The sequence below is a fragment of the Lissotriton helveticus genome, chromosome 4_1, assembly GCF_964261635.1.
Source record: "Lissotriton helveticus chromosome 4_1, aLisHel1.1, whole genome shotgun sequence".
NCBI classification, from domain to species: domain Eukaryota; kingdom Metazoa; phylum Chordata; class Amphibia; order Caudata; family Salamandridae; genus Lissotriton; species Lissotriton helveticus.
Genome location: NC_136063.1, coordinates 114,757,843 through 115,334,558, shown reverse-complemented (window position 1 = coordinate 115,334,558; position 576,716 = coordinate 114,757,843). Strand labels below are relative to the sequence as shown.

The window sequence follows — 576,716 nt, the reverse complement described above, 5'->3', positions numbered from 1 at the left end:
CTCTTTTTTGCCAATTCTAATATGCCTGACTGTCTGAGGAAGAACTATCTATTGAAACTTATTCGTTGCTTCCTGATACTCTACTACCGGTCAGTCATAGTCGCATCTCCAGGACTATATTTATTTATTATCTTATGCATATTGCATTATTGTTTTTTTTGTAATCATTTTTTTTTCTGGAAGTAAATCACTTCTATAACATAATTTTGTGGAATAACCTTACAGAAGATGTCTAAAAAATTACGTTCAGGAAGGGAAGTGGGAGGTACACCTGGTGCAAAAATAGATATTATCCGCACAAGAAACAAATCTGTAAACAATCCCCCGTTGAAGGGTCAATGCCAACTCTTTGAGCTTTGGGACTTGTCTCCCCCTAAGAAAGCTAATTTTGCTGCTAAAGAAGCTCCCTGTGCCATGGTCCAGGAGGTCCATACTCAAGGTATCACTGACCCTCCGCCTCCTCCTGTGCAGCTCGCATTGCCACAATCTGTGGCAGTGGTGTCCTCTTCCCTTGTTCACTCTGAAGGGAAGGGAGAGAGTAATCCCAATCTTCCGGTACCTGAAAGTGAACTTGCGAATCAACCTTCTTTGCCTCAAACCCTTCTGAATGATAGGTTGGGTGGTGATTTGTCATCACTATCCATTGACCTCGAACTCTGTGGCCGATATGTAAATACAGCTAAATTGGAGTCTCAGGACCCTATTAAGCCTTCGGGGGTGCTACTCCATCTGGGCTAATGTTGTATAGTAGTACCCCTTCGTTAAACGGTCAGGACATGTCTGATTTATTAGATGTTTCCGAGAGTCCGGGTCTCAACCTATCTGGTATCTGCCGTCCAGTGGAAGCGTGTGAAAAACCAATCTCTGAATCCATGATTGCTCTGGAACAATTATTAGCCTCCATTCTATCTCTCCTGGGGAAATTTGTAGGCAGCTCGGATTGTATCTTGGATTCAGTTACCCAAATACTGAAGACATTGTTACAAAAGTCGCCAGATATGAGGAGTGTCCCCCCCCCCATGACCGAACACAGCTTGCCAAAGGGGAAAATAAATGTGCCTTTAGCGGATTCTGACATGAGGGCTGCAACAGCGGTTGTGGAAACACACACTGTAGTTATCCCCTTAACCGCAGTGCCTAATTGCATTAAGAACTCAGTTCTAGAGATCGAGGAAGAAAACAAATCCACTATTGGCCCTAAAGTGGTGCAAGACCTATTCCCTATCTTCATGTCTGAAAACAAAAAAGAACCTATGGACAATAAACATGAGGTAAAGGTAAAAAACGGTAAACACAGAAATAATAAAGGGAATAAAAGGAAACCAATTCGAAAATACAGGAAGATAAGGCAGCGTCGGATAATCTTTCAAAATTCTCTGGCTGCACTGGAGAACGAAGAAATAGACTTGGATCCTACCTCTACATCCTTAAAGGCGGAAATTGAATTGAACTCACCCATCTCTACATCTTTAAAGGTTGAAAGTGAACTGTGTCCGCCAACGTCTTTGGAAGTTATGCCACAAATGGGGGGTCCTCTCCCAAGTCTTTCTCCACCGACCGCGACTGGAGCTCCAATCCAATATCCATCTGGGGCCCTTAACCCCTTGGCCCCTCATTTCTCCGCAGCCTTAGAGATTGGAGATCGCTCCCTTCCTGATCGCCTTTTAACAACTCTAAAAGCTCCAGTGGACACTCTTGTGTTAGACTTTTTACCTCTATTCGATGTTGACTTACCCTTAAACAGAGCCTGGCTTCTTAAGTGCTTTAGTGAGATTGAAAGTCTTCACCATATTCAAACTAGGGACATTGAGTTAGTTTCCCTGTTGGGCGAAGTCAGGGTATCGAGTATAAGGGTTAAATTTTATTCTCCTATTATTGTAAATTTGATATTGCAGCAAGCTGAGAATTTTCAACGTACAGGTATCGACATTCTCCCGATTGTCAACCTTGGTAACACAAATCCTTCTCTTAGGAAGGTATCTAGAAGGGATGAGCAAAATGGGGTAGCCTCTCCCCTTAGAGACCTGAAGATTTGGGTCTCTAAGGGAAAACGCTCGGTTTCGCAAGTGAAGCCTCTTCCGCTAACTCAGAATTCCTCTTTTACAGAGGATAACAATCGGTGGAATTGGCTGCATAGTGCCTTATCTACAAAAACAAAAGACAATCCCAGATTGTTTCATCATCTTTAACACTTCATTAAAAATTATCTCTTGGAATGCGGCAGGGATTCACAGTAGCCCAGAGAAATTTGATCTCCTATTTTCTCTAGGAGCTAACGTGATTTGTATACAGGAAACTTGGTGTATTAATATGCTGGATGTTTCTAAGGATTTTTATGCCTTGGAAGTGCCTGCCGCCCCCTCCAAGAAAGGTCATGCTAAGGGGGGAATCGCTTGTTTACTATCAAATAAATTGCAATGGAGATTCTCCCATTATATCGACCCTAGTAAACTTTTCCATGCTATAACCATTGAAAATCTGTTTAATAACGGCATAAAGTCACCTATTGTAATCCTAAATGTGTATATCCCTCCAGAAGAGTGTTTCAACGTGATATTGAAGCAGGTATTCCGATATATTGATCAAATCAAAAATGTTCCATCCCCTCCGGAAATTATGCTTGTGGGAGACTTGAACTGCAAAATCTCCAATGTTAGTTTGAAACTCTTTAGGAATAAATCTAAAGAAGAGGCGCACTTTGTTCCTCAATCCCTCTTCCCTGATAAGTTAGTGACAAATAAAAGAGGGAAGATTCTGCTAAAAGAATTAGCGGCCGTCGACGGTCTTATATTAAACGGGAGATTCCCGTCTGACGTGCCTGCAAAATTTACACACAAATCTCATTTTGGGTCTTCTATCTTGGACTATGCAATCGCAGACTATGGTTTGTTTCCTTTTATTCAGGACCTTAAGATCATACCTACTCCTCTGAGTGACCATAGTATACTGTTTATAACTATTTCCTTAAATCCCATGACCACTGTGCCTTGGTCTCTCAACGGCAGTGATGCTGCCTTCCACGCTTCTTCGGGAAGGTGTTTCTGGAATCCTTCCGCCATCAATGGGGTACAGGATTTCTTATCTGATACCCTATTAGTATTAAATGAGTGGCATGGGAACGAAATAGTATATTTTGAAGAATTTATGCGAAACATCATTCTTTATGTTAAAAAACTTCTCGACCCAGAAAAGGGGTAGTGGTCCCCAGTATACTGCGTATCCTGAACAAGGAAATAAATAAGCTAGTCCGTGAACAATATCTAGATAGAGTCATGGAACGTGAAAAAGAAATTTCCAGGCTAAAAAGAAATAGATGTAGACTCAAGCTAAAAATAAAAAAGGTAAGAGAGGACAATGTTTGGATCAACTTGAGGGAATCTGTTGTTCATGGTAGGATCAGAGAATTTTGGGCAATAATCAGTAAGGGGTGCGGTTCTAGACTAAGTCCCTCTCCCATCCCTATAGCGGAAGAGGTATGGATTACTTATATTCGGGATCTTTATGCAGGGAACGGGACTACAGGTTATGTCACTGCCTTAGATGCTACTCCCGAAGGTCTCATTAATTACCCCACAGAAGAAGAAATTGAGATGGCTATAAAAAACATGCGTGTCTCTGGGGCATTGGGCCCTGACGAACTCCCCATGACGGTCCTGAAACAGGATCCTGCAAGGTGGAGTAAAATCCTGTATCCTCTGTATAAAGCCTGTTTTCTGTTTAACACGGTACCTGCCTCCTGGAGGGGAAGTATCTTGGTCCCTATATTTAAGAAGGGAACTAGGGATAGCCCCAGTAATTATCGTCTGATTGCTCTCCTCAACTCCATCGGAAAGGTTTTTGCGAAATGTCTTTTAAATTTCCTTTCCGTTTGGGTAGAAGAGAATAACATTTTGCCGTTTGAACAGACTGGCTTCCGTAGGGACCACGGTACGTTAGACAACCTCACCGCTCTTCATGTGGTTACAGATAAATATGTCCGGGTGAGAGGAGGGGTAGTGTATGCCGCTTTTATTGATTTCTCCACAGCGTTCGACAAAGTTGATCGTAGAACGCTGTGGAGAAAATTGGCAGCGCTTGGTCTTCCAACTTATTTGTTGGAGTTGGTGCGGTCTCTCCATACAGAGACTTGGTGTAGGGTCCTGTTGGGGGGCGAAAGGGGGCTATCTTATCTAATTCCATCTTTGAATGGCCTTAAACAAGGCTGTTTACTGGCTCCCCTTTTGTTCTCCTTATACACGGCAGACCTACCTGCCGCCTTGTCTGCCAGAGAGGGCATTGCCCCGGTGGTGGGGGGGACCCCTATATCCTGCCTGATGTACGCCGATGATGTCCTTATTCTTGACTTGACCCCTAAAGGACTTGCAAATCGGCTACATGCTCTTCATGCCTTTGCTGCAGCCCATTGCATGAAGATCAATATTACCAAAAGTAAAGTTATGTGTATAGCTGGTAAGAAGAAGTGCCGATCTGTAGATTTTGGTTGGTTTATCGGGGGGCCAAAAACTGGAGGTTGTAAATTCCTATACCTTCCTGGGAAAAATCATCACGGCTAACTTGAGTGAGAGGCTCCATATAGAGCATTGTTCACGCAAAGCTCTTGCCCATGGCAAAGGTTTAAATTCCCTATACCAGGCAACGGGGAAACGGCACTTCCCGAGTTTATTGGAAGTGTATAGATCTAAAATCCCAGCAACAATACTGTATGGTATCGAACTTATAGAGGTGAAAAATTGGGACTTTTGCCATAAGATTGAGGGGAAACTTCTAAGATCTCTTTCTTCCCTAAATACTGCGTGCTCTTTGGCCGCTTGCAGGCTTGACTTTGGTCTTAGGAGCAGGTGGGTACAGGGATTATGTGCCCTAGTAAGATGGGTGGCCTGCCTGGCTAGAGCGGAAGTAGGGACTATGAGAGCTCTCTTCAGAAGTGAATTATTGGGTAATTTTAACGAGTTTTCTCAACTTGTATGTAATTTTAGAAAAGCTGTAACCCTTCCAAAACTAGATGAAAACGCTTTGTTTTTGTACTCTCCCTTACAGTTAAAACTCGTTTTAAAAGCAGCCTCGTGGGACCTATGTTTTCACTCGGATAAAAAGTTAATTAGTGAAAAAGGAATGTAGACCTTCTCCTTAACTCCTATGTGTTGAAGTTACCTCAACCCTATGTTATATGGAACCTACCGCATGGTATTCGTAGATTTTGGTTTCTTTTACGTTATGATTTAATACCTTTAAATCTACTGTTATCCAAATGGTATGGCTCCTCTGCTCTGTGCAATTTATGTAAATTGAACATCCAGGACTGTATGCATGTTTTACTGATTTGTCCTGTGCTCCGTAAATTGCGCTCGAGATGGTTAAAAGTTATTTGTCTCCGCTTTGGCATCGTCACTTTGAACGGCTTTCTTCATGCACTTTACTGCCCTCCTAATGAAATGTTTTGCTTCCATATTTTTAACTTTTTTAAAGGTTTTTTAGCTATTTATTAATATGTTCCTGGAGATGTTTTGACCTTCTGACCTCCTGTAGATTTGTTTTGCATGTCAGTTTTGTATTTAACCTTGTTTCTTAAATGTCATATTTTTGTAATGTATCTGTTCTGTTTTTTTATCCTGTATATTTTTTGTGGCCCTCTTCCGAGAGCCAAAACATAATAAATAAATTGAATTGTAATTGTGACCAACATCTGTCTTCCTTGTCCTCAGGTTTAGGAGTTATGGTAGGCCAGGGATTGCAAGGGCCTTTGGGATCAAGAAATGATTGGTGTAAAAAATTAGTATTAGATCTGAAACCAGAAGCGGAAGTGAGCGAGTGTTTCAAGAATGACAATGGAGTGAAGCTGAACTCTCTGATCCCTTTCGCAGGGGGTGCCATGTAGATATGGAGCCATGTGGGGTTAAGACAAGAACCCTTTGGCACTCCTTTATTAAGCTCAAAAGTTCAGGATAGAAGGGTTTGTGATTAATGGCCTGTGATCATTGGAATAGAAAGATTGAGAACCATGACAGGGGTCATCCACAGATCACAACCTCATCCAGACTTTTGGAGTAGTATATAATGGGATACTGCATCCAAGGCTGCTGATAAATGTGCGCAATCGCCGTTAAATGGAGGAACATAAATGTCTCTGACATGTATGTACCCCTATTTAACTGTGATTGTGCTGATATGTATATTGTAATATCAACCATAAGTGTACACAGGACCCACTAGTTTTTTTGTTTAATTGTAAGCACCCTTGTTCCATGTGAGTAGGGTGTCCTTTGTGCTTTCTTACATGGCTGATAAATAAAGCAGCACCAGAAAGACCACCTGCAAGTTATCAAGAGAATATATTTTATTTTTTGGGAGGGGGGTTTGTATAGTGCTAACTTGACCCAGAGGTATCAGAGCGCTATATATGAGCACCAGTTACGTAACATACGGACACACATTCATTTTTTGTTAGGCACAGGGAGATTAAGTGATTTGGCCAGAATTACAGAATGCTGAGTGTCCCTGCCGAGACTCAAACTCAGTTTCCCATCTCGGAGGTCGACCGCCCTAGCCGTTTGACCACATTCTATCGCCAATATCTTATGACACCTGTTACTGACATCAGTGCAGACTCAGTACTGTACATTGGTGTGAAACCAGACTGTGAATAATCCAGATACCCAATAGACTCTGTATATTTTGTGAGTTGGTTACAGGGGCAGAAGGGAAATGGGACCATATTTTGATAGGTCTGCAGCTGGGGAGTTCCCCTTCTTGTGGATAGGAATTATCTCTGCAGCTTTCCACTCTGTTGGAAGTTGTCCTTTCTTCACTGAAAGATTTAATATGGAGCAAATGAAGGGAGCAAGTTGTTTAGCTAACACTGATAAAATACTTGATAGAATTTAGTCCAAATGTGACCCTGATTTGGTCACTTTCAGCGTTGCCTACACTGTATCCACCTGAAGAGGGGTGAAACTATCCAGGGAGCTGACATTATCGGAATTGGGAGGAGTGTGAGTGTGACTTAGTGCTTCTTTAGTGAATCACTAGCTCCTGTAAATTTATCATCAATCAGATTGATTTTATCATCAAAGTATTTTATTTGTAATGTTTTATATAGTGCAGACTAGACCTGATAAGGTTATCAGAACGCTTAACATCAGTTACATCATAAGAAAAGTTCAGCACTAGTCACATATAAATGAGTATCTAACATGAGATCTTGTAAATTGTAAATTGTAAGTTCTCGTTGAGGGTCAGGACTGTTTTAGCCATTCTCGTTTAGAGATCATCATGTATATTGGTGGATGAGCAGCTTATGGTTAGTATCAACTTGCCTCAGGGCTGGGATTGGGAGAGAGTTTTATTCATTAGAAGTAGTTTGACTCCTTTTTTGAAGGAGGTGGTGGAGGGGTTCACTCTTATTGCTTGGGGCAGGGTGCAATTTTTAGCTGTGCTCTTGCCTCATACAGGAGCCAATTCAGTTCAGTTAGATCCAGGGTGATGTGGTTGTTCTTTCTGTAGCCAGTGACAAGTCTTGCAGCCGCATTGAGTGAGGGTCTTAGAGGAGCCAGACTGGATCTCAGCATGCCACAAATGGTTGTATTCCCATAGTCTATTTTTGGTAGAACTAATGATTGAACAGCTGGTTTTAGGTCGTTGTCGTTGAGGAAGGGTTTTAGTTTTCTGAGAATGCTCATATGAAAGTAGGCTCCACTGGTGGGTGTGCCGATGTGTTCCCTCTTGTTGAGATTCTTATTCAGTATTATTCCCAGTGATCTTGTGGAATGTATAATGTGAGGTTTGCATTTGAGGGCTGTTAGGTGTTTTATCCAGTTTAAGATGCCACCTTGTCCTTGTGGTAGGGAGATTAGGAGAAAGTTAGTTTTGAGCCCTTTGAGTTTGAGGTGTTTTTTTGTTACAACATAACTCAAGTCTAAGAACTTGACCTCTGTGCACAGTAGCCTAAAGGCTGTTGCTATATTCACATTAAAAACAATTACTTATAATAATTCAAATATTCAACACATGATCTGATGCTGAAAACACCATTAAATTAAAACGCCATAGAACATAAGCACGTACTCATAATACACAGAAACATTTAATCTGTTACAATCACAGAAAAACATCTTTCTTTGTTCGGGTCAATCCACGAAGTTGTTCCTTTGAATGTCCACCCAATGCATTTCAGGCTCCATTGGCCCTTCTTCAGGGGATTATTTCCGTGAATAATACAAACTATATACTCTTTGCTTATGTTCTATGGCATTTTAATTTAATGGTGTTTTCAGCATCAAATCATGTGTTGAATATTCAAATTATTATAAGTAATTTTTTTTTTAATGCAAATATAGCAACAGCATTTAGGCTACTTTGTACAGAGGTCAAGTTATTAGACTTGAGTTATGTTGTGATGTTTTACAGGCATGATCAGACAGCATTTCCTCCCATGTAGCACGCCGAGTTTAAGTTTATCAAAGGAGTAGGTAACTAAAAGGAGTGCTTCTTTCTTCAATACTAGTGTTTTTTTGTTAGCCAGATGTGGGTTTTTTGTAAGGTTGTGTTGAGTAGGCAGATGTCATCCGGTGATGATATTTTTAGGTATCGTTGGGTATCATCGCGTACATGTGGTAGTGTATTTTGAAGAGTTTCAGAATTTCAGTGGTGCCATGAATAGATTGAAGGGAGTAGGTACCTTGCAGTACTCCTAGGGAGACCAGTGTGTTCGAGGATAGAGATTGGTTAATCTTGATTCTTTGAGTTTGGTTGTCTAAGAAGGAGGCAAACCACTTCAGGACAGCTCCTGATAAACCCATTCTGTGTTCAAGTAGGTCTAGGAGACTGATATGTTTGACCATATCGAAGCATGATGATATGTCTAGGACTTGTTTTGACCTAGTATTCTGAGAGCGTAATCGACAATGTGGGTCATGGCAGTTTCTGTGCTGTGATTTTGCCTGAAGCCTGATTGGAACTGGTCAATGAGGTGGAATTGGGCTATATGGTTGCATAGTTGGGAGTGGACGCACTTCTCCAGTAATTTTGCTAGTGTGAGAATAGTGGATATTGAACTGTAGTTATCTGGAATTGTGTGGCCATCCGTGGGTTTTTTAAGAGTATTGGTTACCTGTCCTTCTTTTAAGCAACTTGGAAGGGTTCCTTGCAATAGAGATGCATTCACTATCTTTGTCCAGTTGGGTATAATAGCAGTTTTGTGTGGGTATATGGGTCGGGCAAGGGCTATGCACATAACAGGCAACGGGCAGGCAAGCGCCTTTTGAGAGCTAAGTTAGGCACTTTGTTCTACAGCGCATAGCGGTGCTGAGGAACCTCCGAAGGCAAGCGGAGCTGGTGTTTCCCCTGTACGAAGCTAGCAAAATCAAAAACTAGCTTAAGCAAACAAAGTACAGCATGAAGAGGAGGGCGAAGTGGGGCACCATAACTGAAGAGCCTCCCAACAAAAACAAAAACAAAACCACTACAGGGACAGTGATAGCGATGGTTAATATGTCAAGTTAATGTGCCAGTTAATGTGTCAAGATGGCACCTGAGGAGTTATGAAACCGCACCCATTGGGCAACCGGTCAGAGCCTAGGAGTGCAGTTTGACTTAAAAATAACAATGATGCACGCGGCCACCCCCGCAGCACATAGCGTTTAGTGAGTAGTGTGGAGAGAGCCGCGAGCGCCCCAATGGCCAGCCCGGTGCTGCTGTGGAGACCGCCACAATGGGAGCGGGTAGCGATAGGGCTGAAGACACAATATTCTTACATGCTGAACTCTTGACTGATGTTGGGATAGCTGTAAATCGTGGCTCCAAATCGAGAGAGCAACTGCACTTACTACCGAGACACGGTCACGTAACCATGGATGCCTAACCCTAAAATGGCGGATCCTCGTGACATATTACCTCAAATTCAAAAGTGAGATGCCATTCATTTTCAGGAGAACTGCCTGTTGTTTTCAAAATCAGGCCACAACTCAAATGGGCTCGGGGAAACCTTGTCGGACCCCCTTTCACCCCTGTGGACGGCAATGGTGAGATCTAGTGTCCTTTCTAAGACCTACTGGGAGTCTGGCCCTTCCTTCCCTGTTAACCACTGTCTTTCTCTGCACACTCACGGTGTGTAAGAGGGTCCTAGGATGCCCGACCCCAACATGGCCGACAGTGGTAAACTTTTTCCCCCCTTGCTGATCTTTTACTTTTACTTACAAAACCCTGCCATGACTGTGCCATACCTCAAGAGGACGTCTGGAATTTTTTCGGACCAAGGATCCCCCCACCCGCACTATTCTGACATTCCCCTGACTACAATTGACCCCTGCCCTGGCCGTCACCTACCCACTCGGTCTTTGGGCTGACTTTCCCTTTATCTCTTTTCCATCTTCCCCCTGTCCTCTCTCTTCTCACTCCACCTCTCCCCTTTCCCTCTCTTTTTGTCTTTCTGGACATTGGACACAGTTCTTCCTTGTCTCCCTTTTATGGCTCCTTCCTCCCTTTCTTTCCGATAAATCTCTCAATCTTGTTGCTTGTTAACTGTACCTTACTACGCTATTGTAACTGATGTAACTTGTAACACAATGTTCCTCTGGTATAGCGCTCTGATACTTACGGGTTTAGCCAGCACTTTATAATCCTTTTGATGTACCTTATAATGCAACGTTCCCCTAGTTATGCGCTCTGATACCTCCGGGTCTAGATATCGCTATATATAACCTTCGCAAATCAAATAATCTAAAAACTGTTTTTTCCTGAACACTGAACACTGAGACCTGAGCAAAATGGCTGATGACCGTTGGAGATGCTTGACAGCTAATGTCTTATTACTTACCGGTAATCTTCATTACCCCGATTAGGGTCCTCCCCGTCCCAGTCCTTACAACGTGAGGCAGTCCTGCCTCCACCCAGCCAATCACAACGTCAGTATTCAAAGGTTACATAAGCCCCTCCCACCTACCGCCATGCCTGTTGTCAACAAGACTCCGACACAAACACAGCGGGAGGGCGGGAGGGTAAAGGACTGGGATGGGGAGGACCCTAATCGGGGTAATGAAGATTACCGGTAAGTAATAAGACATTACCCCCTCATGGGTCCTCCCCGTCCCAGTCCTTACAACGTGAGGAACCCACAAAAAATGCAGGACTCCAGGGATCCATGCAAAGCACAAATCTGTAAAGATCAATGAACAGCAACGTCCAAGACGTCAACAGAAAAACAGCCAGCAGAGGCATGTAAATCAACAAGCCAAGAAGGTAGCACAAATACGAGACGGCCAGGTGGCCGCCCAACAAACTCCTGGATAGAAACCCCTGCCACCCCTGCCCAGGAAGCAGGCACAGAACGTGTCTAACGACCCAGCACCAGAGACGGAGGAGGCTGACCCAAAGGAGCGAAAAGGCAGGCAGACCGCCAAACGCACCCACCGACCAACATTAGAACCGGAAACCCATATCCCCAAGTCCCACCTCCACAGGAGACAAACTGGTCAGGAGAAAATGAAAAACACCAGGGAAGGAAGGTGAGAAAAACCGGAGAGTCCAGCAAACCAACAAGGAAGCAGGAACAAGGGACCCCACAGCAGGCAAATCAGGAAGAATCACCTCCAGCCGCCAAAGGAAACGGGAAGAAACCACAGGCAGAAAGGCCGGAACAAACCACAAAACGACCCAATCCGGCAGGAACTCCCAACAGGGAAAAGAAACGAGCAAAGCACCCAAAGCATCCAACACACCCAACCGACGAGCGGAGGTGATGGCCAGCAAAAAAGCCACCGTAGCAGACAACCAGAACAAGCCAGCAACCAGCAAGGGCTCAAAATGGGGTAACATCAGACCCCCCCCGAACAGCAGGCAAAAACCCAAAAAGGCACGGGTACAGGAGAAACCGGCCGGCAAAGTGGAAGGGGCAAGGCCCTGTAAAAAAATAGTCCTGAGAAAATCAAACACAGGAGAGACCGGCCGGCAAAGTGGAAGGGGCAAGGCCCTGTAAAAAAATAGTCCTGAGAAAATTAAACACAGAGGTAGGATCCCCCAGCACAGGAACTACCAAATGGGAAGAACACCAAGAGAAAAAAGAACCCCAAAGATGACCACAGCACCCAAGGGTCGAAGGCCGACGTGACAACAGGATGCCACAAGCCACCACAGAGGAACAGCCCAAAGACACGAACCACAGCCGCACAAGAGCCAGAAGCAAGTGACAAAGATAGGGCAAAAGCCAGCTTTGGACCCCAAAGCAGAGCCGGAGTCAATGGAGTCCGGCCAAACCCGACCCCCGCCAACAGCAGCAGGAGCGGAAACCAAAGACACACACCCCCCCATATATCCCCCGACCATGCAGGATGAGAAAATAGGAGGGAAGGCACACAGAAAGCCGAAGGCCAAGGAAACGTGCAGGGGCCATGCAAATCCACACCAAAGTGAACGAAACATAGAAAATGCGCCGCCAAAGCGAGCACCAGAGGGCACAAAACAGAGGACAGGAGGAAACGGCCCAAGCAGCGTCTACAAATGAAAACGCAGACGGTCCCGAACACAAACTCAAAGCCAACAGAGGAGACACGGCCCAGAGAGAGCTGTGGGAGCCTGAGCCACCAGAAGCACAAGACACACCAATGAGCCATAGCGTTGTGGGAACAACACATGGAAGCCAGCAGGAGCAGAGACACGCAACTGGTTCCCCCAATAAGGCCCAAGCAGCAAAAAGCCACAGGAAAGCCAGCATGAATCAAAAAACTCGGTGGCCATCAAGGAACCCAATGTGGCACCCAACCTCAAGGACAGGCGTCCAAGGACAACAAGAGGAGAGAAGGGAGTTGAAAATGTACCCCAAACACCAGGTTGGGAGAGCAAAGACAGCAGGCCATAGTAGGAACCAGAACAGGGGAGAGAGGAACCAGAGCCAAATAACCTGCATGGAAAAGGACCCAAGGAGCCAACCAGAAGAAACACCAAGGACAGGAGGAACAAGCAAGCCCAAAGAACCACAGCAGTGGAGGCAGCCACCACCCCCTAGATCCCCAACCAACCGCAAAGGGCAGAAGGGTGACCCAGCAGGACCCACAAAAGAGTCAACAGGGAAGAGAACCGAGCTGGATGGTGAAAACAGCCCCCTGCAAAGTGATGAACAGGCCCGAGAAACCAAAGGCCTAGAACAGGAACCAGAAGAAAAATGGCCAGAACCAAAACTAACCCCAGAAACCGGAGCAAGGCCACAACGCCACCATCGCCAGAATAGCGACAAGGAGAGTGGAAGCAGAAACCGGACAAAAGCCACAAAGGGAAAAGCCAACAGCACCCCTCAGGCAGTCACCCACCCAAGTATGGACCAGTTCAGACCCTGAATAACATAGAAGAACAGGTGCAAGCAGGGCAGAACCGCCAACCAGCAAAAAACCTGCAAAGCAGGAGCCAGCACAGCGGAAAAAACCTGGGGAGCAGGAGAGAGGCCGAAAGGCAACACCCGAAACAGAGAAAGGAACCCATCCACAGCAAACCCCAGGCACCGCGGACCAGCTGGACGGATGGAACGTGAAAAACAGACAACACCCAAATCCAGGGAAGCCAAAAAAAAAAACACCAGGAAGAGGGGAAGGACAGACCGCAAGGGTAAATACAGACCAGTGGTACCAAATGGTATAAAGCCCCGGGACACAGAACCGTGTAGAAAGGAACCAAAGGGCGCCAGGGTCAGGAACAATGAGGAAGAGGAACCTTGGGCCCGCCCTGCCACCGGGACCAGCACAACAGCGCCCAGAGACAAAAACAGACCGACGCCCAAAGAAGAAGGAAAATGCAACACGGGTCAAAGGACAACGGAGCAACCGTGAAAACAGCCCAAAAAGAGGATCGGCCCGGAAAGGAATCCGGAAACCAAGAGCGAAGACCGACAGGACCCACCAGTCGGAAAGCAAACCGGACCAACAAGCCAGGAACAACGGATCAGTGCCCCAAAACCGTAACAAAAACAGCAACGGAGAAAGGGAACCCACTGCCATATGAACACCAGGAGTGGGACAAAGACCCGAAGAAGAAGAGGCACAACAGCAACCACCAGGTCACAGAGACCCCCCTCCCAGGGAACAACAATACCCAAAGCCCCGGACGACCAACACCCAGGGGCAGCCGCAGGCGCAACAGAGGCCGGGAACCAAATGGAACACAGCAAATCCCACCCCCCGACCATGAAAGGTCGGGAGGAAGACAGAGCACCACCACACAGACTGTCAGTAAAGGGAGCCAAAAAGCCAAGGAGCCACAGAAAAACAGACAGTGGACCAAGGTGGCAGTGCCACGTCAGCCGAGGAGAAGACTCAACCCATCAAGCCAAGACAGGAAGGAGGGCCCGTAAACAGCCAAACTCCACACAACCCATGAGAAGGAACAGTGAAGTACAGGCCGAACAAGAGCCAGCACGCACCCCAAAAGAAGAAGCAACACATGGAAATGCAGGAAACTGAGAGACAAAGTCCGCCAGATGAAACCGCCATCCCAGGAAACGCTGAAAACCCTGCGTATCTGCCGCAAGCCATGCATCAGACAGGATATCCAACAGGACAACATGGAAGGAAAAGGTCAACCACCACAGAGAAAACTAACTGTGCGGAAAAACCCCACAACAACCAGGGATCTAGGGCCACAACCCAGCATCATCCCAATAAAGACCTATCCTCAGGACAACACACCACAGGCCCTGGCAGCGCAGACTGGGCAGCCAAAACCAACAACTGGTTAAAAGCACAGATTGAAACTTTATCAACCCAGGTAATAGGACAGCATAGGCATGTCCCGTGAACACCAGTAGCCCTTCACAGTAGCCCTTCACAGTATCCAGCGCAGCCCCAAAATCTGCAAAAATGTCATCCACCAGCAGAACCAGGAAACTATGCCGAATGGAAACAGCCCAGGCAGGCACAGGTGAAGACGTCCCTGCACACATGGTGAGTGAACCTGAGCAATTGAACCAAACAGGAACTCACCACACAACAAAGGAAGTGCCCAGCAACTTCCAAGCAACACTGCCCCCAATCACCAAATCACACAACGTGAGACCGATGATATGACAGAAAAATACAAGGGCAGCCCTGTAGTCTCCACCCACAGCCCCAGGTCAAAAGACCATGGCCTTGGGGAGCGGACGCTGCACTAGAACGACAGCGCCGGAACGACCCGGGCCAGGACACCACGAAAACTCCCCACCCCAGCCCAGCACATGAACGGGGAGAGTCCCTCACCCCAGAACAGGAGCGCGGCTGACCGGGGGACCGGAGTGGCTGCACAGAGAGAAAAACACACAGGAAACAATGCAGAAGTAATAACAAACTGCAAATGAAATACTCCAGTGAAATTTACACAGTAAAATAATGCAGAAGCATAACACTGCAAATGAAACACTCAGAGCATCGTCCTGAAGAAAAACAGAATGCCATTGGAGCAGAAAAAAACAGGCATGGTGGTAGGTGGGAGGGGCTTATGTAACCTTTGAATACTGGCATTGTGATTGGCTGGGTGGAGGCAGGACTGCCTCACGTTGTAAGGACTGGGACGGGGAGGACCTATGAGGGGGTAATGAGGAGATTGGCCCTGGTTTTCCCCCTTGACCGCCACCTACCGAGCCAGACATTGGGCAATTTTCCTCCTCATTTCCCCGCTATTACTCCTTCCTCCCCTCCCTCCTACGAATTATTGAAACATTGTTTATGGGCACTGTACCTTACTATACTCTTGTATCTGATGTAACCTGTAACGCAACGATCCTTAATGTAAAGCGCTCTGATACCCTCTTGGGTCTAGTTTGCGCTATATAAAACTTTATAAATAAATGTTGTCTGGAAGCAGATCACAGAAGTGGTTTGACGGTTTGAATGTTGTTTTTAACTTGAGGATGTCATTTTCATCAAAGATTTTAAAAGTGTTCAAGGATGCATTGTTTTTGAGGGTAAGATCATGATCGGTATGTGTCATTTGTGGCCCGATGGGGTTAGATGGGGCGACAATGAGAGTTATTAATTTGCTGTAAGGAGCTATTTTTCTATCATTTTTGATTTTTCTAAGAAGTGGGCGGCAAAACTGTTGCAGTTGGGTAGCGGGTTGGGGCCTACAGAGGAGTTAGTATGATGTTGAGTGGATTACTGTTTAATGAGTTCAAATCATTTTCTTGCTCGATTTCTAGTATTGTTTATTTGATCTTTGAAGGTTAGTGAAAGACTTAAGAACTTTATATAATTCTCTGCCTGGCTAAGTGATGAGGCAATGTGGGCTTTTTAAGCCATTTTTATATTCTTGTGGTAATGTTTGAAAGTAGTTTTATACGTCTCTTTCTCATTCAGAATGTGTGAGTGACGCCAGCGTCTCTTCAGTTTTTTTGCAATGTGCCTTCTCCTTACGCAATTCAGTAGAGAACCAGACAGCATGAGGTCTCTGTGTGAAATTGTATTGTTGTTTCAAAGGGTCACTACTGTCTATTGTAATTTCTATCACATTATAATAGTCAACTAATCTTGCATTAATATTCCTTAGTTCCCGGTATGTGGGCACCATAAATTCTTTCATAAAATTGTCCAGAGTACTTTTGCGCCATTGTTTCCTAAGACTGTAAGAGGTAATTCAGGGAGGCATAACCGCCTTAGCCCCAATATTTGGAAATCAGTCAGGTATTGATCTGACCATTCCAAAGGGTGGGGTCTCTGTGTGAATGTGAGGCTAGTTGGTCAAAATGAGATCCAATGTGTGTCCCGCCAAATGGATAGGACCCTTATTATTCTTGTTCATATCTAGAGAGGCCAAGTCAGAAAGGAACTGAAATGCTTCCGTAGTAGAGGTAATTTAGCTGTGTATGTTAAAGTCTACAAATAAAACTAAATACTTAGAGGAGATAATGTGGGTAACAATCAGTTCCATTAATTGAAGGGGGAAATCACAGAAGAGTCCATTGGGGCAATAAACAAGTGCTTACATGCCATATTGCCCTTGATTAAGTCCATAGAGTGGAGACATTTGGAATTGCAGGCCCCTCTCAGGTCTAGCAAATGCGGCCTTACACAGACTTCATTCTGAGTGTGACAAGGGGCAGGAATCCTGACCCCTGGATCCATTCGGGTGCAGACAGACTTGCCTTTGGTATGACTACTGTTGCGCCCCTGCTAGTTGGCAGTTGACCTTTGTTTATTCCTCTGAGACAGCCACACAATAGAGGGACTGGGTGTTGGAAGGATAGGCCAACCTGGTAGGATTGGAGAAGAGCTGTGCACAGCCACATTTACACTTCAGAGCAGCTGGGTCAGCCCATACACAATGAACTTCACACTAGCCTTTTGTGCTCCCCGACATCATGCATGTTAACTTCTTGATCTCTGTTGGTCCCTTACCTTTTGAAATATGTTGTGCATATCTCTCAAGGGCACATATCCAGATAACTCTATGCAGTCTGTGCAGGAGGGTGGCACCATAAATACTGTCTCAGTGTGGGCCAATGATTCATTTTCTCTGTTTACCTGTCATCCATCATTTGCAACAACATTGCACTGTTTTACTTCCCGATGATTACTGTAGATTGGAACCTGACTAGTGGAGAAGTGTGGCTCAATGGTTAGAGTAAAAGGGACTGGGAAGGCTTGGGTCCTGTCACTATCCGGCCTGGACCTCTCTCAATAAAGTAAACAAACAAAGTGGCCGGACAGCTTGGGTTGAGATACTAATGCAGTACCTAGTACAATGAATTACCAGGTTGAACAGACATGTGTCTGAAATTACTTTTTTATTTTATAAAAAGATTAGAAAAAAGCTTTCTTTATAGCATCAAAAGACACAACAAAACATTTAACGAGTTTTACAAACGATACATTCCATAAATGAAAACAACAATACAAATCAATGGAGGTTTCAACCAATGAAATCCAAAACAGTATACATTTCATAGACAACTGTACTATGCCTCGAATTGAGTGATCTATGAGGCACCAATCCTGGATATGGAACAAACAAGTGGTCTAACAGAATGGAACACTGGCCTACTTGTTTATCATCTGCAAAAAGATACACAGTGCATTTATCACCAAGTGCTACAACGAATAGGAATTACACGGAGGCAATTCTGCAGTTTACACATGTATTAATTACATTCCTATCGAGCCTTAAAACATTGGTATCTTGCAGGAAAGAACGTCGACGCGTTTCAAACCCAAGTGTGTTTAACGGGTTCTCCTCAGGACATGGATTGGGGGGTCGTTGTCACTATAAAATAATTACAAAAACTATATCAGAGAAGGGCTAATCAATATAAGCTTCTCGCTAGGACTCACACACTTAAAAGTTCAAAGGGTACCTTATTGGCTGGGGGTTTGGATCACTCCCTGCAATCACAAAAAGGTTCAAAGATCCAAATTAGGGTCATGCCTCCACAATGCCTCTCATATTTAACGAGTGGACTACAACATCCAAGACATACCTCAATGGTGCGCCAATAACGATCACTAGGAGGGATGCCGACACACGTCGATTGTGCAACATGCAGATCAGGAAAGCTAAAAAAACGGGGGATTCTTGTTAATAAACCTCATTGAGTGTACTGGAATGGTGAATGGGGTTTATACATTGTAGGATCCTACCTTCGTTATACGGGCATGAGTCCCTTCATAGACGCTTGTTCAAGCGGCGGCCGCCGCCTGGACTTGTGCGCTGTTGAGACACAAGACGAGCGTTTTAGTAAAGCGTCACATTCCGCTTTTTTAGTATGAAACTGCATCAGCAGTACATATCACCTTACTTCTCTTTGACGATTCAGAAGAGTTAAATTCCGGCACCCAACTCCATGTGAACAGACCGCTAGTGACTGAAAGGGGCGTGTCTAATTGTCGTGTTTTGGCAGCTCCTGAGTTAGCGTTTAGCACAGCTACACGGTCTTTTCTGTTAACTTGACCAAAACGAACGGGGGCCATTTTGAATCCCTCTGACTTCCGTTTCCTATGAACACGCTGCCTCGTGGTCAGTGTGCCCTTTTGTCCTTTCTCGATACCCATGGTCACTAGTCTGCTCGGCAACAGGCTATTTTTAGTACTGGTCAAGCGCACATGCGCATTACGCACCAATTGGTCACTCTTTAGGAATGTTCACACTAACTGACCAGTGCTGTTGAAACTCCTCCCACATGTTGGCCGTGTTCCAAAAATGACCTTATATGTACCTAAAATGTGTAACTTGTAACCGCCTATCTTTTTATTGCTAATAAACTGTATAAAAGAGGTCGCGCACCGATGTTCGGTGTGCTACTTCTTACATTACCGAAGGGTGCTGTAGGAATGTATCACCACCCCATGGGGTCTTAATAAACTTGTCTTTTACCTTTTCCAGTGTCCGTGCCAACTTCTATACTAAGGGGTTCGAGAGTTTCACAGAGTATGTAGGCCTGATTTGAACCCAACACCACAATTGGCGACCACGAAGGGACTCATCGGCGACTCGGATGCCCGAAGGAGAGGTCGTGACGAAGGTCAGGAAACTCGCCATGGACGCGTACGCTGCCACTGAGTGACCCGAGTCTCGGCACCCACGGTGTGTTTTCCCGTCCTTCCGATCTGACCTTCCAGGTGGCGCCGGTCCTCGACTGAGATTCTGATCTTGGATTGTCGTGATGTGCCGTTTTGGCTGATTTGACCACAGAACTTGGCAGTTGGACTTTGGACGTTTGAAAAGAAAATTGGTAAGCTTTTGATTGGTGAGGTAGTCTACTGACACTTACTGTGGCCTTTTGAATTTTGAATTTGAATTTGAATTTGAATTTGTTAGCTAACGTTTTGAATCTTTTGAGGCATGTAGGGATATTTCTCTGATTTATTTGATTTGAACAGTGCACCGTGTTAGGTGGCATTTTTGTAGTATCGCGTTTTCGTGGTACGTTTTGAAACATGCCTGTTTTTAGCACACTCCGTAGGATGTGCTGTTCTGAAAATGGTACCAATTATCGATTAAGTGCAAAACAGCCGGCTCCCCCAGAGGGGACTCCAAATCGTGAAATGTATGTCAAATTCGGTATTCCACCAATAATGTATAGTACATTATGGCATAAGTATACTAAAACTGATCATGAATTACAGTGGCCGCTATATGGGTCGTTTGACCTTCGAAAGGTACAGTATGTAGAACAGTGTTTGTTTCAGCGAAGGTCTAGACAAGATATGTTTGATTGTGTGCGTATGTGGGAGAAAGAGGTGCGTGAACGAGCGAAGCGTGAGGAAGCCTTGGCGGAGAAAGTGCAGCGGAAGGCTGCACATGACAAAGCTTTACAGCTACAGGAGAAGGAATTACAGGAAAAGAAAGAGAGGGAGAGACGAGAACGCAATTTACAGGTTAATGGTCAATTCCCTATCAGGCGTCCTCTCTATCCAGTCCTTACTAATGAAACGGATGATTTTTCATTACTAGATCGTTGTCCGCCCCCGTACGTCGCACCAACGGCTCCGAGCGAGGGATCAGACGAGGATAGTGATCGAACACAGCGTACCAGGTTACATGCGGAACGAGCTGCGGAATTACGTTCATTTGCACGAAAACTAAATATTAATACTGTTACTGTTTCTGACGTTACTGAACAAATGGAACAGTGGCCTGATAAGGAACGACTGTATTTTTTAGATCAGTTTGGAGATGAAGTTGTTGAGCGGTATAGAAAATATTCTCTCGAGTTAGAACCAAAGGAGATATCCAAGGGTCGTGAGTATTTTCGTAAAGGTCTTTTTGTTCTTTCAGATGCGGACGACTTCTTCAAGCGTTTGATTGAACTACGTAATGAGGCGACACGACTACGGGAGGTGGCAAAGTCGAAGAATTCGTCTGCGTCCGGAGCGACGGGGATATCCAAAGAATGCCCTATCTTTGAACCAGATAAGATCGCTGCGATTAATGTTAGACCTATGCGAGAAGCTGCGCCTTTATATGTCCCTCATAAAGGGGATGGCACAGATGATGATAAAAGATCCAAAGACGCGAAAGGGTATTTTGTATATAATTGGGTTTATACGCCTTGGAATAGAGCAGATGTCATGGCGCTTAAGAATGCTTTACCTGATCCCCGTAAAAACCCTGCGGCTTTTTATGAAAATGTTGAAAGTGCAATTTCTTCATGTATCATGACGTTAGTTGATATTGATCTATTTTTCGGGTTGATATTGCCCCCTGATATGTGGAGAGTAATTCGTAGGTTTGATGACCTCACGACTCTCGGGGCCACTTGGAAAGATCTTGTTCAGGCTGATTTAGATAGAGAACCAGCATGTAAGCCGTGTCAATTAATATTAGACCTTCCAGGGGCCATACTAACAAAACTAAAGACTCTTGCTCCCGCTAAAAAGATTGATTGGACTATATTAGCCTCTTGTAAGCAGAAAGCGGAAGAATCAGTTTCCGATTTTTTCTCTCGCTTCGAGGAAGCGTTCCATGATTACAGTGGTCAATTATTGACAGAAGATACTGGCAGGCATCTATTCGTTGATAAGTATGTAGCTAATCTCCTACCGGAGATTGCGAAACGATTAAAAGCGAGTGAAAGTTCATGGACCACAGCAACCCCTGCTTCTTTATTGACTATGGCTCAATATTATGAAAGACAGGAATTGGAGGCGAAAGAAAGTAGTGAAAAGAAGGCGAAGGAATTGAAAACGAAGGTAATGTTAGCTCAGGTTCAGGCTACGAGAGGGAACAATAGAGGGGGGCGAGGATCGTACAGTAATGCTCCTCCCCCTCGTTCTGACATTTCTGTGAATCAATGTGCATACTGCAAACAGTTTGGGCATTGGATTGCAGACTGTCCGGTGTTTCGAGAGCAGCGTAATTTGAGGGGACGAGGAAGTGGGAGATCTAGGAATTATTATGGAGGGTCAAGAGGAGGTTATGGCACGAATGATCGTGGAGGACATGGAGCAAGGGGTCGTGGTCAGGCAGATTATAATATGTTTGATAATCGCAATCAATATCAGATCAATGAGGGTGGTCCTGCTGAACTACGGGATGAGCATTACGCATAGGATTGCGTAGGATGGGGTGTGGAATCGGTTGAGGTACCAGTTGATCAAAGGGGTCCATACATAGAAGCACATGTTCTGGGTTCTACTGATCAATTTCTGGTCGATACAGGAGCTACTCGTAGCGCTTTGTCCAAATACTTGGTTCCAAGGGCTCCCCTGTCTGGCGAGGTAATTACAGCAATAGGGTTCGATGGAACACCTACTTCTAGCCCACTGTCTCAACCAGTTACATTTCATGTTGATAAATTTGCTGCCCCTTGTCCCTTTTTGTTGTCTCCGAATACACCAGATAATATTATTGGACTCGATATGTTAAAACATTTTCGAGCTACTATTCGCTGTGCCCCAGAAGGAGTGCGAGTTGTGTTGAATGAGAATTACCCAGACTTTGAGCGAGTGTGTTTTCTCCATGAATCTGAAGTATTGGCCTCCTTACCAAACACGTTGTGGGCCACTTCTGACACGGATGTGGGGCAGATGTTAATCCCTCCAGTACGTATTACTGTAAAGGAGGGAGTCTCTCTACCACGTGTCCCACAATATAAGATTTCCAGAGAAGGTGAACTTGCTTTGATACACATTGTAGATGATTTAATTTCGGCAGGAGTAGTTGAGGAAGTCCCCTACAATGTTTGTAATAGCCCAATTTTACCGATCCTTAAAAGAGATACAGATGCTAAGGTTTACCGTTTCATTATTGATTTGAGGGAAATAAACAAGATAGTAGTGCCTCAGTACCCGGTGGTGTCTGACATCACCACATTGCTTACGTTGGTTCCACCGACGGCAACTACTTTTACAGTCATTGATTTGAAGAATGCCTTCTTTTCGATCCCTGTACATCCTGACAGTCGATATCTATTCGGCTTTACATTAAATAATAAATCGTACAGATTCTGTCGAGTTCCTCAAGGCTATACTGAAAGTCCTAGCATTTATAGTCAGGCATTAAAAAGACAGCTTGATTCCTTTGACTTACAAGAGGGAGTGGTTCTCATTCAATATGTAGACGATATCTTACTTGCTGCAGACACGCCAGAACAATGTGAGAAGAGTACCTTTTCCTTGCTTTCCTTCCTGGCCAAACATAATCATAAAGTTTCGAAGAAAAAGCTGCAATATTGTAGACCAAAGGTGACCTACCTCGGTCATCTTTTGTCTAAGGAGGGCCGTGCATTGACACCAGATCGAATTCAAGCAATTCTAGATACTCCAGTTCCTCGCACTCAGAAGGATGTTCGCGCCTTTATAGGTTTGACGTCTTTTTGTAGGCAATGGATATTGGGTTTTTCGCATATTGTTAAACCATTGTTAGCATTGTTGTCTAAAGATATACCGATTCCCATTGAATGGACGGATGAATGTCAGAATGCTTTTGAACAATTGAGACAAGCTCTTTGTTCTGCACCAGTGTTAGGTACACCTGACTACACGAAGGTTTTCACATTATATGTACACGAGAAGGATGGGTGCGCGTTGTCAGTCTTAGTGCAGACACACGGAGACAAACAGAGGCCTTGTGCATACTTCTCGGCGGTACTCGACCCTGTGGCTCGAGGATTGCCTGGATGTTTTCGAGCAGTTGCAGCAACAGCAGTTGCGATACGACAAAGTGAGGGAATAGTTTTGTCACACAAATTGTTGGTGCTAGTTCCCCATGCGGTAGATGCGTTACTGAATCAAACGAAAACGCAGCATCTAACCAGTGCCCGACTTACAGGATATGAGCTAACGTTGTTGGCGCCTCACATCACACTAAAACGATGTGCAACACTAAATCCTGCTACTTTATTGCCGGACCCTGTTGCTGAGACCCAGAAGGAAGAACAACATGATTGTGTTTTTCTGACTGAGGAACAGACAAAGGGTCGTATCGACTTACAGGATACGCCATTTCCAGATGTAGATGGGGAACTGTGGGTTGATGGATCGTGCGTGAGGTTACCAGATGGTACGACTTCCGCAGCTTATGCGATCACGACACTTAAGACTGTGGTAGAAGCAGCACGGATACCCCAAAAATCGGCTCAAGCGGCTGAGTTGATAGCCTTAACGAAGGCATGTGAGTTAAGTGCTGGATTATGTGTGAACATTTACACGGATAGTCGTTACGCTTTTGGAGTAGTGCATGATTTTGGCCTACTTTGGAAGGAACGAGGATTCCTGACTTCACACGGAGTACACATCATGCATGGAGAATTGGTACGCGATCTCCTTAATGCACTGTTATGCCCAGAGAAAGTTGCAATAGTCAAGTGCAGTGCACACAAAAAGGTGACGGACAAAATAGGACAAGGCAATGCTTTTGCAGACCGTATTGCAAGAGAGACCGCTATGCTGCAAAATAATTTCCCCATGTATGTGGTGAAGTCACAAGCTGAGCGGTGGCATGATGCTAAAGAAGAAATACTAGATATACAGAAGTCAGCATCAGAGGCAGAACTTGTGAAATGGGCCACTGAAGGAGTATTAGATGATGAGGGTTGCTGGCGTAGTAAAGATATGGAGAGATGGAAACTACCCATGGCCTATTTACAAACAATGGTGCAAATGACACACGGGCTGGCACACATTGGAGCTCTCGCAATTAATAAATTGCTTGCACGAGTTTGGGAAAATGCTGACATTGCTAGCACGGCTAAGAGAGTAGTGCAGACCTGTCTGATATGCTTGCAGCACAATCCTGGACAAGGGACTCATACTCCTAAAGGTGGGTTTGTTCCACCTACTGCACCATTTGAAGTACTACAAATGGATTACATCCAGCTGGAGCGCTGTAATAATCTCAAGTATGTCCTAGTAGTGGTGTGTGCCTTCAGCAAATGGATTGAGGCTTACCCTACGAAAGACAATACAGCATTGACAACAGCCAAGGTGTTACTTAAGGAGTACTTCCCGCGCTACGGTGTTTGTAAACTTATGTGGAGTGATAATGGCCCTCATTCATTGGAAAAGTAGTGGAATATGTCCTGAAAGGATTGGGAATCAAACAACGATTCCATGCTGTCTTTCATCCGCAATCAGCAGGTTTAGTAGAACGATACAATGCAACTCTGAAGCTGAAGCTAGCAAAGATAGTGGCATCTACATCTCTGAAATGGCCGGATGCTTTGCCTTTGGCATTGCTGTCCATTCGATCAGTGCCACATTCTCGATCTGGCCTCACACCCTACGAAGTGGTGTTTGGAAGGCCTATGAATATTTGGGGAGTTCCAAAACCTTGTTTGATACATGATATGCCTTGTATAATGATGAATGATTATCTGGCACGATTAACAAATGATTTGCTTTCTATTCATCAACAGGTTCGAGAGGCGCTCCCTGATAACTCCACTGGTGAGGCTCACGATCTCCGCCCTGGGGACCACGTGATGGTCAAAGTCTTTGAGCGATCCAGCAGTTTGGAACCGAGATGGCATGGCCCTGAGCAAGTGCTGCTGGCTACGCGAACTGCTGTGAGAGTCACCAACAAGAAGCGGTGGATACATTCAACGCACTGCCGACGTGTCTCTCCGGATCTGGTGAGCCCTGTGGTGCTATCCGACTACAGAAAGATTTTGGATACAGAAAAGAGCCCAGCTGTCACGTCTGATGAATTGGAGGGAGCCTTCCCGGACCACGTTGTTTCTGATAAAGTGAAGTATAATCTACGCCCCAGGAAATAAGATTCCTTTTGTGTTTTTGAAACTGGTTGGTAACCGCTCTGAGGTTTGTGAAACGGAAGCCGGGAATATCAAGGGGGGGGGATCAGTTCTGCCCAGTGTAGCGACACCCGTCTTGAATCCCGGAGAACAGATCAACGGCAGCCTCGGTTCAGAACCATCGTTTTTATTTTTCCCGCTTAGTGTTGTTTTTGAAGAGTATTGTTTTGTGAACTATGGCATCTCCTTCGACACGAAGAGGGAGAATTCTTGGTGCTGTTTTGTTTGTCTTGACCGTAGTGGTGATCGCAGTATTAGCCTGGACTATAGAACTGTTGTTTCCTGTACGAGAACATTTGCTGCCCACCACTCCAAGTCCATCTGAACATTTTCATTTCACTCTGCCTTTTCACGAAGAAAGACATAGGCAGACTTATTTGAACAACAGCTTTATTAAGATTCTGCATCATACTCATAATATGACCAACACGTCCAATTGTTGGGTATGTGGAATGTTGCCCGGACACCAGAAGAAGGGAGGAACACCACTCATTCCTCTCCCGTTTTCTCATAATGGTTCTTGTCATGCTTGGTACACTCTTCTTTTTACTCTGCGATGGCCAACGAAAGGTGGACTACTTTTTCGGTTGAATAAAATATGCTATAACGATAAAGATGGCTATCCACACGCTGAAGGAACTAAATTCGAATGGGAAGAGTACCGTCCGGACAATGTTTCTACACCTCGTGTATATACGAATCAAAGACTTATAAATGTGACGAGCATGCATATAATAACAGTCATTGATACAAAAGCAGATTTGTGTATTAGAAATAAAGGTACAATCCCTGTAGGCCGCAGTGAATGTAATATTACACTTACCTTTGATACACCAACCGGAATTGCATTTGTAGCTTCACGTAACACATATTTCATTTGTGGAAATAAGGGATACCACCGTCTACCATTGGGATGGTTAGGAACGTGTTATATAGCTTTTGTATTACCACCTGTATTTATTGCTCCTCCCATGTACCACAATGATTACGTTCTGTACCATGATTTCATATTGAATAGAGTGAAACGAACAATAGATCTTGATGAAATAGACCAGACTGATACCACATTACAACAATATGTAGATTTCAATTTGGGGTTATTTTCATTCGTAGGAGCTGCACTGAATAGCAGGAAGATAAGGCGGCTTACACGTGTGGTGGAAGCCGTCGCTAATGAAACTGCCTCTGCTTTAGGGAATATTACTGAGGAATTACAAATTACCAGAATTGTAGCGCTCCAGAATCGAATGGTTCTAGATGTGATACTAGCTGATAGAGGTGGAGCATGCCGCGTCATCGGAAGTAGTTGTTGCGTGTACGTACCAGATAACTCACCTTCTGTATATGATTCGATTACAAAATTACATAAAATAGCTGCTGAGATCCACCCAGAAAATGGAACATGGACCTTTTCTGGTTGGTTCTGGACCCTGCTTAGTACTTGGGGTTGGAAATTATTAACGATTCTCTGTGTTTTTATTGGAGTACTATTTTTTCTTTGTCTATGTATTCAATGTGGCCCTACATTATGTTCTGTATGTATCACAGCCTGTATTCCGTCCAAACGAGCTATTGTCAAGCAAGAGAAACTGATCAATGATGAAGTATTGAAAATAATGGCTATTAACATTGAGGATGAACATTCTGACTACGTCCACTATGAGGTAGCTTTTGCTAAACGCTAAAAGGGCCGTCTGTCGTGTTTTGGCAGCTCCTGAGTTAGCGTTTAGCACAGCTACACGGTCTTTTCTGTTAACTTGACCAAAACGAACGGGGGCCATTTTGAATCCCTCTGACTTCCGTTTCCTATGAACACGCTGCCTCGTGGTCAGTGTGCCCTTTTGTCCTTTCTCGATACCCATGGTCACTAGTCTGCTCGGCAACAGGCTATTTTTAGTACTGGTCAAGCGCACATGCGCATTACGCACCAATTGGTCACTCTTTAGGAATGTTCACACTAACTGACCAGTGCTGTTGAAACTCCTCCCACATGTTGGCCGTGTTCCAAAAATGACCTTATATGTACCTAAAATGTGTAACTTGTAACCGCCTATCTTTTTATTGCTAATAAACTGTATAAAAGAGGTCGCGCACCGATGTTCGGTGTGCTACTTCTTACATTACCGAAGGGTGCTGTAGGAATGTATCACCACCCCATGGGGTCTTAATAAACTTGTCTTTTACCTTTTCCAGTGTCCGTGCCAACTTCTATACTAAGGGGTTCGAGAGTTTCACAGAGTATGTAGGCCTGATTTGAACCCAACACCACATAATGATATTTAAGCCCGCGCCCAGCGCGGTGTATCGTGGGAGACGTAGTTCTCATATCTTCTCTCACAAGATACAAGGATTTTTTTACAATAAAGGGAGGCATTTGCTGGGGGCAAGGGTGGATCTGTTAGCGCATATATCTGGCGACAAAGAATTCTTTGACTAGACCACATGAAAATGTGGTGTCACATCGTCACACGAACAGCGACGTGCGGCAGCAGGTACACGTGGCGGGCATACAGACAGTTACAGGTTACTAAATTCATTCAGATCGTTCAATCCATCCATGGCAGTGTTGAACTTCAAAATGAGGTAAGCCTCTTTTTGTGCCAATCGTACATCAGGGTCTCCACCCGCTCCAGGAGTATTTTTTATACTTGCAAGAATTGTCCATTTGAGGTCATTGACCGAGTGTGCCTTCTTCATAAAATGGGACACCAGTGGTGCTGTCAGTACTTTGTTATTTATTCTGGATCTGTGTTGAATTATACGTTGGCGCACTTCCTGGGTGGTTTTGCCAATATAGACTTTACCGCAGGGGCATGTGATGGCATATATTGCATATTTGGTCTTACAGTTCGTAAAGTCTTCATGTCGCCAATGTTTTTTGCCGTCCGTGAAGTGAGTGCCTTCAATCGTGAGGCTGCATACCGAACATGTACCACACTTGTGATGTCCTTTCACTGGTCCCATATTGAAGAGTGTACTCTGTGTTTCCTTTTTTATAATGCTTCTAGTCGGAGCAATTTGTTGTCCAATGCTCCGGTTTTCTTTCAACGCAAACAGTGGTTTGCCGATCTCAGGGATGATTTCTTCCACGAGGTGCCAGTTGTTACGTATGATCTTCTGCACCGGATTGGTGTGTGGTCCAAACGTGGAGACACACACCATCCTGTCCAATTTTGGTTTGTCCCTCTTCTGCAGGAGATGTTCTCAAGGAGTCCATGTGGCTCTTTTCATCGAGTGTTTGAGCAGTTTAGCTGGGTATCCTCTCTCCTTCAGCTTGTTCGTCAGAGCTTCACCATGTATCACAAAGTCTTCTGTTGAAGAACAAACTTGAGAGAGCAGCCCATCTGTGGTAGAGCATTTAGTGACTTGGGAAGCCGGAGGGCTGCTTGGGCCAGTTGGTGTAGTGGCACAAGGAGGTGGAGTCATACTGACAAGAGATACAGTGTAGCTGGGAGATTGTGGAGGTGTTCCTTTCCTCTTCTTGGGGATTCTAAATGGCTTCCCGGACTTGGGATTAATTAAATGTGGTGTGGACACAAAAGGCACACTCACCACCAAAGCTGCATCAGGTGGAGATACTGGCAATCCCTCTGAGGATGTGCTGGATCCAGCGGTACACTTCGCCTGGTCTCACCTATACCCCTCAATTCCCTGTTTACCGGGTGTTACCCCTACAGTGCCCTCCTTCCCCTACTTCTCTGGGCTTGGAATGGGAGACGAGGTGGTGGGTGAATCTGCCTTGGACCCCTTCTTATGTGTACCCTTGGCATGCACCACCTTCTCAGCGGGCACAGAAACTGTCTGCTTCTCTTTGCGATACACGTTAGGGACAGGAAAGTTCTTGATTGAAGACAGACCAGCCAAGCTTGGAAAATAGTATTTGCTCCAAGAGCAGGAAATCCTTGGAGGTGTGTGTTCAAGAGGGGTTCCAAATTTAATTTTGCTGAATATTCAGTAAAAGCATCCAATGAGAGAGAAGGGGATTCTAGCAAGTTGTTTGGGTTAGTTCCTAGTTGAGACATGGACAGAGGTAAATATCTAATATTTTAGTATTAAAATAGGTTGCCAGGATATTACATTTATCATTTGAGGGTTCGGAGGGTGGTCCATTGGGATTAGCTTCCAGAAGTGTTTTAGTTATTTTAAACATCTCTCTAGGGGAGTTAGCGGCTTTTTGAATGACAGCTTCATAGTAAGCACCTTTTGTAGATCAAATTTCTAATGAGAGATCCTAACTGTCACCTCAATAATTTTTGTGTTTGCTATAATCTTTTAACCATTCCCTTTCAGCAACCTTGCACTATTTTTTAAGACTGTAAGCTGAGGGGAGTACCAGGGAGCCATTTTATTTGTATGTTTCTGTATGTGCCTCTTCTTGGGGACAGCTAGATCGAGAGAGCGGGTTAGCCAATCCAGAAATCTAAGTGCTGGGTGCTTGTGGATCTAGGCCCTGTGATGGAATGGTCTGACTTAGGATTCCTAAATAATGATCAAACTGTAATTGTGACCAACATCTGTCTTCCTTGTCCTCAGGTTTAGGAGTTATGGTAGGCCAGGGATTGCAAGGGCCTTTGGGATCAAGAAATGATTGGTGTAAAAAATGGGTATTAGATCTGAAACCAGAAGCGGAAGTGAGCGAGTGTTTCCAGAATGACAATGGAGTGAAGCTGAACTCTCTGATCCCTTTCGCAGGGGGTGCCATGTAGATATGGAGCCATGTGGGGTTAAGACAAGAACCCTTTGGCACTCCTTTATTAAGCTCAAAAGTTCAGGATAGAAGGGTTTGTGATTAATGGCCTGTGATCATTGGAATAGAAAGATTGAGAACCATGACAGGGGTCATCCACAGATCACAACCTCATCCAGACTTTTGGAGTAGTATATAATGGGATACTGCATCCAAGGCTGCTGATAAATGTGCACAATCGCCGTTAAATGGAGGAACATAAATGTCTCTGACATGTATGTACCCCTATTTAACTGTGATTGCGCTGATATGTATATTGTAATATCAACCATTAAGTGTACACAGGACCCACTAGTTTTTTTGTTTAATTGTAAGCACCCTGGTTCCATGTGAGTAGGGTGTCCTTTCTTACATGGCTGATAAATCAAGCAGCACCAGAAAGACCACCTGCAAGTTATCAAGAGAATATCTTTTATTTTTTGGGAGGGGGGTTTGTATAGTGCTAACTTGACCCAGAGGTATCAGAGCGCTATATATGAGCACCAGTTACGTAACATACGGACACACATTCATTTTTTGTTAGGCACAGGGAGATTAAGTGATTTGGCCAGAATTACAGAATGCTGAGTGTCCCTGCCGAGACTCAAACCCAGTTTCCCATCTCGGAGGTCGACCGCCCTAGCCGTTTGACCACATTCTATCGCCAATATCTGATGTCACCTGTTACTGACATAAGTGCAGACTCAGTACTGTACATTGGTGTGAAACCAGACTGTGAATAATCCAGATACCCAATAGACTCTGTATATTTTGTGAGTTGGTTACAGGGGCAGAAGGGAAATGGGACCATATTTTGATAGGTCTGCAGCTGGGGAGTTCCCCTTCTTGTGGATAGGAATTATCTCTGCAGCTTTCCACTCTGTTGGAAGTTGTCCTTTCTTCACTGAAAGATTTAATATGGAGCAAATGAAGGGAGCAAGTTGTTTAGCTAACACTGATAAAATACTTGATAGAATTTAGTCCAACTGTGACCCTGATTTGGTCACTTTCAGCGTTGCCTACACTGTATCCACCTGAAGAGGGGTGAAACTATCCAGGGAGCTGACATTATCGGAATTGGGAGGAGTGTGAGAGTGACTTAGTGCTTCTTTAGTGAATCACTAGCTCCAGTAAATTTATCATCAATCAGATTGATTTTATCATCAAAGTATTTTATTTGTAATGTTTTATATAGTGCAGACTAGACCTGATAAGGTTATCAGAACGCTTAACATCAGTTACATCATAAGAAAAGTTCAGCACTAGTCACATATAAATGAGTATCTAACATGAGATCTTGTAAATTGTAAATTGTAAGTTCTCGTTGAGGGTCAGGACTGTGTTAGCCATTCTCGTTTAGAGATCATCATGTATATTGGTGGATGAGCAGCTTCTGGTTAGTATCAACTTGCATCAGGGCTGGGATTGGGAGAGAGTTTTATTCATTAGAAGTAGTTTGACTCCTTTTTTGAAGGAGGTGGTGGAGGGGTTCACTCTTATTGCTTGGGGCAGGGTGCAATTTTTAGTTGTGCTCTTGCCTCATACAGGAGCCCATTCAGTTCCGTTAGATCCAGGGTGATGTGGTTGTTCTTTCTGTAGCCAGTGACAAGTCTTGCAGCCGCATTGAGTGAGGGTCTTAGAGGAGCCAGACTGGATCTCAGCATGCCACAAATGGTTGTATTCCCATAGTCTATTTTTGGTAGAACTAATGATTGAACAGCTGGTTTTAGGTCGTTGTCGTTGAGGAAGGGTTTTAGTTTTCTGAGAATGCTCATATGAAAGTAGGCTCCACTGGTGGGTGTGCCGATGTGTTCCCTCTTGTTGAGATTCTTATTCAGTATTATTCCCAGTGATCTTGTGGAATGTATAATGTGAGGTTTGCATTTGAGGGCTGTTAGGTGTTTTATCCAGTTTAAGATGCCACCTTGTCCTTGTGGTAGGGAGATTAGGAGAAAGTTAGTTTTGAGCCCTTTGAGTTTGAGGTGTTTTTTTGTTACAACATAACTCAAGTCTAAGAACTTGACCTCTGTGCACAGTAGCCTAAAGGCTGTTGCTATATTCACATTAAAAACAATTACTTATAATAATTCAAATATTCAACACATGATCTGATGCTGAAAACACCATTACATTAAAGCGCCGTAGAACATAAGCACGTACTCATAATACACAGAAACATTTAATCTGTTACAATCACAGAAAAACATCTTTCTTTGTTCGGGTCAATCCACGAAGTTGTTCCTTTGAATGTCCACCCAATGCATTTCAGGCTCCATTGGCCCTTCTTCAGGGGATTATTTCCGTGAATAATACAAACGATATACTCTTTGCTTATGTTCTATGGCATTTTAATTTAATGGTGTTTTCAGCATCAAATCATGTGTTGAATATTCAAATTATTATAAGTAATTTTTTTTAATGCAAATATAGCAACAGCATTTAGGCTACTTTGTACAGAGGTCAAGTTATTAGACTTGAGTTATGTTGTGATGTTTTACAGGCATGATCAGACAGCATTTCCTCCCATGTAGCACGCCGAGTTTAAGTTTATCAAAGGAGTAGGTAACTAAAAGGAGTGCTTCTTTCTTCAATACTGGAGTTTTTTTGTTAGCCAGATGTGGGTTTTTTGTAAGGTTGTGTTGAGTAGGCAGATGTCATCCGGTGATGATATTTTTAGGTATCGTTGGGTATCATCGCGTACATATGGTAGTGGATTTTGGAGAGTTTCAGAATTTCAGTGGTGCCATGAATAGATTGAAGGGAGTAGGTTCCTTGCAGTACTCCCAGGGAGACCAGTGTGTTCGAGGATAGAGATTGGTTAATCTTCATTCTTTGAGTTTGGTTGTCTAAGAAGGAGGCAAACCACTTCAGGACAGCTCTTGATAAACCCATTCTGTGTTCAAGTAGGTCTAGGAGACTGATATGATTGACCATATCGAAGCATGATGATATGTCTAGGACTTGTTTTGATCTAGTATTCTGAGAGCGTAATCGACAATGTGGGTCATGGCAGTTTCTGTGCTGTGATTTTGCCTGAAGCCTGATTGGAACTGGTCAATAAGGTGGAATTGGGCTATATGGTTGCATAGTTGGGAGTGGACGCACTTCTCCAGTAGTTTTGCTAGTGTGAGAATAGTGGATATTGAACTGTAGTTATCTGGAATTGTGTGGCCCTCCGTGGTGCTGAGGAACCTCCGAAGGCAAGCGGAGCTGGTGTTTCCCCTGTACGAAGCTAGCAAAATCAAAAACTAGCTTAAGCAAACAAAGTACAGCACGAAGAGGAGGGCGAAGTGGGGCACCATAACTGAAGAGCCTCCCAACAAAAACAAAAACAAAATCACTACAGGGAAAGTGATAACGCTGGTTAATGTGTCAAGTTAATGTGCCAGTTAATGTGTCAAGATGGCACCTGAGGAGTTATGAAACCGCACCCATTGGGCAACCGGTCAGAGCCTAGGAGTGCAGTTTGACTTAAAAATAACAATGATGCACGCGGCCACCCCCGCAGCACATAGCGTTTAGTGAGTAGTGTGGAGAGAGCCGCGAGCGCCCCAATGGCCAGCCCGGTGCTGCTGTGGAGACCGCCACAATGGGAGCGGGTAGAGATAGGGCTGAAGACACAATATTCTTACATGCTGAACTCTTGACTGATGTTGGGATAGCTGTAAATCGTGGCTCCAAATCGAGAGAGCAACTGCACTTACTACCGAGACACGGTCACGTAACCATGGATGCCTAACCCTAAAATGGCAGATCCTCGTGACATATTACCTCCAATTCAACAGTGAGATGCCATTCATTTTCCGGAGAACTGCCTGTTGTTTTCAAAATCAGGCCACAACTCAAATGGGTGCGGGGAAACCTTGTCGGACCCCCTTTCACCCCCGTGGAGGGCAATGGTGAGATCTAGTGTCCTTTCTAAGACCTATTGGGAGCCTGGCCCTTCCTTACCTGTTAACCTCTGTCTTTCTCTGCACACTCACGGTGTGTAAGAGGGTCCCAGGATGCCCGACCCCAACATGGCCGACAGTGGTAACCTTTTTCCCCCTTGCTGATCTTTTACTTTTACTTACAAAACCCTGCCATGACTGTGCCTGACCTCAAGAGGACGTCTGGAATTTTTTCGGACCAAGGTCCCCCTACCCGCACTATTCTGACATTCCCCTGACTACAATTGACCCCTGCCCTGGCCGTCACCTACCCACTCGGTCTATGGGCTGACTTTCCCTTTATCTCTTTTCCGTCTTCCCCCTGTCCTCTCTCTTCTCACTCCACCTCTCCCCTTTCCCTCTCTTTTTGTCTTTCCGGACATTGGACACAGTTCTTCCTTGTCTCCCTTTTATGGCTCCTTCCTCCCTTTCTTTCCGATAAATCTCTCAATCTTGTTGCTTGTTAACTGTACCTTACTATGCTATAGTAACTGATGTAACTTGTAACACAATGTTCCTCTGGTATAGCGCTCTGATACTTACGGGTTTAGCCAGCACTTTATAATCCTTTTGATGTACCTTATAATGCAACGTTCCCCTAGTTATGCGCTCTGATACCTCCGGGTCTAGATATCGCTATATATAACCTTCGCAAATCAAATAATCTAAAAACAGTTTTTTCCTGAACACTGAACACTGAGACCTGAGCAAAATGGCTGATGACCGTTGGAGATGCTTGACAGCTAATGTCTTATTACTTACCGGTAATCTTCATTACCCCGATTAGGGTCCTCCCCGTCCCAGTCCTTACAACGTGAGGCAGTCCTGCCTCCACCCAGCCAATCACAACGTCAGTATTCAAAGGTTACATAAGCCCCTCCCACCTACCGCCATGCCTATTATCAACAAGACTCCGACACAAACACAGCGGGAGGGCGGGAGGGTAAAGGACTGGGATGGGGAGGACCCTAATCGGGGTAATGAAGATTACCGGTAAGTAATAAGACATTACCCCCTCATGGGTCCTCCCCGTCCCAGTCCTTACAACGTGAGGAACCCACAAGCAGAGAACCAACAAAAAATGCAGGACACCAGGGATCCATGCAAAGCACAAATCTGTAAAGATCAATGAACAGCAACGTCCAAGACGCCAACAGAAAAACAGCCAGCAGAGGCATGTAAATCAACAAGCCAAGAAGGTAGCACAAATACGAGACGGCCAGGTGGCCGCCCAACAAACTCCTGGATAGAAAGCCCCTGCCACCCCTGCCCAGGAAGCAGACCCAAAGGAGCTAAAAGGCAGGCAGACCGCCAAACGCACCCACCGACCAACCTTAGAACCGGAAACCCATATCCCCCAAGTCACACCTCCACAGGAGACAAACTGGTCAGGAGAAAACGGAAAAACACCAGGGAAGGAAGGTGGGAAAAACCGGAAAGTCCAGCAAACCACCAAGGAAGCAGGAACAAGGGACCCCACAGCAGGCAAATCAGGAAGAATCACCTCCAGCCGCCAAAGGAAATGGGAAGAAACCACAGGCAGAAAGGCCGGAACAAGCCACAAAATGACCCAATCCGGCAGTACCTCCCAACAGGGAAAAGAAACGAGCAAAGCACCCAAAGCATCCAACACACCCAACCGACGAGCGGAGGTGATGGCCAGCAAAAAAGCCACCGTAGCAGACAACCAGAACAAGCCAGCAACCAGCAAGGGCTCAAAATGGGGTAACATCAGACCCCCCCCGAACAGCAGGCAAAAACCCAAAAAGGCACGGGTACAGGAGAGACCGGCCGACGAAGCCGAAATCTCAGAAGAAACAGACTCACCAAAGAGGCAAAAACCACCAAGGAGGCTCCAGCACCCCGACAAGCACGAATCGCCACCCACAGAGAAGGCAAAGTGGAAGGGGCAAGGCCCTGTAAAAAAATAGTCCTGAGAAAATCAAACACAGAGGTAGGATCCCCCAGCACAGGAACTACCAAATGGGAAGAACACCAAGAGAAAAAAGAACCCCAAAGATGACCACAGCACCCAAGGGTCGAAGGCCGACGTGACAACAGGATGCCACAAGCCACCACAGAGGAACAGCCCAAAGACACGAACCACAGCCGCACAAGAGCCAGGCCGTCAGAAGCAAGTGACAAAGACAGGGCAAAAGCCAGCTGTGGACCCCAAAGCAGAGCCGGAGTCAATGGAGTCCGGCCAAACCCGACCCCCGCCAACAGCAGCAGGAGCGGAAACCAAAGACACCCCCCCCCATATATCCCCCGACCATGCAGGATGAGAAAATAGGAGGGAAGGCACACAGAAAGCCGAAGGCCAAGGAAACGTGCAGGGGCCATGCAAATCCACACGAAAGCGAACGAAACATAGAAAATGCGCCGCCGAAGCGAGCACCAGAGGGCACAAAACAGAGGACAGGTGGAAACGGCCCAAGCAGCGTCTACAAACGAAAATGCAGACGGTCCCGAACACAAACTCAAAGCCAACAGAGGAGACACGGCCCAGAGAGAGCTGTGGGAGCCTGAGCCACCAGAAGCACAAGACACACCAATGAGCCATAGCGTCGTGGGAACAACACATGGAAGCCAGCAGGAGCAGAGACACGCAACTGGTTCCCCCAATAAGGGCCAAGCAGCAAACAGCCACAGGAAAGCCAGCATGAATCAAAAAACTCGGTGGCCACCAAGGACCCCAATGCGGCGCCCAACCCCAAGGACAGGCGTCCAAGGACAACAAGAGGAGAGAAGGGAGCTGAAAATTTACCCCAAACACCAGGTTGGGAGAGCAAAGACACCAGGCCATAGTAGGAACCAGAACAGGGGAGAGAGGAACCAGAGCCAAATAACCTGCATGGAAAAGGACCCAAGGAGCCAACCAGAAGAAACACCAAGGACAGGAGGAACAGGCAAGCCCAAAGAACCACAGCAGTGGAGGCAGTCACCACCCCCTGGATCCCCAACCAACCGCAAAGGGCAGAAGGGTGACCCAGCAGGACCCACCAAAGAATCAACAGGGAAGAGAACCGAGCTGGATGGTGAAAACAGCCCCCTGCAAAGTGATGAACAGGCCCCGAGAAACCAAAGGCCTAGAACAGGAACCAGAAGAAAAATGGCCAGAACCAAAACTAACCCCAGAAACCGGAGCAAGGCCACAACGCCACCATCGCCAGAATAGCGACAAGGAGGGTGGAAGCAGAAACCGGACAAAAGCCACAAAGGGAAAAGCCAACAGCACCCCTCAGGCAGTCACCCACCCAGGTATGGACCAGTTTAGACCCTGCATAACATAGAAGAACAGGTGCAAGCAGGGCAAAACCGCCAACCAGCAAAAAACCTGCAAAGCAGGAGCCAGCACAGCAGAAAAAACCTGGGGAGCAGGAGAGAGGCCGAAAGGCAACACCCGAAACAGAGAAAGGAACCCATCCACAGCAAACCCCAGGCACCGTGGACCAGCTGGACGGATGGAACGTGAAAAACAGACAACACCCAAATCCAGGGAAGCCAAAAAAAACACCCACCAGGAAGAGGGGAAGGACAGACCGCAAGGGGAAATACCGACCAGTGGCACCAAATGGTATAAAGCCCCGGGACACAGAACCGTGTAGAAAGGAACCAAAGGGCGCCAGGACCAGGAACAAAGAGGAAGAGGAACCTTGGCCCTGCTCTGCCACCGGAACCAGCACAACAGCGCCCAGAGACAAAAACAGACCGACGCCCAAAGATGAAGGAAAATGCAACACGGGTCAAAGGAAAACGGAGCAACCGTGAAAACAGCCCAAAAAGAGGATCGGCCCGGAAAGGAATCCGGAAACCAAGAGCGTGGACCGACAGGACCCACCAGTCGGAAAGCAAACCGGACCAACAAGCCAGGAACAACGGATCAGTGCCCCAAAACCGTAACAAAAACAGCAACGGAGAAAGGGAACCCACTGCCATATGAACACCAGGAGTGGGACAAAGACCCAAAGAAGAAGAGACACAACCGCAACCACCAGGTCACAGAGACCCCCCTCCCAGGGAACAACAATACCCAAAGCCCCGGACGACCAACACCCAGGGGCAGCCGCAGGCGCAACAGAGGCCGGGAACCAAATGGAACACAGCCCCTTCAACCCCACGACCATGAAAGGTCGGGAGGAAGACAGAGCACCACCACACAGACTGTCAGTAAAGGGAGCCAAAAAGCCAAGGAGCCACAGAAAAACAGACAGTGGACCAAGGTGGCAGTGCCAAGTCAGCCGAGGAGAAGACTCAACCCATCAAGCCAAGACAGGAAGGAGGGCCCGTAAACAGCCAAACTCCACACAACCCATGAGAAGGAACAGTGAAGTACAGGCCGAACAAGAGCCAGCACGCACCCCAAAAGAAGAAGCAACACATGGAAATGCAGGAAAATGAGAGACAAAGTCCGCCAGACGAAACCGCCATCCCAGGAAACGCTGAAAACCCTGCGTATCTGCCGCAAGCCATGCATCAGACAGGATATCCAACAGGACAACATGGAAGGAAAAGGTCAACCACCACAGAGGAAACTAACTGTGCGGAAAAACCCCACAACAACCAGGGATCTAGGGCCACAACCCAGCATCATCCCAATAAAGACCTATCCTCAGGACAATGCACCACAGGCCCTGGCAGCTCAGACTGGGCAGCCAAAACCAACAACTGGTTAAAAGCACAGATTGAAACTTTATCAACCCAGGTAATAGGACAGCATAAGCATGTCCCGTGAACACCAGTAGCCCTTCACAGTATCCAGCGCAGCCCCAGAATCTGCAAAAATGTCATCCACCAGCAGAACCAGGAAACTATGCCGAATGGAAACAGCCCAGGCAGGCACAGGTGAAGACGTCCCTGCACACATGTTAAGTGAACCAGAGCAATTTAACCAAACAGGAACTCACCACACAACAAAGGAAGTGCCCAGCAACCTCCAAGCAACACTGCCCCCAATCACCAAATCACACAACGTGAGACCGGTGATATGAAAGAAAAATACAAGGGCAGCCCTGTAGTCTCCACCCACAGCCCCAGGTCAAAAGACCATGGCCGTGGGGAGCAGACGCTGCACTAGAACGACAGCGCCGGAACGACCCGGGCCAGGACACCACGAAAACTCCCCGCCCCAGCCCAGCACATGAACGGGGAGAGTCCCTCACCCCAGAACAGGAGCGCGGCTGACCGGGGGACCGGAGTGGCTGCACAGAGAGAAAAACACACAGGAAACAATGCAGAAGTAATAACAAACTGCAAATGAAATACTCCAGTGAAATTTACACAGTAAAATAATGCAGAAGCATAACACTGCAAATGAAACACTCACAGCATCGTCCTGAAGAAAAACAGAATGCCATTGGAGCAGAAAAAACCAGGCATGGTGGTAGGTGGGAGGGGCTTATGTAACCTTTGAATACTGGCATTGTGATTGGCTGGGTGGAGGCAGGACTGCCTCACGTTGTAAGGACTGGGACGGGGAGGACCTATGAGGGGGTAATGAGGAGATTGGCCCTGGTTTTCCCCCTTGACCGCCACCTACCCAGCCAGACATTGGGCATTGTTCCTCCTCATTTCCCCGCTATTACTCCTTCCTCCCCTCCCTCCTACGAATTATTGAAACATTGTTTATGGGCACTGTACCTTACTATGCTCTTGTATCTGATGTAACCTGTAACGCAACGATCCTTAATGTAAAGCGCTCTGATACCCTCTTGGGTCTAGTTTGCGCTATATAAAACTTTATAAATAAATGTTGTCTGGAAGCAGATCACAGAAGTGGTTTGACGGTTTGAATGTTGTTTTTAACTTCAGGATGTCATTTTCATCAAAGATTTTAAAAGTGTTCAAGGATGCATTGTTTTTGAGGGTAAGATCATGATCGGTATGTGTCATTTGTGGCCCGATGGGGTTAGATGGGGCGACAATGAGAGTTATTCATTTGCTGTAAGGAGCTATTTTTCTATCATTTTTGATTTTTCTAAGAAGTGGGCGGCAAAACTGTTGCAGTTGGGTAGCGGTTTGGGACCTACAGAGGAGTTAGTATGATGTTGAGTGGATTACTGTTTAATGAGTTCAAATCATTTTCTTGGTCGATTTCTAGCATTGTTTATTTGATCTTTGAAGGTTAGTGAAAGACTTAAGAACTTTATATAATTCTCTGCCTGGCTAAGTGATGAGGCAATGTGGGCTTTTTAAGCCATTTTTATATTCTTGTGGTAATGTTTGAAAGTAGTTTTATACGTCTCTTTCTCATTCAGAATGTGTGAGTGACGCCAGCGTCTCTTCAGTTTTTTTGCAATGTGCCTTCTCCTTACGCAATTCAGTAGAGTACCAGACAGCATGAGGTCTCTGTGTGAAATTGTATTGTTGTTTCAAAGGGTCACTACTGTCTATTGTAATTTCTATCACATTATAATAGTCAACTAATCTTGCATTAATATCCCTTAGTTCCCGATATGTGGGCACCATAAATTCTTTCATAAAATTGTCCAGAGTAATTTTGCGCCATTGTCTCCTAAGACTGTAAGAGGTAATTCAGGGAGGCATAACCGCCTTAGCCCCAAAATTTGGAAATCAGTCAGGTATTGATCTGACCATTCAAAAGGGTGGGGTCTCTGTGTGAATGCGAGGCTAGTTGGTCAAAATGAGATCCAATGTGTGTCCCGCCAAATGGATAGGACCCTTATTATTCTTGTTCATGTCTAGAGAGGCCAAGTCAGAAAGGAACTGAAATGCTTCCATAGTAGAGGTAATTTAGCTGTGTATGTTAAAGTCTACAAATAAAACTAAATACTTAGAGGAGATAATGTGGGTAGCAATCAGTTCCATTAATTGAAGGGGGAAATCACAGAAGAGTCCATTGGGGCCATAAACAAGTGCTTACATGCCATATTGCCCTTGATTAAGTCCATAGAGTGGAGACATTTGGAATTGCAGGCCCCTCTCAGATCTAGCAAATGCGGCCTTACACAGACTTCATTCTGAGTGTGACAAGGGGCAGGAATCCTGACCCCTGGATCCATTTGGGTGCAGACAGACTTGCCTTTGGTATGACTACTGTTGCGCCCCTGCTAGTTGGCAGTTTGTTTATTCCTCTGAGACAGCCACACAATAGAGGGACTGGGTGTTGGAAGGATAGGCCAACCTGGTAGGATTGGAGAAGAGCTGTGCACAGCAACATTTACACTTCAGAGCAGCTGGGTCAGCCCATACACAATGAACTTCACACTAGCCTTTTGTGCTCCCCGACATCATGCATGTTAACTTCTTGATCTCTGTTGGTCCCTTACCTTTTGAAATATGTTGTGCATTTCTCTCAAGGGCACATATCCAGATAACTCTATGCAGTCGGTGCAGGAGGGTGGTACCATAAATACTGTCTCAGTGTGGGCCAATGATTCATTTTCTCTGTTTACCTGTCATCCATCATTTGCAACAACATTGCACTGTTTTACTTCCCGATGATTACTGTAGATTGGAACCTGACTAGTGGAGAAGTGTGGCTTGCCGGGACAGGGTTCAATTCCCGCCTCGGCGGGTCTTGGGCTTAATTTCCCCGGACCTGATTATTCTCGCCTCGGTGCCTATTCTAAGCATGGGTCCCACTCTGCAACTCTGGGCAATAGTTTGCTTAATCTCCACTACGGCCCCAACAGCGCAAGGATGCCTGGCTTCACCTTGGGGGTGCCCAGGAGTGGGCACTTCACAGGAAAAAGGCCAGGAAGGGTTCCACAGCAGTATGTGTACAGTGCCTTGAGACCCCTTTGGGGGTGATACGTGCTCTATATAAGCACTACATTTACATTTTTTTTTTACAATGAATGGTTTATGTACATTCTTGAAATGTATGTTTTATTTTTATATCTTTCATAAAATGTCTATTTAGTTATCTTCCCCACTCTCAAGAGTGGTGCAAATCTGTTCTAATATATGATTGCACTGTGGGTGCATCTGTTGTTCACGGGGGAGGAGAGGTGCGGACAGAAAATCTAAAAAGATGCATTAGCAAAGCCAATGGTTCTCTCCATGGTAGGCCTGTTTGGTATTTTTTGCTTTTTGAAAACATAGGCAGTAGGCATTTAGGGGTCTATTAGGATGGCCGGCGGAGGCACCATCACGGTGCTGGTGGTGCGGTAAAATGCAATTTTCCACCCACGATTAGCGGTCCTCACGTCTGCCGTATTAGTATGGCCATACATAGCCCTTTTCCCGTGCGCTGTGGTGCGACGCGAAACGCCATCAAAGTGCACCCACAACAATGGCGGTGTGTGCCAATGGAGACTCACCACCATGCTGAATGATGACTGTTCCGCTCCACAAATCAGGATGCCCCAAGCAACCAGTTGCACGGCAATGGAGAAACCATCTGTTAGAAACGGGTAGTGTGGTGCAGAGCGGGCGGGCCAAACTCCGGAGGAAATGTGTAAAGCATCAGCGCCGCACACACAGGCAACACACCAGGCACACTACAAAGAGACGCTCCACAAGGTTATGTTAGAATAACTTTTGTATTATGTAAAACACAGGATACTCGCAGTAATCTCTACACTGTGCCAACTGGCGCCAGGTCAACATTTACAGGGGATTATGTACTGGGCAGCGCCAATCAAACCGCTGCCAGAACCATCGCAAAGTACAAAGAATAAAGGTAAATTCCATCAGCAATGAAGGTATCTCTTTGGTATTAGGCCTGAAAGGAAATCATGCTGGCAGGTCATGAGGCCTCACCGTGGGCCTAAGGACGTATTCAGTCATTAGGGAAAAAGCATTAACATTGAACACAAACCCATCAGCAGCCAGCCTTAGGGTAAAAACATTATCATTAACATACAGCATGAGGCCGGAACATCAGCAATGGAAACATCATGAGTCAAATGAGAATAAATATACAGCCCATCATGCCTAGCCTTAGCAACATCGCCATAGACATAAAACATTATCTTTTGGCATGAGGTAGGAGCCTGAAGCGTCCTAACATGGCATCCGGCAGGAACATCTGTAGTAGGCATAAGAAAAACCTTATTAGCATCAATACCTTAGGGGAAATACATTAGGCATCCTCCTGAGCATAGCCCACATAAGGCATAACCATAGGCTTATTCCTTTTAGCGTAGGGCACAATCGCGCTTGCAGTAGGTATAACAAAATAGGTCCTGCACCTCTCCTGGGGGACAAACATAGTAGGCATACACCTATGTGCTAGGCATTAACATGGCATAACACACAATTTAGCAAATACATCAACATCGCCTATAAACGCATTAGGTTAGGGCATGAAAACCATCTCCTTAGTGTCCCCACACATTATGCACACATCATGGCATTCCGCCTAAACATGCCCATGAACATTGCAGCTGCCCACTATCCTGCAGGGCAGCTGTGTAAAGTAAATCAGGCCAGTACGGGGAACATGGCAGCCCCTCCTCTGGGACATGAAAGTTAGAAAGGCCCAACGTTGGAGCGGCCCACTCTTGCTGGGCAGCAGCGGTGACTGGGATCCCCTACTCTGGGACTCTGAAGAAAAAGCTTGTCCCCCCGTTGTACAGATTGGCGCCCCACTTTGGGGCTACTGACTCAATACTGCCCAAAACGTTGCAGCGGCCCGCAACTGCTGTGCCAATGAGGGAGAATAAAGCACTGGGCACAAGGGGGCCAGTCTTTGGGGCTCGGGAACACAGGGGCAAGGAACTGACAGTGTGCCATGACCAAACCCCCCTAGATGGATAATAGAGGCTAGTGGTATTAAGAACGGGGAAAACATGTAAAAGACAAGAGCAATTCAGTCCTGAGTCAGGCCACTTACTCCAGGAACGCAGTTCCAAAAGGGGCAGGCCACCGGAAGCTCACAGAGCACCAACTATTTCTAAAAAATAATAACGATCAAAAACCAATGAGGCACTTCAAAGAAACCCAGCTGTCCCAACTAGTTAACATATGTCGACAGGCTCAGTAGTACACCGTTCCACCCCCTTACATCAGAGTGTCCTACCTTATGTGCGTCAGTTCTGTGTGTGCTATTGTTCCCAACAAGCTCGAGATAGTAAATATCCCAGGGGCCACCGGAAAGCACAATGCAAACAAATTACTGTGGAGACCAAACAAGCCAACTCCACACCTAGCACTATATAAACGCACCTTCTTATCTAACTCTGAACGCACAGAACTACTCACCTAAATTCGGCGTGGGTCATTTGTTATCCAAACTCTATGCATCGCCAGCGTGGTCGAAACCTCACCAGCAAACCAACACAGATTTATCCGCTCTACGTCGTCGAGTGCGTCACCACCCACGTGACCGGGACGCACCGTCAGCGCGCTGTAGGCATAGAAAGCGGACTACGCTAGCGTTTGTACTGCCGTCCATGCCACAATTACTACGTGGGGAGGGGGTTGTCTACCTATCCTCCTGGTACAGCAGTCTTTACTCCAGCAGTAGGGCTCTCACTAGCACGGGGACAGCACAGGGGTTACAGTTGGGCACAGGGGCCAGCACACAAGCCCTTGCAGAGGTACCTCCTGGCAGAGTGTCCCCTCACATTCAAGTACACGCTCCACCTGAGCACATGGCATCCCAGATCTGCTATTTATATGCCCCTCACCCCCACCTACCAGACAGTGCCAGAAGCTTCTAGAATCATCTGGGGAAACTATTCCTAACTGGTCTTGGGGGAGGTGTTCAGCACTCTGTCTGCCAGGTATCCCTCCAAAAGCTGGTGTTGCTGGGAAACAAACAACTAGACCGGCAGCCCAGCTTCGGCAGACAGGCACAAGCACACAGCAATGGCATCCATTTTAAAAGTAACCCTCCTGCAAAAACACAAAATAATTCTGTGCACGCCATTGCGCAGCATGTATCACTGCATCTCGCACCACACATGGCCTATACATTCCTCTACCATGGGGGAGATATAGGTGCGTACACCATTGCACAGCATCACATTTGCATTTAAAATACATCCACATGCCATGTTGATTCCCACAAAAGCAAAAAAGTTCAGGAAAAAAGTCCAACACAGCCCAATCAGAGACGGCGGAAGCTCGACAGTGGAGCGTGAAACCAGAGTCACTGTCCCTTCTACCCAGTCACCAACACAATGGACCCACCTCTACACATCTTTCTGGTGTTGTACTTGATACATCACCAGCAAATCACGGACTGTCACGGACGCTGCCACAGGTACGCAATAACACAACCCCGACACAACCACAACACACAACTCATGGGCTGATACATGGTCCCTATCTACATCAGACATCCTGGTGGGGACAGGAACACATCCACAAGTTTACCCACACATGACCTACCTGCCACCCTTCCACATCCAGGTCACACATTTTCCGCGATCTTGCAGTAATCTTCCGGTCACGTCATTGCAGCGGTGAAGACAAGGGAATACATGCGCACAATACAGAAGGCAGGGCCAGGCATGGACAGGGCACAAAGACCACAGGGCCACACCTGCACCGTCCACACACTACCCCCCCCCCTTACAGGACATGGCATGTGCCCCTCATGTGCACCCCCATGTACAACAACAAGCCAAGTGAATCCACACCCTGCACAACACACCAACCAACTAGGGAGATATCCACAGCAGGAGTGGCTGCAGAGGAACACACAGCACAGAAGCTCAGGGCCAGGGCAACACACACACCACAACAACACCACACTCATGGCTGGAAAACTGAGTACAAGCTCTAAATGAACACACACACAGACATAAAACAAACATCCTACAGGACACATAGCCTGCCAAGTCACACAGATACACCACAAACTGACACACAGACACATACACAGTTCACATGCCACCAGCAATGGAGCAGAACAAATAGGAAAGCCAAAGTGAGGTGCAGACAAATGGAAGGCCAAGGAGACAACCACCAAGCATGTGTACATCACATGCAAGACAAGGATTATATACCAACACCCTCAGACCATCAAAGCACACATGGCTGGCACGGTGAGGGAAGACAAACTACAGTCAGCTCAGTGCAACAACCCGGGGGGACAGCAAGGCAAACCATGTATAGGCACAGGGATGAAAGGAAGGCCCTGAAGAAAAACTGTGAACAGCCTCACATATCTATACAACTACTTCACAGGAGTATGCCAGCAGCACCGCACACAGTACCCATTTACACACGCCATCACTGTCAAACACAAGTAGGAATCTACACCCATACCCGCCTCACACCTGCAGCACACAACATCAGTGTCAACCACACAGAAGCGTGTCAATAATTTCCAGTCAATAAACAAACAAACAATCACACTCACTGGGGGTAGCCACCAACATCACAAACACACAGGGATGCCAGAACAAATGTCTGCACAAAAACAACATATAACTCAACATAAACACACACAGAACCGGCATGCTCTGTCCAGCAAAACTGTGGAAAGGCAATGGGAGCACAGACACACTAGGAGTGCACTACCTCATCAGTCATAAACAATGCACAGACAACATACCACAACACAGACAAGAAGTGCACCATCACAGAACACAGCCACATCAAACACACAACAGATGCACATGTAAAACAATCACATAGCAGACACAGCAGGACATCAGGGGATGTACACCAGGCAATGACAAGGCAACATACACCCACATCACTCCATGCACAACAAGCTGTGAGTGTACATCAAGCATAACAGTCCCACAAAGACATGAGTGACACAACTTGAACCCACACAACACTAATCAGCACAGCGCAAAGACAACATCACACCCAGGAAGTGAAGCAGTACCACAACAGGTACACATCCACCCAACATAACACCCACAGATGCACAAGTCTAGAACAGAAATGTGGGAACAACTGACCGGAGGACTGGGCAGCACAAACAGTTGAAGTGCACATGAGCAACCATGACTGCTAAGCAGCACAAAAACATCATATATAACCAATTGGGGAAATGTCCTGAGTGACATATTGCTCCTGGGCAAAGAACTGCACCACAAACCACAGTGTCACAAATGAAGTGAAGGTGAGGCACACACACATGTAAACCAAGGGGACGTCTGACATCAAAGTGAAGCCTTTTTGCACATCAGTAGTGAACATGGCAGGATTGTACCATACACAAATAGAGGGAGTGCAGACTCCAATCGGTAGGTATCTTAAGCACAGATAGGGGATGGTATGACAGAACACACAACATACACAGGAAAGGGGCACACAGCACTGAACAAAAAGGCCAGTGGGAAGGACAAAGTGTGGAGTTAGTCCATGAGAATCTGCAGAGGGAATGTGTGCGACTGTACCCTTCCATGGTCAGCAACACAGTCAGTGGGGTAACAATGTGCAATACAGGCTCCACTGTGTGAGAGACAGGTGTGTGAGGGTGACTACAACTCAAACTTGGCTGTCAGGCGGACTGCGAGCTGGCTTTGTGTTGGGGACAGTTGGACCACTTGACCAGAGAGAGAGCAGCCCATCTGAGGTAGAGCATTCAGTGGCTTGGGAAGCCGGAGGGCTGCTTGGGCCAGGTGGTGTAGTGACACAAGGAGGTGGAGTCATGCTGACAAGAGATACAGTGTAGCTGGGAGATTGTGGAGGTGTTCCTTTCCTCTTCTTGGGGATTCTAAATGGCTTCCCGGACTTGGGATTAATTAAATGTGGTGTGGACACAAAAGGCACACTCACCACCAAAGCTGCATCAGGTGGAGATACTGGCAATCCCTCTGAGGATGTGCTGGATCCAGCGGTACACTTCGCCTGGTCTCACCTATACCCCTCCATTCCCTGTTTACCAGGTGTTACCCCTACAGTGCCCTCCTTCCCCTACTTCACTGAGCTTGGAATGGGAGACGAGGTGGTGGGTGAATCTGCCTTGGACCCCTTCTTATGTGTACCCTTGGCATGCACCACCTTCTCAGCGGGCACAGAAACTGTCTGCTTCTCTTTGCGATACACGTTAGGGACAGGAAAGTTCTTGATTGGGGATGCCTCTGAAGCATGTGAGCCAAATGTCTTCTTCTCTGCTTTTTGGCCCCTGGTGTCAACTGACAGGCTTTTGTCTTTGCCCTCTGGGGTGACTTTAGTCTTCTGTGGGGATGGTGTCTCTGCCCTGGACAACTTGGCCTGCTGCTATTGCTGTGTGCTTCCTGTGCTGTATCGTGACTTTGAGGTCTGTGGAGCGTGGTCACTATTATCAGACATGGCCACTGCCAGGGGTGGATAAAGGGACTAGAGCTGGACTCTGAGTTTGTGCCAGTTGAAGGGCTGCCATCACTGTGGAGGACAAACACTGGACAGTCCAGTGCAGCCCACCCACGTCTGAATGGATGCCCTCTATGAAAGCAACCTACTGTGCAAATTCTTTGTTGTGGTCTATGAATACATTGAGGAGAGCTGTCTGACCTACACACAGCTGGTGCAAAAGGTTCATAGACTCAGCTCTGATGGCAGCAGGGGGGCCAGAGGCAGGGGCAGTGGTTCCCCGGGTGAAGGACACTCTTCCCCTCTTACTGGGGTGAACACGGGCAGCACCAGCGGAAGTGGCTTAGAGGGTGGGCACTGTAGCTGTGTGGCGAAAGATGATGCAGAGTCCCCGTTCCCTGTGCCCGCCTACATGGATGCATCACCGCTGACATCAGATGACGATGAACTTTGCGTCTCTGGCTGTGATTCCTCCAGCAGATTCCTGTCCCCCTCTGAGGCACTGGTCACATCTGTGTCACTGGGCTCCTGTGCTGCTGTTTTGCTTGTTTTCCCACCACTGGTGTCCATCCCCTGTCCCTTCGTGACCACAGGGGATGCTGCATGAGAGAGAAAGAGATGTAGGGTCAGTTCAGTGGCAGCAACATTACAAACATATGCAAGCAAAGCATCACAGAAGATGACTAAATCTACATGTTGCACACCACCCTGTGCAATGTCATTGTGCTAACTCACTTAATTGACTCAAACAGTCCGTGTAAATAAGTAAAACAGGCATAAGTGAGCCATATGATGACTACACAGCGCAACACCCTGCTGGTGGCTCCGTGCAACCAGACACACAAATAGCTCTGAGCACACCTAGGGCCATGATGGGGGCACACACCATGTTGCCACTGACATATCTGGATGGAGCAGCAGGGGACAAAACAGACACAGACTACAACATGACATTCCACAATGGCCACAAGCCCATGCCACCCACCATGTTGTACTTTGGGGCAGAATTACTGTTGCAAATTGGAGTCAGATGTTTAAGCCTACCAAATTTGAGGTCAGGCAATGCACACATTGATGAAAGCGCACTCAGATTGGGCAAACTGCTGTTCCCTTCCATGGGATTTCCCAGACCACCCCAATGCAGACGCTACCTAAAGACCACGACTCAGAATGCCTTGGAAATGTAAAGTACTCAAATTACCTTAGTACGTACAGGTAGGGCAAATGCATGACAACTGCACCTAGCACAGTGGCCACTTACAAGCCACTGCATCACACTACCAACTTCACATAGGTCAGCGCTGGCACTGGCTCTGTACACATGCAGCCACTCACAGCCAAAGTCCCCTTCCCAGGATACTCACCCCTAGCTTGCTGCTGATGCTCCCTCAAATGTGCATCCAGCTCAGGCGGTGTCATGGCCAAGATGCGGCCCATTAATTGTGTCATGTTGCGCCGTGCCAACTGCCCAGTGTGAGGGAGCAGCCCCAAGGTCATCTCCGCCATGTTCTTTGCTAGCCGGCTGATGCCGTCCCACCTCTTGTGGAAGTGAGTGCGCCATCGGTTTGATATACCCAGAGTCCGCACCTTGGCCGCAATGGCCCTCCACACGGCCCTATGCTGGTGTATCTTGAGCTGCAGGCATGGGAGACAAGAGGGGGAAAACATCAGTGACACAGTGTTATGTACCTACATCTCTCAGTACAGTAGCATGATACTAACACATCTCAAATCCACAGATATGTCTAACTAGACAAGAATGCACCTCACATGGAACATCTGATGGGCAAAAGGGGCACACACAGCCATTCACCCAAGCATTCACTGTCCTGACTCCTGCATTAACAAGTTGCTGCCTCACTGCATGGCTGACAAGACAACACAGGTCACTCAAATATTGATGTGCAGACAAAGAAACGTGTGGGCTAGGGTTCACCGAACTTCTCCCTGGAGACAGCATGTTAGGCAGTGCATGACACAACCCCACACTCTCAGGCACATACTGCATCAGTCCAGCTACATGTGTGCCGCCACTGCACTCCCCTCCACTGTTGAAGACTTACCACGACATTTGGGGCACCATATAGCCTTGGGTACTGTGTGAGCACCTCGTCCACCAGGACTCCAGCTCCTCGTTTGTGAAGGGACTGGCACGGATTTCCTCAGTCCTTGCCATCACTGTGGCCATGAGAGAGCAGCGGCGGGAGTGGGTGGTGAGGGGTCCAAGGCAGCAGTCCCTGGAGGCAGTAGCTGATGAGGGGTCTCATGCAGCAGTCCCTGGAGGCAGCAGCAGATGCGGGGTCTCTGGGAACAGTCCCTGGAGGCATCAGCACATGAGGGGTTTCTGGCAGCAGTCCCTGGAGGCAGCAGCAGCAGCAGATGAGGGGTCTCAGGCAGCTGACTCTGGGAGCAGTGGAAATGTGACTGTGAAGACCCTGCTCTGTACTGAGTTTTGCTTAGTTTTAGACTTTTGTTAGAAGTGCCTACTTTTCGAATAGAATCTCTTTCTGAATAGGCTTTCCAGAGTGCGCATTTAAAGATACTATAGCGGCAGTATGCACATGTTCGATTTTCAGAATACATGTAGAACGAGTGCTTGGTACCGTCTAATAATGAATGCATGTACTTTGAAATAATAGTAAGAGTCTATACTCGAACAGGTATTACATCGTTATACCAATGTCTAGGATAATCGTGATGACACAGTAAAATTGATTAGCGCCTTTGACGTCATGGTAATGTAACAATGAAATTGCGCCTTAAAGTAAATAGCGCTTTTCATATCAGGGCACTATAAAGAAATGATTTCATGACGCCTAAATACGACTTTGGGATTTATACATCACAATATTCCGCATAGAATTTTGAGAATGAGTAAGTTGACGCTTAATATGAATGTGACTCTGAGTCTAGTATTGCACAACTCGCTTTTAATTATATATTTTTTTTAATAATATGCTTCATAATTCTCAACTGTGTCTCTATGTCATTGTACATTACTGAAGTGTCTTTTCCCACTTATTCGCTATAAATGTGGTTGCACTATCTCCCTTTTCTCTTATTACAGGTACAATGTGACCTACTATCACAAAACGAATCAGGTTACAAATGTACCTTTTTCTTTTTTTCACTTAATCACTTTAGGGTCCTAAGGAAAGCCGACTGACCAACAGGCAGATAAGGCTGAAACATGTCGACCACTTTTAACCTCACAAGTTTAGTGCGCTAGAATTCCTAAATAATTCCATAGCGACACGCCTTAACCTTCTACCCGAATCCAGAAATATTAAAGTTGAACCTCTGGCTGTCCGGGTATTTTAGAACACCTTTATAGCACTATTTCACCTATTCATCATCACTACTGTTTTAACCAATGGTACAACCTCCTGGCGGAGGGTGCAAACAAAAACTGACCCAAGGATTACGCACGGACAAGTGTTACAAGAAGCGGGGACATATCATATACCGCTACACGACTCTGAAAAAACACGTGTATGAGGGTCTTTTATTTGGGAGACACCTACCGATCCACCTGCAGACCTTGGTTATGCAGGACCAGTGATCCTTTCCACATTGATTTATAATTATTGAAAGGATCTCTACTCTCTCTCCCTCCACCAATTGATGATACGAATCATCAACAGTGCACAGTGGCCACATGGTTAATAGCACATCATTGTGCACACAATGCCAATGTTCCATTTACCCCACTGGTGACTACACATGCCATATTTGTGTATGTGATTTTGTAGATAGGCATGTACTCCCTCACATGTCACTTGTGATATTGATGGGCCTCTACACAGTGTTAAAGATTGCAGGAATCTGTTCACAAGAGTTGAAAGCCATTTTGTACTTGGCAGCCATTTTAGTTAGCCATGTGCTTGCCATGTGTTTTTTCCCTCTTCCAGAACATTGTACATTCTCAGAAAGGCCTAGCTAGTAAAATGCACCTGCTCCTAGAATACAACTGTCAGGCTATTCTTGCTGATGTTAGGAGAAATATCTCTCCTCCCACTTTGTTGAGCAAGCAAATTCTGTATAGCCATATTAGTCAGTAGGTATTCTTGTATGTGCCAGGACCTCCCCTTGGTTGTATGCTGACTAATGTAACCTATGGATATATAAGGCTCCTGTTCTCTGTATTCCTTAGAATGCCTCCTACAGTTGCCTGAGGGTACTGTGTGACATAGTCTCCCTCATGTGAGGTTAATAAATATGTCTTTTGATATTACAGCTTCTGTGCCAATCTCTTCTTTGTTGGTTTAAAAGGACCAGGTGTATCAGTGACACCCCTGAGAAGGTTTCTATTTCTTCAAAAGGACAGTGTTGTTATGAACTCTACAATGTGTACACATGTCAATGTGTTAAAGTGCAGTGACAATCACAGCAATGTTTGTCTCAATGAATGATGTTCTGTTTTGCCTGTCCTCTTATGTTTGATCATGCCCACACTTGTCATTTATGCTCAGCTTGAGGTCATTGTGTTGTTGATGTGTGCCAGGTTCAAATGACACCATAAGCTGTGTCAGGTACAGCAGCTATGTCTGAGACAGTGGGGATGCTTTGTTTGACATGTGCTGGATGCTATACTCCCAGGCATGCCCATGGTAAATGTGGCCATATCCCTTTGTGAATTCACATAGACCTAGGTGTTTTTTTTTAGGTACGTTCTGTGTGTACTTTGACAAGTGTGTGATTAGTGTAGCTGAAGGTGTCCCTACATTTAAGCTGGTCTGTATGTATATCAATTTTGATGACAGTCATTGTTGGCTTTGTGTCAGCCAAAACATGAGATGCTGTGCCCATCTCATGATGTATTGCATTGACATGTGTCCACATTCATCTCAATTATGAGGAGACCAAATCTGCATCGTCACTTCACAGTGCTGGCAGACATGGAGGATGAGGCGATCCTTCCATCTGGATAGAGGCACCCTACAAACCCTTTGTGCTATGTTAGAGCCCCACCTGCAGCCTCGCAGAACATATCCAACGTCTAAGGTGATGGCGGGCCTGTATTTTTTTGCCACTTGGTCATTCCAGCACACAGTGTCCAGCGCAGGTGGGATGTTACAACCAATGTTCAGCTTGGTGCTGTTTGATGTTCTGGGGACCTGAATTAGCAGCTGTGAAAGGAGATTTTTATCCCCTCTGACACATCCCCCATGTTGTTGTTGCCATTGATTGCATCCATGTTTGGCTTGTACCACCACAGTCATGGGAGCACATCTACAGGAATCATAAACATTACCACTCCATAAATATGCCAGTGGTGTGCCAGGTGATCATCTCTAACGTGTGTGCCAAATTCCCAGGCTCAGCCCATGACTCATACATCCTGCGTAATAGTATTATTCCACAGCTGATGTCTAATCTGCTTCCCGAGCGTGCATGGATTGTCGGTGAGTATGCCTAGTCATATAGCATGCTGTGTGTGTGACCTGCTGTCCTCTGCCACTGTGACATTGCAATGTTTATCAGTGTTTGTCACACCTAGGTGACTCTGCATATCCCAAACGTCCTTGGTTGCTGAGCCCACTGCGGGGTCCCAAGACACCAGCTGACGTCCTCTACAATGATTCCCATGGAAGGACACGTCATGTGGTGGAGCATACTTTCAGATGAAGTCACATTTCCGCTGCCTGGACAAGACTGCAGGTGCACTGATGAACTCGCCCAGGAAGGTGGGTCAGATTGTAGTGGCATGCTGCATGCTCCACAACCTCACCATTCACAAGGAGATTCTCCTGATCCAGGATGATGATGAGCAGGTAAGGCTTTCGCCTGCAAACCAACTGGTGTCCAGTGATAAGAAGAGTGGAGAGGAGGAAGGTGTTGACCTGCGTCAACAGCTCGTCACCCGCTACTTCACTTGAAGGTGTGTGACAATGTACAACGCACCCATTGTCTGATGATGTTGATGTTGTTGGGAAGGTATATGTGAGATTTGTGACAGCAGGAGGCTGTAGTGGTGGCTGATAATGTTTCAGTTCATTTAGGAACATCTACAGGATGTGTATGTTGGCACTTGTTGCCCATTGTGATGTGTGCATGTATGATTCTCTTGATGTAAAGTGTAGTGTGATCTCTGTGATGCCACACCCAGACTAGTTATGTTGTGTTTTCCTAGGTGCCTTCAACCTCTCCTTGCCTATAGACGCTCCAGACTCCTCGTACATTGTAATCCTGGTGAAGACCGTACATACTGAATTAAAGACGGAGCAGGCATGACAGCATGTATGTATGGAGTTGTTTATTTACAATGGTGACATGTTAGGGGGTGAACATTTACCTTGAGGTGAATTGTGAATCAGTGAGTTGACAGTTATGGTAAACGACATAATCGAGTAGATGTGGTGACCCAGTCCAACAGACAGATTCCATATACAAGGCAGTGCGGGGAAGGACAGTCCAAAAAGTCAAGGCAGTGGTGCAGAGGGATGCCATCATGGCTAGGTCCATGACGGGTGTTTGCAGGTGCTTTGCCAACAGATACTCCCAGGGTTTTTTTAGGATGGCCCCTTCGTCGCTTGGCAGGGGGGCCTCTGCTGTAGGGCCGTTGGAGTCTGAGGACTCCCCCCTCTCTGTGGCCGCAGGGGATGATGTGTCACTGTCATCCTGCGGCCCACCAGAGGGAGGTGGAAGTGTTGGTTGTGGTGCAGGCCTGTCCCTCAGTAATGCCACTAGCTGGCTCAAGAGGTCCACACGTTGGCCCATGCAGGTGTATATGGACCTCAGCAGCAGGAGTAGCTCACGGGAATCTTGTTCTGACCGGCCCGTTTGTCCCTGGGCCCATTCATATGCACCAAGGACTCTGTTTAGGTGGTCCAGGCATTCAGTCCCAGGCACTGGTCATCTGTGGGTGACCCTGTCCCTCCCACCTGCCTTGCTGCCACAAACCTGTTGCCTCACTGCTATAGGCACCCGCATCCTCTCCCTGCCCTACTCAGTCGGTGGGGTGGTCATCCTGTGGGATGGGGAGAGTGTTGCAGGCAGCTCTGGTGGTGGTGGTGGGGGTGGCAGATGCAGTGGCCAGAAGAGCAGGGGTCTGCAGAGATGTTGGTATTGCTGCAGATGTGGTGGGGGGGGACGTTGGGGTCCTAGGACCTGTAGCGCCCAGGCACACCAGATGGGCCGGCTTCGAGCTCCTCGTCCAAAGAATCCCGGGAGTCAACATCCCAGAGTCGATGTTCCGGGGAGGGGGGGACTGGCTCTGTAGGTTGCTGGTGTTGTCCTCTGCAATCACTGCAATCAGTGCTTGGTCACCTGTGGGTCGGATGGGAAATGGTCATTGTAGTGTACCCCGCAATCTTTGTGTTAGCCGCATATCATTCACTGTTTGTACACTACACAGTTGACTAATCATCACATTGTTTTCTATGTGCACTACTGTGCCTTCTGATATGATGCTGTGGTACATGCATTACTTGTCCATGGTGTGAGGTGTCAATACATACCATGCGCCCTGTGCATAATTTGTGATCACAGGGACATGTTGACATCTAGGGACTAGCGCAACAAAGATTGTCTGTGAGGACTCTTTGCTCATTTGTCTGCCCTGGCAGACATCATATCTGGGCATGGACTGGCCATTGTCATCTCCTGCATACATGTGTCTTGTATGTGCATATCTGGATTTGTACCACCAACCAGGCTTTCTTTGTTTTCATATAATACTTAATGGGCTGGTCTCTTGGCACTAAACATGTCATTCAGTGATGTGCATGATTGTGCACAGACTTTTTTCGACATGTGCATTGGTGTGTCACACTTTGATTGCTATGACAGTTTCTGTTGCTTAGCTGTGTGTACACTGTGCGTGGCAATAGGATCGGTGTGCATATGTGTGCACTGAGAGGGCTAGTGTGGTCATATGGCACCATGGTTTTTGTGATGAATGGCTAGGTGTACGTACTGCCTACTTACTTGTTATGTTGTCCCTTTGGGATTTGCTTTGTTACACATCTGTGTGTGTGTGTGTGGTGGAGGCTTACATCCTGCTCTGTGGTGGCACAAGACAGCATGACTACATACCTGTTAGTTTGTTTGTAGTGATCCATTAGCTGCCATATGCATCTTGGTGGGAGGGAGAGCTCTGTCTTGCTGAACTGGGGGACAGGGTTGCATGGTGTGAGTAGTAGTGCAGGCCTCCCACCCCCAAACACCCTCACTGTGAAAATGGCTACCTACCTGTGAGTTTGTTTGTGGTGATACACTGGCTTCCAACTGATTTTGGGTTGGGTGGTGCTCCATCCTACTCAGGTGTGGAACAGGGGGAATGGTGGGGGAAGTGGTGCAAGCATCACTCCCCCAGGCAACCCTCCCAGGAAAGATGGTTTCCTACCTGTGAGTTTGTTTGTGGTGATACAATGGCTTCCAACTGCTCCTGGGTGGGAAAGGGCTCCATCCTGAGCAGGTGTGGGAAAGGGGGTGTGGTGGGAGTACTGGTACAGGCCTCCTACCCCCAAACAGCCCTCCCAGGGAAGGTTGGTACCTACATGTAAGGTGAGGGTGAACCATAAATTGGCTGCAAACTGCTTCTGGGTTGTTGTGGAGTGCTCCATCCTGCTCAGGTGTGGGACAAGGTGCATGGTGGGAGTTGTAGTGCAGGCCTCCCACCCATAAACACCCTCCCTATGAAGATGGCTACCTACCTGTAAGTTTGTTAGGTGTACTGCAATGGCTTCCAACTGCTTCTGGGTGGGGGTGGTGCTCCATCCTGCTCAGTTGTGGGATGGGGGCATGGTGGGAGTGGTGGTGCAGGGCTCCCTCCCCAAAAAGAGCCCTTCCAGGCAAGATGGCTATCTACCTGTGAGTTTGTTTGCGGTAATACAATGAGTTCCAACTGCTCCTGGTTGGGGGTTGCTCCATCCTGCTCAGGTGTGGGACATGGGGCAAGGTTGGAGTAGTAGTGCAGGCCTCCCACCCCCAAACAGCCCTCCCAGGCAAGGTGGCTACCTACATGTTAGATGAGGGTGGACCATGCAATGGCTGCAAACTGCTTCTGGGTTGTTGTGGAGTGATCCATCCTACTCAGGTGTGGGACAGGGAGCATGGTGGGAATAGTAGTGCAGGTCTCCCACCCACAAGCACCCTCACTGTGAAGAGGGCTACCTACCTGTAAATTTGTTTGGTGTATGTCAATGGCTTCCAACTGCTTCTGGGTGGGGGTGGTGCTCCATCCTGGTCAGGTGTAGGACAGGGGGCATGGTGGGAGTAGTGATGCAGGCCTTCCTCCCCCAGACAGCCCGCTCAGAGAAGATGGCTACCTACCTATACGTTTGATTGTGGTGATACAATGGCTTCCACCACAGCACCTGGGTGGGGGAGTGCTCCATCCAGCTCAGATGTTAGACAGGGGGCATGGTGAAAGTAGTGGTGCAGGCCTCCCACCCCCCCAACAGCTCTCCCAGGGAAGGTGGCTACCTATATGTTAGGTGAGGGTGAACCATACAATGGCTGAAAACTGCTTCCGGGTTGTTGCAGAGTGTTCCATCTGCTCAGGTGTGGGACAGGGGGCATGGTGGGAGTAGGGGTGCAGGCCTCCCACCCCCAAACAGCCCTCCCAGGCAAGGTGGCAACCTACATGTTAGGTGAGGGTGAACCATACAATGGCTGCAAACTGCTTCTGGGTTGTTGTGGAGTGATCTATCCTGTTCAGGTGTGGGACAGGGAGCATGGTGGGAATACTAGTGCAGGCCTCCCTCCCCCAGACAGCCCTCCCAGGCAAGATGGCTACCTACCTGTAAGTTTGTTTGGTGTACTGCAATGGCTTCTGACTGCTTCTGGGTGGGGGTGGTGCTCCAACCTGCTCAGGTGTGGGACAGGGGCATAGCGGGAGCAGTGGTGCAGGCCTCCCTCCGCCACACAACCCTCCCAGGGAAGATTGCTACCTACCTGTGAGTTTGTTTGTGGTGATACAATGGGTTCCAACTGCTCCTGGGTGGGGGAGTGCGGCATCCTGCTCATTTGTGGGATAAGGGGCATGGTGGGTCTAGTGGTGCAGTATGCCCACCCCCAAACAGCCCACCCAGGGAAGGTTTCTACCTAGATGTTAGGTGAGGGTGAACCATACAATGTCTACAAACTGCTTCTGGGTTGTTGTGGAGTGCACCATCCTGCTCAGGTGTGAGACAGGGGGCATGGTGAGAGTCATTGTGTAGTCCTCCCTCCCCAATACAGCTCTCCCAGGGAAGATGGCTACCTACCTGTGAGTTTGTTTGTGTTGATACAATGGCTTCCAACTTCTCCTGGGTGGGGGAGTGCTCCATCCTGCTCAGGTGTGGGACAGGGGGCATGGTGGGAGTAGTGGTGCATGCCTCCTTCCCCCAAACAGCGCCCCAGCGAAGATGGTTACCTACTTGTGAGTTTGTGTGTGGTGATACAATGGCTTCTAAACTGGTCCTGGGTGGGGGAGTGCTCCATCCTGCTCAGGTGTGGGAGAGGGGGCATGATGGGAGTAGTAGTGCAGGCCTCCCTCCCCCAAATAGCCCTCCCAGGGAAGATGGGTACCTACCTGTGAGTTTGTTTGTGGTGATACAATGGCTTCCAAGTGCTCCTGGATGGGGGAGTGCTCCATCTACTCAGGTGTGGGACAGGGGGCATGGTGGGAATTGTGGTGCAGGCCTCCCACCCCCAAACAGCCCTCCCAGGGAAGGTGACTACCTACATGTTAGGTGCGGTTGAACAATACAATGGCTGCAAACTGTTTTTGCGTTGTTGTGGAGTGCTCCATCCTGCTCAGGTGTTGGACAGGGGTCATGGTGGGAGTAGTAGTGCAGGCATTCCACCCACAAACACCCTCAATGTGAAGATGGCTACCTACCTTTACGTTTGTTTGGTGTACTGCAAAGGCTTCCAACTGCTTCTGGGTGGGGGTGCTGTTCCATTCTGTTCAGTTGTGGGACAGGGGGCATGGTGGGAGTAGTGGTTCAGGCCTCCCACCACCAAATGGCCCTCCCAGGGAAGATGGCTACCTACCTGTGAGTTTGTTTGTGGCGATACAATGGCTTCCAACTTGTCCTGGGTGTGGGAGTGCTCCATCTGCTCAGGTATGGGACAGGGGGCATGGTGGGAATTGTGGTGCAGGCCTTCCACCCCCAAACAGCCCTCCCAGGGAAGGTGAATACATACATGTTAGGTGCGGTTGAACAATAGATCGGCTGCAAACAGTTTTTGCGTTGTTGTGGAGTGCTCCATCCTGCTCAGGTGTGGAACAGGGGTCATGGTGGGAGTAGTAGTGCAGGCCTCCCACCCATAAACACCCTCAATGTGAAGATGGCTACCTACCTTTAAGTTTGTTTGGTGTACTGCAAAGGCTTCCAACTGCTTCTGGGTGGGGGTGGTGTTCCATTCTGTTCAGTTGTGAGACAGGGGGCATGGTGGGAGTAGTGGTTCAGGCCTTCCTCCCCCAAATGGCCCTCCCAGGGAAGATGGCTACCTACCTGTGAGTTTGTTTGTGTTGATACAATGGCTTCCAACTTCTCCAGGGTGGGGGAGTGCTCCATCCTGCTCAGGTGTGGGACAGGGGGCATGGTGGGAGTAGTGGTGCAGGCCTCCTTCCCCCAAACAGCCCCCCAGGGAAGATGGTTAGCTACCTGTGAGTTTGTTTGTGGGGATACAATGGCTTCCAACTGCTCCTGGATGGGGGAGTGCTCCATCTGCTCAGGTGTGGGACAGGGATCATGGTGGGAATTGTAATGCAGGCCTCCCACCCCCAAACAGCCCTCCCAGGGAAGGTGAGTACCTAGATGTTAGGTGCGGTTGAACAATACAATGGCTGCAAACAGTTTTTGCATTGTTGTGGAGTGCTCCATCCTGCTCAGGTGTGGGACAGGGGTCATGGTGGGAGTAGTAGTGCAGGCCTCCCACCCACAAACCCCCTCAATGTGAAGATGGCTACCTACCTTTAAGTTTGTTTGGTGATCTGCAAAGGCTTCCAACTGCTTCTGGGTGGGGGTGGTGTTCCATTCTGTTCAGTTGAGGGACAGGGGGCATGGTGGGAGTAGTGGTTCAGGCCTCCCTCCCCCAAATGGCCCTCCCAGGGAAGATGGCTACCTACCTGTGAGTTTGTTTGTGGCGATACAATGGTTTCCAACTTGTCCTGGGTGTGGGAGTGTTCCATCCTGCTCAGGTGTCGGACAGGGGGCATGGTGATAGTAGTGGTGCAGACCTCCCACCCTCAATCAGCCCTCACAGGGAAGGTGGCTACTTACATGTTAGGAGAGGATGAACCATACAATGGCTTCTAACTGCTCCTGGGTGGGGGAGTGCTCCATCCTCCTCAGGTGTGAGGCAGGGGGCATCGTGGGAGTAGTAGTGCAGTCCTCCCACCCCCAAACAGCCCTCAATGGCAAGATGGCTACCTACCTGTGAGTCTGATGAGGGTAATGTAATGGCTGGCACATGCTTCTGGGTGAGGTGTGAGGAGGGCTCCATCTTGCTAAGCTGTTGGACAAAGGGGCCTGGTGAGAGCTGTAGTGTTGGCTGCCTGTACACATGCCCCCATGGTAATGTTGCTAGCTACGTTTGGGGTGAATGGGAGGGAGTAAATGTTGACTCTGGGAGACATTGGGAGTGTGTGGTACAGATGAATGGAATTTGTCTTAGGAGGTGTAGCTTTGTAGTTGTGCAAGACAGTATATAGCAGTGTGTTGGCAGTCGTTTGTTTGTACTTACCGGCCTCCATTCCCCCGGCTACTCATGTGAGACTCTCTGGATGCAGTATGGCAAGCACCTTCTCCTCCAATGCAGTGAATGGTTTTGGTGGAATGGGAGGGCCACCGCCAGTCCTGTCAGCCAGATCGTGGTTCTTGCTCCTCTTCTGTTTGACAATCCTCTTCAGGTCATACCACTACTTCATGATTTCATTTTTTGAACGCAGGGTGGTCGCTACTGCTTTGACATTCTTGACTATCCTTGCCCACATTTGTGCTTTTGAGGCTAATGGTATCTGTTGGACCTGGCTACCAAACAGTTGTGGTTCCACTCTGACTATCTCATCTACCATAACTTTCAACTCACTCACTGAGAATTTGGGCATTTTCTGTGTTGCCATGATGTGTGGTGTGCAAAGTGGTTATGGGTGCAGGGGTGTGAGTGGTGTATATGGTAGTGATGTGTATGGTGTGTGATGTGCAGGGTGGTTAGAGGTACAGGTGTGGAAGTGGTGGTGGTGCTGTGTGTGGTGTGAGTAGTGATGGTGTGTTGTTTGCTTCTCCTTTGTGCTCTTTTGTTAGGCCTTTCAGTTGTAGTGTATTTCAAAGGATTGTGGTCAAGGAAGGGGCTGGTTTTATACTCAGTTATGTGGGTGTGTACAAATGGGGGATTGCTGTCAGGTGTGTTGTGTGGGTTGTCCTGAGATTAGTATTTTTATATATTTGCCATGTGGTTGTGTTATTGGGGTGTGTTTTGTATTTTTGGGTGGCATGGCTAGTTTGCTGTGTGCACTTTGTGGCCTTATTGTGGGGTTTTTCTTTCATCCGCCAAATTTGTCGTGAAACGTCCGTAGCGGTGGCTATGCTGCAACTCTTCTGCCGGATCTCCTATTCATCACTGTTTGCGGTTGGAAACAGCGTAACGTACCTCGGGACCATCGGGGATATCCTAATTTCCCGTGCGGTGTCTCCACTATCTCCACCTGCTACGGGCAGTTTTTCTTTGCCCCGTGGGTTGGAGTTTTTCCGCTACAAATCCGACCTCTGCGGACAAGTTTTGGCTATCTCCACCTGCTACGGGCAGTTTTTCTTTGCCCCGTTCTGCCGCGGTTGGTGTTGTTTGGTGGTTGATCCTAATTTAGCCACTGGTTTTGCCCCGGTACTGGCAGGCCGTTGTTTTCCGCTTCCATGGCTGTCAGAGGGATTTTCCGACCGCCATCTTAATAGACCCCTAAGTGTTTAAAAGTAGTGAAAAGTAAAAATTACGAAACCTGAAGGTAGCATGCATACGGTTATGAAATATGTAAAAATTACTCCTCCCAAAAGTAAATGCAAAAACTTAAAATAAATGAAGAAATTATCTCACAGACCTTGGCACTGGGAAGGACTATTTAAGTGTGTGTGAATATATGCGCTAGGAAAATGCTATCAATCACATTGACAAGAATTAAAATGGCTGAAGTAAGCAGATGCATTGCCCCATGTTGAATGTTTTGGTGGGTGGAGGTAAATATAAATAGAACTTGAACAGATGTTTGAAGAGGTCTGGCAGAAAACCCTTTATTTGTATTACTACTTTTTTAGAAAATTTGAGAATGACCAGATAGTCTTTAGGCATATCCCAAAAATATGACAAGGAAAGTAGAAGCCCCCATATCCTGAAATTCCCTCTGATATTAAGCTTCAAAATGGAATGTTTAAATATCAGACTTCCTATTGCAATAATCTCCTTTCTTCATGTGTCTGTGAATATACCATCACCCTATTACTACTGCCTGCACCACTTTTATTTATAACGTTCATATATACTCAGGCATGTTGACTGCATTGTCTCCCTGTTAAAGAAATAATTCGGTTCAAAGACATGTGCATTGTCCATAAGTCCATCTCTGGTAATGGCCCCTCTTTGATTCAGCCCATGGTGCAAACTTATTGCGCCAGGCAACAATTAAGATCTAATGATAAGCGACTGCTTGTAGTCCAGAGATCAAACGGGTCCGGTCTGAAAGTCGGCTGTTTTCCTATAATGCAGCTACGTTTTCGAATCAGCTCCAGGATTCCATTCGTCTTGAACCTGATCATTTTAGATTTAGGAAGCAGTTGAAGATTTTCCTCTTTCCGTAATTAGTGGGGACAGCAGAATGGTGTCACATGAGGCCCTGGGATGCCCTTGGGTAGCCATGCGCTATATAAGTGCGTATTCAATTCTTCTATTATCCTACCATCAGAAAGAATGTGATTGATACCAGAAGCAACTATCTAAATAAAAATCCGTATATTTTATGACCATGAGTACAAAGCAAATTAGGTTTGGTTTTTTAATGAAGTGTATTGATTGAACGTTTTGTGTGGATTAGTGAGGGGTGAACTTTAGGATGAGTCAAATTGTAGATGAATGTATAGATGAATCTGAGGAAGTATATAACATACATTAGAACCGTGGAGCACTCTATACTTCATCAGTCAAAAAGACAATTAAATCCTAATTCTAATCACTAAGTGGATTTGGTAGTCCACCGTATTCCCATTCAAATACTAATATCTCAAGTTGGTATTTTCTTTTCTCATTAACAGAAATAATTTATAGAACTCCCAATGTTTGTTGTTTTCATTGATGATTGGTGAAGCTCAGCAAACATCAGCTGACACATGTTTTGTCTTAATTTCAAGACTCTTTCAAGGCTGGAATGATAATAATACACAATGTCTAAATATATGCATCCTAATATGCACAAGGAATCAATTACAATCATATCACATTTTATTTATTACATTTAACTTCTTAAAAGAAACAGCCAAGTTTCTCATATTGTTAAATTATAAAATGGTAAAAAGAGGAACAATAAAGAAAAGTATGAGTGAAAAAGACAAAAATGTGGGAAAATTCCATTCCGTGAAATAATTAGATGACATGATGCACCAAAAAGATTAGGAATACAAATACAATTTCACCCCTAGTCTAAGTGACTATAATAAAAAAATAGTGCATGGATCAAAAAAGAAGTGCAGCGAATTATAAGAAAGCTAAAAGAGAAGCCCCTCTCATATAATAAGTGTTGTGTGTGAAGAGTGAAAAAGAAAGAGAAAAATACCATAAGTCACCATCCATAATATGTACTCTATACAATAACTTCTATTGTAAGAGAATAAAGCCACCGATAAATAATCTTGGACTCTAGGGCATCCCTGGCCTTTGGATACAACTATCCTGATGCATTAATTTTCATATCAGTGAGTATTTACCAATAAAATACAAATACAAGTCTGTTGCAAGGAACAGAAGAAAATGTTAAAATCTGCATCCATTAAATATATAAAGCAAGGCACAAACTCCTGAATTAACAAGCTTAGATTAGATTAAAGTATTTATAGAGCTCATGGCTGCCTTGGCAAAAAGGCGTCCCAGCGCTAAGGCAGAGCAGAGCGGGGAACATATGAAGGGAGTTAGAGCTGAGAGAAGAGCCAGGTTTTTAGGTGCCGCCTGAAGATCTTATGGTCCGGTTCGGCGCAGATGTATAGAGGTAGGGAGTTCCAGAGTGTGGGATTCAATTGTCTAAAGAAGCGGCCAACGGATCTGGCCTTACGTATACAGGGAGTGCGTGCCAGACACTGGTTTGTTGAGCGTAGTGCTCGTGCTGGAGTATACAGGGTGCACAGCTCATTAAGAATGTCTGGGGCTATTCCTGTCAGTATCTTATGCGTGGTACTGAGTGTCTTAAAGCTGACCCGTTGATAAATGGGCAGCCAGTGAAGACGATGGAGGAGGTTGGAGGCATCGTTGAACTTCGGCAGAGCAAAGATCGCACATGCTGCCGCATTCTGGATCCGTTGCAATCTCTTCATCACAGAATCATTACAACCAAGGAGAAGAACATTGCAATAGTACAGCTTTAAGTATCTATCTTCGACTTTCTTCACAAAGAACGTCTCCAGCTCCTCGCAATGTGAATTAGAGGAGATGGTATTACCAGATTCTGCTGGTGGAGTAGTCAGGCCCTTTAGTAACAAGAATATTGTTTTACTATGATTCGTACTGGAAGAGATCAAACTGGAGTAGTGTGCTGCTCTCGTTTTATGTACTAGCTTATGGTATGAGTTAATAGCTATTCTATATAATATTTTAGCTGGGTATCATATGTTTTCCTACAGGAACTTTCCAGGGTTTTGTATTTTTTTTGTTGCCCAGTGTGAGTTCTTCATTGAACCACGCATTGGCTTGGGTGCTTTTGGAGTAAGTGAGTTTAATGGGGCTGCACGTGTCTAGTCCTTGAATGATCCATTTTTTAAAGAGAGCATTAGCCTCATTCACATTGTTAGATTGTAGCAGAGGTTTTGATCTAAGAGCTAAACATAAATCTACTTGATTGAGTTTGTGCCATGGCCGTTTAAGTGAGGGCAGCTGGTTAGGCCAAGATTTAGCGCCACTTAATCTTAGCCTCATTATGCCGAGGAAACCTGTGTGATTTCTCAAAATCTAAATAGTGGCCAAACCAATAAGATTTCTTCCTATTTCTAGCACAAGTAATCAATGTTATATACTCAATCCTGCAAGAGCCTAAACTTTACAAGTGTATGGAGTACCCAGAGCTAAAAATATAGTTTGCCATAGGACCTTAGTTCACTCAACTAGTAAATCATCTATTCATGGCCTCAATTTAAAAAGACATGTTTAAATCAAACAACAGTAATTGTGTATCTCGTTTAATAAAATGCCAAGCAGTCAAAAACTCCTAGTTACCGGTTTGTTCTGAAGAAATAGTAAGCATGAAGCATGCTATCCTGGCATATGAGAGATCCACTTAAGGAATTCTTGCATTTGGTACTGCTAAGAAAAACTTCTGTGTACCTATTCCTACATCAAAATCTGTACAGCAATTTCCAAGAATCCCTGATGAATTCCCTACCCAAGGCAATACTGAAACTGGAAAGTTGTGACCGGTAGTGTTATATGGCCATAGATTAACCATTTTGTGAATGCTACAGTAAAAGGTAATTTGTCCAATTTTTCAATGCGCAGCATTGTATATCTTGCTCTCCTTTATGCCACTTTAATCAGTTTTTCAGTTACATTGTATGCTGAGAATAGAGATGTACTGTTGATAATCGTCAAGGCACATAACCAGCACACAATGATTGCAGTGTCCAGCTTAATAACATAATAGAACGTACTTGAGATTGTCCGTGTTTTAGTATGGACAAGTCCTGTTCTAGTACATCTATAACAGAAGATACAATTTTGCCCAGTGAATAAATCCTGGATGTTAATGGACTCATGCCATTGTCAACTACAGCTAACGACTTTTCTAAGTTAATTCTATCTCTTTGCAGGTTCTTTTTTTATCCATATATTACATGAATTAGCATCTTAATATTCATATATCTAAATTCATCAATAACATCAGATTAGCAGCTTCTTGTTGAGAGATGTTCCATATTTCATTATAGACATTATAATAGAAACGCTTTTGAGGTGACTTTCAGGGACCTAGTAAAAAATACTTTAAATCCACTTCGTCTGAGAGTAAAGCTAATTGTTGTTTCTCCTGAGACAGTGTTGAGGTTTTAAGCCAATCAGGCACAACTTCCCAACACTGTATGATGCCACCACCCCAGGATGATCTCTTTATATATATTGTTGTTCTGGCCTATGGATACTAAATCCTTCGGTTGTACCCCTGAATATTGACTGACATCTATTTGTGTCTGTGGGCCAAACTAACCATCCCTTCCATTTGGAGTCTGAAGTATAGTACTACATGTTGTCATCTATTGTATCCCCTCCACTTGATGTAAAATTGATGTGCGAAGGTGTGGGAAACCGTGGTGTGTTCAAATCCCTGCTTTTGGCTAGTCCAAGACAGGACGTTTGTTGCACTGTGTCATTCAAAAAGATAATCTGCTTTAGGATGAAGCATGCTGTAAAAAGTGCTTCTGTTCCCTGAACTTGCCATTCTTTTCAACCCCAGACTGATTTTGTATCTATTGTGTGCTTCCATAAGTCAAAACTAAGATGTCGATTACCATGGCGTACGGAAACAGGTCCGACCGCCATGGTCGCAGCAAATAAATTCCCGACCGCACCGCGGATAAACCGCGGGTTCGATTAGGATATTTCTGACATCACACACCAACTGCGGCGGACGGATCACATCAAAGACTGCCGCACATGGACGGAACCATAGAAACGCCATCCGCCGTGGATGCAATGACCGCGGAAACAGGCCCAACCACCGCCAGACCTCTGGAGGGTCCGGGCGCACGATTAGGATAACCCCGCCATCCCAACGAAACTCACCACCGTCCTCGACCGCCACAGAAAAAAAGCATCGACAAACGGAGCATGACTGCGGAAGGACCAAACGAACATCACCCCTGCCATCAAACCGATACTAAAATGGTGGACGGAAGTAAATAGAAAACCCAAAAAACAGGACACACACCCACCTGGAACACCCACCCCCAACAACTACACTCCCCAATGACCCCCCCAGCACAAACAAGAGCACCGAAGTTACCACACCCACAGAACACCTGACTGCTAAAAACCATTGGGACACAAGCACCACACAGAGTATAAAAGGAATCCCTCCCATAACCACAATCCTTTGCAACACAGCACAGCTGGAAGAAAGAGGCAGAACATCACACACAACAGACACACAAAAACACACAAACAACCTGCACACCAACACACCCACCACACAAACCCCCACACCACCATCCCAACATACCACACAGCTGCACACCCCACACCACCAACACCTTTCACATCACACACCATGGCACCCAAGAAAAACCCCAAGTTCACAGAGAGTGAGTTGAAGGTCATGGTGGATGAAATCATCCATGTCGAACCACATTTGTTTGGTACCCTGGTGCAACAGACCACCTTGGCAACTAAAACCACTATGTGGGACATGATAGTGACCAGAGTCAATGCTTCAGGGACCGTGCCATGCACCAAAAACGACATCCAGAGGCGGTGGCAGGACCTCAAGGCAAGGGTGAAAGGCATCAGGTCCAAGAACCACCTGCGGGCAAACCACACTGGCGGTGGCGGTCCCACGGAGCAAATACCAAACGCCGAATGGGAGGAGAAGGTGCTAGGCATACTGCACCCTGAGAGTCTGGAAGGAATAGAAGAGGGAGTTGAGGCTGGTAAGTACAAACCAATGACCACTATCACACTGTCATGGCCGGTCACCCTCCGCCGGGTGCGGGCAGTGTGTGACCGCCCTGAGTAATGATGTCACCATGGCATGGATGGCCATGGCCGGTCACCCACCTCCAGGTGTGGGCGGTCACCCACCGCAGGGTGCAGGCGGTCACCCACCGCCTGGTGTGGGCGGAAAGGAAAAGACTTGCTGAAAAGACTTTGCTGATTTGTGCTTGAAACTTTCTCCAAGGGCTTGTCTGAGCTTGCCCCCTGACCTGAGCCACAGGACCATCTGGCTCAACCTGCTCTCTGCTCATCTGCCGGTAAATAGTGAAGATTCCTGCCCCCGCCGGAGCTGTGACCTGGGTGCCCCAGCCCTCCTCGAGGCCGTGACCCAACTGTGTCTCCCCGTTCCCACCGAGGGAGAGCCCCGCTCCGCTGAGCCGCTCTCCCCCCGCTGTGGGAGATCGCCATGTCACCTTGCCCCCTTTCTGGAGACTCGCTGCAGTATCCTTGGTGCCCCCAGCCCCTCCTCGAGGCCGTGATCGACTGAGTATCCCTGTCCTGCCAAGGGAGAGCCCCACTCCGCCGAGCCGCTCTCCCCCCGCTAGGGAAATCACTGCATCACCCCGTTGTTGGAGCCCCGCTGGTGTGCCCCCCTTTTTTGCACACTCCCGCCTGGAATCTCCGCCGGACCCCCAACAGACCCAGAGGACAGAACCGCCGAAGTTCGGACGCCTCGGGCGCCAGCCTCGCTCTAATCGAGAGCCGCTGGGCGCCTCGCATCTGCCTTCGCAGAGAAGCAACGCCGCAATCTCTTCATCGGGCTCGGGCCCACCACGTTCTTATTTCCCCGCATCTGCCTTCATACAGACTTCCTGAGGTATTGTAGCGTGTACCTCGAGCCGCGTCACGAGCCGCCCCACCAGCGAGGCTCGTACCGCTCCGTGTCCTCAGGGCCCCTGGCAAGCTCTGTTATCTGCGCTCCCTCCGGTACGGCTCGTACCCTGTTTTCCCGACCCGACCGTGCCGTACGCGCCCCACGCGGGAAGCGTGAGCTTTGGCAGGTCGGGCCCGTAACTCGAGCCGGAAGCGTTCAGGAGCGCTGGGAAGTCCCTAGACCGAGGGGAACTGCGTGAAGGGGCGCTGGAAGGCACATCTAAAGAACTGTGGCATTTGAAGAGAACTAGAACATTCTTGGTGAACTATAAGTAAGAAGAACATTTGCAAATTTACAACCTGTGGCCCAACCTATAAAAATGTATTGGTCTTGTAATAAGTCTGAACTGCTCATATATATATTTTTACATAACGGAACGTATTTTTATATATAATACTTGCCTGTTGTCCATTTGTGGGGGGGATTGGTACAGTTTACTGTGTGTGTGATTACAAATGCTTAACTCTATAACGCCTGAAGAATAGCCTTGGCTGCTCCCGCCACGCACCTAGAGGGTGAGCAAGGGTAATTCTAAGGGGTCATCCTTTGCCCTGACTTAGAGGAGAGGGTCCCTGCTTATCACAAGTGCATACTTGCGCCAACCAGAGACCCCCAATTCTAACATTGGATGCAGCGGTGAGGATTTGCGAATTTGCATTTGTAGTTGACATACAGTGAATTACTGATCACCACATAGTGAGAGCAGACCGATAATACAGACGCAGATTTCCATTTTTTAATTTTGTTGAGACATCTGCCATTACTAAAGCCATGCCTGGCTCACTCCCTGCTGGAAGAACACCCTCTGTCTACTCTGGAGAAGATGAAGTAGATTGGGGAGAAGATGCACTGAAGGACTTGACCAATGAGCAGCTGAGAGGGCTCTGCGGAAAGTTCAGAATTCCCCAAACAGGATGCAAAAACAAAACCCTGCTTGTTAAGGCGCTGAGAGCCTGGAAGGAGTCAAGGGAGCCACAGAATGCGGTGGATATCATACCACCAGATGGCGTTGTAGATCCTAGCAGAGGCCTGTCACCAGAGGAGCTGGCAGACAGGGCAGCAGACAGGGCACATGCAATGGAGATGGCAAAATTAGCTGGGCAACTAGAAATGGAAAAGCAAATATTGGAAATGGACAAGCAAAGGATGGCCATGGAGGCGCAGCAACGCCAGCTGGACCATGACCTAAGATTGAAGGAGTTGGAGATGAGAGGTTTGGGAACAACTCCTTCTGGTGGCAGCACAACACCGGTGCAGGTAGAGTCCAGGGTGTACATACCCAAAGATGTAGTTAAGGAGTTCTTTAGGGGGGATGACATAGGACAGTGGTTTAGGGCATATGAGGTAGCCATGTCCTCCCACCGGGTCCCTGACAAGGATTGGGGAGCGGGGTTGTGGGGGAGGTTCCTTAGCGAAGGGCGGGACACCCTCCTATGTTTGCCCCTTGAAGAACAAAGTTCCTACCCCCGCATGAAAGAGGCCTGAATGACCAGGTATGGGCTTACCCCTGAAATGTACAGACAGAAGTTCAGGGAGAGTGTAAAGTGTCCTGGCAATACGTATGTGGAGTATGTGACTGGTTTTAGCAGAGCACTGGATGGATGGGTAAAGGGTAGTAAGGTAAATGATTTTCAGGGGCTTTTTGATTTAATTGCATGGGAGCACTTGTCTGATCATTGTTTTCCTGAGCTACGCCAGCACCTGATTGATAGCAAGCTGTCCAACCCGAGGAAGCTTGCTGAGGAGGCGGACCGCTGGCTCAGCACCAGGGTCCACAAGGGTCCACTGGGAGACTCCGCCAAGGGTGGGCAGGGTCCCCAGCAGAAGAGTGGGGGGACAGGGGTAAACAAAGAGGGTTCCAGCGAGGCTCCCAAAGTAATCCCCAAGGGAACCAGCAGTGAGGTTCTCAGCCTCCCCCACCCCTGAAGCAGACGGGGGCCCGACAGGTAGGCCTGTTCCAAAGGGGCCCTTCAATTGTTACAAGTGTGGTGACCCGGGGCACATTGCCAGTGACCCCAAGTGTCGCCTGTTTGGTAAACCAGCACCCACTGGTGCTCCACCCCGGCAAGTAACTAGTGTTAATTTGGGGGAAGAAGTAGTAGTCCCCGGGGGTGGAGATCCTGTCCAGATGACCCTAGTCTCTTTAGGAGACAGTGAGATGGTCCCTGAGAACTACCTGCCCTCTAACACTAAGAAATATGGGCAGGTGGTGACCATCAATGGTAGGAAAGCTGAGGTTCTTAGAGATACAGGAGCCAGTGTGACTGCAGTGAGGCAGCACCTGGTGTCTCAAGAGCAGGTTGTACCCCGTGCCTACTGTAGGGTTATCAATGCTTATAATTCAGAGAGTCAGTGTCCGATGGCTCAAGTTCCCTTCGAGTGGGGGGGTCTCTGGTACTTTGCAGGTCTGTGTGAGGAAAGCCATGCCTGTAGACTGTTTGCTAGGGAATGACTTGGAGGACTCCCCTTGGGAAAAGGTGGAGAAGACGACTCACCTGAGGATGGTGGGTCTGCCTGACTGGGCGTGCGTGACCACCCGGTCAATGGCAGCCAGTAGGGGTGTTCAAGAGATCCTGGGGCCTGAAGGAGAGGCCCAGGAACCGGCCTTAGGGAGAAGGCGCAGGGGGCGCGGGAAACTGGCCCCTGAAGTTCCCACGGTCCAGGAGGAAGCAGACCTTGAGGGGGATGCCCTGGAGCCTACAGGGGAACAGATTGGTGAACTGGGGGACCTGCCTGAGCTGACCCATTGGCAGCAAGAAGGAGGCCCCTCCAGGGAGGAATTCTGCAGGGAGCAGAAAGAATGCCCTTCTCTCGTGGGTATGCGGCAGCAGGCTGCAGACCAGGCCAATGGTGTTCAGGCCAAGACACATTATGTGTACTGGGAGAATGACCTCTTGTATTCAGAGCCTAAGGCTGCTGAACCTGGGTCAGCCCGTGTGCTGGTGGTACCCCAGAAGTTCAGAGCCTTCCTACTGGGGCTGGCTCATGATGTGCCGTTAGCAGGACATTTGGGGATGGACAAGACCTATGACAGGCTTGTCACCCACTTTTACTGGCCCTAAATGCACAAGAGCTCAGATGCTCATTGTACATCCTGTCAGACTTGCCAGGCAAGTGATATGAGCGGAGGGAGGCACAAGGCTCCTCTGCAACCCTTCCCAGTGGTCGGTACGCCATTCCAGCGAGTGGGTATTGACATTGTTGGCCCTCTGGACACCAAGACAGCCATGGGCAACAGGTTCATCCTGGTCTTGGTGGACCATGCCACCCGGTACCCTGAAGCCATTCCTCTGAGGACAGTGACGGCCCCAGTGGTGGGACAGGCACTGATGGGATTTTCCTCACGAGTGGGATTCCCTCTAGAGGTGGTGAGTGACAGGGGGACCAATTTCATATCCAAGTATATGAAATCCCTTTGGCAAGAGTGTGGTATAACCTACAAGTTCACCACCCCTTACCATCCCCAAGGAAATGGGTTGGTTGAGAGATTCAACCGAACCCTAAAAGGCATGATCATGGGCCTAGAAGGTCCAATGAGGCATAAGTGGGACGTCCTCATGCCATGCCTTCTCTTTGCATACCGTGAGGTGCCGCAGAAGTCCCTAGGGTTCAGCCCCTTTGAACTGCTGTATGGTCACCCAGTAAGAGGACCTCTGAGTTTGGTAAAGGAAGGCTGGGAGCAATCTCCCAGGAAACCTCCCCAGAATGTATACAGTTACATGCTGGCCTTCAGAAACCAGACCAGGCGCTTCAGGCAACTTGCTGACGCAAATCTGGAAGCCAGCCAGGGAGAGATGAAGCGGTGGTACGACCAGAATGCCACTCTCGTGGAGCTTCAACCTGGGCAAAAGGTGTGGGTCTTGGCCCCAGTGGAGCCTTGTGCACTTCAGGATAAGTGGACAGGTCCATTTGAGGTTGTGGAGCACAAGAGTCCGGTAGCCTACTTGGTGGACATGCAGTCTCCCAGGAACCCTTTGAGGGTCCTACATGTTAACCGCCTTAAGCCCCACTTGGAGAGGTCCGAAGTGGGCATGTTGTTGGCAACTGATGATGGAATGGAGGAGGAGTCTGAGCCTCTTCCTGACCTCTTGGTACCCTCTGAGAAAGATGGGTCAGTGGATGGAGTTAACCTCTCACCCACCCTGACGCCTGAGCAACAGGAAGACTGCCACCAATTGCTGGGGCAGTTTCCAGATCTGTTCTCCCTGGTTCCTGGTGTCACAGATTGGTGCGTCCATGATGTGGACACAGGAGACAGCTTACCTGGGAGGCATAAGGCCTACAGAGTAACTGGCAGGGTCAGGGCCTGCATCAAGGAGGAAGTCTCCAAGATGCTTGCTCTTAGGGTGGTGAGTCCCCCAGCAGTCCTTGGTCCAGCCCCGTGGTCTTGGTCCCCAAGGCTGCTGCGCCGGGAGCCACACCTGAACTCCGGTTCTGTGTGGACTACAGAGGACTCAATTCAGTCACCAAGACTGACGCGCACCCTATCCCCAGAGCTGATGAGCTCATTGATCGGCTAGGGGCTGCCCGGTTCCTCAGCACATTTGATTTAACGTCTGGGTACTGGCAGATCACCTTGACCGATGGGGCAAAAGAGAGGTCAGCATTCTCTACACCAGATGGGCATTTCCAGTTCCGGGTTATGCCATTTGGAATGAAGAATGCTCCTGCCACCTTTCAGAGCTTGGTCAACCAGGTGTTGGTTGGGCTGGATGAGTTCAGTGCCGCCTACCTGGATGACATCGCAGTGTTCAGTGGCACCTGGCCAGAACACCTGCGACCCCTCTGGGAAGTGTTGATGGCGCTGCGCAGAGCAGGCCTTACAATCAAGGCTAGCAAGTGCCAGATTGGGCAGGGCTCAGTGGTGTGCTTGGGACACCGAGTGGGGAGTGGCAAGGTGGCACCCTTGCAACCCAAAATTTAGACCATCCTGGCTTGGGAACCCCCCAAGACCCAGACTGCAGTGAGAGCCTTCCTGGGGCTCACTGTGTACTACAGGAGGTTTGTCAAGGGCTATGGCACTATTGTGACCCCCTTGACAGAGCTGACTTTTAAGAAGCAACCCAGGAATGTGATTTGGACTGACACCTGTCAGAAGGCTTTTGACACCCTGAAAACTGCCATGTGCACGGCGCCCGTGCTCTTGGCTCCTGATTACTCCAAGGAATTTCTAGTGCAAACAGACGCTTCAGAGCATGGTGTAGGGGCTGTTCTCTCACAGATGACTGAGGAGGGCTGGGACCAACCTGTAGCCTTCATCAGTAGGAGGTTACTTCCCCGGGAACGTAGGTGGAGTGCAATAGAGCGAGAAGCATTTGATGTGGTCTGGGCACTGAAGATGCTAAGACCCTACTTGTTTGGGTCTCACTTCCGGGTTCAGACAGACAACAGGCCCCTCAGATAGTTGATGCAAATGAGGGGTGAGAACCCAAAGCTGTTGAGGTGGTCCATCTCCCTAAAGGGTATGGACTTCACGATGGAACATCGCCCTGGCACAGATCACGCCAATGCTGACGGTCTGTCCAGGTTTTTCCGCCTTAGTGATGAGGAACTCCATGGGGAAGTGTAGTTCTCCCCACATGCCAGCTGGAGGGGACACGTGTTAGACCTGGCACCTCGGCGTGAGTTTCCCTTCTACTTTTTGCTGATGTGCCTCAGATGTTTTTGCTGGTGTCCGCCGCTCAGGGCACTGCGCCACGGTCAATCCGTGCCGCAGTGCAAGTGCTCCCTATGTAAAGTGTAACTGTGATTGATATTCCTGATTGGTTCATTGGATTTACTGTCAGTCCCCAGTAAAGTGCACCAGGAGTGCCAGGGCTTTTAAATGCCAATACTGCTAGTGGGCCTGCAGCGCTGGTTGCGCCATCCACAGAAGCAGCCTTTTAAAATGTGTCTAGGGTCTGCCATTACAGAACCTGCGTGCAGTCTGGTACTGTCATGCTGGCTGGGCAAGTGCACATACTTGCCAGCCCCAAACCTTCCCTTAACTTCATATTAGTCACCCCTATGGTAGGCCCAAGGGCAGGGTGCATTGTAAGTGTAAGGTAGGACATGCTCTGATGAGTGTGGCATGTCCTAATAGTGAATTACTGCCAAATTCGTTTTTCACTATTGTAAGGCTACCTGTTCCCTTTAGGCCAGATGGGCTGCTGGAATTATTACACTCTATAATCCCAGCAGGCTCAGGGAACATGGTAGAAAATAAAGTTTAGTATTTACATTCAGGGAGCTCGGCCGGTGATACCGTCGGCCTCTAGACACCGCAGTTGACGATGGTCGAATTTTTCCCAAACTAAATTTAATTGGGCCCTCAAGGATAAAGGTCATCCAGGGGGAGTGGGAGTGGAAGCCATAAATACTAATTTTGATCAGCTCATCACGGAGGCTCTGGACCAGGTGGCTCCACTTGGCATAACAAGGGGAGGTGGCCGGGTGCAGAGCACGGCACCATGGTATGATAAGGAGGTGCGGGCAGCTAAAGTGGTGTGCAAACATGCGGAACGCCAATGGAGGAAAGTTCTTACGGCACATGCGAAAATAGAGTACACAGCTAAACGGCGTATCTACCATCGATTGATTAGGAAAGCCAAAACCTTATATTTTGGCGCCAGGATTTTGGAAGCCGAAAATTCTACCATGTTCCTAATCTATAAAACGCTATCGGTAGGGAAACCTGCAGCAGTGCCGGAGGAGCTTTGCACAGTAGAGGGCTGTGACCGTATAGCAGAGTTCTTTGCTAAAAAGGTAGCAACAATTTATGCCTCCTTTCCACAGCAGACTGTCCAGATTTCTAAGCCTCTGGAAACAACTCATGTATTAGGGAGACAACGGCTGTCTAGTTTCACCACCCCCCCCGATTGAGGAGCTCATACGTATTTGTGGATCTATACGATCTGGCTCACCTAGGGACCCCACTACACCCAGACGGCTAATGGGAAGCCTTGATGTCCTCGAACCTTACATACGTCATCTGTTAAACACCTCTTACGAGACACAGACTGTTCCCGCTGCGTGGAAGCAAGCGATTGTTCTCCCGCTGCAAAAGAAAGCGAATGTCAGTTTTGATAAACTTGAGAACCTGAGCCCTATCTCCCTCCTGCCATATATGGCGAAGGTTGCGGAAAAAATTGCGAATCTCCAGTTGATGGAACACGTGGACGATACCTCTCTGCTCCACGATTCTCAGTTTGGTTTCCGCCCCCGTCATTCGACGGAGTCAGCCCTTCTTATGGCGGTGGAGACCCTGCGTCAGGGTGTGGATGAAGGCCAGACTATGGCCTTGATCCTGCTGGACCTCAGCGCTGCATTCGACACTGTAGCACATTCCATCTTGCTACAGTGTCTGAATGAAGGTGGAGTTTCAGGAGCAGCGCTGGGGTGGATAGGATCATTTCTAACTGACAGACGCTTTCAGGTCCGGCTGGGTGACTGTTATTCGAGAGAGATTGGGTTGGGCCAGGGAGTGCCTCAGGGCTCATCCCTGAGCCCTACCCTGTTCAATCTCTATGTCTCCCCTTTGGCAAGAATTGTTGAGAAGTATGGTTTGCGCCTAGTGTCCTATGCCGACGACACGCAGCTGGCCATCTCCCTCTCACGTACCCCGGATCTTGCGGCGGACAATTTCAGGAATTGCATGAAAGATCTTGCAACCTGGATGTCCGCCAACTGTTTAAAGCTCAACGGTAGCAAGACCGAGGTACTGATTGTGGGTGGGACGCCGGCTGCTTGGTCGTCGGCTTGGTGGCCTTCCTGCTTGGGTGAGACGCCAGTCCCTTGTCGGGAGGCAAGAAATCTTGGGGTCTGGTTGGACACTGGCCTGACCTTTGACACACAGGCCGGTCGTGTGGCTGGGGCTTGCTTCGGCGTTCTGAAGACTTTGAAAAAGGTGTAAGATCTTCTCCCGCTTGCAGCTCGCAGAACGTTGGTGCATGCCCTGGTGACATCCCGCCTCGATTACGGCAATCTGTTATATTTGGGTGCCACGAGGAAAGTCACCAAACGCCTCCAGGTGCTGCAGAATGCGGCAGCCCGCTTAGTACTGAGGCTCCCCAGGAGGTCTCCCTCCAAACTAGTGCTCCACGCTCTCCACTGGCTCCCAGTTGCCAGTAGGGTGGAATTTAAATCTCTTTCCACATGCCACCGTATTCTGAATGGGAAGGCTCCTGCTCTGCTCAGAAATTTGGTGACTGGGTATGAGCCCACACGCAACCTGCGCTCCTCTTGCACGGGTCTTCTGACGGTGCCTAGAGTAAGGAAGGCGCGCATGGGAGGTAGATCCTTCAGATACCTGGCGGCCAAGCAGTGGAATGCTCTGCCCTTATGTCTACGTTTAGAACCGTCTGAATCCATTTTTAGAAAAAAACGTAAGACTTTTTTATTTAGCAGGTAGACGACTGGGAGGGTGGGCGGATTGTTAGCTCTCACTTATCACAGCGCGGGGACACGCCGGTGGGCGTACTTCCAAGCGCTTTACAATTGTCCAAAATGAAAATGAAATGAATGCCTGAACTCAGAATAATAAAATACTTCTTTTAGTAAAGTTTATTTTAATATCCTGTGTTTGCAAATGCTACTTTTAGAAAGTTAGCATTTGTTTGCCTAACCATTTCATCCCGCCTCTGCTAGTATGTGTATCTGACTGGCTGGGATGTGTGAGTGACAGGGCTGGGGGATGACAGGTGGTGAATGCAAGTATTACACCTTAGTGGGAGGTAGAAGTGCCCCTGGACTCTTAATAGGGCTGTGCTCTGCCACCACAATGCTGGCTCCGCCCCCTGGGGAGCGACTGATGACTCAGCCTGCACCTGGCCCAGGAAGGGCGAAGCACTGTCATCAAGGTACTCCTGGCAGCCCCTGTCTACACAATGCTGGCTCCACCTCCTGTGGAGCGTCTGATGTGCCTGCCCCTCACACTGAAAGCAGAAGCCAGAAGTACACCCAACAAGTGCTCAGAGACTGAAAGAAGTTATGCAAAGGCCCCCCTGGCCTGAAAGACAAAAGAAATGCTGTATAAAAGTAGGAGCCCTGCTCCTGGTAAATCAGAATCCTGTTTCCCACAAAGAAACTCTGCCCAACTAGGAGAAGAAGACGCTGGAAGGACTGGCCTGCTGCTTGCCTTGCTGAGGAAGGAGAGGAAAAGACTTGCCGAAAAGACTTTGCTGATTTGTGCTTGAAACGTTCTCCAAGGGCTTGTCTGAGCTTGCCCCCTGACCTGAGCCACAGGACCATCTGGCTCAACCTGCTCTCTGCTCATCTGCTGGTAAATAGTGAAGATTCCTGCCCCCGCCGGAGCTGTGACCTGGGTGCCCCAGCCCTCCTCGAGGCCGTGACCAACTGTGTCTCCCTGTCCCCGCCGAGGGAGAGCCCCGCTCCGCCGAGCCGCTCTACCCCCGCTGTGGGAGATCGCCGTGTCACCTCGTCCCCTTTCTGGAGACTCACTGCAGTATCCTTGGTGCCCCCAGCCCCTCCTTGAGGCCGTGATCAACTGAGTTTCCCTGTCCTGCCGTGGGAGAGCCCCCTCCGCCGAGCCGCTCTCCCCCGCTAGGGAAATCACTGCATCACCCCGCCGTTGGAGCCCCGCTGGTGTTGCGCATGCTTTGAGATGGGGCAGGAGGAAGGGTATACCGTGCCGCCGGCTCCCTCACCACCTTCACAGAGCAGCCAGCTAGTCACCCTGACCATAATTGCACTGTACACTAAATGTAATTTATAGGTTTGTATTTATTGTCCAAACCAGCAGGCAACACTTCATCACTGCGGTTCCGAATGTTGCTAGTAAATGGCTAAGCTGATGTCCTTCAATATCTTATGTAAAATTGACTTATATTTGTGTATCTCTCTTTCTTCTTGCCAAGTAGTGGCTGGCACTTGCTTTGGCCTCCTGAAAATATTGAGGCATTTTCTTCCACTACACCCAGTCCCTCATAGTAAAACAGTAGTTCAAGCATGGATCATATCCCGCTTGATTATGTAAATGTGTTGGACCTAGGTCTCCCTGACTATCTTCTTGGCCATTTACAGGTGGTACAAAACTTCGCAGCAAGAGGCATACTTAGGGCTCATATGACCCCCTATTTGAAGGTCCTGCATCGGCTCCCGATGCAGAAGAAGACACATTGTAAAGCTTTGGTATTGACCTACAAGGCTTTCCACAATATAGGTGCCCATATCTGATTAACAGAATCAAGCAGTATGCTCCACCTAGAAGTCTCAGGTCTTCTACCCAGCCGCTCTCCTTTATTCCTACGTTTTCTCACTCTCGCCTGGATGGTCATTCTTTTCAGGTGGTAGCATTTCAGCTTTGGAATAATCTGCTGCCCGTTCTATGTCATGCCCAGAATCTCCTCAGCTTAAAAACCTGGCTTTTCATGCAGTAAAGTTGCTATCAAGAGCCGGCTCTTTCTGTTCTGTAATAGGTTTTCCTTCTCAGCGTCTGGACACTCCTGGGAGTAGCAACGCGCTTTATAAGTGTCCAGTAACATAACACAACGTAACAAGTGTAGTCTGAAGTACGTGGAGTGTCTCTGGACTTTGTACACTCTTCTTATCTGTGTTCTGACTGCCCTTCCCTCTTGGGGTTTCTTGGTGAAGCCTGAAAGTAACAGAAGGAAGTTGTATAAGTATCCTGATACCTAGCAGGCTTTTTAATGTTATCTCTATATCTAAGGTTATATCTTCTTTCGGAGGGCTCCTGTTGAGGGACCCACTCCTAGATAGAGCTCTAATTTCCCAAATTTTCTGGGGTTTTGTTGTTATTATCCCATTATATATTGGAAGAATCAGGTGCTTGTTTTGAGTTATCCTTTCAGGACCACCCACCAGTTAAGGTTTTGTTGCTCTAGCTCCCAAACTATCTCTATCTAATTCAGCTTTGGTGTCTGTGATAATTTTAGGTAATGCACGTTCCTACTGTAAAGGAGTGAAATCCCTTAGGAGTTGGCATATTGTCACAGCTGCTGCCTCCCCTTTTATATTTGCTAAGATTATAGCTGATACCTGTACAAAACTACCTAATAATTGTATCTCCAAGTTCAGAGCAGGTTCTGCTCCAGTCCATACTCAGTTTGTTTTTGTCTTAATACATCTGGTATTACTGTTAATGACTGGATACCATGCGTTCTAGTATATATGGCAGCGAAAATGTCACCCCTTGTGGTACCATCTTCTATCTGGGGAGCTATCCCCATTGGCAAGCTGATTGTTAGCATTCTGTGTTTTTCTTGAGGGCTTGTGTACTGCCTCTTGCTGTGTTATTTTTTGAGCTATCTATCATGGCATTTGCTTACGATTAGTGGGCATTTTTGCATATAGCGTTTGTGGTGTAATTTTAGTTGTAAAACCCTGGATTGTTACTGCTTGTGTAGCGCTTGTTGGCTGAAGTGTGGGTGTTCTCATCACAAACTGTCCGGTTTCTGTAAAGTTGTATTATTTCTTTATGAAGTAGATATAGGTCTGCTACTGGCAATGTGTGAATCTCTGGATGCGGTGTGTGAGCCGCAAGGGCTGGCCATTTGGCTCCATCTCTTACGAGTAGACCTAGTCTTGCTTTGTCTTTGATATGGGGAAGGACGGCATTAAACCAGTGTATCTGGTCCCGGTAGATGAGCAGAATTTCAATGTCCTCTTATGGGCACTATTCGATTGGCATTTCATCTTCAGTGTAAGAATGAAATGTATTTGATTTTGCATCTGCTTGTGGGAATTTAACCCATGAATAGAATACCTCTGTTCTACATGATTTGTGAGGCTCAATCACAAAAGTTACTGTCCTACCCCTAGCTGTGACATCATTGTCTGATAGCTTTCAAGTAAGGGAATACCTAATATTTTCTGAAATGTTAATTTCCTCTTCTACTTCTTCTTCCCTGACTGCAGCAGGCTGTGCTTGCCCAGCGGCTTTTTTGTTAGTCAGTTGTGTGACAACAGTTGCCAGGAAGAATTCCAAGGAAACTGAGATAAGTTTTTTGTACAATAGGAACTGTTTGTTCTTCAAGATTGATAAACCTACAGCCAATACATTGGAATTATGCCTACTCAGCCATGGCAGATAGTGCCCTTCCCACTCCAGATGTCACTGAACAAATGTGAGTATGCGTCCCTGAGAAAAGCACAACTAAACTACTCATATTTGACTGTTAATTAAGTGCAAAACCAACGTTGGGGGTGCCATCTCGTGTAGTTCCTACAAACATATATAGTATCTCCACGTTTAGACAATATACACTGTAGGATTGGGGTCAAATATATTCTAAACACCCCTACCGAGTATGTCAGCCTGTATACGAGCTAGCTCACAGTGTCACTAGAAACCCCTCTTTCCAAGGAAAGAATAGTTTTTGGCAACTATTGAACATGACAACTCTGTTTTATAAGGGAATGTGGAAACACTGTACTACTTTTCGCTCAGTCACTCATGCTTAATTCGACTCAGAGAGATACACAGAATATACTGTGGGATGTTTTTCAAAAAGCATTGATCAAACCAGTGCTATTTCAATGTAAATAGGTGTTCTGAAACAACCATTAGACAGTAACAGGTATAATTGATTTTAAGCACTAACAGAGTAAAAGGATGGTAGATTTCTTCCACCGTGCTAAAACAATAAATACAGGCAAGTATATAAAATACAACCCAGTAGTAAATGCATAGTCCTACAACACAACCCTAACTAGATGTACCGAAGTGTACCTAACATGTATGTAGGTGTAAAGCCAAGAATCCCTCTAGGATAAAGTCAACCCCATTAACTGAAGTGAGAGACTATGGGATCCCGTCTTGGTCTCGAGATAGATACCCCACAAGGGATGTCGGACCACTGCGAGCTGGAGTGTCTGATGCAGGAACCGCAGTGTCTTCGTCAGTGTGTCAGCACGGAAATCCTTTTCTCCTTTGACTATCACAGCAAGACATGATGTATATATACCCAAAGTGGTACCCATTGGGGATATACCTTGCTGTGTCATGTCGGGCTAGGATGACGTAAGGAATGACCCTTGTACATAGTTGGTATGCAGGAGATGGTATGCCTGCTGTCCTGCTGTGATTCTAAGAACCCTCATGCATAATGAATGAGGAAACCCCATGTCATCTCTGGACATTACTGTAACTAGGAAAAAGGTCAGTACTTAGAACTGTTATGCAGTGTAATGGTTGGGTAGAATATAGGTGAACGGTTAAGTGACTACCAGAACCTATATTAGGGTACCTATATGGAACATAACAAAGCTGGATCTCCAACATGGTTGTACATGGCTCAGTGTGTCATGTAGAGCTATGCATAATCTCAGGTTTCAATTCCATTATGCTATCTGTTACATGTATTACTGAGCTGTGTCTGTAGGATATTGTAGTCCATAGGGTACTAATAATATCTGTAGACACAACACCAAAACTAACTTACATGGTATCTGTCCTTCCAAAACATATTTTAACATACTAAATAATATTAGCTCATTGCTGACATGCAGTACTTTTCTTGTAACGTTGCATGCACAAGAACATACTTACACCATGTAACGTATTGCCTAGCATTTTAGGTAATCTTACCAATGGAGATGGTCATTGCACACTGACCAGAGACCCTGTAATGCAAAGCACTGCATGAAATGCATAGATATATCTTGTGAAAATGAAGACATGAGTGCTGTAGCACAGAGTGTCATCAATGTTTCCCTCTGTGTCTCCAGCTATTCATACACTCAAATGTGAATATGAAGCCAAGTAATGACTTCCTGTTGGTCAAGTACGTTTGTGTAGCAAAACCATCATACTGGCACAAACATCACAGCAATGTGTGATGTTAGAGGCTCACGTGTAGTGCCATATACTATCAATGCCAACCCTAATGTGCGACACTCTGGCATGGATCTACATGTACACATTTCTTATCATGAACAGAAACTAATGTGAGTAAATAGTGCCTCTTTCATACATGTAGATTACAGATACAACACACAAACGTAGAACACACAGTTCACTTCACAAATACATATTTTGCTGTTAGTCCAGATAAACCTCATGAAATAGTACATATATTGATCATGCATCAATAAGCGATAAAAGAAATCACGAAAATCTACATTGCGGCAATATTTTCCATTTCCAGCACAAAAAACTACTTGCTAAATATAGGTGTGAGAAGTTTTGTCGCAAAAGAATAAAATAGGCCCCAAACTGACAGGAAATTATGTCAGTCTACATCCTGACACATGGAGGAGTATAGTACACTTTCAATTTTTCTTTCAACCACACTGTTGCTGTCTGTTGGGAGTTCTAGAGATTTTAGAAGGTGTTTGCTGGTATTGCTGTATTTGAGAGAGTTCTGTGTGTAGTGTACTGTCCATACTGCCCTTGTCAAGTTCTGTGTTTCTGTCCATAATTGTGACTGTTTGATTATTTTGTTGGGTGTACGTCTCTGGGGTATCTTTGTACAGTTAATAGGGGTTGACTGTGTTTTGTCTTTTGGTTTGACTGGGGGAAAGAATGGTATTTGGGGATGTTGAGTCAGGGTAGGGAGGGCAGGATGTCATAGCAGGCTTCCTCCAGTTTGTTCAATTTTACCTGCCCTGGCTAGTAGAGGCTGTGGGGAGCATCCTACACGTGTACAATGTAAACATCTGGAAAATGAGATGGGAGCACATCTGGGAGAAGATGCTCAACATGTTTGGTGTAGACAGGACTGTCCAGCAGTGGAATCACCTGTGGCAGGACTGTGTTGGCCATGAGGGGGACCTACTGGCTCACCTTGGAATCATTTATGGGATCCAAGGTGATAAGTACATGACCAACATAATATCACATCCGAGGATGAAAGCACAGGACAGCAATTATGTTGCGAACAAGATATATGCACAAATCATTGAAAATGTCATTTTGCAAAACAGCTTGCCTGTACTGTGCCACACCTACATCATTTTTGTTTGGTACACTTCACATGATCAACGGGCTGACAATCTCTGTGAGATACACAATGTGGATCACCAACATGTGAAACCTTGTGACATACCTGTGCATAGTTGAAAAACTGATTTGACCCTCAAACATCACATCTATTGAGTTGCGATAGCAGAAATACTGATTTGACCCTCAAACATCACATCTATTGAGTTGCGATAGCAGATTTTACATTCATGAAGTAGTGGGACAGGTCATAGTACGTTTTGATACTCAGACCGTGGCATGGTTGTCCATTAGGCTACCAATGTTAAATTGACATGTGGTGTGAGAAAGTCAGGTTGAGCAGAGTTCATAATATATATAACATGGCAACACACCTGACTATTCCAATGACTGAAATTGTATCATGAAAACATCAATGTTTTATGTGATTGTTGTAAAATGTGATGACTTTGTTTGTACAATTTCACAATTTTTCATCAACAGGAAGACCCTTGATCACACAAGGGGATGTGGATGCATTCCTAGACCCACACTCCACTGGTCAGTATATTCCCCCTAATTTTGGATTATATGTGTTGATATATGCAAGCTATGCCACAGGCCCTGTATATTCTAGTACACCGTGTGGATGTGCATCACATGAAACTCACGTCTGGTAAGATGATGCTGCATGAAGTCAAGGGTAATGCACATTTATCATCATGTGATGCTGGAGGACAGAATTGCCATTTGTGAGTTGATGTTGCAATGTCTCATATGATTCACAACACCCTATCTATGTGCAAGCACAGAGTCAATAATGTGGGTGATGTCATAGCCATTTCATAGAGCCAATCTCAAAGCATCACAAATATCTATGTGCCTTAACATGATTGTGCAAGTGTTCCAGATCTGCAGCAACTAATTTCAATTGGAGAATGTTGGCCTAATGGCTTGGACGGTCGACCTCATATATGGGGAACGGGGTTCGAGTCTTACTCTTGACAATCACTCTGAACATCCTGTGATTCTGGGCAAATCACTTAATCTCCCCGTGCCTATCAAAAATGAATGTGTGTCCTCATGTAACGTAACTGGTGCTATGTTATGCACTTTGATACCCGATTCAGGTCAAGTTTGCACTATATAAAACTCAGCAAAACCAAACATTTTGTATATGATGATGAGTTTGTTCCACTGTACATGTCACATCAGTTGTCAATTATCATTATGCAAAGTGATGTAGCATTCAGACATGAACCATTGACAAAAACCCACATACAATCTTATTGTAAACTAACTAGAATGTACTACCATCACCATATGATATTTGCCTCATGGCATCAACTGTGTCACAACAAAACAGTGGTGCATAAGTACAAGCCCCTATGGCCACCAAAATGTTACTTTTCATCGACTTTGTGGTACCAATAGGAGCTGCACTTTATTTACAAGGCAGTGTTAAACCAATTAACATGGAATAACAAATCCTTTTAAATAAGGCCCACTTTCACACTGTGGTTAGCTTGAAAGGGGTGGGCAGTGGGTGTTGTGGTTGGCGTTTCACAGCAACAACCATTGTATTTGACGCTGCCCCGTATATACAAGGGCGGCATACATAGGAGGCAGGGCAAAAATTAAGACCTGGTCTTAAATTGGCTAAACAAGGAGAAATGCATGTTTTCTCCTAGATGTTTCTTTTTCTATGTGTGCTGCCTTTTGCAGCACACATGGAAAAAGCAAAATGCCATGGATTGTTCATGTACAGGAAGGTACACCTTCCTGTACATGAGCAATCCTCCCCTTCACGCAGACACCCTTGCAATATTATACAGCCTTGCATTTCAGAAATGTTAGAGAGAGGTGTTAAGCCATTACGGCTGATGCCTCTCTCGGCCACTTCCTTCTACACATCCCCCAGTGTTTTTACATAAATAGGTGTGTCTGTGTGTACTCACCACACATTCAATTTAATCTGTTATTTAGTTACAATTCTAACTCATATGAACTCTTTGAGAAAGATGTCATAAAAACTCACAGTGATCCTGACTCCTTCACATGGTGTCATGTGCACACATCAGCTTGTGGACATGTTGCATGTCCACTGCTACAAAATATTTAATAATTTCCCTTTGCATGGAATCGTTTTACTGATGAATATGGTAGATAGTGTGCAACTGAATTAAGAGCCCATCAATATAAACTTTGTACATTAGTCCAGGCATTGTAGGTACATCGAGAGTGTATACACTCGAGAAGATACATTTGAGTAATGATGTAGATGTGTATGAACAGACCAGGTACACACTGACACACAGTACCAAAGAGCATGTTGGTAATTGTCCTGTCTAATAGCAGTTCCAGTTGACATTGACAGTTTATTGTTCAGAGAGCATGTCAAATTACCACAATGAAACCATGATTATGTATTTCAGAGGGCTGAATGACATGATGAAACATCAACAAGTTTATCAGGAACTCTCTTACAATGTGACATATATTGTTGGTACATAAATCTGTCACATCCAATACTTGAGTATTTGATGAGAATCATTTCCATGCTGATGCAAATAAGCAAGCCTCTGTACCCCCAGAAATCGTGTAGTAACAACATAGTCTTAAACAGACTATTGCAGACTCAGTGCCATAACATGCATGAGAAAATCAGCATAGGACAATCTCAAATCATGCATCAGACATCCTTTCACACTGCATTTAGTTGATGAGTGTTTGACATTGTTACGCTGCTAAGCGCACTCATCATCACACGGAACCATTCACACAGAGGCACCTTCAAAATCATGGAGTTTTTCATTTTCAAACTGTGTGTACATTATGTCTATAATATTCTCTTTACAGAGGCATGCTCATCCGTTCTGCCAATTCACATGTTACTAGTTGGTCATCTGAATGTTTCACACCTGAAATACACAATAGTTCACTGATGGATCAGGTACATGATGGCAATACTTGCGTAACATTGACTAGCATGTGCTCAAGTAAGACAACATAACACTTTTGGGTGAGGGTGCTTTCTTTTGCACTACCATAAATGTGTTCACACTGCCACTGTTTTAAAAACAATGCAGACAAATGTGTGGTTCACATGCAGAATTGTTGCTGTCCAATTGGGTCATGGCCCACAAATGTGCAGAGCTGGTTGATACTTGTACACAAAGCTTCATGCACCATATGCCCTCCTTCCTTGAATGCATGTCGACATTTAGGTATTGTTCCACAAATTGGCAAGGACATGTGTTCATGTCCAATCTGGTTGCGCAGCTGTGGTGACACCTTCAAGGGCTCACTAATGCACTGATTTTCCATTTCCTCAAATGTACTAAATGACAAACACTGTTGTGATTAGTCATCTGACTTGATTGCAGTCTGTGCAGCCTACTGTCTTTGTGTAGTTAGAATGGCAGGGTTTGCAATGTGCCTCTTATACTGCATAATTACTGTACATCCCCGGTTGGCCTCAATTGCTGTTCATTGGTATGGCCAAATTGCAATCAGATATCCAACATCTGTTATCACTGCACTTTGTGTGTGCCTTGTTCAAGCACAGCAATAACCATGTTGTCATGAGCATCCTATTTTAATTCTGGCTATGATGTGTTCATTATTTCTCAGGTTATGTGTCTAGTTGCATGTTGTTTTTGATGATGTTCTCATAACCTTTGGCTCATTATTTATAGGAGTGGGAAATATGCATTATGCCATCATGTTCTTGGACTCAGGAAACATGACATGTGTTTTATTTTTTGAGATAACATGTACCCTGAAGAGCAGCGTCAGTTCCTCTAGCGGAAGGAATGTTACCAGCACCTCAGGTGTGTTGCTAAGGGGTACTATGCAAGGGCTAAGAAATACCTTGAGGAAAGGGCTGCAGGCAGGTACAAGTCTATCACAGACAGTACAAAGAAAGCTGGGGAAAAAAAACACTTATCCCTGCCTGTATCAACAACACACCAGAGTCAGCCCCAGCAAATCCCTGGACCATCAGGAATTATTCCGCTAACAAAAAGGACAGCTGTCCCAGATGTATAAGGAGCTGCTTCACGTGCGGCACCCTCATCTTCAAACCTAAGTCTACCTCCCTCACAGACTGCATAACCGGAGACATCCTCCAGAGCTGCACACAGGGAAAGGAGGCTTATGTTCAATCGGAACATTTCTGTTGTTAGGTTTGAAATTCCTATCCCTGCAACACACTTATTTCATGCTATATTACGTTAGCAGTGTGTGGCTAAATGGATGCCATTTGTATTCATGTTATGCAACCCACTGAGTTATCCCCGTAATATGCAGGCTTCAGTTTGCATTTCATAATTCCTATTAGGCTGCTTAGACTGTGCATGAGTTAGGCCTCATTGCTCATATTGCTTGCCTCAGTAAAACACTGTACTTGGTTATTATTTTTGCTTGTGTTCAAGGCTGTTTCTCGATTTGCTAATGAATAGGCCATTCTGCCCTTGCGTATCTATCCGAATTTGAAGTTTCTGCTCCCATGAGAAGCTGAGAGACAGCACCGTGGCCTTGGATCTGGCAGGTGTTAGCTCATCCTACTGTTCCTCTTTGTTCATGTTTGGCCCAGGCCAGACGTTTTCCATTCTGGGCGTGTTTGGAGGCTTCTCGGGAGGAAATATTACTCACTGTAGCATGTTGGGGGCCCAGTCCCTCGGCAGACATCTTAGGGTGCAGGTCATGATGGACTCCTTTGCAGAGTATTGCTAATAAAGAGGTAAGTTTGTACTCTCTACTGTCTGACCGACTCGTCATTCTTGGGAAGGCATAGAAGGTGGTTGTAAGTAACCTTGGTGGCCCGGGCCATTTCCTTCACTCTGGGCCGACTTGAATGGGACAATGATGACATTAGGAGCCACCTTATGGTCATTAAGTATGGGTGAAATCTGCGAATTCGCGTCGCGCGAAATCGAATCCGCAAAATCTGCGAATTTGTGTGGATTTGCAGATTTTTGTTTTTTTTGCAAGTTTGCGAGGTTTTTTTTGTCTTTGTGGTTTTTTTTGCGTGTTCGCGGGGCTTTTTGCGTGGTCGCGGGCCGCTTGCATGGCGAAGTTACCCATGCGGTTGTGTATGGGCACAGCACCCTCTGGTTCACCACTGCCACCCTCTGGTTCATCACTGCCACCCTCTGGATCACCACTGCTACCCTCTGGTTCACCCCTGCCACCCTCTGGTTCACCCCTGCCACCCTCTGGTTCACCACTGCCACCCTCTGGTTCAGCACTGCCACTCTCTGGTTCACCCCTGCCACCCTCTGGTTCAGCACTGTCACCCTCTGGTTCACCACTGCCACCCTCTGGTTTCGACTGCCACCCTCTGGTTCATCACAGCACCTCTGGTTCACCACTGCCACCCTGTGGTTAACCACTGTCACCCTCTGGTTCAGCACTGCCACCCTCTGGTTCACCACTGCCACCCTCTGGTTCAGCCCTGCCACCCTCTGGTTCACCACTACCACCCTCTTGTTCATCACAACACCCTCTTTTTCACCCCTGCCACCCTCTGGTAAAGCACTGTCACCCTCTGGTTCACCACTGCCACCCTCTGGTTCACGACTGCCACCCTCTGGTTCATCACAGCACCTCTGGTTCACCCCTGCCACCCTCTGTTAGACTGCTTTTTGTGCCTTTCTAGCCTCTGCATCACCACATCATCACTCAGCGCTACCCCAGCATCACTCAGCACCACCACATTATCACTCAGCACCACCACATTATCACTCAGCTCCACCACAGCACCACTCAGCGCCACCACAGCATCACTCAGCGCCACCACAGCATCACTCAGCGCCACCACATTATCACTCAACACCATCACAGCACCCCTCAGCACCACCACAGCATCACTCAGCACCACCACAGCATCACTCAGCACCACCACAGCACCAATCAGCACCACCACAGCACCACTCAGCGCCACCACAGCATCACTCAGTACCACCACAGCATTACTCAGCAACAACACATTATCACTCAGCACCACCACAGCACCACTCAGCACCACCACAGCATCACTCAGCACCACCACAGCACCACTCAGCACCACCCCAGCATCACTCAGCACCATCCCAGTATCACTCAGCACCACAACAGCACCACTCAGCATCACCACAGCACCACGCAGCACCACCATTGCACCACTAAGCGCCACCCCAGCATCAATCTGCGCAACCATTCAACAACTGGTTCAAATATGTTCTCTCAATGTTTCAAACTTTATTACAAATGTCACAATTTTTTTTAATATTTCACTTCTGTTCTTGGATTTTCGTCAGAATAAAATACACTGAACATAATCTTCACAAAAGTTATTTACAGAAGTTTAAGCTATTGCCATTATAAATTAAAATCACTTTTTTATTTAAGTAATAATTATTTAAAAAAATTAAAAGCCATTGTAATTTGTAATATTAATACAGCTGAGTCACGTAAATACAAAACATGTTGCATTACAAATGCTATAGGTGTCACATTTGCGAAAGTTATAACTATTGGCATTGTAAATGACAAAGCTATTAATTTAGCTATTTTCAAAACCAACACATAAATAAAAAAAATTGTCATTTACAAGACCAATAGCTCAAACTTTCCTGATGCGAGACCTATTGCATTGCAAATTCTTCTTTTTATATCTGTCAGTGCTTCCTGTTGAGGTTTAATTTTCGTGACAGGCGCCTCATTGCCTACTTGTAACTATTCTCTGACCCTGCTTCAAGGGTCAGAGCAGGGTCAGAGAATAGTTGCAAGTAGGCAACGAGGCGCCAGGAAGTACTTACAGGCTTATAGCAGCAGGTGCCCAAGTTGAAGTTAATTTCTTTGTAACCCTTTTGTAAAAGGTTACAAAAAATTAGCTTCAACTTTTGCACCTGCTGCTGTAACCCTGTAAGTGCTTGGCTGAAAATTCGTCCCCGCTGATTCGCGGATTTTACCGCGATTTTGCCAGATTCGTAGATCGCGAAATCGTGGAAAATCTGCAAATTCCGCGAGGTTATAGTCATTTATGTATTTGGACTCTTCATTTCTTCTTAAGTTGTAAGTATTTTTCGGTGATTTTCTTGTCACAGTAAGTCGCAGAGAAGACATAAAATTGTTCACTCTTCCTTTAGATATTACTGGTCGTGGAAATGCAAAACGACATTTTGTGTAGAACTTGTCCTTTGATTTGTATTTTCGACTACAGTATTTTCCACAACGATGGCTTTGAAATCGTAAGACTTGATGTCTTAAATTGTTTTCTTCTGTACTTTTCGGAACAGCACATGTAGAATACTGTTCAATGAAACTCATCACTGAGTCATCCGAATCTGTTCCAAACTTAGATGCAGCTTTGATCCATAGCAGCATATGTATGTGAGGAGCACCTCTTGCTTGATACTCCTTTCTCCAAAAGAAATCCAAAACCTCTCCAAGCGAAGGATTTTTTTTGTTTGTGATAAAAGACATCATAGCTTCAAACCTATGATTGAAATATCTGCATACATTAACTGGATCCAAAGAGCACAGTTCTCCAGGTGTCTTGTATTCAATATTTTCAATGTTTGCATTTGCCTCTTGTAGAAATTGAAGTAAGTCTTCCCAAGCATACTCAGCACAGCTAAGAGTGAGGAACCATGGTGGAGTTCCTAAGTTTCTTAGCATACATTTTAATGCCCCATGACGACGGTACCAATACTCGTTAGTACCACGCCGACATGCCATGAGATTAATTAGGTGAGATTCCAAAACACTGTCTTGCAGTTTCACTTTATCCATAAAATCCCTTGCCGAAACATTTTGCAGATGTACTCCACTTTTCAGTATGTGGTTCAGTGCATATGAAAGTCCAGACAAGTCACGCTCAAACAGTAGATGGAACAAATATGGAATGCATTGACAAAACCTTGGATCTTCTGCATATAATCTTAAATTCCGGTATTCAGATGCAGGAATTTGAACAGGTCGGTCATCATATCGTCCACCTTGACCTGTTGGAAATAACTGAGGAAAACAACGAGCTTCCAAACTTTCTTCCCATACACTAATGGGACTTCCTTTTGCTTTTTTCATTTGTAACAAGTCAATAGCTTTCCCTATTAATTCTTTGGAATGCAAAGGATGAACACTATAATGTTCATAAATTTCTTCACTTCTAGAGACATCAACTTTTTCAAATTGCCCAGTTGAGAAATCACTGTCCTCTTCTACAGTTGTTTTCTCTTCTCCAACATATACATTTTGGTAGTAGTGATTGTTTTTTACCAAATACAATGTTGCCTTTTTGACTTTCCTAACATCCACTAATTCTTGCCAGATGTTTCTTACTCTTTGTTGGAACACCATTAACTAGAATAACCAGAGGTTCCTCTTCTACTTTTTTTACACCAATTGTATCAATATTTTCTTAAAATCTAGAGGCAAATAAACAACTCTTCCCTTTAATCCTCTCTGTAAATCTGAAGGAGGCAATTTCCCTGGCTTAGGCTCCATGCGAACAATAGCCTGAAAAGGATGCACACATTGAATCAGAATAGACTCAAAGGTATTTAAATCCATCAATTCAGAAGGAATGTCTTCCAACTCCAGATTATTATGAACAGCTCTAGCAAGCATTCTGTTTTCATTTAATTTATTATAACAATATTTACAAATACGTTGATTAGAACCCACATCGAAACAATTTTCTACCAACAAATGAGTTGCAAAATCCTTCCACTCATTATTATTTTCCATTTCACTTTTTACATATAAATCAACTAACCTAGTCTGATTCTTATAATGAGTTCTTCGACAACACACACAAGAAAAATTAGGCCTTTCACTTGAATTGACCTTAAACTTTGTAATTTCATGTTCAAAATTTTCTGTACTTGAAATCTGTACATTCCCTTCCACATTACCTTCTATCAATCAATCAATCAATCACAGACATTTATATAGCGCACTACTCACCCGGAGGGTCTCAAGGCGCTAGGGGGGGGGGGAGAGCTGCTACTGCTCGAACAGCCAGGTCTTGAGCTTCTTCCTGAAGGAGAGGTGGTCTTGGGTCAGGCGCAGGTCGGTCGGAAGGGAGTTCCAGGTCTTGGCGGCCAGGTGGGAGAAGGACCTTCCTCCCGCTGTCGTTCTCCGGATGCGGGGGATGGCGGCGAGGGCGTGGCTGGCTGATCGGAGATGTCGTTTGGGAACGTGGAAGTTGATGCGGTTGTTGAGGTAGCTGGGGCCTTGATCGTGTAGGGCTTTGTGTGCGTGGGTGAGGAGGCGGAAGGTGATTCTTTTGTTGACGGGGAGCCAGTGCAGGTCTCTCAGATGTCCGGAGATGTGGCTGTGTCGTGGGATGTCGAGGATGAGTCTGGCTGAGGCGTTCTGGATCCGCTGGAGTCTCTTCTGGAGCTTGGCGGTGGTTCCGGCATAGAGGGCGTTGCCGTAGTCCAGTCGGCTGGTGACGAGTGCCTGGGTGACCGTCTTCCTTGTCTCGGTGGGGATCCACCGGAAGATCTTCCGTAGCATGCGCAGGATGTTGAAGCATGACGAGGAGATGGCGTTGACTTGTCTGGTCATGGTGAGGGAGGAGTCCAGGATGAATCCCAGGTTGCGTGCGTGATCTGTCGGTTTGGGTGCGCTGCCCAGGGCGGGGGGCCACCAGGAGTCGTCCCAGGCGGAGGGCGAGGAGCCCAGGATGAGGACTTCCGTCTTGTCTGAGTTCAGTTTCAGGCGGCTGGTCGACATCCACTCGGCTACGTCTTTCATCCCTTCGTGAAGGTTGGCTCTGGCGGCGGCGGGGTCGTTGGTCAGGGAGAGGATCAGCTGGGTGTCGTCGGTGTAGGAGATGATGTTGAGGTTGTGTTGGCGTGCGATGGCTGCGAGGGGGCTCATGTAGACGTTGAAGAGGGTGGGGCTCAGCGATGATCCTTGAGGGACGCCGCAGATGACTTCGGTGGCCTCTGACTTGTACGGTGGTAGGCGGACTCTCTGTGTTCTTCCGTCGAGGAAGGAGATGATCCATTCCAGTGCTCTCTCCTGGATTCCGACGTTGCTGAGGCGCTGCACTAGGGTGCGGTGGCAGACAGTGTCGAAAGCCGCGGAGAGGTCTAGGAGGATGAGGGCCGCTGTTTCTCCGTTGTCCATCAGGGTTCGGATGTCATCGGTGGCAGCGATGAGGGCGGTCTCGGTGCTGTGGTTGGCTCGGAAGCCCGACTGTGAAGGGTCCAGGGATCCATTCGTCTCGAGGAAGGTGGCCAGCTGCTTGTTGACGGTCTTCTCGATGACTTTGGCTGGGAACGGGAGGAGCGAGATGGGGCGGTAATTCTTGAGTTCGGTGGGGTCCGCCGTAGGTTTCTTTAGTAGAGCGCTGAGTTCGGCGTGCTTCCAGCTCTCCGGGAAGGTGGCGGTGTCGAAGGAGGTGTTGATGATGTCCCGCAGGTGGGGTGTGATGACTGCGTCGGCCTTGTTGAAGATGTGATGAGGGCAGGGGTCGGTAGGAGATCCGGAGTGGATGGAGTTCATCATTTGGATGGTGTCTTCGGTGCTGATCGGAGTCCAGGTGCGGCGGTGGTGGTGGGGGGCGGTGGTTCGGTCGTGGCATGCGTCGGTTGAGTGCTGAAGCTGTTGTGTATGTCCGCGATCTTGTTGTGGAAGTAGGAGGCGAGGGAGTTGCAGAGATCTTGCGATGGGGTGATGTCGTTGTTTCCGGCGTTGGGGTTGGAGAGCTCTTTCACGATGTTGAAGAGTTCCTTGCTGTTGTATGCGTTGTTGTCCAGTCGATCCTTGAATGCACAGTTCTTGGTGGCGCGGATGAGTTGGTGGTGCATGCGGGTGGCAAGCTTGAGGGCGGTCATGTTGTCCGGTGTTGGTTCCCTTCTCCAGGCTTTCTCGAGGGCTCGGCAGTTCTTCTTGGAGCTCTTGAGTTCGTCGGTGAACCAAGGGGCCTTCTTGCTGCCGGGTCTGCTAGGCGGGGTCCTCAGTGGGGCGAGTTCGTCCGCGCAGTTGATGATCCACTTCGTGAGGTTGTCGGCGGCCTGGCTGGGGTTCGCTGAGCTGGCGGGGGGGTGCTGGCTCAGGGAAGCGGCGAGCTGGTCGGCTGTGATCTTGTTCCAGCTTCTTCGAGCAACCGGTTGCTGGTGGTGGTGGATCGTCGTTCTTCTGAAGGTGAAGTGGACGCAGCTGTGGTCTGTCCAGTGGAGTCCAGTGGCGTGGCTGAAGGCGATGTCTTCGCTGGATGAGAAGATGGCGTCGAGCGTGTGTCCGGCGAGGTGGGTGGGGGTGGACACCAGCTGCTTGAGTCCGAGGTTGGCGAGGTTGTTGAGCAGGGTGCTGGTGTTGCGGTCGTTGTTGTTCTCCAGGTGGAAGTTGATATCCCCCAGGAGGATGTAGTCGGCTGAGGGGAGGGCATGCGGGCTGATGAAGTCGGCGATGTCCTCGCTGAATTGTGTGCGTGGTCCCGGGGGTCGGTAGATCAGGGTGCCTCTGAGGGTGGTCCTCGGGTCGGTGTGGATTTGGAAGTGTAGGTGTTCGGCGGTTTTCAGGGTGTCGTCGGTGTTGGTCGTGATGTGGATGATGTCCCTGTGGATGATGGCGATGCCTCCTCCAGTCTGGTTGACGCGGTCTCTCCGGGTGATCTTGTAGCCCTCTGGGATTGCGATGGCGATGTCGGGCGCTGAGGAGTCGTTCATCCAGGTTTCCGTGAGGAAGGCAACGTCAGGAGCTGTGGTGTCGAGGAGGTTCCAGAGTTCGATGGCGTGCCTGTGTACGGAGCGGGTGTTGATCAGGATGCACTTGAGGTGGCTGTTGCTGGTGATTGGCTTGGAGGGTGCTGGTGTGAGGCAGGTCCGGGTGCAGGTGAACTTGCAGGCGTTGCAGCTGAAGGGTCCGTGGGTGTGCTTCGGGGTGGCTTGGTGGCATCCAGGGATTCCGTCGGTGTTGAGAGCGATGAGGTCGGTGGCGCTGTAGGACAGTCGGGTCGTCTTCCGTCGGTGGGGGCCAGGGGTCCTGGCGCTGGGCGCGGTCCGGTCGCGGACGGGCGCAGACGGGCTTGCCTTTGGCGCGCCTTCGGCGCAGAATCGGCGCGCCCGCTGCGCGTCAACGCTGCACGTTCGCCATATATGGCGAAGTGCGAGGGAGGGCGGAGCAGCTGGGAGGCGGGAGCGGGGAGGGTACAGAAGGAAAAAAGGGGCGGGGTTAGCGGCGGTGGCGGGAAGCGGGGAGCGGGGGAGGGATGAGACAGGGGCAACCACAACAGGCAAACAGGCAAAACAGGCAAACAGGCACTAGAGGGAGACAAAATAACAAAACAAAACAGTAATGCAGGGGTACAAGACAAGATAGCAGGTCAGGCGAGCACAGACCACGCCGCTCGATGGCAGGGGGGCGTGGTCACGCGGCGGCAGCCGGAGCAGCGAGACAGGCAGGCGGGGAGGCACATGCAGCGGCTGGTGCCCGTGCGGCGCGGGGGGTGTCCTAAACTAGGTCACACTTACCTGCGTCGCACGGTCGCCATATATGGCCAAGTGCGAGGGAGGGCGGAGCAGCTGGGAGGCGGGAGCGGGGAGGGTACAGAAGGAAAAAAGGGGCGGGGTTAGCGGCGGTGGCGGGAAGCGGGGAGCGGGGAGGGATGAGACAGGGCAACCACAACAGGCAAACAGGCAAAACAGGCAAACAGGCACTAGAGGGAGACAAAATAACAAAACAAAACAGTAATGCAGGGGTACAAGGCAAGATAGCAGGTCAGGCGAGCACAGACCACGCCGCTCGATGGCAGGGGGGCGTGGTCACGCGGCGGCAGCCGGAGCAGCGAGACAGGCAGGCGGGGAGGCACACGCAGCGGCTGGTGGCCGTGCGGCGCGGGGGGTGTCCTAAACTAGGTATTACTGTATCCGTTTCTGCACTGTCCTCTTTTTCACCAAAATAACAAAGAGGTACTAAGGGCCATCAATGATAGTGCATCAGGGAAGGCACCTGGACCTGATGGTGTTCCCATTGATATTTATAAAAGTGAGATACATTTGTGGTCACCCCTTTTAACTAATGTTTTAAATAGTATTAATGCTGTAGGTTTTATTTCTACATGGCTAGAGGCAATAGTGGTGCCAATTTTTAAAAAAGGAAATAGGAATGATGCTGCCTGCTACCGCCCAATATCACTTTTAGACGCCCTGATGAAGGTAGCAGGCAGGATCATATTAAATAGGATTCAGGACTGGGCAGAGGATAACACTGTTATAACCCCTCTTCAGTATGGTTTCCGTCCAGGGAAGGGCACAATAGAGCAGAGCCTTAACTTGTCACTCTTAATTGTCAAGTACACACAGGCAAAGAATGAAAGTCTACATGTAACATTCGTAGACCTGAGCTCTGCTTTCGATTGTGTTGATCACATCATGCTAAGGGATACACTGCAGAGTATAGGAATAGATAACCAGATTATACAGTTTATCAAGGAGCTCTACCGAAATGCGGGGGCGAGAGTCAGGTATGGAAGAGATGGGGTATGTTCAGATAGGTTCAGTATTAATAGGGGAGTTAGACAAGGGTGCATCCTTGCACCCTTTCTTTTCATAATATATATAAATAGTGTGGCGGAGCACCTGAGAAATTTTCAATATGATTACCCAGCTGTGGGGGGGTCTGCCACCCCAATCCTCCTGTTTGCAGATGATGCTGCAATATTATCTCGCACTTCTATCGGCATGCAGAGGGCCCTGGTGGAATTCTCTGAATACATGAATACACGTGGACTTACCATCAATGTCTCAAAGACATATTCCATGAGATGTGATGCCACCCGGAAATCCTGTAAGGCAATTTTTCTGAATCAGAAAAAGATAGAAAACACAAACAACTTCTGTTATCTGGGAGTAAACTTTGACAATAAGGGAAACTGGGTAAAGGCGGCTCATGCAAGAAATCTGGCATTCACCAGAGCCAGTGGAGCATTGAAAATATTTTCAAGGAAATTAGGGGGCCACCCCGTAAAGGAACTTATACAATTATATAAGGCAAAATGCGTCTCCACCGGCACCTACGGTGCAGGGATTTGGGGATTTATCAAAACTGAGCAACTACAATTGACTGAAAACAACTTCATACGCTATCTCCTCGCCACACCCAAATCCCTGTCTATCTTTTTCAGCCACAGAGAATGGGGGATCCCCTATATAGAGGACACGATTAAATCAAGCCACCTTCGTCTATGGCATAAGATTTGGACAACCCCGGAAACATTACTTAATAGGGAGGTGATTTTAGATTGCCTGAAGCTAGATGGGGCACAAAACATTAATTGGCTACGTCACGTTAGAAAGATGGCCATTGACATCGGTCACAAAGAATATTTTGAAAATCCCTCATGTCTGGAATCCATCTCAAAGCGCACTCTTAAGAAGACTATATTCGAATATTTGGACAATAAAAGGTGGATGGTCGAAAAAGAGAAATTCACTTATAGGACAAACGAGGCGCTTCTTTTGCATAGTGGAATAAAATCATACTTAATATTTGAGTGTAGTCCCTTTGCTAGACTGTTATTGACTCGATTTCGGGCTGATATATTTTTTCGTATGATAACGTTCCCTAACTGTAACAATTGGTCCAAACAGCTGGTAAAATGTCCCTATGACGGGTCTTCGGACCAATCAAATATCCATTCTATTCTTTTTTGCAGATTTTACTTGGCACCAAGGAAACAGTTTTTAAAGCCAATATTTATTAAATGGGGTATCAGGTAATGTACAGCCGCCTACTGCAAGTTGAAACTCCTGGAGACTGTTTTTGAGATTAAAGCAGTGGCATCATATTTGAAGACCCTGATAGCCTTGAGAAAGACCATGTAAATTGTAATATATCCTTTAACTTATTATCTTCTGTCCTGAAGTACCGTAATTCGTACAAAATTTTTAACCACTATGATAATGAAAGTCTTCTTTTAAAAAAAAAAATGTTAATCCTTTTTAATATGATATCAAATGTACTGTTATGTAACTTGTGCTTTTATGATTTTATCCAAAATCGAATAAAGCTATTTTTAAAGTAAAGTAACAAAACTAAATTTCTACACAAATGTTCTTCACATCTAATACAAATCCATGCAAAAGAGCACTGTTTAACTGTTTTAGCTTAAGTGCTGGACTTTTTGCATAATACAACCTTCTCACTAATTTCCTCACTTTATTATGATGCACTGCTAACATCCTAAAATGGTGAAAAACACTCTGACATACTTTTCTTGAAAGACAATCCAGTGAATGCCCATGCAAACCTGTTTTTTCTCTCACTCTGCAAGGATCTAACTCTTGCAACATTTTCATATTTTGTTTTAGACTTTTCTTAGTATGTGTCCGTAAGAAATTGAGAAACAAATCAATTGAAACCTGTCGCACACTACAAATAATACTACAATTCCAAGTATACACTGGAGCCTTAGGACATCTCCCTAAAACGTCATCAGCTAACACCTCTTCTGCATTTCTAGGCACAATTTTTTCTTTTTCAACCGGACAACTGTCCTTCACCTCATATACTCGACCACTGGTGTCAACTGCATGCACCAAATCATTATCCAGAAAGTAACTCTCTTCATTAAAAAATGGCTCACAACTTGAACTATGCTTCCATTCTCCAGAAAAAAACATCACAAAAATTAGTCCGATTAATTACTCTTTTCCACTTACATTTTGATTTCAAAATATTGATTACCTTATCTAGAGTACAAATTCTATTGATTACTAAACTGAATATTTTTTTTCACTTTAAAAGCATGATCCACAATCTTCACTATACTTTGCTTTTTCTTATAAAAATCTGTCTTCTTTTTATAAATCTTAACATTTTTAAATAAATTTAAAACAATTCTGTTATAAAACATTCGTCTACGAATGTCAATACATTGATTTCTCCTTCTATTACTATAGACAATATCATCTCCTTCTACAGGTCTAACATTTTTTGGGGCTCTCTGCTTTTTCTTTGTATTTACAAAGGTTTTTTTTTTCTTCTTTGAAACACTATCCAGATTTTTTTGACATTGCGTTAATTTCCGTAAAATAGTCCTTTGTTTGCTTACCACAAGCATTCTTTTTTTTCACTGAAGATTGTGTTTTAGATGAATCTTCTAATTGTGTTTTCTTGGCCAATAAAACATGTTTGTAACTTTTTATTCTTCTTTCCTTCGTCGGCATATTCTTTTATCTTTCTATAGATGATTACAATCTGTGGTAAAGAAAAAAGAACATATTATAGACCACTACTAACATACTAAATAGCAATTACAATAAGTGAACCATAAAAACACTAGTTTACAACATAAGTAAGATGATAGCACAGCAACTGTGTCACAGCATCAGTGCAGAACAGTTTCATTATTAATCTCATTCTCTGCCTACACCATCTCACTCTTTGTATGTGTCATATCTCTCTTTCCGTGTGTCTCATGTCACTCTGGTAAATGTTTTATGGTAAAATGTATGGCTTTAACGTTTTTCATAAGGATCACACAGAGTGTCTGTGTGAAATAAGGAATTATATTTTCACATTTTTCAATAACGTCACCTGTGACTGCTCACAGTTTGCATCTCTTAGCTTAAAGGGTACTGTTTCTTTTTGCATTGTGTCTCATGTTTCTAAGTAATGCTGGCAAAAAAATGAATGGTACATATTTCAAATTAAGTAAGAGGCCTAACAGACATGCTGCCTAAGATTCTCTACTAGTACATATCCTAAAGCCTAACTGACTTCAAGAATACATGTATTCCCATATTTTTAAACACATCAACTAAGCAAATTATTCACCCGGATTCATTTAAAATCAAGCTTGACTCACAGTGTGATCTTAGGCACATGACCAGGATGTTACATGTAATCTACCATGTCTGTCTCTGCATGCAATATGTGTGTCTCTGCTCATACTATTTCACTGTCTCTACTGGCAAAAAACAGACCACATATATATAAGCAAGATATAAAATTCCTTTTTCATTTTAACAGCACACCCTGCATCTTTATTGCACAGCTTAGAGCCTATTTGTGAACTAAGAGGCCTATCAGACATGCTGCCTAAGATTCTCTACTAGTACATATCCTCAAGCCTAACTGACTTCAAGAATACATGTATTCCCATATTTTTAAACACATCAACTAAGCAAATTATTCACCCGGATTCATTTAAAATCAAGCTTGACTCACAGTGTGATCTTAGGCACATGACCAGGATGTTACATGTAATCTACCATGTCTGTCTCTGCATGCAATATGTGTGTCTCTGCTCATACTATTTCACTGTCTCTACTGGCAAAAAACAGACCACATATATATATAAGCAAGACATAACATTCCTTTTTCATTTCAACAGCACACCCTGCATCTTTATTGCACAGCTTAGAGCCTATTTGTGAACTAAGACGCCTATCAGACATGCTGCCTAAGATTCTCTACTAGTACATATCCTAAAGCCTAACTGACTTCAAGAATACATGTATTCCCATATTTTTAAACACATCAACTAAGCAAATTATTCACCCGTATTCCTTTAAAATCAAGCTTGACTCACAGTGTGATCTTAGGCACATGACCAGGATGTTACATGTAATCTACCATGTCTGTCTCTGCATGTAATATGTGTGTCTCTGCTCATACTATTGCACTGTCTCTACTGGCAAAAAACAGACCACATATATATAAGCAAGACATAAAATTCCTTTTGCATTTCAACAGCACACCCTGCATCTTTATTGCACAGCCTAGAGCCTATTTGTGAACTAAGAGGCCTATCAGACTTGCTGCCTAAGATTCTCTACTAGTACATATCCTAAAGCCTAACTGACTTCAAGAATACATGTATTCCCATATTTTTCAACACATCAACTAAGCAAATTATTCACCCGGATTCATTTAAAATCAAGATTGACTCACAGTTTGATCTTTGGGACATGACCAGGATGTTACATGTAATCTACCATGTCTGTCTCTGCCTCCACTATGTGTGTTTGTGCTCATACTATTTCACTGTCTCTACTGGCAAGAAACAGACCACATATATATAAGCAAGATATAACATTCCTTTTTCATTTCAACAGCACACCCTGCATCTTTATTGCACAGCTTAGAGCCTATTTATGAACTAAGAGGCCAGACAGACATGCTGCCTAAGATTCTCTACTAGTACATATCCTAAAGCGTAACTGACTTCAAGAATACATGTATTCCCATATTTTTAAACACATCAACTAAGCAAATTATTCACCCGGATTCATTTAAAATCAAGCTTGACTCACAGTGTGATCTTAGGCACATGACCAGGATGTTACATGTAATCTACCATGTCTGTCTCTGCATGCAATATGTGTGTCTCTGCTCATACTATTTCACTGTCTCTACTGGCAAAAAACAGACCACATATATATAAGCAAGATATAACATTCCTTTTTCATTTTAACAGCACACCCTGCATCTTTATTGCACAGCTTAGAGCCTATTTGTGAACTAAGAGGCCTATCAGACATGCTGCCTAAGATTCTCTACTAGTACATATCCTCAAGCCTAACTGACTTCAAGAATACATGTATTCCCATATTTTTAAACACATCAACTAAGCAAATTATTCACCCGGATTCATTTAAAATCAAGCTTGACTCACAGTGTGATCTTAGGCACATGACCAGGATGTTACATGTAATCTACCATGTCTGTCTCTGCATGCAATATGTGTGTCTCTGCTCATACTATTGCACTGTCTCTCCTGGCAAAAAACAGACTACATATATATAAGTAAAACATAACATTCCTTTTGCATTTCAACAGCACACCCTGCATCTTTATTGCACAGCTTAGAGCCTATTTGTGAACTAAGAGGCCTTTCAGGCATGCTGCCTAAGATTCTCTACTAGTACATATCCTAAAGCCTAACTGACTTCAAGAATACATGTATTCCCATATTTTTAAACACATCAACTAAGCAAATTATTCACCCGGATTCATTTAAAATCAAGCTTGACTCACAGTGTGATTTTAGGCACATGACCATGATGTTACATGTAATCTACCATGTCTGTCTCTGCCTCCACTATGTGTGCTTGTGCTCATACTATTTCACTGTCTCTACTGGCAAAAAACAGACCAGATATATATAAGCAAGATATAACATTCCTTTTTCATTTTAACAGCACACCCTGCATCTTTATTGCACAGCTTAGAGCCTATTTGTGAACTAAGAGGCCTATCAGACATGCTGCCTAAGATTCTCTACTAGTACATATCCTCAAGCCTAACTGACTTCAAGAATACATGTATTCCCATATTTTTAAACACATCGACTAAGCAAATTATTCACCCGGATTCATTTAAAATCAAGCTTGACTCACAGTGTGATCTTAGGCACATGACCAGGATGTTACATGTAATCTACCATGTCTGTCTCTGCATGCAATATGTGTGTCTCTGCTCATACTATTGCACTGTCTCTCCTGGCAAAAAACAGACTACATATATATAAGTAAAACATAACATTCCTTTTGCATTTCAACAGCACACCCTGCATCTTTATTGCACAGCTTAGAGCCTATTTGTGAACTAAGAGGCCTTTCAGGCATGCTGCCTAAGATTCTCTACTAGTACATATCCTAAAGCCTAACTGACTTCAAGAATACATGTATTCCCATATTTTTAAACACATCAACTAAGCAAATTATTCACCCGGATTCATTTAAAATCAAGCTTGACTCACAGTGTGATTTTAGGCACATGACCATGATGTTACATGTAATCTACCATGTCTGTCTCTGCCTCCACTATGTGTGCTTGTGCTCAAACTATTTCACTGTCTCTACTGGCAAAAAACAGACCACATATATATAAGCAAGATATAACATTCCTTTTTCATTTCAACAGCACACCCTGCATCTTTATTGCACAGCTTAGAGCCTATTTATGAACTAAGAGGCCAGACAGACATGCTGTCTAAGATTCTCTACTAGTACATATCCTAAAGCGTAACTGACTTCAAGAATACATGTATTCCCATATTTTTAAACACATCAACTAAGCAAATTATTCACCCGGAATCATTTAAAATCAAGCTTGACTCACAGTGTGATCTTAGGCACATGACCAGGATGTTACATGTAATCTGCCATGTCTGTCTCTGCCTCCACTATGTGTGTCTGTGCTCATACCATCTCACCATCAATCACCATCTTACATTTTATCAAAAAACATGTAGAATTGTAAACCGTTTTACACACAGAGCACTGCCCATTTAAATGATGACTACACTACAAGGCAGAAACCTGACTCATTTCCTAAATACATTTCCAATATGCACCATTCATTTTTTTGCCAGCATTACATAGAAACATGAGACACATTGCAAGAATAAACAAGCCCGATATGCTTCTAAATCTTCCCCATAGTGCATATAGCAGTCTATCTATATTAAATGAATCATAACTCACCTTTAAAAATGCTTTAGAAGATTTAGAACAGTGTCAGTCACACACACCAGATTTTTTTAAGCAGGATCTCTGAAATGCACCTCAAACACTGGAACCACAAATGTCCCTGATTCCCTGTAATTCTTCACACATATCCCTGGAGTTAACCAATAAAAATTCTTCCCACACTATTTCAAAACCAAACTGACATTTTAATTGGTTCGACATTTCAACACTTTCAAACTCACATAATATTCACCCATCCCCCAGTGCTCATTCAGCCTGTTACCATGGTAACTCCCACCTAACTCAGCACACAGGTGAAAAGTTCATCATACTATGCTGCAAATGAATCCAGCAAGGGTGTTTGAGCTCACAATATACTAGCTAATCATGTGCAATGTTTCTTTCAATGACTTTTTCTCAACCATTAGAATTAGTCAAGTCAAGTCAAAAACCACTTTATTCGATTTTGTTAAAAATCATAAAAGCATACTATAAACAGTTAAAAACCATTCCAAAATTCATATAAAAATTTCATACAATACAATTTCAATAAAAATTATTAAAAATACGAGATTAAAAATCATCATGTACAAATAGGTAAGGCACAACAACAATCAACACGAACCCCAATATTACACTTGTATATTCCTCTTCCTGATTCTAACAGCAGCGACAAGATAATTTGCTACGCTGAACATCACCAAGGGGGATTCGAGCATTTGCAAATACAGGAGTGCTGGTCTTGCCTGTAAAAAAGCTTTCTCTTTCAGTAAGGGTACCAAATACTTCTGTCTTGGGACATTATAAAAAGGACAGAACAGCATTAAGTGCATGTTATTTTGCAGGGAAAAATCATCACATTTGCATACAGGTGCATCCTCGGGATTAAACCAGCCTTCACTGTCACAGAGTACCGTATAAATCTGGTTAAATCGAAATTTAACCAGAAGCCACCTGTGAAATGGGATATTAACTAGAGTGAGGTACGGTTGAATAGCTATACATGTTATTGTCATAAAATGAGCTCTAACAGTGGGTTTTATTAATTGATGTTCCTCTCTCTCCAGGGTCTTGAGTTTGAAGAAATTGAGCTTAACCCAATCTAGGTCTGCTTTTCTCAAGCCAAGTGGGGCGGAAAATATCTCGGGCGGCCTAGTTCCACTGAACACTTATGAATGTAAGACAGCCAAACAATATCTTTATACATGTCAAGTTTTAGACAGTCCATCAGTATTTTGTGATTAAGACCCAGGTTGTTATTGGTCCAAACCCTAATCCATAGTAGGATAGGTGCCATAGCGAGGATGTCAGTAATGTAATCAGCTCCAAGCTCCTGGTGGACTGAAAAAGTGGCTGTCGACGGAGGGAGCCCTAACATAGAACGAAAAAACGTGTTTACCTCCTTTTGTATAGTTTCAATTTTCACGTAACCCCACAGACCTGCTCCATACCGTGCAATAGCTAATGTTTTTGCCCTATACAAAGCTAGTAATGCACCACTTGGTTTCCCCACAAGTCTCCTTGAGAAGCTTAGGATAGCATTTACAGAACTCCTCACTGCTTTAGTTTTAGCTGTTATTTGCGGGGTCCAGTTGCCATTGGAATCAAACACTACACCTAGGTAAGTGAAAACTTTAACATTGGTAATCACTTCCCCTTTACAGTAAAAATATTTAATATTATTTTTAGCGGTCCCAAAAACCATTACGTGTGATTTAGCATTATTCACCACTAGGTCAAGAGAGGACATGAAATCACTAAATGTTTTTAAAAGTCTCTGTAAACCTAAATGTGTCCTAGCTATCAATGCGGCATCATCCGCGTACGGGAGCACCAGAATATGAGTGTCTCCTGCACGCGGTGTATCCGCAGAGACAGCCAGAAGGTTTTTTTCCAGAGCATTTATGTATAAGGTGAACAGCATGGGGGCAAGGATGCAGCCTTGCCGCACACCCCTGCCTGATTTAAACCATGCTGTACGATGTCCTACCTGATCCATTCTAATGGAAGCCTTTAAATCTTTATGGAGTTCAGCTAAAAAATGGACCAGAGGAGGGTCCAATCCCAAACTTAACAACAAGGCCCACAACTTTGCTCTATTGACTAGATCAAAGGCTGTTGATAAATCCATGTAAGCAACAAAGATTGCCCCCTTTTTAGCCTTTGTATATTTTGAGATGATCATATGGAGATTTAAACATTGGTCCTCTGTCCCTCTTCCTGAGCGAAAACCATATTGTGCGTTGGACAAAATATCATTTTTTAGTGTCCACTTGTTAATTTTGGCCAACAGAACTTTTCCCAGGATCTTCATAGAAGAGTCCAACAAGGATATAGGGCGATAACATTTAGGATCACTTCTTTGCCCTTTTTTAAAAATTGGGACTATGATTGAGCATGCCCATGTTTTTGGGAAACCCCCTATGAGTACATGGTTAAAAACATTCATTAATAACGTTGCCCACATCTCAGGGTTTGATTTATATAAATCCAGGGGAACCCCATCAGGTCCTGGGGCTTTATTCTTCGCAGAACCAATTATTGCGACCTTAACTTCAGTTTCACTAAAAATTAGATTTGGCTGGGTAGCAGAATAACAAGGAATATGAAATGTTTCATAGGAATCATTACTCCCATGGATTGCAGAAAAATGATTTAGCCACTCAACTTCTGGAATATTTGCCTCAAGATCTATATTACGGGTTTGGGCAAATAAGGGGTTATTTATTATTGACCAGAATTTGGAACTATGTTTGAGAGTGGCCGAATCCATCAAAGAGTCCCAAGCTTCTTCCTTAATTACTTTTTTACGTGACTTCATCGCCTCTGCATATTTCTTCCTCAACTGCGCTACCAAAGGCTTATTTCTGGGGGAATGTTTAAGCGCTGCCAACAATGCAGCATGCGCTTTGGAGCAAGCGTGGTCAAACCTGCCAAAAACTGGGGCAGGTCCCTTCTTTGGTCTGAGTGTAAGCTCTTCTTCCACCCTGGAACATATAGCCTCAAATGCAGCAACTACTTCTTTTCCCCCCATGTCTGGGTCCCTACAAGTCTCAAAATCTACTATCATATCTTCTTCGATACGACCTAAAAAATCCTCTGGGCAGACTTTGCACCATTTCAATCGCCTCCCCTGATCTGCACTCTTAATATTCTTCCCAGCGGTGGCCAACAAAGCCCCTTTGAGGAAACCAAGCGACCCATCCATGACCAAAGACACCGGGTTATGGTCACTAAAACTACTTACAATGGCGTTGTAAAACAAAACGTAGCGGAGGAGTCCCGAAGACAGGAAAATGTAATCAATAATTGATTCACTACCCCTTGCATTATAAGTGACCACACGGTCATTTGGATCTGAGAAACCTGGTTCATATAAGTCATTAGCTGATAACAGCTCTTCCATAGCTAAACCTTTCCAGCTATGCTCAAAATGAGGAGTGATCGCAAGATCGGGCCCATGAGAATCTTTGATCTGACAATATGACCCACACAAATGAACGTTAAAATCACCCATTAATATGAGTTGCACAAAAGTGGTTTGTTTTGACAAATAATCAGTTAAAAACAAAGATAAACTATCTAAAACAAAATTTGGGGGTCCCCCCTGCATAGAATTGTAACAGTTTATTAAGACTGTTTTAATTTTGTCTGGATGGAGAATTTCTAGTATCTGAAAGTAATGCGAGTGACTAGGAATTTCTCTAATGCTACCGGCTATGTTGACAGACACCAATAGCAACAAGCCCCCTTTATCTCTTCCTGCCGGTGTACACTGTGCTCTAACAAAAAAAGAAGAATAACCATCCAGCCAAAAAGAATTTTCCCTTGACCAAGTTTCCTGCATGGCAACTATGCCGTGTTCTTTTAACATTTGTAGCCAAATCGGGTCACCCTGTTTAACGCGTAAACCCGCAATATTCCAGGACAAGACCTTAACATTCCCCCTACCATATTCTATTGGAGCCTCCCCATCAGTCGCTGGTGTATGACAGGGTGGTAAAGTGTTAGTACTATTATCCACGCTATTTGGAGTCGTATTTATTTGATGTATCAGATTGGGCTCTAGTCAGTCCATGCCAGCCTGATTTGTGAGAACTGAAAATCTATTTGACAGGGTTAGGTCAGCTACGTACGCTTTTCTTGCAGGCCTATCTGACCCACCACCCCTAGATTTCGTTGTCACCCATTCATTCCCCTGTAGAGGCGAAGTATGTCTACCCTCTGCCCCAACATTCTTATTATACTGCGCCCTACCATACCCGCCGCCAGTTGTCAAATTTGCGGGTGGGTAGAAAAAACCCAAAGGCATGGCACGCACACCCTTACCCACAGTATCCAAGGGCGAGGAATCCCAAAAAAGGCGACTAGTAACATTGCGAGATTTGAAATTTACTATGACACAGTCCCCTGCCACACATTTCTTAGTTTTTCCCACCCAATTTACCCGTCTGCACATAAGTATGTTGTCTGCAATATCACCCTTACCCGTACAATTCGCATTGCACCATTTTTTAGTGTGGTTAAGAAGTGTTTCAAAATGTTCTTCTCCCCCATCCGTAAGTTTAGGCACATTTACCAATACCGCTACAAAAGGAGTTGCATCTGGGGGTAATTGTACCGGGGGCACTCCACGCGCCCGTAAGCCCTGCACACCTTGTTGCCCTTCCAAAAAAACTGGATTGGTCACTGGCTGAGAAGTTGGCGTATATCTACCATTTACAACTTTCCCTTTGTAGTTCACAGGATTTCCAGCGGGCAAATTTGTTGCTGTGTTAATCAGGGGGTCAATTACAACAGGTGTAGAAACCTGTAAAACTGGGGGGCATATGGGTGTAAAAGATGGCGGTGAAAGTACCTGATTATTCAAAAAATCATTAATGCGATCACATTTTTTCAGCAGGTCTTTAACACAGTCCTTCAGAGTCTCCGTTATATCTGTCGCAATCTGAATTAGGGCAGATTCGAGTCTCTCTGAGAAAAGTTTTTCCAGTAAGCATGACAGTCCCTCCTCAGTAATGTAGATGGCAGACTGACCCCCATGCTGGGGACTTGTCATGTTTTCTGTAATATCCAGACCCGCAGATGTAGGAGGTATGACTGTAACTGGCAGCTCTGGGAAGGGGAGAGCTGTAGGGGACTGAGCCATATTGGGTCTACATGATTCAATAATGACCCTCGGTTCCAGTGGTAAGCAACTAATAGGGGTGGTGTTCAGAGTAGTGTTAGTAACACTTGGACCCACATGAGTCTTTTCCAGTCCTAGTGCATGTTCTGAAACAGCAATCTGTGTCGATAGTTCGTCCACTTTAGTGGTCAAATAGGTAATTATGCTAGTGGTGTATTTAGGAACCTTGGCCTTATCCTCGCCAGGTACCGCTGTAGCAAGTTTGCGCTTACTCATGATGTTGGGGGTATAGCCCGCCCCGTCCCTGGTCGTCCTTGGACGGCCTTAGACGGCCCGCCCTCTGCCCGGGCTCCGCCCGGTGACGCCCGCGTGCGTCCGCGAGGCGGAGGTAGCCGTCTCCTTTTGTGCGCCTCCTGGCGCTGTCCACAGGAAGTGGGCGGTGCAGTGGCCCGGGCAAGCTGGGAGTTGTGGTCCGCTCCTCTCCGCGCCCACAACGTCAGGGACCCAGCGGCGCGGTGGAAATGCAGCTCGGCGTCTGGTCACTGGGGCAGCGTGACCCCTCCTGCAGCCGGTCAAAAAACCAGGTGAGACCCCCGCTCAGCTCCGGGAGCCGTCTCCTTTTGTGCGCCTCCTGGCGCTGTCCACAGGAAGTGGGCGGTGCAGTGGCCCGGGCAAGCTGGGAGTTGTGGTCCACTCCTCTCCGCGACCACAACGTCAGGGACCCAGCGGCGCGGTGGAAATGCAGCTCGGCGTCTGGTCACTGGGGCAGCGTGACCCCTCCTGCAGCCGGTCAAAAAACCAGGTGAGACCCCCGCTCAGCTCCGGGAGCCGTCTCCTTTTGTGCGCCTCCTGGCGCTGTCCACAGGAAGTGGGCGGTGCAGTGGCCCGGGCAAGCTGGGAGTTGTGGTCCGCTCCTCTCCGCGACCGCAACGTCAGGGACCCAGCGGCGCGGTGGAAATGCAGCTCGGCGTCTGGTCACTGGGGCAGCGTGACCCCTCCTGCAGCCGGTCAAAAAACCAGGTGAGACCCCTTAGAATTACTTCTTTCAAAAAACAAAAGCATGCACCCTAATTTTCAGTGGAGAATTTTAAAAATCACGAATCATTTCTTCTCTTTCAAGTGCACTGGATCTCAACCACTTTTTTTTCATAACTCCTACTTTCAAATTGCCATTTCATTTCCACATCTCATCTGAATACAACCACATCTACCTTGAAGATGCATAAAGTCTGGATTGTGGGTCATAGCTTTGTTCACTGGAGTGAAAAATATGCAGCTAACAGAGGTATTCACAACCTTAATTTACCAAATGTGGATATTATGTGGATTGGCCAGAGAGGATTGAGATGTCACCAATTGATACCATTGGTAAAATCCTTTATGCATCTACCACACCCTAACCTCATAATTGTGCACTGTGGTGGAAATGACCTGGGCACTTTGACTGGGGTAGGTCTGGAAATGCTTTTAAAGGACATCTTTAGGCAATTGATGTAACTTTTTCCAAAAGCTGCCTTGGTATATTCTAATATATGCCAAAGGCAAAAATGGAACTGGTCCAACCAATTTTGTCCACAAATTGAGAAAGCAAGGAAACATGTGAATAAATCTGTTTCTGCTTTCCTCAGAGACTATGGTATGGGTTCCATATACCACAACAACTTGCGTTACAACATAGAAGGCATCTATAGGAGAGATGGTGTACATTTTACAGATGAGGGGAATAGAGTCTTCCTCTTGAATTTTAGACTCTGCATCGGTACCTACTTGTAGGTACAAAAAACACCCACATCACACAACAGCTCTTTTCAGAGCTACCCTACCTCTAAGCACTCTAAATTATTTTTTTTACTCTAAATTTTTACACTGTTTTTCCCCGTGGTGCGCTCAGGGTACGCGTACTGGGAAGCCTACATGGGAACGCACCCAGCGCTTACCCCGCAAATTTAAAAAAAACAACAACATTTTTTTGCCCTTCAGGGTCCTTCTAGGCCCCCCTCAGAAAACCTAGGGGGTCAGGGGATGTCTACCCTGCCCCCTTTTAATCATTTCCCCCTTTTTTTTACACCTCTTGTGTCTCGATTCTACCGAGACACAAGATGGCGGACTCTCCGGACTGTTTGGAATGTTGACAAACATCCGAGAGCCAATAAACTTTCCGCTCGCGCACTTCCATGGCGCGCCGGGTGCGCTCCCTGGTACGCGTACCGGTAAGCGGTCGAAGCGCGCAAATTGATATATATGTGTTTTTGAAGTTGCTTTTCATAAAAACCACTGGAGCAATTTTAAACAAATATGGAAAAGCCCTACTACATACCAGGCCCTACCATTTTGCCAAGTTTAATGTCATTCCGTTCAGCCGTTCGGGCTGTAGCCGTGTCTAAATGTCCCATGGAAAATTGCATGGGGAAAACACATTTGAAAGTGTTGAAATTTAGAACCAATTAAAATGCTACTTTGGTTTTGAATTTGTGTGTGTTGAAGTTTGATTGGTTATGTATATATCTAAATTGAGAGGAAAACACGGCCATTTTGTGATACTACTGTCTGAGGTACATTTGTGAGGAATTTTTGGTGTTCAATTTCTGGTGTAAGATTTACACAGTACTAACTCTTCTCCTACTTTCAAAAAGGTGAGTTGTTAATTTGTATGGGGAACTATGTTGTACACTTTAAGATAATTTGAAAAATGTTTTCTGTTAGTTATTTACAGCCCTTCTGTTATAATTATGGATTAAGATAGGCTTCATCACATGCAGTGCTTTATATTTCTAGTTCATACCTGATACTATACACTGCCCAAAGAAAACTTCACTGTTAAAAACTCAGAAGAACCTTTGTCAACTTGACCCCTACAGTGCCCTAACTCTACTGATATAGTTATATTAATTTTTATTTAAAATTTGTGCATATTAATTTTAAAGAAGTAAATACTTGATAAAGCTAGTTTCATATTATGTATTACTAAAAACGAAAAATGAAAGTGAATATTTTTTCTGCAATTTAGAGCAAGAAATTTCAAAATAAAATGGATCACAATGAAGAGACCATTGAAATTTCTTTTGAATTTTCCACTACATTTATTGAGATTCTAAATGTCCCGGATATTGACAGCACCAATAATGAAATATTTTCTCTTGGAAGAGATGACATGAGTGATTTTTTGATCAGTCTCTTGATGGCGAATTTATCGAATGTTTGGAGACCATAGAGTTCCAAGAATCATCATTGCAGACTTTTCATGAGGAGATTCCTGATGATATGATTGAAGAGGAAATTCCTGATGAGGAAATGTTACAAGTCCTTTTAAATTATGAAAATTCAGAACAATAAATAAATATTTAGAAATTAAAAATTGTTTGACATATTATTCATTTGTATTTCTATTTTATGAGGTAGTAGCGAAGTGATTGTAGTATAAAGTGAGACTTATAGTATAGAGTGCAACATTTTTATGTTACATAGTAAGTTTACTCATATTTACTTCCCTTCTCCCACTATATTTTCTCCAATTTGTATTTGACATCTCTTCTTCATCTCCTGCCTCCTTTCTCTCACTGTCTGTCTCTGATGCACCCTATCGCCGCCATTTTGTGTAGTTACAGAAGAGAAAGGGGGCAGGGTAGAGTGCCCCTGACCCCCTAGGTCTTCTCAGGGGGTCCTAAAAGGATCTGTTTCTGCTTTCCTGAGAGACTATGGTATGGGTTCCATATACCACAATAACTTGCGTTACTACATACAAGATATCTACAGAGGAGACGGTGTACATTTCTCAGATGAGGGGATCAGAGTCTTTCTGTTGATTTTTAGACTCTGCATCGGTACCTACTTGTAGGTACTTAAATCACCCACATAACACAACAGCTCTTTTTAGAGCTACCCTACCTCTAAGCACTCCAAATTCTTATTTCACACTATTTTTATCACTGTTTTTCCCTGTGCTATGCTCAGGGTACACGTACCGGGAAGCGTACATGAGAAGGCACCCAGTGCTTACCCAGCGAATTTAAAAAAAAATAGTTTTTTTGCCCTAGGGGTTCAGGGGGTGTCTACCCTGCCCCCTTTTAATCATTTTCCCCTTTTTATTTTCACCTCTTGTGTCTTGATTCTACCGAGAGACAAGATGGCGGACTCTCCGGACTGTTTAGAATGTTGACAGACTCGAGAGCCAATAAGCTTTCCGCTCGCACACTCCCGTACGCGTACCCGTGAGCGCTCGAAGCGCGCCTATAGATATATATGTATTTTTGAAGTTAATTTTCGTAAAACCCACTGGAGCAATTTTCACCAAATATAGTAAAGGCACTTCTGCGTACCAGTCCCTACAATTTTGCAAAGTTTGGTGTAATTCCATTCAGCGGTTCGGGCTGTAGCCGTGTCTGAACATCCTATGGAAATTAACATGGGGGAAAACACGTTTTGGGACCCCCCTTTTTTCTCGGCCCCCGCATGACGAATCCCCCTGAAACTTCCAGGGAAGGAGCTGAGCGGAGCTGGCCTAAAGTTTGGGAAATTACACGCAAATTCCTCAACCGGTGCCAAAGTTATTCCCAATAGAATGTTGCGGATTTCCTATGGAAACTAGGTCCTAACTATAACTACCTACTGGCGACCGCCAGTAGGTAATATGTATATATATTCACTGAAAAAAACATAGGTTTCAGGCACGTTATAGTTAGAAATAAGCATTTAATAAACCTTAAAAATTCACTGAAAAAACCATAGGTTTCAGGGAGGTAATAGTTAGTTGGACATTTCACTCGTATAAATCCATAGAAATTCCCCCGTTATAGTTAGTTCAGCTAACAATAACTCACGCCCCCGCAATGCACTGCTGATGATGTTACAAAGTACATCATTCATGACGTGGTCAGTAGCATGAATGATGACATCACTGATGACATCTAAAATGACATCACTGATGACATCATCCAGTAAATGTATGTTTCTATAAAGTTTAAATATGTATTATATATATGCCAAGTTGTATTGTAGAATGAGTGGGTGTATATGTGTCTGGATGGAGGATTTAGTATGTGCGTCACTGACTGTGAGTTATTACATATATCTTATTTAATGCATGTGTTAGTGACAAAACTGTGTGAATGTCTATATCAGTCTGTCTGCTGTGTATTTGGATGGGTGCCTGAGTGTGTGGGTGGGTGGGTATGTGGGAGGTGTGTGACTCATGCATTCATTTTTGACTGATTGATTCACCGGCTGTATGGGTTCAATAGTGCATGTGGAAACAGCTCTATGGGTGGGTCAGTGGGTGTATGGGTATTTTAGTGAGTGAATGGATGCCTCAGTGGTATATGTCCAAATAACTACATATGTAAAGGGCAGTGTATGAGAGAGTTGGAGTATATAAATGACTATATGTGAGAGTCAGTGATTGTGAGAGTGGCTGTACAGATCAGTGTGTATTTATATCAGTGATTGTATACAAGACTAAGTATGTGTTTGTTTCTGTTTGAATAAGTGATATGTTGTGTGTATAACTCTTTAGGTCAGTAAATGGAAATGTGATTGATTCTTTGCATGACTAACTAGGTGTGTGAGTAACTCTGAATGAGTGCTGGTGTGTGAGTGTCTGTGTCGGTGTATGAGTGTACATGATAGTGTTGTATTGATGAGTGACTGCATGTATGAATAATTGTATGGATGAATGAGTAGACGTGTGTGTAGTCATAAGAACCAGTGAGTAGATATGTAGTAAGGAGTGTAGTAAGTGGCTGTGAGGACATGCATCTGATTATCACATGGATGATAACATCAGTGATGTCATTTGAGATGTCATCAGTGATGTCACTGATCATGTCATGAATGATGTAATATGTGACGTCATCAGCAATACTGTGTGTGGGCGCGAGTTATAGTTAGCTGAACTAACTGTAATGGTGGAATTTCTATGGTTTTGAAACGTCCAACTAACTATAACGTCCCTGAAACCTATGTTTTTTTCGGTGAATTTCTAAGGTTTTGTAAATGCTAATTTCTAACCATATTGTGCCTGAAACCTATGTTTTTTTCGGTGAATTTCTAAGGTTTTGTAAATGCTAATTTCTAACCATATTGTGCCTGAAACCTATGTTTTTTTCAACAAACCAATCTAAATGGGAAGAGGGCCGTGTGGCCCCCCCGTGGCTAATTCTGGCCTGGGGACCCCATCATCTGGGGCATGGCCACATTTTTCATTTTATTCAAGGAGGTGGGCTACAAGGTCTCTATTGGCGGCCCAAATGACCCCAACCCCCGGGCCAGCCTTTATTTTAATTTTTTGGGGAGGGGGCTGCTTGGCCCCCATCCCGGGCCACTTCTGGTCCCGGGGACCCCATCCCCCAGGGCAGGCCCTATCCTTTCGGTACCATGGGGGGAGCCACAATGTCCCCAAGGTCCCGCAGGCTCCTCGTTTCCTGCGGGAGCCGGCATTACTTTTCCACACAGGGAGCTCCTTATATGCAGCTCCCGAAGTGGAAAAGCAATCTGATTTGGATTTTGGAAGCGAGAGCAGGAAACTTGCTCTTGATTCCAAAATCCAAACCAGTGTTTGCTATGGCAGGACTGGAGCTGCACGGCTCCCATCCTGCTATAGCAAACAGCAGTGTCCCGCGGGTTGGCACCCCAGGACAATATAGGACCAGTCCTGGGGGATGGCTGTCCCCTGGACCATCACGGGCTCTAGGAGAGGGGCCGCGCGGCCCCCTCCCTATGTGATTAAAGCCCCGGGGAGGTGGTGGTTCCCAGGGCTGCGGGAGGGCCATGTGCTCTTCTGCATATCATTTTAATCAAGACCTAGGGGGTGGCTGCGGGGGACCCCGTGGGCTCCCGCATATATTTTTTGCAAATGCCCTGGGAACCTGGCCTTCCTGGGGGCCTCAATTAAATGAAGTGTGAGAGCCTGAGTTTCATTTTTTTTCTTTATTTTGGCAGGATTTGCAACCCAAGTGTGAATTTGGACAATTTCTATTTGAAAAATGCTATTTTTTGCCATATGGGTCCTTGGGCCATCAGTGATGTCATTTGAGATGTCATCAGTGATGTCATCAGTGATGTCACTGACCATGTCATGAGTGATGTAATATGTGACGTAATCGGCAGTGCATTGCGGGCACGCGAGTAATAGTTAGCTGAACTAACTAAAACGAGGGAATTTCAATGGTTTTGTATGCGTGAAATGTCCAGCTAACTATAACATGTATTAAACCTATGTGTTTTTTCAGTGAAATTCTAAGGTTTTTTAAATGCTAATTCCTAACTATAACGTGGCTGAAACCTATGGACATGTGACCTATTGATGAAATAAAAGGGAAAATACCAGTGTGCCTTGGCCTGTGGTTCATTCCTGATTGTCAGTCCATGATTAAGGGTGTCTGCCCGAAAAGCGTTGGGCTGCTGACACAGTGAGGAGGGAAGCGTGTCTCCGAGCAGCGCTCATTAAGGAAGCTTGCACTTACCTGCTGGCGTGCTCCCACGAGGGGAACTCTGTTTTTTGGATTTTAGTGGCTGGTCCGGCCATGGGAACATGCCACTGCACATTCCAGCGGGTCTGCTTGCACCGCATTGAAGCCGTGAGAGCGGCACAGGGAGAGCTCCATTCACTGGGAGCACTACGGTAATGGAATGCTGGTTGCCACAACAAACTGTTTTAATGGAAGTACCGGCGGCAAACCACTTGGGTAACATTTAGCACTACTAGTCCCAGAATGCTTTGGTCCTTTATTGACATGTGACCTATGGATGAAATAAAAGGGAAAATACCAGTGTGCCTTGGCCTGCGGTTCATTCCTGATTGTCAGTCCATGATTAAGGGCGTTGGCCCGAAACGCGTTGGGCTGCTGACACTGTGAGGAGGTAAGTGTGTCTGCAAGCAGCGCTCATTAAGGAAGCTTGCACTTACCTGCTGGCGTGCTCCCACGAGGGGCAACTCTGTTTTTTGGATTTTAGTGGCTGGTCCGGCCACGGGAGCATGCCACTGCACATCCCAGCAGGTCTGCTGCGGCACATTGAAGCCGCGAGAGCGGAGCAGGGAGAGCTCAATTTAATGGGAGCGCAATGGTAACGGACTGCTGTTTGCCACAAAAAACAGTTTTATTGGAAGTACCTGCGGCAACCCACTTGGGTAACATTTAGCTCTACTAGTCCTAGAATGCTTTGGTCCTTTATTGACATGTGACCTATGGATGAAATAAAAGGGAAAATACCAGTGTGCCTTGGCCTGCGGTTCATTCCTGATTGCCAGTCCATGATTAAGGGCGTTGGCCCAAAACGCGTTGGGCTGCTGACACAGTGAGGAGGGAAGCGTGTCTCCGAGCAGCGCTCATTAAGGACGTTTGCACATACCTGCTGGCGTGCTCCCACAAGGGGCAACTCTGTTTTTTCAATTTTAGTGGCTGGTCCGGCCACAAGAGCATGCCACTGCATATCCCAGCGGGTCTGCCAAGGCACATTGAAGCCGCAAGAGTGAAGCAGGGAGAGCTCAATTCACTGGGAGCGCTATGATAACGGACTGCAGTTTGCCACAAAAAACTGTTTTAATGGAGGTACCAGCTGCAACCTACTTGAATAACATTTAGCACTACTACTCCCAGAATGCCTTGGTCCTATATTGACATGTGACCTATGGATGAAATAAAAGGGAAAATACCAGTGTGCCTTGGCCTGCGGTTCTTTCCTGATTGTGAGTCTATGATTAAGGGCTTTGGCCCGTAACTCTTTGGGCTGCTGCCACTGTGAGGAGGGAAGCATGTCTGCAAGCAGCGCTCATTAAGGAAGCTTGCACTTACCTGCTGGCGTGTACCCACGAGGGGCAACTCTGTTTTTTGGATTTTAGTGGCTGGTCCGGGCACGGGAGCATGCCACTGCACATTCCAGCGGGCCTGCCGTGGCACATTGATGCTGCGAGAGCGGAGCAGGGAGAGCTCCATTCACTGGGAGCGCTATGGTAACGGACTGCTGTTTGCCACAAAAAATTGTTTTAATGGAAGTACCGGTGGCAACCCACTTGGGTAAAATTTAGGTCTACTGGTCCCAGAATGCCTTGGTCCTTTATTGACATGTGACCTATGCAAAAAATAAAAGGGAAAATACCAGTGTGCCTTGGCTTGCGTTCAATTCCTGATTGTCAGTCCATGATTAAGGGAGTTGGCCCGAAACGCGTTGGGCTGCTGACACAGTGAGGAGGGAAGCTTGTCTCCGAGCAGCGCTCATGAACCCCTTCGACGCTCATGACGAGCTGGGCTCGTCATGGCATAGCCTCCTCGCACGCTCATGACGAGCCCAGCTCGTCACGTAAAGTGCGGTTTCGCAAAACCCAGCGTACGGGCGGAATTCCGCCCGCACGCATGCGGTTAAGGAAGCTTGCACTTACCTGCTGGCGTGCTCCCACGAGAGGCAACTCTGTTTTGGGGATTTTAGTGGCTGGTCCAGCCATGAGAGCATGCCACTGCACATTCCAGCGGGTCTGCCGCTGCGCATTAAAGCCGTGAGAGTGGAGCAAGGACAGCTCCATTCACTGGGAATGCTCTGGTAATGGACTGCTGTTTGTCACAAAAAATTGTTTTAATGGAAGTACCGCCGGCAACCCACTTGGGTAACATTTAGCACTACTAGTTCCAGAATGCCTTGGTCATTTATTGACATGTGACCTATGGATGAAATTAAAGGGAAAATACCAGTGTGCCATGGCTGCGGTTCATTTCTGCTTGTCTGTCCATGATTAAGGGCGTTGGCCCAAAACGCATTGGGCTGCTGACACTGTGAAGACGTAAGCGTGTCTGCGAGCAGCGCTCATTAAGGAAGCTTGCACTTACCTGCAGGCATGCTCCCAAGAGGGGCAACTCTGTTTTTTGGATTTTAGTGACTGGTATGGCCATTGGAGAATGCCACTGCACATTCCAGCGGATCTGCAGTGGCGTATAGAATCCGCGAGAGCGGAGCAGGGAGAGCTCCATTCTCTGGGAGTGCTACAGTAACGGACGGCTGTTTACCACAAAAAACTGTTTTAATGGAAGTACCGGCGCCAACCCAATTGGTTAACTTTTAGCATTACTAGTCCCAGAATGCCTTGGTCCTTTATTGACATGTGACCTATGGATGAAATAAAAGGGAAAATACCAGTGTGCCTTGGCCTGCAGTTCATTCCTGATTGTCAGTCCATGATTAAGGGTGTCGGCCCGAAACGCATAGGGCTGCTGACACTGTGATGAGGGAAGCATGTCTGCGAGCAGCGATCATTAAGGAAGCTTGCACTTACCTGCTGGCATGCTCCCATGAGGGGCAACTCTGTTTTTTGGATTTTAGTGGCTGGTCCTCATTTTTCTCGGCCCCCACTTAACGAATCACCCCCAAACTTTCAGGGAAGGAGCGGAACGGAGCAGGCTATTTTCTTGGAGAAATTTGCGAAGATTCGTCCCCCCAGTGCCAAAGTTATTCCAAATAGAATGTTGCGGATTTCCTATGGAAAGTAGGTCCTAACTATATCTACCTACTGGTATATATGGCACATACTGGAGGTTTCTAGTGGGCTAGTTGGCCTCCAGGGACCCCAAGTTTTCAAGGGGAATTAGTTCCCCCTCTGCAAATGCGCCAATGGGGCTCGTTTGCAGAGAGGTGCGATCCGTCACCTCAAACCCTGCCCCCTCCCTCCACCTCTCTGCAAACGCACCCACTGGTTCGTTTGCAGAAGGGGAAGTTATTTCCCTTGAATACTGGGGGTCACTGGGGGCCAACTAGCTCACCAGGTACCTCCAGTAAGCGCCACGGAGCTGCTTTTCAGAGTGTTGTAAAAAGGGGCGTGGCCTCATTACACCTCTCTACAATGTTGCTCCCTGGTGCATACTGGAGGTTCCTGGTGGGCTAGTTGCCCCCAGGCACCCCCAATATGCAAGAGGAAATAGTTCCCCCTCTGTAAACGTGCCAGGGGCCTGCGTTGCAGAGAGTTGTAAAAAGGGGCGTGGCCTCAGGACACCTCTCTGCAACGCAGCCCCCTGGCGTGTACTGGAGGTTCCTGCTGGGCTAGTTGGCCCCAGGGACCACCAGTATGCAAGGGGAATTAGTTCTCCCACTGCAAACACTCCAGGGAGCTGCCTTGAAGAGAGGTGTAAAAAGGGGCGGGGCCTCATTACATCTTTCTTCAACACAGCCCCCTGGCGCATACTGGAGTTTCCTGGAGGGCTAGTTGGCCCCCAGGGAACCCCTGTATGCAAGGGGAATTAGTTCCCCCTCTGCAAATGCACCAGGGTGGTGCCTTGCAGAGAGGTGTAAAAAGGGGTGGGGCCTCATTACACCTCTGTGCAATGCAGCCCCTTGGTGCATAATGGAGGTTCCTGGTGGGCTAGTTGACCCCCAGGGGCCCCCAGTATGCAAGGGGATTTAGTTCCCCCTGCGCAAACATGCCAGGGACTGCGTTGCAGAGACGTGTAATGAGGCCTAGCCCTTTTTTACACCTCTCTGCAACGCAGCCTCCTGGCGCATACAGGTGGTTCCTGGTGGGCTAGTTGGCCTTCAGGGGCCCCCAGTATGCAAGGGGACTTAATCCCCCAACTTAGAACTACGGGGCGCGTTTGCACAGTGGTGAAGATAGGGGGCGGGCTTGAGGTGATATGCGTGCAAACATGCCCTGTGGCGCGTTTTAAGTTGGGGAATTAATTCCTCTTCAATTCAGAGGTCCCCTAGGGGCCAACTACTCCAACAGGTACCTCTATTAAGCGCCACGGAGCTGCATTGCAGAGTGTTGTAAAAGGGGTGTGCCCTCTGAACATTTCTCTGTAACACTGCTCCCTGGCGCATACTGGAGGTACCTGGTGGGCTAGTTGGCTCACAGGGGACCTCAGGCTTGAAGAGGAATTAATTCCCCAATCTAAAACACGCCATAGGTCGTGTTTGCACACATGTCACCTCAGGCCCGCCCCCTTCCTTCACTATTGAGCACAATATTCCTCTAAAATCAGCGGACCTACGAATTTACTCACCTGTTATCACGAGAGACGTCAGTGCTGCATCTTTCAGCCCAGTACAGACCCTGAAAAGTAAATCTAAGCGTACTTACCAGTAACTTGTACTTCCTTCCATAGGAATCTATTGTGTGGTTTTCACCAGAAAAGTTTCTAAGTGTCTATTTTTGAAACGTACAAATATTCTTCTAAAAGCAGCCGAACTACGAATTCCGATTTACTCACCTGCTATCAGGGGAGACCTCAGTGCTGCATCCTTCAGCCCACTACTGATCCTGAAAAGTAATTCTAACCATACTTACAGTAACTTGAATTACCTTCCATAGGCTAACATTGACTGGTTTCACTTGGAAATTCTTCTGAGGAGTTTTGGAACTTAAAAAAATTCCTCAAAAATCAGCCAAACTACTAATTCGGATTTACTCACCTGTTATCAGGAGAGACTTCAGTGCTGCATCTTTCAGCCCACTACTGATCCTGAAAAGTAATTCTAATCATAGTTACAGTAACTTACATTTCCTTCCATAGGCTAACATTGACTGGTTTGATTTGGAAATTGTTCGAAGTGTGGGGTTTTGGAACTTTAAAAAATTCCTCTAAAAGCAGCCGAACTACGAATTCCAATTTACTCACCTGTTATCAGGAGAGAGTAGAGACCTCAGTGCTGCATCTTTGTGCCCAGTACTGATCCTGAAAAGTAATTCTAACCATACTTACCAGTAACTTGAATTTCCTTCCATAGGAAGCCATTGTCTGGTTTTCAAAAGAATAGTTTCTGTCTATTTTCACAAACTAAAAATATTCCTAAGAAATCGCCTGTATGACTTAAACACATTCTTTCATCTGCTTACAGGAGATGCACCAGTGCTGGAACCAGGATCCACCACTGAGTAAGAAAAAGTAATGATAACACTACTTACCTGCTAAGTGTCAACTTTTAATATACAATAATATTCCTTAAAAATCACTACTGTAACTAAAACACTTTTACTCAACCGTTTTCAGGAGATGTCCAAGGACTGAATCTAGGATCCAGTCCTGTGGTTGGAAAAGTAATCCATAAAGTAACTAATTGCATTTAACTAGAAAAACACATTAAGGCCAATGTTGCTTTGTGTTTGAAATTGTGTTGCCCATTGAAACAACAGTAACTACTGTATTTAAAAGTCTATTGCCTATTTGCAAAGTATTTAAACTAAAGTAATTCATTCTGAGAAAGTATATTTTGTAATGTAATGTATAATGTAATTACAATGTAATTTAAAAAATAAAATATCTAGAAATACAAAGTTTCAAAAATGTAGTAAATCAGTATAAAAAAATATAACAATTAATACATTTAAAAACTGTCATTAACAAAACCTTCCAAATTCACTGAAAAAACAGAAAGGTTTCAGGCCTGATATAGTTAGGAATTAGCATTCAAAAAACATTTGAAATTCACTGAAAAAACCATAGCTTTCAGGCCTGATATTGTTAGGAATTAGCATTTAAAAAACCTTCAAAATTCACTGAAAAAACATAGGTTTCAGGCCTGATATAGTTAGGAATTAGCATTTAAAAAAACGTAGAAATTCACTGAAAAAACTGTAGGTTTTAGGGGTGTTATAGTTAGCTTGACATTTAGCTCGTACAAAACCATTGAAATTCCTCCGATATAGTTACTTTTACAAACTATATCTTGCGCGCCCGCAATCCACTGTAGATGATGTCATATATTACATCATTCATGACATGTTCAGTGACATCACTGATGACATCTCAAATTCGGCAATTTAACAACCAAGTTGTCCTGTGGCTGAGGTATATCGACGATATCTTTTTGATCTGGAACGGCACAGAGGAATCAGTAAGAAGATTCGTGTGCCAGCTGAACACCAATGAAATGAATCTTAAATTCACTGAACATGTACACAGATCAAAAATTGAATTTTTAGTCAAAAAAGTTGAAATCATAGGGACGGTGATGACGACTAGTCTCTATAGGAAAACAACAGCCGGCAACAGTTTATTGAATGCAAGGAGTGCACATCCCAGAAACCTCATTGACAGTATCCCCTATGGGGAACTGTTACGTGCCAAACGTAATTGCAGTACCAAGGAAGCGTTTGAGAATGAACAAGCAACAATGATCAAACGCTTCAAAGAACGAGGGTATAACAACAAAACCATACAGGGAGCCGTGAAGAGAGTAGAAACGAAAGAGAGGAAAGAACTTTTAGATACCAACAGAGTCAACAACACTGAATCTAACATTAGATTCATTACTACATTCTCAGGTCAAGCCATGGCATTTAAGAAGATTCTCAATAGACATTGGCACGTGTTGCTAACTGATCAACATCTGAAACCACATCTAAACGATAACCCACAGGTTACGTTTAGAAGGAGTAAATCTTTAAGAGACGAACTCAGCCCCAATTCCGTGACCAGCACTAACACACCCAATGATATACCAGGCTTTAGGTGCTGTAGATCGTGTAAAGCCTGCCGAAACAGTATTAACTGTAAAGAGGTGACGTTACCAGGTACGGGGAGAGTGTTCTCTATACAGAAAACTGTAACATGTAACACTATGTACTGTGTCTATTTACTCATTTGCCCGTGTGACAAATGGTACATAGGAAGTACCACCCTAAAAGCCAAAGAAAGAGTGCTACAACACCTTAGAGCTATTAGGAACCACAATATACAATATCCAGTGGCCAGACATTTTTTTAAATATCATTTTCAAGATGAAAACTTGTTAAGAGTGGTGGTACTGGACAAAGTGGACCTGGGAATACGTGGGGGTGATAGAACAACATGCCTTCGTAAAATGGAATCTAAGTATATTATTGATTTTGAAACTACATTCCCTCAGGGTTTGAATAATCATGAGGAGCTTTCTGTTCATTTGGAGAAATAAAAATGGAGAAAATGGAATCAGCTTGTATATTGGACACTGTTGAAAATCTGAAAAAGAAATAGCTGTTTAGCTTAGAGTCGTCTTTTTTAAAACCTTTGTATATATGTTTTTTAATTTCACAGAATTTATCTCGACAACTATGGACATTTGGAACAATTATACATTGAAATGCCAGTTCAAGAAAAATTATGTGTGGCGCGGAAGAGACTTTTGTGATTTAATTTAAAGCTAATATGACAATAAATCAACCGCATGAAGCAAGCAGCCGAGAACAAGTTATAGGTTACTACGTTTGAAATTCAAAAGGACACGATAAATATGTGGTCATCAAATCTAATTACAATGTGATATATATGTGTAATATGCCCACTTGGGCTTAATATAAATTCAATGTCATTATTTATCATGGCATGTATATTGAGTAAGGGATATTATGCTGCCCATCTAACATAGAGTTTTCACGCCCACTGGGGCGAAACTGCGGGCTCATATTTTCTTATTTAACCACATGATGAATTGAGATAACCACCTTATACCAATATGGACAGATATGGATTTAATAATGTTGTTGGTTGTGAGAAAATTTTGGTGAATTATAATCTATTTTAGTTGAACCTATCATAGCGGATTGTCAAGCAATAACATGTAAAATACTATGAATTATGGCTATAATATAGCTTTATAAATCTTAAGTCACGATCATAACTGCCATAAAATGATGGTATTTCCTGTTCCAAGATGTCCGCTATACTTTCACTTATAGGTGTGCACAATAAGTCCTATTTTTATGATTATTAATTGAGAATGTAAAAGGACTATGGTTTGGAGTTCACAACAAACGTGAACAAGCCGTGAGGTGAAACGCGTTGTTTGTTTTGCTGCCAAATAAATTTTCGAGCACAGCAACTCCTGGCGTGTCGTTTACGTGTTTTCCTGATGGGAGAATGGTTGGTTAGTTATATTGGGCTTCCGGGACCCTGAAAACGACCCACTCGCGAGCAGGTACTGGCTTTCACCGGGAATCCGTGTTGTGATATATATATATATATATTCACTGAAAAAACCATAGGTTATAGACCATATATAGTTAGGAATTAGCATTTAAAAAACCTTATTTTACTCACACAAAACCATTGAAATTCCATATATAGTTAGTTGCACTAACTATATATTGCGCACCCGCAATCCACTGCTGATGATGTCACATATTACATCATTCATGACATGGTCAGTGACATCACTGATGACAACATCCAGTGACTATGTTTCTGTAAAGTTAAAATATGTCTTACATATTGAAGAATGAGTGGATGTATAAGTGTCTGGACGAAGGATTTAGTAGGTGCATGACTGAATGTATGAGTGAGTGATTAAATGTGTCTCACTGAGTGCATGGGTTAGTGACTAAACTGTCTTAATTTGTGCATCATTATGTCTGTTGTTCTGTAAACTGCTGCATGTGTTGATCAGTAGCTATATGAGTAACTATATGGGTTATTGATTGATTGCCCAAGTATTTGCATGGGAGACTGAGTGTGTGTGTGGCTGGATGGGAGGTGTGTGACTCTGTACAGATCAATGTGTACTTGTATCAATGATTGTATAAGAGAGTAAGTATGTGTTAGTATATGGTTGAAAACGTAAGGTGCTCTATGTTTAACTGTATAGAGTAGAAAATGGAAGTGTGATTGATTCTTTACAGGACTGACTAGGTGTGTGAGTAACTCCATGGATGAGTGGCAGAGTGTGAGTGTCTGTATAGGTGTATGAGTGCATATGATTGTGTTGTAAACATGAGTGATTGTATGTATGAATGATTGTATGGGTGAATGAGTGAATGTGTGTGTAGACGTAGGAATCAGTGAGTACGTATGTAGTAACTAGTATTGGTGTGTCAATGGTTTCAAAAATTATACTCTGTTTTTAACACTGGGTGAAACAGAGGTTATATTAAAATGTGAGGAGATGCATTGTATTGTCACATGAATGATATCATCAGTGATGTGGTCATTGATGTCAAATGAGATGTCATCAGTGATGTCATTTGAGATGTCATCAGTGATGTCATCAGTGATGTCACTGACCATGTCATGAATGATGTAATATGTGACATCATCAGCAGTGGATTGCGGGTGCGCAATATATAGTTAGTGCAACTAACTATATATGGAATTTCAATGGTTTTGTGTGAGTAAAATAAGGTTTTTTAAATGCTAATTCCTAACTATATATGGTCTATAACCTATGGTTTTTTCAGTGAATTTTCAAGGTTTTGTAAATGCTAATTCCTAACTATATATGGTCTATAACCTATGGTTTTTTCAGTGAATTTCAATGGTTTTTTAATAGCAAATATCATAAGCTGTCGAATGTCAAGTACGTGGTAAGAATTTTTTTTTTCGTGTTTATGCACACTGATCTGCTTTGATTGCTGCCCCCCACCCCTCATTTCTATTAGGAGTACTCTCTCTTTGCAGATAGTGAAGGGTAGTTAACGCAGCCCTTTCCCCCTTTGTAATCCGTCGTGCCTGCTTCTCTCTCCATTTGATTGATTGTTCTCTTTGGTTCATTCTCTATTTACAAACAAGCACAGAGTCGCAATACTCTGTTTAGTCTTTGCAGATAGCGAAAAATCGTGTAAAAAAACAAAAGGAATCGAGCAAAATCAGTAGGCCACTAATGGGATCTCTTTTTGACCTCGCTAAAATAGAAACATTAGGAACAACCTGTTGAAAATAGCAATGCGTATGTACATAAGCGGCGTTCATTTGTGTTCACAGTACCCCTTGTTGATTGTTTCAATCGAGCATTGAATTGTTCGATGTTAATTCTCTTAAGGATCTTCTCTACCTGCAAACGAGGAAGAATAGGAATATTCTCTCTCCCTTTGCAGATAGTGAAGGGTAGGTAACGCAAGCCTTTAACACGTCGTACCTATTTCATTCCTCATTGATTGATTGATTGTCCGAACATTGACTGTTTGGGAATTAGTTCTTTTTGGAGGTATTCCCTGTTTGCAAATAAACGTAGGAAAATCTTTGCAAGTAGTGAAAGGGTACGTAATGCGGACCTTTCTCCCCCGTTGTAATCTATCATGCCTATCCCCACTGATTGATGCACCTGTTTCACCCGGACCATTTACTAGACATACGTCATCTGGCCCGACCAGAGAGCACCCCTAGTGAAAAGGACATATGCAATAATAACGAAGTGATCACTGTATCCTGTTAACAGAAACTTTAGCATGAAACAACCTGGAAAGAAAAGAATAGGAAAACGAAAATCAGTAGGCCACTGATGAACATGAACTTTTATTAAACAACGAACAAAGAAACGATAACATAACGTAATGATAAAACCTATTAATGTCCTAGAAACAAGAAAACGTTAAAATATGCCAGTGGTGAGAGACCAGAAAAACAGTAAGAGAAACCAAATCACCCCTCGCTGTCCCACCGCCTGCCACGCCAAAAAAATCGATAGACTAGGGAAAATGCAAGTCAGTAGAACATCCGCCCCCACTCTGGAAACTTCCAAGGTGGGGCAGGGTTCCGGCTACGCCCAGCCGGGAGCAGCCCATATAAGGCAGGTCCTGCTGCCACGCCTCGGCCAGGAGATCCTAACGTAGGGTGTAGCCGGAGGAGAGGCCGAGACCAACGGGACCCGGCCAGGGGATTGCCTTTACAACGCTGAACAGTTGCAGGGGGGGGGGAATGTCTCCTCGACCCTCCCCTCTCTCTCCCAGTCCGGCCGCGGTGGCCCTTGAGAGTTGCAGGTAGTCCCGCCACATGCTCTTCCGGTCCGGCCACCAACGGTCGGGGGGCCGAGGCCGACGGAATCCGGCTGCAGCCGATAAACCAAGAAACCCGTTCATGGGGCCAGAGCCAGGGGCGTCCGGCCGACATCCACCGGAAGCCCGGCCCGAAGACGGACGGGACACTTCTTTCTTTTATAATGGCTGCGACAACACTGGGGGGGGATGTCTTGCACATGCCTCCGACCCCCCCCTCGTCCTCATCGCCTGGTCCGGCCATAACAAATCTCAAGCGAGACGCCGTGGGGTGCACTGGGAGGGAGAGACGGTGCGAACAGGCCTCTCCCGCCTCCCCAGTGTAGGCTTCCCAGCTGCACCCTCAGCGGTCCAGGCGCCCGGAAAAGAGTTCTTCCACTGTGGCCATGCTGCAACGTCTCGCCCGGCAGGGTGGAGCCCGTCCGTTCATTTGACCCCGCGATCGCCAGTAGCTACCGAACTCTCAAAATGGCGGTCGACCTGGCAAGAGCGGGCCCAGCATAAAGAAATGGCCCGGTCACTGGTTGACTCCACCACCGTAGTCCTCCACGACCTTGAAGATTCTAGAGGAGCCGCGGGAGTCTCCCACCCCCGATGGGGAATGACTGCCATGATCACCCGTGGAGTGACGAAACTGTATCCGCGGGACGTCGGCGCCAGCCTCACTTTGAATTACTAGAATCCTGCAGACCTCACTTCCGGTGAAAGCACAGTGTGACCCGGTAGGAAAAATTGTTGCACCCCCTCCCCTTTTTGACTGATAGTTCAAACCACCGATCCTTTCCTTTGCCCTTTTAACGGAACTTTGGACTGCCTCCCCCTCTTTTACATTTTCTAGAGAAAACAAAACATTAACCACTACATTAGCATAGCAGTTGACACCAGAACTGTTTTCAAATTGAAAACCAACAACATCTTCAACAGAATCCTTTTTGTTTCTGCTGTGACCCTGCTCCAGCACAGGCATTGTCCCCAGCAGTAATTCTGCAATGCCGGTAAGAATAGCTGTGGTGCCTACTGGACTCACTCACCCCCGCGGCGCCCCACGCCGTTATTTGCTGGGCGGCAACTTGCTAGACATCACCTTCGTGACATCCAGATTTCAGCGCGTTCTGCTGCCTTGGAACTATTCGCACAACAGACCGCTACTGACAAGAATATTTCATTATTGGTGCTGTCAATTTCAATAAATCTATTGGATAATTCAAAATAAATTGCCACGGTCTCTTCGTTGTTTAAATGTTTTTACTGTTTTTGTTTTGTTGTATATATTTATATGTTATTAAAGTTTTATATTCCTACTACTTTGTTGGAGTGCTATATATTTTTTATGTGACACATAATTGTAAAAACTTTGATGTACAAAGAGTCATTCCTGGAATCTTCCGCTTCAGGCTCGGTCCCCTCCCCAATCACAATACAGGATAGTTTTCAGATAGTAGGAACACGTGTGGTGTGACGGATCTCATCGGGTGTGGGCCTTGATCTACTATAACTCCTTTGAAGAGGGGTGATTCTTTACAGCTGGGGCCATAAACTACATCTGCAGGGCTAGCTGATAGCCTGGACAATCGGACACAGAGGAAGAGGAGTGTCACAGGGTGCGGTAGTGAATAGGGCGAAAGGGAGGTGTCGGGCGGGCACAGTGTGATTCTCAGGGAAGAGCAGCGCAGATGGGGGGAGGTTTATTGCCCATGCATAAGACAGAGAGCGGGGGTGACCAGTGCCTGGGGAAGATGCTTGCGAGGGTGAGGAGCCATGCTACGAATCGACAGCGTGCAGAGAGTGGGTCTGGTCAAGACATCTAAAATGGCTGCCGTGCACGACAAAAGTGTGGCATTTCAAAAAAGGCAAGATGGCGCAGACAATGTTTTTCAACACTTCCTCATTTCCTTCGAATCGAACGTTAACAGACGTTGGGGCATATTACCAAAGTTAAGCGATATTTATCGCTAACGATGCTTACCAACCAATTTTTTACCACTAAGCATCGTCAGAAATTATCGAAGATAAACCTTACTATTATCAAGGTTTATCGCAAATGCGATAATAAACGGCCGCAATGCATGAATATCGCTAAAAACTCAGCGATATTCATGCATTACCGAGCTAATACTCTTAGCCATGTTATCCACCTCCCATTGGATAACATGGCTAAGAACTGCTCAGGGCAGGTGTTACTTTTTGGAGATATTCGCGCTTAGCGCGAATATCTCCAAAAGTTGGTAATAGGAGATAGATATCTTGCATGTTGTAATGCAAGTTATTGTGGTATATGGAACTCATACCATAATCTCTCAGGAAAGCAGAAACTGATCCTTTTGGGACCGCCTAAAAAGGCCTAGGGGGTGAGGAGTACTCTACTTTGCCCCCTTTTCACGTTCCGAACTATTTTATTTTACTCTCTTCTGTAATTACACAAAATACCAGCGATAAGATGCATCGGAGACACACAGTGAGAGAAAGGAGGCCGGAGATGAAGAAGACATGTCAAATACACATTGGAGATAATATAGTGGCAGAAGGGAAGTAAATATGAGTAAACTTACCATGTAACATAAAAATGTTGCACTCTATACTATAAGTCTCATTTTATACTACAATCACTTCGCTACAACCTCATAAATTAAAAATAAAAATAAATAATGTCTCAAACAATTTTTGATTTCTAAATATAAATTTATTCTTCAAAATTTTCTAAATTTGAAACAACTAGTAACATGTCCTCATCAGTAATTTCCTCTTCAATCATCTCATCTGGAATCTCCTCATTAAAAGTCTGCAATGATGATTCTTGTAACTCTATGGTCTCCAAACACTCAATAAATTCGCCATCAAGAGATTGATCAAAAAAATCATTCAAGTCATCTCCTCCTTCTGACAATATTTCATTATTGGTGCTGTCCATTTCAATCAATGTAGTGGAATCATTCAAGTCATCTCCTCGTGACAATATTTCATTATTGGTGCTCTCAATTTCAATCAATGTAGTGGAATCATTCAAGTCATCTCCTCCTTGTGACAATATTTCATTATTGGTCCTGTCCATTTCAATCAATCTAATGGAATCATACAAGCCATCTCCTCCTTGTGACAATATTTCATTATTGGTGCTCTCAATTTCAATCAATGTAGTGGAATCATTCAAGTCATCTCCTTGTGACAATATTTCATTCTTGGTGCTGTCCATTTCAATCAATCTAATGGAATCATACAAGTCATGTCCTCCTTGTGACAATATTTCATTATTGGTGCTCTCAATTTCAATCAATGTAGTGGACAATTCAAAAGAAATTGCCACGGTCTCTTCATTGTGAGCCATTTTATTTTGAAATTGCTTGCTGTAAATTGCAGAAAAAAATAATCACTTTCATTTATCGTTTTTAGTAATACATAATATAAAACTAACTTCATCAAGTATTTAGTATAACAGAAGGACTGCAAATAAATAACAGAAAACATTTTTCAAATTATCTTCAAGTGTACAACATAGTTCCCCTTACAAATTAACAACTCACCTTTTTAAAAGTAGCAGAAGTGTTAGTACTGTGTAAATCAAACACCAGAAATTCACCACCAAAAATTCCTCACAAATGTACCTCAGACAGTAGTATCACAAAATGGCTGTGGTTTCCTCTCATTTGACATATATACATAACCAATTAACTTTCATCACACACAAATACAAAACCAAAGTAACATTTTAATTGGTTCTAAATTTCAACACTTTCAAATGTGTTTTCCCCATGCAATTTTCCATAGGACATTTACATACGTCTACAGCCTGAATGGCTGAACGGAATTACACCAAACTTGGCAAAATGGTACATCAAACCTAAGAGGTCAGGAAGGATCTACTATGCCCCCTTATGGTCATTTCCCCCTTCGCTTTGGCCTCCTCTTGTCTCTCAATCCTACCGAGAGACAAGATGGCGGCCGCTACGGACTGTTTGGAATGTTGACAGACGCCGGAGAACCAATCAGCTTCGCAAAGCTCCGTAACGCGAAAAGTACGCGAAGCGGAGCGCTGTTACAGATATATATCTTTTTTTGAACGTTAATTTCTCAAAATCCACTGGAGCACATATATTGAGACCTAGCAAAGGCACATCGGGCTACCAGTCCCTAATATTTTGCCAAGTTTCGTGCAAATCCATTCAGGTGTTCGATTATTATTATTATTATTTTTTTTTGCCCCGCGGGGCCCTTTTAAAACCTCCACATCAAACCTAGGGGGTCAGCGAGGATCTACTATTCCCCCTTATGGTCATTTGCCCCTTCGCTTTGGCCTCCTCTTGTCTCTCGATCCTACCGAGAGACAAGATGGCGGCCGCTACGGACTGTTTGGAATGTTGACAGACGCCGGAGAACCAATCAGCTTCGCTTCACAAAGCTCCGTTGCGCGAAAAGTACGCGTCCTAGGACGCTGCCCGGTCCGCTGTTACAGATATATATCTTTTTTTAAACGTTAATTTCTCAAAATCCACTGGAGCACATATATTGAGACCTACAAAAGGCACATCGGGCTACCAGTCCCTACAATTTTGCCAAGTTTCGTGCAAATCCATTCAGCCGTTCGGGCTAAAAGTGAGGCCAACCGCCCTATGGAAAACTCAATGTTAAAAACACGTTTTGGGACCCCCCTTTTTTCTCGGCCCCCCCTTGACGAACCCCCCCCAAATTTTCAAGGGCTGCTCAGAAACAAAATGTGCCATTTTCCTGAAAATTTCAGCCAATTCCGTCCACAAACGCCAAAGTTATTAGACATAGAATTTTCAAAAAACCCATAGAGAAAAAATCCTAACTATATATACCTACTGGCGACCGCCAGTAGGTAATATATATATATATATATATATATATATATATATATATATTCACTGAAAAAAACATAGGTTTCACACAAGTTATAGTTAGGAATTAGCATTTAAAAAACCTATTAAATTCACTGAAAAAACCATAGGTTTGACACCAGTTATAGTTAGCTGGAAATTTTACAGACATAAAACCATTGAAATTCCCACGTTATAGTTAGTTGGACTCACTATAGCTTGCGCGCCTGCAATGCACTGCTGATGATGTCACATATTACATCACTCATGACATGGTCAGTGACATCACTCATGACATCTCTGATGACACCATCCAGTGAATGTGTGTCTTTCTGAAAAATAAATATGTTTTATATATGTATATGTAAAGGTCGATGGAAGAATAAATGTTGAAATAAGTGTCTTAATGGATGTTTTTTGTAAAAAAAAGTTGATTGGTTAACTGGCTTATTAAGTGTATCTTAGTGAAGACATATATTAGCGAGTATTGTTTAAATATTTAAATGTTTGTATCAGTGTTTCACTTTGTGTATAAGTGGCTGCATGGGTTGGTGAGTAGCTACATGTGTGTGTATATGGGTTATTAGATGTTTTTTTAGTATCAGTATGAGTGTCTGTATGGTTTGGTGGGGGTGTTACTTAGCACATAGATGCATCAATGACTGACTCACTGTTTGTATGTGTTTTGAAGACAGCATATGTGCAGGACTATATGGGTGGATGAGTGTGTATATGTGTGTGTTAGTGAGTGAATGACTGTCTCACTAGTGTCTTTATCAGTAACTACATATGTTTTAATCTAGTATATGTGAGTATTGATGTATATAAGTGAATATATGTGAGAGTGAGAGATTGAAAGAGTTCTTGTTTAAATAAGTATGTGTTTCTATAAGTGATAGTTTAAGAGAGTAAGTATGTGTAATTTTCCTTAGAAGTAAGGTGGTAGTGTGTGTATAGCTGTATATGCAAATAAATGGATGTTCAATAGTTTATTTGCATGTGTGATTATGTGTGTGAGTAACTTTTGGATGACTGTCGGTGTGTAACATGATGTATAGGTGTTTCACTACATATGATGAGTGAATATATGTATGAGTGGTGAACCTTTCCAGTCTTTGCCGAAAACTTTGCTGCCACCTGCCCTGACGCTGACCAGAATTCCTGAGACCTTCAGCCCTCGGTTGCTTCCCTCCCGCCTCCCGCTGCCCGACTCCTCTGATACCTTGGAGTCCGGTAGCCGAGTGGAGCGCGGTTCGAGGGGGGAAAAAGGAAACTACATTCCCCAGCATCCCGAGCGGCGCACGCCGCGTCATCTGCGCGCCAGGAGGCGCTGAAATAGCGCGTCACCCCGGTCGAGGGGGTGAACCTTTCCAGTCTTTGCCGAAAACTTTGCTGCCACCTGCCCTGACGCTGACCAGAATTCCTGAGACCTTCAGCCCTCGGTTGCTTCCCTCCCGCCTCCCGCTGCCCGACTCCTCTGATACCTTGGAGTCCGGTAGCCGAGTGGAGCGCGGTTCGAGGGGGGAAAAAGGAAACTACATTCCCCAGCATCCCGAGCGGCGCACGCCGCGTCATCTGCGCGCCAGGAGGCGCTGAAATAGCGCGGCACCCCCGTCTCGCGGGACGCCGGGCGAAGCCCGGGCCAAGGGCGGGCCCGTTTCAGTCCGTTCCAGTCTGTACTAGGCTGGGCTGGGCCTATTCCCTTGGTTTTTTCAGCCAGTCGATCCTTTCTCCTGCTTAAGGTTCTCTCCTTTTGACATTTGTGATCTGGAATCAGTCCCTGGAGCCTGCACTCCTGTTACAATGTCTGTAACAAGGGGATCTAGAAGTAAGACTGCTCTTAGAACTGCGCAGTTTACAGGACCTATCGATAAGTTTATAACTACTACTACCGAGGCTATTAATTTAAATATTTCTCTCCTGGAGCGCAGGGTTTCTCAGGACCTTGCGATCGCTAGGAGATCTTCTTTGGGCCCTATAGCTGCGGCCCTAACCCCGTTTCCAACAGCTGCACCTATTCCCATTTTAATACAGCCTGGAAATGTAGTAGCACAAGTTCATTCTATCCCTAATGCAGTTGACTTGTCGGCCACGAATCTGTCACTGGAATTGGACACCACAGGGAACCTTGAGATCACCCCTGATCTAGAGTTGATTGCAGCTGAAGATTCTGCTCAAGGTGCTCGGTCAATGGGGGAGAGAGAAGGTGCTGTACCCAAGCAGCCAGTACCTATAAACAAAGGGAAGAAGGTTATCCAACTTCCAAAAAACAAGAGAAATAAAGACTCAATAATAGCTACAAATACGAACGCTACCTCTAATACCAATTCTGTATCTTCTGTTTTGCCCAACTCACATTGTCCCACTTTGGCTAACGTCCAGGAGGGTGCCCCTTGTCAGTCAGATCGTGATCTCTCTCAGCTATTTGAAAGTTTTAGGGACTTACCTATACACCATCTCCAGCCGCTGGAACGGAGTGTTATGGCAATTGAAAAACAGCTCGCCATACTTCTTGTTAAAACACCTCACCAGCCCAGGGCAACAACTGACAAACCTGGGGGGGGATGTACAGCGGTCGGTCCGGGGGTTCCTCCAGTTAACATCGATAGACCGTCTGTTACGCTTAACACACAATCCAAAATAAATGGCTCTACAATTCCCACACCACCTGTGATAAATACTTGTGTTAATTGCACAAAACCAAAGCCCAAAGTTACACCTGTACCTCAGACACCGACATCTAGTCAGCAAACTCCTGCTGTTCCTACCCCTCAAGTTATGTTAACTGACACTAATCACATTACGACCAATGTGCCTTTACAGCAATCTAATAGTAAACCTCAGGCTCCCCCAAAAATTCATTCCCTTGTAGGTAAGAAGGGGCCCAAACCTAAACGTCCAGTTCATCTGGCTCCCGAGGTATCTCCATTCACCGTAATCTTAACAGGAGTACCAGAACTTACAGCAGGAACAGATGAACCCCATTGGTCCCTCCGGAACAAAATCCTCCAGTGGCTCAGTATCAACAGGCCCCTGAAGTCTTCCATCACCTGTAGAATTTCATCTGTATGTAGGGTACCATGGGTGGGGAAGAGCCCCAAGAGTATCCAGGGGGATTGCGTTATCGTTACATGCGACGATGCCTCTACTGTGAACCATATTTGTTCATGGCCAGATTTGGAGAAGAAAGGGGGAATCGATACTCATTGACTCTCCTTTTTCTACCCCCCACATTTAACTACCACTACCCAATTCCTCCGCCAAATTGGGCCTTGACCGAAGAACATCCTTGGAATTATGGTGACCCATGGCGAACCCAACAGAATACGGGCAGGGAATGGGTACCTCGCCCCCGGTATTCCAACAATAGCCATTATGTTGATGGCGGGTGGCAAGGTATTCAAACATCCAACAGATTTGACTGCCTGGAGATGGTGGACTGACATTATGTCCCACCACCATCTATTCAACCAGTCAACAGGCAGTCAGGATCTGGTTTAAGTGTGCAATCTGTCCACATCAGCATGCTAGCAGCCCCCCCTGCGGCACCTGCATCCCCAAGTGGACATGTGGTTTTACAGAGGGTCTCCGTTCCGGAAGGCACCACGATCCAATCCCTTCCTTTCAGTCACCATTCCCCCACCAATACCCAATCCCCCATTAGGAGGTCAGCAATTGGACAATCTAGGACTATAGTCCAGGCTACTAAGTCTGCCGATCTTACCCTGATCTCCTGGAACATTGCAGGTATTGCAGGGAAATTAAACACCCCTTTTTGGCTCAGGTTTATAGGAGAAGGGTTCAATATAGTCCTCCTCCAGGAGACCTGGAGCCAGGAGGATATAAACATAGAAGGCTATTCATCTTATTGTCTTAATGCCACTAAATCCAGCTCAGGCAGGGCAAAGGGGGGTCTTCTGATACTTTTATCTAACAGATTGAGTAACTATAAAATTAGAAGCAGCTCAACTGTGGGAGCTCATAGCCAGGTACTAAGGATTGACTGTGGCAAGGGAAATGATCTGGTCCTTGTTAATTTCTACACTAACATCTTCGATGCTACCAGAGGGAGTATTCTGTTCCCTTTGGAAAAAGAAATCGCCAAGGCCATGGGCATTTCTCACAAGACGACGGACATCCTTTGGGCTGGGGATTTCAACCTGCAGCCATGCCACTTATCAAAGGGGAATCCCTGTGGCTTTGGGATGGAGCTGGATATCCCTAGTGGCGGCACCGACAAGGGTGAGGATTTCCCTCATTTTCCACATTGCCACTATGGTTCTGTTTTAAACAAACTGTTACTTAAATTAGATCTACTCCTGTTAAATTGTAACAAAAACAACCAGAACGCCATCTGCCCTACTTTCACAGGGAGGGAAGCTGGGACTTTTATCGATCACATCCTGTTTTCCAGCAATGGCGATTACCTAAACTTGTATGTGAGAGAAGAAAGTCTTAGTGATCACAATAGTATCTGTGTAACCCTACCTGGTAGAGGCGCCACTTTAGAGACTGGAGAATCCTGTACCACCGAAATTGTTTCAAGCAGACCTAACGGCCCGAGGATTAAATGGACAGGGGCCAATTCTGCGGCCAAACAAAGGGAGGTCATAGTTAGCTGTAAAGCTGAGATCAGTTACTGCTTGAATGATGTTATTGATCCTGATCTCTTGTTATCACAATTTATCAGCATCAATGTTGGTATTGAGGGTATTTTTTGAAAGAAATTGTCAACTAACAAAACTGTAAAATTGGGTTGGTTTGATAATTCCTGTACAATAGCCTTACGGGATTTGAAGTTTGCCTTAGGGTTTAAACCCCGAGATAGCAACAGAATTAAACAAACTAGGGCTAACTACAAAATGGCTATTTCTAATAGGAAAAAGATCTTACAGAGAGAAGCATGGGACAAGTTGAACAAAGCAGTTGAGACTAAAAATAGTAAACTCTACTGGGAAATAGTCAACAGCCCATTTTTAAATACAGAAGGCATCCCGGAAATTACTTCTCATGTTGCATGTGAGGAGTGGATTATCCATTTTCCCAAAATTTTTAACCCTGAAGGGATATTATTAACTTTACCTCCTGTTGAATCATCCATATGGATACCTATTCCTTTGGGGATAACCCTGGAAGAGGGACTTGAAGGCCTCGCCAATAGTAAGGGGGGGAAGGCCCCGGGCCCCGATGGGGTCCCTATAGACCTATTAAAAGCTGTACCTGACCTGTGGGCCCCCATTCTGGTGAGGACCTTCAACTGCGCAGCAGAAGGTAACATTCCCCCTTCTTGGGGCCAATCGGTTATCATCCCCTTATTTAAAAAAGGTAGCAAATCCGAGGCCTCCAATTATCGACCCATTTCTTTATTGGACGCCTCAGTAAAGGTTATGAGCAGAATTCTGCTCATAAGGCTAGAAACTTGGGCTGAAGACATGAATATTTTAACTAAGGTGCAATATGGCTTTAGGAAAGGCATGGGCACTTTAGAGCAATGTGTAAACTTGGATCTTTTAATTAACAAATATACAGTAGCTAAAAAGGGCAATTTGTTTTTATGCTTTGCTGATTTGAGCAGCGCGTTCGACTTAGTCGATCACGGTATTCTTTGGCAGGTTTTATTGGAGTTAGGGGCACCGAAAGAAATAGTCCACTTCTTGGCAAGGCTCTACGAGAAACTTTCTTGTAAAGTCCGATACGGCACCCTAGGTGAATGCACACCATTTTTTAAAGTGTCAAGGGGCATCCGGCAAGGATGTGTGTTAGCCCCTCTTTTATTTTCCCTATTTATTAATTGTGTTGACCGCACTTTAGCCACTATACCGGCAGACGCCCCGATGATTGGTGGCAAACCTGTCACAATCTTATTATACGTGGATGACGCTGTCCTTTTATCCCGCACTCAGATAGGTTTACAGCGTCTCATTGACAGTTTCATGCTGTTCATCCAAAACAGGAGACTCTGTGTTAATAAATCTAAGACCTATGTCATGCTGTGTGGCAAGTCAGCTAATAAATTGAAGTCCAGTTTTTATCTAGATAATGACAAAATGCTTCAAGTCAAATCATTTTGTTACTTAGGAATCACCTATGCCAACGACGGGTCCTGGAAACCCGAGCTTGATAATATTAGGATGAAAATGCTGCGAACTACCTGCAGCGTATTTCGCTTTGCTTCCAAGCTCGGATCAAGAAGTATCCGAGATATGATCAATATATACAACATACGCTGTGTTCCCTCTGTATTGTACGGAGCGGGTGTGTGGGGCCACATAGATGGCACTCTCCTACAAAAAGATGAAAATAAGTTTTTAAAAAGAGTGTTATGTGTCCCCCATTCTGCTTCAGTTCAACTAATCCATGACGAGGTTGGGGTCGAGTTTATTTCTGACTTAGCAGCCGTCCGCCCACTTTTGTTGTGGCGCTCTATTTGGGCTAAGTCAGAGACTCGATTCACTCAAGAAATTATTCTTGATTGTATAGGTTTGGACTTCTCATCACGCATCCTTTGGTTGAAATATATCCACTTCTGGTACAAAACTCTGTTTGACATCGATGTTTTCCTTGACCCTGAATTGGCGGTTGAAATACCCAAAAAAGAAATTAAACAAACTTTTTTAAAGTATAAAAAGAAAGGGCGAGATGAGGTGTATGGCAAGTTGGCTACTGTGAAGTTTTATAAGGAACTTAGTTTACCATCGGGGTTCCAAGTCTATCTTTCAATAGTCAACCGTCCATCTCACCAATTTGTCTTAACTCGTGTTAGGTTGGGTATCGTACACCATCTTGTTGCGTTCCCAGTACAGAAACTTAAATCAGAAACTCCCTGCCCATGCGACAACACTTCACGGCAGAGCTGCTGCCATTTTTTACTTTTTTGTAAATGTTATCACTTTTTAAGAATAAGGTACCTAAAACCCATTTTTATCAAATACAATATACGGTCTTTTAAGAATGCCCTTGCATTACTATCAGCCCTAGATAGCGTGGATATTTGTTTTTCTGTTGCCACTTTTATTCTGAAATGTACAGCTGCCAGGAAATGCATTGTATTGCCATAATCTCATATGTTCCTGTCTGTACTCATTTGTTTTCATATTTAGTTTGTGGCTAATAATTATGCAAAATGCCATTTCACTCTGGGTTTGATTCAAAATGTACAGCTGCTAGGAAGAGTACTTTCTGCGATAATTACTTTTAGCCTTGTTTGCACAGGTATGCTCCCCTGCCTTCTAGCCTTTAATGTTTAATTATTATCTAACGTATATATTGCACCTGAAGCCAATTTTATTCGAAAAAGTACAGCTGCCAGGAAGTGTCTAGAGCTGCTATACATTTACACCGTCCTGTCTGTACTTATCTGTCTTTTAAGTTTACTTTGTAATTTATAAGGTTTACTACCATATCTCCAAATATGAACTGACGTTTAGTGTTGTTATTATTCGTTCTCTCCTCATATGAAATTTTCCTGAGCTCTCTTGTATATCTTTGCCTTCTTATAATAATTTTAATGTAACGATTTGTATCATAAGTTTTGCTTGTATGATTTGTACTTACAAATCGAATAAAAGCTTTGAAATTGTATGAGTGACTATATAGAACTGTTGGTGAATGAGTGGATGTGTATATAGATGGTGGTATTACTGAATTGGTTGTTGTAACTGGTATGGGTATCTCTATTTTTTTAAAATGTTAGTTTCTATTTTTGAATATGTGTTTCAAGGGTTACATTACACTGAAAGGAGGTCTGTCACTCTGTCACAAGGATGGTGTCATCAGTGATGTCATGAGTGATGTCACTGACCATGTCATGAGTGATGTAATATGTGACGTCATCAGCAGTGCATTGCAGGCGCGCAAGTTATAGTGAGTCCAACTAACTATAAATCGGGAATTTCAATGGTTTTATGTCAGTAAAATTTCCAGCTAACTATAACTGGTGTCAAACCTATGTTTTTTTCAGTGAATTTAATAGGTTTTTTAAATGCTAATTCCTAACTATAACTTGTGTGAAACCTATGGTTTTTTTCAGTGAATTTCATAGGTTTTTAAAATGCTAATTCCTAACTATATAAGGCATGAAACCTATTTTTTTTCCAGTGAATTTCAAAGTTTTTTTAATGCTAATTCCTAACTATATAAGACCTGAAAGCCCACCAGGAATCTCCAGTATGCGCCAGGGCCTGCATTGCAGAGAGGTGTAATGAATCCACGCCCCTTTTTACACCTCTCTGCAACGCAGCCCCCGTGCATGTTTGAAGAGGGGGAACTAATTTCCCTTGCATACTGGGGGCCCTTGGGGCCAACTAGCCCACCTGGAACCTCCAGTATGCGCCAAGGGGATGCATTGCAGAGGTGTAATGAGGCTATGCCCCTTGTTACACCTCTCTGCAACGCAGCCCCCTGCCGCTTTTCCAGAGGGGGAACTAATTCCCCTTGCATACTGGGGGTCCCTGGGGGCCAACTAGCCCACCAGGAGCCTCCAGTATGTGCCAGGGGGCTGCATTGCACAGAGGTGTAATGAGGCCACACCCTTTTTTACACCTCTCTGCAACGCAGCCCCCGTGCATGTTTGAAGAGGGGGAACTAATTCCCCTTGCATACTAGGGGTCCCTAGGGGCCAACTAGACCACCTGGAACCTCCAGTAAGCGCCAGGGGGCTGCATTGCACAGAGGTGTAATGAGGCTATGCCCCTTTTTACACCTCTCTGCAACGCAGGCCACTGGCGCGTTTGCAGAGGGGGGACTAATTCCCCTTGCATACTGTGGGTCCCTGGGTCATATCTGCGCAAACACCGATATTCCGAACGATTGAAAATGACTTTTCTTGAGAAACATTTGGATTTGGATTATCATGTCCTATACTTTGAAATTTTTGAAAGACTGACTTTGAGGATGCTATAAATTACTCAAGTCTGCCCGAATTGTGTGGGTAAAATTGATACCTAGTCACTTTGAATAAGAATGTACTTACGTCTCGTCTAACATTTGGAAGAAATATCTAGTTATATGACAACAGGATACCGACATAACTTGAAGGAAATAAGAACGCCCTGAAGAAGTTCTGTTGTACAGAACGAAACGTTTCGGCTGGCTGTGGTACATAAACTTAAGGAAAATAAAAGCATTTGAATATACTCCAAGATTCAGCGCTTCAATAAGGACTCTAAGTGATATGATTTGATTGGACGTATGGTGCAAGTGGTGATGTGCCAAACTTTAAATATATTCCACACCTCTCTACTACTTACTCTCTCCTACTCCACTACTCTCAAATACTCACTCTCTACTACTCATTCTCTACTACTCTAATACTCTCTACTACTCTCTCTCTTTTACTCACTCCCTACTACATACTATCTACTACTCTCTACTACTCACTCTCTACTACTCTCTCTCTACTACTCACTCTTTACTACTCACTCTCTACTACTCTCTACTACTCACTCTCTACTTCTCACTCTCTACTACTCTCTACTACTCACTCTCTACTACTCTCTCTCTACTACTCTCTCTCTACTACTCACTCTACTACTCACTCTCTACTACTCTCTACTACTCTCTCTCTACTAGTCTCTACTACTCACTCTACTACTCACTCTCTACTACTCTCTACTATTCTCTCTCTCACTCTCTACTACTCACTCTCTACTACTCTCTACTACTCACTCTTTACTACTCTCTACTACTCACTCTCTACTGCTCTCTACTACTCACTCTACTACTTACTCTCTACTACTCACTCTCTACTACTCTCTACTACTCACTCTACTATTCACTCTACTACTCTCTACTACTCACTCTCTGCTACTCTCTCTACTGCTCTCTACTACTCTCTACTACTCACTCTCTACTCTCTATTACTCACTCTCTACTCTCTACCTCTCTCTACTTCTCTCTCTACTAGTCTCTACCTCTCTACCGCTACCTCTCTACCTCTACCTCTCTACCTCTACACCTCTACCTCTCTACCTCTCTCTACACGCACACATATACACATATATATATACATATATATGCATATGCATTTATATATATGTATGTGTATGTATATATATACATATATAAACATATATAATCTGTATATCTATATAAATACAAATATAAATGCATGCATATATATATACATATACGCATACAGATGCATGTTATTTACATGAAACTTTAAAAAACACTAATAAAAGCAAAGCTAAAAAGCCACCTCATTACAAACAGAATGGCTTTAACTTAAACGAGGGCGAGATCTATTGCTTTTTCAATGCTTGTTTACTTTGGTTCCATCAAGAAGGCATTCAGATGTGTCACACATTTGCCATAAATTCTGAATGTTAGCACTCTAGTTGCTCATTAGATCACTGTAGTAAAGCTACTGCTCACCAGGGAAGTCTGCTGCTGGTATTCAAAGTGCATGTTTCAGTCTGCATGTCAGAATTTCTTTAATGAAATTGAAGAGCATTTGAGAAGTCACTCAAAATGTGCCCTAAGTTTTCTTTCTGCAGCACTAATCATACTTTCTATGGCAAAATATACCCCCTCATTTTGTTCCTTTTTAAATGAAATGTTTTAAGAGTTACCACTAAATTCCAATCAAGATGGCTTCAGGTGTGCAATGCCTTTGTAATAAGTAGGACTGTTAGCGCTCTAGTTGTTCTTTAGAACACTCTGGGACATTCTGTCATTGGGCTATACTTGGGCTACATCTGGGTGATATATGGGCTACATTTGGGCTCTTTTGTCTCTGGTAGCCATCTTGGGAGACTGCATGTGAGAATCTTTTAATGAAATAGAAGAGGATTTGAGAAGTCACTCAAAATGTGCCCTAATTTTTCTTTTTGCATCACTAATAATTCTTTCTATGGCATAATATACCCCCTCATTTTGATCCTTTTTAAATTAAATGTTTTAAGAGTTACCACTTTATTCCCATCACGATGGCTTCAGGTGTGCTATACCTTTGTAATAAGTAGGACTGTTAGCGCTCTAGTTGTTCTTTAGAACACTCTAGGAGGCTGCAGTAGAACACAAAGGAATCAACTGACAGTCTCTGTCCTTGCTGGATGTACATGTTTTACTGAGTATGTCAGACTTCATTCTCACATGACTGAGAAAGATAATGTGAATTTACAGAAAATATGCCTTCAGTTTAGCTTATAGATCCCCTTTCAAACCACTGTGGGAAAACCATGAGATATTAGTTTTCTTTCAAACATGATTCATGATATCACAGCAGAAGGCTTTTTCACATGGTAAAATCACCTTAGAACACACCCCAATTCCTAAAATGAGTATGGTACCATCAACAAATGATTTATAATGTAACTAAAGTCCTAAAACCCTCTATTAACTACAATGCTTTTTAATGAGGTGCTATCATGTATATTGGTCCCAAGATGGCTGCCAACACTTCTTGGATGAAGTGCTGACAGCCAATCAGATCAGATGTGTGGTTAGGCTCCGCCCAGATATATATATTTTTTTGAATCTAAATTACTCAAAATCCACTGGAGCACATATCTTGAGACATAGCAAAGGCACATCGGGCTACCAGTCCCTACAATTTTGCCAAGTTTTGTGGAAATCCATTCAGCCGTTCGGGCTAAAAGTGAGTCCAACCGCCCTATGGAAATTAACATGGGGAAAACACGTTTTGGGACCCCCCTTTTATCTCGGCCCCCGCTTGACCGGCGCCAAAGTTATTCCCAATAGAATGTTGCGGATTTCCTATGGAAATCAATCCTAACTATAACTACCTACTGGCGACCGCCAGTAGGTAATATATATATATATATATATATATATATATTACCTACTGGCGGTCGCCAGTAGGTATATATAGTTAGGATTTTTTCTCTATGGGATTTTTGAAAATTCTATGCCTAATAACTTTGGCGTTTGTGGACGGAATTGGCTGAAATTTTCAGGAAAATGGCACATTTTGTTTCTGACCAGCCCCTGAAAATTTTTGGGGGGTTCGTCAAGGGGGGGCCGAGAAAAAAGGGGGGTCCCAAAACGCGTTTTTCCCATGTTAATTTCCATAGGGCGGTTGGCCTCACTTTTAGCCCGAACGGCTGAATGGATTTGCACGAAACTTGGCAAAATTGTAGGGACTGGTAGCCCGATGTGCCTTTTGTAGGTCTCAATATATGTGCTCCAGTGGATTTTGAGAAATTAACGTTTAAAAAAAGATATATATCTGTAACAGCGGACCGGGCAGCGTCCTAGGACGCGTACTTTTCGCGCAACGGAGCTTTGTGAAGCGAAGCTGATTGGTTCTCCGGCGTCTGTCAACATTCCAAACAGTCCGTAGCGGCCGCCATCTTGTCTCTCGGTAGGATCGAGAGACAAGAGGAGGCCAAAGCGAAGGGGCAAATGACCATAAGGGGGAATAGTAGATCCTCGCTGACCCCCTAGGTTTGATGTGGAGGTTTTAAAAGGGCCCCGCGGGGCAAAAAAAAATAAAATAATAATAATCGAACGGCTGAATGGATTTGCACGAAACTTGGCAAAATTGTAGGGACTGGTAGCCCGATGTGCCTTTGCTAGGTCTCAATATATGTGCTCCAGTGGATTTTGGGAAATTAACGTTCAAAAAAAGATATATATCTGTAACAGCACTCCGCTTCGCGTACTTTTCGCGTTACGGAGGTTTGCGAAGCTGATTGGTTTTTCGGCGTCTGTAAACATTCTAAACAGTCCGTAGCGGCCGCCATCTTGTCTCTCGGTAGGATCGAGAGACAAGAGGAGGCCAAAGCGAAGGGGCAAATGACCATAAGGGGGCATAGTAGATCGTCCCTGACCCCCTAGGTTTGATGTGGAGGCTTTGAAGGGGTCTCGCAGGGCAAAAAAAAATATACCGTTTTTTTAGTTTTTTTGCGTGGAGTGCGCCCGGTTCGCAAACCGGGAAGCGTTCTGGGGAGCGTACTTTCTTGAAAATTAGTGGAAAAAGTTAGAGTAAAATAATAATTGTGAGTGATCAGATGTAGGGTAGCTCTGAGAAGAGCTTTTGGGTTTATGGTACATTTAGGTACTTATAAGTAGGTACCAATGCACATTCTTAAATTCAGAGTGAAAACTCTGTTGCCCTCATCTGAGAAGTGAACTCCATCTCCTCTGTAGATATCTTGCATGTAGTAACGCAAGTTATTGTTGTACAGGGAGCCCATTCCATGGTCTCTCATGTAAGCTGAAACAGATTTGTTTACATGCTTCCTCGACTTCTCAATTTGTGGACAAAATTGGTTCGACCACCTCCATTTCTGTCTTTGGCATATATTTGAATATACCAAGGCAGTCTGAGGAAAAAGTGCCATCAATTGCTCAAAGGTGTCCTTTAAAAGCATTTCCAGACCTACCCCAGTCAAAGTGCCCAAATCATTACCTCCACAGTGCACAATTAACAGGTCAGGTTTTGGCAAATGCATAAAGGTTTTCACCAATGGTATCAATTGGTGACATTTTAATCCTCTGTGGCCAAACCACTTAATTTCCACATCTTGTAAATTGAGGTTAGGTAAATTCCTGTTTTCAGCGTACCTTTGAGCCCAATATATGTAACTATGTCCAACAATCCAGACAGAAAACATGGTGAGAGAAGGTTCTGCTGCAGTCAGATGAAGTGTGGCAATGAAATGGCAGTTGAAAAAATGAGAGTGTAAAATGAAAAAAACTGAGGAGTTTCTGTGTTAATGAAGCAGTAAGAGTGATTGGTGGATTTTGATTGCTGAAAACAGAAAGTTAGTGTGCATGGATGAGTTCGTTGAAAGATGTATTTTGAGTGGCGAAGAAAAAATCATTAAATGAAAGAAAGCTCTGGATATGCAGGTGCACTGAGAGTTCAGAGTTCAATTGCAACATTGTTGTGTGAGAGGTCTTGCAAGAGGTGGTTGCTATGCAGAAAAAGCAGAGAGGGGGCAGAGGGGGGAAGGGTTTTGCTTTGAAAAAAAGTGAGGGAAGGGTTTTGATTGGGTGACATGAGAGATATGTGTGAGGAATTACAGCATTTCTGTGCTTTTGATAGCTGCAGACTCTGGAGTGCATACCTTTTGCTCTGCTGAAGACAAATTGGTGTGTTTCTGAGACTGTTTTGAAACTCAAAGTATTTGCTAAGGTGAGAAAAGATTTCTTTAATTTAGATAGAAAATAGTGTGCTTTAAGGAGAAAATTATGAAGAAAGTTGTGTTTTTCAAATGTTGCTTTGTCTCAAGTGTTTCACAAATAGATTTTGTTTCTTTGAGAAATTGTAATTGGAGAAAATGTGAAGTATTAGTACTGACAGGGCTTTTATGTGCATAGGAGCTGTGGAGTGTTTTCAAATTATGACTTGTAAATCGTTTTTGAGAAAAAGCAATGGTTTTAATATTGATGAGAAGGACATAATGGTGTCTGCTTCTTTATAAGGTAATTGAGAGTCTCTGATGTTATTTTTCCCATTTCAATGTAAGAAGTTTGTCTGTGGAGCAAATTGCTTGTAAATATGCTCCCACCTGTGCATGGCAAATTTAGATTTTGAATGTTTCCGTTACATAGGCATGTTAAAGGTGACTGAAACATGCTGCAAAGGCAATCAAAAAATGCTTTTATGTGTCTTAAGGACATTTTAAGTCATTTCCCCATGTGCAGTGTTTTCAAATTATGAGTTGAAAATCGTTTTTGAGGTAAAGGAATGTTTTCAAAATTTATGTGCGCCATATGACCCCAAATTTCTTTTTCAGGGGTGCAGCAGGGTGTTCTTGAGACACCCCTGCACCGTCGGAAAAATTCGTACTTTTGCGATGAGGTAATTGCTATTCGCAAATTGCACCTTCATTCCTATGGGCCTCCTGCTGCATGGAAATGAATGGGTAATTTGTAATTAGCAAATAGGTCATCGCAAACTAGGAATGGTAAAGAATCGCTATTTATTCCTTAAAGTTCGCTATTTAGGAAATGCAAAAAACTTTGATGATACACATGGCGGTTTATCTCTAACAAGATAAGAAGCATAGGGATAGATTTATGATGACTGGCGCATCACCAGGGATGTGTTAGTCATTCTGTGCCGCTGTTCCGTCACCTATGGTGTGCTGCATTTACAATGCGGCGCATCATGGGGCAAAAACAGCACAGATGCGTGACGTATTTGTGCCGTAAAGTTGGCGCATTGCTGGAGTTGTATCGCAAGTGTGATGAAGCTCCAGTAAGGTTGAGGGGTGCCCCTGTCGCAGGGTTTCTGTTCTGACACAGAACTGTGGACAGAGGATTGGAACCTCGGCGAATTAGGGTGTCCCAAAACTCACCTTAGTAATCAAAACCCCTTAGCAAGCTAGGTACAGTGTCACATTGGATATAACAAACTCTCAATGTTTAGACAATCCAGAATATGAACTTATAGTACCTCAGGATACGTGGAACTCATGAACAGTCGGTCGTTATATATTTCTTAGAAACGAGAACATGGAGTTAAGAAGAACACATGTGTATTTGAAATGTTTATTTACTAATGCCGTCTTCTCAGGCGTAGTATCTTAGATTATACAAGTACACATATTATCAGTAGCAAAATTACCAGCATAGTCAATAGTACATAAAAAGCGAATGGTGACAGTATGTTAACATGCTGTAAATGAATAAGAGTTAGCAACACTTATAAGCAGCCGCGGGCCGTGGAGGGAGTTACGGTGGGCAGGGAGGCGGGGAGGGGGAGGGGCAGGGTGGAGAGGGCTCCACCCTGCCCCTCCCCCTCCCCGCATCCCTGCCCCACCGTAACTCCCTCCACGGCCCGCGGCTGCTTATATCTCACCCTCCCTAATACACATAATATATTATTTGCTAAGAAGGTCTCTTTGTGTTGGTTTAGGGCGTGCCGATACTTTAGTGTCTTAGATTTGAAGGAATCACATCAGCATAGAAAAGATAATCCATATGCCGTGCTTAATATCGCCAACGGCATTGTGCCATAATATTCTAGCATGCGATTGCGGAACAGTGTCAGCAGCTGCAGGGCGGGAGCTTGCACAGGAGGGACATCCATATTTAAAAATGTAAAAAAGCACAAGAGCGTCCGCTGGTAATGGAAGTAAAAATGGGAATCCACGAAGCAGAGTGGAAAAAATAGAACGTAAGAAAGCAGGGATGACTCCAAAGATTTTCTCAAATGAAGTCACGAGACCACTGGTAACAATTTTAAAAAAGTGCGCCAGGCCCTTTGTGGAGGACGCGTTAGAGATAGTCCGAACCATCTTGCTGAAATGGAAAGGCGAATCTGTATTTAAAAGGGTCTGCACCTCTGTACGGGTGTTCGCTGTGTGAAGCACGAAAGTTTCACGGGCCGAACTCAAGGCCACCTCTCTCTGAGACAAAATAGCTCTTATTCTTGCCATGCCGTTGAAATGTGCTGCCAAGGTTGGTATTTGTGGCCAGATTGAAAACTCCCTATGTTCATGTGTGGGAGGAAATAGAACATTTCTGCAGCAAATAACCCGTTCATTTACTGTTACGATAAAATGAATACTTTTAATTAACCCAGAACAATCTTCATTATTGAGCATCAAATAACTACCATTTTCCAAGAACTTGAACGTGGGGATGATAGCAGGAACTGGTGTGCCTTGCAACACGCAAGCCATATTTGGTCGGTGTTTGTTGCATGAACCGTGTAACTGTATGTGCCTACACATTAGTGAATGATCTGGCGTCTCAGTGCATTCCTCTCCATTCAGATAAAGTTCTTGATCATCTTTGAAAATCTGTATGTGTATGGAAGCGACCAGACTTCATGAAGAAAACCACTACCTAAAGGTTAATAACGACCTATTGGTATATATTTCATACAATTTGAAAACTTATATAAAGCAAAAGGCAGCGTTATTAAACCGTGGATAAGGCACGTTGCCAAAGCAGTCAACCTTTTGGATTTATACTGGAAATGTTAAAGGAAGAATTACGGAGTAGGGCCTGTAAATCTTTAATAGACAACGAGTAAAATTACTCCAACCATCATATTCCTCTAACTCCGGGATAGTAGGGGTGTTTAATTTTTTAGAAGTAGCCAATCCAAAGCATTTGGTCTGGGAAATTGTTTCATTCACAAACCACATATGTTTTGGGATGAGACATGCACGGTGGAAAGCCTCAGTGCCTTGTACCTGCCAGGTTCGTGAACCCCAAACTGATGTAGATCCTGGATATTTTTACTCTGTATTACGTTAGCATGGTCTCATTACTGGTTTAAACGCCATTTTTCCTTTTTTGTAACTTCTGCACACGACACTTAGTTGTTGCTTTAGCTTTCAGCCTACCTGCGTCAAGATCTATGCCTGCTTCAAGCAGGCGCAGGGTTTTGATGTAGCTTTGTCCTATCTGATTGTAAATGCGGCACACCGTGGGTGGCAGAGCAGCGGTGCACGTTAACTGGTGCATCCCTGGGGATGTGCTAGTTAATATAAATCTGCCCCTTTACATTTAATTATGTGCAGGGTACACAGAGTAGGTGAGGTTTATCCAAGGTTAAGAAGAGATGAGTCCTGTTCAGTGAAAAATTGGAGATAGGCTTCAGTATATTATATACTTAAGTAGTGTGTTAAGTTTTTGATGACTGTTATTAATTTACTGTTGGGTAATAGTGGTTAATAACATTTTTTATTATATTTTACCACAGATTCAACTGCAGATTATTTCAAGATTTTAGGATGCCTAGCAAAGAAAGAGTAAGAAAGGCTGCAAAACGTCAAAGACAGCAGGACCATGGAATAATGCAGCAGTCCTCTAACAAAAAGATTTGTCAAGTCACCAAGAAAGCACCGGGTAAGAGTCGAAAAACAGTCATAAGAAATATGTGTAGTAAAAAAAATATTACTACAGAAAATGTTTCAGTCCAGAAAAGGAGAAAGAATTCAAATGGTAAGGAAAGGCCAATGAGAAATGTTACTGCTAGAGTAAGAGATAACTCTATGCATGAAAGTAGAAGGAAACAACAGTTTAGGGATATTCGTAAACGAATGTTCCGCAACAGGATAATTGGGAATTTGTTAAAAAATATTAAAAAAGGTCAGCAGAAAGTGGTTTTTTATAAGAGAAAAAAAAGAAGTTGAGAAAGTTATTGATCAGGCATTTGAAATTAAACGTAAGTTATTTATTTTGACAATCAATAGAATTAGGAAGCTAAACAAGGTAATTTATGATTTCAAAAGAAATAGTAGATGGAAGAGAATAGTTAATCGTAGTAATTTTTGTGAAGTTTTTTCTGGAGAATGGATGCATAGTTCAAGCTCTGAGGCATTTTTTAATGAGGAGAGTTATTTCCAGGATAATGATTTGGTGCATGCAGTTGACACCAGTGGTCGAGCTTATGAAGTGAAAGATGGTTGTCCAGTTGAAAAAGAAAAACTTGTGAGAACAGAGATAGAAGAGGTGTTAGGTAATGAGGTTTTAGGGAGACGTCCTAAGGGTCCTGTGTACACCTGGAAGTGTAGTAGTATTTGCAGTGTACGACAGGATTCCATCAATTTGCTTAGTGATTTTATACGGTCATTTAGTAAGAAAAGTTTGAAGCAGAAAATGAAGTTGTTGCAAGAATTAGATCCTTGCAGAGTGAGAGAAGTGATAGGTTTGCATGGTCATTCACTGGCTTGTCTTTCCAGGAGAGTATGCCAGAGTGTTTTTCATCATTTCAGGATGCTAGCAGTGCATCATAATAAAGTGAGGAAATTAGTTAGAATGTTGTATTATGCTAAGAGTCCAGCAATTATGCTTAAACAATTATGCGCTGCTCTTTTGCATGGTTCTGAAATAGATGTGAAGAATATATGTGAAGAAATTGAGTTTTGTTACTTTGGAAGTAAAGAGGAGAATGTTGAAATTGACCAAGAAGAAGAGAGTAATGTGGAAGATAGTGTACAGGTTTCCAGTACAGATAATTTCCAGAGGGAAATTGCGACGTTTGAGGTGAAATCAAGTGAGAGGCCAAATTTCACTTGTGTGTGTTGTCGACGCACTTATTATAAGAATCAGACTAAGTTAGTGGATTTATATGGAAAAAGTGAAAGGGAAAATAATAGTGAATGGAAGGATTTTACAACATACTTGACGGTAGAAAATTGTTTTGATTTGGGATTGGATCAACGTGTGTGTACTTATTGTTGTAACAAATTAAATCAAAACCAGATGCCTGCTAGAGCAGTTCATAATAATCTGGAATTGGTTGAGATTCCTTCTGAATTGAAGGATTTAAATACTTATGAATCTATTTTGATTCAAAGTATCCATCCCTTTCAGGCTATTGTAAGAATGGAGCCAAAGACAGGGAAAATGCCTCCATCAGATTTACAGAGAGGATTAAAGGGAAGAGTTGTTTATTTGCCTCTAGATTTGAAGAAAAACATTAACACAATTGGAGTAGAAAAAGTGGAAGAGGAACCTCTTGTTATCTTAGTTAATGGGGTTCCGACAAAGAATAAGAAAATATGGCAAGATTTAGTAGATGTTAGGAAAGTCAAAAGGGCAACATTGTATTTGAAAAAATATAATAAATACTATAAAAATGTATATGTTGCAGAAGAGGAAGTAAGTGAGGAAGAGGATAGCGATTTGTGTGCTGGTCAAATTGAGAAAGTAGAACCCTGTACTAGTGAAGAAATATATGAACATTATAGTGTTCATCCTTTGCATTCCAAGGAAGTCATGGGGAATGCTATTGAGTTGTTTCAAATGAAACAAGCGAAAGGGAGTCCCATTAGTGTTTGGGAGGAAAGTTTGGAAGCTCGGTGTTTCCCACAGCTTTTTCCAACAGGTCAGGGAGGAAGATATGATGAGCGACCTCATCAAATTCCTGCTTCTGAATACCGGACTTTGCGATTGTATGCAGGAGATCCTAGGTTTCGACAATGCATTCCTTATTTGTTTCATCTCCTGTTTGAAAGCGATCTGTCTGGACTGTCATATGCAGTGAACCACATCTTGAAAAGTGGTATACACATGCAAAACATCTCGGCAAGTGACTTTATGGATAAAGTCAATGTCCAAGACAGTATTTTGGATTCTCACCTGATTAATCTCATGGCGTGTCAGCGTGGTACTAATGAGTACTGGTACCGTCGTCATGGTGATTTAAAATGTATGCTGAGGAACTTAGGAACTCCCACATGGTTCCTCACTTTGAGCTGTGCTGAGTATGGCTGGGAAGACTTACTTGAATTTCTACGAGAGGCAAATGCTAACGTAGAAAACATCGAATTCAAGACACCCGGAGAACTGTGCTCTTTGGATCCAGTCAATGTATGTAGGTACTTCAATCATAGATTTGAAGGTATGATGTCTTTCATCATGAATAAGAAGAATCCACCTCTTGGAGAGGTGTTGGATTTCTTCTGGAGGAAGGAGTACCAAGCAAGAGGTGCTCCTCATATACATATGTTGCTGTGGATCAAGGATGCACCTAAATTTGGAACGGATGCAGACGACTCAGTGATGAGTTTCATAGAACAGTATTCTACGTGTGCTGTTCCAAACGCAAAGGAGAAAAAAAGCCTAAGAGAAAAAGTTCTACGTTTCCAAAGCCATCGATGTGGAAAGTACTGTCGTCGTAAATTCCGGAACAAAGACAAGTTCTACACCAAATGTCGTTTCGGCTTTCCACGATCGGTGATTTCTAAAGGAAGAGTGAACAGTTTGATGTCTTCGCTGCGACATAATGTGATGAAGAAATCACCTAAAAACACATACAATTTGAAGAGGAACGAAGAGTCTAAGTACATCAACGACTACAACCCGGTGATTTTGTCCATGTGGAATGCTAACATGGATATACAGTTTGTGGCTGATAACTGTATGGCTGTGGCTCGGTATGTGACATCTTACATCACCAAAAAAGAGAAGACAGAATTGAAGGATATGTGGGAGGACATTTCCCATGAAAAGAGCCTCAGCAAGAAGTTGTACAGTTTCAGTCTGAAGATGTTGTCGCATCGAGAAATCGGAGCTTACGAATGTTCTGACCGGTTGTCTTCAGCAAGTCTCTATGCCAAGTCCAGGAGTATCGTTTGGGCGAGTGTTGGTCTTGCTGCAACGCGTAATCGAGTTCTGAAACCTGTGCGGGAAATTGAGTATTTGGCGGAAAAGGAGCCAAACAGTACCGACATTTTGAAGAGCAACATGTTGGATACATATTATCCAAATCGAAGCAGTCACCTCGAGAATGTTTGTCTGTATGAGGTTCTGCAAAATTACATATTCAAGAGGAACATCAAAGAAGATACTGAGAAAGGAGTGTATGCTGTAATAGGAAGTGAGGGATGTCTGGTCAAGCAAAGAAAATGCCACTTGATAAACCATCGAAAATTGAGTGGCGAATCTCCTGAAAAAAAGGAGTTTTTCTATTTAGCACTTTTGCAACTTTTTAAGCCTTGGCGTGCAGAAGAGGAACTGCTTGGAGATTTCCTTTGTTACGAAGACTCATTCAATGCTGCCAAGGAGACCATAGAATGTCCTGCTTTTCCCAAATATGTAGAAATGTTGAATGTGGAAATTGAGCAGGAAGCAACGATTGCAGCTGAGATTGCCAGAGACAGTTCTCAGGACAGTCAGAGTTCTGCTTCATTGAGTCAGGATCCACTAGGAGGACCTCTTATCGAAAATGAAGCTGCCACTGCTATGAATGAAGTGGAAAGAGCCATGGCACATGCTCAGGAGGATGTAGTTAACTTAGAAGAGTTGGAAAGACAACTCAACGTTGAGCAGAGGAAAATATATGACGAACTTACCATGCAAATTGATCATGGATTAAGTCATGACAAGAAAGAGTGCTCATGTACGTCGTTGAAGCCTGTCCGACTGTACGTGAGTGGAGAAGCGGGAACTGGAAAAAGTTTCCTTAATAAAGCAATTTCATGTTATTTGCAGGAAAGGACAGAGTCATCGCTGTCTTGTGTTGTCACCGCTCCAACTGGACTGGCAGCACATAACATTAAAGGGATTACTTTACATCGTTTACTGATGCTGCCAGTGGAGCATGACAACAAATTAGAATATCACAAGCTATCTGGAGATGCTTGTTTTGAAGTTTCAAGAGTCTTGAGGAAAATGAAACTTCTTATCATTGACGAAGTAAGCATGGTTTCCAATGTCATGCTTGCCTTTGTGCATTTGAGAATGCAAGAAGTTCTCAAAACAGAGTATGATGTGTTATTTGGTGGCAAACACATCATTGTTTTCGGAGATCTTCTGCAGCTGACACCAGTGAAAGGGCAACCTGTGTTCAAAATGCTCACGCATGAAGATACCAGGAAGTGCTTAGGGAGTATTGGCAACGTCAATATATGGTTAAACTTCAATTATGCTGAACTGCATGAAAATATGCGTCAGGCAAAGGATGAAGTTTACAAGACTATTCTACAAGATGTTAGAATTGGAAAAGTGACCGAGCATGGGAAAGAAGCTTTACATGCACGATTACTGACAAATTTATATCCAGACGAAGATGTTGTGCCTGAGAATATTTTTCAGAAAGTTACTGAGAAAAAATCTGGAATATGTTTGATGCCAACTCTTGCAGAATGTGCCAAATTCAACAACAAAATGTTGCATTTAGAAAAGCAAGAGATTGTGAAATTGGAAGCTATTGACAGAGTAGAGCATATGGGATCAACAATTATTTTGTCTGAGAATCTGAAAACAAAATTGGATTCATTAGAGAAGAGTATATCTAAAACTGCGGGTTTTGAAAAGACTCTGAATGTGTGCTTGAACTGCCGTATAATTTTAAGAAGGAATTTACATGTTGAAAGAGGTCTGGTAAATGGATCAATGGGTAATGTTGTTGATTTTGTGAAATACAGAAATAGAGATGGAATTGAATTTTTAAAAATTAAATTTGATGGCATTGAGGAAGTACAGCTAATTGCTCGTTGTTCTGCTAGATTTTTGCTTGTAAAAGACTTATATGTTCGTCGTAAGCAGTTTCCTGTTTGCTTGGCATATGCGGTGACAATCCATAAATCGCAAGGTTTAAGTGTAGACTGTGCATTGGTGAATATTGGCAGTTCTGTGTTCAAGGAGGGTATGGCATATGTGGCATTGTCACGAGTTAGGACTTTATCGGGATTGTACTTGATTGAGTGTGATGTCACAAACATTTGTGCGGATCTAGATTGTGTTAAGGAATACAATAGGTTGAGAAGAGAGTATGCGCCACATTTGCCTCAGTATCCTTTGTTTGAGAAACGTGTGGTAGGCCGGAAACGAAGAAATGTGACCAATACTGGGGAGGTTGTAGCAAAAAGACGAAAAGTCGATGAACCTGAAATTATAAGCAGAAACAAAAAGGATTCTGTTGAAGATGTTGTTGGTTTTCAATTTGAAAACAGTTCTGGTGTCAACTGCTATGCTAATGTAGTGGTTAATGTTTTGTTTTCTCTACAAAATGTAAAAGAAGAGATTGTGGTCAATTCTGATCAAAGATTTTGCAGTTTGTTAAATTCTGTGTTAGAGAAATGTAGCACTGATAGAACAAACATAGAAAGTGTGTCTGAAATTCGAAATCTGTTAGACAGATGTTCAGGCCAAACACAATTCTCTCAAAATAGTCAGCAAGATTGTCAGGAGTTTTTAATGTATATGCTTGATGTATTGTATGCTGAAGGTGTAGATGTAGATCATCTGTTTGGGCTTTCTTATCAATGGCAGCATGACTGCGAGAACTGTAGGGTATCAAGTAGTACTAGTGTAGACTCAGAAAGATTTATATATTTAACTTTGCCAGACAGTAAATCAGTCTCTTTTAATAAGCTAGTAAAAGCAGCTGATCACAATATGGAGTGTAGGCAATGTAAATCTGAAATGATGTCCACATTATTTATACGAACATATGGCCAGTATGTCATTTTAATGTTCCAACGATGTAGGCCTGATGGAACAAAATTGACAACTTTAATTAAAAATTTTGTGGCTTCACAGTTGTCAATATCAGGAAGGACTTTTGTAACTGTAGCAATTATATATCATGATGGTTCTTCAATAACATCAGGACATTATACAGCTTATTTAAAGTGTAGAAATGGCTGGTCATTCTGCAATGATTCTGTTTTAATTTTCAAAAAAAAATTGCCATATGACCTTAAAAACTCTTACCTGGTGTTTTTAAAACCAAAATTTTAGGGAAAGAATCTCGGGATGTGCTCTGAGGAATTTCAAGAAGTTCTCATGGCTCCTACACTATTTGGCCTTGAAGATAAGTGTAGTACAGAGACATAACTTTTTACCATAACACTGGACGTTATTGAGAAATACGTGCACTTTGAATGAGTTCAGAAAAACTATTTCTTTTTATAAGCTAATTGAAGCAGCGAATCAAAACATGGAGTAGAGGGAATGTAAGTCTGCAATGCTGTCTACTGTTTTACATTGCTTTGTGATTAAAAGTGATGTAGAGAATTAAATAATTGTACTAGTCATAAAGGTAGTGTAAGTCTGCTTCATAGTAAGCAGTATCAGTGTGATAGGAAATGTAGAACATGATTGAGCAAGAAGGGGAAGATATTACTAGTCCAGGATTGTGTAAATGATCTTCAACATTTTAATTCTGAAAGTTGCGGAAATGCGAAAAGACGGGATTGGCTAACAAGAAATCCAAGAGTTATACATGGCTCTGACAAGATTTGGCCTTGTGGAATCTTGTGGTAGAGAGCAAGAAGTCATTTATTGTATGTAACATGTTTTTGAAAACGATGGAGGTTTTCTTTCAGAAAGTGGCGGGTTGAAAGTAATAACAGCACAACAGAGTGTAAGCTGTTCATAGGACATCCTTGGCCGTCATGGAAAGTAAGTTAACTTTAAGGAGTTCTGAATTCTGATTTGTAATGTTGTATGGGTTTTTTAAACACAATCATTTTGATTGTGTTTTTTTTTCCCCGCTGTTATATGATGAATACCTTCAAGTCACTGTTTTAGTGAAATTTGATACATTCTGAGAACAGCAAAAATAAACCATTTAACATGTATAATTAATTCTGTTCTGTTTGCATTTATGATGTATATGTAGAACTGTGTAGGAGGCATGGAGAAGGTGAGGCTTCTGTAAGTGTCAAAGTTGTTGCATACAGTGCTCATATTCTACGTAGTCTTTTATATTTCATTACTTTCACTGTTTCTGACTGATCTAAATTTTTTTTTTAAAAAGAACAGTAAGTATAAGGGAAGGAAACAGACAGTTATGTTAAAAGAAACACAGCTATAGGGAATAAACTAGGGATACTGTTACCCGCAATCCTCTGCTGATGATGTCACTGAGCATGTCATGAATGATGTAATATGTGACATCATCAGCAGTGGATTACGGGTAATAGTATCTCTAGTTTACTCCCCTATAGCTGTCTTTCTTTTAACATAACTGTCTGTTTCCTTCCCTTATACTTACTGTTCTTTTTTTAAAAAAAAAATGTTTGGTTCGCTTCCGGTTCGCGTACCGGGGAGCGAACTGGGAAGCGAACTAAGAGAAATAGAGGTTGGCACAGTTGCAAATATTGTACCAATTTTTTAATAACGGGGAGGTAGTTCTGAAAAGAACTTTTTTTTAAATTGTTTTTGTTGTTTTATATTTTTTTTATTATTTTTCGGAACATGTTTTTACTTTTTTTGAATTTTTCTGAACAGTTTTATATTTTTTTGGGTTTTTCTTGGAGGGGGCAATGAAAACGATTCATTGTAAAGGGCTCAACAGGAGCAAGAAAACAAAAAAAAAGAATTTATTGTTTGGGGAGTTTCGGACAAACATGAGCATGATTGTCAATAGCTCTGTTGATCAGAGTGATGCTACTTTCTCCGTAGCAAATGAATCCACTGCAATGTACGCAGACTTGTTTTACTTCACGAAATCTCGTTTGTATATTTGGCACCATCTCCCTGCCCTCTGGTCCCGTTACTTCCGGTACAACAGATCTTCTGGCCATAATAGGGAGATTATCTAGGTCGTCCTGTTCCTCTTCTTCCTCTTCTTGCTGAATTATAACTTTAGCAGGTGGTCCACTCTTCCTTGGATGTGGTGGAGGTGGTGGGGAAGCACCAGCTGAAGCTAGTAAAGAAGCCATTGCTCACTGGTAACAAAGGGTCTTTCTCTCACAATGATGAAAGTCAGAGTGAGGAAAGAAGGAGGGATTTTCACCATTTGGGAAAAAAAATAGTTCTCAACCAATGAAAAGTGTTCATTTTAGATCATATGACCTAGTCTTACATCATTAGGAAACCGAAAGTGAAATGAACCAATGAAAAGTGTTATTACCAAGTCACATGACCTGCTGTGTTTACGTTACGCGCTTTGCAGGGCCTCCCGGTTTGCTTCCAGAAATCTGTGCTTTGCGACTCGGTAAGCGTACGAGTTCGCTAACGTAGCACGTCATATGACGTATCACGCGACAACGCGAAACGTCATGCGGACGGGAGGCGTCACGATGTTGTTTTCTAACGCGGCAGTTGCGGTAAAGAAACGTTTACCGGCTCGCGGTCTATTTCGCGGCATCAAGGTCAGCTAACGGGAAGCTTCCCGAGTCGCGAAGCGGGAACGAAGAAAAAAATATATAAAAAAAAAAGTTATTAATAAACATATAAAATATATTTTTGGATTTAAAGAAGAATACATTTTACAGCTACAGATATTAGCTGTTAAAAAACCAATGAAATTCACTGAAAAAACCATAGGTTATAGACCATGTATAGTTAGGAATTAGCATTTACAAAACCTTGAAAATTCACTGAAAAAACCATAGGTTATAGACCATATATAGTTAGGAATTAGCATTTAAAAAACCTTATTTTACTCACACAAAACCATTGAAATTCCATATATAGTTAGTTGCACTAACTATATATCGCGCACCCGCAATCCACTACTGATGATGTCACATATTACATCATTCATGACATGGTCAGTGACATCACTGATGACATCACTGATGACAACATCCAGTGATTATGTGTTTCTGTAAAGTTTAAATATGTTTTACATATTGAAGAATGAGTGGATGTATAAGTGTCTGAATGAAGGTTTTAGTAGGTGCGTGATTGACTGTATGAGTGAGTGATTAAATGCGTCTTACTGAATGCACGGGTTAGTGACTAAACTGTCTAAAAGTGTGCATCAGTATGTCTGTTGTTGTGCAAGCTGCTGCATGTGTTGATCAGTAGCTATATAAGTAGCTATATGGGTTATTGATTGGTTGCACAAGTATTTGTATGGGAGACTGAGTGTGTGTATGGCTGGCTGGGAGGTGTGTGACTCTGTGCAGACCAATGTGTACTTGTATCAGTGATTCTATAAGAGAGTAACTATGTGTTAGTATATGTTTCAAAAATGTAAGGTGTTCTGTGTTTAACTCTATAGATGAGAAAATGGAAGTGTGATTGATTCTTTTCAGGACTGACTAGGTGTGTGAGTAACTCCATGGATGAGTGGCAGAGTGTGAGTGTCTGTATAGGTGTATGAGTGCATATGATAGTGTTGTAAAGATGAGTGATTGTATGTATGAATGATTGTATGAGTGAATGTGTGTGTAGACATAGGAATCAGTGAGTGCGTATGTAGTAACTAGTATTGGTGTGTCAATGGTTTCAAAAATGATACTCTCTATTTAACACTGGGTGTAACGGAGGTTATATTAGAGTGTGAGGAGATGCATTGTATTATCACATGAATGATATCATCAGTGATGTGATCATTGATGTCAAGTGAGATGTCATCAGTGATGTCATTTGAGATGTCATCAGTGATGTCATCAGTGATGTCACTGACCATGTCATGAATGATGTAATATGTGACATCATCAGCAGTGGATTGCGGGTGCGCGATATATAGTTAGTGCAACTAACTATATATGGAATTTCAATGGTTTTGTGTGAGTAAAATAAGGTTTTTTAAATGCTAATTCCTAACTATATATGGTCTATAACCTATGGTTTTTTCAGTGAATTTTCAAGGTTTTGTAAATGCTAATTCCTAACTATATATGGTCAATAACCTATGGTTTTTTCAGTGAATATATATATATATATATATATATTCATTGAAAAAACCATAGGTTATAGACCATATATAGTTAGGAATTTGCATTTACAAAACCTTGAAAATTCACTGAAAAAACCATAGGTTATACACCATATATAGTTAGGAATTAGCATTTAAAAAACCTTATTTTACTCACACAAAACCAATGAAATTCCATATATAGTTAGTTGTACTAACTATATATCACGCACCCGCAATCCACTGCTGATCATGTCACATATGACATCATTCATGACATGGTCAGTGACATCACTGATGACATCACTGATGACATCACTGAAGACATCACTGATGACAACATCCAGTGACTGTATTTTTCTGTAAAGTTAAAATATGTCTTACATATTTAAGAATGAGTGGATGTATAAGTATCTGGATGAAGGATTTAGTAGGTGCATGACTGACTGTATGAGTGAGTGGTTAAATGTGTCTCACTGAGTGCATGGGTTAGTGACTAAACTGTCTTAATTTGTGCATCATTATGTCTGTTGTTCTGTAAACTGCTGCATGTGTTGATCAGTAGCTATATGAGTAACTATATGGGTTATTGATTGGTTGCCCAAGCATTTGTATGGGAGACTGAGAGTGTGTGTGGGTGGCTGGGAGGTGTATGACTCTGTGCATAGATGTATGGGTTCAAAAGTGCATGTGGAAACACCTGTATGGGTGGTTGACTGTGTGCATGACTGTATTGGTGAGTGAATAGATATCTCAGTGCTACATGTCAAAGTAAGTACATATGTAAAATACAGTACATGTGAGAGTTGACATATATAAATAACTGTGCATAAGAGCCAGTGAATGTGTGAGTGGCTGTATGGATCATTGTGCTCTTGTATCCAGGATTGTATAAGTGAGTAAATATGTTTTAGTATATGTTTGAATAAGTAAGGTGTGTATAACTGTATAGTTGTGAAAATGGAGCTGTGATTGATTCTTTGCATGACTGACTAGGTGTCTAAGTAACTCCATGGATGAGTGACAGTCTGTGAGTGTATGTTTACACTGAGTGTATCTAAGGTTATATTAGAGTCTGAAGAGGTTCATCGTATTATCACATGAATGATGTCATCAGTGATGTGATCATTAATGTCAAATGAGATTTTATCAGTGATGTCATCAGTGATGTCATTTGAGATGTCATCAGTGATGTCATCAGTGATGTCATTTGAGATGTCATCAGTGATGTCACTGACCATGTCATGAATGATGTCATATGTGACATGATCAGCAGTGGATTGCGGGTGCGTGATATCTAGTTAGTACAACTAACTATATATGGAATTTCATTGGTTTTGTGTGAGTAAAATAAGGTTTTTTAAATGCTAATTCCTAACTATATATGGTGTATAACCTATGGTTTTTTCAGTGAATTTTCAAGGTTTTGTAAATGCAAATTCCTAACTATATATGGTCTATAACCTATGGTTTTTTCAATGAATTTCATTGGTTTTTTAAAAGCTAATATCTATAGCTGTAAAATGTATTCTTCTTTAAATACAAAAATATATTTTATATGTTTATTAATAATTTTTTTTTAAATATTTTTTTTGTTTCGCTCCCGGTCCGCGAACCGGGAAGCTTTCCGTTAGCTCAAATAGATGCCGCGACCCGGTCCGCGAACCGATAAGAAATCAACATAGTGACGGTATCGCGTTGCCGCGTAATGCGTCTTATGACGTACTGCGTTAGCGCACCCGGAAGTGTCCCGGGGCGCGGACCGAGGCGCGAAACGCAGCGACCCGTAAGCGATCCGCGGCGCGTCGCGAAAGCGTGACGTATCGCGTTGCCGCGTAATGCGGCTTGTGACGTATCGCGTTAGCGCACCCGGAAGTGTCCCGGGGCGCGGACCGAGGCGCGAAGCTGAGCGACCCGGAAGCTAACCGGGGAGCGTTCCGCAGCGCGTAACTTGAGCGTGAGAGGTCATGTGACTTGGTAATAAAACTTTTCATTGGTTCATTTCACTTTTGGTTTCATAATGATGGAAGGCTAGGTCAGGTGACCTAAAAATAACACTTTTCATTGGTTGAGAACTTTTGCTTTTCCCAAATGATGAAAACCCCTCCTTCTTTCCTCACTCTGACTTTCATCTTGGTGAGAGAAAGACCCTTTTACATTCTAGAGAAATGGCTTCCATTGTTGCTTCAGCTAGTGTTCCCCCACCTCCTCAAGGGAAGAAAGGACCACCTGCTCAACCAATCTTTGAAGAAGAGGAAGATCAAGAAGAGGAGGAAGAGGAGGAAGAGCCTGAGTTTTTGCCAGAGGAGCCCAGGAGGTACAATAGAAAAGAAAACTACATCTGGCAATTTTTTAAATTTCCAGCAGGGCAAAAAAAAGTCAATGCCAGATATGTGTTTTGCCGTATTTGCGACGATCGACTTTCAAGGGGCACAGACAAGAAATACAGCTTTGGAAATTATACGATGCACAGGCATATGAGTAGGTGGCACCCAAATAATTATAGTGCTGCCCAGCTTCGTGATGAACAGCAAAATCCCCTGGCAATGGTGAGAAGATCTGTTGTCAAAGAAGTATCGGGACCAGAGGCGAGGGAGGTGATCCCGAACATTCAAATGGACATGGGGGAAGTAAAGCAAGTGTGCGTGTGGTGCAGCCAAACACTTTGCTACCGAGAAAGTAGCATTACTCTTATAATGAGAGCTATCAAGAATCATGTTTGCCCGAAACGCCCCAAAAAATAAATTCTTCTTTTTTTCGTTGCTCCTGTTGAGCGCTTTTCAATGAATCATTTTTGTTTCCCCCCTCCCCCCCAAAAAACAAAAAAATTACAAAATGTTCAGAAAAAACAAAAAAAATATAAAAAATGTTCAGAAAAATAATAAAAAAATTTAAAACAACAAAAAACAAAAAAAAAAGTTCTTTTCAGAACTACCTCCCCATTATAAAAAAAATTGGTAGAATTTTTGAAACTCTGCCAACCTCTATTTCTTTTAGTTCGCTTCCAGTTCGCACTCCGGTACGCGAACCAGGAGCGAACCAAAAAACATTTTTTAAAAAAAGAACAGTAAGTATAAGGGAAGGAAACAGACAGTTATGTTACAAGAAAGACAGCTACAGTGAGTAAAGAAAACATACTGTTACCCGCAATCCACTTCTGATCATGTCACATATTATATCATTCTTGACATGGTCAGTGACATCATCAGCAGTGGATTGCGAGTAACAGTATCTTTTGTTTACTTCCTATAGCTGTCTTTCTTGTAACATAAATGTCTGTTTCCTATCCTTATACTTACTGTTCTTGTTTTAAAATTTTTTTGAGATCATTCAGAAACAGTAACATTAATAGAGACAGAATGAGTGAATAATAATAAAGAAGTATGAGAAGAGAGGGACTGAGAAAAATACTGGAAGGAGTAGAATAATTAAGTAATAGAGAAAGGAATGAGAGAAGTAGCAAACGCAGGAAAGTAAGGATTAAAGAAATGAAGCAGTAGAACTAATAGATGTTAAATGTGATAGATTAAATGATTGATTCAGGATGACGATAAGGTGTGTCCTCTCCAAAAGTTTGTTTAAGATGAGGCCTACTCAGGGTTGCATATCAAATGTATGCTTGTTGAAGAATACAGAGGAGATAATACATGTGAAGGCCTACCATTGAAGTAAAACATGTCCACTTCACTCTTGAACAACGGCCAGACCTCTTCTGTGTCCATAGACAGACCTAAAGTTCATCTGCACAATGTCATCCGTACACTTAGAAAACACAAGTAATGTAATTGAAAAACGTGGAGTTTCTTTTGCTCATTTCAAAATCACATCACCTGTGTTGCCTTTGCTTAGGTATCTCATAGTGCAGATGTAGTTCAGCATATGAAACAGTACGCAGAAGTGCAGCAGTGTATGCATTAATACATATGAAGGCCTACCAATGAAGTAAGTCATGTCCACTTATTACATCATTCATGACATAGTCAGTGACATCATCAGCAGTGGATTGCGGGTTAAAAGAGTAGAAAACATTTACCTTATAATTCTTGTTAACTTTTTCAAATATTTTTTCATACTTTCAATCTGTAAAAGAGAGAAGAAACATTTCAAAAATATTAAAACATGTATTTAAAAATTTGAAAAGACAAGGGAAAAGGTTCAAGAAGAAACAGTTTTTCAAAAACTTTGAGATTTACAGAAGCCTCTGCTGCTATACGTCCCCTACACAATCCTAAAGATATATATTTTAAACAAACAGTATCTTGATGCTGATGAAGTGAGGCCTATTTTGGAACATGGTGCATCTTTTGCACTGCTGATGTCTCACAATAGTGATGCAATAGCAGCGCAAAAAAGATGTAAAGCCATCATAAAATTGTGTCTAACATTTTAAATGATTCTTTCAGGATACAAATAAGATGTGTCCTTTCAAGAGGTTTCTTTAAGGTGAGGCCTATTCAGTTTTCAAAAAAAAAACAGTACCCAGAAGTGCAGCACTGTAAGCATTAACTTTGACACTTACAGAAGCCTCAGTTTCTCCATATCTACCTCACATTTCTAAATGTATATCATAAGTACAAAAAGTAGAACATTAATTATACATGTTAAATGGTTTATTTTTGCTGTTCTCAGAATGTATCAAATTTCACTAAAAACAGTGACTTGAAGGTATTCATCATGTAACAGCGGGGAAAAAAAAACACAATCAAAATGATTGTGTTTAAAAAACCCATACAACATAAGAAATCAAAATTCAGAACTCCTTAAAGTTAACTTACTTTCCATGACGTCCAAGGATGTCCTATGAACAGCTTACACTCTTTTGTGCTGTTATTACTTTCAGCCCGCCACTTTCTGAAAGAAAATCTCCATCGTTTTTAAAAACACGTTACATGCAATAAATGACTTCTTGCTCTCTACCACAAGTTTCCACAAGGCCAAATCTGGTCAGAGCCATTTATAACTCTTGGATTTCTTGTAAGCCAATCCCGTCATTTGGCATTTCCGCACGTATTTCTCCATGACGTCCAGTCTTATGGTTAGAAGTTATGTCTCTGAACTACACTTATCCTCAAGGCCAAATTGTGTAGGAGCCATTAGAACTTCTTGAAATTCCACAGAGCACATCCTGAGATTATTTCCCTAAAATTTTGGTTTTAAAAACACCAGGTAAGAGTTTTTAAGGTCATACGGCAATTTTTTTTTGAAAATTAAAACAGAATCATTGCAGAATGACCAGCCATTTCTAGACTTTAAATAAGCTGTGTAATGTCCTGATGTTATTGAAGGGCCGTCATGATATATAATTGCTGCAGTTACAAAAGTCCTTCCTGATATTGACAACTGCGAAGCTACAAAATTTTTAATTAAAGTTGTCAATTTTGTTCCATCAGGCCTACATCGTTGGAACATTAAAATTACATACTGGCCATATGTTCGTATAAATAATGTGGACATCATTTCAGATTTACATTGGCTACACTCCATGTTGTGATCAGCTGCTTTTACTAGCTTATTAAAAGAGACTGATTTACTGTCTGGCAAAGTTAAATATATAAATCTTTCTGAGTCTACACTAGTAGTACTTGATACCATACAGTTCTCGCAGTCATGCTGCCATAAGAAAGCCCAAACAGCTGATCTACATCTACACCTTCAGCATGTAATACATCAAGCATATACATTAAAAACTCCTGACAATCTTGCTGAATATTTTGAGAGAATTGTGTTTGCCCTGAACATCTGTCTAACAGATTTCGAATTTCAGACACACTTTCTATGTTTCTTCTATCAGTGCTACATTTCTCTAACACAGAATTTAACAAACTGCAAAATCTTTGATCAGAATTGACCACAATCTCTTCTTTTACATTTTCTAGAGAAAACAAAACATTAACCACTACATTAGCATAGCAGTTGACACCAGAACTGTTTTCAAACTGAAAACCAACAACATCTTCAACAGAATCCTTTTTGTTTCTGCTTGTAATTTTAGGTTCATTGACTTTTTGTCTTTTTGCCACAACCTCCCCAGTATTGGTCACATTTCTTCGTTTCCGGCCTACCACACGTTTCTCAAACAAAGGATACTGATGCAAATGTGGCGCATACTCTCTTCTTAACCTATTGTATTCCTTAACACAATCTAGATCCGCACAAATGTTTGTGACATCACACTCAATCAAGTACAATCCCGATAAAGTTCTAACTCGTGACAATGCCACATATGCCATACCCTCCTTGAACACAGAACTGCCAATATTCACCAATGCACTGTCTACACTTAAACCTTGCGATTTATGAATTGTCACCGCATATGCCAAGCAAACAGGAAACTGCTTACGGCGAACATATAAGTCTTTTACAAGCAAAAATCTAGCAGAACAACAACCAATTAGCTGTACTTCCTCAATGCCATCAAATTTAATTTTTAAAAATTCAATTCCATCTCTAATTCTGTATTTCACAAAATCAACAACATTAGCCATTGATCCATTTACCAGACCTCTTTCAACATGTAAATTCCTTCTTAAAATTATACGGCAGTTCAAGCACACATTCAGAGTCTTTTCAACACCTGCAGTTTTAGATATACTCTTCTCTAATGAATCCAATTTTGTTTTCAGATTCTCAGACAAAATAATTGTTGATCCCATATGCTCTACTCTATCAATAGCTTCCAGTTTCACAATCTCTTGCTTTTCTAAATGCAACATTTTGTTGTTAAATTTGGCACATTCTGCAAGAGTTGGCATCAAACATATTCCAGATTTCTTCTCAGTAATTTTCTGAAAAATATTCTCAGGCACAACATCTTGTTCTGGATATAAATTTGACAGTAATCGTGCATGTAAAGCTTCTTTCCCATGCTCGGTCACTTTTCCAATTCTAACATCTTGTAGAATAGTCTTGTAAACTTCATCCTTCGCCTGACGCATATTTTCATGCAGTTCAGCATAATTGAAGTTTAACCATATATTGACGTTGCCAATGCTGCCTAGGCACTTCCTGGTATCTTCATGCGTGAGCATTTTGAACACAGGTTGCCCTTTCACTGGTGTCAGCTGCAGAAGATCTCCGAAAACAATGATGTGTTTGCCACCAAATAACACATCATACTCTGTTTTGAGAACTTCTTGCATCCTCAAATGCACAAAGGCAAGCATGACATTGGAAACCATGCTTACTTCGTCAATGATAAGAAGTTTCATTTTCCTCAAGATTCTTGAAACTTCAAAACAAGCATCTCCAGATAGCTTGTGATATTGTAATTTGTTGTCATGCTCCACTGGCAGCATCAGTAAACGATGTAAAGTAATCCCTTTAATAATATGTGCTGCCAGTCCAGTTGGAGCAGTGACAACACAAGACAGCGATGACTCTGTCCTTTCCTGCAAATAGCATGAAATTGCTTTAATGAGGAAACTTTTTCCAGTTCCCGCTTCTCCACTCACGTACAGTCGGACAGGCTTCAACGACGTACATGAGCACTCTTTCTTATCATGACTTAATCCATGATCAATTTGCATGGTAACTTCGTCATATATTTTCCTCTGCTCAACGTTGAGTTGTCTTTCCAACTCTTCTAAGTTAACCGCATCCTCTTGAGCATGTGCCATGGCTCTTTCCACTTCATTCATAGCAGTGGCAGCTTCATTTTCAATAACAGGTCCTCCTAGTGGATCCTGACTCAATGAAGCAGAACTCTGACTGTCCTGAGAACTGTCTCTGGCAATCTCGGCTGCAATCGTTGCTTCCTGCTCAATTTCCGCATTCAACATTTCTACATATTTGGGAAAAGCAGGACATTCTATGGTCTCCTTGGCGGCATTGAAAGAGTCTTCGTAACAGAGGAAATCTGCAAGCAGTTCCTCTTCTGCACGCCAAGGCTTGAAAAGTTGCAAAAGTGCTAAATAGAAAAACTCCTTTTTTTCAGGAGATTCGCCACTCAATTTTCGATGGTTTACCAAGTGGCATTTTCTTTGCTTGACCAGACATCCCTCACTTCCTATTACAGCATACACTCCTTTCTCAGTATCTTCTTTGATGTTCCTCTTGAATATGTAATTTTGAAGAACCTCATACAGACAAACATTCTCGAGGTGAATGCTTCGATTTGGATAATATGTATCCAACATGTTGGTCTTCAAAATGTCGGTACTGTTTGGCTCCTTTTCCGCCAAATACTCAATTTCCCGCACAGGTTTGAGAACTCGATTACGCGTTGCAGCAAGACCAAGACTCGCTCAAACGATACTCCTGGACTTGGCATAAAGACTTGCTGAAGACAACCGGTCAGAACATTCGTACGCTCCGATTTCTCGATGCGACAACATCTTCAGACTGAAACTGTACAACTTCTTGCTGAGGCTCTTTTCATGGGAAATGTCCTCCCACATATCCTTCAATTCTGTCTTCTCTTTTTTGGTGATGTAAGACGTCACATACCGAGCCACAGCCATACAGTTATCAGCCACAAACTGTATATCCATGTTAGCATTCCACATGGACAAAATCACCGGGTTGTAGTCGTTGATGTACTTGGACTCTTCGTTCCTCTTCAAATTGTATGTGTTTTTAGGTGATTTCTTCATCACATTGTGTCGCAGCGAAGACATCAAACTGTTTACTCTTCCTTTAGAAATCACCGGTCGTGGAAAACCGAAACGACATTTGGTGTAGAACTTGTCCTTGTTTCGGAATTTACGACGGCAGTACTTTCCACATCGATGGCTTTGGAAACGCAGAACTTTTTCTCTTAGGCTTTTCTTCTCCTTTGCGTTTGGAACAGCACACGTAGAATACTGTTGGATGAAACTCATCACTGAGTCTTCTGGATCCGTTCCAAATTTAGGTGCATCCTTGATCCACAGCAACATATGTATATGAGGAGCACCTCTTGCTTGGTACTCCTTTCTCCAGAAGAAATCCAACACCTCTCCAAGAGGTGGATTCTTCTTATTCATGATGAAAGACATCATAGCTTCAAATCTATGATTGAAGTACCTACATACATTGACTGGATCCAAAGAGCACAGTTCTCCGGGTGTCTTGAATTCGATGTTATCTACGTTAGCATTTGCCTCTCGTAGAAATTCAAGTAAGTCTTCCCAGCCATACTCGGCACAGCTCAGAGTGAGGAACCATGTGGGAGTACCTAAGTTCCTCAGCATACATTTTAAATCACCATGACGACGGTACCAGTATTCATTAGTACCACGCTGACACGCCATGAGATTAATCAGGTGAGAATCCAAAATACTGTCTTGGACATTGACTTTATCCATAAAGTCACTTGCCGAGATGTTTTGCATGTGTATACCACTTTTCAAGATGTGGTTCACTGCATATGACAGTCCAGATAGATCGCTTTCAAACAGGAGATGAAACAAATAGGGAATGCATTGTCGAAACCTAGCATCTCCTGCATACAATCGCAAAGTCCGGTATTCAGAAGCAGGAATTTGATGAGGTCGCTCATCACATCTTCCTCCCTGACCTGTTGGAAAAAGCTGTGGGAAACACCGAGCTTCCAAACTTTCCTCCCAAACACTAATGGGACTCCCTTTGGCTTGTTTCATTTGAAACAACTCAATAGCATTCCCCATGACTTCCTTGGAATGCAAAGGATGAACACTATAATGTTCATATATTTCTTCACTAGTAGAGGGTTCTACTTTCTCAATTTGACCAGTACACAAATCGCAATACTCTTCCTCACTTACTTCCTCTTCTGCAACATATACATTCTTATAGTATTTATTATTTTTTTTCAAATACAATGTTGCCTTTTTAACTTTCCTAACATCTACTAAATCTTGCCATATTTTCTTATTCTTTGTCGGAACCCCATTAACTAAGATAACCAGAGGTTCCTCTTCCACTTTTTCTACTCCAATTGTGTTAATGTTTTTCTTCAAATCTAGAGGCAAATAAACAACTCTTCCCTTTAATCCTCTATGTAAATCTGATGGAGGCAATTCCCCTGTCTTTGGCTCCATTCTTACAATAGCCTGAAAGGGATGGATACTTTGAATCAAAATAGATTTATAAGTATTTAAATCCTTCAATTCAGAAGGAATCTCAACCAATTCCAGATTATTATGAACTGCTCTAGCAGGCATCTGGTTTTGATTTAATTTGCAACAACAATAACTACACACACGTTGATCCAATCCCAAATCAAAACAATTTTCTACCATCAAGTATGTTGCGAAATCCTTCCATTCACTATTATCTTCCCTTTCACTTTTTGCATATAAATCCACTAACTTAGTCTGATTCTTATAATAAGTGCGTCGACAACACACACAAGTGAAATTAGGCCTCTCACTTGATTTCACCTCAAACGTCGCAATTTCCCTCTGGAAATTATCTGTACTGGAAACCTGTACACTATCTTCCACATGACCCTCTTCTTCTTGCTCAATTTCAACATTCTCCTCTTTACTTCCAAAGTAACAAAACTCAATTTCTTCACATATATTCTTCACATCTATTTCAGAACCATGCAAAAGAGCAGCGCATAATTGTTTAAGCATAATTGCTGGACTCTTAGCATAATACAACATTCTAACTAATTTCCTCACTTTATTATGATGCACTGCTAGCATCCTGAAATGATGAAAAACACTCTGGCATACTCTCCTGCAAAGACAAGCCAGTGAATGACCATGCAAACCTGTCACTTCTCTTACTCTGCAAGGATCTAATTCTTGCAACAACCTTATTTTCTGCTTCAAACTTTTCTTATTAAATGACCGTACAAAATCACAAAGCAAATTGATGGAATCCTGTCGCACACTGCAAATACTACTACACTTCCAGGTGTACACAGGACCCTTAGCACGTCTTCCTAAAACCTCATTACCTAACACCTCTTCTGCCTCTGTTGTCACAAGTTTTTCTTTTTCAACTGGACAACCATCTTTCACTTCATAAGCACGACCACTGGTGTCAACTGCATGCACCAAATCATTATCCTGGAAATAACTCTCCTCATTAAAAAATGCCTCACAGCTTGAACTATGCATCCATTCTCCAGAAAAAAACTTCACAAAAATTACTACGATTAACTATTCTCTTCCATCTACTATTTCTTTTGAAATCATAAATTGCCTTGTTTAGCTTCCTAATTCTATTGATTATCAAAATAAATAACTTACGTTTAATTTCAAATGCCTGATCAATAACTTTCTCAACTTTTTTTTTTCTCTTATAAAAAACCAGTTTCTGTTGACCTTTCTTAATATTTTTTAACAAATTGCCAATTATCCTGTTGCGGAACATTCGTTTACGAATCTCCCTAAACTGTTGTTTCCTTCTACTATCATGCACAGAGTTATCTCTTGCTCTAGCACATTTTTGATTGGCCTTTCCTTTCCATTTGAATTCCTTCTCGTTTTATGGAATGAAACATTTTCTGTAGTAATATTTTTTTTACTACACATATTTCTTATGAAATATTTTGTGCTCTTACCCGGTGCTTTCTTCGTGACTTGACAAATCTTTTTGTTAGAGGACTGCTGCTTATTTTCTTTCACCTGCTGTCTTTGACGTTTTGCAGCCTTTCTCTGTCTTTCTATTGTTGGCATGGTGAAATCTTGAAATGATCTGCAGTTGAATCTGTGGTAAAATATAATAAAAAAATGTATTAACCATTATTACCAAACAGTAAAACAATAACAGTGATCAAAAACTTAACACACTACTTGACATTTTAAATAGAAGATTTTTTAGTCCTTGCAAATTTACAATACAGAAATAGCAGAAAAGAAATGACATTTATATTTATGTTACCTGTGCTATTTTATATGTGAATCTGATCTAATTTTATGAGCATATTTTAATATTTTATTGAAGACACTACACATAACCTGCTTTTGAAGGTGTCTTTATTTTTAAATTAAATGGTTTACCTTTTTACTTTTTATTAATTATACATTTTAAAAATAAATGTTTATATTTCCATAGGCTCAAGCAGGTCAGCTTCCCATCCTATGTCATATAATTCGGACAAATCTGCATCCTCATCACGCTCTTCTTCATCCTCAGGATTTAAATCATCCAAGGGATCAACATCCACTGATGTTTCAATTACAAGTTCAATGATGAGGTCAAAATCAACTGATTGCAGATTGTCGCTCATGTTGAGGTTGTCTTTATCTTTAAAGAAAGATAACAACAATGAGATGTTGCAGAGTAAGAGACAAATCTCAGAGATTATAATAGTAAAATTGTTTAACAAGAGTAATATTTTGCAGCTATTATTTAGCCATGTCCAGCAATGCTGAGCAGGTGAAGACTATGTCTAAATTTTCAGTGAACAGGACTCATCTCTTCTTAACCTTGAATAAGCCTCACCGACTCTGTGTGTCCTGCACATACTTAAATGTAAAGGGGCAGATTTATGTTAAATGGCACATCCCCAGGCATGCACCAGTTAACGTGCACCACTACTCTGCCACCCATGGTGTGCCGTATTTACAATCAGATAGGAGAAAGCTTCGTCAAAACCCTGCGCCTGCTTTAAGCAGGCATAGGTCTTGATGCAACATTGTGGAGATGGGGCACCCCTGAGCCTTGCTTGAGCTGCATCACACTTGCGATACAACTCCAGCAATCACTACCTTTACAGCACAGATACGTCACGCATCTGTGCCATTTTTGCCCCATGATGCCCCGCATTCTAAATGCAGCACACCATGGGTGGCGGAACAGCGGCGCAGGATGACTGACACATCCCTGGTGATGCACCAGTCATCATAAATCTATCCCTAAGCTTCTTATCTTGTTACAGATGAACCGCCATATGTACCATCAAACTATTTTGCATTTCCTAAATAGCGAATTTTAAGGAATAAATAGCAATTCTTTACCATTCCTAATTTGCAATGAGCAAATTGCTAATTGCAAGTTACCCATTCATTTCCATGGGCTAGGAGGCTCATAGGAATGAAGCTTTAATTTGCGATTAGCAATTTGCTCATCACAAATTAGGAATTTTTTCAAGGGTGCAGGGGTGTCTCAAGAACACCCTGCTGCACCCCTGAAAAAGAAATTTGGGGGCATATGGCACACATACATGCCCTAAGGGCATGTGTTGGCGTCATATGGCACCTTTTGTTTTTTTGAAAAAAAGCTTTTTGAAAAGAATTCACAAATTACCACCAATTTACCACAATAGTTTCCAAATCCTTAATGTCATTTTTTACATATTTTTTGTTTGATACATTGCATTTAAGTAGTCACAAAATTTGCAAATCCTTCAGTGCAATTGCAAAATAAGGAATAGCAAATTTTGCTACTCCTTATTTTGCATCAAACTTGTTTGATACATACCATTTGTCTAATTAACATTCGCAAAGGCCGAAATTCGTAGAATTTTGATCTTTGCGAATGCTAATTAGCTTGATACATATGGCCCCAAGTGAGGCCTGTCTTGCGACATGGTGCATCTTTTGCATCACTGCTGCATCGGTTTCATGTGGTACGTTTTTTTTACACCATGACATATCTGCCTAAATGCATCAATTTGTAATGTTGTCGCCTCATAGCAAATCTTTTGCACCGCCGCTGCATCATAAAAGTGACGCACAGTGGCACAAAAGAGGCATACACCTATCATAAATCTGTCCCTAGCATTTTAAAAGATTAATCCAGGATGACGATAAGGTGTGGCCTATCCAGAGGTTTGTTTAAGGTGAGGCCTACTCAGGATTGCAGATTAAAGTTACGCTTGATGAAGAATACAGAGGAGATAATACATGTAAAGGCCTACCAATGAAGTAAGTGATTTGCACTTTATTTCGCCAGTCATCATAAATGTATCCCTAAGCTTCTTATCTTGTTACAGATGAACCACCATATGTACCATCAAACTATTTTGCATTTCCTAAATAGCGAATTTTAAGGAATAAATAGCAATTCTTTACCATTCCTAATTTGCAATGAGCAAATTGCTAATTGCAAATTACCCATTCATTTCCATGGGCCAGGAGGCCCATAGGAATGAAGGTTGCAATTTGCGATTAGCAATTAGCTCATCACAAAATAGGAATTTTTTCAAGCGTGCAGGGGTATCTCAAGAACACCCTGCTACACCCCTGAAAAAGAAATTTGGGGGCATATGGCACACATACATGCCCTAAGGACATGTATAGGCGTCATATGGCACCTTTTGTTTTTTGGAAAAAAATGCTTTTTGAAAAGAATTCGCAAATTACCACAAACTAGAAGTTGGTGGTAGTTTCCAAATCCTTAATATCATTTTTTACATATTTTTTGTTTGATACATTGCATTTAAGGAATCGCAAAATTTGCAAATCCTTCAGTGCAATCGCAAAATAAGGAATAGCAAATTTTGAATTAAGGACATTTTAAGTAATTTCCACATGTGCAGTGTTTTCAAATTATGATTTGAAAATCGTTTTTGGGGAAAAGTAATGGTTTGCAAATTTATGACAAGGACATAATGGTGTATGCTTCTCTATAAGGCATTTCAGTGTCTCTGATGTCATTTTTCCCATATTACATTATAAGACCTTTCCCCATGGAGCACATTCCTTGTAAATATGCTCCCACCTGTGCATGGTGAATTTAGATTTTGACTGTTTGAGTCACATACCCATGTTAAAAGTCACCCCAAAAAATTGCAAACGCTTTAAAAAAACACATTCATGTGTCTTAAGGACATTTTAAGTCATTTCCCCGTGGACAGTGTTTTGTAAGTGGCGCAAAAGAGGCATACACCTATCATAAATCTGTCCCTAGCATTTTAAATGATTAATTCAGGATGACGATAAGGTGTGGCCTATCCAGAGGTTTGTTTAAGGTGAGGCCTACTCAGGATTGCAGATTAAAGTTACGCTTGATGAAGAATACAGAGGACATAATACATGTAAAGCTCTACCAATGAAGTAAGTGATGTCCACTTCATTGCGCCAGTCATCATAAATGTATCCCTAAGCTTCTTATCTTGTTAGACATCAACCGCCATATGTATCATATAACTATTTTGCATTTCCAAAATAGCGAATTTTAAGGAATAAATAGCGATTCTTTACCATTCCTAATTTGCGATGAGCAAATTGCTAATTGCAAATTACCCATTCATTTCCATGGAGCAGGAGGCCCATAGGAATGAAGGTGCAATTTGCGATTAGCAATTAGCTCATCGCAAATTAGGAATTTTTCCAAAGGTGCAGGGGTGTCTCAAGAACACCCTGCTGCACCCCTGAAAACGAAATTTGTGGACATATGGCGCACATAAATTTTAACAACATTCCTTTACCTCAAAAACGATTTTCAATTCATAATTTGAAAACACTGCCCACAGGGAAATTACTTAAAATGTCCTTAAGACACATGAAAGTGTTTTTTTATTGCCTTTCCAGCATGGTTGGGTCACTTTTAACATGGCTATGTAACACAAACATTTAAAATCTAAATTTCCCATGCACAGGTCGGAGCATATTTACAAGCAACTTGCGCCACAGAGAAAGGTCTTACATTAAAATGGGAAAAATAACATCAGGGACAGTCAATTGCCGTATAAAGAAGCATACACCATTATGTCCTTGTCATAAATTTAAAAACAATTCCTTTTCCCCAAAAACGATTTTCAAATCATAATTTCAAAACACTGCACATGGGAAAATTACTTAAAATGTCCTTAAGACACATAAAAGCGTTTTTTGATTGCCTTTGCAGCATGTTTGTATCACTTTTAACATGGCTATGTAACACAAACATTCAAAATCTAAATTTTCCATGCACATGTGGGAGCATATTTACAAGCAATTTGCGCCACATAATTCATAATTTTCTCCTAAAAGCACACTATTCTCTATCTAAATTAAAGAAATATTTTCTCACCTTAGCAAATACTTTGAGTTTGAAAACAGTCTCAGAAACACACCAATTTGTCTGCAGCAGAGCAAAAGGTATGCACTCCAGAGTCTGCAGCTAACAAAAGCACAGAAATGCTGTAATTCTTCACACATATCTCTCATGTCACCCAATCAAAACTCTTCCCTCACTTTTTTTCAAATGAAAACCCTTCCCCCCTCTGCCCTTTCTGCCTTTTCTGCATGGCAACCACCTCTTGGAAGACTTCTGGTGTTTGCAAGTTCACACAACTTTGTTGCAATTGAACTCTGAACTCTCAGTGCACCTGCATATCCAGTGCATTCTTTCATTTAATGATTTTTTATTGACCATTCAAAATACATCTTTCAAAGAACACATCCGTGCACCCTAACTTTCTGTTTTCAGCAATCAAAATCCACCAATCACTGTTACTGCTTCATGAACACAGAAACTCCACAGTTTTTTTCATTTTAAACTCTCATTTTTTCAACTGCCATTTCATTGCCACACTTCATCTGACTGCAGGAGAACCTTCTCTCACCATGTTTTCTGTCTGGATTGTTGGACATAGTTATATTCACTGGGCTCAAAGGTACGTTGAAAACAGGAAATTACCTAACCTCAATTTACAAGATGTGGAAATTAAGTGGTTTGGCCACAGAGGATTAAAATGTCACCAATTGATACCATTGGTGAAAACCTTTATGCATTTGCCCAAACCTGACCTGTTAATTGTGCACTGTGGAGGTAATGACTTGGGCACTTTGACTGGTGTAGGTCTGGAAATGCTTTTAAAGGACACCTTTGAGCAATTAATGGCACTTTTTCCTCAGACTGCCTTGGTATATTCAAATATATGCCAAAGACAGAAATGGAGGTGGTCAAACCAATTTTGTCCACAAATTGAGAAGTCGAGGAAGCATGTAAACAAATCTGTTTCAGCTTACATGAGAGACCATGGAATGGGCTCCCTGTACAACAATAACTTGCGTTACTACATGCAAGATATCTACAGAGGAGATGGAGTTCACTTCTTAGATGAGGGCAACAGAGTTTTCACTCTGAATTTAAGAATGTGCATTGGTACCTACTTATAAGTACCTAAATGTACCATAAACCCAAAAGCTCTTCTCAGAGCTACCCTACATCTGATCACTCACAATTATTATTTTACTCTAACATTTTTCACTAATTTCCAACAAAGTACGCTCCCTGGGGCGCTACCCGGTACGCGAACCGGGAGCTAACCTCGCGAAATTTTTTTTAAAAATGTTTTTTTTTCGCACATAATAGCCTCCTCAGCCACCCTCAGAAAACCTAGGGGGTCAAGATAACTCTACCGTGCCCCCTTCTACCCATTCTGAACATTATTTGCCCTCCATCTTGTATCTTAATTCGACCGAAACACAAAATGGTGGACTCCCGGAACGCTTAAGGTTCGCGAACCGGGGCGCTCAACGGTTCACGTACCGGGTCGCTCTCTGGGAAGCGTACCATCAAAAAAGGTGGGAAAGTAGTTCACAGAAAAGCCACTGGAGACAATTTCACCAAATATAGATTAGCTCATACTACATACCAATCCCTACCATTTTCACAAATTTGATTGGAATTCCATTTAGTCATTTAGCCTGTAGACCTCTCTAAATACCGTGAGGTAAATTACTTCACAAAACACATCTGAAGTGTTGGAATTGACAACCAATGAAAATGTTACTTTCATTTTCTACTTTTTTTACCTGACATTTCATTGGTTATATACCTGAATATATATAAAGGAAGAGAAGAAAACACCGCCATTTTGACTACTACTTCTTGCTGTACATTTCAATAGTATTTTCACTAATTCCTTCAACTTCTTTCTAAAGGTAAGTTTTTATTTTTAAAACTGAAGTATATTGTGCACTATAAGTTAATATGGTAAACTTTTTCTGATAGATATATACTATCCCTCTGTAGTAGTTATAGATTTAGAGAGACTTCTCTGATATAGTTATGGATGGAGTTAGGCTTCTCTTGTATAATTATGAATTTACTTACGTTAAATCACATACACTTTTTTATATTCCTACTTCCACTCTGATACTATACACTGCCCAAAGATAAATTCACTGATAAAAAATGCCTATCTAAAATTATTCCCAACATTGCCCTATCTCTACTAATATATATTTTTTTAATCCAAATTTCAGGCAAAATGGAAGGCGAAAACCAAGTTTCTTTTGAAATGGACCTGCAAGAGAGCAGCCAAGAATTGATTGATACAATTGATCAAATTGACATTGAATTTTTCGATGAAACTTGGGACAATGAACTACTGCAATGTGTACAAGCAGTAGATAACCTCCTTGCAAATGAGAACATTTTACACCCTCAGAGACTACAATGTATATTCCATGATAATTATGAAATTTCTGACAATGAAATGTTAGAAAGTTTAATAAATTATGAAACACAATCACAATAAAAAAAAATGCTTAAAAAATAAAGAAAATAAAAAATAATCAACAAAAACAACAATCAATTAACATACAGCATTTGAAAAGTCTATCATTCATTTTTCATTGCAGTACGCTGCCCAGAACGCTTCCCGGTTCGCGGACCGGGCGCTCCCCACGCAAAAAAAAACAAAACTTTTTTTTGTTTTTTTTGCCCCGCGGGGCCCTTTTAAAACCTCCACATTAAACCTAGGGGGTCAGGGAGGATCTAGTATGCCCCCTTATGGTCATTTTCGCCTTTGTTTTGGCCTCCTCTTGTCTCTCAATCCTACCGAGAGACAAGATGGCGGCCGCTCCGGACTGTTTAGAATGTTGACAGACACCGGAGAACCAATCAGCTTAGCTACGCGAAGTTCCGGTACGCTTAAGGTCCGCGGACCGGAGCGCTGCCCGGAGCGCGCTTACAGATATATATCTTTCTGTAAACGTTAATTTCTCAAAATCCACTGGAGCACATATATTGAGACCTAGAAAAGGCACATCGGGCTACCAGTCCCTACAATTTTGCCAAGTTTCATGCAAATCCATTCAGCCGTTCGGGCTAAAAGTGAGGCCAACCGCCCTATGGAAAACTCAATGTTAAAAACAAGTTTTGGGACCCCCCTTTTTTCTCGGCCCCCCCTTGACGAAACCCCCCCAAATTTCCAAGGGCTGCTCAGAAACAAAATGTTCCATTTTCCAGAAAATTTCAGCCAATTCCGTCCACAAACGCCCAAGTTATTAGACATAGAATTTTCAAAAATCCCATAGGGAAAAAATCCTAACTATATATACCTACTGGCGACCGCCAGTAGGTAATATATATATATATATATATATATATATATATATCCAAAATTCAAGTTTGCCAACTCGGGAAAGCCTTACACAGGTAGGTTCAATTTGCATTTATTTCAAAGGCTGCAGCATGCTTAACGGCAATCTTTACAAAGAAATGAACAGCCTGATGCGTTTCATGCTCTGCGAGCATTTCTTCAGAGGTATTTCATTAGCACACGCAGCGTGAAGGCAGCGCTCATCTTGACGGTCACCTGCCCCAGTGGGCGTTGGCTTGCACTCAGCCTGATGGTCCATGTAGTGCCTTGACTGAAACTCCAGAGAGCAACTTTGCATTGTGCCAATACTTAAATTAAACAAATAAATACGACAGTGCGTGTTTGTAAATCGTCCTTCCAAAGAGGTGCACCTTATAACCTTTGAAAACGACCTCCTGTCCAACAACTGGCTGCCTTGTAGCTCTAGCCTGGTCCATCACAGCATGCCAGGGCGTCTCCCTCAACCGGGCCGGCCGTTATAAATCCAAAATTCAAGTTTGCCAACTCGGGAAAGCCTCACACAGGTAGGTTCAACTTGCGTTTATTTCAAAGGCTGCAGCATGCTGAAGGGCAGTCTTTACAAAGAAATGAACAGTCTGATGCGTTTCATGCTCAGTGAGCATTTCTTCAGAGGCATTTCATTAGCACACACAGCATGAAGGGAGCACTTTTCTTGACGATCACCTGCCCCAGTGGGCATTGGCTCACACTAAGCCTGATGGTCCATGTAGTACCTTGGATGAAACTACAGTGAGCCGCTTTCCATTGTGCCAATAATTAAATTAAACAAATAAATACCACAGTGCGTGTTTGTAAAGCGTCCTTCCAAACAGGAGCACCTTATAACCTTTGAAAATGATCTCCTGTCCAACAACTGGCTGCCTTGTATCTCCTGCCTGGTCCATCACAGCATGGCGGGGTTTCTCCCACTACCGGGTCGGCTGTTATAAATCCAAAATTCAAGTTTGCCACAACTGGCTGCCTTGTAGCTCCTGCCTGGACCATCACAGCATGGCGGGGCTTCTCCCACTACCGGGTCGGCTGATATAAATCCAAAATTCAAGTTTGCTAACTACATGGACTCGGACCCTCTTATCTGGCAGATAAATTGGTCCCGTATGCTCCTGCCTGTACCCTTAGGTCAAGTTACCAGTTGCTTCTCCGTGCGCCCACGATCAGAAAGTTTAGGCAGGGTGGTAAGGCCCTGTCAGTGGTCGGCCCTGCACTATGGAATAAGTGCCCTCTTCTGCTAAGGCAGTGTTTAGATCATCTGACCTTTAGAAAGAGGTTGAAAACCTTCTTATTCCAGGTTTAGCCCTGTTTTGAATTCTTTTGATTAGGATCTCCTTATTGGATGGGCAGCTCTCCCCCATTGCTACTGGTGTTTTTCTGGGCGCAGAGATACTCCTTCGGGAGTGGATTCAAGCGTGTTATAAACCCGCAAATAAATAAATAATTAAGAAAGCCACACACAGGTAGGTTCAACTTGCGTTTATTTCAAAGGCTGCAACATGCTGAAGTGCAGTCTTCACAAAGAAATGAACAGCCTGACGCGTTTCATGCTCTACGAGCATTTCTTCAGAGGAATTTCATTAGCACACGCAGCGTGAAGGCAGCACTTATCTTGACGATCACCTGCTCTAGTGGGCGTTGGCTCGCACTAAGCCTGATGGTCCATGTAGTGCCTTGAATGAAACTCCAGTGACCCGCTTTGACCTTATATAGATATGGGCCAAGGTAAATGGAAGAATGAGTGGGTGTATAAGTGTCTGAATGGATGATTTAGTAGGTTTGTGACTGACTATATAAGTGAGTGATTAAATATGTCTTACTGAATGTGTTGGTTAGTGACTGATACACACATTCATACAGTTTAGTTTGTCAGTTGGTGTGTAAGCGGTTGCATGGGTTGCTGAATAACTAAATGAGGGTCTATATATGTTATTGATTGGTTTTCCGAGTATCTGTATGGGTGCCTGAGTACCTGTGTGGGTTGGTGGGGGTGTGACTCTGTGCATAGATGTATGAGTTGGTGATTCACTGGGTGTATGGGTTCAAGTGTGCATCTGTGAAGGGGTGTATAGGTGGGTGAGTATGTGAATGGGTGTGTTGGTGAGTGAATGGATGCCTCAGTGATACATGTGTGAGTAACTGCATATGTGAAAGGCAGTAAGAGTGAAATTACCAACTAACTATAACATCCCTGAAACCTGTGTTTTTTTCAGTGAATTCCTAAGGTTTTTTAAATGATAATTTCTAACTATAACGTCCCTGAAACCTATGTTTTTTTCAGTGACTTTCAAATGTTTTTTAAATGCTCATTTCTAACTATGCCTACAGAGATAGGACATCTGCAGAAAGAGGAAGAAAGGTGCAGAAAGAAACAAGAGAAATCCAGAAGAAAGAAACAGAAGACCAGAAAGACGAAGAAAGGTGCAGAAAGAAGCAAGAGATATATACAAAAAACCAACAGAGGAGCAGAAAGAGTCCTTGTTGCAAAGTCATCCTGTGTCTCCAACTTTTTGCTGACGGGTACTGGTGGTAACTGACTCTGACTAACCAGGTCTGGAGCCAGTGCTATGCTGAAAGACACTTAGAATACAATGAAAATACCTATGTATACTAGGGTACACTATGAGTTGGGGTACACTTGTGATTGGCATGACCTCCCCTGTATGGCCCTAGTACATAACAGGGCAAAGGGTTTAACACTACCTCTAAATAAAAGGTATAGAAGGAGGCACAAGAAGTGCAGAAAGAAGCAACACAGGTGCTGAAAGAGGCAAGAGAGGTGCAGAAAAAAAGCAAGTGAAGTGCAAAAAGTGGCAAGTGAGGTGCAGAAAGAAGCAAGCGTATTGCAGAAAGAAACAAGAGAGGTGTACTAAGAGGCAGAATGGGTGCAGAAAGGGATAGAGAGGGGCACAAAGAGGCACAAGAGCTACTAAAATAGGCAGGAGGGGTACAGAAAGAAGGAAAAGAAGTGTAGAAAAAGGCAAGAGAATTGCCGAAAGAAGCAACAGAGGAGTAGAAAGTAGCAGTAGATTAGCACAAAGAGGCAAGGAAGGTGCAGATAGAAGCAACAGCAGTGCAGAAAGGACCAACAGAGGTGCAGAAAGAGGGAAGAGGGGTGAGAAAGAGGAAAGAGGGTGCAGAAAAAGGTAGGATGGGTGCACAAACAGGCAAGAGGGGTGCAGAAAGAAACTATACAGGTGCAGTATGAGACAACAGGGTTGCAGAAAGAGGCAAGAGAAGTGCAGAAACAGGGGTGCATAAAGAAGCAAGACAGTTGCAGAAAGAAGCATGAAAAGTGCACAATGAAGCAACAGGGGTGCAGAAATAGGCAGGAGAAGTATAGAAAGAAGCAAGTGAGGGGCAGAAAGTGACAACAGTGGTGCAAAAAGAGGCAAAAGGGGTGCAGAAACAGGCAATAAAAGTGCAGAAATAGGCAAGAGAGATGCTGAAAGATGTATTAGAGGTGTAGAAAGAAGCAAGAAAAGTACAGAAAGAGGCAAGTGAGATATGAAAACAGGCAGGAAAGGAATAGAAAGAGGGAAGAAAAGTGAGGAAAGAGCCAACAGGGGTGCAGAAAGAAGCAAAGGAGGTGCAGAAAGAGGCAACAGAAGTGTAGAAAGATTGAAGAGAGGTACAGAAAAAGGCAAGAAAAGTACAGAAAGAGGCAAATGAGTTACATAAGGAGACAACAGGGTTGTAGAAAGTAGCAAGACAGGTGCAAAAAAAAGCATGGAAATTGCATAATGAAGCAACAGGGGTGCAGAAAGAGGCAAGAGAAGTGCAGAAACAGACAAAAGAAGTGCAAAAATAGGCTAGAAAATTGCTGAAAGAAGCAACGAGATGTAGAAAGAAGCAAGAAAAGTGCTGAAAGAGGCAAGTAAGGTGCAGATAGAAGAAAGAATAGTGCACAAAGAACCAGCAGAGAAAAGTGCAGAAAGAGGCAAATGAAGTTCATAAAGAGACAACAGGGGTACAGAAAGAAGCAAGACAGGTGCAGAAATAAGCATGGAATGTCCAGAATGAAGCAACAGGGGTGCAGAAAGAGGCAATATAGATGTAGAAAGGAGTAAGTGAGGTACAGAAAGAGGCAAGTGAGATGTTAAAACAGGCAGGAAAGGTACAGAAAGAGGGAAGAAGAGTGTAGAAAGAGACAACAGGGGTGCAGCAAGAAACAAATGAGGTGCAGAAAGAGGCAACAGAGTGCAGAAAAGGCAAAGGGAGGTGCAGAAAAAGGCAAGAAAAGGGCAGAAAGAGACAAAAGAGGTACATAAAGGGACAACAGGGGTGCAGAAAGATGCAAGACAGGTGCAGGAAGAAGCATGGAAAGTGCAGAATGAAGTAACAGAGGAGCAGAAAGAGACAAGAGAAGTGTAGAAAGAAGCAAGTGAGGTGCAGAAAGAGTCAACAGCGGTGCAAAAAGAGGCAAGGGTGATGCATAAACAGGCAAGAGAAGTGTAGTAAAGAACACGTGAGTTGCAGAAAGAGCCAACAGAGGTGCACAAAGAGGCAAGAGAGGTGCTGAAACAGGCATGAGAAGTGCACAAAGATGGAAGAGAGTTGCTGAAAGAAATAACAGAGGTGTAGAAAGAACCAAGAAAAGTGCAGAAAGAGGCAAGTGAGATGCAAAAACGGGCAGGAAATGTACAGAAAGAGGGAAGACGAGTGGAGAAAGAGACAACAGGGGTGCAAAAAGAAGCAAATTAGGTGCAAAAAGAGGCAACAGGCGTGCATAAAGAGGGAAGGGAGGTGCAGAAAATTGCAAGAAAGGTGCAGTAAGAGTCAAAAGAGGTACATAAAGAGACAACAGGGGTGCAGAAAGAAGCATGGACTGTGCATAATGAAGCAACAGGGGTGCAGAAAGATGCAAGAGAAGTGTAGAAAGGAGCAAGTGAGGTGCAGAAATAGCCAACAAAGGTGCAAAAAGAGGCAAGAGAGGTGCTGAAACAGGCAAAAGAAGTGCACAAAGAGGCAAGAGAATTGCTGAAAGAAGCAACAGAGGTGTAGAAAGAAGCAAGAAAAGTGCAGATAGAGACAAGTGAGTGACAGGCAGCAAAGGTACAGGAAGAGGGAAGATGAGTGTAGAGTCAACAGGGATGCAGAAAGAAACAAATGAGGTGTAGAAAGAGGCAGCATATAGCAGAAAGGGCGAAGAGAGGTGCAGAAAAAGGCAAGAAAAGTGCAGAAAGAGGCAAAAGAGGTACATAAGAGACAAACGGGATGCAGAAAGAAGCAAGACAGCTGCAGAAAGAAGCATGGAAAGTGCAAAATGAAGCAACAGAGGTGCAGAAAGAGCCAACAGAGGTGCAAAAAGAGGCAATAGGGATGCAGATAGAGGCAAGAAAAGTGCACAAAGAGGCAAAAGAAGTGCACAAAGAGGCAAGAAAATTGCTGAAAGAAGCAACAGAACAGTAGAAAGAAGCAAGAAAAGTGCAGGAAGAGGCAAGCGAGATGCAAAATCAGGCAGTAAAAGTACAGAAATAGGGAGGACGAATATAGAAAGAGACAACAGATATCCAGAAAGAAGCAAATGAGGTGCAGAAAGAGGCAACAGATGTACAGAAAGAGAGAAGAGAGGTGCAGAAAAATGATAGAAAAGTGCAGACAGATCCAAAAGAGGTACATAAAGAGACAACAGGGGTGCAGAAAAAAGCAAGACAGTTTCAGAAAGAAGCATGGAAAGTGCAGAATGAAGCAACAAGGGTGCGAAAGAGGCAAGAGAAGTGTAGAAAGGAGCAAGTGAGATATAGAAAGAGAAAAAAGAGGTGCAAAAAGAGTACGAGAGGTGCATAAGCAGGCAAGAGAAGTGCACAAAGAGGAAGGAGAATAGCTGATAGAAGCAATAGAGGTGCAGAAAGGTACAGAAAGAAGCAAGAAAAAGCAGAAAGAAGCAAGTGAGATGCAAAAACAGGCAGGAAAGGTACAGAAGGAGGGAAGACGAGTGTATAAAGAGACAACAGAGGAGGAGATTGAAGCAAATGAGGTACAGAAAGAGGCAACAGATGTGCAGAAAGAGGGAAGAGAGGTGCAGGAAAAGGCAAAAAAATTGTAGAAATAGGCAAAAGCGTTACATAAAGAGACAACAAGGGTGCAAAAAGAAGCAATACGGGCAGAAAGAAGCATGGAAAGTGCAGCAAGAAGCAACAGGGGTGCAGAAAGAGTCAGGAGAAGTGTAGAAAGGAGCAAGTGAGGTACAGAAAGAGCCAACAGAGGTGCAAAAAGAGGCAAGAGAGGTGCGGAAACAGGCAAGAGAAGTGCACAAAGAGGCAAGAAATTGCTGAAAGAAGCAACAGAGGTGCAGAAAAATGATAGAAAAGTGCAGACAGATCCAAAAGAGGTACATAAAGAGACAACAGGGGTGCAGAAAAAAGCAAGACAGGTTCAGAAAGAAGCATGGAAAGTGCAGAATGAAGCAACAAGGGTGGAAAAGAGGCAAGAGAAGTGTAGAAAGGAGCAAGTGAGATATAGAAAGAGAAAAAAGAGGTGCAAAAAGAGTACGAGAGGTGCATAAGCAGGCAAGAGAAGTGCACAAAGAGGAAGGAGAATAGCTGATACAAGCAATAGAGGTGCAGAAAGGTGCAGAAAGAAGCAAGAAAAAGCAGAAAGAAGCAAGTGAGATGCAAAAACAGGCAGGAAAGGTACAGAAGGAGGGAAGACGAGTGTATAAAGAGACAACAGAGGAGGAGATTGAAGCAAATGAGGTGCAGAAAGAGGCAACAGATGTGCGGAAAGAGGGAAGAGAGGTGCAGGAAAAGGCAAAAAAATTGTAGAAATAGGCAAAAGCGTTACATAAAGAGACAACAAGGGTGCAAAAAGAAGCAATAAGGGCAGGAAGAAGCATGGAAAGTACAGCAAGAAGCAACAGGGGTGCAGAAAGAGTCAGGAGAAGTGTAGAAAGGAGCAAGTGAGGTACAGAAAGAGCCAACAGAGGTGCAAAAAGACGCAAGAGAGGTGCGGAAACAGGCAAGAGAAGTGCACAAAGAGGCAAGAAATTGCTGAAAGAAGCAACAGAGGTGTAGAAAAAAGCAAGAAATGTGCAAAAAGAGGCAAGTGAGATGCAAAAACAAGCAGTAAAGGAAGAGGGAAGATGAGCGGTGAAAGAAACAACAGCGGTGCAGTGAGAAGCAAATGAGGTACAGAAAGAGGCAACAGATGTGTAGAAGGGGCGAATACAGGTGCAGAAAAAGGCAAGAAAAGTGCAGAAAGAGGGGAAAGAGGTACATAAAGAGACAACATTGGTGTAGAAAGAACCAAGACAGGTAAAGAAAGATGCACGGTAAATGCAGAATGAAGCAACAAGGGTGCAGAATGAGGCAAGAGAAGTGCAGAAAGGAGCAAGTGAGGTGCATAAAGAGCCATCAGAGATGCAAAAAGAGGCAGCATAGGTGTGGAAACAGGCAAGAGAAGAACATTTCAAGTGAGGTGCAAAAACAGGCAGGACAGGTAGAGAAAGAGGGAAGATGAGTCCAGAAAGAGACAACAGGGTTGCAGAAAGAGACACATGGGAAGCAGAAAGAGGCAACAGACATGCAGAAAGGGCAAAAAGAGGTGCACAAAAAGGCAAGAAAAGTGCATTCAAATGAGGTACATACAGAGGCAACAGGGGTTCAGAATGAAGCAAAACTGGTGCAGAAAGAAGCATGGAACATGTAGAATGAGGCAACAGGGGTGCAGAAAAGGGCAAGAGGAGTGCAGAAAGAAGCAACAGAGGGGCAAAAAGAGGCAACAGTGGTGCTCATTCCTCTAACTAGGTCCACAAGTGCTCCTCAGTGATTCCATCGTTTTTTGTCTCACTGAGTTCATAGTTGAGCTTTAATGGAAGCAAGGAAGACTAAACCTGAGGTCACCACTCCACAACAGAGACTACCATACCACATAATTACTCTCCATAACACATAAACCCACTCTACATAATTCCTATACACTAAATACCACATGCAAATTTAAATTCAAAATACTTTATTCGGCATATAAAAAAAATACCATAAAAGTACAGATACTATACATCACAATATAAAAAATATGTAGATGGATGGAAAAGATACTCGTACAATCCGTCCACAAGTGGAGCCACCTCTCATATAACACTCATCTTTGGGGTCATTAATGGATAGGCCTGGTTTGAATAGATCATAGTAAGTTTAAAAAAAGATAACATTTAAAATCAACAACATAAAATACATAAATGATCAATCCCGCCATACTTAAAAATGCCCTCCAATATCCAGTTCATTATTAGGGTCTTTAACAAGCAAATATTGCGAGGCATATGTATTCACCCCTCGGCTCTTGTATTTCTAAGTCTCACAGCGGCCCTTAAAAAGTTTACAATGCAGAACAGTGTTAATACATTTGTAGTCAATATCAGGAACAATAGGGCCACCTTCGCCTGTTTAAAGCTAGCATTCTTTCAAATACTTTTTAAATACTGACTCCTTGGGCGCGAATAAAAGGGACATAATAAGACAAAGTGAAGGGTATCCTGCGGAGACCGATGGTCGCAGCTGCACGGGCCCTCCAACTCTATAGATGTGGTGTAAACTGCCGGACCAGCTAAAATGTGGTACAATAAATTTAGCCTAAAACGTGTCCTTATAAATCTGTCTTGAGCATTGTGCAAATAAGACAAATAAGGCTCAATGCCCAGACAAGATTTAGTCAAAAGATGTGCTCTTACTGATGGCTTAACAAACCCCCTATCTTCCCTAAGGGATACAACGTGCTTCTGGATTTGATCCTTAACCTGAGCCTTATCCCGGGGTAACAATTTTGCTGGATGATTAAAAAAGTCTGCACATCCCATGCCAGCTAGGGTCTCCTTGACGTACTTTAGCCATGGGATATTCAGGCCCCGATCATGGTCAAGACAATCTGTTATAATCTTCTTGCTCTGTGAGGCCTCTGGATTTATCCAAATTTTAACCCAACATTTTAGGGGTTTGAGTTCCAACCTGTCTCTGACATAATTACGCCCAATTCTTCATGGATAATGTGGGATGGTGTACTCTGGGCACTTTTAACAATCGCCGAAGATATTTATTCTCTTCGGTTTGTAGATATTGTGAGTCAATAAAACCCATACCTCACTTCCATAGAGGATTTTGGCACAACACATAGAACTATACAGTTTTAACTGGCTTATGTGTGGCATTTCTCTTCTAACAGAGCTTTGAAAGTGAGGTGTGTGTCAAATAAAACCCCCAAGTATGAAAGCGAGTGCGCCTTTTCCAAACGATGGGAGGCAATCAGATTTTCATATTTCGTGTTTGGTTTTTTTCCCACTTCCATGATGTATGGCTTTGATAGATTGGAGACAGGTCTATGTTCTCCATAAAACGGACAAAACCGTCTGTCAAGCCCTGGAGCCCTTTCGGCATATACGTGAGGAGAACTGCGCCATCCGCTTAGAGCAGGACGGGATCCCTCTCAAGCCTATCCTTGGAGTATCAACCCTTAGGGCATTGAGTGCCTGATCCAGAGACAGGATAGAATAAATAAAAAAGGAGGTGGATTGGCGATAATTTCACGTAAAAAAATTTCTACCAGAAAAGCCCACGTCCCTTCTTCAACGTGTGAAGCTATTAACTTTTCTACCTTGCTAACCCCTTACTCTACAGACCCCCAGGAACCAGGACAGAATTCCTAGCTAATAAGATATAAGGAAGAACTGGCCAAATACAAATGAATGATTATGCAGGAAAAAAGAAAATTCTACACAGCCCAAATTGAACTAGCCAAAAATTCAAATAAACAACTCTTTCAAGTAGTTAATAAGTTAGCAGGTCGACCACCTGTGGCCGTTCCTGTTCCATCACAACCCTTGTGTAACTCACTAGCGGATTATTTCTACGAGAAAGGCAATTTATTCGGAATTCTCATTAAATAATAATCTTAAAATACAGCCCACATTTATGAATCCCCTAGATTATTGCTTTGTTCAATTTGACACAGTCACGGGGGAACACATCGCCGAGATAATGATCACTAGAAAAGCTGGATCAGCCAATGATCCTTGTCCACCCAAAGTGCTTGCTCCTGTCATGGACCTAATAGCCCCAGTTTCGGCACAAATTTGTAACCCCATGTTCATATCTGGAATTTACCCCAATTCATTGAAAAATACCATTCTTAAACCACTTCTAAAAATACCTCACTTGGATCCAGAGGACACCAAGAACTATAGGCCTATAGCTAGCCTACCTTTTCTGGCTAAAGTGGCTGAAAAGGTGATGAACCAACAACTCTCCAAATACATTGAGGACCACCATTTGTTGGACCACACTCAATTTGAGTTTCGAAAATTACATGGTACAGAAACAGCCCTAATTAAAGCCTCCGCAGATATAAGAACTATAATGGACCAGGGAGGCACAGCTGTACTCATACTGTTAGATCTTTCAGCTGCGTTTGACGCGGTCAATCATACCACCTTGATCGACCGTGTCTCTGCAATGGGTATCCAAGACAGGGCAAAATAACTGCTCTCTTCCTTTCTTTCTGACAGGACCCATGCTGTGACCCTGGGCTCCTTTCAATCTGCCCAACTGACGTTACCATGTGGAGTTCCCCAAGGCTCATCCTTAAGTCCGACACTTTTTAACATCTATGTGTCGGACCTACTTAGAGTCATAAAGGATCACTGGAGGGGCCTTACATCCTATTCGGATGATACACAGTTGGTGCTCGCGGTTAACAATAATGGAGAGAAGGTAGCAGCCAGCTTTCAAGAGGGCATGCTGGCCATCAGCAATTGGATGGCTAGCAACTGCCTAAAATTGAACTCCGAGAAAACGGAGGTCATCATCTTTGGCAAGCTATCCCCTTCATGGTCCAGTTCCTGGTGGCCACCTTCATTAGGTACCCCGCCCATCCCAGTACCTAAAGCTAGGAACCTAGGTATCATCTTTCGTGATACATTAAATTATGTATCTCACATCAACCTAGTGGTCTCGGCAGCATACCACAAGCTTCGATTGATTAGGAAAATTCTTCCATATCTCCCCGTGACTGCAGGAAAAACCGTGGTCAGCACACTGGTGATGTCATCCCTGGATTACAGCAACGGGCTGTTTGCTAACGCACAAAGCAGGGTTATCCACATACTGCAAACCCTTCAAAATGCAGCCGCCAGAATGTTGTCAGGGACCCCTAAATTTAAACCTATCTCCCACGCGATCAAAAGCTACTACTGGTTAGCAGTAAGGAATCGTGTAAAATTCAAGGATTATGCATTGCTTTTAAAGCCTCTCGTAATATAGGCCCCCAGTTCCTAATAAATCAGTTGTCTACATACCTTCCTAACAGACTGCTCCGCTCATTCACCGCATGTCAGCTAAATGTTCCACGCACAAAAACAGCGTCTTGGGGAGACAGGCGCTTTGTTGTAACAGCGGCAAGACTTTGGAATGCTCTACCGCTGAAGATTAGAACCTGTCAGTCATTGTTACACTTACATAGGATGATAAAAACAAGGTTGTTTGACCTCTGTTACTGCTTCTCCCTCTGTTTCTGCTTCGTCCGCAGCGCCGAGATGCCCAAGGGCATTTGTTGCGCTTTATAAGTTTCATGAATAAATAAATAAAATCCAGGCCATTTATATACAAAGTGAACAGGAAAGGGGCCAGGATGCCAACCTGTCTCACCCCCCTTGAGCACGGGAAAGGATTGGTGGTGCTTCCCTCCTGATTATATCTAACTGTAGCAGTAGTTTTTCAGTTTAGCACTCTTAAAATGTTAACCAATCCTGGGTCCAAGCCAAGAACCCCCATTATTGCCCACAACTTCCTACGATTCACTCGGTCAAAAGTCGCCATGAAAGCCAGGTGCACCATTTCTTGGCTGGCAATAGTGTACTTGGCTACCAGTAAATATAGATTGAGACATTGATCGGTGGTTGACCTTCCTGGCCTAAAGCCATACTGGGTGTCAGTGATTATGTAGTGGTCATCACCCAGTCCATTAACGGTAAGTAAGTAATACTTTATTGTACAGTTAATAAAAACCATTACAAAAACCAGCAACAATTAAAACAGTTATAAATATTTATAGCAGCATAGGAAGTGGTCCATGAGGTAAGATAAAAGAGAAAAAAAGAGAGCTTCAGATTGGGCAGTAATAAAAATTAGGGTTAAAAATGGTTAAAAAGGAAGTGTTAGTTCGCCACTGGGAGCTTCTGCATTTCCTCAGAGGAGTTTTCTTTTGTCGATCCTAGCCTCCTTTCCCATTCGGGGGCGTATTTTCAGTCTCTGTTCCTTATGGGTATAAGTCCATCCTTTTGTGTGGAGGGATCACTGTCTTTATCCATTTGTTCTTTCCTCGTGTTGATTCTGAATTCTACGGCTTTGAGGTATTTTACCAGTCGGCAGGCCATTTGAACTTCATCGCGCGAAAAGCAGGCCAGGGCTGCTTGTCTGCATGACCTGACTCCTTTTTTAATAAATAGGGGTCTCAACAGGTTCCTGCGGTCTTGCTGCAGCTCTTTGCAGGTAGTGATGAGGTGTACAATGTTTTCCTAGTGGTTCCCACACAGGCGGCATTTTGCTGGCTTTGGGGGACGTAGCCAAGGGGCCATGTGGTCTGCTGAGGGCAGTACTCCTAGCCGATGTTTTAGGAATGACTCTTTTGTTTTTTTGGTAAAACTAGTCAAAAGATATGTCTATGGTGTGAGTTTAATGTAAGTTTGTACAGTTAGCCAGCCATGTGCTCGCTCTGTTAGTGAAGCTTTGTCTTGTAGGAGAGATTCTTTCCTGACAGTATTGTTTACTGCTTTTTTAAAGCCTGCCAGGTTCCCTTGCAGATCCCACAATTGTTGCACCCCCAGTTGTTTTATTGCATCCTCCAGAAAGAGCCTTGCTGGGCTGTTGTCTTTTCTTTGTAGGTCTCTCCATAGAAGTGCGCTGAGGGTGTTAGCCTCTTCCCTACGGGGGAGGATTACCCTTCCTAATACTTTCACTGTCACGTCAATTAGGGAAATAGGCCGATAACAAAGTGGGCTGTCCTTATTTCCCTTCTTGAAAATGGGAACAATTGTGGCTGTGGACCAGGATGCTGGCATGCCTATATCTACTGCTGCATTAATAACTCTGGTCAGGATGGGTGCCCAAAGATCTACTTGGCTCAGGAAAAGGTTGGGAGGGATCCCATCAGGACCCGGGGCCTTATTCTGTGTTAGACCCTCAATGCCTGCCTACTCTCACCCAAAGTAAATATTATCTGGGCTATAGTCTCGCCCCCCCTAAACTTCAGGCTGGTCGTCAGTCATGCAGTAAATATAAAGGCCATGTAAGTGCTCATACCCTGACTCTGGCAGAATGTGGTTTGATACCCTCGGTTTGTTTGCATCTTGGAAGCAAGGATCGTTTATGACTTTCCAGAAGGCGGATGAGTTTTTTGATTCAACCGCTTCCCTCAAGTCCTCCTGCATACCATATCCTATCTATTCACTGGAAAACATACCACATAATTCCACTACACACAACGTACATCCACTCTACTCCATAAAACATTTATAAAACAATGTTTGCATTTACAGCGCCAATAGTTCTAATTATCACAAATAAGAAACCTATTACATTGCAAACACTTATTAGTCTCGTTCCCTGAGTGTTGGAGAATGGGTGCTGGGCCTCTGACCAGCTCTACGGAATTCCGATGCGTAGGGCTTACAGGAGGTACCAGTAAGGTTTCTTGGCCCCCAAAGTTCCTCAGGAGTAAATTGGACGTTATCCCCCATCCCGTAGTCTTCCAAAAGGAGCGTTTGTAGAATGGTAGAGAAGGGGGACATGGCCTCTGTGGACTTCTTAGCAATCCCACTGTGCGGGACTTACTGGAGGTACCAAAAGGGGTAGTCGGCCCACAAGGACATCCATGGGGGCCAACTACCCCTCCAATTACCTCCAGTAAGTCCCACACGGCAGTGTTGCTAAGTTCTAAGAGCAAGCCACGCCCCCTCTTCCCACCGCTCCCTGGTGTGCTCTTGGATGGGGATTGAAGTCCCCTTCGCTGCATGGAGTCCTTTAGGGGCAAACTAGCCTTCCTCTTACCTCTAGTAAGCCCAAGCACAGTGGGATTGCTGAGTGGAGGACAAAGGCCACAACCTCTTTCTCCACCACTCTGCAAACGCATCCCCTGGCGCATTCTAAGTTGGGGGATTAATTCTCCTTGAATACAGAGGGTCCCTGGGGGCCAACTAGCCCACCAGGTACCTCCAGGAGGCACCACAGAACTGGATTGCAGAGTGGTAGTCCGAGGCCACGTTCCCCTTTTACACCTCCCTGCAACACAGCTCTGTGGGGCTTACTGGAGGTACTGGTGGGCTAGTTGGCCCCGAGGGACCCTCAAGATGCAAGGGGACTTAATCCCCCAAGTTACAATGCACCAGGGGCCATGTTTGCACAGTGGTTCAGGGAGTGGGAGAGCCTGATATACCAAGTGTGCAAACTCCTCCCTGTGAGACCCCCTGAGCAAGCCTAAGTGTTTTTACCCTGCTCCCTTTTCTTGTTTTTTTTCTTTCTTTTACATTTTTATTTCTACATCCGTCTAAGGCACAAGATGGCTGCCAACTCTTCCTGGTTTGAAGTGTTGGCAGATAATCAGAGCCAAGCTCATGCACGGAGGAGATGTGTGGTTAGGCTTCGCCTTGATATCAAAACTTTTTCTTTTTCTAATTTCCCAGGAACTACTGAACTGATTTAGACAATTTATAAAAGTGCTCTTTCTGAATCAAGACCTACCTTTTGTCATAGCTGGTGTAATTCCGTTCAGCAGTTCGGGCTGTAGCGTTGTCTAAAGTTTCCTATGGAAATTAACATTTTCTTGGCTCCGCTTGTCAAATGACCCCAAAACTTTAAAGACAGGAGCTGACTGGAGCGTGCCACTAGTTTTAAACATTTTGTGAAGGTTCGTCAAGCGGCGCCAAAGATATTGGTAAATCAAAAACCCCTTTCCCTAAGGAAACTAGGTCCTAACTATAACTACCTACTGGTGACCAATAGTCCCAAGAGGAGTATGGGTGTACACTGTACCTTCTTAAGAGAACCCTGATCCGCAATTGCTAACAGACCGGGCTGAGCATACGGCGCAATATTGCAGAGGAACACTCAGCATACTGATCAAGTATGCTTGGAGTGATCGGGAGAAAGCTCTCCCGTAAATTAAAGAATTAGAAGGAGACCTGGCTAAGGAGGATGTGGATAAAAAATAGTTGGAAGATCTGATGGGCCAAATGAAGGCATGAGTAGTCAAGTATGAGCAAAAGATCAAACTTCGCAAGCAGGAGAAATTTACTTGCGATGAGAATGACTACCTACAGGGAAGGGTTCTTACCTTTGCCCGAAAGTTTGATGGCCCAAGAAAAGAATTGAATCAATGATCCAAACAGGTCACTCCAAGAGTGGAAACTTTGGAGTCAGAAGCAACTGAAAATGAATCCGATGATGAGGTGCCAGGTGCATCCGTGGAAGGGAGAAATGCTCTTACTCCTTTTCACGACAAATTCAAAATCATTCGGCAATCGTGGCTACGGGGAGGAAAAAACAAACCCCCGGAAGAAGGCGCAGGAAGACCCGTAAAGGCGGAGGCGGCAGAAAGAGGCAAGGCCCTAGGCTGGATGAATCGCAAGAGGAATATGAACAGGCAATAAAAGCGTCAAATTTAACGGTTGTCAACCTTACAGAGAGAACCCTTACAGATGTGGAACATAAAGTACTCACTTTAAGACTGACGTTCTGTCCACGTAATCAGTAGGAGTACCCACAAGCACACATAGATTTATTCAACTTTGTGCAAAAACTAAAACTCCACAAATATTTCAAAACTAGTTCAAACTTGAAAGAATCTAAGGGAAACACAGCAAGGCTAACGGCAACTGACGCTTTAACTGAAAGAGATTTGCGAGCGATTGAGCTTCTTGAGGAATTAAGGCTAGGGACTGCTAATAACATACAGGAGACCAACAGTGATATGGCAGCAAGAGCAGTCAATGTGGGTATTGAACAGGATTGAGAAGAAAGTCCATTCAAACCGAAGTCCTTGTTTAACCAGCAAATGCCATGGGGCGCCATAGATGTATTCTCGGAAGCCATGACTAATGACCTTCTCAAATTTAGAGTCAAATCGAAACAAAGATGATTCCCAGAGAATTTGTCAAATGTGGAAAATCAGGCCCTGCAGGAACATGTGCAGGATCAAACAATTGTCATAAAACCCTCAGACAAGGGGGGAAACGTTGTATTGCAAATAAGGGTGGTGTACTGCAAGGAAGCATTAAAACAATTGAACACTGATTGTTATCAGAAAGTCACAGCCAAAGTGTATGAGAACAGCATTAAGGCATATGACGATATAATTGCCAAATGGTTCAATAGGAAGATGCTGGGACCTGATGAACACCTATTCTTACGCAGTTCCAACCCTGTCATTCCAACCTTCTACCACATCCCAAAACTTCAAACGGATAATTTACACCCTTCGGGAAGGCCCATTGTTTGGTCTCTGAATAGACTGACCGAACATTTATCAATGTTTGTTGATCACTTTCTGTTTTCATGGGTGGTGCAATTGGATTCCGATATTAGAGACACTAAGGACTTTCTGAATCGAATCATGAGTATTAAGTGGGATTCTAGCTATCAACTCATGGTTCTTGATATTACCAGCCTCTATACCTGCATAAAGCATGAGGATGGAGTTAAAGCAGTAAAGTCCTTTTTAGATAAACGCCAATTGCGGTACTCTGAACACACTATTATGCTAACAGAATTTTTTGAGTTTTGTCTGACCCATAACATCTTTCTATTTGAAGACCAGCATTACAAACAGATCACTGGGACGGCGATGGGCACCTGCTTTGCCCCCAGCTATGCGAACTTGTTCGTTGGCTGGTGGGAGGAGCGGGTGCCCAGGGTTTACCGGTGTAAGGCTGTTACAGGTCAGGTCATAGAGTGGTATCTATATATCGATGACCTATTCATTGTCTGGCAGGGAAGCTCTGAGTCGGCACATCGATATATTGATCTCCTCAATAGAAATGAGCTCAATCTTAGATTCTCGGGTACAGTAGGTCCAGTGGCAGTGGACTAACTGGACCTGTCGATCTACATTGAGACAGATACCACACAAACCGCTCTATACCGCAAGTCTACAGCGGGTTTTTCAATACTTTTCGCAAGCAGCAGCCATCCGCCCAAACTTGTCCAAAGCATTCCCTATGGAGAATTGCTTAGGTTGAAGAGGAATTGCTCTAAAGATGGTGAGTTTGAAACAGTTGCAGCTGAGAGCATAGCTAGATTCAGAGTTAGGGGCTATGACTCCGTGGCCCTTGACACCACTTTACAGAAAGTGAGAGTCATACAGAGAAGTCAGTTGCTAGCTGGCAAGGAGAAGATCAAAACTGACAAGGGGAAGTTCCGGATGGTAACTCCCTATTCAGCCGAGGCTAATCACCATAAGAAAATGCTCAAAAAGATTTGGCCTATTCTCCTAACGGATACTATCATTAGTGAAGATATCCCTCCACAAACTTTGGTGACTTTAAAAAAAGCTAGATCCCTTAGGGATATTCTAGTGAAGAGTCACTAAGAGAAATTACCAGAAAGGGTGAGCACGCTCAAAACGATGATGGGTTTTTACCCTTGCAGCAAATGCAAGGCCTGCGTTAATAGCAGGAGGATTTTATCGTACAAGACACCAGACATAGAGATAACCAGAAAGATCAAGAAGTTTATCACTTGTAGTACACCTATTGTAGTGTATTGCCTGGTGTGCCCTTGCGGGCTCTGCTATATAGGGAGCACCGTTCATCCCTTGAAGATCAGGGTGTTAGAGTATATGCCGGCCATTGACAAGATTGACCAGGCATACCCAGTTGCGCGTCATTTTGCGGAGAAACACGGAGGTGACCGCAACCAGCTACAATTCTATGGTCTGGATCATGTACCTTTGATTTTGATTTGATTTGATTTGATGCGGATTTATATAGCGCGAATTGTTGCCCGGAGGCGTCCAAGCGCTGAGAATACCAGGTCCGACAGAGGGGGGGAGGCACGGGAAAAAGGGGGGAGTTTAGGTTGAATGAAACAGGAAGGTTTTCAATTGTTTACGAGATGTAGTGAGGTTAGAGTTGGATCTTAAATGCAGTGGGAGGGTGTTCCAGGCCCTCAACGCATTGTAGGAAAAAGATCTGCCTCCAGCTCTGGATCTCCTTACTCTCGGGGTGACTGCTAAAAAAGATTGATCTGACCTTAGGTTCCTGTTGGGCCTGTAGTGATGGATTAGGTCCTGTGTGATCTTGGGGCCAGAGTTCCAGAAAGACTGGTGGGCTGTGCATAAGGCCTTGAACAGCACCCTTTGACGCACAGGCAGCCAATGGAGGGAGGCCAACCCAGGCCTGACTGACTGTCTGCGAGGGATGTCAAGTAGCAGACGTGCGGCGCAATTTTGCGCTGTCTGCAGCCTCCTCAGAGTGGATTCTGGGGCTCCGAGGTAGAGAATGTTATTAAAGTCAAGGCGGGATTGGATCAGGCCTTGGATCGCTGATTGCTTGGCTTCCATGGGAAGGAGGGGGAAGATTTTCTTAAGCATCCTCATGATGCCAAAGCAGGTGGCCGAGAGTTTGGTGGATTGTACATCGAAGGAGAGTGATTTATCCATCCAAATTCCCAGACTTTTAATACTGTTTTTGGGGGTGGGTGGAGGGCCCAAGCTGGGAGGCCAAAGATTGGTCGGGAGGCTGGAGACCGAGTTGCCGAGGACCATAAGCTCGGATCTTGTCTCCGTTTAGTTTTAAGGATGAGAGGGACATCCAGGATTTTACCTCCTCTAGGCACTCCCTGAGTCCGTTCTGTACAGATGGATTGGTCTCCTGTGTAAGGGAGACCACTAGCTGCGTGTCGTCCGCGTAGGAAATGATCTTAATCCCATACGGACGGACGACATCAGCCAGTGGCCTCATGTACAGATTGAAAAGAGCCGGGCTCAGGGAGGATCCCTGGGGTACACCACAGTTCAGGGGGATGCTAGTGGAGACTGAGTCACCATCATACACCTGGAAAGACCTGTCCTCCAGGAAAGACCGGAACCAGGACCAAGCTCTGCCCCTAATCCCAACCTGGGCCATACGGTCCAGCAAGGTGACATGGCTGACCGTATCGAAGGCCGCACTGAGATCAAGGAGGATCACTGCCACTGTCATTGAGTATGCGGGGAGGTGATAGATTGAAAAAGTTGCGCAGACTTGAATCACGCTACATAATCGATCTGCTCACTAAACATCCGCGAGGTCTTAATTGTGGAGAGGAATTATCAGTACACATAGGTCAAAACTGATTAGGAGAATGATGAAAAAGTGGACGAATGTTCAGTTCTATATTTATTGTTTAACTATATCTATATGTTTGCATATCGGTATATTTATCCATTTGGTAAGATGAGTTTATTCTCTCAATAGGGCAATGTAATGGCATCCTGACAACTGAGAGCAGCAATATGAAAATTAATTTTGAAAAAGATGAAAAATGTATTTAAGAACTCTTTGACAGCCTTGTATATAAATGAATTCCTTGATGTGCTCACAAAGAATGTTTACACACTAAAACGATCAATAGAATGTTGACGACCGAGGACAGTGTTATTAGTAGAAAATCTTTATTTGGATAAAAGAAACGTATCCTTAAAAGCATTTCACAGTGAATTCTCAAATCTGTACATTAAGGTTAAAAAAGTTCAAGACATATTTTACCACAATTAATTGGAAAAATCGACCGACTCCTATTCTCGATTTATATTGCACCTTAAAAATTAAAACATTTATGTAATAGACAACCATAACACTTGATAAAGGAGCCACAGGGTTTGATATACTAATATTTAACAACTAAAACTCATAATACCCAACAATTTTAAGAAATTGGCCACTAGAGCCAAAGCGCAGTCCATGAAGATTAATCGCTGCTCGGTGACACTTGATATTTTAAAATGCGACTTTTTTTATCTTATATATGAAAATGCAACTTTTTTTATCTTAAAACTTGGGGCTGAAATGCAGCTTGAATTGGACCACTGGACAGGAGAGAGAGCGTTGACAACCGTTTAATTAGAATTTGTGATTGTGGTGTCTTAAGGAAGGATACTAGGCGATCCACGGCTTCATTGAATTTACATTTACGATGAATTACCGCTAAAGGGGTTATTCTGTCATATGTACGTGCTTTGATCTGTCGATAACGAATCATTAATTGAATGAATTGAAATTTCAGCAATATAGTAATTGATTTAAGCACAGTTGAGGAATGTATAATTGTGTTTATAAGCCTTGTAATGATGTGAATGAATAACATGTATCCGTTACAAAATGGCGCTCACACTAGTGATTGCGTGTCAGTCCTTCGTTTATTTTGATTGTGTGTAGTGTTGTTTTGCAAACATGGCGTTTCATTTTGTGCCGGTAACATTGACAAAGGCACTTCTGCTGAAACACGTCTGTTCTGTGAGGTCCTGTCAATAAATGAGTTGAACTTGCCCTGGGGGTGCGGTATTTATTTCCAGTACCTGGAGTACATTGAAGGAGTGGAGCGTATATATATATATACAGCAGCTGCAGTCTCCCAACACGCCAACAAGACGACAGAGAAACCACGCAAATCCAGCGTTACTTTTAGGCACAGGAAATTATTAGGATCGAGTTACCAAATCTGACGTGTTTCGGGCATCCGCCCTTGCTCACAGATAGTCAGTAAATGAAATGTTCACCATTTAAGTAATAGCTGTTCCATAGTTTTTTTCAACACACATTTTTTTCTTTAACCTCGTGATAATGAAAAGTGAGGACATACTACTCAGTATAAAACATATAAAGCATGTTTTCCAAACATTTCTAAAATTTCACAAGTTAATGTTAAATGTAAAATGGATAAAACCAAATAGTAGTTAAATCCATAATGACATTAATCCGAGCGATATATATACATCGAAAATAAATAAAACAATGTATATTTTGAATATGTACAAGCATAAATGCAATGACCAAAGAATTGTTGTTTAAAATACTATGTTAGTCCATACTAATTATTGTAAGTGCAAATGACGCATACAAAACGAATGTGCAAAAAACGCAATGAACTTGAATGTGCAAAGTAGTGCTACAAAGTCTTGTGCAAAATGCAAGAAGATTAAGGTGCAAAATTACAGTATGTAAACAATAATCTGATCTGAAGAACTCTGTTTCAGTAAAAGTAATGGAACAGGGTACAAATCCCATAGTGCAAAATACGCATTGTCGTATGGACAGAGGAATACATATATATAAATATATGCAAAACTAAAATGCTATTAATAAATTAAACTTTAACCAAGAATGGTTCAAAGTATCTGCATGAATGCAGTGATGGTCATGTGCAATGCTTATCGTTCAGAGTTAAAATAGCTGGTTAGCATAGATGAGCGAAAAGTATCAAATGTTGGGAATAAACCAAATGTACACACTGTTATGTCTATGTCCTCATATCAAAAGTATAAAAAGAAGTGCTTCCCACTAAATAAAGAATGGGATGCATAGAAAGAAAAAACCTACAACCATGAAACTAAATAGAATAACAGAGATTCAAGGATTGTACAAAACAGAAAAGCATAGCACTCCACTGAACCTATATACTCAGAAGGTGAATGTCATAATATTAAAGGAACACGTGTAAATCATCAGTAGTATTCAACCCATTAGGGAATTTGCTGTCCAGTTCTAAAATAAAATGTGATTCCAGCCTCCTAAGAATCTTGTCTCTGTCACCACCCCTACAGGGTTTGGGAACTGAGGCGATAACATAGTAGGACAAGCATTGTAGATTATTATTGTGTATGGCCTTGAAGTGTCTGGCCACTGGATATGTCATTATTGATGATGGCACGTAAATGCTGGAGAATCCTGACATGCACCTGTAGTCGAGTACTGCCAACATATCTAAGACCACAGGTGCATGTCAGGACATAGACAGCAAATTCTGTCTTACAATTAAATGAGCCTACTATATTAGTCATAATTGGACTAAAAGGTGTTGAATATTGGGTGGTATTTATTCCAAATTTACATGCTCTACAAGTGGAGCAGTGTTTGAATCCCGGCTGGGATTTCAACCAATCTTCCTTCTTGCCAAGTTCTGGAAATTCATTACAAATATGGGTCCTAAGTGAGGGTCCCTTGCGATATGTTATATATATATATATATGTGTGTATATTCATTGAAAAAAACATAGGTTTCAGGTCATATATAGTTAGGAATTAGCATTTAAAAAACCTTAAATGACCATGTCATGAATGATGTAATATGTGACATCATCAGCAGTGGATTGCGGGTGTGCAAAATATAGTTAGTACAACTAACTATATAGGAGCAATTTCAAAGTTTTTTAAAATGCTAATTCCTAACTATATATGACCTGAAACCTATGTTTTTTTCAATGAATTTGCAAGGTTTTTTAAATGCTAATTCCTAACTATATATAACCTGAAACCTATGTTTTTTTTAAGTGAATTTGCAAGGTTTTTTAAATGCTAATTCCTAACTATATATGACCTGAAACCTATCGTTTTTTCAGTGAATTTGCAAGGTTTTCTAAATGCTAATTTCTAACTATTTAAGGCTTGTAACCTATAGTTTTTTCAGTGAATTTCAAACGTTTTTTAAATGGTAATTCCAAACTATATCAAGCCTAAAACTTATATTCTTTTTTAGTAAGTTTCACATTTTTTGTTAAAGATAATTTTTAAATATAGTAATTAATACAATTCTTTCTTTTTTTAATAATTTTTGTTTTTTATAATAAATCAAATTTACATTTTTTTTCCTTTCTTTATATTTCACATTTTATACTACAATAATTATAAATCTAAGTACAAAAGTCATTTTTTTATATCTTTTTAAAATTTCTTTTTTTTTTATTATATGATTACAAGGTCCGCGCACCGTCAGAGCTCCGTCAGCACACCGTTAACTTTCTGTGCGCTTACGCCGATAATTTTCTTAAATTTCAAAAACATACTAACTACGTATTTAATGTAGATTTTGAAAGTAGACAATATCTGCATTAATGAAGAAAATGTTTTTTTAAAACTTTTAAAGACCGTCTATTATTTTTAAAAGTAATTACTAATCAAGCGAGGGTACGTCGCATGTGCACGCAACGTGAGAGCTCTGTCCGCGCTCCGTAAACTCTGCGAGCGCTTACCCCCCAAAGTATTTTGAATTCTAAAAACTTAATATCTAGGTATTTATTGTACATTTTAAAGGTAGACAATATCTGCTTTACTATAGAATTTTATAACTTTAAAAAACAGTATATTACTTTTTGAAGTACTAACAAATCTCACGAGGGTATGTCGCATGTGCACGCAACGTGAGTGCCCCGTCCACGCACTGTAAACTCTTCGAGCACTTACCCCCGAAACTTTTATAAGCTTAAAAACATTATATGTACGTATTTATTGTACAATGTAAAGATACCCATTATCTGGGCTAATAAAGAACATGTTTGTTTAAAACTTTTAAATCTTTGGAGAGTGCGTAATACGTGAGCTCAACGTAAATCAATCCTGAGCGCACGTAAACTTTCGTAAGCGCTCAGTAAATAAGACGTAAACGCACCCTAAGGTTACGTAAGCGCTCCGTAAACGCTCCGTAAGCTTACGTCCAACCATGTGACCTTAAAACAAAAGATTTCATTGGTTTATATTACTTCCTACTCCAATTGTTGATAGACCCCTCCCATGTTCATCATTCTTCTTTGGCTTTCAGAGAAGCAACACTTTTTTTCTACAGCTCCTAGCTACAGAAAAATATTTCAAAATGGCTGGACATCCAGAGTCTGACCATTTTTCTTCTGAAGACTTTGTTGAAGAGGACCCTCGCCCAAGTAAGAAGAAGGAGTCCATAGTCTGGAAGTTTTTTAGCTTTCCAGAACATCAGAAGAAAGTAAATGCACCACTTGTCACCTGCAAGATCTGTGACACAGTGTTATCTAGAGGAAATCCTAATAAAAAATATTGATGCGGAACCCACAGCATGGAACGCCATGTAAAAACTATACACCCCAACAATTGGACTAGAGCTGTGGTGCATAGATCTCAGGAGCAGGACTCTCCTCCTAGTACATCTACAGCAAGAAACGGAGTACCACCAATGCCATCTTCAATGGTGGCAAACAATTAGCCGGAACTGAAAAATGTAATGATGCAATGCATACATTGCAATAAATTAGTAGCTTTCGGACAACAGTCCATTGAAGTAATTTTGCAGAAGAACAGGAACCACAGATGCAAAGAATAATATTTTTCTTTCAATTTCATAGTTTGTTCCTGTTGAACAATTGTTTTGTTTAAAAAGTTCATTTTTTTAACGTTTTTCCTGCAACAAAAAAAGAAAAAAAAAGTTATTTTAAGAACTACCTCTACTGGTTAAAAAAATAACTAAATTTCTATGTTTGTATGTAAAAGTTTGTCGTAGTGAATGTCAAAGTGCAAAACTATAAGGATGTGGTGCAGCATAAATCTATAAAGTGTTTACCTATAGTATACTGTATTACTTCCAAAGCACTGAAATGTAACATATGTATATAAATATGTTACAACTCTATGGGCCAGATGTAGGTAATCTCGATTTACCTACTCTTAAATACCGAATCATACCAATTCAATATTTAAGAGTAGGTAAATGGGATGTAGGTAATTTCTCTTTTGAAATTACCGAATCAGTATGATTCAGTAATTTTACCGAATCGGTATTTACCGATTCGGTAATTGCAATTGATTCCTATGGGCTTTAAGGCCCATAGGAATCAATGTCAATTACCAAATCGGTAAATACCGATTCGGTAAAATTACCGAATTGTCAAGGGGGACAGGGTGTCACTTTGACACCCTGTTGCACCCCTGATTCTAGCTTGTGTGCCATGTGATACACATACATGCCCTTATGGCATGTATGTGTGCCACATGGCACAGATGTACATGCACAGATGTGCATGTACACAGGAATTCGTTATTTACCACCAAATAGTATTTGGTGGTAAATAACAAATTCTTAAGAGCCTGTGGCACTGTTTTCAGTGCCACCTACATCTAGATTTACCGATTCGGTAAATGTACCGATTCTGCATTTTACCGAATCGGCAAATTTACCGAATCGGCAAATTTACCGAATCGGTAAATTTACCGATTTTGTAAAATTTAGGGCCCCTACATATCAAACACCAAATATCGGTCGATAACGGATGAAAACAGCGGTTACCAACTGGTACTTGGTGTCCTACATCTGCCTCTATGCTTCAATTTGCACTATTAGTAAAACTGCATGAATTAATTTATATGTATTAAGGGTAATTTATAATAGGCTTGTGTGTCTTATACACAACTATTGCTTCACATGCGTGATGCAACAGTGGTACAAAGATATACCATAAAGTATGCTTTTTACAATCTGATGTACTTGCAAAGTGCATCATATTGTAAAACAATACACCAAAACAAGGTTTTCCTGCATACATAGGGAATGTACAAATGCAGGAATACCACCTACAAATGAATAAGTAAAATTTATAATGTTTCATTCATTCAGTCACTCTTGGATTTATACTACGTAAAAAACCTGCACTAGTTTGCAAAACAAAATAAAGAGGTGTAAACAAAAGTGAACACAAAAGGGAAGAGGTGTGAGAAACAGACAGAAGGAAGTGCACTGGGGGAAGTGGATTGCCAATAAATTAAGTCTTACTAACAGGTAAGAAATGGATAACAGAGTGAAGGAAGGAAAATAGATCAAACAAAAAAAAATAAAGAAAGAGGGAAACTGACTGAGGTAAAGAGGAGGAGTGGTAGAAAGAAGAAAACAAACAAGATTAAGTGTAAGGGAGAGAGATGTAGTGAGGCAGTTATTGTGTCACAATAACAGAGTGATAACAATCTTAATTTTGTTTCTCATACTTACCTTATAAATAATCAAAAGTTAGACACTGTTGCGAAAAAAGTTTTTTATTTGTTATACTTACCTTCTAAGATATAAAAAAGTTAAGGAAATTATTTAAAAAAAATATAATATCTGTAAAACACAAGAAAAAATAAATTGTAATGCATACAATGTATATTTCACAATACAAGAAAGAAGGAAGAAGATTAAGAGAGGGACAGATGCCACAGGTAGAGGGTAAGATGGTGCAGGCAGAGAGTGAGATAGAACAAGTATAGGGTGAGATGGTACAAGCAGAGGGTAAGATGACAACGGCACATGCATATATTGTGCAGACAGAGGGTAAGATGGCACACACAGAGAGAAACATGGAACAGCCAAAGGAAGACAGAGCACAGTCAAAAGAGAGTTGGAAATGAGCGTGACACAAGGAGAGCGATGACACAGAGGGAGTGAAGAAATAGTGAGAGAAGGGGACTGGGTGAGGGAGCAAAGAAAGATAAGTGATGGAGTGTGGGTGAGTTAAAGAGAGTGAGTGTGAGTGAAGGGCAGTGAGACAGTGAAGGGACAGAGGGAGTAAGGCTAACAGAGAGACAGTGAAGGAAGAGAAGTGAGGAGTTCAGAGGGAGTGACAGAAGGAGTAAGTAAAGTGGAGTAACATGAGTGAGGGAAAGTTAATGAGTAAGGGAGCAAAGGAAGGAAAGAGAGGTGAAGGGGAGTGAATCAGATGGACTGAGAAAAGGTAAGTGGGGGAGAGAAGAAAGGGGAAGGGGACTGAAAGATGTGGAATAAGGTGTACTAAGGGAAGTAGACTAACAAAACAAGGGTAAGGTGGGTGAGAGAATGACAGTGAGGTTGAAGAAAGACAAGTGATAGAGGGTGTATAAAGTCGAGTGAGCGTGAGATAACGGAAGTGAGTGATTGAGAACACACAGGGAGTGAAGGAAGCAGTGAGAGAAGGGGACTCAGTGAGGGATCAAAGAAAGGTAAATGAGGCAGTGTGGGTGAGAGAAGAGGAGTGACAAAGTGAGGTGATGGAGGGAGTAATGCCAAGAGAGAGGGAGTGAAGGAAGGATAGACAGAAAGAGAAATAAAAAAGTTGTTTTTGTCAGTTGTACCTACCTTATAAATGAAATATCTGTGGGGAAAAAAAAAAATCAGTTATAATATATTATTCACAATACAAGATACTAGGCAGGAGATTAAAAGTCACAAAAGGGTACTTACAGATAAAGGAAAAGATGAAAAAACAAAAAGGGAAACAAAGGAACGGTGAAGGACAAAAAGAGGGAAAAAGAAATAAAGAGAGAGCAAATAACTAACAGGATAATGAGGAAGATAGATTCAGAGACACAGAAGGAAAGACAAATGAACTGAAAATGAGTAAGGGACTAAAGGAATGGGAGTTAGCAAAACTAAATGAGGAAAGAGGAGTAAGGGAAGGGAAATGAGGGGGAGACAAGGGGGAGTGAGTGGGTGCGTTAACGACAGTGAGGGATAGAAGGTGAGTGAGGGTGACTGAGCGGAACTGACAGAGTGTGGGGACAGAGGAAGTCTGGGTAAGAGAGAGAGGAAGTGAGGGAAGAGGAGAGAGGAAGTAAGACGACAGAGGGATTTTTGAGAACATGTGTTTAAAGTGGAGTAAGGTGAGTGACAAAATGGAAATTAGTGAGGGAGTGAAGGAAGGAAAGAGAGGTGAAGGGGAGTGAAGCAGATGGACTGAGAGAACGTAAGTGGGGGAGAGAAGAAAGGGAAAAGGGAGTGAAGGATGGGGAATAAGGGATACTGAGGGAAGCGTACTAAGGAAACGGGGTTGAGGTGGGTGAGAGAAGGACAGTGAGGTTGAAGAAAGAAAAGTGATAGAGGGTAGATAAAGTCGAGTAAGCCTGACACAACAGGTGTAAGTGATTGAGAAGACACAGGGAGTGAAGGAAGGAGTGAAAGAAGGGGACTGAGTAAGGGATCAAAGAAAGTTAAATGAAGCAGTGTGGGTGAGTTAAAGAGAATAAGTGTGAGGGAAGAGGAGTGACAGAGTGAGGTGATGAAAGGAGTGAGGCTAAGAGAGAGGGAGTGATGGAAAAGGACAGAGAAAGTAAGAGGACAGAGGGAGTTTTGAGAAGGTGTGTTTGAAGTGGAGTAAGGTGAGTGACAGAAGGGGAATTAGTAAGGGAGCAATGGAAGGAAAGAGAGGTGAAGGGGAATGAAGCAGAGGGACTGGCATAAGAGTAAAGGGTGAGAAGACTAAGAAGAAGAGGAGTGAAGTATGGAGAATGAGGATAAGTGAGGGAAGCACAGTAAGGGGACAGGGGTGAGGTAGGGTAAAAGAATGACAGTAAGTTTGAGGAAACAGAGGTGATAGAGGATGAATAAAGGCGAGTGAGCATGAGACAAGGGGAGTAAAAGAGTGAGGAGATAGAGGGAGTGAAGGAAAGAGTGAGAGAAGGGGACTGAGTGAAGGAGCAAAGAAAGGTCAGTGACGAAATGTGGATAAGTTAAAAGGAGTGTGAATTAGAGAAAGAGAGTCAGAAAGTAAAGGGATGAAGGCAGTGAGGTTAAGAGACAGGGAGTGAGGGAAGGATAGAGAGAAACAGAAATAAAAAAGTAATGAAAATGTATTTTTTATTAGTCGTGCTTACCTTATAAATTTAATATCTGTGGAAGAGAGTAAACAAATCAGTTATAATATATATTTCACAATACAAAATACAAATTAACTTCTACAACATGTTATATGGTTTATTTTTGCTGTTCTCAGAATATATTGATTTTCACTAAAAACAGTGAGTTCAATACTACTCATCATATCACAGCGGGCACAAAAATACACAATCAAAATGATTGTGTTTAAAAAACCCATAAAACTTAGAAAAAACATATCTTAAATGTTTTCTTCCAAACAGCAATTTCTAACATACAGTATCTCATTATTATACTCTCAAACTAAAGTGATATAGAAACATATATTAACCACATTTACCCAAATACGTATTCTTCATTTACATACCTTTCCACATGGCCAAATAGTATACAAAAAGTCCTCTTTTTGGAAATTGCTTAATAGTAGTTTTAAACTTCCATTTACCCGACTTTATGAATGAAAAGCTTCAACATCTATTTCATCAACTAACACTAGTTATATTTGCACCTCTGACTCACTCTTGATTAACATTTCCTATAATACTGATATCACTCACTATGTGATACACTTACTCTACCTCTATGACAACTCCAAGTTTACTAATTATCTTGATCACTTTCACTCACAAACTAATTTTGAACACCACACTTACTTTTATTAACTGCTCCAATCTTCATTGTCCAATTACTTTCTCTAAAATTTCGGTTCTATAAACACTAGGTAAGAATTTCTTAAGTCAAAAGGCAAACATTGTTTGAAAATCAATTGACTATCATTACAAACTTATGTAAAAACATATATTATCAACATTTACCCGAGAAACTCATTTTTCATTGACATACTTTCCACATGGCCAAATAGTACGTAAAAATTGCTTGGTTTTGAAAATACTTAATACTACTCTTGACCTTCCATTTCCCGACCTTCTGCATGAAAAGCTCCAACGTCTTTTGTAACACCTAACAATATTTACATCTCCACCCGATGATGTGTATCATGTCCATAAAACATTAAACAACCAGAAAACTATCAGAATCTCTACATTATATACTATCCTGATGATGAACTTTTATTAACTGTTCCAATCTTTCTAGGCCAATTACTTTTCCTAAAACTTAGGTTGTAAAATCACGAGGTAAGAATTTTTTAAGTCAAAAGGCAAACACTTTTTGAAAGTCAAAAGAGTATCATTACAAAAAGTCCACCCTTTTTGACAATTTAAATAATCTGTATAATGTCCAGATGTTGTTGAAGGACCATCATGAAAAATAATTGCAACAGTTACAAAAGTTCTTCCTGAAATTGATAATTGAGAAGCCACAACATTTTTTATTAAAGTTGTCAATTTAGTTCCATCAGGTCTACATCATTGCAACATTAAAATTACATACTGTCCATAACTTTGTATAAATAATGTTGATAGCATTGCAGAGTTACATTGCGTACAAACCATGTTTTGATCTGCTGCTCCAACTAGATTATTAAAAGACACTGATTTGCAGTCTGGTAAAGTCAAATATAGAAATCGTTCAGTGTCTACTGTAGTACTACTTGAAAAGGAACAATTATCGCAGTCATGTTGCAATTTATAAGAAAGGCCAAAAAGATTTTCAACATCTATACCTTCCTCTTGCAATACAACAAGCATGTATATTAGAAATTCCTGACAATCTTGCTGAATATCCTGAGAAAATGGTTTATACCAGAACATATATCTAAATCATTTCGAATAACAGAAACACTTTCTATTTTTGTTCTATCACTGCTACATTTCTCATACACAGTATTCAACAAACAACAAAATCTTTGATCCTGATTTTCAACAATCTGTTCTTGCAAACTTTGGAAAAAAAAACAACATTAACCACTACATTTGCATAGCAGTTGATACCAGAACTGTTCTCAAATTGAAATCCAACAATATCTTCTACATAATCCTCTTTGTTTCCGCTTACAATTACGGGTTCATCTACTTTTCTTCTTTTTGCTACAGCCTCGCTACAATTTTTCTCATTTTCGGCCTACCACACGCATTTCAAATAGAGGATAATTTGGAGCATACTCTCTTCTTAACCTATTATATTCCTTTACACAATTTAGATCTGCACTAATCTTTGTCTCATCAAAATCAATCAAGTACAATCCAGATAAAATTCTGACTCGAGATAAAGCAGCATATGCCTTACCCTCCTTGAAGACAGAACTTCCAATATTCACCAAAGCACTATCTACACTTAAACCTTGAGATTTATGAATAGTTACTGCACATGCCAAAGAAACAGGAAACTGTTTTCGGCGCACATATAAATCTTTCACAAGCAAAAATCGAGCAGAACAACAACTAAACTAAACTGTTGTACTTCTTCAATTCCATCAAATTTAATTTTCAAAAATTCTATTCCATCTCTATTTTGGTAATTCACAAAATCAACAACATGACTCATTGCTCCATTTACTAAACCTTTTTCCACATGTAAATTCCGTCACAATTTAAACATGCATATAGAATCTTTTCAAAACCAGCAGTTTTAGATATTGTCTTCTCTATAGAATCCAACTTTGATTTCAACTTCTTTGACAAAACAATAGTAACTCCTTCATGCTCTATTTTATCAATAGCTTCCAGTTTCACAATCTCTTGATTTTCTAACTCTAACATTTTGTTGTTGAAGACTGAACATTCTCGTAGATTTGGCATCAAGCATATTACAGTTTAGTTTGCAGAAATATTCTTATAGATATTCTCTGGGAGAATATTTTCATTTGGAAACAAATTTGAAATTAATCGTGCCTGTAAAGCTTCTTTGCCATGTTCAGTTACTTTTCCAATTCTTACATCTTGTAAAATGTTTTTGTAATCTTCATCCTTTGCCTGTCGCATATTTTGACGCAGTTCTGCATATTTGAAATATAACCAGATATTGACATTTCCAATGCTTCCTAGGCACTTTCTGGTATCTTCATGCGTAAGCATTTGAAAGACTGGTTGTCCTTTCACTGGAGTTAGCTGCAGTAGATCTCCAAAAACAATGATGTGTTTGTCTCCAAATAACACATCATACTCTGTTTTAAGAATTTGTTGCATTCTTAAATGCACAAAAGCAAGCATGACATTTGATACCATGCTTACCTCATCAATGATAAGAAGTTTGATTTTCTTCAGGACTCTGGAAACTTCACAACAAGCTTCACCAGATAGCTTGTGGTATTGTAATTTATTATCATGCTCTACTGGCAGCATCAATAAACGATGTAAAGTAATTCCTTTAATGTTATGTGCTGCCAAGTCAGTTGGAGCGGTAACAACACAAGACTTTTCTGCAGATAAGTTGCAATTGCTTTAATCAGAACATTTTTCCCAGTTCCTGCTTCTCCACTCACGTACAGTCGGACAGGTTCAAATGACGTACATGAGCACTCTTTTTTATCATGACGTAAACCATGCTCAATCTGTTCTGTAACTTCATCATATATTTCTTTCTGCTCCACGTTTAGTTGTTTTTCCAAATCTTCTAAGTTAACTACATCCTCCTGAGCTTGTTCCATTGCTCTTTCCACCTCATCCATGGCAGTGGCAGCTTCATTTTGAATAATTGGTCCTCCTAGTGGATCCTGACTCAACGAAGCAGAACTCTGACTGTCTTGAGAACTGTCTCTAGCAATCTCTGCTGCAATGGTAGCTTCTTGCTGTATTTCATCGTTCAACATTTGCAGATAATTTGAAAAAACAGGACATTCTATGGTATCCTTGGTTGCATTGAAAGAATCTTCATAACTGAGAAAATCTCCAAGTAGTTCCTCTTCTGTACGCCATGGCTTAAAGAGCTGCAAAAGAGCTAAATAGTAAAATTCCCTTTTGTCAGGAGATTCACAACTCAATTTTCGATGATTAATCAAATGTCCTTTTCTTTGTTTCACCAGACATCCTTTGCATCCAATTACAGCATATACACCTTTATTGATATCTTCTGTCATATTCCTCTTAACAGTATAGCTTTGCAGTACTTCATAGAGACAAACGTTCTCAAGATGACTACTTCTATTTGGATAATATGTATCCACCATGTTTGTCTTCAAAATATTTGTACTGTTTGGTTCAAACTCCGCCAGATACTCAATTTCTTGTACAGACTTCAAAACTCGGTTTCGTGTTGCAGCAAGACCTAGACTCACCCAAATGATAGATCTAAATTTGGCATACAGACTTGCTGATGATAATCAATCTGAACATTCATATGCTCCAATTTCTCGATGCGACAACATCTTCAGACTGTAACTGTATAATTTCTTACTTAGGCTCTTTTCGTGAGAAATTTCCTCCCACATTTCCTTTAGTTCTGTCTTCTCTGATTTTGTTATGTGAGATGTTACATATCGAGCCACAGCAATAGAGTTGTCAGCAACATATTGAATATCCATGTTAGCATTCCACATGGACAAAATGACTGGGTTGTAGTCATTTATGTATCTCGATTCTTCATTTCTTCTTAGGTTGTATGTATTTTTCGGTGATTTTCTTGTCACAGTATGTCGCAGAGAAGACATAAAATTGTTCACTCTTCCTTTCGATGTTACTGGACATGGAAATGCAAAACGACATTTTGTGTAGAACTTGTCCTTGGATTTGAACTTTCGACTACAGTATTTTCCACAGCGATGGGTTTGAAAGCGTAAGACTTGATGTCGTAAATTGTCTTCTTCTGTACTTTTCGGAACAACACATGTGGAATACTGTTCAATGAGGATTTTTTTTGTTTGTGATGAAAGACATCATAGCTTCAAATCTATGATTAAAATACCTACAAACATTAACTGGATCCAAAGAGCACAGTTCTCCTGGTGTCTTGAATTGTATATTCTCTATGTTTGCATTTGCCTATCGAAGAAATTCAAGTAAGTCTTCCCAGGCATACTCAGCACAGCTAAGAGTGAGGTACCATGTAGGAGTTCCTAAGTTTCTTAGCATACATTTCAATTCCCCATGACGACGGTACCAATACTCATTAGTACCATGCTGACATGCCATGAGATTGATTAGATGAGATTCCAAAATACTGTCTTGCTCTTGGACTTTATCCATAAAGTCTGTTGCCGAAACATTTTGCAGATGTACTCCAGATTTCAGTATATGGTTCACAGCATAAAATAATCCAGACAAGTCACTCTCAAACAGAAGATGAAACAAATATGGAATGCATTGGCGAAATCTTGGATCTTCTGCATATAATCTTAAAGTCCGGTATTCCGACGCAGGAATTTGAACAGGTCGCTCATCATATCTTCTACCTTGACCTGTTGGAAACAATTGAGGAAAACAACGAGCTTCCAAGCTTTCTTCCCATACACTTATGGGACTTCCTTTGGCTTCTTTCATTTGGAACAACTCAATAGCATTCCCCATTACTTCTTTGGAATGCAGAGGATAAACACTATAATGCTCATAAATCTGTTCACTTTTAGACACATCTACTTTTTCAATCTGTCCAGCTGAGGAATCACTGTCCTCTTCTACAGTTGTTTCCTCTTCTCCTACATATACATTCTGTAGTACTGATTGTTTTTTACTAAATACAACGTTGCATTTTTGACTTTCCTAACATCCACTAATTCTTGCCAGATTTCCTTAGTCTTTGTAGGAACACCATTAACTAGAATAACCAGAGGTTCCTCTTCCACTTTTTCTACACCAATGGTGTCAATATTTTTCTTTAAATCTAAAGGCAAATAAACAACTCTTCCCTTTAATCCTCTCTGTAAATCTGAAGGAGGCAATTTCCCTGTCTTAGGCTCCATGCGAACAATAGCCTAAAAAGGATGCACAATTTGAATCAGAATAGACTCATACGTATTTAAATCCATCAATTCAGACGGAATACTTACTAACTCAAGATTATTATTTACAGCTCTAGCAGGCATTCTGTTTTCATTTAATTTATTATAACAATATTTACAAATACGTAGATCAGAACCCAAATCAAAACAATTCTCAACCAACAAATAAGTTGCAAAATCCTTCCACTCATTATTATTTTCTTTTTCACTTTTTACATATAAATCAACTAACCTAGTCTGATTCTTATAATGAGTTCGACAAAACACACAAGAAAAGTTTGGCCTTTCACCTGAAATTACCTTAAACTTTGTAATTTCATGATCAAAATGTTCAGTACTTACAATCTGAACATTCTCGTCCACATTACTTTCTATTACTGTATCGGTTTCAGCAGTGTCCTCTTTTTCACCAAAGTAACAAAACTCTATTTCTTCACAAATCATCTTCACATCTAATTCAGATCCATGCAAAAGAGCACTGTTTAACTGTTTTAGCTTAAGGGCTGGACTTTTTGCATAATACAACCTTCTCACTATTTTCCTCACTTTAGTTTGATGCACTGCTAACATCCTAAAATGGTGAAAAGTACTCTGACATACTTTTCTAGAAAGACAAGCCAGTGAATGACCATGCAAACCCATTTTTCCCCTCACTCTGCAAGGATCTAAGTCTTGCAACATCTTCATTTTTTGTTTAAGACTTTTTCTACTATATGTACGTAAGAAATTGCAAAACAAATTAATAGAATCCTGTCGCACACTACAAATACTACTACAATTCCAAGTATACACCGGAGCCTTAGGACGTCTCTCTAAAACGTCATCAGCTAACACCTCATCTGCATTTCTAGGCACAGTTTTTTCTTTTTCAACCGGACAACCATCCTTCACCTCATATGCTCGACCACTGGTGTCAACTGCATGCACCAAAACATTATCTTGAAAGTAATTCTCTTCATTAAAAAATGGCTCACAACTTGTACTATGCTTCCATTCTCCCAAAAAAAATCACAAAAATTAGTCCGATTAATTACTCTTTTCCACTTACATTTCGATTTCAAATCATTGATTGCCTTGTCTAGTGTACGAATTCTATTGATTACTAAAATATACAGCTTTCTCTTCACTTCAAAAGCCTGATCAACAAACTTTTCTATTCTTTTCTTTGTCTTGTAAAAAGCTGTTTTCCTTTTATAGTTCTTAAGATTTGTTAATAAATTCAAAACTGCTCATTTACGAAACATTCATCTACGAATGTCAATAAACTGATTTGTCCTATGATTACCATACACACTATCATCTCCTCGTACCGTTATACCATTTTTTGGGGAGCTCTGCTTTTTCTTTTTTTTTTGCATTTTTTTTTTTCGTAGGAAAACTTTCTTGCCATTTTGTGCATTTTGTCAATTTCCTTAAAAAATCCTTTCTTTGCTTACCAGCAGCATTTTTCTTTTTCTCTGAAGATTGTCTTTTGGACGATTCTTCTAATTGAGTCCTCTTGGTCAATACAACTTGCTTGTAAAGTTTTCTTTTCCGGTCCTTGGAAGGCATATTCTATTATGGCTCTGTAGATATTTACAATCTGTTGAAAAGAAAAATGTGACATATTATAGACCACTACTAAAATAGCACATAGCAATTACATGAACTAAACGATATAAACACTAGTTCACAACTTAAGTAAGTATATAGCGCAGCAAGTATCTCTCACCAGAGTAGGAAATCATGCTCTGACTGCTGTTTCTCAGTTTATGTCAGTGCAGTACAGTTTCAACATTATTCTCACTTTCTAACTACGCCATCTCTCTCTTCTTTGAGAACTCAAACCCCCTTGCTGAGTTCTTAACAGGAAGAGAAACCTTTAACATAGATGAAGGCAGTGATTGCATGTACAGGAATTAGGAATGGCACACAGAAAAGAATATAAAATGGATTTCACTAATGGCATAAATTGAGCAACAATATAAAAAAAGAGACACTTATTTACAAGCCCTTTGTGCAACTTTTAACATGGGCATTGATTGCTTGTACCCATGTTAAATGTTGCACAAGGGGCTTGTAAATATGCCCCTTTTTTATATTGTATCTCAATTGAGGCCATTACTGAAATCCATTTCATATTCTTTTCTGTGTGCTATTCCTATCACTCTCCATGCATTGACTGCCTGTACCCATGTTAATGGTTGCGCAAGGGGCTTGTAAATATGCCCCTCTTTTTCTTATATTCTATCTCAATTGATGCCATTAGTGAAATCCTTTACGCATCTCTCAGACCATTTCATATTCTTGTCTTTGTACCATTCCTATCCCTCTGCATGCATTTACTGCTTGCACCCATGTTAAAGATTGCATAAGGGGCTTGTAAAAATGCCTCTCTTTTTTATATTGTTTCTCAATTGATGCCATTAGTGAAATCCTTTATGCATATCCCACACCATTTCATATTTGTTTCTGTCTGCTTTTCCTATCCTTCTGCATGCATTCACTGCCTGCACCCATGTTAAATGTTGTGCAAAGGGCTTTTTACATTGTTTCTCAATTGATGTCATTAGTGAAATCCTCTTCTTATTTACAAGCCCCTTGAGTCACCTTTAACAAAAATTGGAGTATATTTACAAGCCCCTTGCGTCACCTTTAGCAAAAACAGGAGCATATTAACAAACCCCTTGCGTCACCTTAAACAATAAGAGGAGCATATTTACAAGCCCCTTGTGCCACCTTTATCAAAAAGAGGAGCATATTTACAAGCCCCTTGCGTCACCTTTAACAAAAACAGGAGCATATTTATAAGCCCCTTGCGTCACCTTAAATAAAAAGAGGAGCATATTTACAAGCCCCTTGCGTCACCTTTAACAAAAAGAGAAGCATATATACAAGCCCCTTGCGCCACCTTTAACAAAAAGAGGAGCATATTTACAAACCCCTTGCGTCACCTCTAACAAAAATAGGAGCATATTTACAAGCCCCTTACATCACCTTAAACAAAAACAGGAGCATATTTACAAGCCCCTTGCGTCACCTTTAACAAAAATAGGAGCATATTTACAAGACCCATGCGCCACCTTTAACAAAAAGAGGAGCATATTTACAAGCCCCTTGCGTCACCTTTAACAAAAAGAGGAGCATATTTACAAGCCGCTTGCGCCACATTAAACAAAAAGAGGAGCATATTTACAAGCCCCTTGCGCCACCATTAACAAAAAAAGGAGCATATTTACCAGCCCCTTGCGTCACATTTATCAAAAAAGGAGCATATTTACAAGCCCCTTGCGTCACCTTTAACAAAAATAGGAGCATATTTACAAGTCCAATGCGCCACCTTTAACAAAATGAGGACCATATTTACAAGCCCCTTGTGTCACCTTTAACAAAAAGAGGAGCATATTTACAAGCCCCATGCGTCACCTTAAACAAAAAGAGGAGCATATTTATAAGCCCCCTGCGTCACCTTTAACAAAAAGAGGAGCATATTTACAAGCCCCTTGTGCCACCTTTAACAAAAAGAGGAGCATATTTACAAGCCCCTTGCGTCACCTTTAACAAAAAGAGGAGCATATTTACAAGCACCAGGCGTCACCTTAAACAAAAAGAGGAGCATATTTACAAGCCCCTTGCGTCACCTTTAACAAAAAGAGGAGCATATTTACAAGCCCCTTGTGCCAACTTTAACAAAAAGAGGAGCATATTTGAAAGCCCCTTGCGCTAGCCTTTAACAAAAAGAGGAGCATATTTACAAGCCCCATGCGTCACCTTTAACAAAAACAGAAGCATATTTACAAGCCGCTTGCGTCACCTTTAACAAAAAAAGGAGCATATTTACAAGCCCCTTGCTTCACCTTTAACAAAAATAGGAGCATATTTGCAAGACCCATGCGCCACCTTTAACAAAAAGAGGAGCATATTTACAAGCCCCATGCTTCACCTTAAACAAAAAGAGGAGCATATTTACAAGGCCCTTGCGTCACCTTTAAGAAAAAGAGGAGCATATATACAAGCCCATTGTGCCACCTTTAACGAATAGAGGAGCATATTTACAAGCCCCTTGCATCACCTTTAACAAAAAGAGGAGCATATTTACAAGCCCCTTGCGCCACCTTTAACAAAAATAGGAGCATATTTACAAGCCCCTTGCGTCACCTTTAACAAAAACAGGAGCATATGAGAAGCCCCTTGCGTCACCTTTAACAAGAAAAGGAGCATATTTACAAGCCCCTTGCGACACCTTTAACAAAAATAGGAGCATATTTACAAGACACATGCGCCACCTTTAACAAAAAGAGGAGCATATTTACAAGCCCCTTGCGCCACCTTTAACAAAAAGAGGAGCATATTTACAAGCCCCTTGCATCACATTTAACAAAAACAGGAGCATATTTACAAGTCCCTTGTGTCTCCTTTAACAAAAAAAGGAGCATATTTACAAACCCCTTGTGCCACCTTTATCAAAAAGAGGAGCATATTTACAAGCCCCTTGCGTCACCTTTAACAAAAAGAGGAGCATATTTACAAGCACCAGGCGTCACCTTAAACAAAAAGAGGAGCATATTTACAAGCCCCTTGCGTCACCTTAAACAAAAAGAGGAGCATATTTACAAGCCCCTTGCGCCAACTTTAACAAAAAGAGGAGCATATTTGCAAGCCCCTTGCGCCACCTTTAACAAAAAGAGGAGCATATTTACAAGCCCCATGCGTCACCTTTAACAAAAACAGGAGCATATTTACAATCCCCTTGCGTCACCTTTAACAAAAACAGGAGCATATTTACAAGCCGCTTGTGTCACCTTTAACAAAAAAAGGAGCATATTTACAAGACCCATGCGCCACCTTTAACAAAAAGAGAAGCATATTTACAAGCCCCAGGCGTCACCTTAAACAAAAAGAGGAGCATATTTACAAGCCCCTTGCATCATCTTAAACAAAAAGAGGAGCATATTTACAAGCCCCTTGCGCCAACTTTAACAAAAAGAGGAGCAGATTTGCAAGCCCCTTGCGCCACCTTTAACAAAAATAGGAGCATATTTACAAGCCCCTTGCATCACCTTTAAGAAAAACAGGAGCATATTTACAAGCCCCTTGCGTCACCTTTAACAAAAACAGGAGCATATTTACAAGCCCCATGCTTCACCTTAAACAAAAAGAGGAGCATATTTACAAGCCCCTTGCGTCACCTTTAAGAAAAAGGGAATCATATATACAAGCCCATTGTGCCACCTTTAACGAAAAGAGGAGCATATTTACAAGCCCCTTGCATCACCTTTAACAAAACAGCAGCATTTTTACAAGCCTCTTGCATCACATTTAACAAAAAGAGGAGCATATTTACAAGCCCCTTGTGCCACCTTTAACAAAAAGAGGAGCATATTTACAAGCCCCTTGTGTCACCTTTAACAAAAGTAGGAGCATATTTACAAGCCCCTTGCGTCACCTTTAACAAAAACAGGAGCATATTAGAAGCCCCTTGCGTCACCTTTAACAAGAAAAGGAGCATATTTACAAGCCCCTTGCGACACCTTTAACAAAAATAGGAGCATATTTACAAGACACATGCGCCACCTTTAACAAAAAGAGGAGCATATTTACAAGCCCCTTGCGCCACCTTTAACAAAAAGAGGAGCATATTTACAAGCCCCTTGCATCACCTTTAACAAAAACAGGAGCATATTTACAAGCCCCTTGTGTCTCCTTTAACAAAAAAAGGAGCATATTTACAAACCCCTTGTGCCACCTTTATCAAAAAGAGGAGCATATTTACAAGCCCCTTGCGTCACCTTTAACAAAAAGAGGAGCATACTTACAAGCACCAGGCGTCACCTTAAACAAAAAGAGGAGCATATTTACAAGCCCCTTGCGTCACCTTAAACAAAAAGAGGAGCATATTTACAAGCCCCTTGCGCCAACTTTAACAAAAAGAGGAGCATATTTGCAAGCCCCTTGCGCCACCTTTAACAAAAAGAGGAGCATATTTACAAGCCCCATGCGTCACCTTTAACAAAAACAGGAGCATATTTACAAGCCCCTTGCGTCACCTTTAACAAAAACAGGAGCATATTTACAAGCCGCTTGCGTCACCTTTAACAAAAAAAGGAGCATATTTACAAGACCCATGCGCCACCTTTAACAAAAAGAGGAGCATATTTACAAGCCCCAGGCATCACCTTAAACAAAAAGAGGAGCATATTTACAAGCCCCTTGCGTCACCTTAAACAAAAAGAGGAGTATATTTACAAGCCCCTTGCGCCAACTTTAACAAAAAGAGGAGCAGATTTGCAAGCCCCTTGCGCCACCTTTAACAAAAAGAGGAGCATATTTACAAGCCCCTTGCGTCACCTTTAACAAAAACAGGAGCATATTTACAAGCCCCTTGCGTCACCTTTAACAAAAACAGGAGCATATTTACAAGCCCCTTGCGTCACCTTTAACAAAAATAGGAGCATATTTACAAGACCCATGCGCCACCTTTAACAAAAAGAGGAGCATATTTACAAGCCCCATGCCTCACCTTAAACAAAAAGAGGAGCCCTTCAAAAATCTTTAAGCCAGACATATTGCCCAAAAACATTTAGCATGTTAAATATGCTTGGAATGCTTCCCAATACTGCAAACAGCACTCTCTCTATATTAAAAGAACCATTACTCACCTTTAAAATCACTTTTGACAATTTAGAACAGTGTCAAACACATAGCAGATTTTCTTAAGCAGAATCTCTGAAATGCAGCTCAGACACTGGAACCAGAAATTAATTCCTCACACATATCTGTGGTCATAACCAATCAAATATCTTCCCACACTATTTCAAAAGTAAACTAACATTTTCATTGGTTCTACATTTGCACAGTTTCAAACTCACATAATATTCACCCATCCCCCTAGTGCTCATTCAGCCTGTTACCATGGTAACTCCCAACTAACTAAGGGCACAGGTAAAACGTTCATCATACAATGTTGCAAATTAACCCAGCAAGGGTGTTTGAGCTCTCAATATACCAGCTAATGATGTGCATTGTTCCTTTCAAAGACATTTTCTCAACCATTTCAATGGCTTCTTTCAAAAATCAAAACTATGCACCCTAATATGCTGTTTTGCATTTTCAGAAAGCACCAAGCATTTCTTAAGCTTCAAGTGCAGTGAATGTCATCCTCTTTTTTTTCTAAACTGCAAGCTTTCCAACTGCCATTTCATTTACAGCCCTCATCTGAGTACAACCAGACCTGCCTTGAAGATGCCTTCAGTATGGATTGTGGGACATAGCTTTATTTTCTGGTCTAAAAGGTACGCAGCAAACAGAGGAATTCACAACCTTGATTTACCAAATGTAGATATTTTGTGGATTGACCAGAGAGGATTGAGATGTCACCAATTGATACCATTGGTGAAATACTTTATGTATCTCCCACACCCTGACCTCATAATTGTGCACTGTGGTGGCAATGAACTGGGTACTTTGACTGGGGTAGGTCTGGAAATACGTTTAAAGGACATCTTTGGGCAATTGATGTCACTTTTTCCAAAAACTGCCTTGGTATTTTCTAATATATGCCAAAGGCAAAAATGGAACTGGTCCAACCAATTTTGTCCACAGATTGAGAAAGCAAGGAAACATGTGAATAAATATGTTTCTGCTTTCCTCAGAGACTATGGTATGGGTTCCATATACCACAACAACTTGCATTACAACATGCAAGGCATCTATAGGACAGACGGTGTACATTTCACTGATGATGGGAACAGAGTCTTTCTCTGTAACATCAGACTCTGCATTGGTACTTACTTGTAGGTACAAAAAACAACACAATGAACACAACGGCTCTTTTTAGAGCCAAATAACATCTAAACACTCAAATATGTTTTTAACCTTTATTTTTTTATTAATTTTTAAAAAGGTCCGTGCACGGAGCACTTTCCGAGCACTCCCCATAAGCGGACCTTCCGAAATATTTCATATTTCTTTTAAAAAAAATAAACATTATTTTTGACCTTTGGAGTCCTTCAGAGGCCCCCTGAGAAGGCCTAGGGGGTCATGGACACTCAACCCTGCCCCCTTTTCAAGTTTACATCTTTCATTGTTAACTTTCTTTTAAAACCTCAAAATGGCGGCAGTAGGGTTCGCTCCCCGAGCACTCACAGGGCACTCTCCAAGCACTTCCCATGCGCGGACCTATAGAATTTTTTTTTATAAAAAAAAATATTATTTTTGACCTTTGGAGTCCTTCAGGGAACCCCTTTCTACGTTTTCATCTTTTATTGTTCACTTTCTTTTGAAACCACAAAATGGCGTTGATATTGCACTCTATACTTCAAACCAAAATCACTTGGCAACTACCTCATAAATTACAAACAAACAATTCTTACTTTCTAAATATAAATGTATTCTTCAGAATTTTCAAAATTTAAAAGAACTTCCAACATTAACTGATCAGGTATTTCTTCTTCATTCACATCTTCTGGATTCTCCTCATGAAAAGTCTGCTAAGAAATTTCCTGGCACTCTATGGTGTCCAAACATTCTACAAATTCATCATCCACAGACTGATCAAAGAATTCCATCATGTCTTCGCCTCCAACATCAACTTCATTATTACTGATACTGTCAATTTCTGGTTCATTCACAATCTCAATACAGGTTGCAGAAAATTCATAAAAAATTACAACGGCCTCCTCATTGTGGTGATCCATTTTATATTTAAATTTTCTTACTGTAACTTGGAAAGAAAAATAAATCACTTTAATTTATCGTTTTTAGAAATGCTTAATATTAAACTGGCTTCATCAAGTCTTTAGTAATAAGGATAGTGCACTGCTGTTAGGGTAGTATAAAAAGACAAGGCAGCATTGGTATTTCAAAAATTACAGCAATGCAGTTACATTTACAAGGTTCCCATACTATCATGCAATCTCCATGTCTTTACATTTCAATAAGGCTTAAGGATATGAGTAAACTTCCTATATAACACAAAAATGTTGCACTCTATACTACAAATCTCACTTCATACAACAATTATTTGACCACTACCTCATAAATTACATTTAAAAAAGTTTAATTTCTCAAACAAATTTTATTTAATAAATATAAATTTATTGTTGGGAATTTTCGAAATTTAAATCATCGTCTAACATTGCATCATCAGCAATATCAACATTGAAATTCTCCCAAAAAGAATCCTCAAACTCAATGAACTACAAAGCTTCCATTACATCTGAATCCAATGATTCATCATAGAAATCCTCCATGCCATCTCCTCCATCATAAAGTTCTCCTTCAAAATTACTCTCATCAACAGGAACATCGAAGACTGAGAGAAAAACAACAATATAAAGAGAAAAGAAAAAGGAGTTAGTGAAACAAAAGAATTTTTAGAAAAAGATAAAAAGGAAAAAGAATATTGGTGGACAGAAAGGGACACAGTGAGAGAGAGAGAAAAACAGAGAGAGTAACAAAACATTTTTCCTATTAACTTAAACTAAACAACTTAGATCTCCTTACAAATTAACAACTCACCTTCTAGAAAACTGTTGAACAGTAAATACTGTGTCAATCTCACACCAGAAATTCAACTCAAAAAATCCCTCAGAAGTGTACCTCAGACACTACAATTACACAATGGCTGTGTTTCCCTCTCATTTCTCATACATATTCAGCTACCCAGCCAATCAAATTTCATCACACACAAAATCAAAACCAAAGTAACATTTTAATTGGTTCAAAATGTCAACACTTTCAAACTCACATAATCTTCAACCTACACCCACTGCTCTCTATATATTACCATACTAACTCTCCACAAAACACCTATCTAAACCCAAAGGATGAAAAAGTCACCACTCAATATTACACTTAACCAACATCTAAACACTCAAACTTGTTATTTAAATGTATTTTTTTTGTCTTTTTAGACCACCGTCTGCGCACGGTGCGCGGACCCTGCGATTTTTAAAAAATATATATATTTTTTTCGATCTCGACAAAACCTAGGGGGGTCAGGAATCTCTACCCTGCCCCCTTTTGAAGTACTAGCCTTCTATTTACAGCTACCTTCTGCCTCAAAAACAAGATGGTGGACAGCACTTCCTCATCTCGACTGACTGGAATGTTGAGAGACGTCCAAAAGCCAATCAGAATTCTGCTCACGCACGCTAGGGACCGCGCACAGTGCAAGGATCGTGCAAGGACCGTGCATGAACCGTGCGCGGACGGTGTCCCACCCATAGATATATAATTTGGGAAAATTAAATTTTCTCAACAACTACTGGAGCGATTTTCACAAAATATAAAAAAGGCACTACTGCATACCAGTCCCTACCATTTTGCCAAGTTTGGTGTAATTCCATTCAGCCGTTCGGGCTGTAGCCGTGTCTAAATGTCCTATGGAAAATTGCATTGGGCTACATTTCACATTAAATTTTTGCAAAAACTACTGGAGGGATTTTCACCAAACATAGCAAAGGCACATCTTCATACCAGTCCCTACCATTTTGCGATGTTTGGTGTAATTCCATTCAGCCGTTCGGGCTGTAGCCGTGTCTAAAGTTTCCTATGGAAATGAACAAGGGAAAAACACGTTTTGGGACCACTCTTTTTTCTCGGCCCCCGCTTGACGAATCCCCCCAAAACCTTTGGGGAAGGAGCGGAGCGGAGCGAGGCAATTTTAAGGAAAATTACACACAGTTTCCTCAATCGGCGCCAAAGTTATTCCCAATAGAATGTTGGGGATTTCCTATGGTAACTAGGTCCTAACTATATATACCTACTGGCTATCGCCAGTAGGTAATATATATATTTTTATATATATATATATATATATATATATATATTCACTGAAAAAACCATAGGTTATAGACCATATATAGTTAGGAATTAGCATTTACAAAACCTTATTTTACTCACACAAAACCATTGAAATTCCATATATAGTTAGTTGCACTAACTATATATCGCGCACCCGCAATCCACTGCTGATGATGTCACATATTACATCATTCATGACATGGTCAGTGACATCACTGATGACATCACTGATGACATCTCAAATGACATCACTGATGACATCACTGATGACATCACTGATGACAACATACAGTGACTGTATGTTTCTGTAAAGTTAAAATGTGTCTTACATATTGAAGAATGAGTGGAAGTATAAGTGTCTGGACAAAGGATTTAGTAGCTGCATGACTGAATGTATGAGTGAGTGATTAAATGTGTCTCACTGAGTGCATGGGTTAGTGACTAAACTGTCTTAATTTGTGCATCATTATGTCTGTTGTTCTGTAAACTGCTGCATGTGTTGTTCAGTAGCTATATGATTAACTATATGGGTTACTGATTGATTGTCCAAGTATTTGTATGGGAGACTGAGTGTGTGTGTGGCTGGCTGGGAGGTGTGTGACTCTGTGCAGATCAATGTGTACTTGTATCAATGATTGTATAAGAAGGTAAGTATGTGTTAGTATATGTTTGAAAATGTAAGGTGCTCTATGTTTAACTGTATAGACAAGAAAATGGAAGTGTCATTGATTCTTTACAGGACTGACTAGGTGTGTGAGTAACTCCATGGATGAGTGGCAGACTGTGAGTGTCTGTATAGGTGTATGAGTGCATATGATAGTGTTGTAAAGATGAGTGATTGTATGTATGAATGATTGTATGGGTGAATGAGTGAATGTGTGTGTAGACATAGGAATCAGTGAGTGCGTATGTAGTAACTAGTATTGGTGTGTCAATGGTTTCAAAAATTATACTCTGTATTTAACACTGGGTGAAACAGAGGTTATATTAAAATGTGAGGAGATGCATTGTATTGTCACATGAATGATATCATCAGTGATGTGGTCATTGATGTCAAATGAGATGTCATCAGTGATGTCATTTGAGATGTCATCAGTGATGTCATCAGTGATGTCACTGACCATGTCATGAATGATGTAATATGTGACATCATCAGCAGTGGATTGCGGGTGCGCGATATATAGTTAGTGCAACTAACTATATATGGAATTTCAATGGTTTTGTGTGAGTAAAATAAGGTTTTGTAAATGCTAATTCCTAACTATATATGGTCTATAACCTATGGTTTTTTCAGTGAATTTTCAAGGTTTTGTAAATGCTAATTCCTAACTATATATGGTCTATAACCTATGGTTTTTTCAGTGAATTTCATTGGTTTTTTAACAGCTAATATCTGTAGCTGTAAAATGTATTCTTCTTTAAATCCAAAAATATATTTTATATGTTTATGAATAATTTTTTTTTAAATATTTTTTTTTCTTCGTTCCCGCTTCGCGAATCGGGAAGCTTCCCGTTAGCTGACCTTGATGCCGCGAAATAGACCGCGAGCCGGTAAACGTTTCTTTACCGCAACTGCCGCGTTAGAAAACAACATCGTGACGCCTCCCGTCCGCATGATGTTTCACGTTGTCGCGTGATACGTCATATGACGTGCTACGTTAGCGAACTGGTACGCGAAGCGAGTCGCAAAGCGCAGGTTTCTGGAAGCAAACCGGGAGGCCCTGCAAAGCGCTTAACGTAAACACAGCAGGTCATGTGACTTGGTAATAACACTTTTCATTGGTTCATTTCACTTTTGGTTTCCTAATGATGTAAGACTAGGTCATATAATATAAAATGAACACTTTTCATTGGTTGAGAACTCTTGTTTTTCCCAAATGATGAAAATCCCTCCTTCTTTCCTCACTCTGACTTTCATCTTTGTGAGAGAAAGACCCTTTGTTACCAGTGAGCAATGGCTTCTTTAGTAGCTTCAGCTGGTGCTTCCCCACCACCTCCACCACATCCAAGGAAGAGTGGACCACCTGCTCAAGTTATAATTCAACAAGAAGAGGAAGAAGAGGAACAGGACGACGAGCACGAAGAGAGGCAGTTTTTGCCTGAGGAGCCCAGGACGTCTCACCGGAAAGAAAACTTCATTTGGCAATTTTTTAAAATTCCCAAAGGTCAGAAAAAAGTAAATGCAAGATACGTAACTTGCCTTATATGTCAAGATAGACTGTCCAGAGGGACCGAGAAAAAATACAGTTTCGGAAACTACACAATGCATCGCCATATGACTAGGTGGCATCCTAACAACTACAGTGCTGCACAGTTTCGGAACGACCTAGATAATCTCCCTATTATGGCCAGAAGATCTGTTGTACCGGAAGTAACGGGACCAGAGGGCAGGGAGATAGTGCCAAATATACAAATGAGATTTGGTGAAGTAAAACACGTCTGCGTACATTGCGATGGATTCATTTGCTACGGAGAAAGAAGCATCACTCTGATCAACAGAGCTATTGACTATCATATGCAAGTTTGTACGAAACGCCCAAAATAATAAATACTTTTTTTTTGTTTTGTTGCTCCTGTTGAGCCCTTTACAATGAATCGTTTTCATTGCCCCCTCCAAGAAAAACCCAAAAAAATATAAAACTGTTCAGAAAAATTCAAAAAAAGTAAAAAAATGTTCAGAAAAATAATAAAAAAAATATAAAACAACAAAAACAATAAAAAAAAAGTTCTTTTCAGAACTACCTCCCCGTTATTAAAAAATTGGTACAATATTTGGAACTGTGCCAACCTCTATTTCTCGTAGTTCGCTTCCCAGTTCGCTCGCCGGTACGCGAACCGGAAGTGAACCAAACATTTTTTTTTAAAAAAAGAACAGTAAGTATAAGGGAAGGAAACAGACACTTATGTTAAAAGAAAGACAGCTATAAGGGAGTAAACTAGAGATACTATTACTCGTAATCCACTGCTGATGATGTCACATATTACATCATTCATGACATGCTCAGTGACATCATCAGCAGAGGATTGCGGGTTTTTTGGCAACGTGCCTTATCCACGGTTTAATAACGCTGCCTTTTGCTTTATATAAGTTTTCAAATTGTATGAAATATATACCAATAGGTCGTTATGAACCTTTAGGTAGTGCTTTTCTTCATGAGGTCTGGTCGCTTCCATACACATACAGATGTTTCAAAGATGATCAAGAAGTTTATCTGAATGGAGAGGAATGCACTGAGACGCCACATCATTCACTAATGTGTAGGCACATACAGTTACACGGTTCATGCAACAAACACCGACCAAATATGGCTTGCGTGTTGCAAGGCACGCCAGTTCCTGCTATCATCCCCACGTTCAAGTTGTTGGAAAATGGTAGTTATTTGATGCTCAATAATGAAGATTGTTCTGGGTTAATTAAAAGTATTCCTTTTATCGTAACAGTAAGTGAACAGGTTATTTGCTGCAGAAATGTTCTATTTCCTCCCACACATGAACATAGGGAGTTTTCAATCTCGCCACAAATACCAACCTTGGGAGCAGATTTCAACGGCATGGCAAGAATAAGAGCTCTTTTGTCTCAGAGAGAGGTGGCCTTGAGTTCGGCCCGTGAAACTTTCGTGCTTCACATAGCGAACACCCGTACAGAGGTGCAGACCCTTTTCAATACAGATTTGCCTTTCCATTTCAGCAAGATGGTTCGGACTATCTTTAACGCGTCCTCCACAAAGGCCCTGGCGCACTTTTTTAAAGTTGTTACCAGTGGTCTCGTGACTTCATTTGAGAAAATCTTTGGAGTCATCCCTGCTTTCTTTCATTTTATTTTTTCCACTCTGCTTCGTGGATTCCCATTTTTACTTGCATTACCAGCGGACGCTCTTGTGCTTTTTTACATTTTTAAATATGGATGTCCCTCCTGTGCAAGCTCCCGCCCTGCAGCTGCTGACACTGTTCCGCAATCGCATGCTAGAATATTATGGCACAATGCCGTTGGCGATATTAAGCACGGCATATGGATTATCTTTTCGATTCTCCTACTTCACCTGTGTCCAGCCTGTATTTCACTGCCTGACCTGTGATTTCGATTGGGCCATTGATTTGTGTCTCTGCGGACCGGTTTCTCCTGACGTCGACTTTAATCAGCTGATGACTCCTATCATTACTCACGAGTTGGTTTGTCCTGGCGAAAGGATTATGGCTGTGGCATTGATGCATGGACTAATTGGTCCCTGGAATTTACTGGCGGCAACACAGTCTTTCTTGGAACAGAGCTTTCTTGAAAACCCACCGAGCTGTCCTCTGATGGTGATAGAGGATCCGGTGCTGGGAGAGCACGTATGTTCTTTTCCGCTCTTAAATTGGATGGCTGAACTCTTTTCGGATGAAGACGGTGACTTCCTATTGGAGGCTGTTGCAGCTTATTTTGCATACACAGTTATGTCATAGACCTTTTTCATGTTTGATATGCTGAGTACTAGCATTTCATTGACAATTCATTGACTTATTTGTCAAGTTTTTATTATTTAGCTTGCCTATTGGCTTAAGACTCGATAAAGTACTTGGCTGTTTTATTTTTCTTTAGCATTAAATTTTCCTAGTTTTTAATGCTTTACCTTGCGGACCGTCCACATATAAACTTGCAATCTGCTCTCATGAGATGGCACTTCTATTATCTTATTCAGTTCGTTTCCGGATCATGGGGAGGTGTCATCTAGGTCCTGGATATCTTTACACCGTGTTAAGTTAGTATGGGCTCATTACCGGTTTAAACGCCATTTTTCCTTTTTTGCAACTTCTGCACACAACACTTAGTTGTTGCTTTAGCTTTCAACCTAGTAGTTCATCGTGGTTTACATGAGAATAATATGTTCTTGCTCTACTATCTGCTTTGCTTGTTAAACTATATCTGTACAGCGAGTGCTGAAGTTTCAAGAACAACACGATACAGAATTGTTATGAGGTCTGATCTCCACGACTTCATACTCATAACATAAGTGCAACTTCTGCCAATTCTGGGCATGAGGCGGGTTTTATATTGCTTTGCCGAACACACATACACAACAGTTGATGCGGTTCACATGAAGAGAGAGCTGGTGTATGCTGATGTGATTCCTTCAAATCTAAGACACTAAAGTATGGGCACGCCCTAAACCAACACAAAGAGACCTTCTTAGCAAATAATATAATATGTGTATTAGGGAGGGTGAGATATAAGCAGCCGCGGGCCGTGGAGGGAGTTACGGTGGGGCAGGGAGGCGGGGAGGGGGAGGGGCAGGGTGGAGCCCTCTCCACCCTGCCCCTCCCCCTCCCCGCCTCCCTGCCCCACCGTAACTCCCTCCACGGCCCGCGGCTGCTTATAAGTGTTGCTAACTCTTATTCATTTACAGCATGTTAACATACTGTCACCATTCGCTTTTTATGTACTAGTAACTATGCTGGTAATTTTGCTACTGATAATATGTGTACTTGTATTATCTAGCATACTACGCCTGAGAAGACGGCATTAGTAAATAAACATTTCAAATACACATGTGTTCTTCTTAACTCCATGTTCTGGTTTCTAAGAAATATATAACGACCGACTGTTCATGAGTTCCACGTATCCTGAGGTACTATAAGTTCATATTCTGGATTGTCTAAACATTGAGAGTTTGTTATATCCAATGTGACACTGTACCTAGCTTGCTAAGGGGTTTTGATTACTAAGGTGAGTTCTGGGACACTTTAATTCGCCGAGGTTCCAATCCTCTGTCCACAGTTCTGTGTGAGAACAGAAACCCTGCGACAGGGGCACCCCTGAGCCTTGCTGGAGCTTCATCACACTTGCGATACAACTCCAGCAATGCGCCACCTTTACGGCACAGATACGTCACGCATCTGTGCTGTTTTTGCCCCATGATGCGCCGCATTGTAAATGCAGCACACCATAGGTGACGGAACAGCGGCACAGAATGACTAACACATCCCTGGTGATGCGCCAGTCATCATAAATCTATCCCTATGCTTCTTATCTTGTTAGAGATGAACCGCCATATGTATCATCAAAGTTTTTTGCATTTCCTAAATAGCGAACTTTAAGGAATAAATAGCGATTCTTTACCATTCCTAGTTTGCGATGACCTATTTGCTAATTACAAATTACCCATTCATTTCCATGCAGCAGGAGGCCCATAGGAATGAAGGTGCAATTTGCGATTAGCAATTACCTCATCGCAAATTACGAATTTTTCCGAGGGTGCAGGGGTGTCTCAAGAACTCCCTGCTGCACCCCCGAAAAAGAAATTTGGGGGCATATGGCGCACATACATTTTGAAAACATTCCTTTACCTCAAAAACGATTTTCTTTTTTTTTATATATTCATACTTTGAGTTTCAAAACAGTCTCAGAAACACACCAATTTGTCTTCAGCAGAGCAAAAGGTATGCACTCCAGAGTCTGCAGCTATCAAAAGCACAGAAATGCTGTAATTCCTCACACATATCTCTCATGTCACACCAATCAAAACTCTTCCCTCACTTTTTTTCAAAGCAAAACCCTGCCCCCTCTCTGCTTTTTCTGCATAGCAACCACCTCTTGCAAAACCTCTGGTGTTTCCAAGTTCACACAACAATGTTGCAATTGAACTCTGAACTCTCAGTGCACCTGCATATCCAGAGCATTCTTTTATTTAATGATTTTTTCTTCGCCACTCAAAATACATCTTTCAACGAACTAATCCATGCACACTAACTTTCTGTTTTCAGCAATCAAAATCCACCAATCACTCTTACTGCTTCATTAACACAGAAACTCCTCAGTTTTTTTCATTGCCACACTTCATCTGACTGCAGCAGAACCTTCTCTCGCCATGTTTTCTGTCTGGATTGTTGGACATAGTTATATCTATTGGGCTCAAAGGTACGCTGAAAACAGGAATTTACCTAACTTCAATTTACAAGATGTGAAAATTAAGTGGTTTGGCCACAGAGGATTAAAATGTCACCAATTGATACCATTGGTGAAAACCTTTATGCATTTGCCAAAACCTGTTAATTGTGCACTGTGGAGGTAATGATTTGGGCACTTTGACTGGGGTAGGTCTGGAAATGCTTTTAAAGGACACCTTTGAGCAATTGATGGCACTTTTTCCTCAGACTGCCTTGGTATATTCAAATATATGCCAAAGACAAAAATGGAGGTGGTCGAACCAATTTTGTCCACAAATTGAGAAATCGAGGAAGCATGTAAACAAATGTGTTTCAGCTTACATGAGAGACCATGGAATGGGCTCCGTGTACAACAATAACTTGCGTTACTACATGCAAGATATCTACAGAGGAGATGGAGTTCACTTCTCAGATGAGGGCAACAGAATTTTCACTCTGAATTTAAGACTGTGCATTGGTACCGACTTATAAGTACCTAAATGTACCATAAACCCAAAAGCTCTTCTCAGAGCTACCCTACATCTGATCACTCACAATTATTATTTTACTCTAACTTTTTTCACTAATTTTCAAGAAAGTACGCTCCCCAGAACGCTTCCCGGTTCGCGAACCGGGCGCACTCCACGCAAAAAAACTAAAAAAACTGTATATATTTTTTTTGCCCTGCGAGACCCTTTCAAAGCCTCCACATCAAACCTAGGGGGTCAGGGACGATCTACTATGCCCCCTTATGGTCATTTGCCCCTTCGCTTTGGCCTCCTCTTGTCTCTCGATCCTACCGAGAGACAAGATGGCGGCCGCTACGGACTGTTTGGAATGTTTACAGACGCCGAAGAACCAATCAGCTTCGCAAACCTCCGTAACGCGAAAAGTACACGAAGCGGAGCGCTATTACAGATATATATCTTTTTTTGAACGTTAATTTCTCAAAATCCACTGGAGCACATATATTGAGACCTAGCAAAGGCACATCGGGCTACCAGTCCCTAATATTTTACCAAGTTTCGTGCAAATCCATTCAGCCGTTCGATTATTATTATTATTATATTTTTTTGCCCCGCGGGGCCCTTTTAAAACCTCCACATCAAACCTAGGGGGTCAGCGAGGATCTACTATGCCCCCTTATGGTCATTTGCCCCTTCGCTTTGGCCTCCTCTTCTCTCTCGATCCTACCGAGAGACAAGATGGCGGCCGCTACGGACTGTTTGGAATGTTTACAGACGCCGGAGAACCAATCAGCTTCGCTTCACAAAGCTCCGTTGCGCAAAAAGTACGCGTCCTGGAGCGCTGCCCGGTCCGCTGTTACAGATATATATCTTTTTTTAAACATTAATTTCTCAAAATCCACTGTAGCACATATATTGAGACCTACAAAAGGCACATCGGGCTACCAGTCCCTACAATTTTGCCAAGTTTCGTGCAAATCCATTCAGCCGTTCAGGCTAAAAGTGAGGCCAACCGCCCTATGGAAAACTCAATGTTAAAAACACGTTTTGGGACCCCCCTTTTTTCTCGGCCCCCCCTTGACAAACCCCCCCCCCAAATTTTCAAGGGCTGCTCAGAAACAAAATGTGCCATTTTCCTGAAAATTTCAGCCAATTCCGTCCACAAACGCCAAAGTTATTAGACATAGAATTTTCAAAACTCCCATAGAGAAAAAATCCTAACTATATATACCTACTGGCGACCGCCAGTAGGTAATATATATATATATATGGTCTTATACCCACAGTGCGTCATTCCCATAGCTGCACTACTGGTGTAATAAGCCAAGGTTACAGCTTTCACATGTGAAGGTGCTCCTTTGTGTGCTCCCTGAGTCAAATGCATGGCTAGTTGTCTGAGAAAGGGGCGATCACACTCTGTGGCTCAGGGGCCAATGATCTCTTGCCAATAAATCACCTTCCTTCATAGTATTTGGTACCTGAAGGCCTTAAGAACTACATGTCTGCTATAGAAAGTCAGCCATGTAGATTACAAAAGACCATGTTGTTTGGATTTTCTCAGACAATCATAATCCTAGGAAGCGGTTATTGAAAAAATGTCAAATCAATGTTAGATTTGTAGTTGCGCTTCTTCACCTTTAAAAGAGGTAGGCTTTTATGTATATACTCCATATTTATACTTTAAATTACATAGTCGTTGGCAGGCCCACTGTATACATGCAGTCAGCTCCTGTTCAAAGGCAGGCCAGGAAAAGGAGATGGAAGGAATAGAAAACCTTCTTTTCTGTCCTAATTGGAAAGCTAACAAAATGAGTATTGAGATTCCATCCAAATGAATAAACATAATATAGCAAAGACATATATCTGCTGTATGTCACAGTTGGGCACTTTATATGTATGTTTAATGTGAAGAAATGCTTACTTGAGTGTTGCTGCACAACCCTCATTTGCAGTGCTCTATATACTCCTAATTTTTTATATAGCACAAACTCGGCCCAATGCCAGTGTAGCACTTTATGGGAGCACTAGTTTCTGAGAACGTGATCTGCCCAGAATCACACAATGTTCAGCTGATTCAGACTCCGGAGCTGGCACTCAAATCTGTCTCTAGAGCCTGGGTCCACAGTTCCAGTGCCAGCAGCCCTGATGGTAAGGTCATATCCACTCCCCTTTAATCATATTTCATCATGTGTTATTGACATGACTCATATAACTATGCAGAGCACAATTTTGGGTGTCACACTTGTTTACCTTAGAGTCTAAAAACGCATGCCCTTGATGGAGCGGGTTAATGAATAATATTTTGTTCAGCCTTGTGAAGTCAGACTCCCATAATGTTTAATAAAACTAATGTTTGCATGTATGTTATTAAACTAACCTAGAATAAAAGTTGCACTCACCAACATAGGGATTAACATTATGTGCTCTATGTTACAGCAAGTACGTTTTAAAAATAATTAACTAACCTTGTTTGTTTGTCTATTGTCTTATTAATTGCGGCTGTTCAATTAATTGCATGTGCCTATTTTATGTATGCTATTGTCTATGTGGTGTTTTTTTATTTTTTACAGGTGCATGGAGAATCCTGCTGGACTAAGTGAAGAATGGTAGATATAAATGCTGCTTTATTTCTTTGCTTCTGCTAGGTAATATAGACTAATGGGTTAATAAATTAGCAAAGGTGGGTGAGTAACAGAATGAATTTCATTTCTTACATTAATTTATGTTTTATGTTTGTTTATATAATAGTTTTACAAATGAAGCTTAGAGATGGCTGCAGAAAAATAGTACACTTTTAAAAAGTGACGCAAGAAAAAGGTGGCGCAGAAAAATGACACTTTCTAAAAAGAGGCCTGTTGATAAAAAGGCCACAAGAGAAAATTATTCTGAAAAAGATGAGAAGCCTATGAACTTTTAATTTGAAAGGTTTTGGAAAAAACTGCCAAAAGTGACTCTGTGGAGAGGTTTGCTAACGTGCCATGGAAGCTCAGAACGACAAGCTCAAGGCTGAAAGGAAGAGACGTGATGAATTTTGCATTGCTTGAACTTCTTTCGCTACAAAATGTAGCAGCCTGAGGAAGTGCTGCCAAGACTTTGTACATGAACAATGGTCTAGTGAATAAGCCCGGACATGAAGTAGAAGATGTCATATTTTACTGTGGCATGAGGTGGCTCAGCCAATGGAGAGCTAAAATTCAACTGTTGGAATGTGAAAAATAGTTAGCTCAGCATAGTTTTAGGGTATAAGAATCAGCTCAAACAGCAGACATTTGGCTTGCGCTCGAAATTCCTGAGGGACGTGTTATGCTGATGGACAACATACGTAAGGAAAGCAGTTTTATTAAATACTTTATTTCTAGGCGATGAGGGTAGAGACAGAGAGATAGTTAGGGTTTGGAAATGCTTATTTTTACTTATTTCTGCTAATGAATAATATTTCTTGATTTATGCTCTCTTTATTAAATGCTGAATAAATCTCTCTTTATGACATTTTCTAATGCTTGTTTAATAAAATTCCAAAACCTGAGTTTTTCTAGATATGTTTAAATAAACTTTCTAAATGACAAGCTGGTCTTGATTATTGTAGATAGTTTAAAACAACATATATATATCTTATCGCCTCATGATTCAGTTGCTCTATTGTTGATATGGGCCTGGTATTGTATGGTAAGTTTAGTGGTAGTAGGTAGAGTCATTTATACAAAATTTTGGTGACAGCGATGGATCAATTTCCTGGTAGCAATCGGACGGTTATATGTTGTTTTTGACATACATGTTACATGCATGACACATATATGTTGGTATATTCATAGGATTAATGTTTAACATATGTTGAGTTAGTGATGTTGTCAGATTGTTTAATGTAGTTGAGAGGGTTTTTTCCAGCAGTGTGAAAAATCCCAGGTTAGCCATGGCAAGATTAGTGTAACGCTGTGATCAGGACGCTGTTATGTTAGCAGGTTACACAGGTTAATTTGTTCTGCTTCAAAAGGTGATATCTCCGCATATCTTCGTGTTGTGGACGGACAACACAAGTTTAGGGTTCTAGGTGTGATAAGTAAAATTGTATGTATGATAGTGAGGATTATCTATGAAATCGAAGCTTTGAGTATAGGGACAATGAGCCCGTTCTAAAACTCTCTGTGGAAAGAGTAATAGAATATATCCAAACTTGAGTGAAGGGTAAGTGTTATTTTGTCTTCCAAGGTTAGAGTCCTAAGGAAGAAAAATTTCTCTTCCAAGGTGAGAGTCCTAAGGAAGAAAAATAAGCGTTGTTTTCTCTCCTAAGGTTAGAGTCCTAAAGAAGAAAATAAGCGTTGTTTTCTTACTGGCGATTCTGGATTACTACGGTTGGTTAGAGTCCATACCAAAGTTTTCATGTATGTATGTTTTAGGGTTTTCCTGTTTGAAAGTGCGTGAATGCTCTGTAATGTCAATTGAGTTAAATTTGAATTGCTAAATGTACCTGCATTCAACTGAAACACTTTTGATTATTACCTGTTAGAAGGGTAGGGTAAGATTTTCTCTATTGGCGATTGAGATTATTCTGTGAGAATAGCGTTGTCTATTCCAAGCTGAGAATACTTGAACGAATGTATAAAACTATTCTTTTTAGAGAAGCAGGCAAATGGTTTTGTTTTATGTAGTTACTAAATTGTATCAAAAGTAATTTTAAAGCACTTAGGAACATTCAAGGTAAAGTCTGTGCTATTTAAATACATTATAAAGTGTTGCGCACTATTTAAATACATTTAAAATTATTGCGCGTAAATAAAAAGCATTTCAGAAGTGTCCCGATTGATAATTGTGAAGGAGGGGCCGATTTTAGGAGCGAGAGCGCGAGGGGAGAGCCTCGAGCCGCAGCGGCTGTGTACGTCAGAGCCGCTGCGCTCCAATTGGTTGAAGTATTTGGGGGCGTCACAGAAAAACCACTCTGTGATTCGCTAATAGCGTTTCATTTAGTTATAAGTGGTAGTGCAGAAATTGACTGATGTACGCCACCACTATATGTCAATTTTAATTTGTCCCCGCTTTAAAAATACCGATAAATTGTTCTCAGGACTTTAAAACAGTATGGAAAGCCTTCCAATTGAATTCTGAAGGGAGGGGCTGTTTACCGAGTGAGGAGCGTAAGGTGAGAGCTGCCAGCTGCAGCGGCTGTCTATGTCACAGCCGCCGCGCTCTCATTGGTCAGGGTGCTGCAGCGTCATAGCAGGGCCGCGCCCTGATTGGTTAAAGTACCGCAGCGTCACAGCAGACCTGCGCTGTGATTCGTTGTGGTTCCTGTAGTGTCACAGCAAGATCGTGCTGTGAATGGCTTAGTGTGCGTGTTGCAACTGACTGCCGAGTTGTTTGAGTGTCTCGGCTTTGATTTAAACTATATTGCTGCAATCTCGTTATAGTTTTAAAACGAGTATTACATAACTGATGTGTGTTGGTATTGCAGTAGGCAGCCGGTGGGTGTTGTAACACCGGTGTAGTTAATTAAATAAATATTTATATTGATTGGCTAGAGTGTCACGGCAGCGTGTATGTTATTTGCCGAGTTGTTTCAAGTGTCTGTCACAGCTGATGTGTGAAAAGCGTTCCACGCATTTTGTAAAAGAGGGGCTGAGCGTGAGGGTAAAAGACTGTAGCAAAAGCCGCGTTGCGATTGGCCGAGCGTTGCAGAAGCGGCACTGTGGTTGGCTGAGCGTTGTGGCGGCTGCGCTGATTGGCCCAGGCATTTGTTGTGCTGCAATTGGCTAATGTCCATTGATTGTTTTGCCGAGTGTTTAGACATTGAATTCTTTGGCACCGTTAGTGTCTAAAGTTTCATTACAAACTGTTTTAGCCTTGGTTTCTCTAGCGCTAGTGCCCAGAGCTTCGTTTTGATGCGGAGTGCGTCGTGGGGGGTGTTTGAAGAGTGCTCGAGGGATTGAGGAACTGATATTATTGTCACTCTGGATTGGATGCACGTGCCTGTGTTTTGTTTTGAAGTTTTAATAGTGAATACCACAATAGCAATACTAATTAGGACAACAGCAGCAGAAGTAACTAGAGCAAGGACACCTAAAGTAGTGACTTTTACAATATTGGGTATAAAGTAGACAATTAGCAATTGCCATTAAAGATGCAAATATAGCTATAGTAGTAACAGTCATAGTATCAATAAGCACTATACACTAGGAAGGCCACCAAAGAAGAAACAATAGTAACAACATTAGTAGCATATTACTGGACCTTTTTACTGACTATTGTAATAATTACTGATGTAATTATAGTGTCCCATAAAGATGCATATAAATTATTAACAGTAGCATAGCAGCAAACTAGTACTGAGATAGAGAAAGTGCATTAGAGAAATTACGTTGTACTTAAAAGAGTAGCACACGCTGAAATATTATTTTAAAAATACCCAATTCTGTCCTTAATTTTGATTTATTAGTTAAATTATTTTCCTTGGTGCTTTCAGTTAGTTTATTTTTCTACTGCCCAAATTAAAAGTGAGAACTTAGGAAAAAGAGAAAGTAGAGTCTGAAAATCGCTTGGCTTTGTGGACAAATTAGTGAATTTTGTGTACTAATAAATAAATAAATAATGTATTTGTTGTAGACAATTTTAATAAGGTAAGTATTTAAAAACATGGATAACAATTATCTAAAAAAAAAGAAAATGATTTCTTGGTATCAGAAAATGAAAAAGGTTGTTGCTAAATGTGAGAGCAAATTAATGATTCCCAAATTAGCAAAAATAAATAATAAACGTGTCAGAATAGAAAACATTGATCAGTGTAAAAATGATTTTGTAAATACAGATCAGGACAATAATTTAAGCAGACCCCTAGAACAGATTATTGTAACGCCGAGAGTCCCAGTTCAGATTAATGAAGTCCCAGGCCAGACCTCTTCTCAACATATCACAACAGAAAGGTACGATGAGATGCCTAGAACTTCTGGAATTAATATTCCTGATTATGCAAATTCTACAAATGATTTAAAACAGTCAACAAAATATATGGAAGCAGTGACAGTCACTGTGCTTGAAAAAGATGAAATTAGTTCTACAGTTTTAACAGTCCCATTAAATTCTGAAATTCAAAATGTTGCTGAAAAACTTTATTATAATGTACCTGAAAATGAGCCAGTAATGATTCCAACTCAGCAAGAAAGAGTGATGACTCTAGTTCTAGATAGTGAGAAGTCTAATATTGATCCAATTGATTTGACACAGCCTGATAAGTCAAAATGGTCAAAGGAAAAGGAGATTGAGATAAATGAGCTGAACGAACAGTTACAAATACAGTGACAGGGGGTGATTCAGCAGAATGAGATAGTCTCACCGCCATTGCCAATTTATGTTAATGAGCAGATAGGCAAAACAGATACAGGATTAAATAAAGAACAGAAACACAGTTCACAAAGAATAAATGTACTCCCAGTATCTTGGAAAGAATCTGATGGTCTTTTAAGTGAAAACATCCAAGTAATAGATGAAATTGATCAACAGACTAAAACAAACTTGACAATTTGTCAGGAATGTCAGGACGTATTAGAATTTTACAAAAAGCCCAGACAGGACATTAAAGATGTTCGTCTGCCAGGGTCAGGTAATGTCTACTTCACCGATGACCTTTGTCTAAGAACGAAGGAAGACTTTATGAGAGTAGCATATTCTGTCTGCACAGTTGCTGATGTTGCTGACAGCGAATACAGTTATGGAGTTGTGCATAAATATGAACAGCTCTGGTCCCAAAGAGGTTATTTAACTTCTGCAGGTTCACCTATCAGAAATGCAAATTTAATTAAAGGAATGATTGATGGCATTCAGTTGCCAGAAAGGATTGCTGTCGTGAAACATGCAGCATACAAAAAGAATGATGAACATGCTTTGAGTTCACTAATACTAACATCTGTAGTTGAAACATGGCAGGGAGTCAAAGATTTACAAGATGAAGAAACTCATGAGGAGAAAAACACATGGTTGAGAGCAGAATATAGACAGCGAGATGAGGATGAAATTTGGACACACAAAGATGGCAGAGTAGTTTTATCAAATAGCATGATTGCTGACATGGTCAGAATGTACCATAGTTTGGAACATATTGGAAGAGATTCAATGGTCAAGCTTTTCAGAGAAATTTGGTTCAATACAAAATTCAAAATAATTGTAGAATTTCTTTGCCAAAGGTGTCTGACTTGCCAGCAAGTGAACACAATTAAGAAAACAGTTGTGGGAATGGGAACAGAAGGACAGGAGAGTGGTTCATTCACCAGATTACAAATGGATTTCATTGAGATGTCACTGCATAACAAATTGTGCTACGTTCTTGTGATTGTCTGCTTGTTTTCAAGATGGGTTGAAATATTTCTTATGCGACATAATGATGCAATATCTGTTGCAAAGTTACCAGATGGTAGACGACATATTGAAAACAGACTGTTACAAATGAATTGTGAAGTTTTAAACATTGAACAAAAGCTCCATTGTACATACAGACCAGAAATTTCAGGTGTTGTGGAGCAAGAGAATGGTACTACAAAGAACAGAGATGTAAAAATGTGCCTATCTACAGGTATAAAGTGGACAGATGCCCTTCTACTTGTTTTGATGTTTCTGAGAAATACTACTGATAAAAAGGCAAGTTTAAGCCCACATGATATTGTTATGGGCAGGGTCATGAGTCAGGCATTCATACCAGTGGAAAGAATGATGACTATTAATGATAGCATCATTTTGGAGTACTGCAGGAATTTATCAGATGTAGTGACTTCTGTGTCTAATGAAGATGGAACTGAAGTGCAAACAAGAGAAAAAGAGGAAGCACATGATCTGATACCAGGTGACTGGGTCAGGAAAAAAGTTCATCAAAGAAGAAATTGTCTAGTACCAAGGTGGCAGAAAGCGAGGCCAGTTATTCTTGTTATAACAAATGCAGTGAAGTGCAAAAGACTGAAGAGGTGGATTGACACAGGCCATACTTTTCGTGTACTTACACTTGAAAATTCTGATGAAGAAAGTGTCATCACTGCTGATTCAGATTCTGAAGAAGAGCCTGAAAGAAATCCAGATCTTGAAGATCGACAGGTTGGTCGACGTCTGGAGAATTTGAATGGAAAACAAGCCTTGAATGAAGAAGACTTGGAAGTTGTGACATTAAAGTCAGAAAATGATGGAGATCTGCAAGAAAAAGAAGCAGAAGAAGAATCTGATCAGATTGTGATTGAAGACCAGGAGAGTATTGAAAAGCAGAAAAGAAGCTCTGAAAGCAGGAACAAGAATTGTGAAACTGGGAAGTTGAAGGTAATTGAAGAAAATGAAGAAGATGAATTGCCAAGTACCAGCTACAAAGATGATGTTCCTAACGGAGTGAAGCTGCCGAGTAAAGAAGTACCTGAGTCCAGAATTGAAATTTCTTACACTGAAACTGATGAGAGGAATGAAGATTCTCAAGTAAGAAAATTCAGAAAAAGAGCTTGGAGAACAGAATATAATGTGACCAAGTAAAAGAAGAAATTATTAAGAAAAGATGGTAATTGGCCAGGAGAAAATGAAGGCCTAAAATTGAAATTAGTACACAGATTAAAAGAAAAGATTGATGAAATATCAAGTCAAAAGGATTCTGAAAAGGAAAGTGAAGCAGGAAAGAAAATAGAAGTGATACCTGTAGTGGAGGTAAATAGTAGCAGTCAGGAAGAGATTGAAGACAATAGTGACAATGATTGAAGTACTTACCTGTTAAAAGTTTCCTGTTTTTGGCATTAGGCTGAAGAAATTGTGTTAGGTGACACAAGGTCAAAGAAATTGTGTTAGCTGGAAAAATAACTTGTGACATAAGGTCGAAGAAAAGATGTTAGATGGTTAAAGTTGAATAAAAAAAAACTAAAACAAATTGAAAAAGGGGGGTGTTATAATTTGTGGGAAAATTTAGACAAATTTTTAGACAATTTTTAAAATTTTTGTTTTTTCTTTAAAAACAATTCAAGTTGCTTAATTTTAAAGAGATGTTGTAAGATGTCTCTAATATATGTACTCCTAATAATTCTGCTTTAGTTAGTTTAAGTTGTCATTTTTCCTTTTGGAATTGACAAGGAGAAGTTTAAGGTCATTATGACAAGCAAAGCTTTAGATAATCTAGACTAACATAGTGTAATTACTGGGCTACAATTGTTCCTTAGAAAAGGATGAACATTTCTTCTGAACGTCTGTCTAAAAGATTTCAGGCAATCAAAACCTGTTTTCAAGAAGATTGGTGGTTCAATTCTTAGCAAGATACTGATACCTATATTAGTTGTAGTTTTTGTGACAACACTTTTATTAGTTATAGTTTTTGCGACATTTTTTGTTGAAGATCAGTTGCATGTTACACAAGAGAAAGAAATACTTGAGGAAAAGAAGAGAATTTATAAAATCAGAAAGGCACAAGAGAGAGAGATAGAACTGGAAGAGTTTCTTAAAACTCAATATGAGAGTTGCAGACAAACTGATGAGACAAGTCTTTAGAAATACTAACACAGATGAAATCGAATTATGTTCATCTTAGATACAATTTTTGCTAAAATTTTTGGTGGTGTTTGGTGATTTTAAAATCACCAGATGAGGGAGTTGATGGAGCGGGTTAATGAATAATATTTTGTTCAGCCTTGTGAAGTCAGACTCCCATAATGTTTAATAAAACTAATGTTTGCATGTATGTTATTAAACTAACCTAGAATAAAAGTTGCACTCACCAACATAGGGATTAACATTATGTGCTCTATGTTGCAGCAAGTACGTTTTAAAAATAATTAACTAACCTTGTTTGTTTGTCTATTGTCTTATTAATTGCGGCTGTTCAATTAATTGCATGTGCCTATTTTATGTATGCTATTGTCTATGTGGTGTCTTTTTATTTTTTACAGGTGCATGGAGAATCCTGCTGGACTAAGTGAAGAATGGTAGATATAAATGCTGCTTTATTTGTTTGCTTCTGCTAGGTAATATAGATTAATGGGTTAATTAATTAGCAAAGGTGGGTGAGTAACAGAATGAATTTCATTTCTTACATTAATTTATGTTTTATGTTTGTTTATATGATAGTTTCACAAATGAAGCTGCAGATGGCTGCAGAAAAATAGTACATTTTTAAAAAGTGATGCAAGAAAAAAGTGGCGCAGAAAAACTTACGCTTTCTAAAAAGAGGCCTGTTGATGAAAAGGCCACAAGAGAAAATTATTCTGAAAAAGATGAGAAGCCTATGAACTTTTAATTTGAAAGGTTTTGGAAAGAACTGCCAAAAGTGACTCTGTGGAGAGGTTTGCTAACGTGCCATGGAAGCTCAGAACGACAAGCTCAAGGCTGAAAGGAAGAGACGTGATGAATTTTGCATTGCTTGAACTTCTTTCGCTACAAAATGTAGCAGCCTGAGGAAGTGCTGCCAAGACTTTGTGCATGAACAATGGTCTAGTGAATAAGCCCGGACATGAAGTAGAAGATGTCATATTTTACTGTGGTATGAGGTGGCTCAGCCAATGGAGAGCTAGAATTCAACTGTTGGAGCATAGTTTTAGGGTATAAGAATCAGCTCTAACAGCAGACATTTGGCTTGCGCTCGAGATTCCTGAGGGACGTGTTATGCTGATGGACAACATACGTAAGGAAAGCAGTTTTATTAAATACTTTATTTCTAGGCGATGAGGGTAGAGACAGAGAGATAGTTAGGGTTTGGAAATGCTTATTTTTACTTATTTCTGCTAATGAATAATATTTCTTGATTCATGCTCTCTTTATTAAATGCTGAATAAATCTCTCTTTATGACATTTTCGTATGCTTGTTCAATAAAATTCCAAAACCTGAGTTTTTCTAGATATGTTTAAATAAACTTTCTAAATGACAAGCTGGTCTTGATTATTGTAGATAGTTTAAAACAACATATATAGATCTTATCGCCTCATGATTCAGTTGCTCTATTGTTGATATGGGCCTGGTATTGTATGGTAAGTTTAGTGGTAGTAGGTAGAGTCATTTATACAAAATTTTGGTGAGAGCGCTGGATCACCCTCAAATGAGAGTGAGGTAAACAAAAGGTAGCAGATATATCCTGGTCACCAAGTTATTAGTCACTGCTTATGCTCTTTACTCTGCCACTGGGTGACCTTCTGTGTGTTTGAATAGTCGGAAAACAAAGTACTTCTTTCTAAATCCAAGGCCAACTTGCTCACTTGACTCCTTTTTTCTACCTCCACTGGTCCAAGACGGCGCTAGTGAGCAGAGCAGCGAGTTGAGTGAGAGCAGTGAGTTGGGTGAACGGCCACGGCAGCGAGCAGAGCTAGGCTGCAGCACCCGCGCCCGAGACCTAGACTGTGACCAACTGAAACCCGGCCGCAACCCGACCTCGGAGCTTCATCACTGGACTTCGAAATTAGAGTCATACCATCTGCTGCTGCTGAAAAGTCACTGTTAAGAAGCGGCACGGATTTTCGGATTTACGGCGTCGGAGCCAACGACCGCACACCGCAGCATAGCCCGGAGTGAAGCACTGAGAGTGGAGGGGCCGTGTGGCCTTGTAACCGCAGTCGGTTACTGAGCAGTGCAGAACAGCACAGACATTTCAACAGCACCCGTGAGCTTCAAGCGCTGAGAGTCGTGCTGTCCACTGTGAGGCAACTGGAACACCGGGAGCACCGGGGGTTTTGGAACACCTGGAACCTGATGCCTGGAGTTTGATGCCGGTAGCGTTTGGAGTTCCCAGAGCCTGTCTGCTCAGCCAACGCAGGAGGTAAGTGGTGGTGGCGAGCGCGGCCGCCATTAGAGGCGGTTGCGAAGTAAGAGCCGAGGGTGCGGACCAGGGGGCTGCTTGACTAGGTCTCCCAGCCTGCGGTCCCCCTGTGTGCACCGCTTGCTGCCTCCCTCTCCCCCTGCAGTCACACAGACCGTCAAAATTTGCGTGGTGAGTCAGACATACGAACTAGTCACATATAAGAAGCATAAGGCCCTTTCAGGAGAGATACTCCCACAAGCAGACACACAATCACACGTTCTTCCTCACGTAGACCCCCAGTTTACGGTGCCTAGAGGATGACTCTTAAAAAATGAAGTCCAGCTCGGAGGAGGTGTGGGTGGAGGCTAACCCCGAAAACACGGAACAAAGAAGAGTAACCAGAAGTACTAGCACCCAAAAATCCCTGGACCCAGCTTCTAGCAATTCCCTCCCACAAGGGCTTATTACGCAATTCTTTCAGGCCCCCAGTGGTCCGACAGCCCCGGACGTGAGACTACCAGGTCACGAGGGCAGTGCCAATTCGGGGTCACTAAATCCTAACCAAGATCAAACTGGCTCTCTCCGTAGCAAGCTCGCCAATACTGTAAAAAGCGGAACACCGGAAGCACGACCCCACCCAGTCGCCAGGGGGAAGAGCCCAATAAGGATTACAGCCGACGTGCACACGCGACCCACCGAGGGGGCACACGTGGAGACTGGTACTGCAAAGCAAAATGTGGCTATCGTTCCCTCACCCCCAAAGAGTATTGGAAAACGTCCAAACACAACGGTGTCACCCCGGATAATAACGAAGTCGACCTCTCCGGGTATGGTCGCGCTAACGGCAACGTTCCTAGAAAAACTAGAACACTCAATAGAACGCACACTTGAAGCCACACCTATAAAGTCAGGGAGAAACTCGGGTAGAATCAATGCCCCGAGATCCCCACAGACGGAGGAATGGAGTCCCTTGGGCCTGACACAACATCAAGACTCTATCGACGAACTCACTGTCAAAGATTTAAACCTGACCGTAATAAGAGAAGTTCAAGACACCATGGCCAGGGCCTTACTTTGGCAGTCCACGAAGATGGAAGTTCAAGTCGATCTCTTGCATTCAATTGCCCAGCACCTGGTGCGCCAAGATGATAAAATAGCAAAGCTAGAGGCTCTACTTGACGCCCAATATGCCCATGCGGTTAACATCAACTCTTGCACCTCTAATATAGAAAAATGGGCAAGTCTACCCGTAGTTCTAAAAGATATGCTTGCACTAGCCAAGGGTCTGGGAGAGCGGTCTTCTCAAGAACATGCGGCACAAATGCTACCAGCTCCGACGGAAGCGCAAGAGGAAATGACCTACCATTGCTCTGCGGTTACCGGCTTACTAAAAGATCCTCCGGTTGGGCCATGTTGTAATTTTACCTTGGTAGAACAAGGGAGTGGGGACCTTGAGGTTTCGGACCATGACCCCGAAAGTGACGACTCATCAGTCACCACATCTCCCGCGGGGAAGGCCAAAGGGGCAGCGGCTAGTGTAAATGCCCCGCTGTCAAGGAGAGCCAAAAAAAGACTAAATAAACAACTAAAGAAATCTAAAGTCAAAAGCAGGAACATACCACCCGCTATAATAACCTCTGGCACCACCGAATCTATAAGTAGCCTTAAACCACCTTTCCCCATTTTCATCCCCAAACAAGTACCCAGGTCCGAAAAGCCTAGTGACGAACTGCACGTCCCACGTGAGGCCCACAGTCATCAAACCCCTCACTTAGAGGAACAATCTAACGTGGAAGCCCAATTAAGGTCCTCACAGGTGGAAATTGGCGCACAACTCAGCGCCAACGGCCCAACTGGTTGGGCACCTCAACATAAGACAGAAACTAATTTTTCACTAAATCAGGGGGCGCAGTTGGGACGGCCCGGTCTGGTGGAACTACCAACTGAGGTACCTGGCAGTCAGCAGCCAGGTGTTACATGCAAAAACCTCCGTCCGTACAATGCATGTAACAACGAGTGGCAAGGACCGTCAAGAGAGGCAGGATTACCGATCGGGGTGTCAGACAGACAGTGGGCAGAAGTTACCCATAAAAACTTTGCACCTTCCTTTCAGCAGAGGCCCATGTCCTTAGGTGAAGGGGCAAAACGTCACTTCACCGAATTCAAAAATCCATCAGAAACTTATGAACTGTTGCTCACTCCTAGATATACAGCCATAGGTTCCTTTGACATTCTGAACAGGTCCAATATTGTTCGACTTTTTGGCCACATTGATTCTCTGGCACAAATTACCTCGGAGTCGATCGAATGGGTGATGTTTAAGAGCCTGGAATCAGATACCCACGGCGACTCCACCATAGTTGGATTCGCGAATCAGCAAGTCCAACAGGCAGTCCTTAACGAAGTAACACTTCTGGCCGAATGGGGCATAGAAGTCACAGCCCCCAAGGCGATAAAATACCCGCATGTCCTCAGACCTCAACACATCCGTCAAGAACCTATCTCTGTGCTTAAAGGCACAAAATCCATCAGCCCAGACGGGGGTATGAAATTAGGGAAGCCAAGATCCCCGCTAACAATAAAAATCCTGTTAAAAGAAAAACAACGCAGAGTGCAGCGGCCTCAGCCAGGACTGGTTCACACGGAGTACACATGGAGACAGGGCTCCTAACCCTGCCTACACCCATGTAAACAGAGCACGCATAAATCCTTCACGGGGCAAAGTCCGCAAGCTAACTATTATCTCATGGAACTCTGCGGGGCTAAACAACATAATCAGGGACCCATCCACTCTTGACTAACTTGCACAGGGGGATATTTTGTGCATTCAGGAGACCTGGGCGAGGTCAACGTCCCCTCTAGCTGGCTTTTACGAATATTTTAAATCAGCGACAAAAAGGACAATCTTCGGTCGCCCGTCAGGAGGTCTCTCCATCTACGTAAGCCACGCCTGCAAACTCAACGTGAAAGAACTAAATCTGGAATCATCTGATTTGCAAGCCATCATAATAAGAGGGTTGAGAGCCGAACAAACAGCCCGCCCACTTTTACTAATCAACTGCTATCTCAACCCAGCAAAACATCATTCCCTCCACGCCCTGGAATCACTTACCACCGCCCTGGAAGACCTACTAATAAGCTGCCCGCACCATGATACAATACTAGCGGGTGACTTTAACCTGAGAGGCCTGGACCTGATTCCTGTGGCACCACCAAGTAAGAAGTCAGCTCTACTAAGGACACACAAAAAGATCAACCCTGCATGGTCCGCCAATCCAACCTTCAGGAATGTATCCACTATAGATAACATCTTTACCAACGAAGGTCTGGCTCAGAAACTTTGCAACTTCACAGTGGACGACAGAACCGAAAGCGACCATAGGCCCCTTCGGGCCACATTCAATCTGACACGTGCACAGGTGGACTCCCACGAAGAAATTGGTACGACCACAGACGAAGAACATTACCTAGTCCTCAATAGAATAAAATGGTCGACCAATCTCAGCCATAGACTTTCGGCTTACGTAGCCAGCAGAGAGGCGGAACCAAGGCCACAAGACAGTGCGAACATCATACACCTATGGGAAACATCGATCAAGGATATTTTGCAGTGCCTGGGCAACATTTATCAACCAAGAAGCAGCCAAATAATCACCAGGCTAAGCTGCCCAAAAACCCAGAGCCTGAGTCAGCTTAAGAGTGTACTCAACAAGGCAATCAGGGCAAAAAAGAAAGGCACCCACCCGCCAGGGGGGCCTTCCACCGCCTTTTTGAGAGCCATTTACAAAAAGAAAATTTGGCAACTGAATAGAAAGCGGACCGAACAGAACTGGCTGACAGTATTTTCCTTAATCAAAGATAAAGACAACGGCAAGCTCTGGCGCTACATCAACAGCTTGTCATCTGGAGGCGCTTACAAGGAAAACAGTGTCGCAGGTAAAGTGTGGGAAAATTACGCAAAGGGGCTGTATACCTGTGAGTCAATTCGGCCATTTTCCTGTAAAACCGCATGGTCTAAGGTGGCAGCCGCTATCATCAAAACTGAAAGTGCCGAGTTAGAAGATCCAAGACCGTCCCGACCCGAAAAATATTCGGAGGCGGAGATAGTAAAGCACATCAAGGCCATCAGAACCGACGGCGCCCCTGGCCCAAATGGCATTCCTGCCCAGGTTTTTAAGACCGCCCCAGCCTTCTTTGCAACCAAACTTGCCCCTTTATACAACCACTCTTTCGCAACCGCAATCCTGCCAACTTCCTGGAAAGGCTCAATCTTATTTCCCATTCATAAAAAAGGCGATCACTCGAACCCGGCTAATTACAGACTTATAGCCCTTCTTGATATTGAAGCCAAGGTATATGCCCGCCTTCTGTTAAAGGACTTGGAGACCTGGGTGGTTAAGAACGGCATTCTTCCGCCCACACAAACTGGCTTCAGGGCTAACAGCTCCACCCTGGACAACATCATGGCGCTGACTTATCTGGCAAAGAAGGCTAACACGAGGAATAAGTTGCCTCTGTTTTGTTGCTTCATAGACTATTCTACGGCCTTCGACAGAGTGAACAGAAGCCGGCTTTGGACAAAACTAGAAACCTGGGGGCTCCCCAAAGACCTGCTAAAAGCCATAAAAGCACTTTACGAGGGGACCTGGGTCCAGGTGGAACCAAGCCCTACAATTACAACCACAAGGATTGCCACCAACTCAGGTCTAAAGCAGGGGTGTGTCCTGCCCCCCCCTGCTTTTCAATCTGTATACAGCGGACATGGGGCCAGCACTGAAAGATGCCAACCTAGCACCCCCCAGACTGGGGAAGCTGGTCTTGGGTACGCTCCAGTACGCAGATGACACAGTTATCATGGACCATACCAGGGTAGGGCTTCAAAGAGCCTTAAACAGCCTTGCCACCTACAATAAGGAGAACGAGTTACGCATCAACGTGAGCAAGACCAAGATAGTGATCTTTGGCAAATACCATCAAAAAACAAAAGCCTCATGGTCCTTGGGGGAGCATCGAATCACCACGGCCCCATCCTACAACTATCTGGGCATATGGGTTTCTGAGAGGGCCACTGCAGCTAAACACCTGAAGGAGCTCAAACCAAAAATTGTCAGAATAATAGTGTTGCTAAGACGTTTAAATCAAGACCTGGCCAGTCCCTCAGCAGATCCGATGCTGACAGTACTCAGGGCAAAACTGTTTCCCGCCATCACGTATGGCCACATAGCCTACCCGGGGGCATTCGAGAAAGTGGTCCATGCGGCCCAAGTGAAAGCTTATAAGATGGTGCTACGTGCCCCTAGACAGGCACGGAACAACAGGCTAAGACTAGAAATAGGTCTGAAACGACAAGAGCTGGTACTTCTGGGGGATCTGCTAAAATATTATATTAGAGTACTGAAATCACCCGAAAACACCCTAAAGCATTTCCTAAAAAACATCTTTGGTGAAGCAGGCTCCCCATGGCTTACCAAGGTGGAATTAGCCATCAAAGTTCTGAAAATTGAGGGAAGGAGCCTGCACCTTCACGAAATTTCCTACTCCGCTTGGGCTCAAGCCATCAAGCGCCAAGTTCAGTCCATTTCTTTTGAGCTCGACCTGTCCTCGCTCCGGCACAACGCATTAACTCTGGCCCTGGACAAGTCCTACATTCCCGGCAAACCCCAACCATATCTACAAGATTCATTAACAACTCATGCAAGACAGAAAATTCTATATATGCGCCTTTTGGCACTCAAGATCACAGACTTCAACCCAAATTGGGCACGAACGGACGGAGCCATTGCTTGCCGACTTTGTAACTATCGCAGAGAATCCTGGCTACATCTACTATGTTGCTGCACAAAGTTGGCTAGCGACCGACAGCGGTTGCTGTGCCCGGTTTTACGCAACCTGGGCTATAGAACATGCAGAGAAGCCTCGGACTGGTGTTTTTCTGTAACCACGACCTGCTTAGTAGCCAGGGTCAACAAGTTCATCCATCAAGTTAAAATGGCACTTGAGTCCCAAGTAAAGGCCTCTGACCCGAAGGGCCCTGACAGTGGGCTCAGCACTTTCCCTGTCGCCCTAAAGTTGTCAGCCCACATTTAATTCAGGAAGACATCACAAAGTATTAGAAACTTGCGTTCTGTGGCATTTAATCTGGGATGGCCAAGGATTGGACTCAGAATCTACCCACTGTCAACTGGTTCCGCAGCGTGTCTGATGACGTTGTACCTTCATAAGTCTCTCAGACTCTATAGGAGTGGACTCACGGAGAAATCATAACCCTTTCTCTCTTAATAGAACCTATATAACCTGAGTAGGGGGGGGGTTTATTGTCTTCTTTTTTTATTGCAGCTCATTGTATTTTATACTGTAATGATTTGAAGTAATCGCACAGTTTATCAATAAACTAAACACACTACTCTCAGGGCCGGCCCTAGGCATGTGCAAAGTGTGCACCTGCACAGGGCCGCCAAACCCCAGGGGCCGCCACAACGAGGATCGGATCGGAATGATCCGCCAGGAGGCACTGGCGGCCCCCTGGCAGGATTTGGCGGCCTCTGGCTCCGACCCCGGCTTCCAATACTTCTGGCAAATCGGACTGAAAATGCCAAGCCACCGTGCAAGATTTCTCAATACATCCTTTAACAAGCATCAGGCCCATGAATAAACACACCGCTAAATGTAATTGTCGTGAGCATGAACGCTGCCAACGCCGAGTTATTAAAAACGGACACAGGTTCAAGAGGTCAACCACATGTTGATTATGAGTCAGTTACAATAATCTAGCCGGCTTTGTCCTGTCAGGGGTGATTTAGCATGTGTTGAGAAAGTTTGCCCTGTCCAAAGAAAGTCACCAGTGCCTTGGTCTGCTATATTAAAACAAAAATGCTTTTTAAAGATGAAATATTTTCTTATAGTTCCAGTGAACTTTAACCTTCACACACATATGATTTGCTCAAAACAGGTGAATAAGTTATTTTATCCACAGCCAGGGAGAAAAAATGTCAAAAGAGATCATTAGGTTAGAGTCTAGACAGCGCTTACACTGCCTCTTGCAGGCATATTGTAGTTTATTATATTAAGAACATAGAGGGGCTTGGGGCCTGCCCAATGCTTAACATTGGTTGGCTTTCCTTGTCACTCTCATTTTTAACTGCTTCTTATTTCTCTCCCAGCTTGCCAATCTTGTGTATGTCCTTCCCACGGAACATTGCCTTATTAGTTTCTTTGTTTGACTGACATCGCTGCTTCCACTGCTTGCTTTCGAAACACTACTTTTTTTTTTCCTTTTCTGTGAAGCACTCTATTAACTGCTGTGTTTCGGAGCCATCTCTCGTATGTGTTTCTCCCTGCACTCTGTGTTGCTATCTGTTGCCCAACTGCTTCTCCTCGCAGTCTTCCCTTCTGCTCTCACAAAGTGCTTCTCCCCATTCCTTTCCCCACTCACATCCTGCGTGTTGCTTTCCCTCACCCCCTGTGTTGCTTTTGCTCCCGCCTACACTCTCAGGGCCGGCTTTAGGCATGTGCAAAGTGTGCACCTGCACAGGGCCGCCAAACCCCAGGGGCCGCCACGAGGAATCGGATACATACATATTCGTGGCGGCCCCTGGCAGGGATTTGGCGGCCTCCCCGGCTTCCACTATTACTAACTTTCAAAGCCCTGAGGTGTTCCAGAGCTTTTCCACCTACACTAAGAATGTTTTTATCTCGAAAGATGTTTTCTTGTTGGATGGCATGATTCCACAAGATGATAGTCTTGAGAGGAGTGTTCTACTATGTTTATCTGTGGAATTTAGCCAGCACATACAACGGATGTTTCACTTAGATGGCTTTGTGGGAGATACCAATGCTTTCAAGGCACAATATCTTGCTACAAGTAGCTAGTGCATAATAGATCATGTCCAATGCCTTCCAGTGTTCATAGCGGCCGGCGCAATAGTATAGGGTGGTGTGTCTTTCAAATATTATACATTAGCAGCTTAAAATGCGGGAGAGAAATCAATTATCGTATATGTGCAGTGTCTCTTCTAACAAAGTCGTCGAAGTTAAACTATGCCCAGAATGTTATAAAGGTACTAATTTTAAGATTGCTACATACTCCGCCCCGCCCGGACCCCTCTTCCGGGGCCCCCTACCTATGCTCCCTGCACAGGGCCACCATGAGCCTAGAGCCGGCCCTGCTACTCTGCCACTGAATATATTAGAAATGATTTACCATCTGGAAGGCGGACTTGGCTGGCTAAATAATTGACATTATCCACTTTTTGGTCGATGATAGGCAAATAGCAGAAAAGGTTCACTATTTACCTGGTCACTGGCTAAATAGTAGACACTGCATTGATCAGCTGGTGGTTGTGTAAATAGTAGAAATACTTCATTACTTGCCTAACAGCTGGCCAAATAGCAGAGGTTCTGAGCTGTCCGGCTGATGGTCGTGCAAATAGCAGAAAACATCAATATTTACCCAGCTGCTGACTAAACAGAAGAGATTCTGCATTGTGCAGTTAGCCACATTCCAAATAGCAGAACCACATCACTATTTAGCTTCCCGTAGGTTAAATAGCAGAGATTCTGCACTGTTCATCTGACAGCTCTGCAAACATCTGGAAAATATAAATAATTACGCAGCTGCTGGCTAAATAATAGAAATTCTGCACTGCACAGTTTGCAACCTTGCAGAAAAACGTCACTATTTACCCGGCCACAGGCCAAACAGTGGAGGTTCTGCACTGTTCAGCCGGGAACTGTGCAAATAGTATAAAAACTTCATTATTCACCCAGTCACTGGCTAAGTAATAGAAATTCTGCACTGGTTGGTGATCACCTATGCAGATAATAAGGACATTTTACTATTTAACTGCCTTTTGAGTTAATAGCAAAGGTTTTGTACTATTTACCAAGGAGTCATGCCGACAAAAAACTTCACTCATTAAGCAGTACTGCCAAAACAGCAGACATGTACAGTTAGGACAGCAGTTATGCAAACAGAAGATAAACGTAATTATTTTTGTATCCACAGGTTAAATAGAAGAAATTATAAATTATCTGACCAGTAGCCTCGCAAGTAGCAAATGAATTTAAATATTCAGCTGGCTGAAAGGTCTACTGTTTTGCTGATGATATTTTGAAAATAATGTCTTTACTCACCTTATGGCTAGATAAATAGTATATAGTATGCACAACATAGCCAGTAGCTGTGCAAATAACAGAGGAACACAACTGTTTACTTGGATGCTGTCTAATTTTGGTTTATTATGCCTTATGCAGAGTTCAAAGGATGTATATGCAGATAGAACTGCAAACAAGGAATGAACACAACTTACATCTGTCTCCTTATGAAAGTTAGGGTCCTGAAGCATTATTAGTTGTTGAAAATTGTGCACATATTTTCTGCAAATGTAATAGTATTTTGTAAACTAACCTATAGCTGGTCAGTTCACAAAACACTGAATTGCAAGGGGTGATATTCATTAGGCAATTGTTCATTTTCGACCCTCCGGGACTGGCTGTAATCACAGACTGCGTTCACAAATGGATTTTTTTTTTTTAAAGGAACCAGTGCTGGAAAAACAAATTGCTTTAGGAAAACTTTTCCACCACTCACGTTGCCACATCCTGTCCTATGTAGTCCTCTTCGCCTTTAAAAATGTATTACCAACCCAACTTATTTGCTCATCAATTTTTTGTAACACCATTTGCAATCAGAAACTATCAATAAATTGCTTTCCGAATAGGAAAGTGGAAGGAGAAAAGCTCATTAATGAACCCTTTTATTTGCAATACAGAAACAACAGCAACAATCCTTTTACTAATCTATAGACATGATCAATTCATTAAACGGGTTTAGTACACAATGATAAGCACTTTTGTGGTCACAAATCTTGGGAGATTATGACATGAGGTCCTTGGTGCTAAAACTGACTCAGATGCAGGCACTACTTTATGGAATTAAAGGTCCCAAATATTAGAATGTTTCCAAGTTATTTTGACACACATGAGATAGAATGCTACCCCATTACACTATGAGCCAAGACATAGCAGCTTGGGAGTCTCTTAATGGAGCAGTCTTCTGCTTTGCAATTACTCATATTCTTTTGCATTTACCAGCATTGGTGACTAATGATTACGATGATTAAAACCTTTGCCAAACCAGCTAAGCTATTTACTCTTATAAAGCTATGTACCTCGTCTTTTTCACAGAGCCATGGGTATGTACAAGGACCAGATAGAGGAGTATCAAAAGGTTCCATGGTATGAGTAGCGGTGGTAAAGAACTTAAGATGTTGTACTCTGCCGTATTCCGTGGAGTTAACTGGAAACTCTTCACTATACACATACACACATATTTACTGCAGTAACTAACTTGCATATTGTGAGATTCTGTGCTCTGCCTAAACCACTAGATGGCAATATATACTTGCTATAGAAATGGAGGCACTCTTCCAATGAAGCATGTAATAGATGATGACATGACGCAGGAGCAGTGAGCACGAAAGAGTTTGCAGTTGAGCAGTTTAGCCATAGTACATTGATTGAAATCTAACTCTGAAATTTCTACAAGTGAGACTATGATGGTGTCAAAATGTGAGCTACACGTGAACCCTTAATAATAATCACATAAGGAAAGCAGTTTTTCCAATGTAAAGTTTGAATGCAGCTATGTAATGTCAAAGTGGTAACTTTTGTTGCATTCCTTGTAGTACCAAAGCCTGCACACTCACTGACATGCTCTAGGGTTAACAACACAACTTCAGTGCCATATGTGAATATAGGCTCACAGGCAGTAGTGACACTGACACACTTTCCAACTCACACCAGTTGGATATCAGTGCCCATCTTTCACTCACCAGCAAGTCCCTTGCCAAAGTGCACTTACAGCCCGCAATGTGAGAGTCATCATGATCCTACCAGCCCAAATACACTTTCACTAAACCCATCTATAGCCACACTCACTGGCGGCAGAGCATTGCCATCCATACTCCCCAGCCAGACTGATCCTTTCCATCCCTGCAAGCACTGGATCACTTGCTTACTTTATTAGTGATCTTGGTAACCTGTTCACCTCCCCGGGGTCCCAGGACATGACTGCATTTGGGGATGCAATACTGGGGTAAGTTTATTGGGGTACAACCTAGGGCCCGATTCATAAATGTAAACTTATACCAAAAGCCAAAGTTTACCACTTTTGGTATTCATAAAGGTACACTTAGACCAAAAGTCTTAGGGCCTCATTTGTGAGGCCTTGCGTCAGTTATGCGCTTCCGATACGTCACTTTTTGTGATGCATCGGCGGCGTAAAACATGCCTCCTGCTGCGCACTATTTACAAAGTGACGCATCTAAGCAGATGCGTCACTTTGTAAACCCCTGCGTTATATTATACCTGCGTCAGGTATAATGTATGTAGAGGGGGCGTTCCCCCGCAAAAAGCCTCATAATGGTGACGTAGTAAAATCTTTGAAATTTCACTGCGTCACTTTTAGGACGCTGATGCGTCAAAATCTTGTGCCTGCCTCACAGCAGGCGTAAGACTGACGCAAGCCCTTTTACATGGGGCTTTCTCCATGTGAAAGGACACATTGCTGGAGTTGCGTCACTTTTGTGACACACTCCAGCAATGCGTGACTTTTGCGCTTACAGATACGTCAGAAATACAGACGTATCTGTAACTCCTTGCGCCATGATGCGTCATACTGTAAATATGACGCATCAATCATGTCGCAAGGAGTTCGCACTGAGAAGTGACGCATCGCTGCTTTCACGCAGCGATGCATAATTTCTCATAAATGAGGCCCTAAGTTTATGATTTTCGGTATTCACAATGGTAAGTTACGAGTACTATCTTCAAGTCTACACTTAGGTAAGTGGAATCTCCGTCCGAGTAAGGAGATTCTGCTCTGCACCTAGAGTAGAGTCTCCGTACCCAAAATGGAGTCTCTAAGTGCGGAAATTCTGCCACATGTGTGGAATCTCCCCTGCAAGTGTGGACATACAGATATTTCTTATAACTTACCTTGTGAAAGTCGTAAACTGTTGGCCTAAGTGTACCTTAGTGAATTGGGCCCTTAACCTGAAGCCCAATATTCAGGTGGCGTCACCTGTTGGGCCAGAATCAATCAGATTCTGCACATAAGCTCCTTGGTAATGGGGGCAGGACTCTGTATTATTCCCTGAGTGCAGTGGTAGAGGCAGCACTTGGTGTCACTTTCTTGGCCACACACATTCACTGCCTCTGCCCAACCCTGGCCCATCTGTGGCCTCTCGGCTCCGCATTGATCAGTGTTCGGACTCTTTGAATTGGAAGGAATTGTAAAAATATCAGGCTGTGAAGTAGTTATCACCAACACTAGTCATTGCAAATATGATATCCACACAGTATTGGCTTTGGTGCCGCTGACAAACTCCTGCACAGCGCTTTAACCCAAATTGTCACGTTTAGTAGATGTTTGAAAGCAATACCACACATTTTCAAATTAGGCCAAAAACACCCGGACAAGTGACTTATAACCATATCTAAAAGTAGGCATGAGATGCAGAATTCAAATGAACATGTCAGGAACAAGGCTTGAGTTGATAACAGAACAGTTTAAAGGAAATGGGGGGATGGGTGAAATACTCCGCAAAATGGACGTAACACATTTTTTGGGCTAAACTCTGAGTTCGAAACTGAGCACGGAGGAGAAAAACTCAACAGAGTCTGCCAGCAGAGCGAAGTTTGCCAACCACCCTTAGTTATTAAAACACCTCTATCTTACAGCTAATAAATCTGACTAAAACACCTTACAACAATGATTTATAAAAGCAAAAACCAGAAAAGGAAATGTTGCAACATTGAGCCATGTAATATTTTGGGTGATGTTTATCAAAATAGAAAAAAATGCACAATGCCACTTGTGAAGTGACTAGCACTGAATAATTGGGAAGCTTCATTCAGTCCAATCTCATGACAGACGTAAAAAAAATTGGGATGTAATTTAGAGTTTCAAAGATGGATTTAACTCTGTACGGATGGGGAAACCAATTCCTCTAAAATCCTGAGGGACCTTTGCTAACCAAATTTAGAGCTGTCCATTGTCCACTGGCCCTGTGGACTTCTCTCCACATTGGTGGTTCCTGTCAATTCAAAAAACATTTGAAGGACAGTACAGTCAAAGATGATGGCTGGCTAGAAGACTTTTACAAAAACATGTTTTATTTTTTTTTAAAAACAAAACAGCCAAAGCAGGAACTAGGCAGTATATAGTGGACCAGCACAGGGAGAGAGCCGAAGTGTGTCATATCTTAGTAGTACCTGTCATGCAATGGAGCACAGCAAGTACTCTTGCTGCCTTGCATTGTGTGACTTGTACGTAAATCGGTCCTGTGCGACATACCCACCTCACATAAACACCCATGGAATGTCACTGCAAAGATCTGATGGTAACACATAATCCCTCCCTGGTCCATCTATAGGGAGCCTCCATCAGAGCCTCTTCAGCTCATCTGAGCCTACTTATGATCTTGAGCTCTCCTTTGCTGATTGCCTTATCCCTTTGACCCCTTTGTTAGCTATTAAAGATTTTTCCTGAATTCAGCCGTCTGAATTTCTAAAAACCCTTTCTACCATCATTCACAGACCACACTCATTTCCCCCCATCCAGCTTTAAACTACTCTGTCAAGTTTTAGTCCCTGTGCCCTCAGATCCATCCTCAGACTATGGTGCCAGCATCAAACTGTGTCTTCTTCAATCAGAAGTCAAAGTGTAACTGGCTGGGCTTTTTATTCACTTAACATGCTCTGACGTTTTAGCAAATACTTACCAGTTCTATATGTCGGCTGAAGAGGTGTGGGTTGGAAGCATAATAAGCATGAATGGAAACCATTCACAAAAGGATACCATAATACATGTGACCTAGACCAGTGGTTCCCAAACTTTTTACTCCTGAGGACCCTCATTGAGTCACTATTGGCAGCCGGGGACCCCCAGGCAATTAGCATGATTTAAATGTCAAACATTAAAACTGTAATTCGAAGAAAACAAGCACACATCTGTGCACATTAAACAAAAACTAGACTTAAATTACTAAAGATTTTAGTATTTTTATATTAAAACATTTGCAAAAATAGAAAAATCCTAATGGGAAGGTTGGTGCTGCATCTCACGAATAACTTGTCATTGTTTGATTTTATTTCACACCCCGGGGCTCCTGCTTCTGTCAAGGCTGGACTGGACACGTAAAGCTGCTCTGGCAAATGTTGTCAGACTAGTCCCTATACTGTGCACACCAAGTGCAGCGAGTGAGTCTGACCACTACAAAGGGGGCCTTGGGGGCCTCTCCCCCAAGGAAATTTGGGGGAAAATGGTGCATTTTACAACACATTTGTCATTATATATTGAATTGAAATAATGGCCTTACTATACACCAGCATACAGCAATCTTTTGTCAATCTTCATTGATTCCCCCACTACTACCCTCCAACAGTGCCTCTCATCTCCCGATAGCCCCACTATCACACGTATTTAATTTGTTTTATAGCCCCTCTCATACCAATGTAGAGTGTCAGAGCACTTTTATGGAAGAAGGTTACCCCTATATATCTGGTGAACTAGCTATACATAGGGAAAGAAACACTTTAAGTAAAGGTCTATAGCTGGTTAGGTCAAAAAATTGACATGAACAGTTCTAGGTCTCTACAATATGTGCAACCACAATCTAATCTCAGTCAAATTATCACAAGTTAGTCAAAATTAAGATAAACACACATACGTCTAATAGAATATTTTTCATTTTATTATGGAATCTGATTTTTACTTATAGATTTTCATTTTATTCTTTTTTGTATAAAAATGATTTAGCTCACGAAGAGATTCAATTCAAACCACTTGTATAAATGATACATAACAAAATTCATAAAAATTCATGCTAATCAATATAACATTAGATGTTGAAAGTTTATATTCTAACATACCATGTGAAAGAGTGATAACAGCTGAAAATTGGTTTATCAACACGGACAACATCGAATGTGACAGCAATTTTATTATCGATTGGTTGAGAATTATCCTGGAAGAGAATGTGTTCGAATTTCATGGTGACCTGTATAGGCAGACCAAGGGAGTAAGTATGGGCGCATCTTGTGCCCCTTCCATAGCAAATATCTATGTGGCCCATTTCGAGCAGCAAATTATCTTTAATGATGTGGCTCCATTCTGTGAGTCTATCTTAAACTGGTCACGATATATAGACGATATTGTCTTTGTATGGGATGACAATGAAGATACCTTAGCCGAGTTAATTATGTGGTTGAACTTATGCGATTCCAATCTGAAGTTCACTTCGCATTTTAGCAATGTACCGATCAAATTTTTGGACATCTTAATCCAACATGATTGTGGTCAGTTATTTGTAGACTTGTTCATAAAACCTACAGCGCGTAATACTCTGTTACACTACAATAGCTTTCATCCCACTAAACAGAAAAATAGCATCCCTTTCGGACAGTTTCTTCGCCTTCGGCGAAACTGTACAAAACTGGATGACTACGATAAGAGGTCTATTGAGATGAAGAAAAAATGTCTTTGTAGAGGCTATCCCCATCGGTTAATCAGAGAAGCATATAAACGCGCTAGATTCTATGATCGTTAACACATACTGCAAGGAACAAATAAGAAACAAGATTCTATTCTTGTTTTTGTGACCCGCCATTCGATCCTAAATGAACAAATTTACCAAATAATCTGTTCAAATTGGTATCTGTTGAATGTCAATAGAGCTGAAATGAGGTGTTTCAGAAACCCATGTTTGCCTATCGTAAAAATAGAAATGTCAAGGATCTTATTGTAAGATCTTGCATGCCTGTCCAGAAAAAAGAGTCAACACAGCGAGATATTGTAGGCTTAGATCCCATTGAAGGTAACTATAGATGTGGCGCTTGCAAAGTATGTCCGATGGCAATAGAAACGAAGGAATTCCGTTTCAATGGACATACTATTGTAAGCAAAGGTAGGAGTAATTGTAAAACTAAAAACCTTGTATACCTGATTATTTGCCCCTGTAACAAGGGCTATGTAGGTGGGACGTCAAGACCCCTAATGTCAGACTAACTGAACATAGGTCTGCTATTAGAACAAAGAAATTGGCCTCACCAATGGTGTCACATTTTCTAGAACACAATCACTCTGCTGAGGATATAAGATGGTATATTCTGGAATTTTTTTTACCCAAACCAGGAATTTGTCCAGATAAAATCAGGAAGAATCGTGAGGTGTTTTATATTTTTTGGCTAGATACTGTAAACAATGGCCTTAACTTGGATATACCCTGGGATCAGGCTATAATCTGAGGTATATTCCATGATTACCATTGCAGTTTGTCAATGGTTGGAATTGAAAATTGCTGTCTGATGAATATAAATATGCTTTTTTGGTTGTTTTATTGTGGTTCATTTACGGTATGAATAAGAAGTAATTTATGTTTGGCCCATTTTAGACATACCCTGGAACCAGGTTGTTATCCGGATGGGAGCTTATGAAAACATGTAAATAGGAACTATAGCATAATATCTGTGTAAATTAAGTCTTTCAATGTGAAGGTTTGTCTGTTGAAAATAAATATGCTTTTTGGCCATTTTAATGTGGTTCATCTATGGTATGAATCTGAAGTATATTATGTTAGGCCTATTTTGGGCTTACCCTAGTATCAGGGTATTGTCTGAATAGGAACTAAATATGACCACAATGTTTGGAAGTTTATATTAACATGCAATCAGGAACTACAGTATAATATCTATTTAAATTAAGTCCCTAAATGTGAGGGTTTTATCGATTACTTCTACATTTGTGGTTTAATAATTAATGGATACTAACATTTGCACGTCTAAAACTTGAAATCATGTTCATTGTTGCCTAATTAAATATGATTGGTCACTGTCACCTTAATAGCTAGCTTGCATATCATCACGAAAGATCATGATTAATCATTGAAACTTCTCCATGAATAGAAAAAGTCGACATTATATGCCCCATGATATAGAGCTTAACGTGGAGCATGTGGCAACAACTAGCAAGTTCATGCTGCAATTTGTGTTAGGGTGTTCTCCCTTTTAATATGGCACCCCTCTATTTACGAACGAAAGCGCAGAGTACTAGTTCAAGTCCTTCGTTAATTTTGTTGTAGTGAGGCATATAGTTTACGAGTGGCATAACTATAGTCCGTTGTTTATCTCATGCTTTCATGATGCATATGATTAATTACTGAGCCCGTCATTTATTTTGGTAGTATCTTGACGTTTTGGCAGGCAATCAGTTTGTATTTAAACACCTCTCGGATGCAACGGTGTTTTCATTATGACAGCCCCAACATAAAATACGGACTTAGGTTACCGTGCGGGATTGTTCGTGGAGAAGCTACTTTAACATTTTCAAGGTATGGAATATAAGTCAGTCTCTATACAGTTTGATTAACGGTTGTCTAAGGGTACTTTGGCCAACAATCACTAATGTGGCCTCTATGGTTTTTTCTTCTATATCTGATATAGGACATTGTGTTCCTAGTTTTTAAAAAATAGTTGCAACTTTGGGAGTTTAATATCCGAGTTTGCGTTGATGGAGCTAAAAACTACAAGTAACTTTGTGTAAAATGAAGTAAGTCATCCTCACGATTCTGTATATAAAAGGGCTAAAATGTGTATTTAGTTACTAAGACCGAGTGATATATTGATATTTGAGGGTAATTTATTTATATGTTTCCTAGTTACCTACCATCCATGGTGGCATGGAAAAACCATCTCCCGTATGACTCGTGGTTAACAAGGACACCTATTTGGAATTCAATTTGGGTTAGTATTTCTTTTCTTTACCAGCTACTACAGATAGTAAACTGTATGTGTCTTATTCCTTAAAAAGGACTATCCAATAACCTAACATAGAGCCGTTAGTAGTTCCCTTAAAGGAGGACATATATTAAACTGCCTTTGCCCACCATGGAGATAAGGATCGCATATTATTTCTAAATAGAGCTGTGGTATGTTCTTTGGTTATGCTCATGTATTTTGGTATTGTTGACATTATATGCGACATTTCGCTATTCTGTTTTTATTATCTACGAGGTCAGTACGTTATCTATGGCATTATATTATCAAGTTACCCCCCTTTTTAGAACCTGTACCTTGATCAACTACGTTAACTCGTAAATTGTTTCGTGCTGGGTAGTGTGGCATGGCATTTCGTTGACAGTATCTAGTCCTTGAACCTATAAATAGAGTCATTTTAACATCATATATCTCTTCTAGCCTTTATAGTTTACGAACACATGGTGATACCTTTATCGTCTGCTGTCAGTATAAGCATCGGGCACTTATCTCTGAACCCATCTTACAGATACTGAAGTAAGTGGTACCCCTCATAATTTGAGCCTTTATTAGATACCGAAGTAAGTGATGTACTCATCATTTGAGTCTGTTTCTGATTTTTTTAGGCGATATGATATGCTTACATCCAATGGTACATGAGTAAATGGGCAAATGTTCGGATCTATATTACTATCACAAAATATAATGTCAGCAAAATAAAGAAAATGTTCTCACTGTTGAGTCATTAGAAAAACATGTCAAGGTGATCCATACTATATGGAGAAAAAAAAGCATAAGGTATCACGAGATATGTTCTGTATATTATGTTATTTATATGTGATTTCTGGCTTGGGCTCTAGCTGTACATTGGTGCTCACTCTATGGGAATAAAATCAATTATGTACACGTCATATTCTGAATATATATGGTCATAGCTGTCTATTATGTTATAGTGGTGTTTAGTTGTTCTAGGTCCTTATGTATATAATATATGTTTTTTTATGTAACCACATTATAACAGTATGTCATATGTCTTGTTTAGTTCTAGAGCAATAGACGGTTTCCTGATGAAGGCTGCAATGCCGAAACGTGCGTAGTCCACATCTACCGCATTGCCCCCATCAACTTCACGTCTATCGTTTAATTAAGATGACATTTTATATGAATTGTGTTATGTATCATTTATACAAGTGGTTTGAATAGAATCTCTTGTTTGTGTGTTTATCTTAATTTTGACTAACTTGTGATGATTTGACTGAGATTAGATTGTGGTTGCACATATTGTGGAGACCTAGAACTGTTCTTGTAAATTTTTTGACCTAACTAGCTGTAGACCTTTACTTAAAGGGTGTTAGAGCACTTTACATTACACTCATACAGAGACAATGAATCATTCATCTGTAAATCAGCGACTAGAAAATGCTACATATGGCAAAAGGGACTACAAGGTGTAGGATTCACAAGTCATCCATACTGGTAGGCATTTTTAAGAGTGCTTAGTCTGGAGAAGCACAAAGTCAAGATTCAGAACAGTACTCAGGGGGTAGCATTGACTTTAATATTAAGGATTTATTTCTACCCAAACAAACCTTTTTAGCAGCATCGGGATAATGAAAGACTGGCAAAAAGCATAACTTACTAACTTGCACCATGTAGTTTGCTTGCAGCTCTTTGATTTCAGTTCATAGCTCACTGTGCTAAATGTGATTGGAACTTGTAAACTGCATAATAACAATAGAGTCTCTGTGGCAAAAGAAGGAACTGACTGAGCTATGCACAAACAAGATACTATTTTTTTAAATGCATGGTAGACATTCTTTCCAGCAGGCATATTAACCATTTGGGATTCCTAAGATGACTCAAATCGGCCACTAGACAAAACCCCTACTCTCTCCAGCAGTTATATTAATCACCAGAGTTATCTTGACACTTGTATTGCTGCCCAAAAAGGCTGCTCATACAAGGAACTTTTCATTCCTTTTAAAACTGCTGCCTGCGGACCCCTTGGGAATGTAACACAGACCCATGGGGGTCCGCGGACCCCAGTTTGGGAACCACTGACCTGGACTAACATAAGTCTGCTCCTTTTGTTCTTCCTTCACTTCCATGTCCCTCTGGGTGTTTAGGCATTTCACATTCTCTTAGTCATGATTCAAGTCATCCTTTAATTTTAATTCACCTAGCCCTGTTGTTCTGTTCTCCTAGGGGGTGGCACTCTTAATCTTCCTGGTTTGGATCATTAAGATTCTCCATGCCCTAGTACTTTTTCTTATGGTCCACCTGTACTGCCTTCTCTGGTCCTGGTCCTCCTGATTATGTCCTATTAGTTTAGAAATGGTCATTTTCATCCTGGTACTATCCCATTGATCTTTATGGCTAGCCTGATCTTAATACCTCTGTTCGTAGCCCTCCTGCTCCACTTGGAGATTCAGGCCTGGTCCCTTGGTTCTGACCTTTCTAGACCTCACAAGCCATGTTCACAGACTTTCCTATTCTGAACCCTCTAGTACATCTAATATTCCCTATCTGGTCCCTTGTCTTAATGGACTAGGGCCATTAAGACAAGGGACCAGATAGGGAATATCCCCTGACCTGACTAGATTTCCGTGTGCACCTCCAACATGCTATGACACCCTTGGCCCTGGTCTTCCATTATGTTGTCTTCTTGGACTAATGCGTCTACTTTATCTTAATTCCCTGTGTGCAAGTCATCCTGTTCTTAGTCACCACGTTTGGTTATCATGGCTCCCTACATCCTGGCCTCCATTGTCCTGGTCCTCCTTTTCCTCCTTATCCTGGTCCTGCTTGTCCTGGTAAGCCTGGTCCTGATATGCCTCAGTCTGTGAATTGACTCTTGTTTTTGTCTTGATTGTTGTCCCACTGGTCCTCACTGCCTTGATCTTCTTTGTTATTGTCCTGTTCTCTCCAGTTATCTGGCCATCTCCTCTTTATTTTTCAGGTTGTGTTCTCCTATTCTTCCTCACTGTCAGTCTGGGGTTCCAATTCCTGGTCCTCACAGTCTGTGTTATCTTCTTTGTTGTACCCTCTTGCCTTGATCCTTTTGTTTCTGGTTCTCCTTGTTTGAGTCTTCATTTGCCTAATCCTCATGCTTCTTGTCATTTTGGCCATCATGGTCCTTTCAGAATCACTTCTTGCTCATTCTTTTATTTTCTGACCCTTTTGACCACCGTCCATGTAATCTCGTCCTACCTACAATGCTCATCTGATCCAAGTACATCAGTTACTGGAGCTGCTGGTTCTCTTGGTCTACCTGTCTTCTTGTGTCCTGGCCCTAGTAGGACTTGACATCTTAGCTCTTGTCTACCTGATTTGGATCATCCTTGTCCTTCTGTCCCTGTGCCTGTGCCTTGCCCTCATGGTTCTTCTGGCAATGCATTATTTATTTTTTCCTTGTTCTCCTTTGCTCCTTGTCTATTTGGTACTACTGGTTGGTGTGCAACTATTTGTCCTGGTGCTGTTTTACAGGATCTCCTTTTTCGAGTCTTCCTGAGCCTGGTCATTTTGGTCCAGTTCCTCCTGCCCAAATCTATCCATTAGGTGTGGTTGAGCTTCTTATCTCAGATCATCCTCACACCAGTACTTCTACTTTTAATTATTGTTCTTCCTTATTTGGTAATTTAAGCCTTGGTCCAGTAGGTCCTTATCTTCATGAACCTCTTTGTTTACCTAGTCCTCTTGCTCCGGTTTTCTGGGTACCTTTGGTAGTGCTCTCCTTAACCTTCCTAATCCCTGTTTCACTTATCCCAATATTCTAGATGTACTGGCCATTGCCCTTCTAGACTTAATCTTTGTAGGCCTCACCAATCTAGTCCCGATCCTCATGGCCCTTGGCCTCCTGCTCCTTGTCCACATTGCTCTGCAATAACTTGTACTGTTACAGACCATTATTGCCTTTTGTAGTTCTGAGCTACCTTGATCTCCAGTTCATGTTAGTCTAAGAGTTTTCTGGCCCTCTACGTTCTGGTACTGATTTGACTGGGTGTCATTCCGAGGTACTTCTGTGCAGAGTCATTTGGATCATGGGTCTCTTGCTTCAAAGGCTTCCGATCCCAGACATTTTCATTTTCATCCATCATTCCTCACGGTCCCGTCCCCCTGGTTTGTACAGTCCCCTTGTTTGCCTGTTCCTAATACTTCTGATACTGGTCACCTTGTAGTTATTGGCTTAGTTCTGGTACTCCTTTGTCCAGTCTTCATGTATTGGGTCTTCTGGTTATATTTTCTTTGGCTGGGTTTCCGTAGCCCCCTGTCCTCCTGCCCCATTCTACTAATTCTCCAGCTCCCCAGATTTGCATATTCTACCTTGTTCTTGTCCCTCTGACCATGGGCCCCTCAATCATGCTTCTCCTAATAATTATCCTATTGTCAGTGCTCTCCCTCATTTCTCTGGCATTGACCTACTTAGTTTCTATGTTGCTGGTCACCCAGTGTCATGTAGTTCTTGTTAATCGGGTTTAGGATCCTCCCGAGTCTGATACTCCTGAACCTTCTAATCCTGATCCCAGTGGTTCTAGACTTCCTTGTCCTTTATAACCCCTCTGGTCATTCTAATTTAGGCTCTCTCAGTCATGCTAGCCCTGGTGCTTTCTGGTTGTGGTCTTCCTGGTCCAGGCCATTTTAATTCTGGACCCTTGGGCTTCCTTGATCTGATGTCTGTCATCTTGGCTCCCCTGTATCCTGTCCTTCTTGTTATTGGTCTCATAGTACTGGTCATCTTTGGTCTGTGTGCTTGAATCTGCTACTCCTGTACCTGGTTGTCCTTGTCCCTCTCATTCTGGTTGTTGTGCACAGATTCTCATAGCCCTCCTTGTTTTTATGGTTCAGAGTCTCCTTCTAAACCTGGTACTTCTGTTCGTTCGGGCTCTTGTCCACTAGGCCCACAACCCTCTGGTCCAAAACCACCTGGCAATGCTTTTTCTTCTCACTCTGGTCCCAGTACCTCTAGTGCTTTTTTCATGTTCCTGTTATTTTTTTATTTTTTTTACATTACATTTGTAATGCGCACAGCTACCTAAAAAGGGTTTCCCGGCGCCTAGTAAATTGCTAGAGGGAGAGTGAACAGGGGAGCATTTACTGCGAACAGAGCCAAGTCTAAAGGTTTAGGTTTATCTATTTGTTCCTGGTTCTCTCTGGCATTTTGACCCCATCCTCATAGATTAGGTCTTTCTGGGTCTTGTTCTACGTGTCCTGGACCTTGTGTCTCTGGTCATCCCAGCCATCCTAATGGTCTTATACCTTTCATCCTCCATCTAGATTTCCTTTGCTGAGACTGTGCTGTCAAGTTTAGAAATGGAGTCCCAGTAGAGACAGGTACTGCCCACTTAAAACACTTCTGAACATGTTAAACATCAAAATTGCCATTCCCAAGATGCAATATGCAGGTGACTAAAATTACAGTATGGATAAAGGAGGGGCAGTTCATTACATGGGACCAAAAAGCATCAATGCATCAATGGACTCAACCTACTCTGCTGGGTGAGTAGTAGGAACATGTGTGTTTATTCAAGGCTGCAGAGTGGACTCCTCCTGTAAATTTCTCAGATGCATTACTTGTCTGTCTCCTGCTTTTACTTATCCATTCCAAAGAAGCTCTATTACAGTGTCTTGCTCAATCAACCCTCTGCAAGTGCCTCATAGTGCTGCGTCCCCAAACACCAATCACCTACTGTATGTGTCCCTCCCTATTGGGCCAGATACCACTTAAAAGTCTGCCTTCCCTGTTTGCTGCTGCTTGTTGACTTCTGCTGTGTTTCCAGATTAGAAATAATAAATAAGGGGGGCGTGGCTTGCGCCAGACTGGCATGGGGGCCCCTCCGTGACGCTCCGCGGTGGTGAGGGGACGAATGGGTCGACCGCTGTCTCTAACCTCGCCAACAGCCTCGTAATCGATAGACGAGCTGTGCGAATATATGGAGCCCCTGATGTTACCTTCGTGGTAACTTAATTTTGCTGCAATTTTGAGCCTCGGGCACGAATCTTCTATGACACGGCTCACTGAAATCGCGGCCGCCATTTTGTCCCTCTGGTATTGCTGACGGAGATGCTTCTCCTAGCGGTATTTTCGGCGACGCATTACATATTGAGGCCTGTTCCTTCCTCCAACAGCATCACAGCGGCCTGCATTTACCCTTTAAGAATATAAAGAAGAGGCGCTTTGAGAAGGCAGCACGCTGTTACCTCAGTGCCTGCAAGCAGTGGATTTGACAGGATCGAGCAGTGACGCTGACAGGATCTTGCTGCCTTTCGTCTTTGTCGAGACTTCCCATATGTTGAGCCAAGTAAGTCTAACCAAGGGGGACACCCTGTGGCCAAAGCGAATATTACACTTGAACTCACAAGAAGTAGAGAATAATAGTTACACTGTTGTGTGGGAAATTGTTCAGAAAGTATTTACCTCCTTATTATTCTCTGGTCAATAATTTTGCTATGCCTGCCATACAACGGAGTGACTTTCATGTTATGGGCGCCATTTTAGGACTTTTATCTCTACACATTTCCTATTTTTGGCGCTTTTGGATATCTATACTCTTCAATAGACTGACATGTTGTACACATACTGCATTATGCATAAGTCTCTTCACAATCATTACCACGTGTAATTATACCACTGCCATTTGTGCATTTTCAATGTTTAGTTTTCTTTGGACTTTCATCTCACTGGAAACACCTTTTTTTAAAAAAAAATATTCATATTTTTTCATGCTCTGTTGGTTGTTACATGAGATAGAATTTTTGTGAATTTGTGCTGTTTGATTATAAAAGTGTACATTTCCAGCATATGCTTATATTGTTATCTTATTAAGCCTTGTTTATGCCGCTGCTTGTATGTTCTTGTGCTTAGGTTCCTTCTCAATATATGCACATGATTTCTTTCTGATTTTTTTTTCTTTTATACAATTGTTTTAGTACATCTATTACATTGTATTGGTACATTGACTATTTTGTGCTTATGGTAAGATTGTCTAGACCTTCTTCATCATTTCAACCTTCACCTCGCAAGTTTCTGATACGTACCAGTTCTCGTTTTGACTGTTTATGCATGGAGACCTCAGATTCTTCTTCACCTAAGGGTGCCACAGCGCCTCACGCCACTTACAGTTCTGCTGTCACCAAAGGTTCTACGAAAAGATTGAAAAAGGCCCCTCCTTCTCCGCCTAAACAGTCAACCTCTGTCACTATGGACTTATTACTTGAGGAGATCAGGGCATTAAAACCTTTTATGGAGGAAACCAAATCTACACTTCAAATGCTCTCTGACAAATGGTCCACCATAGATCAACGTGTTACTGTGTTGGAGAGAAATGTTGAGTCTATCTCTTTTACTTCCAAAGTAGATTTTATTTCATCACAGGTTTCTGCACTCCACAAACAGATCAAAAGTTTGGAAAATAGAAACAGAAGAAACAATCTTCGTATTTATGGTCTTCCTGAAGGTACGGAGGGGTCAGACTTGCTTGCCTTCTTTAAAACATTACTTCCAACCCTTCTTCAGTTACCTGAGGGCACCGCCTTGAACATTCAAAGAGCACATCGACTGGGACCTCCATCACGCCTAACGCCTTCTTCATCAACACACAAACCAAGAGGAGTGATCTTGTCTTTTCTTGAGTATACTGATTTATTGATTGTCTTGTCAGCTGCTAAAGCGATGAATCGCATAGTGTGGTCAGGAAAATCTTTGTTTTTCTCTCAGCACTATGCTAAATCAACTGCGGTTTGAAGAAACGAGTTTCTATCCTTGAGACCGCAATTACATTCGATAAATGCACGATATGGCCTCTTTCACCCATGTTTATTCAAGGTGACCGTTAACAACAGAACCACCACTTATGAGGATCCACTTAAGTTAAAGAGTTTTCTTTATTCCTTTCACGCTGATTCAATGGAAACTGTACTATCGGTGAACTCTACTTAGGTAAAATAGATTGCGTGATGGTAGCTGTTTTTCTCTTGTTTTGTTGCTATATGGCAGTAGTTCTTACTTTACATGTTCTACGTTCTGAGGTCCATATGTAAGAATTAATTCCCCTTTATTATTAATATTATTTTTCATTACTGTATTTACTTATATTACATTTTTCTCTTTGCAGATTGTGTTTTCGTGCTCCCCACCTTCCCTTCATTTTTGAGGTCTGTTCGTTCGTCCCGTTCTCCCGCTTGCCTTCCCCGGTGGGTCCTGGACGTGTCATTGTTCAGTGTGGCATTCCATCCCTCCACCTCCCGTATGTTCTGGATTTCATGTAAGTTCTTTTTTCAATCTATTCATCCTCTTTCTCTTATTCTCGTTCTTCTCCTTTCTCTCTCTCTTTTTCTGTTTCTCATACCTGCCCATTTACTCATTTCCTTGTTATCCCTTTCTCATGGGCTATCTCTTCATATCTTCCTTTTCTTCTCTTGTTCCTGCTTTTTCACTTTCTTTTTTCATTTCATATTCAGTTGGTTGGTTGTTCATTTTATTCTAATCATTTTCAAATGTTTTGCTCATTGGAATTTGTTATGTTGTTGTACCCTTATCTTATGCCCTTAAAAATTATTTTGTGGAATGTCAGACGTTTACATTCACCCATAAAATGCCAAAGAGTTTTAACGCACTTAGCTAAATTAGACGCAGATATTGCATGTATACAAGAATCTCACTTGACAGGTGAGGAATCTGCAAAATTGAAAAGAGGTTGGGTGGGAGAGGTTCTCTTCTCATCAGGAGATAGCAAACATAATGGAGTTGCTATCCTTTTTCGTAAGTCTTTATCTCTTAAATTCATATCACATTGTCATGACCAACTAGGAAGATGGGTATTTGTTAATTTTTTGTTAGACAATGTCCCAGTTTCTTTATTAAATATATACGCTCCTACAATTGGTGACCCTTCCTTCTGGATTGCTCTTTCTCAACAAATCACACAATGTTATGATGACAATTTTATTCTAGTATGTGATTGTAATGATGTTTTTCATCCCTTTTCAGACCGTACTTCTTTGAGCCAGTTTACTCCTCACAGATCTCATAAATCATTTGTACAAACTATAAAACAACACAAACTCATTGACGCATGGAGACTGTGCAATCCCAAGTTACGAGAATAATAATTTTTTTTCACCAGTACACCACACTCAGTCTGGCATAGATTATATTTTTGTTTCTCATAATATTTCTAAATCCTTGGTTAAGTCGGATATTGGCTCCATTTTGATTTCGGACCACGCTCCGATTACTATAACCCTTGACGTTTTGCACAAACAAAATTCCCATCGTAAATGGCGTTTTAACAATGTTCTCCTTCTAGACTCTGTTTTTTCTTCCTCCTTCACTTCCTTTTTTACAGAGTATTTTACTCTTAATCAAACGTACGACTTATCTTATCATACAATTTGGGACACATTTAAGGCTTTATCCAGAGACTTTATTATTCGTTTTGTCTCCAAAAACGGAAAATAGCGCACCAAAAAACCAATGCTCTTCTTACTAAAATTAAACATTTGGAACACTCCTATTATTCTTCCAAATCGAAAGAATGTTTATCTGAACTCCTAAAAGTTAAATTTCAGTTCAATCTAATTATCTATTAAAATCGAGCACGAAATTCCATGGCGGTCAAAATAAAGCTTCGAAATTACTAGCTAACTATTTAAAGGCTAAACAGAATAAGCTAAATATAGCTAGTTATGATCCACATCCAACATTGGATGAACCAGAACCAACTGAAGCTAAACCCAGGGAAAACTGAGCTCCTCCTTCCTGGACTCAGTCAAGCTCATTGGGGCCCGCAGTTCTGGCCTTCGGAGCTCGCCCCCCCCCCAGTCCCGGCCAAATCAGTGAAGAGTCTGGGAATATCGACACAGAACTGTCCCTCAAAGCCCAAGTGGGTGCGGTAATCTCATCTTGTATGTACCAGCTCCGGAAGATTCGCAAAGTTCGCCATCTACTTCCGCTCACCGCACTTACCCAAGTTGTCATCTCACTTGTGCTTTCCCGTCTGGACTTCTCCAACTCCCTCTACAACGGTCTCCCACTTTCCCTGCTGCACCGCCTCAAAGTAGTTCAGAACCAAGCGGCCCGACTCATTCACAAAACCCCCAGATGGCAATCGGCCAAACCTTTACTTCACAGACTGCACTGGCTCCCAATAGGCCAAAGGGCAGCTTTCAAGGTGGCCTGCCTCACATTCAAAGCCCTCCACTGTTCGGGCCCCGCCTTCCTCAAATCTTTAATTACTCCTCATCGTCCAACGCGTAACCTCCGATCAGCTCACCATCATCTACTAGTCACCCCCAAAGCTAAAACCAAGAAATTCGGAGGTCGACGCTTCTCCCACCTGGCCCCCGGGCTCTGGAATCTCCTCCCTCTTTCCATCAAATCCACCCCTTCTCTTCTGAATTTCAGGAAATTGCTTAAATCCCACCTCTTCCCTCCCCTTGGTTAATACCACGCCACCCTCGCTTTTGTCCCTCACTCACTCTCAAAGCGCCAGGAAGCCTTTGGTGTCAGCGCGCTCTATAAATTGCACTTAAGATAAGAATCAATTTATGGCTCAGATAATTCCCTAAAATTTAAAGATGATGACATCTTGAATGAATTGTTACACTTCTATTAAACATTATATTCATCTGAAACTTTGTCATCTGATCACTCCATTTCTCAATTCCTTTCTAAAATCCATCTCACCCCTGAATCAGGCCCAGATATGTCTTCTTTAGAATTGGATATTACCCGGAAAGAACTTCACGCTGCTCTTACAATCTTGAAAAAAGATAAAGCTCCAGGTCCAGACGGTTTTACAGTAGAATTTTTTACTCATTTTGCCTCTTTATTGATACCCAAATTGCACACCATTATTCTTTCCTTTTTACACTTTGGAGGTTCCACTGGGTCTTTTTCAGATGCCCGTATTTGCCTCATTGTATTGTATTGTATTGTGTTCTTATATAGCGCTGCTATCACCCTACGGGTATCTTGTCACTCAGACAGGAATTAACGGTTATACCTACAGTTCCAGATTAGAAAAGATTAGAAAAGATGAACTAGGCCAGGGAATAGTAAGGTCTTCAACTCCTTCCTGAATTTCAGCAGGCAGCTAGCTACCCTAAGGCCCTGTGGCAGCCCATTCCTTAATTGTCCAGCTGCCACACTGAAAGCTCTGCCCCCCCATTCTGGACCGTTTGAATTTGGGGACCAGGACTAGGCCAGTGTTAGCAGACCGCAGTTGTCTAGGGGGCTCGTACCACTTGAATTTATCCTGCAATGGTAAAGTTCCCTGTCCATGAACCGCCCTAAAGACGAAGCATAGTGATTTAAAGCTAACGCGTTCTTTGATTGGTAACCAGTGGAGGTCTCTCAATGCCAGGGATGTTGAGGAGCTCCATGGTCTATTTAGAGCCACCTTAGCTGCCGCCGACTACACCCTTTGGAGCCCTTGAAAGATGTACTGAGGGGCACCCAGGTACAGGGCATTGCAGTAATCCAACCTGCTTAACACTAAGCTCCTCACTAACAAGGCTCGAGAGTCGGCTGGTAGTAACGGGAGGATCTTTCTCAGCAAACAAATTAGTTTAAAGCCAACTTGGATCGTTTTGTTGGCCTGTGACTCCATTTGAAGATTGGCGTCCATTTGCACTCCCAGATTACGCACGGTGTTGGTCAACTTCAGATAGTCTTCTTCTGGGGAAAGCCTAAAATCTGTCATGGGGTGTTTTAAGATTTTTGCAGCTGAGCAGACCATCACCTCCGTTTTCCCTCCATTCAATTGGAGCGAGTTAGCCCTGAGCCAGCCCGCCGTTTTCCGCATGCACTCCTGGAAGGCCTCTACTGATGTCTCCTGCAAGCCCTCCATGGAGAAAATCAATTGAGTATCATCCGCGTAATTTATAATGCTGATACCAAAGGATTTGATGATGGACAATAGGGGTTTCAGGTACACATTAAATAAAATGGGACTGACTGAAGACCCCTGTGGGACCCCATGCGGGACTGGAGAAACTACAGATGCAAACTGGCCTAGAGTCACCGTCTGTTGGCGGTCTTGGAGGTACGACTGTAGCCACTCAAGGGCTCTTCCTCTCACTCCATTGATCCACAATCTTTGAAGCAGAACGGTATGACTCACAGTGTCGAAGGCTGCCAACATATGTAAAAGGACAAGAATCGACCCGTCCCCTCTGTCGGCGCGCAGTCGAATGTTGTCCATCACTCTGGTCAATGCCGTTTCTGTCCCGTGTGCTACTCGGAACCCGAATTGGAATGCATCCAGCAGCCGATTGTCCTCTAGGTGCTTAGAGAGGGTTCTACTGACTGTCTTTTCCAAGATCTTTATTGGTAACGGGAGAAGGGAAATCGGCCTGAAGCTGACGGGTAGTGTAGGATCCAGCGACGGCTTCTTTAGCAGCGGAAAAACCATTGCTTGCTTCCATGCAGCTGGCACTATACCTTCTTCCAGTGACTGATTGCAGATACTAAGGAGCTGTGGGAACAGTATTTTGCCAAATTGTTTCCAATATCTATGGGGAATAGGATCAGCCAGGGATCCTGAAGTAACACTAAGAGCCGTATTAGCAAAGGAATCCTCTGTAAATAATTGGAACGAGGTTAATAAAGAGTTAACATTTAACTCGATACTTGACTCCTTCTGTTCAATGTCTAGAGTCTGAGTATTATGGGGGACTAAATTCCCGACAATATTATGAATTTTCTCCTGAAAGTAGCCTGAGATGTCATCGCAGAGTTGTTGTGAAGCAATTGTCTTATTGCATTGACTGGGGGGGCAAGGTAATGTCCTTATAAATCTTAAAGAGAGTTTTGGTACTAAGACAGACCCCCGACCTACTCAAGTTCAGGAAGGCTCTCAAAACCTGGCTTTTCTCTCGCTAATGCCCCTGCTCACCCTCACTAGCGATCAGCCAGCGCCAGGACTCCTCCGGGTAACAGTGCGCTCTAAAAATGTCAAAAATAAAATAAATAAATACATTCGTGGAATTCAGGATAGTGGTGGCATAAAAATTGGCTTTTGTTTTGGATATTGCTGTTTTATATTTGAGTTGTGCTAGCTTAAAAAGGTTTCTATCTGCATCTTCGTATTGTCTCCTCCAGCTCCTTTCTGCCTTTCGACGAAGACAACGGAGTTCTTTTAACTCTGCATTAAACCAGGGGGCTGAATTCTTATCCTTATTTTTAATTTTGCACCTAGGGAGTAGGCGATCTAGATTCCTAACCATGGTGCTGCAGTATTTTTGGTAGCTCTTCTCCACCGAATCAGTAGAGGTCAGATGACCATTTTCCTCAATCAGGACTTGTGCCGTGTCGCTATTCAGTTTATCCCACCTCCTATCCATTCTGTATGTATTTACGGCCCTTTCTCCTTCCTGTTGAGCCCCTACCCTAGTTGTAAAAAGGACCAGATGGTGATCAGTCCACGTTTGGGGTAGAATATCTCGTACCAATGTTTCATCCTCGCTGGGGAATACTAAATCTAAATTCTAAATTCCTAAAGATGGCATAGATTATTAACATTGCAAAAATTACAAAATCATTTCCCTGGTTAACGTCGACTATAAAATCTTCTCGAAGGCTTTGGCGTTGCGATTGGAATCTCAATTGCCAGAGTTGTTGGGTTCCGAACAATCTGGTTTCGTTAAGGGAATACTCATCACAGACAATACGCTATTTATTTATAATACGATATTTTTTTATATCCCCTCCAAAGCCTCACATATTTCTCATCCTTTGGCTGCTATTGCCTTAGATGTAAAAGAAGCTTTTGATAGAGTTGAATGGCCGTATCTCTTTAGCACACTTAAATGTTTTGGCTTTGGCACCAAAATTATTGCTTTAATATCTATCCTATACTCTAACCCAAGGGCCGCTGTCACTGCTAAAGGAAGCATTTCTTCTTATTTTAATCTTGCAAGGGAAGTTAGGCAAGGGTGCCCTCACTCCCCATTTCTTTTCAATATTGCTTTGGAACCCTTCTTACTTAGAATTCTTCAGAATGTGGACGCACATGGCTTTACCTTCCAAAACTCCACAATTAAAATGGCAGCCTATGCGGATGACGTTCTTTTGTTTTTTTCACATCCCCAAACCTCTTTACCTGCTTTTATGGCTGAAGTAGACTCTTTTGCGTTGGTATCCGGTTACAAATTAAATAAGGATAAATGTGAAATCCTAACTTTGACAAAATATACTTTTAGTGCTGACTTTATTGCATCAGGTTTCTCTCGGAGCCCCCAATCTATTAAATATTTGGGTTTACATTTTTCCCCTTCCATTCCAGGAACAGTAACGCGATGTATGGACAAATGTATTGATAGATTATCCTCCTTGTCGGCAAAATGGCATCCTCTGTATTGATCCTGGTGGAGGCGCCTGGATACCATCAAAATGATGCTTTCTCCCATTGTTCTGTACACACTTTCCAACATCCCGATACCAATTCCCCTTAAATATTTAAAAAAAATTACTTCTATCTTATCTGCCTTCCTATGGGGAACAGGAAATCACCAATTTCTACTTGCAAACTAACTCGCTCTAAATCAGAAGGGGGACAAACTTCCCAGACTTCCCTCTTTATCATAAATCTTTTATATTATCCCAATCTTCACGTTGGCTTTTAGACTCTTCTACAAGTTGCCCTCTCTGAACAAAGCTCGAACGATCCTATCTTTCCCCTTATTCCTTCTCCGAATACTTATCCTTTACGCGTAAGCCACAATTTGTTTCTACTCCTATCCTTATGTTTACATCGAGGCTTATTCATGCTCCCTCTCTCATCACCTTTTATGAACTTCCTATTTGGCATAACAAACACATTTTAATAAACAATAAACCATTCTTTTGGAAATCTTGGCACTCCCGAGGGATTATATGGGTTCATCAATTATACTGTCAGAATTTACCTATGCCTTTCACACAAGCGAGTGTGATTTTAGGTCTCCCTTCCTCCTTCCACACCAAACACTCCATTTTAATACGAGCCATTCAATCCGCACACGTACAGTATACCACATCCCAGCCAGACTCACTTGCTATCCCTACCGGCATAGATAATCTACGCACCTTATTATTGCCTGGTTCTAAAGCCTCTACTATTTATACATTTCTACACTCCCCAGCTACTCCAATAGACAAGACTAAAATAGAACTATCTTGGGAGGAAGACTTAGACACTTCCTGGACTGTGGATTTCTGGAGTAAAATATGGTTTAAACTTAGAAAATCATCTAGAGCTGCAAACACGACACAGACTCTCTTCTTCATTTATAATAGGCTTTTACTCACTCCATCCACCCTTCATACATATTGCTCCACCACCTCACACGCATGCTGGTCTTGCTCGCTACCACACGCTGACACTTGCTTCACATGTTGTTTACATGCAAATGTGTTCGTCATTTTTGGAACCAGGTTTGGTCGCAACTTAATTCCATTTTTCACTCCAAGCCTACCTTTTATATCCTACATAATTTTATGGGTAGCTTATCTCCTATTTAGGAACATACCCACATGAACGTAAAGATTATTGATCTATTACTACCAGTTGCTTTCCAACAAATCACCAAAAATTGCAAAGACTTTACCAAATTCTCGTATCAAGCATGGTGGTATGCTATTTACTATAATCATAGATTAGACACTTCCTTTGTATACCCACAGCATTTAGCACCCAATCTCTTAGATTTGTGGGAACCGTTCATGCTCTTCATTGACACTATTGCCCGACATCTTTCCTCAGTTAGCGCTCTGCAGCAAGAAGTACCTAAACCTCCATGACTTGCCTTTTTGGTTCAAAAATAACCTTCTTTATACTTTTTATGCATTGTATTATTGTACTTGCTATGTATTAATTTCTTCTTCATTTTTTGATATGATTTCTGATGAAATTTTTTTCATTATTCTAGACATTATTCGAATGGTTTTATATCTCTTGTTTTGTTTCCAATCTAACTGATGTATTATTTATATTCCCATTACCTTCATTGTCTTTATACTATTGTATATCATGTTGTTGTTACTTATTAATAAACTTACTTTTGAACTGAAAAAAAAAAGAAATAATAAGCAAGCCCAATCCACCTTAAATAGAAGCCAAAAGCTAACAAAAGGTCTTCGATAAGAAGCCCAAAAAGAGCTCAGCCCTCAAAAACATCAAAAGGAGCGTCATGAACATTTTAAATGCAATGTATTCTTATGACTGAATAAAACATTTCTGTAACATGCTTTAAAGCCATACTCAGTATTATTTGCAGGCAGCCAAATGCTCCATGACTGAAGCACAACATATTTGTGTGCCATATCCTCCAGAGGCGTCTGTTTAATTTCTACATGTATTATTTGAATATTAAAATAACATACATGTTTTTATTTAAAATTGATTTTACATTAAACACCCTAGCTGAATTCATGCCCTTGTCTTTCTACAAACCATTCTAGATTTGCATATGCGATGGCCACCATGCTACCTTCACCTGGAGTCCCTTTTTTCTTTGCGGCCGGATTGATACATACCTCCTTCACATATTTATCTGGCACTGGTCAAATTGTACCCATGTCTGGCTAAATAGCAGTGATTATACATTCTTATGCTGTCAACAGGGTAAATACCTGAGGAAAGGTTTTTGGCTCCCTGCCTGACTCCACAATGACTGTATACAAGTCTCTTCTCGTGAGACTGATGTTTACAATAGAACAAGTCTGTGAGCAGCAGCTAAAAAGTGAATATTAATTAGACGGCTCCACAAACTGTATGTGATCATCCCGAACTGTTGCTGACTTGCTGCTAGTTTGAGAGCTAACTCTCTGCATAGATGGACTATCCCCCTAGACATGTACTGCCTCGTACGCGAACACAGACAAGCAAGTGCAAAGAACAGTAATCCTGAGCGATGTGTTGCGGTTTCGCTCTTGAACCGAAATGTATCCCTGGCCACAGTAAAGTAGCTGCAGATGGCAATACTGATCTGGGAAAAAAGAGGAATTGAGAAACCAGTGTCTGTCAATAGGTCAGTCCTATAAATACAGGTGAAGATGAAGGGGCGAGGCACATTCCCCACTCCAACTGCATCTGATAGAAATTAAAATGTCAGAAGTAAAGGTTCGGGCCAGATGTACAAACACATTTTCCCATAGACACAGAATGGGTGAAACTGTTTGATACATCTGGCCCCGAAGTGCACTACATGGCAGGTAATTATCCACATGTGCAGATTTTGCTGTGAAGAAAGCCTGTGACCGGAGTGGGCTGTTCCATTGCCATGTGCTGAAGGTTGTGATAAGTGGCATTACATTGTGAATAATACTACAGCAGACCAATGGGTAAAAAGGTCTAATGAAAGCCCATAGATATGTATGTATTTTTATAAAAAATTATTTGGGAAAAACAAAAGGTCTTGGTTAGCACCACACCTAAATATATAATGCAACCAGACAAACCACACTCAGTGAACATGAATGGCTGGTATTTGTAGGATTTTCATCTCCACTATAACTTTGTCTGGCTTTGGGGCAAACAAGCGGGCTTTGGAGACCAACAAATGTGCAGGAAAGTAAATTATAGGGTGGCTACTGTACAACTGTGGTATTTTTCATTCCTGGTCAGGCAGCTCAGCCAGTGATTGCACCTTTTTGTTTGCACCTTTTTAAGGCATTCAGCTGAATTATGAATGCTGTTAGGGCTACATAATAGGCGTGGGCCAATTTTACATTCCCTTATTGAATGTATCACATAATAGTACCAGCATGCTTCACAAATTTTACGTCACTCCTTTGTTTGCCAGCATGTGTTTTGGTGAGGCCTCACCCAGTAACCCTTTGGTGTGTGTCTTTTTTGCTGTGTGCTGTTTGTGGCATTGAGCTATGTATGAGAAGATCATAATAACATGAAATGAGATCTAATGTGAACCTTTACAGAAAATATTTCGTAGATGGGATATGACCTAGCAGCTATAGCCGATGACTTTAGAACTAGGGAACTGGTTTTAAATCGCAACCTCCACCTAACATCCTGTGATTCTGAACAAATCACATCATTTCCTGTGTCTAAAAAAAGAAATGTGTAACGTAGTCTGATTCAGCTATAAGGTGCTTAAATGTTCTAGGACAAGTTTATGCTATGTAAAACTGTCTGAAACTGCAAATGTTTTCTTCCCGTTTAACTTTATGCTTATGTCTGTTTTAGGTCTGTTTTGACATCACAGCTTTCTGTCGCTTATTGCTACCAATTCTTTTAAATATACATGCATTCGGCTTATGCCCCACTGAGAGGAGTATTATACATTCTATTGGCTGTTTGGTTTTCATTCCACTCTATAGGAAGTTCTTGCGTCAACTGGAAATTCAGAGGTATTATTTTACAGCTGAAAGTATACTGAATTATCACACTGTTTCTTGCATTCAGTTCTCTATCTTCTGTATGCATCCTATACAGAAAGAAATCATACGTTACTGCTTATTTTCCCAACACTGGCCTAGTCAATAGGGCAGCCTCTAATGTGATTTACAGCATTTGTGGATGCAGCACAAGCAAACAGCAATTGCGCATCTTAGTATTTACATAGGATACTAGAAAAAACATTTGTCTTTGCCAATGTTTTTTCTCTTTCTCTTAGCCCCAGTCCAATACCCTCCAAAATGTTATGTCATTAAATGAAAAAGTGAATTTTACCAATGAATGTAATCATATTGCTTATTATATTACTGGCATTTTATTGGAATACTGTAAGATACATAGAAACCGTTAAAGGGATCAAAATGACTACTGAGCAGAAGAGACCAAGCACCGGATTTTTCACAACACAAATGCAAGAAAGAAGGTAATACAGAGGGAGAAGATCCTTTTTTAGACCATGGTTCGACCAGGCATATCAGAGCTCATTATACAGACTAGCCACTGGGTCCGCTTGTCTTCTTTTTCTTCTCCTCATAAACCTCTACTTCACACAGCGTAAGGAACTCGACTTCTGACGGGATATGGATATGGATGTATTGGCCCTCCATTCCATTGCAGCAGAATATGGCAGGTTTGTAAATGTTTGCCTCAGAGAATACACCACAGCTGTGACAAAAGAGATACAAGGAACACGTTTACGTAAGAGTAAATCATTAGAAGTAATATCTTGCCACTGTTTTAATTACATTTATAATTTCCTGCCACAAATCAATTTGGCTTTCGGTGTTTGGACCCTCTCCAATCCTAGCTTTCTTCATGGATTACTGCATACCATTTCTTTAAGTAGAGAATGTGACTGCTTTACCCATACTTCCATTGGCTTGATGGAAAAACATTATTGCTACCTTACTAACATCTTTTCAATATGTTACTGACCTTTGTGGATGTTCGCTAGCCTTGACTTTCTAATGAACATGGACATCTCACAACAATACCTATTCTATGTATACCAACATCCTGTGAGCTCCTTAGTTGGCCCATGCTTATCCTCATATTCTCTCACATTAAGTATGGCACAAATTGAGCAAAAAAACGATGGATTTAGGCCCAGATCTCTGTACTGGGGTGAATGTATGACAATGTTCTGCATTCTGTCCATCACCTGTTGTTTTTGCATTTGTCACCCCGAGTGGGCTGGGTATGCTCAGACGTGAGTCCTGTGCTCTCCATGCCACTGGAGTCAAGCTATCCAGGCTGATGAGGGCTGAAAGCCCGAAACCGGTCCTTGGATGCTTGTTTCCAGTCCAGGGAGGACCTGGCTTGGCAGTTCGGGCTGGACTGTTCCCATGGGGCACAGGGTCAAGACTGATTTGCATATGGCTGGGTTCAAACTGGAAAGGCATAGTGAGCAAAAAAATGATGGATTTAGGCCCAGATCTCTGTACTGGGGTGAATGTATGACATTGTTATGCATTCTGTCCATCACCTGTTCAGTATTCAGTATTCAATTATCTTTATTTAGATATAGCACATATATCTTTAAAAGAAAGTTACAAAATTCACATTGTGTATCCATAAATAAGATACAAATCTATTAAGAATAAAAGCATGGTCATTTAACAGTCATTATAAAAACAGGAATTGTCTTTTCTTAAGCCTCTTTAAATAAAATAGAATAGCTTGAAGCATCATGTACAGGGAAAAAAGTAATCTCTTCCACCCTTTTATGTGATACTCGGCATTGATGATATCCTGCTTTTAGGAAGTAACCGACATTCCTGAGGCTACAGCTCATATTATTTTAGCCTCCCTAAGAGTTGGCAAGTGGGAGGGACACTTTAACAGGGCCTCTTTTGATTGAAGTTACGGTATGCTTGCAGAATGAAGTTTATGAGTCTTATGTTTAACGAGGTGTTCTCCGGGTTCAAAGCTACCATGATAGCTTGCCTGCAGGTCCTGACACCCAGCCTATTCCATTCTGGTTTAAGTCTCCACCTGCGTTCTGAATTAAAAGCTGGACACAGGCAGATCACATGCGACATAGTTTCAGCTGTTTTGCCACACCCTCTACAAGTTAAATCTTCAGCAGTGCGTCGCCAGGGGGGTAGATCTTTAGGGAATCGCCAGTCGCCCATTCTAATGGCGATAAGGCTGTGTTTTAGACTGAGTGAATATGTGCAGGCCAGATAGGAGGCAGGGGCTAGCCGTCTATAAGAGTTTACAAGGGCCCAGGCATGACTGCGTTTCAAAAAGAGGGATTTGTCGGTGATACAGGATGTCATTCTCACACCCTTTTTGATCCCTATTTTGAATGCTGTCTGACTAGGATTCAGGGCCCACAAATCACTTGCTGACATTTGCTCGATGGCGTCTTTAAAGAGACGGCCATATGTTCCACCTGGGTTATTCTGGGTTATTTCCTGCCAGACTAAGGATTCTAGTCTTAGTTTGTGACAGAAATTAAAATATGCCCCGATGTTGGAGGCATCGTAGTTTATCAACCCCATCTCCAGTCTTATCTGTGCAGCAGATGCGGATTTTGGCAGCTGGAGAACCTTTTTGTAAATTTTGGCCGTGTGCTGGTTCAAGGCTGTATTCATTTTCCCCCCAAATAACTCTATACCATACGATTGAGTAGGGCCAATTTTTGCTCTCATCACCTCCAAAAGGGGCGATAGAGTTGGGCCTGAGAGATTTTTTGCAAGCTTGCCTAGTGATACCGCAAGGGTTATTGCTTTGACTCCAATCTCATTACGCTGCTTTCTAAAATTATATTTAGAATCCAGATGGACGCCTAGATATTTATACGACAGGCCTGTTTCAAGGCTTATGTTGTTGACAGACCAACCACCACCTGTGTGTCATTTCTTACCAAAAGGGAAGACTTGCGTTTTTTTTAGGTTGACCTCTAATTGGTTAATAGTCGTATAGCCATGCGGTTTATCAAGGAGCCTTTGTAGGCCAACCCTAGTGAGGCTAAAAAGGACAAGGTCATCGGCGTGCAAAAGGTTGCTTAGTCCCACGCCACCGACTTTTGGAGAATGGCTGTTGGTGTCATCCAGAGTCGCCAACAGATCTGCTATAAACAGGTTGAAGAGAAGGGGGGCCAGCACACATCCCTGCTTCACACCTCTAGTTGTCATTATTTTCCGCGAGAGATGTGTGCCGGACCCTAGCTTCACCCGAACCTATGTTTGCGAATGGAGTTGGATAATTGCCTGTAATAGATTCTCTGGAATCCCCCACTTCCTTAATTTTACCCATAGAGCCTCCCTGGGGACTCTATCAAATGCTGCTTTGAAGTCGACAAAGCAGCAAAACACTAACCTAGATGTTAATAGGGCCTTGTCGACTATAGTTGAAATTGCTAGCAAGTTAGTGCTGGTCCCTGAGTTTGCAACAAACCCTGTTTGATTCATTGGCAACAGTTATGGTCCTTTGCCCATAACCTTAGATCCTCCAGTAGGAGGCCCGCATAATACTTGGCTTCAATGTCCAGGAGGGCAATAAGTCTGTAGTTGTTCGGTTGGGCACGTGATCCTGATTTATACATTGGATGGATTATAGCGCCCCGCCATGAGTCCGGAATTGTTGCTGTTGTCAGTGCATAGTTGAAGAGATTAGTTAGTGCTCCAGACCAGAAGGCAATGTCAGATTTAAACAGGCTCTGTGGGAGGCCATTTGGGCCCGGAGCCCCATCAGATCTTGCTTTTGTCATTGCAGTAGCTACTCTTTCTTGTGTCACTTCAAGGTCCATGTTGGCAGGGTGTGAGCAGTCAGCTGGTAGACTCCGTGTGGTGGCAGGCCAATGGTTAATCTCATTTAAAGAGCTGCTTCCTTTGGGATCTGGGTATTCTGGAGACTTGAAGTGGTCAGATAGGTATCTTACCCAGTCTGATTCCTGGATGTTTGCAGATCCAAAGCTCGATGTACTAGGATTGGAGTGGTTATTAAGAGCCCAAACTTTTCTAGAGTTTTTTTGCTTACTCTCCCACACCAGTTTTCACCAAAATTGGTTTTCATAAGACCTTTTGTCTTTTTTGATCGCCAGCTTGAAGGATCTTTGAGTGGTTTGATAGTGACTGGTACGTTCACTATTCCCCGGGGATTTAGCCAATACCCGCAGGGCTGCGTTTCTGGCTTTCTTGAGTGACTTGGTCTGCTGTGAGATTGTAAACTGATGCATCTGTGTAAACCTTTCAACCTGATGCTTTGCTGGAAAAAGGTGAGTCAGGTGGGAACAGAGCATTATCCAGGTTACAGTCGGGATTGCCTCTTGCTCAGTTCCTATTCTTATGATATCCTCACTTGCTTGGAGGATATTCGAGCTAATTTCTTCAGACCACTTAAGGCGCTTTAGGTTTTCCGTGTGTATTCCCCGGCATGCCAATGGAGCAGTTTTGTGTTTCACCGGGTTTGTGTTAAAGGAAATAACCTGAGGCCTGTGGTCACTTTCGGTTCTTGGATTAATTCGGAAGTTGGTTAAACAGTGGAGCAGGGCGGCGTTACAGATAGTATAATCCAAGTAGGATTGCTTTGTACCGTTTGTCCAGGACCAGTTTGGCGGAGTGTCACCTGCTGTTCTGCCATTAATGAGAAGGTAACCTGCACTATAAAATTTCATCACACAAAGCTCACCCAGTCCACTTTGAGTTTGGGTGGGTGGTTTGGTTTGTGTTTTAGCCTCGATGATTGGAAGTAGGAAGGGCCCATCAGTGTCTGTTGCGTTCCCTTGGAATAGGTAGGTGTTAAAGTCCCCCGTAACTATACAGTCTGAGTTCCGATGTTCCACGGCTATATCATTCATGATTTCCATTAGGCGTGTCAGATGCTCTTTTTTTGTACGAGTACTAGGGTTGATATATAAGTTTAAAAGGAGCAGTGGGCGATGTTTCCGCCAAGCATTGATTTTAACCCCAAGTAGCCAATCTTCGTCAAGGGGCAGTAGTGAGATTGGGCCTTTTAGGGTATTTGATATATATATTGACAGGCCACCTTTGGGGTGACCGAAGCGGCTGTCCCTAAGTGCTGGTTTCCATAACTCGATAAACCCGATGACTGGGCACCCTTGTGTAGCCCAGGTTTCCTGCAGGGCTATTACTGAATGTTCACACAGGAAGGAAAAGGTGTCGGGGTTCTTAATTTTTTGCTGAAGGCCGCTTATATTCCAGGAACATAGTGTGACGGTGGAGTCCGCTTGTGTATTTAATACTGCTTCTGGGGGAGGTGGCAATGTATGACATTGTCCTGCATTATGTCCATCACCTGTTGTTTTTGCACAAATCGGTACACCCCTCTTTCATCGATACACATTTGTCTAGAATCATCATTATCTGAATTAGAAGTAGAGATGATTTCCTCATACTTTATATGATTAGCTAAATTCCTAGCCCGGGCTGAGGGTAATAACATTAGCAGTGATGAACATTAAAATGCCAGTACAGCAATCTGAATTTAGCAGCAAATACACATGATAAGCTCTACACATTCCGGCCAAAGAAGTGAATGTGCTATGAAGTGCATTGGCCAAAGATCACCATGTCTCAAATTCCCATCCCATGTCATGCATGAGGAAGTCTATTTCCAGGGTACACCTAGACCACAGATTACTGATAATGTACTTTTTTCTAACATGGCTAATGTTCTCTGCATATCAAAATACCACCAGTTATTTATCCTGGGTTGGTCCTGGGCTCTGTGTATGGTGATTTCAGACATTGAGGTATTTATTGATGAGGGTATACACCCTTTCAATCAACAACCACAAACGTCAATAAATTAGCTGTCTGGTAAGTTGGTACAAAAGCAATCAGGCTTAATTTAGAGTCAATTTGTAATATATTTAGGTCTCCCCAACAAGGGATACCTGGCTTATGAAAATTTTTCTGTTCACTCCCCGAGCTTGTATTAAGCAAAGTACAGCAAGAATGGGCTGAAGAGTTGGGTACATAGGTCACAGAAAACCAATGGACATACTGCTATGCATGCACCAAGACCATACCATAAAACAGCAGGCATAGACCTATTCACTATAAACACTTGCACAGAACGTACTATACCGCTGTAATGATACACAGATATGACATGATAGAAGACAGTGACTGTCCGCGATGTGGAGCAGTAAATGCAGGTTTCATGCACTTAGCGTGGTACTGCCCAGGAGTGCGGGCATACTGAATGAAGATATTTGATGCACTGAGTCATATGTAAGGAGAGCGGCTGATGTAATCTCTGATGATAGTGCTGTTGGGTTACGATAAAGACATTCCTAAATCCAGCAGGAAGCTAGCAGCAATTGGCATCTTTCTGGCAAAGCTAAGAATAGCCATGCACTGGATGCAGGGCCCTATACCTACTCTACCAGACTGGCATACAGACTTAGCATACTGTTCTACACACTCAGAGAATTATAACCCTCTGATGCCAGTAATATGTAGACCCAAGAATATATGGGGTCCTTAACAACAGTTTTTAACATGGAATGCTCAGATAAAGAGGAAAGGACAACTTTGGATGCTACTGGCATAGGATAATCGCATATTAGATAGACACAATAAAATGCGAGAGGGATGCTGTAGAGGAGGTCTCTTTGGGCGTGCTCTAACTAAAAGAAGAATGTCAGAGTAAAGAAATAAAGGGGAGGTGAAATGACGGTTCTCGTCCGGGTCCAGATCAGAAGGTTCAATATCTGATCATCATGATTGGGTAATGCATTGAGAGCTATATTGTCACTGTGTGTAGATACAGCCTACTTGTATGCATAGTATACCATACGAATGATCACTGTGAAGATCAATAAGTAATTCATGTCATATTGTAATGAAATATAACGTTTAATAAAAATTGTAATGTATTTATGTAGCAGACATAGAGTATTAAAATGAAACACAACACAAGACATATCCTAAACCAATTACAAAAATAAATTTAATGAAATGAGTCTAAAATGAAAAAAATCCAACCAGAAGAAATAGAGATATGCAATAGTGAAGTGTTACATGGATTCTGTGCTTAAAGGCAAAAGGAGCAAATCACAGTCCTCTGGTCGCGTACTAGGAGAAAGTCACATGTTCAGGCTAACTGCAATGAACTATGGGCAGTATACAGAGACCATATTAGTCCAGTGCGCAGAATCCAGAACCTCAGGAGTTTCAATTTTCATGTAGAGGAGTGCATGCTTCTGCCATCCAAGGCTCCAGGGACTAGTGTTTAGAGATTCTAGCCAGCAAGGCTAAGGCAGGTCCATCTGCACAAGGTCAGCTAGTCAGTTGCAGGGAGACCTCTGGAGTGTATTGTGTCAATGTAGATCAGAGCAAGAGGTCAGTCAATTGACCTTTGGAGTCACTTAGTTAGCCTGGGATGAATAAAGCAGGTCCAGTGTTTTTTCACAGAATGCAGGTTAGGCCCCAAGCAGCGTGGCAGTCCTCTGAAGAAAAAGGCAGCCCTTAAGCGGCAGGGCAGTCCTCTGGAGATCACAGCAAGCCTCAAACAGTATGGCAATCCTATGGTTGCATCAGGGCAAGTTCTACAAACAATGCAGGCCTCAAGCAGTAGGCTAGTCTGCTGGGGAACACGTTAAGTCTCATGCAGCCGATCAGTCCTCTAAAAAGAAAGCGGGTTTCAAGCAGCAGGGCAGTCCTTTGATGAACAAGGTAGCTCTTCTTGTCCTCAGCTATTGGAATATATTGACTAGTTGTTCCAGAGGTCGCATGTTTACAACTGGTGTTATCTGTTGAAGTGGGTGAATTTTCTAGTCTATCACCACATCTTGTTTGGGAAAGTTCTTCCCATCCCCTGCCAAGGATTCAATAAGTCTAGGGTCACAAAGACTAGTGTTAGGTTTCTTTGTGTGTGCTGGAGGCAAGCCCTTTGAAATGTAAATGGGGCAGGAAACAGCTCAACCCACAACCCTCGGGCTTAGCCCATCCTGCCCACATCTAGTCACCTATTATTCATTCTTTATGTCCACAATGCCCTTTTAATAGATGACCCATTAACAGGCCTGGGCATCTGGACATTCCCAGAAGGCCTAAGAAGCTGATGGGCAGGAAAAGGCCAACATTCTAAAAATGGCTTTTTTTAAATTGTGATCAATAATCCGACTTTACCATTAAAGAGGATTTTAAATTACAATTCATGTCTACCTGCTCCAAATCAAAGGTTAGGACTTATTATATAAGCAGAGCGCAGAGACAAGCAGGAGACTACGCTATCTCGAGCGCTGGTAAAAAATTGCATTTGCACACGATTTTAAAAGGGAAATAATGTGTTTTTAATACTTGTAAGCACTCACTTGAATATTTGTATAGCGCACTTGTTCCCCGGTCCACCGCCAAAAGTTTGGTTTGAGTGGAGGGACGGCGCCACGCCCACCACGGAGGAAGTGATTGCTACTTCCTCTGCCCAACCAATCAGCGATCTGCAGCTGACTCCCCACAGGCTCTTAAGCCGTTCCCACCATTCGCTCTGTTGATTCTGAGCGCAGAGACAAGCAGGAGACTACGCTATCTCGAGCGCTGGTAACAAATTGCATTTGCACACGATTTTAAAAGGGAAATAATGTGTTTTTAATACTTGTAAGCACTCACTTGAATATTTGTATAGCGCACTTGTTCCCCGGTCCACCGCCAAAAGTTTGGTTTGAGTGGAGGGACGGCGCCACGCCCACCACGGAGGGAGTGATTGCTACTTCCTCTGCCCAACCAATCAGCGATCTGCAGCTGACTCCCCACAGGTTCTTAAGCCGTTCCCACCATTCGCTCTGTTGATTCTGAGCGCAGAGACAAGCAGGAGACTACGCTATCTCGAGCGCTGGTAACAAATTGCCTTTGCACACGATTTTAAAAGGGAAATAATGTGTTTTTAAAACTTGTAAGCACTCACTTGAATATTTGTATAGCGCACTTGTTCCCCGGTCCACCGCCAAAAGTTTGGTTTGAGTGGAGGGACGGCGCCACACCCACCACGGAGGAAGTGATTGCTACTTCCTCTGCCCAACCAATCAGCGATCTGCAGCTGACTCGCCACCGGCTCTTAAGCCGTTCCCACCATTCGCTCTGTTGATTCTGAGCACAGAGACAAGCAGGAGACTACGCTATCTCGAGCGCTGGTAACAAATTGCACTTGCACACGATTTTAAAAGGGAAATAATGTGTTTTTAAAACTTGTAAGCACTCACTTGAATATTTGTATAGCGCACTTGTTCCCCGGTCCACCGCCAAAAGTTTGGTTTGAGTGGAGGGACGGTGCCACGCCCACCACGGAGGAAGTGATTGCTACTTCCTCTGCCCAACCAATCAGCGATCTGCAGCTGACTCCGCCCCTGTCCATTTAACCCATGTGTCCTCGGCCACGCAGGGGACGCGCGCAGCGGGCGCTCCGATGTCGCGCCGAAGTCAAGCCAAAGTCCTGCCCGTCTGCGCCCGTCCGCGACCAGACGCGGCCAGGGGCCACTAACCTTGGTTCACCCAATCACACCCCCATTTCCTACTCCAAAGAGGATCTTCTGGCACTTATCCCTCCTATATGCTCTAATGGCAAGTTCATTAATTGCTTATATACCCCTTTCACTTGCTCTGACTGCAACCTTTGTCTTTACTCCCTACCCTCTGAAATTGATCTGGACACTGCCGACTTCCCACCGGCACGACATATCATAACTCCTACTTCATCCTTAATTGATTTTACTTTTATCAGTCGGAAATGCAGGTCACTTCCTAAGCATAAAAGGGATATTTTTGATCTACTCACGTCGACACAACCAGCTGCACTTTTCCTCACAGAGACCTGACAAATAGCTCGGGCCCAGACATAGCAGCTGCGTTGCCCGCTAATTACAGCTACATTAGCAAAAACAGAATCCATAAAGAGGGAGGTGGAATCGCTATCATTTTTCGAAACATATATACATGTCAATGGATAGATCTTGACATCCCAAACTGTGAAGCCGGATCCTTTAAGCTCCTGCTATCCCCTAACTTCACGGTATCTGGTGCTTTAATATATCGAGCCCCTGGCACAGCCAGCACCTGGGCAGCCTCTTTCCCGGAGCTCATTGCACCGTTTCTGTTAGATGCAACTAACTTTCTGATAGTCGGTGACTTAAATATCCATCTAAATGACACCTCTAGTCACACCAGTACCAATTTTTTAGCGGATCTATGTGCCCTAAACCTCACCCTTCATAACGCGGGTCCGACCCATAAGGCGGGCAACCTTCTTGATCCAATTTTCTTCAATCAAGACAACATTGTCTGTAAACCACTGATACCGATCCCTTGGTCTGACCACTACCTAGTGGAATTTACAATAGAAGTGCCGCGACCAGCCATCTCTCATAAGGCTCCATCTGGGCCTAGGATATTAAGGAACTGGAAAAAGCTGGATACTACCAAACTGAATACTCATCTTAACGACACCAGGCCCCTTACAAATATTACAAACATAGAGGAGGCTCCAACCATTCACAACTGGCTTAGCTCTGCCATCAATATATGCCTTCCACAGAAAAATAGAAAACAAATTCCACTTCATCCCCCGGCCCCATGGTATACAGATGCACTTAGACTTGAAAAAACGGCCTGTAAAAATCTAGAGCGTAGATGGCGTGTCCACTATGACCCTGCACAAATCGCATTATATAAAGCAACCCTTTTGAAATATCATGCTAACTGTGCCTCAGCTAGAGCTGAATTTGCCAAAACAACCATTGAGAATGCTCAAAATCAGCCCAAAGCACTTTTTAAAATAGTCCAGGAACTCTCTGGCTCATCTTGCCAACCGAAAGACCCCTCCCTGGACTCTGAACAGTGCAATGCTCTGGCTTAATTCTTCATAAATAAAATTGACAAAATATATGAAGAGTTCAAAGATTCAACATCTTCCCCATTAGTCCCAAATTCCCCGGTAAGCATGTCCAACTGTGAAAATGCTAGTACGCACCTTTCTTCAGGACGGTCTGTCCCCCTCAGCATCTAGCAAACTGGGATCCCCTCAACATGCTTTCATTGCATGAAATCATAAAAACTATTAAATCTGGCTCTCCCCTTGACCCCTTTCCCCCCCAAACTCTCCTTTCACTCAACACCCCCTCCCTTACGCTCATTTTAGACCTCCTGAACTCTTCTTTAAGAGAGGCCAAAGTCCCTAAGAAATGGAAACATGCCATGGTTTCACCTCTTCTGAAGAAAGCCACTACAGATCCAAATGACCCCTCTAATTTCCGTCCAATTTCGCTGCTACCTCTATTCTCCAAAATCTTGGAGAAACATATTGTCACCCAACTCACTCACTTCACAGAAACTAATCACCTCCTTCACACATCCCAGTCGGGATTTAGGGCAGGTTTCTTAACGGAATCTACCCTACTTGGGGTTTTCGAAACTATACGCCGGCAAGTTGATGATGGGGAGACCGTGGCACTCATTTTACTCGATCTAAGTGCCGCATTTGACACGGTCTCCCATACCATCCTTTTAAACACCTTGCAAACCTGTGGCATTGTTGGATCGGCCCTGGCATGGCTAAAAAGGGTTTTTTTCCGATAGAACTTTTCAAGTCTTCTCCCCCACATCCTCTTCCAAACCTCACAATTCACTATTTGGGGTTCCCCAGGGCTCCATACTCAGCCCCATACTATTTAACTTATACGTCAGTCCCCTTGCCACCTTAGCCGAAAAATCTGGGTTGACGATCTACTCATACGCTGACGATGCCCAGATTGTCTATTCACTTTCGGCAAATGCATACTCCAACCCGTCCTCCCTCCATTCTGGCCTTAATAATATTGCCAATTGGATGTTTGAGAACAAACTAAAACTCAATGGAGGAAAGACTGAACTACTTCTGTTTGGAAAACATCCTACCCTATGGGGCCCACAACATTGGCCTCCTCAGATGGGACCTACACCCACCCCTTCCAAAACCGCTCGCAACTTGGGCATCATCTTTGATGAACACCTGTCCATGAAACAACAAGCGGTCAGAGTGGCAGCCACTTGTTGTACCATACTCAAGTGGCTCAAGAAAATCAGGTGGATGCTCCCCCAGAATACATTAAAATCCGTAGTCCAAGCTCTAATTACATCTAGACTGGACTAAGGCAACATCTTATATCTGGGGGCATGTAAAGAGGTCACTAAGAAACTGCAAACAGTGCAAAACGAAGCAGTGAGGCTGATATGCATGCTACCAAAAAAATCCCCAACTTCATCGGGTCTTCGGAGTGTCCATTGGCTCCGTATCGAACAACGAGCACAATTTAAAGCTCTATGTTTCATGCATAGAATCAAGGTTGGCAAGGCCCCTACCTATCTGAGCTCTCTTATTCATCAATATGCTCCTCCAAGAATCCTACGTTCCTCGACCCAACACAAGTTCCAGATACCTAGGATCAATCGAGTCAGACAGGGTGGTCGCTCTTTTTTCTACCTGGCCCCCTCCCTATGGAACTCCCTCCCAATTCAGCTTCGCACGAACGACTGTTACGTTCAATTTCGTAAAAACTAGAAAACATGGTTGTTCAACCAATAACTTTGTTCTCAATAGCTCCCTAATCCCCTCTTTGTCATCTCGCTCATTTTCGTCCTCAGCGCCGGGAAACCTTAGGGTAGCTGTGCGCTCTACAAAAATAAATATAATAATAATAATAATATAAAATAAAGTGTGAAAATGTTATACATTGGTAGTGAAAAACACAACGTAGGATTTCTTCACTACCAGGACATGTAAAACCCACAAAGACATCTCCTATTTTTAAAATCTAATGCACCCTGCTCTATGGGACTTTAAGGCCCACCTTAGAGGTGACTTAAATGTATTAAAAAAAGGTTTAGGCTTCAAAAAAGATTTATTTTTTTAGGCCAAAAAAGCTGTTTAAAACTGCAATTCAGGCTGCTGTTGCAGAGCTGAGGCATTTTGTAATGGGCTACTTTAGTGGACGGCACAATAAGTGCTACAGGCTCACTAAGTAGCATTTAATTTTCAGGCCCTGAAAACATAAGGTTAAAGCCAATTGCACCATGCTTGTGGGAGAGAGCACAAGCATGTTGCAGTATTAAAGTGCACTGAGTCATAAAAGGCAACAAAAACTGTTTCAGCACAGGAAGGGTGGAAGGCAAACATTTTGGGTGACCCTGCAGAGATGGCTAAGTCTAATAGGGGACTACTATAAAATGAATTAAAAATCATCCTCCAGGAGAAGAAATCTTAACTTAAGCCTTCGGAAATATGCGGGCAAACTATCTTTGCAGATACATGCAATTATACGTGCCACAATTTCTTTAAGAGGTAAAAATGTACTCTAATTTTACATAGGGCCCTATTACAATGTCGACCAGAGTTTCTGCTGCCCGACATCATCTCGGTCAAGAGACCAAGCAACACCCAGTCGGGGGCCCTTACCGACAACCAGTCGGTGGTCCCGACAAACAAATTATGGTGTGACCATACACTGCTCAGTAGCATTCCCATACTTTACAGTGAGAGCATGTATTCAAGTCAAAATGCTTGCTCCCATTGTAAAAAAGGAGGTGCAGTTCATCCCTGCACCCCGTGGTAGGCACCACAAGGATCAACCAGATGCCATGCTCCCAAAAGGGACCTGCTGGGGCCCCTGATGTAAAGTTCCGACACCATTTCTGTGTCAGAAAGACCGGCACTGAAAGACTGCGGAAACCCAACATCGTAATCCCTATTGTAGAAAGAGCTGCACTTGGGATTACTTGCCACATTCCAGTCGGAATGACCATCCAGATTCTTTTCCAACTGATTAAAAGAAAGTCTTGTGCACACGTTGGGATGGGTAATAAATAGTGGTTATTCAAAAGCAAATGGCAATTCGTATTCAAATGGACAAAGTAGACTCAGTTGTGTGAGTTTCAAATAATGCAATGTATTGGGCCCTCCTTTTTAAGGAAGGTTGACATCAAAGAAAGAAGCTACCAGCCGACACGTGTTTCGTCAGACCGGCACTGGACCCGTGACTCTTCAGGGATGTATGTAGTTCAAAGTTAACGGTTTGTTTGGCCGGTGATAATTCCAAACCGGCGTAATAGCGGGTAAAAGCGGGAGTAAAATCGCATGGGAATTATGCGTGTTCAAGGGCGAGGACGGGCGGGTTCAACCGTCTTTGTGGCGATCTGTATGAAGGCCAGTATCTATGGATCGGTGTTGTCTCTCTTCGGTATAGGGAGATACCTATACCGCTCAGGTGCCAATCTTCCTGAATACGCCAAAACCCTCCACAGAACCCACAACTCTTTTCCAACTGCCTCCATCGTGATGGGGCGGTCGAAAAGAAATCTGACTGGCATATTACGATACAGTCAGAAAGGCTCCGGCCAACGTTCCGAGCTGTTTCCGACCTTATCGTAATCAGGCCCTTAGTCTACATTTCTAAATAGGAACAACATGCTAATTTTGAGTAAGTTAATGTGCATTTTTTCTTATTTTATTTTAATACCATATTTAGAAAGTAAATTAGACAGCAATGCATATTTTAAGACATGCACACACCTATTCCTACAAGCGTCCATTCACCAATAAATCTATACCATATACCCTGACACCACTACATGTTCACTTGCATGCTCATATACATATGCATTTGCAGTCTCACTATTGCATTTTCAATGAAAAATATGCAACTCAAAAAACTATAAACTCTTCAGTTAACACCACACACATTTCAAAAGCTACACATTCACACACATACCCTCACACAATATCATAACTACATAATCCTAAACTCAAACTAGATTTACACACACAAACATTATAGAACCAATACACAGCAGCATATATATGCTTTCACATAGCCACCCTACTTCTGGACTCAGACTGAACCAGCCCCATCATTATATACCGAGAAAATACTGCTTAACTACACTCTACACTAAGACACAGAATCTTCTGTAATAAAGAAAATAGCCTGTGCTAACTCCCCAGACCAATGACTAGGGGTTGTAATGTGACAAATGTTGGCCTCCTGAGGCCATGTTCTTGAACGCTGTGTGCAGCTCTATGTAGTACTGCTGCTAATACCTGTAATGGTACTCTAGTGTAGTGGACTCAAAGGTATGGTTTATAGTCTAACCAATTTTAATCACTTGCAACAACACAGAGGTCCACTGGCTTGAAGTTTAATTAGCTCTGCAGTGGCCTGAAATGATTTTCGGTGGGTTTCGTGGTAATTCTTTCTGCTTACTGTGAATGTTAGTGTTAAACCACTGGCATCATGATTCCATTCTAGAGTTATTACTTGCTGCCTTTTCTGGAATATCACTGTATGCAGAGGAGTGTTCCTAATTGTCCCAGGCTGCTGCTGTATACCTCTTCCTATCATCCTTGCTCAGTGTGAACTAGACGTTAATCTATCTTCAGAGGCCACCAAGGAAAACATACCTAAATGCTTGCTGGGATATGGGACACCATAGCGGGATCCATAAAATCAAGTGCAGAGTTGGAACCCCTGGTAAGGAACACATTTAGCTTTGAAATAATCCATTATGACCCTTTCCAATCAAATTATCTGGACACTTTAGCAGATTATAAAGAGCAATTATGGGAAGACCAGATGACTTGGGTAATAAAATGGAAACCCTCAGATAGGACATTGACTCACCTGTAACCAGGAGGATGAAACTGGAAATAAAGCAAATCAAGTGAACACCACAAGCTCTGTGAAACAACATTTTAAACTGCTAGAGACAAGTCAAACTTAACACTCATAAAATATAAGGAGTTGGATAGCTGCTTGATAGAAATTGGGTTTCAGGTTGGCAGAGATGTGTACCCTTTCTAAGCAGGAACGACAATCCTATTCAGGGTAAGTCAGATACAAACTCCATAGTAACCTGTGCTTACCCTCTGGTAGCTGAGCACAGAGCAGACAGGCTTAACTTAAAAGCCAATGCATACGTATTTGTGTAACACTACAAACAGTAACACAATGAAAACACCACAAAATGACTCCACACCCATTTAGAAAAAGTTATGAATAAAACAGGACTGAAGCAATACAAATCTATTCAGTAGAAGTTGAACTATTAATTTCTAAAGATTAACTGTAAAAATAGCTCTTAGAATTAATACTTGCTTATAAGGGTTAACCGGTCACGCAGGACCGGAGCCAAATCAAAAGCTTAGGCTGACTGTGATAGAACGTGGGCTCGATACAGGAGCCAGGCAAGGCCCACTGAACAAAGTATGTTGATCCTGGTCGTAACAGCAAGAAACGGGATGCGGCCAATCAATATGTCCATGTCGATCTTGCAGTTGAGGTGAGGTATCAATTTTCCCCATACAATAATGGTAATGCACTGGTTCAGAAAGGCAAAACCATGATACGTTAGGGACTCTTGATAAAACCCATCACAGACATGTGTAGAATGAATGTGGTCCAATATAATTTGAGAATTTTCACAGGTACCACATTGGAGAAGGATGATCAAATCCGGTTCTTCTTAAATCAAGTAGCCTATTGTGCAGTTCCTGAACATCCTGAACACCCAACTGTTGGTCCATGGTGAACTGAAGGAAAACTACAAGATGGAAACACGTCATATGTCATATGATATTCATAAATGAACTTGAGCAAGCAGATGGGAGACACTTAGACTACACTGGAGAAGGGAAATGAGGAAGGAATTTGGAGAATTAACACCCTCTCAGTTGGTCTATCTTAATCTACAATCAGGAGCCAAAAAATAGTGACTCATAATGCATAACTGAATTTGCTGGCAATATGAGAGCTTTTTTTCTTAACTATTGTAGTACAGTGTTTTGATGAACTTTGTGTGAAGGGTTCTGCATCCCTTCTTTTTACATAGCTTAAATCTGGTTTGCTATGGGAGCATATGGGTGGCATGGTGCTTCTCACCCTATGATGGCTCACAATAAAGTGGATAACCCAGTGAATGTGCTGTAGGAGAGACTCTTTTATCTTCATAGGGCATTTTCAATATGCTGCTTATGTTTTGACTTTTGCAGTGGGGTAACACACTTATCCTGCAAGGCTCCCAGTACTTTATAGAGATGCTTTCAGAGATGATGGGGTTTTATGTTTCATTGTGCTGTGTCACTGAATGTGAACGATACTAACTTTCCTGCTAAGTGGATATGGATAAGTAAATATTTAAGATTGAACTGCCCCAAAGTGTCTATTTTTAAGACACATTTTACTAGGGAGATCAGACCTGAATGATACATTAGCTATCCCATATGACTTACTACGCACATGCTCTGAAAGAGATAATAGGATAAAACATTTCTTAAATCTAGAGTTACACATTCCGGTGGTTGACTTAAAAATAGATAAAGAAAACAAGGAGCTTATGGTCTGAGGAATTCTAAACCTTACGATTGTCCAAAGTCTACTCCTCTAACTCAGGGTAGAAATAAGCTTTGCTTGACTTTCTCTTATAACTCTCTAATTTGAGGGGATATTCTTGTGTGAGGTGAATTTCGTTCTGTTTGGTATTCAGTTGCAGATAGACTAGGGTAATGCAGAAGGAAGCTAAATGCATTTTTGAAGAAATTAGATGTTACACTAAATAACTTGGGTTAAAAAGAAATTCGGAGGGAGGGCGTGGCTTAGCGCCCGGCGAGGACGGAAGCGTTCATGTGAGCGCTCGGCGGATGCCGGGGTGAACCTGCCGTCAACGGACTCGCTTCCCCTCGGAGACACCGGAATACCATCTCGGAAGGCACCAGGAATGCTCCTGAGAGCGTCTGCAGGCTCTGGGTGAACGTTTTCTGCACTTTTAGTGCATTTTCCTTCTGTTCACGGCGTTATGACTGCCGCAGCCGCCATTTTGTATTTATGAGGCGCGCGTATCGAGCAGTGCTCCTCTGCCTTGGACAGTGAGTGATTAAACATGTTCTCCTCTTTATTTCACTGAGGTTGGCCAGATATTCTTCATATACCACTGACTATGCCACCGAGATTATTACTCCAATGAATGTTTTTGCTTCTGCTTTTTGTTCCTTCGATGCTCCTCATCTCAGCGGCCATTTTGTATTGTACATTACTTCATGAAGCATTTACAGTCTGACCAGTTGCATTTATCTCTGCGTCTGCATATGATAATTGGTTGTTCTATCTCAATACTCCCATGCCTCTCATCCTTCTTCCTTTTGTCATCGTGAGGTTCACCTTGGTCATTCTCCTCCTGCGCTCTTGAAGTCTCTGCTGCCCTTCCCCCTACTTGGTGGTGTTTTCACGGATACAGTACTTCAGGGCCAGCCTTTTTCTTTGGAGGGTGTACTTATCTTATGGATAGGGGAGCAACTGGTCGTGCCCCTAAGACTCCACGCCACGTCTTTATTAAAAACTCAAAAGCTTTTTCTGCATTGGCTCATTTGGAATCCACCCAGACGTCTCTTGACCAAATGTCACAGTCCAGTGCGGAGCATCTTGTTCAACCCTCAGGGAAGGTCACAACAAAGCGACTCAAAAAGGATCCTCCATCACCGTCGGGCTCCTCCTCTGCTGTATCCATGGAGCTGTTGTTGGAGGAGATACGGGCACTCCGGCCTTTTATGGAAGAAACCAATGCCAAATTACAGGTTTTAACGGATAATTGGTCTCAGATGGATGCCAGAGTCACGACTGTGGAGCGCAGTGTTTCTTCTCTTCAGGAATCCTCCTCCAAGGTTACGCATATGCAGTCGCAGATCTCCTCTCTCCAGAAGCAGGTTGAGGAGCATGAAAATCGCAATCGGCGCAATAACCTGCGCATTTACGGCCTGGCGTAGAATTGTGAGGGGAGCGACCCTATTGCCTTCTTCAAATCCTTCCTCCCTAAGCTCCTCCATTTACCAGAAGGTACTGAGCTTAACATCCAGCGGGCTCATAGGCTTGGCCGCATTTCTTCAAAGGCCTCCCCTTCTTCCAGACCTAGAGGTGTCATCATGTATTTTCTGGAATATACTGACCTTCTTAAAGTCCTTTCAGCAGCCAGGGCCTCTCCTTGCCTCACTTGGTCAGGATCTACCTTGTTCTTCGCGCAGGACTATGCTAGAGCTACAGCTAATCGCCGCAAAGCTTTTTTGGACATGAGACCAGAACTCCGTTCCATTGACGCTAGATATGGCCTCTTTCATCCTTGCCTTTTTAGAGTTACGCATAACAACAAGACAACGACCTACGATGATCCTGTTAGCCTTCGGAGTTTTCTCAACTCTTGTCACACAGCGGACATGGAATCCTCCAGCTCTTCTTCTGCTTTTCCTCCATGTCTTTCTTGAGTTGCTCCTGGTTTCTGTGTAGCTTACTAAGTTCATGTTGATTTTGTCTTGTTCATTATACTACTTTACCCTTCCATAAAATTCGCCTGTTTATTGTTTCCTAATACTTACATACCCCGGTCACTCGTATTTTCTCCCTATTTGGTCCCACTTTTACCTTTTTGTTGTACCGTCTCCTGATGTTTTTATTTCCTCATGTTTTTACAGAATCCGCGTTCCGTTGCACGATGTTCCCCCCGGCTTGACGGATTGCTCACGTTGGATGTCTTGCCTCCTCCAGTTGGTTCTACCCCCCCCCAGTCTCTCGTTCGTTCTCCTCCTTCATTATCCTCCCTTGGTTCCATCCCTCGTAAGTACGTTTTCCTTCCTTCCTTCAATGCTCACCTTCTCCTTTTTTTCCCTATTTTTATTTCTTTCCCAATTTCAATGCTGTTCACAGGTGTCACTCCTTCATTACTTTCATCAATTTTTCTGTTTTTCTTTTCTTTTTATCTCCTTACCTATCATTTGCATTCTTCTTTTTTGTCTACCTATTTGGATGACTCTCTTCACCATTCCTTTGACCTATATTTCTCTTCTCTACTCACTTCCTTTTCCTCCTTTTCTCCTTTCTCTTTTTTTCTATGATCTTCTGTTCATTGGTTCACCCTTGTTCTGGACTTTGATCGTTTCTTTTTCAGATCTCTTTTCTTCTATCTTTTTTCTTCCTTTTATTGTTCTCCCGGCATTTGGCTCGCAAATCCTCCTCTCTATTCTTTTCTCTTCTATCATTTTCAATCTCCTCATTTCTCTGGAACGTTTCTCTTTCTTTTGTTTGTCTTTTCTTCTGGGCTCTCTCTTTAATTTTCCTTTTTTTGCTAATGTTATTTTATCTTTTATATTATGTCATTGAAAATAGTTACATGGAATGTTAAGGGCATCAATTCTCCAATCAAAAGACAGAGAATTTTGTCTCACCATGCTCGTTTAAATGTTGATGTCGCGTTTTTGCAAGAAACTCACTTGTCTGATACTGAATCTGCTGAACTCAAGAGAGGCTGGGTGGGTGAAGTTTATTATTCCCAAGGAGATGGTAAACGAAATGGAGTGGCTATTTTATGTCGCAAAACTTTATCACATTCTCTACTCACTCAGGAATCAGATGTTGAGGGTCTTGGGACGCATGTTAAACTGTCTCTCAAGGGTGTTCCAATTTCCTTTCTTAATGTTTACGCTCCCACTAGTGGTGATCCTGTTTTTTGGCATACTCTCAACCCAACATATCACCGGATTTGTTGATGATAATTTCATCCTAGCGGGGGATTGTAACCAGCCCCTAGATCCCTTCCTTGACCGCAATTCTAAAGCTCATTATGTCCCAAACAAATCCCATAAACTTTTTGCCCAAGCCATCTCCCAACATAAACTCATCGATGCCTGGCGCTTATGCAATCCAGAGGCACGAGAATTTACTTTTTATTCTCCATGTCATCACTCCCAGTCCCGGATTGATTATATTTTTGTCACTCATAATATAGCCCAGACTCTTACTCATGCCAAAATTGGCCCTATTTTACTCTCGGATCATGCCCCTACTTCAGTTCAACTAGATATTCTTCCTAAACCCTTTGGACCCAAGCAATGGCGCTTCAATAATACCCTTCTCTTGGATCCCAAGTTTGTTACCTCCTTTATTGAATTTTCGGATGAGTATTTTTTGTTTAATGACAATCTTTCTATCCCCAAGTATACCATTTGGGATGCTTTCAAAGCTGCGGCGAGGGACTTCATAATTGGGTATGTGGCAAGGAAACGGAAAACTGCTCGTAAATGCACTGCTGATCTTCTCCATGATATTAAGAAATTGGACCACTCTTATTTTACCTCTCACTCGCAAGACAGTTTAACAGCCCTCGTTACTGCCAAAATGAAATTTAACAAAAAATCTACAGAAGACGCTTCCTTGTATTTATTGAAATCAAGTGCTAAGTTTTATGGTGGTAAAAATAAAGCTGGAAAAGTTTTAGCTAATTATTTGAAAGTCAAACATAACAAATTGAATATTGATTCCATTTATGACACAAACTTGGTTCTTAAACATACAGATGCGGACATTCTCACTGAATTCTCTGTTTTTTTATAAATCATTGTATTCCTCCGAAACCCAACCTTCTTCCCAGTCTCTAGACCGTTTATTCTCCACATACACAAACCTGCCCACTTCCCTCTTGAGCTTTCCCACTTAGAGCTCGACATTTCTCAAAAAGAATTACCCACAGCACTTCAACATCTCAAAAAAGATAAAGCCCCTGGACCGGATGGTTTTACGGTTGAATTTTTCCTTCACTTTTCAAAGATTCTCATTCCAAAACTTCACTTCCTTATTGATACATTTCTCTCTTTAGGTGCCTCTTCAGGCTCTTTCTCTGATGCACACATTTGTCTGATACCTAAGGAAGGGAAAGATGCTCAATATTGTAAAAATCATAGACCAATTTCTTTGGTTAATATTGATTATAAAATATTTGCTAAATCTCTTGCAGCTCGTCTTGACCTTCTCCTCCCAGACCTCCTGGGTGAAGAAGAATCAGGTTTCGTCAAAGGCAGATTTATCACTGACAACACCAGACTTTTATTCAATGTTTTATCCAAATCTCACAACTCACCCCATTCCCTCGCAGCGATTTCCCTAGATACTGAGAAAGCGTTTGATAGGGTTGAATTGACCTATCTTTTTCACACCCTCAAATGGTTTGGTTTTGGTTCCAAATTCATTTCTCTGATTTCTTTATTGTATTCTAATCCCCGTGCAGCAGTTTGTGTTAATGCCCACATCTCCTCCTTTTTCAATTTGGTGAGAGGAGTTCGCCAAGGCAGTCCCTTATCCCCTTTTCTTTTTAATTTGGCTTTAGAACCCTTTTTATCTAAACTTCGTCAAAATCCTGACATTCATGGCTTTCAAATATCAGATTCCCAAGTTAAACTGGCCGCTTATGTGGGCGATATCCTACTTTTCATCTCCGATCCCACTAAATCTATTCCTGCTTTTCTTGCTGAAGTGAGTAATTATTCTCGAATATCGGGTTACAAACTCAATAATGATAAGTGTGAGATCCTGCCTTTAACAAAGTTTACATTTAAACCTGATTTCAGTGCCTCTAATTTCACCTGGAGTCCCTCACATATCAAATATTTTGGTTTGCATGTTACCCCTTCTATCTCTGGCACGGTTACCCTCTGTTTAACTAAATGTACTCAAAAATTGCTAGACTTAACGTCTAGATGGCACCCTCTTTATTTATCTTGGTGGGGCCGTCTCAACACTAAATAAAATGATGCTGTCTCCCATTGTCCTCTACACTATTTCTAACATTCCAGTGTCTATCCCTTCCAAATTTTTCAAAAAGATTAATTCAACTCTGCTGTCTTTTCTTTGGAATAACAAAAAATCTAGAGTGTCCCTTGCTGGACTGATTCGCCCTAAATCAGAAGGCGGGGTCAATTTCCCAGATATCCCAGTTTACCATAAAGCATTTCTTCTACGACAAGCTTCCTTCTGGTTACAAGATCCCATCTCCCCTTGCCCTTTATGGGCTAAATTTCAACGTCTTCTTCTCTCTCCCTTTTCTTTTGCTGAGTATCTTTCTTTCTCTCGCAAACCCTCTTCTACCCCTACCCCCATTCATAAATTTACTACTAAATTGCTCTTATCTTCTTCTCCCGCCTCCCCCACGACTGTTGCTGATTTCTTATCTTCTACTATTTGGCACAATACTTCTCTACTCATCCGCAACAAGTCCTTTTATTGGAAGGCTTGGCGCCGGAGAGGGCTGATATGGATTTCTCAACTATTCTCACACTCTTCTTTCATACCTTTCACAACTCTTCGCTGCCTCTATGATCTACCCACTTCTTTTATCTGTAACTAACTCTTGCTCAGAGAAGCAGTACTGGCTGCTTACACTCGCATCTTGTGGTAAATAAATAATTAATTACCGGTTCTATTTTTGACTGGATACAATATAACAGATAGCTCAATAAATAAGAGTCAAGATTCGAGGTAGCTGGAGTTGACAGGCTTTAATTAAGCATAAAGGACTGGAACAGGACAGCCTGTACGGGGATGGGATGGCAGGGCCCGACAGCTGCCGGGCAGGATCTGGGAATGGCTAGCAAACTTTAATACCAGTGCACAATATTTATAGTTAAACAAATACATTGTATTCAATACAGTAGTGGTAGCAGTAGGCGGAGTTTGTAGCAGTCGCGAAAGATAAGGCATGAAGTGGGTGTAACAAGAGGTGTGTACAGGGCGTGTACATAGACATGTGGTGCAAACGTAACAGAATATGTCATAAATGGGGCGGAAACATGGAGGGGGCTACCTGAGCAGCTGGGACCTCTAACCTAGTGGTGCGCGCAAACTAACAATGACGTGTTACTAGGGAGAACTGGGGGGCTATGACTTCTGCACTAGAAGAGGAGACGAAAAGTCTGGAGTGTCAGACCGACATGTACCTAAAGCCTATCTAGTATCTAATGTTTAGAGAACATGTTGATAGAATCCAAAAGTTATCAGGGCAAAGGCTAACAGACATTAAGACTGGTGCATGCATAATTCTACATGTAGTGTGTGTGCGAGGAATATTCTATGAATATTAATACAGTATTTCTCTTACATGGAGACATAAAGGCTAGACCATGACGGAAACTATTGATGCGATTCAGTAGCTTAGGAATGCAGAGAAGGAGGGCTGGACTGATAACTAGAAACATAACATACTCTTGGCAGACTGGGAGGCAGAGCCAGGCCTAGCCGGGCACCGCGAGGATACAGGTGGGGCTGTATCGCTCCTTAGAGAGGGTTCAGGAAACAGGAGCTGAATCTGAGTCCGGGCCCTTTTGAGGCCTAGAAACGGGGACAATTCAATGAATTAGCGTGCACACCGTAAAATGTGGCAACGTAGCTTTACATAGGCCTGATATTCGTTGTATTCACGATAACTGGAAACTGGCATACTAGAGATGGACACAACTGTAATTGCGTCTTTAATCGATCAGAGGGGGATACATGCATATCGATCATGCACATATGACATAACATGGGGAACACGTAGGCACATATAACATGGCAAAATTTACTTTTCCACATTCCCTCCTTGTGCCCTACGTTTCCATCAGGAAACATCTATATTCATGATACCATCTATCATTTCATATAGCATCATTTGCTCGTCTCGAATTGTCTTGGAACGGGACTTAGGACTAGGAATAAAAGAGGTAGCACAAATGCCGCAAATCGCAGGGCCACATTGTATACAGAGGCAGCAACTGAATATGATCATTACTGCAATACCTAGAAATGACAATACTTTCCATCCCCAGGCAGATAGGATACTCCAGAGCCAACTGGACCATGTCCAGGTGCCTGGATTCTGGTGTAACTGATGGGCAATTTTATGAAGTCTGGTTATAGCTAAATAAACAGACGGCGCGTTATTAGGAATGAAAATGCAGCAACTAGATCCGATGACTCTACATGCTCCTCCTCTATCGGCCAGTATGACGTCAAGAACGAGACGATTTTGGAGCACGACAAATCTCATAGCAGATGTCTCTTCGGTTAAGTTACCTAGAGCAGAAGTAGTCTCATTCACTACTGCTTCAAGGGTTCTGGTTAACCTACGTATTAACTTACTATTCTGGACAGGGCCTATAAAGAAGAAGAAACGTTTATTAAAGTCTTGATATTGTTCTAGAGTAGTTTCAGTTTGATCGACAATTGGGGACTCAATCTCCCTTCTATGTCTGACGTGTACTAGATGTGTGTTTCTGTGATAATCGGATGGGGCTAGAAAAACTGGTGGCAGTAGGAAGGCAATGTAACAGGTTCCATCCCAATCGAGGGGCAGACGAACATATGCGGTCTGACCACAAACAAAATAAGAATGACGTGAGGCTTTGAAAATAGATTTCCCACTGTCACTATACTCGACAGTAGTAGTACAATCACTATGTCCTACATGTGCGGAACCATTCTTTCTGACACATAATTCGCCTTTGACTGGTAGTACTGAAATAGCAGGTAAGTCTGGAGTAGTATCAGACTGAACATTCAGGACCATAAAATTCGAAGAATAATTACCTAAATTGTAAACTTCATTTTCTAGATCTAACCCTGTTCTATGGGGGAGACCTTGCTTGTCTGGAAAACATGTTCTATTCAGAAGGGACATATCATTTGAAGATGACGTTAACGTGGACCATGCTCCACACGAACCATTATGTGAAAACGGATAAGGAAAGAGTGGCAGAACTCCCTTCGGTGTCTGAAAAGGGGGGAGTCGACCACACACCCAACAATTAGTGGCATTGCTGGTCTGGTGTGAATAGTGTAACATTCTGATGAATGTGTTATTACGCATAGCAAGACGATAGGATAACTCGTGAGGAGGCAGATCACTAAATGTGTGCTCTACTGTAACATTAGAAGACTTATTTACATGAGGAATTGGGAAACATAAATGCAATGCATAACTTGTGCAGGTAACCATCAAACTTAGAAACAATAGAAAACTTAGAAAAACGATACATCGGATAGAGTTTTGACTAACTCTCTCACTATGGGGGTCTATCTCATACATGTCAGATACCTGTCTAACCGTTTCACCCGAGAGGGACTTAGACAATTAAACTGGCTGACTTATTTTACTAGACCGGAGTTTTAATTTATACTCCTGCTGCGGAGTTTTCTCTAACAGAGGAACATTTAGTTCTGGATTTGACTTAATGTCAGGATTAGAGTCTGGTTTCAGGCAGTCTTTGGAAGTGGAAATGTCTGTAGAAATGTCATTAAAAGTCTTGTTTCGGAGTCCATGAAATTTCTTGACATGAGACAGGTAGACCCAACCCTTACGGCCTTCCAACTTCACGGCCGTACGGGTGGTCAGAAGGACTAGTTGAGGTTGCTTCCAACGGGGCTCCAGCGGACTTGAACGATCAAAGTTCCTGACCAGTACTAGGCTTCCTGGAACGATTTCATGCGGTTTCACTTCGGTATTATCTGGAAATGCGGCGGCAACCTGCGAACGACAAGAGTGTAGGGCAGACATCAAGGAAGCTAGGTAATCTGTCAGCATATTACTGGAAACATCTGTAATACTGCGGGGTCTAGGTGTACCCCACATGTTTGGGGGCGGCCAAATACGACCTCATACGGGGACAGACCTGATCTGGAATGTGCAACCATGCGCATAAAGAATAAAGCAACTGGCAGGGCAACTAGCCAGTCTACACCTTTCTCTTTACATGTCTTGGCAATACGGATTTTCAGGGTCTGATTATGTCTCTCTACGAGACCGGCTGCTTTAGGATGGCGCACACAATGGAACTTCCACTGGTACCCTAACAAAAGGGAAACATGTTTCATGAGCTCAGATGAGAATGGCTGGCCGTTATCAGAATACACGACCCTAGGGAGTCCATAACGGGGGAAAAATTCACGAACCAACTGCTTGGCAGTGGTCGCTGCTGTGTAATCTGGAACTGGATATGCTTCTGTCCACCTGGACAAAGCGCATACAACTACGAGGACATACTTGAAACCTCGACATCGCTCCATCTGAATATAATCCATCTGGAGGACTTCAAAAGGGTGGTCAGGAGGTTGGAATCCACCTTGTTCCACCGGGATACTTTTACCTGGATTGAATTGACAACATATCATACAAGTACGGACTTTCTGCTTGGCTGCAGCTCGTAAATGCTTGTTGAACCAAAGGTTCTGGATACTGTCTAACATAGCTTTTTCTCCTAAATGTGCTGGACTATGTGCGGTATTGATAATGACTTGAACCATAGAGTCGGGGAGAAACCATGTGGCTTTTCCCTTCGTCACCCATCCCTGATCTGTCTGGACCCCTCCTTGTTCGGACCATTTCTTAATTTCTTCGGGAGTGGCATGTAACTGTATGTCTATGACATCTTGTGTAGGGTCCTTAACTGTCATACAAGTAGTCTGTTCTGGAGTGGATGTCTGTGTCTTGTTAACTGGAGTGTCTGGTGTCTGAGCTGTAAGCTTGGCTGTTCGATCTGCTAGATCATTACCTTGGGAAATGATGTCAGTAACTTTTGTATGTGCCTTGCACTTCATAATAGCGATAGATGTCGGTAAATGTATTGCATCTAACAGAGCTTGAATGAGGAGACCATGCTGAATCTTGGTTCCATGAGAAGTCATGAAACCTCTCTCCTGCCAGAGCACTCCGAAGTCGTGTACAACTCCGAATGCGTAACGTGAATCTGTATATATGTTTACTTTCAGGTTCTTGGCACGTATGCAGGCTTGGGTCAGAGCAACTAGCTCTGCTGCTTGAGCAGACAGGGTGTCAATACGGTGTGTTTCAATAACTTCTGTATCAGTAGTCACTGCATACGCGGCTACTAGTTCTCCTGTACTTGTTCTCATACATGAACCGTCCACATAAAGTGTCAGGTCGGGATCTGGTAATGCAATGTCTGTCAGGTCTTGTCTTGGCTTAGTCATAGTATTAATGACTTCCACACAGTCATGTGTGGCAGGATTTGAAGTAACTGATGGTAACAGGGTAGCAGGATTTAGAATGTTGCAGCGTCTGATTTCTATGTGTGGCTGGAACAGTGTCAGTTCATAACCTGTTAAACGTGCAATTGTCAAGTGCTGAGTCTGTGTTCGGTTTAAAAGAACTTCCACGGAGTGTGGAACTTGTACTGTCAGGGAGTGTCCTAATACTATGGAATCACTTTGTCTGATTGCTAAAGCTGTGGCTGCAACTGACTTGAGGCACGCAGGCAGAGCCTGGGCTACTGGATCTAGTGTGCTCGAAAAATAAGCAGAGGGCTTGTACTGTCCTGCTTGATCTTGTGTGAGAACAGATAATGCAGTACCATCACGTTCTGTGACAAAAAGTGTAAAAGGCTTACTGTAGTTCGGTGTAGCTAGAACAGGTGCTTGGCATAGAGCTTTCTTTAATTCATTAAAACTAAGTGTATGTTCAGATGTCCAAGAGAGGACAGTCGATACGGCTGCCTCCTGTGTCGTTAACTGTATCAGTGGCTTGGCTAGATATGCATACTGAGGAATCCATTGTTTGCAGTAAGAAGTGAGGCCAATAAAAGCACGTACCTCCTTCTGTGTCTTGGGCTGAGGAAGACTCGCTATTAACTGGATACGGTCTGGTGTCAACTGCCTACCCCACTTGGACAGTAAGTGGCCTAAGTAGATCACTTGCTGGACACAGAACTGGAGCTTCGAAGGGGACACCTTGTGCCCCATCTCGGCTAGGAAATACAGAACTGTAAGTGACGCTCGCTCGCAGTCACATTCAGAACGGGCTGTGATCAATAGATCATCGACATACTGGAGCAGGGCAGTGTCAGCTGGCATGTGAATATTGTCTAGTTGTCTTTTAAGTGCTTGACTGTAAATACTAGGACTTTCTGTGAAACCTTGAGGAGCTCGTGTGAATTTATAGCTCCTTCCATTTAGACAAAAACCGAAAAGGTACTGGCTGTCTGGATGAATGGGAACACTGAAAAATGCATTCTTGAGGTCTATTACTGTAAAAAATGTAGCTTCGGGATCAATGGCTGTTAATAGGGATGAAATATCTGGGACTACTGGATACTGGGGTATAATACATTTATTAAGTTCTCGAAGGTCAATCACTAATCGATATACTGGAGGTGCATTTGGATCAGTACGTTTCATGACTGGAATGATAGGAGAATTACATACATTGGAGTCAGTTTCTACAACCACTCCTTGAGCAATAAGCTCGTCAATAATTTTGGATAAGGCTGCTACAGCCTCAGGTGGCAATCTGTACTGTCTGATCCGTGGCAAGACTATACCTTGCTTGAGGGTCACACGATGGGGTGTGATTTGCATAAAACCTACATCAGTTGGACCTTGCGCCCATAAATGCTGGGGGACATTCAGTAATCTTGGATCAAAATCACGTAATACATAGTGACCTTTATAGTCCCTTAAAAACAAACGAACTCCCTCTGGGGAGCAACAAATTACTGCACCTAATTCTTTCAATGTTTTAATGCCTAACAAATTTTCTGGACATGATTTCGTAAGTAACAAATCAGTAGTTCGGGACAATGGACCAACTTCTAGAGTAACTGGCTTTGAAATCTCGTTTACAATAGGCTTTCCTGAAAATCCAAGGGAAACATTTCTAGAGCCTGAGAGCGGAGCCCCTGGAACCTCGTCATGACTGATAGTAGTCCTACTTGCCCCTGTATCAATCAAAAACTTTCTGTCTTTCCCCAATACTTGACTGTGTACATAGGGACCCTCTTGATCTACAGGTATCTCGATGAGAGGCAAGCCTACCTCCCTCTCTAGGCTGTTTCATGAATACTGTTGATACTCTGGATACTCTGTCTGAGCATACTGGTACATTTGCTGTGTAACAAGCTGTGTTGCAGCGATGGGCTGCGGTGCTGGAACTGTCTGTTGTGCATTCTGCGGTGACTGAGAAGTCTGTGAAACTTGTTCTTGTCTAGGCGGACGTGGTCTTTCTTTAGTCTTACCAGTTGCTATGTTGTGTTTCAGAACTGCACACTCGTTTATAAAATGACCTGGCTGTTTACAATAATTGCATGTCCCTTTAACGGGAGCTGCTGGATGACTGGCTTGATTCGGACCCCTCTTCTGACTGTCTTGTGGAACAGATTGGGCAACTAATACTTTCATTTTCGTATCTTTCATACGTCTCTTTTCGTGTTCTTGCTCTTCCCTGATTCTGTTCTGGTGATACTGGAGCATCTGGAGCATTTGTGACGGGGTATTAGCTTGCCAGGTACTTTCGACTTTCAATACTCGATTTTTAACTTGTGGACTTGAATTCTCGACTAGTTTAGTAACAAAAAGATGAGGGTATGACTCGCTACCTGTCTTCAAACCACTGTTAATGATAAAGCATTTCTCAAATCTAGAATAAAAATCACTAGTGTCTTCATCCTGTTTCTGTTTACATGCTGAGATTGCATCCCAGTCTTCCTTTTTCGTGGCTAATAATCTTGGCAAAACCTGAATCAATAACTCGGGTAATTCTTTACATTTGTCCCCAAGACCGGTACCTGGTACTCGTGCATTATCTTCAGCTTCTAGAGCTGTCCAATCAATCTTTTTCTCTCCCACCTCCCATTCTTTTTCCTTGAGTTTTTCATATATGCCCGCAGGCAACAGGACTTTTAGCATTTTAATAATATCTGGATACGTGTATTCTCCCATACGGAGCATGTCTTTTAATTCTCGATGGAACCCTGCTGGATCTTTGTCGTGACAGGGAATTAATTTTTTCATCTCTAAGAGTTCCATCTTTGTGATCGGGGTGTAAACAAATACTCGTTCTAGATCGCCACCCGTTCCTCTAACTGGGTGTACTTCTCGTAACGGATGCTGTCTATCTATGTAAAATGGTTTACTTTCTGGGGGTGAGACGTGAACAAAATGCGGGTTCAGAAACGTTCTATATTTGTGGCGCTGTTCTAGAATGGTACTAATTAAATCGGTACCTAAACCTCTCCATCTATACTGGAGTAACTCGTTCAGAACATCATGTAACGGACCTGGATCAGAATGCTGACCCTCATACAGTGTAATGAGGTGCTGGATCATATACATACCCACCAGTCGCTGCTCGGCTGGGGGCAGTTTCAGAAACATTTGTGCCACTATTTCGTCTGGAAAAGTGGTAGAATCAGTAATCCATCGGACTGCTGATCGGGCTAGTTCTTGTTCATACATGGTACTAAGTTCACTATAACCGATTCGTGATTTCAGAATGTGATCGGTAGCTTGAAATACTTGCTCAAGAGAACCTTGTTCTGGTGCTGGAAGATGAAAGACTTTCTTGTGTTCTAGGCGTGAATGTCGGTCGGGAAGTCTAGTTTTACCTACATACGCTATTCTAGTAGGATTCTCGTCGTCTACCTCTTCAGTAGAAGAGTCGTTTTCCTTCTCGCTTACTTGTGCTTCTTTACGTTTCTCGTGTAACCTTATTATTTCCTTACGAATTTTCTTGTACATACTCTCTATACTACTGAGTGTCTTGTGTCTTCCCTCGGCTATATTATCACTCCACCTTGTCAGAACTTTCATTTCGGTCGGATCTTTAGTCGGACAATCTTGTTCCCTTATTAAACAATTGATTAGAAACTTTAATAGCATGAGCTGGGTCTCAGCTTTCCTTAGAGACATGATTTCACCAATACTTTCTGGATCATCCCCTGTACGGATGAAACGATATATTCTGTCTAGATCTTCTTTCATATTCGGTAGGGTGTCCAAATACTCGGTCACCCGTCTTACACGCAATGAATATATAACCATATTATCATCGCCTCGGACTGGATCATAACGGCATTCGGTAAGAGCTCGTCTGATATCTGCAACGGACTGATATTTGGGCGTACGCTGTAACGCACGTTCATGTAACTCGACTAATGTTACACGTTTGTGTGGCGGCGGGGTACCAGGAGGACCTCCCCCCGCGGCCCCTAAACTGGAATCGTCGACGGATACTCTTCGTGCTGGCAGAGTGACCGATGTAGCGGGTACTTGTACTGTAGGCTGGACCGGGGGTACCGTAACAGGTGCTGTAACAGGTGCCCCGGTGGCTGGAAGAACAGGAATTACATTATTTACAGGAGCTGGCGGAACAGGATTTGCATATTCTGGGACTGTGTCGTCCAAATAGGACGAGAGAAAAATATCAGCTGCGGTCGGTTTGTGACGTAGCTTAATCGGAACTAATGGCGGCGGAAAATTACATGGTGCTTCCGGGGTTGCTTTCGGCAAGCCCTCGGCAAGAAGAGGATACATACCCTTAATGAGGGCATTTCTCTGTCTGTCTGACTGTTCGGCTTTAACTCGTTCACCTATTTCGATTAATTCCCTTTCTTGGGCTCTTTCAGAGGATTCTCTACTTAATTCTGACTTTCTGATTTCTTTCTCTGTTCTTTTGTGAGATTCTTTGCGCCATAACTCGATGGCATCTTTCTGGGACTGTCTGGATTTCTTTTTCCATAATGCTTCTTCTACTCGCATGATGCACTCGGCATCCCATGTACCTGATACAGGCCATCTATATTTCTCTTCGAGATGTCTGGTGTAATCAGACCATAAATCTAGATACATTATGGCACTCAAGCCATGCTTATGATACATAAAATGACCTGGACTGTCCCTAGGCGGGACAGGAACTGCTTCCTCGAGCAGACCTTTTCTAGTTCTTAGCTGACGTAATTTTGAGAACAGAGGCATAACTGGACTGGAGTCTAGACACAATACTATACACAATGAACACAATAATTACTTGAAAAACAACTCATTCATACCACGACATTGAAAACACATGGAATAACATTTAGAATAACAGTTCGGACAAGATACTACCTGAAATACCGAGAACAGAACACATGAATTTCTCGAGAACAGAACTTACTAGAACAGACTAGATGCACTGCTGAAACAGTACGAAACTTACCGGTCCCATAAAGAGACACGTCAGGACCCGCATCCACCTAAGTGGACACTTCGTGTTGGATCTGCGTACCCAAACCCACGGACCAGAGACAAATTAATTGACCCTGTCTAGATACTACCCCAGCAACGGTACTCACCGGGCAGCAAGAACGGAAGGCCTCGGACTGGACTGGACTGCTACGACGACGGACGGACGAACTTCGGACTTCAGTTACAGGTGGGCCTCCGGATACCTCGGACCTTGGACTCTCGGCTTGGGCTCTGGTCGGGACTCGCCGCGTTCCTCCACCGCCTCGTCTGGATGCTGGACCGCAACCTCCGTCTCCTCCGTGGGCCTGAGGGATACTTGAAGCAGAAATATCTGCACGTGCACGGTATGGTTCCGTCACGGCTGCAGAGGGTCAGGGGGCTTGCGTGGCTTCTCCGGCGCGTGGGGAAAGGGCAAGTCCCTATTCGGGCGCCATTATGTGGTAAATAAATAATTAATTACCGGTTCTATTTTTGACTGGATACAATATAACAGATAGCTCAATAAATAAGAGTCAAGATTCGAGGTAGCTGGAGTTGACAGGCTTTAATTAAGCATAAAGGACTGGAACAGGACAGCCTGTACGGGGATGGGATGGCAGGGCCCGACAGCTGCCGGGGCAGGATCTGGGAATGGCTAGCAAACTTTAATAACAGTGCACAATATTTATAGTTAAACAAATACATTGTATTCAATACAGTAGGCGTAGCAGTAGGCGGAGTTTGTAGCAGTCGCGAAAGATAAGGCATGAAGTGGGTCTAACAAGAGGTGTGTATGGGGCGTATACATAGACATGTGGTGCAAACGTAACAGAATATGTCATAAATGGGGCGGAAACATGGAGGGGGCTACCTGAGCAGCTGGGACCTCTAACCTAGTGGTGCGCGCAAACTAACAATGACGTGTTACTAGGGAGAACTGGGGGGCTATGACTTCTGCACTAGAAGAGGAGACGAAAAGTCTGGAGTGTCAGAGCGACATGTACCTAAAGCCTATCTAGTATCTAATGTTTAGAGAACATGTTGATAGAATCCAAAAGTTATCAGGGCAAAGGCTAACAGACATTAAGACTAGTGCATGCATAATTCTACATGTAGTGTGTGTGCGAGGAATATTCTATGAATATTAATACAGTATTTCTCTTACATGGAGACATAAAGGCTAGACCATGACGGAAACTATTGATGCGATTCAGTAGCTTAGGAATGCAGAGAAGGAGGGCTGGACTGATAACTAGAAACATAACATACTCTTGGCAGACTGGGAGGCAGAGCCAGGCCTAGCCGGGCACCGCGAGGATACAGGTGGGGGCTGTATCGCTCCTTAGAGAGGGTTCAGGAAACAGGAGCTGAATCTGAGTCCGCCCCCTTTTGAGGCCTAGAAACGGGGACAATTCAATGAATTAGTGTGCACACCGTAAAATGTGGCAACGTAGCTTTACATAGGCCTGATATTCGTTGTATTCACGATAACTGGAAACTGGCATACTAGAGATGGACACAACTGTAATTGCGTCTTTAATCGATCAGAGGGGGATACATGCATATCGATAATAATAATAATAATAATACTGAGTTTTCTAGAGCGCGAACAGCTACCTCACGAGGAGGTGTCCCGGCGCTAAAACGTACCACAGAGGTCCCGGGGCAGGAGTGGGAGACCTATCGAGGCTGGCAAAAAAGCCAAGTCTTTAGCAGCTTTTTAAAGCAAGGTTCAGATGGAGCCTGCTGGATTGCTTGAGGTAGGGAGTTCCACAGCGCAGAAACATTTGCTGAGAAGGTGCGACCACCAAGGCGTGCCTTTTTTGCTCGTGGGACAGCCAGCAGAATACGGTCATTAGACCGTAGTACACGGTTTTGGGTATACCTTGAAAGGCGTTTTTTTAGGTAGAGTGGACAGGAGCCGTGCAAAGATCTAAACGCGAGTGTCAGGGCTTTGAATTTTATCCGGTTGGCGACAGGGAGCCAATGCAGGGTTCGAAGATGCGGAGAGACTGACTGTTTGAAAGGAATTCGCAGTAGCAGCCTCGCAGCCGCATTTTGCACTACCTGCAGTTTATGGATTAAGAATTGTGGGAGGCCCAGATAGAGACCATTGGCGTAGTCCAGCCGTGAAGTAACAGTTGCATGGACTACCATTTTTCTGCAGCTCTCGGGTAGAAGTCTAAGGAATTTTCGAAGGTTTCTTAATTTACTTAGGCAGCAGCCGGCCACTTGTTGGATATGGGAAGAGAAAGACATCTTATCATCCCATCTCACTCCGAGGTTTTTTGCCGAGTGACTGGGCAAGGGTGAGGGGCCCATTTCCACCGGCCACCATAGCTCAGGGGCGGGGACAGGGCCTTTACCGAAGAAGATGACTTCGGTTTTATTGGCGTTTAATTTTAGTTTGTTGGTATTCATCCAGTGTGCAATGTCCTGGAGACAGCCTTTAAAATTTGCAAAGGATTCCTGTGTCATTTCCGTGTACGGAAATACCAACTGGGTGTCGTCGGCATATGAAATTGCCTTAACACCCCAGTTGGCAATAAGCGTAAAGAGGGGGGCCAGGTAGATATTGAATAAGAGAGGGCTGAGGGCCGAGCCCTGCGGGACTCCACAGTTGAGGATTTTAGGTGTGGAAGAGATCGTCCCGAGTGCCACCTTCTGCGTTCTCTGAGATAGATAGGAGTTAATCCAGCTCAGCGCGTGGTCTTGAATGCCTATCTCTGCCAGCCGACTGAGTAATCTGGCGTGGTCCACCGTGTCGAAGGCGGCCGATAGATCCAGGAGTACCAGCATAGCTGAACTACCTGCATCTAGCGACCACCTCACTGACTCGGCTACCTCTAGGAGCGCTGTTTCAGTACTGAAACCGGGCCGGAAACCAGATTGAGTTTCATGGAGAATGTTGCTGGCTTCCACAAATTTACTCAATTGGCGTTGTATCACTTTTTCCAGCATTTTTCCCGGTGCGGCTAGAAGGGATATAGGGCGGAGGTTCGTCAGATCATCTGGATCCCGATCATGCACATATGACATAACATGGGGAACACGTAGGCACATATAACATGGCAAAATTTACTTTTCCACAATCTCTCAGACACATTCCTCTCTTATTTCCCCCACCCCTACCTCATTGCTCTACTCCTTTTTACGCACTGTTCCCAAAGCCTCCTCCATTTACAAGCATCTCCATACCAATGACTCCATCAGACCCAAAACGAAGGTGGAGGAGTGTTGGGAACAGGATTTCACCACATCTTGGTCAATTTCACTTTGGGACAAGATTTGGACTAAGATCCGCAAATCCTCGAGAGCGGCAACCTTGATCCAGTCTTTGTTCTTCATTTACAATAGGCTTCTCTTTACTCCCTCTAACCTTCACAAGCGTTTCCCAGACACTCCCCACATATGCTGGTCTTACTCTTCCCCACAAGCGACTCTGTTTCATATGCTGTTCTTATGTAAATCTGTACATGACTTTTGGTTGCAGGTTTGGGCTCAAATCAATGTAATTTTTCATACTTGTATTCCTTTTTCTTACACTAACATTTTCCTAGGTAGTCTCTCCCCTTGTTGGGAAGATGTCGAATTGAACCTTCAGATTATTGATTTACTGCTAGCTGTTGCATTTCAACAGATTACGGCCAACTGGAAGAACTTTTCTAACATCTCCTTTAAAGCGTGGTGGTATAACGTCTGCCACAATCACAGACTAGACACTGCTTTTGTTTTTCCAGCTCACATGGCCGCCAAAAGAATGGACTTATGGCTTCCTGTCACGCTTTATCTTGATGGTTGTGCTAAAAGTTCCTTTCACCCGTTACCCTTGCAGCAAGAAGTCTCCAAACCTCCTTAATTTGCTCCTTTAATTCCTTCTCTTCTTTGTTTTACCACTTTCATGCTCCTTCTATGCGCATTCATACAGGTACAAACAATGTTCTTTTTTCTTTTTTTTTTTCTTTAGCTCTTTCGCCCAGATTTTCTTTCTTTCTATTATTGTTCATAATTATATTGTTATCATTGCCTACTAATGTTCTCAGCATTTTATACTCTTTGTGTATTTTGTACTGACACCTTGTTTTTCCTCTGCATACTCAATAAAGATTTTTCTGGAACTTAAAAAAGACATTCGGAGAGATATTGCCTGGGTGAACGGTATATATATCTACATGTGATGCAGATACAAATCATTGTCATGAAAATGCCATGTACTGTGTAGTAATAATTTGTGTTTAACACACAGCTGATACTAATGCATATCATTTTCCGATAACTGCTTGATGTCTAACTTCACTATGAGTGACTGCATTTAACTTTTTTCTCAACTAGCACATCTGTGCACAAGGTAGTTCTCTTCAGTGTCAGTGTTTTTGTTTTTCCTTTCCTATAACTTTAATGTTACCTTTGTTTGCAGCACTGAATAAGCTAGCACAATTATTTCTACCAGATAACAGTCCTGCTTTATCAGTTCCAGTCTCCTGCCAATGCTATTGTAAGTTGGTTTTGAAGCATTTTGTTTCACAGAATAACATGTTGTGTCCAGTTGAAACTGCTCTGCATTGAGGTACTCGCTTTTCACTGTGAAGGTAATACACCAACCAAAAGCTACAATATTATACATGACTATTTGTGAGCAGATAATTCTTCAGGGCACGTTGTTCTGGACTCCTTTAATCAATAGTTCTTTAACAAATTTTGTCTGGGAAGAAAAGCAGCATTTATCTAAGCCTGGTCAGGAACCTTCTCTCCTTTCTAGAGGTTTGCTAAGTTTTTTGTACTCACGGAGTTCTGAAAAACTCTGCTCCACGTATCAGAGTTTTTTCTCATTCACCAGCAAGAAAAATCCAATATTAGACCACTTCCCTGCAAGATTTCCCAACGCAGGCGGTCACGGATGGTTGCAACCAGTCATGTTGAGAAAACGTCCAATCGCGTTGAGGAAGCTGCTGCTTGAGTAAAAATTCTACTTGAGCGGCAGAAAGAAGCAGCGCCCTCTTCAACTATGCAAGATGCAGTTCGTGCTGATTTCAAATTGCTGGACAAACACCCAGTAGTAAAAATACCTGTAAATGGCATGAGGTAACCCACTCCACTACTCTTGGAACTCGGCGTATACTGGAGGATTTTTCTCATCAATTTGCAGAGTTCTGTGTAGTGGAACTCATGAACTACTGCCAGCCTCATGTTTATCCTGTTTAATTTGTTGCACATGTAGACCTACTTTTTTAATTTCCTTCTTTGTCAATTTCTTTCTTTCTTTCTTTCTTTCTTTCTTTCTTTCTTTCTTTCTTTCTTTCTTCCTTCCTTTCTTTCTTTCTTTCTTTCCTTCTTGCTTTCTTGCTTTCTTTCTTTCTTGCTTTCTTGCTTTCTTTCTTTCCTTGTGCCTTGGCTTGTCGCCTTCTTTCTAGGTTTCGGTCCTCCTGTCTTTCCTTCTTGTTTTCTTTCCTTCTTGCCTTCATTTCTTTTTCTTTCTTCCTTTCTTCCTTTTTACTTTTTTTTTCTTGCTCTCTTTGTTTTTTTCTTTCCCTCTTTCCTTCTTTCTTCGTTTCTTCTTTCTTACTATCTTTTGTTCTTTCCTTTCTTTTTTCTTTCCTTCCAAATTTCATTACAGCTGTCTTTCCTTCTCGCTATTTTCCTTATTCTTCCTTCCTTCTTGTCTTCTTGCTTTCTTTTTTGCTTTCTGTCCTTCTTACCTATTTCTTTTCTTTGTTCTTTCTTTTCTTTATGCTTACTTTCTTTACTTCTTGCTTTCTTACTTGCAGTATTTCTTGCCTTTTTGCTTTGTCTATTCACTTCTTGTTTTCTTTCTTTCTTTTTTTCTCTTTCTTTCTTGCTTTTTCAAAGGTGGGAGGCTGGCTGCCAATGGCTGCACAATTGGCTTTTTTAGGTCTGTGTTAGCAAAGTCTATTCGATTTTACTAAAATTATGTTTGTGATATAGTTACTTACAGGGGACTTCAGCCACACGTAATCCATTTGTCTGTAGTAATTACAAAAACCATGAAAAAACAAGAATAGGCAAAATTCTGGTGGACGATGCCAGACCTATTGACTTTGCCAATACTTGCTAAATTGGTATTACAGTGTTGCGTTTTCTACTTTTTCAACTGTTTTGTTACTTATAAGTGCTTCTCACAAGTCTGACTGCTCTGACAGCTACCCAGGACTGATATAAGGTTTTACAACCGCACCTGAATGAACCTGATATGGAATTATGACTTTATTACATGGTGAGGTCACATGACCACACCATATCATTAACCACTAACCTGATAGATTCAAGCAATTTTCTGACTGCTTTGTTCTGCAAACTTCAAACTCTACATGTTAGTTTATGGTAGTGTGGCATAGATTACTTTGCAGTGGAAATAATGCAGCTTCACTAAGGCACTCTTTCAGTTTAGCTAAAAGGTCGGTTTGAGGGAGCATTTCCTTCCCGACCTTGGTGGGTCTAGCTGACTATCTCTGCCACAGAGTTATCTTGCAAACCTGAAATCTGCAGCAAATATAACTTTCATGATTTTGAGCTTTGGGTAGGATGTGGACAGTGGATGCCCCCCATATTTATTGACAGGACAAATGGAGTCTGCACCACAGTCCTAACACTGTTTTGGTCCTTGTTTTTTCAGTGGCCATATGGCTTATTATCCATCAAACTCTGAGAAAGAAGGTTTCAGGCATTGCGTCTTAGCTTTGATAATTGATTAACAGTGGGAGGATAATAGGGGTTCAAATCATTATTGCTTACTAAAAGTATTACAGTTCATAGAACAATATCAATGACTTACATAGGGTTGTCCAAATTTGGAGAGTCTCCTACACGAACTTCAGCCGACAACAGGCGTTTTGGGCAACAGTCCTTTCTGTTAAATACCTTGATTGCGGATATTTTGTAGGTCTTTCTCAGATCCAGCCTCCACCAGGGACCAATTTGTTTTTCAGTGTGGGTGCAGGAAGAGTGGTCAAAAACATCATCCGTATTTCCATCTATGGCAAGAGAAGCATAAGCCCATGCTTTTCCCTCAAACTGAGTACTGTGACTGGCAATTCCTTGCTTTGCTATATTAGTTTCTGGAAGAATGAAGAACATAAAGAGATTTGACTCAACAAGAATAGACGAGGCTGCATAATCATCAAACATTTATGCAAGCTACACCTAAAATGGGCTTGGCACATTTTATTAAATGTACCAGCAAATATAGAATGAAGGCTAAACAAGCAAGCAACCATGAGAGAGAGGGGAAGTCTAGGAGCATTCTTGGGTGTACATGTGTTTTAAATAGTCCTTTGCTCATGCACCACCACAGGCTCACACATTTCTCAGACATCTGAAGTTGAAGCCTAGAAATGATCTGTGGGCTATATGTATGAAAGTTAGGAATATTGAATTCCTAATTGAGATTTTTAGCAAATTGAAATTAGGAACTCACTGTTCCTAATGTATCTAACACTTTTAAGTTTCAATACTGATGTGTAGGTTATATAGTAATATTTATATTTTGCTCCTTAGTTCTGTGAATTCTCCACTAAGACATGCCTTTGAACAGAAAAATTATATAAGATATATAAGCTCCCTAAATCATTTCATTGAAGGGTATGCAAAATACGCCAAGTCCAGAGTGCTAATATGACAAAGTACATTTATTAAAAACAGTGCTCAATTAGTGTCTATAATAATACACTGAAAGTGCAGCATCACTCAGTCCAAAAATAATTTAAGATGTCTTGACTATCCTCCAAATGGTGCATTCTTTAGAAAATGTGGAATATGATCCAGCTGAAGGGCTAATAGTGTCTCTATACAAGCAAGCATTACATACCATTGTTTCTCAGTTGGGGTGGCTCTTTGCAAAGCAGTAGAATAACCCTTGACTAAAACTGAGTAGATCTATGACTCAACTTCCACGTCTATTCTAAAATGCAATGAAAGTAATTTTCACCTAAACACCCTGACATTTGAAGAACAGCTATATTGATAGTACTCTGGCACATCAAGGGGAGCCATGGCTGCTTCAATTTTGGTTAATATTTATGTTGATCTATTTGCAGAAGTGCTACAAGAAAGAACAGCTATGTGGTGACATTATAGAGATAGCATGTTCTGTATTTGCCAGTCAACTCACCCACACTTGACAACCTAACATGATTGCATTTATTACAGCTTCTACTATATTTCACATGGTCAATTGGCTCAGCTTGTTTTTGTTCTATGTCTCAATATAGAATCATTTTTAAAAAGGCCTTCGAACATAGGAGCATTACATGGCCATTGATAAACTACCGTACTACATTATACATTTTGCCAACCTTTACACAGTGGGACAGCGAGATAGCTTGGTACAAAATTGACCAAAGTCGCATCAATTTTCAGTTCATTTATGAGATTTACCTACAGTCACAATGCACTATACCTGTGGGACCTGCAACATGGATACTATGGCCCGGCAGACCAAGCATGACTTTTAGAAATATTTCAATTGGGTACACACTGATTGTAAATGTTAGAAATTGGGTTTCTGATTGGCAGAAGTATGTACCTTGTCCAAGCAGGATCAACAATTATTGTCTGTTTACTTCAGATTCACACCCAAAATTAACATGTGCTCACCCTCAGGTAGCTTGGCACAGAGCAGTCAGGCTTCACTTAAAATCAGTGTGTATAGTATATTGTTATACCTGACATTTTTGGCGTGAGTCTCCCTTCCATTTTTGACGGATTGCCTCCTCTGTTTTGCTGGATTTATGCTTTGGGCACTGTGCCACTGCTAATCAGTGCCACAGTGCAAGTGCTTCCTATGTTAAATTGATGTACTGATTGGTTATTCCACAATTGGGTTATTTGATTTACTATCAGACCCTAGTACAGTGCACCCTGTGTGCTCAGGGCTTGTAGATCAAGTGCTGATGGTGGGCTTGCAGCACTAGTTGTGCCACCCACAGAAGCAGTTTGTAAAGTATGTCTCAGGCCTGCCATTGCAAGGCCTGGTTGTAGTCTAGCACAGCAATGGCCAACTTGGCCAAGTGCACCCACTTGCCAGTCTCTAAACCTTCCCTTTGCTTCATATTAGACACCCCTATGGTAGGCCCAAGGGCAGGGTGCATTGTAAGTCTAAGGTAGGACATGCTCTGATGTGTGTAGCATGTTCTAATAGTGAATTACAGCCATTTTCATTTTTCACTATTGAAGGCTACCTGTTCTCATAGGCCAGAATGGGCAGTGAAGATTATTACATTCTTATAATCCTAACTGACTCAGGGAACATGGTAGAAATTCGAATTTAGTATGCCTGAACTCAGAATAATAAAAAACATCTTTTAGTAAAGTTTATTTTAATATTCTATGTTTGCAAATACCACTTTTGGAAAGTAGGTATTTGCTTGCCTAACCATTTGAGCCCGCCTCTGCTGAGTTGTGTATTCCTTGTCTGGGTTTGTGTGTGACAGGGCTGGGGAAATTCCAGGAGACAGGCTGGTACAGCCCAGTGGTGAATAGGGAGATTTACATCCAGATGGGAGGGAGAGTGTGCACCTGGGACCTGAATAGGGCTGGGCATTCCCTCAACAATGCTGGCTCCACCCCCTGTGGCTTGTCTGATGTCTCTGCCCTGCACAGTGAAAGGAGAAGAGGAATCCTGTCAATATAGTGCTCCAGAGCTGTATCTTCCCTCCCCTGTGCTGGCTCCACCTCCTGTGGGGCGGCTGATGTATCTGCCTTGCACAGTGAAAGGAAGAGGAGAGTCATGTCAACAAAGTGCTCAGGAACTGGTTTGAACTAGGCAGAGGCATCTCTGCCTTCAGAGAAAAAAGGATGTTGGGGTATAAATATTGGGACCCAGTCCCCCAGACTTTAGATCAGTTCTGAAACAACAAACCTTTCTGCCAAGGAGAAGAACCAAGGAAGCTGCAGGAGTTTGGACAGCCCCTCTGCCAGTGTGCTGTTTGCAGGGTTGGCCTGCAGTGGTTGCTTTATTGCCAAGGGAAAGGAGAAGGAACTTTGTAAGGACTTTCATCAACAGAATATTCTCCAAGGGCTTGAACTGTGCTTGTCTCCTGCTGAAGTCTCAGGGCCAAAATACTTCACCTCCAGCTCCCTCCTGAATTACCTTGCTGGGATTTCTGACTCCAGTCACTTGTGTGCTGCTGTGAGCTGGAAGCGCGACGCATCGGGAAGAAGCATGTCGCCACCGCAGCTGAAATCGTCGCAACGCCGGAGAAGCGAGCCTTCATCGCATCTGCCTGGAAGCGTGTGTTCATCGAAGCTGCCTGCTGTCAGGAGGAGAAATGTGACGCCATCGAGAAAGTCGCCATCGCATCGCCGGAGAAGTGCGTCGCAGGACCTGTCACGGCTCCAAAGTACAGAGTCGCCGCAAGGCTACCAGGGCGTCATTGCATCGTCATCACATCACTGTAACAAGGGTGCCATCTTCTCGCATCGCAACTGGATCAACGCATCTTCATCGCATCATATCAAGGCGCCATCTTGCGCACCGCAACAGGTCGAGAATCTATGCATCACCTCCGCACCGGTAAGGCTCACGACGGGTACCCTACTTGAGGAAGGACGCAACCGTTCCCCCGGGTCACGGAACCAACGCATCTCCCCTTCTGCGAGTCCTTTTGTTTACTTTGCGTTACGCATCCAGGTACTTTGTTGAGAACTTTGTCGCATCTACCATCAACTTGAACTAAGAGACTTTAATCATCTTATAAGTAATCTTAAGTGTAGTATTGTGGATTTCTGTTGTTTGTGGTCTTGTGTTTAAGTCTATATAAAGAATACTTATTTTTATAAAACCTGTGTTGTGTCCATCTGTAGTGTTATCCCTGTATTAGTGTGTATATTCACAAATGCTTAACACACTGCCTCTGAGATAAGCCTGTCTGCTCGTGCCAAGCTACCAAGGTGGTGAGCAGGGGTTATTAAGTAGTGTAATCCCCTTATCCTGACTTAGAAGTAAGGGTCCCTATTTGGACAAGGGCAATAACCATTGCCAACTAGAGACCCCCAGATCTAACACATACGCACAACACTTCATACAGTAAAACAGTGAATACACCCCACAAAAACATACCACACCTGGTTAGATCAATAGTACTTAGTGTAATTAACAACACAAAACCAAAATGACAAAAAATAAATAAATATTCCCAGAGGTATGAAGTTTTAAGGAATACATTGAAATGTTGTTTAAAAGCATAAAGTGCCAATTGGGACTATCTGTTTACACTAGACCGAGTAAAATCCAAAAGTTCAGGCTGACGATGATAGAATGTGGGTGTTTTGGGGACGAGCCCTGTAGTTGAGTCATCAACAGAGCCAAGATGTATAAAGAAAATAGGTGATGTGTTGATGTTGAACCACAGGAGGAAGGCAGTGCATCTGCTCCGAGCAATGCAAAGTGAAGGATGTATCGGGAATGGATGTGATACGCTGAGCAGTCAGTGCACCCACTTGCCAGTCTCTAAACCTTCCCTTTGCTTCATATTAGACACCCCTATGGTAGGCCCAAGGTCAGGGTGCATTGTAAGTCTAAGGTAGAACATGCTCTGATGTGTGTAGCATGTTCTAATAGTGAATTACAGCCATTTTCATTTTTCACTATTGAAGGCTACCTGTTCTCATAGGCCAGAATGGGCAGTGAAGATTATTACATTCTTATAATCCTAACCGACTCAGGGAACATGGTAGAAATTCAAATTTAGTATGCCTGAACTCAGAATAATAAAAAACATCTTTTAGTAAAGTTTATTTTAATATTCTATGTTTGCAAATACCACTTTTGGAAAGTAGGTATTTGCTTGCCTAACCATTTGAGCCCGCCTCTGCTGAGTTGTGTATTCCTTGTCTGGGTTTGTGTGTGACAGGGCTGGGGAAATTCCAGAAGACAGGCTGGTACAGCCCAGTGGTGAATAGGGAGATTTACATCCAGATGGGAGGGAGAGTGTGCACCTGGGACCTGAATAGGGCTGGGCATTCCCTCAACAATGCTGGCTCCTCCCCCTGTGGCTTGTCTGATGTCTCTGCCCTGCACAGTGAAAGGAGAAGAGGAATCCTGTCAATATAGTGCTCCAGAGCTGTATCTTCCCTCCCCAGTGCTGGCTCCACCTCCTGTGGGGCGGCTGATGTATCTGCCCTGCACAGTGGAAGGAAGAGGAGAGTCATGTCAACAAAGTGCTCAGGAACTGGTTTGAACTAGGCAGAGGCATCTCTGCCTTCAGAGAAAAAAGGATGTTGGGGTATAAATATTGGGACCCAGTCCCCCAGACTTTAGATCAGTTCTGAAACAACAAACCTTTCTGCCAAGGAGAAGAACCAAGGAAGCTGCAGGAGTTTGGACAGCCCCTCTGCCAGTGTGCTGTTTGCAGGGTTGGCCTGCAGTGGTTGCTTTATTGCCAAGGGAAAGGAGAAGGAACTTTGTAAGGACTTTCATCAACAGAATATTCTCCAAGGGCTTGAACTGTGCCTGCCTCCTGCTGAAGTCTCAGGGCCAAAAGACTTCACCTCCAGCTCCCTCCTGAATTACCTTGCTGGGATTTCTGACTCCAGTCACTTGTGTGCTGCTGTGAGCTGGAAGCGCGACGCATCGGGAAGAAGCATGTCGCCGCCGCAGCTGAAATCGTCGCAACGCCGGAGAAGCGACCCTTCGTCGCATCTCCCTGGAAGCGTGCGTTCATCGAAGCTGCCTGCTGTCAGGAGGAGAAATGTGACGCCATCGAGAAAGTCGCCATCGCATCGCCGGAGAAGTGCGTCGCAGGACCTGTCACGGCTCCAAAGTACAGAGTCGCCGCAAGGCTGCCAGGGCGTCATTGCATCGTCATCACATCACTGTAACAAGGGCGCCATCTTCTCGCATCGCAACTGGATCAACGCATCTTCATCGCATCGTATCAAGGCGCCATCTTGCGCACCGCAACAGGTCGAGAATCTATGCATCACCTCCGCACCGGTAAGGCTCACGACGGGTACCCTACTTGAGGAAGGACGCAACCGTTCCCCCGGGTCACGGAACCAACGCATCTCCCCTTCTGCGAGTCCTTTTGTTTACTTTGCGTTACGCATCCAGGTACTTTGTTGAGAACTTTGTCGCATCTACCATCAACTTGAACTAAGAGACTTTAATCATCTTATAAGTAATCTTAAGTGTAGTATTGTGGATTTCTGTTGTTTGTGGTCTTGTGTTTAAGTCTATATAAAGAATAATTATTTTTATAAAACCTGTGTTGTGTCCATCTGTAGTGTTATCCCTGTATTAGTGTGTATATTCACAAATGCTTAACACACTGCCTCTGAGATAAGCCTGTCTGCTCGTGCCAAGCTACCAAGGTGGTGAGCAGGGGTTATTAAGTAGTGTAATCCCCTTATCCTGACTTAGAAGTAAGGGTCCCTATTTGGACAAGGGCAATAACCATTGCCAACTAGAGACCCCCAGATCTAACACATATGCACAACACTTCATACAGTAAAACAGTGAATACACCCCACAAAAACATACCACACCTGGTTAGATCAATAGTACTTAGTGTAATTAACAACACAAAACCAAAATGACAAAAAATAAATAAATATGCCCAGAGGTATGAAGTTTTAAGGAATACATTGAAATGTTGTTTAAAAGCATAAAGTGCCAATTGGGACTATCTGTTTACACTAGACCGAGTAAAATCCAAAAGTTCAGGCCGACGATGATAGAATGTGGGTTAATTTGGGGACGAGCCCTGTAGTTGAGTCATCAACAGAGCCAAGATGTGTAAAGAAAATAGGTGATGTGTTGATGTTGAACCACAGGAGGAAGGCAGTGCATCTGCGCCGAGCAATGCAAAGTCAAGGATGTATCGGGAATGGATGTGATACGCTGAGCAGTCAGTGATGCGATGTCCTCTAGTCCATGGCAACAGCGATGCATCAAGGTTTATGGATATACGCTTGTTCCAATGTGCTCAATGGCATCAATGCGTAGATTTGTGCTGGAGTACCACTTAAATACTCAAATACAAGGTCCCAGGACTGGGTTGGCAGGACTTGGCAGAGCATAACTCAGAAATGGCAGAGTCAAGGTGCTTTAGCAGGGTGAGGTGGGAGTCACTGATGTCCCTGAGACTTTATAACAGAAGGAAACTCAGCAAGCTCTTGGAGTCACTCTAGTGCACATACAGGTTTTCTCTCCAGGCAAGGAGGGCAGGAGGCAGCATCCAGGTAAGTATAGCAGGAAAACAGTTGTTCCAGAGCAGCAGTCCAGCAGAGTGACAGTCCTTCCGCAGCAAAGCACTCCTTCTTCCTAGAAGAGTATCCACAGGACCGGAAGTGTACTGGGATTATAGTGTCAGAGGTCCAGTACTAAAACCCAGTTGTGCCTTCGAAGTGGGGGAGACTACAAAGATGGACTTTGAAGTGCACAGAGGTTCTCCCTTCCTGCACCGGCTTCAGAATCACTACAGGGGGTTAAGCAGTCATTTGCATGAAACAGGACACAACCTATTCTGGTGTACATGTGAGGCTATGCCCTGCTCATCTCTCCCATTCTGCCTAGGGCCTGGTCACCCTTCAGGATGTATATGGGCCATCAGTCACACCTAAGCTCTCTTTGTTTGTGGCTAGATATAGGAATTGAACAAGGTATTGCTGTCAAACATCCCAGGCGTTTATTAGAGACAGGCAGCAAGCACATAGAGCTGAGGGGAGAAAAATACCATCTTTCTAAAAGTGGTATTTTTAAAATTGTAAGGATAAATTCAACTTTACCAGGAAACTGGATGTATCTTTACAATTCCAGAGGTACAAAACATGAAAGCTTCACCTCCTTCCAATTGGGAATTACACTAATTAGATAAAACAAGGAGTGGCCATTGGCATTCTATGAAAGAGGTAGGCCTCAAGGTAGTGAAAAAATTAATTTGGGAGTTTTTCACTAACATGACATATAATACTTAAAAGAACCTCATTTGGGCTACCTCGGGCCTACCTTCAGGGTGACCTATATGTAACTAAAGGGGAGTTTAAGTCTTGGCGAAGGGTAATAAATTGCAAGTCACCAATGCAGGCTCTGAGACAGGTTTTGAAGGGCCACTTAAGTGTGTGGAACAATCAATGCTGCAGGTGTACTAGTAGCATTTAATATATAGGCCCTAGGCACATGTAGAGCACTTTACTGGAGACTTATAATTAAAAATGCAAATTCTGGGTGGGTCAATCTAACAATGTTTAGGTGGAGAGCACATGCACTTTATCACCAGTTAGGTGTTGTCTGTCTGTCACCAGAATGCAAGAGTATGCCTGTGCTGTATAGCAAAGGAAACTGAATTTTAAGCTGAACTGAACTGAATTTTAAGCTTGACACCCATTTTAGGGAAGTCAACCATCATTTTCAAATGGCAGGACTTAAGCACATTGCAGCCCCCAAACAAACAATTGCTACATAAAGAGCAACAATGGATATTTTCTCAACAAGCGGATGCTCAGGGACTGAATGGACATTTGTAATTAATTATTGTAAAATATTGATAGTCAACAAAAGCTATTTTTCTACCTTTTTTTTCAAAACCTGACTATTTTATACTTATTCTGCACATGTTGTTGCATAGATAATAGCTTTTCCTTTGCAAGTGAAGTAATTATTTTGAAAATCAGCCTTACAGGTGCCCTTATTTTTTCTATTATGGCTCATTGATTTATATAGGTAGAGGGGAATTCCTCTGTTTAAGATGACACCTGTGTACCACAGCCCCTTATATATTACTCTTTTGAAGATTTCCCAATATGTGTGGTTTAGCCATGGTAGTTTGGCTTGCAACATTGACACCTTTGTGCATTGCGATCGTATAATGGCTGCTCCTTTATTTGTATACTATTAATCAGAGCAAATTTTTACTCTTCAATATATTTCCTTTCAAATGAATGCCTGACCAAGAATTGGTCCATGGATGCTTATATTATTGTTGTTTTGAAGAAAATCACAAGAAAGTCATCTTTACTCTGCTACTTTGCAGGGTAGCCACTTTACCTAATGTACAAAAAGAGACTGGTTCATGAATGTGTGTATTAACTGTAAAATATTTTTCAATTTATGAGGGTTCCCTTATTGACAATGATTGATGACTCCCTTTTTCCTTTTAATTTAAATTCCCCATTTTATAATGTGCTTGTTATGGCAATTGTGAAAATACTTTTGGGTTATTGCTGCATTGCATATTGAATATGTGGGGGTCTCCAGAGTCCCTCACTCCAAGATGGTTGTATCTGTGTGATGTTCTTTGTACTAAGATCCTCACCCAGATTCATCTCAGTTGATACTGCAGTGTCCTCCCCAGCCCCGGAGCATGCAAACGAATTCACTACACACAGAGCACTAGATTGTACCTCTTAATTACTCAGCATACCATCACAGTCTGTTCTCTCATTACGTCATAGAAATTAATAAAAAAACGTTAACACCTCCCAGCCAGTTACGTACTTCCTTTATTTAGTTTGCCCTGAAGCGCAAGGGTCCTAGAACACACAGTCTCACAACACTGTAACTCTCCCTTTATTAAATAAAAAGTAGAAACAACAATGTCATTATATTTCTTCTATTAGTCCTTATGGCACTCACTGCAGTCAGTCAGAGGAAGTGGCATGAAGTGGTTGAGATGCACTCTGTTCATGCATTGATGGTACAGGTTCCGATATTTGATCTGGACTGTCAGTTGGGACAGCCTCATTTGTAAGTGCAAGAGCTGACAAGTACAGAGGTAGGTGCTTAAAATGTGGCAAGACCTCTGTGATTGCCTGTCCTGGATAAAATGCAGTCATCATGTGTCCTTTGCACTTTGTAACCCTCAGGGGATCAACAGCAAATGAACTGTCATTCTTCCATTTTTGGTTCTGCTTAACCTGGACTAAGTCACCTTCATTGAAGACCACTTGATGCAGATCAGAATACGTCCTCATCTTGTACTTTTGGGAAGTGTCAGTGACATGAACATTGTCGGGACTCAAGGATCTCTCTACAGTCTACTGTGGTGTTGCAGATGGGTTTGGATGGCTCTCCCAGATAGCAAGATGGAATAACTTCAACGGTTGTGGTGTGAGGAGTTCATTGATAAGCATGGTGAGCTTGACACATAGCTTGTGTTAATTAAATCTCCTCCAATGATGCTAGCTGATTTACTCTTTTGAATGTACCCATAAGTTGGAACTGTCTGAAATCTGAACTCTTTGCTGTTGAATGATGGACCACTGTTAGATTTGAGTATGGTAGGTATGCCTCACAGTCAAAAAATGATGTCCGGCAACTCAATATCCTTTTCATGGGTGGTTGCTGATAAATTCTCTACCAAAGGGAAACATGAATACTCATCAATGACTACCATGAGATGAGGTCCATTACCTAGGGACCAAAAGAAATAAACTGAAACTCTTTCCCAACCTTTGTAGGATGGTTGCACATGGTCAATGGTTGTTGCATCACTTTGGAGGAATGGCAGTTACAGAGATGACACATTTTAAGATCTCTCTCAACTCACTCGTATGAGCGTGGGGAACACACTTGATCTCTTAAGGCTCTTTTGGTAGATAAAATGCCACAATATCCTTCCTGGGCTAGTTCAATTTTAGAGCCTCTCAACACAAAACCTTCCTTTGTCAAAGATAGTTCCTCCTGTACATTTGGATTTATTTTTATTTGACATCTTCACCTAGATGTTGAATACTCTTTTTCCAGGATTGAGTAAGAATGGTGTCTTTGAGGTCATTCATGTTCTTATCAGCATTAGTGGACTCAATGATCTGTTTGAATGATATAGCTGCTGGGGTACTAGACTTCATAATGAACTGATGTACTCCTCAGCTCTTCTGAATGTTGAACTGTAACAATGTAATGGCACTCGTGAGTAATAATCACTCGGGTACTGTTCTTTACCCTGCTTGTGTGCAATTGCACAATTATGCTCTTGCCATCTCAAGCCCCAATTCTCAATGTGAAGGGGGCATTTTGGCTTTCAGATTTTCGAAGATGTTGAGCAGAGCTTTGTGGTCTGTAATGATACTGAAACGTTTTCTGTAGACAAACATATGAAAATGCTTGCAACCCAAACTACAGCCGGACTCTCCTTCTCTGGCTGAGAAGAGGAACATAATGGGTTAGGAAAACTCTGACTTGCATAAGCCACACTTTGTCTCTGAGCATTCATGTGACCATTATTGTGAGCAAGGATTGCTCCTAACCCCACGAGGCTCACATTCACTGTGATCTTAGTTTGAATTTTGTGGTCAAAGTAAGCCATCTCTGTTGCATTGTCAATGGCATGTTTTATTCTTTTGCAGCTTTGATCACATTCAACAGTTCATTGGAACAGGACATTTTGTAATGTCAACTTTCTCAATAGAGACTTACAGTAGCAAAATCACAGATGTACCTTGAGCAATAACTTGCCATGCCAAAGAAGGATAACAGCATAGTAACATCTTATGAGGGACAATTATTTCAAAGTGCTTTCCCTTCATGAGTGTCAAGAGTCATTGCTCCATCAGAAAATATGTGTCCTAAAAAATAGGCTTTTGTCTTATGAAACTCACATTTTGCTGCATTCAGAGTAAAAACTATATCTGGAAGTAACTGGCACACTCGTATGAGAGCTTTCCCAAGCTCCTTTTTTGTTGCACCCAATACCAGGATGTCATAATTGCAATTAAAAGCATTTGTGACCAGTTGAATTATTCAAGATATAACATCCTGTAATATGTCTGCAGCTGACGACACTCTAAAACTCAACCTTTTGTATCTGATTAAACAAACATGAATAAAAAAAAGTGATATACCTACAATCCTCTTCCAACTCAAGTTGATGATATCCCTTATTCAGGTCAAGACGACAGAAGACATTGGCATATTCTGTTGCATCATCATGTCCACTTTGTGTGGACCAGGATGTCTTTTTCACTCAATTGCTTTGGTGGCCTGGTGTATATCAACACAGATGCTCACTGCATGCTCAGTGTCCATTTTTAGCACCACCATCATGGGTGATGTCCATGGCGTAGGATCAGTGGAACTCTCAATTATGTCAGGCTTCAACAGAGTTTCTAGTTCTTTCTCAACAGCTTCCTGCAGGTGGAAAATGACTAGGGTGTCCAGGTAGTGAACTGACTCACAACTTCAGATTGAGGGCCTCATTTATGAAAAGTGACGCATCGCTGTGTGAAAACAGCAATGCGTAAATTTTCCTTGCACTCTCCTTGCAACATGATGGATGCATCATATTTACTATATGATGCATCATGTCGCAAGGAATGACAGATACATCAGATTTACTGACTTACCTGTTGATGCTAAAATGACGCATTGCTGGAGTTGTCTGTGATGTGTGACGCAACTCCAGCAATGCAGCGGGAAAGGCTATGAATATAGCTCTGTGTCACCCTTACACCTGCCATGAGGCAGGCGTAAGGGTTTGACGCATTGGCATCCTAGAAGTGGCAAGGTGAAATCTCATAGATTTGACTGCACTGTGTCACTTCTGTGAAGCTTATTTGCATGGGAATACCCCCCCTGCATACATTATACCTGACACAGGTGTAATGAAGGCAAGGGATTACAAAGTGATACATCTGCTTAGTTGCGTCACTTTTTAAATAGGGCGCAACAGGGTGCATCATTTACCCCACCAAAGCATCACAAAAAGTGCCACAACTGCAGGGCAAAACTGTTGCAAGACCTTATAAATAAGGCCCTGAGTTTGGAGGTTGTAAATGATAGATATCAGTCCTATGACAGAAGCAGTTGCAAAACTGCGTAGGACTGGGCGAAGCTTCTTGAAGAACATGAATAGGCACTTCCACTAATACTGCTTTATGTCTCAGAGTTGCTGTGAATGATCCTTGACTCTACAATTGTTTAAAAGGGGTGCACTTATATATTTTTGTGTTTAGCTGATTGAGGCATGGAACAGAAGATAGACTGTGTTTATCTTTTCTACTGCCATGATGTTAATTGATGCAACACTGTTTATAATAAAGGTTATTAGGCAACTGTTGATTTTTATTGTAATCTTGTGAAAATGTCAAAAAGAGTTTTGTTGTTTCATATGGGGGTTTGCCCTTGTCATTAGTTCTTCCTTGCAAGCAGCCAGACCTACATGTCGATGCTGTTAGTGCACATCCATCTCCTTCACTGGTGCTCGTTAATGACGTCAACCGGCCTCTGAAATATGAAAGTGATGATGATTGACTTTGTAAGGTTTTGACTTGTTGAAACTGATGCTGCCTTTTTGCTTTGTGGGCATAGTGAGCATGCTTCTAGAAGTTTCTGGCATCTATTATCTCATCTCACTGTGCTGTTGTTTGTTTCTCGTTTGCTTTGCAATCCATAATGAAGTGGTTCTTCCTACTGCAAACGTTGTACATTTGTCCTATTGCTGGTGATTTGTCTTCAATTGGAAATGAAAACCTACATTAGAAGCACACCTTTTTCTTCCTCCTGGATGGTGAATTACATGCATCGACTAGAGGTTTGTTATAGATTTCACAAACAACGCTAATTTACTTTTCGCCTTTTCCAACTTCCATGTCAGTAGCCTGTTGATCTGCTCTTTCTTCAGCCCTGGCGGCCATTAGACTTTCTCTAAGCTGAGCATACTCTCTCAACATGCATCTTCTGATGGAGTCCGAAAGGCAGTCGTAGATAATTCAGAGATGTATAGCTTCTTCATCATTAAATTCCCTAAATGTATTTTCAAAAAATCATCCATAGTTTCACCAGCTTGCTGTTGAAAATGGACCGTTTGTATTCAACATTCGGCATTGGAATGAACTTGGCTTCCAACGCTTCCTTAATTAGATGGTATGATGCTTCATCAGCTTGTAAAGTTTTCTTTGGCACTTTCACTTTATCAATGGCAAGGTTCTTTAAGTACTTAATGTTGTTCTCATCTTCTACTAGTGCATCTGTGAAATCATCAAATGTAACAATCCTTGCAGGCCACCCAGCCAAGTGTATTCTGCTTTTTCATTGTGTTTAATGGTGGTAGTGGTTTTAGAAATACAGTGGCAGAATACTTTGAGACTTGTATTACTGCTGTTGAGAGTATATGCTGTTCAGGTGACAGCAGCTCTTCTTCTGGGTTGGTACCTCCTGCAAGAACTGGCCATGTGCTTGTACTTGGGTCATCACAGCTGATGAAAAGCCGTAAGACACCGTCTTTCATTTTTATGGTAAGTGATGATGGCATCTCTCACTCTTATATGTCACTAATGTCAGCTTTCTTCATTGTACCTGGTTGTGGCTGCCTTTAGCATTTCAGTTGAAATCAATGATGGCTCTGTGTTAGACTATTGTGCAGTACCTCTTCTTTTGGTCTTATCAGTGGTGTTTGGATGGCTTTTAAATGTGCTCCTCTGATGAGCCTTCAACTTATTTGAGGGGTGTATATGGACTGGAGTGGTGCTTCAATTTTACACACGCCATGTTTGAACTGCTAATCATCGAAATAGTGCACTGGGAGCACACAAGCAGTTTGCCGTAGCATTGCAAACCTCCAGGGAGAGCAGTCTCGTTTTTCAGGGCACAGAGCACACACTTCACCAGTTGTAGCATACTCCCCAGCCTGGGAGCATGCAAATGAATACAGCACACACAAAGCTCTGTATTGCACATCTTTATTCCTCAGCATATAATCATGTTCTGTTCTCTAATTAAGCCATACACTTTAATACCCACACCTTCACACCTCCGGGCAAGTTGCGTATGTCTTCCATTAGGTCCGCCCAGAACCGAAAAGTCCTAGTACACATAGGGCCAGATGTAGGTCGCCAAATACCGGTCGGTAACGGCCGAAATTGTCCGTTACCGACCGGTATTTAGCTTTTGAGATGTAGGTTGGTCTGAATTTACAGAATCGGTATATTTACCGATTCGGTAAATTTACCACTTCGGTATTTTACCGAATCGGTAAATATACCGATTCTGTAAATCCATATGTAGGTGTCACTCTTCAGAGTGCCACAGGCCCTTAAAAGTCGGTATTTTACCACCCAATCCTATTGGGTGGTAAAATACCGAATTCAGGTGTGCATGCACACCTGTGCCATGTGACACACAGACATGCCCTTAGGGCATGTCTGTGTGCCACATGGCACATATGCCTGTACTTGGGGTGCTAGAGGGTGTCAAAGTGACACCCCCTGCACCCTTGCAGGATTCAGTATTTACCGAATCTGTAAATACCGAATCGGTATTTCACATTGATTCCTATGGGCTTCAAGGCCTATAGGAATCAATGTGAAATACCGAATCGGTATTTACAGATTCGGTACATACCGACTCTTACAGAATCGGTAATTTTTTATCTACATCTGCCTCCTTCCTATTTACCGACTCTTAAATACCGATTCGGTATTTAGGAGTCGGTAAATAGGAATTACCTACATCTGGCCCATAGTCTCATGACACTACAGATAAGCCCCCAAAAATCATCCCAGACACATTTGCTAAAAGAGGACATACCAATGTACTGCACACAAAGCCTAGATGAAATGAGCTCATCAGTTCATTACACCAAATTTGGAGAGTGACCTGAATGGAAGAGACTGGCTTAGTGGTGGCCATCAGGGTCTGCGGACCAGTGTGGTGGCTCTAGAGGTGGTTAAGCACAACAGAGCTCATTGCTTTTGACCAGTCTGGGATCAGAAATATACCAACCAAGTGACCAGCCCAAAAAGAAAATCCAGATCCACCTTTCTCCTGTACTGATGGAGCATGCGGGCCTTGCACATTGCACAAAGGCAGCGGCCAAACAGGCATGGACTGATATACCAAACACTGAGCCAACCTTGTAAGCACTACGCATAGACCAGGGTGCCTGATCAAATTCCCTGGTATCTCTGTGGTGCTGTGGGGTGGGTGCACTCGTTCTTTGACTGACAGAAAGCAGAGAGGGATGAGTGGCACAGCTTGCGGCACTGCTCGGTAATCAGTGGTCAAAGTGAAAGGGATCTGAGGAGCATGAGGTAATCATACTGCTTACATTGCAGCAAAATAGTTCCCCTACGTTTTGTGAAAAAATAGATGTGCGTCATTTGCAGTTTAAAACAGGGAGCCTCCTGCGCCATGAAACTGAGGGAGGGGCAGACTGCTGAAGAAGCAGTCTTGCTTCCCTGAAATAAATGTAAATGTGCACAAGTTGAAGAGAGCTACTAGCTAAGCTGGGAGTGTGTGCTTTTAAAAACAGTTATTTAAATAAACTGTACTACTTACAGCCTTGATAAAATCTCAATTTCGGAAGCATTTCTTATCTTATGATTTTTGACATATTTGTTAGCAGCCTAACTTGTACTGTGTATAATACATGTTCAAAATAGTGACTTGCATGTTCACAGTGCTTTCTCTAACAGATTAGGACCTTTTAGCTCTGAACATACAGAAGTCGCAATTATCCACTGTACCAATCAGGATTCAATTCTGTGGCTCGCGTGTGCATTGTATTAAGCATTACATGTTTTTTAATGTATGATAATGCATTTCCTACTGGGTAACATATTTTAATTTAATTTACAATTAGATTGTGTGTTATATTATATGTTGTCACCTGAAGGTGTAAGATCGAAAAAAGTTACACATTTTGTAAATGTTTTTAGCCATGCCTTTGGCCACAACCCATGATCACGTACATCACCCCATTGGAAGCAGCACCACAGTTCCCATACTTTATTTAATGCACTTTAACCACTATGGGCAATACACTGACAGGGGGCGGTATACATTGAAGGCCCTTGAAAAGATAGAGGCCACTGACGGCCCCCTCCAAGCCTTCCCACTGAAATGTAATTTAGGGACATGGTCGCACATACTTATTATACTACCTCACTTTAGTGGAGTTGGGTCAAACTGCCTGCGCATACGTTTCCATGTAAGGCAGTCTGTGCTGACTTGAGGGGAAGAGGTGATTACACTCACAGCCCCTCACTGGGATTTGTGTATTCTAATGAGGATTTCTAGTGCATCCTGCTAACAGATACAGTATAAAACTATGCAACAACAGTGGGCAGGAATGATGCAAAACAAGGAAACATTTCTTTTAGTCCTGCTGCAGAGCAAGTAGATGCACTTAACATTATAGAGGCAAACCCCCTTCTTTTGCATATGTAAAAGAGCCTCTGTTCAATATCAAACTGGACAAGATCACTGTCAGAGTAGATGAGATGAATATATGTTTAATTAATGTTAATGTTATGTTAATGTTAACTAGACTTATAGAGCGTGCAGCTGCCTCAGCAAAGAGGCGTCCTGGCGCTAGCAGCAGAAAAACCATGGAGTCTAAGAAGGTGGGCGAATCGGCGCATAAAGAAGTGCACAAAAAAGGAGAAATTAGGCCACGGGAAAGAGGTATGTCTTAATGGCTTTACGGAAGGCCAGCAAACTATCCAGACTACGAATCTGAAAGGGCAAGGAGTTCCATAACTTAGCTGCCAAACAACGAAAAGACCCCCACCTGGCAGGGAGATGGTTCACTAAAGGCACCACACCCAACTGTTGCCACAGAGAGCGCAGCTGGAGTGTAGGAACATAAAGTGCCAATAAGATGGCCAAAAGCCCGGGAGAAGCAAGCTTAAGAATTTTAAAGGACAAACAAAGGGGCATATTATCAAGAACAGGCAAGAAAATTATCGCTGCTTTATCGGCAAGAACAGAATTAAAAGTTGGCTACCCCAGAGATCAGCCAAAGTGTTTCAATAACATCGGAATAGTTCTTATGAAAACGGAGAGAGGATAGGCAAGCAGTTAGGTCTACGTACTCAGCAGAAGATTTCCCAAAATGCAATATTCGCTATTAAAATAGATGGACAAGAATTTACTGATCCGGATGATATCATTAAGCCTTAGTCTGGTTAGAAATCACTCAGAATAACCCATGTTGAACGTTTGGTCGCCTTCTTAAGGACGCCATTGATCGAATGTCAGCGAGTGACCTATGGGTCCTGAACCCCAGTCATTCAGCTTTTAAAATGGCTATTAAAAAATGTGTGAGAATGAGATCGCTAAACATGGAAAAAGCACTTTTTGCAAAACGTAGCCACTCCTGGGCACTTATAAACTCATACAGACGTCTAGCTCCCACAACTTATCTGTCTTGTACATACTCTCTGTATCTTAAACGTAGCCTTATAGCTATCAGAATGGGTGACTGGCGTTTGTTGCAAGACCGGCCCTCCTGGCAACGTACGGTGGAAGATACAACCTGCAGAGGGTGTGGCAAAACGGGGGAAACTTTGCTGCATGTGGTCTGCCTTTGCCCTTTTTATAATTCTCAACGTAGGAGCAAACTAAAAGCTGAATGGAACACGTTGGGTGCCCGGACCTGCAGGCAAGCCATCATCATGGCCTTGAACCCAGAAAACACAGTTTTAAATATAAGGCTAGCCAATTTTATTCAGCAAGCATATCGTAACTTTAACCAATTGAGTCCCCACTGAGCCTTGCCCAGACCTTTTTAACTACTATTATACCTTACAACATCTATTAACTTCAAAGGAAGTAAAAATGGATCAGCAATAAAATGTATTGTAAGAGTATTGGGCTGTTTTCATACATAAGATACCACTGGTTGCGTTCATCTTATAATGTCATTCAATAGGAAGGATCAAGTTGGGATAACTTCTATTTTTATACGACTGTTAAATAATCAATCATGCTTTTGTACTTTTTTTATATTTGTATTATAATGTGAATTTTGTATTTGTCTTTTAAAGATATCTGTGTTATATCTAAATAAAGATATTTGATATATGATATCATTAAGGGGTTTCAACAGTACTATCAAAAGCTGTACCAAGATGATATCTTGAAAGACACGGCTGAAGTTAGGGAAGCTTTATTAGAACTGACAGCAGGCATTGAACCTTGAGGAGGCCTGGACGCCCCAATAAGAGAAGAACTAGAGAGGGAAATTACTATTGTAGAAGCTCAGCTAGCCCTGCTTGGTTTGGCCTAGGGGAAAGCTGAAGGTCCTGTCAAATCCCCTTAGAGATTTATAAGCTATTATGAACTTTAATACTTCCCCTTTTATTGGATCTGTTTAATGGAGTACAATCTAGTGGAACCACTCCTGAGTCCTGGAAGGAGACCGACATAATCATATTTCCCAAGAAAGGTAAACCTATCAACAATCCATCTTCATATCGACCAATATCCCTGATTAATTCAGACTCTAAACTATACGCCAACATTTTGGCTAACCAGCTTGGGAGGGTCAATGAACGTCTGATCTCCCCTTGGCAAAATGGTTTTGTACCGGGCAATGGTACAACCGATCATACCCGCAGAGTTATCTCGCTTTTTGACATCATGTCCGGGACGGGGGCCCAGATGGCTATCATCCTCCTTGATGCTGAGAAAGCTTTTGATTTGGTGTCTTGGGAGTTTTTATGGGGGATACTGGAGATAAATAAATTTGAGCTATGTATTTGCAACCAAGGGCTCGATTGCAACTTATGGGGAAGGAATCGAACATTAATAATATATCTAGAGGGACGAGACAGGGCTGTCCCTGCTCTCCAATCTTATTTGCCCTATACATAAACCCCTTGGTCATTAAACTGTTGCAGAGCCAGAAAATCAAGCCAATTGCTACTGGGGCTTATGAGACCAAAGTGTTAGCTTATGCCGATGGCGGTATTAACACCAAACCCAGCTGAGGCCATGTTAGAAATAAATAAAATTGCTGAGCGTTCCCGGGCTATGCATTGAATAAAGGGAAAACTATTATTCTATGTACGGATAATATCGAGTATATTGACCCAAGGAAAACATACATGGCTATCTATTTGGGGGTCTGTATAAGCCCTAAAATAGAGGAAATTAACAAATACAATTTTGAACCCCTGATCAAAAATATAGGGAAAGGCCTAAGGAGATTTAACAGCTTACAGTTATCTATTATTGGGAGGGGCAATTTTCTAAAAATGAATATGCTTCCAAAAGTATTGTACTTGTTTCGGGCTATACCCCTGGCTGTAGAAGACAGTATCTTGAAAGCAATAGAATCATTATTTTCAAATTTTGTACGGCAATACGGGAAAATTAGAAGATCATTGAAATATCTAACTTTACCACAAGGCAGGGGTGGCCTAACAATTCCTAACATCACTTTGTATTATTGGGCGGCCCTTCTCCATCAAATGGCCCCCCTGTTCATCATAGGGAACGCTAGCGGAACTAGGCTAAATTTAAAAATACCCACCATATATGAACTTTCTATTGGAAAGAAAGCCCCAGGGCTCTTATTGAAACAGGTAGAGCCAAGCTACTATAAAAAAGGTTAAGTTTAAGGTAATCAGAAGTGCATGGAAAGTTTGGAAGAAGGTTTCTAGTTTTATGGTAATTCCGAAGTGTAATAGGTATACTCCCCTCTGGCATTCATCACTATTGTCATTACAGGTTAACGATAATATGGGTAACAAATTGGAAAGTATGGGTGTTAAAACAATTGGGGATTTTTCTGGGGGAGAACCAGATTTCCAGTTCTCAGTGTTACAGATTGTTTTTGAAATCCCTAATAGTCAATATTTTAAATTTGTTCAGATTAAAAAAAGCCTTAGCTTAAAGACCCCTAGGATTATACCTGATAGGATACCACTTTAGACACCATAGCTAGTAAATCTACTAGAATTAGGAATCTGTACAGCTTGCTTCTTGATAAGACCCCTGATGATTTAGAACAAATGGAATCATCTTGGGCATTGAAGCTTGCTAACCCAGATGTTGCCATTTAAATGAGCCTTTCTTTAACATCTTAATTACTTCTATCCTCAAGCTTAAAAGCCTAATTATATAAAACTATTTTTAATTTATATCTGATCCCAGCTAAATTGTTTACATGGGGCAAAAGGAAAGCTGATCACTGTCCCAGATGTGAGCTAGGGCCAGCTACCCTGATTCATATGTTTTACGAATGTGATAAATTAACCTTGCTAAAAAAGGAGTTATCAGGGTACTGGGAGGAAGTATTTTGGAACGGAGGAGCTCAATCATCTATGTTGCCGATCCTTGGCTATGATAGTACAAAGGGACTAAGTGCAGAGGAGGAATTCTATCTCTTTCTTGGGACAGTGGTATATAGGATACTACTGGCAACAAGATGAAAAGATACAGAACCTCCAACTTTTCACATGTGGCTCACCAGGTTTCTGGGAATTTATAATCAAGAAAAAGCTATCTATTCCACCAGGGGTGGACAGGCGAGTACTCGGGGCCAGAATGTCTGGTCACTTATGGCTGCTTGGACAAGAAATACAAAGGGGTCATAGAGGATATTAATAGGAATATTGGTCAGCATCATTGGGGACAAGCTTTAGTAAATTGATCTGTTTGTAAATACTTTAAAGTTCGCTGTCCATTTCTCTTTTACCATCAAATGTTTTTTTATCTAGTTGCTCCTTCTTCTGATATTAAAAAAAAAATCAAAGTACTGTACATTTTTTAGAGATTCCTCTTGGTTTTATAATACAACTGCTTTTATCGTTACTTTTTAATGTATTAATTTCATGATTTTATCACTCTTTTCTATTCTCTAATATATGTATATTCTGGAACTATTTAATAAAAAAAAAAGGAAAAGTATAGTTTTAATTTTGCTACTTCAGCACTCTCCCTATACAAACTGGAAACATGACATGCCTTCCTATGCAACATTAAATGTGTAACAATATAATGAGCATTCAATTTAGTAACATGGAGCATGTGAGATTGAATAATCTTTGGAAAACTAGCAAAATACTGTTCTAAGTAAATTGTCAAGGTATCAATCTGGGCTTTTTAAAGAAAACGCATCATGCCTCATCTGCAGATACTCCCTTCACCAACAAATGAAGTGAATGTATGGCTGAATCCTCCAATACCTCTCATGCATGGAGGACTACTGAGGATACTACGTAGGAAAAACAACCCACAAGCATAATATATTATCATTGAAGATATTATCCTCGTTAAACATTGAACATTAGTGAACATGTATGGCTCTAACACTGACGATCCTGAATTTATACAACAGGTACGGAACAAATACACTGACCTTTGCTCACAAACTGTATAATGCGGAGGGGATTTTAATTTAATACTCTACAGAATGCACGATTGCTCGCATCACACAAATTGAACACATAATGCAGCCTCAAAAGCTCATCATTATATAATGCAGAATAATATTATAAATAATTAATAATGCAGAACAATAACAACAAAAGAACAATAACCTGATTGTTGTCTGGAGACACAGAAATCATGCACTTCAAGAAGACGCACATATATCTTCAGCACATGGCTCATGGGCGCATCTAGATTATTGAGTTGGAACATGAGACACTTCCACCTGGATACATCTATTGATCACCTCCCACCTATATTCTCTGATAATTCTTCAATTAGTCTAATAATTATAACCCTTGATTTTCAACATCAGGCTTTTACATGTTAACTATTTCACACCGCCCTCTTAGATGCCATGTTCAGGGATAACCCAAGACAGACATAACAGCTAATTTCCAATTGAATGGCTCCACTGATGAATCAATAAACACCCTCTGGGACGTCTTCAATGCAACTCCCCCCTAGCGCTGCGGCGGAACTGCCGCCGCAGCAAAGGGGTTAAACCATCTAGGTATTTAGTTCTCATCTGAATTGATGCAGTGACAGTGTGGTCCTGAGGTGCATGGGTAGGTTGTTCCAAGCCTTGGCTGCCAGGTGCAAGAAGGGGCATTCTCAGCTTTCACCTCAACAGATCCGTGGATTGTCTGCAAGTGCGAGGGAAGCTGATCAAGGTTTTGGTTTGGTTGGTGGAGGGTCAGGAATTTGTTGATAAATGCTGGTCCTTATTTGTGCAGGGCATGTAGGTGTTGGTCACCATCTTGAACTGTCATCTCTTCTGAATCAGGAGCCAGTGTAGTTTCTTGAGATGTGGTGTAATGGTGGTCCTTCTGTGGAGGAGTCTTGCTGCTGAATTCTTTATTGTTATCAGGATGCATGAAGTGATTCTTACGTATACTGTGTTTCTGTAGTCCAGACTGATGGTGATGAGGGCCTGCCTGACAGTCCATCTGATGTTTGCCGGGAGCCACATGTAGGAATCTGGAAGGAATGCACAACACACTACAGGAGAGCCATTCACAGTCATGTTGCCCTGGACATTGGCAGAAACGAATAGTAACTAAAAATCCAACTTTACCTTTAAAGAGGGCTTTCAATTAAATTTAAATTGCTCAAGCTGTTCCCAAAACTGAGGCTATCTCACTTATTAAGTGCAAAAAGGTAAGCCAGGGTTACAACACTGAAAAATTACTTCAGGACTTTTTCTGGTGCAAGGACATGTAAAAATAAAGTATGCATTTCTTACTTCTTAAATGACAGTCACCCGAGGAGTGACTTATAAGTATTAATCACTATTTTTTGACCTGGCAAAGGATTACTTTTTCAGGTCGAAATGACAGTTTAAAACGGTCCTAAAGGTTGCAGTGGCAGGCTTGGAACATGTTTCACAATGTTGGTATAGTGGGTGGAAGAGTGAGTGCTACAGTCCACCCTTTGCCTTTAATTTACAGGCCAAGGATAAAGGTAGTAGCTTGTATAAAGCATTTACAACTAAATTAAATGTACAAATCAGGTGTAGGCCGATTTTGCCATTTTTGGAAGGGAAAGCTGAAACAATTTACCACTTGTTGGCAGTGTTAAATTGTGCAAAGTCCTAAAAGCCAACAAAATGGGGTCCGCAAAGGAAGGCAAAACAATGTAATGACACCGAAAGAGATGGCCCTGTCTAACACCTGCATTAATTTTGTACATTCTGAATCTTGTGATTCGCTCATTTATAAGCCCATCTCGTGTGAACAGGACACAGAAGGAAAAGTCTGTAATGGGATAAAAAAAGATAGAAGTTGCTTTTTACGGGTTAGGGCAATCTTCATGCTGTTCCTGGCCTTCATTTCAAGAGTACTTGTAATTAGAATGTGATAATGAAACGAAATACGTAAGACACAGGTATTACAGGTTGACAGCATTCCTCACCTGCAAAAGCAGCCATGTTTGAAGATTGTCACACTGAGAAATAAACATCAATTCCTCATAACAAAGTGATCCCATGTGTTGGTCTTCTCTTAATCTCACCAACAGAGTGACAATGGTAATACTAACAGATAGCTGAATATTGCTGAACACTGCTGCTACAGGCCTTTGCAGTGTACAGATGATATATCAGTTTAAAATAGACATTGATCAACACAGTGATTGGGAGCTCCAGTATGCAGTACTAGAGTAATGAAGAGGATTTCATCCACAAGTTCAGATTTAAATGATGGTAGTTCTCTCCTATAAATATTTTCAAAGAAGGAGCGCTTCTCACCACCATGGCCCAAACTACTAGGAGAGCCAAAACTTCCTTTCTGGGTTGTGGTGCTCACTTAAGGGACATTAGGATCAATAACGTATGGTGTCTGCACGGTAAGCACCTGAATATGAGAACTACCTTTCAACCATGGTTTCAAGGTCAACAGTCGCAGGTCTAAACAGATTATTTTCGGTGTGAACGAGCAAGCCAACATAGAAATAAATTGCAAAGACAACCTGATTGTGTAGTCAACTGCATATCTGGCAGGAACCTCAAATATATGAGGGAAGAGACGGCCTGCAATAAATGACAAATGGGGGCTATAGCAGAGTGTGGTCACCATGATCTTCCACAAGTGATATTCATCCCCAATAGATTTATATCAGATTGTGAGAGAAGGATGTGTCCCACAAATAGAGGGTCACACCCCAAACATGTTGTCTTCAATGCTCTGGTTTCTGAACTTGTTCCCTGAGTTTTGGCAAAATTAGTCTACACCTGGTTGGCACGTTTAGTTTATTTATAATTTCACATTATGTGGTACTACATGTACCCAGGGCCAATACATTAAATGCTACTAGCATTCATTGCGCCACACACTGAAGTGCACTTTTAAACATTTCTCAGGCCTGTCATTGCCTGCCATTGCTGTCTAAAGTGCAATTTTAAACTTCCAATTTGACATGGAATAAAAACCTTTAGTGAGACCTAAAACTTGCTTTTTAATATCTCAATCACCCCTAAAGTAGGCCCTAAACAGACCATAGGGCAGGTTGCATTATATTTAAAGCGTAGGACATGTTTTAAGCATTACATTTCCTGGTAATGACAAACTCTTACATGTGCTTTTCACTACTATTTTTCTTTTTTTTTTTTTTTTTTAGCGATTTGTATAGCGCCTGGTGACCCAAGGGCATCCCCGCGCTGTAAGGAGAATGTTTATCCTGTAAGGAGAGGGAGGGAGGAGGAACAGTTATTTCGGGAATAGGTGCGTTTTCAGTTTTTTGCGAAAGGTCAGGTAGCTGGCTTCCAGTCTGAGGGTGCGTGGGAGGGAGTTCCATCTCGCGGCCGCATGCACCGAGAATCGTCGGCCTCCGGTGCGGGTCCTTTTGAATTTGGGGACGTTGGCCAGGTGCTCACTGTCTGAACGGAGGGATACGGATGCTTTGTAGGGGGTGACCAGGCTGCTGAGGATAGTAGGGCCAGATCCGTTGATAAGTTTGTGTGTTGTACATATGGCTTTGAATTCCACCCTTTGGCGAACAGGGAGCCAGTGCAAGGCCTTGAGGGCTGGTTTTGCTGACACTCTCGAAGGAAGGTTCGTGAGCAGACGGGCCGCAGCGTTCTGTGTCCGCTGTAGTCTAGTCAGGGTGGCCTCTGGAGCGCCCAGGTAGACCATATTGCTGTAGTCAAGACGGGACAATACTAGCCCCTGGATAAGAAGTTTCCTAGAGGGAGGAGGTAGTAATGGGAGGATCTTACGGGTGGTGCGCATGAGCCCAAAACAGGTGCCAGCAGTTTTGGCCGCTTGCGTCTTCATGGTGAGCTCCGGTTCGAGCCATACTCCAAGGGTTTTGATTTCCCGCTTCGGGGAGGGGATTTCTCCGAATACGTCGGGCCAGACTGTTGGGGGGATGGTTGCCCATTGTTTTCCCAGGAGCATCACTTCGGTCTTAGACCCATTTAATTTTAGTGATGAATCACTCATCCAGCTGTGTATTTGGGTAAGGCAGTTCGCCAGTTTCTCTGGGTGGTCGGCTAGTTGGGATAGAGAGACGACCAGTTGAGTGTCATCAGCGTAGCTTACCATTTTTATGTTAAATGGTGTCACCACGTCTTCCAGGGGAGCCATATAGGCGTTAAACAGCGTCGGGCTCAGGGAAGATCCCTGAGGGACCCCGCTTGTGAGGGGGAGGGTGGCTGAGTGGTAGATGCCGTCCCATACCTGGAACGTGCGTCCGGTGAGGAAGGATTCTGTCCAACTAAGTGCCGTCCCGGTGATCCCTGCTGCCGCGAGCCGATGGAGGAGGACACGGTGGTTGACTGTGTCGAAGGCTGCGCTGAGATCCAGGAGGATCACTGCCACTGACCCTCCTGAATCCAGTATGCGCCTTGCCTCCTCGATGACGGCGAGGAGGGCAGTATCTGTGCCATGGCCCGGGCGGAAACCAGTTTGGGATTCCCGTAAGATGTTGTTTGTTTCAAAGAACTGGGACAATTGTCTGTTGACCAGTTTCTCAGCTAGCTTGCTGATTGCCGGTAGGAGAGAAATTGGTCGATAGTTTCCCATGTCTGCTGGATCGAGCTGAGGTTTTTTAAGGAGTGCTTTTACCACCGCGCTCTTCCAGCTGGCAGGGACAGATCCCTGGGTAAGTAAGCTATTAATGAGCTCCGTGACCGTGGGAACGATGACCGGGGCCACGGTTTTGAGGAATCTGATGGGAGCCGCATCAAGTGGTGAACCACTTCTCATTTTGGTCATGGTTCGCTCGACTTCCAGACATGTTACTGGCCTGAATGTCTCAAGTTGAGGACGAGGATGACTTTCGGTTTGACTGGGGGGTGTCGGATTGTCCAAGTGGCTGGTGGGCCCGGGAGGGGGGAGGGAAACTAGTATACGGGCGATTTTATCGTTGAAGTACGTGGCTAGGTCATTACTTCGGTCCACCGATGGGACACTGGAGGACGGGGAATGGGGTACTTTGAGCAGCTCCTTTACGATTATGAAGGATTCTCTGGCTGAATTAGAAGATTCTGTAATCCGCGTGTCATAGTGGGAGTCTTTGGCGTGCCTGATGGCATCTTTGTAGAGTCTGACTGTATTGTGGTATGCATCCTTGCTGGAGTGCTGCCAGTCTTTCCTCCAAAGCCGTTCGGCTCTTTTACAGTTTTTACGGAGGAGTCGGAGGTCAGTGGTATACCACGGGGCGGACCCAGGTTTTCCGTTTTTATCCTCCCTAGTTGGGAGTACGGAGTCCAGGGAGGTGGTGATCCACTCTCTGAAATTGCTGTCAGCGACAGCCGGATCGTCTGCGCTGGTGTTTTTAAGAATGCTGGCCCACTCTTCGGTAGGAAGTCTGGACCAGGTCCTGTCCCTGATGTAGGTGGGCGGTTTTTGAGGTTTCCTGAAGAAACCTGGCAGTAGGAAGGAAATTAGGAAATGGTCTGTCCAGGGTAGGGGGCAGGAATCCTTCACTTGCATCGATGGAGTGTTAGTGAACACTGGGTCCAGCAGGTGACCCTTGGTATGAGTGGGTCCGGAATTAAGGAGGTGGATGTCAAGTGCTGCCAGATCAGCGATCAGGTCAGCTGCTGTCTGGTCGGTAGGGTCTTCGATTAAGCTATTAATACTATTAAGCCTACCTCTTCCTTGGATAGTATTTTGTTATCTTATTACGTGTAATGTGTGCTAATTTTAGACTGGAACAGGTTTAAATTCCCTGTTTGGACTCAAACAAACTGCAATTTAAAATCTCCTCTAATGGTAAAGGTGAATCTTGAGTCACAGTTCTGAAAATGGCACTTTTAGAAAGTTAGCATTTTACTGTCCTGACCATTTGGTACCTGCTGCCAGTGTCCTTGGTTACATGATCCTGATGATAGACTTTGTGTATTTCTCCCAGACAGTGAGACAAAAGGGCTTAGGTATGCGCAAGATGGGCCATCTTGGCAAGATGGGTGGGTGTGAAGCTGTTCCCTGCCCTACTTGCACTTCAAAGGGGTTTGCAAGCACAAATAAACTTAACACTAGTCTTTTGTCACCTCATACGTCTTGGAGGCTTGGCCAGAGAAGGCAAACACTTTCCAGAACCAGAATTGGGGGTAGCATAGGAAATCCCCCCACTTCAAAGTATGCCCCAGGTATAAATATTGAACCCTTAGATCAACTCTTCAGTACTCTCCTAGACAATTTGTGTAAAACTTAGGAAGAGCAGCCATGTGCCCCAGAGGCTTGCCCTGATGCTTGAGGCCTGCCTTGTCCACCAGAGAACTAGTTGGTGCTTCTAAATGACTGCCCTGCTAATTTAGGCCTGCCTTGCTCCCCAGAGGACTGTCCTGCTACATCAGTCCTTCCTTGTTGCTTGAACCCAGGACTATCAGAGTGACTCAAAAGGATAGTTGTCTGTTTACCTGTGTTAACTACAGAGACATAACAAGCCAAAGAGACCTTGAGCACTGCACCTGGCCTCTGATGGAGTGAATCCTCATCCCCTAATTGGTTCCCCCTCAGTCCTGGACTCTTGGTTGTAGTGTTGAAGGTGCTGTTCTTTTCTAACTCTACACAAGAAATTGATCTGAGAACTGCCAGTAATTAGGAACCTACCTGTTCCCTGATCAGGCCAAGGTGCTTTGTCATTGTAGCTTCTAGTATGTTCTTCTATGCAGCAGCAAATCCTGTGCAGCTGTATCTCTCAGCAAAGGTATACAGCCTTGTGGCACTCTCATTGGTTACAGACTACAGCTTTATCCCTCTGGAGATGTTCTACTTCCAATTAAAAGCCAAAATCTGAAGATAAAAATCTTCAGCACAAATCTGTCCAACACCTGCCAGTTGATGATGCCTTCTCCTTGAATACCGCCGGTTGTCTTGCCCCACGGAACTTTGACTTCTCTGGAACGTATTATAAAAATGTCTTAAAGTCCAATGTTAATGCAGACAGGACCCAATCCACCTGGTGCATCCGAACTGCACTCATCATGATTGACCTTAAGCTTTGACTTTGCCCTGGTCTCAAGAACTCAAATACCTGCAGTTGGCAGTTTGATCTGTTAGGCCGTATTTTTCACTCAAATGTTTACAAATTCATAACTTTGGTTCTTTTGATTAGATCTGATTAGTTTTGGTGCTATGTATTTATTTTAATTGTCACTGTTCATATGCTGCATAATACTTAAGACTGTGCCTCTAAGTTGGGTCTCATTGCTTTCAGGCCAAACTACGAGATGGTTAAGCACAGGCTAATTTAGCAACTTTGTTTGGTTCTCCCTGACAAGGACAATGTTTGTTGATTCATTAGTGCTTCCACTCCCCTCAATAATTAACGCAGATGATCCCCAAGCACTTAGGAGATGTTATTGAGCCTAGAATATTTGGACAACCTACATTATGTATTTCTTTCAATTCTCCATATGCAGGTAGTTGGTCAGGGAATAAGACAGCAAAGCACACTCAAATCTGATTGTCCCAGGTGGATCAATAAAACCAAAGTATCCAGACCTCCTGCAGCTTAGCTGTACGTTCATGTGAGCAACTCTGTGCCCCATTGTCGCAGTGCAGTGGCTAGGTGCTGCACCTAATAGTGGCATCAATGAACCTTCTTGAGTGGCTCTTAAAAGGATATTTCATCCCTCCAATGACTTATCAGCAAATATGCTTGATGTTCTTTTGTGGATGTATGACGTTATAACGCATACTTTTATAACGCCTACCTTTACCACGCAATTTTTACAACGCATGATCCATTACAACGAAGTACCATTACAACGCATGTATTTACAACGAATATACTTTTACAACGCATACCATTACAACGTAAGTATTGGTAAGTATATAATTTTTTTTTAAATGTAAATTAATTAAAATTATTATAATTTAATTTAAATTAATTTAATTTAATTTAATGTAATTAATTTAATTTAATGGAATTTAATTTAATTAATTTAATTTAATGGAATTTAATTTAAATTTTTCTTAATTTTTATCCTGTACCCCTGTACCCCAAAAACCCCAAACTGACCCTAAACCCTAAAAATACCCCTTTACCTAAAAACCCAAAACTGACCCTGAACCCTAAAAATACCCCTTTACCCCAAAACCCAAAACTGACCCTGAACCCTAAAAATACCCTTTTACCCAAAAACCCAAAACTGACCCTAAACCCTAAAAATACCCTTTTACCCAAAAACCCAAAACTGACCCTGAACCCTAAAAATACCCCTTTACCCAAAAACCCAAAACTGCCCCTGAACCCTAAAAATACCCCTTTACCCAAAAACCCAAAACTTACCCTGAACCCTAAAAATACCCCTTTACCCAAAAACCCAAACCTTGCCCTGAACCCTAAAAATACCCCTTTACCCAAAAAACCAAAACTGACCCTGAACCCTAAAAATACCCCTTTACCCAAAAACCCAAAACTGACCCTGAACCCTAAAAATACCCCTTTACCCAGAAACGCAAAACTGACCCTGAACCCTAAAAATACCCCTTTACCAAAAAACCCAAACATTGCCCTGAACCCTAAAAATACCCCTTTACCCAAAAACCCAAACCTATAATATGTTTAATAAAATTATATACTTACCAATACTTACGTTGTAATGGTATGCGTTGTAAAGGTATCTGCGTTGTAAATACATGCGTTGTAATGGTACTTCGTTGTAATGGATCCTGCGTTGTAAAAATTGCGTGGTAAAGGTAGGTCGTTCTAAAAGTTGCGTGGTAATGGTTGTATACCTTCTTTTGTATGTGGCATGTGAATACTTTGATGGGTTACCCACCAGTATATCATATTCTTCAAAGATCAATTTTCAAGATTACATAGGGTGTTTCAGAGAGAGTGTCTTTTTGGTTACTTTCAAAATGCCTCCTGGGGATCTGAATCTATTTCTTAATAATTCTTAGGTATAGGTATCTATGTGTATATATTCATATGTATATGTGTAGATATATATGACGATTCACAGCATAACGTCTTCCAGGTGAGTGACTCCTGTTTTGGAGATTTATAATGTTAAAGTTACTTGGTCTGTATTGTATGGTGTTGAAGTATGGGAATAATAAAACCATATTAGCATTGGTGTGGCTGAGCATAGGTTTATGATGTTACCATTTCAGCTCCAATGAGTATTCCTCTGTCTCCCTGTATCTAGCTCTTGCCAAGAGGAAGATAATGCACAAAGTTGAATGTCAAATGTAACCTTTTTGGTATAGTATGTGGGCCTCAGCCAACCTTGAACCCTATCAAAAAGGTGTTAGAGATGTGTTGACCCATCTGGATAAAATCCCTTGGTTGTATTTTATCAAAACTCCTTTACTGAGGTTGAGTCTACATGATTATTGGCTTTTCCTGTACAACTGTGCCAGTTATCTAGGGAACAGATCAAACATTTGCATTGGGAAGCAGCAGCTATGGACATAGGTACTAGTAGCACAGGTAGTCTCACTCCATCTTTTATTGTTTTTTAACCATTTATGAGCTTTGAGACATCCATGTATTAAATCAAACTCTCTTTTGCACGCAAACTATATCTGCAGTTTAGATGTCGTTTCCTTCCAGTAAAATCTTTAATTTTAACTGGTATTAAGGGAATGAGGGTGGTGATTACAAATTCCTGGGAAGTGAGAGGGGAGTCAAACATTAGAACACCTATAGTCCTTTTCTCCCCAGTACAGCAGGTCACAAGCAAAGTAGATTGTTTCACTGTGTACAAATAATGGTACAAAGAAAAACGAGATTGCTTTTAGAATGTTATCTACCAGCACAGCTAGGCCCCATGTCTTTGGGGTAGCCAAATTTCTTCTGGCAACCTAGATAAGGGGCTCCAAATGCCTATTAGTTGTGTAAGTCACCTCCTGAGCAGCTATACCTGATACGAATACACTGGAATGTTTTGTAAACTGTATATGTGTCTAGGCCAAAAAATTTATTATCTTGTTTTATTCATTTTATGATAACAGCTGGACTATCCTTTTTATCTATTTTATACTCTGTAAACTGTGTCTATTTTTTACTTTCTTAATCTTTGTAATCGAAATAAAGTATTTTAACTGACTGACTGATATATATGTATATGTTACTTATTGGCAGAGTTTTTTCATTGGTCAATACATTTGGCGTTATTTGACAAATCCTCATGAAAGTTTAAAAACAAATACACCCGTCAGATTAAGTGCTGTCTTAGGGGTGATACATCAAGCAGGGGCCAAGAAAAAAGGGGGGGGGTTGACAAAATGCAATGACTTCATGTTCATTTCTATAGGAAATTTTAAACAAGGCTACAGCCCGAACTGTTGAACGAAATTGCACCAAATTTGGTAGAAAGGTAGCTCTTGATCCAGAAAGCACACTTTTTGTTAAATAGTGTAAATCCTTTCAGTAGTTGCTGAGACGTGTAAAGATTCCTCAAATATACAACTGAGGTTGCGGTGGATCAGTGAATCCTCCCTATCTTCTGCCTGAGATCTGATTGGCTCCAACATTTCAAACTACGAAGTGTTGGCAGACTTCTAGGCATCTTGGGGGGGTTCCCACATGGATATTTATAAAAAGATTTTTAGTGGGAATCTTGTTGGAACATCACCAAAAATTAAGTGCATGCTCCTGAACTTTGTTTAATTAGGCCCCCAGGTCGGAAAGGTCCTGTGGGTATTGGAAAATATAGGAGGGGGCACACGGTCCCCCTCCTTGAAAACCTAAAGCCCTATGGACTGCTACCACCCTAGGGCATTTTTTACTCTTTATACAGGGATGTATCTAGCTACAACCCAGCGTCCTGGGCACCGCCACCTCTCCAGGGTAAATACATTTTCAATAATGATATGGGGAGCTGCACAGCCCCCCTGCAGACCCGGGGACTTCCATGTCCCTGGGGCTACACATAACAGTGATGTCCCTGGGGCTGCTACCTTTCCATAACACATACATATAAAAAAGGTAGGAGAGGCTCTACTATCTCTCCCACAGCCCCGGGGACCGCCCCCTCTCATGGGCCAACATAAATGATGCTTGGGTGGCTCTGTCTACCCTGCACAGCCCCATGGATCATTACCTTCCCAGGGCATAAATACATTATTGAAGGGCATCCGTTGCAGACCCCCGGCACTGGGGAACACCATCTCCCTGGGGTGAATGCGAACAAAGAACAGGGGTCATGCGGCCCTACATGGTCCTGGGGACCACCATTCCCTAGGGCCAGCTCCAGATATGTCCCCAGGTTCCCACACCTGGGACCTTGCAGATTGACATGGCATGGTGGGATTACTGCTAAACTTTCCTTACAGAAGGGTGAACATGCAGTCATTCTCCCTCCAGTAATAAAAAAAAAAAAACATTTGCATGTTATGGGAGTCACAATCCCATTGCGGGACTCAGCATGGTCCCCCATCTAACGTTGTGACAGAGTCGCAAATCTACAAATTACTTTTTGAAGAATATATATATTTTTTTTAATATACTTTTCAGTGTTGGGTTATAGGGTGGCTCTGAGAAGAGTACTTGTGTTCATTCTGAGTTTGCTGCAGCTACATGTAAGTGCAGATGCAGTTTGAGGTTGTGGGAAACACATTGATGCCTTTGTCTGTAAAGTAAACTCCATGACTTCTATAGGTTCCATGCATATCAAAATGCAGGTTGTTGTTATAGATTGAGACCATGTCTCTGAAGAAATCTGAAACAGCTTTATTAACATGCTTCTTGGCTTTGTCAATCTGCGGACAGAACTCATTTGATATCATCCATTTCAGTCTTTGGCATAACTTAGAGTACACAAAGACAGTGTGAGGGAAAAGTGACATCACTTGTGCAAAGGTATCCTTCATTAGGATTTCCAATCCTACCTCAGTTAGTGTGACAATCATGAGTTCAGGGAGTTGGAAATTCAAAATGTTCTTTACCATAGGAACCAGTTGGTGCCACTTTAATCTGCTCTGTGCAAACCATTTAATTTCCATATTATGCAAACCCAAGTTTTTGTCAATACCTCTGTCCCCAGCATATATTTTTACTGAGAACACATAGCCGGTGCCTACAATCCATACTGGAAATGTGTTGGAAGGCAAGTGTGCAAGGAGTCAAAAGATGTTGCTAGCTGAGTAAGTCGGAAAGGTATCTAAAATGGTGGTCAGAATATGGTTTAACAAAAAGGCGATTAGTCATTGGGTGTGCATACACATTGTGTAGTTAAAATAGGTTACATGTTAGTTTGCAAAATAAACATCTTTCTGTTTGGTTAAGGAGAGAACTTTGAAAGGTAGAACAGACTGGATAAGCTAATATTTTTCAGTAGTCAACCACACATGTTATTGTGGATTTGGAAGCTAGTGTACATCATTTACAAATGTGGTAAACTTTTGACTTACTGGTGGAGGTGAATGTTACAGAAACTGTCACTAAGGAAACTAAGTTGAAACTGTGTTTAAAAGTGATATGTTGTTAAAACATAATAGTACTAATTTTAGGAATGGGTTTTTGAACTCCTGTAAAGGTTTGCGACTCCATCATGATGTTACACTTGTGGGTTGCGCTGGGTGCCGTGGTGAAGTTGCGTCTCCCCTGACTTGCAGAACCAGAGTTGGACTTTTCCAGAAGGCACTAACGGAGGGTTAATGTGAACATTCAATTGAATGTGGTTTTAGATTTTGAAAAAAATAATAGAGTATTTTGATTTGTTATTTACGTTCATTTCTGTAGAAAATGAGAGGGAAAATTTGCCATTATTGTTTTTTCCTTTTTGAGAGTAGTGCTACACATGTATTGTGTGGAAAAGAAAATCATTTAAGACATGCTAATATTTCCATAATCTACAACAGGATTTCATGGGCAAGTTACACATGTGTAAGGAGTATGATGTATGGTGAAGGAGTGTTCAGTGATTTTAATACATTTATAAACTGTGAGATGAAATATTTATAAAAGTTGTGAAGCATCAAAAAAAAGTGAGGAGTAAAACATGTTGCCTGATGTATTAACCTCTATCATAGTCCATATAAGTGTCTCAAAGAAGTACACTGGATGTAGGCCGTAGATAGTGAGGTAAAACATACTCTTTCAAGTTTGCATGAGTGACTGGTATCATATCTCAGGTATGTCTGCACTTTAACATGTAGTCTGACATGTGTGGTGCAGCTGATGACCCTATCTTAAAAACTATACAGTCTATCATACCCCGCACAAATGTTGTCAATGCTACTTCAGCATTCAGTTCCAGAAGCACAGATCTCTTAGCTAGGTAGGTGTCACAAAAGCACTTAAACACACATTAATACCTGGCTGCCCTGTGCAATGAGCAGAAAGTGATCAATGCAGCTTTTTCTACACACATTTAGGAGAGCATGCAGTGTGTAACAGAGGTAGTGTAGTGCCTGTAGGCTTCTTTACATGTCACCTTGACTCTAAGAAGGCAGTGACACTCTCATTGAGGTCTCTAGAAAGATGCATAGGCCTTACATTGCGAGCTCTGTCTGAAGTGTGTTCAAAGAAGCAGACACTAGTAAGAGTGCCTAGAGAGGATATGGTCTTTCATTTTGGGTTAGGCCTGTCTCTGTGAGAGCTTTGTCTCTTTAATGAATCTGGTACATGAATATGACTTTGAAACATGTTCCAAGCGTATGAACCTCTATACTAGGCCACATATTTCTCCAGAAATTAAAATTACATGTAGGTCGTACATAGTGTGTGCTTGAAACTGAAGATGTAATCTGTCCAGTTTGAATGTCTGACTGCTAACAAATCTCAGATATGTTTGTACTTCTATGTGTGGTTTCACATGTGAACAGGTCACTTAGCTAGGTGGGTCTCATGGAAGTATTTGAACATTCAGCATCATCCGTGGCTACTCTGTGTAGTAAGGAAAAAGTTTCTTTTAGACATATATACAGAGGATATGATGTGAAATAGAGGGAGTGTTGTGTCTACAGCCTACTTTAGATGTTTTAGCTCACTCCTATAAGCCCCTCAGCCAGTCATTGAACATCTTTAAAAGAGGTGACACTAATACGAATGCCAACAGAGGAGACAGTCTTTCATTTTGTGTTAGGCCTTGCACCGTGAGCTCTGTCTCTAATGAAACTGGTTGACATATGCTAGGTTTAAAACATGTTTCCAAATGTATTATTCTCTATCGTAACCATATTTTCTTCAAAAAGTAAAACTGCAAGTAGGCTATATATACCAATGCTTCTGCTTAAAAATGAAAGCAAATTCTGCCAATTATGAATGTGTGACTGCAACCATGTCTCAGGTATGTTTGTACTGCTAAGTGTCATTTCACAAGTGTGGTGCAGCTGATAAGCCTAACTCAAAAAAGGATATGGTCTATGATACATCTAGACAAACATTGTCTGAACTGCTTTAGGATTCAGTACCAGAAGCAGAGATAACTTACCCAGCCCGGCCTCATGGAAGAATTTGAACACACAGCTTCATCCCCGGTTACTCTGTATAGTAAGCACTAAGTGATCCATGGTGCTTCTTTTAAAGATATTTATTGTGGATACAATGTGAAATAGAGATAGGGTTGTACCTATAACCTACATGTGTTATGTCACTACTATAAGGCAATCACGCAGTCATTATGGTGTCTTGAAAGATTCTGGCACTAGTAAGAGTGCCAAGAGAGGAGACAGTCTTTCTGGCACTTTGAGCTCTTTCTCTCTAATGCAACTGGTAGAGAAATGTGAGGCTTAAAACATGTTGCCAAGTGTATTAACCTCTATGCTAGACTATACAGTTCTGTATAAAGTACACCATCAATAGCGCTGGGTCTGCTTGAAGCAGAAAGCATATTCTGTCAATTTTGAATCTTTGACTGCTACCATGTCTCAGGTATGTTTCTAGTTCTATGTATCAATTGATATGTATGGTCCACCTGATGACCCTAATGTAATAAGTATATGATCTATGATACCACTAGAAAAATATTGTGAGAATTACTTCAGAATACTTCAGAGGAGATGGTGATTTATTTTGAGTCATGCCAGATACCGTGAGCTGTGTTTCTCTAATGAAACTGGTAGAGAAATGTGAGGTTTAAAACATCCTAGTCCATATATATCCCCATAAAGGTATACTGTAAGTAGGCCATAGATGGTGATGTGTGTGCTTCAAAATGAACATAGTTTGTCAACTTTCAATGTCTAATGTCTTTACTTCCACACATAGTCTGACACCTGTGGCGCAGTTGATGACCGTAGGCAAATATTGATAGAGCTAGTTCATCATTCTGTCCCAGAAGCACACATGTGTTTTCTAGGCAGGCATCATAGAAGCACTTGAACACACATGTTCATACCTGGCTGCCCTGTATAATAAGTTGAAAGTGATCTATGCAACTTCTTCTACACATACTCAGAGAGCATGTGGTGTGAAACAGAGACAGGCGTTGTCCTTTCATTTTATTTAAGCCTATTATTATGCGCTCTGCCTCTCTAATGAAATAGGTAGAGAAAAGTGAGGTTCAAAAGATGTTGCCAAATATATTAACTTTTATCCTAGTCCATATAACTCTTTATGAAGGTACATTGCAAGTAGGCCATAGATAGTGATTGGTGTGCTATAAACTGAAAGCGTATTCTGTCAGGCTTGAATATCTGTCTGCTATCATGTCTCAGATATGTTTTTATTTCTATGTGTAGTCTGACATGTGTGATGTAACTGATGATCCTAACTGAAAAACTATAGAGTCTATTATAGTCCTGGACAAACATTGTCAAAGCTACTTCGGCATCCAGTTCCAGAAGCACAGATCACTTATCTAGGCAGGCCTTGTGAAAGCACTTGAACACAGCTTAATCCCTACCTGCTCCGTATAAGAGGCAGAAAGCGATCTATACAGCTTCTTTTCCACACATATACACAGTATGCGGTGTGAAATAGAGGTAGAGTACTACCTATAGGCTACTTTAAAAGTGTCACCTCAACCCTAGAATGCACTCACACAATCATTGAGGTATCTAGAATGATACTGAGACTAATAAGAGGGGCATGAGAGAAGACAACCTTTAATTTGGGGTCAGGCCTGGCACTTATTACCTCCATCTCTCTTATAAGACCAGTTGAGAACTGTGAGACTTAAAACATGTGGTTAAGTGTATTAACCTCAATCCAAGTCTATATAACTCTCTGCAAAGTTACACTGCAAGTAGGCCATAGATAGCGATGTCTGTGTTTGAAGCTGAAAGCGTATTCTATCAAGTTTGAATGTCTGATTACTGCCATGTCTCAGGTATGTCGCACTACTACATATAGTCTGACACGTGTGGCCTTATATTAGGATCAGGCCTGGCACTCTGTGCTCCTTCTCTCTAGTGAAATTGTTAGAGAAGTGTGAGGTTTAAAACATGTTGCCAAGGAAATTAACTTCTATCCTAGTCCATATATGTCTCCAAAAAGGGACACTGCAGGTAGGTCATTGATAGTGATGTGTCTGCTTTGAACTGAAAGCATTTTTTGTGTAGTTTGAATCTCTAACTGGTATCATGTTTCATGTGTGCTTGTACTTTTAAGTGTGTTTTGACAAGTGTGGTGCAGCTGATGATCTTGACATAAAAGCTATATGGTCTATCATTCCCCTAGACAAATATTGTGAGAGATACTAAACCTTTCATTCCGAGAAGAATAGATCTGTTAGCTAGGTAAACCTTACGGAAGCATTTAAACAAACAACGTCATCACTAGCTGCCCTGAATAATAAGTAGAAAGTCATCCATGCAGCTTCTTCTGCACACATTTACAGAGCATGCAGTGTGAAATAGAGGTATACTACTACCTATAGCCTACTTCACAGGTGTCATCTCATCTATAAAAGTCACTGAGAGGATACAACATTTCGTTTTGGGTGAGTCCTGGCAATGTGAGTTCCATCTCTGTAAAGAAACTGGGAGACAAATGTGAGTTTTAAGACATGTTGCCAAGTGTAATAATGTCTACATTAGTGCATATAACTTTCCACAAAGTACACTTCGAGTAGACCATAGAAAGTGATGTTTTTGCTTGAAACTGAAAGAGTATTCTGACAAGTTTGAATATCTGGCTGCTACTATCTCTCCCGTATGTCTCTACTTGTACATCTAGTCTGGCTTGTGTGGTACAGCTGATGACCCTAACTTAAAAACCATATGATCTATCATTCCACTGGGGAAATATTATCAGAGCTATTTCACCTTTCAGTGCCAGAAGCACAGATCTGCTTGCTAGACAGGACTCATGGAAACACTTGAATACACAGGTTCATACATAGCTGTCCTGTATAATAAGTAAGCATGGACTAAAAACTCCGTTCCGCTCGTGGAATTTGCGAATTTTTGGCAATTTCGCGGTCTGCGAATCGCGGAAAATTGAATTTGCAATTTGCGAGTTGGTGGATTTTTTTTGCTTGGTTGCGCTTCAAAAATACAATCTCGCGTGTGCGGCGTTAACTTGCCGTGATTCTGAGTTCACCAAGTTGTTTTCCTCCTGGTTTGCGTGCTCTGCGCCATTTTCGATCTTGCTGCGTGATCACGCAAGACTTTTCGACCGTGAGTACGTCATGGCGTGATCGGGCGAGACTATTCGACCATGAGTTCGTTATGGAGTCCCGCCATCTTGCAATGCGAGACTTTCAGAACGCGAATACGTCATAAGGGCCAGCGAGCACGTATCGGGAGAGTAAACAATAGCGAATACGTAGATGCGCCGCGCAGCTGACATCCGGCGGGAGATTTGAACTTCTCGCGTTCCCAGAATCGCAAAAATTGCAATTCTACACAAGAAATCAATCGCTGGCAGCATAAATCTTCTGAAATTGATGATTTGGATCAGAATAACTCCTCAAATTTGGCTGCACTTTTTTGTGCAAGGAGTCCATTTTTCGGGGGTTGGGAGGAAAGAAGTGCCCCAGATTCTCAAACTTCCTGTTCCTGTCCAGCAGGCTCCTCCCAGAGCTTTGTCCATGTCCTGCTCACTTTTCATTTGGATATCGAGCTGGAAGGATTACTCTTTGTGGCTGCTGCTGGATATTTGTATTTGAGGACTTTTTGTTTGGATCACTTTCGGATTTGAGATTTTACAAGTAAGTTGGTTTTGTTTGTTTGGGGCATTGCAGTTGCTGCAACTGCAATTTATAAACTTTTTCACAACTTATATTGTGGGTACCCACAGTATCCAGTACGCCCAGGGTTAGTCATGGATGCATGAAACAACTGTTGCTGTGAGTTTTGTTGAACAGAGGTTAGATCCGTACCGCTAATCAGTCGGTATCAGCATCTTGTGGAGTGCCGGCACTCCACAGAATGACTGCTTGATGCGGCAAGATGCTGATACCGACTGATTAGTGGTACGGATCTAACCTCTGTTCGGATTGTTAATGAACTTTGAAAAACACTCCACGTGCCGGGACCAAACAAAGACGGTGTCCTTTAATTCAGAACACGGCTCCCCACGGCGGTCATCAGTCCAGATTGAACCCCCAGAGCCCATTTATTGCAGTGCTCATACCCCTACAATTGTCCTGAGGAAGACCCCAGAATGAGGTTCAACTAACCCTTTGTAACAGGGGTCAAAACGTCGACTTCACGTATTGAGCAACATACACTATAGGATTACAAGAAGCAAGCTTAGCCCTATGGGTAATGTTTACTATGGGAACTTATGATCGATAAAAGACTGTAAAGGTTCCATCATTTGTTATGAACTGTGTTTTTATCACAACACCTTTACCCTGTCCCTCACTGACCTAATCACACCTATTCTACTCCAACTACTTTCCTTCCTTCTTGCACTTATGAGCACTGTATAATAGTGTACATAATTCTAGCGTGTATTCGTCAAGAAAATGTTTTGGATACAGAAGTATGTAATGATGCAAAAAACTGAATGAATTAAATTCAGATTTCTTCTTAAGAATACATTGTATTTCTTAAATCTCTTAATGGTCCACCATCTAGTTCTTTCTTAAATTAACACAACACCGACCACCTCACAATTTGTACCTATATTATGACCCAGGTCGGTTAGTTTTGGGGCCCACCCCGTTAAAACTTAACACTTCCTTTGCTTTTAGGTGCACAAAGACTGACAACCAGGAATCAACCTCATCATCATCACTTGTTGTAGTGCCAGGAAGAATTCCTGCTGAGGTGTGTGCACAACGACACGTGATGTCACGTGTGGCCACAGAGAACTCTGCAACTCGTGCAACTGCGTCCAGCTGTTCCGACATCTGAAGAAGATGGGCCCAAAGAAAGGTGGCCGTAGCTCCTCTACCAAGAAAGTTGCCAGTGCCACTGCCAGTAAGAAGGAACAGAAGAAGCAAGTGGTGCCACTTACCGAGGAGACTGGTTTGCCGATAGACACTTTATTTGAAAAAAAAAACGACACCTGCAGCAGCGGTGTCCGCCAGGGACCAAGCTGGGAGCAGCACCTCCGCTTCATTGGTATCAGTGCCACCATGGCAAGTTAGGCCCAAGCCCATGAGTGTCGCAGAGGCAGCCACTTTAATTGCTCTTTCACCATCGACCATTGATGTTGGCGTTGACTCATCGCAAAGTAGCATCCAATCAACGCAGGGTGTAACTCATCTGACGAGTGTTCAACCACAGCCGCAACGACAACCACAGGTGCAACAAGGAGAGGCGCAAGGAGAGGCGCAAGGAGAGGCGCATGGAGAGGCGCAAGTAGAGGCGCATGGAGAGGCGCAAGTAGAGGCGCATGGAGAGGCGCATGGAGAGGCGCATGGAGAGGTGCATGAAGAGGCACAACTGCCCACAATGCGTGTTCCTCCAGAAGTAGACGCACATCAGGAAATCGAGATTCATGCGGAGGTATCAGTCGTGCAAGCCACTCCTCCTGATGATCCATTGTCTTCCAGATCCCCAGCAAGGAAAAGGTCAAGGAGGGCTAGTACAAGTTCTTCTTCAAGCCCCCTTCCTTATGATGATCTAGATCTTGATTGGCACCCACCAATGCAGTCTGAGAGGGAGGCACGCCAGCTGAGAAAGCTAGGTAAAAGGAAGGTTCCCGAAAGGCTTTCAGTTATGGGTGATGACGAAAAAGAAGTAGAAGTGGTGTATTCTGCTGCTGATGACCAGTCTGACGATGACGCCCAGTCATCACAGTCGTTACTCGAGCCCCCGCCGGCATACAGCAGACAGACATTTTTACCCTATCCAAAAATGCTAATTTGCAGGATGTGTGCGGCGTGGCACCACTGGTAACACCACCAACACAGGTAACTACTACATCAACATGGCCTACAGCTTCCATATTTTCTCGTCAGAAGGGCAGGCAGGGACCTCCATCCAGCTCGACCTCCATTACCTCAAGTAGTGGTGCTGTAATTGCACAACAGAGTCAAATTCCACCACACCCATCCTCCACTTCATCTGGCATTCAAAGTAGCACCTCCACCACCACAGAAATCTCCAGTCCCCAGTTTGGGACTTCTTTAGTATTAGCAAAAAGGCGGAAAACCTAGTCCTTTGTTCGATTTGTAAACAAGTAGTTAGTCGGGGTAAGCTTGGTACCAACTATGGTACCGGAGGCCAGAGAGGTAATCTCCAAAAACACCACATTATCCAGTGGGAGGCACACCTAAGTACATCTGGAAAGCCAAAAGTACAAATCCAAATGTTTCCATTGATATTGCATCTGATGACGAGGAGCTGATTGTGCAGAGGGGAGGTGAAGAACTGAGAGACATTTTTTCTGGTACACACAGTACCCCTGGCAGCAGCACTGCAGTGGTAGCGCCCACACTCCTCTACCCCAGCAACATCTAGGAGGCACAGTAGTCTGGTAGAGACACCAATGCGAAAAAGTACATCTGGGTTGAAGAAGTCTGGATCCTCATCACATATGAAAATGGTCCAGACTACCATTAAAAGCATATTTTGGTCGGAGGCGCCATTTGAACGCAACCTCCCAATGGCATGTCTGTATGCAATGCTGGCTAAAATGTTAGCGCTGGACCTTCTCCCTTTTTCTTTCGTGGAAGGGGTGGGTTTTCTAGAATTTGTGGCAACAGTCTGCCCTAAATGGAAGGTTCCTTGCCGGTCCTATTTTGCCAGAGTTGCGGTTCCAGCACTACATCACGATGTGCTGGAGGTGATTGGGGCAGCTTTGCAGAAGAGTGCTGTTCACACTATCCACCTGACAACAGACATGTGAACCAGTTGCCAAGCCATTGATTACATGTGCATCACTGCACACTAGGTATCTTTTGCGGGGGGTTAGAGAGAAGATAGCTGCAGGTGTTGACAGTGTCAAAATTTTTCAAACTACTCGGAAACATGCAACAGTAGCCATGTTTGCCATGGAGAAATCTCATACTGCAGTAAACATTTTGGAGGAGTTTAACAGCAAGGTCTTTGAATGGCTGCAGCCACGAAAGCTCATTGGTTATGTTTCCACGGATAATGGCAGTAATATAGTTAAGGCAATGTCTGATGATGGCTATTTCAGAGTGCCGTGTTTGGCGCACAGTATTAACATTGTTGTTCAAAAGAGAAAACACAGTCAGCAAGTTACTGACAACCTGCCGAAGAATCTGCACGCATTTCAGCCATTCTTTTAAGGCCCGGAAGCAGCTGAGGATCATTCAACTTAACCATAGAGTGCCAGTCAGAGGACTCATCCAGGAGGTGGCAACACATTGGAACTCAACCTTCTACATGCTTAAGCTCCTGTTTGAGCAGTACTTGGTAATCAATGAGTATGTATTTAACGCACGGGGTGCTTCTATGAAAGACATGAGGCTAGTGGTGGATGAATGGGACCTAGTTAAAAACCTGACAGACATGCTTAGTCCTTTTGAGGTGTTCACGCATGAAGTCAGCAGGAAGGACTGTACTTTGGGCAAAGCTATCCCATTGTTGCCCATGCTAGAGCACCAACTGAAGGCGGTGTCTTCAACGCTCCGAGTTGATGCTGAAAAACAAGACGCATATCAGTTGGCGGAGAGCTTCTTAAGCCGCCTAGTTGACAATGAAAGGCTTAAAGCAATACATTCAGAACAACATTACATTTGTTCCACTATTCTGGATCCACAGTACAAAAAGGCATTGGCCAGCAATACATTCATTCCTTTTTATGAAGCAGATGTTTCAATGTACAAACATTGCTAGCTCTGTCAGCGACTTGGTTCAAAAAAGAGCGGCAGGAAATTGAAGGAATCACCACAAGTATTACTGAAGCAGCAGGCCATCCAGCGTCAAGGTCCACTTCTGTGGCCGAAGGCAGTCACTTTCCCTAACAGCCTTTACCAACAGCAGCAACCGTATCATCATCATCACCTGCGCCAGGCCCAGCCATAATATTGTCGGAAGCGGATTGGATAACTCATCATGGGTTTGCTCGTTCCAGTGTTGATGCAAAGGCAACAGATGGTACGCAAAGTGGAGCACCCATAGAGGACCTTGAGTGGATGGTGCAGGCCTATCTAGACGACCCAACAGAGGTCTTCTTTGATCAGAACCCAGTGGTTTATTGGTATGGGAAAGGACCTCAATGGCCACTGATCACCAAGCTGGCTTCAAATTATTTGGCTTGCCCACTCGTAAGCATGTCTTCTGAACGTGTTTTCAGTGCTGCTGGTGCCATTGTAACTTCAAAAAGGACCCGCCTCTCGCCCAAAAATGTGGAGAGGTTAACACTGATCAAGATGAATCAGCACTTCATACCACCAGATTACAAAATACGACTTAGGTGACGGAAGTTCTTCTCTGTTAGCTGACCTACTCCAGGTTCAATTCACAGAGTTTGAGGACGAACTCTACTTTCCTGACACCTAGTCTTGAAATACTTACTTTTTTTTCATCCTTATTCACTTTTATTACTGTGTCTTTCTTTGTTTTGCAACTTTTAGCACAACAAAACTCTAATCACAACAAATCCATCAGCAGCACTGTCTTCGTCTTATTTCCATATTGAAGGTGACGCTGTCTGCATTCCTGAAGTTCACAAGTTCACAACTTAGTCATGCTCCTCTATCCTCCTTCTCCAGACTCCCCCTATCCATTTGTTTCCCTCACGGCAGATGGGCGGATTACGCAGAATCAAGAAACTGTCGCTATGCTGACTAAGCATGGGCGTAAAATTCGTTCCGCTCGTGGATTTTTCAGAAATCGCGGCAAAATCCGCGAATCCGCGAGCGGGACGAATTTTGCTCAGGAAGCACTTACAGGGCTAAAGCAGGTGCCCAAGTTGAAGCTAATTTCTTTGTAACCATTTACAAAATGGTTACAAAGAAATTAACTTGGGCACCTGCTGTAACCATGTAAGTGATTCCTGAGCGGCGCCTCGTTGCCTACTTGCAACTATTCTCTGACCCTGCTCTGACCCTCGAAGAAGGGTCAGAGAATAGTTACAATTAGGCAATGAGGCTCCTGTCACTAAAATTATACCTCAGCAGGAAGCACTTACAGATAACAGGTGCCCGAATTGAAGCTCAAATTCAGTAACGCATTATAATCTGCCCAAGAATCTAGTGAGCACGTTCAATGCTAGGCAGGTGTGCTTTCTCCCCAGATCTATCGTCTACAATTAGCTTTAATCCGTGATGGTGTCTAAGCATCCATGAGTTTCTCGAGCGCAATCCCCCTGTACTTCCAGTGACCAGGAGGCTGCTTTCTCCTCATCTGCTGCGCTGATCGGCCTCTGACCTTTATAAACAAGAGGCATGTGAACTCGCTCAGAAGCCCGGTCCCAGCCCACACACACTAGGCTATGCAACCTCTTCCCACCCTTTCCTCCACTGTGATGGACAGCTCACTCGAGGGACCTCGGCACCTATGGGCGCGGTGGCAAAGTTACAGACACACGGGGTCACTGGAGACAACTCTTCTGGGCCTTTACACAGCTGTAGTGCAGGAAAAGCACAATACATTTACCCAACGAGGTATCACTTACTGCTTTCTGCTCATTTGCTGCGCTGATTGGCCTCTGACCCTTTATAAACGAGAGGCATGTGAACTCGCACAGAAACCCGGCCCCAGCCCAAACACACTAGGCTATGCAACCTCTTCCCGCCCTTTCCCCCACAGTGATGGACAGCTCACTCGAGGGACCTCGGCGCCAATAGGCGCGGTGGCAAAGTTACAGACACACGGGTCACTGGAGACAACTCTTCTGGGCCTTTACACAGCTGTAGTGCAGGAAAAGCACAATACATTTACCCAACGAGGTAGCACTTACTGCTTTCTCCTCATTTGCTGCGCTGATCGGTCTTTGACCTTTATAAACTTGAGGCATGTGAACTCGCACAGAAGCCCGGCCCCAGCCCACACACACTAGGCTATGCAACCTCTTCCCGCCCTTTCCCCCACTGTGATGGACAGCTCACTCGAGGGACCTCTGCGCCTATGGGCGCGGTGGCAAAGTTACAGACACACGGGGTCACTGGAGACAACTCTTCTGGGCCTTTACGCAGCTGTAGTGTATGAAAAGCACTATACATTTACCCAACGAGGTAGCACTTACTGATTAGCCAGCAGAAAGTACTCTAGTTAAGTGTGGTGCAAATCGAAAAAAAATCAGCGATTTCGCTGGAAAATCTGCGAATTCGCGGATTTTTTTGCCATTTTGCGTGAATTTGCGGACTGCTGATTCGCAAAATTCGCCCATACCTAATACTGACTGTTACTTCTGAAATTGACACAAGAGGCTGCCCTGTGGCCCTTCACTTAAGAATAAGATGCTGACAAAAAGTGGAACAGGTAATGAATGATGAGATGGCATGCAGAGTGGAAAACTCTGGCCGTCTGGCTCTGATGAAAGCAATTGCTCTTTGTTTGTTGTGCATGAAATGAATCCTATCTGTTCTGTTATTATTTAATATTTTACACACTAAATGTAACTCAAGTCTACTCTGTTTTTACCTTGTTTAATGCAAATTCTACTTCTACTGCAGGGGCCACTACATTGCATTTTTTAATATGGAAAATGTCCTTGGACTCACTGTGTGTAGACTGTGACTGCATAAACAACATTTAGCTTGCCAATCTCATTATGATGATGATGAGACTTGATGATCAAAGTTACATACTATCTTTACAGTCACTCACTGGGATGGATGGATGGATCATCATCGTCTGTTTACGGAAGAACTATGGCCATTTCGTGAGTGGCAAATTGGTAAACAAGTCAACAACAACCACAGCAGTATGTCTAATTGTGGTATGGAGTGGTCGAGCTAGTGTAGTGTTGTTATGACAGAGTCCAGACAGCAGTTCATGTGGCTTGCTGTATAAAATAGGATCTGCTTTGTCTGTCTGTGTCAAAGAGGTATGCTACATGGAGGTTGGTTCACTCAGTGGTGCCTGCCTTGACCATCTGCATGGCCCGGGCCTGCTGTGTGCTAATTATTTTCCTTGAAAAGGAGTCTCAGAGTGCGCACTTTAGAAATGATGCTTATATGTAATACTGTCGCCTCTGAAAGTGAAAGTGTTATTTTTGCACTACACACCGTACCTTATATTTTTCCTCCGGGGTGTTTTAATATCCCTTCCTGTTTTTCCATTGACAATTACAGGCCGGCTTTTACCCTGTGCGATGGGAAAAACATTAACTCAGGCTTACTATAGCAAGTCAGTGTGGTCACCAAGATTGATAGACGGAGAGTCAGATGGAATGGAGGAGTACTGCGAATAAGAGGAATGGCTGGATGCATGCAACTTCCCAAATTGAACAGGACAACTACAACATACAGTTACAGTATCCTCTTCACTTCTCCTTATCTTTTAAATAATGTTATTGTTGTGAACTTCTATGAGTGCGTTTGCTCTCTGCTTCAAATTCATCCCTCCAGCTATTTGATAAGTTTCTTTGCTATTTTTAAAACTAATTTAATGTACTAATAAGTGTTTATTCTCTCTGAGGGCAGATAGGCAAGTGAAATTGTGTAATTACTGCAGCCCTGTACTGTCAAATTGTTGATTCATAGTTAGTAAGTTGTAGTAAGTACTACTTTTCAGTAACCTAACCATCCATTTAGCAAACAACTTCATGCATGCACTTCCTTTATGTCCCTTAAAAGAATTATGGATATCTTCGTATCCAAAGATTTGTTTTTCTTCATTTGTTGTTTGTTCATGTTGTGTTTTTTTTCTCTCTCCACAAAACTTTCCCAAAACCCCCCATTCTCATCCAATTTTCAAACATTAACCCTCTTCCCCCGGGCTGAGTGGTCTTCATTGAGGTGTGACTAAATGACAACAATAATTCCACACACTTGCTGGGGAGGATAAGGTTAAAAGCAACAGAAAATCAATTTCAAGGCAGGTCAAGGAATACGAGAATATATTCTTATTCTGCTTGACACACACTCATGAGTATTTGCAAATCAAATCAGAATTCCATGTATGCCATCGAGTGGATTCATCATCAGCAACATCCTCCTCCTACACGTGACAAATGTTTATGCTGCTGTGTCCTTCAGTTCTGTTTCTTGTAGTAGCCATACTCCACGCAACTAGTAGTTAACTTTTTATGGAATACTTTAGCATTGCATAGGCTACAATTTATGGCACTGTTCATGTGTACTGTACTATCTATCATACTGTTCTAATGCTCCTCTCAGGCCACTCAATGTTTCATTTCCATTTTTTCATATGCTGCTACTGCCAGTGTGTACCACTACTACTACCACCACAACGATGACATTTCATCCGTCCAGGATTCCATCGCCAACCTTAATCGCCATTTGCCAAGCAGCCAGCCCTGGGCCTAGCCCTATTCTCAGACACGAATCACAGGTAAGATAAGCATTTTGTGGGAGGAAGAATAATGGAATAGGAGGCGAGGAGAGACTGACGGTAGTACTAGTAAAGTAGTAGGACAATTGAATTCACTAACTCTGTAAGTGGCACTTTTGTACAAATTTGGGCGATTACTTAGACAAGTTGAATCTAGCAGCTAGTTATGTTTCAGGAAAACAAACATACGGTTGACCCCCCCCTCCTGCCTACCCCACAAAATAGTAAAAATGCATATGCTATGTTTAAGTAGAAAATAAATAATTATTTTGACCCTAACAAAAAAAAATTATCCCGCAAGACCCGACCCACCCCCCTCCCTAACCCCAACCAATGTCCATGAAATCAAATGTCCCCTAAAGTCCAAAAACCCCAACACCCAATTCCCACCCCCCCAAAAGTCTTTAAAAAGGGGGCAAGGGACAGTCTCTCTACTTTCACTGGCAGTGTCCTCCTGTGGCCAGGTGGTCACGCAGCTCTCTCCGGAGGTCCATGAGCAGGGCTTTCTGCCTCGCCACCTCCTGCTCAAGGTAGGCCACTTGCAGGGTCAATCGGTGCATATGCGCCTTGAAGGTAATGTGGGGGGCAGCTGTTGTTTTCACTGCTTGGCTGCGGCGGGTGGCTGCCAGACCACGGTGCCGTACCGCTGGAGTATTGCACTGGCTGTATCACCCAGGGGCAGCAGAGGAGGATGCAGCTATCGTGGATGTTGACTGCGAGTCATCCCCCTACTCCTGAGCCACCAGCCTCCGATATTCAGCGACAATTGCCTCCAGCTTCCGTTGCCGGGCCTGGATAGCCAACTCCTTCCTTGTTAGTTTAGAAGGAGTATCTATATGAAGAAAGGAAAACATCCTGTAACCAATACTCTACAAGATTAACACAAAATAATTCAACAGAAAGTTGTATCACAGTAGCACTAGCAACTTGCAAGCCCAGTACATAACATTTGTGGCATCTATCTATCTAACCTCCCACTTCTTCGGCCTCTGCTCTAACATTAGTGGGAGATTCAGGATTTCTACTAGCACTATATGGACTCACTACATTAGACTCAGACAGTACACCAGTCTTCTTCTTCTCTCTTGTTTAGCGAAATAAGTATGTAAACTTGTGGAAGCCAGCATAATGCCAGCGCAGTCAGCTTGCACCCAAGAAAAACAGACGCAAGCCATGATGACGCAGACTTGCGTTACTGTTACCAGTCCAGTACATGCAGGTGGTGAAGCTCTTACTTTTCTGTTACGGGTGGCACTGGCCATACTCTGTTACAAGGGCTACTGCTAATTTAACTTTCCCCCGCCCTGCCCCTGACTACTACAAAAGGAAAATGAAGAAGATAAATAATATGATCATCTATCCCTTCACAGGATATTTACTTATATAAGGGATGACTTTAGGTGCTTTGTTTTTATTGATTGAGTGAACACCGATAGGCCACACATGTTATGTTATGTTATGTTATAAAGTATTTTATTACGCGCTCTGCTACTACAGAGTATCCTGGCGCGATATGTAGGCACTAAACTGACCCAGTCCTAAAAGAAAGAAGCAGAGAACTAGATACTAAGATTAAAAAGATGGGTTTTTAGCCCTTTCTTAAATCCTGCCAATGTGGTTGCTGATCGCAGAGAGAACGGCAAGGCATTCCAGGCCCGTGCTGTTTGGACTGAAATTGACTGACCGCCCAGTCTCGCATATCTGATTTTAGGTATGGACATCAGACGAAGATTGGCCGATCGAAGAGCACGATGAGGCGTGTAAAAGGAAAACCTCTTGTGCAAATATTGTGGGCCTTGCAAATGCAGGGCCCGAAAGGCCAGAACCAATGATTTAAACATAATGCGATGCGCCACAGGGAGCCAGTGGAGCTCACGAAGATGGGCACGCGCACTGGTTCTTCGAGAAAGATGGAACAGAAGTCGTACGGCCGCACTCTGTATAACCTGCATTCGCTTGACAAGGTATTTGGGGAGACCACTATAGAGAGCATTGGCATAGTCAAGCCTAGACAGAATAAGAGCACGCAGGACAGTCTCCTTCGCCTCCCTATGGAGAAGTGGAAGGAATCGCTTGAGTGACTTTAAGGTGGCAAAACAGGTTGCAGTAAGTTTTTTTATATGGGCTTCAAACTTAAGATCCTGCCCAAACCAGACCCCCAGGTTTTTAGCCGGGCCTCCATGGTAGCTAGGGCATGCCAAATCTGTCGGCCAGATAAGCTCTCTGAAATTGGCCGGAAAATTGCCATAGAATAGCAGCTCAGACTTGTCCTCGTTGCATTTAAGCTGGGCTGAGACAAGCCAACGGAAGACATTGGTCAGACAGGAGCGGACTGTCTGGGCGTCTAAGCAGTCCTTAGGCCAGGTGAACAACAGCTGCGTGTCGTCAGCGTATGACATTATTTTGGCTCCCCACTGCTCAGCCAGATAAATCAGCGGAGTCATGTAGACGTTGAACAACAGTGGGCTCAACGTCGAGCCCTGTGGTACCCCGGTGGTGAGCCTCTTGGGTGATGAAGAGAAAGGAGGCAACCATACCTGCTGCGACCGCCCAGACAGAAAAGAGGACAGCCAGGCCAGAACCGCACCCGACAGCCCCACCTCCGCCAGCCTAGTCAGCAGCTGGGCATGGGGCACCGTGTCGAAGGCGGCAGATAAGTCCAGCAAAACCAGGACCGCTCTGCCGCCTCCGTCAAGACACTCCCTAATGGCCTCAGAGACTTCCACCAGAGCCGTTTCCGTGCTGAAAGCAGCCCTGAACCCTGATTGAGCCGGGTGCAGGGCGTGAGAGGACTCGATGAAAGCATTCAATTGCCTAAAAACTACTTTTTTGGTCACTTTTGCTAGTGCCGGGAGCAGAGATATCGGACACATGAATGACAGAGTTGAAAAAAAGTTATTAACAGAGGTAGTGAGTGGTCCCCATAATTACCGGAGGAAGGCACTTGTGAGTTGTGACTTGACTTGATAATGTGAACTATAAAATATAGATAAACAATATATGCTGTGCTTGCAAACTATTGTTAGTCAAGGGAGTATTCTGAAAAATTGTAACTTCTACTTTCCTCGGCTTTGCTACTCTGTCACGGACGTGCGGTGTTACATGCTCTTCAAAGTAACACTCTTCATCCAGTGACCATCTACTCTGTCTACATACACCTATGCTATCTATGAGGAAGATACCATCCAGGCATCCATCCATGTAAATGTCAATCATTCTTTTTAATATCTCAACTGGACAAACCTTAATTTTTCTCACCGAAAAATACTCTTTTTATTTTATTTTGTAAACTGCCAGCCATGCATCCGTGCTTGACTTACATTTGAATTTGAACCAAAATATATATTGCGCGCACATAAAGTTTCTGTTTCACCCACCCAGGCAGTCCTCTTTTCTTTCTCCTTCCACCCATCCTTGCTTCAGCCTTCAACCGGCCATGCATCAGATTCCCAGCCACCTGTGTCTGCATTCAAAAACACGTATCATTCTTTGCCAGTCATTAATTTAACTCGCTCGTCCTTCCTTACACCCTTCTATCCCTTTTTGTTCATCCCATCCATCAAGTTCATCTCTGATCTGACTTGGCTTCTTGATAAAACTTTCACAGCTGAGTTGAAGTCAAATTTAGAGGAGGCCCTTGGTTACTCGTCAACTCCCGCCACTAATGCTATTACTAATGCGAAGTCAAGGGTGACTGTCTTCTACCTGGTTGACAAAAACTCAGTTCTAAATTTGTAAGTCTTCTTAGAAGTAAAGTGTACTTGTACTGTACAACATATACACCCTGCAGCCAGCCTACTCTGCAATCTCAATAAGTAAGGAATATAATAGCTTACCACTGCCTGCCACTACCGTGGCATCCCCCACAGCAGTTCTTGCTGGCACCGCATCTGCCCCTGGAATGACCACCTCCGCGCTGGCCCTGGCACTGGTGGTGGGCTGTGCCGATGGTGTTACGCCTACAAAATACATTTAATATTTTTAGATGCCATATACACCACTCCCTATTTTGTCTAGGAATGAAAAAATATGTTACTAAATAAACAAATTTAATTATTTGTGACTCTCTAGTCTAAACTGAAAATTCCCCATTCATAAAGGGAGGGTGTTTTTTATTTATGCTAAGCCATAACATGCTACTTTTTTCGGCAAAAGTGATGAATGCTTGCTTTTTAACACGCACCATTTTTCTTATAACAGACAGAAGCTTCCCTTCTACGAACATGAGCAATAGGTTACTCGGAGTCGTCATCATCACCACCAAGACTTTAAGTTCCAACCAGGTGAGGGCTCTCCCACAATTAATGTGTAAAATCAGCCACTGTTGAGTTTTCAAGAGTTCACCGTTTATCTTATATGAAGTTGATTTTTAATAAATGTTTTTATATAAAGCACAATTGAAATTTAATATACAGAGTACACACAGAGCTAGTTGTTTTACTTTTAATAAAGCTTTAAAACGTACATAGACTCTGTGGTTTTTGGTCATGAGTGAGTGAGCGAAAGGGTTTGCAATTTGCAAGCATGAGTCCGTGACTCTAAGAGGCCAGGACTCTGACTCCGTAGTCTTATGTTCTAGGTTGTATATTCATTGGGGATCATCGCTGCATTCGGGAGCTAAATAATGACTCTGACACGCTAGCTATTCAGTAAGGAGATTGGGGGTTCAACTTCTGTTGTGACTGAGGTATGTGGAAAGTCTAACTGCACCTATTATCACCAATGCCCTATTTCTTGTCCATAGATCTGTTTGTGCAGAATACTCCCTGCAACAGTAGGAGTATGTCCTCCTATCCAATCAAAAAGTAAACTAGTCTCTTATTCATGGTGGCCATTGACATTTTATGGTTGGGAATTGTCAAAGCATAAACATTAAGAAGACTTCAATAGACATTATGGACAACCCAGAGGACTGCACTCAGTGCCTAGAGCTATTGCTGAATATGAGTTTTGTTTAACACCTTTTGCCAACTGTGCAAGCTTATCTAGCTACACAGACAGACTGATAATAATATAGTAGTAGCACAGAGAGTCTTAGTAGAGGCAGGATAAGAATTTAGAAACAGTCTACAAGAAGATCAAAGATGATTTAGGAAAAAATAGAATTATGAGGAACGTTTAGAATAAATAGGTGCTGTAAAAGTTAGGGAAGTATAGTTATTAATATTAGCAAGAAAATGTACTGAAGCCAGCAGAGGAGCCCTCGGTGGACCGATCCTGGCCTTCCTGCTCTGCCGCTACCTCATCTGTCCTCTTGCCCCTGGGAGGAGCTGATGTACATGAAAGAAAGACACAAATATGGATTATTGTTGTCAACCAAATCAAACATTTCAAAAAACAATAACAAATTATTTCTGGGAAATAGACAACAATTGCAGAAATGTACTGACCTATCTGATGTGGTGTACTAGGATATTAGTATTGCTGGATTCGCGGACCATCTACTTGAAAAGTTATGTAACTCAATAAACCAACTACAAAAAGGTTCAACTAGGACTGGCAGGCAGAACTCCGCAGCACGCAAAGTGACAGACACAGTCCATCATGATTGCAGACCACTAAAAAGTTTCCTACTAAATAACCAGTCATAATATACTCAAACTATCAATCTACCACCACTATCTCTTCTTAGTGGCAGGAGTACAAAGGAAGGACTGGACTTGAGTCTCTAGTGTCTAGCATTGCGCAGTTCTGTAAAGTACACTCATACATAATCACTCAGGCCAAATGAGCACAACATTGAAAACAAGTAAGTATAGTAGCACCGCCAGTAAGCAGGTGAGCACCTGCAATCACAGAAGCTTTTGAAACATAATTGACCTGCAATATAATCTCTAGTGTCTAGCATTACGCAGTTCTGTAAAGTACACTCATACATAATCACTCAGGCCCAATGAGCACAAAATTGAAAACAAGTAAGCATAGTAGCACCGCCGGTGAGCAGGCGAGCACCTGCAATCACAGAAGCTTTTGAAACATAATTTACCTGTAATGTAATCTCTAGTGTCTAGCATTACGCAGTTCTGTAAAGTACACTCATACATAATCACTCAGGCCAAATGAGCACAAAATTGAAAACAAGTAAGCACAGTAGCACCGCCAGTGAGCAGGCGAGCACCTGCAATCGCAGAAGCTTTTGAAACATAATTTACCTGCAATGTAATCGGCAACATTCGTGCTCTTCGGAAAAAAAATATATTTGAAATATCATAACACAGAGCAGAAGACAACAAAGTAATGATTAAATAGCTACTAGTACTCACCAAGCCCAGGGATCTCGACGCCAAGCAGGTCGAGCAGGTCCTGTTCCCGGTCCAGTATTTCTGACCACTGGTGCGTCACCTGGTTGTTAGGTGCGCTGGACCCCAGACTCCCGATACATGGCCCGGCACACTTTACCCCATAGCTGGTGACACTCCCGGAGGCCTACATGGTACCGGGCCTGCCGCCTGCCGCGACGGTCGTCGGGAGGTGTTGCTGCACGAAGAAGACCAGTGCGGCCACCTCCACCGCACTGAAGATCTCCCTGGGACTTACAGCCTCCCCCCTTAAGCGACCGCAAGGGAGCCAGCTATACGGGGTGCGGGACCCTTCCCCTTCAGGTTTTTGCCGGCTCCCTTTGCCATGGTCCTGGACAGTTAAAGGAAAATAAAATAGGAAAGAATAGGGAAAAAGTTAATAAAAGAAAAGAGAGTTAAAAAGTCGTTTTAAAGTAACGAAAAGTAGAAAAAAACATTTAGATATACAAAAATAGAGTGGTAGATAATGAGTAAAAAAGATTTTTTTAAAGTTCAAACAAACAAAGGATTACAAAGATTGTAGGAGGATTGAAAAAGCATGCCCAGAACCATAGCAATGAATGAAAAACAAGAGGGCCACGCCCATTGCGACCACGTGGGTAAGTTTGCGTGATATTTCCCCCACAAGCACGCAAAATCGGACGCAAACACGCAATTGTGCCCCGCACGTAGGAAATGCACAACGCAAGCTTGCAACTAGCGCCCGGAAACACAAATATACGCAACGCGAACACTGAAAACAAGATGGCTGCGCCCATGTACAACCTCATGGGTAACTTCGCGGTAGCCGTGCTGAAAAAAATCCTGCAAACACCCAAAAATAAAAAAATCCGCAGTTTCGCAAAAGTTCGCAGATTTTGCAGACCGCGAGTACGCTTTCGCATGAATTCGCGTACCGCGAATTCGCAAGTTTCGCCCATACTTAATAATAAGTAGAAAGTGATCCATGTTCAAAATGTAAGGGTATACCAAATTATACTACTTTTCAGGCAGGCATTCAACCATGGACAGCTCTAACAATGTGCATAGTGAGACATCCTACTTATCTATTGTTAACAGAGACACTGGCAGTCTAATTTAAGCAACTGGTTAGTGATAATGCAATATGAACAATTTAAAAAGATTCAGTCATACAACAAACTATTAAAGCATTTCATTTTTTCCAGATATTTACTTTACTTAAAGTAAAAGACTTAATGATGACAAGAAAACAAGAAAAGAGAAGAGCTAATAAAACAGTACTTCTTCAAAACGAGTGAAAAGAAGAAATTGGATGATGGACACAATATTGTAGAGGTACACAAAATCTTCTGGTAAGAGAACTAAACAATTTCTTAAAACAGTATCAAGAAGAACCAAAATGATAGAAAATGTTGAAATGAAAAAGTACAATTCAACAAGTCAGAAACAAAAAGGATTACTCATGTTCAAATAGATTCAAATTGTAAAACAACAACTTGTGTAACAAGAAGGGAGAAACAGCATAAAGATATAAGAAAAATATTCAGAAGTAGAGTAATTCAAAACATATTAAAGAATTCAAAAAAGTATAAGAGAAGCATATAAGCACTGCAATAGATTGAAAGTGTCATTGATAAAGCTTTTGAGTTGCAACACAAATGATTGATCTTAATATTGAACAGATTGAGAACAGTGGATAAAACAGTGGTGTATATGAAGGAAAAAAGTAATAAAAAAAGACTGGTTAGCAGAACTAAATTTTGGAAATGTTTTACTCCTGAATGAAAACACACTTTCAGCACTGAGCCTTTTTTTAATGTAGAAGAAGTAATAGCTCAAAATGTTCAAGGAATGTGTACACAGGCTTCTGTATATAAGTGGCATTGTAGCAGGATTTGTAGTATTCTACAGGAGTCTATTGATACATTTCAAAAAAATTCATGCATATGCTAATAAAATTGTTAAACACTAGATTAACATATTGCAAGGACTAGACCAATGTAAAATAAAATAAGAAGTATATCAAGTTACAGGGACATACTCTGGCTTGTTTTTGAAGAAAAGAGTAGCACAGCACTTTTCATAATTTAAGAATGTTAGCTGTCTTCCACTCTGTAGTATTGATAATAGTTAGGAGACATTACTATGTAAAAACTCCTGCAGTGTGAAATAAATACAGCTCTTTTGCATGGTACGGTAGCAGATGTACAGAAAGTTTGTGATTATGTACAGTTTAATTTTGTTTGGGTTCTGAAGATGAATGTAGATAAAATGGGGACTTAATGTATGTGTCTGTAGTAGAAGAAAATAGAGCTATTAGTACTGATAATCTTCCAGCAGACATTACAAATTTTAACACAGTTTCCTCTGAAAAGCCAAACAATATTTGTGTTTGATGTTGATGCAGTCACTACAAAAGTCAAACTAGAAATTAGTATTTATATTTAAAAAGTGAAAAAGAAAACAGTGATGAGTGGCAACAATTCTGCTTATTGATTTGCGGAAGAACTATTTGACTTGTGCATTAATCAAGTTATATGCCACTACTTTTACAACAAATTAGAAGTAAACAAAATGCCAGCTAGAGGTGTGTATAACAGCTTTGAGTTGGTAGCCATTCATAAAGAACTAGAAGATTTAAATGTTTATGAATCTATACTTATTCAATCAGTACATCCATTTCAGGAAATAGTCTGTATGCAACCTAAAACAGGTAGGCTATAAGCAACATATTTATAAAAAGGTCTCAAAGGAAGAGTTGTGTACTTACCTTTAGATTTTATGAAAAATATCAAAACTATTGGTGTAGACAGAGAGGGTAATGAGACAGTAGTTATTCAACTACATCGTGTACCAACAAATAAGTTAAATAATCTTGCAACAGTTAGTAGATATTAGTAAAGTGCACAATGCAACAATATACCTGGTACAGAATCATTTTATTATAAAAATGTTAATATTGATGAAGAAAAAGATACATTGAAGATGGCCACATTGAAAAAGTGGAGGAATCCAGATGTGAAGTGATTTATGAACATTACAACATACATTCTCTCCATTCAAAAGAAGTCATTGGTAACGCTATTAAAATATTTCAAATGAAAGAAGAAAAACAGAGCTCCCATGAGTATATGAGGAAAAAATTTAGAAACTCTTTGTTTTCTACACCTCTTCCCAACTGCAGTTGGTGGACAATTTGATGATCAGCCTGTAAAGATTCCAGCATCTCAATATCGGTAATTACCATTAAACTGTGAAGATTCAAGATTTTGGCAGTGCATTCCCTATATATTTCATCTTCTCTTTGAGAGTATCTAGACTTTCATATGCAGTGAACCATATATCAGATACAGGAATTCATCTACAAAGTCGTTCTGCGAGACAATTGATGGAGAAAGTTGAACAAAGGGAAGAAAACTTGGAATGTCACTTAATGAATTCAATGGCTTGCCAATGTGGTACCAATATATAGAAACCTAGGTACACCTACTTGGTTCTCTAACTCTTAGTTGTGCTAAATATGCATGGGATGATTTACTTGATTTCTTTGTGGAAGCAAATTAAAAAATAAGGAATATTGAAGTGAAGACAGCTGGAAAATTCAGTTCTTTGTATCCCACAATTGTTTGCAGATATTTTTACCAAAAGTTTCAACTTGTGATGTCATTTATCTGCAAAAAATAATTCCACCTTCTAGAGCGGTAACTGATTTCTTTCGACACAAAGGGTACGGAGCAAGAGGTGCTCCTCATATACACATTCTATTATGGATAAATGATGCACCAACTTTTGGAAAAGATAGTGATAAGGCTGTTTTATCTTTCATCCAACAGCATGTTACATGGGCCAACCCAAGAGAAGGAGATAATAGCTTGAGATAACAAGTTTCACAGTTTCAAAGTTATAGATGTGGAAAATACTGCCTACTGAAATACAAATGTAAAGGAAGGTTTTATACAAAATGTTGTTTTGTATTCCCACGATCTATAATTTCAAAGGGAAGATTGAACAGCTTTTTGCTTTGGTAAGATATACAATACCTCGGAAATCTCCAAAGAATACATACAACGTAAGAACAGAAGCTTCAAAGTAAATTATTGACTATAATCCAGTCATTTTTTTTAATGTGGAATGCAAATATGTATATTCAGTTTGTTGCAGACAACTCAATTGCTGTTGCTTGCTATGTCACATCATATATTACAAAATCCGAAAAGTCATAGATGAAAGAAATGTGGGATGAAATCTCTGCAGAAAAGATTCTCAAGAAGAAATTGTACAGATTTAGCTTGAAGATGCTTTCCCATAGAGAGATGGGATCTTATGAATGTTCGGTTCAATGGAGCTCAGCCAGTTTGCATTCAAGGTCAAGAGGAATCATTTGGGTAAGTCTAGGTGTAACCTCCACACTTAACAAAGTATTGACTAATTTGTGATGATTAATATAATGCTTGCTAAATATGGTGATATACTCACTATGACGTGTTTTTATGCAATGGAACATGTCAGTTTTGATTGTACCCACTGTAATGAATTCCGTAAGGTTGTTGGTTGTGAATTGCTTTTACTCTAACTCACCACTTTTTCTAAAGCTTTGTTAATCTCCATAGTGTCAGGCTCCAGGTAACCCTGGGCGTAGTTCATGTAATAGCACTATGCGTAGCTACGCAAAGCGCACTTTGCACTAGGCAAGCTACACATAGCTACGCGAACTGCGTAGTGCGGTAGGAAAAATGCTGTTCATACTGATTGCACAGTGACAGATGCTTGTCCGCACTGTGCAATCTTTGCAAACGGCATCTTGCACAGTGCATGCGGTCGTTTTCTGCCACTCGAGTAGATTTGTACTCAAGCTGCAGTTTTCTCAATGTGGACTGGTTGTTTCTCATCGCGAGCATACACGACCACTCGCAATCAGAAACCTGACCTCCCCGTGTTGAGAATCTCGCTGGGAGCTTTATTTTCCATGCTCGCGATCAGCAACATGATGCTTCTGATCGCAAACAAGGAAAAAGTCAAGCCGGGATGTCATTTTGCTCACTCGCGGTCGCTAACTTGAAGTTGAGGACCGCGAGCAAGCAAAAAATCCCCGCTATGTGTTTTTGCACTGTGCTACATGCAATTCGCGTAGCGCGTAGTTGTGCAAACTACGTGAAAGTAGTGTAGTCCTACGCCCAGGTTTACCTCCAGGACGCGCCACAGAGCTGCGTTGCAGAGAGGTGGTCCGAGGCCACACCCCTTTTTACACATCACTGCAATGCAGCTCTGTGGCGCTTACTGGAGGTTCCTGGTGGGCTCGTTGGACCCTAGGTGCACTCAGGATTCAGGGGAACTAATCCCTCAACTTAAAACGCACCACAGGGCGCGTTTGCACTGTGGCGAAGGGAGGGGGCAGTGCCTGATATGACATGTGTACAAACACGTCCTTTGGCATGTTTTAAGTTGGGGGATTATGTCCCCTTGAATCCTAAGGGTCCCTGGGGGGCAACTAGCCCAACTAGTTACGTTGCAGTGAGATGTAAAAAGGGGCATGGCCTTGGACCACCTCCCTGCAACCCAGCCCTGTGGCGCTTACTGGAGGCTCCTGGTTGGATAGTTGGCCCCCAGGGACCATTAGGAGTCAAGGGGACTTAATCTCCTACCTACAAATGCAGCACAGGGTGCGTTTGCACACTTGTCACATTATTCCCCACCCATTCCTTGCGTGACTATGCAAACGCGCCCAGTGGTGTATTTTAAGTTGGGGGATTAATTCCCATTTAATCCTGAGGGTCCCGGGAGCCAACTAGCCCACCATGTACCTCTAGTAAGCGCCACAGGGCTGCGTGGCAGAGAGGTGCTCTGAGGCCATGCCCTTTTTTACACATCTCTGCAACACAGCTCTATGGCACTTACTGGAGATACCTGGTGGGCTAGTTGAACCCCAGGGACCCTTCAGTATTTATGGGGGACTTAATCCCCGAACTTAAAACAAGCCACGTGGCATGTTTGCACAGTGGTAAAGGCAGGGGGCATGCCTGATGTGACAAGTGTGCAAACACACTCCGTGATGCATTTTACGTTGGGGGATTAAGTCCCCTTGTATCCTGAGGGTCCCTGGGGGCCAATTAGCTCACCAGAGTGGTGTAAAAAGGTGCATGGCCTCGGAACACCTCTCTGCAGCGCAGCTCTGTGGCGCTTACTGGAGATACCTGGTGGGCTAGTTGGGCCCCAGGGACCCTCAGGATTCAAGGGGACTTAATCCTCCAACTTAAAACGCACCACAGGGCATGTTTTCACACTTGTTACATCAGGCCCCACCCCCTCCCTTCACCAGTGTGCAAACGGGCCCTCTGGTGCATTGAAAGTTGGGGGATTAAGTCCCCTTGAATCCTAAGGGTCTCTTGGGTCCACTTAGACCCCAGGTACCTCCAGTAAGCGCCACAGAGCTGCATTGCAGAAAGGTGTAAAAAGGGGCATGGCCTTGGACCCCCTCTCTGAAACGCAGCTCTGTGGTGTTTACTGGAGGTACCTGGTGGGCTACTTTACCCCCAAGGACCCTCAGGATTCAAGGGGAATTAATCCCCCAACTTAAAACCCGCCAGGGTGAGCGTTTGCACAGTGGTGAAGGGAGGGGGTGGGGCCTGATGTGACAAGTGTGAACTTATCCAATAACTCCACCAAAACACAAGCACTTATAAATTCACCATGCACTCTCCTAGCAGCACTCAAATCATCCAGTCACTACCCGTGCACTGATGCAATGACCCATGAACTGACTCATGTACTGCTACAAAACCCTGAGCACTACCCATGCAGTCCTCTAATCACCTACACACTACTGATTCACTCCTCCAATTACCCAGGTAGTACATATGCAGTCCAGCCATCACCCTGTCAGTACCCATGCACTCCTTCAATCCCCCAGCCAACACCATGTACTTATCCAATAAGCCACCAAAACCCAAGCACTTATAAATTCACCAGTCATTACACATGTACTCATGGAATGACCCAGGAATGACCCAGGCACTAACACATGCACTGCTACAATTTCCTGAGCACTACCCATACAGCCCAGCCATTTCCCTGTCACTGCCTATGCACTCCTGCAACCACCCATTCATCACCATGTACTTATCCAATCACTCTGCCAAAATCCAATCACTTATAAATTCATCATGCTCTCTCCTTTCAGTACTCTAATCATCTAGTCAGAACCCATATACTCATGCAATGACCCAGGCGCAAAATGTACTGCTACAATCCCCTGTGCACTAGCCATGCAAACCTCTAACCACCTACACATTACTGATTCACTCCTCCAATTACCAAGGTAGTACCAGCCATCGCCCTGTCAATACCCATGCACTCCTTCAATCACCCAGCCAGCACCAAGTACTTATCCAAGCACTTATAAATTCACCATGCACTCACCTTGCAGTACTCTAATCTTCCTGTCAGTACCCATGTACTCATGGAAACACCCATGTACTAACACATGCACTGCTAATATTCCCCTGAGCACTACCCATGCAGTCCAGCCATTTCACTGTCACTGCCTATGCACTCCTCCAATCACCCATTCACCACCATGTACTTATCAAATCACTCAGCCAAAATCCAAGCTGTAGGAGAGTAGGATCTGCTTACTAAGGTTATCCCAACGTTTTGCTGGCGTTTCACAGTTTTGCGACTTTAATCTGGCTGGGGCCCTGCTATCCAGAACCCCAGCCTAGCTGCTTCCTCTCTAAATTGATGCACATTAGGTACACTCCAGATTGGTTACTGGGTTACCCTTGTGAGTCCCTAGTATATGGTACACCAGGAACTCATGGCATAGGTACCCCAGAAGCATGTATTAAGCGTCCCCTGGGAAGCCTTCCAAAATGGTACCACAGGTCTGCTACCGCAGCCTGGGTAAGGTGGTGCATGCACCCATTAGTAAGATATAGGTTACCAATATCTACCTTTAATCAATGACACATATAAGCCCATCAGTTACTCGTATGGCAGGCCTTATCAATCCTGAAGGCAGAGTATTGTGTGAGAGGGTGCCCTCCGCAGCTTTCAGAGCCTATTCTCTGAGGCTGTTCTGTGATGCAGCCAGACCATATACTCTTAAGTGCTTCATAACCTTGCTGTAAATGTTAACTTTGGAATGGCTGCATGGAAACATGTTGTGTTTGGTGTCGAACACTTTGGAATTCTATCCCCCACCAGTCCTGGTGGCGGGGGTAGAATTCCACCCTTCTAGAGGGAGAGACATGTACACACTGGTCTAACCGGTACTTGTTTAAAAGAGTTCCTCTCTAGGGAGGTGCTGATCCTGGTTGTCTTAGCATTAGTGATTTCTCGATTGGACTATGCCAACTCTCTTTATTGTGGCATCCCAGCTTACCAACTCAGATGTCTCCAGCTGATTCAGAACCAAGCTGCAAGACTTATATTCTCTCAACCGGAATGGTAGCATGTGACACCTTTAATGAAAAATATACACTGGCTTTCCTATTGACAAAAGATGTGCCTTCAAACTGGGATGTACCATTTTTAAAGCTTTGTCCGGCAGCAGTCCCGCCTTTATTTGGGCAAAGAATCAAAGATATACTCCTTCCCGGGCCTTATGCTCTTGTCACCAAAATCGTCTGATTACTCCCTCTTTTAAGCGCAAAAAGCTAGGGTCCTTTGTTTTGCTGTTATAGGTCCACAGTTCTGGAAGAGATTAGACTGACTCCAACGTATGGACAATTTAGGAAGATGCTTAAGACCTTTTTGTTCGCTCAAGACTACAACATGTGACCTAAGCTTTCCATAAACTCTTCTCTCTGCCTTTAGCACCATGGAACCGCTCGGTGAACGTGCGCTTTATAAGTGCTTTTAGCATAACATATCATAACAGTCCTGGCATCACACAATGGATGCTGCAGCCACATACATGAGTCTGGCCTCCTGCTGCTGGATGAAACTCCGGCAGGGGAGGCCTGGACAATAGGTTTCCTATCACAGGGAGGTATAACCACCTCCCAGACAGGCTTGTGTGTATTGGGGATGAGTGGATGCACTCTAAGAGTGCTTTGAAGTCAGCACTGGGGGCACATTTGGTGTCCCTTTGCATAGCCGCATTCAAACAGGTTGCAGGGGCTACCAGCCCCTGCTCTGGCACAAAACTGGACAAAGCAAATGGGTTTAGCCACCCTCTTTCCAGACCCACCCATAGGTGGGTCCCCAGAGTATGCCCAACCCCTTTTCTTAGTAGTATAAGTAAGGGAACTCTGGTACCAGGACATTAGATGAAACCTGGATGAAACTCTGAAACTGAATCCTGGAAGTTCGACGCTCTACTAAAGATTAGAGGATATAAGAATCTCCCTTGGGATTAAGGAATGACTTCCCTGCTCAAGCAGGCACCAACAAAGCATTTTGCTGGTCTACATTTCTGAAGCTCTTGATGGACTCCAAAGTATCTGCGACACAGGAAGAGGATTTCCAGACTTTTTAGGGGCCGACACAAGTCCCCAGCAAAGCTGAGATCCGCAGCCCTCACGAGTGACGTGCAACCAGAACCCATGGACACCGTGCACATTTGCTGTTGCATTGACTTCCCAACCGTCATGAAGTTGTGCATTGGGTTACTTATAGCCGAAGCCCCGAGCACCATCTACACTGAAGATTGCAGGCCTACACTCCACGAGTGTTCCATGAACCCACTTCTTGCATTTCTGCTTAAGGCCCCTTCTCGGTCCCTGGTCCGTCGACTGGTGGGTCCACTCTAAGGTAACTCAAACGTGAGTCCCTTGCTCACTTTGCCACTGGATTGAAGCAAGCCTGGCTGAAGACGGCTGAAATGCCAGAAAACGGTCCCAGGAAGCTTGTTTCCGGTCCAGGGAAGGCATGGCTTGGCAGTTCGGGCTGGACTGTTCCCATGAGACACAGGGTCAGACTGATTTGCATATGGCCATGTCTGAACTGGGGAGGCAGAGTGGGCTAAAGAACGGTGATGGAATAAACCCAGATCTGTTGACTGGGTGTGAGTGTTTGATTGGTTAAGATGCTCCGTCCATCACCACCCCCTTTTGAACCACTTTGTTCGCCATAAGTTGGCAGGGTATGCTCAGACGTGAGTCCCTTGCTCACTTTGCTACTGGATTCAAGCAAGCCTGTCTGAAGACGGCTGAAATGCCAGAAACCGGTCCTAGAAAGCTTGTTTCCGGTCAGGGAAGGCATGGCTTGGCAGTTCGGGCTGGACTGTTCCCATGAGGCACAGGGTCAGACTGATTAGCATATGGCCATGTCTGAACAGGGGTTGCAGAGTGGGCTAAAGAACGGTGTTGGATTAAACCCAGATCTGTTGACTGGGTGTGAGTATAAGATTGGTTTAGATGCTCCGTCCATCACCACCCCCTTTTGAACCGCTTTGTTTGCCATAAGTTGGCAGGGTATGCTCAGACGTGAGTCCCTTGCTCACTTTGCCATTGGATTCAAGCAAGTCTGGCTGAAGACGGCTCAAATGCCAGAAACCGGTCCAAGGAAGCTTGTTTCGGTCCAGGGAAGGCATGGCTTGGCAGTTCCGGCTGGACTGTTCCCATGAGGCACAGGGTCAGACTGATTTGCATATGGCCATGTCTGAGCTGGTTTGGCAAAATGAGCTAAAGGGCGGTGATGGATTAAACCCAGACCTGTTGACTGGGTGTGAGTGTTTGATTGCTTCAGATGCTCCGTCCATCACCACCCCCTTTTGTACCGCTTTGTTCGCCATAAGTTGGCAGGGTATGCGCAGAAGTGAGTCCCTTGCTCACTTTGATACTGGTTTCAAGCAAGCCTGGCTGAAGACGGTTGAAATGCCAGAAAGCGGTCCTAGGAAGCTTGTTTCCGGTCTAGGGAAGTCATTGTTTGGCAGTTCGGTCTGGACTGTTCCCATGAGGCACGGGGTCAGACTGATTTGCATATGGCCATGTCTGAAAGGGAGTGGCAGAGTGGGCAAAAGGACGGTGAGGGATTAAACCCAGATCTGTTGACTGGGTGTGAGTGTTTGATTGGTTCAGATGGTCTGTCCATCACCACCCTCTTTTGTACCGCTTTGTCCGCCATAAGTTGGCAGGGTATGCTCAGACGTGAGTCCCTTGCTCACTTTGCCACTGGATTCAAGCAAGCCTGGCTGAAGAGGATTGAAAGGCCAGAAACCGGTCCTAGGAAGCTTGTTTCCGGTCCAGGGAAGGCATGGCTTGGCAGTTCGGGCTGGACTGTTCGCCTGAGCCACAGGGTCAGACTGATTTGCATATGGCCATGTCTGAACTGGGGTGGCAGAGTGGGCTAAAGAACGGTGATGTATTAAACCCAGATCTGTTGACTGGGTGTGAGTGTTTGATTGGTTCAGATGCTCCGTCCATCACCACCCCCTTTTGTACCAGTTTCATGCCAGAGCAGGGGCTGCGCGCCCCTGCAACCGGTTCGAACTGGGATATGCACAGGGACACCAAGTGTGCCCCCATCACTATCTGAAAAGTGTTCACTGAATGTACCCACCGAGCCCCAATACACTAAAGCCTGTCTGGGGAGGTGGTTACACCTCCCTGTGACAACAAACCTATTGTCTAGGCCTTCCCTGCCAGAGTTGTGTCCAGCAGTAGGAGGTCAGACTTGTGTCTGTGGCTGCATCATTGATTTTGTGAGGCTGGGGCTCTTTTATACTATTACCAGTTAGGTAAATGTGTGTACATGTCTTCTCCCTCTAGAAGGGTGGAATTCTTCCCCGGCTGCAAGGACTGGCAGGGGGGTAGGAATTCAAAGTGATTGACACCAAACACGACATGTTTGATACAGCCATTCCAAAGTTAGCATTTACTGAGAGGTTATAATGCACTTAAGAGTATATGGTCTGGTGACATCACAGAACAGCTGCAGAGAATAGATTCCGAATGCTGCAGAGGGGTCCTGCTCATGCATGGGCACCCTCTCACACAAAACCAAGCACTCTGCCTTCAGGATTGTTAATGCCTGCCACAGGAGTGACTTATAGGTTTATATGTGTTTGTATTTAATGGTAGATATAGGTAGCCTATATGTCAGTAAGGGGTGCAAGCACCACCTTAACCAGGCTGCAGTAGCAGACCTGTGGTGCCATTTTGGAAGGCCTCCCAGGGATGGCATAATACATGCTGCAGCCCCTGGTAGGCCTCTGGGGTACCTCTGCCCTTGGTACCTAAGGTACCATATACTAAGGACTCACGAGGGTACCCGAGTAACCAAACTGGAGTGTACCTAATGTACATGCAATCCATTTAGAGAGGAAGCAGCTAGGCTGGGGTCCTGGTTAGCAGGGCTCCAGCCAGACTAAAGTTTAAAAAAAACAGTGAAATACCAGCAATAAGTGGGGGGTAACCATAATAAGAAGATCCTACTCTCCTACACTAGGTGACCACTATAATAGCGGACAGCATATGCCAGGCCAACTTCTCACATAAGCACTTAGAAATTCATCATGCTCTCTCCTTTCAGTACTCTAATTATCTAGTCAGAACCCATATACATATGTAATGACCCAGGCACTAAATGCACTGCTACAATCCCCTGTGCACTACCCATGCAGACCTCTATTCACCTACACACTACTGATTCACTCCTCTAATTACCCAGGAGGTACCCATATACTGCAGCAATCCTTATGTCACAACCCATGCAATCCTCCAATCACCCATCCAGCATCATGTGCTTATCCAATCACCCTGCCAAAACCCAAGCAGTTACAAAATCAGCATGCACTGTCTGTGCAGCACTCTAGTCATCCAGTCACTACCCAAGTACTCATGCAATGACCCGTGCACTAGCACATGCACTGATACAATCCCCTGAACACTACCCATGCAGACCTCACTCCTCCAAATATCCAGGTAGTACACACGCAGTCAAACCATCGCCCTGTCACTATCCATGCACTTCTCCAATCACGCAGCGTGCACCCTGTACTTATCAATTCACTTTGACAAAACCCAATCAATCATAAATTCACCATGCACTGTCCTTGCATCACTCTAATCATCCAGTCACTACCCAAGTACTCATGGAATGAGCCAGGCACTAACACATGTGATGCTACAATCCCCTAAGCACTACCCATGCAGTTCAGCCATCTCCCTGTCACTGTCTATGCACTCCTTCAATTACCCAGTCAGCACCATGTACTTATCCAATTACTCTGCCAAAATCCAAGCACTTATAAATTCACCCTGCTATCTCCTTGCAGTACTTGCATCTTCTAGTCAGTACCCATGTACTTATCCAATCACTTCCCCAAAACCTAAGCACTTATAAATTCACCATATACCTTCTTTGCAACACTCTAATCATCCTCTTACTACCCATGCACTCATGCAATGACCCATGACTAAATCATGCACTGCTACAATCCTCTAAGCACTACCCATGCAGTTCAGCTGTCGCCCTGTCATTCCCCATGTACTCTTCCAATTACCCAGCCAGCACCATGTACTTATGCAATGGCCCAAGCACTAACACATGCACTGCTACAATCCCCTGAGCACTTCATATGCAGACATCTAACCACCTACACACTACTGATTCACTCCTCCAATTGCCCAGGTAGTACCCATGCACTCAACAATCCCTCTGTCACTACCCATGCACTCCTCCAATCACACACCCAGCATCATGCACTTATTCAATCACTCTGCCAAAACCCAAGCAGTTATAAAATCACCATGCACTCTCCTTGCAGTACTGTAATCTTCCTGTCAGTACCCATGTACTCCTGCAATGACTCAGGCACTAACACATGCACTGCTACAATCCCCTGAGCACTATTCATGCAGTCTAGGCATTTCCTTGTCATTACTCATGCACTCCTCCAATCACCAAGTCACCACCATGTACTATCCAATAACTCTGCCAAAATCCAAGCACTTATAAATGTACCATGCTATCTCCTTGCATTATTCTAATCATCCAGTTACTAGCCATGAATTCATTCAATGTCAAAGGCACTAACTTATGCACTGTCACAATGCCCTGAGCACTACCCATGCAGTAAAGCCATCTCCCTGTCACTGCATATGCGCTCCTCCAATCACCCAGTCAGCACCATGTACTTATCCAATGACTCTGCAATAATCAAAGCACTTATAAATTCACAATACACTCTCCTTGCAGCACTCTAATAATCCTGTCACTACGAATGCACTTATGCAATGACCCAAGCACTAACTCAAGCACTGCTAAAATCCCCTGAGCAATTCCCATGGAGTCCATCTATCGCCCTGTCACTACCCATGCACGCCTAGAATCACCCAGCCAGCACCATGCACTTATCTAATCACGCTGCCAAATTCCAAGCACCTATACATTCACCATGCACTCTTCTTGGAGTAATCTAATCGTCTAATCAGTACCCAAGTACTCATGCAACGACCCAGGCACTAACACATGCACTGCTACAATCATTTGAGAACTACTAACGCAGTACAGCCATCACGCTGTCCTTACCCATGCACTCCTCCAATCAACCAGTTACCACCATTTACTTATCCAATCACTCCGCCAAAACCCAAGCACTTAATAATTCATTATGCACTCTCCTTGCAGTACTCTAATCATCCAGTCAGTATCCATGTACTCATGCAATGACCCAGGCACTAACACATGCACTGCTACAATCCTCTAAGCACTACTGATGCAGTCCAGCCATATCCTTGTCAATACTCACGCACTCCTCTAATCATCCATCCAGCATCATGAACTTATCCAATCACTCTGCCAAACCCTACACACTTATAAAGTCACCATGCACTGTCCTTGCAGCACTCTAATCATCCAGTCACTACCCATGTACTCATGCAATGACCCAGGAAGTAACACATGAAATGCTACAATCCCGTGAGGACTACTCATACAGTCCAGCCATCTCCTTGTCACTACCCATGCACTCCATCAATTACCAAGTCACCAGCATGTACTTATTCCAATCACTCCGCCAAAACCCAAGCACTTATAAATTGATTATGCACTCTACTTGCCTTACTCTAATCATCCAGTCAGTACCCGTGTACTTATGCAATGGCCCAGGCACTAACACATGCACAGCTACAATCCCCTGAGCACTTCCCATGCAGACCTATAACCACCTACACACTACTGATTCACTCCTTCAATTACCCAGACAGTACCCATGCACTCAACAATCCCTCTGTCACTACCCATGCACTCCTCCAATCACCCATCCAGCATCATGTACTTATCCAATCACTCTGACAAAACCCAAACAGATATAAAATCAGCATGCACTGTCCTTGCAGCACTGTAATTATCCAGTCACTCCCCAGGTACTCATGAAATGACCTAGGTACTAACACATGAACTGCTAGGGGGGAAGTGTGGCTCACTGGTTAGAAGCGGCAGACCCTGAAGCAGAGATCAGCCCGGGACCAGGGTTCAATGTCCGCGGACTCGATAATTCTCGCCGAGGTGCCAACGCTAACCATGGGTCCCACTCTGTAACTCTGGGCAATAGCTTGCTTAATCTCCACAACGGCCCCATCAGCGCAGGGGATGCCTGGCTTCACCTTGGAGGTGCCCTGGAGGGACCATCTCACAGGGAAAGCCAGGACGGGTTCCCCAGCCGTATACAGCACCAGGACCCTCCGAGATGGAGTAACTGTGCGCTTTACAAGTATTCTTACTACTACCACTACTACTAAAATCCCCTGAACACTACTGATGCAGTCTCGCCATCTCTTTGTCACTACCTATGCACTCCTCCAATCAACCAGCCAGCACCATGTACTTATCCAATCACTCCTCCAAAACCCAAGCTCTTATAAATTCACCATGCACTCTCCTTGCAGTACTGTAATTGTACAGTCAGTACCCATGTACTCCTGCAATGACTCAGGCACTAATACATGCACTGCTACAATCCCCGGAGCACTACTCATGCAGTCCAGGCATTTCCTTGTCACTACTCATGCACTCCTCCAATCACCCAGTTACCTCCATGTACTATCAAATAACTCTGTCAAAATCCAAGCACTTATACATTTACCATGCTCTCTCCTTACAGTACTGTAATCATCCAGTCACTATCCATGAACTCGTGCAATGTCACAGGCACTAACTCATGCACAGCTACAATCCCTTGAGCGCTACCCATGCAGTAAAGCCATCTCCCTGTTACTGCATATGCACTCCTCCAATCACCCAGTCAACACCATGTACTTATCCAATCACTCTGCCAAAATCAAAGCACGTATACATTCACAATACACTCTCCTTGCAGCACTCTAATCATCCTGTCACTACCCATGAACTCATGCAATGACCCAGGCACTAACTCAAGCATTTCTAAAATACCCTGAGCACTACCCATGCAGTCCAGCTATCGCCCTGTCACTACCTATGCACTCCTACAATCACCCAGCCAGCACCATGTACTTATCTAATCACGCTGCCAAATTCCAAGCACCTATACATTCACCATGCACTCTTCTTGGAGTAATCTAATCGTCTAATCAGTACCCAAGTACTCATGCAACGACCCAGGCACTAACACATGCACTGCTACAATCATTTGAGAACTACTAACGCAGTACAGCCATCACGCTGTCCTTACCCATGCACTCCTCCAATCAACCAGTTACCACCATTTACTTATCCAATCACTCCGCCAAAACCCAAGCACTTAATAATTCATTATGCACTCTCCTTGCAGTACTCTAATCATCCAGTCAGTATCCATGTACTCATGCAATGACCCAGGCACTAACACATGCACTGCTACAATCCTCTAAGCACTACTGATGCAGTCCAGCCATATCCTTGTCAATACTCACGCACTCCTCTAATCATCCATCCAGCATCATGAACTTATCCAATCACTCTGCCAAACCCTACACACTTATAAAGTCACCATGCACTGTCCTTGCAGCACTCTAATCATCCAGTCACTACCCATGTACTCATGCAATGACCCAGGAAGTAACACATGAAATGCTACAATCCCGTGAGGACTACTCATACAGTCCAGCCATCTCCTTGTCACTACCCATGCACTCCATCAATTACCAAGTCACCAGCATGTACTTATTCCAATCACTCCGCCAAAACCCAAGCACTTATAAATTGATTATGCACTCTACTTGCCTTACTCTAATCATCCAGTCAGTACCCGTGTACTTATGCAATGGCCCAGGCACTAACACATGCACAGCTACAATCCCCTGAGCACTTCCCATGCAGACCTATAACCACCTACACACTACTGATTCACTCCTTCAATTACCCAGACAGTACCCATGCACTCAACAATCCCTCTGTCACTACCCATGCACTCCTCCAATCACCCATCCAGCATCATGTACTTATCCAATCACTCTGACAAAACCCAAACAGATATAAAATCAGCATGCACTGTCCTTGCAGCACTGTAATTATCCAGTCACTCCCCAGGTACTCATGAAATGACCTAGGTACTAACACATGAACTGCTAGGGGGGAAGTGTGGCTCACTGGTTAGAAGCGGCAGACCCTGAAGCAGAGATCAGCCCGGGACCAGGGTTCAATGTCCGCGGACTCGATAATTCTCGCCGAGGTGCCAACGCTAACCATGGGTCCCACTCTGTAACTCTGGGCAATAGCTTGCTTAATCTCCACAACGGCCCCATCAGCGCAGGGGATGCCTGGCTTCACCTTGGAGGTGCCCTGGAGGGACCATCTCACAGGGAAAGCCAGGACGGGTTCCCCAGCCGTATACAGCACCAGGACCCTCCGAGATGGAGTAACTGTGCGCTTTACAAGTATTCTTACTACTACCACTACTACTAAAATCCCCTGAACACTACTGATGCAGTCTCGCCATCTCTTTGTCACTACCTATGCACTCCTCCAATCAACCAGCCAGCACCATGTACTTATCCAATCACTCCTCCAAAACCCAAGCTCTTATAAATTCACCATGCACTCTCCTTGCAGTACTGTAATTGTACAGTCAGTACCCATGTACTCCTGCAATGACTCAGGCACTAATACATGCACTGCTACAATCCCCGGAGCACTACTCATGCAGTCCAGGCATTTCCTTGTCACTACTCATGCACTCCTCCAATCACCCAGTTACCTCCATGTACTATCAAATAACTCTGTCAAAATCCAAGCACTTATACATTTACCATGCTCTCTCCTTACAGTACTGTAATCATCCAGTCACTATCCATGAACTCGTGCAATGTCACAGGCACTAACTCATGCACAGCTACAATCCCTTGAGCGCTACCCATGCAGTAAAGCCATCTCCCTGTTACTGCATATGCACTCCTCCAATCACCCAGTCAACACCATGTACTTATCCAATCACTCTGCCAAAATCAAAGCACGTATACATTCACAATACACTCTCCTTGCAGCACTCTAATCATCCTGTCACTACCCATGAACTCATGCAATGACCCAGGCACTAACTCAAGCATTTCTAAAATACCCTGAGCACTACCCATGCAGTCCAGCTATCGCCCTGTCACTACCTATGCACTCCTACAATCACCCAGCCAGCACCATGTACTTATGGAATGGCCATGGCACTAACACATGCACTGCTAAAATCCCCAGAGAACTTCCCATGCAGTCCTCTAACCACCTACAAACTACTGATTCACTCCTCCAATTACCCAGGTAGAACCCATGCACTCCAGAAATCCCTAAGTCTCTACCCATGCACTCCTCCAATCACCTAGCCAGCACCATGTGCTTATCTAATCAATATGCCTAAACTCAAGCAGTTATAAAGTAACCATGCACTGTCATTGCAGCACTCTAATCATCCAGTCTCTACCCATGTACTAATGCAATTACACAGGCATTAACACATGAACTGCTACAATCCCCTAAGCACTTCCCATGGAGACCTCTAACCACCTACTAACTACTGATTCACTCCTCCAATTACCAAGGCAGTACCCCTGCACTCCAGAAATCCATCTTTCATTACTCTAAAATACCCTGAGCACTACCCATGCAGTCCAGCTATCGCCCTGTCACTACCCATGCACTCCTACAATCACCCAGCCATCACCATAAACATATGGAATGGCCATGGCACTAACACATGCACTGCTACAATCCCCTGAGAATTTCCCATGCAAACCTCCAACCACCTACACACTACTGATTCCCTCCTCCAATTGCCCAGGTATAACCCATGCACTCCAGAAATACCTCAGTCTCTAACAATGCACTCCTCCAATCACCCAGTCAGCACCATGTGCGTATCTAATCAATATGCCTAAACTCAAGCAGTTATAAAATCACCATGCACTATCATTGCAGCACTCTAATCATCCAATCACTACCCATGTACTAATGCAATGACCCAGGCACTAACTCATGAACTGCTGTAATCCCCTAAGCACTTTCCCTGGAGACCTCAAACAACCTACTCACTACTGATTCACTCCTCCAATTACCAAGGCAGTACCCATGCACTCCATAAATCCCTCTTTCACTACCCATGAAATCCTCCAATCACCTAGCCAGCACCATGTACATGTACAAATCAATACACCTAAACCCAAACAGTTATAAAATCACCATGCACTGTCATTGTTGCACTCTAATCATCCAATCACTACCCATGTACTAATGCAATGATCCAGGCACTAACACATGAACTGCTACAATTCCTTAAGCACTACTGATGCAGTCCAGCTATGGCCCTGTCACTACCCATGCACTCCTATAATCAGCCAGCCAGCACCATTTACTCATCTAATCACTCTGCCAAAATCCAAGCAGTTATAATTTCACCATGCACTCTTCTTGGTGACCTCGAATCATCTAATCAGTACCCACATATTCATGCATTGACCCAGGCACTAACACATGCCCTGCTACAATCCCTTGAGTACTACCATGGAGTGCAGCCATCATCCTGTCACTACCCATGCACTCCTCCAATCAATCAGTTAGCACCATGTACTTATCCAATCACTCCGCCAAAACCCAAGCACTTATAAATTCATTATGCTCTCTCCTTGCAGTACTCTAATCATCCAGTCACTATATCCATGAACTTGCACAATGTCACAGGCACTAACTCATGCACTGCTACAATCCATTGAGCACTACCCATGCAGTAAAGCCATCTCCCTGTTACTGCATATGCACTCCTCCACTCACCCAGTCAGCACCATGTACTTATCCAATCACTCTGCCAAAATCAAAGCACTTATAAATTCACAATACACTCTCCTTGCAGCACTCTAATCATCCTGTCACTACCCATGAACTCATGCAATGACCCAGGCACTAACTCAAGCACTGCTAAAATACCCTGAGCACTACCCATGCAGTCCAGCTATCGCCCTGTCACTACCTATGCACTCCTACAATCCCCCAGCCAGCACCATGTACTTATGGAATGGCCATGGCACTAACACATGCACTGCTAAAATCCCCAGAGAACTTCCCATGCAGTCCTCTAACCACCTACAAACTACTGATTCACTCCTCCAATTACCCAGGTAGAACCCATGCACTCCAGAAATCCCTAAGTCTCTACCCATGCACTCCTCCAATCACCCAGCCAGCACCATGTGCTTATCTAATCAATACGCCTAAACTCAAGCAGTTATAAAGTCACCATGCACTGTCATTGCAGCACTCTAATCATCCAGTCTCTACCCATGTACTAATGCAATTACACAGGCATTAACACATGAACTGCTACAATCCCCTAAGCACTTCCCATGGAGACCTCTAACCACCTACTAACTACTGATTCACTCCTCCAATTACCAAGGCAGTACCCCTGCACTCCAGAAATCCATCTTTCATTACTCTAAAATACCCTGAGCACTACCCATGCAGTCCAGCTATCGCCCTGTCACTACCCATGCACTCCTACAATCACCCAGCCATCACCATAAACATATGGAATGGCCATGGCACTAACACATGCACTGCTACAATCCCCTGAGAATTTCCCATGCAAACCTCCAACCACCTACACACTACTGATTCCCTCCTCCAATTGCCCAGGTATAACCCATGCACTCCAGAAATACCTCAGTCTCTAACAATGCACTCCTCCAATCACCCAGTCAGCACCATGTGCGTATCTAATCAATATGCCTAAACTCAAGCAGTTATAAAATCACCATGCACTATCATTGCAGCACTCTAATCATCCAATCACTACCCATGTACTAATGCAATGACCCAGGCACTAACTCATGAACTGCTGTAATCCCCTAAGCACTTTCCCTGGAGACCTCAAACAACCTACTCACTACTGATTCACTCCTCCAATTACCAAGGCAGTACCCATGCACTCCATAAATCCCTCTTTCACTACCCATGAAATCCTCCAATCACCTAGCCAGCACCATGTACATGTACAAATCAATACACCTAAACCCAAACAGTTATAAAATCACCATGCACTGTCATTGTTGCACTCTAATCATCCCATCACTACCCATGTACTAATGCAATGATCCAGGCACTAACACATGAACTGCTACAATTCCTTAAGCACTACTGATGCAGTCCAGCTATGGCCCTGTCACTACCCATGCACTCCTATAATCAGCCAGCCAGCACCATTTACTCATCTAATCACTCTGCCAAAATCCAAGCAGTTATAATTTCACCATGCACTCTTCTTGGTGTACTCGAATCATCTAATCAGTACCCACATATTCATGCATTGACCCAGGCACTAACACATGCCCTGCTACAATCCCTTGAGTACTACCATGGAGTGCAGCCATCATCCTGTCACTACCCATGCACTCCTCCAATCAATCAGTTAGCACCATGTACTTATCCAATCACTCCGCCAAAACCCAAGCACTTATAAATTCATTATGCTCTCTCCTTGCAGTACTCTAATCATCCAGTCACTATATCCATGAACTTGCACAATGTCACAGGCACTAACTCATGCACTGCTACAATCCATTGAGCACTACCCATGCAGTAAAGCCATCTCCCTGTTACTGCATATGCACTCCTCCACTCACCCAGTCAGCACCATGTACTTATCCAATCACTCTGCCAAAATCAAAGCACTTATAAATTCACAATACACTCTCCTTGCAGCACTCTAATCATCCTGTCACTACCCATGAACTCATGCAATGACCCAGGCACTAACTCAAGCACTGCTAAAATACCCTGAGCACTACCCATGCAGTCCAGCTATCGCCCTGTCACTACCTATGCACTCCTACAATCCCCCAGCCAGCACCATGTACTTATGGAATGGCCATGGCACTAACACATGCACTGCTAAAATCCCCAGAGAACTTCCCATGCAGTCCTCTAACCACCTACAAACTACTGATTCACTCCTCCAATTACCCAGGTAGAACCCATGCACTCCAGAAATCCCTAAGTCTCTACCCATGCACTCCTCCAATCACCCAGCCAGCACCATGTGCTTATCTAATCAATACGCCTAAACTCAAGCAGTTATAAAGTCACCATGCACTGTCATTGCAGCACTCTAATCATCCAGTCTCTACCCATGTACTAATGCAATTACACAGGCATTAACACATGAACTGCTACAATCCCCTAAGCACTTCCCATGGAGACCTCTAACCACCTACTAACTACTGATTCACTCCTCCAATTACCAAGGCAGTACCCCTGCACTCCAGAAATCCATCTTTCATTACTCATGCACTCCTCCAATCCTCTAGACAGCACCATGTCTTACAGTAAGTGATCTAAATAGACTCTGGCAGCTCGGGACGCTCTTCTGGAGTAGCCAGAGCTTATAATCAAATAAAGGAATCCCTGTGGTGCATAGCACCAGAGGGACCTTTATTTACCTCCCTAGTGTCGGCCAATGGCTGATTTGCACTGGCGGGGTAGTATGGGTGTCTATCTTTGGCTTACACCCGCACTCAGGGTGTTAAACAGAGAGAGGGGTTGGCCTAACGGCTAAGGCGCTCGACCTCTGACCTGGGTTCGAGTCTCGGTAACGACGCCAAAAACCCCCTGTGATTCTGGGCAAATCACTTAATCTCCCCGTGCCTAAAATGAAAGTGTGTCCTCATGTAACGTAACTGGTGCTATGTAAAGCGCTCTGATAACTGATTCAGGTTTGGTTCTAGTTCGCGCTATATAAAACTCTGCAAAAAAAAAAAAAGTACTTATCCAATCAATACACCTAACTCAAGCAGTTATAAAATCACCATGCACTGTCATTGCAGCACTCTAATCATCCAATCACTACCCATGTACTAATGCAATGACCCAGGCACTAACACATGAACTGCTACAATTCCCTAAGCACTATTTATGCGGTCCAGCTATGGCCATGTCACTACCCATGCACTCCTATAATCACCCAGCAAGCACCATTTTCTTATCTAATCACTCTGCCAAATCCAAGCAGTTATGAATTCACCATGCACTCTTCTTGGAGCACTCTAATCATCTAATCCGTACCCAAGTACTCATGCAATGACCCAGGCACTAACACATGCACTGCTACAATCCCTTCAGTACTACCATGCAGTCCAGCCATCACCCTGTCACTACCCATGCACTCCTCCAATCAACCAGTTAGCACCATGTGCTTATCCAATCACTCTGCTAAAACCCAAGCACTTATAAATTCATTATGCTCTCTCCTTGCAGTACTCTAATCATCCAGTCACTATCCATGAACTTGTGCAATGTCACAGGCATTAACTCATGCACTGCTACACTCCATTGAGCACTACCCATGCAGTAAAGCCATCTCCCTGTTACTGCATATGCACTCCTCCAATCGCCCAGTCAGCACCATGTACTTATCCAATCACTCTGGCAAAATCAAAGCACTTATAAATTCACAATACACTCTCCTTGCAGCACTCTAATCATCCTGTCACTACCCATGAACTCATGCAATGACCCAGGCACTAACTCAAGCACTGCTAAAATACCATGAGTACTACCCATGCAGTCCAGCTATCGCCCTGTCACTACCCATGCACTCCTACAATCACCCAGCCAGCACCATGTACTTATGGAATGGCCATGGCACTAACACATGCACTGCTACAATCCCCAGAGAACTTCCCATGCAGACCTCTAACCACCTACACACTGCTGATTCACTCCTCCAATTACCCAGGTAGAACCCATGCACTCCAGAAATCCCTCAGTCTCTACCCATGCACTCCTCCAATCACCCAGCCCACACCATGTGCTTATCTTATCAATACGCCTAAACTCAAGCAGTTATACATACATTATGCACTCTCCTTGCAGTACTCAAATCATCCGGTCAGTACCCATGTACTCATGCATTGGCCAAGGCACTAACACATGCGCTGCTACCATCCTCTGAGCACTTCCCACGGAGACCTCTAACCACCTACTCACTACTTATTCACTCCTCCAATTACCAAGGCAGAACCCATGCACTCCAGAAATCCCTCTTTCACTACCCATGCACTCCTCCAATCACCCAGCCACCACCATGTACTTAACCAATCACTCTGCCAAAATCCAAACACTTATAAATTCACCATGCTCTCTCCTTGCAGTGCTCTAATCATCCAGTCACTAGATATGTACTCATGCAATGACCCAGGCAGTAACTCACGCACTGCTACAATCCCCTGAGCACTACCTGTGCGAAGTTGTCCTGGCACATGCTGTCCACTAGTTATAGTGGGCACATTGCACCAGTCCAAACAGCCCCTTCGAGGAAATTGGTTAAAGACAACCTTTATTGAAAGCTATACTGGTGGTAGCAATGGAGAGCAGCCTTCAGGCTAAGTCTTGAAGGAATGTAAAGCAGTTTTTTACAGGCTATAATCTCCTGAACGACCAAATGAAAAGAGAACCACATCAGGTATATATATAAAATGTATGTATTTATTCTAAGCACACCCTACTAGTCTCTTTATGAGGCTAGAGGTCAAAGCACATAAGTTACACTTAATAGCACACAGTACATTAGCACAATATACGTTGAGTTGAATTGACTAGACACAAGGTCTAGAGCCTGTAGAATTGCTTGGCCCTCAAGGAACCACCCAAGGTAGTGACACAGGGGACCCACAGGGAGGAGTGGACTGTGAGAATACAGCTGCGATTCACTGTTAGCTGCTATGGGGAAAGATTAAGGACACTAAGGAGAGGACTTTGAGCAAACCCCTTTAGACTTAAGGGGTTCTAGGACCAACACCCATGGGAGCACCAGAATACCTGAGTTAACTCACCGAGGGGAGCTGGGTGCATAAGTGTCTTTTGGTGTCGGGAATCATCATCGTTTTCAATGGCAATCTGCTGCAAAATGCTGCTGACATCGAAGTGGAAAGCGTCCAGGGTGATCCAAGCCTGGATCGAAGATGAGAAGAACCTGAAAACAGAGGGGACAGATTTTGGGTCACTTGCTAGTGACCAGGAGCATAATAGGCTGATGCCCAACGATGTTGTGTGATTTCAGGTGAAGGAGGTGAAGCTTGACTCTTCAGCCACGAGGACAAGGAGGCGTTGATGACAACCAGGATCTGCAATCTTGCTGTCCCACAGAAGACGTCAAGTGCTGCAGTGTCGGTGCCTGGATTGGACTCAACAAGCCTTGGCAACAGCAACCCAAGCAGAAAGTAAAGAAATGCTTCAGTCTGGATCTGCAGGGTCTGAGGGACTCACCACGTGTTGGGGAGTCAGAGCACATCTGGGGCATCCACGGAACCCCAAAGAAAATCAGAGTTGTCTTCACCCGGACCCACCAGTTAAAGGACCAGTGATTGCAAAGGAGCCTCTAGCGGGTATGCAAGAAGCGGGCTTACGGAATACTCGTGGAATGTAGGCCCACAATCTTTATTGCAAAAACCCAAAGCAGGACTTCAAGAGATGTCGAGAAGTCAATGCACTTATAAATGTGCACTGTGTCCAGGAGTTCCAGTTCCGTATCACTCATGAGGGCTGAGGGTCTCAGCAATCCTGGGGACTCGTGTCAGCTTCTAAGAAGTCTGGAAATCATCTTCTGGGGCTGCAGATACTTTGGAGTCTGGTGGGAGCTTCAGAGATGCCGACCAGCAATTGCTCCATTGGTGCCTGCCAAGCAGGGGAGTCACTCCTTGACCCCAAGGGAGATGTCTTCAGTCCTCTAGTCTTAAGTAGAGCTTTGAAGTTCCAGGATTCAGTTGCAGAGTTTAGTCCCGGCATATCTAATGTCCTGTTGCCAGGGGTTCTTTACTTATACCTAAGAAAGGGGTTGGACATATTCTGGGGACTCACCTATGGGAGGTTCTGGAAAGAGGGGTGGCTACCCCCATTTCCTTTGTCCACTTTTGTGCCAGAGCTGGGGCTGGTAGCCCGTGCAACCGGTTTGAACTGGGCTATGCACAGGGACACCAAATCTGCCCCCAGAGCAGACTTCAAATCACTCTCAGAGTGGACCCACCCCTACCCAATACACTAAAGCGTGTCTGGGAGATGGTGACACCTCCCTGTGACAGGAAACCCATTGTCTAGGCCTCCCCTGCCGGAGTTTCATCCAGAAGCAGGAGGCCAGACTTTTGTCTGTGGCTGCAGCATCCTTTTTGTGAGGCCAGGGCTCTTTTAAACTGGTACCCTGTATACCGGTGTGCATACGTCTCTCCTTCTAGAAGGGTGGGATCATAACCCCACCACCAGGACTAGAGGGAGGGTATGATTCCAAAGTGTTTGACACCAAAAATGTCATGTTTCCTTGCAGCCATTCCAAAGTTAGTATTTACTGCAAGTTTATAATGCACTTAAGAGAATATGGTCTGGCTGCATTAAAGAACAGCCCCAGAGAATAGGTTGCGAGGGCCACAGAGGGGCCCTGCTCATGCATGGGTACCCTTTCACACAAAACCCAGCACCATGCCTTCAGGATTGATAAGGCCTGCCATAGGGGTGACTGATAGGTTTATATGTGTAGTGATTTAAGGTAGATATAGGTAACCTATATCTAAGTAAGGGGTGCACAAGGGTACGCCAGTAACCAAACTGGAGTGTACCTAAAGTACATGCAATCAATTTTGAGAGGAAGCAGCTAGGCTGGGGTGCTGGATAGCAGGGCCCCAAGCAGACTAAAGTCGAAAAACAGTGAAACACCAGCAAAAAGTGGGGGTAACCATAGTAAGCAGATCCTACTCTCCTACAACGAGCATCAAAACATGGAGAACAAAGGGGTAGTGAGATAAAGGGTGAACAAGTCAAATGTCTTTCCAAATATGCTTTGAAAGATGATAATCACAAGAAAGGTTTGATGATCCAGTACTTAATGCTGTCAATATGTTGAGCATGTTAAGGGTAAAGAAAAGGCAGCTGTGTGTCTGTGTGTAGAGGTGAACAAGCTGTGCTCCATCCTGGGAACAGTCCTACAGATGAGTGTGAATCCGGCAAAAACAGTGATAAAGCGAATAGCTCTGTTATACATTATAACTAGTGCTCCATGCTTTCCTTCTTGCAGTTTGCCGGTTCTCTGGTTGGGACACTAGATGAGTTGTATCCTCATAGGCACATGTGGGGTGGGGAATGAAAGGTTGCCAATGCAAACTGCTTATGACTCCTTCTTGTGTAACTGGTTGTTGTGTGAGGTAGTCTTCATTCATTGTCATTGATGTGACAAGAAATTAAAACACATTTAAAATTGTGATCATTCAGAATGCAGGCTAACTGTGAAACACCAAGCTCACAGATGCTGAACACCAGGAATTGGCTGAGTAGATGGTGACTGTTTTTGAAATGTACACATGACTATATCTTCTTGTGCAAATGTACCTTTGGGAATAGGGCCCCGTCAGTCTATTGTTAGCATTACAGGTGGTGATGTGAGGTTTTCTGAAGGATGATTTTAAGTTCATTGTGAGGTGTGTCAGGTTGCATGGTCTTTTGATTTTGTTTGGTGGCATTCAGAGTGTGTCTGGGTGTGGTGCATGAGGCAAACTTGCGTACTTTGGGATTGCTTGCTTGAGTGTTGTGTCTGACAGTGTTACGGCAGTTGTAAGTGCATCTATTGCAGTTGTTAAAGTGCATGAGCAGGAGTTGTAAAGGTCAGTGGTAATGTGATAATGTATTGCATTACTTTGAGAATGTCTGTCTGCATTATGAGAGTATAGGTTGGAATTGTGTGAAGGAAGACTATAGAATTGTAAGTGCATCTATTGCAGTTGTTAAAGTGCATGAGCAGGAGTTGTAAAGGTCAGTGGTAATTTGATAATTTATTGCCTTACTTTGAGAACGTCTGTCTGCATTATGAGAGTATAGGTTGGAATTGTGTGAAGGAAGACTAGAGACATTTTAGAGTTCTCAGAGTGTTGGTAGAGTGTTGTTTTTGGGCCATGAGTTAAAGGGTTTGGCGTTGTTAGGGTATCAGATGGCATATTGGCAGGTAAAGACAGTCTCAAGGTAAGTCATGCACCTCACTATTTAACCAGCTAATTTCCCCAACTCTCATCTCCTTATAGTGGGAAAAACAGCCTTTTAGACCTGTCAGCCCTAGGGTGGTCTTACCCAACATTTTTTCCCTTTCTGCCTCAGTTTTGACTGCCATTTTTTGTGGGGCATAGGACTCTGGGTGCCTTAACGCTGCTGAACACTGCTGAGGTGGAGGTGCTCTCTCCTAACAACATGGTTGCCACAGGACCCTTCTACTGCGGAGTGACCACGGTCCTATTTGCGTGCTAGCAGTTGGGATCAGGCTGGGACATAATGCTACTGTAACCCAGCCCAAGATCACCGCCGCAGCCCGGCGTGGTGAAAGAAAAAGCGCTGCTGGGCCCAAACGTACTGCCGCCACTGCCCAGTGCCTGTATTGGGGCCGGGAGCCTTGCTGAGCGTGACGCTGTGCCTGGAATCACCGCCGCCGCCCAGGCGCTGAAGAGGAGGACGACTGCCGGGCCTGAATTCCGCTGCAGCCCGCAAAGTGAAGGGAGGGACACTGCGGTGGCTGCAAAGGCTGCGTTAGGCCTGGAGGGGGCGAGAGATCGTTGCTGGGCAACCGGGAAGCCGGGCGCGTCATCGGCCACGCCCTCACGGAGCCGAGCTCCCTTTGGCTCTCGGTCGCCGAGACAACCAGGAAGCCCGAAGCCCGCCCAGGCCTCAGCGAGGGGGCTCCTAGGAGAGCATGAGCCCCTGACCTCCCCAGGCCGGGTCTGAATAAGCATGGAGGCCCGTGGGAGTGAGGAAGCTGCCAGTGCCTCACAGAGCCAGCGCTGGCTTGACAGCGGACTTTTCCTCCAGGTAACATCCCTGGGGAGGGAGGCTATCACCTTGTTAGTAGCGGGGCTGCCAAGGCACGAGACTGAGGTGGAATGGCAGCTCCGTGACCTTCCTAACACTAAGAGAGAGTTGGGCCATAAAGCGGAGGCCGTAATTAACTCCCTGCTGGCCTGAGCTGACATTGTGTACCCCAGACAATCACCTGAAAAGGGCTCAATACAAAACACTGCGGAAACGGCCCCAGTAGCTCCTCTGGGCCCCGATCACCTCGTCACCTGAATTGAGCAGATGGCTGCCATAGGATTGTGGTTAAGTATGTATGGGGTGACCCAGTACCCCCAAGAACCTGGGCAGTAAAGTAAACTTTAAACAATTGGTTCATTGGGGTGCACTATGTATTTCTTCACTTATATTTACTTTTCACACTACGTAATCAATCATTGAGACATGAGTAGATTAAAACACAATTTCAAAAGAGGGGGAATCCAAACCAGCTGTAGTATTTGCAAGATACTTTATAAATTGTAATCATTTATAAGCATTTTCTTTTTAAGGTATTGAAAGACTGTCAACTTTATACAGTGGTGTGCAACGTGAAAATTGTGAAAACTAGTGCTCAGTGAGATTACGTGCAAGTGCAATATACAGTATTTACAATGACACTTTCTGGTGACAGGGAGGGGAACGGGAAAGAGGGAGCGTGACCAATATTACAACGTCACTAAGAGTGTTCTGTAAACCGTAATAGTCAGTTTCATGAACCGAATCCTTAGAAAAATGGTCCACTGTTATGTTTTGTAGACGTTTCAACCCTATTGTAGCGCTCTTGAAGCGTCTGCGGGGGTCTTCATCAGGACTGGGTGTGGGGGGTAGGGATAGGTGTGGCAGCCTCCAGATAGACCCAGCCGGGCTTTCCTATCGGAGTGTGGAGTTTGCCGAGGGACGATTATTAAATAAATGATTCCTTAAGTGGAGAGTTCTCCAAGTAGACCCAGCCCGGTTTCCTTTGGAGTGTGTTATTTGTCGTAGGATGATTATTTCTTTAGTTCAGAGTTCTCAAAGTAATGTAAAATCGCTCCTCGGCATTTCTTCAAAATATTTGTAGCATCCAGCGTTTTCGCTGTAGATGCAGTTGGCTGTGCCTTAGTCTCAGCCTAGAACAATGTGTTCCCGTAGGATCCTAGTAGCTTGGCGGACCGGCTGCGAAGAATGCACTGGTTGGGTTTGCCATAGGATTGTGGCCTGAATAAGATGTATATTTGCCAAGAATTGTTAAAAGAGTGTTGTACCTTGAGGAACACTCTTGCCTGTAAGGTCTAGGTGAAAGGGGGCTTGGTGCTTATTTTGAATATCTGCCGCAAGAGATAAGTTATTGATATTGACCATGTGCATAAGAGATGTTAACTTTAGTGAACATGTGCATAAGAAATGTTACCTGTAGTGACCTGATGTTATATAAGCTGTTTATTCTGCATCCTGTGCGAGCTTTGAATTTCTAATTCTGACAAGAGATAAATAAAGATATTTGTTTTGGTCAATGAACTTGAAGTGGTGTCTACTTATTGCATGTGCTTTACTGGGTCAGTGTGAGTGTGTGCTGCACAACTACTTCACACATAGCTTCCGGTGTGCATTCCTGCCACGTGCCAAGCTACCACGTCGGAGTCAGTGGTCCCTGGGACCTTCCGGGTCTAACACTGGTGTTCAGCGGTGGGATTAGGACTTGTGCTTGTGCAGCACCCTACAGTGACTCAGTGTGCGCCGCAATCTGACACCTGTTTTAATGCAAGCTTAAAATTCTCCCTGATTGCCTGATTGAAAATGCTCTTGTGTTAAGCCTGTTACATACGTCCTAGTTGTTTTCCCTGAAATTGGCCCTACTTAGGAGGATGGAGTTCAAGCTGGCCAATCTAGAAATGTACACAGTGGCCCAGCTTAGTGAGTTCTGCCATGGGAAGGGGGTGTTCCTCAAGTGAGGTGCCAAGAGAGAGGAGTTTCAGAAGACCTTGAGACCATGGGCATTGGCCTACCCTGGAGGGAGAGGGGACGAGGGGCAGGGAGAGCAGGATGCTCCAGGCGAGCTGGACCTACTGCACATAGATGCTAGCGACAATGTGTTGCCAGGGAGACGTTCCAGGACAGGCGGTAGTGTGTCAGTAAGGAGCTTGTCTGCGGAGGAGTTCGAGGACAAGAGGGAGGAGAGACAACTTAAGCCAGAGCTTGATAGGCTACAGAAGGAGTGGGAAGAGAAGAGGCTGGATATGGAGGAAAGGAAGCTTCTGCATGAGCTTAGCCTCAAGAAGCTGGAAATAAAGCCCTACAGATAGGAGCTAACAGCAATGCAAATGTGGCAGTGTACCTACTGAAGCTCCACAAGAGTCTAGATTCTACATGCCCAAGAATGTGGTGCCAGTTTCAGTGTTGGGGACGACATTGAAAAGTGGCTAGCGGCCTATGAGGTGTCCTTAGCAGCCCATGGGGTCCCAGAGAATTATTGGAGGGTGGCCTGTATAGGTACATGCCTCCGGTGGGGAGGGACAACCTCTTGACATTAGAAAAGGAAGACCAGACCAACTACTCGTTATGAAGGAAGCGTTGCTTAGGAAGTTTGACCAGACCCCTGAGAAATAGCGACAGAAGTTCAGAAATAGCGACAAGTTTCCCACCCAGACCTGGGTAGATTTTCTAGACTATGCCCGCAAAGAATTGGAGGGTTGGGTGTGGGGCAGCGAGGTGACCAACTATAAAGGTCTGTACGATCTGTTTTTAAGAAAGCTCCTACTCGCTAAATGTTTTCCAGAGCTGTGGCAACACCTGGTGGACCGCAAGTTTACCGAAACAAGGGAGCTTGCAGAGGAGGAGGCTACCTGGGTCAGTACCCAGGGGTTCAACAAGGGATCCGGGGGGGACCCCCAGAAGGGTGGACAGGTTTTTCCCCAGAAGAGAGAGGGGGAAGATAAAATGAAGGAGTTCTGCAAAGGCGCCCAAAATACACCGCAAGGGACAGGGGTAGGATTCCAGCCCCAATCTGGTTCTCAAAAGCCTACTTATCCTGACTGAAGTCAGATGCCCAGAACTGTCCGGTGCCAGTGTGGGGAGGTGGGACACTATAAGGGGGATCCCCAGTGTCGAAAAAGGACCCCAGCCCCTTCTGGAGGTAAGAACCCTGGGTGGCTAGTGAAGAGCTGGGGGAGAAGTTGTCCCTAGAGAAGATGTCCCTAGAGAAGTTGTCCCTGTCCCCAAGTATCCCTAGGGAATAGGGAGATGGTCCCACAGACTCCGGTACCCTCAAATACGGCCAAGTACTGGCAGAGGGTCCTTGTTAACGGGCAAGGGGTAGAGGCTCTGAGGGACACAGGTAAGGAGACAGCTGGTGTCCCCGGAACAAGTGATTCCTGATGTATTCAACCCGTTGTGATGGCTGACTACAGTGTTTGTCACTACCCCGTGGCTCAAATTCCCTTTGAGTGGGGAGGGGTCTCAGGCCTGTTGAGAGTCGCTGTGAGCCCTGCCATGCCAGTTGACTGCTTGTTGGGAAACGACTTGGCGCATACTGCTTGGAAGGAGGTGGAGTTTCACGCCCACACTGAGATGCTGGGACTACCAGGATGGACCTGTGCGGTCACACGGTCCATGACTGCCCGCAAAGGGAATCAAACAGGGATGGAGCCTGGAACAATGGCCCAACCCACCGCTGATCAGGAAGATGCCCTGGAAGATGCACCCCGTGTGATTAATGGGGTACCCGCTGCGGTGACCCCGGAGTCCACGGATGATGACGTTGGCCCTGTGGGAGACTTACCAACCCCTGCAGAGTGGCAGGTGGAGGGAGGGCCTACCCAGGAGGAATTCGGTTGGGCGCAGAGGGAGTGCCCCATCCTTGAGGGCATGCGGCGACAGGCCGAAGTCCAAGCAGCTGGAAATGCTGCTGGAAACTATCACATCTAAGGGGAGGATAACCTACTTTACTGTGAGCCTAAGGCTCTGGTGCAAGGGTCCTCAAGGGCCTTAGTGGTCTCCTAATGCTATTGAGCCTTTTTCTAGATTAGCGCATGAGATTCCCCTGGCAGGACACCTGGGCCAAGATAAATCATTTGCTCATTTGGTCCCACACTTTTATTGGCCCAGGGTGAGGATCGCCTCTGACACCTTCTGCAAGACTTGCATGACTTGCCAGGAGAATGGGAAGACCGGGACCAAGTTGAAGGTCCCCCTGGAACCACTGCCGGTCATCGGTACCCCTTTTGAACGGGTAGGCATCAACATTGTCGGGCCTCTGGATCCACAAACCACCTCTGGACACTGGTTCATCCTAGTTCTGGTGGACCACAGAGGCTATCCATCTGAGGACCATCACTGCACCTGCGGTGGTGCAGGCCCTGATGGGTATTTTTACCCGGGTGGGTTTCCCCAAGGTCGTGGTGTCAGACAAGGGCACCAACTTTATGTCTGCCTACATGCAGGCCATGTTAAAGGAGTGTGGGGTGACTTATAAGTTCTCTACTCCTTACCACCACAGACCAACAGGCTCGTGGAGCGTTTCAATAAGACCCTGAAAGGAATGTTTCTGAGTTTGCCTAAGGACTTGAGGAAGAAGTGAGACATCCTCTTGCCTTGTCTGTTTTTACCTACAGGGAGGTGCCACAGAAGAGGGTAGGTTTCAGTCCCTTCGAGATTCTGTACAGACACCCTGTTAGGGGACCCCCTCAGTCTCCTGAAGGATGGGTGGGAGAAGACTCCCAGGAGGCAACCCCGGGATGTGGTGAGCTACATGCTGACGTTCCGCAAACAGATGGCCAAGTTGTGGAAGGAGGCATCCGACAACCTGGAGGCCAGCCAAGCAGTCATGAAAGAGTGGTACGACCGGAGTGCCCATCCTGTGGAACTGGAAGCTGGACAGAAGGTGTGGGTCATTGAGCCCGGAGAGCTTTGTGCCCTCCAGGACCGGTGGACTGGCCGGTTTGAAATACTGGAGAAGAAGGGCCCACCCACGTACATGGTGGTTCTTAAGATCCCACGGCAACCCCACCGAGTGCTGCATGTCAACCGCCTCAAGCTGCACCACAAGAGATCGGAACTTACCCTCCTGATGGTTACTGATGGGAGCAAGAAGGAAGAGAGCGAGCCTCTTCCGCAACTTCTGGTGGCCCAAGAGAAAGATGGTTCAGTGGAGGTGTGGTCCTCTCCCTGTCCCTGATGCCGGAGCAACAGAGGGACTGCCACCAGGTATTGGAGCAGTTTACCTCGTTGTTTTCCCTCACTGCCGGGATTACCCACCTCTGTACCCATGATGTGGACACAGGAGACAGCCCCCCTGTCTGTCAAGACCAAGTCGTATCGGCTGTCAGATAAGGTGAGGACCAGCATCCAGCGCGAAGTTGCCAAGATGCTTGAGCTGTGTGTGATCGAGCCGTCCAGCAGCCCCTGGGCTAGTCCGGTGGTGTTGGTACCAAAAGCGGCTTCACCGGGGACCACAGCTGAACTTCGGTTCTGTGTGGACTATCGAGGACTCAACTCTGTGACCAGGACGGATACACATCTGATCCCTAGGGCGGATAAGCTCATTGACCGGCTAGGGGCAGCTGATACTCAAGCACTTTTGATCTCACATCAGGATACTGGCAGATCGCCATGGCGGACGGAGCCAAGGAGAAGACTGTGTTTTCCACCCCAGAGGGCCACTTTCAATTTCGAGTGATGCCTTTGGATTGAAAAATACTCCTGCCACCTTCCAGTAGTTGGTAAACCAGGCACTTTCCAGCTTAGAGACCTTCTCTGCTGCCTACCTGGATGACATAGCTGTCTTCAGCAGCAGCTGGCAGGACCATCTGGAGCATCTCAAGGTGGTGCTGCAGGCCCTGCAGCGGGCTGGCCTAACCATCAAGGCCAGCAAATGCCAGATCGGACATGGATCTGCTGTCTTCCTCGGGCACCTAGTAGGCGGAGATAAAGTACAGCCCCACTAGGCCAAAATCAAGACCATACTGGCCTGGGAGCCCCCAAAAACCCAGACGGAGGTCAGGGCTTTCCTGGGCCTCCCAGGGTATTACCGCCGGTTTGTCAAGGGCTATGGCACCATTGTGCCCCCCCTGACTGGACTCATGTCCAAGAAGCACCCACAGAAAGTAATTTGGACGGATGCCTGCCAAAAAGCCTTCAATACCCTCAAGCAGGCTGTGTGCACTGCTCCGGTGCTTAGGGCTCCGGACTTCACCAAGGAATTTATTGTGCAAATGGATGCCTCTGAGCATGGCATTGGGGCAGTACTCTCACAACTCAACAAGGAGTGCCTAGACCAACATTTTGCCTTCAAATCTAGAAGGCTACTCCCCCGGGAATAGCAGTGAATTACCATCGAATGGAAAGCTTTTGCTGTGGTTTGGGCCTTGAAGAAGCTGAGGCCATATATTTTTGGCTCTCACTTCCTGATTCAGACCGACCACCGTCCCCATCGCTGGCTCATGGAGATGAGGGGCAAAAACCCTAAATTGTTGAGGTGGTCCATTTCCCTCCAGGGTATGTACTTTAGGGTGGAACATCGACCAGGAGTAAAACAAGCCAACGCTGACGGTCTCTCTCGGTTCTTCCACCTTAGTGATGAGAACTCCTTAGAGGTTAGGTAGCTCTCCCCACTTTCGGCTGGGGGAGAAGCGTGTTAGACCCGTCATCCCTAGGGTGGTCTTACTCTGCATTTCTTTCCCTTTCTTTCTCAGTTTTGACCTCCATTTTTTGTTGGACATATGACACTGGGCACTTTATCACTGCTGAACAGTGCTGAGGTGCAGGTGCTCTCTCCTAATATTTTATTTATTCTTTATTTCGGCCGAATGGCCATAAAAGATGCACATATATACATTAATTGAGTCAAAAATCATAACAGTAAACATGCATCAATTCATTTAGAACAGTGATTTCTAGCAAATAAAATGCAGAATTAATTGTTAACATCCAATTTGAAATATCATCCGTTTAGCAGCAAAATTCACTTTTTAAAATTAAAATTAGTCCAGCTTAGAGCATCTGTCCCAGTTTCTTTCGTGCAATATACACACAGTAGAGAAACCTACTAATGCTGAATACAATAAGCTGAGCAGTGTTAGTTTTTAGGATCCTATATGCTGTTAAACACGATCTGGTTCCCAAAAGAACACACATGGGTTTGAGCCATCTTTTGCGAGCATTCAGGTACGCTTTACATATAAACAACATGTGGACCTCGTTCTCCTTACACAAGTCTGAACACATAGGACATCTCTCAATTGTGCTACTCACAGAATCAGGTTTATTCTTTGACCAACGCTCTATGTTGGAATTCAGCATGAGGTTTCCATACCTAAATTTCAAGAATAGAGTCTTGGCAACAGGAGGCTCTATTTCGTCCAGAAAGGATTCAAAGCAAGGTTCGCTTTTGAAGGATAAGAAGTTCTGAGTTAACGTGCCAATTCGGCTTTCATGAACATGCCTATTATTCATAAAGCACCAATAGGCTCTTTTTACCATTGGTTTAGCAAAGGGAGGTAAATTTACTGGGTTCTCCCAAAACGAATGCAAGCCCAGAGTAACGAGCCATTTTTTAATATGCCCGAACCACCGGAGGGAATTGAAAGAGTCTAAGTTCATTACTTCTCGAAGACCGTTCCTATAGTCTATCAGTTCTGGCGTGGACCAAATCCTTATCCAGAACATTAGCGGTCGTATAGTAGTTAAATGGTCGGTTCGTTTAAAGTTCAAATCGAGCTGAAGGGGAAGCAATGGTGTACTAATTGGGACCCTTGTAATCGTTCTCATAAATTTATTATCCAGGCCTTGGAAACTCTCCCGGGCCCAAGGTCCCCATATCTCGGCCCTCTCTCCTAATGACATGGTTGCCACAGGCCCCTGCTACTGCGGAGTGGCCACTGTCCTATTTGCGCGCTAGTAGTTGGTATCAGGCTGGGATATAATGCTACTGTAACCCTGAGCGTTCCGCCTCTTGTCTCCAGAAAAGCCACCACAGAGTTCCCAGAGCCTTCTAGAATCTTCCCACCCCCAGGCTGGTACCAGAACTTGCCGCCTTTTTGTAGGGTCTACTGACCTAGGGGTATAAAGGTAAAGGAGGGAAACCTGACAGTCAGTTGGTGCACTACTGGACCTGGAGACCCTCTGCCAGAGTAAAGGCTGCTGAGCTAGGGGAAGCTACACTTCTGAGGCTGACTGAACTTAGGCCCTGCTGCCCCAAGATAGATGAGTGATCCTGCCAGCCTGCTGACCTTGGCCTGTGTGAGGAGAACCAGGGAAACCAACTCCAGTGGGCCTGCTCAGGACTACCAGATTTCCTCCCACTGCCACTAATTTCTGTAACTGATACCTGTCATTCATCACCAGTGCTGAGACTGAGAAGCTCTGTGAACCTAACATGTGAATCTTCCCATACTAGCGCTGTGATCCCTGAGTGCTGAGGAACCTGCGAGCGCTGCTGCTGCTGGGAAACACAAGGTAAAGCGCTGTATCATCCAAGCGCTATATCACCAGAGTTTGCCACTTCCTGCGAGCGCTGTGTTAATTGAGCGCTGTGCTTCCAGAATTTGTCATTCTCTGCTAGCGCTGTGCTGGGGACTCCTGCTATGGACCATGAGCGCTGTGTCTGCTAAGCGCTATGCCAAAATAAATTCTGCCATCGCCCCTGAATGTTGTGTCTGCTGAGCGCTGAACAGCCCGACACGGAGGGGCGGCTAAGTGGTGCTGCCCAAGATCACTGCCGCAGCCCGGGGTGGCAAAAGAAAAAGCGCTGCTGGGCCCAAACTTACTGCCACCGCCACCTAGGGCCTCTACTGGGACCGGGAGCCTTGCTGAGCATGACGCTGTGGCCGGAACCACCACCGCCGCCCAGGCGCTGAAGAGGAGGATGACTGCCCAGGCCGGAATTCTTCTGCGGCTCCTGAAGTGAAGGGAGGGCCGCAGCGGTGGCTGCAAAGGCTGCATTAGGCCTGGAGGGCGCGAGAGAGCATTGCTGGGCAACCGGGGCACCGTCCGCATCATCGCCCGTGCCCCGAGGAAACCGCACTCCCAATGGCTCTCGGGCGCAAAAACAATCCGGATGCCCGCGTACCTGCCCAGGCATCGGCAAGGGGGCTCCGAGGAGAGCGGTAGCCCCTGACCTCTCCAGACTGGGTCTGAAGAAGCTTGGAGGCCCGTGGGAGTGAGGAGACGGCCAGTGCCTCACAGAGCCAGCGCTGGCTTGACAGCTGACTTTTCCTCCAGGTAACATCCCTGGGGAGGGAGGCGATCCCCTCGTAAGTAGTGGGGCTGCCAAGGCGCAAGATTGAAGTGGAATGGCAGCCCTGTGACCACCCCAGCACTAAGAAAGAGTTGGGCCAAGCAGCGGAGGCCGTAATTAATTCCCTGTTTGCCAGAGCTGACATTGTGTGCCCCAGACTGTCACCTGAAATGGGCTCAAAACAAAACACTGCGGAGACGGCCCCAGGGGCTCCTCGGGGCCCGAGCACCTCGTCACCTAAGTTGAGCAGATGGCTGCCGTAGTCTTGTTGCCTGAATAAGATGTATGTTTGCCAAGATGTCTTAAATGAATGTTGTACCTGAAGGAGCACTGTTGCCTGTAAGGTCTAGGTGAAAGTGGGCTTGGTGCTTATATTGAATATCTGCTGCAGGACATAAGTTGTTGATATTGACCATGTGCATAATAGATGTTACCTTTAGTGAACATGTGCATAAGAAATGCTACCTGTAGTGACCTAATGTTATAGAAGCCGTTTATCCTGCACCCTGTGCGAGCGTTGAATTTCTAATTCTGACAAGAAATAAATGAAGATACTTGTTTTGGTCAATGAACTTGAAGTGGTGTCTACTTATTGCATGTGATTTACTGGATCATTGTGAGTGTGTGCTGCACAACTACTTCACACATAGCTTCCGGTGTGCATTCCTGCCTCATGCCAAGCTACCGCATCGGAGTCAGTGGTCCCAGGGACCTTCCGGGTCTTACACAGCCTTACTGTTTTCAGTGTGTCTTTACTCACTATTATCTTTTTCAATTTCCCACTCTTGGTCTCTCCTTAGAAATTCAGTTTTTGGCCTGACGTCTCATGTGTCTGGGAACATTGGTAATTGACTGTAAGCATAAGTGATGTACACTATGAAAAGTGTTCGTATCTAAAATAACGTGTGTCATTACAGGTGATTCCCAGCTGGAACTGCTTCCCTTTGCATATTTTGGCTTATGATGATACAGTGTTCCTTCTGCAGGATCATCTCTGCCATCATGCATCTATTCAAAACTAATGGGGCGCTCTGGTCAGCTCCGGTCTTGAAAGTTATGGGGTGATTTGCCAAGCGGAGGCCAGGAATGTTATTTACCATACGGCTACAGCTCGAACTGCTGAACGGAATTACACCAACATTGGCAAAAAAAGTAGTGCTTGGGGCAGAAAGTGTCCTTTTTTTAAAAATGGTGTACATCCATTCAGTAGTTGCTGAGAAACTCAAAAAATAAAAGTTTTGATATCTAGGGGCACTGTAGATCCATGGACCCTCCCAACCACAAGCTTCATTCTAATTGGCTGTCTAATTGGCTGTCAACACTTCAAACCAGGAAATCTTGGCAGCCATCATGTGACTCGGTAGAACCGAGTAACACGAAAAGAGAAAAACCAACACAAAAAACAGGAAAAGGGGGCAGGGTAGAAACACCCTGACCCCCTAGGCCTGTTCAAGGGGTCCCACAAGGACCCCCCAGGGCCCAGAAAAGCAGTTTTTTGTAAAAAAAAGTAATCGGCCGAATTTGCACTGAGTGCGTGAATCCAGAGGAGTATTTAAAAAAAAATAAAGCGAGTCGTATTCAAAAAGCCCCCGGGTGTACTCAACCGCAGGTACCACTTTTTAAATGTATACATTTCCATCGCTGCCGGCTACTCTTCCCAACTCTTCTCAGGTTTCTTTTCTTTGCTATGCATGAGGAAAACACGCACTTCAGTAAAACCACTCTCCGGCAGCCTAGTCCCACTTTCAGGAGGCTGGCTGCACGAGAGAAAAGATTAGGGTGTCCACAGAGTTATGTTCAGATATGAATTCCTTTAACCAAATTCCAAATCAAAAAAAGGTTCTAGACAGTCACGTTAACATTTTTATTTTAGACATTTACCCAAGTCACAGCAAAAGAACCAAAACTAGGAGATATCGAAGCAAGGCTTGTAGGGATTTGACTGCACATTTTGCAAGACGCTCAGATTGTGCAGGCTGAAAAATGTAAGAGAGTTGAAGCTCCATATTTGCAACTCGCTCTTGCTGTCACTGCACGAGAGGCAGGTATGTGCACTGTGGGGATTTAACTGAGGTTAAAAGCAGGTTCCCCTTGTCCCATAGTCACAGACCTGCACGCGTCCACCTGGGCTCCTCCCACCAAGTTGGGAGTGCTTTCTCTCACCTTTTGAAATCCTCTCCATGGCGCGCAGGACCCACCCGTGGCAGCGGTCCCTCCACTCCGCTGTGGTCAATAACCTTCACCCCCCCACAACACTCCCCTGCTGACTGATCGAGCAGCTCTTTTCCTTCCAGCAGCGCTCTGCTCCCCACCGAGATGAGCGCAAATCCCGAGGCTCCTGACTGCCACTGGGACTCCAGCACTTATAACCTGCTGGACAGATGCTGGGTGCAGTGCGACAGGGTTTGAAAGGACCATGGTCACCCGCAGCCAGGATTAGGAGGGGAACACCTCGGAGAGGTGGCGCGTGCTACACCCGATCACACAGATAGAGTTTGCGCTGCTCTCAGGGCTTTGGCAAGTTACTGAACTTCTTGAAGGGATGCGGTGCGCATGGGAAGGGGAACCACTCAGGGCACCCGGGCTGAGGCGCTGCTGTCATTGCTGCTTTTGGCTGTAGTTGGCATTGTCCAAGGACAAGCCGTGGCTCACCGGGACAGTGCCCCTTTATTATACGGAGGCCCAGATGAAGTGGAGGGGGCTGATCTGCTCACCAACAACAGTGTCCGAGTGCCATTTGGTAAGTCTGTCTAACTGGATCCCGGGCAGGACTTGTTTATCGCCGTGCACCCTGCCGGCCGGTGCCACCTTTCCGTGCTGGAAAATGACTCCCTGTCCCAGAGGCCAGGCCGCCTGTCTCCGGCCAGGTTTCCCTGCGATTTCGGCTCCGGAGAGGTGAAGTACACGCACGTCCACGGGGAGGGTGAAGCTGATGCTGCGCTATGACACACAGACACGCACAGTGCTGGTGCCCTTCATGCTGGAGGTGGATGTGGTATTCACCCAGCTGGAGGTGGTCACCAGGAACATGCCTCTGACCGCGGAGAAAGTGGTACAAAAGGGGGGTGGTGATGGACGGAGCATCTGAACCAATTAAACACTCACACCCAGTCAACAGATCTGGGTTTAATCCATCACCGCTCTTTAGCCCACTCTGCCACCCCAGTTCAGACATGGCCATATGCAAGTCAGTCTGACCCTGTGCCTCATGGGAACAGTCCAGCCCGAACTGCCAAGCCATGCCTTCCCTGGACCGGAAACAAGCTTCCGAGGACCGGTTTCTGGCATTTCAGCCGTCTTCAGCCCGGCTTGCTTGAATCCAGTGGCAAAGTGAGCAAGGGACTCAGGTCTGAGCATACCCTGCCAACTTATGGCGAACAAAGCGGTACAAAAGGGGGGTGGTAATGGATGGAGCATATGAACCAATCAAACACTCACACCCAGTCAACAGATCTGGGTTTAATCCATCACCGTTCTTTAGCCCACTCTGCCACCCCAGTTCAGACATGGCCATATACAAATCAGTCTGACCCTGTGCCTCATGGGAACAGTCCAGCCCGAACTGCCAAGCCATGCCTTCCCTGGACCGGAAACAAGCTTCCCTGATGCACTGGGCCAGGGACAGACTAATTTGCATATAGCCAGGTTCTGAACTGGGATGGTGCAGTGAGCTAAAAAACGGTGATGGATCAAGCCCTGATCTGTTGACTGGGTAGGAGTGTTCTGATTAACTCAGATACTCTGTCCATCACCACCCCCTTTTTGTAATTATTTTGGCCACCATGAGTGTGGAAGGGTATGCTCAGACATGAGTCCCTTGCTCATTGCACCATCAGGATTCAAGCAAGCCGGGCCGAAGACGGCTGTAATGCCAGAAACCGGTCCCCGGAAGCTTGTTTCCTTTCCAGTGAAGAATTGGCTTGGTAGTTTGGTCTGCCCTGTTCCCATGATGCACTGGGCCAGGGACAGACTAATTTGCATATAGCCAGGTTCTGAACTGGGATGGTGCAGTGAGCTAAAAAACGGTGATGGATCAAGCCCTGATCTGTTGACTGGGTAGGAGTGTTCTGATTAACTCAGATACTCTGTCCATCACCACCCCCTTTTTGTAATTATTTTGGCCACCATGAGTGTGGAAGGGTATGCTCAGACGTGAGTCCCTTGCTCATTGCACCATCAGGATTCAAGCAAGCCGGGCCGAAGACGGCTGTAATGCCAGAAACCGGTCCCCGGAAGCTTGTTTCCTTTCCAGTGAAGAATTGGCTTGGTAGTTTGGTCTGCCCTGTTCCCATGATGCACTGGGCCAGGGACAGACTAATTTGCATATAGCCAGGTTCTGAACTGGGATGGTGCAGTGAGCTAAAAAACGGTGATGGATCAAGCCCTGATCTGTTGACTGGGTAGGAGTGTTCTGATTAACTCAGATACTCTGTCCATCACCACCCCCTTTTTGTAATTACCTATGTAAACTGGCACTTAAACATATTCCCTCCCGAAACCTCCGGTCACTGCATCAGGCGAAATTTGTTGTCCCTAGGTTCAAACAGACACGTTTGGGCAGACGCTCTTTTGCTTACCTGGCCCCGGTCCAATGGAATTCACTCCCGCTGAAACTACGTCTCGAACTTAGCTACACCCAATATCGGAAAGGCATCAAAGCTTGGCTATTTAACCAGTAATCTTCACATTCTACCTTAATTCGCATCCACCTGGTCTTACTCGGATCCAAGGCGCCGGGAAACCCTCAGTGTAGTTGTTGCGCCATATAAATGTATTAAATAAATAAATAAATGACATCACTGATGACATCTTCCATGTAAAAATCGGATGCACACCCTCACACTCTAATATAACCTTTGTTACAACAACTGTAAAATACAGACTACCATTTTCTAAAGCATCAACACATCAATACGAGTTATTACATACGTCTACACACACATCCACTCGTTCACCCATACAATCACTCATACATACAGTCACTCATCAATATATTACTATCATATGCACTCATATACCTATACAGATACTCACACACCGCCACTCATCCATGGAGTCACTCACACACCTTTTCAGTCATGCATAGAATAAATCACACTCCCATTTCCTCACCTACAGCTGCACAAACTACCTCAATTATTCAAACATAAACTAACAAATACTTACTCTCTTATACAATCACTGATACAAGTACACACACATCCTTACAGCCACTCTCACAATCTCTGACTCTCACGTACAGTCATTTATATAATCCAACTCTCACATACACTGCCTTTTACATATGTAGTTACTTGGACATGCACCACTGAGTATCCAATCTCTCACCAACACACCCATACCCACATACTCACCCGCACATACAGCTGTTTCCACATGCACTCTTGAACCCATACACCCAGTGCATCAACCACTCACACATCTATGCACAGTCACACACCTCCCACCCACCTACACACACACTCATACAAATACTCAGGTTAACCAATCAATAACCCATATAGACACTCATGTACCTACTGACCAACACATGCAGCACCTTACACAACAACAGACATACTGATACACACATTAAGACAGTTTAGTCACTAACCCATACATTCAGTAAGACACATTTAATCACTCACTTATACAGTCAGTCATGCACCACTAAATCCTTCATCCAGTCACTTATACACATACTTATTCTTCAATACACCTTGACATATATATAATACATATTTAACCTTTACAGAAACACACAGTCACTGGATGATATAATTAGTGATGTCAGCAGTGATGTCATTTGAGTTGTCATCAGTGATGTCACTGACCATGTCATGAATGATGTAATATGTGATGTCATCAGCAGTGCATTGTGGGGGCACGAGTTATAGTTTATAGTTTTTGCGCAGGAAGGGACACCTTCCTGCACAAAAACAATCTGTAAAGGCATTTTCCTCTTTCAATGTATGCTGTGGAATGCAGCATGCATTGAAAGAGGAAATATTTAGGAGAAATGAAAACAATTCTCCTCGTTGCACTTTTCTACACAAACTCTAGGATGGCGCAGCATTCACACACATCTCCGGATTTACGATTTCTCATAAATCTGGAGATGTGTCTTGTTCCATGTGTGTTGCGTGGGAACACCCAGAGCAAAACCTATAGAATGCCCCTTCAATGCAAAGTTCTGTGTATGAAGGGATCGTATTTACAATGAGAGGATAAACCACGCAGGGTGGCTTTTCCTCTTCTTTTAAATATGAAGGAGTGCCTGGAGCCATCACTACGTTACAAAAAGTGATGTACTGGTGGCGCAGGTTGCTTGTAAGTCTTCTCCATAAGTGCTTAGATACTGGCAGATTGATACAATAATAACATAGTGCTAGACCGGTGATTGAAGAATTGCATGAGACTGACAGGAGGTATCCTACGCTGCATGGCTACTACTTCATTATTTAATGGAGTGGACCAATAGTATGTATCTGCTTAGAGATTTGTAGGGATTATGCACAGAATATTTTTTGTGTTCTTGTATTGGTGCCTAGGTCATTTTATAACAATAACACTGTAACTGGAATAATGACAGTGCTGCAAACAGAGCGAACACCTAATTTATAAGTGCTTACGGATTGGTGGAGTGAAAGGATAAGTAGATAGTGGTAGATAAGTGATTAAAGAAGTGCATGGGACAGGCTGGACAATTCCTACTCTGCATGAGTACTAACTGGATATTTAGAAGAGTGTATTAATAGTATGTCGCTAGTTAGAGGTCTGCTTGGATAGTGCACTAAATATTATAGCTGTACTTGTGTTAGTAGCTAGGCCATTCCATACGTTCATGACTAGTAACTAGAATAATTACAGTATTACAGAGTGTATAGTGAATTTCTTAGTGCTTAGGTATTGGTGAAGTAATAGGATAAGTAGGAAGTTCTGGATGGGTGATTGGAGAAATGCATGGGGCAGAATGGAGGATTCCTGCACTGGGTATTTAGAAAAGCGTATCAATAGTCTGAAGCTGGTTGGAGGTGTGCATGCATAGTGTACAAAATATTGTATCTGCTCTTGTGTTAGTGAATACGCCATTCCTTAAGTATACCACTAATAACTGGAGTAATTTCAGTGTTGCAAAGAAAGTGTGTGCTGAATTTATAAGTGCTTAGGTATTGGTGGAGTGATAGGATACATAGCTAGTGCTGGATGGGTGATTGGAGAAATGCATGGGAAAGACAGGAGAATTCTTAAACTGCACAGGTACTAAGTGGATATTTAGAAGAGCGTATCAATGCTATGTAGCTGATTAGAGGTCTGCATGCATAGTGCACAGGATATTGTAGATGTACTAGTTTTTCTGGCTAGGCCATTCCTTAGGTACATGACTAGTAACTATAATAATTTCAGTGCTGCAAAGAGAGTACATGTTGATTTTATAAGTGCTTAGGTATTGGCAGAGTGGTAGGATACGTAGATAGTGCTGTATGGGTGATTGGAGAAATACATGGCACAGACAGAAGGATTGCAACACTGCATAGGTATTAACTGGGTATTTAGAAGAAGATATTAATAGTATGTAGCTTGTTAGAGATCTGCAAGCATAGTATTTAAAACGCTGTACCTGTACTTGGGTTAGTGGCTAGGCCATTCCTTAAGTATATGACTAATAACTGGAGTAATGTCAGTGCTGCAAAGAGGGTGCATGTTAAATTTATAAGTGCTTAGGTATTGGCAGAGAGATAGGATACATACATAGTGCTGGATGGGTGAATGGACAAGTGCTTGAGACAGACAGAAGGATTCCTAGACTGCATAGGTACTAGCTGAGTATTTAAAAGACTGTATCAATCCAGCTGATTGCAGGTCTGCATACATAGTGCACAGAATATTGTGGCATATGTAGGTAATCCCCATTTTGTGATTCTGAAATAGCGATTTTTAAGGAATCGCTATTTGAGAATCGCAAAATGGAATGTAGGTAATAATTCGCAATTTTTGGAAGATTACCTAATATTCCTTAATTGCGATTAGTAAATTGCGAATCGCAATTAAGGAATGAGTGTCCCATTCATTCCTATGGGCCAAGAGGCCCATAGGAATGAAGGGGGATACATTCTAAAATTGCGATTTTCTGTGAGAAAATCGCAATTTGAGAATCGCAATTCCAAGGGTGCCAGGGTGTCCAAAGGACACCTGTTGCACCCCTGGAATCTGCCTGTAAGTACATGTGGTGCACAGACAATCCCTAAGGGCATGTCTCTGCGCCACATGGAACTTTGAATAAAAAAAAAAAATCATTTTTAAAATAAATCGCAAAATACCATCTACTTGGAGTAGGTGGTATTTTGCGATTCCTTAAGCCTGAATCGCATTTTTTAATTGACTCCTACATAGCATTTAAGGAATCTCAAAATTGTGATTCCTTAAATGCTTGAGCAAAATAAGGAATCGCAATTTTTGTGATTCCTTATTTTGCAAATATGCACCTACATAGCAAAACGCCGTTTGCGATTCGTAAACGGCAAAATTCGCCAAATTTCGGCGTTTGCGAAGCGCAAACGGCTACTTACATATGCCCCATTTTAGCTGTACTAGTATTGGTGTGTCTATGGTTTCGAGAATGGTAGTCTGTATTTTAGGGTATGAGGAGGTGCATCAGACGATCATGTGGATGATGTCATCAGTGATACCATTCGAGATATCATCAGAGATGTCATCAGTGATGTCACTGACAATGTCATGAGTGATGTAAAATGTGATGACATCAGTACTGCATTGCGGGGGCGTGAGTTATAGTTAGCACATCTAACTATAACGGTCGAATTTCTCTTGTTTTGCATGAGTGAAATTTCCAACTAACTACGACGTCCATGGCATGGAGCATCCTAGGACCGTTTTCAGTGAATTTCTGTTTTTTTTAAATGGTAATTTCTAACTATAATGTTACTGCAACTTGAGGTTTTTTCAGTTAATTTTATATACATGTATTGAATCTCCTCTCACTCTTACAAGGAAGGAATCAGCACTCAGGTTATAGTTTGGAAGTATTTAATCTGCAAAGGACATGATCCACGAGTTTTGGCTCGTCCGAACCTTGATAACGATATAAGACGTCATTGTAGCATCCTTATTTAAATGTACAAATGCCTCCAGTTGCTAACATTACCAAAAGACTAAATATTACTTTAATCCAAAAAGCTGGTGGCCATATTGGCCTGGTCACAATGTGAAAATCCAGGAATTTATACAGTAAAGAAAAGAAAACAAGTGTTAATATGCATACAATGCATATGGCTGGATTCAAACTGGAATGGCATGGTGAGCAAAAAAACAATGGATTTAGGTCCAGATCTCTGTACTGGGGTGAATGTATCGATACCAAATGGGGGATGATAGACGGAGAGCTTGAGCAAATCAAACACTCACCCCCAGTCAACTGATCTGGGTTTAATCCATCATCATTAGTTAGCTCATTCCACCACCTCAGTTCAGACATGGCCATATGCAAATCAGTCTGACCCTGTGCCTCATGGGAACAGTCCAGCCAGAACTGACAAGCCATGTCTTCCCTGGACCGGAAACTAGCATCCTGGGACCGGTTTATGGCTAATCAGCCTTCATCAGCCAGGCTAGCTTCAATCCAGTGGCAAAGGGACCAAGGGACACACGTCTGGACATACCCTGCCAACTTAGGGCGAATAAAGCGATACCAAAGGGGGGATGATGGAAAGAGCGCTTGAGCGAATCAAGCACTCAACCCCAGTCACCTGATCTGGGTTTAATCCATCATCATTCTTTAGCTCACTTCACCACCCCAGTTCAGACATGGCCATATGCAAATCAGTCTGACCCTGTGCCTCATGGGAACAGTCCAGCCAGAACTGACAAGCCATGTCTTCCCTGGACCGGAAACAAGCATCCTGTGACCGGTTTCTGGCTAATCAGCCGTCATCTGCCAAGCTAGCTTGAATCCAGTGGCAAAGTGAGCAAGGGACCCACGTCTGGTCATACCCTGCCAACTTAGGGCGAACAAAACGATACCAAAGGGGGGATGATGGATGGAGCGCTTGAGCAAATCAAACCCTCACCTCCAGTCAACTGATCTGGGTTTAATCCATCATCAGTCTTTAGCTCACTCCACCACCCCAGTTCAGACATGGCCATATGCAAATCAGTCTGACCCTGTGCCTCATGGGAACAGTCCAGCCCGAACTGCCAAGACATATCTTCCCTGGACCGGAAACAAGCATCCTGGGACCAGTTTCTGGATAATCAGCCTTCAACAGCCAGGCTAGCTTGAATCCAGTGGCAAAGTGAGCAAGGGACCCACGTCTGGTCATACCCTACCAACTTAGGGCGAACAAAGCAATACCAAAGGGGGCATGATGGACGGAGTGCTTGAGCAAATCAAACACTCACCCCCAGTCAGCTGATATGGATTTAATTAATTATCATTCTTTAGCTCACTCCACCACCCCAGTTCAGACATGGCCATATGCAAATCAGTCTGACCCTGTGCCTCATGGAAACAGTCCAGCCGGAACTGCCAAGCCATGTCTTCCCTGGACCAGAAACAAGCATCCTGGGACCAGTTTCTGGCTAATCAGCCATCATCAGCCAGGCTAGCTTCAATCCAGTGGCAAAGTGACCAAGGGACACACGTCTGGGCCTACCCTGCCAACTTAGGGCGAATAAAGCGATACCAAAGGGGGGATGATGGAAAGAGCGCTTGAGCAAATCAAGCACTCACCCCCAGTCACCTGATCTGGGTTTAATCCATCATCATTCTTTAGCTCACTCCACCACCCCAGTCCAGACATGGCCATATGCAAATCAGTCTGACCCTGTGCCTCATGGGAACAGTCCAGCCCGAACTGCCAAGCCATGTCTTCCCTGACTGGAACCAAGCATCCTGGGACCAGTTTCTGGCTAATCAACCAACTTCGGGCGAACAGAGTGATACCAAAGGGGGGATGATGGACGGAGCGCTTGAGCAAATCAAACACTCACCCCCAGTCAACTGATCTGGGTTTAACAGATGTATGACATTGTTCTGCATTCTGTCCATCAACTGTTGTTTTTGCATTTGTCACCCCAAGTGGGATGGGTATGCTCTGATGTGAGTCCCGTGCTCTCCATGCCACTGGAATCAAGCTATCCCAGCTGAACGGGGCTGAAATCCCGAAACCGGTCCCAGGATGCTTGTTTCCAGTACGAGGAGGACATGACTTGGCAGTTCGAGCTGGACTATTCCCATGGATCACAGGGTCAAGACTGATGTGCCTATGGCTGGGTTCAAATAGAATGGCATGGTGAGCAAAAAAACTATGGATTTAGGCCCAGATCTCTGTACTTGGTTGAATGTATGACGTTGCTCTGCATTCTGTCCATCAACTGTTGTTTTTGCATTTGGCACCCCAAGTGGGATGGGTATGGTCAGACTTGAGTCCCGTGCTCTTCATGTCACTGGAATCAAGCTATCCTGGCTGAGGAGGGCTGAAAGCCCCAAACCGGTCCTAGGATGCTCCATGCCAACTTTTGCTTTCCCCTAACACACCAGACAATATAGTGGGTCTTGATATGCTAAAGTATTTTAGGGCTACGATACGTTGTTCCCCAGAAGGTGTGCATGTTATTTTGAATGATAACTACTCGGTGATTGAGAAGACCTGTCTTATTAGAGAGGATATTGCATTGGCTTCACTCCCTAGTACTTTGTGGGCCACTTCGGACACTGATGTAGGGCAAATGGTTATTCCCCCAGTACATATTAGTGTCAAGAAGGGAGCTTCATTGCCACGATTGCCTCAATACATAATTTCTCGAGAAGGTGAAGAGGCACTTGTAGACATTGTTCCTGATTTAATTGAAGTGGGGGTTGTGGAAGAAGTCCCTTAAAATATTTGCAATAGCCCTAACCTTCCTATTTTGAAGAAAGATACTGATACTAAGATCTACAGGTTTATCATTGATTTACGAGAGGTTAACAAGATTGTAGTCCCACAATACCCGGTAGTTTCCGACATTATGACACTTCTTACTTTGGCTACTCCGACTGCTACTACCTTCACCGTTATTGATTTGAAGAATGCCTTCTTCTCAATCTCTATTCATCCTGACAGCCGGTATTTCTTCGGCTTCACTTTGAATAATCCACTATTTACATTCTGTAGAGTTCCTCAAGGGTATACAGAGAGTTCTAGTATTTACAGCCAAGCATTGAAACAGCAACTTGATTATTTTCCTGTGCCGGCTGGGGTGGCTCTCATACAATATGTCAATGACATCTTGTTGACCGCTGATACGCCTGAGCAGTGTGAAGAAGAAACGCTGTCATTGCTTTCCTTCCTTGCATCGCACCACCATAAAGTTTCACAGAAGAAATTACAATATTGTAGACCCAAGGTTACCTATTTAGGTCACCTTCTGTCTAAGGAGGGTGTGCACTTACACCAGACCGCATTCAAGCAATTTTAGACACAGCAGTGCCCCGTACTCAGAAAGATGTCCATGCATTCATTTGTCCTACTTCTTTTTGTAGGCAATGGATATTAGGTTCCTCACACATTGTTAAACCCTTGTTGGCTCCTCTGACTAAAGACACTCCAATGCCCCTTCCATGGACGAATGAATGCCAGAATGCTTTCCATCAGTTGTGTCAAGCTCTTTGTTCTGCACCAATATTAGGCACTCCAGATTACACTAAGACTTTTACACTCTATGTACATGAGAGAGATGGGTGTGCATTGTCAGTTTTTAGTACAGACACACAGTGATAAGCAACGTCCTTTTGCATATTTTTTCAGCTGTACTTGATCCACTTGCTCATGCATTGCCTGGGTGTTTCTATTCTGTCGCAGCGGCAGCTGTGTTTATACGTCAGAGTGAAGAGATCGTTTTGAAACACAGACTGTTGGTGTTAGTTCCCCATGCAGTTGATGCCCCTCTGAACCAAACCAAAATGCAGCACTTTACTAGTGCTTGTTTGACAGGATTTCATTTGACACTCTTGGCTCCTCATATCACTTTAAAAAAAATTCAACTTTTAATCCAGCTACTTTGTTGCCGTAATCAGCAACTTAGCCTCAGTCACAGGAGTCTCATGATTGTATATTCCTTATTGCGGAACAGACAAAGGGTTTTGTCGATTTGCAAGACACGCCCCTCTCAAACGTTGATGGGGAACTATGGGTTGATGGGTCTTGTTTGAAGTTACCAGATGGCACAACATCAGCTGCATATGCAATTACAACACTTCAGACTGTAGTTGAGACAGCTCGTATCCCACAGAAGTCAGCTCAGGCAGCTGAGCTAATAGCTTTGGCACGAGAGTGTGAACTTAGTACTGCCTTGTCTGTGAACATTTATACAGATAGCCGCTATACTTTTGGAGTGGCTCATGATTTTGGGTTACTCTGGAAGGAAAGAGGCTTTCTTATATCCCACTGGATGCAAATAATGCATGGAGAATTGGTGCATGATCTTTTGACTGCATTGACATATCCAAAGAAAATAGCAAATGTTAAATGTAGTGCACACAAGAAAGTGACCGATAAAATAGGACAACAAAATGCCTTCACAGATCACACAGCCCGTGAGACTGCAATGCAGCGAAGCACCACATCCATGTACGTAGTGAGGTCACAGGCTGAACGTTGGCATGATGTTAGGCAGGAACTGCTAGACATGCAGAGATCTGCCTCTGCAGAAGAACTTGAACTATGGTCCAAAGAGGCAAGAATTGATGATGAGGGCTGTTGGCGAAATAAGAGATGAATTATTGGAAACTGCCCACAACCTATTTACAAGCTATGATTCATATAGCACATGGGGTGGCACATGTTGGAGCTTTCTCGATAACGAAATTGCTCACGCAAGTTTGGGAGCATCCAGAGAATGCCGGCACGGCTAAAAAGACAGTACAGTCCTGCTTGATTTGTCTCCAGTATAATCCTGTTGAAGGGACACAAACTCCTACAGGAGGGTGTGCTATACCAACTGCACCTTTTGAAGTTTTGCAAATTGATTACATCCAGCTTGTATGCTGTAACAATTTGAAGTATGTTCTAGTAGTGGTATGTGCCTTCAGTAAGTGGATAAAGGCATACCCTACAAAAGTTAATACAGCTCCTACTACAGCAACGGTGCTGAAAGAATTCTTTCCCAGATTCCGTGTTTGCAAACTTTTATGGCGTGATAAACTGAGCCCATTTTGCTGGGTTAGTTGTTGAATATGCCCTGAAAGGATTAGGGATCAAGCAGAAGTTTCATGCTGTCTTCCATCCACAATCAGTAGGTTTAGTAGAGATATATGATGCTACTCTTAAATTGAAGCTAGCGAAAATGCAGTCTTCCACATCCTTGAAATGGCCTCATACACTACCCTTGGCATTGTTGTCCATTAGATCAGTGCCACACTCACGATCTGGGCTTATACCATATGAGGTGGTATTTGGAAGGCCTAAGAATAATTGGGGAATTCCTAAGCCACGCCCCACACATGATGTACCATGCACTTTGCTGAGTGACTACCTATCACAGTTGACTGACATTTTGATTTCTATTCATCAACAGGTTCAAAAAGCTCTTCCTGACAGGTCCACTGGTGAGGCCTACGGACTCCAGCCAGGGGACCACGTTTTTGTCCAATCCTTCTAGAGGTCGAACAGCTTGGAGCACAGGTAGCGTGGACCAGAACAAGTGCTCCTCGCGACGAGAACTGCGGTTCGAGTGACGACCTGGAGGAACTGGGTGCACTCTACCCATTGCAAAAAGGTGGCGTCCACCCTGGTGGAACATGCTGCCCTGATCGACCATTGAGACATTCTGGATACGGAGAAAGGTCAAGCCATATCACCTGTAGAACCTGCAGAAGTCTTCCCAGACCACACAATCCCTGGTGTATCCCGATACCAACTGACACCCCGGAAAGAACCTTCATTTTTGAAAAAGACTGGTTAAGCAACCATCCTGGGTTAGTGAAAGGAAGCTGATGTGGCAAGGGGGGGATCGGTCCTGCATAGTGACACCCGTCTTGACCCTCCGTGAAGAAACCAACGGCTGCCCAGGACTTTAGAGCTTGAACGATTACTTCAGCTACGAAATGACTATGTCTGTGGGGAAAACATCAACTACTGCGTAAATGTGAGATAAAAAGATCATGTGCATTGCTGGATTTGTTGTCACTGTGGTTGCTATGGCAGTGATAACTTGGGTTGTAGAGGAAGTGGCTCCTGCGCGACAATTGCTGTCTGCCACTACCCCAGTACCAACTGAGCTCCACTATTTCACTCACACATTTCAAGAGCAGAAGCATAGAGAATCTTATCTGAACAACACGTTCATCCACATTTTGCACCACACGCACAATGCTATGAACATTACTAACTGTTGGGTGTGTGGGATGATGCCAGCTATTCAGAAAAAGGGAGGAACACCTTTCATTCCTGTTCCATTTTCTCATAATGGTACTTGTCAAGCCTGGTTTGCACTTCTAATTGCTTCCCAAGAGGCTAACTAGTATGACTGTAGGGAGAATAAATTATTACCTTAATAAAGCGTGTTACCCTGATGAAGAAGGTGATCCACAAGCTAAAGGCACTAAATCGGAGTGGGAGGAGTATCATCCAGAAAATGCTTCTACACCCTATGTTTATCCAAACATGTGAACTACTAAGGGTAATGGACCATTTGTAATAGCTGTCACTAGAGCCTGAGCAGATTTGTGTATAAGCAGTGTTGGAAGAATTCCAGTAGGAAGAAGTGAATGTATTCAGGTTTTGACCATTGAAGGTGCAAATAACAGTAGCTTTATGTCTTTACATAATACATATTTTGTCTGCAGTAACAAGGGATACTACTATCTGCCTGTAGGATGGTCTGGAGTCTGCTTCATGTTCTTTTTGTTACCATCTGTGTTTCTGGCACCTGCATCATATCACAATGACTATCGATTGTTTAATGATATCTCTAAGAACAGATACAAGAGGACAATAAGTAATGATGAGGTGGACCAGACTAACACTACACTACAACAATATGTTGATTTCAATTTGGGACTTTTCTTCTTTGTCGGTGCTGCCTTGAACAGTGGGAAAATAAGACGGTTGACTCGTGTTGGGGAAGCTGTGACCAACCAGACAGCTATGGCTCTTGGGAACATTACAGAAGAATTGCAAATTGCAAGGAATATAGCGTTCCAAAACCGTATGGTCCTAGCTGTAGTCTTGGCTGATTGAGGTGGTGCATGTCGCATCATCGGAAGTAGCTGTTGTGTCTACATGCCAGGTCATGCCCCTTCAGTTTTTGATGCGATCTCTAAACTTCATTGGTTTTCTGCCGAGATTCATACTGATACTGGCACATGGACTTTCACCAGCTGGTTTTCGACATTGTTACCTGGGGTTAGAAAGTGCAGACAATCCTATGTATACTATTCGCAATTCTACTGACATGCTGCCTATGTATACAATGTGGTCCAATGCTTTGCTCCATCTGTATTACTGCCTGTACACCTGCTGAACGTAATGTTGCACAAATGAATGCCCAGCGTATGCTAGATAAAGAAATTGATAATATGATGTGGATTGACATACAAGATGTATACTCAGATTATTCTAGATCATAAATGTCTTCAGCTAATGCTAAAAAGGTAATTTCAAAAAGGGGGTGGTGATGGACAGAGTATCTGAGTTAATCAGAACACTCCTACCCAGTCAACAGATCAGGGCTTGATCCATCACCGTTTTTTAGCTCACTGCACCATCCCAGTTCAGAACCTGGCTATATGCAAATTAGTCTGTCCCTGGCCCAGTGCATCATGGGAACAGGGCAGACCAAACTACCAAGCCAATTCTTCACTGGAAAGGAAACAAGCTTCCGGGGACCTGTTTCTGGCATCACAGCCGTCTTCGGCCCGGCTTGCTTGAATCCTGATGGTGCAGTGAGCAAGTGACTCATGTCTGAGCATACCCTTCCACACTCATGGTGGCCAAAATAATTTCAAAAAGGGGGTGGTGATGGACAGAGTATCTGAGTTAATCAGAACACTCCTACCCAGTCAACAGATCAGGGCTTGATCCATCACCGTTTTTTAGCTCACTGCACCATCCCAGTTCAGAACCTGGCTATATGCAAATTAGTCTGTCCCTGGCCCAGTGCATCATGGGAACAGGGCAGACCAAACTACCAAGCCAGGTTCTGAACTGGGATGGTGCAGTGAGCTAAAAAACGGTGATGGATCAAGCCCTGATCTGTTGACTGGGTAGGAGTGTTCTGATTAACTCAGATATTCGGTCCATCACCACCCCCTTTTTGAATCGTTTTGGCCACCACAAGCGTGGAAGGGTATGCTCAGATGTGAGTCCCTTGCTCACTGCACCATCAGGATTCAAGCAAGCCGGGCCGAAGATGGCTGTAATGCCAGAAACCGGTCCCCGGAAGCTTGTTTCCTTTCCAGTAAAGAATTGGCTTGGTAGTTTGGTCTGCCCTGTTCCCATGATGCACTGGGCCAGGGACAGACTAATTTGCATGTAGCCAGGTTCTGAACTGGGATGGTGCAGTGAGCTAAAAAACGGTGATGGATCAAGCCCTGATCTGTTGACTGGGTAGGAGTGTTCTGATTAACTCAGATACTCTGTCCATCACCACCCCCTTTTTGAATCGTTTTGGCCACCACAAGCGTGGAAGGGTATGCTCAGATGTGAGTCCCTTGCTCACTGCACCATCAGGATTCAAGCAAGCCGGGCCGAAGACGGCTGTAATGCCAGAAACCGGTTCCCGGAAGCTTGTTTCCTTTCCAGTAAAGAATTGGCTTGGTAGTTTGGTCTGCCCTGTTCCCATGATGCACTGGGCCAGGGACAGACTAATTTGCATGTAGCCAGGTTCTGAACTGGGATGATGCAGTGAGCTAAAAAACAGTGATGGATCAAGCCCTGATCTGTTGACTGGGTAGGAGTGTTCTGATTAACTCAGATACTCTGTCCATCACCACCCCCTTTTTGAATTGTTTTGGCCACCACAAGCGTGGAAGGCTATGCTCAGATGTGAGTCCCTTGCTCACTGCACCATCAGGATTCAAGCAAGCCGGGCCAAAGACGGCTGTAATTCCAGAAACCGGTCCCCGGAAGCTTGTTTCCTTTCCAGTAAAGAATTGGCTTGGTAGTTTGGTCTGCCCTGTTCCCATGATGCACTGGGCCAGGGACAGACTAATTTGCATGTAGCCAGGTTCTGAACTGGGATGGTGCAGTGAGCTAAAAAACGGTGATGGATCAGGCCCTGATCTGTTGACTGGGTAGGAGTGTTCTGAATAACTCAGATACTATGTCCATCACCACCCCCTTTTTGAATGCTAAAAGGGTAGTCTGTGGAAAATTGGCAGCAATCAGTGTTAGCATTTAGCTGAAGCCATCTTGTTTCAGGCAGCCATTTTGTCTGCCATGTGCTCGCCATGTGCTCTTTCCTTCTTCTCTGTCGTTTACCCTTGTGCTCTGCTCAAAGGACTGGCTATACTTAGCCTCTGCTACTCTGCACGTGCTCAGTTGAGCTTGTAGCTGCCCATGCACCTGTTTAGGTCTGTTATTGTCAGGATGTTTCTACTGAAGTCAGCAACTGTTAACTCCTCCTTGTTTGTTGACTGTGCATTTCTGTGTCAGCATGTATGTATGTAACTCTCCTAGGCCTTCTTTTGAGTTCCTGTGTGAGTATAAAAGACCCATGGTTCTTCTTCTCCCTGTGCTACTTCATACACTACCAAAGTGTGTTTTGTGAATGTAGTTCCACATCATGAGGTTAATAAAATATCTTTTTACTATTTCAGCTTCTGTGCCAACTTCTATTTACTGGTCTGAGGACTTGCGTGCAGACAAGGGCAAACCCCTAGCACTGGTAGGCCTTGCTGAGTCCCACCTCCAAACTGTTTTTTTTATATTTGTCACCCCGAGTGGGACGGGTATGCTCAGACGTGAGTCCCGTGCTCTCCATCCCACAGGAATCAAACTATCCTGGCTGAGGAGGGCTAAAAGCCCAAAACCGATCCTATGATTCTTGTTTCCAGTCCAAGTAAGACCAGGCTTGGCAGTTCGGGCTGGACTGTTCCCATGGGGCACAGAGTCAAGAATGATTTGCATATGGCTGGGTTCAAACTGGAGTGGCATGGTGAGCAAAAAAACAATGGATTTAGGCCCAGATCTCTGTACTGGGGTGAATGTATGACATTGTTCTGCATTCCGTTAATCAACTGTTGTTTTTGCATTTGTCACCCCCGAGTGGGACGGATATGCTCAGACCTGAGTCCTGTGCTCTCCGTGCCACTGGAATCAAGCTATCCTGGCTGATGAGGGCTGAAAGCCTGAAACCGGTCCTAGGATGCTTGTTTCCAGTCCAGGGAGGACCGGGCTTGGCAGTTCGTGCTGTACTGTCCATCAACTGTTGTTTTTGCACAATGTCATTTCAGCATTTCTTGCCCCATGACCGCCATACCTGTATGTTCGTCAACGTGACTTATTCATAATAAACATACTTAGGATTGCAAACATCAAGATTAACAATGGACTACACATTACTTTAAAGTGAAAGGCTATCGGCCATATTAATTTGGGCACGTTGCGTATTATGTAAATAATGGTTCTTACACGAAAGAAAACAAAAAAAGGGGTGTTAATATATACACACTATCCCCAAATAAAGTTCTAGCGATTATAGTTCCATTCCAATCACAGATCATTTGAGATGTCATGAGTGATGTCATGAGTGATGTAACTGACCATGTCATGAATGATGTAATGTCTGAGGTCAATAGCAGTACATTGCGGGGGCGTAAGTTATTGTTAGCTCAGGTAACTACAACTGCTGAATTTCGCTGGTTGTGTATGAGTGAAATCTGAGTCTAAGTTTACCGTCTCTGTAATCTTTAGGTTTTTTTTCAGAAAATGTCTAGGTTTTTTTTAACGTTAAGTAAGATGCATTTCACAATGGATGGTGGGTGATTGGAATCAGGGCCTGGCATTGTGCTGTCCCCACCCAAGCTTGTTGCTCCTGCCTTACCTCCTCCTAGCCATCCATTGTCAAAGTCATGTCCCAGCTCCCTTATTACAGCCCTGTGTGGCTGTTGTTCTGCCACTGGCCTTCCCGCCTTCTCTGAACAGTTAGCTTGCTGCCCAATCCACCTCCTCCCTATCCTCTGTTGTCTGAATCCATGGACTAGCCTTCTCCCTCCTGCCATGCATGGGCTGATGTGCTGCCACTGCCATCCATTTACAATGATGTACCAGGCCACTCCTCCTCCCCTTCATTGCCCAATTATATGCCCCATCATTGACCTTCTGCTCAGCCTCTGTGCTTAGCTTGCTGCCCCTATTCTCCTTCCCCCTGCCCTCCGATGTCTGTGTGCATGCCCCTGCTCGATGCTATTTGCCCACCATGTTCCATAGACCTGCCACTCCTATCTACTCTGAGTGGTCTGTTGGGCTGCCACTCCCCTCCCACCTGCCTAGCATTGTCATATGACGGTAACCTGTCCTTGCCAACTCTACCCTGCCTGTCCACATTCCATGCCCGTATCCCCTTCCTCCTGTCCTCCATGGTCCATCATACTGCCACACCCTTCTGTCCTCCCTGGTCTGTTGTGCTGCAACTGCTCCTCCTGCCTGCCCCGTGTGGTCTGTTGTGAGGCCCCTTCCGCTAAACTCTCTTGTCTGTACCCAGGTCATGAACCTCCCTACTATCCTCAATGGTCCTTTGTGCATGCCCCTCCACCCTCCTTCTTGCCCATCAGAGCCATTGTACTGCCACTAACCCTGCCGCTTGCCATCCATGGTCTTATGTGCTGCCATGGCCCCTTCCACTTTCCCTGTGTGGTCAGATAGCCGCCCCTGACCCCCTCCCACCTTCCCTCCATGGTCTGTGTATATGCCATTATAGACTCACTGTTGCTCTCCATGGTGTGTCTTGCTTCTAGTGCCCATCCTGCCTCACCTCCATGGTCATCTTGCTGCTCCTGCCGTGCCGCCTTGCCCCAGCCCTCTGTTAACATGTGAAGACCCCTATTCCCTCCCTCCTGGCTTGTCTGTTCCATTGTAACGCCCCTGATCCATCCCTCCTGCCCTTTATGGTCCGTTATGCTGCAGTGTTCTCTCCTGTCTGTCTATTATGGTCAGCTAGCTACCATTGCCTCTTTCCCCCTGTTCTCTGTTGTCCATGTGCATGGTCCTGTCCCCTCCCTATTGCTTTCTATGGATTGTTCATTGGAAGCCAATGAACTGTTGGATGTCTCTCAGACAGGTTTCAGGGCGAACAACAGTACTGAAACAACACTTTTGGCGGTGACGGATACTATCAGGGCCCAGGTGAATCATGGTAAGACAGTCGTCCTGATACTCTTGGATTTATCAGCGGCTTTTGATACCGTCCCACACGACCAACTACTGAAAGCCCTGGAAGCGAAAGGTATTCGAGACAAGGCATTGGGATGGCTACAATCCTTTTTGGCGGATCGAACACAATCAGTGTGTCTGGGTGATTTTATTTCTCCCCCGTGAAACATTAAATATGGGGTTCCTCAGGGTTCTTCATTAAGCCCAACCTTGTTTAATGTATTTGTTTCCTCATTGGCAGCCATTGGAAGAAAGTGGGGTGTTGAAATGTGTTCTTATGCTGACGACACCCAGCTGATGGTCACCATTGATGAGAAAGATGATCCTAAAACTCGACTACTAAACTGCCTGACTGAACTGGCCAATTGGATGCAAGAGCACTGTCTGAGATTAAATGCAGACAAGTCAGAAATCCTCCTGTTTGGCAAAAATCCCCAGCTCTGGGACAACAGCTGGTGGCCAAGTAACCTGGGCTTGCCCCCAAATCCCACCATAAAAGCGAAAAACTTGGGTGTGGTATTGGACAGTGCTCTGTCCATGAAATCACATGTCTCCACTGTCTGTGGCAGAGGCTTTGCATTATTGAAAATGCTCAGACGAGTCTTCCCCTGGATTCCGACTGAGTGTAGGAAGACCCTGATCCAGTCGCTGCTGATAAGCAGACTGGACTACGGCAACTCTCTGTTTGTTGGAATGGCAGACTATCTCTTCTCCAAACTGCAGATAGTGCAAAATGCCGCGGCAAAGGCTGTATGCAATAGGAAGAGATATGATTCGGCAAAAAGTTGCCTGCGAGAGCTACATTGGCTCCCAATGCGACAAAGAGCCAACTTCAAACTACTGTGTATCACACACAAGGTACTTTACAATACAGGCCCTACTATTCTACACAATAAAGTCAAATTCCATAGACCATCAAGGAACCTTCGTTCCAGAACTTTAGGAAGAGCAAACACTACCCGCGTGAAGACTGTTAGGATGGGAGAGCGGGCTTTCTCTCATCTAGCTGCAACCAAATGGAATGAACTACCTTCCAGTCTCAGACTGACAGACTGTCTCCTATCATTTAGGAAACAATTAAAGACACTACTCTTCCCTAAACTAGAGTAATTAGTAATCAGTGCGGTTATCGTACCTCTCAGCACCAAACCTCAGCGCCGTGATATCCTACCCAGGATGATTGTTAGCGCTTTATAAATAAATAAATTAAATTAAATTAATTAAATTGTTGCGCTGCACTCCCGTCCCGCATGCCCTGTGTGGTGTAGTGTGCTGCTGCAAACCCTGATGCCTGCCCAGTAGGGTCAGTTTGGTGCACCTCTCCATGTCCCCCCTGTCCTCTGTTATCCGAGTCCATGCCCCTACTCCAATTCCTCCTGTCTTTCATGATCCAATGTACCATACCTGCTAACATTTTGAACATTGGTAAGAGGGAGATTTTGAAAGAAAAACTGGGGCATTGATTTTCCCCTTTGACTTACATTGAAAAAGAGGAGATTGTAGACAGGAGAGAGATCAAATGAAGCCCATTTGGTCTTAAAAACATTGGACGTTTCCTGGCTGAATCGGGTCTGTTGAAAGTATGGTTGTACTACCACTGCCTCTTCCTTCTACCCATAATGGTCTATTATATTGCCACAGCCTCTCCTACCAGTCCTGTATTGTTGGTTTGTTGCCCCTGCCCTTCATAGTCTGTTATGCTGCCACTGCCCTTCCTGCCTGCCCAGTGTTGTCAAATTGTTGCCTCTGCACCCTCCTACCTGCCTTACAATTTTCAGAGTCCTTGCCCCTGGCCTCTGCCTCGCAACAGTATCCTAATGAACAACTAGATGGCTACCTGGCCTCTGCCTCGCAACAGTATCCTAATGAACAACTAGATTGCTAATATTCTGTATTTATTACAAAAGTGTGGATCGCATGACGTAAACTTGATGAAATCAAAACTGTGATACCTAGAGCATTTCCTTTAGAAATTACCTATATATGAGAGGGTCTTATTTGCATCAAAATTATGGTTAGTGCTCTAAAAAACTAAATTGAAAACATATTTTCTGAGTTTTCAAATAGCGATAAAGCACTTTTAAATTATTTGTTATCTTTAGGTTTTTTTATCCAGTTAACCACTTGATTAAATGTTGCACTTAGGGGAGAGGATGTGGTGTTACTTCCAGAGCTGCAGACTTTGCAACTGGGGAACCAGGTTGGAGTTTCTGCTTTAGCTTGACATTCTGTGATTCTGGTAAAATCACTTAATCTCCCCATGTCTACAACCAAAATGAATTTGTTCTTGTGTGATGTAACCAATGCTCATGTAAAGCACTCCAATAACTGACAAGTCTGCACTATATAAAACTGCAAAAACGCAAAAAAATTAAAAGTGTTTTGCACGCTTCTGTCATTGGCTACATGTGGGCTGCCTCTGGGAGATATTTGTGCTACATTTGGGCTCTTTTGTATGGCCATTGGGGAGATTTATTTCTTATGAAGTTTCCTAATTTCCTCATTTACTGAAGTCTCCTCAGTAAGAAATGCTTTCAGTTTTTTACTTTCATTCCATCAAGAAGGTATTCAGATATGTCACACATTTGCCATAAATTCTGAATGTAAGCACTCTAGTTGCTCATTAGATCACTGTAGTAAAACTACTGCTCACCATGTAAGTCTGCTGCTGGTATTAAAAGTGCATGTTCCAGTCTGCATGTCAGAATCTTTTTATGAAATAGAAGAGGATTTGAGAAGTCACTCAAAATGTGCCCTAATTTTTCTTTCTTCAGCACTAATCATAATTTCAATGTCAAACTTAACCCCCTCATTGTGTTCCTTTTTAAATTAACTGTTGTAAGCTTTACCGGTTTATTCGAATGAAAATGGCTTCAGGTATGCCATACTTTTGTCATAAGTAAGACAGTAAGCGCTCTAGTTGTTCTTAAGAACACTCTGGGACATTCTGTCATTGAGCTATTCGTGGGCTACACCTGGGTGATATTTGTGCTACATTTGGGCTCTTTTGTCTCTGTTGGCCATCTTCTGAGACTTATTTGTTATGAAGTTTCCTAATGTCCTGATTTATAGCAGTCTCCTCAGTAGCAAATACTTTCAGTTTTTTACTTTTGTTCCATCAAGAAGGCATTCAGATGTGTCACCCATTTGTCATACATTCTGAATGTTAGCACTCTAGTTGCTCATTAGATCACTGTAGTAAAGCTACTGCTCACCAGGGAAGTCTACTGCTGGCATTCAAAGTGCATGTTTCAGTCTGCTCGACAGAATTATTTAATGAAATAGAAGAGGATTTGACAAGTGAAAATGTACCCTAATTTTTCTTTCTGCAGCACTAATCATAATTTCTATGGCAAAATGAACCCCCTCATTTTGTTCCTTTGCAAATTAAATGTTTTAAGTGTTACCACTTTATTCCAATCAAGATGGCTTCAGGTGTACCATACTTTTGTCATAATTAAGACTGTCAGCTCTCTAGTTGTTCTTTAGAACACTCTGGGCCATTCTGTCATTGGGCTATACTTGAGCTACATCTGGGTGATATGTGTGCTACATCTGGGCTCTTTTGTCTATGGTGGCTATCTTGGGAGATGTATTTTTCATGAAAGTTCCTAAATTCCCCATTTACTGCAGTCTCCTCAGTAGGAAATGCTTTCAGTTTTTTACTTTGATTCCATCAAAAAGGTATTCAGATATGTCACACATTTGCCATGAATTCTGAATGTAAGCACTCTAGTTTCTCATTAGATCGCTGTAGTTAAGCTACTGCTCACCACGTAAGTGTGCTGCTGGTATTTAAAGTGCATGTTTCAGTCTGCATGTCAGATTTTTTTTATGAAATAGAAGAGGATTTGAGAAGTCACTCAAAATGTGCCCTACTTTTTCTTTCTGCAGCATTAATCATACGGTGATGTATTCCTATAGGTACTGTATCGATTCCCCTATTCCTGACCCTGGTTTGGTTAATAATTAACTAGCAGCCATCCAACGGTGCAAAAACCGTTATCTGATTAAGCCACACCACGGCACAGAAGCGCGTTATCTGATTAGGTCATAACGCATGCCATCTAATTAGACAAGCGATATTCCTCCAGCCCCTGATAAGGCATACGGAGTTCTCAAAACAAATCAAACCTACAGCGACCTGGGAAATTCCCATAACCATTGTTTTGATTTCACCGAGAACTTCAGCATAAGAATGTGCGAACGAGCCCGTTCATATGACATCCTTATTGACGTATATATGTCCATCCTTACGTCAATCTCGGCACCTTTCAGGTATAAATATTACCGACATTGCCTTAAGCAAACACATGCGGTGGTGACGAGATTGGAGCAGCGAGACGTGCTGAGGAGCCCAGCAGAGAGCGAAGCCCACAGACGCTGCCCCGCCTTCCTGACGCGCTGAGAACGAGACGCTGCCTTTCTCCTGCCGAGAAATCCAGCTCCGGCGCTTCCAAGCAGCCCTCGCAGGCAGCTGGAATATCAAGACCTGGGATAAGAGATACCAGCCCTCCATCATTCTAGATCTCAGGTACAGAACTGAATAACCCCTTGCAGAGAATTCTCGAGTCAGTCCCTTGGCAAAACAAACTTAACTTAAACTGCTACTTATCTACTCCCGCCCACGTATTAGGCTTAGGTCAGGTACACTGGGGTAGGCGTGGTTAGAAGCACCAGTTGAGTACGATTAGTCAAATGTATATATGTATGTATCTATTTTATCCATTTTAAAGTATCATATGGCTCAGAAACCATATCAATGCTTTTACAGTATTATTTTATAATTCTGTCTCTACTGTATGCACTTTACTTAACTACAAGTATTGCAATAATAGCGATTCATTTCTCTTGTATGAGAAAAGAGACTGATCAATAAATAACATCTTTTATTGAACCACGCCCATCTCTTATTTCTCTACAAACTGGTGAAACTAAGAATGCACGTACTGACTGAGTAAAATAAGTTGTCTATTGTTTTCACACGACTCTAGAGAAACACTCTTGATTAGGGGAGAGCAAAGTTGTCATGTTCTATGGTTGTCAGAAACTAAATCCCTTCTTGTCTATCCAGGGAGGTTAAAATCCTCCTTGCCTATTCGAGAAAGTTTCTAGTGAACTCTGAGCTAGCTGGCAAACACAAAACTTTAAGTCTAATATCGTCGGTAGAAGACCTAGTTAACCTCTGCCCTAGGTCTATACTATTGAAGATATTATTCCAATGCGCAGAGCCTATTGGGATAATAGGAACTACACTACATGGCGCCCAACATTTGGATAGGCGATAAAACTAACGCAAGACATTAGAGTAACTCAGTCGTGCTTTTTCACACAGACCCCTTTTTTCCCATAATACTCCAAAGACGTCTGGAGTGGGTGAAAGGTCATATCCGCCAAACCTCGCAGGAGGAAACTCCTATGTATGGTTCTTGGTTTATTCAACGTTGAAGGATACACTGTTCCAAAATATTGTGCATCTAATCTTTGTTTCCATAGAAACCTGATCTGCAAATAAATAAAATAATCTTCTTGACAATAGTATGTCAGAAACTGAAGAAGAAAGGGAGACAGCTAGACTAGCAGCTGAACTCCTAGAAGCAGACAATACTCTGCTGGAAAATGACCCAAATGCAATACTAATCCCGGTCAACATAAGGAAATCTATAACCTTAAAACTTATAGAAAATGGACTGACACCAAGAGGTGGTACAGTCATATTCGTAATTGAGGCACACGAATATCGGCAGACAGAGGTATTCTATTCATGGATAAACTTTCCAGCAGCAAACGCTGTAACAAAGGACTTCCACTATTACAAAATAGAGGAACCTCCTAATGAGTACACTCCTTTCGAGGAAGTGGAAATACCACTCAAATTCCAAGAGCACCTGCTCTTGTTTCATGGCGCCCTAAAACATAATAATCACATCACCAGGCTCAGTCCACTAGGTAGACCAGGAGCAACGTGGCCGGTCCTAGCCGGATATACACCACATCCAGACATTGAAGAAATGCCTGCACCAGATCTTTTAGTACAACTAAAACAATTAATAAAAATACATAGACAATTAGTCCAATATGTAATGCGGACTTCAACAATCCAACCAGCAATTAAAATTCCACAGCTGACCAGTCATCAGGGGAACACAAATAAAATTACACCACAGAACATACAGTCCTGTCTAGGTAAAGTACCCGCAAAACGGGAACAAATTCTTTTCTGGCTAGCACAAAAAATCACTCAAATAGAGGCGGTGTTTCCAGATACCACCCCTGTTGAGAAACAAAGGATTCTGACTATCTGTCTTCCAATGGGAATCGCACCACATGTGGAGGACTGTGACACTTGGGGAACAGTCTTTGCTTCCATTTACACAAAAACACATGGTGTACCATCCATGTCAGTAATACCAGATGTGCTAAAACAGAATTCAAGATGAATACGGTCCAGAACCCGCCTTAACTCTCGGTATGAAATTACTGAAAGATTTCAAGCAGGTCTCGGCAATATTATTAGCCAACATAAAGGGAGAAGCAGCAAATGTGGCGATTCGCCAGAGGTTAAAAGAGACAAATATAGCAGACCAACCATCTGAAATTGCCAGAATCATAGAAAAATCCTATGAAGAACTAGGAAGAGATAGTTTGGGTGGAATACCAGTGAAACCCCAACTAGTTGAAAGTCCTGAAAAGGTATTTATAAAAAATAATTTAAACAATCAAAAAAAGAGCTGGGATGGAAATAAACAATCCAATCCTAAAGAAAAAAGATTCCAGTCCAGAGGAAGGTCTCCTTGGCAAAGAGAAAGATCTCCCGACCAAGGACGCAAGTCTCCCCAACGTGAGCCCTCTGTGAAAAAATACAACCTTAGAAATAGGGATAATATAAAGAAACCTGATAGATATCAAGATATTGATACACGTCCCTCTAAATCTTTTCAGACTTCCTCGCAGAAATCGGAAAGAAGAGGACGATCAGAACAAAGGGAAGAGCACGTCAAGTCCAAAGACAAAGAACCTGCTCATCTGAATAAAAAATTACAATTTCCAAAAAAGAAGGTAGCCAGTATTAAAGTAATCAACAATGCCGAGAATACTGAGGACACAGCTGAAAAACGGAGAATGGGCTCAGACAATGCTAGACAGCGCAGCAGAAGTGAGCATAGCTCGCAAAGTCCTTATGAATCATCTGGAGACAGTGGACACGAATGAATACATTCAGGTGGAAACTGCAGATACCAGAGTTAGCAAACCTCATAAAATATATGAAATAACATTGTGTATAGAGGGGGATAAGACTAGAAAAATAAGGGGACTATTTTGGGATAATCTGTCCAAGGGCTATGACATCCTTCTAGCTGAACAAGACTGGCCTCCAGAGTTTGTCAGGGAGTGCCCACATGGCGAAGAAATAATTATGCCTGCCTTCTCAAACCATATTCCAATTCATAAAAAATATACACTTGCAAGAAAGTGGGCAGTAGCTCAAGCCCCTGCCTTATATAAAAATCATGTGGGATGGGATGAGGACTCTCCTCCTCACAAAATCCAGTTAAAATCACAACCTACTGCACAGAGGCAGTACTCGATTAAGCAAGAAGCTAAAAAACAGGTAAAAGAGATCCTAGATCAACTTGAATACCAGGGGGTGATTGAAACTTGCACCTCACAAATGAACAACCCTTTGTTTCCTGTCTCCAAGCCAGACAATTCATATCGTCTTGTTTTGGACTACAGACACCTACACTCATGTTGCAAAACATTTGCAGTACAAAACTCGCACAGTGCTGCACTAATGAATAACATAGTGCGCAAAAAATACAAAACAACCGTAGACATTTCTAATGGATTCTTTTGTCAAAATATAGCACCAGAGAGCAGATATTTGACGGCGTTCTCAATAAATGGCACGCAAAAGAATTTCTGTCGTTTGCCCCAGGGGTTCAAGAACAGCCCAGGATTATTCTCAGCGAGGGTAACAGAGTTACTACAAACCTATGATGACGAGGCATTATCTTATGTCGACGACATCTATCTAACAGACGATGACTTGGATACTCACTTGAAGAGAGTGAACACCATAATACTTGGGTTCGCAGCAGAGGGTTACAAATTCAACTTTAAAAAGTCAAGAATTGCCCATCTAACAGTCCTGTTTTTAGCATATGAACTATCAAGTGAAGGCAAAAGCCTGGCTGACAATTTCCTAGAGAAATGTGCTGTAATCCAAGCACCCAGAACACTAAAAAACTTACAATCAATTCTAGGCTTCCTAAATTTCGGAAGAACTTACATTATAAATTATGCAGAGAGAATTAAACCTCTCTATGATCTAATAAAACCAGATTTTAAAAGAATCAATTGGACTCAAAAACACACAGAAATTTTGAGATCTTTACAAACAGATATGTTAGTTAAAACAAAATTACAAACACGTGACAACACACGCGACCTTGTGATTCGAGTCATCCCAGGAAGATGCGGATTCACATACCTGACCTCTAATGAGGGAGAGAAGGTACCAATAGCATACAAATCACACTTGTACACAGAAGCTGAAAAAAGGTTCAGCATTAAGGAAAACATTGTTCATGCGGTTCAAACAGCTGTAGCAAAAGAAAAATACCAAGCAGACGGTAGACAGGTTACAGTAAGAACAGCAGAATCAGCTTTTGAGGCATTAACAACACCATGTAACTTACCGACAACTGCACTAAATCCAAAATGGATACATTGGGTAAATTCTGTTGCTACAGACAAAGTAAAATACTATTTTGACCCAGAAATGAAAGAATTAAAATATCTAGAATATGAGAGAGAATACCCTCTGCCAATCGACATTCTGCCTTTACGACAGTACGCCTGTGTAATACATACAGACGGGCATGCTCAACCCTCAGTTTGGGGAGAGCTGGCTTACAAGGCCTCATGCGAAATTGTAAAAGAAGTGTGGCGCGGAGGTAAATTAAGACCTCTACTTACAAAAACACACTCAGTGGAAAATAATTCAGAACAACAAACTGAAATAATAGCGTTAAAAATGGCGCTAGATAATGCCGATCGTGAATTCCCGACACTCATAGTGTGCGATTCGTATTACTGCGTCAAATCATACAATAACGATTTGCAGACATGGATTCAAAACGGTTACAAAGATGAAACAGGTGCAACAATAAAGCAAAAATTGCATTGGGAAAAAGTAGCTCTTTTACAGAAAGAACTACCAAAACCTCACGTGATACGCTCACTGAGTCATCAGCGTGATGGCGTTCACGTTGCAGGGAATTCATTGGCTGAGACAGCCACGGTGGTAGCAACTAAATCGGCTTCCGTAGCTACAAAAAAGCGTGCAGTAAAACACATTGACGGTGAAACAGTGCTGGCAGTAAAAACGTCATCAAAAGGCGACTGCTCAGCGCTACCGATCAATTATCCACTCAATTATACATATATAATCGATGCAAACTCCGTTCCTTTTGCTCGAATCCCTGGAGTGGGGGATAGAGTAATTCCAAACACGGACAGGAGAGGCTTGTTAATAGCAAACGCACATATGGGTGAGGGTCTCAGACACCTTAAGCAAAAAGATTCTCTGGAAGAATTACAATCAGTGTACTGGTGGCCAGGCATGAGCCTGCATCATCACATTTTTGTAAAAAACTGCCCAGACTGCAATAGAGATCGCAGTGGCGAGCGAGGAGGACTATTACCATGGCACCCTCGCTCCAGAAAAACAACAACAATAAGAAAGTACCCATCACGAAAAAGCGTTATATTAACATAAAAAGACTAATTTTCACTTATGATGTAGACCCCAGCGCTCGGCTGACGTCTGGACTGTTATAAAAAGATTTGTGAGTCTATAATGGCATATACGCTAGGAGCATGCTACGTTTTGACTAATGTATTCCCTTTAGCCCTCAAGCTTATGGGGAAGCATGGCCAAATGAGCATTGCATAGCGGGACTCTTCTCACTTCCTTCCTGAGGGATACGGGATGGTGTAAAGAAAAAACCAAGACATAAAGCAATCTATAACGGAAAAGGTATTAGGTTGGGGAGCTGGGTGGGTCAAACATCTAATAAGTGTCCAACGTAGTCTAAATAACCTGCCAAGGAATTCTCTGAAAGGGTTCAGTCCGTTCGAACTATTGTTCGGGACTAGAATGATAATCCAAGATCTTGATAGTCAGACTTCAGTGGTTAAAGACAAAAGCTTTGATATCAAAGATCGTTTGGCTATTATGCAGGACTTAAATGAAAAAAGAAAAGACCTGAGCAACATAAAGTTGAAACAACAGCCAACAACCACTGAAGAGAAACCACCTGTCCCAGCAAGGCCTGTCTGGATTCCAAAAGTCGGGGATCTAGTCAGAGAAAAGATCGCAGTAAAGAAGGAATTTGGGCCTTCTTACAGAAAAGCAGTTCCTGTCTTGTCTATCAACGGGACAAGATCAGTAGTACTACCGCCCCTTGCTGGTAAAAAGGAGAACCGAGTTGTATCCATCGACCTGGTTAAACCACAATCATGTGGCCGATAACAAACAGTAGGCCAAGTGGACTCCCAAGAAGTAGCAGAACACCAATGTTTGCTACAAATACAGAGGCTCAAACTGGTAAACTGATCACATTTGGAAAAACTACAGTGAATCAACAAGGACTATGCAACAAAGCAATGGAACTTGAACCTCTTAAAACCCAAATTAAAACTTTTCATCAAGAAACAACAACCTATGATGATGTAACTGCAGACTTTGCTAATGAAACAAAGCAAAATCCAAAAACAATTGGAACAATTGACAGAACAGCATCCAGCTACTTCATCAACTTCGATGATTCATCTGAAGACCTGAGTGAAGCAAAGAAACAGCCATCAACAAAAACTTTTAAAGACAAAGCTAAGGAACTTTTTCAACAGCTGAAAGAAACCTATCTGATCTCTCCATGGATTGAATTTTGGGTGGCCTTCGGTGCATTTATCCTCATTCTTTGGCTCATCCTAGTACTATGTTTGGGACATTTCATTGAAGGGAAATATGCTAAAATGGACACAGCAAGCCATAAAATCAACTAGGTCCTTAAACCACACACATCTTCACACATCAAGAAAAGAGAACTTTCTTCAGTAAACTTCACAGCCAATCCTATACCAGGCGGTGTAGCATGGGACAAAACTGATTATGAAATCTATGGTCCGGTTGAAATCCTGAAGTATCCACACCAATTCAAGATCTCATTGAGTGACTTTGTAAAACCAAGCTCATTTGCGGATGATTGGGACTTTGAAAGTATCAATGATATGATGTCTGATCTTGTTATGTCTGCTAAATTCACAGAACATGATTATTTGCAGGGTTTGTCTAATTATGATCAGATGTTCTGCTACAACCATTATGGTAACCATTATCTACATAAATCTGCTCAACTTAGAAATGTTTTAAATTATAACCAATGGGAACATTGTGCTACTCCTCCAAAAGATAGCTCTAAAACATTTTATGATGAATATTCATACTTTTCAGGGTTTAACACAAGTAATGCAGAAACATTTTATTTCAAATTGTCAAATAAGACAGGTATGAAGACCATGCTTACAAACACAAAATTGATATATTCCGATTCATTCTTTGAACAAATGAATACATTTGGGTTTGATTTATGGAACAATAATATTGAAACAAAAACTGTTTGGGGTACAAGAGATTGGCAAGTACAAGGTATAGAATCATTGTTTAGAGCCTGCATGATCCCAGAACAAATTATATTTCTGAACAACACTATTCAACAAACTACCTGTCTTGGCTTAGCCAAAATCAAAGAATAGACCGTGAACAAACCGTCTATTCCAAAGCCAACAGTGAACAGTAATAGCTCTATAGATGTTGAGATAGACGTAAACCATATATTAAACCAAAACAGAACACATCCTGAATGGAAAAAATGGTTGATCTGGCCCACAGATACAAATAACTGTCAAGACAGATTCCTGAACAAAATACAGGGGTTCACATTGACTAGGCCAGACCCTAGATATTCCCAAAGACAACATCCAGGGATAGTAACCACCTACAGCGTGGGCAAGCTCTGCCTTCATTGGCTACAAACGTCCACACTGGCTGAAATTAAGCAACACCTAACTTTACTTACAGAAGGTGCTGACTTGCGTGATTTCATATTGGGACCACGCAAACAGCGTCAAAAACGTTTCATAGCAGCCTCTATATATGCAGCTTATAACGAAGTTTGGAAAGTGGTGGACAATGGGTTAATGACTCTGTCCTCCAGAATATATTCTCTGGACAGCATTGTGTCTTCAGCAATCGATATAATATCGCAAGACTTACTGATGTTACAACACGGTCAGTCCCAATTGCGTTCTATTGTACAGCTTGGCTGGACGTTACAAAATCTGCGTTCTGGCTATGTGCCTTGGCGTTTAATCAACACAACGTCATTATTTTATATCTTTAACCTCACTGATAAACAAATCAGTTTGGCACAGAAGGGTACTGACTATACAATTCTGAGCATTGAAAAACTTGAGAGATTACCATTGACAATGTCAGAACGACCTGTCATTGAATGGATAATACATGGAATAATAAATATTCCGATAACTACTTTCCAGTTTCAATTCTGCCAAAAATATATACAGGCAGGCCAGTATGAAAGGTTGGGTAAAGGGTACATTAAGTCAATATGGAACTTGCCCTATACACACGAATGTGTCAGCAATAAAGGCCAGAAAGTGTTTCTCAGTGGCGATAATTGTGCAAGATCACTGAGCGGTACACTTCTGTGTCAGGGTATTAGTTTGCACGGAGCCTGTGAAGGGACTTCAAATAACCTTTCATGTTACCAGCTAGGCACACCTGCAACACGAATAGAACCATTCTTTAGGAGACTCTCGAACGGGAGTTACATTCTAATAGTAGATCGCAGATGGTGTAGTTTGCTGCCCGGTAAACCTTATCTCATAACTGTGACTAGGAAGGTCATGTGCTGTGAACATGTATTATTCCCCAGCGACTCTCCAGACAGGGAGGCAAGGTTATGGCCCGATTTGAAAATTGCTTCTATTCGAATAGATACTTTAAGCAGAATGAAGACTGTGCTCCTACAGACGCCGACAAGGCTCACGTCATCAAAAGAAACGTATGATCTCCAAGTTGCAAGGACAACAGAAGAGATTCATTCATTATTATCAACTAATTCCCCCATACATTTCGCAGAAATACTGAACGAAATCTTAAATATTTCTGATACCACTGGTATCTCCAGTGTATTTAAAGCAGTGTTTTGGGTGCCTTAACTCCATTCAAAGCCATCCTGGGTATTTTTCCAGACTTTGTCCATTCCATTTTTGGCGGACTTCCTCTCCTTTTAGGACTAGTAGCGGGTATTCTATTTTTGATCCTGTTATTTCGCTATGGCAAACCATGTCACAGACAAAACACCTGCGACAAGGGAAGAAATGATCCTAGCCATTGGCTACCGGGACCGGGTAACTAAAATCCTTGGACTATCCCGGCTTAGAGACCTGAACATGACTTGGTTTCTTTCATTTAGACCAATGTGGCAAAGTTGTGTTATGCCTGTATTAAGATGCTTGCTATGCGGCGAAGAATGCGTGTTGGACACCTGTCTGGCACTACAGTCGGATGTGCCAATGGACGCAGATACCTTGTTGGGTCCGGTAACGGCTCATGTATTGTGCTGTCCCCAGCGGCTACCAATCCTGATGACGGCATTCGTGGAGTCTTCACCACTACGATTGAGGGGTAGTGAAGTACAAGATGAAAGCAGCATCAATCAGGTACGACCTTCAGTCAGCTATGCTATGCTGATCAAAACATCAATGGAGGCAATCATGCTCAAGCTCATGAATGCATGGTAACAACTTTTTCCGAATTAGTGGAACTTACGCAAGAAGCTGTTGACAGTTTTTTCAACAGTCTAAATGATATGATGTTCTCACCAGAGCAGCAGGAATAACTTTGAGCAAATTAGCACTCGGAGTTCCCCACATCCTGAATTTGGCCTTAAACTTTTTAAAGAAAAGCGATATGAAAAAAAAATTTCATCATTTTTTCAGACTGCAAGAACTTTTCCCCAATTCCAAAATGTTTACGATTTTTGGGACACTTATCTTCTGCTTAAAGTAGACATTATTCTTAGAGAACTAAATTTCTATTTTAGGTAGTCACGAGACATTCGCTATCCTCTAGCACTATTATACATAACTTTATGATTGTGATGAAATGGTCTCGCACTTTTTTTCTGTATTAAGAGCCATTTCATGTGTGGTTTTCGCATTTATTCATGCTGAATTTAGAAATATGCGTTATATGTTTAGCATTATTAGACTGCTTGTGCATATAGTATACGTGACAGTACATGTGATTGTGTTTCGTATATTTTATAAAATCCAATTTCCGGAATGCATATAAATGTATTTTTGGGGTGGTACGGTATACACAAACGCTACTGATATTCACTATGCCTAGATTCGTAAATATGGACATAGTCTACGTGGAGTGGGTGTGATGTATTCCTATAGGTACTGTATCGATTCCCCTATTCCTGACCCTGGTTTGGTTAATAATTAACTAGCAGACATCCAACGGTGCAAAAACCGTTATCTGATTAAGCCACACCACGGCACAGAAGCGCGTTATCTGATTAGGTCATAACGCATGCCATCTAATTAGACAAGCGATATTCCTCCAGCCCCTGATAAGGCATACGGAGTTCTCAAAACAAATCAAACCTACAGCGACCTGGGAAATTCCCATAACCATTGTTTTGATTTCACCGAGAACTTCAGCATAAGAATGTGCGAACGAGCCTGTTCAAATGACATCCCTATTGACGTATATATGTCCATCCTGTCGTCAATCTCGGCACCTTTCAGGTATAAATATTACCGACATTGCCTTAAGCAAACACATGCGGTGGTGACGAGATCGGAGCAGCGAGACGTGCTGAGGAGCCCAGCAGAGAGCGAAGCCCACAGACGCTGCCCCGCCTTCCTGACGCGCTGAGAACGAGACGCTGCCTTTCTCCTGCCGAGAAATCCAGCTCCGGCGCTTCCAAGCAGCCCTCGCAGGCAGCTGGAATATCAAGACCTGGGATAAGAGATACCAGCCCTCCATCATTCTAGATCTCAGGTACAGAACTGAATAACCCCTTGCAGAGAATTCTCGAGTCAGTCCCTTGGCAAAACAAACTTAACTTAAACTGCTACTTATCTACTCCTGCCCACGTATTAGGCTTAGGTCAGGTACACTGGGGTAGGCGTGGTTAGAAGCACCAGTTGAGTACGATTAGTCAAATGTATATATGTATGTATCAATTTTATCCATTTTAAAGTATCATATGGCTCAGAAACCATATCAATGCTTTTACAGTATTATTTTATAATTCTGTCTCTACTGTATGCACTTTACTTAACTACAAGTATTGCAATAATAGCGATTCATTTCTCTTGTATGAGAAAAGAGACTGATCAATAAATAACATCTTTTATTGAACCACGCCCATCTCTTATTTCTCTACAAACTGGTGAAACTAAGAATGCACGTACTGACTGAGTAAAATAAGTTGTCTATTGTTTTCACATGACTCTAGAGATACACTCTTGATTAGGGGAGAGCAAAGTTGTCATGTTCTATGGTTGTCAGAAACTAAATCCCTTTTTGTCTATCCAGGGAGGTTAAAATCCTCCTTGCCTATTCGAGAAAGTTTCTAGTGAACTCTGAGCTAGCTGGCAAACACAAAACTTTAAGTCTAATATCGTCAGTAGAAGACCTAGTTAACCTCTGCCCTAGGTCTATACTATTGAAGATAATATTCCAATACGCAGAGCCTATTGGGATAATAGGAACTACACTACAATACTTTCTATGGCAAAATGAACCCCCTCATGTTGTTCCTTTTTAAATTAAATGTTTTAAGAGTTACCACTTTATTCCAATCAAGATGGCTTCAGGTGTGCTATACTTTTGTAATAGGTAAAGCTGTTAGCACTCTAGTTGTTCTTTAGAACACTCTGGGAAGCTGCAGTAGAACACAACGGAATCAACTGACAGTCTCTGCCCTTGGTGGATGTACATGTTTTACTGAGAATAATGTCATTCCCTCAAGCCCCCAGGTTCCCAGGGTGGTGCTTTCCGACTGCACGACAGCCGCCAATAAATGAGGCTCCTGCTTGGTATCGAACATTTGGAAGGCACTCGAGTGACACCACAGTGTTCCAAGCATAACACTTTTATTCATGCGGCACCACCCCGGGAACCTGGGGGCTTGAGGGACTGACATTTGGCAGTTTCCCTAACGAGGTTTGACATCAAGGAATTGAGGAAGACAACGAATTGCCGGGGCTCATCAGAGGGCTCTGTTCAGCAGGACATTTGCATACTTATTCCAAGCCGTCACTACATTGCCCATAATGCTTTGCTTGGGGTGCACGTGGCCGCCGATGATAGGATATGCCACAGTATACCTCAAGCCAAGAGAGTGAGCGGACATGCTTTTTCCACCACCGGCCCTGATGAAGAGAATCCTCAAAATGCGTTATATATATATATATATATCCATCAGTCCTGAACTGATGGATATATATATTACCTACTGGCGGTCGCCAGTAGGTATATATAGTTAGGATTTTTTCTCTATGGGATTTTTGAAAATTCTATGTCTAATAACTTTGGCGTTTGTGGACGGAATTGGCTGAAATTTTCAGGAAAATTGAACATTTTGTTTCTGAGCAGCCCCTGAGAATTTGGGGGGGGGTTTGTCAAGGGGGGGCCGAGAAAAAAGGGGGGTCCCAAAACGTGTTTTTAACATTGAGTTTTCCATAGGGCGGTTGGCCTCACTTTTAGCCCGAACGGCTGAATGGATTTGCACGAAGTTTCTGTGTTAATGAAGCAGTAACAGTGATTGGTGGATTTTGATTGCTGAAAACAGAAAGTTAGGGTGCATGGATGAGTTCGTTGAAAGATGTATTTTGAGTGGCGAAGAAAAAATCATTAAATGGAAGAATGCACTGGATATGCAGGTGCACTGAGAGTTCAGAGTTCAATTGCAACATTGTTGTGTGAACTTGCAAACACCAGAGGTCTTGCAAGAGGTGGTTGCTATGCAAAAAAGCAGAGAGGGCAGAGGGGGGAAGGGTTTTGATTTGAAAAAAAGTGAGGGAAGAGTTTTGATTGGGTGACATGAGAGATATGTGTGAAGAATTACAGCATTTCTGTGCTTTTGATAGCTGCAGACTCTGGAGTGCATACCTTTTGCTCTGCTGAAGACAAATTGGTGTGTTTCTGAGACTGTTTTGAAACTCAAAGTATTTGCTAAGGTTAGAAAAGATTTCTTTAATTTAGATAGAAAATAGTGTGCTTTAAGGAGAAAATTATGAAGAAAGTTGTGTTTTTCAAATGTTGCTTTGTCTCAAGTGTTTTACAAATAGATTTTGTTTCTTTGAGAAATTGTAATTGGAGAAAATGTGAAGTATTAGTACTGACAGGGTTTTTATGTGCATAGGAGCTGTGGAGTGTTTTCAAATTATGACTTGTAAATCGTTTTTGAGGAAAAGGAATGGTTTTAATATTTATGACAAGGACATAATGGTGTATGCTTCTTTATAAGGCAATTGAGTGTCTCTGATGTTATTTTTCCCATTTTAATGTAAGACGTTTTCCTGTGGAGCAAATTGCTTGTAAATATGCTCCCACCTGTGCATGGCAAATTTAGATTTTGAATGTTTGCGTTACATAGGCATGTTAAAGGTGACCGAAACATGCTGCAAAGGCAATCAAAAAACGCTTTCATGTGTCTTAAGGACATTTTAAGTCATTTCCCCATGTGGAGTGTTTTTAAATTATGACTTGAAAATCGTTTTTGGGGAAAATGAATGCTTTTAAAATTTATGACAAGGACATAATGGTGTATGCTTCTTTATAAGGCATTTCAGTGTCTCTGATGTTATTTTTCCAATATTAAATTAAAAGACCTTTCTCCGTGGAGCAAATTCCTTGTAAATATGCTCCCACCTGTGCATGGTAAATTTAGATTTTGACTGTTTGAGTTACATAGCCATGTTAAAAGTGACCCAAAAAAGTTGCAAAGGCTTTAAAAAAACACTTTTATGTGTCTTGAGGACATTTTAAGTCATTTCCCCGTGGGCAGTGTTTTCAAATTATGAGTTGAAAATCGTTTTTGAGGTAAAGGAATGTTTTCAAAATTTATGTGCGCCATATGCCCCCAAATTTCTTTTTCAGGGGTGCAGCAGGGTGTTCTTGAGACACCCCTGCACCCTCGGAAAAATTCGTAATTTGCGATGAGCTGATTGCTAATCGCAAATTGCACGTTCATTCCTATGGGCCTCCTGCTCCATGGAAATGAATGGGTAATTTGTAATTAGCAAATAGCTCATCGCAAACTAGCAATGGTAAAGAATCGCTATTTATTCCTTAAAGTTCGCTATTTAGGAAATGTAAAAAACTTTGATGATACATATGGCGGTTCATCTCTAACAAGATAAGAAGCTTAGGGATAGATTTATGATGACTGGCGTATCATCAGGGATGTGCCAGTCATCCAGCCGCGGGCCGTGGAGGGAGTTACGGTGGGACAGGGAGGCGGGGAGGGGGAGGGGCAGGGTGGAGGGACCTAAAAACTGGCATATGGATAATTGCAGGTAAGTACACAATTTAATTATTCAAACGAAATTCGTAGCGCGCACAGCATCGCATTTTGCGATGCAGTGCGCGCTACGAAATTCGTTTGAATAATTAAATTGTGTACTTACCTGCAATTATCCATATGCCAGTTTTTAGGTCCCTCCACCCTGCCCCTCCCCCTTCCCGCCTCCCTGCCCCACCGTAACTTCCTCCACAGCCCGCGGCTGCAGTCATCCTGTGCCGCTGTTCCGCCACCCATGGTGTGCTGCATTTATAATGCGGCGCATCATGGGGCAAAAACAGCAAAGATGCGTGACGCATCTGTGCCGTAAAGGTGGCGCATTGCTGGAGTTGTATCGCAAGTGTGATGAAGCTCCAGCAAGGCTCAGGGGTGCCCCTGTCGCAGGGTTTCTGTTCTCACACAGAACTGTGCACAGAGGATTGGATCCTCGGCGAATTAGGGTGCCCCAAAACTCACCTTAGTACCCAAAAACCCCTTAGCAAGCTAGCTACAGTGTCACATTGGATATAACAAACTCTCAATGTTTAGACAATCCAGAATATGAACTTACAGTACCTCAGGATACGTGGAACTCATGAACACTCGGTCGTTATATATTCATTACAAACCAGAACATGGAGTTAAGAAGAACACATGTGTATTTGAAATGTTTATTTACTAATGCCGTCTTCTCAGGCGTAGTATCTTAGATAATACAAGTACACATCTTCGTCGCCATTGTAATAATGTGAGAACGTACGTCTTTAAATGCTTTTTGGTTATCTTTATTCCGGAGCGCCGGGGCTAAGCTGTTGCTCAACGGTCGGCGCCAAGCAAACAATATGGCCGCCTTCCGCTTTCTGTTTCCCCACATCATGTTCCTGTGCAGGAACACTAGAACGCTACCACAATTATCAGTAGCAACATTACCAGCATAGTTACTAGTACATAAAAAGTGAATGGTGACAGTATGTTAACATGCTGTAAATGAATAAGAGTTAGCAACACTTATATCTCACCCTCCCTAATACACATATTATATTATTTGCTAAGAAGGTCTCTTTGGGTTAGTTTAGGGCGTGCCTATACTTTAGTGTCCTAGATTTGAAGGAATCACATCAGCATACACCAGCTCTCTCTTCATGTGAACCGCATCAAGTGTTGTGTATGTGTGTGTTCGGCAAAGCAATATAAAACCCGCCTCATGCCCAGAATTGGCAGAAGCTGCACTTATGTTATGACTATGAAGTCGTGGAGATCAGACCTCATAACAAATCTGTATCGTGTTGTTCTTGAAACTTCAGCACTCGCTGTACAGATATAGTTTAACAAGCAAAGCAGATAGTAGAGCAATAACATATTATTCTCATGTAAACCATGATGAACTACTAGGTTGAAAGCTAAAGCAACAACTAAGTGTCGTGTGCAGAAGTTGCAAAAAAGGAAAAATGGCGTTTAAACCGGTAATGAGCCCATGCTAACTTAACACGGTGTAAAGATATCCAGGATCTACATGACACCCCTCCATGATCCGGAAACGAACAAAATAAGGTAATAGAAGTGCCATCTGATGAGAGCAGATTGCAACTTTATATGTGCACGGTCCGCAAGGTAAAACATTAAAAACTAGCAAAATGTAATGCTAAGAAAAAATAAAACAGTCAACTAGTTTATCGAGGCTTAAGCCAATAGGCAAGCTAAATAATAAAAACTTGACAAATAAGTCAATGAATTGTCAATGAAATGCTAGTACTCAGCATATCAAACATGAAAAAGGTCTATGACATAATTGTGTATGCAAAATAAGCTGCAACAGCCTCCAATAGGAAGTCACCGTCTTCATCCGAAAAGAGTTCAGCCATCCAATTTAAAAGCGGAAAAGAACATACGTGCTCTCCCAGCACCGGATCCTCTATCACCATCAGAGGACAGCTCGGTGGGTTTTCAAGAAAGCTCTGTTCCAAGAAAGACTGTGTTGCCGCCAGTAAATTCCAGGGACCAATTAGTCCATGCATCAATGCCACAGCCATAATCCTTTCGCCAGGACAAACCAACTCGTGAGTAATGATAGGACTCATCAGCTGATTAAAGTCGACGTCAGGAGAAACCGGTCCGCAGAGACACAAATCAATGGCCCAATCGAAATCACAGGTCAGGCAGTGAAATACAGGCTGGACACAGGTGAAGTAGGAGAATCGAAAAGATAATCCATATGCCGTGCTTAATATCGCCAACGGCATTGTGCCATAATATTCAAGCATGCGATTGCGGAACAGCAATAGCAGCTGCAGGGCGGGACCTTGCACAGGAGGGACATCCATATTTAAAAATGTAAAAAAGAACAAGAGCGTCCGGTGCTAATGCAAGTAAAACTGGGAATCCACCAAACAAAGTGGAAAAAATAGAATGAAAGAAAGCAGGGATGACTCCAAAGATTTTCTCAAATGAAGTCACGAGACCACTGCTAACAACTTTAAAAAAATGCGCCAGGCCCTTTGTGGAGGACGCGTTAAAGATAGTCCGAACCATCTCGCTGAAATGCAAAGGCAATCAGTATTTAAAAGGGTCTGCACCTCTGTACGGGTGTTCGCTATGTGAAGCACAAAAGTTTCACGGGCCGAACTCAAGGCCACCTCTCTCTGAGACAAAAGAGCCCTTATTCTTTCCATGCCGTTGAAATCTGCTCCCAAGGTTGGTATTTGTGGCCAGATTGAAAACTCCTTATGTTCATGTGTGGGAGGAAATAGAACATTTCTGCAGCAAATAACCCGTTCACTTACTGTTACGATAAAAAGAATACTTTTAATTAACCCAGAACAATCTTCATTATTGAGCATCAAATAACTACCATTTTCCAACAACTTGAACGTGGGGATGATAGCAGGAACTGGCGTGCCTTGCAACACGCAAGCCATATTTGGTCGGTCTTTGTTGCATGAACCGTGTAACTGTATGTGCCTACACATTAGTGAATGATCTGGCGTCTCAGTGCATTCCTCTCCATTCAGATAAACTTCTTGATCATCTTTGAAACATCTGTATGTGTATGGAAGCGACCCGACCTCATGAAGAAAACCACTACCTAAAGGTTCATAACGACCTATTGGTATATATTTCATACAATTTGAAAACTTATATAAAGCAAAAGGCAGCGTTATTAAACCGTGGATAAGGCACGTTGCCAAAGCAGCCAACCTTTTGGATTTATACTGGAAATGTTAAAGGAAGAATTACGGAGTAGGGCCTGTAAATCACTAATGGACAACCGAGTAAAATGACTCCAACCATCATATTCCTCTAACTCCGGGATAGTAGGGGTGTTTAATTTTTTAGAAGTAGCCAATCCAAAGCATTTGGTCTGGGAAATTGTTTCATTCACAAACAACATATGATTTGGGATGAGACATGCACGGTGCAAAGCCTCAGTGCCTTGTACCTGCCAGGTTCGTGAACCCCAAACTGATGTAGATCCTGGATATCTTTACACTGTGTTAAGTTAGCATGGGCTCATTACCGGTTTAAACGCCATTTTTCCTTTTTTGCAACTTCTGCACACGACACTTAGTTGTTGCTTTAGCTTTCAGCCTACCTGCGTCAAGATCTATGCCTGCTTCAAGCAGGCGCAGGGTTTTGACGCAGCTTTGTCCTATCTGATTGTAAATGCGGCACACCATGGTTGGCAGAGCAGCGGTGCACGTTAACTGGTGCATCCCTGGGGATGTGCTAGTTAACATAAATCTGCCCCTTTACATTTAATTATGTGCAGGGGACACAGAGTCGGTGAGGTTTATCCAAGGTTAAGAAGAGATGAGTCCTGTTCACTGAAAAATTGGACATAGGCTTCACCTCCTCACAGCCGCGGGCCGTGGAGGGAGTTACGGTGGGGCAGGGAGGCGGGAAGGGGGAGGGGCAGGGTGGAGGGACCTAAAACTGGCATATGGATAATTGCAGGTAAGTACACAATTTAATTATTCAAACAAAATTCGTAGCGCGCACAGCATCGCATTTTGCGATGCAGTGCGCGCTACGAAATTCGTAAACAAAGTATTACCATGACACACTTGGTTGGTAGGCCTGCACATGTATTTTCTTCTCTGTATTCTTCAACAAACCTAAATTTCATCTGCAACTCTGAGTAGGACTTACCTGAAACAAATCTGTGAATAGGTTACACCTTATCGGCATCTTGAAACAATGATTTAAAATGTTAGGCTGAGATTTATGATGACTGTGCGCCTCATTTGCTCCGCTGTGGGTCACTTTTGTGTAAAACATGCACCATGTTGCAAGATAGGTTTCAGTTCATCTCCAGCAAGATACCATCACTTTGAAATGTATATAATTAGCACTGTGTAGGGGACATGCAGAAGCTGAAGGTTTTCTAAGTGTGAAAATTGTTGTATACACTGCTCAACTTCTGTGTACTGTTTGATATGCTAGACTCCATCTGCACTATGAGATACCTAAGCAAAGGCAACACAGGTGATGTGATTGTGAAATGAGGAAAATAAACTCCACATTTTTCAATTACATCACCTGTGTTTCCTAAGTTTACGAATGACATTGTGCAGATGAAGTTTAGGTCTGTCCACGGACACAGAAGAGGTCTAGCCTTTGTTCAAAAGTGAAGTGGACATGACTTACTTCATCAGTAGGCGTTCACATGTATTATCTCCTCTGTATTCTTCAATAAGTGTAAGTTTGATCTGCAACCCTGAGTAGGCCTCACCTTAAACAAACCTCTGGATAGGCCACACCTTATTGTCATCCTGAATCAATTATTTAACATGTTAGGGACAGATTTATGATAGGTGTATGCCTCTTTTGCGCCACTGTGCGTCACTTTTGTGACGCAGTCGCGGTTGAAAAGATTTGGTATGAGGCGACAAAATTATAAAATGATGAATCTAGGCAGATGTGTCATGCTGTAAAAAAACAATGCCACATGAAACCGATGCAGCAGTCATGCAAAAGATGCACAATGTTGCAAGATAGGACTCACTTCATCTGCATCAAGATACTATTAGTTTAAAATGTATATTTTTAGGACTGTGTAGGGGCATGGAGAAGCAGAGGCTTCTGTAAGTGTCAAAGTTCTTGAAAAACGATTTGTCCTTCAATCTTTTCCCTTGTTTTTTCTAATTTATTAAAAACATGTTTTAATATTTTTCAAATGTTTGTTCTCTCTTTCACAGATTTTTTAGTATAAAAAGAACAAATGACTAACTTAACGACAATTATGAGGTAAATGTTTTGTACTCTTTTTGTTATATTTCTATCACATTTAACTTCTATTAGTTCCACTGCTTTATTTCTTTAAGAATCACTTTCCTGCCTTTGCTACTTCCCTCATTCCTTTGTCTATTACTTAATTACTCTACTCCTTCACTATTTTTCTTAGTCCCTCTCTTCTCATACTTCTTCACTCTTGGTCACTCACTCTGTCTCTATTACTTTCACTGTTTCTGACTGATCTATAATTTTTTTTTTTAAAAAGAACAGTAAGTATAAGGGAAGGAAAGAGACAGTTATGTTAAAAGAAAGACAGCTATTGGGAGTAAACTATGGATACTGTTACCCGCAATCCTCTGCTGATGATGTCACTGACCATGTCATGAATGATGTAATATGTGACATCATCAGCAGTGCATTACGGGTAATAGTATCTATAGTTTACTCCCCTATAGCTGTCTTTCTTTTAACATAACTGTCTGTTTCCTTCCCTTATACTTACTGTTCTTTTTAAAAAAAAAAATGTTTTTGGTTCGCTCCCGGTTCGCGTACCGGCGAGCGAACTGGGAAGCGAACTAAGAGAAATAGAGGTTGGCAGAGTTCCAAATATTCTACCAATTTTTTAATAACGGGGAGGTAGTTCTGAAAAGAACTTTTTTTTTTATTGTTTTTGTTGTTTTATATTTTTTTTATTTTTTTTCTGAACATTTTTTTACTTTTTTTGAATTTTTCTGAACGGTTTTATATTTTTTTTGGTTTTTTTGGGGGGGGGAAACGAAAACGATTCATTGTAAAGGGCTCAACAGGAGCAACAAAAAAAAAAGAATTTATTGTTCGCGGCGTTTCGGACAAATTGGAAGATGATTGTCAATAGCTCTGTTGATCAGAGTGATGCTACTTTCTCTGTAGCAAATGAATCCATTGCAAAGTACGCAGACTTGTTTTACTTCCCCAAATCTCAGTTGTATATTTGGCACCATCTCCCTGCCCTCTGGTCCCGTCACTTCCGGTACAATAGATCTTCTGGCCATAATAGGGGGATTATCTAGTTCGTTACGAAACTGTGCAGCACTGTAGTTGTTAGGATGCCACCTAGTCATATGGCGATGCATTGTGTAGTTTCCGTAACTGTATTTCTTCTCGGTCCCTCTGGACAGTCTATCTTGACATATAAGGCAAGTTACGTATCTTGCATTTACTTTTTTCTGGCCTTTGGGAAATTTAAAAAATTGCCAAATGAAGTTTTCTATCCGGTGAGACCTCCTGGGCTCCTCAGGCAAAAACTGCCTCTCTTCCTGCTCTTCCTCCTCTTCCTCTTCTTCCTCGTCTTGCTGAATTATAACTTCAGCAGGTGGTCCTCTCTTCCTTGGATGTGGTGGAGGTGGTGGGGAAGCACCAGCTGAAGCTACTAAAGAAGCCATTGCTCACTGGTAACAAAGGGTCTTTCTCTCACAAAGATGAAAGTCAGAGTGAGGAAAGAAGGAGGGGTTTTCATCATTTGGGAAAAACAGTAGTTCTCAACCAATGAAAAGTGTTAATTTTAGATTACATGACCTAGTGTTACATCATTAGGAAACCAAAAGTGAAATGAACCAATGAAAAGTGTTATTACCAAGTCACATGACCTGCTGTGTTTACGATACGCGCTTTGCGCCGCCTCCCGGTTTGCTTCCGGGAACCTGCGCTTCGCGCCTCGCTTCGCGTACCAGTTCGCTAACGTAGCACGTCATATGACGTATCACGCGACAACGTGAAACGTCATGCGGACGGAGGCGTCACGATGTTTTCTAACGCAGCAGTTGCGTTAAAGGAACGTTTACCGGTTCGGGCAGCCGTGGGCCGTGGAGGAAGTTACGGTGGGGCAGGGAGGCGGGAAGGGGGAGGGGCAGGGTGGAGGGACCTAAAAACTGGCATATGGATAATTGCAGGTAAGTACACAATTTAATTATTCAAACGAATTTCGTAGCGCGCACTGCATCGCAAAATGTGATGCTGTGCGCGCTACGAATTTTGTTTGAATAATTAAATTGTGTACTTACCTGCAATTATCCATATGCCAGTTTTAGGTCCCTCCACCCTGCCCCTCCCCCTCCCCGCCTCCCTTCCCCACCGTAACTCCCTCCACGGCCCGCGGCTGGGTTCGCGGACTATTTCGCGGCATCAAGGTCAGCTAACGGGAAGCTTTCCGATTCGCGAAGCGGGAGGGAAGAAAAAAAAATATTTAAATTTTTTTTTATTAATAAACATATAAAATATCTTTTTGGATTTAAAGAAGAATACATTTTACAGCTACAGATATTAGCTTTTAAAAAACCAATGAAATTCACTGAAAAAACCATAGGTTATAGACCATATATAGTTAGGAATTAGCATTTACAAAACCTTGAAAATTCACTGAAAAAACCATAGGTTATAGACCATATATAGTTAGGAATTAGCATTTAAAAAACCTTATTTTACTCACACAAAACCATTGAAATTCCATATATAGTTAGTTGCACTAACTATATATCGCGCACCCGCAATCCACTGCTGATGACGTCACATATTACATCATTCATGACATGGTCAGTGACATCACTGATGACATCACTGATGACAACATCCAGTGATTATGTGTTTCTGTAAAGTTTAAATATGTTTTACATATTGAAGAATGAGTGGATGTATAAGTGTCTGAATGAAGGTTTTAGTAGGTGCGTGATTGACTGTATGAGTGAGTGATTAAATGCGTCTTACTGAATGCACGGGTTAGTGACTAAACTGTCTGAAAGTGTGCATCAGTATGTCTGTTGTTGTGCAAGCTGCTGCATGTGTTGATCAGTAGCTATATAAGTAGCTATATGGGTTATTGATTGGTTGCACAAGTATTTGTATGGGAGACTGAGTGTGTGTATGGCTGGCTGGGAGGTGTGTGACTCTGTGCAGATCAATGTGTACTTGTATCAGTGATTCTATAAGAGAGTAAGTATGTGTTAGTATATGTTTCAAAAATGTAAGGTGTTCTGTGTTTAACTGTATAGATGAGAAAATGGAAGTGTGATTGATTCTTTTCAGGACTGACTAGGTGTGTGAGTAACTCCATGGATGAGTGGCAGAGTGTGAGTGTCTGTATAGGTGTATGAGGGCATATGATAGTGTTGTAAAGATGAGTGATTGTATGTATGAATGATTGTATGAGTGAATGTGTGTGTAGACATAGGAATCAGTGAGGGCGTATGTAGTAACTAGTATTGGTGTGTCAATGGTTTCAAAAATTATACTCTCTATTTAACACTGGGTGTAACGGAGGTTATATTAGAGTGTGAGGAGATGCATTGTATTATCACATGAATGATATCATCAGTGATGTGATCATTAATGTCAAGTGAGATGTCATCAGTGATGTCATCAGTGATGTCATTTGAGATGTTATCAGTGATGTCATTTGAGATGTCATCAGTGATGTCATCAGTGATGTCATTTGAGATGTCATCAGTGATGTCATCAGTGATGTCATTTGAGATGTCATCAGTGATGTCATCAGTGATGTCACTGACCATGTCATGAATGATGTAATATGTGACATCATCAGCAGTGGATTGCGGGAGCGCGATATATAGTTAGTGCAACTAACTATATATGGAATTTCAATGGTTTTGTGTGAGTAAAATAAGGTTTTTTAAATGCTAATTCCTAACTATATATGGTCTATAACCTATGGTTTTTTCAGTGAATATATATATATATATATATATATATATATATATATATATATATATATATATTACCTATTGGCTGTCGCCAGTAGGTAGTTATAGTTAGGACCTAGCTACAATAGGAAATCTGCAACATTCTATTGGGAATAACTTTGGCGCCAGTTGAGGAATTTGAGTGCAATTTTCGAAAATGTATGCCAGCTCCGCTCCGCTCCTTCCCTGAGAGTTTCGGGGGGATTCGTGAAGTGGGGGGCGAGAAAAAATTGGGGTCCCAAAACGTGTTTTCCCCATGTTAATTTCCATAGGACGAATAGACAAGGCTACAGCCCGAACCGCTGAACGGAATTACACCAAACTTTTCAAAATTGTAGGGAATGGTACGCAGAAGTGCCTTTTCTATATTTGGTGAAAATTGCTCCAGTGGTTTTTACGAAAATGAACTTCAAAAACACATATATATCGATATGCGCGCTTCCAGCGCTTACTGGTACGCGTACCCGGGAGCGCACCCGGCGCGCTACGGGAGTGCATGAGCAGAAAGCTGATTGGCTCTCTGGTGTCTGTCAACATTCTAAACAGTCCGGAGAGTCCGCCATCTTGTGTCTCAGTAGAATCGAGACACAAGAGGTAAAAATAAAAAGGGGGTAATGATTATAAGGGGGCAGGGTAGACCCTCCCTGACCCCCTAGGTTTTCTGAGGGGGGCCTAGAAGGACCCTGAAGGGCAACAAAACTATTTATTTATTTTTAAATTTTTGTGGGGTAAGCGCTGGGTGCGTTCCCATGTACGCTTCCAGGTACGCGTACCCTGAGTGTAGCACAGGGAAAAACAGTGAAAGAAAATAGTGTATAATAAGAATTTGAAGTGCTTAGAGTTAGGGTAGCTCTAAAAAGAGCTGTTGTGTTATGTGGGTGATTTAAGTACCTACAAGTAGGTACCGATGCAGAGTCTAAAATTCAAGAGAAAGACTCCGTTCCCCTCATCTGAGAAATGTACACCGTCTTTTCTGTAGATATCTTGCATGTTGTAATACAAGTTATTGTGGTATATGGAACTCATACCATAGTCTCTCAGGAAAGTAGGAACATATCCTTTTGGGACCGCCTGAGAAGGCCTAGGGGTGAGGGGTACTCTACCCTGCCCCCTTTTCACGTTCTGAACTGTTATATTTCACTATCTTCTGTAACTACACAAAATGGCGTTGATAGGGTGCATCAGAGACAGACAGTGAGAGAAAGGAGGCCGGAGATGAAGAAGAGATGTCAAATACACATTGGAGATAATATAGTGGGAGAAGGGAAGTAAATATGAGTAAAGTTACTATGTAACATAAAAATGTTGCACTCTATACTATAAGTCTCACTTTATACTACAATCACTTCGCTACAACCTCATAAATTACAAATAAAAATTAATAATGTCTCAAACAATTTTTAATTTCTAAATATAAATGTATTCTTCTGAATTTTCATAATTTAAAAGAACTAGTAACATGTCCTCATCAGGAATTTCCTCTTCAATCATATCATCAGGAATCTCCTCATGAAAAGTCTGCAATGATGATTCTTGTAACTCTATGGTCTCCAAACATTCGATAAATTCGCCGTCAAGAGATTGATCAAAAAAATCATTTAAGTCATCTCCTCCTTGTGAAAATATTTCATTATTGGTGCTGTCAATTTCAATAAATGTAGTGGATAATCAAAAGAAATTTCCACGGTCTCTTCATTGTGATCCATTTTATTTCGAAATTTCTTTCTGTAAATTGCAGAAAAAAATAATCACTTTCATTTATCATTTTTAGTAATACATAATATAAAACTAGCTTTGTCAAGTATTTAGTTCTTTAAAATTAAATGGGCAGTGTATAGTATCAGGCAGGAACTAGAAATATAAAGCACTGCATGTGATGAAGCCTATCTTCATCCATAATTATAACAGAAGGACTGTAAATAAGTAACAGAATTTTTTTTTCAAATTATCTTAAAGTGTACAACATAGCTCCCCTTACAAATTGACAACTCACCTTTTTGAAAGTAGGAGAAGAGTTAGTACTGTGTAAATCAAACACCAGAAATTGAGCACCAAAAATTCCTCACAAATGTACCTCAGACAGTACTATCACAAAATGGCCGTGTTTTCCTCTCATTTTAGATATATACATAACCAATCAAACTTCATCACACACAAATACAAAAGCAAAGTAACATTTTAATTGGTTCTAAATTTCAACACTTTCAAATGTGTTTTCCCCATTCATTTTTCCATAGGACATTTAGACACGGCTAGAGCCCGAATGGCTGAACGGAATTACACCAAACTTGGCAAAATGGTAGGGACTGGTACTTAGTAGGGCCTTTTCCATATTTGTTTAAAATTGCTCCAGTGGTTTTTATGAAAAGCAACTTCAAAAACACTTAGATATCAATATGCATGCTTCGAGCGTTTACCGGTACGCGTACCGGGGAGCGACCCGGCATGCCACGGAAGTGCGCGAGCGGAAAGTTTATTGGCTCTCGGATGTTTGTCAACATTCCAAACAGTCCAGAGAGTCCGCCATCTTGTGTCTCGGTAGAATCGAGACACAAGAGGTGTAAAATGAAAGGGGGAAATGATCAAAAGGGGGCAGGGTAGACACCTCCTGACCCCCTAGGTTTTCTGAGGGGGGCCTAGAAGGACACTGAAGGGCAAAGAAATTGTAAAAAATGTTTTGAAATTTTCGCGGGGTAATCGCTGGGTGCGTTCCCATGTACGCTTCCCGGTACGCGTACCCTGAGCGCACCACGGGGAAAAACATTGTAAAAAATTAGAGTAAAAAAATTATTTAGAGTGCTAGAGGTAGGGTAGCTCTGAAAAGAGCTGTTGTGTTATGTGGGTGTTTTTTGTACCTACAAGTAGGTACCGATGCAGAGTCTAAAATTCAAGAGGAAGACTCTATTCCCCTCATCTGTAAAAAGTACACCATCTCTCCTATAGATGCCTTGCATGTTGTAACGCAAGTTGTTGTGGTATATGGAACCATAGTCTCTGAGGAAAGCAGAAACAGATTAAATCACATGTTTCCTTACTTTCTCAATTTGTGGACAAAATTGGTTGGACCAGTTCCATTTTTGCCTTTGGCATATATTAGAATATACAAAGGCAGTTTTGGGAAAAAGTGACATGAATTGCCCAAAGATGTCCTTTAAAAGCATTTCCAGACCTACCCCAGTCAAAGTGCCCAGGTCATTTCTACCACAGTGCACAATTATGAGGTCAGGGTGTGGTAGATGCATAAAGGATTTTACCAATGGTATCAATTGGTGACATCTCAATCCTCTCTGGCCAATCCACATAATATCCACATTTGGTAAATCAAGGTTGGAAATACCTCTGTTAGTTGCATATTTTTCACTCCAGTGAACAAAGCTATGACCCACAATCCAGACTTTTGGCATCTTCAAGGTAGATGTGGTTGTATTCAGATGAGTTGTGGAATTGAAATGGCAGTTTGAAAGTAGAAGTTATGAAAAAAAGTGGTTGAGATTCAGTGCCCTTGAAAGAGAAGAAATGATTGGTGATTTTTAAAATTCTCCACTGAAAATTAGGGTGCATGCTTTTGTTTTTTGAAAGAAGTAATTCTAATGGTTGAGAAAAAGTCATTGAAAGAAACATTGCACATGATTAGCTAGTACATTGAGAGGTCAATCACCCTTGCTGAATTCATTTCCAACATAGTATGATGAACTTTTCAACTGTGTGCTGAGTTAGGTGGGAGTTACCATGGTAACAGGGTGAATGAGCACTGGGGGGATGGGTGAATATTATGTGAATTTGAAAGTGTTGAAATGTAGAACCAATTAAAATGTCAGTTTGGTTTTGAAATAGTGTGGGAAGAATTTGTATTGGTTAAGACCAGGGATATGTGTGAAGAATTACAGGGAATCAGGGCCATTTGTGGTTGAAGTGTTTGAGGTGCATTTCTGAGATTCTGCTTAAGAAAATCTGGTGTGTGTGACTGACACTGTTCTAAATCTTCTAAAGCATTTTTAAAGGTGAGTAATGATTCATTTAATAAAGATAGACTGCTGTATGCACTATGGGGAAGATTAAGAAGCATATTGTGCTTCTTTATTGTTGAATTGTGTGTCATGTTTTTTTGTAATGCTGGTAAAAAATTTAATGGTGCATATTGGAAATGTATTTTGGAAATGAGTTAGGTTTCTGCCTTGTTATGTAGTGGTCATTTAAATGGGCTGTGCTCTGTGTCAAAAACGATTTACTATGGAAAATGTTTTCGGGTAAAATGTCTGGCTTTAAAATTTTGGACAAGGATCACACTGAGTGTCTGTGTGTAATAAGAAATTATATTTTCACATTTTTCAATAATGTCACCTGTGTCTGCTGACAGTTTGCCTCTCTTAGCTTAAATGGTACTCTGTGCCCGTGTCTCATGTCACTCTGGTAAATGTTTTCTGGTAAAATGTCTGACTTTAAAATTTTGATCAAGGGTCACACTGAGTGTCTGTGTGAAATAGGGAATTATATTTTCACATTTTTCAATAATGTCACCTGTGTCTGCTGACAGTTTGCCTCTCTTAGCTTAAAGGGTACTCTGTGCTTGTGTCTCATGTCACTCTGGTAAATGTTTTCTGGTAAAATGTCTGGCTTTAAAATTTTGGTCAAGGATCACACTGAGTGTCTGTGTGAAATAAGGTATTATATTTTCACATTTTTCAATAATGTCACCTGTGTCTGCTGACAGTTTGACTCTCTTAGCTTAAAGGGTACTCTGTGTCTGTGTCTCATGTCACTCTGGTAAATGTTTTCTGGTAAAATGTCTGGCTTTTACATTTTGGTCAAGGATCACACTGAGTGTCTGTGTGAAATAAGGAATTATATTTTCACATTTTTCAATAATGTCACCTGTGTCTGCTGACAGTTTGCCTCTCTTAGCTTAAAGGATACTCTGTGCCTGTGTCTCATGTGACTTTGTACCTGCCCAATCTCTCTTTTTCTGTGTGTCATTTCTCTCATTGCGTGTGTCTCATGTCACTCTGGTAAATGTTTTCTGGTAAAATGTCTGGTTTTAAAATTTTGGTCAAGGATCACACTGAGTGTCTGTGTGAAATAAGGAACTATATTTTCACATTTTTCAATAATGTCACCTGTGTCTGCAGACAGCTTGCCTCTCTTAGCTTAAAGGGTACTCTGTGCCTGTGTCTCATGTCACTTTGTACCTGCCCATCTCTCTCTTTGTGCGTGTCATTTCTCTCTGTGCCTGTGTCTCATGTCACTCTGGTAAATGTTTTCTGGTTAAATGTCTGGCTTTAAAATTTGGTCAAGTATCACACTGAGTGGCTGTGTGAAATAAGGAATTGTATTTTCACATTTTTCAATAATGTCACCTGTGTCTGCTGACAGTTTGCCTCTATTAGCTTAAAGGGTACTCTGTGCCTGTGTCTCATGTCACTTTATACCTGCCCATCTCTCTCTTTGTGCGTGTCATTTCTCTCTGTGCCTGTGTCTCATGTCACTTTGTACCTGCCCCATCTCTCTCTTTGTGCGTGTCATTTCTCTCTTTGCGTGTGTCTCATGTCACTCTGGTAAATGTTTTCTGGTAAAATGTCTGGCTTTAAAATTTGGTCAAGAATCACACTGAGTGTCTGTGTGAAATAAGGAATTGTATTTTCACATTTTTCAATAATGTCACCTGTGTCTGCTGACAGTTTGCCTCTCTTAGCTTAAAGGATACTCTGTGCCTGTGTCTCATGTGACTTTGTACCTGCCCAATCTCTTTTTTTCTGTGTGTCATTTCTCTCTTTGCGTGTGTCTCATGTCACTCTGGTAAATGTTTTCTGGTAAAATGTCTGGTTTTAAAATTTTGGTCAAGGATCACACTGAGTCTCTGTGTGAACTAAGGAACTATATTTTCACATTTTTCAATAATGTCACCTGTGTCTGCTGACAGCTTGCCTCTCTTAGCTTAAAGGGTACTCTGTGCCTGTGTCTCATGTTACTTTGTACCTGCCCATCTCTCTCTTTGTGCGTGTCATTTCTCTCTGTGCCTGTGTCTCATGTCACTTTGTACCTTCCCCATCTCTCTCTTTGTGCGTGTCATTTCTCTCTTTGCGTGTGTCTCATGCCACTCTGGTAAATGTTTTCTGGTAAAATGTCTGGCTTTAAAATTTTGGTCAAGGATCACACTGAGTGTCTGTGTGAAATAAGGAATTATATTTTCACATTTTTCAATAATGTCACCTGTGTCTGCTGACAGTTTGCCTCTCTTAGCTTAAAGGGTACTCTGTGCCTGTGTCTCATGTCACTCTGGTAAATGTTTTCTGGTAAAATGTCTGGCTTTAAAACTTTGGTCAAGGATCACACTGAGTGTCTGTGTGAAATAAGGAATTATATTTTCACATTTTTCAATAATGTCATCTGTTTCTGCTGACAGTTTGCCTCTCTTAGCTTAATGGGTACTCTGTGCCTGTGTCTCATGTCACTCTGGTAAATATTTTCTGGTAAAATGTCTAGCTTTAAAATTTTGGTCAAGGATCACACTGAGTGTCTGTGTGAAATAAGGAATTATATTTTCACATTTTTCAATATTGTCACCTGTGTCTGCTGATAGTTTGCCTCTCTTAGCTTAAAGGGTACTCTGTGCCTGTGTCTCATGTCACTTTGTACCTGCCCAATCTCTCTCTTTCTGTGTGTCATTTTTCTTTTTGTGTGTGTCTCATGTCACTCTGGTAAATGTTTTCTGGTAAAATGTCTGGTTTTAAAATTTTGGTCAAGGATCACACTGAGTGTTTGTGTGAAATAAGGAATTATATTTTCACATTTTTCAATAATGTCACCTGTGTCTGCTGACAGTTTGCCTCTCTTAGCTTAAAGGGTACTCTGTGCCTGTGCCTCATGTCACTCTGGTAAATGTTTTCTGGTAAAATGTCTGGCTTTAAAATTTTGGTCAAGGATCACACTGAGTGTCTGTGTGAAATAAGGAATTATATTTTCACATTTTTCAATAATGTCACCTGTGTCTGCTGACAGTTTGCCTCTCTTAGCTTAAAGGGTACTCTGTGCTTGTGTCTCACCTCACTCTGTGCCTGTGTGTCATATCACTCTGTGCCTGCCCTATCTCTCTTTTTGTGGGTGTCATTTGTCTTTTTGCCTGTGTCTCATCCCACTCTGGTAAATGTTTTATGGTAAAAAGTATGGCTTTAACAATTTTGACAAGGATCACACTGAGTGTCTGTGTGAAATAAGGAATTATATTTTCACATTTTTCAATAATGTCACCTGTGTCTGCTCACAGTTTGCATCTCTAAGCTTAAAGGGTACTCTGTGCCTGTGTCTCACCTCACTCTGTGCCTGTGTTTCAAGAGTCCTAAAGTAAATGAAACTTCTTATCATTGATGAGGTAAGCATGGTATCAAATGTAATGCTTGCTTTTGTGCATTTAAGAATGCAAGAAATTCTTAAAACAGAGTATGATGTGTTATTTGGAGGCAAACACATAATTGTTATTGGAGTTCTACTGCACCTAACTCCAGTAAAAGGACAACCAGTGTTTAAAATGCTTACACATGAAGATACCAGGAAGTGCCTAGGAAGCATTGGAAATGTTAACATATGGTTAAATTTCTAATATGCAGAACTGCTTCAAAATATGCGACAGGCAAAGGATGAAGATTATAAAAAATATTCTACAAGATGTAAGAATTGGAAAAGTAAGTGAGCATGGCAAAGAAGCTTTACATGCACGATTAATTTCAAATGTGTTTCCAAACGAAAACATTCTCCCAGAGAATATTTTTAAGAAAATTCCTGAAAACAAATCTGTCATATGGTTGATGCCAACTCTGCAAAAATGTTCAATCTTCAACAACAAAATGTTAAAGTTAGAAAATCAAGAGATTGTGAAAATGGAAGCTAATGATAAAATAGAGCATGAAGGAGCAACTATTATTTTGTCAGAAAAGTTGAAATCAAAATTGGATTCTTTAGAGAAGACAATATCTAAAACTGCTGGTCTGGAAAAGACTCTGTATGCATCTTTAAATTGTCGTATAATTTTACGACGGAATTTACATGTGGAAAGAGGTTTAGTAAAGGGAGCAATGGGTCATGTTGTTGATTTTGTGAATTACCGATATAGAGATGGAATTGAATTTATAAAAATTAAATTTGATGGTAATAAAGAAGTACAACAAATCAGTCATTGTTCTGCTCGATTTTTGCTTGTGAAAGATTTATATGCCCATCGAAAACAGTTTCCTGTTTCTTTGGCATATGCGGTGACTATTCATAAATCTCAAGGTTTGAGTGTAGATAGTGCTCTGGTGAATATTGGAAGTTCTGTGTTCAAGGAGGGTATGGCATATGTTGCTTTATCTCGAGTCAGAACTTTATCTGGATTGTACTTGATTGATTTTGATGAGACAAAGATTAGTGCAGATCTAAATTGTGTAAAATAATATAATAGGTTAAGACGAGAGTATACTCCAAATTTACCTCAATATCCTCTATTTGAAAAGCGTGTAGTAGACCAAAAAAGAAGAAATGAGAAAAATTGTAGTGAAGTTGTAGCAAAATGAAAAAAAGTAGATGAACCAGTAATTGTAAGCAGAAAGGAAAAGGATTCAGTTAAAGATAGTGTTGGATTTCAGTTTGAAAACAGTTCTGGTGTCAACTGCTATGCTAATGTAGTGATTAATGTTTTTTCTCCAAACTGTACAAGAACAGATTGTTGAAAATCGTGATCAAAGATTTTGTTGTTTGTTGAATTCTGTGTTTGAGAAATGTAGCAGTGATAGAACAAAAATTCCAAAGTGTTTCTGAAATTCGAAATGTTTTAGACATATGTTCTCGTCTAAAACAATTTTCACAGAATATTCAGCAAGATTGTCAGGAATTTCTAATGTATATGCTTGTTGTATTGCAAGATGAAGGTGTAGATGTAGAAAATCTTTTTGGCCTTTCTTATAAATGGCAGCATGACTGCGACAATTGTTCCTTTTCAAGTACTACTACAATAGACACTGAAAGATTTATATATTTGACTTTACCAGACTGCAAATCAGTGTCTTTTAATAATCTAGTTAGAGAAGCAAATCAAAACATGGTCTGTACTCAATGTAAATCTGCAATGCTATCAGCATTATTTATACAAAGATATGGACAGTATGTAATTTTAATGTTACAACGATGTAGACCTGATGGAACTAAATTGACAACTTTAATTAAGAATTTTGTGGCTTCTCAATTATCAATTTCAGGAAGAACCTTTGCAACTGCAGCAATTATTTAACATGATGGTCCTTCGACAACATCAGGACATTACACAGCTTATTTAAAATGTCAAAAAGGCTGGACTAATTGTAATGATACTCAATTGACTTTCAAACAACGTTTGCCTTCTGACTTACAAAATTCTTACCGAAATTTTAGGAAAGGTAATTGGCCCATGAAGATTGGAGCAGTTAATAAAACTTAGTCTGCTGTTTAAAATTACTTTGTGAGTGACATTGATTAAGATATTAAAAAACTTGCAGTTGTCATAGAGGTAGTGTAAGTGTATGACATAGTAAGTCATATCAGTATTATTCGAAATGTTAATCATGAGTGAGTCGGAGGTAGAAATATAACTATTGTTTCATGATGTAAGAGATGTTGAAGCTTTTCTTTCAGAAACTCGGGTTAATGGAAGTTTAAGAATACTATTGAGTAATTTCCAAAGAAAAGGACTTTCCATATACTATTTGGCCTCGTGGAAAAGTATGTGGATCAAAAGTGAGTTAAGATATGTTTTTTTCTAAATTTTACATTATTTATTGAAACGTTGTATGGGTTTTTTAAACACAATCTTTTTGATTGTGTTTTTTTTTGCCCGCTGTCATATGATGAGTAGTATTGAACTCACTGTTTTAAGTGAAATTCAATATATTCTGAGAACAGCAAACATAAACCATATAACAAGTTATTTTGATTTTTGTATTATGAAATATATATTATACTCCCCTTGTCTCACGCTCACTCACCTTTTTCCACCCTCTATCACCCCTCTTAACTCACCCTCACTGCCCTTCTCTCACCCTCCCTCACCCCCGTTCCCTTACTCCACTTCCCTCACTACCCCCATTCCTCATTCCTTGACTGACCTTTTCCTCTCTCCCGTCCACAACTTTTCAGCTCTCACTCACTCTACTTCACTCCCCTTCCCCTTCTTTCCTTTCTTTGCTCCCTCAGAAATTCCCCTTCTCTTACTCACCTTACTCCACTTCACTCACTCCTTCTCTCACTCCTTCTGTCCTCTTACACCCTCACTCCCCTTCCCTCACTCTCTCACTCTTAGCCTCACTCTCTCCGTCCTCTCACTCCCTATAACTCACCCACACTCTTTCACTTACATTTCTTTGCTCCCTTATTCAGTCCTTTTCTCTCACTCTTTCCTTCACTACCTCTATGTCCTCACTCCCTCAGTCCCCTTGTCTTACACTCACTCGCCTTTATCCACCCTCTATCATCCCTCTTTCCTCAACCTCACTGCCCTTCTATCACCCTCCTTCACTCCTGTTCCCTTACTCCGGTTCCCTCACTTATCCTCATTCCCCATCCTTAACTCCCCTTCCCCTTTCTCTCCTCACACACTCACCTTTTTCCAGTCCCTTTGCTTCACTCCCCTTCCCCTTCTTTCCTTCCTTTGCTCCCTCAGTCATTCCCCTTCCCTCACCCACCTTACTCCCCTTTACTCACTCCTTCTCTCACTCCCTCTGTTCTCTCATATTCTCACTCCTCTTCCCTCACTCCCTCTCTGTTACCCTCACTCCCATTGTCCCGTCACTGTCTTATGCCCCTACACTCACCCTCACTCACCTTCCATCCCTCATTGTCCTAAATCCACCCTCACTCACTCCTCCTTCCCTGTCACTCACTCCCCTTTCCTTACTCCCCTTTCTTCCTTTAGTTTTCCTAACTCACATTCCTTTAGTATCTTACTCACCTTCACTTCATTTCTCTCTCCTTCTCTTCCTCTGTGTCACTGAATATATCCATCTCATTATCCTCTTAGTAATTTGCTCTCCCTCTATTTCTTTTTCACTCTCTCTGTCCTTCTCCATTCCTTTGTTTCCATTTCTGTGTCCTTCACTCCTAATTTATCTCTTACTACCCTTTTATGACTTTTAATCTCCTGCCTTGTCTCTTGTATTTTGAAATATATATATTATAAATATTATAACTTAATTTTTTTCTCTTCCACACATATCAAATTTAGTAAAAATATGTAATTAAGTGTACATTACTTATAAGGTAAGTTTGACAAACAAAATTTACATTCTCATCACTCTTTTCCTTAACCTCACTACTCTTCTCTCACCCACCCACACCCCCGTTCCCTTACTGCGCTTCCCTCACTTATTCTTAATCCCCATGTTTACTTCCCTTTCCCTCACTCCCCTCCCACACTCACCTTCTTTCAGACCTCCTGCTTTACTCCCCTTCCTCTCTCTTCCCTTCCTTCGCTCCTTCACTCTTTTCCCTTCCCTTGCTCACCTTACTCCACTTCACTAACTCCTTCTCTCACTCCCTCTGTCCTCTTACTTCCTCATTCCTCATTCCCCTTCCCTCACTCTCTCTCTCTTAGCCTCACTCTCTCCGTCCCCTTAGTCTCCCACTCCTCTTCTGTCACGCTCATTCCCTATAACTCAGCCACACTCCCTCACTTATCTTTCTTTGCTCCCTCACTCAGTCCCTTTCTGTCACTCTTTCCTTCACTCCCTCTATCCCCTCACTCCCTCACTCCCCTTGTCTTACCCTCACTCACTTTTATCCACCCTCTTTCATCCCTCTTTACTCATGCTCTCTGCCGTTCTCTCACCCTCCTTCACCCCCGTTCCCTTACTCCAGTTCCCTCACTACCCCTCATTCCCTATCTTTCTCTCCCCTTCCCTTTACTTTCATCCCCCACTCACCTTCTCTCAGTACCTATGCTTCAGTCCTCTTCCCCTCTATTCCCTTCCTTCGCTCACTCACTCATTCCCCTTCCCTCACTCACCTTACTCCACTTCACTCACTCTTTCTCTCACTCCCTCTTTCCTGTCACATCCTCATTCTCCTTCCCTCACTCCCTCTCTCTTAGCTTCACTACCTCCGTCCCCTCACTCTCTCACTCCTCTTCCGTCACGCTCACTCCTTATAACTCACCAACACTCCCTCACTTAGCTTTCTATGCTCCCAAACTCAGTCCCCTTCTCTCACTCTTCCTTCAGTCCCTCTGTCTCCTTATTCCCTCACTCCCCTTGTCTCACGCTCACTTGCCTTTATCCACCCTCTATCACCCCTCTTTACTCACCCTCACTGCCCTTCTCTCACTCTCCTTCACCCCCGTTTCCTTACTCCACTTCCCTCACTAGCTCTCATTCCCCATTCCTTCACTCCCCTTCCCCTCTCTCCCCTCCACCACTTACCAGCTCTCAGTCACTCAACTTCAGTCCCCTTCCCTTTCTTTCTATCTTTTGCTCCCTCAGTAATTCCCCTTCCCTCAGTCACCTTACTCAACTTCATTCACTACTTCTCTCAATCCCTCTGTCCTCTCACATCCTCACTCCCCTTCCCTCACTCTCTCACTCTTACTCTCACTCCCTCCATCCCCTCACTTTGTCACTCCCCCTTCCCTCACACTCACTCCCTTTAACTCACGAACACCCCCTTATGTATCTTTCTATGCTCCCTTACTTACTCTCCTTCTCCCACTTCTTCCTTTACTACCTCTATGTCCTCAGTCCCTCACTCCTCTTGTCTTACGCTCACTTGCCTTTATCCACCCTCTATCACTCTTCTTCAACCTCACTGCTCTTCTCTCACCCTCCATCATCTTCGTTCCCTTACTCCACTTCCCTCACTTATCCTCATTCCCCATCCTTAACTCCCCTTGCCCTTACTATCCTCCTACAGTCACATTTTCCCAGATCCTCTGCTTCATTCCCCTTCCCCTTGCCCTTCTTTCCTTCCTTTGCTCCCTCAGTAATTCCCCTTCTCTCAGTCACCTTACTCCACTTTAATCACTCCTTCTCTCACTCCCTCTGTCCTCTCACTTCTTCACTCCTCTTCCCTCACTTCCTCTCTGTTACCTCAATCCCATTGTCCCCTCACTCTCTCACGCCCCTTCACTCACTCTCACTCACCTTCCATCCCTCATTGTCGTGAATGCACCCTCACTCACTCCCCCTTCCCTCTCACTCATTCCCCTTTCCTTAGTCCGCTTTCCTCATTTAGTTTTGCTAACTCACATTCCTTTAGTATCTTACTCACCTTCAGTTCATTTCTCTCTCCCTCTCTTCCTCTCTGTCACTGAATCTATCTACCTCATTATCCTCTTAGTAATTTGCTCACCCTCTATTTATTTTTCCCTCTCTCTGTCCTTCACCATTCCTTTGTTTCCCTTTCTGTGTCCTTCACTCCTACTTTATCTCTTAGTACCCTTTTTTGACTTTTAATCTCCTGCCTTGTCTCTTGTATTTTGAAATATATATTATAAAAAGTATAACTTATTTTTTTCCTCTTCCACAGATATTACATTTAGTAAAAATATGTAATAAAGTGTACATTATTTATAAGGTAAGTTTGACAAACAAAATTTACTTTCTCATCACTCTTTTCCTTAACCTCACTACTGTTCTCTCACCCTCCCTCACCCCTGTTCCCTTACTCTACTTCCCTCATTTATTCTCATTCCCCATGTTTACTCCCCTTTCCCTCACTTCCCTCCCACACTGAACTTTTTTCAGTCTCCCTGCTTTTCTTCCCTTCCACTCTTTTCCCTTCCTTCGCTCCCTCACTCATTCCCCTTCCCTCACTCACCTCACTCCACTTCACTCACTCGTTCTCTCACTCCCTCTGTCCTCTCACTTCTTCACTTCCCTTTCCTCACTTCCTCTCTCTTAGCCTCACTCTCTCCGTCCCCTCACTCTCTTACTCCTGTTCCGTCACGTTCACTCCCTTTAATTCACCCACACTCACTCACATACCTTTCTTTGCTCCCTCACTCAGTCCCCTCGTCTCACTCTTTTCTTCACTCCCTCTGTCTCCTCACTCCCTCATTCCTCTTGTTTCTCGCTCACTTGCCTTTATCCACCACTCTTTCCTCAACCTCATTGCTCTTCTCTCACCCTCCCTCAGCCCCGTTCTCTTACTCCGCTTCCCTCACTTATCCTCATTCCCCATGTTTACTCCCCTTCCCCTCACTCCCCTCCCACACTCGCTTTCTTTCAGTCCCCCTTCTTCACTTCCCTTCCCCTCTCTTCCCTTCCTTCGCTTATTCACTCATTCCCCTTTCCTTACTCACCTTACTCCACTTCACTCACTCCTTCTCACACTCCCTCTGTCCTCTCCCTTCTTCACTGCTCTCCTCTTACTCTGTCTGTCTTACCCTCACTCACCCTCTGTCCCCACACTCTAACTTCCCTTCAATCACCCTCACTCATCTTCAAACCCTCACTGTCATCAACTTACTCTCACTCACTCCACCTTCCTTACTCTCACTCCCATTACTTTATCCTCCCTCACCCTCTTTCACTCAATATCAATCCCCTTTTTTCACCTTGACTCATTTCTTTCCGTTACTCCCTGTCATTCTCCTTCGTTCACTCCACTTCGACTCACTCTTGTTTACAACTCACCTTCTCTCACTCCTCTTCTGTCACCTGTTCGCTCTGTCACTTTCTCCCCTTCATTCACTCATTTCATTCATTCATTTATTCAGTGCACATTCTCTGAAAAAAGAATTGCAAAATATGTAAAGAATATAGCTCTTTTTGGAGAATTGGAGTTAGTTCTGAAAAGAACTTTTTTTTCTTATTTTTTTAATAGTTTTTTATACTTTTTTATAACGATGTTATATTTTTTTTGTATTTTTTCAGGGGAAAAACAAAACCAGGGATTCCAAAACTGCTCAACAGGAGCAAAAAAGGGGAAACATTAGGGATGGGGAGGGCAGTGGTGTTCCTCTCTCCTCCGAGCAATCAGTTCAATACTCTGCTCCCCATAACAGATCAGTTCATCGCAGTCCATGCAGACAATGTTGACGCGTGCAAAGACCGGCTGCACGTTCTGGATCATTCTTCCACTTTGTCTTCCCGAAGCAGTTGCACCACCAGTCGAGGTGCTGGCCCATCTCTTGGTGCATTGCATGCCAGGTCCCTGACACTCTCCCTGGAAAAGTTGATGGGGTGTCTTCTCTGCACATGTCTAATTAAAGTGGCATTTCCAAAACTATATTTTTTATTAGGGTTGCCACGTGATAAAGTGGTTCCACAAATTTTGCAGCACACCTTTGCTGCATTCACCTTTTTTTGTCCTTCGGGGAAGGTAAAAAACCTCCAAATGAAGTGTTCTTTCACTTTCCTGGTAGGAGGATCCTCAGGCAGAAATTCCTCTTCAGAATCTGAGGAAGTGTTGTGAGAAGCAGCCATCTCTCCAAAATTAGATGCAGAAGCAGGCAACAGGTGTTCTCTTAGCAATTGCAAAGAGGTAGTGAGGGATATGGGTGGGAACTTTCAATATCTGTGGAAAAAAACTGTTATGAACCAATGAAAAGTGTTATTTTAAGGTCACATGACTTGACGCGCTTAGGCTCCGCGCTCCGGAGCACTTCCGGGGGCGCTTACGTGGCACGTACGTAGGCGCTTCCGGGGGCGCTTACACGGCGCGTCTGAATGATGTTTTGCTAGATTTTCGGAAATACGTTTAAAGTTAAAATACGGTTATTTAAAATCAAAAATACTACTTTTATGAGAATGCCACTAAATGTCTTGCATTATTATTTACTTTAAATACATCCTTAGATTTTTTTCCGGCTCGTGGAAATAGCACTCATGCTACGTGTACGGGTGCGTTTACGGGTGCGCGTACCCTGAGCGCTCCGGGGTAAAAAGATAAAAAAAACACAGGAAAAATACATTTAAAAATGTATGTTACAAAAATATACAATATTCTAATAATTTTAAAAAAATATAATAATTAATAGCTTTAAAAATTAGCTATTAATAAAACTTGAAAATTCACTTTAAAAACCGTAGGTTTCAAACTCGTTGTAGTTAGAAATTAGCATTTAAAAAACATTCGATATTCACTGAAAAAACCATAGGTTTAACACTCGTTATAGTTAGGAATTAGCTTTTAAAAAACCTTTGAAATTCTCTAGAAAAAACCATAGGTTTAACACTCGTTATAGTTAGGATTTAGCATTTAAAAAACCTTTGAAATTCACTGAAAAAAACACCAGTTATAGTTAGCTGAACATTTTACTCATACAAAACCATTGACATACCCACGTTATAGTTAGTTGGACTCACTATAACTCGCGTGCCCGCAATCCACTGCTGATGATGTCACATATTACATCATTCATGACATGGTCAGTGACATCACTGATGACATCTCAAATGACATCACTGATCACATCACTGATGACATCTCAAATGACATCACTGATGACATCACTGATGACATCATCCATGTGATATTACAATGCACCTCCTCACACTCTAATCTAACCTTTGATACACCCAGTGTTAAATACAAATTACCATTCCTGAAACCATTGACACACCAATACCAGTTACTACATACGCACTCACTGATTTCTAGGTCTACACACACATCCACTCATTCACCCATACAATCACTCATACATACAGTCACTCATCAATACAACACTATCATATACAATCAAACATCTATACAGACACTCACACACTGCCACTTATCCATGGAGTTACTCACACACCTAGTCAGTCATGCAAAGAATCAATCACACTCCCATTTCCTCATCTATACAGTTATACAGATAACACTTCAAACACACAAACATATAGTAACACATACTTACTCTCTTATACAATCACTGATACAAGTACACATTGATCCATACAGCCACTCACACAATAACTGGCTCTCATGTATAGTCATTTATATATGCCAACTCTCACATGCACTGTGTTTTACATATGTATTTACTTAGACATGTAGCACTGAGATATCCATTCACTCACCAACACAGCCATGCGCACAGTCAACCGCCCATACAGCTCTTTCCTCATGCACTCTTGAACCCATACACCTAGTGAATCAACTGATCATACATCTATGCACAGAGTCACACACCTCTCAGCCACCCACACACACACTCAGCCTCACATACAAATACTTGGGCAACCAATCAATAACCCATAGAGCCACTTATATAGCTATTGATCAACACATGCAGCAGCTAACACAACAACAGACATACTGATGCAAACATTCAGACAGTTTAGTCACTAACCCATGCATTCAGTAAGACACATTTAATCACTCACTCATACAGTCAATCACGCACCAACTAAATCCTTCATCCAGACACTTATACATCCACTCATTCTTCAATATGTAAAACATAGTTAAACTTTACAGAAACACACAGTCACTGGATGATGTCATCAGTGATGTCATCAGTGATGTCAAATGAGATGTCATCGTCATCAGTGATGTCATTTGAGATGTCATCAGTGATGTCATCAGTGATGTCACTGACCATGTCATGAATGATGTAATATGTGACATCATCAGCAGTGGATTGCGGATGAGCGAAATATAGTTAGTACAACTAACTATATAGGAGCAATTTCAATGGTTTGTTAAATGCTAATTCCTAACTATATAAGGCCTGAAACCTATGGTTTTTTAAGTGAATTTGCAAGGTTTTTAAAATGCTAATTCCTAACTATATAAGGCCTGAAACCTATGTTTTTTTAAGTAAATATATATATAAATATTACCTACTGTCGCCAGTAGGTAGTTATAGTTAGGACCTACTTTCCATAGGAAATCCACAACATTCTATTCTGAATAACTTTGGCGCCGGTTGACGAATCTTGGTGAATTTCTCCAAGAAAATGGCCTGCTCAGTTCCACTCCTTCCCTTGAGGTTTAGGAGTGATTCGTGAAGTGGGGGGCGAGAAAAAAGGGGGGTCCCAAAAGGTGTTTTCCCCATGCATTTTTCCATAGGGACCTTTAGCCAGGGCTACAGCCCGAACGGCTGAACGGAATTACACGAAATTTGGCAGAGAGGTAGAGTTCGGTTCGCAGATTGTGCTTTTTGTTAAATGGTGTAAATCAGTTTAGTAGTTTCAGAGAAAATTACAAGTAAAATCATAGCGATGTCTAGAGACAGAGTTCTACATGAGGACGGAGTTCCGTTCAATTATGAGCGCGAGCTGCATGCTGATTGGCTGTCAACTGTCTGTCAACACTCAGAACCAGGAAGTGTTGGCGGCCATCTTGTGCCTCGGTAGAACCGAGTCACAAGAAAACAGTAAAATAAAGTTGAGAAATAAGGGAAGGGGGCAGGCTAGAAACATTCTGACCATTTACGCTTGCTCAGGGGGTCATACATAGATGTATAGGCTCTTTTTTTATAAAAAAGAAAAATCTCGGCGTACACGTACGGAAATACGTACAATTATGAGCAGGAGCTGCATGCTGATTGGTTGTCAATACTCAAAACAGGGAATGTTGGCAGCCATCTTGTTTGTCGCGAGAGCCGAGTCACAAGAAAACAGTAAAACAAAGTTGAGAAATAAGGAAAGGGGGCAGGGTAGAAACATTATGAACCTATAGTCTTGTCAGGGGGGTGGTACATGGGTCTTTAGGCTCAATTTTGATTTAAAAAAAACTAAAAAATGGCGGGGTACTCGTGCAGTACATGTACGCGGTGGAAAAGGTGAAAAAAAACTAGAAGTCCATTTTATTCATTAGGTCCCTGGGGGGCAAATTACGGGGGCAATTTTTAGAGCTATATTTCTATGACAGTATGTAAAACTTTCAGTTTTTTCTTCCTGCATCAGTTGTACTATCTAGGCATGCGCAGCCTTGTTTGCAAGTGCACTTTTTTTTCTTTTTGTTTAAGTTTGTCAAGCAAACCTCTCCTAATTTTAGGTATTACATTTGCCGCTTTCTTTTCCCGTGTGGTGTGTGTCATCCGGTGCTATACTTTTGTAATATATTAATAAACATATTGTATATTACGAGCACGAGCTGCATGCTGATTGGATGTCAACTGTCTGTGAACACTGCAAACCAGGAAGTGTTGGCAGCCATTTTGTTCGTCGCTAGAAGCGAGTCTCAAGAAAAGCGTAAAACAAAGTTGAGAAATAAGGAAATGGGGGCAGGGTAGAAATATCCTGACTCTCTAGGCTTGCTCAGGGGGTCGTACATGGATTGTTAGGGTACATTTTTATTTTTGTTAAAATATAAAATGACGGCGTATTCGTATGGTACTTGTACGCGGTGGAATGGGGAATAGAAACTAGAAGTCCGTTTTATTCATTAGGTTTTGGGTGGCAAATTCTGGGGGCAATTTTTAAAGCTATATTTCCATGACAGTATGTAAAACTTTCCGTTTTTTTTCCTGCATCAGTTGTACTCTCAACGCATGCGCAGCCTTGTTTGCCAGTGCACTTTTTTTTCATGTTCTTCAAGTTCGCCAAGCAAATCCTTTCCTGATTTTAGGTATTAAATGTGCCGCTTTCTTTTCCCGGGTCATGTGTGTCATCCGGTGGTATACTTTTGTAATATATTAATAAACATATTGTATGTATATTTATTTGAAATGTAGTGTCGAGGTGCCAAACGTTGATTACATACTCCGTCCAACCGCCATTTTAGTAGTTTTCCTCAGTTATTTTTATTATACCTGTTACTTTCATTTTACCCTGAGCATTTTTTCTCTGTGATCAATGAGATTTTGAGCCACAGATACCACGCTGTTTGTCCTTGGCCTCCGATCTTATCAGACTTGGTCACACGTATATCTAGAAACTAATTTGAAGGGCGTAAGGCACAGCCATTACAATACGTGTTGGTCAACAAACAAACATTATTAGGATTATGCGTTCATCATGTGTGGTAAATGCATACTAGTTGTAAAAGCATGTGTGGAAAAGCGATATGCGTGCTAATGGTTTTGTGGTGACGATCACGCATGCTTATGAACCGGGTCTGGGCGTGGGGGAGTCTAGGGTACCAGGCGGAGGAGCACGCAGCTGCACTCCTACAATATAGAAGTAATATAGAATTTTTAAAACTTAAAAAAATTATTCCATAAATATCCTAGATTAAGTCTTCTGTTAGTATGTTCATTAAATACATGAATATATGTTTTTAAACAATTGAAAACATTTGTGTCTTTTTTGTACGGGACGCCGTAAATGACATCAGACGGAAGCTTTAATGCGATGTGTAACGTCAAAGGGTATTCGTAGCGTATGCTGAGAATGATTAGCAGTGCAAACTATGGTGCAATCACTCTCTCACTGTCAAATCAGAGTACAGGGTACGCTAAGAGAATGGATAGAAGTGGTCACTCATTGGAGATGAAATTCAGGTGTGTAACTTATCCACAGTATCATAACGTTATTTTTTAACCTGGATAAGTTTGATTTTTGCAAGAAAAACTATGCTATAGGCAGATATGGATGTTTAGGGAGCGCTTATCTGCATGAAGCTTGGTTATTACCATTTACATGTAGGTGTCTCAGGGAGGGAAAAGAAGTCTATGTGAATGGCGAGGATTGCACAATAGTACCAGATCACTCCTTAATTTGTAGACACATACAATTGCATGGCTCTTGTATACAAGGTGTGCCTAATTTGAACTGAGTTTTGAAAAGGTAGTCTGACACCTGCTATCATAACAACGTTTAGTTTACTGGAAACGGGAGTTATTTACTTTGAAATAATGGAGATTGTTGTGCAATGTTAGCAGGCATCGCTTACATGATTACGGTAACTGAGCGTGTGGTTTGATTAAAAAAAGTTGTGTTAACTCCTCTGCATGGGAAGCTGAATGTTTACATATGGCTGTCGATTTCGACCTTGAAAGCAGAGTCAACCAAATGAGTCATATAAGAGTGCTATCGTCTCAAAAAGAGGTTGCTCTTATAACTGGTACAGAAACATTTGTCCTTCATGTAGCAAACACCCGCACAGAAGTGCATGATTTATTAAATACAGACGGGCTCTTGAATTTTGGGGAGTTAATTTAGAATATCTTTAATGTGTCCTTGACTACGGGGTTACCTTACTTTTTTAAAGTTAGAAGCAGTGGCCTTGTGACTTTTTCCAGCATCTTTGGTGGATTGCGCTTAATACTCACATTAGTTGCCGGTGTGCTTTTATTAATTTGTTTACATAAATATGGATGCACATCCTGCAGCAGATGACAATATGTCCTGGCTGTTGATGGTTCGCAACCAAATGATTAGTTATTACCGAGCGCTGCCATTGGCTAAATTGAGTGCAGCTTATGGATTATCGTTTCGATTTTCCTGTTTCACATGCGTTCAACCTGTGTTCCATTGCCTGTGCTGCGATTTAGACTGGGCCCTGGATTTGTGTCTCTGCAGTACGGTGTCTCCCAACGCGGATTATGACCAGCTGATGAGCCCCTTAGTGGTTCATGACGTGCTCTGTTCTGGCGGTGGGATTATGGCCTTAGCAGCAACACATGGAATAATGGGACGTTGGAATGTTTTTGCAGCGGCGCTTGAGTTCTTGGCACGCAGTTACATTGAAGACGACCCGAGTTTTCCTCCGATGGTGATAGAGTCCCGGTCGTTGAGGAACATGTATGTTCATTCCCACTATTGAATTGGATGGCTGAAATGTTTTCAGATGAGAACAATGACTTCCTGTTGGAAGCTGTTACTACATACTGTGCTTACACGCTGTTGGATTAAGACTCTTTTGATTTTTCTACGTATTCTTTATTATTTAGCTACTGCTTTCTATCAAAGAGCGAATAACTTTTTTGGGAAATGTGAACTTGACTCTGTTTTTTAGGCTTGGACTCTGCGTTCCTAATTCGCCCACGTTTATATCACGTGCTTTGATCAAGAAAGGGTGCTGTGGGGCTGAGCCTTGCACTCACACCCTGTTAAGTTAGCATGGGTTTATTAGAAGCTTACACGCTATTTTTGCTTTCCTGCTCTGCTTTGCACACAACACGTACTTGTGATATTGTTTAGAGAAGGCTGAGTATTTTGCTTTATATGAGAATAATTTGGTATGCTAGATTTGTAAACTGCTTCGCTAGTTTTGTGTGTATAGTGAGAGCATGGTACATTAAGGTTATCTTGAATACTGTGTCTGTTATTCAGAATGATCCTCGCACGTTCGAGCCATAATACATATGCAGCTGTGGCCACCTCTGATACTTGAGCATTTCATAATGCAATATGGAGGCAAAGTAATACACAGTTGGAGAACATTCGTATCTTGACAGTTTGTGGAGCACTGAATGTGATCCACTACTGCTGAGTACCAGAGGTATGGGTCTGCCCATGTAATCCTATGAGACTTTCTGTAGTTATAAACTAATCTGCAAGGTAGGGAGGGTAAAATGTAGGTATATTTTACATTTGTTTACCTTTAGCATTATAGGATGCTTTTTCCGTTTGAATTTCATAGAATAGTAACAATGCTGACAACCTTGTTTCTGATAATATGTTTGGTTGTATTTTCTAAGGTACTCTGCATGAGATTATGGCATTAGAAATAAACATTTCAAAGTTGCAAGTGTCTTTATTTACATCTTGTTTTGGACTAGTGTAAGACTATATTGAAAGAGTGTTCTTGTTATCCACTTTACTTCATGTAATCTAAGTCGCATGTTCTGGGTTGACTAGTCATTGGTGTTTTTGCTCTAGGGCGAAGAACCAGTGAGTCACTGATTGCTAGTCTGGTAGGTGGTTTGTGTAGTAAGGTGTGTTTTGGTACACCGTAATTCACTGAGGTCCTAAGTCTTTATGCACAGTTCTGTGTATGAGCTGAATTCCTGGAACAGTAGTTACAACAAAAAGGCTTGATAAAGGGCTTGCACTTTGAATATGAATATATAATATTGAAGAATAGTTGATAATCACAGCTAAGGAATGTATCAATTAGATGTGTGTATGTGTGGATGATGTGTAGATTGAGTGGAAGATTAAAAACGTGAAAAATAAGAAAGGTTGGATAGACGCAAACTACCCACTGCATTGTCAGTGAAGTGGAGCCTTGGATTTCCAGGTCATTACACAGATACGGTGTTGGATTCTGCAGTGGGAGCAAGAGAAACTAGTACCTAAGTAGTTCTAAGGAAGAAAGCTAGTGCATAAAGTACACACAGTTGGGCAGATTTACATGGTCGTGGGAAAAATGATGCAAAGGTGGCGCAAGGAGCTTGTAAACCTGCTGCAGTGTGTGGTAGAAAAGACGCAAGAAAGGACAGAAGTGTGCAAATTACCCACTGCTATTCACAGGTAGCAGTTACGAAGACGGCTGAATAAAGGGCCTGCACTTTGAATTTGAATGAAAGAAGAATAATTGATAAACTCAGGCAAGAATGGTAGCAAGTAGGTGTGTGTATTTGTGGTTGTTGTGTTAATTGAGTTGAAGATGACTAAGGTGAAAAATTAGAGAGGTTGCAGAGATGCAAATTTCCATTTCTTTGTAAAGGAAGTGGGTGTTTAGTTTTTCAGTGCATATATATTCACTGAAAATACCATAGGTTTCATGCACGTTATAGTTAGGAATTAGCATTTAAAAAAACTTAGAAATTCACTGAAAAAACCATAGGCTTCAGCCACGGTATAGTTAGGAATTAGCATTTAAAAAACCTTAGAATTTCACAGAAAAAACCATAGGTTTCACCCATGTTATCGTTAGCTGGACATTTCTCTCATACAAAACTATTGAAATTCTCCGGTTATAGTTAGTTCAGCTAACTATAACTCGCGTGCCCGCAATGCACTGCTGATGACGTCACATATTACATCACTCATCACATGGTGAGTGACATCACTAATGACATGTGAATCACATTTTGTGGTCTATCTAATTGAATGCGAATGTGGCAAACGTTACATTGGATCAACCATCTGTGCCCTGAAAAATAGGATATTAGAACATATAAGGGCGATCCAGGACAAAGATACATCATATGTCATAGCGAAACACATAATCAGCCACAAAAACTAAACTTGGCAAAATATCAAATACTCGGGCATTGCCATGGTGGTGGAACATGAAAGAGGTGGTGACAGGCTTCAAAAACTGAGACGCCTGGAATCTAAATTATTTATACGTTTCAAAACAATGGTCCCAAGAGGTCTGAATATGGACGAGGAGATGTATGTACACTTATGAGACCGTCCAAAAAGACATATAAAAACATTCATATCTGTGGTAATGTAAATATGCAAAAATCCTCGCCTTTGTAAGAACTCAGAAACGTTTACTCGTAGAGACTTTTCTCAAAATCCTTTTCAACACTTGTTGCAACATATTGTCAATACTTAAAGGTAAATGCTATAAGTTGAATTTATCTTTTAGGTTTGAAAGATGTGATTAAGTATCAATTGTTTATCAGTAGTTCTATTTTTTTGTATCTATGGATTATGCCTAGAAGTGAATCCGCCCAATACAGGCCCAATCATTGCACTGAGCACTTAGCTCACACCAACTGAGTCTAATTCAATCCATATGAATCTTGGACCTCAGGCACTCAGCCTTATATTGGTAAAACGAACAAGTGGCAGGTGGTAATCTTGCACCATGTTGCGAATACTTCAGCCCCAGTAAATGTACCACTAAGGTAATACATTTTTAGCAATGATTAGTGGCATGATAGGCGGTACACTGATAGACAGCGGCATGTGTAAACTGTGTAAATGAAATGCAAACTACAGAGCCCACAATGCCTCCTAATGGCAACTGTGGAGTCTCATTATAAATGTTTGGAAATCAAGGAAGGACTTGTAATGCTTCCGTGAACAAGAACTGTAAAGTTCGAAACGCGTAGGAGTGCGAGGAGAAAATGGGTGAATAAAACCTATTTTTGAAATCGTTAAAACAAAAAAAAAGGAGTACAAGGAGAAAATGGGTGAATAAAACCTGTTTTGAAATCGTTCAGCAGGAGAGCGGCGTAGTTATTTTTGCTTGGCTCTACATGTATATATATATTCACTGAAAAAACCATAGGTTATAGACCATATATAGTTAGGAATTAGCATTTAAAAAACCTTATTTTACTCACACAAAACCATTGAAATTCCATATATAGTTAGTTGCACTAACTATATATCGCGCACCCGCAATCCACTGCTGATCATGTCACATATTACATCATTCATGACATGGTCAGTGACATCACTGATGACATCACTGATGACATCTCAAATGACATCACTGATGACATCTCACATGACATCACTGATGACATCATCTAGTGTCTGTGTGTTTTTGTAAAGTTTAAATATGTTTTACATATTGAAGAATGAGTGGATGTATAAGTGTCTGGATGAAGGATTTAGTAGGTGCGTGACTGACTGTATGAGTGAGTGATTAAATGTGTCTCACTGAATGCATAAGTTAGTGACTAAACTGTCTTAATTTGTGCATCATTATGTCTGTTGTTCTGTAAACTGCTGCATGTGTTGATCATTAGCTATACGAGAGGCTATATGTGTTATTAATTGGTTGCCCAAGTATTTCTATGGGAGATTGAGTTTGTGTAGGGGTGGCTGGAAGGTGTGTGACTCTATGCATAGATGTGTGAGCAGTTTATTCACTAGGTGTATGAGTTCAAGAGTGCATGTGGAAACAGCTACATGGGCAGTTGACTGTGTGCATGAGTGTATTGATGAGTGAATGGATATCTCAATGCTACATGTCATAGTAAGTACATATGTAAAACACAGTACATGTGAGAGTTGGCATATATAAATAACTGTGCATGAGAGCCACTGAATGAGTGAGTAGTTGTATCGATCATTGTGAACTTGTATCAGGGATTGTATAGGAGAGTAAATACGTGTTAGTATATGTTTCAATAAGTAAGGTGTGTTTAACTGTATAGTTGAAGAAATGGAGGTGAGATTGTTTCTTTGCATGACTGACTGGGTGTGTGAGTAACTCCATGGATGAGTGGCAGTGTGTGAGTGTCTGTATACACTGAGTGTATCTAAGGTTATATTAGAGTCTGAAGAGGTTTATCGTATTAGCACAAGAATGATGTCAAATGAGATGTCATCAGTGATGTCATCAGTGATGTCATTTGAGATGTCATCAGTGATGTCATCAGTGATGTCACTGACCATGTCATGAATGATGTAATATGTGACATGATCAGCAGTGGATTGCGGGTGCGCGATATATAGTTAGTACAACTAACTATATATGGAATTTCAATGGTTTTGTGTGAGTAAAATAAGGTTTTTTAAATGCTAATTCCTAACTATATATGGTCTATAACCTATGGTTTTTTCAGTGAATTTTCAAGGTTTTGTAAATGCTAATTCCTAACTATATATGGTCTATAACCTATGGTTTTTTCAGTGAATTTCAATGGTTTTTTAATAGCAAATATCATAAGCTGTCGAATGTCAAGTACGTGGTAAGTGAAAACATTTTCGTGTTTATGCACACTGATCTGCTTTGAATGGTGCCCCCCCCCCTCATTTCTATTAGGAGTACTCTCTCTTTGCAGATAGTGAAAGGTAGTTAACGCAGGCCTTTGCCCCCATTGTAATCCATCGTGCCTGCTTCTCTCTCCATTTGATTGATTGTTATCCAAGTATTTACTGTTTTAGAATTAGTTCTCTTTGGTTCATTCTCTATTTACAAACAAACACAGAGTCGCAATACTCTGTTTAGTCTTTGCAGATAACGAAAAATCGTGTAAAAAAAAAGAAAAGGAATCGAGCAAAATCAGTAGGCCACTAATGGGATCTCTTTTTGACCTCGCTAAAATAGAAACATTAGGAACAACCCCTCATGACAAATACAAAACTAGTGAGATGAACTGAACTCCACACAATGATGGCTGCAAAACAGCTCGGCTCCGCCACCCACCCCGCCCAAAATAACGATAAAGAACGGCTGCCATGATTGGTTGCGGAATGACCACGACGGAGCTACGAAATTGTGCTGCTCTCATGCTAACCCCAGCTTCAGTCTGAAACATCCAGAAACACTGTAGACTACCAATTCGATCAGTTCCGGTAGCGCCCCAATGTAACCCGGTAGAGAAGAACTAGCCCTCCCCTCTTTGACTGATGGTTCTTGTTGCCTGTCCCTTCTGTTGTCATTTAACAGAACTATTTAGCCTGCTGAAAGGGGTTGTGTTCCGACCGCTGGTTGGTGGAGACATTTTGACTATATTCTGTACCTGCGTTGTCGCGTAATGCGTCATATGACGCGCCGCGTTAGCGCATCCGGAAGTCATCCGGGGCGCGCAGCGCGTAACGTAAGCATAACAAGTCATGTGACTTGTTAATAAAACTTTTCATTGGTTCATTTTACTTTTCTTATTGTAATGATGAAAGGCTTGGTCATATGACCTAAAAATTACGCTTTTCATTACTTCCGAACATTATTTTTTCTTAAATATATGTTATAATGTTCCAGGCTAATGTACTTTCCCGGAAATTTTACAACTGTCCTGCAAGTAAAATATATTATTTTTTCGAGAAAAAGAGCGTTTCTTCGTCCCATGACGGAGCCGTTAAGCAAAAGAGGGTCGACCTGCTGTCTTAGTCGCCGATACGCCTGAATATGAGATTCTTATCGATCACTTTATGTTGCAGGAATAGAAAACACAACAGCCCTTGACCATTTATCTTTACTGCGTTCCTTCGTATTATACCTTTTACCCTTCATGTAATTGGTCTGCTTTATTTCACTTGCCTTTTAATGATTCTAAAACAGTCACTATTATTAAAAACTTTACCAATGTATATACTACTACCATGTTTTCTTTTAAAAACCTTTATTGTGAAAATTTCATTATACAAATACGAGCCTATAACCACGTGGGCCTGCCACAGAGCAAACTGTAATCGTATATGATGAATAGACATTTACACTGTAGAGGAACGTAACGGGCGGGCCATTAGGTTGCAAGAACTAAGGTGTCTAACAGTTACGGAATCGGTGGACGTACATTTTATAATTAAAATACGACAGGGCCAGTTACAATAAAATTATCTAGATATACATTTGCGGGCAAGTACCATGGGTGACGTTAATTCGAACTTTCAACAGTACAGTAATCAATAACACATCAGAACTTAATATCAATAGGGATGTCGAAATATTCAATCAATTCTCGTCCCCGCCCGCCATGTGCTTCAAAACTGCATACGTATCTCGTGATTTCAAGGTTCTGCAACCAGTACACAACAAGGAGTTACGAGTCCCATTTATTCCGGCGCCATTTTGGGCGAGGACGGGCAGGTCCAGGATATAGTCAAAATGTCTCTACCAACCATCGACTATGATGATGTTCATATGCTGTATTTATTAGAGTAACACTCATCTGTCCACATGAAATTAATTTGCCACAATCTAAACATGTCATTTTAATCTTTCCAAAGTTCTTCTAAATATTTGGGACCGTTTCCCTTGCCTCTGAAGCTCTCAGTGCCACTTCTTTGATGAATGTACTAGCCGGTCAGGGGTTCTCCTCCAAATCTCTCTTTTATGCAGCACTATAATTAATTGGTGCCACCTCTCCATATGACGATGCATGGTATAGTTACCACAACTATATTTTTTTTCGGTTCCTCTGGAGAGTTCATCGTGGCAGATGAAGCGTGTAACGTACCGGGCATTTACCTTTTTTTGCATGTACAGGAAAGGAAAAAAAAATCGAGCGTCCGAGTTCTAAGGTGTCCCAGGGCCATTTTAGTGGACCAGGCCCAAATCCAAAGAACAGGCCGCCATTTTGAGAGTCCTCTTGCAGCCGCCTGTCGCTGTAGCATCAAGAGCAGCCGAAACTCAGCTGAATGGCAACTGAAACGGTAAAGGGGCGCCCCACTACAGCAGACGAGCCTCCACCTAGGAAGGCCCATTCACGCCGGCTCCCCCCCCCTTCGGGCACCCCACGCCGTTATTCGGAGCAGTATTGTAGGATGGCCACACCAGTGCGGCAACTTGCTAGACATCACCTCGGTGGTAACCGAATCTCAACGCCTTGTGGTGTCTCCTATTCAGAAAACATTGTTATGCTGCCTTCGACCTATTCGCCGCAAGTGCGCACACAACTCAACTGCATAGCTTGCTAGACACCACCTCGGTGCCATCCGGATCTTGGAATGTCAGCACCTTTTGGTGTCTTCTCTTCAGAAAATATTGTTGCGCTGCCTTTGGCCCCATTCGCACATCGGTCCGCTACTTACGCCATCTCACAGGCTAATGGGGCGCCCCACGCCGAGTTTCAGCATTGTAGAATAACCACACCAGTACAGCAACTTGCTAGACATCACCTCGGTGCCATCCGGATCTCGGCGCCCCACTGCAGATGAAGTGCCTCTCAACTATGAAACCACCACGGTGACATCCGGATCTTGGCGCGTTGTGCTGCCTTCGGCCTATTCGCACATCGGTCCGCTACTGACGCCATCTCACAGGCTAATGGGGCGACCCACGCCGAGTTTCAGCATTGTAGGAGGACCACACCAGTACAGCAACTTGCTAGACATCACCTCGGTGCAATCCGGATCTCGGCGCCCCACTGCAGATGAAGTGCCTCTCAACTATGAAACCACCACGGTGACATCCGGATCTTGGCGCGTTGTGCTGCCTTCGGCCTATTCGCACATCGGTCCGCTACTGACGCCATCTCACAGGCTAATGGGGCGACCCACGCCGAGTTTCAGCATTGTAGGATGACCACACCAACTTGCTAGACATCACCTCAGTGCCATCCGAATCTTGGCATCTCAACGCCTAGTGGTATCTTCCATACAAAAAATATTGTTACGCTGCCTTTGGCCCCATTCGCACATCAGTCCGCAACTTAGACATCACCTCGGTGCCATCCGGATCTTGGCATCTCAGCGCCTTGTGGTGTCAGTCAGAAAATATTGTTGCGCTGCCTTTGGCCCCATTCGCACATCGGTCCGCTACTGACGCCATCTCACAGGCCAACGGGGCGCCCCACGCCGACTTTCAACATTGTAGGATGGCCACAGAAGTGCGACAACTTACTAGACACCACCTCGGTGCCATCCGGATCTTGGCGCGTTGTGCTGCCTTCGGCCTATTCGCACATCGGTCCGCTACTGACGCAAACTCACAGGCCAACGGGGCTCCCCACGCCGACTTTCAGCATTGTAGGATGGCCACACCAGTGCTGCAACTTGCTGGACACCACCTCGGTGCCATCCGGATCTTGGCGCGTTGTATTGCCTTCGGCCTATTCGCACATCGGTCCGCTACTGACGCCGCCTCACGTGCCAACGTATTTTCTCCGCATTTTATACCCTATGCCGCATAACAGGTCATGTGACTTGTTTATAAAACTTTTCATTGGTTCATTTTACTTTTGGTTTCCTAATGATGGAAGGCTTGATCATATGACCTAAAAACAACACTTTTCAGTGGATGAAAACTTTTTTTTTCCCCCAAACGATGAAAGCCCCACCTTGTTTCTGGATGTTTCAGACTAAACTGGCGTCAGCATGAGAGCACCACCATCTCGTAGCTCCGTCGTGGTCATTCCGCGAGCAATCATGGCAGCCGCTCCCCACCAGAAGCCTGCAGGAGTCGGGGCCCCCAAAACTTTTGATGAATTCTCAAGGCGGAGGGGACGCTTTCGAGAATGGGGTCCAAGACCTAGCAGACAAGCGTCCGATTTCCAAGGTGTCCCAGGGCCATTTCAGTGGACCACGCCCAAAAAGGAAAGAGCCTGCCGCCATTTTGAGAGTCCTGTGGCAGCCGCCTATCGCTGCACCGCAAGAGTGGGCGCAACTCAGCTGAATGGCGGATTTTGACACAGTGGACCAAAAGCGGACGGAATGGCAACTGAAACGGTAAAGGGGCGCCCCACTAAAACAGATGAGACTCCACCTGGAGAGGCCCGTTCACGCCGCCTCCCCCGGGGCGCCCCACGCCGTTATTCGGAGCAGCATTGTAGGATACCAAAACCAGTGCGGCAACTTACTGGACATCACCTTGGTGCCATCGTTCTGCTGCCTTGGAACTATTCGCACAACAGTTTGCTACTGATGACCCACCCCCCGCGACGCCCCACGCCGTTATTTGCTGGGTGGCAACTTACTAGACATCACTTTCGTGTCATCTAGATTTCGGCGCGTTCTGCTGCCTTGGAACTATTCGCACAACAGTTTGCTACTGATGACCCACCCCCCGCGACGCCCCACGCCGGAAATCTGGACGTTGTGCTGCGTTGGGACTATTCGCACAGCCGACCGCTACTTCGTTGTTTTTCCCTAAAAATGTTTATATGTTATTACTATTTTTGTTTTCTTGTATATATTTATAAATTATTAAAGTTTTATAATCTTACTACTTTGTCGGAGTGCTATATATTTTTAATGTGACACATAATTGTAAAAACTTTGATGTACAAAGAGTCATCCCTGGAATCTTCCGCTTCACGCTCGGTCCCCTCCCCAATCACAATACAGGATGGTTTTCAGATAATAGCAACGCTTCTGCTGTGACGGATCTCATCGAGTGTGGGCCTTGATCTACTATAACTCCTTTGAAGAGGGGTGATTCTTTACAGCTGTGGCCATAAACTACATCTGCAGGGCTAGCTGATAGCCTAGGACCGGCCTGGACAATTGGACACAGAGGAAAAGGAGTGTCAGACGGTGCGGTAGTGAATAGGGCGAAAGGGAGGTGTCGGGCGGGCACAGGGTGTGATTCTCAGGGAAGAGCAGCGCAGATGGGGGGAGGTTTATTACCCATGCATAAGACAGAGAGCGGGGGTGACCACTGCCTGGGTGAGATGCTTGCGAGGGTGGGGAGCCATGCTAAGGATCGACAGCGTGCACAGAGTGGGTCTGGTCAAGGCATCTAAAATGGCTGCTGTGCACGACAAAAGTGTGGCATTTGAAAAAAGACAAGATGGCGCACACAATGTTTTTCAACAATTCCTGATTTCCTTCGAATCGAACGTTAACAGACGTTGGGGCATATTACCAAAGTTAAGCGATATTTATCCCTAACGATGCATTGCAAAGATTTTTTTACCGTCAGAAATTATCGCAGATAAACCTTGCTATTATCAAGGTTTATCGCAAATACGATAAAAAACGACCGCAATGCATTAATATCGCTGAAAACTCAGCGATATTCATGCATTACCGAGCTAATGCTCTTAGCCATGTTATCCACCTCCCATTGGATAACATGGCTAAGAACTGCTCAGGGCAGCTGTTACTTTTTGGAGATATTCGCGCTTATCTCGCATATTTCCAAAAGTTGATAATAGGAGATAGCGATGTTAGCGACTGTTTCCAGTCGCTAACATCTTGGCATGCCCACTTTGCATGTCATTAGTGATAAATATCACTCACATGCAAAGTGGGACCCAAGATGGTCGCTATCTCCTACTAGCCGTCGCTAACTGGTGTTAGCAACAGCTAGGTAATACAGATATAATTTTATCTCCGCGAAGCGGAGCGCTGTTACAGATATATATCTTGTTTTTGAACGTTAATTTCTCAAAATGCACTGAAGCACATATATTGAGACATAGCAAAGGCACATCGGGCTACCAGTCCCTAGGAGATAGCGATGTTAGCGACTGTTTCCAGTCGCTAACATCTTGGCATGCCCACTTTGCATGTCATTAGTGATAAATATCACTCACATGCAAAGTGGGACCCAAGATGGTCGCTATCTCCTACTAGCCGTCGCTAACTGGTGTTAGCAACAGCTAGGTAATACAGATATAATTTTATCTCCGCGAAGCGGAGCGCTGTTACAGATATATATCTTGTTTTTGAACGTTAATTTCTCAAAATGCACTGAAGCACATATATTGAGACATAGCAAAGGCACATCGGGCTACCAGTCCCTAATATTTTACCAAGTTTCGTGCAAATCCATTCAGCCGTTCGATTATTATTATTATTTTTTTTTTTTGCCCTGCGGGGCCCTTTTAAAACCTCCACATCAAACCTAGGGGGTCAGCGAGGATCTACTATGCCCCCTTATGGTCATTTGCCCCTTCGCTTTAGCCTCCTCTTGTCTCTCGATCCTACCGAGAGACAAGATGGCGGCCGCTACGTACTGTTTGGAATGTTTACAGACACCGGAGAGCCAATCAGCTTCGCTTCGCAAAGCTCCGTAACGCGAAAAGTACGCGAAGCGGTGCGCTGTTACAGATATATATTTTTTTTGAACGTTAATTTCTCAAAATCCACTGAAGCACATATATTGAGACCTAGCAAAGGCACATCGGGCTACCAGTCCCTACAATTTTGCCAAGTTTCGTGCAAATCCATTCAGCCGTTCGATTATTATTATTATTATTTTTTTTTGCCCCGCGGGGCCCTTTTAAAACCTCCACATCAAACCTAGGGGGTCAGCGAGGATCTACTATGCCCCCTTATAGTTATTTCCCCCTTTGTTTTGACCTCCTCTTGTCTCTCGATCCTACCGAGAGACAAGATGGCGGCCGCTACGGACTGTTTGGAATGTTGACAGACGCCGGAGAACCAATCAGCTTCGCTTCACAAAGCTCCGTTGCGCGAAAAGTACGCGTCCTGGGCCGCTGCCCAGTCCGCTGTTACAGATATATATCTTTTTTTAAACGTTAATTTCTCAAAATCCACTGGAGCACATATATTGAGACCTACAAAAGGCACATCGGGCTACTAGTCCCTACAATTTTGCCAAGTTTCGTGCAAATCCATTCAGCCGTTCGGGCTAAAAGTGAGGCCAACCGCCCTATGGAAATTAACATGGGAAAAACGCGTTTTGGGACCCCCCTTTTTTCTCGGCCCCCACTGGACGAACCCCCCCCAAATTTTCAAGGGCTGCTCAGAAACAAAATGTGCCATTTTCCTGAAAATTTCAGCCACTTCCGTCCACAAACGCCAAAGTTATTAGACATAGAATTTTCAAAAAACCCATAGAGAAAAAATCCTAACTATATATACCTACTGGCGACCGCCAGTAGGTAATATATATATATATATATATATATATATATATATATATATATATATTCACTGAAAAAACCATAGGTTATAGTAGACCATATATAGTTAGGAATTAGCATTTACAAAACCTTGAAAATTCACTGAAAAAACCATAGGTTATAGACCATATATAGTTAGGAATTAGCATTTAGAAAACCTTATTTTACTCACACAAAACCATTGAAATTCCATATATAGTTAGTTGCACTAACTATATATCGCGCACCCGCAATCCACTGCTGATGATGTCAAATATTACATCATTCATGACATGGTCAGTGACATCACTGATGACATCACTGATGACATCTCAAATGACATCACTGATGACATCACTGATGACATCATCCATTGACTGTGTGTTTCTGTAAAGTTTAAATATGTTTTACATATTGAAAAATGAGTAGATGTAGAAGTGCCTAAATAAAAGATTTAGTAGGTGCGTGACTGACTTTATGAATGAGTAAGTGATTAAATGTGTCTCACTGAGTGCATGGGTTAGTGACTAAACTGTCTTAATTTGTGCATCATTATGTCTGTTGTTCTGTAAAGTGCTGCATGTGTTGATCAGTAGCTATATGAGTAACTATATGGGTTATTGATTGATTGTCCAAGTATTTGTATGGGAGACTGAGTGTATGTGTGGCTGGCTGGGAGATGTCTGACTCTGTGCAGATCAATGTGTTCTTGTATCAATGATTGTATAAGAGAGTAAGTATGTATTAGTATATGTTTGAAAATGTAAGGTACTCTATGTTTCACTGTATAGATTAGAAAATGGAAGTGTGATTGATTCTTTACAGGACTGACTAGGTGTGTGAGTAACTCCATGGATCAGTGGCAGAGTGTGAGTGTCTGTATAGGTGTATGAGTGCATATGATAGTGTTGTAAAGATGAGTGATTGTATGTATGAATGATTGTATGGGTGAATGAGTGAATGTGTGTGTAGACATAGGAATCAGTGAGTGCGTATGTAGTAACTAGTATTGGTGTGTCAATGGTTTAAAAAATTATATTCTGTATTTAACACTGGGTGTAACAGAGGTTATATTAAAGTGTGAGGAGATGCATTGTATTGTCACATGAATGATATCATCAGTGATGTGACCATTGATGTCAAATGAGATGTCATCAGTGATGTCTTTTGAGATGTCATCAGTGATGTCATCAGGGATGTCATTTGAGATGTTATCAGTGATGTCATTTGAGATGTCAACAGTGATGTCATCAGTGATGTCATTTGAGATGTCATCAGTGATGTCATCAGTGATGTCACTGACCATGTCATGAATGATGTAATATGTGACATCATCAGCAGTGGATTGCGGGTGCGCGATATATAGTTAGTGCAACTAACTATATATGGAATTTCAATGGTTTTGTGTGAGTAAAATAAGGTTTTCTAAATGCTAATTCCTAACTATATATGGTCTATAACCTATGGTTTTTTCAGTGAATTTTCAAGGTTTTGTAAATGCTAATTCCTAACTATATATGGTCTATAACCTATGGTTTTTTCAGTGAATTTCATTGGTTTTTTAACAGCTAATATCTGTAGCTGTAAAATGTATTCTTCTTTAAATCCAAAAATATATTTTATATGTTTATTAATAACTTTTTTTTTTAATATTTGTTTTTCTTCGTTCCCGCTTCGCGAATCGGGAAGCTTCCCGTTAGCTGACCTTGATGCCGCGAATTAGACCGCGAGCCGGTAAACGTTTCTTTACCGCAACTGCCGCGTTACAAAACAACATCGTGACGCCTCCCGTCCGCATGACGTTTCGCGTTGTCGCGTGATACGTCATATGACGTGCTACGTTAGCGAACTGGTACGCTTACCGAGTCGCAAAGCACAGGTTTCTGGAAGCAAACCGGGAGGCCCTGCAAAGCGCGTAACGTAAACACAGCAGGTCATGTGACTTGGTAATAACACTTTTCATTGGTTCATTTCACTTTTGGTTTCCTAATGATGTAAGACTAGGTCATATAATCTAAAATGAACACTTTTCATTGGTTGAGAACTATTGTTTTTCCCAAATGATGAAAATCCCTCCTTCTTTCCTCACTCTGACTTTCATCATTGTGAGAGAAAGACCCTTTGTTACCAGTGAGCAATGGCTTCTTTAGTAGCTTCAGCTGGTGCTTCCCCACCACCTCCACCACATCCAAGGAAGAGTGGACCACCTGCTCAAGTTATAATTCAGCAAGAAGAGGAAGAAGAGGAACAGGACGACCTAGATAATCTCCCTATTATGGCCAGAAGATCTGTTGTACCGGAAGTAACGGGACCAGAGGGCAGGGAGATGGTGCCAAATATACAAACGAGATTTCGTGAAGCAAAACAAGTCTGCGTACATTGCAGTGGATTCATTTGCTACGGAGAAAGTAGCATCACTCTGATCAACAGAGCTATTGACAATCATGCTCATGTTTGTCCGAAACGCCCCAAACAATAAATTCTTTTTTTTTGTTTTGTTGCTCCTGTTGAGCCCTTTACAATGAATCGTTTTCGTTGCCCCCTCCGAAAAAAAAACAAAAAAAATATAAAACTGTTCAGAAAAATTCAAAAAAAGTAAAAAAATGTTCAGAAAAATAATAAAAAAAATATAAAACAACAAAAACAATTAAAAAAAAAGTTCTTTTCAGAACTACCTCCCCGTTATTAAAAAATTGGTACAATATTTGGAACTGTGCCAACCTCTATTTCTCTTAGTTCGCTTCCCAGTTCGCTCCCCGGTACGCGAACCGGAAGCGAACCAAAAAATGTTTTTTTAAAAAAGAACAGTAAGTATAAGGGAAGGAAACAGACAGTTATGTTAAAAGAAAGACAGCTATAGGGGAGTAAACTAGAGATACTATTACCTGTAATCCACTGCTGATGATGTCACATATTACATCATTCATGACATGCTCAGTGACATCATCAGCAGAGGATTGCGGGTAACAGTATCCCTAGTTTATTCCCTATAGCTGTGTTTCTTTTAACATAACTGTCTTTTTCCTTCCCTTATACTTACTGTTCTTTTTAAAAAAAAAATTTAGATCAGTCAGAAACAGTGAAAGTAATGAAATATAAAAGACTACGTAGAATATGAGCACTGTATGCAACAACTTTGACACTTACAGAAGCCTCACCTTCTCCATGCCTCCTACACAGTTCTACATGTACATCATAAATGCAAACAGAACAGAATTAATTATACATGTTAAATGGTTTATTTTTGCTGTTCTCAGAATGTATCAAATTTCACTAAAACAGTGACTTGAAGGTATTCATCATATAACAGCGGGGAAAAAAAAACACAATCAAAATGATTGTGTTTAAAAAACCCATACAACATAACAAATCAGAATTCAGAACTCCTTAAAGTTAACTTACTTTCCATGACGGCCAAGGATGTCCTATGAACAGCTTACACTCTGTTGTGCTGTTATTACTTTCAACCTGCCACTTTCTGAAAGAAAACCTCCATCGTTTTCAAAAACATGTTACATACAATAAATGACTTCTCGCTCTCTACCACACGTTTCCACAAGGCCAAATCGTGTCTGAGCCATTTATAACTCTTAGAATTCTTTTAAGCCAATCCCGTCATGTTGTATTTCCGCAACTTTCACAATTAAAATGTTGAAGATCATTTTCACAATCCTGGACTAGTAATATCTTCCCCTTCTTGCTCAATCATGTTCTACATTTCCTATCACACTGATACTGCTTACTATGAAGCAGACTTACACTACCTTTATGACTAGTACAATTATTTAATTCTCTACATCACTTTTAATGACAAAGCAATTTAAAACAGTAGACAGCATTGCAGACTTACAATCCCTCTACTCCATGTTTTGATTGGCTGCTTCAATTAGCTTATAAAAAGAAACCGTTTTTCTGAACTCATTCAAAGTGCACGTATTTCTCCATGACGTCCAGTGTTATGGTAAGAACTTATGTCTCTGTACTACACTTATCCTCAAGGCCAAATCGTGTAGGAGCCATTAGAACTTCTTGAAATTCCTCAGAGCACATCCCGAGATTCTTTCCCTAAAATTTTGGTTTTAAAAACACCAGGTAAGAGTTTTTAAGGTCATACGGCAATTTTTTTTTGAAAATTAAAACAGAATCATTACAGAATGACCAGCCATTTCTACACTTTAAATAAGCTGTATAATGTCCTGATGTTATTGAAGGACCATCATGATATATAATTGCTACAGTTACAAAAGTCCTTCCTGATATTGACAACTGTGAAGCCACAACATTTTTAATTAAAGTTGTCAATTTTGTTCCATCAGGCCTACATCGTTGGAACATTAAAATGACATACTGGCCATATGTTCGTATAAATAATGTGGACATCATTTCAGATTTACATTGGCTACACTCCATGTTGTGATCAGCTGCTTTTACTAGCTTATTAAAAGAGACTGATTTACTGTCTGGCAAAGTTAAATATATAAATCTTTCTGAGTCTACACTAGTAGTACTTGATACCCTACAGTTCTCGCAGTCATGCTGCCATTGATAAGAAAGCCCAAACAGGTGATCTACATCTACACCTTCATCATGCAATACATCAAGCATATACATTAAAAACTCCTGACAATCTTGCTGACTATTTTGAGAGAATTGTGTTTGGCCTGAACATCTGTCTAACAGATTTCGAATTTCAGACACACTTTCTATGTTTCTTCTATCAGTGCTACATTTCTCTAACACAGAATTTAACAAACTGCAAAATCTTTGATCAGAATTGACCACAATCTCTTCTTTTACATTTTCTAGAGAAAACAAAACATTAACCACTACATTAGCATAGCAGTTGACACCAGAACTGTTTTCAAATTGAAAACCAACAACATCTTCAACAGAATCCTTTTTGTTTCTGCTTATAATTTCAGGTTCATCGACTTTTCGTCTTTTTGCTACAACCTCCCCAGTATTGGTCACATTTCTTCGTTTCCGGCCTACCACACGTTTCTCAAACAAAGGATACTGAGGCAAATGTGGCGCATACTCTCTTCTTAACCTATTGTATTCCTTAACACAATCTAGATCCGCACAAATGTTTGTGACATCACACTCAATCAAGTACAATCCCGATAAAGTTCTAACTCGTGACAATGCCACATATGCCATACCCTCCTTGAACACAGAACTGCCAATATTCACCAATGCACAGTCTACACTTAAACCTTGCGATTTATGGATTGTCACCGCATATGCCAAGCAAACAGGAAAGTGCTTACGACGAACATATAAGTCTTTTACAAGCAAAAATCTAGCAGAACAACGAGCAATTAGCTGTACTTCCTCAATGCCATCAAATTAAATTTTTAAAAATTCAATTCCATCTCTATTTCTGTATTTCACAAAATCAACAACATTACCCATTGATCCATTTACCAGACCTCTTTCAACATGTAAATTCCTTCTTAAAATTATACGGCAGTTCAAGCACACATTCAGAGTCTTTTCAAAACCCGCAGTTTTAGATATACTCTTCTCTAATGAATCCAATTTTGTTTTCAGATTCTCAGACAAAATAATTGTTGATCCCATATGCTCTACTCTGTCAATAGCTTCCAGTTTCACAACCTCTTGCTTTTCTAAATGCAACATTTTGTTGTTGAATTTGGCACATTCTGCAAGAGTTGGCATCAAACATATTCCAGATTTTTTCTCAGTAACTTTCTGAAAAATATTCTCAGGCACAACATCTTCGTCTGGATATAAATTTGTCAGTAATCGTGCATGTAAAGCTTCTTTCCCATGCTCGGTCACTTTTCCAATTCTAACATCTTGTAGAATAGTCTTGTAAACTTCATCCTTTGCCTGACGCATATTTTCATGCAGTTCAGCATAATTGAAGTTTAACCATATATTGACGTTGCCAATGCTCCCTAAGCACTTCCTGGTATCTTCATGCGTGAGCATTTTGAACACAGGTTGCCCTTTCACTGGTGTCAGCTGCAGAAGATCTCCGAAAACAATGATGTGTTTGCCACCAAATAACACATCATACTCTGTTTTGAGAACTTCTTGCATTCTCAAATGCACAAAGGCAAGCATGACATTGGAAACCATGCTTACTTCGTCAATGATAAGAAGTTTCATTTTCCTCAAGACTCTTGAAACTTCAAAACAAGCATCTCCAGATAGCTTGTGATATTCTAATTTGTTGTCATGCTCCACTGGCAGCATCAGTAAACGATGTAAAGTAATCCCTTTAATGTTATGTGCTGCCAGTCCAGTTGGAGCGGTGACAACACAAGACAGCGATGACTCTGTCCTTTCCTGCAAATAACATGAAATTGCTTTAATAAGGAAACTTTTTCCAGTTCCTGCTTCTCCACTCACATACAGTCGGACAGGCTTCAACGACGTACATGAGCACTCTTTCTTGTCATGACTTAATCCATGATCAATTTGCATGGTAAGTTCGTCATATATTTTCCTCTGCTCAACGTTGAGTTGTCTTTCCAACTCTTCTAAGTTAACCGCATCCTCCTGAGCATGTGCCATGGCTCTTTCCACTTCATTCATAGCAGTGGCAGCTTCATTTTTGATAAGAGGTCCTCCTAGTGGATCCTGACTCAATGAAGCAGAACTCTGACTGTCCTGAGAACTGTCTCTGGCAATCTCGGCTGCAATCGTTGCTTCCTGCTCAATTTCCACATTCAACATTTCTACATATTTGGGAAAAGCAGGACATTCTATGGTCTCCTTGGCAGCATTGAATGAGTCTTCGTAACAAAGGAAATCTCCAAGCAGTTCCTCTTCTGCACGCCATGGCTTAAAAAGTTGCAAAAGTGCTAAATAGAAAAACTCCTTTTTTTCAGGAGATTCGCCACTCAATTTTCGATGGTTTATCAAGTGGCATTTTCTTTGCTTGACCAGACATCCCTCACTTCCTATTACAGCATACACTCCTTTCTCAGTATCTTCTTTGATGTTCCTCTTGAATATGTAATTTTGCAGAACCTCATACAGACAAACATTCTCGAGGTGACTGCTTCGATTTGGATAATATGTATCCAACATGTTGCTCTTCAAAATGTCGGTACTGTTTGGCTCCTTTTCCGCCAAATACTCAATTTCCCGCACAGGTTTCAGAACTCGATTACGCGTTGCAGCAAGACCAACACTCGCCCAAACGATACTCCTGGACTTGGCATAGAGACTTGCTGAAGACAACCGGTCAGAACATTCGTAAGCTCCGATTTCTCGATGCGACAACATCTTCAGACTGAAACTGTACAACTTCTTGCTGAGGCTCTTTTCATGGGAAATGTCCTCCCACATATCCTTCAATTCTGTCTTCTCTTTTTTGGTGATGTAAGATGTCACATACCGAGCCACAGCCATACAGTTATCAGCCACAAACTGTATATCCATGTTAGCATTCCACATGGACAAAATCACCGGGTTGTAGTCGTTGATGTACTTGGACTCTTCGTCCTCTTCAAATTGTATGTGTTTTTAGGTGATTTCTTCATCACATTATGTCGCAGCGAAGACATCAAACTGTTTACTCTTCCTTTAGAAATCACCGGTCGTGGAAAGCCGAAACGACATTTGGTGTAGAACTTGTCCTTGTTTCGGAATTTACGACGGCAGTACTTTCCACATCGATGGCTTTGGAAACGCAGAACTTTTTCTCTTAGGCTTTTCTTCTCCTTTGCGTTTGGAACAGCACACGTAGAATACTGTTGGATGAAACTCATCACTGAGTCTTCTGGATCCGTTCCAAATTTAGGTGCATCCTTGATCCACAACAACATATGTATATGAGGAGCACCTCTTGCTTGGTACTCCTTTCTCCAGAAGAAATCCAACACCTCTCCAAGAGGTGGATTCTTCTTATTCATGATGAAAGACATCATAGCTTCAAATCTATGATTGAAGTACCTACATACATTGACTGGATCCAAAGAGCACAGTTCTCCGGGTGTCTTGAATTCGATGTTATCTACGTTAGCATTTGCCTCTCGTAGAAATTCAAGTAAGTCTTCCCAGCCATACTCGGCACAGCTCAGAGTGAGGAACCATGTGGGAGTACCTAAGTTCCTCAGCATACATTTTAAATCACCATGACGACGGTACCAGTACTCATTAGTACCACGCTGACACGCCATGAGATTAATCAGGTGAGAATCCAAAATACTGTCTTGGACATTGACTTTATCCATAAAGTCACTTGCCGAGATGTTTTGCATGTGTATACCACTTTTCAAGATGTGGTTCACTGCATATGACAGTCCAGACAGATCGCTTTCAAACAGGAGATGAAACAAATAAGGAATGCATTGTCGAAACCTAGCATCTCCTGCATACAATCGCAAAGTCCGGTATTCAGAAGCAGGAATTTGATGAGGTCGCTCATCATATCTTCCTCCCTGACCTGTTGGAAAAAGCTGTGGGAAACACCGAGCTTCCAAACTTTCCTCCCAAACACTAATGGGACTCCCTTTGGCTTGTTTCATTTGAAACAACTCAATAGCATTCCCCATGACTTCCTTGGAATGCAAAGGATGAACACTATAATGTTCATATATTTCTTCACTAGTAGAGGGTTTTACTTTCTCAATTTGACCAGCACACAAATCGCTATCCTCTTCCTCACTTACTTCCTCTTCTGCAACATATACATTCTTATAGAATGTATTATTTTTTTTCAAATACAATGTTGCCTTTTTAACTTTCCTAACATCTACTAAATCTTGCCATATTTTCTTATTCTTTGTCGGAACCCCATTAACTAAGATAACCAGAGGTTCCTCGTCCACTTTTTCTACTCCAATTGTGTTAATGTTTTTCTTCAAATCTAGAGGCAAATAAACAACTCTTCCCTTTAATCCTCTCTGTAAATCTGATGGAGGCAATTTCCCTGTCTTTGGCTCCATTCTTACAATAGCCTGAAAGGGATGGATACTTTGAATCAAAATAGATTCATAAGTATTTAAATCCTTCAATTCAGAAGGAATCTCAATCAATTCCAGAATATTATGAACTGCTCTAGCAGGCATCTGGTTTTGATTTAATTTGTTACAACAATAAGTACACACACGTTGATCCAATCCCAAATCAAAACAATTTTCTACCATCAAGTATGTTGTGAAATCCTTCCATTCACTATTATTTTCCCTTTCACTTTTTGCATATAAATCCACTAATTTAGTCTGATTCTTATAATAAGTGCGTCGACAACACACACAAGTGAAATTTGGCCTCTCACTTCATTTGACCTGAAACGTCGCAATTTCCCTCTGGAAATTATCTGTACTGGAAACCTGTACACTATCTTCCACATTACCTGCTTCTTCTTGGTCAATTTCAACATTCTCCTCTTTACTTCCAAAGTAACAAAACTCAATTTCTTCACATATATTCTTCACATCTATTTCAGAACCATGCAAAAGAGCAGCGCATAATTGTTTAAGCATAATTTCTGGACTCTTAGCATAATACAACATTCTAACTAATTTCCTCACTTTATTATGATGCACTGCTAGCATCCTGAAATGATGAAAAACACTCTGGCATACTCTCCTGGAAAGACAAGCCAGTGAATGACCATGCAAACCTGTCACTTCTCTCACTCTGCAAGGATCTAATTCTTGCAACAACATCATTTTCTGCTTCAAACTTTTCTTATTAAATGACCGTACAAAATCACAAAGCAAATTGATGGAATCCTGTCGCACACTACAAATACTACTACACTTCCAGGTGTACACAGGACCCTTAGCACGTCTTCCTAAAACCTCATTACCTAACACCTCTTCTGCCTCTGTTGTCACAAGTTTTTCTTTTTCAACTGGACAACCATCTTTCACTTCATAAGCACGACCACTGGTGTCAACTGCATGCACCAAATCATTATCCTGGAAATAACTCTCCTCATTAAAAAATGCCTCAGAGCTTGAACTATGCATCCATTCTCCAGAAAAAACTTCACAAAAATTACTACGATTAACTATTCTCTTCCATCTACTATTTCTTTTGAAATCATAAATTGCCTTCTTTAGCTTCCTAATTCTATTGATTATCAAAATAAATAACTTACGTTTAATTTCAAATGCCTGATCAATAACTTTCTCAACTTTTTTTTTTCTCTTATAAAAAACCACTTTCTATTGACCTTTCTTAATATTTTTTAACAAATTGCCAATTATCCTGTTGCGGAACATTCGTTTACGAATGTCCCTAAACTGTTGTTTCCTTCTACTATCATGCACAGAGTTATCTCTTGCTCTAGCAGTAACATTTTTGATTGGCCTTTCCTTTCCATTTGAATTCCTTCTCTTTTTATGGACTGAAACATTTTCTGTAGTAATATTTTTTTTACTACACATATTTCTTATGAATGTTTTTGTACTCTTACCCGGTGCTTTCTTCGTGACTTGACAAATCTTTTTGTTAGAGGACTGCTGCTTCTTTTGATTGGCCTGCTGTCTTTGACGTTTTGCAGCCTTTCTCTCTCTTTCTTTCGTTGGCATGGTGAAATGTTGAAATGATCTGCAGTTGAATCTGTGGTAAAATATATTAAAAAATGTTATTAACCACTATTACCAAACAGTAAATCAATAACAGTGATCAAAAACTTAACACACTACTTGACATTTTAAATAGAAGATTTTTTAGTCCTTGGCAAATTTACAATACAGAAATAGCAGAAAAGAAATGGAATTTATATTCATGTTACCTGTGCTATTTTATATGTGAATCTGATCTAATTTTATGAGCATATTTTAATATTTTATTGAAGACACTACACATAACCTGTTTTTGAAGGTGTCTTTATTTTTAAATTAAACGGTTTACACTTTTACTTTTTATTTATTATAAATTTTAAAAATAAATGTTTATAGTTCCATAGGCTCAAGCAGGTCAGCTTCCCACCCTATCTCATATAATTCGGACAAATCTGCATCCTCATCACGCTCTTCTTCATCCTCAGGATTTAAATCATTCAAGGGATCAACATCCACTGATGTTTCAATTACAAGTTCAATGATGAGGTCAAAATCAACTGATTGCAGATTGTCGCTCATGTTGATGTTGTCTTTATCTTTAAAGAAAGATAACAACAATGAGATGTTGCAGAGTAAGAGACAAATCTCAGAGATTATAATAGTAAAATTGTTTAACAAGAGTAACATTTTGCAGCTATTATTTAGCCATGTCCAGCGATGCTGAGCAGGTGAAGCCTATGTCTAATTTTTCAGTGAACAGGACTCATCTCTTCTTAACCTTGGATAAGCCTCACCAACTCTGTGTCCCCTGCACATACTTAAATGTAAAGGGGCAGATTTATGTTAAATGGCACATCCCCAGGCATGCACCAGTTAACGTGCACCGCTGCTCTGCCACCCATGGTGTGCCGTATTTACAATCAGATAGGAAAAAGCTGCGTCAAAACCCTGCGCCTGCTTTAAGCAGGCATAGGTCTTGACGCAACATTGTGGAGATGGGGCACCCCTGAGCCTTGCTTGAGCTGCATCGCACTTGCGATACAATTCCAGCAATGCGCCACCTTTACAGCACAGATACGTAACGCATCTGTGCCATTTTTGCCCCATGCTGCGCCGCATTGTAAATGCAGCACACCATGGGTGGCGGAACAGCGGCGCAAGATGACTGGCACATCCCTGGTGATGCGCCAGTCATCATAAATCTATCCCTAAGCTTCTTATCTTGTTACAGATGAACCGCCATATGTACCATCAAACTATTTTGCATTTCCTAAATAGCGAATTTTAAGGAATAAATAGCAATTCTTTACCATTCCTAATTTGCAATGAGCAAATTGCTAATTGCAAATTACCCATTCATTTCCATGGGCTAGGAGGCTCATAGGAATGAAGGTGCAATTTGCGATTAGCAATTAGCTCATCGCAAATTAGGAATTTTTCCAAGGGTGCATGGGTGTCTCAAGAACACCCTGCTGCACCCCTGAAAAAGAAATTTGGGGGCATATGGCGCACATACATGCCCTAAGGGCATGTATTGGCGTCATGTGGCACCTTTTGTTTTTTTTTAAAAAATTCTTTTTGAAAATAATTCGCAAATTACCACAAACTAGAAGTTGGTGGTAGTTTCCAAATCCTTAATGTCATTTTTTACATATTTTTTGATTGATACATTGCATTTAAGAAATCGCAAAATTTGCAAATCCTTCAGTGCAATCGCAAAATAAGGAATAGCAAATTTTGAATTAAGGACATTTTAAGTCATTTCCACATGTGCAGTGTTTTGAAATTATGATTTGAAAATCGTTTTTGGGGAAAAGGAATGGTTTGAAAATTTATGACAAGGACATAATGGTGTATGCTTCTCTATAAGGCATTTCACTGTCTCTGATGTCATTTTTCCCATATTACATTATAAGACCTTTCCCCATGGAGCACATTCCTTGTAAATATGCTCCCACCTGTGCATGGTGAATTTAGATTTTGACTGTTTGAGTCACATAGCCATGTTAAAAGTGACCCAAAAAAATTGCAAACGCTTTAAAAAAACACATTCATGTGTCTTAAGCACATTTTAAGTCATTTCCCCGTGGACAGTGTTTTGTAAGTGGCGCAAAAGAGGCATACACCTATCATAAATCTGTCCCTAGCATTTTAAATGATTAATTCATGATGACGATAAGGTGTGGCCTATCCAGAGGTTTGTTTAAGGTGAGGCCTACTCAGGATTGCAGATTAAAGTTACGCTTGATGAAGAATACAGAGGACATAATACATGTAAAGCTCTACCAATGAAGTAAGTAATGTCCACTTCATTGCGCCAGTCATCATAAATGTATCCCTAAGCTTCTTATCTTGTTAGACATCAACCGGCATATGTATCATATAAATATTTTGCATTTCCAAAATAGCAAATTTTAAGGAATAAATAGCAATTCTTTACCATTCCTAATTTGCAATGAGCAAATTGCTAATTGCAAATTACCCATTCATTTCCATGGGCTAGGAGGCTCATAGGAATGAAGGTGCAATTTGCGATTAGCAATTAGCTCATCGCAAATTAGGAATTTTTCCAAGGGTGCATGTGTGTCTCAAGAACACCCTGCTGCACCCCTGAAAAAGAAATTTGGGGGCATATGGCGCACATAAATTTTAACAACATTCCATTACCTCAAAAACGATTTTCAATTCATAATTTGAAAACACTGCCCACAGGAAATTACTTAAAATGTTCTTAAGACACATGAAAGTGTTTTTTGAAAGCCTTTGCAATTTTTTTGGGTCACTTTTAACATGGTTATGTAACTCAAACAGTAAAAACCAAAATTAACATGCACAAGTGTGACCATATTTACAATGAATGTGGCCCACGGAGAAAGGTCTTTTAATATAATATGGGAAAAATGACATCAGAGACACAGAAATGCCTTATAAAGAAGCATACACCATTATATCCTTGTCATAAATTTACAAACCATTCCTTTTCCCCAAAAACGATTTTCAAATCATAATTTTAAAACACTGCACATGAGGAAATGACTTAAAATGTCCTTAAGACACATGAAAGTGTTTTTTGATTGCCTTTCCAGCATGGTTGGGTCACTTTTAACATGGCTATTTAACACAAACATTCAAAATCTAAATTTGCCATGCACAGGTGGGAGCATATTTACAAGCAATTTGCGCCACAGAGAAAGGTCTTACATTAAAATGGGAAAAATAACATCAGAGACAGTCAATTGCCTTATAAAAAAGCATACACCATTATGTCCTTGTTATTAATTTTAAAAACAATTCCTTTTCCCCAAAAACGATTTTCAAATCATAATTTCAAAACACTGCACATGGGAAATTTACTTTAAATGTCCTTAAGACACATAAAAGCGTTTTTTGATTGCCTTTGCAGCATGTTTGTATCACTTTTAACATGGCTATGTAACACAAACATTCAAAATCTAAATTTGCCATGCACAGGTGGGAGCATATTTACAAGCAATTTGCGCCACAGAGAAAAGTCTTACATTAAAATGGGAAAAATAACATCAGAGACATTCAATTGCATTATAAAGAAGCATACACCATTATGTCCTTGTCATAAATATTATAACCATTCATCTTCCTCAAAAACGATTCTCAAGTCATAATTTGAAAAGACTCCACAGCTCCTATGCAGAAAAACACCCTGTCAGTACTAATGCTTCACATTTTCTCCAATTACATTTTCTCAAAGAAACAAAATCTATTTGTAAAACACTTGAGACAAAGCAACATTTGAAAAACACAACTTTCTTCATAATTTTCTCCTTAAAGCACACTATTCTCTATCTAAATTAAAGAAATATTTTCTCACCTTAGCAAATACTTTGAGTTTGAAAACAGTCTCAGAAACACACCAATTTGTCTTCAGCAGAGCAAAAGGTATGCACTCCAGAGTCTGCAGCTATCAAAAGCACAGAAATGCTGTAATTCTTCACACATATCTCTCATGTCACCCAATCAAAACTCTTCCCTCACTTTTTTTCAAATGAAAACCCTTCCCCCCTCTGCCATTTCATGCCTTTTCTGCATAGCAACCACCTCTTGCAAGACCTCTGGTGTTTGCAAGTTCACACAACAATGTTGCAATTGAACTCTGAACTCTCAGTGCACCTGCGTATCTACTGCAATCTTTCATTTAATGATTATTTATTGACCATTCAAAATACATCTTTCAAAGAACTCACCCATGCACCCTAACTTTCTGTTTTCAGCAATCAACCAAAAATATTTACAACAAGGGGTGGTGAGGGACAGAGTCTCTGAATTAAGCAGAATACTCTCACCCTGTCAAGAGATCAGGGCTAGATCCAACACCGTTTTTTAGCTCATTGCACCATCCCAGTTTCAGAACCTGGCTGTATGCAAATTAGTCTGTTCCTGTCCCAGTGCATGATGGGAACAGGGCAAACCAAACTACAAAAGCCAATTCTTACACTGGGAAGGAAACAAGCTTCCGGGGACCGGTTTCTGGCATTACAGCCGTCTTCGGCCCGGCTTGCTTGAATCCTGATGGTGCAATGAGCAAGGGACTCATGTCTGAGTATACCCTTCCACGCTTAGGGTGGACAAAAATATTTACAACAAGGGGTGGTGAGGGACAGAGTCTCTGAATTAAGCAGAATACTCTCACCCTGTCAAGAGATCAGGGCTAGATCCAACACCGTTTTTTAGCTCATTGCACCATCCCAGTTTCAGAACCTGGCTGTATGCAAATTAGTCTGTTCCTGTCCCAGTGCATGATGGGAACAGGGCAAACCAAACTACAAAAGCCAATTCTTACACTGGGAAGGAAACAAACTTCCGGGGACCGGTTTCTGGCATTACAGCCGTCTTCGGCCCGGCTTGCTTGAATCCTGATGGTGCAATGAGCAAGGGACTCATGTCTGAGTATACCCTTCCACGCTTAGGGTGGACAAAAATATTTACAACAAGGGGTGGTGAGGGACAGAGTCTCTGAATTAAGCAGAATACTCTCACCCTGTCAAGAGATCAGGGCTAGATCCAACACCGTTTTTTAGCTCATTGCACCATCCCAGTTTCAGAACCTGGCTGTATGCAAATTAGTCTGTTCCTGTCCCAGTGCATGATGGGAACAGGGCAAACCAAGCTACAAAAGCCAATTCTTACACTGGGAAGGAAACAAGCTTCCGGGGACCGGTTTCTGGCATTACAGCCGTCTTCGGCCCGGCTTGCTTGAATCCTGATGGTGCAATGAGCAAGGGACTCATGTCTGAGTATACCCTTCCACGCTTAGGGTGGACAAAAATATTTACAACAAGGGGTGGTGAGGGACAGAGTCTCTGAATTAAGCAGAATACTCTCACCCTGTCAAGAGATCAGGGCTAGATCCAACACCGTTTTTTAGCTCATTGCACCATCCCAGTTTCAGAACCTGGCTGTATGCAAATTAGTCTGTTCCTGTCCCAGTGCATGATGGGAACAGGGCAAACCAAACTACAAAAGCCAATTCTTACACTGGGAAGGAAACAAGCTTCTGGGGACCGGTTTCTGGCATTACAGCCGTCTTCGGCCCGGCTTGCTTGAATCCTGATGGTGCAATGAGCAAGGGACTCATGTCTGAGTATACCCTTCCACGCTAAGGGTGGACAAAAATATTTACAACAAGGGGTGGTGAGGGACAGAGTCTCTGAATTAAGCAGAATACTCTCACCCTGTCAAGAGATCAGGGCTAGATCCAACACCGTTTTTTAGCTCATTGCACCATCCCAGTTTCAGAACCTGGCTGTATGCAAATTAGTCTGTTCCTGTCCCAGTGCATGATGGGAACAGGGCAAACCAAACTACAAAAGCCAATTCTTACACTGGGAAGGAAACAAGCTTCCGGGGACCGGTTTCTGGCATTACAGCCGTCTTCGGCCCGGCTTGCTTGAATCCTGATGGTGCAATGAGCAAGGGACTCATGTCTGAGTATACCCTTCCACACTTAGGGTGGACAAAAATATTTACAACAAGGGGTGGTGAGGGACAGAGTCTCTGAATTAAGCAGAATACTCTCACCCTGTCAAGAGATCAGGGCTAGATCCAACACCGTTTTTTAGCTCATTGCACCATCCCAGTTTCAGAACCTGGCTGTATGCAAATTAGTCTGTTCCTGTCCCAGTGCATGATGGGAACAGGGCAAACCAAACTACAAAAGCCAATTCTTACACTGGGAAGGAAACAAGCTTCCGGGGACCGGTTTCTGGCATTACAGCCGTCTTCGGCCCGGCTTGCTTGAATCCTGATGGTGCAATGAGCAAGGGACTCATGTCTGAGTATACCCTTCCACGCTAAGGGTGGACAAAAATATTTACAACAAGGGGTGGTGAGGGACAGAGTCTCTGAATTAAGCAGAATACTCTCACCCTGTCAAGAGATCAGGGCTAGATCCAACACCGTTTTTTAGCTCATTGCACCATCCCAGTTTCAGAACCTGGCTGTATGCAAATTAGTCTGTTCCTGTCCCAGTGCATGATGGGAACAGGGCAAACCAAACTACAAAAGCCAATTCTTACACTGGGAAGGAAACAAGCTTCCGGGGACCGGTTTCTGGCATTACAGCCGTCTTCGGCCCGGCTTGCTTGAATCCTGATGGTGCAATGAGCAAGGGACTCATGTCTGAGTATTCCCTTCCACGCTTAGGGTGGACAAAAATATTTACAACAAGGGGTGGTGAGGGACAGAGTCTCTGAATTAAGCAGAATACTCTCACCCTGTCAAGAGATCAGGGCTAGATCCAACACCGTTTTTTAGCTCATTGCACCATCCCAGTTTCAGAACCTGGCTGTATGCAAATTAGTCTGTTCCTGTCCCAGTGCATGATGGGAACAGGGCAAACCAAACTACAAAAGCCAATTCTTACACTGGGAAGGAAACAAGCTTCCGGGGACCGGTTTCTGGCATTACAGCCGTCTTCGGCCCGGCTTGCTTGAATCCTGATGGTGCAATGAGCAAGGGACTCATGTCTGAGTATACCCTTCCACGCTTAGGGTGGACAAATATATTTACAACAAGGGGTGGTGAGGGACAGAGTCTCTGAATTAAGCAGAATACTCTCACCCTGTCAAGAGATCAGGGCTAGATCCAACACCGTTTTTTAGCTCATTGCACCATCCCAGTTTCAGAACCTGGCTGTATGCAAATTAGTCTGTTCCTGTCCCAGTGCATGATGGGAACAGGGCAAACCAAACTACAAAAGCCAATTCTTACACTGGGAAGGAAACAAGCTTCCGGGGACCGGTTTCTGGCATTACAGCCGTCTTCGGCCCGGCTTGCTTGAATCCTGATGGTGCAATGAGCAAGGGACTCATGTCTGAGTATACCCTTCCACGCTAAGGGTGGACAAAAATATTTACAACAAGGGGTGGTGAGGGACAGAGTCTCTGAATTAAGCAGAATACTCTCACCCTGTCAAGAGATCAGGGCTAGATCCAACACCGTTTTTTAGCTCATTGCACCATCCCAGTTTCAGAACCTGGCTGTATGCAAATTAGTCTGTTCCTGTCCCAGTGCATGATGGGAACAGGGCAAACCAAACTACAAAAGCCAATTCTTACACTGGGAAGGAAACAAGCTTCCGGGGACCGGTTTCTGGCATTACAGCCGTCTTCGGCCCGGCTTGCTTGAATCCTGATGGTGCAATGAGCAAGGGACTCATGTCTGAGTATACCCTTCCACGCTTAGGGTGGACAAAAATATTTACAACAAGGGGTGGTGAGGGACAGAGTCTCTGAATTAAGCAGAATACTCTCACCCTGTCAAGAGATCAGGGCTAGATCCAACACCGTTTTTTAGCTCATTGCACCATCCCAGTTTCAGAACCTGGCTGTATGCAAATTAGTCTGTTCCTGTCCCAGTGCATGATGGGAACAGGGCAAACCAAACTACAAAAGCCAATTCTTACACTGGGAAGGAAACAAGCTTCCGGGGACCGGTTTCTGGCATTACAGCCGTCTTCGGCCCGGCTTGCTTGAATCCTGATGGTGCAATGAGCAAGGGACTCATGTCTGAGTATACCCTTCCACGCTTAGGGTGGACAAATATATTTACAACAAGGGGTGATGAGGGACAGAGTCTCTGAATTAAGCAGAATACTCTCACCCTGTCAAGAGATCAGGGCTAGATCCAACACCGTTTTTTAGCTCATTGCACCATCCCAGTTTCAGAACCTGGCTGTATGAAAATTAGTCTGTTCCTGTCCCAGTGCATGATGGGAACAGGGCAAACCAAACTACAAAAGCCAATTCTTACACTGGGAAGGAAACAAGCTTCCGGGGACCGGTTTCTGGCATTACAGCCGTCTTCGGCCCGGCTTGCTTGAATCCTGATGGTGCAATGAGCAAGGGACTCATGTCTGAGTATACCCTTCCACGCTTAGGGTGGACAAAAATATTTACAACAAGGGGTGGTGAGGGACAGAGTCTCTGAATTAAGCAGAATACTCTCACCCTGTCAAGAGATCAGGGCTAGATCCAACACCGTTTTTTAGCTCATTGCACCATCCCAGTTTCAGAACCTGGCTGTATGCAAATTAGTCTGTTCCTGTCCCAGTGCATGATGGGAACAGGGCAAACCAAACTACAAAAGCCAATTCTTACACTGGGAAGGAAACAAGCTTCCGGGGACCGGTTTCTGGCATTACAGCCGTCTTCGGCCCGGCTTGCTTGAATCCTGATGGTGCAATGAGCAAGGGACTCATGTCTGAGTATACCCTTCCACGCTTAGGGTGGACAAAAATATTTACAACAAGGGGTGGTGAGGGACAGAGTCTCTGAATTAAGCAGAATACTCTCACCCTGTCAAGAGATCAGGGCTAGATCCAACACCGTTTTTTAGCTCATTGCACCATCCCAGTTTCAGAACCTGGCTGTATGCAAATTAGTCTGTTCCTGTCCCAGTGCATGATGGGAACAGGGCAAACCAAACTACAAAAGCCAATTCTTACACTGGGAAGGAAACAAGCTTCCGGGGACCGGTTTCTGGCATTACAGCCGTCTTCGGCCCGGCTTGCTTGAATCCTGATGGTGCAATGAGCAAGGGACTCATGTCTGAGTATACCCTTCCACGCTTAGGGTGGACAAAAATATTTACAACAAGGGGTGGTGAGGGACAGAGTCTCTGAATTAAGCAGAATACTCTCACCCTGTCAAGAGATCAGGGCTAGATCCAACACCGTTTTTTAGCTCATTGCACCATCCCAGTTTCAGAACCTGGCTGTATGCAAATTAGTCTGTTCCTGTCCCAGTGCATGATGGGAACAGGGCAAACCAAACTACAAAAGCCAATTCTTACACTGGGAAGGAAACAAGCTTCCGGGGACCGGTTTCTGGCATTACAGCCGTCTTCGGCCCGGCTTGCTTGAATCCTGATGGTGCAATGAGCAAGGGACTCATGTCTGAGTATACCCTTCCACGCTTAGGGTGGACAAAAATATTTACAACAAGGGGTGGTGAGGGACAGAGTCTCTGAATTAAGCAGAATACTCTCACCCTGTCAAGAGATCAGGGCTAGATCCAACACCGTTTTTTAGCTCATTGCACCATCCCAGTTTCAGAACCTGGCTGTATGCAAATTAGTCTGTTCCTGTCCCAGTGCATGATGGGAACAGGGCAAACCAAACTACAAAAGCCAATTCTTACACTGGGAAGGAAACAAGCTTCCGGGGACCGGTTTCTGGCATTACAGCCGTCTTCGGCCCGGCTTGCTTGAATCCTGATGGTGCAATGAGCAAGGGACTTATGTCTGAGTATACCCTTCCACGCTTAGAGTGGACAAAAATATTTACAACAAGGGGTGGTGAGGGACAGAGTCTCTGAATTAAGCAGAATACTCTCACCCTGTCAAGAGATCAGGGCTAGATCCAACACCGTTTTTTAGCTCATTGCACCATCCCAGTTTCAGAACCTGGCTGTATGCAAATTAGTCTGTTCCTGTCCCAGTGCATGATGGGAACAGGGCAAACCAAACTACAAAAGCCAATTCTTACACTGGGAAGGAAACAAGCTTCCGGGGACCGGTTTCTGGCATTACAGCCGTCTTCGGCCCGGCTTGCTTGAATCCTGATGGTGCAATGAGCAAGGGACTCATGTCTGAGTATACCCTTCCACGCTTAGGGTGGACAAAAATATTTACAACAAGGGGTGGTGAGGGACAGAGTCTCTGAATTAAGCAGAATACTCTCACCCTGTCAAGAGATCAGGGCTAGATCCAACACCGTTTTTTAGCTCATTGCACCATCCCAGTTTCAGAACCTGGCTGTATGCAAATTAGTCTGTTCCTGTCCCAGTGCATGATGGGAACAGGGCAAACCAAACTACAAAAAGCCAATTCTTACACTGGGAAGGAAACAAGCTTCCGGGGACCGGTTTCTGGCATTACAGCCGTCTTCGGCCCGGCTTGCTTGAATCCTGATGGTGCAATGAGCAAGGGACTCATGTCTGAGTATACCCTTCCACGCTTAGGGTGGACAAAAATATTTACAACAAGGGGTGGTGAGGGACAGAGTCTCTGAATTAAGCAGAATACTCTCACCCTGTCAAGAGATCAGGGCTAGATCCAACACCGTTTTTTAGCTCATTGCACCATCCCAGTTTCAGAACCTGGCTGTATGCAAATTAGTCTGTTCCTGTCCCAGTGCATGATGGGAACAGGGCAAACCAAACTACAAAAGCCAATTCTTACACTGGGAAGGAAACAAGCTTCCGGGGACCGGTTTCTGGCATTACAGCCGTCTTCGGCCCGGCTTGCTTGAATCCTGATGGTGCAATGAGCAAGGGACTCATGTCTGAGTATACCCTTCCACGCTTAGGGTGGACAAAAATATTTACAACAAGGGGTGGTGAGGGACAGAGTCTCTGAATTAAGCAGAATACTCTCACCCTGTCAAGAGATCAGGGCTAGATCCAACACCGTTTTTTAGCTCATTGCACCATCCCAGTTTCAGAACCTGGCTGTATGCAAATTAGTCTGTTCCTGTCCCAGTGCATGATGGGAACAGGGCAAACCAAACTACAAAAGCCAATTCTTACACTGGGAAGGAAACAAGCTTCCGGGGACCGGTTTCTGGCATTACAGCCGTCTTCGGCCCGGCTTGCTTGAATCCTGATGGTGCAATGAGCAAGGGACTCATGTCTGAGTATACCCTTCCACGCTTAGGGTGGACAAAAATATTTACAACAAGGGGTGGTGAGGGACAGAGTCTCTGAATTAAGCAGAATACTCTCACCCTGTCAAGAGATCAGGGCTAGATCCAACACCGTTTTTTAGCTCATTGCACCATCCCAGTTTCAGAACCTGGCTGTATGCAAATTAGTCTGTTCCTGTCCCAGTGCATGATGGGAACAGGGCAAACCAAACTACAAAAGCCAATTCTTACACTGGGAAGGAAACAAGCTTCCGGGGACCGGTTTCTGGCATTACAGCCGTCTTCGGCCCGGCTTGCTTGAATCCTGATATAATATAAATATATAGCAGCCAAATAATATATGTTACAGCAAAAAACAATCATAATGAGGACCTCAGAAAATTCAATTGAAGGTAGCACCCCCACTGGTGTGGGGTATGAAAATTCATCATCACTAGTTCAATAAAAATTCATAAAAAATTCATAACAAATTATATAAATATTCTCCTGTGTTCAATGCATTAGGCATCTTAGTATCTAATTGAACAATATATTGACTCTCCAGTTGTCTTAATTTTCTTTCTCTATTTCCCCCTCTGATGGATTTAGGCACCGCATCTATCACAAAATATTTTAAGTCATTCAGATTGTTGTGATGTACTAATTGAAAGTGCCGTGCCACAAGGTAACTAAAGTCTGAATTGACAATCGTCCGAAGATGTTGCAGAATACCTGGAGTTTTGTGCTGCCTACATATTTTAGCTGGCATGTACATTCTAATATGTAGACAGCATAGTCAGTTTTACATGTAAAAAATCCTTTGATTCTACATATGTCAGGGGAAAAGGCTTCAGCCCTGCAGGAGCTACATTTAAAGAATCCTGTTCTATTGGAGAGCCAATTTAATTTTTCCTGTACCTCCGGACTAGATTTAACCAAGGCATCCCTCATAGAGGGAGCCCGTCTAAATGTAATGGCTGGGTATTCGCCTATTTCTGGTGCTATAGTGATGTCAGGTTTTAAGACGGGCCAGTTTCTGTTGATGATGCGTCTGATCAATTTGTGCTGACAACTGTAGGTAGGTATTAATCTAACTGGTGTTTTGTCCCCCTTTGGCTCCCTCCCCGGAAGTATTGGTGCTGTCTTCAACATGGGTCAATGTTGTACTATGTTGGTTATGTACTTTGTTTAATGCTGTTTTCAGATATATCATTTTGTAGGCTCTGCCAGAAATCTCTGAACAGATATCCTTTTTATTCTGAGGAATTCCCCATAGGGAATGCTCTTGATAAGGTGTCCGGGATGTGTGCTTGTCGCATGGAGAGTAGAATTACCGGCTGTTATCTTTCTGTGCAATTTTGTGTGTCCAGTATTGTTGTTAATATATACTTCTACACCTAGGATTTCTACCATCTCCTACTAATGTGAGCTGTGAATTCTAAGTTAAGAGTGTTGTCATTGATGGCATTGACAAATCTCAGGGCAGATTCAGTAGACCCTTGCCAAACTACAAAAACATCATCGATGAATCGCCACCGCTTTATGATGTTGTTGAAGCCTCCACCATGGACGTGACGAAGGACATGCTCCTCCCACCAGCCTACATGTAAACATGCATAGTTGGGGAGAAGCATGCCGCCATCGCCACGCCGCGTAACTGTTGGTGGACTTGTTTATTGAAAAGGAAATAATTGTCAGACACAGATGAATCATAGTCAATAACATCTTATTGTGTTCATTGAATCTGACATCTCTGATGGATAAATATTGTTTAACTGCTTTGAGGCCATCCTTGTGATTAATGCTAGTATACAAGGAGCTTATATCCATAACAATAAAACAATATGTATCATCCCACTTGATCTGTCTAAGTTTCATCAAAAATGACCAGTATCATTTATATAGGAGGGAAGATTCTCTACATATTCTCTAAGGAAAAAATCAACATATTTCGACATATTCTCCAATAGTCCTCGACGCGCTGATATTATAGGGCGGCCTGGCACAGGATTAGTCTGTTTATGGACTTTGGGTATGAAGTATAAAGTGGGTGTAATTGGGTGGTCAGCCTTTAGAAAATTGTATTCATCTTTGTTAATGAGACCCTCCCTCTTCCACTGTGCTAGTTCCTTGAAGACAAGGTCTTTTACAATTTTTAAATCATTGAAAGAAGCCTTTTTATAACATGCAGAATCATTAAGATGTCTTTTGGCCTCTATAATGTATGCCTAACAAGGCCAAAGCACAATATTGCCCCCTATAAGCATTGTTAACAATTATATTCTTAAGGTCATTAATCTTTTTTTATTAGTTTGGAATATTGTTGTTCCTTATAGCTCCTGTGCTTGTTATTGACCATCACTTTCCTGTTCAAGGTTTGTAATTCATCAATGATATGATCACTAAAAATGTTAATGGCATCTCGAGGCATGACTGGGATAAACGTCGAAGGAGGACGAAATGGAGTAATCGCTGCACTTGTTGTAATCACCCCCATTTCACGAAGATCTTCCTGAGTATTTTCAGGTGCCTCCTCTGAATTTCCTGCCAATGAATACACATTTTTCAACATAGGTACATCTGACACTTGTAATTTAACACTTGGACGAGTCACAGCCACTAGCTCTGTTGTCATGCTATTTGCTTAATTCAATTTGTGAAATTTTAAAGTTTCAATTTACGAATATATTTGAAAACATCAATTCGAGACTGTACGTATTTAAATCCTGATTTAGGACAAAACGAAAGTCCTAAGGCCAGAAGCTGGGTCTTAGCAGTATTGAGGTCTAGATCTGCTAAATTAATTACTGTGTTAGTAGTATTAGAGTCCTCTATTGCTGTTGCTCCTGCTGAGATTTCCCCTTGCCTCTTTTCCCTCTCCAGTTGCCTCTTCCGCCTACGCCTCTGTTTGCGCGGCTGGTTGCATTTGACTCTTTTGGCTTCTGAGGTATTCTTGGTCTTAGGGTATGTCTCCTGTCCTCTATGATAAACCCCAATTCCTCAGATGGGGTAAAACTGGTGGCTTGTGGGATTACCTCATTTCCTTGCCCTCTATTATCAGATTCAGTGCTACTGATTACCGAACTCACATCAGTATCGGACAAAGCAATCTCATCTTGAATCTGTGGTTGTACAGATGACTCTTTAGAATTCAATGCTTGTCGTTTAACTGATTCAAATTTCTTAGAGAATGTACAAATCCTGCCAGACTCATAGTCAATTTTTTCTCTGGCAAACTTATTTAATTTGCGTTCTTTAATGACACTTTCATGTTTTACCAGACGTTTTTGGATGTTTTCTCTTCCTTTCTTAATTGTGTCTTGCTCTTCCCTTGCATCCAATTCACTATTTAATGAGTCTATTTGTTTCCCAATCTCAAATCTATCAATTTCGGCGATTTCACTAGAATGCACACCATATTCATGGAAGCGTCCAAGTTGTTAGTAGACCACTCTTGTAACATCTGGGGGATAGGATTCTCAAATGATGGTGCGATTAAGATTCGTAGCCCCCTGGGTACTCTTCCCGGTTCTTTGTACTTTTGTGAAGATTTCATTTCCCACCATTTGGTAAGTTCCGTTCTTTGGAGCTTCTCTAATTTCTTAAGAAGGACTTTGACATCTTTATCTTTGTCCACTGAACTCTTTGAGGTATTATTTTTTGATGACTTGATGTTGTCAGGCACTTTGAGGAACAATGCGTCCGCCGCTGCCTCACGGTCGCGGAGCACGTCAGCTGCTGCCGCCATTGTAGCGGTGTTTGGTGGAGTTATTAATTTTGTGCACGCAAGGACTCAGGGTCGGGGATGCAGTAAACCTGACACTTGCTTGATTACTGAACTGCTGCTAACTTTTCACCCTCGTCTGGCGATAGAATTATGTAACGCTCAACGCTGCAAACGCGGCTCACCTGGGAACGTCAGATAGCTCGGTCAGTCCTCTGACTTCACGATACCTCCATACCTTCTCCAAGCGAAAGCGCCGCTGCAGCTGAATGCGTTGCTCTCCACGTGACTGAGGGGGGCCGGCTCCCGTTACTCCTTCCGAGTGCTTCACAAACCGCCAATGCGGTATCCACTGTTTTGAGCCAGGCACTTGAGAAAAGGGGTCAGTTTAAAAGCAGCTACAGCAGCAAAACCGCCCAAATTGAATTGAAAACACAGTCCTGATGCATCCAAACGCTGTAAGCGAAAATCAGGAAACGGACCACCACGCAGCAGAATTGATTTAACGTGCTTTATTTCTCCATCAAAGCAGCCATGACGCGTTTCGACAGGGAACGCCTTGTCTTGATCACATGACATGCCGCAACCAGTAAAGTGCATTTATATTAAACACAGACAAACACTCCTCCCTCACAATAGAGGTAAACAGCAGACTTGGCACTACTGTAAGTATATATATATTCACTGAAAAAACCATAGGTTATAGACCATATATAGTTAGGAATTAGCATTTACAAAACCTTGAAAATTCACTGAAAAAACCATAGGTTATAGACCATATATAGTTAGGAATTAGCATTTACAAAACCTTATTTTACTCACACAAAACCATTGAAATTCCATATATAGTTAGTTGCACTAACTATATATCGCGCACCCGCAATCCACTGCTGATGATGTCACATATTACATCATTCATGACATGGTCAGTGACATCACTGATGACATCACTGATGACATCTCAAATGACATCACTGATGACATCTCACTTGACATCAATGATCACATCACTGATGATATCATTCATGTGATAATACAATGCATCTCCTCACACTCTAATATAACCTCTATTACACCCAGTGTTAAATAGAGAGTATAATTTTTGAAACCATTGACACACCAATACTAGTTACTACATACGCACTCACTGATTCCTATGTCTACACACACATTCACTCATACAATCATTCATACATACAATCACTCATCTTTACAACACTATCATATGCACTCATGCACCTATACAGAAACTCACACTCTGCCACTCATCCATGGAGTTACTCACACACCTAGTCAGTCCTGAAAAGAATCAATCACACTTCCATTTTCTCATCTATACAGTTAAACACAGAACACCTTACATTTTTGAAACATATACTAACACATACTTACTCTCTTATAGAATCACTGATACAAGTACACATTGATCTGCACAGAGTCACACACCTCCCAGCCAGCCATACACACACTCAGTCTCCCATACAAATACTTGTGCAACCAATCAATAACCCATATAGCTACTTATATAGCTACTGATCAACACATGCAGCAGCTTGCACAACAACAGACATACTGATGCACACTTTCAGACAGTTTAGTCACTAACCCGTGCATTCAGTAAGACGCATTTAATCACTCACTCATACAGTCAATCACGCACCTACTAAAACCTTCATTCAGACACTTATACATCCACTCATTCTTCAATATGTAAAACATATTTAAACTTTACAGAAACACATAATCACTGGATGTTGTCATCAGTGATGTCATCAGTGATGTCACTGACCATGTCATGAATGATGTAATATGTGACATCATCAGCAGTGGATTGCGGGTGCGCGATATATAGTTAGTGCAACTAACTATATATGGAATTTCAATGGTTTTGTGTGAGTAAAATAAGGTTTTGTAAATGCTAATTCCTAACTATATATGGTCTATAACCTATGTTTTTTTCAGTGAATTTTCAAGGTTTTGTAAATGCTAATTCCTAACTATATATGGTCTATAACCTATGGTTTTTTCAGTGAATTTCATTGTTTTTTTAACAGCTAATATCTGTAGCTGTAAAATGTATTCTTCTTTAAATCCCAAAAAATATTTTATATGTTTATGAATAATTTTTTTTTTAAATATTTTTTTTTCTTCGTTCCCGCTTTGCGAATCGGGAAGCTTCCCGTTAGCTGACCTTGATGCCGCGAAATAGACCGCGAGCCGGTAAACGTTTCTTTACCGCAACTGCCGCGTTACAAAACAACATCGTGACGCCTCCCGTCCGCATGACGTTTCACGTTGTCGCGTGATACGTCATATGACGTGCTACGTTAGCGAACTGGTACGCGAACCGAGTCGCAAAGCGCAGGTTTCTGGAAGCAAACCGGGAGGCCCTGCAAAGCGCTTAACGTAAACACAGCAGGTCATGTGACTTGGTAATAACACTTTTCATTGGTTCATTTCACTTTTGGTTTACTAATGATGTAAGACTAGGTCATATAATCTAAAATGAACACTTTTCATTGGTTGAGAACTCTTGTTTTTCCCAAATGATGAAAATCCCTCCTTCTTTCCTCACTCTGACTTTCATCATTGTGAGAGAAAGACCCTTTGTCATCACTGAGCAATGGCTTCTTTAGTAGCTTCAGCTGGTGCTTCCCCACCACCTCCACCACATCCAAGGAAGAGTGGACCACCTGCTCAAGTTATAATTCAACAAGAAGAGGAAGAAGAGGAACAGGACGACGAGCACGAAGAGAGGCAGTTTTTGCCTGAGGAGCCCAGGACGTCTCACCGGAAAGAAAACTTCATTTGGCAATTTTTTAAAATTCCCAAAGGTGAGAAAAAAGTAAATGCAAGATACGTAACTTGCCTTATATGTCAAGATAGACTGTCCAGAGGAACCGAGAAAAAATACAGTTTCGGAAACTACACAATGCATCGCCATATGACTAGGTGGCATCCTAACAACTACAGTGCTGCACAGTTTCGGAACGACCTAGATAATCTCCCTATTATGGCCAGAAGATCTGTTGTACCGGAAGTAACGGGACCAGAGGGCAGGGAGATGGTGCCAAATATACAAATGAGATTTGGTGAAGTAAAACACACCTGCGTATTTTGCGATGGATTCATTTGCTACGGATAAAGAAGCATCACTCTGAACAACAGAGCTATTGACTATCATATGCAAGTTTGTACGAAACGCCGAAAATAATAAATACTTTTTTTTTGTTTTGTTGCTCCTGTTGAGCCCTTTACAATGAATCGTTTTCATTGCCCCCTCCAAGAAAAACCCCAAAAAATATAAAACTGTTCAGAAAAATTAAAAAAAAGTAAAAAAATGTTCCGAAAAATAATAAAAAAAATAGAAAACAACAAAAACAATAAAAAAAAAAGTTCTTTTCAGAACTACCTCCCCGTTATTAAAAAATTGGTACAATATTTGGAACTGTGCCAACCTCTATTTCTCTTAGTTCGCTTCCCAGTTCGCTCGCCGGTACGCGAACCGGAAGCGAACCAAAAACAGTAAGTATAAGGGAAGGAAACAGACACTTATGTTAAAAGAAAGACAGCTATAGGGGAGTAAACTAGAGATACTATTACCCGTAATCCACTGCTGATGATGTCACATATTACATCATTCATGACATGCTCAGTGACATCATCAGCAGAGGATTGCGGGTTTTTTGGCAACGTGCCTTATCCACGGTTTAATAACGCTGCCTTTTGCTTTATATAAGTTTTCAAATTGTATGAAATATATACCAATAGGTCGTTATGAACCTTTAGGTAGTGCTTTTCTTCATGAGGTCTGGTCGCTTCCATACACATACAGATGTTTCAAAGATGATCAAGAAGTTTATCTGAATGGAGAGGAATGCACTGAGACGCCAGATCATTCACTAATGTGTAGGCACATACAGTTACACGGTTCATGCAACAAACACCGACCAAATATGGCTTGCGTGTTGCAAGGCATGCCAGTTCCTGCTATCATCCCCACGTTCAAGTTGTTGGAAAATGGTAGTTATTTGATGCTCAATAATGAAGATTGATCTGGGTTAATTAAAAGTATTCCTTTTATCGTAACCGTAAGTGAACGGGTTATTTGCTGCAGAAATGTTCTATTTCCTCCCACACATGAACATAGGGAGTTTTCAATCTCGCCACAAATACCAACCTTGGGAGCAGATTTCAACGGCATGGCAAGAATAAGAGCTCTTTTGTCTCAGAGAGAGGTGGCCTTGAGTTCGGCCCGTGAAACTTTCGTGCTTCACATAGCGAACACCCGTACAGAGGTGCAGACCCTTTTCAATTCAGATTTGCCTTTCCATTTCAGCAAGATGGTTCGGACTATCTCTAACGCATCCTCCACAAAGGCCCTGGCGCACTTTTTTAAAGTTGTTACCAGTGGTCTCGTGACTTCATTTGAGAAAATCTTTCGAGTCATCCCTACTTTCTTTCATTGTATTTTTTCCACTCTGCTTCGTGGATTGCCATTTTTACTTGCATTACCAGCGGACGCTCTTGTGCTTTTTTACATTTTTAAATATGGATGTCCCTCCTATGCAACCTCCCGCCCTGCAGCTGCTGACACTGTTCCGCAATCGCATGCTAGAATATTATGGCACAATGCCGTTGGCGATATTAAGCACGGCATATGGATTATCTTTTCGATTCTCCTACTTCACCTGTGTCCAGCCTGTATTTCACTGCCTGACCTGTGATTTCGATTGGGCCATTGATTTGTGTCTCTGCGGACCGGTTTCTCCTGACATCGACTTTAATCAGCTGATGACTCCTATCATTACTCACGAGTTGGTTTGTCCTGGCGAAAGGATTATGGCTGTGGCATTGATGCATGGACTAATTGGTCCCTGGAATTTACTGGCGGCAACACAGTCTTTCTTGGAACAGAGCTTTCTTGAAAACCCACCGAGCTGTCCTCTGATGGTGATAGAGGATCCGGTGCTGGGAGAGCACGTATGTTCTTTTCCGCTTTTAAATTGGATGGCTGAACTGTTTTCGGATGAAGACGGTGACTTCCTATTGGAGGCTGTTGCAGCTTATTTTGCATACACAGTTATGTCATAGACCTTTTTCATGTTTGATATGCTGAGTACTAGCATTTCATTGACAATTCATTGACTTATTTGTCAAGTTTTTATTATTTACCTTGCCTATTGGCTTAAGACTCGATAAAGTACTTGGCTGTTTTATTTTTCTTTAGCATTAAATTTTCCTAGTTTTTAATGCTTTACCTTGCGGACCGTCCACATATAAACTTGCAATCTGCTCTCATGAGATGGCACTTCTATTATCTTATTCAGTTCGTTTCCGGATCATGGGGAGGTGTCATCTACGTCCTGGATATCTTTACACCGTGTTAAGTTAGCATGGGCTCATTACCGGTTTAAACGCCATTTTTCCTTTTTTGCAACTTCTGCACACGACACTTAGTTGTTGCTTTAGCTTTCAACCTAGTAGTTCATCGTGGTTTACATGAGAATAATATGTTATTGCTCTACTATCTGCTTTGCTTGCTAAACTATATCTGTACAGCGAGTGCTAAAGTTTCAAGAACAACACGATACAGAATTGTTATGAGGTCTGATCTCCACGACTTCATACTCATAACATAAGTGCAACTTCTGCCAATTCTGGGCATGAGGCGGGTTTTATATTGCTTTGCCGAACACACATACACAACACTTGATGCGGTTCACATGAAGAGAGAGCTGGTGTATGCTGATGTGATTCCTTCAAATCTAAGACACTAAAGTATGGGCACGCCCTAAACCAACACAAAGAGACCTTCTTAGCAAATAATATAATATGTGTATTAGGGAGGGTGAGATATAAGCAGCCGCGGGCCGTGGAGGGAGTTACGGTGAGGCAGGGAGGCGGGGAGGGGGAGAAGCAGGGTGGAGCCCTCTCCACCCTGCCCCTCCCCCTCCCCGCCTCCCTGCCCCACCGTAACTCCCTCCACGGCCCGCGGCTGCTTATAAGTGTTGCTAACTCTTATTCATTTACAGCATGTTAACATACTGTCACCATTCGCTTTTTATGTACTAGTAACTATGCTGGTAATTTTGCTACTGATAATATGTGTACTTGTATTATCTAAGATACTACGCCTGAGAAGACGGCATTAGTAAATAAACATTTCAAATACACATGTGTTCTTCTTAACTCCATGTTCTGGTTTCTAAGAAATATATAACGACCGACTGTTCATGAGTTCCACGTATCCTGAGGTACTATAAGTTCATATTCTGGATTGTCTAAACATTGAGAGTTTGTTATATCCAATGTGACACTGTACCTAGCTTACTAAGGGGTTTTTGATTACTAAGGTGAGTTTTGGGACACCCTAATTCGCCGAGGTTCCAATCCTCTGTCCACAGTTCTGTGTGAGAACAGAAACCCTGCGACAGGGGCACCCCCGACCCTTGCTGGAGCTTCATCACACTTGCGATACAACTCCAGCAATGCGCCACCTTTACGGCACAGATACATCACGCATCTGTGCTGTTTTTGCCCCATGATGCGCCGCATTGTAAATGCAGCACACCATAGGTGACGGAACAGCGGCACAGAATGACTAACACATCCCTGGTGATGCGCCAGTCATCATAAATCTATCCCTATGCTTCTTATCTTGTTAGAGATGAACCGCCATATGTATCATCAAAGTTTTTTGCATTTCCTAAATAGCGAACTTTAAGGAATAAATAGCGATTCTTTACCATTCCTAGTTTGCGATGAGCTATTTGCTAATTACAAATTACCCATTCATTTCCTTCATTTCCATAGGACGGTTGGACTCACTTTTAGCTCGAACGGCTGAATGGATTTGCACGAAACTTGGCAAAATTGTAGGGACTGGTAGCCCGATGTGCCTTTGCTATGTCTCAAGATATATGCTCCAGTGGTTTTTACGAAAATTAACTTTGAAAAATATATATTGGGCTACATTGGCCTATATATATGTTGGAACCCAAATGTAGCCCAATGTAGCCCAATGAAGCCCAATGAAGCCCAATGTAGCCCAATGTAGCCCAAAGATGGCCGCCAGAGACGAAAAAAAACAAATGTAGACCAAATATCAGCCAGATGTAGCCCAACTATAGCCCAGTGACAGAATGACCAATCAGCGTCGCAAACCTCCGTTACGCGAAGCGGAGCGCTGTTACAGATATATATCTTTTTTTGAACGTTAATTTCTCAAAATCCACTGGAGCACATATATTGAGACCTAGCAAAGGCACATCGGGCTACCAGTCCCTAATATTTTACCAAGTTTCGTGCAAATCCATTCAGCCGTTCGATTATTATTATTTTATTTTTTTTTGCCCCGCGGGGCCCTTTTAAAACCTCCACATCAAACCTAGGGGGTCAGCGAGGATCTACTATTCCCCCTTATGGTCATTTGCCCCTTCGCTTTCGCCTCCTCTTGTCTCTCGATCCTACCGAGAGACAAGATGGCGGCCGCTACGGACTGTTTGGAATGTTGACAGATGCCGGAGAACCAATCAGCTTCGCTTCACAAAGCTCCGTTGCGCGAAAAGTACGCGTCCTGGAGCGCTGCCCGGTCCGCTGTTACAGATATATATCTTTTTTTAAACGTTAATTTCTCAAAATCCACTGTAGCACATATATTGAGACCTACAAAAGGCACATCGGGCTACCAGTCCCTACAATTTTGCCAAGTTTCATGCAAATCCATTCAGCCGTTCGGGCTAAAAGTGAGGCCAACCGCCCTATGGAAAACTCAATGTTAAAAACACGTTTTGGGACCCCCCTTTTTTCTCGGCCCCCCCTTGACGAACCCCCCCCAAATTTTCAAGGGCTGCTCAGAAACAAAATGTGCCATTTTCCTGAAAATTTCAGCCAATTGCGTCCACAAACGCCAAAGTTATTAGACATAGAATTTTCAAAAATCCCATAGAGAAAAAATCCTAACTATATATACCTACTGGCGACCGCCAGTAGGTAATATATATATTTGGAGAATTGAAAAAGCAAAAAAATCAACTATTTTCTAATTAGCATTTAGCATATAAAAAACTTAGAAGTTAACTGAGAAAACTGTCAGAAATTTTATATTTAGGAATTAACATAAAACAAATCTTAGAATGTCCTCATATCCGCCTATCCATGTTATGCGCTTGTGCATTCCACTTTATTTCGCGCCTCCATGTTGGAGTTTCCTATCTTTACCAACCTCCTCTTGTTCCAGGAAACGGTTGCAAATATCAATCAATCATTCAATAAGAACATTTGTAAAGCACACTACTCGCCCATGAGGGTCTCAAGGCGCTGGGGGGGGGGGGGTTGCTGCTACTGCTCGAACAGCCAGGTCTTGAGGAGTCTTGTATTTTGTATTTTGTATTTGTAATTACAGCAGCTACCCACATGGGGTCTCCCGGCGCTGCTTGAAATAGCTCTAAGGTAAATCTAGCAGTTGTCATTGAGGGAAGAGCCAGGTTTTAAGGTCTCTGCGAAATTTCATCAGGGATGGCTCGAATTTCAGTGTGACCGGGAGAGAATTCCACAGCCTGGGAGCCCATTCTCACCAGTTTGAAACACGGGATCAAAATGTTCCCTTGGGATGAGGATCTAAGAAGGCGAGATGGAGAGTATTGTTGGACGAGATACTGTAGGTAGGCCGGAGCCAACCCTTGCTTGATCTTATGCATAAAGCAGAGGGCTTTAAATTTAACCCGGCTTTCAATGCAGAGCCAGTGTAAATCTTTAAGGAAAGGGGAGATGAAAGATCTCCACGGGACCTTGCACAGAAGGCGTGCGGCTGAGTTTTAGACAAGCTGGAGTGTCCTCTGAATCTCCATGGTGACTCCAAGGTAGAGCACATTGCCGTAGTCCAGGTGAGAGGTGACCAAAAGCCTGGACCACATTGCGCCTTGTCAAGACCCGGAGCATCCAGAGGATTTTCCGAAGCCACCCTAAGATGGAAAAGCAGGTGGCCGCCACCTTGACCACTTGGTGCTGCATGGAGAGCGAATCATCCAGAATGAAACCAAGATTTCATACCTGCTTAACTGGGAAGGGTGGAGGGCCCATTTCCAACGGCCAATGGTGAGGGCCCCAAAGATGCTTATGTTTGCCCAAAATAACCACCTCCGTCTTGACTCCATTCAATTTCAGGAGATTCGCCTGCATCCACTCCGCCACTCGGCTGAGTCCTTGTTTAAGAACAGACGAAGTGCTTGATTCAGCCGAGGAAAGAGAGAAGAGAATCTGAGTGTCATCTGCGTATGAGTAAAGGGAAAGACCGACATCTTCCACGATGGTTGCCAGGGGCCTCACATAGATGTTAAAGAGCATTGGGCTCAGTGAGGACCCCTACGGCACCCCATGCGCAGATGAACGAACAGAAGAAGAGGAGTCAGAGGAAACGACCTGAAATGATCGGCAGCTCAAGAAAGAGGACAACCAGGCCAGAGCAGGACCAGTCACCCGGCCGCTTTCAGGGCTTTCAAAAGGATAGGGTGCGAGACCGTATCAAATGCGGCGCTTAAATCTAAAAGAATAAGCGCCGAGGTTTTGCCCTGATCGAGACGAGAGCGGAGATTCTCAGTGACCCCCAAGAGGATAGTCTCTGTGGAGAAATGGGTACGAAACCCAGACTGGGATGGGTGTAAAAATCCTGTAGTCTCCACATGGGAGGTAAGATGTATATTAATGTGCCTCTCCAAGATCTTTGAGAACATAGGTAACAAGGAGATGGGCCGGAAGTTGGAAAGCGTCTTGGGATCTGCGCCAGTTTTTTTTTAAAGTGGAACCACCATGGCTCTTTTCCATTCATCCGGGACAATAGATTCCCGTAGTATAGAATTCAAGAGGTCTTGAATGACCAAAAGTAGGTCAGGGGATAGCTGTCGAAGAATGTCCATAGGAATTGGGTCCAGGGGAGAGCCTGAGTTTACCTTAGCCATACAGGCGAGGAACCAATTCAGGTCTAACAAGGGCCATTCAGAGATCTGTGCCTCCAGAGATGGAGAACCCAGTATATCCAAAGTGGAGGGATCAGGACGTGTCCTAGGAGGAGCCGATGAGAGGGAGTTATAGATTTTTTTGACTTTAGATATAAAAAAGTCTGCGATTTCATTGCATTCAGTTTTCCCCAGAGCAGGTGGAGTGGGGGAAGTATTCGAACCTGCTAGCTTCTTCACCATTGAGAAAAGAACTTTCGGCCGACTACTGGCCCTATTGATATACTCCGACACATAGAAGGCTTTCGCCTTCCTACAGGCTCGGTGGAACTGCCTGAGTGCTGATCGATATGTCAGTTTGTCACTTAGAGCATATGTTTTTCTCCAGGATCTCTCCTGGTGTTTACATTTGGACTTCAGTGTTTTCAGATCGTCCGTGAACCATGGGGCTGCAGGAAGATGTGAAATAGGTCATCTGGGACATGGCGGCAGATGGCGGTTAATGTTAGAGGTCAGCCAATGGGATACTTCCTGATTCAGAGAAGTACACATTAGCTTTGTGCTAGCAGAAAGTGAGGCGTTAAATGCAGGGATATTCAGCTTAGTCCAGGCTCTATCGCTGCCCGCGGCGCCAGAGAAAGTCGTTTCCTTAGCAGTCTCGACGACCAGACTAAAGTAAATGGCAAAGTGATCAGACCAATCAAGGGGGAGAGCAGGAGAAGTGAAATCAAGCGGAATATTAGATATAACCGGATCAAGTAAATGGCCAGCCTGGTGGGTTGGACCTTGATTGCGTAATGTTAGATTAATGGCCTCACAATAAGATAAAAACATTCTACTTAAGCTATTTTGAGTGTCTTCTAGATGGAGGTTCAGATCGCCCAGGATGGTGAAGTTGGCTGACTTCAGAGCATATGGGGCTACTCGCTCAGCAACGATGATAGCCACTGGGTAGATTTATCAGGAGGACGGTAAATAAGCATTCCCGATAATGTCAATTGGGCAGAGACCGCTAGTTTGAACAGTGCGGCCTCGCAATCTGGGAATGAAAGGGATTCCAATTGACAGGAGTAGGTGGCCTTAAAAAGTAATTATGCGGGGAATGGTGTTCGAGATGCGGCGCATGAAGGTAAGCGTTGGAGTGAGTTTTAAAAAATTATCAGCAGATGAAATTGCACAATTTCAAAATAAATGCAGCAAGCCTAAAAACCCCCGGCTTCTGCCTCAGGGGAGAAACAACAAGCTAAGTCCGTGCGCCCGCGCTACTGTGCGATTTAAATATCCGGGAGGGCGGGAGGCAGCCAACAGCTAGACCGCTGCCCTTGCCGTCCACCAAAGATGGCGTCCACCCCTCTCTTGTTTCGCGTCAGCACCTGGTCGGCTGTGCGGGGAATGGGTTTCGAGATGCGGCGAGGGAAGGTAAGTGTTGGAGTGAGTTTAAAAAATTATCAGCAGATGAAATTGCACAATTTTAAAATAAATGCAGCAAGCCTAAAAACCCCCAGCTTCTGCCTCAGGGGAGAAACAACAAGCTAAGTCTGTGCGCCCACACTACTGTGCGATTTAAATATCCGGGAGGGTGGGGGGCAGCCAACAGCTAGACCGCTGCCCTTGCCGTCCACCCCTCTCTTGTTCCGCGTCAGCCCCTGGCCAGCTGTGCTGGGAATAGGGTTCGAGATGCGGCGAGGGAAGGTAAGTGTTGGAGTGAGTTTAAAAAAATTATCAGCAGATGAAATTGCACAATTTTAAAATAAATGCAGCAAGCCTAAATACCCCCGGCTTCCGCCTCAGGGGAGAAACAACAAGCTAAGTCTTCTGAAGGTCAGCAGGTCTTGGGTCTGCCAGAGGAGAATGGGGAGGGTGTTCCAGATCTTGGTGGCGAGGTGTGAGAACGATTTGCCACTGGAGGTCGCTCTTTGGATATGGAGGACAGTGACGAGGGCGAGGTCGGCGGAGAGGAGCTGGCGGTTGGGGGTGTAGAAGCTGAGTCGTTTGTTGAGGTATGCTGGTCCGGTGTTGTGGAATGCCTTGTGTGCATGGGTGAGGAGCTTGAAGGTGATCCTCTTTTTGACGGAGAGCCAGTGCATGTCTCTCAGGTGGGGTGTGATGTGGCTGCGGCGGGAGATGTTGAGGATCAGGCATACAGAGGCGTTTTGAATGCATTGAAGTCATTTCAGGAGTTTGGCCAAGTTTCCTGCATAGAGGGCGTTTCTGTAGGCCAACCTGCTGCTGATGAGGGCCTGGGTGATCGTTCTTCTTGTTTCGGTGGGGATCCACCTGTAGATCTTGCGGAGTATGCAGAGGGTGTTGAAACAGAACGACAAGACGGCGTTCACCTGTTTTGTCATGGAAAGAGTAGAGTCGAGGATGAACACCAGGTTGCGTGTGTGGTCGGTGGGTGTTGGAGCTATTCCCAGTGCAGTCGACCACCAGGAGTCGACCCATGCTGAGGGGCTGGAGCAGAGGATGAGGACCTCCGTCTTGTCCAAGTTTAGCTTCAGTCGGCTGTTCTTCATCCACTCAGTGAAGGCTTTCATTCCTTTGTGGAGGTTGGTTTTGCCGGTGAGGGAGTCCTTGGTGAGGGAGCGGATTGGCTTGGTGTCGTTGGCGTAGGAGATGATGTTGAGGTCATGCAGTTAGGCGACGTGGGAGAGTGGTGCCATACAGATGTTGAACAATGTCGTGCTGAGGGATGAGCCCTGGGGTACGGCGCAGATGATCTTGGTGTCATTGGACCAGAAAGGGGGAAGCGGATGCTCTGGGTTCTGCCGGAGAGGAAGGAGGTGGTCCAGTCCAGAGCCTTGTCTCGGATCCCAGCGTCATGGAGGCGTGTGCGTAGGGTGCGGTGGCAGACGGTGTTTCAGGAGGTTGACAGGTCCAGGAGGATGAGGGCCGTGGTTTCTCCGTTGTCCAGCTGGGCACTGATGTCATCGGTGGCGGCGATGAGAGCGGTTTCGGTGCTGTGGTTGCTTCGGAATCTGGACTGGGATGGGTCCAAGATGCTGTTCTCCTCAAGGTAGGGGGTCAGTTGTCTGTTGACGGTCTTCTCGATGTCCTTCGCCGGGAACAGGAGCAGGGAGATGGGCCAGAAGTTCTTGCGGTCTTTGGGGTCAGCCTTGGGTTTTTTGAGTAAGGCGTTGATCTTGGCGTGCTTCCAGCTCTCCGGGAAGGTCGCTGGATAAAAAAAAGGAGATGTTGATGGCTTTCTGGAGGTGGGGTGCGATGGTGGTGCTGGCTATCTTAAAGATGTGGTGTGGTGTAGTATTTCATCCTATTTAGATCACACAACCTTGATAATACAAGATGCAGATATGCCAGGGATGTGGAACCAAACTACCTGAGTTAATACTTGAACCCACCAAATCCAGACCTAACTTAAGCAGTAACAAGAAAAAAATTACAGCTAAACAAGATTGAAAATGTGTCCTCATCAATGCGCCTTCATTGGTTAAACACAGCTTAGAATGATAAACATTAATTGTAGACAAGGAGATAAGCATTGCGTTTATAACCAAAGCCTGGACATAGGAGGCTTCTGTTCCAGACTTGGTAAAAGCCACACCACCTGACTATCTTTGTTTCACGCTCAATAGACCCAATAGAAAAGGGGGTGGCCTTGTGGTCATTTACCACAAGTCAAATATGGCATCTTTTAACCCTCTGACCAACCTTGGTTTTGAAGCCTTGGACTTCTGTTTCTACCTGTCAAACCATTTCTCCTACAGAGCGCCGGGGCCCAGAAACTTATTCCTAAGGCAAACTGACAGCATAATGGAAACAGTTTTATGTTCCAAAGCCTACACCACATGCATAGATTTCAATTTTCATTTGAAATCACTTTCAGACCCTGACACCTCCAACCTACTAGATATGATGAGTAATGCTGAACTAAATGGTGACAGGATCCACACATAAGGCCGGCTACACGTTAGACGGAATCTTTTCTAGTGAAACACAACAAGGTACTATTGACATTCTTCCAGCCATTTGTTCCAATCATAGGGCAATTCTATTCCAAATCAACACCTACAATCATCACTCAGGGAGACCTGAGAGAAAACAACTGGTTAGCAGAGCCTGGAATAAAATTAATGTGAAGTAACTTCGTGAGACGCTCAATGCGATGGCCCCCACTTTCTCCACAGACCTAGATGAGGCGACACTAGCAAATACCAAATGGCTAGAAGAGATAGGTGATAGGCTTGCCCCAAATAAACACCTGTACTCCAACAGGGCAAGGCCATCCTCGCCTTGGTACTCCTTGGAGCTCAGAGACCTTAAATTGAGCTGTAAACATCTAGAGCAAAGTTGGAGGAAAGAATACAATGAGAATGATAGCAATAAATACAAAATCTGTTTAGCTCAATACAAACTGCTTCTATGTAAAACAAAGCAAGAGTTCTTTACCAAACAAATCAATCTTGCAAAGTACTTGTCTAAAGAACTTTTTAAAACAGTTACAACCTTAGCACTCCCAGCCACACCTACAATCACCGGTAGCCGAGAACTATGTGATAAAATTGCTCAATTCTACCTGTCCAAAGTAGAATCTATCTTCTCCACCTTCTCCCAAACTCCAGTCACTTCCATCATTACCCCGATTGACGGAAATCAACCAGAAACAAACGACAGGGAATCTCTGAACAACTTCTCCCAAGTAATACCCACATTAATTTCAAACCTTATTAAAACAACGAGATCTGGGTCACCTAATGACCCCTGCACTATATCTCTGTTAAAACTAGCGCCGGAACCAGTAGCCCTTGCACTGACCTCCGTTATCAATGCTATGTTCTGTCAGGGATACTTCAAGTGCGCTCCTGGTATTGGAACAGTGGAAGAATATCGAAAATTAGAGTTTTACTCGGTCGGGGATATGAAGCTCAGATGGTGCTGGCTCTCAATTTTGGCGCAAAAATAGCGGTCAGTCCAAACGATGTGTACTCTCCTCTCCGTGTCATTGCACGGAGAGGAGACGACACATCGTTTGGACTGACCGCTATTTTCGCGCCAAAATTGAGAGCCTGATTTTCGATATTCTTCCACTGTTCCAATACCAGGAGCGCCCTCGTGTGTATCCTGTCCTGTGCCTCTCCTCCCACGCCGATACAAAAGGGGATGATGGACGGAGCGTTTGAACAAATCAAACACTCATCCCCAGTCAAATGATCTGGGTTTAATCCATCACCATTCTTTAGTTCACTCAGCCACCCCAGTTCAGACATGGCTATATGCAAATCAGTCTGACCCTGTGCCTCATGGGAACAGTGCAGCCCGAACTGCCAAGCCATGTCTTCCCTGGACCGGAAACAAGCATCCTGGGACCGGTTTCGGATTCATAATCCTCATCAGCCAGGCTATCTTGAATCCAGTGGCCAAGTGAACAAGGGGGAACAAAGCGATACAAAAGGGGATGATGGACGGAGCGTTTGAACAAATCAAACACTCACCCCCAGTCAAATGATCTAGGTTTAATCCATCACCATTCTTTAGTTCACTCAGCCACCCCAGCTCTCCTCCCACACCATCATCTACTCACTACACGGATCCACGGACCGACATTATACTCTCGCTTGCCTACTCACCCTTACCAGGGGTCCCGGCTGGGTCACTGTAAGTTTGTAATTTCACCTTCTCATCACGGTGCTACCCTTGTTAACTCCATGAGTTCGGCAAGCCCTAGAAAGGTGCCCCTCACTGACAAGTCCTGAAGAGACCTAATACCCTATTCAGGTCGAAACATCGTCGACACTAAAAGAGACAGACTTTGTACAGCAGTGGTTTATACTTTGCAACTGTTGTGGTCTTGATTGCCTATACATTACTGGGTCGTCTCTTACGAATTGAATACAAACCTGAAACCTTGTTTTCCATACAATATTATGTAACACTTAAGTAGTTTAGGTTCTCCTTTTTTTTAATAACATTCACTTGGGACACACTATCACCTTTGTGATTATTTGTTTGTACATAATATTACTGATGATCTGTGTAAATTGTTGATTCATACTAATATAAACTCTATGAATTCTAACTGTGTATGCGTAGCCTCCTTGTTTGACATCCCTTGTAAATCACCTACATTGCCATTGTGAAGGATATATATTACAATAAGTGTTTATCTATCCACAGGAGCCATTGTTTCCTTTAATAAGCTAGATTAATCACAGACACTTCAATATTTTCCTCAATCTCAGCGCAAGTCAGGAAACTAAACTTGTTGCCTGTAAGAAAAAGGATCCAGTTCAAGGCGCTGTGCCTTGTCCATAAAGCTCTACATGGAACAAGCCTGGAATTCCTGAAAAAGAAACTTAAATGGTATATACTCAAAAGAGCACTCTGGTCATCAGAAGCAAAACTAATAGCAGTACCCAGAGTGCGCAAAGTTAGCTGGGGAGGCAGAAGTTTTGTAACACATGCAACAAAACGGCCTACTGCTGCGAATTAGGTCCATGACAGAACTTCTCTCCTTCAGAAAGGCTTTAAAAACCTGGCTTTTCTCCTAATTTCCCTGTGCACTTCGTTTTCGCTTAGGCCAACAAGGACTCAACAGCACCAGGACACCCACGGTTAACAATGCGCTCTATAAATATCAATAAAATTAACATTAACATAATACAGTACCATAGCTGACAAACGTTAAACGTGGCTCAGTCAAATATTTAAGACCCAAAGCTCTAGGAGAGTCAATTCAATTTCTTTATTGTTTGATTAATTAAAATCTTACAATGACACAAAATACATATAATAATCCAACATAAACAGTAAAAGTATAAATAATGCAAGTGTTTTTAAACTGAGTTGCATTTGGTAAGATTTGTCATGTAATGTATTTTAAAATATAGTGGTTATGGGTAAGAAGAAACTCTCTCTCCATACTGGAGGCAAAGCATAATGTGTATTTGTAAAGGGTGCATTCCCCCATGGATATTTTGGAGCTAAATAACAGATGTTTATTGTTACCCATCTCAATGGTATTCATGTTATTGACCTTAAAAGGATGAGAGGCTGATTGAACCTGCCGGTATGTGAGAGTTTGACTATGAGGTTAAACACAGGTCCCTATAGTGGACACATTAGTCCACTAAGCCACAAGACCCCTCTTCAAGCCCATGCCCAAGAGATAATAAGAGAATTCAACTGTGTTTATAAACCTCTTGTTGATGTGAATTATTATTATATGCTAAATGTCTTGAAATGACACTCTATTGGAGTGATCTTTCCTAATATATACAGTGGAATAATGATTACAATCAGGCATGCTTGTCAAAATTTATGACTGTTATACAGCACTGAACAACCTAAAAAACCCAATAAAAACTAGTTGAAATAAAGTCCAAGCAGTGTTACTTCACCTGTCTACAAGTTTTTGGAGGGATGTTGACCATAATACAACTCTATTTAAACGTTTTGCCACTAGCCACACATTTCTCCACAGATAAGCTTTTCTCCACCCTATTCTGTTCATTCCGAAGATTGATAAACAGCGCCTCCATTTCTACATTTTGTGACATAAAATTTAAAATTATACAAAAAACATTTGTGTATCATGTCAAACTACAACAGAGGCAACCACTTTACAAGTTATTTTATATTTCAATGATTTCGTTACAGAGCTATGAGGCAGGCTTTGGGCAGACCGAAACCTGGTGAGATTGTAACGTCTCCTACCTGAAGGTGGTGGCTTACAACTTTGGATTGTTTGACTTTTTACTCGAGCCAAAAGCATAAGATACAGAATAATTTCCATCCTATGGGATAAAGGGAATTGTTAGACATACATTGGAAATACTTACAATGCATAGAAACTGATAAAACTTAAGGAATGACATTAAGGAAGTAGTAATTGAACAATGTATGGTGTCACCGTTCTCAGATCTAATACTACCGTAAGCAGAAAACGTCTGTGAGAATGATGAACAGCACGTGCAGGAAAGCGATCTGGTCTCTGACAATCCACCTTTCATCCCTATTGAGAGGTCATCTTATCTATACATGTAAGAATACTAACAGATTTTACAGTGTGATAAACATGATAAACAACACTGCGCCTCTAAATTCGGCAAATTATTATATTCCCTTCTTAATCCTATGTTGTATACAAGGCTATGTGAAGTTGTATTTTAGTTTGTCTTCATTTTAATTTACTTTAATAAAACGTTATGTTAAGGTAGAAGGGATACAATCTCCCAAATGAATGATTCATTTAGTCCCAGTGAGGGCATAGACATATCTCCTAAATCCACCTGACCTCGGGTGCGTTGGCATCTTTGCACTTGTGCACAAAGGCTGGGGCCAGGTTCGATATTACCACAAGTTTCAGCAGCAGGGGTCATTTGTGTCCCTAAAGGGCCCACAACTTCCGGGTGCTTAGAACAAGTGAGTGACGGCAGCCGAAAACATTGTTGTGATTGGGCACTTTTTGGTTTCCAGGGTTACCTGCTCCTATGGTGGAATGCAGAGCAATGGAAGAACATTGGGCCGATGTACGAGGGCTCCATTCAGCCCAGTGGGGCTGGTGATGGAAATAACATCTCTGATATCCAGTTGACTCAGCCTATAGATTTTATGCAGGTGATTGCAGCAAATGGCCGATGGCAGGACACACTTGGGTTACTACTGAGGCTCTCTGGGATATGCTTCCTGAACTCCCCCGGAGAGCGCCCTCCACATCGGGCACTCTCCCGTGGCAGGCCTCTAAAACAAAGACACACGAGGAGGTGATGCCACCTTCAGGGGCATAGGAGAGGTGTAGAGGTTCAGATATATTGGAACAGGGTTTTAAATATTGTTACATAGTAAAGATGAAAGCTATTCCCATTCGATATTGGAGCTCATAACGTAAAGAGCGTGAGGAGGAGGAGTGGACTTGGTGTAATAAAGGTTATCTGTAAGTAATATGAACCGTAATCCAAGCTCGAACCGTTCTATTAAAAATGGAATGAACCAGGTCAGGACAGGAAAGTGGGTGCCCTACTTGAGAAAGAAAACATCCAGGTGCACTAGCAGTCTGCTCTCCATCTTGGAACAGCATTCCTGTTCCCGAGCTGTGGTCACTGCCGGTACCACAATACGTAGAAGCTCGACCCCATTGCATTTGCTATCCACCACAAATGTTGATATTAACTAAATAAACAGTTGTCAGGTTCTGGCATATACAGAGAACTCTCACAGCTTTATGCTGTCAAATGTCTCCAACAGGACAGAGAGAGAGAGAGAGAGATGGAAATCAAGGGGCTGGTTCGTCTCTCCTGAAACGTATGGTTATCCAAGGTGTCTCCCTGGGTGGGAACCCTATGATGAAGCATGCCACCAACTAGGTTGTTTTTGAGGGTTCTTTTCTGAACCTAATGGGTTTTCTGTAAGGGAGACACCGTGAATAACCAGAATTGCTACCGATTCAAGCTAAATCCAACATCGTTCTCAGTTTTTGATGGATACATTTCTGGGGAAACAACCCAGTCGCTTGATTACCTCCTCTCTCTCTCTCGCCCCTGTTGGATGCTACAAGTAAATGGGCACAGCGATGCATGTGTATATACAATTTTAAATGACGTTTAAACTCCCTAAAGTACTAAGAGTAGATTAATCTATTTCAGTTAATAAAGGTTGTGAAGTAAATGGCGCGATCGAGAGTCATCAACATAGGAAATGCATTTTTTAAATGTGACATGTTGCTACTTGGTGGGTACAGAGAGTGACCTAGTGGGGATGCCAGGGGCCCCATGCAAACAATGAACTGGGCTCCCAATTTCCTGATCAGTACTGCAAAACAGCCATAAGTGCAGACCCTTGGCCCCGGTACCCCTGCACCTGCTACACTATTGCTATCCTCACCCTTTGTTAAAGAAAGGAACATTCACTTTTCATGGAGGTTTACAGAGGCATTGACCTCTGGTAGAACCTTAGACAGGGGAAGGGGTCTGCTACAGAGGTAAAGTGGTGTCTACTAACATATTATGGAAAATGGAGCATGAAACTGTGCATTGGTAGGAGCGTTGCAGGAGGTAAGGCCATTAACCTCACAGCTTGTTTCACACAGAGTGGCCCATGTTGTCTACATGTGCTATAGGTAGCAAGGGTTTTATATACATCACTGATGCACCCCCTTTTCTAAGCTCCACAGTCCTACATCTTCACATTTAGCACAAAAGGGAATGTAAAGAAAGTTGAAATGCAAGGAACCACATCCAAAGGAAGGCAGTGATGTAAGAGGGGTCAGGTTTACTTCACAGTCCAACTGGAACATTCCAGAGCCAGAACGTGGTGAAAGAAGGACACAAGACCTGACAATTGATGGTAGAAAACTAGAGCAAGAGTTCTTGACTAGGATCAGACCAGTTCCTGGAGTACATTCTTATGGAAGGATTTAAGGTAAAGTATGGTTTTCAGTTCCTTCCTGAAGTGCCCCATTCATACCAAGTTAACTCCACACATCACCATACAGAATAGCCTGGCAGATGGAACAAGGATCCTGGTTTGCAGCAGTGAGTGTTGTCACTGGCATCTTTGGAGGGCACTGGACTAGACAAGACAATGGGAAGGCATGGACCCAAGTGACACAGATGGTATGCACGACCCATCCCTCTTGACGACTGGTCGTGACAGTGACCATGTGAAGGTGTGAGGTGCTCTTTTTAAGATAGTAGGAGAAAGTGCAGAAACACAACCCTAATCGAAATTTCCAGGAGAAGACCCACCTGCTGTACATATCCAGAAGGTTCTGAGAGACAGAATGCCAGAGCTTGCTTTTTGTTGCTCTATTCTCTTCTTACTGAACAAAACGAGACACTGCTGCAAACACACCAGCACACATCAATTGACTAACGTGAACTGGGTGTGATTATTGGTTAGGTGTTCTGCCAATAATTTGTTCTGGCTATTGTTGTGGCATCCCTATGTAAACTGAAATAAAGACTGTTTTGTGAGGAAAAACAAACATTTCTAGTCAAGGAAGTTAGAGAAAGGGCGGGTTTCTACACTACCTCTACGAGTAAGAATGTATCTGTCTTGCACAAAGTATGAACAATAAATCAATGTATAGTCAAATACTTGCATTTATAAGAAAATTACGTTTTTTATTTCTAACTCTACACATGCAAAGGAATAGCAATACTTATATACAGTAACAAATTCCCCTTGAGGTTGGGACTCCAGTATTTGTCAAGCAAATCCCTGTCCCCCCTTTACCCTCTAATATGTTTTTAGTTATTCCCCATTCACTGGTAGTCATATCCAGGGAATGCGTACTAGTAGGCCATATTCAAAAGTTCCCCTTTTACTCTTTAGTTATAGTTCCAAAGTGTTTATATTACTACATCACTTTTAGCAGTGAGTCCCCTGTGGTCTGGCAAGTCCAATTCCTTGCTTTGTTCACCCTAAGTTGGCAGGATATGCCCAAATGTGTGTCCCTTGCTCACTTTGCCACTGGATTCAAGCTGGCCTGGCTGATGGGGTCTGTTAGCCTGAAACCAGTCCCAGGAGGCTTGTTTCAGGTTCAGGGAAGACATGGCTTGGCAGTTCGGGCTGGACTGTTCCCATGAGGCACAGGTTCATGACTGATTTGCATATAGCTATGTCTGAACTGGGGTGGCGAAGTGAGCTAAAGAATGATGATGGATTCAACCCAGATCTGTGACTGGGGGTGAGTGTCTGAAAAGTTTCAGCACTCCGTCCATCATCTCCTTGTGTTTGCCCAAATCCGTTCCTACCAGCTCCAGCGGTATGAAAGTGTTCCCTGATACAATGTGTGACTTCTCAGTGGGCTCACTTGAGTTCAGATGCTGTTCATTGAAAATGGGCAATGCAGGCTTTCTCCTCTGAGCAGCGCTACTTGCTTGTCCAGCATTCGGAGCTGCGCCCTCCCAGCCAACATCGGCTAAGTCACTCTTTCCCTAAAATGCAGAAGGTTCTTAGCTCCCGCCTGGAGTTACAGCAAGAGTTCAATGTCTACAGAAATCCTCGGAGAAGCAGTCAGGTGTGGTTGCTAGCCTTGACCCTCTGGTCACAGCAGCGATCTCCTTGTACAGGCCACGGTCCAAGCATTCGGCTATTGTAGTATTTCCAGTCCCTTCTGGCATATGCATTGGTCAAGATAGTCCCAATCAGATGCAGACCCTTTCTGTGATTGCTCTCACTAACCTGGCCCATTCTGGCACACGGAGGTGGTGATCTCAGGAGACCCAAGTCTCAAACTCCTGTCCCAAATCAGTTCAACAGGACCCCTCTGGTATACGGGGTCATGTAGCATTGTGTTGCAGGCTAATGCTTGCCTCAAAGTTCTCTGCACATGGCTAAGATCGCAGTGGCCTAAGATTGCGGTGGCCTTTTCCTGGCATATGGGGAGTTATTGAACTGTGTCTGCACAAGACGACAACCCAATCGGTGTGCAGCTTTTTTCCTCACACATCACTGAGGGAGTCTTCTCTGTAGGGTGCCCCACTGGACCTAGATCCCTCCAACCCTCCTCTCTTTCTCAAATGGCACCCTGGTGTTGATAAGCTGGCAACACATACTCTAGGACAAGTGATCTTTGTTTCTCTGCTGTGATATCCCCTCAACCACCAGGGACACTAGCGGGCCTTGGCCCCAGTCCTTGTTAGAGGCAGATGTCTTGCACAGCTTCCCCTTCTTAAGCAGCCTGAATGGCTGCTTGGCAGATGGTAAAAGCTAGGTTCTCAACCTCCCCTTCTTATAGTTCATTTCCAGACACCAAAATGCAATTTAAAGTGTGAGTCTTTTAAGTGTTATGTAATGTACAATGGCAGGTACACATGCTTAGTGTACATTCACAGTTCACATACTGTTCAGCACTCTTACCTCAATGCTTTGTTCTAATTCAAGTAAACATGCATTCAGCCCACACATTCAGCCCATGCACACTGTTCAGCTTTAAAGCTTTTCAATACTGGGCCAAAGTGTGCTATTTGCAAACACACTATGACAGCATACACATTCATTGTGTGTCCTCTGCACAACAGTTCATCATGTACTGTACTTCATGCAAGCACACATATACCCAGTACATGCCTTATTTATGCATGCACTGCACAGTACCACATTACGCACTTTTCATTGTGTACATTTATAATGTCTTTAGCATTCAGGTATTTGAATAAAGTACTTTTCTGTTTAAATGTTAAAAGCACTAGCTCCTATCTCATAGAATGTGCTTGTGCTGGTAGGTATGTTGTGATAGAAGACAGACTTACAATGATTCACTCTATTGCAGTGAAGGCTGAATGTCTCCTTGAAATAGTTCCAATCTTTACCGAAATGTTGTCCAGAAATGCATATGTCCCCAAAAATACTTTTTTCCATGTGTTTCTATAATATTTTTAGTGTTCTTAGTCTGTCAAAATGGTGTAGTCAGTTGACACACCTGCTTCTGGTGTGTCAGGCATTTTTCTTCCGAACAACATTGTTGCCAACTGGTCAGTTTTGTACTGGTCCAGCCTGTAGGTTTAGGTTCAGGCCAATTGAAAATTGGGAATGCTGTTAAAATGTGAAAACTGAAAACACATAAATAATTGAGTTAAAAGTATTTGATAGCTTTATAAAAAAAAGTTTGGAATGATTATTAGTGGTCACCCAGGAATAATTGCCATGTTACACAAAATCCTACACATTTTACACAAATTCTTATTCACCTATCAGCTCTTGACTGTTCCATAATAGCAGACTATAAACAGATGCAAGTATTTCTTATAAGAAATGAGGCACCCAACACATGGATGAGGAAAATATTTGATCATTCATTTATTTGTTACTCTATTTTAGGTTCTGGAGAACTAACTATAATGCCAATAGATAAACATGAGAACAATATTTTCTCTAGACTTTAGCAGAGGGACAGTGTGAAATCACCCGACACCTCTCCACAGTTTCTAAAAGTAGGAATGTCCCACCAAGGAATAATTGTATTGGCAGGAAATCGTACAGACCTTTTGCTCTGCATTCAACAGGGGGATGAATGTTTCCCGACATCTCTGTATTCACAGTCAACCACACACATTAGGAATATCTTTGTTATCACTAGGCCTGAAAAAAAGGGAATAGGTTAGGATAAAAAACATTGACACAGGATATTGCTACTCTGACTCATCATTACTTTGGGTTTTAACTTCTGCTAGCCTTGGTGGATATCTTGAAAAAGATAAAGTCGACTGAATGTATATAAATTGCGTGCCGCTTCTAACCTACTAATAGAAACCAATATATCTTGGAATATCTCTGGCTCAGTCTTTCTGTATGGCTGAAACTTGTAACACATAATAATCTTATAACAATCACTTTTACTCAATCTGTGACAATTTTGAGCGCTGTGTATGTATCTACCACCAACACTCACAAAAGCTATATCATTTTTGTGCAAACCTTACTGATGGACTTTCTTTCAGGAGTACAAACACTCTTAACAGGGTGAGAAACATTATGTAAAGCCTTCTTCCGAATGTGTCACCAGGACCTTAAAGTTCAGAACAAGTGCCAGACTGTTCTCAGAAAGACAAACACAGGCCATCCCCTTTGAATGTCTCTTCAGCTAAAATTAACTTATTGAGCATCATGTTCCAGGAGAAGCACTGCCTTCTGAGAGTACAGGCAGTACAGCCAAATCCACTCTAATGTATTTGCATTCTTAAAGCATTACATTCAAGCCCATCGTCAATGTTGAAGAACTATTTTCTAAATATACCCAAAGAATTAGGTCAGCCATTACTCTTGGGGATCACTTTGCCAGGTCTTTGTCAGAATTCTTAGTGCTACTAGAAAACTCCAGATAATCCTGCTTATGTGTTTTTTTATATTATCATGCGTTAGAATTCAGTGGTGAATCCATTCAGAAATTTCTGTTGTTCAGATCGGAGTGCATAGAAATATCATTTTCCAAAATAAACCTTTGGAAAATCAGCCTCACAGAGTAACTGTGCTCTTCAAAGCAGAGGAAGCAGTTTCCTCCCATCACGTTTGACCCTTGTATGTTGTGAGGTCCAAAGATAAGTACCAAAAGTAAAAAAAACAAGTGAGTTGCAAACGATTCAGTCAAAAGTTGGATTAACATGGAAATTTATGTTTCTCCCAGCACATTTATCTAGTAGGATATTGTTATTGTTTAGCTAGCCTAATTGACCTTTGGCATCAAAGCGGCATTATCAAGTATTGAGAACTGCAACAGCACTCAGGAGTGTCACTACAAGTGGTTGTCCTATTCACGGTTTGAAAGGTCTGCACCATGTAATCTGGAAATGACATGGGACTGACCATCATTTTAAAGTTCAATTTAGGTCTAAACAATGTTATTCCTCTGGGACCTTTAAGTGGGCACTAGTTTGCTATGGCATTCCTGTTAATTCGTGTATCCTTGATTTTTATCTAACATTAAGTCCAAAGATGCTGATGTGAAATTAACAGTATAGTACAGTAAGTGAGTCTAGACAAGCGTCTAGAACTGAACAGAAAGTTTCACTTGGAATTTGCGAAATTTAACAATTCAGATTTTGGCCACATTCTTCCAGTTTCCGAGGGTGTAATTTTATTCCCGCAAGGCTCCAGAAATGCAAGCTGGGAAGTACACAAGCAAGACTTGCCATACCCAATTATCTAATGTGGGCTGTCGCGGTCAGAGGGTTGCAACTCCAGTATATTTGCCGCAGCTTGATTAGATTTTTTAATCATGGGTCAGTAAAATCAATTCAAATGGATGTGCGCTCTAGAGCACTGCATGGTGCTGTTCGTTCAGATTTTTCTGCACTGCTGTCTCTATTGACACTAAATTGCAGTGCAAAGTACATATTTTCCACCCATTGTTGGAATTCCACAAAATCTTTTTATGTGACTCCACAGAATTCTGAGGAGTGAAGCTCTGCGATTTCTGCCCACTGCTCAGTAAGAGTGGACTGAGACTTAGCTCTGTAGAGGATAAGTAGAATGCTGATATTGAGAAGTTTTAACTAGAGAGTCTGACCTTGTATGAGTTTGTCTACTGGGCGAGAGACTCTTTGGTATAGCCATGTATCATATGATTCAAGATTTTAGAGTGTTTGTGAATTGTGTCGAAGGTTAGAAGTACAGACTAAAGGGAATTGGTGAAAGTATTGAGATAAGAGGCATTTGCTAGAAATAAGGAGAAGACTTTGCAAGACCTTTGCTCAATTTACTTAAATGGAATTTTTTTTTAGAAATTATAACTAGCAGTGCCATTTATAAATATTTGAGTATGCTAAGTGCAGTTTTATGGTCGTTCCTACCACATACATGCATATGTTTCTCTATTAAGCATAGTTGGTGCAGTGTAGTTAGGGTATAGTCTAGAGTTCATTACTGTCCTAATCAGTTTACCTTCTGTGAGAATTCTAAAATTGTTCTAGATCATATGGTTTTTGGAACTGAAATGTAGAGAGTTTTCTCAACTGATATTGTAGATTGAGAGTTCCATCCTTCAAACATTGTCATTAATTAAAAAATCAGATAGCTTTCTTTATTATGTTCCTTTGTAATTTTGATACATACTCTAGAATGATTTAATATGTTGTTTTACAATGTAAAGCATTTTTGGGACTTACTCACTTGGCCCAAATATATCTGATGAAAGAGGACATTGCTCAAAAAATGCTGTCTTCATACTTCTTTCTTTCATTTTGTGAGGTGACCAGATTCATGGTTGACAGTTGTTTCATATACAGTAACCTTAATGATTTCTTGATTAGTTAATGGTCTTGGAATACTATACCCTTCTATTTAAGAAGTTTTGAAATGCTGACATTAAGCATGATGGTAGGGTAGACCTATCCAGATTGTTAGTTTCCATGTGATACTTAATAGGCCTTTTTTTATCTGAGGTTGAAATGCATTCAATGAAGCTCAAACAGTCTACTGTACCAGGAGGTCTATCTTCAGAGCACCTTCTATTGCAATGTTGTCCAAGATAGACATCTTCATGTGTCTAGATGTCTTAAAGATTTCTGACAGGTCATTTTTATGATTAGAATTTTGCTCAACTAAGAGTGGGTTAAAGTACCCCATAAAAAAGTAATCTGAAGATGTTACTTCTTTTGCAGTGGTTAGTCCCACACATCAATCGCTTTCGATGGCCACTCACAAAAACTGCAGTAACACCATAGAGGAATTGGTGTAGGGAGGAATAGGATCACCAGGACAAAAAGTACAAGCATTAACAAAGCCAATAGGTTACCCCTACGTGAGACTTATTGATGCTGTCAATAATTTCTAAAGATGCTGCACAGCAGGGCAAGCTCCTGTGCAACATGACTAAAGGTAAAAAAAATGCTATTGCACATCAGTGCTTACTGCATCATAGCATTATTGACTTTAAGCCATGTTGTACAGCAGCTCACACTGGGCAAGGAACAGTGTAGATTCAATGGCCACAAAGGAGAAAACTAGAATTACACCAACGACCGATTAAGTATTCATCTCTATGCTAAATGTAAGACTATAATGTATTCTGATCATCAATACAGGAGCAAATCCATTTATAAACTTGGTAGGTGAAAGGCATCATAGCCCTGTGCCAAACTGCTGAGCCATGCAGTGCACAGGGGGACTGTCATCTTTTGCATTCTCTGTAAAATAAAATATTGGAGAATGGCAGTAATGCACTACCAGCAGACCACCTAAAGAAGTTGCAACCATGAGCCCACATCCCCTTCTCACTGTTTTCAGTAGCCAATGGGATTTAGATGGCTACAGGCTGTACGACATCTGCAAAGATTAAGAGAAAAATTACATGGAGAAAATTGAGATTACTAATACTGCTGACCTTGTCGTAGCTGAACAATACACTATTAGTATAAATAGTTCTGATTGATGTCATGCAAAATACAGAGACTACTTTAAAAATAAATTTTTAAAAGGTTTAAAGGTGTATGTGCACACTTATACACATATGAATTGCTGCTAAATAAATACAAGGACATCTTTTGTTATGTATTAGGCACTCTAGGTGCAAGTGACTACGTTCTGAAAAAAGTAAAAACATCTTAATACCTTTACAAATGAATTAATCAGCCCCACAAGCATCCCTTTCATGTCTGCAAGAGAATGGTTGTAAATAGATGCAAAATGTAGACAGAGTGATTTCCTATACAGTTTAACGGACAATCATCCAGAAATTCATGTGCACAGTTAATGATGAAGTGTTGCACTTCTTGCACTTCTTGTTTTGAAAGGAGCACATTCCTCATACTTGTTTTCTAGAACTGCACACTTTCCTTGGTTGATGCCAAGCGTAGTGATGCTATCTGCCATATCCACTTTGTTAATAAATAAGGTATAAAGCAATAGGGCCAACACACAACCTTGGCGAATACCACGTTTTACATTAAAATTGGTGGTACATTCTCCAAAATGGCCGTACCGGACTTTTGTTGTTAGGTTTTCGTACAGCCAGTGAGTCACTCATTCATGCATCTATGCGCTAAGTATTACTCCCCACCGAACCATACAGACACTCACACTGATACTCAAAAAAACAACTAATAACCCACATAGACAATCATGTAGCTGCTCACCAACCCATGCAGCCACTTATAGACAAAGTGAGACACTGATACAGATATTAACATATTTAAACATTACTCGCTAATATATGTATTCACTAAGATACACTTAATCAGTCAGTTATGAAATCATTTCTACAAAACAAACATCCATTTAGACACTTATTTACCCATTTATTCTTCCATCGACCTTTAGATATACATATATAAACATATTTATTTTTCAGAAAGACACCCATTCACTGGATGATGTCATCAGTGATGTAATTTGAGATGTCATCAGTGATGTCATAAGTGATGTCACTGACCATGTCATGAGTGATGTAATATGTGACGTCATCAGCAGTGCATTGCGAGCGCGTGAGTTATCGTTAGCTGAACTAACTATAACGGGGGAATTTCAATGGTTTTGTACGAGTGAAATGTCCAGCTAACTATAACATGTGTGAAACCTATGTCTTTTTCAGTGAATTTCTAAGGTTTTTTAAATGCTAATTCCTAACTATAACGTGGCTGAAACCTATGTTTTTTTCAGTGAATTTCAAAGGTTTTGTAAATGATATTTTAAAATGTGCTAATTATTATATTTTTATCTTTTTATAGTAATTTCCTACATTTTTATTATAAATACTTATATTTATTTTATTTTTTAAGTTACATTCATATTTTTCATGTAAAATATTAACAAAAGTAAATTCAAAAATAATACACTGCTAGTGAAACTGCCTGGGTGAATTTGTAAGTGTTTGTTAGGGGCAGATTTACAACACCCTTGTGCCTCTTTTACACCGCCGTTACATCACTTTTCTGATGAAACGGTGGTGCAAAAGATGCGTATGGTATGTGGTATTTAGAATATGACGTATCTGGGAGGTGCATCACATTGTAAATCCCTGTACCAGAAGGAGACATTCCTACATGGGGGGGAGGGCGCAGGAACACCTCCTAAAAGTGGCTGACGAAAATCTACAAGATTTCACTTTGTCACTTTTGGGCTCATGCTGTGTCAAAACCCTGCACTACCTTGAAGCAGATGTAAGGATTGACACAGCAGTCTGAGCATAGGGCACCCAGAGCATTGCTGCAGATGCGTTGCACTTGCAACATAACTCAAACAATGAACCACCTTTACAGCACAGATACATCACATATATATGCCATTTTTGTCCCATGGTACACCGCATTGTAAATACGGCGCATCCATGGTGGTGGTGTCACGGAGCACAATAACTGACATATTCCTGGGGATATGCTAGTTATTGTATATGTGCCTATTAGTGTTTTAATGTAGTGAATGGATTACTACATACCAATGAATGAGTCACTACAAAAGTAAAACCACAGTGACAGAGTGTTTGGTGGAAGTGTAAGGATACAAACTGGTAAATTGAACGTATAAAAGACAGATTTGCAAGTACATAGAAGACTGCATACATAGTCTATAAGGGTTTGAAGCAGTCTATGCCCTAAGGCCTATTTTAATGCATGAGTACTTAGGTAGTAAGTGGATGATTACAGTTCTGCAAGGAAAGAGCCTGATTGAATTTATAACAGCCTCAGTTTTACCACAGTATACAGATAAAGACATACTGCTGAATGGCTCACTACAATATTGAAACAGTAGTGTGAGAATGTTTGCTGGTAGTCTAAGGATACACATTGAGGAATTGAACGTATAAAATATAAGTTTGCTGGTGCATAGAACAGTGCATGCACAGTCTATAGGGTTTTGAAACACTCTATGGACTAAGGTCTGGTTTCATCCATGAGTATCTAGATAGTGACTGGATCATTACAGTTCTGCAAAGGAAGTTCCTCACTAAATTTATTACAGCTTCAGTTTTACCATGGTGCAATGGAAAAGAACATACTGCTGACTGGCTCACTGCAATACTAAAACAGCAGTGTCAGAGTGTTTGGAGTAAGTCTAAGGATACAGACTGGGGAATTGAAGGCATAAAACACAAGTTTGCAGGTGTATACAAGACTGCATGTATACTCCATACAGATTTTAAGCAATCCATACCCTCAGACCCACTTTGCATTTTTTAAATCAATACAAACATTTAAAGAATATATAACTGAATCTATATGTGCTTCACTTTTAGGTCAATAAATACATTAGTAAATAGTGCTCAAACCTTTATTATTTAAAAAAAAAAAGTATTCTTGTAACATCTCATCATTTAACACACATTCCAATACAAGTTCATCAGATATGTCATTCAGATCAATTCCCTCGTTAGCAGTTTCTGAATTAATTTGTTCCAAAATTTCAACATAATTTAATGCTTCCAGAAAATCTCCCTCAAAGCTTTCATCTTCGAAATCACACCTCATGTCTGCAGCACTAATTTCCCCTTCTTCACTCTCATTGCCTGTGACAGATACGATTAGTTCTTCAAATATACTCAAGGTAATATCCACAATCTCCTCAGTATGAGGCTGTTCTCTTTCCATAATTTTTCCTCTATGTTCTTGCTCCTTGTATAAAAATATAAACAGTTAATTGTATCACTTTTCATAATATATAATACACAACTACAATTTTCACTTATTTTGGCCTACAAAAAATACTATATAGATACTATTATCTCATAACATTCCATTAGTAGAGTTTTAGTCCTTTGCAAAGTTATACAAATATAATTACTTATAAAGATATCCTGTTCTTAGCTTTTCTTAAATTTTGAAACCAGTCACTCCTTATGACTATAGGAAAGACTCAGGCTATTATAGTAAACTACAATACTAAAAAATGTAGAATATGTCGATTCACCTTACCCATTCCAAAATAGTAAATGTGTTTTAGTAAAATGCAAAAGATACTATTCATTGTCCAGAATAACACTGTGTATCTGTGTATATTTAAGCATCATTATCACACTACTTTTTGAGTACTTCATGTGTTTACTCTATCTCTATTCCTCATCTATAACTTAGTCTAACCCTACTAATTACCTACCCCTTCGACTTTCGAACTAGCCTCTCCTCTGGTATTTATCTGCAACCTTGTAGCTTGCGGTTCTTTATTTTTCTCACTGCTTATAACCTATAATTGCGTAACAGTCATTAACCTAGGCCTCTCACTTTATTGTCTAATTTTTAGAATATTAATTTCCTTGTGTTCTTCTACTAACCTTTCTTTATGCAGTTGCTTGTTATCTATTCTGTCAATCCTTGAATATCTTGTGTTTTTCACAAATTTTCCTTCTTAATTCATCAGTGTTTCTGGTATTCCTTACTCAATGTGTTCTTTTCCCTTAAGACCTTGCTTATCACGAATTTTATCATTTCTTGTTTTACGTTAGAGAAAATACATTGAGTGAATATATTCAATATTCTCTATAATGTCAGGTAAGTTTAGTCACTCAGTAACTTGTCATATGATTATTTTCCAAGAATATATCTTTGTCAACTATAAGGTATCACTTAGGTTTCTTGTATGGTTTCTTGTTCTCTCTGCTCTTCAGGTGCAGAACACGACTGACTCCGTCTGCCCTGAAGGAGCCGCGATGGGAAAAGCAACCGCTGTGCAATGTGCTGGCTTCTTCCAACTCGGAAGCTGAATTCTAGTTGCAGGCACGATAACTAAGGTAAGTTTAACCGGGAACCTTCTTTAACTCTCTCACAAATATTTGTGCTTTCTCTTTAGGAATATCTATGAAGCAATTGAAAACGGGTCTGAACTCGGGAACATCTTAGGTGAAGTGCGCACTCGTTAGGGAGCGCGCGCCTCACCAAGGATTCCCCACAGGTGTGTGGTAAATGACTAGACCCCCACTGTGTCGTTCCTCGAGGCGGCCATCTTAGAATTCCTCTGTTACACTAAAGCACTCCAAGTATGTTTCCTTGCGGATTCTTCATCTCTCCTGCAGCAGCTTGGGTTTAGATAAGTCATTATCATATCCACTGATTGATGAGGGGTTCTGACAGGTACACTCAATATATAATTTTTTGAAATATCTTTAAAAGATGCAAACCATCTTCACACACTTTTCTTCTCCATCCATGTTTTGTTACTTCAGCTCGGTTGAAGCACATTCCATCGACCGTTTCATCCTAAACTCCTGCCTCTCCATGTGTAAGCAAGTCTCCACGTCTCCTCGTACTGCCATAACACCCTCCACATGCTCTGCAACGTTTACAAGTGGATTCTTACCAAAAGAAGAACAATGACACAGTCCCTGATCAGCAGCAGACTACACTGTGGCAAAACACTCTACACATGAATTCAAGCCAATCACCTACCACAACTACAACAAATCCAAAAGACCACCACCTGACTGATTATGAATGTTCCATGCTGCATCCACATCACTCACCACCTAATACACCTACACTGCCTCAATATCAACAAGAGGATTACCTTCAACCTCTTCACCCTCACTTACAAAATACTCTACAACACCAGACTAATGTACCTTAACAGCAGTAATCCTAATCCTTGAATTTATAATTTTGGCTTTTAAAATATTAGGTAAGAATTTGGTAACTCTTTAGGCAAACGTTGCTTAAAAACGAATTGACTATCATTACAATGTATCCAACCTTTTAGACATTTTAAATAAACAGTGTAATGTCCAGATGTTGTAGAAGGTCCATCATGAAAAATATTTCTTCCTGATATTGAAACTTGACCAGCTACAACATTTTTAATTAAAGTTTCCAATTTTCTTCCATCAGCTCTACAACGTTGCAGCATTAAAATTACATACTGTACATATCTTTGTATAAACAATGTTGATGACATTTCTGATTTATGTTGGCTACACTCCATGTTTTGACTTGCTCCTCTAATTAGATTGTTAAAAGACACTGATTTACAGTCAGGTAAAATCAAATATATGAATTGTTCAGTGTCTATGTTAGTACTACATGTAAACAAACAATTTTGACAGTCATGTTGCCATTTATAAGAAAGGCCCAAAACGTTTTTAATATCTATACCTTCTTCTTCCAGTACACCAAGCATAAACATTAAAAATTCCTGACAATCTTGCTGAATATTCTGAGTAAATTGACTAGAACCAGAGCATATGTCCAAAACATTTCAAATATCAGAAACACTTTGTATTTTTCTTTTATCACTACTACATTTCTGATATATAGAATACAACAATGAACAGAATCTTTCGTCCCGATTTTCAACGATTTGCTGTTGCAAACTTTCAAGAACAAAAACAATATTAACAACTACATTAGCATAGCAGTTGACACCACAACTGTTTTCAAACCGATAACCAACATTCTCTTCAACACTGCCCTTTTTCTTTTTGCTTGCAGGCCCAACTTCAATTTTTTTTTTTTCTCTACAGTTTCACTACAGATATTCTCAAATCTTCTTTTTCTATCTACCACACGCTTTTCAAATACGAGATATTGACCTAAATTGGGTGCCTATTCTCTTCTTAACCTATTATACTCTTTCACACAATTTGCATATGCGCTAACCTTTGTCTCATCAAAATCAATCAAGTACAACCAGAAAAAGTTCTGAGACAAAGCAACATATGCCATACCCTCTTTAAACACGGTACTTCCAATATTCACTAAAGCCCTATCTACACTTAAACCTTGAGATTTATGAATGGTCACCGCATATGCCAAACAAACAGGAAACTGTTTTCTGTGTACATACAAATCTTTTACAAGCAAAAACCGAGATGAACAACGACTACATTTTTGTACTTCAGAATTTTCATCAAATTTGATTTTCAAAAATTCAATCCCATCTCTATTTACATAATTAACAAAATCAACAATTTTACCAATTGCTCCATTTACTAAACCTTTTTCCACATTCAAATTACGTCGTAAAATTACCCTACAGTTTACACATGCATTCAAATTCTTTTCTAAACCAGCAGTTTTACTTATCGATTTCTCTAAAGAATCCCTTTTCCTCTTCAACTTTTTAGTCAAAATAATAGTGATTCCTTCATGTTCTATTTTATCAATAGCTTCCAATTTTATAATTTCTTCATTTTACAACTTTAACATTTCTTCATTGAATATAGAACATTCACGTAGTGTTGGCATTAAGCAGATTACAGATTTGTTTTCTGCAATTCTCATGTATATTTTCTCTGGGACAATATTTTAATTTGGAAACAAATTGGAAAGTAATCGTCTCTGTAAAGCTTGTTTGCCGTGTTCAGCCATTTTTCCAATTCTTATATCTTGAAGAATAGTTCCATAATCAGCATAATTTGCCTGTCGCATATTTGTAATCAGTTCCTTATACTCAAAATATGACCAAATGTTTACATTTCCAATGCTCCCCAAAGATTTTCTGGTATCATCATGCGACAGTGTTTTAAACACTGGCTGTCCTTTTACAGGAGCAATTTGTAGAATATCTCCCAAAACTATGACGTGTTTTCCTCCGAATAATACGTCATACTCTGTTTTAAGAATTTGCTGCATTCTTAAAAGCACAAAAGCAAGCATTAAGTTTGATACTATGCTTACCTCATCAACAGTGAGAAGTTTCATTTTCCTCATGACTCTTGACAAGAAGCTTCTCCAGATAGCTTGTGTTATTATTATTTATTTTCATGCTCTACTGGTAGCATTAATAAAGAATGTAAAGTAATTCCTTTATTATTGTGGGCTGCTAATCCAGTTGGAGCAGTGACAACACAAGAAAAATGCGACTCAGTTGTTTTCTGTAGAAACGTGGTAATTACTTTAATTAAAAAACTTTTGCCTGTTCCAGCTTGTCCACTCACGTACAATCGGATAGGTTAAAATGATGAGCAAGATCACTCTTTCTTCTCATGAAGTAATCCATTGTCAATCTGTTCTCTCACTTGCTCATATATTTCTTTCGGCTCAAGATTTAGTTGTTCTTCCAAGTTTCCTAAGTTTGTTACATCTTCTTGACCTTGATACATTGCTGTGTCCACCTCTTGCATAGCAGTTGCTGCTTCATTTAGAACAATTGCTTCTCCTAGTGGGTCCTGACGCAATGGAGCAGAGGTTTGACTGTCTTGAGAACTGTCTCTAGCAATCTCAGCTGCAATTCTACCTTCTTGCTCAATTTCATCATTCAATATTTTCACATAATTAGCAAAAACAGGACATTCTAGAGTATCTTTAGTTGCATTGAAGGAATCTTCATAGCTCTCGAAATGTCCAAGTAATTCCAATTCTGAACGCCATGGCTTGAAAAGTTGCAAAAGAGCTAAATAGTAAAATTCCCTTTTGTCAGGTGTTTCGCAACTCTGGTTTTACGGTGATTAATCAAATGTCCTTTTCTTTGTTTCACCAGACATCCTTCAGAACCAATAACGACATATATACTAATATTAATGTTTTCCGTAATATTCCGTTAACAAAAATATAGTTTTGCAGCACTTCATAGAGACAAATGTTCTCAAGATGATGACTTCTATTTTGATAATATGTATCCAACATATTTGTTTCCACAATATCTGTACCTTCCGGCTCTTTTTCAGCTAAATATTCAAATTCTTGTACAGGTTTAAGAACTCGGTTTCGAGTTGCAGCAAGACCTAGACTCACACAAATGATTCTTCTAGTTTTGGAATATAGACTTGCAGATGATAACCGATCCGAGCATTCATACGCTCCAATTTCTCGATGAGCTAACATCTTCAAACTGTAAGTATATAACTTCTTACTTGGATTCTTCTCATGGGAAATCTCTTCCCACCTTTCCTTCAATTCCATCTTCTCTGATTTTGTTATGTAGGATGTTACATATCGAACAACAGCAATGGAATTGTCCGCAACATATTGAATATCCGTCACAAAGATGACATAAAACTGTTCACTCTTCCTTTTGATATTACAGGCCGTTGAAATGCAAAACTGCATTTGGTGTAGAATGTTTCCTTAGATTTGTACTTTCAACGACAGTATTTCCCACAACGATGGCTTTTGAATCGTAAGACTTGTTGTCTTAAGTCATTATCTTGTGTACTTTTGGGTATATCACATGTAGCATATTCTTCAATAAAAGACAACACAGTATCATCTGAGTCTGTTCCAAATTTGGGAGCATCTTTGATCCATATTAGCATGAGTATATGAGGAGCACCTCTTGCTTGATACTCCTTTCTCCAAAAGAATTCCAAAACCTCTCCAAGAGGAGGATTTTTAATATTGGTGTTAAAAGACATTATAGCTTCAAATCTATGATTGAAATACCGGCATACATAAACTGGATCCAAAGAGCACAATTTTCCAGGTGTCTTGTATTCAATATTTAGTATATTTGGATATGTCTCTCGGAGAAATTGAAGTAAATCATCCCAAGCATATTCAGCACAGCTTAGAGTAAGGAACCATGTAGGAGTTCCTAAGTTCCTTAGCATACATTTCAGTTCTGCATGACGATGGTACCAGTACTCATTATTATCACTCTGACACGCCATGAGATTAATTAGCTGAGATTCCAAAACATTATCTTTCTGCAGTACTTTATCCATACATTCCTTTGCTGAAACATTTTGCAGATGTACACCTGTTTTCAATATTATGTTTTACTGCATAAGAAAGTCCAGACAAATCACTCTCAAACAAAAGATGAAACAAATACGGAATACATTGTCGAAATCTTGGATCTTCTGCATATAATCTTGATGTCTGGTATTCAGATGCAGGAATCTGCACAGGTCGGTCATCATATCGTCCTCCTTTTCCTGTGGGAAACAATTGAGGGAAACAATGAGCTTTCAAGCTTTTTTCCCATACACTGATGGGACTTCCTTTTGCTTCTTTCATTTTGAATAACTCTATAGTATTCCCCATCACTTCTTTAGAATGCAGTGGATGAACACTGTAAGGTTCGTAGATTTCTTCAGTTCTGGACACATCCACTTTTCAATTTGTCCAGATGGCAAGTCACTATCTTCTTCTACAATTATTTCTTCTTCTCTCACATACACATTTCTGTAATATGTATTATTTTTTACCAGATACAACGTTGCCTTTTTCACTTTCCTAACATCCACTAATTCTTGCCAGATTTTCTGACTCTTAGTACGAACGCCATTAACAAGAATAACTAAAGGTTCATCCTCTACATTTTCTACACCAATTGTTTCAATATGTTTCTTTAAATCTAGAGGCAAATATAAAACTCTTCCCTTTAATCCTCTCTGTAAATCTGAAGGAGGCAATTTTCCTGTCTTGGGCTCCATACGAACAATAGCCTGAAATGGATGCACACATTGAATTAGAATAAACTCATAGGTATTTAAATCCATCAGTTCAGAAGGAATATTTACCAATTTAAGATTATTATGCACAGCTCTAGCAGGCATTTTGTTCTTGTCTAATTTGTTATAACAATATTTACAAATACGCTGGTTAGAACCAAAATTAAAACAATTCTCTACCAACAAATAAGTTGCAAAATCCTTCCACTCAATATTATTTTCCCTTTTACTTTTTTATATACAGATCAAAAGTCCTGGTCTGATTTTTATAATGAGTTCGTCGACAACACACACAACAATAATTTGGCCTTTCACCTGAAATCACCTTAAACTTTGTAATTTCTTGCTCAAAATTTTCTGTACTACAATGTTGTACATTCTCTTCTACATTTCCTTCTATTAATATCTCATTTTTTGCACTGTCTTCCTCAGGACCAAAATAACTAACCTCAATTTCATCACAAACGTTCTTTACACTTGATACAGATCCATGCAAAAGAGCACTGTTCAACTTATCTAACATTAGAGCTGGACTTTTTGCATAATACAATCTTATGACTAATTTCCTCATTTCAGAATGATGTACTGCTAACATCCTGAAATGGTGAAAAACACTGCGACATACTTTTTTTAGAAAGACAAGCCAGAGAATGACCTTGCAAACAAGTATTTTCTATCACTCTGCAAGGGTCTAGTCCTTGCAACATCTTAATCTTATGTGTAGCACTTTTCTTAGTATAGTTACATAAGAAATTGCGTAAAAAATCAATAGCTTCTTGCCGTACACTGCAAATACTACTACAATTCCAAGTGTACACTGGAGCTTTAGGACGTCTCCCTAAAACCTCATCAGCTAACACCTCTTCTGCATTTCTAGGAACAATTTTCTCTTTCTCAATAAGACAACCATGTCTAACCTCATATGCACGACCACTAGTGTCAACTGCATGCAACAAATCATTACTCTGAAAATAACTTTCTTCATTAAAAAAAGGCTCAGAACTTGAACTATGTTTCCATTCACCCAAAAAAACTCATAAAAATTACTTCTGTTAATTACTCTTTTCCACTTACTTTTGGCCTTCATTAAATGGATTGGCTTATCTAGTGATCGAATTCTATTGATTACTAACATAAATAATTTTGTATTCAATTCCAAAGCTTTCTCAACTACATTTTCTATACCTTTCTTCTTCTTATAAAATGCTGTTTTTTTTTACATCCCTTTTTTTCTTTAATTAAATTTGAAACAACTGTTATAAAAAAAAAAAATCTAATTTCGATACATTAATTTTTTCTCCTTTTACTATACACTATTTTTTCTGCGGTTGACTTTCCATGATTTTTCTCTTTGTTCTTCTTTTTCTTTTTCGTTGCAGACACAGTAATATCATTTTCCCTTTGTCCACACTACCCTTAGGGGTCCATTAGGATGACGGGCGGACAAAGTCCACCCATCATCCTAGCGTGGATTGGGAACGCCCCCCATTAGGGCGTGGGTCCCGTCGGTGGCATTAGGATGCAGCCCCCACAGTGGCGGCCGCATCCTGCATTCATAACATTGTGGTGGGCAGTGCACTCTGCACCGCCCGCCACAATGCTACGAATGCTTGTATGCATTTGCATACGCAATGCGGCAGGCAACGTGCGGTGCTTACCGGATTGCATATGCAAATGCGGGGGGTACCACAGGTACCCCCATGTGCACCTCCCACCCCTCCTTCACTTTGGGGGCCCGCAGGGGTCCCCCAAAGTAAAGACCGCATGCCTTTCCGTGGCGGCATTGCAAAGGCCACCATATTATGCCTTTTCCACCCTGGCCGTTAGGTGACCGGGGCGGAAAAGCAGCGGACGGTCTTTCTGTCCGCTGCGGCCCCCCCGCCATACTAATATGACGGGGGAATTCAGGAAACGGTGTTGGGCGGATTGCCTCCACCAGGCCGGTGGTGGCTACCGCCAGCCTGGCGAAGGCAATCCGCCCGACATCGTAATGGGCCCCTTATTCTTTAATATTTTCCTCACAAAAGTGTTCCTTCTCTTACCAGCACTTTTTTCTTTTTCTTAACACATGGTTCTTCATGTAAATCTTGTGGATGACTTCTCTTCAAATAAATACTTTTCTTTCGTTGATTCCTCTTCTGACTTTTGATAGGCATGATACAGTTTTTTCAGTATTGATAGACAGAATCTATTAAAAAAATATATATATAAAATTACAAAAATAAATATATGAAACATTCTATAATGTTACTTATAACAACAGAGGCAGCATTATGACAAGAAACGTGAGACTATGAAAATAAAAGTACTTACACCAAGAGAGAAAGAAGTATGAAACAAAGGAAAATATAACCACAAAGAGGCGTATAAACAGACACTGTAATATAATGGGATGAAGGAAGTATGAATAAACTGGAAAGTATCAATAATTAAGGGAGAGTATGAAGGGAAATATGGAAATATGAGGGGAGAAGAAATAGTATAAGAAGAAAAAAGAGAGTAAGAGGACAGAGGGGGCACTATAAGAAGAGAGAGAGAGACTCTAAAGAAAAAAGAAGGAATATGTGAAAAGACACGCAACTATAACAACAAAAAAGGAATACTAGCAAAGGACAGTGTGTATAAGGACAGAGAGAACAGTACCAGAAGAGAGCATGAAGAATGTGGGGAAAAGTTGAGCATATGGAAAAAAGGGGTGTACAAGAACAGAAGATACAGATTGAGGAGAAAAAAAGGAGTATAAACAGATGGAGAATTATAAACAGTGAAAAATGTATGACAAAACAGATAGAAGTATGACAAGAGAAACAAAGATCACTATGACGGAGAATATGAGGAAACTGCTGCAGAGTGTCAAAGAGAATAAGAGAAAAGAGCAAACAATATGAACAGATTTAAGAAGTATAAACAGAGAGGACAGAAAATTGAAAGAGAAACGAAATATGAAGAAAAAGAGGAAAATATGAACACAGACAGAAGGAGTATAGGACAAAAAGAAAAATAAGAAAAACTTAGTAATATAAGGAGACATAGAGAAGTAAGAGAACAGAGAGGAGAATATGAAAACAGGGGGGAGTATAAGAACAGGGGGGGAAATAATGAGGGAAATATGACAATAAGAAAATACAGCAATATTAGTAGAGAGTGTAAAGTATTAGAAAAGAGAGGAGAAATGTGACTACAGAGAGAAGAGTATTAGAACAAAAAGAAAAGTATGAGAAAACAATAGGGAGTACCTGCAAAGAACAGAGAGAATAAGAAGAAACAGAGAATATAAGAACATAAGAGTATATATGAAGAAAGAGGAAAGGATGTAAAAAGACACAGAGACAAAAATGTGGAAAAAAGACAATTATAAAGGAAGACTGACCGTATAAGGAGAGAGGGAGTACTATGAGAACACAGTAAGAACTATGACAACAGTGGTGAATATAAAGACAAGAGAGAATATAAATAGTAGGACAAATATGCAAAAAGAGGAGCAATATAAAAAAAGGTATAAAAAGAGAGCAGAGTACAGGAAAAAGAAGATATTATAATCAGAGAGGAAGGAGTAAGACGAGACAGGAGGGAGTATGACAACAGAGTGTAGAAAATATGCAAAAAGGTGCGAATATATTTCCTTGATGTACACATATACACAGTGTAATATTACCCCCAAAAAATTATAAGGCCATGCATTTTACGAAAACACATTTACTACTGTAAAACGTTTAAAAAGGAGCGAATAAAGGGGCATATTATCAAAGACCGGTGTTAAAATTATCGCCATTTTAATATCTGCCGGAAACTGCCGATAAAACGGACGATAATGGGCTTTATAATATGCCCTTGTTAATTCCCATAGAAACCCATGTTCTGGTGTTAACATGGGCTAGTATAGGAAATAACAAAGGCATATTATCAAGCCTATTATCGCCGTTTTGTAGGCAGTTTCCGGACGATAAAACAGCGATAATTTTAACACCAGTCCTTGATAAAATGCCCCCTAAATCCTTAATGTACACACATGCACAGTGTGATATTACCCCAAAAAGTTATAAGACCATGCATTTTACCAAAACACATTTACTACTGTACAACGTTTAAAAAGGAGCAAATATAGGGGCATATTATCAAAGACCGGTGTTACAATTATCGCCGTTTTAATATCGTCCAGAAACTGCAGAAAAAAAGGACGATAATGGGCTTGATAATACGCCCTTGTTAATTCCCATAGAAACCCATGTTCTGGTGTTAACATGGGCTTCTATAGGATATAACAAAGGAGTATTATCAAGCCCATTATAGCCGTTTTTGTCTGCAGTTTCCGGCCGATAAAACGGCGATAAATTTAACACCGGTCCTTGATAATATGCCCCCTAATTCCTTAATGTACACACATGCACAGTGTGATATTACCTGAAAAAATTATATGACAATGCATTTTACCAAAACAAATTTACATCTGTAAAACATTTAAAAAGGAGCGAATATAGGGGCATATTATGAAAGACCGGTGTTAAAATTATCGCGGTTTTAATATCGGCCCGGAAACTGCTGATAAAATGGACGATAATGGGCTTGATAACATGCCCTTGGTAATTCCCATAGAAACCCATGTTCTGGTGTTAACATGGGCTTCTATAGGAAATACCGAAGGCGTATTATCAAGCCCCCTATCGCCGTTTTGTCGGCAATTTAATGCCGATAAAAGCGGTGATAATGTATCGCCCTTTCTTGATAATATGCCCCATAATTCCTTAAAGTACACAGACGCAGAATGTGATATTAAGCAATAAAACATAACAGCATGCATTATAGCAAAACACATTTACTACTATAAAACCTTTAACAAGGCACGAATATAGGGGCATATTATCAAGACAGACGATAAAATTATTGCCGCTTAATCAGCAGAAAACTGCAGATAAAGCAGCGATAATGGGCTTGATAATATGCTCTATGCAATTCCAATCGAAGCAAATGTTAGATGTCCCTCACATCTAACATAGGCTTCGATTGGAATGTTTCTGAAACAACGGCAACTTATTTGTCAAAGGAAAGAATCTGTAGTATGCACCATGCAAAAAAAAAACATTGGGCTAATGGGGCTTCAGCTAGGATGACGTAGCTTCCTAGGCCCACACACAGTCGCACCTAAGCACGTCACAGGTCTTTCAAACACATTTTGCTTGTTAATGAGACTTTGATATTCCCCCCTCTTACAGCCCCTGCATATTTTTGACTGTGGTTGCGCCTCTGGCTTCATGTACCCCTCCCCTGTCGTGTGTGTCTCTCCCACATTTTAATGTCCCTTTTACCTTTCAATTTCTCAATCTCTCGCATCATTTTCTTTCTTTTTTAAAGTTTTGGACTTTGCTATCTCCACTCTGCTCCATACAACCTTATCTAAATTGAAATGATTAACTCTCTTGATTACAATGCAGGCTTCTTCCACACGTAGACCATCATCTTTCAATCACTCTCTGTGACATAATTTCTCTTTCACTTTTAAACTTATAGAAAATGCTGTCTGATTTGATGTGTAGAAGCAAAGGTGTCTTCAAGTTTTGAATTCCACTGGCCACAGTGTTTATACAACGGTAAGCACAGAGGCCTAAATATACAATGCCTTCATTACAATGCATTAAAAATAAGTCGGCCTATTTACAATTCTGTTCTGCTACTTTTGTGTCACTAACACAATAGGCACTTCCATATAGACATCACTTGAACGCGGCACTATAACGGAACTGAAATGTACTTAGCATACTGCACACGTAAAACTGTAGTGTTACCTTCATTTGTGAAAGGAGACATTCGGCAGTGTGCAGCAGCTTCATTGTGTAAAATGTATAATTACCTCCAAGCAGTGAAAACAGATAGGTTACAACATTCTGACAAACAGATCTACAAGCTTATTATGCCACTTTTCTCTCACTTTTAACATGGGAAAAGTGACGCAAGGAGTTTGTAAATCTACGTCTGACTTTTCAAGAACAAATCTCAACTCCAAACTCTGCAAGACAGTTTTAATGTTGTTTTCTCTCTCTCACTCTCTGTGACATAATTTCTCTTTCTCTTTTAAACTTATAGAAAATGCTGTCTGCTTTGACGTGTAGAAGCAAAGCTGTCTTTAAGTTGTGAATTCTACTGGCCGCAGTGTTTGCCCGCAGTGTTTATACAACGGTAAGCACAGAGGCCTAAATATACAATGCCTTTATTACAATGCATTAGAAAGAAGTCGGCCTATTTACAATCCCGTTCTGCCACTTTTGTTTCACTAACGAAGTAGGCACTTCATATAGACACCACTTGAATGCGGCACTATAACAGAAGTGAAATGTACCAGGCACACTGCACACGTAAAATCGTAGTGTTACCTTGACTTGTAATGCTTCAGCTCATTTAGTCAAATCTACATAAATCTAAACTCTAATTTTCTTTTTTGTTTTGCCGATTACCAATCGAACATCTTTTGGAGTCAACTTTACAATTTGTTTATAGTATTTTTCTTTTAAGTTATTTTTCTAGTTGTTTATAATATAGTTATCATTACGTTTCGTTTACAGTTATTGTTTTAATAAAAGTTAATAAATAAAAAGACATACTACTTTTTCTTATGGGGGGGGGTGACGACCCACAATAAAAATAATATTTATAATGTTGAAGTACTATAGTAAGATGTTCAAGACTAGGATTGAAAAGTTCTGACTTATATTTTCTCTGGATACACCACAACATGGTAAAGAAATCAAACTAATACAAAACAATGAGTACCACATTTACAAACCTCTTGCGACATTTCCCCATGCAATGCCTACCCCCCTACAAAATTAAGTGTGGGCGCCTCAATGACGCCCCTCAAACCACGGAAACAATAACACCACAATGACTTCTCTATTGTATGAGAGGGGCTGCGTGGCCCTCCGCCTGGTGCCCTGGAGTCCACCACGCCCAGACCCGGTTTCTGCAGTGTCCTGGGGGAAACAGCCATTACAACGCCTGATCGTCACCACGAAGCCATTAGCACGCATATGGCTTTACCACACATGCTTTTACAACTAGTATGCAGTTACCACGCATGATAAACGCATAATCATAATAATGTCTTTGTGTTGACGAACATGGCTTGTAATGGCTGTGCCTTACCTCCTTCAAATTAGTTCCTAGGTTTATATGTGACCAAGTCTGATAAGAGCGGAGGCCAAGGACAAACACCGTGCTGTCTGTGGCAGGAAATCTCATCCATCACAGAGAAAATATGCAGAGGGTAAAACGAAAGTAACAGGTATACTAAAAATAATGGAGGAAAACAGCTAAAATTGCGCTGGACGGAGTATGTAATCAACGTTTGGTTCCTCAACACTACATTTTAAATAAATATAGATACAATATGTTTATTAATATATTACAAAAGTATAGCAGCGGATGACACACACGGCCCCGGAAAAGAAAGCGGCAAATGTAATACCTGAAATGAGGAGAGGTTTGCTTGGCGAAAAAAACGTGGGCTTGGAAACAAGGCTGCACATGTGTAGAGAGTACAACTGGTGCACGTATACAAATTGTAAGTAGTTTTTTTTATGTGTACTTTTGTAGCCCTGAAGAAGTCCCTGGATGGGACAAAACGTGTTGGCGGTTTCAAAAGTTGTTTACGATGAAAAATAAAGGATACTTTTGAATATAACATCGACTCGTCTTTGAAATAACTCAGCATCTCTTGATTATATAAATTGCTATATTGTGTGTATAAAGTGTGCTGGGCTATTCTATGTGTTTACATTTGGGTAAGTTGTTTTTGGATGAGCTTCCTAAACCTTTGGGGTTATAGGGAATTGTGCCTCCAGCCCATGTTTGCACCTTTTTGTTCCTTTGCCACTGAAAAGGGAATTTAAGACTTGTGCGGGCATCAATGCTTTTGATTCCCATTCGTATTTATTAATCGCTTACATGATTACGGTAACTGAGTGTGCGGTTTGATTAAAAAAAAGTTGTGTTAACTCCTCTGCATGGGAAGCTGGATGTTTCCATCTGTCTGTTGATTTCAGCCTTGAAAGCAGAGTAAACCAAATGAGTCGTATAAGAGCGTTAATATCTCAAAAAGAGGTCGCTGTTTTATCTGCTACAGAAACATTTGTCCTTCATGTAGCAAACATCCACACAGAAGTGCATGCTTTATTAAATACAGACGTGCTCTTGAATTTTAGGGAGTTAATTTAGAGTATCTTTAATGTGTCCTTGACTATGGGGTTACCTTACTTTTTTAAAGTTAGAAGCAGTGGCCTTGTGACTTCTGTAGAAAGTATATTTTTTCTGTCTTGTCTGTTTTTTTTCATTAGATTTTTTTCCAGCATCTTTGGTGGATTCCCCTTAATACTCGCATGAGTTGCCGGTGTGCTTTTATTAATTTGTTTACTTAACTATGGATGCACATCCTCCAGCATACAACAATATTTATCGGCTGTTGATGGTTCGCAACCGAAAGCTTAGTTATTACGGGGCGCTGCCTCTGGCTACTTTGAGCGCAGCTTATGGATTATCGTTTCGATTCTCCTTTTTCACATGCGTTCAACCTGTGTTCCATTGCCTGAGCTGCGATTTTGACTGCGCCTTGGATTTGTGTCTCTGCAGTACGGTGTCTCCCAACGCAGATTACGAGCAGCTGATGAGCCCCTTAGTAGTTCGTGACTTGCTCTGTTCTGGCGGCGGGATTATGGCCTTAGCAGCGACACATGAAATCATGGAACGTTGTAATGTTTTTGCAGCGGCGCATGACTTCTTGGCACGCAGTTACATTGAAGATGACCCGAGTTTTCCTCTGATGGTAATAGAGGCTCCGGTCGTTGAGGAGCAAGTTCATTCTCACTATTGAATCGGATGGCTGAAATGTTTTCAGATGAGAACAATGACTTCCTCTTGGAGGCTGTTGCTACATATTGTGCTTACACGCTGTTGGATTAAGACTGATTTTTCTACATATTCTTTATTATTTAGCTACTGCTTTCTATCAAAGAGCGAATAACTTTTTTTTGGAAATGTGAACTTGACTCTGCTTTCTAGGCTTGACTGTGCGTTCCTAATTTGCCCATGTTTATACTACGTGCTTCGAACAAGGAAGGGTGCCGTGGGGCAGAGTCTTGCAGTCACACCCTGTTAAGTTAGCATGTGTTTATTAGAAGCTTACACGCTATTTTTGCTTTCCTGCTCTGCTTTGCACACGATACGTACTTGTGATATTGTTTAGAGAACGCTAAGTATTTTGGTTTATATGAGAATAATTTGGTATGGTAGATTTGTAAACTGCCTCGCTAGTTTTGTGTGTATAGTGAGCGCATGGAACATCAAGGTTATCTTGAATACTGTGTCTTTTATTCAGAATGATCCTCGTACATTCGAGCCATAACACATATGCAGCTGTGGCCACCTCTGATACTTGCGCGTTTCATAATGCATTGTGGAAGCAAAGTTACACACAGTTGGAGAACATTCGTATCTTGACAGTTTGTGGAGCACTGAATGTGATGCACTACTGCTGACTACCAGAGGTATGGGTTTGCCCATGTAATCCTATGAGACTTTGTGTAGTTACAAACTAATCTGTTAGGTTGGGAGGTGAAATGTAGGTATATTTTTAATTTGTTTACCTTTAACTTTATACAATGCTTTTTCCGTTTGAATTTGATAGAATAGTAACAATGCTTACAACCTTGTTTCTGATAATATGTTTGGTTGTATTATCTAAGGTACTGTGCATGAGATTATGGCTTTAGAAAAAAACATTTCAAAGTTGCACGTGTCTTTATTTACATCTTGTTTTGGACTGGTGTAGGACTATAATGAAAGAGTGCTCTTGTTATCCAGTTTACTTCATGTAATTTAAGTCGCATGTTCTGGGTTGACTTGTTATTGGTGTTTTTGCTCTAGGGTGAAGAACCTATAAGTGCCTGATCGCTAGTCTGGTAGGGGGTTTGTGTAGTAAGGTGGGTTTTGGTACACCGTAATTCACTGAGGTCCTAAGTTTTTATGCATAGTTCTGTGCATGAGCAGAATTCCTGGAACAGTAGTTACAATGAAAAGGCTCGATAAAGGGCTTGCACTTTGAATATGAATATAAAATAGAAGAATAGTTGATAATCACAGCTAAGGAATGCAGTAATTAGATGTGTGGATGATGTGTAAATTGAGTGGAAGATGAAAAATGTGAAAAATAAGAAAGGCTGGAGAGACGCAAACTACCTACTGCATTGTCAGTGAAGTGGATCTTTGAATTTGCAGTTCTTGAGGTTCAGTGATTTTCGACTTCGCTTCGTATTTAGCCGCCATTTTGTCTTCGGCGCCATTTTGTGTTGCCTTCACTCAGGCAGCGCGGCGAACGTAGTATTTTTGCTTTTCCAGCTGCTATGCATCTCTTCTGTTAAAAAGTAACCCCTTGTCCTTATTTACGAAACCGATGTCAGGGTCTTGCCGAGTTTGTTAATCCATGTCTAGACTGATTGATCCTTGTCTTAGTTGACTGTTTGGGTCCCACCATTCTTCTCTTACTTTATCTTATTTGACTGGCCTTTGCTATTCTCTCCTTGTGTTCTCCTATTACACAACTATCCTTTGAGGCACGTAGATATGTCCTGCCACCTGCAAATTGGATTACGGGCACTAACATTGATTACCTTGAGGGGAGGAGAGAACACAGGGTCTAAAAGAAGGGCGTATTCAAGATATTTGATAGCTTGTTTTCAAACTTTTCCTATTTGTCAGTTTTGTATGTTTTGGGAGTAGATGTTGTAAATATGTGTGCTATAAAAGATTGTGCGCCACGGATTTAAGTGGCAGTCTCCTAAGAATATACTTCTGTACTTCTTGGATAACTGTGCTTAGCTGCAGCTAATACACCTGATTTTCTACGCCTAACAGAGTGTCTCGTGTCTCTGTCTGACAAGGCAGGTGACCCTGGAGATATTAGGCGTGCCCTGTGCTGCTCGGCCCATAAGGCCCGGTTCTCCAGTCATTACACAGATAGGGTGTTGGATTCTGCAGTGGGAGCAAGAGAAACTAGTACCACATCTAAGGTTGAAAGCTAGTGCATAAAGTACACATAGTTGGGCAGATTTACACGGTTGTGCAAAAAATGATGCAAAAGTAGTGCAAGGGGCTTGTAAACCTGCCGCAGTGTGTGGTAAAAAAGACGCAAGAAAGGACGGAAGTGTGCAAATTACCCACTGTTGTTCACGGGTACTACTTACCAAAAAGGCTGAATAAAGGGCCTGCACTTTGAATTTGAATAAAAAAATTGATAAGCTGAGCGAATAATGGTAGCAACTGGGTGTGTGTATTTGTGGTTGTTGTGTTGATTGAGTGGAAGATGACTAAGGTGAAAAATTAGAGAGGTTGCAGAGATGCAAACTTTCCATTTCTTTGTAAAGGAAGTGGGTGTTTAGTTTTCCAGTGCATATATATATTCACTGAAAAAAACATTGGTTTCAGCCATGTTATATTTAGGAATTAGCATTTAAAAAACCTTGCAAATTCACTGAAAAAAACATTGGTTTGACACACGTTATAGTTAGGAATTAGCATTTAAAAAACCTTAGAAATTCACTGAAAAAACCATAAGTTTCAGGCACGTTATAGTTAGGAATTAGCATTTAAAAATCCTTAGAAATTCACTGAAAAAAACATAGGTTTCAGCCAAGTTATAGTTAGGAATTAGCTTTTAAAAAACCTTAGAAATTCACTGAAAAAACCATTGGTTTCACCCATGTTATAGTTAGCTGGACATTTCTCTCATACAAAACCATTGCAATTCCTCCGTTATAGTTAGTTCAGTTAACTATAACTCGCGCACCCGCAATGCACTACTGATGACGTCACATACCACATCACTCATGACATGCTCAGTGACATCACTCATGACATCACTGATGACATCATCCATGTGAAAAAGTGGTAGACCTCCTCTCAGCATAATATAACCCTTGATGCACACATTCAAAATTAGGAACTAAAATGGTAAAAAAATGGAGTTACCAATTCCAGTAGGAACAACCTATTTAGTAATTCCAAAATCTACATACACATCCAGTCATTCACTAACAGTTATATATAGGCACTCATACATGTATTCACTCATCATATGTACTCACACACCTATACATCTTATTACACACCGACACTCATCTATAGAGTTATTCACTGACATACTCACACATGCAAAATTATCTATCAAACCTCCATTTACTTGCATATACAGGTATACACCCACCACTACACTTACTTCTACAGAATCTTGCACATACTTACTTTCTAAAACAATCAGTTATAGAAACACATACTTATCTATACAGGAATTCTTCCAATCTCTCGCTGTCACATATACTCACTTATATACATCAACATTCACATATACTAGTTTTAAACATATGTAGTTACTCATAAAGATACTATTGATACAGGCATTCACTCACTAACACATCCATACGCACACTCATCCACCCTTACAGTCCTGCTCACATGCTGTCTTCAAAACACATACAAACAGTGAGTCACCCATTCCTGCATCTAAGTGGTAAGTAATACCGCCCACCAATCCATACCAAGCCAGAGAGTGGGTATTGGAGGATTGGCACTGTCCTGGTTGGAGAGTTTTCTCTCCGGCCGCTCACAATCTGTTAGCATGGGACCCTATCGTTCCATCCCGAGGGTACTCACTAAGGGGGTGCCACAGGGCTCATGTCTAAGCCCCACATTATTTAATGTGTATGTGGCCCCCCTTGCAGAGATTGTGAGAAGGTTTGGGTTCACTCCAGTGTCATATGCTGATGACACCCAGCTGCTCTTCCCTTTCAACTCTCTTACACCCAATGTGAAGAACAATTTTGCCGAGGGCATGAGAGCAGTATCCCACTGGATGGCTACCAACTGCCTCCAGTGTAACGTCGGGAAGACCGAGGTAATGCTATTTGGGAAAGCTAGCATGCTCTGGTCTCCCGACTGGTGGCCTTTAGATCTTCGCCCCGTCCCATGCCCAAAGCCAATTGTTAAGAACTTGGGGGTGAAACTGGATCAGAACTTGAGCTTAAAGGAGCATGCTAACTGTGTCACAGGAGCCTGTTTTAGAACAATTGGCCAGTTAAGGCGAATCTTCCCTATGCTGCCTGACAACCACAAGAAGACCCTTGTACAGGCACTGGTGATAAGCCGCCTAGACTACTGCAACGGCCTCCTCATATCAGCAAATGAGGAGGCGTTAAATCGTTTGCAGGTGGTCCAAAATACGGCGGCCAGACTAATTCTAAATGCTCCCACAAGGACCCCGTCCAAACCTCTGTTAAGTCACCTTCACTGGCTGCCCATACGACAGCGTGTTACATTTAAAATCTGCTGCTTAGTGCACAAATGCCTCTATGGGCAAGGCCCCAGATATTTGGCACAAAAATTTCAGATATACAAACCTGAACGTTTATTACGTTCCAGCAACCAATGTCTACTGGAAATTCCCACTATAAAAAAAGTCAGACAAGGTGGACGTGCCCTATCATTTATAGGCCCAACCATGTGGAACAAACTTCCATCTGACCTAAGACACAACGACAACCATCTATGTTTTAGGAAGGCCTTAAAGACTCTTCTGTTTCAGGTAGCATAACCCTCCCTGTGGTATTCCGCAGAGACAATATACTTCAGAATTCTTGCGAGCAAAGCACGGAGACACCTCATGGGTCGATTCTAGCGCGATATAAGCAAATAAATAAATACACACACTCATACTGATACTCAAAAAACTAACTAATGACCCATATAAACACTCATGTTGCTACTCACCAACCCATGCAGCCACTTATACACAAAGTAAGACATTTATATAGATATTTTACATATTTAAACATTACTTGCTAATACATATATTCACTAAGATACACTAAATAAGTCAGTTATACAATCAATTTTACAAAAAAAATTCATTTAGACACTTAGTTACCCATTTATTCTTCCATCGACCTATAGATATACATATATAAAAAATATTTATTTTTCAGAAAGACACATTCACTAGATGATGTCATCAGTGATGTCATCAGTGATGTCATTTGAGATGTCATCAGTGATGTCATGAGTGATGTTACTGAGCATGTCATAAGTGATGTAGTATGTGACGTCATCAGCAGTGCATTGCGGGAGCGCAAGTTATAGTTAGCTGAACTAACTATAACGGAGGAATTTCAATGTTTTTTTATGAGTGAAATGTCCAGCTAACTAAAACATGGGTGAAACCTCTGGTTTTTTCAGTGAATTTCTAAGGTTTTTTTAAATGCTAATTCCTAATTCTAATTCCAATTGCAGGCCCTCAATAGAGGCCAGTATTGTTGTTTTTGGTAACTACTTCCCCGATAAGGCAGTGGGTATTTTGCACGTCTATTGCCTTCATTTGATGTGGTTGCCAATTCTTATCCTAATTTCATTTACTGGCCCTCAAAAGAGTTCACTATTATTGTTTTTGGTAACTACTTCTTCTTGAGACCTCTTGCAGCCATCGCACGCCAACACAACCTCAACATCATCTCCTACGCCGACGACACCCAGCTCATCCTCTCCCTCACCAGAGACCCCGACACCGCCAGAACCTGCCTACACGAAGGAATGAAAGACGTCGCCGAGTGGATGAAGAACAGCCGCCTGAAACTGAACTCAGACAAGATTGAAGTCCTCATCCTGGGACCATCGTCCTCCGCCTGGGACGGCTCCTGGTGGCCCCCCGCCCTGGGCACCGCACCCAAGCCAACCGACCATGCACGCAACCTGGGCTTCATCCTGGACTCTTCCCTCTCGATGACCAGACAAGTCAACGCCGTCTCCTCATCGTGCTTCAACACCCTGCGTATGCTCCGAAAGATCTTCCGATGGATCCTGAATGAAACCAGGAAGACGGTCACCCAGGCCCTCGTCACCAGCCGACTGGACTACGGAAACACCCTCTACGCCAGAACCACAGCCAAGCTACAGAAAAAACTCCCACGCATCCAGAACGCCTCCGCCCGACTCATCCTGGACATCCCCCGACGCAGCCACATCTCCGGCCACCTGAAAGACCTGCACTGGCTCCCCGTCAACAAGAGGATCACGTTCCGGCTCCTCACCCACTCACACAAGTCTCTCCACGACCTGGGCCCCAAGTACCTCAACGACCGCCTGACCTTCTACACGCCCACCCGCCAACTACGGTCCACCAGCCTCGCCCTCGCCGCCGTACCACGCATCCGAAGAGCCACCGCCGGAGGAAGATCCTTCTCCTACCTGCCTGCCAAGACACGGAACTCCCTCCCCATCCACCTTCGGCTGACCCAGGACCACCTCGCCTTCAGGAGACAACTCAAGACCAGGCTGTCCGAGCAGTAGCAACCCCCCTTCCCCCAAGCGCCTTGAGACCCTCCCGGGTGAGTAGTGCGCTATACAAGTGTTATGCATGATTGATTGATTGATTGATTAAAAGGCAGTGGGTAATTTGTACGTCTGCTGCATTTGTTGGATATGGTTGCCAATTCTTCTTCTAATTCTAAGTCCAATTACAGGCCCTCGATAGAGCCCAGTATTGTTGTTTTTGTAACTACG

General features: G+C 42.8%; 1 protein-coding gene and 1 long non-coding RNA gene across 3 annotated transcripts; one reads left to right on the top strand and one right to left on the bottom strand.

Annotated features, from left to right (window-relative positions):
• Positions 1–282,252: 282,252 nt before the first annotated feature.
• LOC144827953 (fucolectin-like) lies at positions 282,253–576,433 on the bottom strand. Its single transcript, XM_078686114.1, has 4 exons — positions 576,402–576,433; positions 541,091–541,170; positions 321,425–321,707; positions 282,253–282,521 (listed from the first exon to the last, which is right to left on the bottom strand). The coding sequence occupies exons 1-4, from the start codon at positions 576,431–576,433 to the stop codon at positions 282,350–282,352; spliced, it is 567 nt and encodes a 188-aa protein (XP_078542240.1). The 3' UTR covers positions 282,253–282,349.
• LOC144827050 (uncharacterized) lies at positions 331,230–380,247 on the top strand. Of its 2 annotated transcripts, XR_013609995.1 has the most exons (4): positions 331,230–331,361; positions 331,453–331,720; positions 377,888–378,034; positions 379,867–380,247. It is a non-coding gene; the product is annotated as an uncharacterized LOC144827050 (long non-coding RNA). The 2 variants fall into 2 exon arrangements; XR_013609994.1 differs by having other exon boundaries at positions 331,230–331,720.
• Positions 576,434–576,716: the final 283 nt, after the last annotated feature.

What these genes read in the sequence shown, in the direction of transcription:
- LOC144827953 (XM_078686114.1), bottom strand. Translation starts at nt 576,433, where the DNA reads ATGGGGAGGGAGTTCCGTGTCTTGGCAGGCAG. An exon ending in TTCCGTGTCTTGGCAGGCAG is followed by an intron (nt 541,171 to 576,401) that starts GTAGGAGAAGGA and finishes TTTATCCCATAG; the next exon opens with GATGGAAATTATTCTGTATC. An exon ending in TTGTAAGCCACCACCTTCAG is followed by an intron (nt 321,708 to 541,090) that starts GTAGGAGACGTT and finishes TCATTCTTCCAG; the next exon opens with AAACTAATATAGCAAAGCAA.